Consider the following 576,716-nt stretch of genomic DNA (forward strand, 5'->3'; position numbering starts at 1 on the left):
GCTCTGCAAACCCATTAGTTAGACAGAGTCTGGCACTGGTGGGTGCCCAGGAAGCATCGCTGAGTGTATCAATGGACGCACACCACCTGCCTCCCATCCAAGTCAGTCCTTTCCGAGATGCATGGCTGGTGTGCATGGGGGTTTCTCACCCACTTGTGTTCATTAGGTCAGACGCCACTTTGTAGCTCAGAGCTTAGATAGTGGGGTTGAGGCCCAAGAAGTTCTTTAAAACCTGTGTTCTCACATGTAAACATTTTCAAGTTTGCAGCGAGGAGGGGAGGGGGAGGAGGAGGAGGAGGAGGAGAGCTCTCAGGTGTGTGATGGGAATCAGGATAGCCTCGGGCTGAGCGAGCACAGTGCAAGAGTGGCATCAACACCAGAAAACTTTAACAGTTTGGGGAAAGAAGGAATACTTCCAATTTTACAAGAAGACAAGACCATCATACCAACAATGAATGTGAGCACTATTACCAGAAAGCTGAGAAGTGTTAACCAGCCGTTGAGTTGCTGTGTGTTTGAAAATCTCAACCCACCACTTGAAACATTAGTGTTTTAATTATTAGCTGCTAACACCACATGCTCCGCTGTTCCTGGCCTGCCAGCCAAAAATGGGCTGTGCTCCATCTGCCCGCCTTCCCGCAGCAGCTGCCTCAGGCAGCCTGTGCGATAGGGACGCTGCTCTATACCTGGCCCCTTTAAAGGAAGAATCAATCATTCAGAAACAAATGGAAGATGACTTGAGATTTGAATGATAAGGGAGTTTATTTTCAGGCATGAGCAGTAGATATATTTTCCAGATAAGCACAGGCCAACCAGCAAGTCGCTTCCTCACCCACATCCGAGCCCCTGCTCCTTCCTGGGAGCCTCTGGTGCCCGAGGGACGGTGGCACAGGTGGCTGAGCTGAACCCCTCTGCTAAGTGACTCATTTGAGTCTCAGTAGAACCCCAAGCCCCAGGTCTGTAGTTAACATTTGGATTTGGTGTAGATTTAAATAGCGCTGCTGCTGGCTGCTTAATCTGCGATCAAAACCAGAAGAAAAGCGGGAGAAAGAAAAAAGCAAATGCAAGCTCTACCCCTGTGAGCCTGACCGGGGGACTAGCTCGACCCAGGGCAAGATTATGTCTTAACTAATCCTTATAGGAACCAGAACAGTTAAATCCCATCAGGAAATATTCGAGTCAATACAGGTAATTATTTTCTGCCTAATTAAAATGTCCCCGTCAATAGCATAACTTGAACTTGGGGAGGTTTAAAATGCAAATTTCAAAACCATTCCCTTTTGATCAAGAGTCTACAGACTAGAGCCTGGGGCCAAATCCAGCAGGCGGCCTGTTCCTGTAAATAATGTTTCATTGGAACGCAGCCCACCACCCATGCTTTAGAGTGGTCTGCCGTGGTTTTCACGTTGCAACAACAGAGTTGAGTAGTTGCGACAGAGACTATGGCTGCGAAGCCTAAAATATTTGCTCTCTGACTCTTACCAGGAAAAGTTTGCAATCCCTGCTCTTGATCCTGACACGTAAGCAGATCTCTACCCCTTGCAACGCAGGGAGGGCTGACTGAACTGCCTGTGCCTTTAGAGCACTGGCTCTCCCTGGCCTCACCTGCCCTGGAAAGCAGTTTTTAAAAACAGACAGTGGAATCCGAATTGCTGGGGGTAGATCCACAGCAATTGGTTAGTGCTCCAGGGCAGGGAACCAGGGTGGGGAACTGGGATACTCCAGGGGGAAAAAATAAAGAAAAGAAAAGGTGGCTGTTGGAGTTTCTCCATCTCTGCTGCCCTGGCACTTGGCCCCTTGCCCTGCACACCAGAGCCCCCCGAGCTATGGCAGCCTCCGCAGGCTGAGTGGCTGTACCTCTCACAGGGACAGATGGTGGGCCTCTGGCTGTCCACCCTCTCTGCACATTGGAATCACTGGGGAGTTAAAGAAAAAACCCAAGGTCCTCTTCCTCCTTCTCCCTCTCCATTTAGGCCTAAAGCCATTAGGTGACCAGTGTAGTGGGGGTGAGGGTGGAGGTGGAGGGGCTCTGGTATGGGTATGGGTGGGGGAATATATATATATATATATATTCCTTAGCTTTGCCCACTGTGAAGGCCTGAGAGCAGTGACACCCTAGTAGTAATGAGCATACTTATCACTCAGATCTTGGCTTTTAAATACCATTTTCCACAAGAGGAACCTATATTCTTTAGAGAAATGGCTGCTTCCAGGACAGGATGGGAATGTACAAGATGAGCCTCAACTGCTTTGTTGCAAAAGAATGATGGGGACGTGTCAAAAGGATGCAGACGCCAGCTTGCGTCGGCTCCCCTGGCCAAATCAGGGACAATTTGCGCATCAAAATTGATAAGGATAGTAAAGGGATGTAACACATTGAACATAATAGGAAACCACACGTTTATATTGATAAATTTTCAAATGAATAAATAGAAAGTTTAATGAGGAACGGGAACTTTACATAGTTTCAAAGCACCTACCTACAAAACGCTTTTTTATTACAAAAGCAGGGAAAATGGGGACTGGACTGTGGAGAAGCCTGGCACGCACACACCCCTTTCATCAAAGTGGACATCCTCAAAGCCGGACAAAGCAAAATCACCTGACGGGATGCAATGAGAAGACTGCATTGCTTCTGTGATATCCCTGCCGAAGGCACATGACCTTGATTTAGTCATGAACATACAGCAGACAACTGCAAATTGAGAGCTATTCCATAAAATATGTGTCAAGGTCAGGAAAGTCAAGGAAAGTTGAGGATTGCTGTAAACTGAAGGAGACCATTGACAACTAGATCCAGCACTTGGTCCTGACCTGGATCCTTTGCTGTGATGGGCATTGTCAGCAATGAGTGAATCTCGCATCGGGTCTGCCCGTTGGATGGTGGCAATGTACAATGTAAACTGCCCCTGCAACGTGCATTCACATCACCCAGGGATCTTCTGAAGATGCAGATTCTGATGCAGTGGGTCTGGGTGGGGCCTGAGATGCTGCCTGTCTAACCTGTTCCCGGGTGAGGCCCATGCTGCCAACCAGGGGACCACACTTGAAGTCGCCAGGACCTGGGGGACCTCTAGTGAACACTGTTTGCCTCCTAAACCCACCCCATCACCTCTTTTGGTTCCAGACTCTGGTTTTCCTTTGGGGACAATCTCCTCGCTGCTCTCCGTGCTCCTGTTTTGGGTCAAATGGTCCTCAATGCTCAGACATGAAGCATGTGACCTGGGCCTGCACCATCCCATACCCTGGCCACCGTGAGAGCTTCAAGGCTGGTCCTGAGACCCAGCCAGGGCCAGTGAGACGCAGCTGTAAGAGACCTGGCTGAGCTGGCACAGCCTCTATAAAACTCTTCACCTTCTGGAACCTTCCTGGGATTCCAAGCCTTACGGTGGCTCAGGCCTTGCCGTCTGCCTTCTAACTTCTGAAGATTTAAAAGGCCTTTTTGACCCCATGAGATTCCACCACATAGTAGCTGTGTGACCTTGCTCAGCATACAAACTTGTCTGTGCCTCAGTTTCCTCATCTTTGGGATAATGTCCACCCCACCGCAAAGGTTGTTGTGAGTGTTTTGTACGGTGCCTGGCTCAGAGTAGATGCTCAACAAATGTTTTAATTATTCAGTTTGGCTTTTGGGGCACATCACCCCACACAGAGAAGAGGGATGCAATTCGCTGGTAGCTTTTAGGTCACTGTCTGTCTTGACAGAGGCCAAACAGAGTCCGGGGGTTCTGGAAGAGGAGGCCAAATATCCCACTGGCTATTACGTTCTTGCTTCCTCTGGGCCATACCCGTTCTTGCCTAGTTTGGAAGCAGCCGGAGTGCCCATCAGTAGACGAGTGGATAAAAAAGCTGTGGTACATTTACACAATGGAATACTACTGGGCCGTAAAAAAAAAAAAAAAGGAAATCTTACCTTTTGCAACAGCATGGATGGACCTGGAAAGTATTATGCTAGATGAAATAAGCCAGGCAGAGAAAGACAAATACCATATGATTTCACTCATATGTGAATCTAATGAACAATTAACCTAACAAACCAAAGAGAAACAGACTCACAGATACAGAGAACAGACGGACGGCTGTCAGAGGGGTGGGGGGCTGGGGGGCTGGGTGAAAAAAGTGAAGAGACTAAGAAAACACAAACCACACCTCACAGGCACAGACAACAGTATGGTCATTATCAGAGGGAAAGGGGTGGTGGTAGGGGAAGTGAAGGAGGGGAGAAAGGCGGATAAATGATGATGGAAGGAGAATTGACTTGGGGTAGAGAACACACAATTTAAAACAATCTTGCATGGCCTAGTGACTCGATTGCTACCTATTTGTTCCCATCCTGTATTGAGTTGCCTATATAAATACATATCAAAAGGAAATAAATGAGCAACATTGTAGGTGCCTCAAGTATGGTTTTCATGCTCCCAGTAATCTTAGGCTCTGGCCAGTGATTAGAAATCCCTTTCGACTGTCTTTATTCTGCTGCCATCCAGTGGCCAGCTTGTGCCACTGCAGCACCGTGGCCGATGTCGCTGAGCAGCTGTGCTCACTGTCCTCCTTGTACCCGCAGGGGCTCTTGGGCGGAAGGGAGTGCAGTGGAAAGGTCTGCTGAGTCCCTCACCAGCGGGCAGGCGTCGGGCGTGAATCACCAGTCTTGACTTGATTTCTGTTTGATGAACTTCAAGGACACATAGTACAGGGCCACGAAGCCAGCACTGATGCCGATGAGGATGAAGTAGACGGCGTACAGCGGGTACGAGTTCAGGTGCATATTGCTGAGGATCTGGGGACACAGACGTCAGTGAGCTCATGGAGAAGGTGGCGAGACGGATGCCACGTGCCAGGCGTCCGAGCCCTCGGCTACTTACTTTGTCTCCTAGGATAGGGAAGGTGAGGTTGCCGACTACCAAGTGGTAAGTTTGCCCTTTAAAATGAATCTGCATCAGCCCTTCAAAACACCACCGGAGGAAGGACACGTTGGAGATCCAGGCGGGCACTGAGGACAGAGGGAGCCGCATTATTCACACCAGCGGACCCCCTGCTCCCTGCGAAGTGAGCCTGCAGAGAGGGCCCTGCTGGCCCTGCCCCTGGGCAAGCAAGTCCCCTGAAGGAGCAGGGAGGGGAGCGGACAAGAGGGTGAAAGGGCAGAGGGGCAGCTTGGGACAGGGGGTGGCGAGTGGCTGCAGGGTCAGGGCGTGTTGGTCCATAACAACTCCAGAGAGTAAGTTATTAGGTGCCCCTCCCAGCACGCGCTCAGCCTCCCTGAGCGGAGGGGCTGTAGAGACTCAGCAGACCCAGATGAAGATTTCCGAGTCTGTGTCCTGACCCTGTGGAGGTCTGAAGGTGAGGGGAGGAGGAGGAACGCTGCGCCCTGCCTGGGAGGGTCAGGAAAAGCCTGGCAGAAGGAGGAATCAGGAAGGTGGGGAGTGGTGTTCCCATGGAGAGGAGGCCTGGGGTGTGTGGTGTGGGGGCTTCAGAGAGCTGGGTGCAGGCAGCAGGGCGTGAGCAGCCTGCCCACCCCCCTGTGTTTGCCCTTAGAAAGCTCACTCTGCATGGGGAAGGCTGAGAGGGACGTGGAGGGACCAGGGTACAGAGACCAGGCTATGGCCTCGGCCCAAGATCGGATGATAAGACCAGGGCTAGGGGGTAAAGCGATGAAACATTTCAGAAAGATGGGGGAGGCAGAGTTGGCCTGGCTCGCTGTGATGTGGTGGGTGAGGGAGTCAGGGGTGACGTCCAGGTGTCAGGTGAGGGTCATTCCCTCGGCATGCAGGACAGCTGGCCCTCAATGGTGAGTTCGCACCTCCAGGCCAAAGCCGGCTGAAGGTGCAGAAGGCCTCCACCAGCTTGACCAGGTGAGGGGAGCAAGCCTCACCTGTCCACAGGTTGCTCAAGCTGATCATGAAGCCCCCGGTCAGGTAGAAGGAGTTGTAGAGAGCGTTGCCGAAGAAGGAGGACATGTGGAAGGTGGGGAGCAGGGCGGCGGCGCACAGGGCCATGAGCCTGCAGCAGAACACCACCAGCCACACCAGCAGGAAGTGCAGCAGGAAGGGCTCGGGGCTCGGGCGCAGGTTGGCCAGCCAGTAGGTGGGCATCCCATAGATGAGGATGTAGGCACAGTGCTCCGGGAGCTCCCCGAGGATCTGCAGAGAGCAGCCCTTGCCAGCTTGTGGAGCCAGCACCTTGTTCTGCCACTATTCTTTATAAACGGCCGGAGACAGCAACTCCCAGCGATGCCCACCGTCCCTCCCGTGATCAGGCTGCAGCAGGTGGGTGCGGGCGGGTGGGACCCTGGAGCGTGAGCTCACGGCTGGCTCCCCCTGCAAATGCCAGGTGCTCCCTCTGGGACAGGTCAGAGCAGTTTCCCCCAGGCAGGCGGTGGGTATCTGCTCCAATAAGACCTGGTTTCCTGTCCCCACCGCGCCTGCCCAGACCCAGGAGCTGTGTGACCTTGAGACAGACACACAACCTCCCTGAGCCTCCACTTCCTGGAAATGACAACGGTAGCACCTGCCGGACCTGCTCCAGGGGACACGGTGGGACTGGAGAGGTGAAGTAAGTTAGATGTTCCCACCTTTTCTTTTGTCGGTTTCTGCTGATCAGGAAAGTGTCATTCCTAAGGTCCACAGCCCTGGCCTTCTGGTAAGTGTTTACAAAACATCAAGTCTCCGAAACTCCCCTAGGGAATGTGGCGTCTACCACCCCTGGTTCAGCAAAATGCTTCTCGGTAACTTCTGTATAATGAGTGCAGCTTCCTCTGCACCCCCCACCCCCGGCATCCCCACCAATTCTGGGGCAGCAGTCACTCCCTCTCAGCCCTGAGCAGTCACCTTGGCAAAGAAATAGGGGCCGGCAGTGTACAGCCCGTCCTCCAGCTCGTAGTAAAGCATCGCCCTCTCCGAGTGACCTAGGGATGGGCAGCAAGGACAATGAAAACGGGAAATGAACGCCCAGTGTTCACAGTGCTCCTGTTCTGCAGTCTCTCTTCGTGCAATTAAAAATAGCTACAGTGACTAAATCAGCGGTTCTCAACCTGTGGGTCGCGACCCCTTTGGCGGTCGAACGGCCCTTTCACAGGGGTCGCCTAAGACCATCCTGCCATATCAGGTATTTACATGACGATTCATAACAGTAGCAACATGACAGTGATGAAGTAGCCACGAAAATAATGTTATGGTTGGGGTCACAACATGAGGACCTGTATTTAAAGGGCCAGAAGGTTGAGAGCCGCTGGACTAAACGGTGTGTGTGTTTGTGTGCTTTAAGGCAGAGTAAAACCATCCTGATTTGGAGGTTTGCAATTCTGGGACTTGTACACTGACTGCTGTCAAGTGTGAATCCTGCCAGGAGAGGAATGCCTGCGACGCCGTGGTAATTTGCTGGCATTTGCATATTAATATTAATGTGTGAACGGAGGAAACAACTATCATCTCTCATTTCACAATCATGGTGACTCTCCGTAGCCCTGTTTCCCCGGGAGCTCAGGGCAACACAGGTCGGCCTTGGACCAGTCCAGGGGGCTCCAGGTGTGGGTCGCGGGGAGCAGGGGGCACTCACATTTGGCAATGACATCCAGGACCACGTTGAAAGGGATGAGCGCTCCGATCATGAACAAGAGGGCCGCCGTGTCCGTGAAGGAGAGCTTGATGGTCCCGTGGCCGTAATAGAGGAATCCGATGACCAGGGACATCAGGCAGGCCTCCGCCCCGTGGATGAGGAGGGTGGGTAGGTCTCGGAAGTCGTTGGCAATCTGACGCCTTAAAAACAGCAAAAGAAAGAGGTGCCACCTGTCCTGTGACCTTGGCCTTGTCATTGGATCTCTGTCAGCCTTGTTGTTCTCATCTGTAAATTGGGGATCGCCATGACCCCTTCACAGAGTGGCTGTGAGTACCAAGTGATGGAAGATACTCAGTAAATGATCGTGTTGCTTTTATCATCGATCTATCTGGCTGGAGATTTTACTTAAAGAAGCCACCCCGAGGAAATAGCTGACCAGGCATGTAAAGGGGTGTGGACAAGGATGTTGGCTACCGTGACTTGTAATAGCAAAAGCCTAAAATAGTCTGACCATCCATACGGACTCTGAGGGTAACTGGATCGTGGCTGGATTGCAAGATCTGACCCAGGAGGGACAGAGGAACTATTCTAAGTAACCCTCCCTCCTCACCCCAAAAACACCCTAAAGTGATTACAGAACAAAGAACAACGTGCAGAGTAAAACCCCACTGATGTGTTTTAAAGGTTTATGCGCACGGGGACCCCTTAGCCTCACAGGTGTGGTTTCCTCCGAGGGTGGGTGACGGGGCACCTGCCCTTCCCCGGGAGGGTCTCCTGTGGGGTCTGAATTCTTCACCACGAGCCTGTGTGATTTCTGTGGTCGTCTGCCCAGTAAGGACAAGGGTTTTGTTTAAAGAACAAAAGCAGGAATGCTCCGCCTCACACGCCAGGGCTGGTGCTGGTCTCGGTGACGCCGCCTTTTTCCCAAAGATTTACCTCTTTACATTCACTTCGACTTCCAGTGGCTCCTTCAAATTCACTTTAGATAGGGCTTAACGGGATACAACAGACTCTCGCCGGGGTGGGGTGGGGTGGGGTGGGATGGCGGGTGTGTGTGTGTGTGTGTGTGAGAAACGGCAGACCATTACCGGATCAGCGTGGTAAACTGCTGCACGGGGCCGGGCAGCTGGGTGGGCGTCGAGAGGTGGTCGGGGTCACGTGGGAGGACCAGGCTGTCAAGACCGAGAGTGTGTCAGGGGGGCGTGGGGGCGGCCACCCCCCGGAGGGCTCTCCCCACTGAGCCACCCGGCCGCCTCACCTCTTGGAACCAGAGTCCCTGGCCTCCGCTCTCCACAGACAGTCGTCAAAGTCGCGCACTTTTTCCTGAAACAAGGCTGCAAGGGACCGGGCCTTCTCCCTGGTGGCCACTTCCCGCTCTCCGCTCTGCCTGTCTATGCTGGTCAGGTCCACTGGAAGCAGAACGTGTGGTCACGGGCGACCGGCCCTGCACTGCTCACAGGGAGGGTCAGCGCCAGCCCGGCCCACAGCGCCCGCCCCGGGGCCGTGTGCTCCGCGCTCTCAGGGAGTGGACAGGAAGCGATGGTCAGCGCAGAGAGGGACAGAGCCCCCCCAGGGCTGTCCCACCCTGCGGCCCGGCCACCTCTACAGAGAGCGCCTGCCTCCGGGGAGGGGACCACAGGGGGGTCCTGCGGGGGCTGAGCCCAGCCCCACACCCAGATTCCTGCCAGGACCTCTTCAGGCCAGAGAAGGAGGCTCTGCCCCTTCGGGTCCACAGGCCGTGGCACCGGGAAACCCTGGCTCCCCCCCCCCCCCCCCCCGTCCTCTCTTCCCCGTCCCCCCGCCACCCCCCCCCCCCCCCCGGGCCCCGGCTGTCCTGGCAGCTCAGGAGGAGGACGTAGCCTCCCAGGTGGGCTGGCCCAGCCAAGCAGTCTGGGCCCCTGAAGTTCTAGTTCTCACTGTGAGTTAGTGATTCGGCTCCTCACACAGCCTGCCCACAGGGGAGGGACGTTTGAGCTGGAGGTGCCGGGGCCCGTCAATGACCAGGAAAACTCTCCCTGCCCCCGGCTGGGGGAGCCAGCGTGACAAGCTGCAGAACCAGCTGTCCCCTCCCACCCCACGTGACCCTGTGAGGGCGCAGGGAGCCCAGACCACAGCCTCCTCTTACAGGCTGCTGCAATGCTAGGAGGGCACAGCTGGCTGGTCACACCAGGGCCTCCCTAGCCCAGCCCCCGCAGGCTCCCTCCATGCCTCCCTTGGCTGGGGTTACCCCTGAACCTCTCTGCCTCTTCCCTCCTCCATCCTCATGGCACCTCTCAGGGCAGGATCATGTCTAGGAGGGTCTTGTGAACTGTGACGTGTGCCCTCGGTGTGCAGGGCTGGAGCTCAGGACCCCAGGCTCTGGGCACCGCTAGGCTCTGCCCACACCCCCCAACACCCCGTGATGGTAAGGGTCTTATCGGCAAGAGCCTCCCCCCACCCCAAAAAAAGATGATAATAAAAAGTAAAGAAAAAGCAAGTTTTTTCAGGGCTGATATGGGTGTTTGACTTCTGGTAACCCCTCTCTGGGGTTACTGCAGTTCCTCCCGGTGGCAAGTTGGCAAGTGCCCTCTGCCCCCTTATCTGGGGACGGCTGGCCTGAGGATGACACACTGGCAGGAAGCCCGGCTGGCACCTGACCCAGGGAGGGAGGGGGTGACTTCTAGGCGAGTTCACACCGTGCGAGGGCACAGGGTGAGGGCTGGCGGGTGGAGAGAGTGCCCGTCCTCCTAGGGGAGGGCTGGAGTTGGACGCTGGGAGGAGGAGGATGGGCAACAGGGCCTGGCACACGGGCTGGGAATCCCAGTTCTGTGCCTTACAGCTGGGCCCTGTGTCTGCCCTCAAGGAGAGGCTCCCTGTCATCATGCTTATGGTAGGGTCCTTTCTACTCCAGGCCGTCCTGGGAGAAGGCTGGGCCCGCAGCCAGCTGTGGGGTGCACGTGGCCGCTGCTTCCCCAGCCCTGGCACCCGGGTGCGGCCTGCCCAGCAGCACCTTGTTCTCCCGCACTCAGGGCTGGGCACCTGCGAGGCAACTCTCCCCACACAAGTGAGGACAGTGTCCACATGTCCCCTGAGGGCCACAGGCTGAGGGCTTAGGACCCAAGCAGAAAGGCCTCTCCGGTGCTGGCAGAGCCATTTCACATCTAGAGATTCACTGGCCGAGACCACCAAAGGCCCCGAGCTGGCCTGCACCCCGGACCCTCCCCGCCCCCCCCTCCCCCTCATACACACCACCCAGCGCCTTCTGGCTCGCTGCCTCTGTGGGTGCAGCTTTAAGATTCCCTGGAGGCATCCCAATTTCAAATATCCTGTTTCTGTATAGAGCAGTGGTTCTCAACCTTCTGGCCCTTTAAACACAGTTCCTCATGTTGTGACCCAACCATAAAATTATTTTCGTTGCTACTTCATAACTGTAATGTTGCTACTGTTATGAATCGTAATGCAAATATCTGATATGCAGGATGGTCTTAGACGACCCCTGTGAAAGGGTCGTTCGACCGCCAAAGGGGTCGCGACCCACAGGTTGAGAACCTCTGGTATAGAGGCTGAATAAAGGCCATGATTCCAGACATTGATCCAAACTCTCTTGGATTCCACCTGCTCCAGCTTGGCACACGTCGAATTTTTAATCTTGCGTGTGCACAGGGGTGGCTAGGTCAGCAGCTGCCTTTTCCAGGCCTCGTTTCTAGCATTTGATGCTAGCGCCCACTCTGCCCACCCCCACCCTCGGCCCCGCCCCCTAATCTATCCACCAGGCTCGGGGGGGCCCTGTGTCCCAGGCCACGGCCTGGCTGGCTCACCGTAGAAGTCAGCGGGGTTGCTGTAGCGCGGACAGGGGTGGCCAATGGCGGTGAAGTACTGGACCATGTGCTGGGCCGCCCCCAGGTAGATGGTGATGCCCGACGCCATCAGGAGGACCAGGTCGAACAGCCGGAAGATGTCGGAGCGCGGCTGGTGCAGGGAGATGAGCACCAGCCTGTTGCCCTTGGCCAGCCGGGACAGGGTCTTCACCAGGTTGTGGGCCGTGAAGCTGTCGAGCCCCGAGGTGGGCTCATCCAGAATGAGGATTCCTGCCGGGGGAGAGAGGAGCCTGGTAAGCGGGCAGGAGCCTGTCTAGACCGGGCTAAGCCAGGTGGGCGACCCACCCCGCATGCCCGTCCGGCACCCACAGCCCTCACCTGGGTTCCACAGAAGCTGCACCCCGATGCTGACTCTCCGCCGCTCGCCCCCAGACACCCCCCGCACGTAGGTGTTCCCCACGCGCGTGTTGGCGCACTGCCGCAGCCGCAGCTCCGCGATCACGTCGTCCACCTGAGGACCAGAGGGCCCGGGCCTCGCTCAGGGCCAGACGTGTTTTGCTCCAAAGCAGCAAAACACCTGCGCGTCTGGATGGGTTTAAAGCCCCAGCCTTCGTTTCCCTGATACACTGTGTCCCCTGACTCTGCCCGTGTAGGATGTCCTGTGTTGGGAATGTGGCTGTGTCTTGGACACAAGGCAGTTGGACTCCCTGCCTACATGGAGGACCACAAAACAAACGCTCATCACACATTTTGGCACCTGCTGTGAAGGGAACCAACTGGGCTGAGCTGGCTTACAGAGGGCTATGGGGCTTTAAAGGATGGTGAAGGGCAGGGCTGAGCCTACGATGGATGGATGGATGGATGGATGGTGAGCTGGGTTGTTCAAACCACTGGTGGCTGGGTCCTGAGGCAGGGAGGGGGAGGATGTCATGATTTTTGGGGTCATGGGGTCAGTTACCCTTTTGTCACGCTGAGCCTGGGAGAAGGTTCTGGGCAGGCGCAGCTGGGCCACGAAAGCCAAGGTCTCGCGGACAGTCAGGTTGGGGAGCAGCTGGTCGTGCTGGCGCACATGGGCCACAGACTTTCTCACCAGCTGGGGCGTGCTGGGCTGCCCGTTGATCCAGATTTGACCTGACTTAATTTTGCCACCGTGGCCTCGCCCAGTGATCACGTCCAGCAAAGAGGCTCTCCCACAACCTGCAAAGCCAACAGAGACATCCCTGAGATCACAGAGTCTGCAGGGCCAGCCTGGACGCCACGGTGACCCTGGGCTGTCTGTCCTCACAGAAGGGACCGGTCCTAGGGAAGGGGCACCGCACGCAGCCCTGGATGGGGCAGCCCAGCACTGGAGTTCCAGGCCTTTGCCCACAGCCAACCTGAGCACGGTGGCGCGGGCACAGTGATGCTGGGGGCTGAAGCCAGGCCCACCAGCCGCTTTGGGCTGCCACAGGCCTGCCTGTGCCTGGAGTGTGTCCCCTCTCTCGGAAGCAGGGCTGACATTAACTGCACAGGGAAGCTGAACTATTTGGGGCTGGCAAATGTGCCAGTGGCATTTCACCATTCAACTCGTTTGGCTCAGAAGCTGGCTTTGTGGGAAGGACTAATTTGAAGAATGAATAGGGTGTCTTTTAAAAAATGTGAAAGTGAATCTATTTTCAGAAATCAGGGAGAAAAAATAGAAAAGCAATAAATGTGGGAATGATTTTAAAAATACAGCACAGTGTACATGTGTGTTCTGAGTTCCTCTCCACCTTTTACATGCTATTATTTTAAAAAGTTTTAATTGATTTTAGAGAGGGAGGAAGAGATAGATAGATAGATAGATCAATTTGTTGTTTCACTTATTTATGCATTCATTGATTCTTGTATGTGCCACAACCAGGGATCAAACCCACAACCTTGGGGTATTGGGATGATGCTCTAACCAACTGAGCTACCTGGCCAGGGCCTACATGCTCTTATTTTTATCAGTGATACTATTTACTCTCTCTAAACAACAACAACAACAACACAACAATGATCATTGCACACAAATGCATACCACCCACTTCTGAATGACGTAGAGATTGCTATCGTTTGGGGAAGTGTCACATTGCACCAGGATTCCGGATGCTCGATGAGACTCTTTCTTTGACGGCCATTTAAACCGTGAAAGAGAACTGGGCTCAGGATCTGAGAACACCTTTTGGGACAGAGCTGGAAAGAGCCTGTCCTCTTCCCCCAGGTGGGAGCCTGCCTACAAATCCCTTTTAGAGAGCAAATCTTCCAAGCTGTTTCCAAACAAGGAAGGTGCCAACACACATCAGGTAACGAGTCCTTGGCACAAGCCAAGCGCCTCCTGCAGGCAGCCCCGGGGCCTCTGTGCAAAAAAATAAAAATCGAGAAGCTTCCCCAGGGACCCTTCTGCACAGGGATCACAGGTTTTTGGGGTAGAAAGGGACCTGCATGCTGCCTCCTGGGTGCACCTCTTTCAAGGTCCCTGAGAACTGAGGAGGAGCCAAGTAGCCAGGAGAGAAATGAGAGAGGTGGGCTCTGGCATTGTGCCCTGCTCAGCCTCGGACATCGGCTCCAGGCTCTGGGAGCGCAGGGGACTTTGCCAACATTCGCCGGGACTGTGGGATTCCCAGTCAGGAGGGGAAAGGCCACGTTTCCCAAACAAGACTTGGTGAGCGTTAGGTCACCTCTGACCTAACACCTTGGGTGCTGGCGCCATTTTGGGGCTCAGCCCACCTGGGTTTCCAGATGACCTAATAAATTCATGACTCTTTACCCCTTTTGGCCTCATGCATTCCTCCTTTGGCAACCCCAACAGTGAGAGCAGTGGGTGCCTTTCCAGCATTTGGTACAACTGGGGAGACCCTCCTGAACCAGGAGCAAACACTTGCATTGGAGATCCTCATAAAAGGGATCTCCGAAGCAGTACATTCATTTATGGGAGAACACCTTTGGCACTGCTGATTCCATAGAAGACGCTAAAATGCCTGAGCTGTTTTATTTTTTAAATTATAACTAGAAACCGATGAACAAAATAGATCCAGACACATAGAAGCATGGAACAGACTGTGTAATCTCAGGGGGAGTGGGTAGGTGGGTGGGAAGAGATCAACCAAAGAACTTGTATGCATATATGCATAACCCATGGACACAGACAATAGTGTGGTGAAGGCCTGGGGTCGGGGGCAGGGACCCGCTAGAAGGAGTCAATGGGGGAAAAAGGGGACATATGTAATACTTTCAACAATAAAGATTGAAAAAAACTATAACCAGAATTATCTTGTCCGAGTGGAGTAAATGTCACAGGTGTTATTGGTAAACCTTTCTAAGAAATCATCTTAATAATTTCTGCCAAGTAAACCCGAAGCTAAACCCACTGAGCCTATGGTCAAAGGACCTAGAGGCTGCTCAGTGCAGCGTCTCCCAATGGGGGACGCTGACAGCTGCAGGGCTCTGTGCAGTGAGATGCCCTGGTAACAGCTCATGTGTCTCCTAGAGCAGTGGTTCTCAACCTTCCTAATGCCGCGACCCTTTAATACAGCTCCTCATGTTGTGGTGACCCCCAATTTCATTGTTACAAATTGGACATAATTAAAGCATAGTGATTCATCACAAAAACAATATGTAATTAGATATGTGTTTTCCGATGGTCTTAGGCGACCCCTGTGAAAGGGTTGTTTGACCCCCAAAGAGGTTGCGACCCACAGGTTGAGAACCGCTGTCCCAGATGATTAATTCTTGAAGAGAAAGCAGAGAAAACAAGAAAAGCCACCAGGAGTTAGAAACAAAAATAAAACTGGCCTATGAAGTATCTACTTTTTTTCTCGTTTAGGTCAGAATTGCAGGGACGGGGTCACAAGCAGCTAGGATATGACCTGTGGGAGTGTTCAGTGACAAAGTACATATACACACATTTGATCTTTGGCGAGACAATAAACAGAACTTCCCTATCTGAAGATTGTAAAAATTTGGAGCTGATGTTTAAAAAGTTGAGTAATCTGTCCTTCTGGTAATGATTAATGAAAGGAAATAAAGTGCTGTCTCTAACACGATGTAAGGGAGAAATTATTCTATCTGAGATTATAATCAGGAGACCAAAGTTCTAGGTCTGCATGAAATGTATGTCCTTGGAGTGTGTGTGTGTGCGCGCATGTGTGTGCGGGGGGTGGGGAAGGGGAAGACATCCTAGAAATATGGAGGGCTAGATAATTTGAAAACCCTCCTGTGAAGATGCTTCCAAACAGGTAAGGAGAAAGAACGGTAGGAGACAATGATGAAGTGGACTCTGGTCTCCGAGCCCCCTTCCACCCCGCCTTCTGCAATGCCAAGTCTGGCCTGTGGAAGTGACTGTTTGAGGCCCTGCAAGCATCTGGACCTGTGCAGATGGTTGAAGTTTGGGCCCAGAATTGGAGGGGCTGTGTCTACCTACTGTCTGACCGTAACCGGAATCTGATTGTTGGGGAGGAGTCCCCTGAAAAGAACATTCACTTCTGAAGCTGCCTGAGGGTCTTGGGGGGTTTTTGACTTGTCTCAATACAGGTGCTACGCTGCAGCTTCAAAAGGCTCCATCCTGATTCCACACCAAGGCTTCTCAGAAACTGCCTGAGAGCTGGGAATGGAGCAGCAGAGATTGGAACCCAGGTCTGTCGGCCCCAGAACCTGTGCTCTCACTCTGCTGCAGTGTCTACTCGTCAGTAAGGGTTCTGTGAGAAGCATGCATCAGTCCAAGGGACCATTCTGCATCCCACTACCTGCCCTTCGCGGTACCTGAGCTCCCTATGATGGCCAGCATCTGCCCACTCCTCACTTTGAAGCTCAGGTTCTGGATGCCCAGCTCACAAGAGTCCTTGTGAGAGGCCCACGGCATCTTAAACTGCGCCAGCTGCTCAAACCAGGGCACCTGGGAGGCCGCGTCCACCTGTAGGAGACATCAGAAGGTTCCTCAGAGAGCTGTTCGGCTCCCTGCAGGAGCCCTCCGCCTGCTGATACAACAGGCCCGTGGGCTCCCCACCGGGCTCTACCAGGCGACGGAGGCCGCGCCCACCATCCTGAGAACCTGGCGCTGCCATTTCCAAGTCTGAAGATAACACATGGGAAACGTGTGTAATAGCTGAACAGAAATAAAGACACCTGCAGTAAAACGATGCCTTCACTCAATAATAATAGGCATTTACCAAATGTTTACTCTGTGCAAGGCCTTGTATTAATCAATTTATTTTCATTATCTCATTCAATCTTCATTGCAAACCTATTACCTAGGTATGATTGGAATCCCTGTTCTAGTAAAGCACAGAGCTAGCAAGTGCAGCGCAGAGAGAGGTCGTGGCATGGCTCATGAGCTCGTCCCAACTCACCTCCACAGGAAGCCAGAATTGGGCCTCCATCCCCGGCCCCACCATATTCCAACGGGGCCACCTGGGGCCTGCCCCTGGGGAAGTGTGGAAAGGCACTTGCACTCTGAGGTTGTATGAGCTCCAGTGACAGTACATTTACAAAAAGATTCAAAAAGTGAAAAAATTCTACCTAAAGTCTGTAGTTTAGTGACTAGTCTCCTACACTGCAATACCTGCGTTCTGATAACGGTGCTGTGGCCTACGGGTAAGCAAGATGGTAACATCGGGGAAAGGGGGACGAAGGGTAATGGGAACTCTCCACTACTTTTGTAGCTTTTTCAAAAGTCTAAACTCGTTTCAAAATATACAGTTAACCAAGCGACTTAGAGACTTTTCTCCCCACAGGTTCACACAGGTCTCTGTTTGTGCCTGGAAACCCCCGTGCTGTTGAAGGGGCCTCCGTGGGGCTTGCACCCACCCCGCGGGGACGTACCACGGACCCTGCTCTGTCTTTGGGAGCAGCGGGCCCCCTGCCCTTCCACTTAGGCAGCGGTTCTCAACTTGTGTGGGTCGCGACCCTTCTTGGTGGTCGAACGACCCTTTCACAGGGGTCGCCTAAGACCATCCTGCATATCAGATATTTACATTACGATTCACAACAGTAGCAACATTACAGTGATGAAGTAGCAACGAAAATATTTTGTGGTTGGGTCACAACAGGAGGACCTATATTTAAAGGGCCAGAAGGTTGAGAACCCACTGCCCTGAGGGGACTGCGTCGGCCCTGTCTGCCCGCTCTTCCCGCCTTGTTCTCAGGTGGGCCCTCTACCTGGTAGCTGAGGGCGCCTGGACCTCCAAGGTGTTGGACGGGCCACTGTAGGTGAAGTACAGGCTGTTGTCACTCTCCGAGGAGAACAAGCTGTCCTGCAGGCCCTGCAGGGAGACATGACACGGTGGGGGCTCTTCCAGAAGCTGCCGAGGGCACAGGATAAGCTGAGGGGAGGCCCCGGCAGGCGAGAGCAGCAGACTAGTGTGGTTGAGATCCCGAATCGGCTCCAGAGCACCTCCACGGCAGGCTGGTGGGCCGTGAACCCAGGCGGCCCATGGTGGATGAGAACCGGTCCTCGGGACTGGAGGGAGCTCTGTGAGCCTCTGTGCCTCTGGGAAGACCTGAGCTGGGAACCGGCCTTTGACCTTGCTCTTCCCTGCGTCTGACTTGGTACCTCCTCGATGTCCAACAGGCTTTCCATATCAGCCTGTGAGAGGAAAAGCGCTAGTCAACCAGCCAACGCTCCACGTTTATGAAGACACCATCCTTAGGAGAGTTGCATCTTATTTTGATGAGGAGTTTTGCGCAACAAAGCTACTGAAGATGCTGATGGGAGATTTCAAAGGAAGTCCCTTTCTCTCCTTTTCCTCCTCTCCTCCTCCTCCTCCTCCTCCTCCTCCTCCTCCTCCTCCCCTCATCTTGTTGCTATTATTGTTGGAGTGGTGCTGTATTTGAACGTCCATCAAACAAATAGATGTTTTGTGGTATCAGCTGATACCTTTGAATGGTATTAACCATCTGCAGATCTGAATTCCTTCTATTTATCAATTCAATCATTTAATCATTGCAACCTAGAAAAAAAATCCCTGCCCAGGAAAAGTTCTGTTTTTTAATGCATTCAAGTTTCCTCCATTCTGCAGGCAGGGAGAAAGTATGAACTCGCTAACGAGTTCCTGTTGCCTCTAGTCTTCCCTCACAGGTGCCAGTCGCACGTGGGTGCGTTCCTCCAGCCAATCAATCAAGCATCCAACGAACACTTATTGGGAGCCCAGGTCACGTTTCAGGCACGGAGCTTGGGATGTGACCGTGGAAAAGGCAGTCCTTGGAAGCTTAGATTTTAGCGGGTGAGACAGGCGATTGGGATGGAGCAAGACAGGCAAGGCGTAGAGGCAGGCTGACCTCAAGCAGTCAGGCAGGGTGTACTTTTGCTGTGTATGCAAGGTGCTGCGTGGGAAAACAACACGACTATGGTTTCTGTGAAAATAACACCAGCCAGTCTTTGTGAAAGCCTCGCGGCGATGGTGGGGAGGCAGAGGTCCTTGGAAAGGACCTTCAGAGCAATGAGTGGAAGGAGATAAGAGGTGACAGCCAGCGGCAGGCCCCCTGCGAGTGGCCCAGAGATTTCTGGGAGAGTCTGGAACCAGCAGACCATCGCTACTTACCTGTTTAATGTTAGAACTACTACCATTAAGATCCTAAGTCAGTGATGGCGAACCTACGTACCTCTGACACACGAACTCATTTTTTTGGTTGATTTTTCTTTGTTAAATAGCATTAAATATATAAAAAATAAATATCAAAAATATAATTCTTTGTTTTACTATCAAATATCAAATATCAAAAAATTTCTGTATGTGACACAGCACCAGAGTTAAGTTAGGGTTTTTCAAAATGCTGACACGCCGAGCTCAAAAGGTTCGCCATCACTGTCCTAAGTTATACAGGAAAACGTGGGAAGACAAACAGTTCATTCGGCAGAAGCACTGTCTTTGGGGAACAGAACGGAGAGGGATATTTAAGGGAGGAGGGTAAAGGGGGTTCGGGGTCGGGCTCTTGGCGATTACACGAGGGTTCACTATTCTTTCAACTGAACTGTCTGAAGTATTTCAAAATGTGTTTTTAAATGGAGAGAGCTGGCCAGCGAGTAGAACTCCAGCTTTCTACTCCTACCTCGACCTCCAGCTGCTAATGCCTCTAAGACATGAGCCAGGGGTGGAGGTGGAGGAGGTGAGAGGGTCCGCACCCTCGGAGGCAGAGAAGTAAGTTCCTGAGAAGACCAAGAGCAGATCAGAAAGCTGCTGGGTTCCAGCCCAGCCCGGCCCTGACCCTCCCCTACCACCCCCACCACCAGCATCCGCAGCGTCTAGCTTTACCATTTAATTTTGTTACCTTACCAGAGAGTCTACAGGCTAATAAACATCCTGTTTGCTTGTTTTAAAACAGCAAATATCTGCAGGAAGGATAGTAGTCAATGAGTATAAGGCATGAGTTAGCTCAGAAATTGCTTCTGCGAACGAACATCTGGCCCTCCCCAGGTTAGATTTCCGGGGGAGGGGCTGCTGAGAAAGGAAAGTCGGACAGTTTGGAACAGGGGTGGGCAAACTTTTTGACTCGAGGGCCACAATGGGTTCTTAAACTGGACCGGAGGGCCGGAACAAAAGCATGGATGGCGTGTTTGTGTGAACTAATATAAATTCAAAGTAAACATCATTACATAAAAGGGTACGGTCTTTTTTTTTTTTAGTTTTATTCATTTCAAACGGGCCGGATCCAGCCTGCGGGCCGTAGCTTGCCCACGGCTGGTTTGGAATCTGGAGGCGATCTCAAGCCGGGGGGGGGGGGGGGGGTGTCCATTTTCCAGTTAGGCAGGTGCTCTGAGGAGGTGAGGGCGTTGGGGCTCAGAGGAAAGAGCACCCCCTGCGCCCTGGACCGGGTGGGGCAGCCCAGACCCCAACCACCCTCAGGGGACTGTGCCTTCGGGAGCAGCACAGGCAGCTCGACTTTCCCAAGAAGAGCATCTGTGGCCTCTGTTCCATGTGAAATATTTCCCTGGGCTCCCAGGAAGGATGTGTGAGACTCTTCCTGAGGTTTTGACAAACCCGCTGTATTTTTCAAATACTTAAATATCTATTCGGCTGACATCTTAATCAGTACGACTGTCAGAACATCACTGGAATTTCTGACAGGTGACACCCAAAAAAGCAAAGGCAGGTTTATTTGTAGGTAACCAGCTCGGCTCCTGCTGGGCTACACTGTAATTTCTCCTTCTATTAACTTCTGATCAAACTCCTCAGCCGGAGCATAGAGAGGAAGGGGACTGGGGAGCACAGAGCACGGGGTCCTCATTCTGAGATGAGGAGCCCGTGCCCTGGACAAGCAGTGACGTGCTGAGGACACACACAGGCTTTGCTCTCGGCGGAGGGGACCAGCCGGGCCCTTTTCTAAAATGCCCCGCTCGGGTCTCACACAGCTCTGCCCTGAAGCCTGGGCCCCTCTCTTCCTCCTCTGGTCAGGATCCCGCCCATGGACTGAGGTGTCTGTGGCTAAGGACACTGGCCACCCCACGTACCAGAATCTCAAAATTCCCCTGAGCAAATGACCGCAAGTGCACTCTCAGGGCCTGGGTGGACCTTGCCCAGGCCCCTCCTCCTGACGGACAGTACTGCCCAACTGGGCACCCCAGGCCACGGCGGCATCTGTCTGTGGAGAGTGTTTCTGGAATGTGGGTGGGCAGGGTGGGTGTGTGAGGTCACGTGTGGAGCTGGGGGTGGGCAGAGGAGGGAGACAGGCTGTGGTTTGGGCTGGAAGCTGGTTTCCCTGGGACAGCACATTCTAGTTGTCCCTCCAAGAAGTCCTAGAATTTTTATTTTATTTTTAATTTATTGGTTTTTAAAGAGAGAGAGAGAGGAAGGGAGAGAGAAAGAGGTAAGGGAGGAGAGGGAGGAAGGGAGGGAGGGAGAGAGAGAGAGAGAGAGAGAGAGAGAGAGAGAGATGTGGTGCTCCATTTATTGATGCATTCATTGGTTGATTCTTGTATGTGCCTTGACTGGGATCGAGCCAGAAACCTTGGCTCATCAGGATGATGCTCCAACCAAATGAGCTACCTGGCCAGGACTGACGTCCTAGAAGTTTTAAATTTACACCTGGCATTCCAGGTTGTGGGGAAGGTACATGAAGGTAAGAGGATAGACACTATTTTTATTTAATAATTTTTAGCTTAACTTTAAAATATCTAGACATATGATATGTAGCCCTCATCTTCTGGTTCTCTTGGCACCTCGAGTAACGGGATTGGAGGAAAGAGAATGGGCACCACGGACTCCTGCCTGCATTCCTGGAGGTCGGCTTCCTAAGCCATGGTGGCTGCACTGTCAGACCCTCTAGGACAGTGGTTCTCAACCTTCTGGCCCTTTAAATACAGGTCCTCATGTTGTGACCCAACCATAAAATTATTTTCGTTGCTACTTCATAACTGTAATGTTGCTACTGTTATGAATCGTGATGTAAATATCTGATATGCAGGATGGTCTTAGGTGACCCCTGTGAAAGGGTCGTTCGACCGCCAAAGGGGTCGCGACCCACAGGTTGAGAACCGCTGCTCTAGGAGAAAGCCACCGCGGAGTTTACATCCTGGTCAGGCTGTGAGCATAGCAGTCACGGCTCCTGGGAGTCATTTCCTGCTGGGCTCGGCCCGTGGGCATTCCCAGAGCAGAGCTGGTCATCTGCTGTGGCAGGGAGCTCACCAGGAATGGTGGGTCCCTTGGGCCTGGCTCAAGTCAGCAACTCAAGGCCAGCCAGGTGGCTGTGGCCTTCCCCATGGTGTGTGGCATCCTGGGTGACTCTTGTCTCTCTCTCTCTCTCTCTCTCTCTCTCTCTCTCTCTCTCTCTCTCTCTCTCTTCCCAGAGCAGGCAGACACAGGAAGGTAGGGTGGGGTGAGGCAAGGGTGGAGGGCAAGGATTGGTATCCTTTCAACCTTCCCATTTAGCCTCCAGCTTCAGATCCTGCCCACACCCCAATTTCAGTCAAAGGCTGTTTCTCCAGTGAGCATTTCTTTTTCAAAAAAATATATTTTATTGATTTTTGACAGAGAGGAAGGGAGAAGGATAGAGAGTTAGAAACATTGATGAGAGAGAAACATCGATCAGCTGCCTCCTGCACACTCCCCACTGGGGAGGTGCCCGCAACCAAGGTACATGCCCTTGACTGGAATCGAACCTGGGACCCTTGAGTCCGCAGGCCGACGCTCTATCCACTGAGCCAAACCGGTTAGGGCCAGTGAGCATTTCTTATGTGGAATGAGGGCAGAAACCTTGGACCCCAGCCTCTGGGCCCCTAGCTGTCGCCTGTCCCTTCCAGCTCTCTCTGGGATCGCACAACTGCCTGCTTTAGCCACATTTTGAGCATAAACCCGATGTTCCCACAGACGTCCCCTGCCATCCGGTCTCATGGGTTTACTGCTGCTGAGATTCTGAGCTCGACTCCCAGGAAATGGAGTCCAGCTGCCTCGGTCTCATTCTACTTGTGGACAGAAGGTTCCCGAGGGAGGAAAATAAGGCCCCATCCCCCCCCCCCCCCCCCCCCGCAGGATGGAGGTGACGCCCCATCACTCACCAAGGCATCCTGGGAAGCAGCCCTGGTCTGCAGCCCTCTGTCATCCGGGGCCATCTGAGCCATGGGGCCCGGCAGCGTCGGCGTCCCTTGCCGCGATTGCTTTGGCCCTTAGCTGCCACCTGCCAGCGCCAGTGTTTCTCTCTGTCCCGGAGCTGAGCAACCTCTGGCCCTCGCTTGATGAACCACTGTCAGTCTCCCAGCATTCCTCTCTGGCCAACCTTCCCACACACACAGCATGTGTGCTCTGCCCACTGCCAAGATAACACACGACTCTGGCTAAAGGTACATCAGATAATGCCATCTGTGGCCAAGCCCCTTCCCGCCGCGGGGCAGGCCCAGCGAGGGACTCCGGGGCCAGGTGAGGAGCCGGCCGGCCGTCAGCTGCTGGCTCCTCCACCCAGGCCACTCCGGGAGGTCAGGCACCAGAAAGCCCTCCTGTCTGTGCTGCCTGTTGACCATGAGTGACCTCCCATCCTTGACCCCCGTGGGGTCCTCAGGACTCCAGCTAAGCAAAGGCCCCCGGGGCTCCTCGGAGGAGGTTCCTGGAGCTGCATCAGAGCCTCGGCACAGCCTGGGCGTCTTCCATGCCTCCTACAGCGTCAGGTAAGCGGGCGACGGCCTACTCACCCCTCTGCTGGCTTCTCACTAATGGGGGGCATGTTTGGAGGCTTTGGCTCCCTCTTCAGTGGATCAAGGTGGAGAGAAGGGAGGGAAGGGCTGCCAGTGAAAAAGGAGGAACAAGGGTGCACGGCCCCTCCTCCTGCCACAGAGGACCTGGCAGCTACGCTGAACAAGGCAGCTGTGCCCTGCCTCGTGCCCCTGTGCCCCTTGCCCCTTCTCCTGGGCCCCCCTTGTGTACGATCTGTTTGATGTGGATGGAGAGGGCTTGGGGCTTGGGGTGCTTGCAACAGGAGGTGCAATGAAGACTGGTGAGAAAATGCAGGGTCAACGGAAGGGATAAGCAGCGTCCTGCTTGCCACCTCCCAGCCGGCCAGAGAGCTGGAGCGCGGAGCAGCGGCCGGCAGGTGCTTTCCAGAGGTGACCCTCCGCCGCTACTCGCCAGGGTCCGCAGAGGAGGACACTGAGGCTGAAGCAGGCTTAGCGACGTGTCCAGACATAACTGGCATCAGTGCTGGGGGACAAAGTGTGGTCCCTTCTAAGACCCCACTCTGCTTTTCCCTCGTGGGATTTCCTTTAAAGCTACCGCGTCGGGCCCTGGTGGGACATCGCATCTCGTCGGCAGCGGTGGAACAGGCAGATCCTCAAAGATGTCTCCTTGTACGTGGAGAGCGGGCAGATCATGTGCATCTTGGGGAGCTCAGGTAAGCTCCAAACTCTCGCTGAGGATTCAGAAAAGGCTGCATGGCTTGACTTGAACCCCACAATGAGGAAACAGGTTTAAGTTGTAGCAGCGTTCCTAATAAGTTTGATATTGGAATGAAATCTAATGACATGTCTGACTGTGAATGCAAGCAACCTGGTACTAATGTGAGATATTTAGAAAGATCCTTGAAAAAGTCCTGCCTAACATGTAGGTTAATTCATATTTCTTTTTTTAAAAAAATTTTTTTTAAAATATATTTTTATTGATTTTAGAGAGGAAGAGAGAGAGATAGAGAGATAGAAACATCAATGATGAGAGAGAATCACTGATCAGCTGCCTCCTGCACGCCCCTACTGGGGATCGAGCCCACAACCCAGGCATGTGCCCCCTTGGCCTGAATCGAACCCGGGACCTTTTAGTCCCCAGGCCGACGCTCTATCCACTGAGCCAAACCAGCCAGGGCCATATTTCTTTTTTTTTTTTTAATGTATTTTTATTGATCTCAGAGAGGAAGGTAGAGGGAGAGAGAGATAGAAACATCAATGATGAGAGAGAATTATTGATCGGCTGCCTCCTGCATGACCCCCTACCCCCACCCCCTGGGGATTGAGCCTGCAACCTGGGCATATGCCCTGACCGTGAATCGAACCATGGCCTCCTGGTTCATAGGTTGATGCTCAACCACTGAGCCACACTAGCTGTGCTAAATTTTCTTTTAATAATTATAACATACTTCTTTAAAAAGAACAAAAGCTGTTGTTTCTATAATAACTTGTCACTTGTTGCCTTCCTTATGTAGGATAAAAACGGGCGGCATGTAGCACACAGCCAGGAATTGAACCCACCTTCTCAGAGGGGGGTCCCACAGGCCAATATTATGCTTCATGCACATCTCAGCAGGACATGGGTGGGGTTCTGGGTCTGGGGCTCATGGGCTGGTTTCTGATGATCCCTAATCGTGGTTCTACGACAGTGTCCATCTTTTTATGCTGAACATGGATTCACAGTAGATGCGAATTCCACAGGAGTGGGAGGTTTCTCCCTCTCTTCCTGCTCTATCTTCAACAACTAGAACAGGGCTGGGCACATAATAAGTGCTTCAATATTTGTTGAATCAATAAATAAGCAAATGAATCAATGTTATGCATTACTTTTAGTGTTTCATAAAATGACATTATTTCATTGGTGTTTTATCTAAAGCAGCATTATTTATCAAATCTTTATTAGTGAGGCACAAGATGGCTTAGGTGTTCAAAGTCTCACTAAAGAATGGTCAAGTACAAGTTTGCCTAGGGCAGTGGTCGGCAGACTGCGGCTCACCAGCCACATGCGGCTCTTTGGCCCCTTGAGTGTGGCCACGAAGTTTCAATCACACTGTATGTGCACGCCCGCACCTGGTATTTTGTGGAAGAACCACACTCAAGGGGCCACAGTTTGCCGACCACTGGCCTAGGGTCACCCAACACTACAGGGAAAGGTAACTGTATTTCACTCATTATTTGCTATCGATTAGGACGTAGATTCTGTGCTACATGTTCCCTTGCAGCAGACTAGTTACAAACGATTTCTGTCCTTTTAGACAAGATAACCCCAAAGGTCATGGTTTTATTGCCCTGTATGGCATTAACCTTTTTTGGTTTCTTTTTCCCTTTTTTATTATAATAAAATACACATAATGGAAAATTTCACACCTTAATCATTTTAAGTGCACAGTTCAGTGGGATCAAATATCTAGGGTGTCCCCCAAAAATGTATACACACACTTTGAATAACTATAAAGGCAGAGTTTATTAAAATATACTCAGTTTTGAAAATTGAGCTATCGGCTGTTACAGTGTGTTTACATTTTTGGGGACATCCTGTGTTCACAGTATTGTGCAACATCCGGGAAAAAGCGCTCTGTGTTTGGCACAAGGAAGTCGCCTTGATGACCGACTGTAGGGAGGCCAGTTTTGATGCAGTGATGGGACTGGCATCCCGGCTCCTGGATACTCAGAGCTTCTGTCAGAACTGAGATTGGAGCCCAGAACTGTAAGGCCAGGGAGGCTTCCAGCTAGAGATCCACATACAAGGTCCCATAAGGTGACTGGGGCATTTCAGGGCACATCTTGAATGACAGCCCTATTAAGTCACCTTTGTTTCTTTGCAATCACTCTCCTCTCTCCCCACATTGACGTCTACCCAAACAGGTTGGGGCTAATTCTGAGCTTGGTCAGTCCTGGGGTAGAAAAGAGGATGACTCTATGGGAGTGTGGCTTTTTTTTTTTTTTAAATATATTTTACTGATTTTTTACAGAGAGAAAGGGAGAGGGATAGAGAGTTAGAAACATCGATCAGCTGCCTCCTACACACCTCCTACTGGAGATGTGCCCGCAACCCAGGTACATGCCCTTGACCGGAATCGAACCTGGGACCCTTCAGTCCGCAGGCCGACGCTCTATCCACTGAGACAAACCGGCCAGGGCGGGAGTGTGGCTTCTTTATCTTCGTATCCCCCCAAAGCATCAAGCAGTTTCCTTACAAATATTTGAACAAAAGATCTTCTCTTTAGGGTTGCACAAGCCATCCCATCCAGGCAGCTTGTCCACTCCAGCTCTCCAGCGGGAAGTTCTGAGCAACAGGCTGCTGGGTTAGGCCCAAGGCTGTTTACACCCCGCTGAGGCCAACGTGGTTTCACGGGGGGACTCGCTAAACTAGTGCTTTTCCAACGCTAATATGCCTGGGATTTACCCCGGGAGCTTGTTAAAAAGCAGCATCAGATTCAGCGGCTGTGGGCGGGGCCTGAGAGTCTGCCCGGCTATCAGGCGCTCAGGCGATGCTGATGTTGCTGGTCCCCAGGTCGCACTTGATGAGCGGGGTTCCAGGCAGTGTCCCCTACTTTTAGGAACCACCTGACGATCCCGGGGGGGGGGGGGCACAAAAAGAAATTCAGATGTCTTAGGACCAAATGTTTCCAAAAATCCCGGTTTTCCTTTTATTTTGAACATATATTGTCCTTTTCAGTGGGAACCGGCTTTAAAAGCAGATAAACAGGCGAAGACCAGGATGAGGGGAATGCCTGTGCCTCCTGTCACTCAGGCGACAAGCAGGAAAGGCTCATTGGTGTCGCCAGAGTTTGCCTTAGGAGGCTCGCCCCCCAGGCTCTCGGAAGCTCCTGGGTGCCCGCGGCGGGGCTTCCTCCAGGGCCTTAGGAGGCTCACCCCCAGGCTCTCGGAAGCTCCTGGATGCCCGGGGCGGGACCTCCTCCCGAGCCTTCTCTGCTCGCCCCCAGGCTCCGGGAAAACCACGCTGCTGGACGCCGTGTCCGGGAGGCTGCGGCGCCAGGGGACCTTGCTCGGGGAGGTGTGCGTGAACGGCCAGGCGCTGCGCAGGGACCAGTTCCAGGACTGCTTCTCCTACGTCCTGCAGGTGGGCGCGCCCCCGCCCGCCCGCCCGGCCCGGGCAACGACGGGGTCTGGGGCCACACTGATGCCTCCTCTCCCGCAGAGCGACACTCTGCTGAGCAGCCTCACGGTGCGCGAGACGCTGGGCTACACGGCGCTGCTGGCCATCCGCGGGGCCTCCCGGGCCTTCATCCAGAAGAAGGTGGGTGCCGCCTGTCCGCCTGCCCAGCAGTCGGGGCTTGGGCAGGGCTTCCCAGGCCCCCCAGCAGGGGCACCCAGGGGCTCACCCCCACTGGCTTGGCACCCATGCTTCCCTTCATTCCCCCCTCTTCCCTCTCCACAGCCTTTTTGAGTCTAGACCTGCACTGCCCAGTGTGGCAGCCACTGGTCTCATGTGGCTTTGTGCACTTGAAATGGGACTGGTCCTAATTGAGGTGTGGGGTGATGTGGCGAGCCCTCACGGCCATGGCATACTCAGCCCCACATTGGGCACCTTATGTGCCAGCACAGCCAAGGGTGAACCTGGGAGGGGGCAGTTAAGGATTTAGAAAAGACAGACAAGAGAATAAAAGCTGGGTCTAGGTGGGACTCTGTCCTCTCTGATGGAGAGCTAGCGACAGCACCACGGACTACAAGCCGTGTCTTTATTTTATAGCCAGATTCCACGAGGCAAAGTAAGGGCGTGGTCAAGATGTTTACAACATTCTGTGGGTTTTGATCCTACTCAACTACATGCACCTGAACTCTATCAAGCCCACATCACTCAGGCACGTGGGGCCACGTGTTCGGACCATAGGTTCAAGCTTACAACTACAGCTGTTGGCTATAATTGTGCTGGGAGGGCTGTGCCCTCCAAGCTGGGACTTGCACGTGGCCATGAGAGGACTGTGCCCTCTCATTAGTCCGAGGCTTGAACCTGTCCGAACACTGTAGCCGCTCTCCACAGGGTGTGTGCGCCATACACACTGAATTTTAAAAAGTCTGAAAAAACAGAACATGCTGGTTTATTTATGCATGTTTAACCTCCCTCTACTGCTTTGTATCTGTTTAGATTGTTCCTTCTTTTAGTCAAAGCTCCATCTACGCTGTTGATCCCACCCCTGTGTCCTCTGGAACACTGTTCTATAACTCACCCCCTTTTACTCCAATCTAGTTTGTTTGGTTATTATTATTTTTTTTAATGCGGTGCTCTCTTTTTTCATTAGAGGTGCATGGGAACAAAGCTCACTACCATATAAATCACTGTTCTCAGTTCATTCTTTCTGCTTTGCCCAGTGCCGCTACAGGGAGGGGGGCTTGGTAAGGGGAGAGCCAGAGCTGGAGATCTTTGGAGGGTCTGTGGAGAGGGGCTACGCTCAGGGAGAAAGGAGAGGGAGGAAAAAACAACCACCTTGTGATTGGAGAGTCAGTAAGGAATCTTTTTAGTTGTGGGGAGCTGAGAATGCGGAGTAAGGAGAGGTTTCGGGGAGCTGCAGGGTATAAGATAAGTAGACTGAGGAGAACTGGGGGAGAAGACATGTTAAGAAGTGTGGCTGTGGGTTATAAGCTGAGTCCCTTTTTAAGTCCTTACAGAGATTCAAGGAAAGATTGGCATTACTTTTAATGACTTTCGATAGCTGGATTATAGTTCTTTGGTGCAAAACCACGCTGAGATTGGACCACAGGGGACCACAGGTCTTATTTGGGTTACATAAGGGAAATCAGGTTTATTTCAGACCAAATGGGATTTTAAAAACCTAATAGAGTTTCGAAAACCAAACATTAAAAGAACAAGCTGTGCTGTGACTGTGCCTTTGGGGGACTTTTCTGTGTGGGTTGGACTGCCTGCAGCGTCCGAAAGCAGGCGTCCAGGGACATCTCCACCGTTTCCTGGGGAATTTCTCCGGAGCAAAGGGAAGCCGTTGTTGTTGCTCTAAAGACTTTTTTAAAGACAAGTCATCTTGTTTATTTTAATCAGCCGCATGTATTATGTTGTGATTAGAACCAAGTTGGATTTTACTGTGATGGGCGTGCTGCCCGCCCCTCCCCTCCCCCGCTCCCCCCGTGGTGAGTCTGAAAGTGGCCGGAGCACTCAGGGAAGCGTGTGGCCTCTCCTGCGCCACCCTCTGGCTGAGAGTGGGAACAGCCGCCCCGCAGTGACCAGCCTTCCTGGGCTCTGTCTCCCACAGGTGGAGGCCGTCATGGCCGAGCTGAGTCTGAGCCACGTGGCCGACCAACTGATCGGCAACTACAACTTCGGGGGAATCTCCACAGGCGAGCGGCGGCGGGTCTCCATCGCAGCCCAGCTCCTCCAGGATCCCAGTAAGTGGGACCCCAACTGCCATGAGCTGCTCCCGGGTGTCTTCCACGTCAGGCCCTTTCTTCATATGAGGCCCTTTCTCCACAGTCTCCATTTGCAAAGGGGTTTGCACAGGTTTTTCAAACCAAAGACCCAGTTTTCTCGAAAGTCCTATGTAGTTCCTGATACTCTTTCCTCATCCAAGTACCAAACAGCTCTTGGACTCAGAAGCACTCATTTGTGTTTTGATGTTCAGTTAGGGTAGTGGTTCTCAACCTTCTGGCCCTTTAAATACAGTTCCTCATGTTGTGATCCAACCATAAAATTATTTTTGTTGCTACTTCATAACTGTAATGTTGCTACTGTTATGAATCGTAATGTAAATATCTGATATGCAGGATGGTCTTAGGCGACCCCTGTGAAAGGGTCGTTCGACCGCCAAAGGGGTCGCGACCCACAGGTTGAGAACCCCTGAGTTAGGGGGTCCTGCCCTGTGCACCCGCACTTCCTCCAGGAGCAGTACCACTGTGTCTGCTGTATAAGCCAGTAGCTTTGGTGTGACTGGAAGTATTTATGAAATGGCAGGAATTAAAGCAGGATGTGGAGGGATACACTTAAAAGTGATTGTGTTGGGGGAAGGGCTATCAAGATGGGTAGCTTGTCACCTGGCCCCCCTGCCTGGTTTGGTCACTTTCCCCATCACCTGGGGAGACTGCGCCTCTACAGAAACCTGGAAGAGGACACAGTGCCTCTGGATACTTTTTCTCACTGGGGGAGACCACGACTGCTTGCCCTCCCGATGGTGCCAGGTCACTGAAGGCAAAAAAGAGAGATGCTCTTAAGAGCCCTTGCCATTTTTGGGGTAGAAATAAATGACAGTTAAATCCTCTAAAAAAAGCCAGACGCGCCCTAGCCGGTTTGGCTCAATGGATAGAGCGTCTGCCTGCGGACTGAGGAGTCCCGGGTTCAATTCCGGTCAAGGGCATGTGCCTCGGTTGCAGGCTCCTCCCGGGCAGGAGGCAACCAATCGATGTGTTTCTCTCACATCGACGTTTCTCTCTGTCTTTCCCTCTCTCTTCCACTCTCCCTAAAAATCAATGGAAAAATATCCTTGGGTAAGGATTAACAAACAAACAAAAAAAGCCAAACACCCACTTTGAACCTGGTTTTATGGGTTTGAGGTTTATTTGCAGTGCAAAGACCTTATTAGTGTTGAAAAGTGCTAGTCATGAAATGCGGTTATGTTTTTAAGCAGCCTTTTAAAACCACATGGTGCCAGGCTGCCAGCCCTGTCCTCTCAGGGTCCCCCGGATGGGGCCCAATGGTCCATAGAACCATGTGCGAGTGAGGCTTGGTCTGGCTGCTGCCCTGAGGATTACGCCTGAAGTGTGCTCGGGAGCTGGGAGTTAGGGCCTCCTCGGCCGGGTCCTTTCTCCCGGGCTCGGGCTGAAAGGCAGCTTGCATGCAGGTGCTTCTCACCGTGCACTGATCGGATGGGGTGAAACAGCTGGAACGGTTCAAAACGCTGAGTGACTCTGACGTCTGCCCCTTCTTTGCCGGCAGCCATCATGCTGTTTGATGAGCCGACGACAGGCCTGGACTGCATGACTGCAAACCAGATCGTCGTCCTCCTCGCAGAGCTGGCCCGCAGGAACCGCATTGTGATCCTCACCATCCACCAGCCCCGCTCCGAGCTCTTCCAGGTGAGGGGGCACGTCTCTTGTTCCTGCTCAACTCGTCCAAGGTGGTGCATGTGTGTGTTGTGCTGAGGAGCACGGGGTAGAGGTTAGTTAGTACTCGCCAACCAGAGCAGCTGGAGCCAGTAGCTCCTGATACGGAAGGGCAAAGGAGGGAAGCTCACTTCCTTCAGCACCTGCTCATTTAATCCACACAACTGTCCCGTGAGGTGCATGTCAGTCTTTCCACCTTACAGAGAAGAGTGAGACTTAGAAATGATACAACATTGAGCCACGGTCACACAGTTAGTAAGAAACTGGAAGTCCAGTTGTTTGTTTTTCCCACTAAATCACAGTTTTTTTCCAAAAATTTCAATTTATCCTCCAAGGATCCTTTTAGGGATCCATTATTTGCCTTTTATAGATGAGGATCTAAAATTTAAAAAAAATATTTTGTCCAAGGTCAGTCACTCACTCAGTCGCTCCACTGAGACTCAAACCCAAGCCCATTGATCAGGTCCAGACGTGATGCTGGGCACAGGCTGGATGCTCAGCGGCACCCAGGCCCAAAAGAACAGGGGTTGCATTTTGGGTGTCTCCCTGGGATGCAGTAAGAATACTGACGCGTGGCTGAGGTCATCGAAGGACGGACTGCTTGCAGCTTTTCTCATCAGGGTGTGCTGACTTGATTACACACTAATACGGTCTGTTGTCCAATCAGCTCTTTGACAGAATCGCCATTCTGAGCTTCGGAGAGCTGGTTTTCTGCGGGACGCCGGTGGAAATGCTTGAGTTCTTCAGTGGCTGTGGCTACCCTTGTCCCGAACATTCAAACCCTTTTGATTTCTATAGTAAGTTTTTCAATCACAGTCCCCACCATGAGAAACAACTTTATCATCTCAGATTTCTGCCTGGATGACACCAGCACTGCTGGATTTTATTTTTGCATTTGTTTTGGTGTTTTTAATCCTCAAGAAATTAATTTGGCTGGGTCAGTGAACTTGCCATAACCTATCAGAATGAAATGGGGGAATCTCTTTTAAATTGGGGCATGCCTTCTTGGTCAGAGAAAAATGAGCTGAGCTTCTGAATTCTCCCATACAGTCCCCCTGGGGTCCTTATGGCCCTGGTGGTAGTTTTAACACATTCTGATTTTAAAGGTGGGCATTAACAACAGGTGTTATTCTGGCGGGATGAAGTATTACAGCTAGTACTCAGTGGTCGGCAAACTCATTAGTCAACAGAGCCAAATATTAACAGTACAATGACTGAAATTTCTTTTGAGAGCAAAATTTTTAAACTTAAACTATATAGGTAGGTACATTGTTATGAACTTAATTAGGGTACTCCTAAGGCTTAGGAAGAGCCACACTCAAGGGGTCAAAGAGCCGCATGTGGCTCATGAGCCGTGGTTTGCCGACCACGGTCCTAGACCAATGATGAAACCTAGATTATTAGCCATTGTGTATATATGTGCATTTAAAAACACATGGGTTATTTCTTTTGGGAAAATATTTTAGTGGATCTGACATCAGTGGATACCCAAAGCAAAGAACGGGAAATGGAAACCTACAAGAGAGTCCAATCGATTGGATCTGCCTTCAGAGAATCAGCAATTTATCACAAAACCTTGGAGAATATCGAAAGAACAAAACACCTGAGAACATTACCAATGGTTCCTTTCAAAACCAGAGACTCCCCTGGAACTCTTTCTAAACTGTGTGTTCTTTTGAGGTAAGAGACTCACCCCGTATTAGATGCTTCTATCCACCAACAAAAGAACAGGAATTAAAACGGGGTTGTCTTTCAGGAGAGTGACGAGAAACTTAATGAGAAATAAGCTGGCAGTGGTTATGCGTCTGGTTCAGAATCTGATCATGGGTTTGTTCGTCATTTTCTTCCTTGTACGGGTCCAGAACGATGTGCTCAAAGGTGCTTTCCAGGACCGCGTGGGTCTCCTGTACCAGTTTGTGGGTGCCATGCCATACACAGGCATGCTCAACGCAGTGACTCTGTGTAAGTGCCATGCCCAGGAGCTGTGCCCTGGAGCTAGGGGAGGGGGGGGGGCTCCTCTCTCCCTGAATATCTCCCATCTCCTGCTGTCACTTTGCAAGACTCCACCATTATCAGGATATTTCTCTGGGGAAATACCAGATTCTCTCTCTGGGGAAAAGCAACTACTGAGGTACTCACCCTTAGTGTATTCAACCGAGTGCATGTCTGAGGGTCCCTGAGGATCCAGGGAAACATAAAGTAGGAGGTACTGATGGGGAAGGTTTGGAAAGGTTATCCCTGGTGTCCTATCTTGGCCATTAGGATGTGCAGTCCAGGGGGCCCAGGTACCTGGCCAACTTTGTGCTGTTACCTTCTTCTTTAGGACCTAATTTTCAAAGTCTGTGGGAATTCGGAAGCAATACCTAGTTGCTTGATGCTCTGTGCCAAGGTCCTGCACAAACAGAGGACAAAGTGGCTCACATCACTCATTTGTGCCCCTTTTGCAATCGTGTTCTTGAATTGGTTGACACCCCTTCCCCCACATTAAGGAGAAGGAAATAAATTATGACAAATTTGCAACCGCACTGTAATTCAGATAGAGTGTAGATTTCTAGGGTGGAGTTAATCATAACTCCCTGGATGGCAGCTCCCCTCTTTCGCTGACTTGAGAGCCCAGCTGGTCCTCACTGTCCAGCTCCAGCAGACCTCAAGTGCAGCTTGGGCTAGCCCGCCCTCCCTCAGCTGTGTGGTGACCGACTGTTCTGCAACCTGCCTTCCGTGCCCAGTTCCTGTGCTGCGAGCGGTCAGTGATCAGGAGAGCCAGGACGGCCTGTACCAGAAGTGGCAGATGCTGCTGGCCTATGTGCTGCACGTCCTCCCCTTCAGCGTCATTGCCACTGTGATCTTCAGCAGTGTGAGCTACTGGTAAGGGGTGTGCGCTGACCTCCTGTGGGCCCAGCCAGCCAGTGGGATCTGGAGAAGGGGAGCTCCAGGGTAGAGAACCCTGAGTTTCTCTGTACTTTCCCATCGGCACTGCTGTTTAGTAGGAATATTAACGTGCTTGATGACCGCTGGAGTCCCAGATCCCACTGCAGCAAGTGTGGACTATACAGTGTAAAACCTTCCCGAAATCTGTAAATTGCCATATACCACAACACAACTGGCCCTAAAGTGTTTCAAATAATGGGGTATGGACATAAGCAAATCTTCAAATAAGTTTAATTCATGAAAGTTTAAGATTAGTTTTACAAGGAAGTTCAACCTCGAGACCAGTTCTATTGCTCGCTATGACGTGCGCTGACTACCAGGGGCAGCACGGAATGAAGGAAGGCCCTGGCTGGCGGCTGGCAGCCAGGAAAGGGAGGCCCTAGCAGGCAGCCGGAAGGCCCTGATTGGCCCTGATTGCCAGCCAGGCCTACCCGTGTATGAATTTCATGCACCAGGCCTCTAGTATAATAATAATAATAATAATAATAATAATAGCAGCTAACATATTGAGCACTTGCTTTATGACAGGCACCGAGAGCTTTAAATATATTATTTCATGTAATCCTTGCAACCATTCTATAAAGGTGATATAATTATCCTTGTTTGTAAGCAAGGAAACTGAGGCACAGTGGCCTTCCCCATCTCACTTCCATCATCCCAAGTTAATTACAGATGAGACCAAGAGTCTACTTGGTTGGGTGGGGAGAGGGGCTCTTGGAGGTTTTATGGAGGAGAATTTGAGAGACAGCAGGATTTCAACAGATGGAATCAGGAACAAGGGCCTAACGGGAAGGAGTAGCCGGGGCGTAGGTTCAGAAGCAAAAACACAGAAGAAATTTCAGTTGCACTGTGGGGAATGAAGGGTTGGGAGAAGTCTTGGAAAATCTGACTGCTGGCCTTACAGCCCAGTAGGGGAGGTGCTGAATGCCAGGCTAAGGGGCTGCAGTGGATTTGATAATGGACGTGGGAGAGGTTGGGTGAGCCCTAGCATTAGGGTAGTAGGCTAGCTTGGGTAGGAGGGGTGCTAGCAAGGCAGAACGTGGTTATTTGTGGAGAAGCAGGAGAGTCCAGTACCCCTACTCATTGTAGTTGGCTGTGACTCTTCCTCTGAGAGCTGAAGGACCCGTGAAAGGGAAGAGGCTCGCATTGAGCTGGACCAACAGAGACAACTGGCGATAATAAATGGTCTCAAATGTTTGCTCTGTTCCCAAAAGGCCTTTCAAAGGGGAGTTTGATTTGTCCTGCAAACTCTTCTCTCCACTAACCACCACGAACTCGTTCATAGAAGGCAAGCATGGTATTTTTCTTAAATGATAACCCTTGGAGAGAAACTAAAGACCTTGTATGTTTTTAGGACTCTGGGCTTGTACCCCGAGGTTGCCAGATTTGGATATTTCTCTGCTGCTCTCCTGGCCCCCCACTTAATTGGGGAATTTCTAACTCTTGTGCTACTTGGAATGGTCCAAAACCCAAATGTGGTCAACAGTATAGTGGCTCTGCTCTGCATTGCTGGGGTGCTGGTGGGATCCGGACTCGTAAGGTAAGCTACCACAAGTCAAAAGAATTAGATTGTATGACTTGTTAATGATCACCTGATAGTGATTATTATTAAGAAATTCCAGAGAAGAGCTATGTGACACTAGTTAAAGATATCACCTTATAGACTGGGGTATGTATAGTGCTTGCTAACCATTATTGCGTAGACTTTAAACTGTTCAGTATTTGTTCAATAAGATGTCTTCACACAGAGAATCAGGAACTGACAATTTAGGCCCATTATCAATATGATTCACATGTAATAAGCTCTTATAACAGGAAGAAAAACCCACAGCCTATATGTTACAAACGAAATAGCACACATTTAGTTCATTTCTGCTTCTGTATTGGTGAGTCTCTATTCCAGTTCTCAGCCCTCACTTTCTTTTAGGAAGTAAGAAGAGGCAGGTAAGAAAAGAGCCTATGGGATCACAGACTGCAAGAAAGCATCAGAACTAGGACACACAACAAAAGTTAACAGTAATTAGCTCTGGGTGACATATTTTTATTTCTTTCCTATATTTTGTGAATTTTCCATACCAGACAGGCATCATTTTATAACCAAGAAAAAAATAAATATAAATAAAAAAAGAAAGAAAAGTAGCATACACAATATAAATGAAATATTTTTATATTAAAAAGATATAAATAGAATAATATAAAAATAGTCTAAATAAAAAATAAATACATGCAAAAGTAGCAGGAATAATGGAAAAGCTTAGAAGGTTAAAAATGATCCCAGGCAAGTGACATGAGTGGATCTAGTAAGTAAATACGGGTCTCTGAGGAAATATGAAGACGCTGCTTTTTGACTTAAAAAGCAAATAAACAGAAAAGCTGCATTGTTTTTGTATGTTTAATTATTTAACTCCCAGAGCAATCCACGTTCAGGGAGAAAACTAACCTCAGACCTCGCTCAGCTCCTTGCACGTCTGAGGCTCGCTGCGAGCGGGCTGGCCCTGCAGTCAGACTCCCTCCACCACTTCGCTGCCAGTGGCCACGGGCAAGTCCTTTGCTCATTTATAAAGTGGATCATGAGAAGCAAATGACAATCAGTATGAAAACACTCCATAAACGGCAGTGAGTTGTACAAAGGTGAGGTATTATAAAGCGAAATGAGCTGGGGATTGACCAGTCACGGAGGTTTTTTTGAATAACAATGCTGTTGCCTTGTATTTGTCTATGGTGCTTAGGTTGATCCCTAGCATCTATGAAAAATGCACAAATCCAGTCACCCCAAGGGCACAGAATCACGCCAGCAAAGTATAGACCCAACCTTGGACAGCATCTCCTGTTCCATATTTCCGTCATTACGGTTCCAATCAATCTGGCAGTATTTCACGTATTTGGTTTGTAGGAAAAGGGAATTAATTGTTCTCAAAAGAGAGGCAGTGGCCAACATTAACAAATGCTCTTAGGTTCTTGGCAAAATCTCAGCATCCCAACACTTCACCTGGGTCCCACTCCCATCTTGAAATTCTCTCTGCTCTTGAAAACCACATCAACCTCCTAGTCCTTCTGTTTATATTTTTCCCTCAAGCCATCATCTTTCCTGGCTGAGTGCCTGCAACATTTGAGCTTTTGGCTGCCTTCTCCTTTAAACACAATTGGAAATACCTTCACTGTTGTTCTCGCTTACAAAATCATGCAAGTTCTCAGGGGCGGGGCATGCACACCATACCGAAATATTGTAAGGAAAATAGTAAAAGTCACCTAAAGTATCACAATCCAGAGTTAATTTTTGTTGTGCATCTTGCTAGACATTTATGTAATTTTTAATAAAAATGAGATCATACATACTATTGTGAAGGGATAAAGTATGCATGCTTTTTCCCCATTTAACAATATAATGTGGACAGTGCCGTATCAATAAATTTAGATCTGTGGTTCCTCTCTCTTGAAAGTACTCCAGAGCTTCTATGCCAGCCTGGTTCTCTTCCTATGCCCTTCACTATCCCATTGGTCTCCTTTGCCACCTACAGGAAGCCTGCCCATCATTCCCTTGCCGAGATGAGCTCTCCCTTTGTTTTCTCTGAGACTCGTGGTGCAGTCTTCTTTTAATAGATTGTCAACCCTTGAGGGCAGCATCTGTGTCTTATTCACCATCATAGTTCTCCTCAGTGAGCAGCCCAGTTAGGTTTGCAAAATATATTTGACTTCTGTGAACAAATGGATGACTGCTCTCCTTGCTTGCTTGCTCTCTCCATCTTTTCACCTTATATGGTCGCTTAGTTCTTCACACACGAGCACCCTCAAGTATGTTTAACCACAGAAACTCTCCTCTAATGTGATACGCATTAGGTGTACTTTTCCTTTTATATTTGTATCAGTGGTGCTGATATAAACACCAAAAATATTAAACACGAATCCATCATCAGGGGGTTGATTGTTAAATGAAGGTTTCTACTATAATCAACCACCAAGCTGTGATTGACAGGTTAGAATGCTACGCCTACTGAGTCGGAAGGCTGTCTGAGACATGTGTTTGGTTGAAACACAGCAGGTTAGGAAAGGGCATGATTCCTTTTATGTAAAGAGTTTGATTCCATTTATGTAAAATCTTATAAATGCACATACACACGTCACATGTATCACCAAAATGTGAACAGTAGTTATTTCTGGGCAGTGGTATTTTTTTATACTTCTCAGTATTGTCTGCCATTTTTATAGTAAGCATCATTTTTATAATGAGAGATGAAAAACTGTATTTGTGTTGGCAAACATAAAATAAGGGTTGCCTGTCTTTCATTTGGTCAGACTATTCCCAGAGCCTACTGAATTTCATCTCTCTTTTTTCTTAAGGAACATAGAAGAAATGCCCATTCCTTTTAAAATCTTCACTTATTTTACATTCCAAAAATACTGCTCTGAGATTCTTGTAGTCAATGAATTCTATGGACGGAATTTCACTTGTGGTAAGTATTTTATTTTGGAATATTATTTGTACATGTCACTCTGAGGAAGCAATTTCTGGAGGGAAATGCACTTTTAAAATAAAAGATATGTTTTGTAATAATAGACTTAAAACTTTGTTTTGAAATAAAAGCTTGGTAACATTTTCTTTGGTTTTTAAAAAGAAATAAGCAGTGGTCAAGTTAGACACCTGTCAAAGGTCAATAGTTTAAGCTTGGGTAACTCAGTTGGTTAGAGCATTGTCCCGATAAACCAAGGTTTTGGGTTTGATCCTTGGTCAGGGGACACATAAGAATCAACCAAAGAATGAATGAATAAGTTCAACAAATTGATGTTCTCTCTCTCTCTCTCTCTCTCTCTCTCTCTCTCTCTCTCTCTCTCTCTCTCTCTCTCTCTCTCTCTCTCTCTGATAGATAGATAGATAATGACAGACCTGATGCACCGAAGTAAACTCTAGCATATTCTGATGGAATCAGTTTCTACGAGCTGGTTGAAGCTGGGTGCAGTGGCTTCTTATTCCCCAAATGTCCATAGTATAGAGCCGAGTAAAGCCATTTTTGGCAAAAGGCCGTCCCCCACCCCATGAGAGGGCAGTGGGAGCCTAACAAGGTCCGCCTGGCCATTGGAAATCCAGGCCATTCTCTGAAGGCAACTAAAGAACAGGGCAGAATGTAATAGTTGTTTTAAATATCTTTAGGTGATAACAGCAGTAATCTTTGGATATTCAGTGCTAAGTGATCTTAAGTGATCATGATTTTTACCAGTGCTATGGGAATGAATATATACCCCAAATGGAAACAAATCAATTTCCAACTTCAAATGGAGCCAGGGCCCAGAACACTCATTATTGCTTCATCTAATAATGATTCCAGGGCTGTGTCAAATGTCTGTGTCTCTCATGAAGAAGGGTACTTAGCAGGGTGCTAAGCACTTAGTGGGCATTTGGTAAATCCTTGCTTACGAAATTACTTTTTTTAAAAAGAAAATATTTCTTTATTGATTTCAGGGAGGAAGGGAGAAGGATAGATAGAAACATCACTGATGAGAGAGAATCATTGATTGGCTGCCTCCTGCACACCCCCTACTGGGGACTGAGCCTGCAACCCAGGCATGTGCCCTTGGCCGGAATCGAACCTGGGACCCTTCAGTACACAGGCTGATGCTCTATCCACTAAGCCAAGCCGGCTAGGGCACAAAATTACTTCTTAATCACCAAGTATTTACCAAATGCCCATATCTCACAATGTTGATCTTTTCCCTGGCAGGCAGCTCAAATGGTTCTGTGACAGCTAATCCAATGTGTGCCTTCAATCAAGGACTCCAATTCATTGAGAGAATCAGCCCGGGTGCAACATCCCGATTCACAGCAGACTTCCTGATCCTGTATGCGTTTATCCCAGCTCTTGTCCTCCTGGGAACAGTTGTGTTTAAAGTGCGGGATCATCTCATTAGCAGATAGTAAAGCACATTGCTGTGAGAATGGAACTGAAGCTCCTAGAGGTGCCTGGCTGCGTTGAATGTCTGAAGTAAGAATGCCTCCTGTTTCTGTCTTGACAGTACACCTGAAGTCTTTTAAACCATTAAGACTCCTTTTGTGCCCTTGGATCCATGAGGCCTTGAATGCTATTCCAAGTTGTAGGGACATGTGGTATTTAGAAATTGTGACTAAGCCAGTCCAAAATGTAGATAATAATACTTCATAAAGTTATGGAGACTGTACTATTTGTTTTCTTTGCTTTAGAGAGAAAAATAGGTCGGTTAAAAAATTATGCTTACGTTCGCTAAAGGATTCAATAAAAAGAATCCTGAATAGTTAGCAGAAAAGGGAGTGGTTAAAGCAAAGCGTCATGAAGAATTGGGTAAGAATGCTTTCATTGTTATTTAAAAACTCACAGTTATGTGCACATGTCCACGTGAGGGTTCTGAGTTACCTGATGACATCAAGAGGATGGTGGACAGATGCTGGATGATGAAGACCACTGGTCCAGAGTACTCAGTGATTTTATGGAGGGTTACAATAAAAAACTGCAGGAATGGCTGAACTGAGAACACAGCACATCAGGCACACCTCTTGTAATGTTTTTAAAGATTAGCTGGCTATTTTTCACTTCCACTTAGTTTACTTATAAAATTAAAAGTAAATATTATTAGATAAAGTGTTTGCACTGAGAAATGACATCTTTAAGGTTGGGGAGCAGCTATTATTGAAAGTCCATGTAGACAAAATGCTCAACGGACACAACATTTACACTCAGAAGAATAAGGTTACACACTGGGAGTTCATGTTCTTGAACTGTAAAGAGAAAGAATGCTGATGAATACAAACACCTATATTATATATTTTTAGGGATCGAATGTTGTACATAGATTGTATATAAATGGTATATACGAAATGACTATCTTTCTGATTGATCTTCAAGAAATTCATGTATAAGTCTGAAATAAGACTGTCTCAATGTTACCATGGTAACTCTGAGTGAGAATATCTTAGCACAAGAACTTGTTCAGTTACTATGACCCAACTTGTAAAGAATGATAAATTATAGCATTTGAAATGTCTCACATTATAGTAGGAAAGATCATTTCATTAAGGAAACCACAGTAAAATTCTATTTCTTAGAACAGTATTTAAAGATCTGGAGACATTGGTGAATTACCAGAATCGTACTGTCAATTTTTATAAAAGGTCTCTGACACTGATGATTATGGTGTAATAGTTACATAATGCCTCACAGATTATATATGTCACATCAATTATAGACAATTCTGCAGATGATAATCTATTAAAGTAGTTCAAAGAGAGTTCCACAGGAACCTCTTTAGAAATCACTGATTTCAACTTACTAAAGATATGGGTGCACAATGTAAGTGGAAACATTTTCTATTCATATGCAGATGAATTTCATTCTAGCTCAGAAACACTTGGAAAAGTGACAGAACACGTGACTTCAAGCTATTAAATGTTAGGGATACCATCTCTGAGAAACACAGTGACTTTCACAATGTGACAGTTTGTGTCTTAAGTCAAAAATGGACATGATGTGTAAGGAAATCAAATTATATAATAAAAATTCCTATTACTATTGTGGAATGAGCTGTTTCTTCTCACCAAGTCAGTGGTGTTTCTGAGAGCATCACGTTCACTGTTAATTTAAAGGGAGTCCTTTCTCCACAGCACCCAGGCCCAGCGCCTGTCAGCTCCTTCAGCTGAGGTTCCTTGGAGCCATGCTGCAAACCCTGCTCCCCACAGTGCTGGAGCCTCGGGTACTGCAGCTAGTTTAGGACACCTTATTTCACGACAGTAATCAGGCAGCTTGCTGTGCACTCAGATGCCACTCCTCAGCCTTGGTGTTCTTGTGGTTAGTAGGGGTGCTTATTTGAAGCTGGGTGCGTGGCATGGTAGGGTCAACATATTTTACAGTGGAAATGGAAGAACACAGAGTAAAAGAACTTTCCTGATTGGTAACAGCAACTATACTTACTCTAAATTGAACGTGGGTAGCAGGTACGTGAACCTATAAGATTGAGGCTTCTTACAAGCTATCCTACCTTGGAAATAATCTTGGTTATTACCAAGTGATCAAGTTTTGGTCTGTTTATTGACAACATCTCCTTAAAACTGCCTGTTCTTCAAAAAGTTACACTTAACGTATGTCAGAATCACTGGAGGTGCTGATTAGAAACGCAGTTTCCTGAGCCCCATTCCAGACTCACTGACTCTGTATTTCTGGTGTGGGGGCTCAGGAATGTGCATTTTAAATAAGTACTATGGGTGCTTTTTGTGCCTCACCATTAGAGTAACATTAGATGCTTGTGAAAGTGAACCCAATTCCCGTTTCCTACCAGCCACAGCTGAGAACTCCTTAGAGAAGGAATGTGTCTAATATGAGCACTTAACCTTATTCATAACTGTTACTACATGCTCTTGCTTTCACATTCCTGAAAACACATAAGCACAAACTTACCAATGCTGAACCAAGGATATATTTACTTAACCATGGTAGAGGTAGGTAATAGAAGATTCTTTTTATTTAAAAAAATACTATACATAGTTATACAATTTTTTCCCCTTTTCAAAGATAAATATCCTGGGGTGGCACTAATACAAGAAATGCACTTTTCCTTTAGCAAATTATACATCTTAACTTCCTTTTTAAAAAAATTGTTTGAAGTATTACATGTCTTTCTTCATTTATTACACAACAGCTAGTTTATTAATGAGCTATTATTAATATTACTAAAGACCCAGTGCACAAATTCATGCATGGGTAGGGTCCTTTAGCCTGGTCAGCAATCAGGTGATCGGGACCATCTCACCCAGTCCCGATCAGGGCCAATGGGAGCTGGCTGGCCAGGGAGGGACCACAGGAGGGATCCAGGGTGTGTCTGGCTCTCTTGCCCAGTCACCATCGGCCGGACCCTAGTAACAAGCTAACCTACCGGTTGGAGCATCTGCCCTCTGGTGGTCAATGTGCTTCATAGCAACTGGTCAAGCAGTCGACCAATCAGTTGGACACTTAGTATATTCTACTCTTATTATATAGGATTTATTAACACAAGAATGAATTCATTAATGAGCTAATATCAATAAAATAATCTTACTTGTACCAGTATTTGGGAAATAAATACACTGTAGCTGAGTTAGGTTCAAGAATCCAGCTCAATTTGTTTCCAAGACTTGGAAGAACTTTTTTTGTACTGTTCCAGTTCCTAAAACAAAAATATACATTATAGTACTTTAACAATCAACTTTAACAATTAAAGTAGGCATCTTAAAACTCCTTTAGCAGTTTTTGATATAACAATGTATCCTTTACAGCTTTATCATTCTCAAAATTCCTTGGCAATTATTTTGTAAATGATTATACTTAGTATTTATTTACTAGAATGTAGCCTTTGGAGTTTCTGGGTAGCATAAGCAGCACTTAGAGATGAATTTAATAAAGTTTCAGACAAAATTATATTCTATATAGTATATAAGTTCATTCAATTAATAAAGTATTTGTCATATATTAAGTATTGAAAAGTGACCTTATTTTTAATTGTTCGCTATTCAACTCTTGTTAAAACCTGCTTGAAGTTAGCTAAGTATCAATATTTAAAATGTATAGATCTTTTATGCCGTAACCGGTTTGGCTCAGTGGATGGAGCATCGGCCTGCGGACTGAGAGGTCCCAGGTTCGATTCCGGTCAAGGGCATGTACCTTGGTTGCGGGCACATCTCCAGTGGGGAGTGTGCAGGAGGCAGCTGATCAATGTTTCTCTCTCATCGATGTTTCTAACTATCTCTCTCCCTTCCTCTCTGTAAAAAATCAATAAAATATATTTAAAAAAAAAATAAGATCTTTTAACCCATAATTCTGCCTTAAGAAATTTATCCTATAGGATAGTATAGAAGAGCACAAGGATATAAGCAGAAATATATTCACTGCACTGTGTATATTGACACACAATTGGAAACAGATTAGCGGAAACCTTGGGAGCAGCGGTCGCCAACCGGTGGTCCACAGACCACTGGTGGTCCCATGAGGTCCAAAAGGTTGTTGACCGCTGGTTAAGATGATCTCCCAGTAAAGACTGATTAAACACACCAGCACTCACTCACACGTGGCTTTACGGCCAGCCAGCAAAAAGGACGGCAGTCACATGTGAAAACAGCAAGTAGATGGAGAGAGAGCAGAACACTTCCATTTTCCATTACATATACTTGTATATCTTTGGATTTTTTTCATAATGAGTATATGTTACTCTTTTTAAAATTGCATTTTTCAATTATAGTTTACATTCAATATTATTTTGTTTTTGTTTCAGGTGTACAGTGTAGTGGTTATATAATCATATCCTATATTAAGTGATTCCCCCAATGTTTCCAGTACCCACCTGGCACTATACATAGTCATTACAATACTAGAGGCCTGGAGCATGATTCATGCACCAGTGGGGTCCCTGGGCCTAGCCTGCAGGATCAGGCCAAAACCGGCTCTCTGACATCCCCCGAGGGGTCCCAGATTACGAGAGGGCATAGGCCAGGCCAAGGGACACCACTGGTGCACGATCAAGGCCAGGGAGGGACGCAGGAGGTTGGCCAACTGGGGAGGGACCGTGGGAGGGCTCCAGGGTGTGCCGGGCCTGCCTCACTCAGTCCCCATCGGCTGGACCCCAGCAGTAAGCTAATCTACCAGTCGAAGCGTCTGCCCCCTGGTGGTCAGTGCTTGTCAGAGTAAGTGGTTGAGTGGCCTTAGCATATCATTAGCATATTATGCTTTGATTGGTTGAATGGATGACCAGATGACCAGACACTTAGCATATTAGGTTTTTATTATATAAGATTATTGACTAAATTCCATTTGCTGTACTTTACAACTTGAGACTATTTTGTAACTATTACAATTCACAAAATAAGGATAAATTTAGTGAGAGTGGAAATCCTGAGTCAGACCATCAACATGCAAAAGGGACCATCTCCAGGAATGCCTTCTCCTAGCCTCTTGCCTGTTGCTCAATGTCTAACTGTACAGAGTAAAATATTATTTCAGATAAGCAAAAAGTGGTTACCCTGCAAGATAAGGCAATCACTGCCCTCTGACTAACATAATTAAAGTTCATAGTTGCTATAAATGGAAAAATCCTATTCTCATTTTCAGAAAAATTGCAGACTGCCTCATTCATAGCTATAGTCTAAGTCATTAAAATTTAAACGTTCCAAGTTTCAAAACTGTATAAGACTTTGGAAGAAGTTTTATACTAATAACTCCAAAGAAGTCTTTACAGCATGCTTTATTTTTTCTAATGAAGTTAATTCAGTTCACCAGTTATCTACCACTTATGGTTTCAAAGATTGTTAACTCATAAAATAAGCCACAACAATTACTGGGCATCGCTTTGGGATTCTTTGCTAGTAGTATGTCCCTTCTGCAGTCAGCAAACTTGGAAGAATGGGCTGGTCATACAGCCCATGCCAGAGGGAGGATAAAGAATAACTAACTAGTATGACACAGAACTCACCATGTCCACTGGGCCCTTCAGTACTGCTATCATGTGAACTCAAAATAATGTGATAATAGTTTAAAGGAATAGCCGAATAAGAGGGTTTTCTTTGCACTGCAATTCTTTTTAAAAAATATTTTAAAATTGATTTTTAGAGAGGAAGGGAGAAAGAAAGAGAGAAACATTGATTTGAGAGAGAAACGTCCCGCAAGCCCCTCACTGGTTATCAAAGGTACAAACAAGGCATGTGCCCTGACTGGGAATGGAACCAGCACCCTTTTGGTGCACAGGACCATGTCCAACCAACCAAGCTACACCAGCCAGGGCTAGTCCCTGCTTCCAAAAATCAACTTGCTTATAATCAGTAGGCCTATATTTTAAACACACACACCTACACTGATACATGTTTAGGGAGAATACAGAATTTAGTGAGGTAGCAGTGTGGTACAAGAGTTGAGTGAAGACTGACATAGGTATTGTAGGACTGCTTTCCAGTTCCACTAAAAATTCTTATGGTTTTAGGTCAGTTAGAGAAGATGGATTTGACTGTGAAAACTCATGATACTCGGAAATACCCTAGCCCTTTAACAATACTTATGTATATAAATGTAATAAAAGGTCATTATGCACTATAAACAAATACTCTTATCAACAATGGCAGTTAGTCATTGACTTCTAGGTAAATATTAATTCAGGGATGACTTCCAACTAATCTCTATAGCCAAGATATACACATAATAGGAGTTACTCAAGGTCATTTTACTTTTCTTACAACATGCCCCTCACTTTTTGAAATTGAGGTATAATTGACATACAACATTATATACATTTTAGGTGTACAACATAATGATTCAATATTTGTATATATTGTGAGGTGATCACCATTATAAGTCAACATTTGTCAACAAATAGTTATAGAATTTTTTTCTTGTGATGAGAACTTTTAAGCTCAACTCTCTTAGCAACTTTCCAATATGCAACACAATATTATTAACTATACTCGCAAGCTGTATGTTGCCATGATTTATTTTATAACTGGAAGTTTGTACTTTTTTACTCTCTTCACTCCTTTGGTCTATCACCTACCCCTCCTCTGGCAACCACCAGTCTGTTCTCTGTTATCTACAAGCTTGGTTTTTTGTTGCTGTTGCTTAGATTCCATATATAAGTCAGATCATATGGTAGTTGTCTTTCTCTGTCTGACATATACCCTCAAGATACATCCATGTTGTCATAAATGGCAATATTTCCTTCTTTTTTATGGCTGAGTAATATTCGTGTGTGTGTGTGTGTGTGTGTGTGTGTGTGTGTGTGTGTGTGTGTGTCTTTATCCATTCATTTGTCAATGAATACTTAAGTTGTTTCCATGTCTTGGTTATTGTACAGTGCTGCAGTGAACATGGGGGTACATATATCTTTTTGAATTAGTGTCACAATGTCAAGGAGCTTACTGTCTATGTTGTTTCTAGGAGTTTTATAGTTCCAGGTCTTATAGTCAAGGCTTTAGTCTATTTTAAGTTGACTTTTCTGTATGGTCTAAGATAGTGATCCAGTTTCATTCCTTTGCATGTGGCTATCCAATTTTCCCAAGATTATTTATTGAAGAGATTATCTTTTCTCCCATTGTATATTCTTGGCTCCTCTGTCATAAATTAATTTACATATATGCATGGGTTTATTTGTTCCATCGATCTATGTGCCTGTCTTTATGTCAATACCATACTGTTTTCATTATTAAATCTTCCTAATATAGTTAAAATCAGGAAGCATGGTGATTCCAGCTGTGTTCTTTTTCAAGATTGCTTTAGCTATTCTGGATCTTTGTAGTTCCATATAAATTTTAGTACTGTTTGATCTATTTCTGTGAAATATCCATTGGAATTATGATAGGGATTGTAACATGCCTCTTACTTGCTACAGCTACACTCCCTCTAAATACTCAAGACATACTTTCAAAAGTCTTCTGGACTGTATCTAAGTCCAATGTATTGCTTAATGCTGAGAAGAATACTCAGTGGATGGTGTGTTCGGGTTATCCTTCAGACAATGCCTAAGTTACACAGCTCTACAAATCCCCCCCGAGAGGTTGTCAGGATATTCAATTTACAGTGTTTACTATACATAAGCTTACTTATTATACAAGGTCAGATTCCACACACTGTCTCATTTTATCAAACTAAACGGCGATCTGGGAAAATATAAGTATTGGGCCATGATAAATTTACCCAGTTTTGCATCCTCACATCAGATTTGTATATGATGAACAGTGCTATCTTGGCACATGTGGAATGCAGTCCCCACTTTGAACCACTTTCCTGAGAGATCCTGGATTTTGTCAGTTATGTTTGTGTGCTTTCAGATTAGGCAGTAGTTAATTATTCTGGTACAAGAAAGTATAGGTATGTCTGAATGTCCTAATAAAAAACAAGCTCTTTTAAATAATCTCACAAACAAAAGAATATTATAAAAGCATTTCCCAGCAGCAAAGTAAGAATCACTAGCCATCCTAAACTGAAAAATCCAAAAAGGATATGTAAACATGGTTATCTCTGGGTGGTAGAGTGATAGGTGCTTTTTAATTCCTTCTTGATTCATATCATACTTTTAACTTTTCTATAGCAAAGATGTACTATTACATAATTATAAAGTAAAAAAACCATTAAGTAAATTGAGAAAAATGTATAGAAGTCTACAGGTATTTTTGTGATAATTCAAAATGAAATAAATGTTTTGGGTAATACCTGATCCTTCTGAATTCTCATTTCATCAACTTCACTTTCAGCATACTGGGGGTCTTTTGCAGGGTCCTTGATATCTTTTAGTGTGTCGATACTCTGAAATTACAATACTTCAAATCATTTCATGCCCATAACCCCACACCATCTGACTCACAATCCATGTCCTTTCCTCAGCCAGCCATGTAGGCTATGATCTTTTATCATCACCACTGAGGGCCAAATTCCACCAAGTCCTTTTTCCTTCTTCTCCTTTCAGATGATTGTTTCTCCCTTGTCTAATAGCCAGAGAGCTGTTTCAAAGTGGAGCAAGAACTGTGTCATAACCCACCTTTTAACCCCACAGTGTCTCACATACAATGGATTTTAAGTGACTGTTTAATTTCTGAGCATGAGAGTTGAAAACAAAGTTGTCATAATAAACCCATTGGACATTTCCCAGTAACCACTGAATAGTGGTAAGAATTCCTGCTTTAAAAGAACCAGAAATAGGTACCTTTGGTGGAAAGAGCTTTTCATACACTTTTTTCCACAACTCCATTGGCGAACGGGCATGAAACTTCCCAATGTCATTATCAGGAACAGGAGGAGACCCTGAAATTGGAAGGTTTGCTCCAATGACTGCATTGATTAAAACATTCAAACTCTATCAGTAAAACTGATGACACTAAAAACAGTATAAATCTTAGATCATTCGTGTCCATCTTCCTATTACAGTCACAATTAAAATTTACCCCAACCCAGTGTAGCAAGCCAGGTTCCAGTTCTAGAAGAAGAGGAGACAATAATGAGTAAACTGTAATTCTCTTTCCCTACACTTCAATTGCTGCTCAGCAAAAATATAAGACTGATATTCTCACGTGCATGTGAATTTGCGAGAAAACAAATACTCATGTGTTGCTGGTTAGAGAGAAAATTGGAACAGCTGATTTGGAGGGTAATGTGGCGCTGCTAAATACCATTAAAGTACTAAAAAAGGTCATTCCCTATTAATAAGCAATTCTAGTTTTTGGTGTTTACCCTAAAACATCTGCATACATGTATTAAGGATTTCACACTACAGCATCATTCATATTAGTGAAAAACTGGCTACTACCAAAATGTCCAACCATAGAAGAAGCGTAAACTAAATTACTGTGTAATACGATCCAGCAGTCAAAATACCAAACAAATCTACATATAGCATAATATTGAAAAACCATTAAGGCATATTGAGTGAAAGAGACACATTTCAAAATGATATAGAATAATACCATTAAATTAAAACATATTTTTATACCACATACTCATATATAGAAAGTGGTCTGGAAAGATACAGACCAAACTTGATCCTTTTATGTTATATTTTAATGTTTTATAAGGAGAAGGCCTTTATGTATTGCTTGCATAATTTAATTTGGAAATTCAAAAAAATTTTGGGACACTTTTTCATACTTTTCAATCTATAATCTGAGATTTTTTCATTATGTTTCAGCATCTATGTTGTTCACTAAAATTGTAATCACACTCACCTCCTTCCCAACCTCTCTCCTCCTACCTCTTCATCCACAGTCTTGTCCCTAACCTCTGATATTAATCTTTCCTCCATTTGTAAAATTCTCTCATTCTAAAAATTTTATAAGAGTCGTAGTGTATGTAGCCTTTTCTGATTGTCTCTTATCATTCAGTATAACTCCATGGGGATACATCCAAATTCTGTGTATCAATAGTTTGTTCATTTTTATTGCTAAGTAGTATTCTACGGTATAAATGTACCACAGTTTGCTTATTCACTCACCTGTTGAATGACATCTAGGTAGCTTCTAGTTTTGGGCTATTACCAATAAAGCTGCTATGAACATTCTTGTACAGATTTTATGTGAATGCAAGTTTTCATTTCTCTAGGATAAATGCTTAGTAGTGCAATTTCTAGGTCATATGGTAGCTGCATGCTTAGTTTTATAAGAAGCTGTCAAACTGTTTTCAAGACTGGCTGTACCATTTTACATCACCACCAGCAATGTCTAAGTAATCCAGTTTCTAAACATCCTTGTCAGCATTTGGTGTTGTCACTATTTTTTATTTTAGCGATTCTGATAGTGTGAAGTGATATCTCACTGTGGTTTCAATTTGAATTTCCGTAGTAATTAATTATATTAAACTCTATTTGCCATTCATATATCCTCTTTAGTGAAATGTCTGCTCATGACTTTTACCTATCTTCTAATTAGATTGTTTGTTTTTACTGTTAAGTTCTTTATATATTCTAGATACTAGTCATTTGTTGGTATGTGGTTTGAAAATGTTTTCTCCCAGACTATAACATGCCTTTTCATTCTTTTGAAACGAGCAAAAGTTTTTAATTTTGATGAGGTCCAAGCTACATGATTTTTAAATTCAGTAGTTCTCAACCTTTTTCTGACTTCTACTTACTCACATGGGCAAAAGCTTCCCATCAGCATTATCTATCAGTACACAAAGTGATTTTTACTGTGACTGAAATTAACTTGAAACTAATGATAATTATAAAAATAAAAAAATCATTCTCTATAATCACTCATTAACCATCTCTATTCCTTTCAATGCAATTCAATCTATAATCTCATTACAAAGATATCTACATTTAAAGTCAAGTTAACTTTAGCTTGTAAGAGTAATGGAGAATAGGAAGTACTGCTCACTAGAGTTTAAAACCAAACTATGACAGTCCTAGAGTATAAAGAGCTGTTAGGCCCAAACATCTTTTATTATAAGAAGATAAGTAGCTTGACTTCATAGACTTGTAAAATTACTTTTGCTTCATGAGCCTAGGGCATCTATAAGTTTAGGAAACACATCCCAGTAGATGAGGCCAGCTATTTTCATAATGAAAAATTAAGGGATACTTAATTAATACTGTATTCCTTTTTATTTATTCTATCCCTTGAATCTCTAATTTTCACCATTGCCCATAATATATAGTTTTGAATTTCCTGACCACTCTATGTTCTTGTTTTTTCTAAATCCAAGGAGTTACAATTTAAAATCACCTAGAAATCAGTAAGGGAAAGGAAATAGATGCAAACTTTTTAGTGGAATAGAGATCAGAAGCCGGTCTCTCATGTGGCAACATCCCTTTCATCACAAATATGCCAATGTGATATACTGCAGTAATACTGTGTATACAACTAAATAATAAGAAATTACAGCAATGATAATGAAACCAGAAATGCTGGTACGTTGGAGATGAAGGGAACATAGAGTAGGATAAAATCAATAAGCAATTAAAAAAATGATTGAACAAATTTAATAAGTTCACCAACCTATATTACTTAAAGAATCCAATCCTGCTGTGATAAACAGTGGTTTATTCTGATCCACACATATTGATTTGCTACATGGATAAGAAGAAAAAAGAATCTAATTTAGTTTAGCAATCGAATATCCTACCACACTCTACTGTAAATACAAGAAACAAGTTTTATATCTAGCCACTGGTGAAAGCACTGCCCAAATGAGTGAGTGAATATTTGTGTAAGTGATTTAATGTAGAGCATTAATGAAGGTTTTACAGGAGAAAAAAAGTGACAGACACAAATTACCTTAAATCAAAACCAAGAAAAGTAGCATGGTTAAGAAAATTATGTACAAATATTGTTTATTTCATTTATAATCAATTCAGAAAGTGATAATAGAAGGAATGGCACTAAAATCAGAGAAAAGAAGCAAAAGAAATCAGAGAAGGAAGTATAATAATATTTTATTCTAGTGTCAAACTAAGTATTCTCTAACATTTTAATTGTGAATCTGAGAAATATTTAAAGAACAGAAGAAGCAAAAGATAATATAAAATTATCTTTCCAAGAACAGATATCTGGGGCACTTTCTGGGTCAAGAAACAAAAGACTGGTGAGAACAACAGTCAGATGAAACAATATTGGCCAAAAATAATAAAATAAAAAGATATAAAAAAACGTATTTTAACAGTACCTTTTGCCAATACCAAATGCTAACTGATTGATAACTCCACGTATTTTTAGTAATAGAGCTTCTGATTTACTTGTAAACTAAAAAAAAAAAAAAAATCAGGAGAATAAATTTTATACTCTGCGTTCAAATCACAGAAACAGGTAACATAAATATGGCTTTGAACAAGTACAGATTGCAGAGCGAATTGCTATTTATTTGCCCAACAAATACTTATGAATAGACAGAAAAAAAAACAAATAAAGAAAAAAAAAGAAATGTGGATAAATTCATTTTAATGACTCTTCAAACTTCATGAGTACATAATATTGAAAGAACTCGAGTTTATGCACTAAACATTTTAGCTACTCCCATGTATGGGTCATAGTTACTGCTAAAATGCAATCTGGGTGGTTAAAAAACAGGAGGTATACATCCCAAATAACATTTCCGTCTAAGGACATATTACTGCTTTCAAAGTAGTTAACAAGGGAGCTACAGACCAGTCTAATAATACTGATACTCACTAAAACGATTTTTTAACTTCTCTTTTGACTTGTCTTTGGAGGTTGCAAAATAAGCAACTGAATATTCTCAGTGGTGGTATGGTAACTAGGGTGACATAACCAGAACATTTTAGAGATTGGAAGTGAGTGGGTAGTATTAATAATTAAGCTGAGATATCAGGTAAAAACCAAGACATATGGTTACCCTACAAATCTTTGAGTCTAAATTTGATTTTTTAAAATACCAAAAGTCACTAAGCCAAAATCATAATGACTAAGATGTATGAAAGTGGGAAAAATAACCTTGAACCAATGTGTTCTTTTTTAAAAAATGCTGTTTGTTGCAGAGGTTAAAAAAATGAACTTGGGAGTCCTGCTGGGTGGGTTTATATCTCAGGGAAATCATTGACTAGATGTATGATCTTGGACAAGTCATTTAATCTCACTTAAGCCTCAGTCTCCTCTATGGTAAAATGGATGAAAACAGTACCTTCTTCATAGGGTTGGGGGGAAAAGAGGGAATAATGTGAAATGCTTAGCACAGGGCCTGAAACAAAGTATTGCTCAAGAAATATTGGTTATTATAAATATCATCATCATTATCTATTTGATGTCCTTCAATGCAATAAAATATTAAAGCATTTTTATTTTAAAAGATACTTCCTACCCCTATCCCCCATTTGTATGATCTCTTTTTTCTTCTTAATCAATGCGCTCAGAGGGACCTGGAGACAACATGGTCTAGCCCTTTTCTTTTAAGAGAATATAGATTTTAATTCTTAAGGGAAACGAACGAACGAACGAATGAATGAATGAATAAATAAATAAATAAATAAATTGTCTCTTTAAGATTGGGGTTTATAGATATAAGCAATTCAGATCTTTTGCACCAAAGAAATGTCAGGCCATCTAGAAGTATGTTCTATGGCTCCATTATAAAATGAACGTTTTGGGGCAATGGGAAAGGAAAGGAGGGGATGATGTGCATTAGTAAAAGCATTAGTCTTCATGACTGTGCATGAAGTTGCTAACCTTTCCAAATTTGGTACTGTCCATTCAAGCCCAAAGGATAGAAAATGTACGAACCATTAATGATGCTCCATAATAATGTGCAACAAATCGAAGTGTCTTGCATATTACCTTTCTCTTCTCAGAGTCAAAATCCTAAAGAAATATGTTATTAAAATGAAAAATGAGCTGAGAGAACGAGAAATGTCTGCAGCATGAAGATATAAGTTATTCAATGCAGATATAGAGTATTTCTTAGTTGTTTGTTTATTTTTTGAACACACCCTCAGGAGTAGGATTCCATTACCTTGGTATTTGTTTCTATAGAGAGCAGAACAATAGCTGCAGCCTTCTAGAGCTACAGCTGTCAGATCTTCCCTTGTTTAAACACTTAGCTCAACAGAATTCAGAAATCAGCACACATTTCATAGTGTGGAATACCCTAAGGATTCTCTGACAAGCAAAGATAAGAAGAAACCAATTTTCTACTTTCTTCAATTTAAAAGTAGGAAAGTAAGTCCTATCCCTTGGTGACTAGGTTCAAGATTCAGTTTCTAAATCTTTTACCTTATCCCCATTCCACTGTATTTGTTGTTCTTTACCTATTTTTGCTTTCCCAACGATATCCTCTTTTCTAAAATCTTTAAGATGTGTGACTCCTTGACCTCTCCCTCTGAGAGATACTTTCATGTTTCATTATTACTTTTTTTTAGAAAATGTTTTTTAATATTTTATCACAGAATCCTATTTTTTTCCAATATCACAGTGCTACAAATGAAGTTGATCCTGGTGCTTATCAAAATATACAAGACAATCGATGTTTTATATAAAACCACTTTATATGTTAACTTGTTCCCAACCTCCCACACTTTTTTTTTCTTTTTTGGCCTGATTAAAAAAACCTGTTACAAATATTTATAATATCTTCTATTAGATGAACATTCTTATAAAATGAAAAAGGGAATCTTATGAACAGACCACACAAATCATTATTACTTTGGTTCCTCTCCCATAAAGCATAGACATACATGTATGTATAACAAACTCAACTAGAAGTGGAAGAGCTTACCTGAAAAATATCATATTTACTTCCAATTATGACCAGAGGTATTGGAAATGGGTCAATTAATTCACGATCCTGTTAGCAAACATATTTCATTGATTTACTATAATTACTATTGTATATTCAGCAATTTCTATTTACTTCCAAAAAGATACCATTTTCAGTCTCTTCATAGATGTTGACCATGCTTGCTTGACATTTAAGGTTGTTCCAATAATTAACCTTCACTTAATAAACTGTATTTCTCAAGTATAAACTATAAAGAGCAATTCCCTAAATTACTAAAAGATTTATTCTTTTTGTGTGTTCTGCCCCTTTATTTTCTTATGTAACATGTCATCTTCCTTTTCGTTTCTTACTGTTTTGTGTTAACTGTTTGTTGCAGTAGCATTTATACTGCATACATGGGAACCATAAGCTATCAGTTTTGTTGGATATTACCTATGTAAAACACATTCATGAAAACTCTGGGCAATGTAAAATCCTGCTTTTAGCTTTGTAGAAGATGAAATTCATGACTGTATTTAAAGAACTTGTGTTGTCACCATTGCAACTTTATAATGTAATTACTTGTCAGATGATAAATGTACTGACTCTGTGACACTGAAGGAATGTAAAATATAGAGCGATAGTGAAGGCTCTTTAAACTCTAACCCTTGCTCAAATTTGTAGCTTCCCTTAGTTTCTTGTCAGGTGATATTTGTACAGTTTGGTTTTTAATCTTCATTTTATAAAATCAATATCAAATTACTACTTAAAACTATTTCTTTAGATTGGTGTAATATCCCATAACAGTCACAGAAGATGTCTAAGAAGACATAAAAAATCTTTTTCCTTGATATGTTCTTACTGAGGTTTTATAAAATTGCTATAATTTTCCAGTGAGCAGGTTCATCTATATCAAATGAATCTTAAGTCATGCATAAAAACTAAAGAAGCTGTTGTGATGTTCTCTGTAACTGTGTATGGGCTAAGGTTCCAAGAATAACCCCAGCTGCAACTCACTGGATGGTCCTTCTGCATGTTACTCCGTATCTTCTGTCTCATTTCAGAAGCTGCTGTAGAATCTGTCTTTCCCAGTTTCATTATCACTTTATCTACATGGCTTTTTGTGGCTTGCAACAGATTTTCCATGGTGGGCCAAAGGTCATTAGGCTTTGAAAGATCCAAAACAAGAACAATAGAAAATGTCCTAAAGAAATAAAAAAATATTTTTAAAAAGACTCAAAATAATTACCACTGTGAAACCCTACTATACTGAAAGTTATTATCTAAGAATAAGATAGATTAGGAAAGAAAAACACATAGCAATTTTCTAAGACAAAAAATAAACAAACCCCACAATAAAACAGCACCAAAGTTATAGCCTTACTTATTTGAGTGCTTTTTTTAGTGATATGTAAGTGTTATAACCATTAGTGGCACTGGAATTTTTGTTTGAACTAATACTAATTTGGTTCAAATAATTTGCAAGTAATTGGGTCCAACAATGCATGTTTAGATCCAATTTTACTATGTGTTCCAACGAAGGGAAACTAAAATAATAACAACAGCAGCACAACAGGTAAAGGAGAAGAAAACAGGTTTACTGGTGGACCTTGTTTTAAGCAAAAGAGAAATGAATTGTTCAATTTTTTCGAAGATTAAAATTTGTGTTTCCAATGCATTGGAAATACTTGTGTTACTTTTATCTTCATAGCAAATGAGAGCTAAAAATGTTAAAACAAAGTAAAAACAGCCCAACCTCTTAAAACAGAGAATCAGGCCACAGAAGATGCTCTATTACAATTTATCTAAAGTCTGTGGAAACGTTCAATGCATCTGTAATTATTTTATGAACAGTCACTTTAAAGACAAACAATTCTAATAGCAGTTGGAAATATTATTTTCTCCAGTTTCTGGGCTGTGTCCAACAAAAGGAAATTATGTGTCAAATTAATTCCAGTCACAAAATACTCTGAGATTTGCAAGTACATGAGGAGTGAAATGTTTTCCATGAATTCTTTAACGACTCAGCAACCTACTTTGGAGCCAGGCCTTATGGCTCCCCTTCTCTGTGTTCATAACCTTGACCCCTCCTCGCTCTTAAAGCAGGCCCAGCTGCTGTGGGGTTCCAGGGAAAGGAAGAGCAAGAACTCACAAGGCCGGGTATTCAAGAAGCTGTGGAAAGATTTGGCTTCCTACAGAAATCAGATTTTCCAAAAGCCCAGTGGGCCCAAACCCTGTTAGGCCTAGAAATGGCAAGTGAGGTAACGTAACAAGGTAACCGACAGTCAGGGTCAGAACTGGAGCCCCGTGAGAGCCCAACTCCCTTCAGCCTCGGGCCACACTACTGGCCACTCAGGTTCCTTTGGCTCCTCCCACCCTCACCCGCTCTTCTCCACTACAGTACCCTGCATAGCTACCCTAATCCCAGGCAGCTTCATTTTCTCTGTTAAAGGAGGACAAACGGAAAACTAGGTAGCAGTAAAATTCCATGCTCCTGAAGAGTAATGCCACTGGGAAAGGGTGGTTATAAGTGAGAAAGCAAAATCTAACTGTGCATATAAAACATCTAAAATCTGTACAAATTATATTTACAAACACTAGAAACACTGAAAGAAATACCTTGACATGTTAACAGTGATTATTCTTTTATGTGATTATGGGTGCTCCTTCTTTGTACCTTTCAGTATTTTTCCCCGTTTTCTATATGAGCATACACTAAAATTATATATTTTTAAAAGCAAAAAAAAATCACTGGACAAATAAAGCCCACATTACCTAGAATAAGCTATGGAAAAACAATTGTCCTGTTAATAAGAAATAATTCTGTACCCTAACTATGTTAGTGGCTGACATAGAATAAATATCAGGTCCTTTGTATTTGGTCCATGTATCAAGAAACCATTTGTGTTAAACCTTGACAAAAGTAAGATATTTCAAAGTTTTTGTTTTCCTTGGCTAAGATGGTTCCCATGAACATTGTGAGAAATGTCACAATTTTCCACATCTGATTTGGCCAATATGTGGGAGGCACTGTCAGGAAAACCAAAGAATTTGAGGTTTTCCCCAAAGTTCTATTTCTTTAAGATTGCAAGTAGAGAGACATTCTCCCTCCTCTAACTCATCGTTTTCCCTTTGCCGAAGCATCAACAGTATTAATTCGCATTAAACTCAAAGGCAGATGTAATATCCAGCCAAAGGAAAAAACTCAGGGCGGAGCTAGCTCACACTTGGATGCGTACTGGAAAGAATTAAGCTTTTCACATTCATTTCTGCAAAGTGAATTCATTGCCCAACTATTATTTGACATATTTTTGTTTGCAGGCTTGCAAAACATGTTACTAGGTGGAATGCCAGCTCTCTCATTTCAGCAAAGGCCAGAGCCTTAGTTCTTTTTAACTCTCTTTGAAGCATTACAATTTAAGCCAGCCGTGGGCAAACTACGGCCGCGGGCCCTAAAAAAAAAAAAGACCATACCCTTTTATGTAATGATGTTTCCTTTGAATTTATATTAGTTCACACAAACACTCCATCCATGCTTTTGTTCCGGCCCTCCGGTCCAGTTTAAGAACCCATTGTGGCCCTCGAGTCAAAAAGTTTGCCCACCCCTGGTTTAAGCACATAGAAAGGAAGTGAGCATAAGCCTTCAGCAACATAAAACTGTCCCCCAAAATTCTGATTCACAAAAGCCTACTCATTCCCATGGACACAACTGACTGGGTGCTTACTAACTACTGTTCCTGGAGCTGGCTCACTTACCTTAAGGCGTCACTTGTGATTGGTATGCTGATTAAGTCCAATAAAGAGGTTCCTCCACCTAGTTCCCAAAAGTGAGCAATATCTTTTGGCTGAAAAAAAACCAGGTGTTTTTTCTTCAAAGTAATTTTTTTGAATTTGAAATACTTATATTTCATTAGTACCAGTCAGTAATAATTATGGATACAAAATACTATAGTCCTCCATCAACCTTTTCTTGGCAGTTAAAACATTTCTCTTTCTCTATCCCATCCCTCAAAATGCATCAAAACATCTACTCCAAAGAATAAAGATGAAGCATTAAGAACATATATGTATACATAAATGCCCTAATTCTAATAATTCTTTAATAGAAGACATAAACAGTGCCCTAATTCTGTAAATAGCACATGTAGCAGACACTTGCTCAAAAGTGATATAAAAATAAGTAGTTGAAAACGTTTGGTATTATCTTTTTGAAAACAGTTATGATTCTAGATAGAAATAAAATCGCTGAATAAGAAAACGTCCTGATTTAGGGATGGAGAGGCTCACAAAATCAATTAGACATACAGGTAGGGCATGGGAAAATGGGACAGACAGATGGCAGTCCCTGATACAGACCAGGGTTACCTGAGCAAGGATCTGTGCCTGATGCCCCTGGGGAATCTGACAGGCAGGCTCTCACTGGCAATAAACAACTGCTTCCCTGTTTATAGGACTCTTCAATATGAGGGGATGAAAGGGCGAGGCAGCTCAGAATCAAGACCATGACAAGCTCCCTAGACGGCTAGCCAATGACATCTCCGCTTCCGCCCTGACGCGGAGTCGCCATCAGGACACCACACTGTGAGGAGCTGACAAAGGGCTTCCATGTAGAACTCTCAGGGAACATTACATTCAGAAAGACATGAATCTTCTAGAATGAATATGGACAAGCTCAACTTGACAGCACAAAGTTTAGAGGAAAAAAATAGGTGAAAAAAGCATCACATGAGCTTTTAATGTATCTACTAGCCATGAACTTGGAAGAGACAGATGGTCATTAAAGCAAGTTTTAGATGAATATATGTATTTGACAAATCACCATCTCATAATCACTAAGGTTGTTTTTGCTGTTGATATCTGGATTATTAATGCCTGTGGGGGAAGTAATTTTGTCATTGGGGAATGTCAATTGATTTACAGTTTGATGAAAGGATGTTTTTAGAGCTCTCCTCAAAAGTTAAGATTATGAAAGTTGTCTCAGAGTTTCCATTTCTAAGTTTATCACTCATGTCAAAGTTCATGTGAGTAACAAAAATAAAGTTCTCCTGTATCTCAATATCTTGTTTTTTCTTTTCTTTTTAATTTCACAGTTTTAATAACCAACTCTCATTGCTGAATTCAGGAAGAAGCATCAGGCAGTTTTAACTCTTTACACACTGTCTAATCATCAGAATTTGGACTAAGTCAATCTATAAAAATTTGCCTGTGCTACAGAAGTGGGACCATCTATTCTAGATTGTTCTTCCATACAGCTAACTTTATTTAAGAAATGGCCTCTTTTCATGTGAGGACTCCAAAAGAGAATTCGATTTAGGCTTTTTTAAAAAAACCTCCTCACAAATGCTGTAAATTCCCCCTCCACACTGAATAATTTCTAACTTTCCTTTGAAGAGACATTAAAACAAGTGAAAATAGGATTTTAAACAATTAGGGCCTGCAGTCTAAAATAGTTTTACCAACTTCAGGGTATATTTTCTAATAATTTGCTTTTTGAGCAGTATATTTTCATAAATATTCCACAGGTCAAACATATTTTTAGAAGACTTTTTGGGGAGACACAGAAGGTAACTCACATATTCTCATTTGAAAGAAGAAAAAGTCACATTAATACAATTAATAAATTATGCCCCCAAACCATACAATAAAGTTACAAAGGAACCTTATAATAGCATTTGAAGACATAACAAATGAGAAGGCCAAAATATTTTCAGTTTGGGTTAGCTTCATATCTGCTGAGTTGCATTTGAAGTTTAAAAGTACATGGCCATGAAGTGTACTGCCTGATATATTTACTGATTGTAGATAAGATGGAAAATGTAAAACAAAGTCAGCATCATTACTTCTCCATCTGTGGGCATAGCAATATCACTTAAAAAGACACTCACTGTGTTATGCCCTTTAGCTTTTCTTCCATATGTATATTCCAAGGCTAAGGTTGGTTTTGGTGGCTCATCCCTGTACAATAAAGACAGACAGTATTACCATTATTTTCTTATGCTATCATCTTACCTGATAAATTTTTGCTTCCTCTTAAAACTTTAATCTACTAGTGGAGAAGTTACCTTGTATAATAGCATTGAGGTAAAAATGATTTTAAAATTATATAAAAAATCAATAAGCCCTCAAAACACCATCCTGATGGATTTTAGTGGCAGCTGCAGAGGTGAGTACCAGTGCCTGCGTGACCTGGTAGCCCAGCAGAGAGGCAGTGGGGATGGCAGTGCTGATGGCTGTTAGGGCACAGGCTCACCGCATCCAGGCCAGGTGGAAAGCACTGACATCAGGGTCATGCTCAGCCTTGCTATGGGGAGCGGGGAACCTAATGACCATCAATTTAATGAAGACATCAGTGGAGACTTAAATACAGTTCTCTACCTTAAATCACAGCTCAAATGCGGGCATCATTTATCTACTGAGAGCTACCAACAAATGACATTAGTGACTCCTAAACATCGACAAATGATTTGAAAAATATTAAAATCATCTTATAAATTATTTACACTACAGCTTACATTGCTTGGTAAGCAGTTTTATGGTTTATTTATTTATTTGTTTGTTTTACTCTAGTAGCAAGACATAACATAAGTTGATAATCTTAACCATTTTTAAGTGCACAGTTCAGTAATGTTAAGTATATTCACATTGTTATGCAAGCACACTTCTGAACTTTTTCATCTTACAAAAGTGAAACTTCAAACTCATTAACAATTCCCAATTTTCTCCTCCCTCCAGCCTCTGGTAAGCTTCTTTGTTTCTATAAACGACTAGATACCTCATATAAGTGGAATCATACAGTATTTTTTTGTGTGACCAGCATATTTCATTCAGCATATGTCTTCAAGGTTCATCCATGTTGTAGGACTTCGTTCCTTTTTAATGCTGAGTACTATTAGTATTTAACTTTTAAATTTGGAGGATAAAAATAATTTTTAATTTGTGATTTATATATGTATGCTTATTGAATATTTTGTATATCACTCCTGTACTTTTTTCATTTATATGTATGGAATATTTGGTTCTATTTCCTGTAAGATAAGAATTTCCTTTATGAAACAAAACGCTGCTTTTAAGACAAAATTTTAAAACTCTGATATTTAACCTACAATTTGAAGAACTGTTCTTTTTCTAAGTAGACTATCAAGGAACCCAAATTCGTAATTTTCAGTTCAATTTAGATGTTGTCCTAAGCTGATGTTGTGCTGGATGACGTATCTGTAATGAGAAACACACCTGCCCTGAAAAGAGCCATGGCTCCTGGGGATGGAAGGATGGAGCAGGTATCACTGTGGATGGTTCTTCTAAGAAACAATTCTGCTGACGAGGAATTACACAAAGCCAACATTCTATTATTTGTATCACTTAATAATATTTTGCAAATGAATGTTTCTTTAATGTGACCTTAAGACCAGATTCCATCTCTCTTGCTGTTTTTGGAGAAGTTATAAGAAAGGCATTGAAATAAAGGGAACAGATAAATATCCCCCAAATTGGTTGGAGGTGTTCCTTATCAACTTCCCACAATATCTAGCCATTACAATCCTAAATCTTAATCTGATGCCAGTATAGGTTAAAAAAGTACAGAAAACAAATGGTAAAATGTACAGTTTGAGGACCAACATTCTGCTTCAAAATTGTATCAATGAGTAATTTAAAGATTATGACTAACATTCAAATAATCATGGACTAGCTAGAATAAAAACAATTAAAATATCACAGTAGTATAGCCAAAAAGAAAGTAAGTGTAGGCTGTGTAGTCATGTTAATTTCTCCATGAATAGGGAAGTCCAATATTAATGCTGTATAATTTTTTTAGTTACTGTTGGTTTTATTTTTTAAAGAAGATCTTAAAGACCATACTAAGGGTTCACTAAGAATTATTCTGTTTGTACATCAAAATTGTTCTCCTTCCATATGTCTTTTAGTATCTAACTTGCCTTATGCAAGCAAAAAATGTAGTCTAAACGTTAACATAACACTTACCTGTCAAGAGATCTTAGAATAATAGTAGTCTTGCCCTAGAAATTTAAAAAAGCAATACTGTGTTAATGTCATCCATATGTAAAATTTTACTATTGTTCATAGTTGTGGCCCAAAATAGCTTTTTAATTACTTGAATGATAAATTACCTGGAAACTAGAAACTTTCAGAATTGTTCCCAAGTTTGATAAGTGGAAAACGTTAACTGTCAACTTTCCATCACAGTGTAGTAACTACACTGCTATTATTATAATTATAAAGCCCCTTGGATGACAAATACTAGCAAATCATACCTCACTTTAGTGGTCAACTTGTCAGCTGCCTTAAATTTCTTTTACTCATCAATGCTAATTACTGGTTAAGCTGATGATTAGTGTCTTCTAAAATGTTTGAATTCTAATTGTTGAAGTGGAAATAAAGAAAAAAGATAACATACAAATAAAGTACATGTTGCAAATATGTTCAAAGTAAGCAATCCAGATACACGGTTAGAGTATTTTTTGTTTTATTTCTAAAGGATTTCTATTTTTTTAGGACCACATACATAAATTATTTTAATATAATTAAAAATACTAACAGACTGTAAAAAAGGGCCCAATCTAATAAAGTTAAGGACAAAACCAATAGCATAAATGAAAGACTTACAGATCTCAAACTCAACCTTAGTGAATAGGGTTGAGTGATTACTAAATTTTTTTCTTTATTTTTTTCCATCACCATTTAAATTTTTTTATACAATAAAACCAAAGCTCAGCATCTGGAAAAAGAGAAGCTTGCAGACCTGCCCTTGTCTATTTTAATGAAACAAACATCAAAATTTCTGTTCCACCCTGAGAATTACACATTAGAATAATTCTAGTTAAGATTTACTGAGATCGTGACAGAGAATCCATGACTGACATAGAGTCCATGACACAAAAGACACGGCTGAAAGAAATGAAGATAAAGCTGAAACAGATACTTGGGGAGACAGGATAGTTGCCATTAACTATTTGATGAGCCATTTTATAATATTTGAAAATTTAGCAAATAGAAAAGGAATTCGATTTATTCCCATAGTTTTCTGGGTCAGAATTAGGACCAAGGGTGGAAGTTACAAACGGAAGTTTTCTAATAACTAGGAGTTAACAAAACCCGAAACAGGCTACAGTTTTGGAAGAGAACGCCCCCACTGCTGGAGATGTTCAAACTCTAAAACCACTGTTTGCAATAGCCCTTAACCTTTTCGGGAGGTGCTAGAATGCTGGGATATTCTAATTTCCCAGAAAAATGCACAGATGCACAATCACACAATTTTGCATACATTTCTAGGGAATTCACTGATCCCAAGAAGTATCTCTACAGTCCCCAGGGTTAAGAATCCCTATTGTAGAAAACTAGAATATCTCCAAGTTTCCTTCAACTTCTGTGACCCCAGTAAGTGAAGGTTAACCATATCATACTTATATGGTTCATGTTTATATTATCTATATGCTTATGTCCGTTGTACAAGTGGTCATCAGGTTAGCATTTATGGTGCCTTTGTGCAAATTGGGAAGAGATGGCTCCTCTGGGCAGTCTAATTAGAAACAAGTGCCCCTTCCTCCAAGCTGCTGTGGCCCACATCAGGGACACCAACGACAAGTGTTCAGGCCAGATGTGAGTACCCACTCACCCATAAGCAGGACACCCTCAGATGAGGCATAACCAGCTCCAACGTAACCAGCAGGCAGAGACTCATTAGATGGCTCAAGAGTTGAAGTATCCACATTTTTATCAATGTATTAATACAAATTTTACCGCTAGTTGTTAAATCATCACAATACTTGGAAAAAATTAGGAAAAATTACCCCATTTTTACTGCCAATGAAGAAAACGGATTTTTCTCCAATTTCAGCTCCATCACCTTCACTTCCGTTACTTTCCCGTTTTCCCACTTCAGCTTTTGCAATTTCCCAGAGCGTTTCACTAAATGAGAGGCAGGAAAACAAGATTCAGAGGAACAAGAAGGATCCTTTCCATTATTTAGTTCAAGCTCAGAGCACTTTTATTTCAGTCAAATTTATAAAACGAATCAACATTATTTCCTGGAGGACAATAAACTGGTAAAACTGCTGACTGAGGATTAGTCATTTTCTTTGTACTGGTTCATCAGAGAAAGCTGACCATGATACGCAGAGCCTTTCGCACCAGACTTTGAGGGTTTCTAATTCTGGGGCTCCCAGGTGAGGCTGAAAGCTGTATGTGTGAGCTTCTCAGGCACATACGAATATCCAACTTTGGGAAAGATATAACTTGAAAAACAGCATCTGGGCAAATGCGGGAAGGTGTAAAACCAGTGTACCAAATGATCTCTGCTCCCTCAACTATTCCTATTTTTAAAATTATATTTTTAACTCAGGATTCCCTTATTTTTTTAAAAAAATATATTTTACTGATTTTTTTTTTTTTTTTTTTTTACAGAGAGGAAGGGAGAGGGAGAGTTAGAAACATCGATAAGAGAGAAACATCGATCAGCTGCCTCCCGCATGCCCCTTACTGGGGACCGAGCCCACAACCCAGGCATGTGCCCTTGGCCGGAATCGAATCTGGGACCCTTCAGTCCGCAGGCCGATGCTCTATCCACTGAGCCAAACCGGCCAGGGCAGGATTCCCTTATGTCTAATACAGAAAATATAAAGAAAAAAATCACCCAAAATCACATTTTGAAAATCATTTTCATTCATATCTCTACACACACATATAATTTTACACAAATACGATTACATCATTTTTTAAATTAAAGCTTAACGTGAAAAATGGAGTATTGAACTAAAAAGAATGAGCGAGATCTGATGTGTTGTACGCCTGAATCTGCTACTTTCTACATATGCCAACTTGGGCAAATTAGCCAACTTCTCTGGATCCTTCATTCCTTTATTAGTTCAGCAAATATTTATTGGGCACCTAATACTTGCAGGTTTCTGTGCCTGTCCCCTGTTTCTTCATCTCTAAAATGCTAATAAAAAAGCATACCAACCTTATAAGATTGTCATGATTGATTATTAAAATGTATCATTTAGTTTAGGGCTTGGCCGACATATAATTATTAAGAGCTTATAATAATTGCTATTCAAAAAAAAAATGTTATTCAAGAACCAAGGATGAAGGAAGGAGCTAAAGCAGGTGTCCCTAAATGTTTGCACTAAAATTCACATTCATTCCACAGGTGAGCCCCCTGGAACTCAGTCCAGGCCTGTCTGCTCTTTACTTACATGCCATTCTCTCAAAAGTGTGATTATCTGCTTTCCAACTTCCCAACGAGAGGAGAGAAGGAGGCGCTGCCACCAGTCTTGCCGCTGGTGGAAAGCTATAACTATAGCCAGAACTTTAAAACCGTAACCCATGGTACGGTTACTGGGAAACTGACATTTCTCACACAAGATTCATAGCCTCCTCAGAGATCACACTGTCAACCCACAAGGTGAGAACCCCATTCACGCTGCTGTGTGATGGACTCCACGTCTCCTCCACGTCCTTACACATTGTTCAGAGAAGGTTTAGGGGTGGCCTTGGGAACAGGGACTTAAAACTGGCACCACAGAACTGAAGAGCTGCAATGTACTTGACAGGTCATCCCTATCCCCGCCGCTCCCTCCCCTCGCTTTTAAACACGATCCTACACTTAGTGCTGCCGCAGGTCCTACCCCCCCCCCCCCCCCCCGGGCCCCCGTTTACTGTTGTTGTGAACCCCTGCACCAGGAGGGGGTCCCGAAGGAAGTGGCTTTGTGAACCCCTGCTCCTAGGCATTCCATTCCCTGGCCTGCAAGAAACTTTTATTGAGTAAGTGCGTGGTTGGAGTTGAATGTTTCCAAATCTCTTCCTTTCTACCCGGGGAACTTTCGGCAGAATCCACACGCGCAAGGGCAGTTCCCACGGGTCTCTGACCACCCAGGCACGGGTTGCAAGCAGGACAGACCTACAATTTTCTCCCACTATCGGATCCCGCGTGGGCTCCCCTCCCAAAATACACCCCCAGCGGCCTCTCCCTCCCCACCCCTTCCACGCTAGGGTGGGAAAGAGGGGAGCGTAAGCCTGGCGCGAGCAGGGATGCGGGGATACCTGGGCATAGTGGCTCTGCAGGCCCGGGGTCCCAGCTCCGTGTCGGGCCCAGCTTAGAAATTAGACCGCAAACTCCGAGGTGGGCCCGGGCAAGCAGGCTCTTCGGTTGCCATGGGAGCGACGTCACAGGCTGGGTAGCGTGCAGAAGAAGGGCTTTATGGGAAATGTAGTTCTTAGTGTTCTTTTCAAGTCTCAAGCTCAGCCGCATCTCCCAGAATTTGCAAGAACGAAGTGACACGCGGTAACAAACTTTTTGATCTAAAAGTTCTCGGCTGCAAGTGTTCTTTCATTTAAAAAATTCTATTGAGTACCGAATATATGACAGGATTCTCTATTCTTCTCTTCTCTTCTCTTCTCTTCTCTTCTCTTCTCTTCTCTTCTCTTCTCTTCTCTTCTCTTCTCTTCTCTCTCTTTCTCCAGGTAGTTTTCTCTTGCCAATAGCAGTAATTTGGGAATGGAGAGTGAAGCAATCTCCCGAGCTATTTTCTAGTGATTTACTAGCGGCAAAGAATATTATGATTTTTGTATTTCCTGCTTATTTAGTTGTTTCCGGTTCTATGCAACAGCACATTATTTATTAACAGGTTAATAACGTCAATGCATCTCCACAATATTTCACTTACTTTACCTCCAAATCAATAATAAATATTGCTTTAGTACTGTATGCAAAACTGTGTGCTACACAGAGTAAGAAATGAAGCGATGAGTAAGATAAGATCCTTACCCTTGAGAAAGATATACAATAGTAATTAAATAACCCAAAGGAAGCCAGTGATATAAACTATTGCAGAGGTCCCTCAAATTACATAAGAATAAGTGACTATGCCCATTGCTGTTGGAACATTCATGGCAGTGGCAGTAGTTGATCTATCTTGAATGCTGAGTAGACCCAGGCTTTCCAGCTCAAGATGTCCTGGATATTTGAAGGAGATACTCTCCCTGCGCCCTTCTGCCACTGGCTTGGTTTCTATGGTGTAATGTTCAGGAACATGGACCTTAAAGTGAGATAGACCTGGGTATAAATCCTGATTCAGCCACACTGTGAACATTTGTGTCTTGTTTTGGAGTTATTTGCTAATAGATACTGCCTTTGTAAGAGTTTTAGTTTCTTGCCTATTACTGGACCCCAAAATACTTCAAACATACAATGAAGATTTTTGGATTGCTGTTGATTATAAATATGCCTTCAGAATCATTGTGACTGTTCAACTTAGGTAATACTATAATGCGAAGCAAGTGTTTATCTCATCTCCTCACCCCAGTCTCTGCCCAGGCCCATACAACTCTTCACTGTAGGAATGACCTTCTCACTTTCCCACTTAAATGCCCAAGAAAAGCCCGAGGTTTGGTCCCACTGAAATATGGAGGAATCTCACTTTACCCTAAATATCCATGTGTGGACTTTACATTAATTTGGAGTTTAAAATTACTCACACACCAATAAAACCCCTTTCTTCTTTTAGGGAAAAGAGAATAGGGGAGAAACGTGAGAGGAGATACAATTTCTACATGAGCCATGTGGCAGAGAAACTCCTCCTCCGTTATCCTGTTCCCCATTCCCCCCATTTCAGTGCCTACAATCCTGAAGCCTTGGCTCCACAGACATCAGCCCAGAGACTGCACTGAGGGAGTCCGAATTCCCTGGCAGCTCCGGGGCAGGTGCACGGGTGAAATGTGTTCTTGGCATCCCAGGAACACGGAAAGACTTTTTCTGGAGAAATAGGGTTATCCATGGTGGTTAGTGCTTCAGGATTATACTTCCGTAAAATTATGGGTTAAATGTGTTGTTCCAGGAACCTGACCACCTTTTTTTTCTATTAAAAAAAAAACTCCAACCAACCAACTCATATACACAATTTTAGAACAAAGATTCTATAAGTTGTGACTAACTTTTCTTGTAAATGGAGAGTTAAATTCATTTCCAAGCTCTGGCAGTATTTGACTTTAAGGACACACACACACAAAACATAGAACCATTCAAAATAAATTTTTAGGAAACAGTCCATTCAACTCATCTATATGGAATAAGCTCCCTTAAGGGGTTAATATGAAATCATGGGAGAAGCCCATGATTTCTACATATTGTATATGTGTCAGTATGCATACACATGTATTAAAATTATAACTTGCCCAAACAGCTTCCTTTTGTATGGAAAAAACAAAGCAACACTGAAGACAAAGCATGAATATAAGAGAAAGCGGTAATAACTACCATTTTCACTATGAGTACACCTCAGTTTTGACAATGAAAACGTTAGCTACTTCTTTAAGATTATTCAAAATATAATGCTCAAAATGGGTTTTGTAAGTCATTTATTATGATTGAAAGGTAAGAAAATGATAGGAGACACATATTACAATTAAACATGTAACATTATTCTCTTGTAGCCAATCATAACAACATAGTTTTAATTTTTTAAATGTCTATATAAGTAATTTTCCAGAAAATGAAATTTTCACATCATCAGTTACAGAAAATTGACTTCTTTCCATCAAAATATTTTATCTCTGCTCTATCAAAAATTAATACTGAGTCTAGGGTACTAAGGTGTAAGCTAAGCCTTCACAACTTGTTTAAATTAGAAGATTTAGGGTTGCTTACCAAATGGTGAACTAACTATTGCCTGGGAATTAAGTTCTCACACATATTTAACAGCTCTGCCAAGTCTCTGGCTCACCAACTAATGATTTTTTAAATGGTTTTCTGGGAACTTAAAAACTCTATTGCATCCCAGCCAAAAAACCTCCTGAGAGTCATCTCAAACTAGTAACCAGTTTATTTTCAAAAACGAATTTGCTTACACAATAAGTGGTTGTGGCTCAAAAGATTTTGGGAAAATAGTAACTGGAAATCTCTTTCTATGGTTTGTTGTTGCTGTTCTTGTTTTATCATTACCAAAAAAGCAACATCTTACTTAAGCAGCACATTTCATGGCTGTCCTTTCTAGGGATGCTCGTATGGGATGGAACATTTGTAAAAGGCTTAGTGTGAGAACAGTACACTGCCATAGGGAGCAAAGAAGAAAACATGAAGGCTCTGCCAACAAATGAATTCAAGCAGCTAACATTTTTTTTTCTTCAAATTGGTTAAAAAAAGTACCATACACAAAGTGATAAATATGTCCAAAAAATAAATACAAATATTCTACACATAAATAAAATTAAGTATACTAACTACCATCGCAATTAAACATCTTATAATTTTCATGTCTTATCACAGTTTCATATTTACCAAGAATACTAATTACTATGTCCTGACACATACTACAATGTCACTGACCATTTATGTAGCCTAGTAAAAGAATATATTTCTAGGCTCTTTCAACTAAAATTTCACCTCCTTTGACAGAAATATTACTTTCTCTTCTTATAAATATACTAGAGGCCCAGTGCACGAAATTCATGCACGGGTAGGGTCCCTAAACCTGGCCAGCGATCAGGGCTGATCTGTGGGGCAACCAGCAGGGTGATTGGGGGCCCCTGCTGGCACCCGCCTTGACTGGCCTGGGGCCTGCGGGCTAGGGGCAGCTCCTGCGTTGAGCGTCTGCCCCCTCGTGGTCAGTGCACATAATAGTGACCGGTCATTCCACCGGTTGTTCCACTGTTTGATTTGCATATTAGACTTTTATTATATAGGATTTTTTGGGAATTTATTTTCAAACTACCATGAAAAAGGACTACATGTGGCAAAAATTTAAGAACTGTCTTTGTTTTCAACGATACTATTATTTAACAAACCAAGGTCAAGATGGCCCAGCATCAAATGCAATGAAATGTGGGCTATATTCCAGTAAACGCAGGCTCTGTTGACAACCAAGGAATGTCAGGAATCACTGTCTCGTTTTAAATTTTACATTCTAGTGATCTGAAAGCTGACGGTGTATGCTTCCTAATATTACATAGGAAGTTCTGGTTACCTAACTCCTGTTTTCTCACACAATGATTCATCAGGCCAGAAGATTTACTGAACTTGCTCTAAAAATTTATACATAAACACCATCCTGCAGCTGTTTCTTACACTGTGCACACCACTTCTTTCCAAACACATTAATTAAAATACATTTAATTACAGTACTTAGCTTTTTGGCAGTATTTCCAAATATTCAACTTGTTTGCCAAATGAGAGTTTGGAATCTCCTTTCTAAAGATTGCCAGAATGTTTTTTAAAAGAAGAAGAAGAAAAAATTAAAAAAAACACACCCATATTACATGATGTGTCTGATAGCAAGGGAGAAGGGAGACAGAAAAAAATTACAAATTCTAACCCATTTAATCCAGGAGAATATCAGTATGTGTGCAAATTTTGTGTGTTATGTGTTATTAGTATTCATTTGAATATTTATAAATAAAATAAAACAAATAACCTTCATTATTTTTAAAATCTGGAATACGAGTATGTGGGTGCCATGTTGCCAGGATGTAAATAAACTTATTTGGAGCAGATGCAGCCACTGCTTAGAGGACAGGGAGTGATGTTCAGGCCCCCCACACTTTCAGAGTAAAGTGGGGCCTTTGGTTGGTCTGCTGCTTGAGAGCAGGGGCTGGCTTCCCATCGTCCTGGCGTGGGGTCCCTGGTTCCGGGCTGAGAGCAGCGCTGGAGCAGAGAGGTGGTGAAACGCAGCCTTTTGCTGATGGAAGTTGTTTATGTAACTGGCGATCAAAAGCGTGATTTCAAGAATCTAAAATAAGAAAAATAGAATTGTTATGCCCCTGAGAAGTTCTCATTACTTCCAAAAGGAAGTGTTAGCTACGGGTAGTCTCTATTTGCAAGTGCCAAGGCTACTAGCATTCCTTTCTATGCAGATCAAACAATGAGTCATTTACATGTTAGCATGCACGTTTATTTACTGCATTTAGTTAGTGACATTAGTTTGCTAAAAATAGTAAAGAAAAGTATGTTTTAATCATAAAATCTCAATCTTCCCACTAATGGGTCGGTAAAGTGAATTACGCCAAGTAAATACGATAATGCATATAAAGTTCCTCACAACAACTTACACCAAGGCCACTTATGTTGAACCTTCTGTATAGCAAGCATTGGGCTAAATACAATTCCTTCATTTAATTCTTAAGTAAACAAACAAACAAAAGGTAGCATCATACCATTTAATTTTTAGATGAAGAAACCAAGGCTTTAAAAAGTAGAGGTAAGCCAGAATTTGGAGCTAGGGTGTTTGACTATAAGTGAAGTCTGTTTTCTCCTCTGGAACTTAGTCTTTGCACAATGAATGTTTTAGTGTGAAAGAACACTAGCATAAAGAGTTGGTTCAAAGAATTCTACTCACCTTGGGTTTTGCCATGGCAAAAAGTAATTTCTCTGTTGGTTTGTCCTTTGAATGCGTATTGCTAATGACCATCATAAAGTCATCTTGATATCCTCCAAATGTCAGTAGACTCTTGTACACATAGCTGACTATTAACCTCTTCAAAGAGAAGTAAGTATGTTATACACTCTTTATTTTCAAAGACAGATGAGAAGTGATTAATAGCATATCCCCATTAAATGCTGATATTAATTAATTATGACATAATACAAACATTTTTCCTAAAGTCAAATTTACTGTGATCCAAAATAGATAGTAGTATACTAATTTTATTTATCATTTACCTTTATAATTAAAATACATTTTGATTTTGAAACAAATAACTCACTTTAGGAAAATGAGAAAAATACAAGAAGAAAATAAAAAGCGTCTACCTTCCAGCATTCAGTGGAAAGCCACTGTTAATATTTTTGTATATGTCCTTTAATATTTTTGTATATGTCTACATATGTACGTTAGGTTTAACCATATGAAACTGATACTTTTTAGGGGAAAACATGTCAAATATTGGCAAATCCATATGGTTTATACTGATTTGCATACTTTGATTTACACAGACAAAAATAGTATCATGCACACTGATGCTTTTTAAATTTAACTACATATTGTGAAAATCTTTCCATGACAACAAATGTACTTATATAACGTCTTTACCATTTCTTATTTAACTAAACTCCTATTACAGAACATTTAAATCATTTTTGTCACTAACTTAAGCAACACTCCAATGCATATTTTTCAACATATTTTGTAATACACATATGTAATTATTCCTTTGGTTACAAACATCAACAGCTGGAATTGCTATCTCAAGAAAATAAGGACAATATTTAGAATATTTCCAAACTCCTCCAGAAAGGTTATACCCATTTATGTACCCAGCACAAAACACTAAATATCATTTTTTGAATCTCTGCCAACCTCTGACTGGTGAAAAGTAGAATCTCACTGTTTTAAACTGAATTTATTTGATTACTAGTGAGGTTAACATTTTAAAATACATGTACTGAACATTTGTATTTCTTCTGTAAATTGCCTTGGACCATTTGTCTATAGGTGTGTTGATCACTTCCTTATTGTTTTTTAAAATGTGTTTTTATTGATTTCAGAGAGAGTAAGGGAGACAGAGATAGAAACATCAATGATGAGAGAGAACCATTGATTGGCTGCCTCCTGTACTGGGGATCAAGCCCGAAATCCAGGCATGTACCCTGACCAGGAATTGAACCAGTGATCTCCTGGCTCATGGGTCGACACTTGACCACTGAGCCACACTGGCTGGGCCATTTCCTTATTGTTTTATTAAGACATCCATGTTTATAAAGGATACCAACCCTTTATCACATATGCAGCACATATTTTTCCTAATGTGTTGCTTAAACAATTTAAAAAATATTATTCAAAGATGTGCAGCCTAAAAGGAAAGGAATTTGCACATCTAATGGTTAGTTTGCAAGAACGAGCAGACCATTCCAGCACTGACTGGCTCAAGGCTCAGCCCACACATGTCCACTTCCTGGCTGTTTACCCACCTCCCAGGATCTAGGGAACTGGTTTTCTTAGCTAAGATAACTCAATCATGGTGTACAATGTTTTGTTGACTTTAAATCCGATTTTAGAATCTATCTTCAAGTTATCCATTCAAGAACTAAAAGGCATTCAAAAGCACAAACTCCTTCCAAAACATTTTTTAAAGCAATTATAAGGAGAAACAGTTACTATAACACTTAAAAATAGTTGGATTTCCAAAAAATTCTCAGTGATCACTGACTATCCACAGTTGGAGAGCCCATGATACCTACCAGGTAAAATGTAGCAATTCCTGCCTGCCAGCTTAAAAAAAAAACCACAACATTTTTACTATGTAATATGAATCATATGAAGTAAATAAATGACACATAGACAGCATATCTGACTTTATATTTAATCACAGATAAAGGTCTAAGATACTCTCTAGGTACAAGTAAACTGATAAGTGAGATGACAGGAAATTACAGAAATCCTCACAGAAGCCTTAGGGAAACTGAACTTAAGTTTCTATTTTAATGTTATTTGTTATTTTTTCATTTTACACAGGAAGCAATCTTCTTAACATTATAAATGGTCATTTTAAAAATACAACCATGATTACAATTCGGTCATGGTGTCTTGATATTTTTCTCATACACAGTACAGGCATACCTTTGGTTTATTGCGCTTCACAGATTTTTATTCAAATTGAAGGTAAGACCCTGCACCAGCATAAGATTATTACTCACTAAAGGCGTTGGGGATGGTTAGCATTTTTTAGCAATAAAGTATTTTTTTAAATTAAGGTATGTACATTGCTTTTTTTTTTTAGACGTAATGCTATTGCACATTTAGTAGACTACAGTATAGTGTAAACGTAAATTTTACATATACTAGGAAACCAAAACATCTGTGTGACTTGCTTTATTGTGATATTTGCTTCACTGTGGTGGTCTGGAACCAAACTGCATCTCTCTGAGCTATGCCCGTATAGAAGCTGTCTAGTCTTGTTTTAGAAGATTAAACTGTAATCATAGTTGTATATTTATAAAATGACTATTCCTTATATACTATTAGGAAGAAAATCAGACTAAGATATCATTACCTTCTGCTTACAGTACACTGAACAATAGACTCAGTGCAAAACGTCAGGATTTAACCTTACCATGGAGCTGTATTCTAAGATGCTTAAACCATCCTCATGTATAGCCAGCCACAGGAAAGTATTTCCAAGAGATGATGGAGTTATGGGCTATGAAGAAGTGAAAATACACTTTGTAATAAATGCTAAGCAAATTTACAGAAACATTTTTCAGCTAAAGATAATGCAACATTTAAAACAACAACTATTAAAAATCTCTCTTGGGGAGGAGGCAGTGTGGCATAATGGAAAGAGCAGTGAATCTGATATTAGGAAACCTGGGTTTGGGATCCAAAATGCCCATTGATTAATGTGTGTATTGGGATGAGCTACGTGATCTACCCCGTGGCAGGGTCAGTCCCTCCATCCTCAGTGTTCCTGCCGCGCTCTGCTCATGTCACTCTTGGCCATATTCACCAGCCAGTACTTGTTCCCAGGCCCATTGCAACACTGGATTGTGAGTTCCTGGAAGTTTGAGTACAACCCATCTGAAACCATGAGCTTATGTATCCCCTAGAGAGCCTAGCTCGGTGTTTGACAAACAGAATTCATAAAATATGAAAGAAATGAGCAAATGAGCGAGAGACTAGGTGAGTGGCTGCATGAATGAAGAGAAGAAAACAAAGTTCAGCTGCTGTCTTCAGTCTAATGCTGAGCCTAATGAGTGTAAGAAATGACTTAAGGGAGGCGGGGAGTGGAGCAGAGCGAAAAGATGGAGAAGCTGATGGCTCTCCTGCCTTCTACTTATTGTTTAAACTGTTGGAAATTTCCTTATTTTCTTTTTAAATACCGAACCTATAAACCTGGGAATACTGTTACCACTGTTTTATTTACTGAACTGAATTATCCTTCATCTTCCTTACTTTTGCAAGGAACAACTTGGCACCAAAGAATGGCCACTTCCTGGCTACTGTCAAATAAATTCGCACACAATCAGCAGCACTGTGTCCCCGGAGGGCCATCCATCTGGTTGATAGTCGCTGGCAAAGCTGCCTAAAAAAAAAAAAAGAGAGAAAAGAACAAAAAAACGAAAGCAAAATATAAAGTGGATCGTCCTCCTAAGAGAAGGCTCTTCTTAAGCCAGGCCTAGGCAGAACTGGGGTACCTAGACCCAACCTATGCGAAACTGTTATTTGGTGACTCATGTAACCACAGTCTACCCCTTGACCTTTTTGTAGTATTCCTTTCACCAAATCCTTAGTATTAGTGCTCTCAGCATGACCTAGGTTTCCTGTTTCTCACCCACTTCAGGTACACTTAAAAAATCTGATGAATGCCCAGCCAGCGTGGTTGAGAGCTGACCTATGAACCAGGAGGCAGTGGCTCGATTCCCAGTCAGGGCACATGCCCGAGTTGCGGGCTCCATCTCCAGTGTGGGGCTTGCAGAAGGCAGCCAATCAATGATTCTCTCTCATCATTGATGTTTCTATCTCTCTCTCCCTCTCCCTTCCTCTCTGAAATAAAAAAATATATTTTTTAAAATATCTTGATTAGCTAATATAAAATCTCAGTATAAATTCTTTTAACAGGTAATTTCTCATGGGAATAACTTTCATTTTTAAAGAAAAATACAAGTTGTTGAGACCAAAGAATAAGTCCCTAGCAGTGGAACTTTAGGTACTGCCACCCTTGGCTTGTAGAAATGCTGGATGCAGGGAAAACCTCTTTTAAACCCCTTCTTCTACACAGAGAAAAGACTCACCTCAAATGTCCCTATTTTGGAAAAACTCATTGTGAACTAGATTTCCTCTATTTTTAAATCTAAAGCTTTTCTTTACATGCTCTCAAAAATCAAAACAAGTTAGCTGAGTTTAATTTAAAGCTTTATATTAAAAAATCTTGTGTAAGATGATAGTTTATTTTTATTCCAATTTGTTCATAATAAAATACCCTAAGAGATAAAAAAAAAAACAACAACCAACTTTTGGTAATCACTTCATCAAATTAAACATATTATTGACCAATTTTTTTATTTCCTAAATCTAAAAAGTTTTTAGGCATATAAATAAAAAGATGTATAATTTCTTGGGATTCACCACTATTAAAAAGCCTTGAAAAAAAAGGTCATATACAATTTTTTTTCATCTTTAAAATATCACCAAAAAACAAGTGTGGCTCTGCCTTTAAGAGTTACAAGAGGTTCCTTACCTTACCTGCTCTTCAGAGGAGTCATCTCTATACCTTTTAGGGTAAAATTTCTCTATGACTTGTTTTAGAGTTTGGTTTGCTTTGCACTGATTAGTAACATGGCCTGCTGGGGTTGAAAAAGGTCTTTCAAAATCTCCAATCTCCACCTATTTGGAAATCCAAAAAAAGAGAAAACAAAGGATAAGAGTTTAAAAAAAAAGAAAATCAGTTTTATTCTTTCTAAGTATTCTTTATAATATATAATTACATATCCTATCTAATAATAGACAAGCATGGTAATTGACCATACCTTCGCTATGCCTCCCATTGGCTAATCAGCGTGATATGCAAATTAGTCACCCACAAAGATGACGGTTAATTTGCATACTGCAGGCAGGGCGGGATAGCGCAGTCGCCAGAGCGAGAGCTGCCAACCAGGACTCGTGTGCAACCCCAGAAGCCGCCTGCCTGCCGCCCGTCGGGCCACAGGCCGGCCCTAGAAGCCCCAGAAGCTGCCCAGAAGCCGGTGATTGGGGGGAAGATGGGGGTCCCCTGCCCAGGCCTGACGCCTCTGCCAGAGGCGTCAGGCATGGGCAAAGGGCCGATCTGGTGATCAGAGGGTGATGGAGGTCCACGCCTCTGGCTGAGGTGTCAGGCCTGGGTGGGGGGCGGAGCCGGCAATCGGAGGGGTCTGAGGGTCCCCTGCCCAGGCCTGATGCCTGGGCCAGAGGCATTAGGCCTGGGTGGGGGGGTGGAGCCGGTGATCGGGGGGAGATGGGGGTCGCCTGCCCAGGCCTGACGCCTCGGCCAGAGGTGTCAGGCCTGGGCCGGGGGGGCCAAGCCCACGATTGGTGTGAACTACAGTGGAAACACCTTTTCTGACCGCTCATTGGCTAAGCTCCCTGTATGCCACTGGTAATATTCTTAGTAACTTGGGTAATAAGAATCCAAAAAGGTGATCTAGGGTTTTTCACCACACTCCTGGCGAAAAAAAACAAAGGTCTGCTGCTGGAGGGCTAAGAAATGTCATATCCTGCCCTAGCTGGTTTGGCTCAGTGGATAATGCCTTGGCCTGCCGATGGCAGGGTCTGGGTTCAATTCTCCTCCCTGGCCGGGGCCCAGGTCAAGGCTCATGCAGGAGGCAACCAATCAAAGTGTTCCTCTCACTTTGATGTTTCTCTCTGTCTTTCCCTTTCTCTTCCATATTCTCTAAAAATCAATGGAAACATATCCTCAGGTGAGGATAAAAAAAATAATAAAGAAATTATTATTATATGAAAGACACATCTTGAAAAAATTCCTAAAGAAAGTTGTCATTTTTTTCATGGTGAAGGGACTGGAGTCTGTGTTGATGAAAAAACCTTGCTGGCTGCGGTGACTGGCAGTGGCTGCAGCAGCGGGGTGATGGGGCTGGTTCCTTCCCCTGATCAGCCCGGTCACCTCCCACCAAGGGAGGCCAGACTGCGGCTTAGGCCTGCTCCCCAAGGGGAGCTGGGACCAGGCCTGAGCCGTCACTAGGACATCCCCTGAGGGCTCCCAGTATGTGAGAGGGGGCAGGCTGGGCTGAGGGACACCCCCCCCCGTGCACGAATTTCATGCACTGGGCCCCTAGTAATTATATAATAACATATAATTACACATAATATATAAATCTACTTGTCATGATTGTGTGATTATGGAATTCATAATCATATGTATGTATTATTATTAAAATCTAAATTCCATTTGATTGTAAATTTAAAAAAAAATCTATAACTTAAACTTTTCAGTTCTATATCTACATTAACCACGCTAGGTTAATATCACCCTCTAATAGTATTTGCTAAAGGCCACATCACTCCGCTATTGCCTATTATAGCACAGGAAAAATTTTCATTTTTAGGTACCATTTTAATTGATAATAATAGAAGTTAAAAATGAAAGTCAAAAAAATCATAAAGCTAAGGGAAATCTCAAAAAAGTATTACGAACTTTTTAAAGATTTTTACTGAACATAATGGGAGCAAGGACTATATTCTCATTCCTTCCTTCCTAGATTTCCTCCATACATGTTACTATATTCATCCCCTCATTTTATTATTCTAGTATTCCTGGGAATAGAGCCCCTTTCTCCCCGAATGAAAGACTTTTTAATCTTTATCTACACAGATGCCATAGCTTGCCCACCGATCCAACTACCAACTACCTCTCCAACCACTCACCTACCCATTCATTCACCCAAACCTAAACCATGTCAGGGGCTGTGCTAAGTGATGTGAGAGAGAAAAAGGTCGGGCCTAGGTTTTATCTTCATAGAGTTAACTGTTTAGTAGGGAGACTGAAGTATTAACAAATACTTGGGATAAACTGAGTCAAATGCCTAGTATATGGTACCAAAGGAGGGCTCAAGGAGCGAATTGGGTGGGGATATTCAGGTGAAGAACATTCACATAAAATCTGTAACACTCCCCAACAAGCAGATGGAGGGCTCCAACAAGACTGGGATGGCCTTGCAGAAAGTCTCAGGTCTCCATTTCCAAAAGGTCCTTGGCCTCCAGGTCAGCTGTTAGTACAACCCGGCCTCTGAGATACTGACCCCTTTGGCTTCCCTTATTTAGCTCTTACTCTGACCAGTTACTGTCTAAATTCCTCAGTTGAGCTTCATCCTTACAGTCTATTCTTATAACTGTCTAGGTCCTAGACCCAGTCTCTTATTTGTTGGTTCCTTAGCTTGACTCTGCTGTTCAGCTGTCATCCCTCTCTCCTGTCTGGCCAGGCATCCTTCCTAATTTCCTCACACCAGTACATGGTTTCCTCACAGCAAGCTTTAGTTGTCCCCACCTGTCCCCAGGTAGTACTCAGCTCAGCTACCTGTGCAACCCGAGACCAGGATTTAACCCCCAAAGATGCAGCAGTTGGACAAACAGTAGTTATAAAAATGGTAGGTTGTTCTAGGAAACTTTGCCTTTTAGGGAACCCTATGGCAGTATCTCCAAGCTTAGTGTCTCCCCGCTCTGAGGCTGGTGTACTGTGTGGCACAGAATGAGCACAATAATGTGTAGAGAATAACTGACAATTCAATCGTGCCCACTATGCACCCATCAACACCAGGCCTTACCAGATACTACATACAACAATTAACGCTCGGCCCCCGGGTTTCCTAATAAAGACAGAGAATATCAGCAAGGCTGATTCCTATAGATGAGAGGGATGTCAGCATGGCGTCCTTAGCCCCGCAGCTGTACACTCACCAAACTCCTGCATTAACTGCAAAGCCTTGTGGTTTACTTTAAGATAATTAAGCAACTAGGTTCCCTTTATGGAATACTGTCTCATTGCACATCACTGCAATTGTCAGCAATTTGGAGCCAAACTGTAATTAAAATGCCTGTAATTTTTAAGGTGTTAATCACAGCAAAATGAATTTAAAGAATTCCTAAAGGTACACTGTTTTACTACATTTAAGTCAGTGCTGAAATTAGTGTTCTATCTTTACGAAATGTTACTCTGTATTCCCCGGAAGTTACCTGAGCTAACAGAGCTGCCATTTCCAATGCCAGGTCCTTGTTCAGAGGGAAAAGTCCGTTTATTATTTGGTCGTTTGTCTGATACATTAATAGCAACTTCTCTCTATCAGTCTCTCCACGAGTTTGCATGGAGAAATACAGTCTGTAAAAGGAAAAAAAAAGAGGGAAATTTTTTTTTTAAATTTTTAATTAAATTTATTGGGGTTACGTTACTTAATAGAATTATATAGCCTTAAAAAGAGGGAAATTTTTCATTAAGGAGGTTGTTCTAACGTAGTTCTCTACGTGATGTAAGCTTAGATCATTACTATCTGTTAATGGCTTCTGTTTCTGTTCTTTACAACACTTGCAGCAAACTGAGGGAAAACTGCTCTGAGGTGGAGGTTGAGGGACACTTTTATGTTATTTTACGCTATTTTCTACGCCCCGAAATACCAAATCCTGAAGTGTTACTGAGGAAGGAAATAAGACACTGAGTGAAATTAAATATGCCCTTTCTTTCGGGGAATGAAATGAACCCTTCATCCATGGGCTGTATAAACCCAATTTTCAAAACATTCGTGATATTTCCTAAGTACCTTGGACACACCAGGGAATAGGAAATGCAGGCTACAATACAAAAACAACATCAAATTGGCGGGCCGGTGGGGTAGCAGTTTACTCTGGAGAATCTAAAAGATAATATTTGTACATTTACATGTTTTGGCTTTTTCCCCTGTTTTTGGCCACATTCTCATAAGCAGTTTTAGGAGCTCAACAATAGGTTACATGTTATTAACAGCTGTTGAAATACAAGATGGCTTTTGTCTGCCTAGCTCTTCGTCAATTCAGTGACCCTCTTTCTTTATCACTATGCTATTCCCTTATCTGTGAGACTTCTGGGGCTCTGGCTTCAGGCTGCCAGTCAGGCATGGGGTGCAGTAAAGGTGGCAGTGGAGTGGGCAAGCAGCATCTTGCATACTTTAAGATTGCCATGACAACACAGTGGCAGGAAGAGAGATTTAGATCCAGCATTTGTTAGGTGTGTGCCCATTGGCTCTCACTGAATTTTCAGCCTTTTTCTCCCTATACACTTGAGGGAGAGGCCACACTGCCGTCAAGCACACTATCTCTCGAAATAATTATATCAAATAGCAGGGACTGAGAGGGCGGCAGGTCAGAATCGCAGAGGAAGCATGGGTGGCGGGTACTTTGAAAAGCCCTCCTTCCCCATGATTCTGAAAATTCTTTCCACCCATCCCAGCGTAAGAATCACTGTCCTGGGCAGTCATTCAGAGCGGTTTTTTGAACACATAAATCCTAAGCCCTATGTTAATTTGTAACTGCATGATGAAAAATTGTTAACTGGCAGAAGAGTATGCCTGAGTAATAGAAATAGATTCTAAATTCAAAATGATGTTAGCAAAGTGATATAAAACAGAGAATAAAGTTGGGGGGGGGGAGCTCTCCCTCTTTGGCATGCAAAGATTTTTGTACATAGCTTATTGTCTCCACTAGAGTTAAAAGGTACGTCTTATTCATCACTGTAATCTACCAGCGTTTAGCTAAGTGTTGCCACTGGAACGTTCTTAATAAGAGTATGAATTGGTATAGCAGCGAGGAGGGGAAAAAAGAACCAAATGTACAAATGGCTATAGGCAAGAAGGGCTAGCATGTATTTTCAATCATTTCTGGCATGTAGATGACATAGAACCTGGGAAGGGAAGATAACACACCATAAGCAAAAAAGGGGAAAACAATCCCAGACATGTAGAAATACAACATGTAGGACTCATAGGCTCAAACTCCTGATGAAACAGTTTGTGCTCCAACAATTATATAGCAATTTGGAAAGAATATGGAGAGATACTAAAGAGTCACAAAAATGATCAAGCCAGAAACTCAAATCCACGGATCTTGAATGGGAAAGGTGCCGGGAGAATGTGCTCTGAGTCTCTCCCAAGATGACCAGGTGCCCAGTCCCGAAGGCCTGGAGCAGAGAGAGTGGGCCTCTGTCCCAGCAGGCAGGGTGCAGACGAGCTAGCAGGGGGATCTCCAATGTCCTCCTCCTCCTCACTGGACACCCAGGAAGCTGAATACTGTGGGATGGAGATCACATCACTGCGTGGTCCAGGACCACTAGCCCTGTGTACCCGGCTCCAAGTTCAGCAGAGCTCTCAGCCCAACCGGCTCCTCATTTCATGCCTCAGAGCATTTATTTCCTACTGCCTTTTTTCTCATCATCACCTTGTAAACCTACTGCGGGCCTGCCTTCACTCTCTGCCTCCCTCCCCCGCTCCATCCACCGCAGTCTGCTGATAACACTCTACCGAAACTGCAGCTGATCGTGACCCCCTTCCCTGTCTCCTTCCTGCCTCGATGGCCACCACGCAAGTCCCTGCTTGGAAGGCAGCACTCTGAAGCCTTCCTCTAGTTCCCACCACAGCTTTTACATGTGTGTATCTATTCAAGGTAAGAGCAGATCTGGATGGGGCATCAACTGTGTGGCCACCCTGATCCAAGAGCTTTATCCTTGCTGACATTCAGTCCTTGAGACAACCTTAGAGGAGGTCCTGTTTTCATCTCCATTTCACATAGAGGGTATCTGAGGCACAGAGATGGTAAGTGACTGTCTCAAAGCCACACATGGAGCGGGGGAACCAGGATTCTAACCCAGGCAGTGTCTCTCCGGAGACCATGTTCACAACTCTGCCACACTGTTCCTGTTACAGCATGAATCACATGGCTAAGCTTTCGTGTGTGTCTCTCCCTACAAACTGCAGGGGAGGGAAATTCTATGCACCAGACGCCGAACAGATGTTTACCGCAGGAATGGGTAAATGAATGGGAGTGGGAGTTACTAAATATGGGAATCATTTGTGGAAAAAGCCTGAAAGAATCCCCTTTTTTGTAGCCTTGGGCAAATGACTTCACTCTCTGGAGCTTCAGTTTCCTGACCTGTAAGATGGAGATGATAATAAAACCTACTTTGTGGGGGTGCTGTTAGGATTATATGAGATGACACATAAAAAGAGCTCAGCACAGGGCCTAGTGTGTGGTAAATGCTCAAACAATGTTGGTTATTATTATTATTAGCATTCTTCCCTAGAGGTATTTAGAATGACAAGAGTCTCTTCATGCTGGAATTTTTGTGGTGTTATCATAGCTAGAAAAAATGGGCTAAATTAGATGACCTGTCAAGATGCTTCTTGGCTTAAGACCCAATGGCTGTAGGGCCTCTGAGAATCAGCTAACGGTGGCAGAGATGGGAATGCCAGGCTGTACTCCGGAAAATACTAAGGACAAAGGACGACCGAAAATGATCTTTGATTTCAAAGAGTGGTAAGGAGGAGCTGTCCTTAGGGAGGACCCTTGCCAGTTTCCTTTGGCTAAAAACATGCCTTGACCTTACAATGTCAAGTACACAATGAGGAACAAATTAAATAAGCAGGCTAAATATGAATAGAATTCAAACATTAGTTTACAAATGGTCATCTCTGAGAACAAGCTTAAAACCTATTAATTCCATCTTTAACCTCTGAAACAAAACAATTAAAAGTCCATAACTCACATTCGTAAATATAAATGAAAACTCCATGATAAGGAGCTGGTATCTTAGTTTTCATTGCAGGGCTCCTCATCCGTGGCTGCATGACAGGCCACAGTGGCTCCCCTCCTGACTGTGCCCCTGGAAATCAGGGCTCATTGTCTAAGCTATTTCTACATGCATGCAAAGCAAGACCATATTTTAAAACAGTACTTTCTCAGAGCTGTGGCTATCCAGCCATTTCAGACTTCTGTTAAAAATTAAACTTTTGGTTGAGTTGCTTTTATTCTGATGTCAAAGCTACTGTCATGAGGTTCCTTTCTTTCTTTCTTTCTTTCTTTCTTTCTTTCTTTCTTTCTTTCTTTCTTTCTTTCTTTCTTTCTTTCTTTCAGGCAATCTTTATTACGTGTTACTCTCTTTGTCCTTTCTAGTGGTATTTACTAGACTTGGGGCATTATTCTTGTCTGTGATTTCCAGAACACCTTTCTCCATTTCAACCAAATTTAATTTTGGTCCCAACGGTAGCCATCATAGGCAGAATTGGCATGTATTTAATAAACACTCATAAAGTATGCATTATTAGAAATAGTCTTAGGCATGAAAGTAATGCCATTTAGTGCCGACAAAACCAAAGGAGAATTCTGGAACCTCTTCTACATAAAGAATCACAGCAGGGCAGGTCGAGGGGCTCACTCTCTGCTACTAGGTAAGATCCAGAGGCAGGGGCAGCGAGGAGGGCCTGTGCCTCAGTGCTCCTCAAAACCCAACCTGCACAAGAATCACCTGCAGAACTGTGGAAACACGGGCTCCCGGGTCTTACTCCAGAGACTCTGACTCCTTAAGGCTGAGGTGCGGCTTAATCATTTGTGTTTCCAATGTGCTCTGCGATGCTGGAGCCGCAGGGCCAGGGCCCACACAATGGGAATCACTGCTCCAGCCATCACAGAACTAGAACAGCCACCTGGGAGCTCCCGGTCTTCTAGCCTGCTGCTCTCCCAGTCACCCAAGGGCCACAGCTAAAGGCTGTCACCAGTGGAAACAGGCTCCTCCAGGAGTAGAGCCCATTAATTTCCATTATCTAAGTAATCTTGTTTATCTCCAGAAAAGCACGAGTTTTAAACCTTAGACACCAAAGCTTAACAGTCAGATCTGTGTCCTCAGACCTCTTGCTCATGAGCCCCTGAATAGAGAAGCTCCAATGGCTCACAACCACCGTTATCCAGGTCAAAGGAGCCTGTTCACACGGTGTGTGGCCTTTAGTGTTGACCGTATAAGCGGAGTTCAAAATATGAAGGCACCACATTTATTTAACTGTTCCTTTCACAGCCCTCCTTCCCTCCCCTCCCCCCACACACTAATTTTTGACTATTCTAAAAAATATGGCAAAGAAGCTACTTGGGAATACTGGAATACTCGTGCCCACTTATGTGGGTATTTCTGTGGGAGGGTTATTAGAAAAAGAAATCCTGACTGGATCAAAGGCTAGTACATTATTTATATTATACTAGAGGCCCAGTGCACGGATTTGTGCATCGGTGGGGTACCTCGGCCTGGCCTGCGCCTCTCGCAATCCAGGACCCCTCGGGGGATGTCGGACTGCTGCTTTCAGCCCGATCCTCGAAGGGTCTCTAGTATGCTTATAAGATCTTTGGTTAATCTCTTGCAGCCCTCCCCCCTTTCTCCTCCCCTCTAAAATTCATCAGTCTGTTCCATGTTTCCTTGCCTGTGTGTTAAGCATCTGCCCCCTGGTGGTCAGTGCATGTCATAGCTACCGAACAGTCGAAGAGTGACTTAGGCTTTTATAAACATAGATTAGTGCCTTCACTTCTTACATTCCAAAGGTAGGCCTCTGAAAGAAGTCAATCCTACACCAATAATTCCACCAGGTTCGTAGTCTGATATTTCAGATTCCTTTTTTTTGGTATAGTTAATGTGACCTGATCAGTGTACACTGCTTATTAAGTACCACTTTTTGCTGATATATGGAAGAAAAGAAGATGTTTTAAAAAAAAGAGAAAGAGAGAAAACCTGGTTTCTGACCATACGCCAAAGCATATTAAAATCGTATCTGTTGAGAAGGTATATGCTCTAACCCCACTGGCTTTTTAACTATTTCTGAAACCCTGAGACACCTTCCTCTGTAGGCTTTTGAACATTCTTCTCTACCTGTTTTAACGCTCCCAGCCTCTTCGGACTTTGACATAAGCATCATTTTCTCAAAGCCTCCCGATGTCTCCAGTGTATGTCAGGCTTCTAGTTACGCTCTCTCACAGAACCACATTCTTCTCTTTCAAGGAACTTACTGTGTAATTATATGTTCATTAGAGTTATTGTATGATTAACAACTGCCTTCCTCACTAGCCTGTGAATTCCAAAAGTTCAGGTACTTTTGTGTCTGGTCTCATTATTTTATCTGGAGCATCTAGCTAAGTGCCTGGCTTGTAGCTGAAACTCAATTAATACAGAGAGAGAGAGAGAGAATATGAAAGCATTAGAATGAATGAATATGAATATATCACTTTTAAAGGCTTGGGTAACTTAAATATTTCTTCTTACTACAAATCTGTAGTATTTAGTCTTTATGGAAAATATAATAATAGTGTCAAAGAAAAATTTGAAAGTGAAAAATTCACCCTATGCTAAGACAGCAGCTATTTTTTTCCTGTAGATTTCTTCTAATCTTTGTCCAAATGCATATTTTTATAAAGTATAATTATTCGTGATGTTAAAGGACAAAAATTAGAAATAAAATTTTATGCGACAGTTTCTTCCTGTGGTAGAGTTGTCATTTATAGAACAAATATTCAGATAAATGTAACTTTTCAGGCTCTTCAGTGGGAAGTTAACTTGTAGGTGCATGATGTGAAGATGTGTATACTCCTACTTGGGCATCTGGCGATGGTATTACACACCTGTTTTTATAAGTTAGACGAACAGTTCTCGTACCTTCCCATTTCCCAGGCTGCTGTTCTTTGGAAGCCTGTTCCCACTTAGAAATAATGTCACAAATCTAGAAGAAAAGTGAAAAATGGAGATTTATCATACTTTTCGGATTGGCACATCTTGAAGCCACGCATGTCTGTACGCTGAAAAAAAAAAAAAAAAACCTCCAAGGAATGTGATAAAACCAAAGCTTTTTTGTTCCAAGCTTATGTGCAGCTCTTGAGTTTAGGATTTAATTATAAATCGCTCTTTGGTCCACATCCTTTTGGACACACATTAACTTTGGACTGTGGCAATGCATTTTTCACTCAAAAAAGAATCTTAATGAAGGACTGCATGAGATTGGAAACAAGAGGATTCCAGAAATATTTTCTTGACTTAGTCACTGAAGAAGCAACTTTTCTACCTTCTGAGTTTATAAAGATTGGAATACATGAAGTCATACCAAAGAAATCTGGAATACAATCTTAACATTCTTTGATTGGGAAAGCACAAAAATTCTTCAGGAACCAAATAAATGTTTGTTTATTTAACTGACCATTTACAGAAATATAAATAAAAGTTTTCAAAAAGATGTGGTAAGCAGTTATTCAACAAAGCCCCTGATATTTACTTAGCTCAAGTCAGCCAAGAATACTAGCTTGCTTCTTGACTAATTTATTTATTTATTTTTAAAATATATTTTATTGATTTTTTACAGAGAGGAAGGGAGAGGGATAGAGAGTTAGAAACATCGATGAGAAAGGAACATCGATCAGCTGCCTCCTGCACACTCCCCACTGGGGATGTGTCTGCAACCAAGGCACATGCCCTTGACCGGAATCGAACCCAGGACCCTTGAGTCCACAGGCCTATGCTCTATCCACTGCGCCAAACTGGTTAGGGCTTGACTAATTTATTAACATAGTGTTCTAGGAATGACTGTCTCAAAATTTATATTTGGATTTATTGAACTGAACAGGATATAGTTGGGGCTTAGGAGAAATAAGACATTCATTCATCTAGAGTTCTCAATATGCAGTAGGAATATAGGGAAAGGGATGAAGGGGAAAGTGTATCTATTAACCAACATGCCTACTGGACTAAATATAAACAGTAACAGTATTCTGTAGAACCTTATAGAGCCCCGACAAGCTGTTTTGCAAGTGGAACAGGCTTTGTGAGTTACTGATGTTGCATACACTCTAAACTTGTGAGCTATTATTTATAAATCTAGTTCTTCTCCTACTCTGCCCCAATTCTGTCATCTCCAAATCCCAGAAAACTTTTCCCAACAGCAATCAAAGACCATATAAAGTAAGGAAAAGGTCCAGACCCAGCTCTAGCTGTTTGATTTGGGGACAATCATTTCCCCCTCTGGGACTCAGTTTCCTCATTTGCCAATTTTTGTTTCTCTCAAGTTCCTTCCGGTTCTGTAATTCTGTATTTCTAATTGTTGCCATAACTAGAAACTTTATTAAAGTTATTTTACTAAGACCCAGAAAAGACTGTTTAAAAGTCTTCTAATTCTGTCTTTGCCCATGATTTTCCTTAAATCTGGAATCCCTTCTTTATTCCCACAGGTCCATTTCCTACCCCTCCTTCAAAGCCCAGTTCAGATCTTCCCTCATTTCCAATGCTGAGCTTAACCTCTCCGCTTAGTGGAATGCTCACAGCACTCTTAAAACACTGATCACTCCGACTCCAAAGTTAGTGTATAAGACTGCTCTTCTCTAAGCAAATTGTAAGTGTGCTGTGGGCAGGGACTATTTCTAGTCCTTCTTTGTATTCCCACAGGATCCAGTCCAGCTCCTGGGACACAATAAATATTGCTGAGTAGATGAATAAAATGGAAAGCCATTTGATTAGAGTTTCCACACTTTCACCCATATTACCCTAATACGTAGGGTACTATTACTATTATTAATCCTTTCCCTCTATTTAACGTGTGTGTGTGTGTGTGTGTGTGTGTGTGTGCAGATTGCATATTAAGAATTCTACGGCTTCAACAAAAGTCCCGCAAATTTGTTTTATTGTGAAGATTAGATTGCTTAAATATTTTTGAAAACTCCTGAATTAAACTTGTTGCAAATAGCAAATAATAGCTTCTTTGTCATGCTGGGTGTGCCTCCTTAAAGGGACTTGGTTTTACCTTGATGTTTCCTTGAAGACAATGCTCTAAATCCCTGCCAGAAGGATCATCGGTGAACAAGGCAAATCCAGACTGGGCTGGCTTCCTCATTCCCGTATCCTGGTTCAAAGTGTTCAGAAATTCTTCCACTGTGGTGGATGCATCAAATCCAACGACCTAAACAGAAATAACAAAGTCGTTCTCCGAATGAAAAAGTATGTACATTTCAAACTTAGATTTCAGGGGGGAAACAGGACATACTTGATGCATGATTAATGGTGGCATGTATATATATATCTGGGTTCTTTAACTCCCCCTCCCCCCAAAGCACCACTGGAGAAATTAATGCTGTCCTAGTCATTAGATTGCTGTAAGAATTCAGAAATCTTGGCTTCAGCCAACTGAATTAAAAAAAGAGGCAGATCATTTGACAGCTGTAAACATTTTGCAGTGATATTAGGCCTACCCATTAAAAGCAAACCAAGAAAGACAGTGCACTATGTAATCTACAAGCAAATGAAAAAAATAAACAAGAAATGTACTTAAAACAAATGAGCTTTTATGCATTTAATGTTTGTTTCTTTAATATGCAGCTAAGTATCTGAATCCTGTGATAAAAGGCGTATGGCTGCAAAGACTAATTGCTAGCTTTGGAACATGTTTGCTTCACTTAATAAGCGAACATCCAGATCTGAGAGTTGGGAGGGCCCACATAAGCTTTCCCAGATAATTCCTGAGATTTGGAGACTTTTGCAGTGGTTCTCGACCCTCCTAATGCCGCGACCCTTTAATACAGTTCCTCATGTTGTGGTGACCCCCAACCATAAAATTATGTTCGTTGCTACTTCATAACTGTAATTCTGCTACTGTTATGAAGCGTAATGTAAATATCGGATATGCAGGATGTATTTTCAAGGGTCGCGACCCACAGGTTGAGAATCGCTGCTTTAAAGCAACTGAGCTTGTACAAACCCAATGTTAGTAATTATTTCCTCACCTAGCAGGCACACTGGTGACCTCAACCAAAGTAGTTTTGTTTTTTTCGTGTGAATCCTTTTTATTTAGCAAAGCTGTTTAAAAATGCAGCGGTTCTGATAGAAGATCTAATTTATTTGCGAGTTTATCACTGACAGCTGCTGACAAAGGTAGGTGTACAGTCTCATTTCTCTGTTGCCCAGAGGTCACACACAGGACTTCAGGCTCAGCATGTTTTCTTCGGGGTAGAAATTCTAACTCACCTGATAGATGCCATTCATGAAGTGCACAGGGATGCTGAAGGGCAAAGAGTGATGATAAGGATTTCGAAGAAGGGTCGAAAGGATTTCCATTCTCGAGGGTCTGGCTTCCCGATCTCCATTTTGTTGTGTTCTTTCTACACATCGCTGGCAATAAATGGCATATTTTCCAAATTCTGTCCTATAGCACAAAACTTAAGATAAAGCCTAAGAATAAATTTAATTAAGAGAACCTAATAGCTATGAAGTCATTAAGAAAGCTTTCCTTGGTGTATACTGTTACAATGTATTATGCTAATGTTGACAGTAATGTTTCTTTTAGCAAGATATTATTAAGCCTCTGTAACTTTTCCCATTCTTTGGGCGATCTGTCACTGATCGCAACTCAAGTCACACAATCTCGATTACAGAGTCCCCAAAACGTATTATGAACTGGAGAATATTTTTCTGCTGCTTCCAAGTTGTTTTTTTGTCTCATTGTGCTTGTTTATTTGTTTATCTGAGTTTCAGGGCTTATTTAAGCAACCTGGCATCAACTTCTTTTTCTTTTTTTTAAAATATATTTTTATTGATTTTTCACAGAGAGGAAGGGAGTGAGATAGAGAGTTAGAAACATCGATGAGAGAGAAACATCGATCAGCTGCCTCCTGCACATCTCCTACTGGGGATGTGCCTGCAACCCTGGTACATGCCCTTGACCGGAATCGAACCTGGGACCTTTCAGTCCACAGGCCGACGCTCTATCCACTGAGCAAAACCGGTTTCGGCGACATCAACTTCTTGGACAAAATGATCCTGATAACCCTTGGCTGGCTGCCTTGGGTCCCAAAGTAAAAAGCCATTGTGACAGTTGGATTGTAAATGTCTTTTTTCCAGGAAATAAAAATTCCGAAGTAATTCAAATACACACAGGGAAAACCATCAGGGGCATTTTCCACATAAAACAATTCAATGTGGAGAAAAACAGTAATAGGGAAAACTAAGGAAGCAAAGTAGTTGCTGTTATAACGATAACAAATGCTAAGTCATTTATCCTTGAAATACACATGGACTTATCACTTAAAAATAGTCTTTATCAGTTTCAAGCGCTCACTGCAATCTTCCATGAGAGATTTAACACAGTAAAGGAAATATTTCTCAAGCTCCACGTAAATGGTGACCAAAGGTTCTCTGTACCAACATTGTTTCACACATTCTCTACCTGGCAGGTACTAAGTACTTAGGATTTGTTGTAGACTTTCAGAGGCCACATAAACGGTTCAGCTGGCTAGTTTTCTGCGCACCTGGAATCTGCACTCCTCTTAAGGTGGAGCCTGAGAAGCCACAGGAAAGGATGATGGGGAAGGAAGAGCCCAACACAGAGCGCCAAGAGCTGCCAGGCCTGGCAAAGAGAAACAGCGTTAGGTTAGACGCCGCGCGGCAGTCAGAGATCCAAGTCAGAACCAGTGTGACGGACAGAGGTTGATAGTCTTTCTTCCTTTTTCTTTTTTTGGGTTTTCAAGGTTTTATTTAGTTTAGTAGTTTGTAGCCTTTCTTGACCCCAAATGTGTTTGCTTCTTCCACATACAGATTATCTTCTCAGAGCAATTATAATCCATAAAAACATTGAAAAGGCCACATTGGGTCAGATCCATAATCCAGTTATGTATATAGTTGTCTACAACTGAGATACTAAAAGACATGTGGATATATAATACTCCTTTTGACATCAAAGATTAGGAACATTGCTCCTTTTTGGTTCATTTATGTATTTACTCATTAATGGAAATAGAAGCAATGGCTTTGAGAAAGGACAGATTGAAAAATAGTAAAAAATCATATACCCCAAAACAAAACCAAAATACCCATACATACTTACACATATACATACATACATAAGGGACAAATATAGAAATAACAGAGATTAGGTAATATGGATTATATGTGACTTTTCCTTTTCCTTTGCTCTGTTCGGTATTATTTTATTTTTTTCCATTAAGCAAGTATAGCTTCAATACTTTTTAAACTGTTATATTAAAAAGGAGGAGGAGACCTGTGCACAATTCACTGGACTTGTACACAAGAATTAGGTTCAAAGACGTATACTGCACAGGTATTTATTATAAGAAAAAGAATTGGAAAAAACTACATGGATAGTAATGATATTAATGCAATCATTAATGTTTTGAAGAATGTTGCAGAATATAGGGGGAAAATGATTATGTTCTATAGTTTTAAAAAATTAGTATGCACACTGTAACCCTAGTAACGTGAAAAATGTGAAAGCATATAAACACATACACATACATTTCTACAGAAACATGTAAATAAACTGAAAGGATATACATCAAAACATGAATAGCTATTTTCCCTTTTCACACTTTTTATATTTTCCAATGTCTACACTGAATATGCATCATTCTTACAATCAAGACAGCAACCTCATTTTAAATTGCGTGTATGTGTATCACTATATACCTGCAATGGTCCTGGTTGGCTCTGTGGCTGTCTCCGTCTTGTCTGTTTAATGAGCTGACAGCAAATTTCATTCTGTAGCTCAGGATGTGTCAGGCAGACCTGCAAAGCACTCTGGGCTAGCGATACGTGGTAATCAATTGCAGGGGAGTCAACTGCGGCATTGATAAAAAGCTGGCAGGTCTGGATTAAGAAAAAGGTACAGTCAAGGTGAGGAATGATTCAATATTCTGCGTGAATTATGTTGATTCTCTTCTTAACAATGGTTTTTTCCCCAAATGGATGGAAAAGATATATTATGGTAACACTAATCAAAAGCAATCCAGAGTGGCTACATTAATAGCCGACAAAGTATATTTCAGAGCCAGGAATTTTGCCAGAGATAAAGAGGGTCTCTTTATAATAATAAAGGAGCCAGTTCATCTAGAAGACATAACAATTTTAAATGATTATGTGCTTAATAAAATATATGAAGCAAAAACTGACAGGACTGTAAGGAGAAATAGACAAATGCACAATTATAGTTGGAGATTCCAAATACTCCTCTCTCAATAATTGAGAAAACAAGCAGATGGAAAATCAGTAAGGATTTAGAAAACTTGAACAATACTATCAACCAACTTGACTTAATTGACACTTAACAGAACACTCCATCTAAGAGCAGAATATGCATTCATTTTAAGGGTATACAGAACATCAATCATCTCCTGTCCCCTATAAGCTTCCTAAGGACAGAAACTGTGCCTTATTTACCTTTTTTATTCTCTACACAGCATAGAGTGACAAAGCAAAGGTTTAATTAATGAATGGATTTAAAATCTGATTAAATAAACATAGTATCTATTAAGAAACATTAAAATGTTCATAAACACCAATGGATGGTTTTAATATTGTGTCATTATACCGTAGGTAGTCATTATCTCTTCTAAGAACAGCTATGATCAAATAAATTTAGCCTCTAACCTAAAGCATTGCTGCCAAAGAACTTCATCATAAAATGATCAATGAAAAAAGATTTCCACCATTAACTTTTATCATGTTAAGAAAGTATCACTATTCTATGAACGTTAAACTTGTCAAATGCGTTTTTAGCATTTATAGAGATGATTGTCTACTTAATAATAAATAATATTAGTAGACATCTAATATATAGACATCCTTGATTTCCTGTAACAAATCTCTTTTAGTAATGATAGAGTATTCTTGTAATATGATGCTGGATTCTGTTTATTGATATTTTACTAGTTTTTGCACAAAATGCTCTGTTTTGTACAATTGTTTCTGGGGTTTGGTTCCAAGTAATACTTCACAAAGAGAATCTGGTGATATGACCACTGAGAACTGCTTCAAATATTCCAATGTTGGGAAGCAGTGGGGATGGGGAGGCTAAAACAAAACTGGCCATGTGTTGGGTCTATGGAGCTGCGTGATGAGTACCTTGGGCCTCATATTTTCTCTAGTCATATGTTTGAAATTTTCCAAAATAAAGAGTAAAAAAAAAACACACACACCAGAATTTGGGAAATTTCCTTCTTTTTCTATGAACTGAAATTACCTACACTTTAAAAGTCTGGTAAATTTTCCTGTTTAAATTTTCATTCTCATGTGGATTTAGTTTTGGCCATTTATATTTTATTATAAAGTCGATCACTTCATTCAGATTTTCAAATATATTTGTGCAGAGTCTTTCTTGTTTTCAGTAGTTGTGTATTCTATGGGTGGGTTTTTAACAATGTTCCATTATGGTAATATTAAAACATAAACAAAAGTAGAGAGAATAGTATAATTATTACTCATGCATTCATCACCAAGCAACAACAATTATTAGCATTTTGCTAAACTTGTTTCATTCAACCTCCACTCTACTTTTTTTTCTGGAGTATATTTATTTTTATATAAATATTTATATATTTATTGGTAAGTATTTTTTTTTACCAATAAATACTTCAGTATGGATGTACAATTGATAAATTTTCCCCCATAACCACCATGTTATATCATACCCCCCCAAACTAACAATAATTCTTTGATATTATCTAATAAGCAGATGACTTTATTGAGATGGGAGGAATGTAGGCAAGAAGAAGCCAAAAGAAACACAAAAACTGAGACTCTAAGAGACTAAGGGAGAATGAAGTACCAACCTCCTAGTGTAGAGTTGAGATCTGAATCCATAGAAGTTATACTATATTTGGAAACTGGAGGAATGAAGGAGAAAATAGATAAATAATGTCTGCTGGGGAAAGAGGTTTGAGGTGTTCATGACCGATGCCATCTAATTTTCTTAATAAATAGAAGGTAAGTTTGTTGTGAGGAACATTAATTATTGATGGGGAAGTCTGAGGGCGAATGTGACCAAAGACAAGCAGAAGGAGAGATAGTTGGTCGTGAGGAATGAATACCCCAGGTTTATATTGGCTCCAGTCCACTGGGGTGTTTAATGTTCTCTAGCAGTGCACATGTGATTAACATGGCAGCAGACAAGAAAGCAGCACTGATGTAGGTTGGGGTTTAGCTGGAAAGTTCATGGAATTATGGGTCCCTAGGAACTATGAGTATTAATGAAAGTAATCTAGGCTGGAATAAGCAGGAAGAACAGCCAAGAGGAAGTTATCATGCTCTCTCTTGATCTCCAAGAAAATAAATGGCTCCAAACAAAGGTCTTAGTGAGGAATGAAAAATGGAAGAGTAAGAAGATAAGAGCGCTCACAGGCTAAGAGAATATGGTTAAAGAAAGAGATGTTAGAATTTAAACTTTTAGAGGTGGTGTACTTCCACGGAACGGAGAGGTCAGGGTGTGGGCATGGAGAACGGGAAGGTGAAATAGGCTAGAGGTGGAGCTTACTGGCATGAAGAAGGTCAGGAATCTTAGAGCATTGCATTGGTGCATCAAGTAATAATGAGGTCATTCAGCATAATGGCAAGATCCGAGGCAGAAAGAGCATGAGTTGGGAGCCAAAATCCTTAATGAAATTTGAAAAGTTAGCAGAAGCTGATTAATGACAGAGATGGGATAAGAGTGATATAGTTGAATGACAAGTTTCAAGTGCTCAGGGGTTTCTAATAGAAGCTGAATGATAAGAATTTGAGAGTAGCACTGGAGAAGACGGGTGCTGACCCTCTCCCAACACCGGTTAGGTGTGATGTGAGAAATCCCTCCACGTGAGAGGCGAACGGGAAATGATTCTTCTGATATTACGTGTTTCACATTGTCCAAACCACACACAGTTTATTTCAATAAATCCCAGATTTAAATTCACCTCATTTTATTTCAGTAGACTTTCTTAGTAACAATAACCACATTTTGAATTTTCTTGGGAAAAGTGAAACTTTATATGCCTAAATTGTTTATTTTTTCAAATTAAAATGTTAATGACATATAACGCCATATAAATTTTTACCTTAAATAATTTAATAGCCTCTGTTTGTAGAGCTTCAGAAGGCAGTGTTGTCAGAGGGGAAACAATTCCTTCCTTGCTGTGACACAAAGTAGGATGTCTCCATATCTGAGAGGCTAAATGCAGGGTAAAATACAATTAGAAAACAGAAAGAATCACTTATTTTGGCCTCCCATTTATTAGCCCTTTATAGAAATTAGCTAACTTGGCCTGGCTCACAACTTTAAGTCATAAAGGTCATGAAAAATGCTTTGGCAACATTATTTCATTTCATTTTCCTGGCCATTGGGGATTCTCATGTCTCTGTTTTGGAGAAATTAAATCTAGAAGACTTTGGTCTTAATATTCTTGGCTGAAACAAGTCTACCAGGGCACTATGATGTTGCTCAGATGTGCTAAAGATTGGGGACCCAGGTGGGGAGATGATTATACATGAGAAGGAGCTGCAGAAAGATCTCGAAAGGAGAAACCAAGTAGGAGGAGATAGAATGATAAAGAAGAACTTGAAGTCATTCTTAACATCAACATTTATTAAATTCCTATGCTGGGTACTCAAAATAAAATGTGATCTCTGCCATTAAGTAAAGCATAACACAGAGTCTAGGCTCTCAATGGGGAAACCTGAGCCATAAAAAATAATTTCAGTGCAAAGGAACAAATGCTATGAAGTAGTTAAAAGGCAAAGTGCACTGGAACGTAATTTTAACACTTATTAAGAACCTTTTATGAGCCAGATGCTGAGCTGGAGTGGGCTGGCGGGGGGAGCTTCTGAGGTAGGCAGGATTTTATCAGGTTGGTGAGGAATGTGAGGAAGGGGGGCATTTCAGGCAGAGGGGTATTGTCAGCAAAGGCAGAGGTGTCAAAGGACATGGAATTTGGGGGAATGATGGTGTCCCTGGAGTCTAGGAACCACAGTGAGAATCCTGGCGCATGACAAGCAAAGCCGGTGAAATGGTGGGTAGCTTTCAGGGAAAGGAATTTACAAAGTAAAACTCCATTCGGCTAAGGGGATTTGGGTGCATTTCATAAACCAGAGAGCCTTATACGTTATGAACTCACAAGGTTCCCCTTCAATATTTAGCAATTTACAAACGAGTTGTTCAAATTCAGATCCAACATTTACAGTGTTACTTCCAGCTGCAACAGTCAGGTGATAAAGCCAAGTGTCCTAAAAAACAGAACGTATTAATTAGAAATGTTAACCAGTATATAACTTTTGGTGATTTAAGGAAAAAAACCCAACTTGCATAAACAATGGAAAACTTCACTAAAAAAACAAAACCTCTTTAATTTTAAAATAATAATTAAAAGCAAGCCATGTATTCAAACAGTTCTGAAGTAGGCTCACTTGAATTGTGCTCATAGTACTTTTCCCACTGTTCTATAGATGTTGCTTAGAAAAACATGATAAAATTAAAGTAATATAATGTTAAGAGACTAGAATAAATACAACCAGCTAATATTCCTTTAAGAAATACAATAAATTCTACCACATTTAAAAATCTGACTCCCAATGCACACAAATAACACATACAAAATACTTAGGAAATCCAGAAAATTTAAAAAAGAAAATAATACCGAGAACAAACTTACCTCAATACAGTAAGGGCCATATAAGAAGAGCCCACAGGTAATATCATACTCAATGGTGAAAAACTGGAAAGCTTTTTCTCTAAGATCTGGAACAAGGCAAAGATGCCTGTTCTTGCCACTTCTGTTCCAATTTTATGTAGTCAAATCTATCACCCATTTCTACTGTGTTTCTTACATTGCCTTTTTTTTCTTTTTTAGAAGGTACTTTCTATTCCAAGATCAGATAAAGGCTCTTTTAAAAACTTGTTTCATTTAACTCTTTAAATTCATCTGGAAATTATTTTGCTATATGTGTGAGATGACAAACTAAACTAATGTTTTCCTACATAGCCAATTTCCTCAATATATAATGAACACAAAACATTATATATTGAATAATCCATTACTTCCCATTAATTGTGATGCCTCTTTTATTTTTTATTATATTAACTTTTATATTTTCATATGTGACTACATATATAATAATAGTTGACTTTCAATTTTATCTAAACCAAAATTTTGTTGGAAATGGGTCAAAATTATAAGGTTGGAGGCCTTAAGATTCACGCCCCAGAAAATCCAGTCTGAGACATTCACATTTTGAACATAATTTTCCTTTATCCTACACCTGCACTAATTTCAACTGGAGAGCACGTTTATCAATACGATTGAAAAATGACACATTTAAACGAGGCTTGTTTCCAGGGATGTAAAGAATCTCTGTAAATAGAGCTGAAAGTCTTTAGCAACGTTTTCTTCCTTGTTTCCATGAAAATGACTTGAAAAAATCATTAGCAGCAGTTAATAACATTAATCTACATCATTCTAAATCAACCATTAAGTCCTTACGTACCTTTTCATGCTTGGACCCAATCAGGAGGTAAGTGGGACCTTGGTCTTTGGGGTGGATCACGATGGTGTAATGTGTGGATAACAGACTTCGCCCACTGGCTTCATAATCTTCATCTGAATCACAGGATCTGTCAACCTCTTCAACTTTAGCCTCCCAGAGTTTGATCTGACCTAAAGGCAACTAAAGTAAATATTAGTAATTGTGAGGAAGGCACTTTCTAAATCTTTTCCTAGTAAAATTTTTCATATTCCTTTTACATTCTTACCTTTATAAGGCATACATTTTCTTAAATGAATGCCTAAAGGCAATTGGATTATCCGTAGTTATGAAAGTAGTAGCCACCACCAAAATACCCAATTGCAATATGAAAGAACAATTTGAATACTAGGCATTTACCTTTTGTGGAAAAAGCAAGAAGCTATTTTACTTAGTCAAGCAATTATGTAACTCAGTCAAAACATTCACTTGACTCCCCCCCCCCCCCCCCCGCCCAAATTGATTCGATTAAGATACTGGATCAAAAGGACAAGAGTGGACATAGTCTTAATAGAAAAAGTAACACAATTAGGTAGCTGGTACAAAGAAGTGTGATTAAAATTTTAAACTGCAATAAAATGAGTAGTGTTCTGAGAGGTTAGTTACTAGTATTAGCAGACATAATATAATACAAAACAATGCTATGATTTCTTAATTTAAGGGTAAGAAAGCTTCTTAAAACTGATGCATATTACATTTTACCTACTCTTTTGTTGACAAAAACAACTATATCTGTTGTGTTGAATATCCAGCATATTTGTTCTAAAACTTTTGCTTTAATTAAGTACATTTATTCCAGGGAAATACAGTCTGCTTCTGATTTGCAGCTTCTAAAATGTCTGCTCAGGTTTGCAACTGCAATCTGAAAATATTCATTCTGACTCCCAGAAGAACATTTACCATCGTACATGTTCATGCTCAGCCCGGGCTCAGTGCTCGGACCCTTTTCCATCCACATTCACATGGGTGATCTCATCCACGCTCATGGCTTTAGTACCAGCATATATTAGCTACCCCTGCATTTATAACGCCAGACTCGCTAGTTGTACTTAGACGTCTAAGAGTATCTCAAACTTAATTTGGTAAGTCCCCTCCCACAACCTGCCCTGGGCAGTGTCCCCCATCTCAGTTGTTGGTAACTTCATCTTTCCAGCTGCTTACACCAAAAACCTTGGCATCGTTCCTGACTCTATTTCTTTCTCTTCTATCCCATACCTTTTCAGTGAACAACTCTAGTCAGCAAGCTTTTCAGAATATATTCGGAATCTGGTCACTTCTCACACCTCCACTGCCACCAGTTAACCACAGTCATCCTTCACCTGGATTACTGTAATAGCCCCCTAACTAGTCTCCTCCTCATTCCCTCAGACAGCTACCAGAGTGCTCCGTTAGTCATAAGTTAGATCATGTCAATGTTCTGATCAAAAAACTCCAATGGCCTCTCATCTTACTTGGAGTAAAAGCCAAAGTCCTTACTATGAAAGGCCCCCTGGGATTTGATCCCTGTGACGTCTCAGATCTCAACTCCTACTAATCATTTCAGAGCAAGGAAGGGAGAGAGACAGAAACATCAATGATGATGTCATACCTGGAATACACAGAGTGGCTTCTATTTTCTTGACTTAAAATTTAGTTGGGATTATACTGAATTTATAATTTTGTATTGTGCTTATTCATGGAGCATTTCCTACTTTACTTCAGAAGTATCATGTTTAATGGCTGCACTGTATTAATTCCCATCTATGAGCAACACTGGAAATAATGGCATGCATTTTAAACGCAGTTACTCTGAACGGAGAGTGCAATCTGTGCAAATGGAACAGAGAAAAACCAACTGACCCATGTGGTCACTGGACCAAGAAGTTCAGTCTCATTAACGCAGTAATTGGTCACAAGCCGCTGTTCTGTGCCACTGGCATCTTTATTTTATGTGAGCATTCTTGGCCCATGTTGGTTCAGTTTTTATAGCTTCAGTAACCCAGAGGTGACATGGAGTAGATATCCTATATTTTTACTCAGAAAGTGAATATAACTCAGGTTCTTTTTGGAAGAAGATTAGTTAAAAATGAATAAACAGGACATAAATAGGTAGATGGATGGGTAGGTAAATGGTATGGAGGGATTCGAGGGCCTGGGACAGGGCTGGATTCTTTTTCCTCCCTGCTCTTCTTCCCTAGTTTGTTGTTCCCTTCACTCAATCTTATTTAGTCTGTCATACCTCGACAGTACAAGAAATCGATGTTTTGGAGTGAGGTAGAGAAAGGCTTTTCTCTTCTAAGAAAAAGATGCATTAATTAGAAGTTGCAAAAACGTTTAGTTAAGAATCAAGACCCTTGTAGGTATATAATTACCTCAATAATAAATTTTATGCAAAATTTCAACCTTATCAAAAAAGTCTAAACTTTTAGCCAGCGACCAAAGAGTAATAGAAAAAACTCAAGACATAACAAACAGAACATTCCTCTAATTAGCATATCAAAAATACATACATACCTTATCTTCTTGACTGCGAAAATAATATAACGTTTTTCCTACTAGTGTACACCAGACTCTCTTGGAGTAGCCATGCTTCACCTGAAATTATATTCCAGCGAATTATGAATGTAGCCAGCTCAGGACTCTAACAGCTTAAAGGAAAGTATTGCATACATACTCTATTTGAAGCTGTATAGGTATCCAGTTTGCTTAAAGTGTAAGTGATATTCCAACTAGACTGTCAAATGCGGTTTAAAATGCACCTGTAGAGGCGTGACATGTTTTGCTTTGGTGCTCATCATTCAACACTTAACAAATGTTTACTATATGTCAAGTACTCTGCCTGGGATTGAGGATTCAAAGATGGATAAAACAAGATGCTGGTTTCAAAAGTACGTATATTTCATTGTTTTCATATTTCATAGAGGTCCAGTAACCCCATAGCTCTCTAGGTTCACACCCTAGGTTAGAAATGTGTCTGAGACTGAGTCAGTGAGGACAGAGGTCATGGGGAAGGGTAGGAGGTGAGGGTAGGGCATGGGTATATTTTTTTGCAGGACCTTTGCAATGACATATATTTAAATGGACTGTTCTGATAGTAACTCATTGGGAAGGATATAAATTATTGACACAATAGATTTTTACAGTAGGCAAGTCACTACAGTGAAAAGGCCTGAATTTTGAGGTCAGATAGACCAAGGCTTAAAGTCCAGTTCTACCGCATGCCAGATGGTGTCCTCAGGCGACTGACTCTTGGCTTCTGTGGGTAACATGGGATTACTGGACACCTCATTGGGCCGTTGCGATGACCAGAGGAGAAAATGTCAACAAAGCAGAATAGTAGTTACTCAATAAATGCTTCTTTCCTCCCTATGCATAAGAAGTAAAACACATGTTTCATTTAAACCCACAAGCAGCCAGCCTCTGGGCTTTCAAAGTGACGGTTTAAGCAAACAACTCCGCCATCTCACAGTTTGAAGGATTTAAAATGCTGCTTGAGGAAAAACAAAAAGAATGTTTTATTTGGCAAGACATGTTTCAGTTTAATTAAATTTAGAAACATATATTTGCAGACAAATATCCTGGAAGTTTTAAATGGTTTGTGTTATGCAGGGTTTTTTTTTTCTTCTTCTTCTTTTAAACAAACTCCAAAAAAAAAAAGAGAGAGAGAGAGAGAGAGAGAGACTCATCATAACTGGAGTATAATGCATCAGGCTGCAGAGAGTATCCTTTTGAAATGATATACCTTTAAAACAGAACAATGGGTACTATTGAAGAACTACAACTTAATGAAGGCTTTTGCCAATTCACTGTAAAAGCTCTGTTTAAAGCCATAGTCTATCTTTATATGTAGATCGAATAATATTAGTTTACCTTAAAACTCTGACTTACTCTGAAAAACCCATAAACCAAATTACACTAGGAGAATCCTCATGAAAATGGAAAGGCAATCTCAAAACTCAGGGCTTTGGGGAAATGAAATAATTGAAAGAATCATTTTTCAGTGCACCTTGCATCCATAACAAAGATACTTCCTAGCAGTTCTGCTTGAAACTTTGAAAGCAAACAGTGAATCCTATCCCCGTGAGCCTTTGTCACCACACACATAAGCTCCCCTGGTCTTCTCTCTTCTCCTGTATTCTCATACCTGTAGCCTTGTCCACTACAAATCCTGACACCAGCCTTGCTGACTTCAGTATCTAGGTGAAGCTCTTGTGATAGTGAGAGTGGTGTAAGGAGAGAGGGGAGTGGAGGGAGGTGGCACATATAAACAGTTTATATGTGCCAGTCACTGTTCTAAAGAACGTTACCTGCTTAAATAACTCATTTAATCCTTCTTCCAAAACCCTGTGAGGTTGGCACTATTATCCCCACTTTATAAATGAGGATGCTAAGGCAGAGAGCCCTGTACGTAATTTATTCACGGCCACACTGTGGCAAGTGTCAGAGCCAGGATTTATGCCCATATTTTTGCCTTAGCCTCTGCTACACCGCCTCTCTATACCTTAACCCTCAGTTCCTTGCTCTCTTCATCTTCTATCCCTCCATTTTCACCATCCATCCCCTCAGCCACACCTAGTGCACTCTACCCTCTGATCTCAACCTCCCTCCGCCTCCCTCTCTCCTTACTCACACCACTCCAATTCTTTGACTTCATTCAAAACCGAGCCCCCATTTTAGTCCAGTTTACCAGTCCCCCCTGCTTCCTTCTCACCAACCTTGGATCCTGTGTTTGATCATAAAATAGCTCCTGCACCAAGACCTGGGATTACATTGTATTCCTATGGCTCTGACAAATCCACCCAACAAAATTTTTCTCCATTTGCTTTTTTAAAAATATATTTTTTATTGATTTCAGAGAGGGAGAGAGAGAGATAGAAACATCAATGATGAGAGAGAATCATTGATGGCTGCCTTCTACACACCCCACACTGGGGATCCAGCCCACAACCCAGGCATGTGCCCTGAATGGGAATCGAACCATTACCTCCTGGTTCATAGGTTGACGCTCAACCATTGAGCCATGCTGGCTGGGCTATTTTTTTTAAAAAAATAAATGAATTATTATGTAAAAAAAATTCATCCTAAGCAGTAAAAGAAAAGTTGCAGGAGTAGAATATCCAGAATCAAATAGTCAAGCTCTTAATATCTACCTACATATTTCTGTACTTAATAGCAATGTGACAACTTGGAAAAACCTGTTCCCCTCTAAGGTACTCAAAGCTGCTCCACAGCATCTCAGACTGTAGCCTGAATGTGAGCTCAGAACAAGTCACTAAGAATAGCTGAGGGATGGTTTTCTGTTACAAGGCTCTGAGGGTGAAAATATGGGGGTGGACAAGGATTCATAACTAAGTAGGAAGAAAACCTACTTAGCATCCTGTCTATGAACCATAATGGTTTGGTCATCAGCTAATCACATCACCTTTTACTTATTTAAAATGCAATTGTGAAATGGGAAGCAGAGAACAGGAGAAATGTAATATGAGCAAAAATTAATCAACCATGTTGATAAATTAATAAGCCATGCTGATTAAAACAGACAAACAAACAAACAAAAAACACAAACTAATTTTGGGGTAAGTAACAAATCCTTGGCCATGGAATCATATTAAACTCTAAGGGCTTGCTATACATGGTCCTTGATAAAGGAGGACATCCAGCCATTATGAATTAAAATAAGAATGTGATTTAAAGTAGCACTGTGTTCACTGGAAGATATACACTGAGCGGCCAGATCATTATGACCACCCCATCAGTACTTCATCGACACTTCCAAAAATACTGAATATTGAAAACTTCCTAAGCAAATACTCTCAAGGTTTTATTATTATTATCTGCATAACTAATTCACTTCATTGTACTGATGGGGTGGTCATAATAATCTGGCCACTCAGTGTATATTTTCACAGTACCAGAGAATTTTCTAACCCATCAGTATCTGAAAAAGCATTTTTATGGTAATGTAATATTTGAAAACAAAACACACAGGTCATTCATTTCTTGGTTGAATGTATTGATTTTTTTCTGTTACTTTTGGAACAGCTGGTCAGTCTTTGCAAATATTACTGAATAACACCCACCTACATTCCCATACTAATATTAAGTACAGATTACATAGTGGCATAGCTCATCACAACATCTAAAGTTTTCACCTCTTACATAAACAAAGCACATGGATAATGAACGGTTGTAGAGATTATTTTTGGTATAATATTTTATGTGTAAAAATTTTATTATATTTCTCTAAAAGGGATAGTAAATATCTGTCAAAACCAATTGAAATTTTAAAAATTAAATAATATTTTAGCATAAATCAATACTGACTCATTAAAAAGTTAGAAAACAGAACTAAGTAAAAATAAAATAAAATCACGTATTCAATATACATTGGTACACTTCCCACGCAGCATTGGTGGTAAGCACAGCTGCCTTCTTTTCTATGAATATGTTTAACAAAAGTTGTGCTTTAAAGCATTATACACATTCTGAGTGAATATAATTCTGCACTCTACTTGTTTTATCACCCAACACATCATATTTCCGTAACATTAAGTATTCTTAACAATTAAAATGACTACAGAGTAAAGCATTATCTGATTAAATACATATTTATTTAAGCTACCCCCTACTCTGCATCTATGTTGATCCCAAGTTTTCTTTAATATAAACTATGCCATGCAAGTAATCTTTCTGGGGTAATGGAAATGTTCTATCTATAGCTTGATAGAGTGACAGTAAACATCTGTCAAAACTCATCAAACTCTGCCCTAACTGGTTTGGCTCAGTGGATAGAGCATCGGCCTGCAGACTGAAGGGTCCCAGGTTCGATTCCAGTCAACAGCATGTACCTTGGTTGCGGGCACATCCCCAGTGGGGAGTGTGCAGGAGGCAGGTGAATCGATGTTTCTCTCTAATTGATGTTTCTAACTCTCTATCCCTCTCCCTTCCTCTCTCTAAAAAAATCAATAAAATATATTAAAAAACAAACAAAAAAAACCTCATCAAACTCTACTCTTAAGTACTGCATTGCAGTATATGCTAATTATATCTCTTCCTTTTTAATAGAGAACATCTATCTGTGATGAACATCCTTATACTTAAATCTTTTACAAATCAAGACCATTTCCTGAGCATAAATTACTTAGACTGAGATTACTGAATCAAAGCGTATGTATGTATGTTTTTAAAATATTTAATATTCTTTCATTCATTTGTTCTTTCAAAAATATTTACTGAATGAACAGTTTGGCCAAGACATTGCCAAATTGCCTCCTAGAGTAATTCTCTCACTAGCAGATTTCTCAATTTGTGTCAATACTGCATTTCATGATGTTAAAAATGTCCCCCTTTGACCAGATTTTTAAAAATATCTATGATTTCAAGTTGTGCTTTTTAAAGAACGTTATTAGCGAGAGTAAAATGCCTTTCCACATGCTTATGGAGCACGTGTATTCCATCTGACCCCTCCCAGCTCTGCTTCTCTCCCTTCGTGTCCTTTGCTCCTTCCCCCCTTGGTACCCTTTACTGACTGATTGGAAAAAGCTTGTTTTTCAGCCATTTCAAATACCTTTTCAAAAATTCTGCCTAGAGAATTTTCGAGAGTAAGAACATTTAGATTTTTATGTATAGTAGTCAAGTTTGTCATTTTTCCTCTTTATGGTTTTGTCTTTGGCATTCTATTTAAAATACCCTTCCCCACCCCAAGATAACATAAATATTCAATGTATTTTCTCTGACACCCACTATTCCCGATCAGTGGGACCCTGCCAGGCACACAGAGGCCTCCTACCTTCGTGAGCAGGCCCTTCACCGTTGGTTTGCCCTCAGGCTGCAGGGAAAGCGGGTTGGCAGCTTGTACTCGAAGAACATTCTGTAACACCTTAATCCATTCCTCCAATATATTGGGAGAATCTGCAGTCAGATAGTATGTGTGCTTTTCAGTGGTCAACTGGAATGGGATGAGAAAGAGACAGGAAAGGGAACCCTGAAGATTTAGGCTTATTTGCATTTCCTTGTCCATTCTTTAAACATTGCTACTTAACATGGAAACAAACATGCTAAACCTTGAATCCTAGGTGGGAAATAAATGACTCCATAAGTAATTCAGCATATTTTAACCACTCTGTGAGAATTACAGTGATTAACATTCCGTTGAATTTTTTTTTCCAACTGAAGTTTACTTTAAATTTTTCATAGTATTAAAATTTTAGGTCATGATTTATCTTGTTGACTCAATACATTTTCCTTTAAATGTGCTATAGGCTCCTGGTTGTTGAATTGAGGAGAATGACTGGAGACTGTACTAAAATAACACATTTTTAACCAAGCCAGGAGTTGTTATAGAAATGAAAAAATTCGCCCTAGGGGTTTGGCTCAGTGGATAGAGTGTCGGCCTGTGGACTGAAGGGTCCTGGGTTCAATTCTGATCGAGGGCACATGCCTGGGTTGCAGGCTCGATCCCCAGTCGGGGGCGTGCAGGAGGCAGCCGATCAATGATTCTCTCATCACTGATGTTTCTCTCTCTCTCTCTCCCTCTCCCTTTCACTCTGAAATCATTCAATCAATTATAAATACAATAAAATCTTGCATATAAGTTCTCGGAACTGACATGTGATCAGACATTATGAACTTGCAATTTTTCAGACTCAAGTTAACCAAACGCCAAATTTTCCAGATATTTAGGAAGCTTACAAACGTCCTTTATCTGCATGCGCCGAGACAAAGCTTCCATGATTCTCCCTTCTACATTTTGGGACAGTTCTCAGGTATTATCCACTGGAAACACTGATAATGTAACTTTCTAATAAATGTTGAAGTCTACCCTCTCGAGGAGCAAGATAATAATGATTACTAAAGGCATTTCAAAGTGTCTGAATTTAAATCACATATACCAAACTATCTCAACAGCCTACGTCTTAAATGTCACAGGTTTCTGTCAAGACTGGCCTATTTGTGAGTGAAATGGTCAGTGGCTCCGCTATGGTGTGACTTAGTGGGAACTAATACAGCCCCACTGCTCACCAATATCCTTCCCATTTAGGCGTCAACAGCATCTGAAGTTCACAGAACTGTCACTTTCTGGTTCTGTATTTAAATACAAACACTCCTGAATTTAATATATATTAAACTACTAACATCTTCATTTATCCGATAACCCTCCCCTAAAATAGCTAGACAGTTTGAGAGCTGAGAATAGCTGGGAGACTAAGTATAGGGAAAGAACAGTATAAGCGATAAAGGGTAAATGAAGTAGTGGAGAGTTACTCAACACAAACTTAGCTTATATTATGGTTTCATAAATTTTGAGTCATCAAACTGAACCCAAAGTAAATTTTTAGAAAATAGTGAATATCCAATCTCCTCTTTATTAGTTTGAATAATTGAGAATTGAGTTTTGCATGATACAAAAACATAGTTTTTTAAAAAGTACCTGGACTGTTTGTTTGTGGTCTCCTCTTAAAATACTGCAGGATGCACTAAGTTCAATATGGCCGTGGGGTTTTCTAATTACATCACTCTGTATGAAAGGAAGAAAACCAAAAGCAAAGTGATTACCTGTAGTAGCAATAATAAGAAATGCTTTAATTAATAACATCACGGAAGAAAATCAATCAGGAGTTTGAATTCTAGTTTGAGGAATTCAGTTCCAAATAGCAAGCACTGCTCAGCTGGTTGGGCATTGACCTATGAACCAGGAGGTCGAGGTTTGATTCCTGGTCAGGGCACATGCCAGGTTGAGGGATCGACCCATAGGAGAGAGCGTGTAGGAAGCAGCCGATCAGTGATTCTCTCTCGTCATTGATCTTACGGTCTCTACCTCTCCCTTTCTCTCTGAAACCAAACAGCAAGCGCTTTGCACTCACCGGAGATTTGTAGTAAAGTAATTCACCACCTTTCAGAACAAACCATCTCCGCTTCCAAGTCTTGACTTTACCGCTCATTTTTAACAAATAGCCAGATTTTTCCAGTGGCTCCTAATTAAAAAGAGATTTTAAAAAGTATTTCAGTTTCCGTTGGAAGCTCCAACTAACAGATTTATTAATTTAAAAAAAAACGAACAAAACCCGATGCAGTGCTTACGTTTTTCCCGTTATCACTGGAGGACGAGCACGTTTTAGGGAGCTTCTGCTCCGGCTGCGAGCACTCGGTGTCTGTGGAGTAAGCATCTGGGGGGATAGCATAGTCGCTCTCAGAAGCCACGGAAGACAGAGACACACCTAGGTGAGTAAAGGAACAAGTCAAAGTCAATATTTAATCACTGGGTGGTCCCAATGCTGGCTGCGAGTTCTCTGAAGGACACAGCTACTCCTAAATCATAAGCCTGCCTACGCTAGAATCAGTCTCATGCCTTTGGCCGTGAAGAACTTTTAAAGCAGAAAACGGACCTAAAGGGTAAGGAGTAACATGCAAGTCTTTAAGGAAGTCAAAGGAACGTTCATATTTAAAATGATTACAAGCAAAGCTGTTTTTGCATATATAAAATATATACATTCGTCTACAAATGTATCTTTTAGTAAGGATTAAAATATGTGCACTTGCATTTTTATACATAGGCAAACAAATATTTAATCCTTTTTCCCCCAAATATTTAATCTTAATTAAGATTTGCACAATCACATTTACTTTTTGTAATCACCTTTAAAGTAATTCACATTTACAAACACCCCACAATTTCAGAATTTTTTTGTATTAAGTCCAATACTACTAGTTTATAGATTTTAAAAATATTTTAAAAAGAGAAGCAGTATGATTTAAAGACATAAACAGACTATTTCATTTGCCAGTGGCTACAAGAGAAAATTCAGGGAACATTTTCACAATAACTCACTTGGCTTTTTAGAAAAAGACTTGCAAATTGCAAGTTATATTTGGAGGGTCATTACAATGGAGATTTTGAATATATTAAATAAAATCAAGGACTTAGGTCATTATTCATTACACTTGTATAGCCAATTTTAAAAATATTTATTAACATTTAAGGGACCTTAGAACAATGTCACTATATCATTATTATTTATGTGACTAAGACAAGTAACAGTTGTGATAACAGTAATGTCTTTTTTCTTTTAATGGAAGGCCAGACATTTAGATCTATAAAGGACCTAAAAGATCATCTTAGCTAATCCCCTCATTATCTAAGGAGACTAAAGGATTTGTCCAAAGTCAAATAACTAGGCATGGGCACTGCTGGAGAACAAAGCTCAGGCTCCCAGATCCAGGGCCAGTATGTTAGGCACCATCCTAGGTGCTAGCGATAGAACAGACAACAAAATAGAACCTTTCCTGCCCTCGTGGAACATAGATTCTAGTTGGAGGGAGACAGATAAAAAGTAGGCACTAAGTCCCATGGAAAAACAATATGTAGGGCAGACTAAGGGAATTTTTAAGAGTCCAGCAGTTGGAGAAGGCAAAGGAGTACATCTGAATGGTGTGGTCAGCGCAGATCTCTGAGAGGGCAGTGTCTGCACAGGCACCAAAGGAGGCGCGGGAGTCAGCCATATAGACACCTGGGTGAAGAATACCAAGCAGAGGAAGCAACCAGTGCAAAGGTCCTGAAATAAAAGCGGGCCTGGAATGTTCCAGGAACAGCAGTGTGGCCAGAGCTGAGCGAAGGAAGAGAAAAAAGGAGATGAGGAAGGACATAAAAGACACCTTATAGCCATTATGAGTCCTTGTAGTATTTTGAGTAAAAAAGTGTGATGTAACCTGAATCTAGCTGGGGGGTAGGGGGTGGGGTAGAGAGTCAAGGTATGAGCAAAGAGACCAGTGGAAGCCCAAAATACTAAACCTATGAAAACTCACAACTCCAGTTGAAAATGAGGGGTTTGGGAATACCTAGGGGTTTCCATGGAACACAGTTTGAAAACCAACAAACATATCATGGTGACTTGAAGGTTTTCGTAAATATAGACACCATTTTGTGTGATGAAATCTCTCTGTAACTTCTTCCTAAGCCAAAAATTTCTTCCAAATCCACTAAAAATCACAAATGTATCTAAAGTAAATTTTTTATTGTTTTCCATCTTACTACCAGATTAATCACCAGATTTTTAGATGTATTCGTTGCCATTTAGCAGTGTAACAAATTGAACTGAAGTAAATCTATCCCATAAATTATCCAAATAAATTATTCCCATAAAAAAAGTGTTTTCTCTTTTACATGAAAGAAAAGGTTAAACAAAAAAGTCTATGTGGCCTGTCTGGAAACACGAAGAGGATCGCAAATGTAAGTGTCTTAGTCCCAGGCTAATTCTCTCATCACCGTGGTTTAAAGTAAGTGCTCTGACTTTTTAAAAAATCCTATTACAGAGATAAAAGTCCCATTTAGCATTCTGAATGGTTTGGAGTTGCCTTGTATGCCCGAGCCTTTCGCTCACCTCGCTTCATGGCTCTGGGGCTGCCTGGCCCACTCCGGCTGCGCGTGTCGGACTCTGACGTCCGGGAGCTGCATCTGGAACTCTCTTCCTCCTCTGATCCAGAGGACTCGTCCAGGAACGGGCTGCTGCTTATCTGGGTCGCCTTCTACAGAAAAGCAGACCACCTCGATGTGCTCATCTCTACAGTCACCTCTCTCTTTAGATATAGAATGTTTTACCAGAAGCAGCCATGGAATAAACATTTTTAAAGGAATGAAAGAATATGTTTTGCTATTATCAAAGTCATGTTGTTAAGTCCCAAATTCTAATTAGCAAGGCATTTTGGCAATTTATAAAAGATTCCTGAAAACATAAGGCCATGAGTACCTGTTGATACTTATTTTAATAAGGTTCTTCAAGCAAGGGAGGAGAGCCCTGGCAGTGATACAAAGATCTTTCTAAATTAGTTTTCATTGCAGTTAGTAACATACTTCCTTTAAACAATTAAGTAAACCGTGGAGGGGGTGGAGTATCACATGGGACATAACAAAATTGGATTCAGACTCTAATACTGATAAGAAGAAATATCTTCTCCAGATCTTTCATTTCTTATCTTTATATGCTATATTAAGTGAATTTCTAAAACTCCCCATAAAGGGAGAATTTGTTAGAAACTGACAAGAATGAAATATGGAGCTTGAATAAACAGTCTTCTTGATCCATCATGAAGAGATCCACATGTTTAACAGTAACAATAATGAGTTACCCCCTTCAATGTTGTATACACTGGAGTTGTCATATTCTTGTATATCAGAGATGTATAAAGTCCTGATGTGGTATAGGAAAGCATTGCAACAGAATCTGAAACAGAAAACAAAATTATTTTTTAAAAAACAACACAAAAACTTCTAACCAGCATTTAGGTCTATTTCTCACGAATGTGAATTAACAAAATTTCCAATTAAAAGAGGAATTGAATCAACACACATGATTACTGGTTATATAGTCTACTTTAAGAATTATGGCATTTGCAGGTTTAATTGCACACTCTATTACATGGTTCATTATTTCCTCATGTGTACTGGTTCCCCAACTAGACTGTAAGCTCTCTGAGAGCAAGGATCATGGCTTTTATTTCAATGGCATCTCCATGCAGCTCAGTCTGGGCAGAAATAAGTACAAACACCTGCTGACTGGTTCAGTGAGCAGTAGCCTATGAAGATATTCTCTGATTATCACTGACATGGTGTTAAAACATGATCATTCTTAGGCCTTTATCAGGTGAACCTCATGTTGAAAGGTTAGAATACAATCTCCTAAATGGTAAGAACATGAGATAGTTGGAAAGAAACAGAATATCAGTGGTTATCTCTGAGACATGAATTAGTGGTAGGATAGGTAGAAGGAACCACAGGAAAATTTCTTTTTTTTCTTTTTTCAGACAGTTCTTTGTGATTTTATTTTATTTTATTATAATTGGCATGTGTTGCCTTTATAATACATTTTTGATGAAAGAAAGAGACAGGGAGGGAGGGAGAGGTGGAGGGAGGGAGGAAGGAAGGGAAAGAGGAAGGAAGGAAAAGAGAGAAATGTGTTTTAAACTCTGGAAAAAGAGAACATAGAGACCAGTATGTTTCCTTTAAACAGCTGAAACTCCACGGTTTCTTTGCTAAAGCCTTTTCTAGGTAAAAACATAATGAGGTACTCTCTACATGAGAATGAAATGTTCATGTGCCCCTATACTGAATTTTAAAATATAAATTAGCAATCCTAGAAATCATTTTCTGAAAGGTTAAATAACTATTATTCTATTATTTAGACATTTAGGAATTTCTTGGCTAATGAAACAGCAATACAAAATCACTTATTTTTATATTTTTATTTTTTAACATTTTTTATTGTAGTAAAAAAAGTATAACATAAAATTTACCATTTTAACCATTTTTAAGTGTATAGTTCAGTTAATGTTAAGTATATTAACATTGTTGTGAATCTGATCTTGATAACATTTTATCTTAGAAAACTGAAATTCTATACCCATTAAACAACTATTCTCCCTTTCCTTCCCCCAAGGCCCAATAACCAGTATTCTACTTTCTGTTTCTATGAATCTGACGACTTTAGATACCTCATATAAGTGGAATCATACAGTATTTGTCTTTTTGTGACTGCTTATTTCACTTAGCGTAATGTCCTCAAGGTTCATCCATGTGGTAGCATGCAAAATCACTTACTTTTATTAACATTCTCCATATTGAAGGCCTCAGACATTCGAATGCCTGATTTGGCCACAGCATAAATTCTGCTTTCCTAATGTAAAAGAGAAATTTAAACTGAATATTTAAAGCAAAGAAATGATTACTTTCAATACACATGTTTTTCATTTAATATTCATTAGAGTACAGCATTATTATAAAACTGTCACCATGGCCAACTAAAATATGCCACTGTGAATAGCGCTGCAGAGGTTTTTTTTCCATCCATTAATAATTCCATTATTTATCTTTGTTCCCAAACTTTTGCTTGGTATTTTAAATTCTTTTGGAGATAGGAAAAAAAAGTAATAGAAAGCTTACTCACAATCCATCACTGACTATACATGAGCACTACCTCTAATAGCCTACCATTCTAGAATATGGTTAAAGAAAAAAAAGGGAAAACCTTGAATAGTTGTAACCTGAAGCCAGAATCCATTCATAATCATTGACTACACATAAGTATTGCCTTTAATATTCTACCATTTTCGAACATGGTTGAAGAAAAAAGAAAAAACTTGAAATCAGAAATCACAGATAGGGTAGCATCAAGTGTTATTACCTTCATATTTCAATGAAGTAGAAGAAACACCTGAGGTCAAACAGTAAATTTGAGAACTGCAATGGAATGTATAATATCTTGTTCCAGAAGTAGGTTATTTTGCTTTCTCTTTTTCATTTCAGAGATAGCTCTGAAATGGGTACTAAAAAGGTTATTAACCCTGCCCCTATGAGAAAAGGGACTCTAACCTGGATACAGGTGTCTAGACCACAGTACAGCAGGCACCTAAGGCAGTCCTGTTGAGGACTGTGCTAGCCAGGGGCCTGTGAGGTCACGGGCATGAGAATCTCTAACTGTCTGAGACACTTTGGATTGAAGAGTGGCTGACTGAATGACTCAGATGCAGTTTCTTTGAGAGTGTGATTGTGGGCAGAGTTGGCAGAACAGAGACATACTGGTATATAAAAACTAGAGGCCTGGTGCATGAATTCAGGCACTGGTGGGGTCTGGCCAGCCCACCCTGAATGGGGCAATCAGGCTGAGTGGACAGGCGGGAGGGGCCGCAGGAGGTTGGTGGGCTGGCCTGTCCCTTGGTCAAGCTTCCGGTGGAACTCCTAGTTGAGGGGACAATTTGCATATTAGCCTTTTAGTACATAGGATAAGACAGTAAACAGGAGATGTGAGGCAGTGAGAAGTCAGGGGAGAGTGAAGAAGAGTAGTTAGTAGTGGTGAGAAAAGCAGACTCATTGTAGACAGGAAAGAACAAGTGAGCCACTGGACCTGGAGCAATGATGTCACCGGTTTCTAAGTGGTTGACTATCAGAGGTGCTGTTCAATCATCACATGTTGTCCCCCTAGAGCAGTGATGGCAAACCTTTTGAGCTCGGCGTGCCAGCATTTTGAAAAACCCTAACTTAACTCTGGCGCCGTGTCACATACAGAAATTTTTTGATATTTGCAACCATAGTAAAACAAATACTTATACTTTTGATATTTACTTTAGATATTTAAATGCCATTTAACAAAGAAAAATCAACCAAAAAAAATGAGTTCGCGTGTCACCTCTGACACACGTGTCATAGGTTCGCCATCACTGCCCTAGAGTGACTACTGAATTTTAAATGACAGTCAAGTTCAATAAGGATGGGCTATGTCTTAAACTCTTAATAAAATAAACTCTGATAAATTGAGGTAATTAGAATACATCTCTTTTTTGTGACACCTGAAAATACCAATAGACAAAAATAAAATCTCAAACTTGGCCAGTCTGCTAAAGGGTTTGTGAAAAACAATAGTACTTTTTCAGGATTGAATAGTTTCAGCAGCCAAGGAAAAGCAAGAAAGGGAAAAAAAAAAGAAGTAAAATGGTTTGCCAACTAAAACAAACTTGAAAGCCTAACCTAAATCTCTGGAAATCTCAACATAATAAGAAAAGCACGCTGCCTAAAGGATAACATATTTGGAATTCCAGAGATTCACATGCCAATAACATCCCCTTTCTTTTTTTGCTGTCCAGAATTTAGTAATAAACTGCAGATAGTTTCATATGGACAATGAAAGGTTCTTCTGAAAGTAAATAAGAGCATCTACAGCTCAAGGTCTGAATTTATACTAGGAAACACGGTCACCTTAATTTGCTAAAAACGGCATTTCTCACTAAATAAAAAAAGTAATAACAGAACATGACTCCAAAAACCCAAAATTCCTGCAACCCAGGTGTTTCTCTTGAGGACACAGGTTAAATGATGTCAAAATGGGAAGGAAAACTTAAATCTACAGAACAGATCATTTCACCTTGTTTCAAATACAGGAAGAATTTTTAAATTGATGGATGAATTGATAGGTGAATTATTATATTAATTGTCAGTGTTTCAATGGAAGAATTTCCATCTATTCTGGATATTTAGGAAGATGCTTTTGGTTAAAGGAATGGATTTGTAAGTTCATAAAGAGTAAAATTAAATTTCTCTTAAGGCCAATCAATGAAATAATTAACTTCAAAAACTGATGACCAGTAAGAGTGAAGCGTCCTGGTTGAGAATTCACCCACAAGGATTAACACAGTTAAAGAGGAACCTTTCTTCTCCACCCCAGATGTTTTCTTACATGTGGAGGGGGCTCCAGTAATTCAACACTCCTGATCTCTTCCCAACTATTCACTCTCCCCTCCCCGAGGAGAAGGAGTGGCTTAATGAGATCGGTAAGCTTAGAAGGAGAAACTGGACATGCAGAGTCCAGCACCTTCCTCTCTCCTTTCTCTCCAGAACAACCATTTGTTCATGCTCTGGGCTTTAAGTTTCCGAGGGCAGGGCCTCACTGGCCGCAGCCTATGGGGGTCCAGCACCAGCTGGTGAATCAATCAGCTAGCTCCAAGGTCCAGTATGAGAAAGCTCCTCTGCCCACCAATTCTCTAAAATCAGTTTAATCAGTAATAAAGGTAATATTTTGCTCTCCCATCTGTCTTATCCTTGTCTTGCTTCTTTATTTTAATATATTTTATTGATTTTTTTTTACAGAGTGAAAGGGAGAAGGATAGAGAGAAACATCGATCAGCTGCCTCCTGCACACCCCCTACTGGGGATGTGCCCGCAACCAAGGTACATGCCCTTGACCGGAATAGAACCTGGGACCCTTCAGTCTGCAGGCCGACACTCTATTCACTGAGCCAAACCGGTCAGGGCTCCTTGTCTTTCTTCTCATTGATCCAGAGCTCAGTGAGAAAGAGAAGGGGAAATTCTGTTCTGAAAACAGGGAATGATCAGATCAAAGGTGGATTTGAAAAGAAAGAGGAAAAGAAGTCAAACCTGAAAACGAGTGTTAAGGAAAAACACACACACACACAGTGTGCATGTGCTGCACACAACAACACAATTTACCCAGGAGGGAAAACGGTGCAGGGGAGGAGTCGGAGGTTTGCTGCACGCCGCCTTCTTTGCTGAGTCACAGCTTTCCTGGTCATCTGAACACGGCGATTCCAGGGAGTCATAGGAGAACAATCCGTCGTCACAACTGGTGTCCATATTCTCCAAAACTTCTGTACTGTCGCCATCCACCAGATCCAGATCTGTTTCCTGGGGTCTCAGTGGCCGGATCATGCTTATGGCATTTCTGTTTGTACCAAACATCCTATCGGAACTTAACTGCGGCTGGCTTAGATGCCTTTTGGCCAGTGCTACACTTATACTGAAAACATTAGGAATCCTTAACTTGGGGGGTGGCAGGTTGGATGAAGGCACTAACTGGGTTCCTTTTCCAGGAAGTAGGTTAGGATGCTTTGGAGTCAAAGCTGGGGTCAAAATCGGGCTTGGGGTGTTGGCCTCACTCGATGACGATGAATAATCCAGCCTCTGAGACTGAAATTTTTTATTCAGTTCATCTGAGGAACTATCGTGCTCCTTTTTACTTGACTCAGGATTTCCCTTTCCAAGAAGACTATTCTGAGCTTTCCACTGTGCTTCCTGCTGCCAAGAATACAGCTTCTTGTGCTCTGGTCTCTTTATGCCGAAAGTCTCTTCTTCAAATATAGAACTGCTGTCATCGGACGCTGTCAGATACGGTTCACTGCCCATCCTGCTGCACCGGACCCCTTCCTCTGACGTGTGGCTGGACAGGGTGGACGTGTACCTGGACTTGGATCTTCCTTTGCTCCCGTCTTCCTCATCAGAACTCCAGTCACTCCCGGGAGCCCCAGAATTCTGGGAGATGCCGCCCTCTGTAGCGAGACTTGTTCTTGATTTCCGATTCTGCTCTGAGCCACAAGGGGTTTGACGCAAAGTTCTCTGACCTCGGCTGTTTTCTTGAATGTGGTTATCGACAGACTTTTCTGTAATTTCCATTTCTAGAAAAGCATATATCATATTTACATGTTTGCCTTTAATAATATAATCTTTCTGTGCGTTTAGCTTTCTGTAACTACACTGTCAAAACTGGAGTTTTCATAAGAATAAAGTTAATTTACATTATTTATTTTTTTTAGTTGTATGACTTTTTTAAACCCAAGTTTGGAAACAATAAGCTTTATATAAAACATGGAGCCCTGACACTTCAATAGCATAGTATCAAAATGAAACTGCTTTTATAAGCAAACATACTGGGAGGAAAACTGACAATAGTCTAAGGAGAGATAATCAAAGAAGCAAAACATGAAATAGGGCAACACTACCTATCAAAGAAAGCAGCCACTAAAATATGAACACTCTTAAATTGATTTTAGAAGCAAAGAGAATGACAACCCTCTTACATTTCTATTTCAAAATCATCACATGTAAATTTAAATATAATATAGTTTAAATAACAAACTTGGTTTCCAAACTTCAATACATGAAATATGCAAAACCATGAAGAAAACATAAACAGAGAAGGGTTTTCCTCCCTCTTGTTCTGGTTTAATCGTAACTTCAAAATGTGTTTTTATAATAAGAATTACACTCGTCTACAATGTCTTTAGATATGGCTTATTTTGTTTATAACATAATTAACAGAATAAACCACTGGCTTCAGAAACAGCGAACTAAAATTTTAGATCAAAGAGTACAAAATAAACTTTGAAACAGAAACATAGGTATGGCCTTTATAACTAAGGAAATAGAGGCTGAACAAATAAACTGCAATTTGGTATCAGGCACTTTGTTAAAACTGCAAATGAACGAAAGTTTCAATACAGGCAGCCTTCTCAACAAACAACAACAAAAATGCAAGTAAAGGCATAAAAGTGAGTAGCAAAGGAGCCTTCTAGCTGAAAAAACATTAGGCAGTTTTCAGAATTTCACAATCAAGCCTAGACTTTTAGGGCTATAATTTTTCTCCTTTGGGGGAAGCAAAGTGGGAACTGAAAATAGAGAAGATGCAAATTCAAGTCTCCCTGAAATACCTGGGGAAAGTCATCCTGGGTGGCAGAGCCAGCAGCTGCACCACAAAGCAAAATTTAGAGGGGCTTTAAGACTAAAAGAGGAATATAAATCTGCACAGAGGTTAGGGTTTCAACATCCAGGCAAATATTTTCCTCGTTGAAGCAATAAAGGGAAAATCAAAGCAGTTACAAAAATTGTCCCCTGGAGCTCTTTCTCTTCAGAAATTTGCAATGTCATATTTAATATTAGGTAATTTTTAAATATTTAAAATAAATAATGAACAGAAAGTTCATAGTACTCATCTGAAACTCTAAGCTGAAACAAGTACCATGTAGGTGCAACTGTGAACCTTTTTAAATTTTTTTTTTTTATTAATTTCAGAGAGAGGAAAAGAGGGGGAGAGAGAGAGAGAAACATCAATGATTAGAGAGAATCACTGATGGGCTGCCTCCTGCATGCCCCACACTGAGATAGAGCCCACAATCTGGGCATGTGCCCTCACCAGGAATCGAACTGTGACCTCCAAGTCCAGGGGTCCTCAAACTACAGCCCGCGGGCCACATGCAAATACAAATATTGTATTTGTTCCCGTTTTGTTTTTTTACTTCAAAATAAGATATGTGCAGTGTGCATAGGAATTTGTTCATAAGGTCGATGCTCTACCACTGAGCTACACCAGCCAGGCTATAAACCTTTTTGTAATTTTAAATATCACTGCTTCCTACTGCAGGAAGAAGTACCAAGAGGGGAAAATCAGTTTCTCCTCTACCTCACTGACAAAGACTCTCAAAAAAAAATAAAAATACATAGTTAGATACACAAAGTTAAATGCTGAATATCTCTTTAAAAGTATTCTCATAAGACATGAACCTGTCAAGAAAAAAAAATAAGAAAATTAGGATGAATCATTCAGATACATTTTGTGTATTTACCCTTCTGAGTGATGGAAAAATTAAAAAAGGAAATTTAAGCTATATAAGGATTTTTCCCTTTTAAAAAATGTCAAAGCAAACTCCGCTAGTTCATAAATACCTTCTACGTCTTTTCCTTCAGTGAACTCGGGTTCTTTAGATGGTGTCTTGCTCATTTCCTCCGATTTTACTACTTGAGGAGGACTCCTCGCTCGGGACGAAAAGCACCCGAAGGTCAAACTGCTTAGGCGCTGGCCTTCCGAAAGCTTTGGCGTGGAAACACTGGATGACTTCCTCCCTTGCGCTTCTGCAAGATCATTCATCAAAATCAAGACCTGAATTTTTCACAACAGCTTGATACACACAGAACCAAAGCACATAAAAACGTGGACAAATCACTCCTTCTGACCGAATAAAAGCCTGAAAATCCTAAAGGTCGTCTTTTTTCTTTTATTATTCGATTTATTTAAACTGAAAAAAGTTTTCACCCATTTCTCCCACCACCCATCCATCGCTTCTGGCAACCACCAATCTGTTCTCTGTGTCAATGAGCTTGGTTTTCCCATTTTATTTATTTATTTTTAGATTCCACATATAAAAGATCATAAGGTATTTGTCTTTTTCCGACTTATTTAACTTAGCATAAGGCCCTCGAGGTTCATCCTGTTGTTACAAATGCCGAGATTTCATTCTTTTTATGGCTGAGTAATATTCCACATATATATCTTGGCTTCTTTATCCATTCACCCATCAATAGACACTTAGATTGTTTCCATATCTTGGCTATTGTAAATAATGCTGCAATGAACATGGGGTGCACATATCTTTTTGAATTAGTTTTTTCATTTTCCTCGGATAAATGCCCAGAAGTAGAATTGCTGAATCATATATGGTAGTTCTATTTTAATTTTTTAAAATCTCCATACTCCTTTCCATGGTAGCTAAACCAATTTACATTACCACTAACAGTGTACAAGGGTTCTCTTTTGTCCACATCCTTGCTAACATCTAGTTACTTCTTGTCTTTTTGATAATAGTCATTCTGACAGGTACGAGGTGATATCTCATTGTCGTTTTGCATTTCTCTGATGATTAGTGATGAGGCCTGGTTGCCAAATGATTAGAGCAGCGGTTCTCAACCTGTGGGTCGCGACCCCTTTGGGGGTCGAACGACCCTTTCACAGGGGTCGCCTAAGACCATCCGAAAACACATACATAATTACATATTGTTTTTGTGATTAATCACTATGCTTTAATTATGTTCAATTTGTAACAATGAAAATACATCCAGCATATCAGATATTTACATTACAAATCATAACAGTAGCAAAATCACAGTTATGAAGTAGCAACGAAAATAATTTTATGGTTGGGGGTCACCACAACATGAGGAACTGTATTAAAGGGTCATGGCATTAGGAAGGTTGAGAACCACTGGAGTAGAGGGTTGGAAATTTCAGCCTCACTCTTCATCCTCTATATCCCTGACCTCAGGGAAAGGGAGAAAGGCTGACAGTTGAATTAATCACCATTGATTTTTAGAGAAAGTGGAAGGGAGGAAGGGAGGGGAACATCCACGTGAGAGAGACACATCAATTGGTTGCCTCCCGCACAGCAACCCAGGTACATGCCCTTGACCAGGAATCGAACCCAAGATCCTTCAATGCACAAGCTGGTGCTCTAACTACTGAGAAAGACAAGCCAGAGCGACTACATTTTTTAAAGCAAACATATCTGCAAATAAATGTTGAAATTAGTATTATCTCCTTTGTGTTATTTGCTACTGTCTACCTATGCTTTCTAATATGGACATGTGGTTATTTAAATATAAATCAATTCAAATTAAATAAAATGTAAAATTCAGTTCCTTAGTTGTGCCAGTCATATTTCAAGTGCTCAATAGTAAAATTCTATATATTAGTAACCAAATAAAACCAACGGAGCTATTTTAGTCAAAGTACTCATACCTTGTAGTTTTGCCTGTATTGTTCTTATCTCTTCGGTTTGGTTTTGGTTGATCAAACGAAGATTCTGATTCTCCAATTCCAGCTAAAAGGACATATGGTATTCTTTTAAATAGGAATAACATTTCTAAAATATACTAGTAAATTATAATATGTAGAAAATGTTAATACCTAACTACACATAAGCAAAATAAAAAAGATTTATCAGCATAAGTTATCAACTTATATAATTATGGCTTAAATATTAATTTTTCTAAAACTAAGAGTTTTAAGTGTTTTCACCCCCATGACTTTTCGCTGTAAAATTATTTTAAACCAAATTATTTTGGCATTTAATCTGCCATATAAACTAAATAATGTGTACTTCTCAGATACTGAACACAATTTTATGAAATACACATGTTCTATAATTTTTTAAAATTAACGAATTAGAGTTAAAAATCAACTAATTAGAATGAGGCTACTTATACTGATTACCATGAACCTATCAATATTTTTCATTTTAGAAATATATTGAACATTAAAATAAAAGCTACTTATCTAACGTTTACCAAAAGACAGCAGCCAAGCCAACTTTTCAGAATTTTGTTTCACTTAGACTGATCATATATTCTGATAACTTATCTATTTAAAATAAGTAAAAGGTACAGAAAAGGCAAAATATAACAGTAAGTACCTCATTTAACTTAAGTGTTACCCATTCTTTGATCTTAGCTGCTTTCTCTTCTATAATTTTAGCTTCTTGTATCCTTATTTGTTTCTGAAAAAACATTGTTTGTTTAGTTCAAATATAAGCTCACAGGTCTAAAAATGTCATATCATGCATAGAAAAAGGCAAATCCACTGAAAACCTATTTCCAAGTTAATACCTTTACCTTCAAATTACCAAATAGAGTAAAACTTCTTCAAAATAGACTCGCCCAGGCCGAAAACCGACTTCTGCGCATGGGCCACGAAGTTTCAATCGTACTGTACGTGCGCGCCCACACATGGTATTTTGTGGAAGAGCCACACTCAAGGGGCCAAGGAGCCGCATGTGGCTCGCGAGCCGTGGTTTGCCGACCACTGGTCTAGGGTTTATAACAATGCGGGGGGCGGGGGGGGGGGGGGCGGGTCAACCAGGTTGGGAAGAGAGTCAGAATCTCCTCTGGGGCATGGCTTTGTTTCCCCGTCAAACACGACTAGTTTTTAAAGATCCAGAAAAGAAAATGAAGATCAAAAAGCGCTAGCTCACATTTACCAACTGAAAATTGAGTTTGGTCACAAAACTCCTGAGAATGTGGCTACTGTATAAATTACAGTTGGTGGGGACAGGGGTGGTGAAGGCTGGAAACCACTGACCCAATAAAACACCAATCCCCACAGAAATGAAAAAAAAAAGCTGAAATTAAACAATTTAACATGTTTAACAATTTCATAGTGGTCATATTGAAATGACGCTAAATCATCCTAATGCAATTTTTTTTTGCTAATAAACTTTTAAAATGAACTAATTACAATACTTGATCTCAATAAAGTAGTTTATAAGCAGTGTGCACATTTCTAAGCAGACAGATTAGCCACAAACATATATTTAAATATAACGAGCCATCAACATTCCCAACACCCTAAACATTCTGAAACAAAGATTTACTTGAAACATTTTACAGACAGAAATGCCTGCTGATAACCAAGTGTTTTTAACTTAAACATTACACTCACACTTTTATAGTTAGGAGCATTGTCACATACAAATAGTGTCTCAGAATTACCTCAGACTAAAGGTGAGTGCCACTTACTTTCACCTCTCACCAATAAATGTGATGTAATTCTATGGGCTGACCAAATGAGTAAGATTTCTGACCAAAATTTAGAAGTTTAAGTTCTGTCTCTTTCATCTTTGTGATTATGCATAAATGAATGCATATATTGAGAACTGTTTAAATGATCGAATTCTTCCTAACCTGCTCTTCAAGTTGCAGTTCCAAGTTTTGTATGATATCATCTTTTTCCTGTATCAGGGTCTCCAGATCTTGACACTTTTTATATAACCTTGTCTCTGATTCACTGGTTTGAATATTAGCTGCTTTTAATTTCTCTTCCATAACTTGTACCTAAGTTCAGAAGGTAAATAATAAAATTAGGCATGGACTTAATTTATCATAGTATTAAATTTAGAATTTTACTTTAACATTAAATAGGTTCCTAAAAGTTATCATCATAAAAGGAAAATACTGCACAGCACATTTCAATATATATAACAATTATCAAGTCTGAAGACTACTTTGCCAAGTGGTGTTAACTCTGAGGTACAAAACGGTACATTAGAGATTTGCAGATTATTGCTATCATATAATCTACATGTTTAACAGAACAATAATAATATGCAAAGCATTTCATAAGAGTACAGAATCAGGAAGTTTCCAGCCCTAACGTTTTCATATTTTAAACAAAGTAGGAGTATAAAGAAAAGAAGGTGAGTGGTGACATAAAGACTCTAATTGGATGGCCTAGCACAGTGATCGGCAAACCGCGGCTCGCGAGCCACATGCGGCTCTTTGGCCCCTTGAGTGTGGCTCTTCCACAAAATACCACGTGCCGGCGCACACGTACAGTGCGACTGAAACTTCGTGGCCCATGCGCAGAAGTCGGTTTTTGGCCTGGGCGAGTCTATTTTGAGAAAGGTATGTTGAGATTGTTTGGACATATAGAGAGGATGAACGAAAGGAGATAGACGAAACAAGTATACAAAACGAGTGTGGATGGGAGAGTTGGAAGGGGTCGACCTCAGCGAACGTACCTCAATCAGATTGAGGACGTTTTTAGCAAAGGCCAGCTTAGGCGTACCCTAATTAAGTTAATAACAATGTACCTACCTATATAGTTTAAGTTTAAAAAATGTGGCTCTCAAAAGAAATTTCAATCGTTGTACTGTTGATATTTGGCTCTGTTGACTAATGAGTTTGCCGACCACTGGCCTAGCATAATAACACATTTTGAGGGAAAAATTAAACTTAGATGAAAACACACACACACACACACACATATAATGGAAAGTAAAAGGAAATCAAAAGAACCTTAAGCTCCACTGACGGAATCATAAAAAATATTTTAAAAATAAGAGTGTCAAGATATAGGTAGGAGAGTATGCCAAGTGAGGTTTATTGATTCACTAATTTAACAAATATTCAGTGAATACCTGTCACTGCCAGGCCTGTTTTAGGTCCTGGGAAGACATCAGTGAATAAAATGGACCTAAAGTCTTCGCTTGAATTGAAATTAAATTCTACTGGGTAAGAGAGATCACAAGTATAATAAAGGTATAAAAATTATACAGTATGTTACACAAGATGATAAGGGTAACGGGAAAAAAAGAACAAGATAAAAGAGTGTCTGGGGGTATCGTGGTGCCTCAAGTTTAATATCTAAAATACATTGGCTCTGCTTGGATCTTTTGGAAAACACATTTGAGCATATGAAATCTTAGAAGGGATGTGTGAGTGTTAATGATAGTAAGAAAGAAAATGAAGTGCTGGGCAATTTCTACGACAGTAAGACTTTTAGTTTGTATCCTCCAAATAAGTCAGAATGTAATTTTAGCAATGTTTCATATTATAGGGGCAAGGAAGAGAAATATGCAAAAGCATTTGAGGAATTAAAGATTATAGTTAGGATGAAAAACCTTAAGCTATTAAAAACACCTCTGAAAAACCACACAGTCCTTACTTAATATTTAAAATTACTTAACATCTAGAAGGATGATGTTAAGGTTAGTTTTGGTTTTTAAACCACGAATACAAGATTTCATCTGTGGGTTCAGCGTATAAACGTAAATTCAACTCCAATGCCAAAAGTGTCCTATTTAAATACCACCCACATGGCTGGAAACTATGAAAATAAAAGTAGATATTTTAAAAGATAAAAATGTATTTCACTATCTAAGAGACAATTTTAAGTTATCTTAAGGTTTAGATTTTTTTTTAAACATAATATCGCAGGCTTTCTGCAGAAACTGCAGACCAATAGTCAAGGACACAGGTCTACAGGAGAGATGCTGTTGTGAAAAACAGCTGGAGCAGGACCGTGAGTATCTAGGGTGGATCTGAAGATGGTACAGCCAGTTCTGCACAGGACATCCTGTAGCTGCGGAAGCAGAGAGAGAAAAGCAGAGTCCAAGTCCAAAATGCTATTTCTGTTCCAGGGATCCAGTAACAGATGATAAACCTAAAGGGGAGCAGAACAGATCTGCCCCAAATATGCCTCGTTGGCATACTGATTATTTGAATTAAAGTTACTTGAGAAACAGCCAGTACAAGAAGGATACTCTGACCCTCTTTGGTCCCCCCAAAGCAGGAAACAAATCTTTCATGTGAAAGATACCCTGCCTGTATCAGGAGGGCAGAAGGCATTCTTACCACCGGAATAAGAAATTTAGGGCCGAGAAAACGATATAAACAAGTCTTGTTACTTCGTCACCAATTTAGTGAAGCGCAACCCCCTTTTTCTTGTCAATTTTTCACAAATTGATTGTTCTCCCGTCTAAAAGGTATGAAAGCTGCCTGCTTTGTTCACTTCTATGAGCCTCATGTCTTTATGGGGCTTCCATACATAAATAATTAAATTTGGGGGTTTTATCCTGTAAATCTGTCTTACGCCAGTTTATTAGATCAGCCAAAGGGCCTAGAAGGAAATAAATTTTCCACGCCTATAAAGCTAAAGAAAACCAAAAATAACTGAGTAAGAATAGAAATAAACATTACCAGGCCTACACCTACAGTCTCTTTTTATTAAGTCAGAGCAAGCCACCCTACAGACCTTGGGCTGCCACATAAAACGGCCCTGTTATTGCCTAGGAAAACTCTGGTTTGGGAGTACGCATCTCCCTTGAAAAACACGTTCAGTTTGAAAGGCGTTCTCGTTTTATGAATGAATGCCACAGTCAGAGCTCCTTGGCTGCATCTTTGGCACGTGCAACTTTGTAAATTGATCAGTACTTTTAGACAAACAACTTTCCGAGACAAGGAAAATATTGGCAAAAATGGCAAAGTCTCCTAGGAGAGCGATCACAGAGTAGTGCGAGGCAACCCACTTGCTAAGTGGTCCTGTTAAGACCGAGTTCCACAGAATTCAGCAGTCGTCCTTGATAATGAATGAATAAGAGTTCTACAGAAAAGGCTTATAGAAAAACCAAGCCGCTTTCAAAATATCTTACCACAAGTCCACAGAAAATAGCCCGGTTCTTTTTTGATTCATTTAATCTGGACCATATAAAAATTTTAACTACTCAGAGATTGGCCAATAACAAACATACATGAATTCAAACTGGTTGTTAAAGAAACGCTTGCAAGGCCCTGAAGATCAGGATGACTGAGTAGTAATCATTTAATAGGAACCAAAAAGGATTTGGATACTAAGAACCAACTTTACAGAAAAGCAGATTAGCCCACATGTTAGAATGGTCATGGGGAACTTTAAATCCAGCTCCTACCAATCACAAACAAAGGCAAGTGATTGAACTCAGGACACAAGGAAAACACAGACTTCTCCAGGGGAAATTATTTACCCCTCTTTGGTTAGCATAAAACCGTGTAGTACCTTTGAGTACACGGTTAATCAGGTACTTGGGAAATGAATCCTGTGGATCATTATATCCAAATGTGCTACTTCTTGTTCTGTCTCATAGAATACTCATAAACAGTAGTGGGTTGACCTGCACACACTGCTTTCAAAAGTTGTGACAATGCCAAAACCGGTTTGGCTCAATGGATAGAGCGTCGGCCTGCGGACTGAAAGGTCCCAGGTTCGATTCCGGTCAAGGGCATGTACCTGGGTTGCGGGCACATCCCCAGTAGGAGATGTGCAGGAGGCGGCTGATCGATGTTTCTCTCTCATCGGTGTTTCTAGCTCTCTATCTCTCTCCCTTCCTCTCTGTAAAAAATCAATAAAATATATATATTAAAAAAAAAATTCTTTAAAAAAAAAAAAAAAAGTTGTGACAATAAAAATGTACTACAGCATTAAGTATAAAGATGGCCAATATGCCTCTGGGGAAATATGTGGATTTTTTTTCTAAAGCCCACGTATTTAATGGTTTTGCAGGTGATGCCTTTCATGAATAAACAAGAAGAAAAATGGTGAAAGCTAAAAAGTATCCTGTTGAGCTGGTTTCAGCTGACTACTGCTTTTAGTGGTGAAACATTCCTTTTTGGTTAATAAAGTACAGTTTAAGTCTTAGGATATGGCTCAATGACAAAGGACAAGCTGAATTTAAGCAACATAAACAATAGATAGGCCACAGTCCCATGGAAACTGTTAAAGATAGCAAAGAATTCAGTTGTCCTAACTTAATAATATTTACTTAAACTTGTGAAGGCCAAAGCAAGGTGCTATAATCAGTGCATGAGAATTCATCTGCTCTATTTATATTTCCTGTTAACTTTTAGATTCATTATGAAGTATTTAAGGAAAAATTCCATTGTAAGCATAAAAAATAGGTACTGAATAAATGTAAAGTGTTTGTCACAAAAAGAAATATATACAGATTTTGCTAAATTCTATAGAAACTGGGAGATTTTCAAATCTTAGTCCTTTTTTAGAGGTGGGAACTGATTTAAGGCAGTAGGTCTAAAATAACCAACTATCATGTTTTATTGCTTAAAAATGTAGCACAAAGAATTAAGTAACTTTACACCTGGTATCCTCAAAGGACAACGTCAAATAAGAAGTTCTTTCTAGCCCTGACCAGTTTTGCTCAGTGGCTAGAGCATTGGCCTGTGGACTGAAGAGTCCCAGGTTCGATTCCGGTTAGGGGCACGTACCTTGGTTGCGGGCACATCCCCAGTAGCGGGTGTGCAGGAGGCGGCTGATCGATGTTTCTCTCTCATCGATGTTTCTAACTCTCTATCCCTCTCCCTTCCTCTCTGTAAAAAAATCAATCAAATATATTTTAGAAAAAAGTTCTTCCTGTTAACTCATCAAATCAGTAGATGAGCCTAATGGCTATAAACTGCCATGGTTTTCTTCCCTTGAATTGGGGATGGGGTTTCTTTATTTCTACTAAGACCCAGTGAATCAAAGAAAAAAAAAAACACCTTGAAAATTACACATAAAATGTACTTAGTTTAGTTTAATTTTCAGAGCTAAATAAATGTGCCATATATGTAATGTAAGTATTTCAACTTAAGAAAGGGCAAACAAAGCCATCCTCAATTTCTTTCTTTCTTTTTCCCTATAGTATGAGCAGTTAAAGAGGAGAAAGAAAGGGTAGAGAGACATATAGAGACAGACAGGGGCATTAGAGGTAAAGAGAGATGTCATCAGGAAAGGCCAAAATCAGAAAGAAGATAAGGAGGTAGACAGGAAAGCCAGAGAGGCAGACAAAATGTGTGCTGCAAGGTGTGGGGCTAAACAGGGACATACATATAGGACCCACCACAGAAAAGAAACAAAACACTTGGTGTAGAATGACGGGGTGTCATAAAAATAAGAGTCTTTCATAGACTATAAGTAACCTTTAACAATCTTATTGTTAATTATTGGCTTTTTAGCCAATACTTAGATTGAAGTGGAGATATTACTATCAGCTAAAGAATATAAGCCCTGGCTGGTGGGGCTCAGTAGGTTGGAGCATTGTCCCTTACACCTCAAGGTTGCGGGTTCAATCCCTGGTTGGGGTGCGTGCAAGAGACAACAGAACAATGTTTCTCTCTCACATTGATGTTTCTCTCCCTCCCTCTTTCTAAAATCAATAATAATAATAATAATAATAATAATAATAATAAATAATAAATATAAAAACCAAGCACAGCAAAGATCCTTACCATTAGTACTAGTACTTCTACCAATACCTAAAGTTGAGGTTTTAGAGAATTATTGGTAATTTTTTAACGTGATGATGGCACTGTAGTTAAGATTTTTAAGTCTTCATTTTAGATTAATTGCTGAAATACTCATGGGTCAAATAAGATGTCTGGGATTTGTTTCAAAATAACCTGGTGTGGGGGTGAGGAGGGAAAAGTGGATGGAATTATAGAGTAACCATGAGTTAATTAACTGCTGAAGCTGGTATTGGGTGTTCATTACCTATACTCTTGTAGGGGTTGACATTTGGCATAATAAAGTTTAAAAAATTTCTTTTCAAGAATAATTAATTTAAGAAAACTAAGGATTAGGTTAGTTTGGGTTTCCTTGGAAACTTGTCAGGCCACTAAAACAATCCGCTGTATGAAATTAAATCTTTTAGGTGAAAACATAATTTGATAATGCTATTATCAAATTGAAGGACAGAAACATGATAAATTTAGAGCAAGAATAAGAAATTTAATATAAACTTCTTGGAGAAATAAGAATTTTGAAATTCTTGACTTGACTGAATCTGATAGACATCTTTTCATAAAATGTGATGTTATGGATTAAGGTTATTAGACAAACTTTAAAGTTGGTGGCCTTATCCAAACCACTCATTTTGCTGTTGGCAAGACCCAGAAAGGGTTAAGTGACTTATCAAGCATTTGACTTGTTTCCCCAAACCTATTAACACATTAAGTGTAAAATTTTGTATATAGTTTTCCTAATATAACTCTAAGCATTGTTCTATATTAGTAGTATATATTCTTTGTAATATTATTATTTTTAAAGTTTTTAAAAAAACATGTTTTTATTTATTTCAGAGAGAGGAAGGGAGAGGGGGAGGGAGAGAGATAGAAACATCAATGATGAGAGAGAATCACTGATCAGCTGCCTCCTGCACACCCCTTACTAGGGATCGAGTCCAAAACCCAGGCATGTGCCCTGACTGGGAATCGAACCTCAATCTCTTGGTTCCTAGGTCAACACTCAACCACTGTGCAACACCGGCCAAGCTATTATATTATTTTTAATTGTTGTGTAATGCTTCATGGAGTGGATATAGTTCACTCCTTTATTCTTCTATGACATGGCATTCATATTATTTCCAACTCTTTATTACTATAAATAAAGCTGCTATATTATTTACATACAAAACTTCATTTTGATTAGGATTACCATAAAACATATTTGATTTTCTCAAAAGTAAGATGAAACTTCCTAACAGAAGTATATTTATCCTTTTGAAAATCAATTAAGTGGCAAAATAAAGCTAGGTTCTCCATTTCTCTATGGATCCAGCTCATGAACAGTCAAAACGACAGTATGTAGAGGAGGGCAGAAGACTAGTTTGAGGACTGTTTTGGACAAAACAATGTTGATATTAGTAGAGGCAGGAAAAGGCATTTTTAACTAAAATTATACCCTACCTGTTGGAAAGCTTTTTCTGCTTGACGTTCAGCATCAATAACTTGTCTCTCAAGCTGTTGCATCTGTAAAGCGAGAAAAATAGAAAAAATAGAAAAGATCATATTTCCCTTTTGAAAGGCACTTAGAAATCTCACAATGTCATCAACTTTTTAAGAAATATTTAAAGTAGTTCAATGGATATGAATGACATACAATTTACCACATTAAAGGCTCTTTCAGTGCACATTTAAAAACAGATCAAATAAAATGCCAAAGGTTTGATACTTTTAATACAATGTAATATTTAACACATGAGTATACATCAATAGAATTTTCTCCACTGGACTGTAAATTAAAAATTATTTGTCAACACATAATAAAAACAATGAATTAACTTTAAGAGAATGGTAAAACCTCAAATGTCAGTCTTGATGTGTTGATCAGAAAGTCACAATGATATCAGAAAGTGGTGTATTCTCATAAGCTGTATTTCCTCTCTCTTTCTTGGAGAATCTAAAAATGACCACGACTGGGCTGTACTGAAAGATACTTAGGTCCACACTGGAACAAAGCAGAGCCCAACAGTCCTAAAAGTGATTAGTTTGTTTAACATTTTAACAATGACGTGGATACAGATGAGGAAAACTTACAACTATGTCTTTGAGAAGTATGGCAACAACTACAACTGGTTCTTCCTTGCACAACCCACTACACTTGCTGCCATTGAAAATCTAAAGTAGCTTCTGTTTCCTAGGGATGCATCCCTACCCTCCTATCTGGGCCACACGACAACATCTGGCGACTTTAAACACATGACTATGGAAGGAGGAATTGTCTTAAGTACAGAACCTATGAAAAGACTTAGCCTTCTAAAAAGTGTGCAGAGCTAAGTGATTTGGAAGTGATCTGAAGACACGCAGCTGGCAATCTGCCTGAAATATGCAGGAGTTCTTGCAGAAATGCAGGGAAAGAGATAGAACCAAGAGAAGCTCAATTTGGAATCTGAGATTCTAACAGGATTCTACACTGAATAGGAAATAAGCTAAGCAGTTTCTCCCCAGATTTTGAGTGTATTTATTTAGTTACATAACAATGGTTAAGGCAGGAATAATGAATACCACATAATAAAAATTCAATAGATGTAATACAAACTTTGATAAAAGAAAAATCACTACATTTTCACAATCTATAGTATAGATCATCAATGCTGACTGTGTCACATTACATAAATGTAAGTACACATGTAAGTATCTCCAATAAAGTTTAGGACACTTTAAAATCAGTTTATAGAAAAAAAGTACGAAAGGCAATACGTTAATTTTGAGTGACTGTTTTCATAATCATTCAAGCTGGAAAGTAACTTTGCAAAACACTTAATAAAGCAATACAGAAAATATTCATGTAAGTTTTTACTTTCACGATGTAAGCTATGATGTAAAGCTTAGGCTAATTCCATAACCAATCCACACTAAGTCACTAAAAGAAACTTGAATGATCTGCTGCCCATATCAGGCATTGGACAAAAATAAGTATTTTATGAACAGGCCACTTAATACGATAACAAAACCTTCTGTTTCGATTACTACAGAAGTGCTCTCTGTAGCCAGAGTGGACACAGCAGCAAATGGCAGGAGGAAATCTGCCACTGATCTTAGATCATAACACCACTGTGGTTAATGCTTAGTGTCTCAAGTATTGTAGACTGGCTACTTTAGACGGAATACTTTAGGACCTTTATACTTACTGCTGTAGACAGCAATCCCCCAAGTAGCTTTCTTCCTGACTGTTCCCCCCTTGGAACCCATAAAAGACTCTATCACCATTTTGTTATAATAAATAATATCTTCAGTCAGTAGCCCAAAATGATATAAATTAGCCTGCAAAGTCTTATTGTTAGTATACGTATAATTTCTGTTAGGCACTGTGAAATATTAGGTGAGGCAACAGAGACACTGAGATGTGGAATTTAAATAGGGTAATCATGGTCATATGAAAAGCAAACATTGTGCTGTCCATGGACTCCTCATTCCCATGAGAGAATTCTAAACCACCTCTGGGGAATCATAGTCACAGAAGGAAGGTCAAGTGGCCAGAAACCAGACAGTAATGCTGTATCAGCCAAAGGCAGCATTAGGTGATTTGGGCCACGCTGATACCTAAAGGAAAAATTCTCCCAATCTAACCCATAGGAAATAACATTCACTTCAACTTAAAATGAAACCTTCCTTCTTCCCTCCCTGACTCAGAAAACGAGTAATACTGTAAAGTAGGAAAACTACTTAAATCTCAGCTTCCCTGAAGAGTTTATATTTGGCATACTAGAGATATTTCCAACACCATTCCTTAAATTCCTTTAAAGACCTCTCCCACTTACAGCAGTATTTGCCCAAGACTTCAATAAGGCCTTTTTCTTCATAAACTTCAATATTCTAAGTTACTTAGAAATTATGATAAAAAAAATACAAAATAACTCATTTTAAGAAAAATCCCCTGTATTCTCCTACTCCATCTCCAAAAAAACCACATAAGGTATACATAACTAAAAATTCACCTTTCATTATAAAAAAAACACTCTGAGATCATCTCACACGTCTTTCCTAAAAAATTCAGAAAGATGTCTCCTATTAATTGGTAATTACATTTGTTGAAATCATCTCCTTGCACACTTAGCCAGTGTATTCATTTAGAAAGATACAGGAAAACAATAATGAGTTACTTCTATGTGCCAGGGACTCTATTTATAAACTGCATCACAAGAAAAGTGTGAAAGATCTAAGATTTACTGCCAGCTCTTGAATGACTAGCTGTGTGATATTGGGCATACTATTCAAATACTCTCAGTCTTAATGTTAACTTATTTAGGCTGGGAATCACAATAATTTCCTCATCAGGTTACTTAGGGGTTTAAATTAGCTAATGGTTGTACTAATTGCTTAGGACCTATAGCTAGCACTTACTGTTAGCTGCCATAGCCTGTGCCAATAAAACAAAACCAAGAATCAAAAACTACTGCAGAAAAGAAAAGTTGGCTAGAATTCCTGGCAAAGAGCTAAAGAATCAAATTAGTATTCTCTCAAGAATCCTCAGCCTTGGGCCAGCATCCATTTGGGGGGAAGGTGTGGAGAACTAGCAGGAAAAAGCTATGGAGCAGACTGGTCCTAACATAAAACCAATGGTTGTGAATGGGACCAGACTGGCCTCTGGAATGCAGTATTTGACTCAAGTTGGCATGCAGAAGCAATGCAATAGGGTTCGCTTTGAAAAAGTATGTACTGTTATGTAAATCATTATTACTACACACACACACACATCGTAACACACAGATACCGGCCCCAAGCGGAGATGGGTTTATATGCTGCATGGCTGAAAAGAAGACTGAATAGGTGAGTGGGTATGTCAGAGGAAGCAAGGAATGTGGTAATAAAACTAGATGGGAGAGGCCAGATAGGGTGATGGCTAAGCATTCAGGTTCTAAAAGCAGAATGCCAAGTTTCAAATCTTGGCTTCATCACTTACTTCTTGGCACAAACACAGGCAAGCTAAATAACTGCTATGCGCCTAAGTTTCCCCCTATGCAAAATATGGGTAATTCAGTACCTAACTCATAGGTTGTTGTTGTAATAATTAAAAAGTTAATTTACATAAAGCACTTAGAAGACTGTCTGGCACATCAGTTTCCTAATCTGTAAAATGGGAACAATAAAATTTATTACTTCACAGGTTGTTAAGCACATAAAAAAATCAACAAATACTTGGTATTTTTATTAAAACATGGGTGAGTACCAAAACTAATTTTTAATCCAGAGAAAAATATTGCATAATGGAATATAACAGAAAATATTGTGAAAAACGCTATTTCCATTTTGGTGTTGAATCTACTTACTGGGAAACCATGAGTAACTTGGCAAACTTATCCACTTTCCACTGTATAAGACACAACTGAGTAATTCCATCTCTTAGATCTGGCAAAGGATTTAAGTCACAGATACAAAAGACAAAAAAGAGGGGAGGGGGAGGAGGAAGAAAAACCCACAACTAAAATAGCAATTTGAAAATAATATTACTCTCAAAATTCATCCACTGACAAAGAAAAAAGAAAGTCTAGTAACATAAATTAATAATCAAAAGCTATTTACAATTTTACTTGTAGAGAAAACAACACTAACGTTTTAAAAAATGGGCACTAAAAAAATTTTGTTACAAGCCTTCTAAAAAACCAGAACAAATGTTGCCATCAAATTCAGAATTTAAAGGTCAACTAATTGGAAACCAAATAAGCATAACTTCTATTTAGTCCATAGAGAACCAAGAAAATTTTGAGGAGTCAAGAGTGTGCTAACTGCTGAGAGACTAAGGCAACACCTGGGAAGTTATCCATGAGGTTTAGCAACACGTATATAATTTATAATTTTGACAAAAGTCATTGTATGAGGTGATTAGAATTGTGAAAAATACCAGATAAATCACAGTACAACCTAAGAAATGATTTTTATAGAGAGAGGAGCAAAAGACAAAAGCATGTGTCACTAACTTTGAGTTAGGATAAGCTCCCCCAACTTGGAGATATTCAACTGGTATTTTCTTCAAGTTACAACTTTGATTATAATAGAGATAAGTGAAGCAAATTGATATTGGGTACTAACGGCATAACTTTAATCTTTGGACCTAAAAGATGTTAAAGCACAAAAATTTAAGATGATATTAAACTGAATGATGTTTTTCTGGGTTTTAGTGATATGTAGTTATATCATTAGAATACTTCTTTGCTAAGAGATTCTTAGCTAGCAGTGAAAGAAAGATTTAAGATGATCATTTTTGGACATCTGATACCTGTACCAGCCCTCCATCCAAAAGGATTAGGCAGACTGCCGTTGAAGAAGCCACCTGTAAATTACTCTGATCAGTTATGAATGACCATTAATATCATTTATCCATTCACCCAGACAGCATTGTCCAACAGAAATACTAGTACATAATGTGAGTCACATGTATAATTTTAAATTTTCTAGTAAAATTAAAAAAGTAAAAAGAAACAAGTAAAATTAATTTTAACATTTTTTATTTAACCCAATATCCAAAAATTATCATTTCAACATGCAATCAATATAAAAATTATTGCAAGAGAATGTAAAATATTTTACATTCTTTTTCTCATACTAAATCTTTGAAATCTGGTGTGTGTTTTACATTTGCAACACATTTCAATTTTACCTCGCTGTATTTCAAATGCTCAGCAGCCACCTGTGGCTAGTGGCTGCCATATTGGACAGTGCAGCTCTAGAATCCAAGTTCCCTGGAAATAGAAGCACGGCTTCTCTTGTTCACAATTGTAACTGCAGCATTAAGAACAGTGTCTGTCACAGAGTCAGCCCTCAATGAGTATTTTTGAATGAATGAATGCACAAATGAATGAATTTATCTATTCATTTTATACACATATATGCCCCCCAACTTCTTGTGACATAAATAAAATTTTAATTACATGATTAGAATTATTAAGAAAAGCATATAATTATCTTAAATACCAGCTGAGATGAGAGTTTAGTGGTACATAGTCAATATAAGTACTGTATATTTTCAAATACAGTATAAACACATTTTACTATCAATTGAGAACGTTCTTCTATAATCACTTTAAACATAACTTTCCTAAATATTTAAGTAGATCAAAATGCTGTCACACTTCTCTAATAAAATCAAATAAATTATAGCTTTTCTCTCTGGAGTAAATGCACTCTACATTCATCAAATACACACAATGCTTACATATTCCATTGCATAGTATTTGCAATGAAATGTCTTTGTCTTAATTTACTCTAAGACTGGCAAAATACTAGACCAAATATAGCTTCAAAGCCCTGACAGAAAGTTAAATTATAGTCGTTTTGTGTCGTGTTTATCCCCAAAAGTACTGAGATTATTTAACAGAAATGAAATAGGCCCTACATCGCTGCTGTTTAATAACACAGGTTAAGGAGAAAAGCTTACCTTCTCTGCTAGGAGCTCTCTTATCTTGCTTGCTTGAACTCTAAATTTCATGAGTTGGGACTCCAGAGCTACACATCGCTCTTTCCAATCTACTGGTCCTTCTGTCTCGGAAAGCTCTGCCATATTTATTCTATAAAAGAAAACATTCAAATGGCATAATACCAATGAGCATTCAGGGTAATTCATTAAATCCTCTGATGTACACATTCTAATAACCATCTAATCATATCCAGATACAAGTTTCAAATTCTAAGATAAACTCCAGAACTGGTGATAGCACATGGAAAGGACTTAGTTGGATACGGTATGCCAGGGTTGGAGGTCTAACTGTATTAATTAAATTTTCTATGTAACCTAATCTTTCTCTGTCTCAGTTTACCCAATCTAGAAAAAGGGGGACATGATAGTAAAAACTCATTCTTTTTCATGGGTATGTTATGAGGGACAAATTAAATAGTGCAGTTTTTAACAGCTCTTTGGACAGTAAAATAGCACCACAAACATAGAGTACTATTATTATTTTAGCTCTGCTCAACAGATAAGATTTTTAAAATCTATCAGCTCATAATTTTATCACACTCTTAAATTTACAGAATTATTACAGTTTTATTCTATTGGTAGCATGACAGAATTACCTAAAGAAACTTTATACCAGTGCTACAACTAAGGCTTGGATTTACTAGTATATTATAATTATTATCACCACCCTAAATTTGTCCAAGTCCAGGTTGTTTTTCAAGCCAAAAATGCTTTGGCATATTTAACTGGGCAAAGTATTATAACCCTGGACAAGTTTGCATAATTTTTATTTGGTACAAGAGGAGAAAACATATAAATGTAAAATTTAGAATCACCTACATTAAGCAAATAAATCTGGAACCAGTTTCTTATTAACTTTCCTTTTGGAGGACAAAGGTTTTGAAATTCTAAAGAGCAAAAAATAGTACTTGATTTTGAAAGCCTGATTGTTTCTGGCTCCGGGATTCATGAAAGTAATCTGAAATGTTTGTTAATGTTTTATCAGGTCATTTAATAAATAGCCTGGTAATAATATATTTCTGAATTGGTCTTGCTATAAACGGACAAAATTTGCATTAGAAGTGAATCTCCTGAAGAAACCAAACCTGTCATTTAATATATGTGACAGCAAAACTCTCAGAACCCAAGGGTAGAACTGCAGTTGAAGGTGTACTTATTCTGCGCTTTTGTTTTACAAAAATATGTCTCCCTCACATATTAACCAAATTTTCCCCAATATTTAGTGTAATATAACCCCTAACTTATACCAGTTTTCAAACCCACAAAAGGTTATTTTCCTAGCATAACTATTGTTTTATGCTTGCTCTGGCCAGGTGGCTCAGTTGGTTTATACAAAAGGTTGCGGGTTTGATTCCTGGTCAGGGCACATACCTAGGTAGCAGGTTTGATCCCCAGTTGTGGGGAGGCGGGCGTATAGGAAGCAACTGATGGATGTTTTTCTCTCTCCCTCTCTCTCTCTCTCTCTCTCTCTTCCTCCCTCCCTTCCTCTCTCTAAAATCAATAAAAATTGTCCTCGAGTGAAAATGAAAAAATATTTATATTGTTTTATGCTTAAATCAGTTTTCACATTAATACTTATATCACTCAATAATTTACAAATAAATATAAGCAAAGTTGTCCTACAGAAGTTACAACTTTATTAAGGGCACCACAACCATGGAAACAATTCTCTTTTCATTTCTTTTGTTTTTATAGAAGCATCACCCCATTGTTTTCTGAGTTTTTTCCCTAAAGATATTAGCCTAGTTAATGACCTTTTTCATTACCCACGTTAAATTTACTATCAATAATGTAGGAGTAAATAATGCAGTTTATCAATCACAGACTTTTTCTCAATTCTACTGCTACTTCATTTTTCTCTTCATTAGCTTTAGAGTGGACAAGGAAATAAAATGTGGATGAAATATCCTATATAATAAAAGGGTAATATGCAAATTGACCCTAACAGCAGAACAACTGGGAATGACTGGTCACTCTGACACACAATGATCACCAGGGAGCAGAGGCTCAATGCAGGAGCTGCCCCCTAGTGGTCAGTGCGCTCCCACAGGGGGAGCTCTGCTCAGCCACAAGCCAGGCTGACGTCTGCCAGCACAGAGGTAGTGGCAGGAGCCTCTCCCGCCTCCTCAGCAGTGCTAAGGATGTCTGACTGCAGCTTAGGCCTGCTCCCTGCTGGAAAGTGGACATCCCCCTAGGGCTGCCGGGCTGCCAGAGGGATGTCTGACTGCCAGCTTAGGACCGATCCCCTGAGGGGTCCCAGACTGCGAGAGGGCACAGGCCGGGCTGAGGGACCCCCTCGAGTGCATAAATTTTTGTGCACTGGGCTTCTAGTTAAAAATAAAAAGCAGTCCTGGAAAGACATCTTTAAGTCTTGAGCCATTCATATCATTGCACAAAAATGTAGGGACACTATTCTAAAACAAGAAGAAGAGTGTATTTCATGTTAACCTCTGCTCTACATTTAAAATAACTTGTTTATGTTTTACTGTAAAATTATTATAGTTAAAAAGTAACATATGTTTAACAAATGAAAATAAGTCAATATAATGCACCATATGAATAGAATAAAAGACAAAGAACACATAATCATTTCGATAGATTCAGAAAAACATTCAACAAAATCCAACACCTTTTCATGATAAAAACATCAACAGCCCAGTCAGTGTGGCTTAGTGATTGAGTGTTGACCCATGAACTAGTAGGTCACCGTTTGATTCCTGGTCAGGGCACATGCCCGGGTTGCAGGCTTGATCCCCAGTAGGGGGCATATAGGAGACAGCCAATATCGATGATTCTCTCATCATTGATGTTTCTCTCTCTCTCCTTCTCCTGTCCTTTCTCTGAAATCAATTAAAAACATATTTTTTAAAAGTCAACAAACTAGGCCCTATCCGGCTTGGCTCAGTGGATAAAACGTTAGCCTATGGACTGAAGGGTCCCAGGTTCGATTCCGGCCAGGGGCACATGCCTGGGTTGTGAGCTTGGTCCCCAGTGGGGGGGATGTGCAGGAGGCAACCGATCAATGATCCCCTCTCATCATTGATGTTTCTATCTCTCCTTCTCCCTTCTCCTCTGAAATCAATAAAGAAATATATATTTTTTGTAAATTTTTTTAAATGTCAACAAACTAGTAATAGAAAGGAACTTCCCCAACCTGATAAAGCCCACAGCTAACATCATACTTAACAGTAAATGACTGATCCACCTAAGATTAGAAATAAGACAAGGATGTCCACTCTCACCTCTTGTAGACAGCATTGTACTGAAGGTTCTAGCCAGGGCAAGAAAATGAAACAGAAAGCATCCAGACTGGAAAGGAAGAACTAGACTACCTCTATTTTCAGATGTCATGATCTTGTACATAGAAAATTCCAAGGAACCCACCAAAAAAAACTACTAGAACTATTTGAGTTCAGTAAAGTTTCAGGTACCAGATCAATATACAAAAATCAACTTCTTTTCTATACACTATCCAGGAAAAATCCAAACATGAAATCAAGAATATATTCCATTTACAACAGCATCACAAATAATTAAATACTTGAGTAAATTTAACATTAGAAGTGCAACAATTGTACTGGGAAAAGTGCCAAACATCACTGAAAGAAATTTAAAAAGACCTAAATAAGTGAAAGACAGCCCATATTCATAGATTGGAAGACTTAATATTGTGAAGATGGCAACACTTGCCATTGGATATACACATTCAATGCAATCCCTGTCAAAATTCCAGAAACTGACAAGCTGATCCTAAAATTCATATGGAAATTCAGGGGACCCAGAATAGCCAAAACAATGTTGAAAAGCTGTCGGACTCACATGATCCAATTTCAAAAATTACCATAAAGCTACAGTAATGAAGACTATGTGGTATTGGCATAAAGACAGACATGTAGATCAATGGAATAAAATCAAGAGTACAGAAATAAAACCTCACATTTACATTCAATTGAGTTTTGACAAAGGTGCCGAGACCATCCAATGGGAAAAGAGTAGTCTTTTTAAAAAATGGTGCTAGAGGAAGGTTGAGGATTAGGTGGAAAAGGTAAAGAGATTGAGAAGTACAGATTGGTAGTGACAATAGTCATGGAGATGTAAAGTACAGCATAGGAAACATTGTGCCCAGTGAGTACTGGAAATATCGAGAACACTTTGTAAGGTATATAATTGTTTAGCCACTATGCTGTACACCTGAAACTAATATAGAAAAATATTGAATTTAAACTGTAATGAAAAAATAAATTTAAAAAAATGGTACTAGACAACTGAATATCCACATGCAAAAGAAAAATTTGGACCCTCACACACACTTTATATCATATACACAATTTAACTTAAAATGGATCAAAGACCTAAATATAAGAGCCTAAGTTCTAAACTCTAAGAAGAAAACACAGGCATAAGTCTTTGTGATTCTGGATAGACAACAGTTTCTTAGATATGATGTGTAAAGCATAAGTAATTAAAGAAAAATAGATAAGTTGGACTTAATAAAAATTTTAAACTTTTGTGCTTCAAGGGACACCATCAAGAAAGTGAAAGATAACCCACAGAATCAGAAGAAATATTTGCAAATCATACATCTGATCGGGACTTGTATTCAGAATAGATAAAGGACTCTGACAATTTAACAAAAACAACTAAAAAGTAGGCAAAGAATATATTATATATAGATATTTCTCTAAAGTATATATACAAATGGCCAATAAGCACTTGAAAAGATGCTTAACATCATTAGCTATAAGGGAAAATGCAAATCAAAATCACAATGACATACCAAAATATACCAACAGGATGACTATAATAAAAAAAGACATGTAATAACAGTGTTGATGAGGATGTAGAGAAAGCAGAACTCTCATACATTGCTGCTGGGGGTGTAAAAATGGCATAGCTGTTTTGGAAAATAGTTGTAACGGTTCTTCAAAATTTTTAACATAAAATTACCATTTGACACAGAAACTCCAATACTAAGTATATACCCAAGATAACTGAATACATAAATCCACACCAAAATTTGTACACAAATGTTCATAGCACCATTATTCAAAGGGCCAAGAAGTGGAAACAAGCTAATGTCCATAATCAGATGAATGGATATTATTCAACTACAAAAAAAGGAATAAAGTATTAATGCATGCTACAATGGATGAACCTTGAAAACATTGCCCTAAGTTCCAAGTGTAAGAAGCCAGACACAAAAGGCCACATATTGTGATTCCATTTACATAAAATAGGTAAATCGAAGGAGACAGAAAGTTGGTTGGCGGTTGCCAAGGGCTGTGAAGAAAAGGCAATAGTGATCCATTTGCAGTTTCTTTTTGGAGTGATGAAAACACTCAGAATTAGCCCAGCCAGCATGGCTCAGTGGTTGAGCATCAACCTATGAAGGAGGTCACAGTTCAATTCCGGGTCAGGGCACATGCCTGGGTTTCGGCCCCATCCCCAGTAGGGGACATGCAGGAGGCATTGATGTTTCTATCTCTCTCTCCCTCTCCTTTCCTCTCTGAAATCAATAAAAAAGGGAAAGAAAATACTCTAGAATTTGAAGTGCTGATGGTTGCACAGCCTTGTGAATTTACTAAAAACCACTGAACTGTATACTTTAAAAGGGTAAATTGAATGGTTTGTGAATTATACCTCAATTTTAAAAAGAGCATATACTGTATTTACAAATGAGTAAAAAGTAACAGTTTAAGTGGATATATATTAGGTCAACATTTACACACTCAATGAACCATTGTTTGCAGTTATCCCTGTCAAGAATTTCACCATTAGCTCAAGTAATTTAGAGGTCATTCTTAACCTCAAATATGACAAGAATCAGACATATATCTTTCGAAGAGTACTTTGCTATGAAAATGACGCCATATATAAATGCTACGTTAAACATGCCTATTCATATCTTCGGTTATGCTAATGGCCTATTTTACAATGAAGTAGCAAAACCTTAACATAGTGTTGGCATTGAACGTCTGCATTCCCTATTAATAAGATCATATTTAAAAAAAATTTTTTTCAAAACTAGATTGGTTGGCTAATAGTCTGCCCTGAGGTCTAGACACCTGATGTCTTCATTTCATTCTGTAATTTCAGTTAGTCTGAAGAAACTGCCGTGTGAATGCATCATTTTGAGCAAAGACTCTAATTTTGAACCGTGTCCGACATCCTTTTCCATTACCTCTGATTTTATAGAACCAATTGTATAGCTTTGGGAGCCGTACCCACTTGCTAAATAAAAGTCATCACTACAGCGGACAGGAAAATGCCTTGGCTTTCCAAACGCCCCCGGTGACTTCTGGAAATATTTACAGACACAAAATTAACTGTTGACAATTGCAGAGCGAAAGCTCTTTTCTTTGAATCTTTGACTTCCTGTTTCTCTTCCAAATCCCAAAAGGGAAAGAAAAAGAAAAGAACCAATTCATCTACGTAGGCTGACCCCGATGAAGCTCAGGGTGGCCGCTGGTACTCTTTAATTCTCTCCTCTTAGGGCACAGCTTAACTTGGCCAGGTAACTGTGTATTTTTATTTTGTTTTTTCTAAAGCAGAAAAGATGTCTTTCTTGACCACACTGAGGCATGCCTTGTTTAAGGAGCCTCCGGACCAGCACCCAGCCCCACTTGGGCAAAACCTGTGATCCAGACCAGCCGGGCTCCTCGCCCCACAGCTCCTGGGGGGACACACACCGCTGTGCGGTCCAGCCGTGCGACGGGCATTTGCACAAAGAAAGCAGTGACCTGCAGGTAGCACCGCCCTGGGACTTGCACAGCGTAATAAAAGATTTAACTTTTCCTTCCACGGCGTTTCGCACATCGCAGTTCCAATGTTCCGTCTTTTCTTTAAAGTGGTTTGAGGACTTCGGGGCCAGCGCAGTTGCGTGGTAGGGCACCCCAGGGCACGCGGATATCCCGGCAACCCCAGGTGTAGAGAACAGTTCTTTAGTTCAGAGAAGTTTCGTCCCGGCGGTCCCGGTGGGGCTCCCCACCAGCGGAGGCCGAGCCGCAGCATCCCTAACTGCGTGGGCCCCTGGGCCGGGGACGCGGGGCTCCCGGGCGCGTCCCCCTGATCGCCGGCTCCACGCCACCAACCCGGGCCCCACTTTGGCAAACAAAATGTCACGGGAGACCGGGGGGCTAGGAGCCACCGCCCCCAGATGAGACTCCAGTCTTGGGGGGCAGCGAGGGGGAGGACGTACGGAGGGGGAAGCGGGAGGCGCGGGGGCGAGTCTTGCGCCAGCCGGTCCCAGCCCCCGGGTGCCCGCCCGCCGCCCCCATCCTCCGGCCGGCGAGCCCCCCGGGAACGCGCGCTCTACAGGGGGCGGGGATCCCCGCGCATCCGAAGCACTGAGGTCGCCTCTTGGCCCCCCGCCCGTCCCATCAGCCTACCTCGGTTACGGGTCCCCAGTGGCCGCGCCCGAGGTCCCAGCCGCGCCCGGTGCGGGGCTCCAGGGGCTCTCCACCGGGGCCGCCGCACGCCGAGCCCAGAGCGGGCGGGGGCGGGGCACGCCTCCTGCCCGGACTGGCGGCCGGAGTAGCCCATCGGAGGTCCCAGCCGATCGCCCGACGTCACCTGGAGGTGTGGCTATGCCTTGGACTCCTCCCGGCGCCAGGAGCGGGAGGCAGTTTTGTCCTGGAGTGTGTGCCCCTAGCCTTCGCCACACCTGGAGCTCAGACCCTGTGGGGACCGTCACCTCCTTTCTTTTCCTTCTGCCTCGACCCCGCGCCCACCTGTGTGATCTCCCAGCCTGACGTCTCTCTTCTTGGCCCTCCATCCTTCACCCTTCTGCCAGGTTAAGCGTCCTGAAGTTTTGAAGTACCCCCTGCCAAAGACCCTCATTGCCTTCCTTTTGCTTAAATCATCAAAAACAAGATTCCCTGGTTTCGTATTGGAGGCCTCCCTCCTACCTTTTCAGCTTTATTTCTCACAGCTGCTCTTCACCCAGCTAAGCTGTTGCGTACCTCCCCACCCCCAGAGAAGCCCTTTTGGAACGTTTACTAGGTGTACCGTTAATAATGTGGATTTGTGGCAATAGCTGGAGTTACACACATGTTGATATATATGCAATTTGATATGTATGCTATTTTGTTGTATTGACAATAAGCTTCAAAACTTCATATGTCAAATTTTCTGAAGGTATTAACATCATAGATATTTTTACACTTAAAAATGTCGAATTCTGTGCCAAATATAAGAGCATTTGTGGGAACTTTTAATTCATTACTTTACTTTGAAGAAAAGTGCTGCTGAAAGTTATCGTATACTTCGGGAAGCTTATGGTGAACATGCTCCATCTCAAGATGCTTGTGAACGCTGGTTTAAACGCTTTAAAAGTGATGATTTCGATGTGAAAGACAAAGAACGTCCAGGTCAACCAAAAAAGTTTGAAGACCAACAATTACAAGCATTATTGGATGAAGATGCGTGTCAAACTCAAAAATAACTTGGAGAAAGATTAAACGTTGCTCAGCAATTTCCGATCCTTTACAAGCAATGGGAAAGTTTTTATAGGAAGGAAAATGGGTGCCACATCAACTGAACGAAAGACAAATGGAAAACGGAAAAGTCATCAGTAAAATGTTGCTTCAACGGCACGAAAGAAAGTCTTTTTTGCATCGAATTGTGACTGGCGATGAAAAGTGGATTTATTTTGAGAATCCCAAACGCACAAAATCATGGCTTGATCCAGGTCAACCATCAACATCGACTGCAAGGCCAAATCGCTTGGTGGGATCAGGAAGGTGTGGTATTATGAGCTTCTAAAACCAGATGAAACCGTTGATCGTAAAACCACCAGAATGGGCCAGAAGACAACGGCAAAGTAATTTTGCTTCCTGATGACACACCATCACACACTTCAAAACCAGTTAAAGACACGTTAAAAGATCTTGCCTGGGAAATATTAACCCATCCGCTGCATTCACCAGACCTTGCTCCTTCAGATTACGTTCGGATCGATGGAACATGCACTTTCTGAGCAGCACTTCAAAACATATAAAGAAGTGGAAAATTGGGTCTCTGAATGGTCTGCCTCAAAAGTAGAAAAGTTCTATTGGGATGGTATCCACAAATTACCTGAAATATGGGGGAAATGTGTAGTTAGCGATGGACATTACTTTGAATAAAGCACTTTTGATGTGTCTCTTGAAATTATCGTGTTTTCTTTGATTACGAAATCTGCTTTTTTAACTGGTAAAGGGTCAATTCTCATTTTTTTAAAATATATTTTATTGATTTTTTACAGAGAGGAAGGGAGAGAGATAGAGAGTTAGAAACATCGATCAGCTGCCTCCTGCACATCTCCAAGTGGGGATATGCCCGCAACCCAGGTACATGCCGTTGACCGGAATCGAACCTGGGACCTTTCAGTCCGCAGGCCAACGCTCTATCCACTGAGCCAAACCGGTTTCGGCTCAATTCTCATTTTTAACCGGTATCCATATTGTTAACTGGTACACCTAGTATCTACTATTGCCTATGTTCACCTTGAGAAGTTCTAACTATCCTCTTCTAAGACACAGGTCAAATCATCTTCTCCATGCAGCCATGCTTCTCACCCCCACCTCTTCTCTTGTTTCTGCTCCCTGAGCACTTAGGTTTTTACTCCTCCTGGCACTTAGCTCATTCTGCCTGTTGTAGTGCCTTTTATTGCTCCATTAGACCTTTGAAATTTATTTTCTTCCTTTTGGATCTTTCTCAGCAGCCAGCACAGAGAATTATACAAGTAGATGAGTGATAATTTAAGTCTAATTAGATTTTACTTCCCATAATGGGATCTGGAGAGGCCAATCTGGGGGCGGAAGGGAGGAAGGGAAGGAGGGGAGAAGGGAAGAGAGAGAGAGAGAGAGAGAGAGAGAGAGAGAGAGAGAGAGAGAGAGAGAGAAGAGGGAGAGAGGAAGGGAGGGGGGAAGAGAAAGAGAGAGAAGAGAGGGAGAGAGGAAGGGAGCGGGGAGAGAGAGAGAGAGAGAGAGAGAGAGAGAGAGGAGAGGGAGAGAGGAAGGGAGGGAGGGAGGGAGAATTCTGACTGTTATGGGTAATCCTTCCCCAGGTTCATAAAACTAGGTCAAATTGCTCTCTTTGGTTCACAGTTGGCCAATAGAGGGTGTCAGAGGCTTTTCCCACTACAATCTTTTTTTTTTTTTTTTTTTTTTTTTCCTAAAGCTCATTTCACCTTATATAGAAAAAGCACGAAAGAGATAAAAGATTTACAAAGTTCCTTGCAGGGAAGGCAATAAGTAAATATGACTAAAAGGCCAGTAAGCGAGTATCAGGCTTCCATATTTCTTCCAGATGAGCACTAATTTTGGACTGGATCCCAGACTGCCCCCACACATCAAATTCCTTTTGCCTTCTGTGGGAGCTGATGATGCATATCATATGAAAAATTGTCTCCAAACAGCTTTGGCAAATAAGCAGGCTGGACGGGGCTTATTTTACAGAGCACACAGGAGTTAAATAAACACAGTTTAAGTAACTTGCATCATTTAACACAGCAAGTTAGTAGAGCCCAAAGAACTAAGAGCAGGAGAAAGAGAGAATGCCAAAATAGAATCACTTCCGCTGGTGAGTCAGAATACTAAATAGACAAGAGAGCTGAGTGAGGAAAGTCACTCATGAAAAGAAGCTTTCTAAACTCTGCTACCACCCATGCAAGGCTCAGCCAACGTTTACTTACTGTCACCTTTTTCTAGAAAAACATGACAAATTGAATTTGTTTGGCTGTGAAGAATACAGTGTAGCAGCATCCTGTTTCTGGCTGTGCTAAGAAAAATATATGGTGCAAGGGACTATTATTTAGCAATAAAAAGAAATGAAGTGCTGATAAATGCTATAACACGGATAAACCTTGAAAATATTATGCTAAATGAAAGAAGCCAGTCATAAAGGATCACATTTTGTCTGATTCCACTTACATGAGATGTCCAGTACAGCAAATTTATAGAGACAGAAAGTAGATTAGTGGTGATGAGGGGCTGGGAAGGATAGGAGTGATGGCTAACGGAGAGGAGTTTCTTTGGGGGACACAAAAACATTCTAAAACTTGTGTTGATGATTACATAATCCTGCCAGTATACCAGAGGCTACGGACAGGCACAGTTTAGATGAGTGATTTGTATGTTATATGAAACATCTCAATACAGGTGTTCTGAAAAACGAAAACTACATGTTGAATTTTATGTTTTCTATATTAAGTAGCAGCAGTTGGAAAATATCTCTGACCAGCCCTCATGGATGTTAATGGCATTATGCACCTTTGTTTTATAGCATTTACCTCAGCTGTAATATTATACTTATTTCTGGTTATTTGGTTGCCTGTCTTCTCCCCCCACCCCCCAACCCCCGCCACACACACTGGACTGTAATGAGAGTAGAAACTGTCTGGTTTTCCTTTTTACTATATATCCAGCATATATGGCGCAATGCCTGGCATGTAGTAGGTACACAATAAATAGTTGTTAAATGAATGAATGAAGGTGGCAAGGGAGATATAATTTATTAAGTACACATAATATTCCAGGCATTGTACTAGGTTCTGAGGGATACAAAATGAGCAATGCCAGACATGGTTTCTGTCTTCACGGAACTGTGGTCTAGGGGGAAATATGCATGTTCATTAATGTCCACACAAATCAATGCAGGGATGGGCAAAAGTAGGTTTGAATTCAACCACCTCAGGAGGCAGTGGGGCTAATCCAAGCAGTCACTGAATTCAGGTTTGTGTATTGATTTTCAAAGACGACAAGAATGTGTAAACAATGAAGGCTGGCACATCGAGCGCTTACGAGATTGCACCTAAGTGTGCTGTGTCTTTCCTTTGATAAAGCTATTGTAATAATCGTAACCTGTGTGTCTTTTTCCATATGAACTGTAAACCGACCGTGCCCACCCCTGAATATAATTACAAATTGCATTAGATGTTTCGAAGGAAGAGCACAAGTTGCTCTACAACCGAATAATAAAGGGATTTGGCCCAGTCCTAGGAGACAGGACGGCCTTTGAGAAAAAAGTTGAGCTGAGGTGTGAAGGAAGTAGCCAGGCAAAGCAAAGGGATCATGGGAAGAGTATCCCAGACTGTGGGAACAAAAGCTACCAGCCCCTGCAGTGAGGAGAAGCCTGAGACATCGGAGGGGCTGAATGCCAGTGAGGCAGGGACACAAGGGGCAGGAGAAGAGCAGAGCAGGAGGTGGCTGCAGAAGAAAGGGGTAGATCGTCTGGGACCTTAAAGAGCAGGGCTTCTGAAACCTCAGTGGGGATCTTGTTAAAATGCAGATTCAGACTCAATAGGCTTGAGATGCGGACCAAGATGCTGGATTTCTAACAAGTGTCCGGAGTACACTGTGCGTAGCAAGGCTGTGACGACATTATTCCAAGAGCACTGGAAATCCACTGAAGTGTTTTAAATAGTGACAAGGTCAGATGTGGCAGGCGGGCAGAGAATGCATTAGAAAAGAGCAAGAATGGATTCAGTGTGAGCAGTTGGTGAGGGATTTGTCTTCCTGGTGAGAAATGGTGGGTGCTGGGGACTGGTGGTGATGAACAGAAGCAATGGGTGGCCAGAGCTGTGCTTAAGGAAGCTCTATCTAGCATGGTGGAGAGAGTGGCTAGGAGAGGGAAGAGCAGTTTGGAGGCTCAGGAAATAACCAATGAAGATCTGAACTATGATGCTCATAATGAAAATGAAATGGAAATCATGGTGGGAATTAAGAGACTCTGGGTGGAATAGATACATATAGTAAACAACCGGTGGCACTTGCAATGCATTGGGCACTGTTCTGAATGCTTTATCATATACTAGAGGCCCAGTGTACAAATTCAGCCTGGCCTGCAGGATCGGGCCAAAACCAGTTCTCTGACATCCCCAGAGGGGTCCTGGATTGTGAGAGGGCGCAGGCCAGGTCAAGGGACCCCACTGGTGCACAATCGGGGCTAGGGAGGTATGTGGGAGGTTGGCCAGCGGGGGAGGGACTGTGGGAGGGCTCCAGAGCGTGTCTGGCCCATCTCACTCAGCCCTGGCTGGACCCCAGCAGCAAGCTAACCTAGTGGTCGAAGTGCCTGCCCCCTGGTGGTCAGTGCATGTCATAGTGAGCAGTTGAGCATCCTTAGCATATCATTAGCATATTATGCTTTGATTGGTTGAACGGCCGACTGGTTGACCGGACACTTAGCATATTAGGCTTTTATTATATAGGATAATCTCATAACAACTCTGTGATATAGGTGCAATTATTATTCCTATCTGACATATGGGGCAACTGAGGCACATAGAGGTTAAATAGCTGTCCCAAGGTTACATGGACATTAAATAGTAGAACTGGGCATTCTGGCTTCACAGCAATCTCTATGCTGTAGCTCCACTTCTTTCAAGAAATCACATAAATCTACAAGGTCTAACAACTAATTGGAAGGGGAAAACATAAGGGCCTGGGAGGCCTGGAGAGTACTATGTGAAATACGCCAGTCAGAGAAAGACAAGTGTAACATGATCTCACTCATATGTGGAATCTAATGAACAAAACAAACTAATGAACGGAGTGGATCCAGAGACATGGAAGCATGGAACAGACTGAGGAATCCTGAGGAAAAACGTAACCAGTTTTGTACTGTTCGTTGGCAAAATTATTTTGAGTTGTTTGTCTACAAGAAGAGAACTATAGGGAGATAATTTGTTCTTCCCTCTCCTTGCAGAGGGAACATAAATAGCTTTATATAAAAATAATTTCATATTTGCAGGGAGAAGAGGTCTAATAAGTTCATCTTTGAGCAATGCTCCAGGGCTAAAGAGTTCCAAAGTCTCCATAGACCAGTTTGAAAAGTTTGAATGAGCTTTTCCTTCTTGTACAAATCTTATACAAATCTTATAAGGACGTCTCTCTCAATCTTGTCATTGTTCACTGAGAACTGCTCTGTTTAATTTCATCCACACCAAATAGGAGTTTCTGTTCAGGTCTGCATTAGGGATGACTGGGCTTTAGTCAAGCTCTGGAGACAAAGTTAACCAAGCACCGTTCTCATAGACCACTGAGTTCTCCAAGGTTTTCTCAATATAAAACCACACCTCTTCCAGGCTACCTGTACACTTGCTTTTCTGACTGACACAATTTTCACCAGGACCATTGGGAAAGTATTGGCTACTTTGGGGAAATTTTGACATGAACAAGGTTGTTCATTCAAGAAGTGCCTCAGATTAAAAAGAAGAAGAAAACTTTTTAAGGTGATTGCCTTGTTTGCCAAAAAGAAAGAAAATTTTGTTTATCCTAAGAAACAACCCCTCCTTGGTTTTTGTACTTTGGGGATTACTGAAATCTTGATGCTTTAATTGATGGCTTGATAAACTTGTCAAGGATTCAAGTTATGTCAAAACTAACTGCTTGCCACTCTCCTTTGGGTGTATATACGTAAAGTGTACTTTTCTATATTTATATTTTTCCCCACTCCTTGATGAGAGAACACAATTAACTTTTTACAAAAAACAATTTCATATTTGTCTGAAGCTGGCTTCCTCACACTTTTGCTCTTTCTTGTCCTTCTCTTGGAAAACTTTAAAGGTTAATTAATTTTAAAGAGGCATTCAGTTGTTATATGCTCACTCTAGGAATATAGTCCAGATAAGCAATCAAAGAAAGAAAAGAGTTATTACTCTGTATTTCTTCTTGTTGACACTAAAAAGTATATTTATATAATGGCCTGCATAAAAGCTAGCAGATAAGAAGAAAAGGCTTTAGTTTTAAGATAAAAGAAGTTTTGTCATGATTTAGTCTTAAAAATTTAGTGTCTACACTCAGGGGGAAGACTCAGTGAGCACCAAAGCCCCATCGAAGCAAGTCTAGCCCCAGAGGGGTGTCTCCAGCACAGAAGTTCTCCCACTGCAGACACAGCTGATTCTCACAGCCAATTGACGGGGAGGTCAATTCCTCACAGTGATAACTACAACAATCAAGGCTTAATTACCACAAGACTGTGCACAAAGCCCACAAGGGGGTGCACCAAGAGTGTCTACCTCAGGTAATTGGGACACTTAGCACAGAAAGGCACTCTATCGACACAACGAAGCATAAAAAATGCCGAGACAAAGAAACAGGACACAAACGACAGAATTGGAGGAAAGCAAACTGCTGGATATAGAGTTCAAAACCACACTTTTAAGGTCTTTAAAGAACTGTCTAGAAGCCGCCGATAAATTTAATAAGGCCCTCGAAAAGATTGGTGAGATCGCCGATAAATGTAGTGAGATCTTCAAGAAGACTGGTGAGAGCGCCGATAAATGTAGTGAGATCTTGAGGAAGACTGGTGAAACCCTTGATGTTGTGATAAAGAACCAACTAGAAATTAAGCATACACTGACTGAAATAAAGAATATTATAAAGACTCCCAACAGCAGACCAGAGGATCACAAGAATCAAGTCAAAGATTTGAAATACGAAGAAGCAAAAAACACCCAACCGGAAAAGCAAAACGAAAAAAGAATCCAAAAATATGAAGATAGTGTAAGGAGCCTCTGGGACAACTTCAAGTGTACCAACATCAGAATTATAGGGGTGCCAGAAGATGAGAGACACCAAGATATTGAAAACCTATTTGAAGAAATAATGACAGAAAACTTCCCCTACCTGCTGAAAGAAATAGACTTACAAGTCCAGGAAGCGCAGAGAACCCTAAACAAAAGGAATCCAAAGAGGACCACACCAAGACACATCATAATTAAAATGCCAAGAGCAAAAGACAAAGAGAGAATCTTAAAAGCAGCAAGAGAAAGAAAATCAGTTACCTACAAGGGAGTACCCATACAACTGTCAGCTGATTTCTCAACAGAAACTTTGCAGGCCAGAAGGAGGTGGCAAGAAATATTCAAAGTGATGAATACCAAGAACCTACAACCAAGACTACTTTATCCAGCAAAGCTATCATTCAGAAGTGAAGGCCAGATAAAGAGCTTCACAGATAAGAAAAAGCTAAAGGAGTTCATCACCACCAAACCAGTATTATATGAAATTCTGAAAGGTATCCTTTAAGAAGAGGAAGAAGAAGAAAAAGGTAAAGATACAAATTATGAACAACAAATACACATCTATCAACAAGTGAATCTAAAAATCAAGTGAATCAATAATCTGATCAACAGTATGAACTGGTGATTGTAATAGAATCAGGGACATAGAAAGGGAATGGACTGACTATTCTTGGGGGCGGGGGGGAAAGGGGTGTGGGGGTGAGGGAAGAGATTGGACAAAAATCGTGCACCTATGGATGAGGACAGTGGGTGGGGAGTGAGGACAGAGGGTGGGGTGGGAACTGGGTGGAGGGGAGTTATGGTGGGAAAAAAGAGTAACTAATGTAATAATCTGAACAATAAAGATTTAATTAAAAAAAAATTTAGTGTCTATATATATAAAAAACCAAGTGACCGGAATGGTGAAACAACCGGAAGGACCGGTCACTATGAGGCTCACTGCGGCGGCCAACTGGCCCAATGGGGGCCCCCGATCGGCCACCTCCACTCTTATCGAGGGCAGAGCCAACTGGCCAACCACTCTCAGCCCCTCCCCACCTGCCGGCCTGGTCCCGAAAGGCCCCATCGGAACTGGCTGGCCAGACCCCACCCGTACACGAATTCGTTCACTGGGCCTCTAGTACAGTGATCGGCAAACCGCGGCTCGCGAGCCACTTGCAGCTCTTTGGCCCCTTGAGTGTGGCTCTTCCACAAAATACCACATGCGGGCGCGCACATACAGTGTGATTAAAACTTCGTGGCCCATGCGCAGAAGTCGGTTTTCGGAAAGGAGATAGACTAAACAAGTATACAAGACGAGTGTGGATGGGAGAGTTGGAAGGGATCAACCTCAGGAAATGTACCTCAATCAGATTGAGGATGTTTTTAGCAAAGGCCAGCTTAGGAGTACCCTAATTAAGTTAATAACAATGTACCTACCTATTTAGTTTAAGTTTAAAAAATGTGGCTCTCAAAAGAAATTTCAATCGTTGTACTGTTGATATTTGGCTCTGTTGACTAATGAGTTTGCCAACCACTGCTCTAGTACCATATAAAAATAATGTCAACAGAATAGTTAGGCTTGTTCAAGACCAGAGTTAAATTTCTTTTGATTCAAACTTCTTACATTTCCTACATTGGCTTTAGGGATTAAATAAATTACCATTGTTTTCATAACTTGCTTTAAGTAAAAAATTATATGTATTAAGTTGTATTCAATTAAATGGGATGATAATGAATGTCTTTTCAAAGGGTTTAATTTTATGCATTTCTGACAATGCTACAAATCACAAGAATTTGACATGTCAACTAAATTATAGTAATTTCCAGATCTTTAACTTTAAAAGTTTAGACAAATGATTAAATTAATTAATAAATAATCTTTGGGTACATAGACAGTTCCTAAAAAAAGAAACAAATACAAAACCTGGTCACTAAACATAATTTTAAGTTGCACTTTTTTGCTTAAATGGATAATAGATGAACAAAACATGCAAATACATTGAATGATATTACACACACACATGTACACACACACACACATACACACAGGTTAGTTAATTGTTTTTGCTTCCTCAAATTTGTTAAAATTGTATGAAATAAGTGCTGAAGGAGAAAATATAGGTGAACAGATTTTGTTGTTTTTTTTTTAATATATTTTATTGATTTTTTACAGAGAGGAAGGGAGAGAGATAGACAGTCAGAAACATCGATGGGAGAGAAACATCGACCAGCTGCCTCCTGCACATCTCCCACTGGGGATGTGCCCTCAACCCAGGTACATGCCCTTGACCGGAATCGAACCCGGGACCCCTCAGTCCGCAGGCCGACGCTCTATCCACTGAGCCAAACCGGTCTCGGCAGATTTTGTTTTTTAATTCTCTAGTTCTCTTTTGTGTCTGAAGAAAAGAAAAGTTGGTTACTTTGGTTAAATATGGCAATTAATATACTGTTTCATTACACTAGATACAATAATACTTTAAAAATACAATGGTAATCACACACACAATGGTAACACATACAATTTTCTGGTGTTTATTAAGAAAGTTGTAGTTTAGTCAATGGTAAATGTATTATAATCAGTGGTTTCCTCCCTTGTAGCCCTTAGCAATGTTTTTCTTCAATACTACATGGAATTCTTAGAGAACAGAAACTCTCTCGAACACTTTGAATCCTTCAGCACTAGGAACTCAAGGGCCTGGCATAGAGTAAGCACTCGCTAATTATTTGTTGAATGAACAAGTGAATGATTAGTTCTGCATCTAAATGTAATTTCCCAATTCTATTACCTGGAGAAGACAAGACTGGAAAATCTCCTAATTCTTCTACATCAAGGAAAGAATAACTGCAGAGTAAAAATTATTATAGCCCTGGGCGGGTAGCTCAGTTGGTTAGAGTGTCGTCCTGATACACCAAGATTTTGGGTTTAGTTCCCAATTAGGGCACATACAGAATTAACCAATGAATGCATGAATGGGTGGAGGAGCATGCCATCTCTCTCTCTCTCTCTCTCTCTCTCTCTCTCTCTCTCTCTCTCTCTCAAATCAATAAATAAAAATTAAGAAAATAAAAATTATTATTAATATAGATATGTAGGTATATCTATTTTACCCATCCATCCATTCATCCATCCATCCATTCTTCTACCCATCTACCTGTATTTTAGCTCCTAATTGATTAGTAAAAGAAGTGAAGAACCACAAATGTGTCTCATTTCATAAACTTAATATTTGTCACCAATTTTTTTTCTTTGAAAGCAGAAACTGAGATGGGGCTTGACATGCATGATATTTATTAGGGGCCAACTTCCTGTTTGAAGGGTAGGATGTACGTTGGAGAGAGAACTGTGATATTGGCCCCCCAAAGCCTCAGGAAATGCCATGGGAAGTCCCTACCAAGAATGCCATCAGTTTATCAATAAATGGATGGAAGGGTGTGGCTTGGGCATGGCAACATGTTGGGGAAACCCTGGCGGGAGTAACAGCTGGAAGCTGTCGGCTCACTGACTTCTAAGCAGCCTGGGCAGCAAGTCTTTCCTTGAAGTAGGACTTCTGTATTTACCAACATCTTATTTCACAAATGTACAGTCATAATTTTAAATGAGATAGATTACATTCAAATCTCCCTAACAAGAATATGTATATTTTAAAAGGTGTGGAAAACATCAAAGATGTATGATGGAAACCAGTATCTTGGAAACTTACTACAAATACATTTTCTTCTCAGAGACATTGAAGTTTGAATCATTGCCATGAGGCTTCCTTTCTTTAAATTTAATGGGTAACACTTTTAGGCCAGAATTTTGATTTACTTTGTCCTAAAAGATATCCAACATTTCCATGGCAGATTGCAGCTCATGTGCTCCTTTGAGGGGTTGCGAATTTCATCTTTTCCATGACATCAGAAGCCAACTATCCAAAAAAAAAAAAAAATAACTTAAGCAGATTCATATGGTGGCTCTGCACTTTGAAGTTTAGTACTATTCTTTTCTGTTATAAAATGACTAGAGGCCCGATGCACGAAATTCGTGCAAGGGGCTCGCCCCTCACAGCCCCAGCTTCATCTGGAAGGACGTCCGGAAAGTTGTTCGGCTGTTCAGTCTAATTATCATATCAGCTCTTTATTATATAGGCTTCTTCAAACCTATTTTAAAGCAATGAAGCCAACTGCTTTATTAAAATATTTCTAGTATAATAGATATTAGTGAAGAATTTTAACATTATAAAAATTATCTTTTAGTGGAAAAACACTCCTGAATTTAAGAAGTTTTCTCTTGTACTCTTTTTCTATCTGTGTCATTCCAGATCATTCTATTCTGTTGCTTTTTCTTTCTGACTGCATTTCTTACTATTTCTAACTAATGCTTCACATTTTTCTTTTCTAGCTTTTGCTTTCTTAGCTTACATAAATATTGTATCAATAAGATCTAGAGGCTACCAATAACACAGTAAGGGTTGATTCTGCAAAAAAAAAAAAAAAAAAAAAAAAAGCATTAGATTCTTATAAACAATTAAAACTATCAGCCAGACCCTCAAACCTCAAGACTCTGAAGACTCAGCTGTGCACCAGCATCCCTAGCTGTCATTTGAGGTTGTATTCTTTTTCTCAGGTCAGTTTATTAGATGCTGTTGGAGCACTTGTTTGCCACAGACTGTGACAGGGACTAGAGGAATTAAGATAACCCTAGCCCTCCAGGATCCTGCTATCTGATGAGGGAGACATTCACAAAACAGATCATTTCAATACAAAGTTAAATGCTAACAGAGAGGTATACTCAATGTGCAATGGGAGCTCAAAGTAAAGTCACTTAGCTCAATCTAGGTGATTAAAAAAGGTATCTAAAGACGATGACAGCAGATTTGTGTTAAAGGATGTTTAAGAGTCACCCAGTCTCTTATTACAAGCCCTCCAAGTGATTGTGATACGGGCCAAAGTTTGGGAACCACTGCTCTACATCAGCAGGGAACATTTGACAAAGCCTGGAGTGGGGTGCAGATTGGGGAGGAACTCATCTTGGGTGCAAAACTTAAGAGGGTGCTAAAATCCTCAGTAATCAAGATAAACAGTGTTTAATGAAAGATTTTAAAAAATCAAAGTTAATGCTAAAAATCCACAATGTTGTTTGTTTGAAGAATCTGTTATTGTGCGATGGGAACAGTTGTTTCCAATCAGCTTAAGGTTCCCAGGACCTACAAAGCTGTCCCATTTCCTATCACGCAGATCGGGTAATGCGGGGTTCAGGGGCTAGCTTCACGGGTGTGAGACCCATGCAGTTAAACACGGTCCCCACTCCAAAGGACACCATGCTTAGAAAGGCCCCATACCTAATTTAATGCCCTCCTGTCACTGTCTTGAAATTCTTCATTAATTTTTGAAGAAGGAGACCTGCATTTTCATTTTGTACTGGGCCCTGCAAAGTTTCTCTGGAATGGCTTATGGGTGTCTTTCTTTTTCTCCTTCAAATTTTACATCAGCATGGAGTGAAGTCAGTCTTTTTGTTGTTGTTGTAGAACTTCCATTAACTTTTACACTTGGTTCAAAACATGGGAGGACATTTTGATACGTGTATATAGGGCACACATTTCTCTTCTGCCTCAGGTCCCAATAAGGCTCAACACAGTACTGTTCCGGAGACATTTATGATCGTCACGACTAAGGAGTGCTACTGACATCTAGTGGATGGTGACCAGGATGCTACTAAACATCCTACAAGGCACAGGACAGCATCTACAACAAGGAATTAATTATCTACCAGGCCCAAAATGTCAGGATTGCTGAGGGCAAGAAACTCTGCTCTACAGGGACAGGTCGGGAGGTTGGTAACAGTGTCTTGAAATGGGGGTAGTGACAGCAAATAGGGAGCTATCTTGAACTTGATGATTAGTTAGAGGGAAAGACTCTCAGAGTTTTGCTTGCTCAGGTCACCAATTGGGATAGAGAATCCAGAAGGAAACTCTCGTTAGGTAGAAGCAAGGCAAGAAGAGGTTAAGAGTTGGAAGAAGGACATCCAAATGGAGACGTCCGTTTGAAGGCCAGCGTCTCAAGCTGTGAAGAGATGTTAGAACCGTCAACAGGCACTTCCATGACGGTCCTCTGCCCCACCCAAACCTCTAGCACAATTCCATCTCTCCTGCCTCAGAATGGACACCGCAGGTAAGCCAGGGGGCAAGGAAGGCAATTTTGGGCTTTTTAACTCCTACATGATTTTTCTGAAATTTTTGGTAGAGAAAGTTTTGTGCATTTCAAATATGTAAGCCCTAAAACAGGGGTCCTCAAACTTTTTAAACAGGGGGCCAGTTGGAGGGCCGGACTATAGTTTAAAAAAAAAACTATGAACAAATTCCTATGCACACTGCACATATCTTATTTTGAAGTGAAAAAACAAAACGGGAACAAATACAATATTTGTATTTGCATGTGGCCCGCGGGCCGTAGTTTGAGGACCCCTGCCCTAGAGGCTCAAGGTATAGAGTTCATTGTCATAGGTAACAGGCTGGGGTGACAGGCAAATCCAAGTACTTTTCTCTGAGATTGAAATAAAGATTCTACAGGTGGAGAAAGAGGAGAGACAAGCAAATGTGCAGGAGGGAATGGCTGGGACCCTGGGATCGGACTGTGGGCACCAAATGGACAGGAGCAGAATCAGCATCAAGACCACCCTGCACCGCCTAACCAAGCGCCAAGGAGCTGCTCTTCGTGATTGCACCAACATGCTATGTCCGGGGAAAACAACCAAAGACCAGCACGCCCCTGCCTATAGACCACCCTCCATCCCAATCCATCCCAATAGCTGAGAACACGTGTAGGTCCTAGGATAGAGGGAAAGCCCCGTCGCCTGTTCTTGGGAGAGCTGAAGGGATCCACAGTCCCTCACAGATGAACGCCGGGTGATCGCCCACTGCTTTGGTTACATTTCACAGGCAGGTTTCTCCAGAACTGTTGCTGGATGGCTTTTTTCCTTCTTCAGAGAGCGAGCTCACTTTTCACCCCAGCTATTTTCAGCCTTCTTAATTGCCATCAATAAAAGGCTTGGATTTTTCTTTGTTGTTTAAGCTTATGGAATGTACTTTCTAGCTAAAATTTTCTGTTTCCTGGTTTTTGAAACATTCGTTGGTTTGTCGATTCTTTAACTCTGCACCTCTGGGTAACGTTGAAGACAGAGATGTTGTTTTGTTCAACATCGTATCCTTAGACTGTGGCACAGGGCCCAGAACATAGCAGGGGTCTGTAATGGATGCTGTGATGTGTTGCCCGGACCCACACCCCCCCTCCCCACTTTAGGACCAAGGCACTATTCCCCCAGATGCTGTTCGTGTCAGCTGTTACAGCTCACTGCCTGATCCAATAACTAGTTGATGCAGGACAGAGGTTCTGTCCCTTGCCAAGTCAACCCCAGAGCTCCTAGTAGGATTGGCTAAAGCTTCTGTGGCAAATTCATCCCAGCTCTATCCTTTCTGACCAGTCGTCTCCCTCAATCCCTTACAAGGGTTGCTCTCAAGAGTGCTCTCCAGTAGCCCTCCCTCATGCAAATCTCTGCCTAGAATCTGCTTCCTGGGGAACCAATTTAAGACAATGTTTAATAAATATTTGTTGAATAAATGGATGAAGGGACTCTTCCATTGTAAACTATGAGGTTCCTCATCCTGAGCAGAAATAACTGTGAAAAACCTCTGACCTTTATTTGTATATTTAACATTTTATTTTGTCATCTCAGGCCCTAAAAGTCAGAGCCTCATATTCAAATCATTCACCCTACTTATAAGATGGCAGTATCAGTACCCAGTTGTTTTAGTTATATTGTCACTTGACCACCAGATGGCAGGGGTGACACTTGGAAAATCTGACCTTAGGCCACCTACTTCAGAATTCAACATTAAACCCATTTAGTACCATTAATTCCTAAACTCTTTGTAATTATGGCATCATTTCATTTTGTAGGCAAGTGTCACCACATGCTTGCCCTCATTTGCATATAAAAAGAGGAGTTTGGAATATAATGGAAAGAGCCCCGGACTGAGCATCAGAACCACTGCACGCTGGCCATTTGTCCCATTCGACTATGTTTCATCAACAAAATGAGACTCCCAGTCCTATATGCTCCACAGGTCTGTTGAGAGGAGGGACCACATGTGGTTGTTCCCAAGTCCAGGCCAGCTCTGGGTGTGGGGTAGGGATGGAGTCCTGTAGGGACTTTGCCTAAGGGACTAGTGTGAATGATTGCCTCTAAGGAGAACGTTCTGATACATATGCACTCCAGTCTAAGGCCCTCTGAAGTTTATTCCTTCTCCTGGACCAGCACAAAGTTTTCCTGCATGTTGGGGTGCAGACAGTACAGCTTATTTCTTCCAAGAATCCTCAACTCCTGACCTTCTTGTTTATCTGTGCTGAGAGCAGGAATAAGTAGCTGAGTTTGGACGAATTTTTCACGCTGCTGTGGGATGGTCACGTCACTGCTGGAATTCGCCCATTCTCACACCACTGTCCAAAGTAGAAAGAGGACCAAGAAAGTCTGGTCCAGGCTTATAAGCACCTGGGCTAGGGTAGCGGGGGGCCATAGCTGTCAGCTGGCCCGATCCACCAGAACCACGTGTGACTGAAAGGCTGTGATAAAAAAATGTGTATGTGTCGAGGATATGCAGACAGATTGCTACTCAGGTGCTGGAGAAATACAGCTGCAGCCCAACTAGTGAAGGAGTCTGACCTCACCAGGCACTGTATCGAGGGGAGGAACTTCGGTGATCATGTGACACACAAAACCTACCACTGCCTCCACTTTTACTTCGGCCAAGTGGCCATTCTTCTTCTGTTCAAATCTGGTTAAAAGTGTGGACTGTGCCAGGCACCTAGTGATCCAACCCCAAACAAGGACTACAGTCTAAATTCCAAATTGCCCCCTTGTATTTGGGCCTGTCTGGCCCAAATGAAAAGGTACACCTCATATTAAATTTGGACTTTTTCTCTTCATCTTCCCTTGTCTGGATCAATAGTGTGATTAATCTGTCATTTATTTGGAGTACGTTATTTTTTTTAATTGGTTTATTAAAAGATATTATTTTGTATGCTTATTTGGCTTGTGAAATTATTAAAATTCCCACAGTGAACCTGTACCAAATAATTTGCTTACAAAGACAGTACCAGTTTCTGGAGCATAATTTTGCTGACTCTCCCAAAACAAAACAAAATAGTTGTATATATGCAAATATTTATGTGTACTTGGTTCAAGGTATAATGTATTTATTTTTTTCTTTTAAATATATTTTTATTTATTTCAGAGAGGAAGGGAGAGGGGGAGAGGAACTGAAACATCAATGATGAGAGAGAATCATTGATTGGCTGCCTCCTACATGCCCCCTACTAGGGACTGAGCCCATAACCCAGGCATGTGCCTGACCGGTAATCTAACCTTGACCTCCTGGTTCATAGGATCAATTTATTTCTTACTATCTGTCCTGGTAAAAAAATATTATAAAAACAATGCGGTAGAGAAAGTTCTGCACACATTCATCAACAATCCAAATCTCCAAAGGAGAGGAATGGAAAGATGAATGTGGTATATTAAGCAACGGAATACTAGATAACAGCAAATGAAAGAAACACAGAGACTTGCTTTTATGTGGATGAATGCCAAAAGCAATTCTGAAGGAAGTCAAGTCCCAGAGAAAACGATTCCATGGAAAAAGCTCAAAATCAAATAAAATAAGGTTTTCTATAGTGATACAAATGTGGCAAATCTACAAAGAAAAACAAGCGAAGGTGAAATAAAATTCAGAAAAGTAATAATAAAAACTTAAGATCACCAATGTGACTAAAGGTTTGGGGAACTGTAATGTTTCTCAGTTGTTTTGCAAATTAATTGCATTTGAACAAAGCATCAGCGTCTATGCCAGATCTTTCCCCCATCCCAGCTCTTAGGGTGGTGCTCGGCACCTAATTTTTGTATTTATTTTTAAAGGTCCGTGTAAACTATGCATTCTAAATAGTGGGTAACTTTCAAGGCTAGCGTCTGGCAACGCTCCCACAATAGCACTTATCTATTTGCTGAATGAATCGTTGGCGTACGTTAGCTCATTCAATATTTCTCATTTTCGTCAAAATTCAAGATTCCTATTGTGGCTGCAGTTCAAAGCCCGCCCCACCCCCTACCCACTCTTGCAGGCTTTTACATGGCTAGGCTCCTTGTTCCCGAGTGGCGGAGGCAGTTTTCTCCTCCTCTCTGCGCTGAACAAGCCGAGTGGGACAAGGTCGACTGTCTGCGTTAAGGAAAAGGTGTTTCCCACCATTGGGATGTGGGGCGGACCACAGTCTAAGCTGCCCTCCGGGGACTGAGGTGGGCAGATTCCAACCTGCCAGGCTAGTCCCAGCGCCGGAGGGCAGCTACCGCGCACTCCTCAAAGTCAGAGTCTAACCAAATCCCCACTCTGACTTCCGCTCCCCGGTGACATCACGACCTTTCCGGACTCCTGATTGGAGGGTTCCATGAGCGCAATTCTCGCGATGACTCCTCCGACAGGTCCTCCTGTTTCCCTCCCGTCGCCGCGACCCGGTAGTCGACCGACCACGTTGAGAGCCGCCGAGACACCGTAGAACTGTACGAGCTTCCGGGATTCACCTCGGCGGCGGCGACTCTTCTCTGACGCCCACGGGCACGAGGTTTGGATCTCAGGCGTCCTGTCTGCCAGGCCCGCGGTGGCGCGTGACTCTCCATCGCTGGGTTAGGGGCCACCAGGTGACTGACACCAAGTCCCGTTGTTTAGCATCGCGAGATACAGTGTCGGGGAAACTGATTGCTGGTCGCTTAGGTTTCCTGGGAGACAGCATTTTAACCAATACTTCCCCCCCCCCCCCCGTCATTCCACGGACTCCACACGGTTGGAAAATTGCCCAGAGAATGTTTGTGGGAGTCAGCCAGGAAGATGTAGGGTTGAAAGGGAAGCTGCCGCGGGAACCCAGGAGGAGTTTGATTGCTGAGCATCTTCTGGCCACTTAAGCAGTGCCTTTCGGTGGGCGTGGGGTTTCCCTACCCGGGAGGCCGCGTTCATCGGGACAAACGTGTAGGCGCCCATTGAGCACGCATAAGCTCGGCGCTTTTTTTCTGTATAGTCTCGACGTTCCCAAGATCAAATCCTGCTGCAAAACTTGCTCCCCATTTACCAGAGAATAGCCTCCCCAGTTATCTGTCTCTGTCCCTTCTAAACTTTGATCAATGATCTCCATTTTTATTACTCTTTTATGTTAAGTGGCTTTTCACATGCCATTGCTATATTGAGATCTTCTTTTGCAAATGGACCATAGTTAATTAGTGTCAAGACTAGCTTGTCACTTATATATAGAATATACTTTCGATACTAGGTAGTCCACCTTTCTGCCGTTAAAAGCGTGCATCACTTCTAGAACATCTCTGGTAAATGTTTGTTAATTAACTCACATGTTTTTACCTAATATTTATCAAGCACCCTAATATGCACCAGGTTCTGTTTTAGGAATTGAGAATTAAAACAGTGGACAAACCAGATAAAAGTTGCTGCTTTCATGGAGTTGACGACTAGGGAAGCACAGACAATATACAAATAAACCAGTCAGTGTAATTTCAGGCAGTAGTAAATGCTATGAAGAAAAAGTAATGGAAATTGTGTGTGAGTAGGAATGGTGGCATTTTACTTATTCTTAAACACTTTTTAAAAATTAATTTCTAGAGAGAGAGAGGGAGGGAGAGAGACACATTAATTTGTTGTTCCACTTATGTATGCATTCATTGGTTGCCTCTTGTATGTGCCCTGACAAGAGATCGAACCCACAACCTTGGAGTATCGGACAATGTTCTAAACAACTGAGCTACCCAACCAGGGCTAGGAATGGTGGCATTTTAGATAGAATGGTCACAGAAGAGTTCTCTTGGGAGGGGTTATTCTAGAAGAGACCTGAAGGAGTAGCCTTGCAAGGATCTGGTGGAATGAGCATTAACAGGCAACGGTATCAGGACATGCAAAGGCCTGTAGGTAGGAATAAGAGCAGCGGGAAGAGCTGAGCCCCTGAGATGGTGAAGAGAAGATTAACTTGAAGTGTAGGGAAAGTCAGGACCAGATATTTAGGTCCTTGAAGGCCAAAGTTTCAAGCTTGGATTTTATTCTACGTGTTAATTGGCAGCCTTTGGAAAGATGCAGAGAGTAATTAGATTTGATTCAAGTTTTTAAAAAAGATTGCTTGGATGACTGTGAAGAGAATGGAATTTTCAGAAGCCAGGGTAGAAGTGAGGAGACCAGTTAGGAGGCTATAACAGGAGTCCAAAAGAAAAGGGATATTCCCAATGTTGGGAATTCTTTGTTTACAAGGCAGCCCATTCTATACTTGGAACATGGAGGTCTTCCTCTAAATTGAGCTGAAATTTGCCTCCCTGAAGCTTGTCCTTTTTCTAATCTGTAACAAAAGACTTCTACACCCCTTTTCTCCTAACCAGTCCACCCGCCATTTAAGACACTTGTCCTGTCCTCTTTTCTCCAGACCACCTTTGATTAACTAAGCTCTTCTCCGAAGGCGGTGCTTTCTAGGCCCTTCAGAAGCCTGGCTGGTCTTTGGAAGCTCCATTATTCATTATGGATCTTTTTTTTTTAAAAAATATATTTCATTGATTTTTTACAGAGAGGAAGGGAGAGGGATAGTTAGAAACATCGACGAGAGAGAAACATGGATCAGCTGCCTCCTGCACACCCCCCACTGGGGATGTGCCCGCAACCAAGGTACATGCCCTTGACCGGAATCGAACCTGGGACCTTTCAGTCCGCAGGCCGACGCCCCATCCACCGAGCCAAACCGGCCAGGGCCATTATGGATCTTTAAGATGTGGCCACCATCACTGCACCTAATGCTCTACATGTCACCTGACTTGTGGGATGACCAAAGGATCATGCACTCCCTTAATCCACCTGACTTCTAACATGCTTTTTAGCAGTCATATTGTGCTGTTGGTTCACAATGAGCTGTTTCAAACAACATATCGAACTGTTTCAAATCACATTTCACCTCCTCCTGCACCCTCATTCTGCATTTCTATATTATGTTTTTCTAATCTGAATGCAGCATTTTACATTTATTTCTAGTTCATCTTGGTAAATTTATTCTAATTCATTGGGCTGTTTTTTAATCCTGATCCCATCATCCAACATGTCCTCCCAGCATTGTATCTTTTATAAATTAACATTACATTCTTTTACAAATTCACTATGTTATGTTCTCTAATGTCTGCATCATATAGATTGCTAAAAATGTTAACTGCACCAAGAAAAGAGCCCTGGGTAGCATTTCCCTAGTGACTTCTCTCCAGATGGCATGGTATGATTAGTGTGTATTTTTCAAGTACATTTGTTCAGTACATGATGAACCCAAGTAACTAAAATAAACTCTGTTTGTTAACTAAAAGCAAACTCACAAGGACAGTATGCGCATTTTTTTTTTATTAAATACTTTGCACAAATCAGGATATAGTATATTATGATATCTCCTGATCTGTCAGTCTAAGACGTTACTGGGGTTAGTTAGATAGACTTTATTTTTGGAAAACCATGCTGGTTTCTTTTGTTATTATTAAAGTGAAGGCTTGCTGTATTTTAAAATACAAAGACTGGCTTATATTAGGTAAAATTAACTATAGACAATAATAAACTCTTCTTGAGCTTAAAGTTTTTCTTTTTCAAAGCAGAAATCCTTAGACCAGTGGTTCTCAACCTATAGCAACTTTGCTCCCCAGGGAATCATGAGGCAATAACTGGAGGTATTTTTTGGTTGTCACAACTTGGTGTGAGGGAGATGCTACTAACATCTACTCGGTACAGGCCAGGGATGTGTTAATCATCCTACAGTGCACAGGACAACAACTCCACAGCAAAAAGTTATCTGACCTAACATGTTCATAGTGCTAAGGTTCAGGAACTGCATTAGGACAACATCTTAAACTCTTCTTTCGTGCAGTGGCTGCTTTCTTTTAAAATGGTGGTAAAGAAGAGGAAAGAAATACAAGTTACTGCATTGACCATTTGTCATCAGGACCTTGAAACTTTGAGAAGTAAGTGATTTCTGACTATTTCTTTTCTAGGTTGCAAATAGAGTATTTTATGTCTGGGACTTCATATCACCTAATGTGCACACTTGCTATTTTTTTTTCCATGTTCTTTTTTTTAAAATATATTTTTTATTGATTTTTTACAGAGAGGAAGGGAGAGAGATAGAGAGTTAGAAACATCGATGAGAGAGAAACATCGATTAGCTGCCTCTTGCACATCTCCTACTGGGGATGTGCCCGCAACCCAGGTACATGCCCTTGACCGGAATCGAACCTGGGACCCCTCAGTCCGCAGGCCGATGCTCTATCCACTGAGCCAAACCGGTTTCGGCTTCCATGTTCTTTATATTCAGTTTTGGATGTAAAATGGTTTTCTTAAAATACTGTTTCAGGCTAAGTTCTGCCTGGTGTTTTGGGTTTATAAATACTTAAATTTTATAGAATGCGTAACAAAGGCAAACTCATATCCATATACTGTTAAATCACTGAAGAAATTTTTGTGTGTATGTTATATAGCTTTGGCTGATGTGGAAAGAGAAAATCTGGCTTCTTTGCTGTTACATTGTGTACAACTCACTGATGGAGTGTCACAAATTCGTTATGTTAAACAGGTAAGGCCAAATTGATATTCATGGATATATCTTGAAGATTACCATGCTGTTATGGACTTTTAAATTTAATTGATAAGTTTTGAGTCCTGATTATTTAATATTAATATAGCATTAAAGAAAAGGTTTTTCTTTCTGTTTATTGTATGTATTTTTATTCAAAGTAGCAACAGAAGCCATATTCAGGCTTCTGTCACCATTGGAGCTGTAAGTAGATAGGATAATGTGATAACTATACATAACTTTTGTGGCGATAAATTTTTAAAAAATGATTTCTGTTAATCAGAATCTTCAAAATTTGTTTAGCAGGCACATTAAAAAGTTAATTTAAAATGTAAAGACTGTCCTTACTAGTATTTCAATATTAGGATTTATCATTTGAACTTGCATAATATTTTTTTGGAAAGCAATTAAATGCATTATTGGTTTTCAGTTGTGCTACAGAATTCCTGTACCTTAAGCCATTGACAGGTCTGTAATTCTCAATGGAGGTGGGTCTGGAGGGTAAAGTGGGAGTTGGGGGGCATGTTAATAAAGTTAATAAATACTGAAATAGGTGTTTAAATCAGTATCCTTAACAATGCGGAGTAGAAAATATTTCACATGATAATTGAGAATTAAAAGAGTAGTTGAATCCATGTTACTTTGTTATGCTTGATATTTTAAAAAATTACTATGACTTTGAATTTTTGGATTATAGATTGTGCCTTTACTGGAGAAGGCAGATAAAAACGGCATGTGTGATCCCACTATTAGAAGTTGCCTGGATATTTTAGCAGGCATTTATCTTTCTTTGAGTCTAAAGAATCCCTTGAAGAAAGTCTTGGCAAGGTAAGGAGAAAAGGAAAGGAATTGGGCCATATAAACGTTCAATTTGATAAAAAATAACCAATATTAAAAATTCTTTCCCTGGTTTGGTTTTAGACTTGGTACTGTTTGTTTATACACCAAAACCACACTTTTATTTACTATAGTTTGATAATGTAGTTTATATGTTAGAGTAAGTCATCTCCTAGAGCAAGCATGTCAAACTTGCGGCCCGCGGGCTGCATGCCTCGTTTATTTGGCCTGTGTTAGCCTTTGAGTTTGACATGCTTGCTTTAGCAGCGGTTCTCAACCTATGGGTCGCGACCCCTTTGGCGGTCGAACGACCCTTTCACAGGGGTCGCCTAAGATCATCCTGCATATCAGATGTTTACATTACGATTCATAATAGTAGCAACATTACAGTTATGAAGTAGCAACGAAAATAATTTTATGGTTGGGTCACAACATGAGGAACTGTATTTAAAGGGCCAGAAGGTTGAGAACCACTGCTCTAGTGGCTCTTCTTTTTCAGAATATTTCCATTTTTTATTTTTTTTCTTCTAGAAAAACTTCAGGACGGTTTAGCCAAATTTTAAAAAAATGCGTACTGGTTTTGATTTAGATTAATTGATGTAAAATTTAATTTAATTTATTCATTCAGTAAATTTTTACTGATCACCTACTATGTGTCAAAGTATTCTTCTAGGCTTTGGGGATATAGTGAATAAGTCTAGAATGAAGGTTACATTCTAAGAGGAATAGAAAATACACAAAATAAAGAAGCAAAATATATAGAATTAGGTGGTATGAGTGCTGTAGAGAAAAATAAAGCAGAGAAGAGGGAAAGGGAGACCCAAGGATGGGATGAGGGTTAGAGTTAAAACAGTGGTCACTTTAGATATCTTTGCTCAGTTATTGATAGGGTGATATTTGAAATTGACCCAAAACAGATGAGGGAATGATTATTGGTTATATTTGAAGGAAACTGTTCCAGGTGGAGGAAGTAGCAAGAGCAAAGGCTTTGGCATGTTGTTGGAACAAAGGAAGACCATGTAGCTAGAGATAGTGAACAAGGATCAAGATGAGAAGTAACGGTGGGACCAGATCGACAGTGTCTTACAAGTCATTGTAAGCACTTTGTTTATTACTTTGGGTGGGACATTATTGGATGATTTCAGGTAGAGGAATAATATGATGTTTTGGTAATAGCACTCTGGTTACTCTGTTGAGGATACTCTAAGTTATTTTCTGGCAGTATTGTGAAGGTCTGGTTCAATAATTCCTTCATGTGTAATGATTCCTCTCCTTCTTCACATATCCTTATACTACTGAGCTGTCACGATTTTCAATATTTGCTTCTTTTTCTAGCTCACTAAATTGCCTGCCTGAATTTTTTCTTACTGAGGCCATACAAAGTTTTACTTCTCGTCTTCAGGAAGAATTGAATACTACTGATCTATACTCCTATAGGAAAGTAATTGACAATATATCTTCCTGTATGGAGAACTTTAAGTTGGGTAAGCCAGCTCTTTTCTAGTAATTTTCCTGGTTAACACCGGTCACTACATCATTGTTTTTAAGTGATGTTAATTTTGGTGCTGAAACTTCTTACCGGTGTTAAATTTTCTCTCTCACAGGTATAACAAGCATTAATAATCTTCTTGAAAATGGTAAGTCCTATTATTTTATTTTATTCTGAGAGGTGACTGCTTGTATGAGTCATTTTGGAACAGGTTCTTATAAGTTTCTTGGCAGTAGATAGAGTACTGCAGATAACTAAGGTATATCATGTTCCTTTTAAATTTCTACTTCTATACTATGATATCATTTTAGGTAACAGTGATTTAAAATATTTTCTTGTTCTGAAGTTAAAGTTCAAAGTTTTTAAATTCTGTTTTATCAGTATATTCTTTTCCTTTCAGTGCTTCATTTTCTACAGAAGAGTTTAATTGAAATCACAGAAGAAAATAGGCAAGTGTTACATGTCTGCATGCTTGTGCATACTTGCAGTTGTACATTGTCTTTGTACAAAGGAAAATTTTTAAAAGTTCTATAATGTGCTCCTTTCTATCCCTCTCCATAAATGTTAGACCAGATTATTTAAATTTATTTTTTAGAGGTTTGACATTTAATTTTTAAAAATATAAGTTACTATGAGACTAAATGAGAAAGGGAAGAATTTATTTATTTATTTATTTATTTATTTATTTATTTATTTATTTATTTTGTTGTTGATCCTCGTCTGAGGGTATTTTTTCCATTGATTTTCAGGGAGAATGGAAGGGAGGAAGAGAGAGAGAGAAACATCAGTGTGAGAGAGACACATTGATTGGTTGCTTCCCACACTGGTCCCAATCAGGGCTGGGGATAGAACCTGCAACCCAGCTACGTGCTTTTGACAGGGAATTGAACATGCGACCGTTTGGTCTATAGGCCGATGCTCTAACCACTGAGAAAAACCAGCCAGAGCAGAAAGGGAAGAACTCTTTCCTCTACCTGAAAGTTTCTTTTTCATAGCATCCTGTTCTTAGTTTGTGGATGAAATACTCTCTGTAATCTTTCTGAAGATATTAATGATATTAATATCAGCTTTTTAAAGTATTTTATCTTTACATAGCTTCTGTTTCTTCCAAGTTGCTTTTTTTCTGTTTGCTGTTTTGGTCGCTATATTTATTGCTAGAAGCTTTCCTCAGAAGTCCGGTGATCCTAGGCTGAGCACTCATGTTTAAGAATGGGGCACTGAGAGTTGATTTGAATTTCTGTGCACATGGGTGTGGTTGATTACAGGTTTTATTGTGGGTTAACCAGTTGGGCTCTTTCTTTGGGGAACCCCTAATGTCAGTCTTTTTGCATGGGTAGTAGACTAACCATGGAAGAATCTTCAAAACCATTGGCTTAATATTCTGATTATTGGGTCTGAACGCTGAAGTCCTGGCATTTGGCATTTATTTTGCATATATTTACCTAATTTCTGTTTGTAATATGGTATTGCTACTTTTTCTGTGTGTGCTGTCTTCCTGTCCAGACACTTGATGTTTTACAGTCCCTAGAGGTAGACCAGTTGTTTGCTGGCTTGGAGGTATGATCCAGTGTTTTTATTTTATTTCACCAAACTTGTCAGTCTTCCTGCTTTCAGCCCTACATTTACCTCCACATCAAGAAGTACCTGGTGCCCACAATTCCTTAGGCTTTTGGGCCTGCAAATTGGGTAGCTTCTGGATTTGTTCTCTGGCTTAGTAGTCACTTTTCTTGATTTTGCTAAGTTAGCTATGACTTATCCATCTGCTTTGTAGCTTTTACAATTGTATTATTGTCTCATTGTCTATTTGTTGTTCTTGTGTATTTATGTCTCTTTATGTTTCAAATACCTTGGGTGTTGGTTCAGGGCGGTTCTGGGGAGAGTAGGAGTAATATCTGTGGGCTGTCCTTAACCCAAGGTCTCCTTTTGCCTTACAAAGAAGGAGCTCCTTCTCTGTCACCTTTTAGGCTCTTCTTTCTCAGTTTCTCTCTTAAACGTGGGTTCTGTCCTTTTAATTCTCCTTTTTAGGCTATTTAATATCATCCACTTCTTTGATAATCAGCCATTATCTCTGTACTTATGATTTCCAGATTTATCATTCCAACTTAGCTCTCTTCCCTGAGCATTAGATTTATATAGTCAGTTATGTATCTTAACTTGAATATTTTCCATGTGTCTCAAGTTCAATGTGTCCAAAAGAGAATTCACAGTCTTTTTATCCCTTCCCATAACCTATAGTAGCCTGTATTCATTCTACTTTCTGTCTGTTTGAATTTGCATGTTCTAGACACCCCAATAAATGGAATACAATATTTGTCTTCTTGTGTCTGGCTTATTTCAATTATATTTTAAAGGTTAGTCTATGTTATAACATGTATTACAATTTCATTCCTTTTTTTGGCTGAATAATCCTCCTATCTAATAAAAGAGAAAAATGGTAATTGGCGTACGACGATACCCTTTTCATTGGCTAATCAGGGCTATATGCAAATTAACTGCCAACTATGATTGGCAGTTAACTGCCAACAAGATGGTGGTTAATTTGCATATGTAGGCACAATGCAGGGAGGCGAAAGGGAAAGCAGGAAGAAGCCCCCTGCCACTGACAGTGATCAGAAACCCAGGGGGGAGCTAAGAGCTGGGGGGCAGGGCAAAGGCGGCCCTGGGGCCGCCTTTGCCCTGCCCCTCAGCCATGATCGGAGAATCAGGCGCCTTTGCCGCCCTGGCCAGTGATAGCAGGAAGTAGGGGTGGAGCCAGCGATGGGAGCTGGGCACGGTCGAAGCTGGCAGTCCCGGGAGCTAGGGGTTCCTTGCCTGGGCCTAAAGCGAAGCCCACGATCGCGGGGCCGCTGCAGCTGCGGGTCACTGCTGCCCGGGCCGGACGCCTAGGCCAGAGGCGTTAGGCCTGGGAAGGGGCGGAGCCTGCAACCGCAGGGAGCTGGGGGTCCCCTGCCCAGGCCTGACACCTCTGCCGGAGGCCTCAGGCCTGGTCAAGGGGCCGATCCGGTGATTGGTGATCGGAGGGTGATGAGGGTCAACTCCTCTGGCCAAGGCGTCAGGCCTGGGTGGGGGGGCGGAGCCGGGGATTGGGGGGATATGATGGTCCCCTTGCCCAGGCCTGAAGCCTGGGTTAGAGGCGTCAGGCTTGGGCGGGGGGTGGAGCAAGTGATCAGAGGGAGATGGGGGTCCCCTGCCCAGGCCTGATTCCTGGGCCAGAGGCCTCAGGCCTGGGCGGGGCCAGAGCCAGTGATCGGGGGGGAGATGGGGGTCCCCTGTCCAAGCCTGACACCTCTGGTGGAGGCGTCAGGCCTGGGCAAGGGGCCGATCAGGTGAACAGAGGGTGATGGGGGTCTATGCCTCTGGCGGAGGCGTCAGGCCTGGGCAAGGGGCCGATCCTGCGATTGGAGGGTGATGGGGGTCAACGCCTGAGGGCTCCCAGTATGTGAGAGGGGGCAGGCTGGGCTGAGGGACACTCCCCTCCCCACACACACCCAGTGCACGAATTTCGTGCACCGGGCCCCTAGTATTCATATATACATATACTAGTATATATCACAGTTTTGTTTATCCGTTTATCTGTTGATGGACATTTGGGTTATTTCTATCTTTTGGCTAATGTGAATACCGCTGTTATAAACATTGGTAGACCAGGGTCTGCCTGAATCCCTATTTTCAGTTGTTTTGGTCATATACCCAGGAGTAGAATGCTGGGTGATATGGTAATTCTATATTTAACTTTTTGAGAAACCCCCAACTGTTTTCCCTGACTTCTGTTTTCATATTATCACTCTGTGTTCTGCTCTGTTGAGAATTGGCTTAGAGGAGCAAAGATAGAAGCTGGGAGACCAATTAGGAGGCTATTGCAGTAACCCAAGGGAGAGATGAGAATGGCTAGGCTAGGAGTAGCAGTGGAGGTGGTCTGATTCTGGGCATATTTTGAAGGAAGGTAGAGCCAACAGGGTGGAATGAAGAGAGAAGTCAAGGATGATTACAAAGTTTTTGTAGTTTAGAGATCCCAGCAGGTGGAACAGGCTTGGAGTTAAAGATAGGTTCATGCAGTTTGAGGTGTCCGTTAGACATCCACATGAAGATAGTGAGTAGGAAGCTTCAGATACAAGTCTGGAATTATAAGGAGAGGTCTGGGCTGGAGATAACAATTTGGGAATTGACAGCATATAGATTATAATCTAAAGCTAATGAATTAGCTAGATGAGATCAGCATCAGGGGAATGAATTAGATGGACAAAAAAGAGGACTAGGGCCTGAGTCATGGAGAGCTCTAACAGAAAGAGGTCATGGAGAACAGCATGAACTAGCCAAGGTGTCTAAGAAGTGATGGTGAAGCAGGAGAAAGTCAGGTTAAGAAAGTGTATCAAGGCTGAGGCAGTGTTGACGTTTATAATTTGTTGTTCATTTTTAATTTGTTATTCTTACACTAAAAAAGAGAAGTGAGGCTAGTCATTGGCTGGAAAGAGGCAAATGTTGCAGCAAGTTAAGAGTGTTGAAAATTTTCAATAAATGTCTACATAATTGGAATGTACATGAGACTAGAAGAGAAAAGCATAAATGTCTGCTATAATCTAAAATGGAATTTGGCCCTTTGATTGAGGAATGTGCTATTTTGAAGAGTGATAGAAATGGTGACATTTTTATTTGACTTTTCTTTTGTAATGATGTCTTTTCTTCATTGTAGAAAATTTGCTGGAAATCATATTGTTCAAACGCAGTTGATGAATGACTTATTGGTAGGCATTAGAGTTTCAGTAATGTTAGTACAGAAAGTTCAAGGCCTCCAGAGAATTAATTCAAACGTTTCCAGTTCTCCCACATGGCAGAGTATGTGTGAACTGCTGAGTATTTTTACCAAGTTTTTAAATGATGGTAAGTGTAAAAAACTGATGATTGTAATTGTCACTCAATTTTTGCTAATAATGGTATGAAATATATGATACTTAACAGAGATGTAGAACTTCTCCTTCCTCAGCCCCTCAAAGTGGGGAAAGGCCTGGGATTACAAGGTTTTAATGCTTTTTCTTTCAAATGTGCCAATCAGCAAGGGATAAGGTTGAAGGATTTTTCTAAGTGTGTGCATGTATTGTATATAAAGAAGAAAACCTAACATTCTTAGTGTTGAAAGGCTACAGTCTTTAAGCAGCAAAAGAAAATTCTGGAGAAGAAATTTGCAAATTTGGAAGGAAGGTATGGAGAAATTGGTGTAATCCACACATTTCTACTTAGCAGCAGGTATTATCTCAGCTAGTGACAGTAGTCATTGTGAGGCTGGTCATTATGCCTCTTTAAACTCATATGTTGCTTCTGTTCATGTGAACTGTACCACTGGGGAATCAAATAGTGAGAAGACATGTCTTCTTTTTTTAAAAAAATATATTTTATTGATTTTTCACAGAGAGGAAGGGAGAGAGATAGAAAGTTAGAAACATCGATGAGAGAGAAACATCGATCAGCTGCCTCCTGCACATCTCCCACTGGGGATGTGCCCGCAACCCAGGTACATGCCCTTGACCGGAATCGAACCTGGGACCTTTCAGTCCGCAGGCCGACGCTCTATCCACTGAGCCAAACTGGTTTCGGCGACATGTCTTCTTATTAGAGTATTTCAACTAATAAATTAAATGACAGAGTTAGACTATCACCAGACACAATGTGCCCCTTAGAGTCTTGCTTTTACCACCAAAGGGATTGGACTTGAGACTGGCCCTGCTTCTAGGTCACCTGCCAATTTTCAGGAATTACAGAGGAACATGTTGAACTTCACCAGGAGTAAACAAATGCAATATTCAGATTGTGTGAAACTCAACAGGTCTGGAGGCCAGAGTTCTTCAGAGAAATTGTAACAAAAAGAAAGGGGTGGAGAGGGCACATGTTGATTGAAAGACACTTAGACACATATCAAAGTTTTGAAGATTGGACAAGACTAAATTATAGTGTTTAGAGCTGCATGTTAGAGTAATAAAACTTTTTAAAAACTAAAGACATCATTATTATGAAAGGATATAGAAGGAAAGTTATTCTTATTAAGACATAATTCACAGGCATCTTTCCTGAGGATAGTTGCTTTTAAAAGAGAAATTTGTTAAACCTGAAAAAAATGACTACGTGGTGAAATGCAGAGAAGACATGATTTTAATATCAGGCAGCCTCTTTTCTGAAAAGTTGATGGCATCTAATCAATGCTATTTTCCCAAGGGTTATAAAGCTTCCTGTATCAGTAAAGTGTTTAGCTATAAGCAGAAAACTGAACTTCAGGGACTTAAGCATATGTGCCTTCCCTCCTTCTAACATAACAAGAAGTTCAGGAGCAGGTGATCCAGAACTACTGTAGACAGTCTAGAACCCACACATTTCTGCTTTTTGGCTCATAAGCAGGTTGGCTTTCCCCCGCATGTTTGCTGCCTCGTGGTTGCCATATGGCTGCTGTAGCTCCAGACAGCATGTCTCTGTTTAAGTTAGGAAGGAGAGCCAGTTGCATCTTTACTTTTAATGAGGAAACGAAAAGTACCCAAGAGATTTGTGCTTACCTCCCATTGGCCTGAACCCTCATATGGCTACCTTTAATTGCAAGGAAGATTGAGGAAGCAATTATCTTGCCTTTGGCTGGGCACATGGATGCCTCAATCAAAGTCATAGTTCTGTTAACATGGATAAAGGACATAATGGATAATTAGTAGGCAACTTATAGTGGATATTTATAATCTTTCAACAGGTTAAATAATTCACCATATTATTTCGCATACTTTCTGACAAACCAGAGGCTAATAGAAAACAAAATGAAGGTAGCAAGTCAAGATTGTCTGGGTGCATGCTAATGATAGCAAAGTTTGTAATTAGCACTGATGCAGGCTCTTTATACAAGCCCTGAAATCACTATGAAAAAGTAATGTAATGGGGCTTGGGATGCAGAAGCATTGGTGGATGGGAGGGGACAGGCGATGTTGCTGCTAGATGTGTTGGGAGACTGTAGATGGAGAGGAAGAAAGATTGGATGTTAGAGGGGAGAGGAAGGAATCACATTTATTGAGTATTTATATGTTGAGCATAAAGCCTTATGTTCATTATTCATTTAAATATTATAACAACTGTGTCAGATAGGAGTTATATTTTCCCATTTTACAGAAGAGAAAGCAGAGTCCCTGGGAGCTGAGTTGTAAGGCCTATTCACCTACAAAGTAGTCAAGCTGGAAATTGCACCCAGGACTCTTACTCTGCAGCATCTGCTCTTTCTACTGTACCAAATATCCATCATTATTTAATACATGCTATTTACTTTTTTGCCAAATAGATGACCTCTTGCAGACAATTCACAGTACATCTGGATTAGCTGTTATTCTTTTTATTAAGGCTATGTTTCATCCACCTGAAAAGATTCCTGATTTGGTGAGTGGATCTCCTTTTTAGAATTGAATTTTATTGATCGTTTGACGCATGTTTAAAAAATATTTTTAAAGAAATGAATTCAAATTTTTTTTGCACAATCTTTCTGATGACCTTTTTCTCATATATAAGAGGTAGTTGCAAAAATTCAGATAAAGCAGAAATAACACAACAGTTACCTATAAATCCATCTCACAAAGATAATCACTATCAACATTTTTATATGTATCCTAGTTTTTTTCTAGAGCTGGTTGTTAAGTTCTCTCAGCATTATAAAATATTTAGAGATTAATGTACACATATACAGTAATAAGTTTTTTTTATAAGTATGAATTTTTATTAAGAATAACCCAAATATTGTATTTTAGACAGGAAGCATGCTAGAATCAGTTGTTCAGTGAAATTGATCATATGGAGAGTATAATTTGATAATTTGTGCCACAATCCTTATATTTACTACTTGCAGTTTTTTTCTTTATTGTCTAGAAACTTATTTTAGCTCTTTGCCTGACTTTATGCAAAATAGATGTGTGCCATGCTCTGAGATCACACAGTAATTATTGGATAAAATTAAAAATTTTCTTTCTAAATCACCTCTTTTTTTTTAAAAATATATTTTATTGATTTTTTACAGAGAGGAAGGGAGAGAGATAGAAACATCGATCAGCTGCCTCCTGCACATCTCCCACTGGGGATGTGCCCTCAACCCAGGTACATGCCCTTGACCGGGATCGAACCCGGGACCCGAGTCCGCAGGCTGACGCTCTATCCACTGAGCCAAACCGGTTTCGGCTCTAAATCACCTCTTAAAAGCATTAGTTAAGCTCATCCACTTACAGGTGGCGATGTGTTCTACCAGTATATTCAAACCAGCAAAACTGTTCATGCACTTAGATTTTGTTTTCTATTGTTATAATAATCGTAACACTTACGGCTTTTTCACCATTAGGTTCATTTCTTAGGATGTTTAGGGGGAAAGAGAATTTTGGATTTCTATTTTGAAATATCTCTGAAAAGTTTTAGAGGCTTTACATGTATTAGCTCTGTTATATTTTTCAGATTAGTAGTTTGCTTCTCTGTTCTGTGGACTGCACGAGCGCCCCGGAGTGGTTTGTGCACTCCTGCAGGAGCCTGTGTGGTGCTGATGTCTCCGAGTCAGCTCTCCTGTTCCTGTGTCAGGGGACACTCACCATGTTGGACTGGCAGAATGGGAGGATGGGCCCAAGTGGGGAGGCCCTGCTCCTGGATACTGTGCATGTTCTGTTCACCTTGAGTTCACAGTGAGTTTTGATGCTGCTGTCTCATATTTTACTTTGCTTGTCAGACGTTTGAAAGATGGCAACTGAGCCAGCATACTTAGTATAATTCAATGAAAAGTGGTTGGCATAATCCTAAATCAAAAGGGAATGAAGTGGGTGTGAAAGTAGAACAAGAAAAAATGGATGATGGGAGGAGGTTTCTATATGTATAGTGCATTATAGTTTATAAACAACTTTATCATAGGTAATTCAGTGTGATCTTTACATGTCTGATAGCTAGGCTAGGAAACCTCATTTCTTGAATGGGTAAAGCGAATGCTTTAGAAAAGTAAATGCTTTAGGCTAAAAGCATGTTTCCAAGAAGCACCTGAGCCAGAACTGTTCCCCTGTCTTTTGACTTGTTTATATTATATTTTATTCTTTTTTTTAAATGTTTTTCAGGCCATAATGCCTGAAAGTGTTCATGTGCTTCACATGTCAAACCATAGATACAGCTTGATAATAATGAATATGTAGATAAAGGGAGAAAACTACAATGTTCTAAAATAAACTACATGTTTTTCAGTTTACTTGTATTTTTAAATTGTACATATTTTTAAATTTTGTGCATATTTTAAACTTTATTCTTCATTTTGTAACAGATTAATTGAGATATAATTTGTAGGGTTTGTGTAGAGTTTTCTTGTATATTCACAAGATGGTGCAACTATCACTATAATCAACTTTAGAATATTTTCAGAAACCCCATTTCAATTAACTTTTAACCCTAGCTCCTCACTATGTTTTAAAATACCTGTGAAACAATCATCACAATCAAAAGAATTAACATTTATATCACCCCCTAAAAGTTTCCTTGTATCTTTTTTTTTTTTAGATTATATTTTACAAAATGAATAGATTTAGATACAAATTTGAGGTCTTTTTTGGCCTTGTTTATAATTATTGTTGTAAATTTAATGATTGAATTTTCTGATCATTCTTTGTATTTTATATCTTTAAAGTTTAAATGATTATAACATGAAATTTCTTTTACTGGTCACTTTATAATAATACAGCTCATTTTTCTTTAGGATCAAGGAATCAACTCTAGAAATGTTTCTGTCTAGAATTTTGGCATCTTGGACTAACTCCGCCATACATGTTCTTGAATCAAGCTCCCCCAGCCTAAAGGACAGTCTGAATGGGAATGCAAGCATAGCTAGAAGACTTTTGGAATATGTCTATACCCACTGGGAACACCCATTGGATGCTTTGAGACACCAAACCAAAATCATATTCAGAAACATTCTCCAAATGCACCAGCTCACTGTTGCAGAGTCAAAGCTAGAAAAATCAGATTTGGCTGCTGATCCTTTCATTTTTGAACTGACCCAGAGTCTCCTGCGATTGGAATGGCATATTAAAGGGAAGTACATATGCCTTGGTTGTTTAGTAGATTGCATAGGAACTGAACATATTTTGGCATTAGCTAAAACTATTCCATCGCAAATCTTAGAGGTGATGGGAGACCAGTCATTGGTACCTTATGCAAGTGACCTCTTAGAAGCCATGTTTAAAAATCATAAGAGTCATTTGAAATCTCAGGCTGTCGACAGTACTTGGATTGATCAGTGGCATGAGACTTGGGTTTCTCCTCTCCTTCACATACTGTGTGAAGGAAATCTGGATCAAAAATCTTATGTGATTGATTATTACTTGCCAAAATTATTGAATTGCAACCCTGAAAGCTTAAGCTACATGGTAAAGATTCTTCAGACTTCTGCTGATGCTAAAACTGGTAAGAAAATGCATTTTTGTTTTAGTAATTTCTAATTAGGATTCTTAAATGTAGTTACCCAGGCAGATGTTGACTATATTCAAATTTAAATAGTAAAGAAGGATATTAACAGTAAGGATTTCAGATTGAAACCAAATGTTACTACACATAGCTGAATAGGGTTTTTTGATTGAAGCCATTTCTACAGGCTAAGGATAGATTTCAGTTATGATTATGAGGTTTATTTTATTATAGTAGTCCCTCCTTATCTGCAGGGGATACATTTAAAGACCCTCAGTGGATGCCTGAAGCTATGGATAGTACCGAAACCCATGTATACTATGTTTTTCCCTATGCATGTACTTATGATAAAGTTTACTTTATAAATTAGACAGTTTCATGGAGTCATTTTTACTATAAATCTTAGCAACCTCAGCATACGATTTTTTCCCCCTTATTAAGTCAAGAACTTTTATTTTTTTCACTTAAAGAAAGCACTTTATGACTTTTCTTTGGCATGCCCGAATTGTCAGCATCACTATTCTTTGCTTCAGGACCATTATTAGTTAAATAAAGGTTACTTATTTTACACAAGCACTGTGATATAGCAACAGTCCCAACTGAATTGGCCACTAAGTGACTAACGGGCAGATACGGTATACAGTGTGGATACACTGGGCAAAGGGAAGAGTCACGGCCTGGGCTGAACAGAGCGGGACTGTGCTATATTTCATCACCTACTCAGAACGGTGTGCAATTCAAAACTTGTGACTTGTTTATTTCTGGAAATTTTTATTTAATGTTTTTGGATCATGGTTGACCGTAGGTAACTGAAACTGTAGAAAGTGAAACTGTGGATAAGGGGGGACTACTGTACTAGGTTTTTAAAATTCTTTTGTCAAGTTCTTATTTTTTATTTGGTTGACAGAATGGAATAAAAGTTTGTGTGTTTTATATAAACATTGAAGTGATAAAAACATAATTGAAAACTGTTTTGGCAAGGTTAAACAGGTAAAATGGCTGTGGCAAGTTTTTGCCTGTGGGAAAAAGACAAAACATTGAGAGGCGTCACCTCAGGAAACAGCCGTCTGTAATAATTTAGAATGGGGTAAGCATCCCATGGAAACTCTGTAACTGAAGGAGTCACTGCATTATAGCACAATTCAGTAATTAATGCCTAAAATTATGATCCTGACTCATTATGCAAATCTTAATATTATTCTGTTTAGCGAAGCAGGAATATGGCACCCTACATCACATTTTAAGAATATTTGCAACTAAGCTAATTAAAAACTTTCAATACTTAAAAGAGTAACTATGAGATAGTTGAAGAGTCTGATTCCTATACATAAAAATAAGTCATTGTTTTAATTTTTAATAATTTTTCTTGCCTTATTGAGAAGCCATCTGAAGTCCAGAATGAATATGTTCTGAAGTAAGGTAGGATTGACTTTTAGCTCAAGGTCTCCTGTGGGCCAGAGCTCCCTGTCCACTTAGTAATGGCTGATGTCCTCGTCTCTGGAAGCATCATGTTCTTTGTGATCCTCCTTTTAGCCTCTTTATTAGAGGGGGAATCAGTAACTCCAAAATATGCAGAGAGGTTCAGTGTTTATCTTTAGAGAAATAAAACACAGAAATGTTTCTCCTGTTTTTGGTTGGAAGTCATTCAGTTATTTTTACTGTTTTAAATATTTCTCCACCTGATTTTTTTTCCTGATTCACTTCCTGATTTGTTTTCTAACTGTCAAGGTAAAAGTAAAAATATTAGCCAGAAATTACGATTTTTTCAAGTTAACAATAAGGGGGATTTTGTTATTTGAAATTGACACAAGAACTATTAAATCTTTTAAGTAATGATTATTTTATAATAGGAACTTTAACTCATGCTAGATTGAGTTTAAATATGATTTTTGAAATATGTTAGTTATAAATATGAAAATTGTGGTAGTATTTACATAGCACAGTACTGGTCTTTGTTACTGCTTTTGAAACAAGAGCTATCTTTTCCATCTTTAGGGTCATATAATAGTAGAGGGGCTCTGGGAGCTTTGATGGCATGTCTGCGAACAGCTAGAGCTCATGGACATCTTCAGTCTGCAACGGATGCCTGGAGGAGTCTTGTGTCCAGTGCAAAAATAAAGCAGGGCTTAATTCATCAGCACTGCCAAGTAAGTAAACAGAATAACTAGCAATTCACTCATATAGTAGATCCCTGTTTTTTTTTTTTTTGGTTTTTTTTCCTGGTTTTTTATTCATTTGTCAACCCAATACAGAGTCCCCTAAGTTATGCCTATCACTGCTTTAAGGGGTTCATAGGATGATGAATGGAGAATGAAAAGTGAAGACCTTGTACTCAGGCTTCTTGGCATTTAGTTGAAGGAATAAGAAAACCTGCATAAAACAATTAGAGACTCTTAGAAAAAAATACAGATACAAGAGTGCCTTTATGGGTAAGGACTTGGGAAACTCAGGAGAAGAGACTGATCAGAGCAGTGGTGGCTCATTAGGAAAGTGATGAATTTGATTAGAAGAGGAAGCATTGGAGCAGCCCACAGATTGACAACCAAGGACAGGAGGATGATTAAGGAAATTGTTTGGCAGGAGTGAAATGTTTTTTCCATTTTATGGAAGCCTCCACTCCTAGGCTGAAGGCTTCAGTTTTCATTCAGTTGGTAACTAGGAGCCAGAGCCTTCAGCAAGGAAGTGAAATTAATGCCAACAAAGATGAGTTTGCAAAATGGGAGTTAGGTGTACATGACTAATCTGAGAGTCGGGGATGGGTCCTGGGGTAAAGTTGTCACTGAGGAAATAGAATAAAAAGAATGAAATTTAACATTACTGTGGCATAAGAATCTTTCAGGTTGTTTAATAAATATCCAATCTACACATTTGATAAAAAAATTTCATAGGCAATAACCACAGGATCTTCGGGATTAGGAAACCTTTCTGGAGTACATATGGGTAAACTGAGGTTTACTGTTTTTTGTTTTTTTTCCTTTGGTAGCCTATGTAAAAAATTAAACGTGTCAAGTGGTTTAGGCTTCACTTATTTCATTGAAAAATTAACATGTTATTGCTTGATGTATTTTAGGTACGGATAGATACACTAGGCTTGCTTTGCGAAAGTAATCGAAGCACCGAAATTGTTTCCATAGAAGAAATGCAGTGGATTCAATTCTTTATCACATACAATCTTAACAGTCAGTCTCCAGGAGTGCGGCAACAGATTTGTTCTCTTCTTAAAAAGGTAGAATTTCTCATCAGAAATGATTTTGCTCTGGAAATCATTTCTCAAAAGAGTCCAGATTTTGGGAAAGTGTGAGAATAATGGTGATGGGCTTATAGCACCACATCTCTTCATGACCCTTCCATAGAACAGTTTACATTTGGGATTAAAGTCCAGAGTGAAAAGTCCTTTCATTTTGGTGTAATAAGTCAAACTGGAGCTCTTATTTTGAAAGGCAAAAAGAAATCTAGTGATGAGTTTTTAGGGTATAAGTTATTTGAAGAAATCTTTTAAAGCACCTCATGAAACGGTCATTATTGAATAATTCAGCTTGAATTAATCATGTGATACTTTATGGGGTAAAGAATTGGTAGAATATAGAAGTGAATATATCGTCTTTAGGTTCTTGCTGACCTAAAGGAAATAGAACTGTGTTTTAAAGACTTGTATTCTGATTTGCAGTGTAATGTTGTGTTTTGTTTTAACAGTGTAAATGCTAATTTTCTGTCAAAAAGAGACACTGTGTAAATATTAAGAGTTTATAAACCAGTACCTTCCTTGCCTGAAGTTTTAGTTTAAAGAATTTAGGAAGTTTTTCCTTTGCCATTTAAAGTTAACATGTGGCTTATTTTTCTCAAAAGTTGTTTTGTAGGATACAGGAAAGTTCTCAGGTGCTTTATAAACTGGAGCAAAATAAATCCAAACATGAACCAGAGAATGAGTTAATCAAACAGCACCCTTCTATTTCTTTACATCAGTATAAGGTAGGTGATATATTTCTAGACACATGGATTCTTAAGAAACCCAGAACGATGATGAATATGCATTAAAGGGAAATAAGTGGAAGTCTCTTGGTAAGTAGTATTTATGTGCTTTTTTATTCAAGCCGGGTTTTACATATTCCTACTGGTGCTTTCGTAGTTCTCTTCAGGTCACCTGAATTGTGGAACCAGTGCTGGGCTTCAGGTCTGTTAGGAAGCAACATCAATGAGTTAGCCTCAATCATTTACAGCTTGTGTGGGCCAGATGGATTTAATTCTGTAACAGAAAGGTAACCGCTGGCCCTGAACTACTCCACTCCTCCCCAGGGCAGAAGACTGCTGAGTCTGGGCCTCCTCCCTTTATACTAACATGACTTTCGGTGGCTTGGTGTTAGCGACTCCTGGCTCATGGTCCAGCTATGGAGGTTTTGTCTGTCCCATTTTGGAGTGAGCTTTGAAGAGTAAGATTGACTTTTAGGATACGGTGTTAGTGGGTTGGATGGAACCCCAGGTACAGCAGCCCCAGTCTGGGCCAGGGCTCAGCTCGACAACCTTTAATTTCTGTCCATCAGAACAGAATGAACTTTCTACCACTGATTGCTTACTCCAAATCTAGCCTCTTAGAAGTAGATTCTTATTGTTTTCTAAGACCCATATAGAAGACAGAGTTCATCTATTTCATTTACAGAAACAGTAAATTGATACATTGGAGCTATAGCATAGTGAGTACCTACTTTAAACGTTATGGATGGGCCTTAGTTTTCAATTTTGTGTTAAAAGGTACAAAATAATCTGAGGAAGAATATTCCTATACAAAGGCTGAAATCAGTTTCATCTTTGTAAAATTCCAACAATGACGATTGGAAAAGCACATAGGTTTAGTCCTAATTCTGCCATCAACTAGTTGGTTTACTTGGAGTCTATTCAACTGTAAGTGGGATTAGTAACCACTGTGAAAGGTTTGTTTTGATGACTAAATGAGAAAGCTCTTTGTGAACTCTAAGTCACTCTAAAAAGCCTTGCTGGCAGTCATTAAAAGTGATCAGAGTATGTAATGAGCACTTGCTGTGTGTGTGTGTGTAAGAGTTATTTTTTAGCCTTTCTGAGATAACTGCTAGATGATCTAAGATAACACATTTCTTTAGCTTCTTTTTTTTTTAATTAAATCTTTACTGTTCAGATTATTACAGTTGTTCCTCTTCCCCACCCCCCCCCCACCCCCATAGCTCCCCTCCACCCAGTTCCCACCCCACCCTCTACCCTTACCCCCAGCACTGTCCTCATCCATAGGTGTACGATTTTTGTCCAGTCTCTTCCCGCACCCCCCACACTCCTTTCCCCCCAAGAATTGTCAGTCCACTCCCTTTCTATGCCCCTGATTCTATTATATTCACAGTTTATTCTGTTCATCAGATTTTTTATTCACTTGATTTTTAGATTCACTTGTTGATAGATGTGTATTTGTTATTCATAATTTGTATCTTTACCTTTTTCTTCTTCTTCCTCTTCTTAAAGGATACCTTTCAGCATTTCATATAATACTGGTTTGGTGGTAATGAACTCCTTTAGCTTTTTCTTATCTGCGAAGCTCTTTTTCTGACCTTCAATTCTGAATGATAGCTTTGTTGGGTAAAGTAATCTTGGTTGTAGGTTCTTGGTATTCATCACTTTGAATATTTCTTGCCACTCCCTTCTGGCCTGCATAGTTTCTGTTGAGAAATCAGCTGACAGTCGTATGGGTACTCCCTTGTAGGTAACTGATTTTCTTTCTCTTGCTGCTTTTAAGATTCTCTCTTTGTCTTTTGCTCTTGGCATTTTAATTATGATGTGTCTTGGTGTGTTCCTCTTTGGATTCCTTTTGTTTGGGGTTCTCTGCGCTTCCTGGACTTGTAAGTCTATTTCTTTCACCAGGTAGGGGAAGTTTTCTGTCATTGTTTTTTCAAATAGGTTTTCAATATCTTGCTCTCTCTCTTCTTCTGGCACCCCCATAATTCTGATGTTGGTACGCTTGAAGTTGTCCCAGAGGCTCCTTACACTATCTTCATATTTTTGGATTCTTTTTTCGTTTTGCTTTTCCGGTTGGGTGTTTTTTGCTTCTTCGTATTTCAAATCGTTGATTTGATTCTTGTGATCCTCTAGTCTGCTGTTGGATCTCTGTATATTATTCTTTATTTCAGTCAGTGTATGCTTAATTTCTAGTTGGTCCTTTTTCATATCCTCAAGGGTCTCACTAAATTTGTCGGCGGTTTCTAGAAAATTCTTGAAAAACCTTATAACCGTGGTTTTGAACTCTATATCCAGTAGTTTACTTTCCTCCATTTCTCTCATTTGTGACCTGTTTCTTTTTCACCGCATTTTGGCTGCTTCCCTGTGTTGATAGAGTGGCTTTCTGTGCTAGGTGTCCTATAGGGCCCAGTGGCTCAGCCTCCCCAATTACTTGAGGTGGACACTCTTGGTGCACCCCTTTGTGGGCTTTGTGCACAGTCTTGTAGTTAAGCCTTGATTGTTGTAGGTATCACTGGGAGGAATTGACCTCCAGGCCAATTGGCAGTGAGACTCAGCTGTGTCTACAGTGGGGGAACTTCTGTGCTGGAGACATTCTTCTGGGGCAAGACTTGCTTCAGTGGGGCTTTGGTGCTCACTGAGTCTGCCCCCTGAGTGTGTCCCTTATGGATTTGAGGAGTTGTAATCTTGATGGTCCCACTATGACCACTGGTTACACTGGTTCTTGGCTCTCTAAGGAGGTGCTAATTTAGCCTCTGCCTGAGGCTACCCAGCAGGAGCTATGGAGAGATCTGCAGATTCCTCTTCTTTGTTTGGGGTTTGGAGGTGCCCAGATGTGGCCCAGCTGTGAAGCAATGCAATCTGCTGTGGGGCCTTGGGCCTTCTTTTGGATGTTCTGGGTCTCTCTGACCTAGCTGCAGTTTGTTAGGTAATTTTAGATTGTAAAGGGCCAGGCCATTTATATGCAAAAGCCTCTGCACACAGCTTGGGTGGGGCGGGGTCTCAGGGAATCAACAGGGGAGCAAACAACTATGGTGGATCCTTAGTTCTACCCTAAGAGGCCCCGGGTCTCAGGGTCCTGGTAATTGCCGCAAGCACCTCTGAAAGAAAGCCGCCCTCAAGTTCCGCCCGATGCCAGACAATCCAGTTTCTCCTCGTATGAGTCTGGGTCCCCAGAGACTTGCCCAGAACTGGAGTTCAGAACAGTCAGGAGCTTGTGTCTCCCTCCCGATTGAAAAAGACAACCGAGTCCTCAGTCACCAGTCCTTTCCATGTGCGCCTCCGTACCTCTGCACTTTACTTCTGCACCTCCTCTGAGTCTCAGTGTGCTTTTCTCTTTCCTTCTAGTTGTAGAATTTCCACTCAGCCAGCCTTCCTGTGGTTCTGGATGATGGCCGTTTTGTCTTTTAGTTGTATTTTTGAAGTGGTTGTGCGAGGCAGCAATTTCAGGTGTTTACCTATGCCGCCATCTTGGTTTCCTCCTTTAGCTTCTTTTTGAAAAGGTAAAATGACATTTGTCTAAATTAGGTATTTAGAAACACAAGACCTATTTTATGGATTGACATTCTGATTTTTCATGTATGTACTTTTTTTTAGTTTTTGCTTATGGACATATATTTTTTAAATACTAGTCTTTAGATAGAGTATTAATCAGCTATTCATTTATAATTAAAACTAGTTTAACTAGGATATTTTTAATAACTACCCCATTCCTTTGAAACTAATAAACTCTTACTTAGGGCCTGTAAGGGCCTAGAGGGTAAGTCCCCAGAGTTGTATATCCTTGACCAAAGAAATGAATTCTGGGATCCTGTCTAGAGTCATTTGAGAGTAAAGCTGCTTATATCTATCTGTTCAGTTACAAATATATGTTGTCAGGGCATAGTATACTAGATGCTTCAGAACCACAGCTTTTCCTTATAATTTCTCTTGATCTTACACAGAAAAAAATATCATTTTAATTAGAGGGAGAAGATTTTATCTTGGATAAAGTATTTCCCACTTTGCTTTTTGTTTGAAAATTGCATTTTACTAAAAGTTTTTATTTTTTATCTTTGTATAAACAGAATGGTAGAGCAGGAGTCTAAAAAAAAGGACAGACAGAAGACAACAGAATAGTTGGATTTTTAAATGAATTATGTCATTATAACTAAATTTATCAAGTATTACATTTATCAAATTTTTCAGGTAACATGTATTGGATATTTCTTTGGTCATTTTAAAACTTAAAATGTATACATACTTTTGATGCCTGAATGCATCACTAAAAATGTGTGGTTATTTCCTTGTGTGGAACATCGGATTTGTACTTGTTGGCTCTACAAAGATGGAGTTCATTACAGTCATGATATAGCTCATGGTTAAGGGTGTCAATCAGCAGTGTTAAGGGAAGTGAATAACTAGTATTGTTTCTAAAAATATTTTTTCCTTAATTAAAAGAAAAAAACCCCATTCTTAAATGTGGAACTTTGGTGATAACCTGTTGTGAGTTAACTCAATTATACTTACTGTAATTTATTTTTAGAATTTCATGTCATCCATTTGCAACAGTCTTTTTGAAGCATTGTTTCCTGGCTCTTCCTACCCAACTAGATTTTCAGCTTTAACCATTTTAGGCTCAATAGCTGAAGTTTTTCCTGTCCCAGAAGGTAAGTTTTCAATAATGTTTGGGGAAGTATTTATTTTTTCTTGCAAAACACATTTTTTTCAACATTTTGTTTTGCTTGAAGCTTGAGTTTTGTTGCCTTTTAAGGCTCTTAGGAGAGGTTTTAGTCTCACTATATAATTCTTCTGTGGACATAATTAAATTTGTCAATAAAGACACATGAGGGAAACTGTAGTTATTATTTGCCAAATCAAAACTACAGTTTTCATGGACTATGCTTATTTTGTTCTCATTGTGCTCCAACTTATATGTTGGTGTTCTAATCTAGTGCCCAATCTGTTCTTTAAGTTAAAAAAAAATTTCTCTTATGTATTACAGTGAGTCTTTGTGGTTAAAATGTGGTTTCCCTGTACATGCTCTGTTCAGTAAGTCTCATTCTGGTTTCAGAAAGACTATAGGATGATATCATTTCCAGGCATCCTGTTTTAATGATGCCCTTTGTTTCTCCTGCGGGATACTCAGCTGAACATTGAATCTCGTTTGTGCTCAGTCCTTCTTAATTGTGGTCAAACAGAAAAATATCCTGCTCTGCTTCTTCTTGGAAAGCAATGGCCGGAGGATCAGAGAACTTTATAATATCGTTGGATTTATTTATTTATTTTTTTAGTTTAAATATTTAGGCAAAGTATACTTTTTTTTAGCTGGGAGCAGAGTTATTTGATATTAATACAGGCTTGCTTCATTTGAAGAAAACCATTTTTCCCCCCAAATTTTTATTTGAAAAAAATTCAAGCCAAACAGCAAAGGTTCAAGAACAGTTCAATGTACAACTGTGTACCCTCTACCTAGATTTATCACTTGTTTATATGATGCCATCCTATATAATAAAAGCCTAATATGCTAAGTGTCCGGTCGTCCAGTTGGCTGTTCAGCCAATCAAAGTGTAATATGCTAATGATATGCTAAGGCCGCTCAACTGCTTGCTATGACGTGCACTGACCACCAGGGGGCAGACAGTCGACTGGCTGACCAGTCACTATGACGTGCACTGACCAGCAGGGGGCAGATGCTCAATGCAGATACTCCAAAGAGTAGGTTAGCTTGCTGGTGTCCGGCCGATCGGGACTGAGCAAGATGGGCCAAACACACCCTGGACCCCTCCTGTGGTCCCTCCCTGGCTGGCCAACCTCCCATGTCCCTCCCCGGCCCTATCGTGCACTGGTGGGGTCCCTCGGCCTGGCCTGCGCCCTCTTGCAATCTGGGACCTCTCAGGGGATGTTGGAGAGCCGGTTTCAGCCCAGTTGGTTGCTATGACATGCACTGACCACCAGGGGGCAGATGCTCAATGCAGGAGCTGCCCCTTGGTGGTCAGTGCGCTCCCACAAGGGGAGTGCTGCTCAGTCAGAAGCTGGGCTCATGGCTGGCAAGCGCAGCAGCAGTGGCAGAGACAGGGAGTGGGCCTAAGTCATCAGTCGGATATCCCCTGAGGGCTCCGGGACTGTGAGAGGGCACAGGCCGGCTGTGGGGACCCCCCCCCCCCACTCCAGTGCATGAATTTCGTGCACTGGGCCTCTAGTTAATATATAAATGGGTTCTTGGAAACTGCAGCTTTAAGTGAAACAATGTGTAACGAAACCAATTTTACCACAGGCTAATTGATATAAACAAGAGTTAAGTTTCTATAGCGTACTTTTGGCCACAAAAACATCACCAAACTTCTAAAAAAAAGACCTGAAACACTTCTAATATTGAGCATTGAAATAAATGTGAGATTACATGTACATTTAAGAAAGACTAATAAAAACAAGTAAGATAATTCTTTTCTAACCCATTTATTCCAGTCAGGGTCTCAGGTGGCCTGAGCCCACCCTGGCAGCTCAGGGCACAAGGGACAGGATGCCTTTCCATTGCAGGGCACACTCACACACATACACACCGACACTTACTCAGACTGGGACAATTTAGACACAGCTGTTACCGAACATGCACATTTTTGGGATGTGGGAGGAAACTGGGCTGCCCATAGGAAACTCATACAGACATGGGGACAACTTGCAGATTTCACACAGAAAGTGGCCTTTGCAGGAATTAAATCCACCCCATGTCAATGTTATTAAGAAAGGATGTTGAACAAAATGACATTATTCACGAATTTGCCATATTTGCTTTATCTATCTCTCATTAATTTTCTAACTATAACACAACGATCAAATTTTGGAAATTTAATGTCGATATAATGCTGTTATCTAATATACAACCTATATTAAAAATTTGCCAGTTGTCCCATTAAGTGGCCTTTTTTAGAAAAAAATTTTTTTACCTGTAATCCAGAAACTAGTTCAAGATCATACATTGCATTTCGTTGTTATTATCTCTTTTAGCCTCCTTTAATCTGGAAAGTGTCTTATTTCGTGACATTAACATTTTGGAGGAATGTGTCTCAGTCTTCTTGTTTCCTCATGATTTCACTCAGGTTTTGCATTTTTGGTATGAATATCTCATAGGTGATGTGATGTTTTTCTCAGGGCATCATAGCAGGAGGTACATAATGTTGGCTTGTTTATGATGGTAAATTTGATCACCTGAGGAGAGTAGGTGTGGGAAGCCGAAAAATGACCTCCAAAAGGTATCCACATCAAATCCTAGAACCCATGAATGTGAGCCTTACTTGGAAAAAGATTCTTTGCAGAAGTGATTAAGTTAAGGATCTTAAAATGAGATAACCGTGGATTATCTGGATGGGCCTAAATGCCATCACAAGTGTTATAAGAGAGAGGTAAAGGGAGATATGACACATAGAGAGGAGTCAGTGTGACAGTAGAGACTGGAGAGCTATGGCTACAAGCCATGGAATCCTGGCAGCCACCAGCAGCTGAAAGAGTCAGGCACCATTCTCCCTTTGAGCCTCCACAGTGAGCATGGCCCTAACAACACCTGGATTTTGTACTTCTAGCTTCCAGGACTGTGAGAGAATAGATTTCTATGGTTTTAAGCCACCAAGTTTGTGGTAATTTGTTACAACAGCCTCAGAAAATGTTAATAGAGGCATCCATCAGTAAAGAAAATTTCAATGGTACTACAACTGAACTTAGGAAATGAAGTTTTGCTACAAGTGATTGCTTATCCAGTTAACAAAAAGTTTTCTGTATAGTTGCACCTAGGTGTAGGGGAAGTAACACTGGGCTGAATTATGCTGGTAATTTTTCAGTTGAGAGAGTAGTTTAACATATGTAAATGTACTTTAAAAATGAAAAACCTGAGTCATATTCCTAATGAATGAGTCACATATAATTGGGCAGTGACTGACATCACAGTATTTCTGTTTATTAAACAACGTGGGGATAATGCAGTGGTGCAAGCCACACTATATCCATTAACTTTAAAGGAGGCTACAAAGGTATGACCATGAAATACTGGATGGGAAATGTAAATTTATTTTTCATCTTTATCACAATAACTTTAATGTGGGTTTCTGTATTATTTTATAGAAGGTCTGTGATTTGGGATTAGTCAAATGGTTTCTTCTTTTCCTCAAATATATCCTAGTTCAAGAAGAATAAGCACATGCATCTTTCTTACTCAGAATAAAATATCACAGTATTTATGGTGAAAAACTTGATTCCTCAATTAGATTAAAGGTGTTAGTTCAGTAAATATTTATTTAGTTATTATATGTCATGCAGCTGTGGATACCCAGTGTACGAAACAAAGTGCTTCCCATTTTTGAGCTTAGATTTTTGTGAAGGGAGTCAGACCCTGCCGAATAATAGGTATGATTTTAGATGGGGATAAGTACTATGAAAAAATATTTCAGGAAGAGAAGGGGAGGGAGATATGGATTGCCTGGGAGGATGGGCAGTGCTAGCCGTTTCATACAGAGAAAGCTTCACATTTGACTAGAGCCCTTAAAACAACCAGTGGGTAAAGAAGAACTCACAAGGGAATTAGAAAATACTTTGAGAGGAATAAAAACAAAAGCACAACATACAAAAACGTATGGGATGAAGCTAAAGCAGAGGTCATAGATTTATAGCTGTACATGCCTACATTTAAAAAGAAAATAATCGCAAATCAGTAAGCTATACCTCAAGGAATTAAAAAAGAAGAGCAAACCTTACTGGAAGCTAGCAGAAGGAAGGAAATAATAAAGATTAGAATGGAGATAAATGAAATGGAGTATAGAAAAACAGTACAGAGACTTAACGAAACCAAAAGTTGGGGTTGTTGGTTTTTTTTAAAGATCACCAAAATTGACCAAGTTTTGACTATACTAGGGAAAAAAAGAAAGAAGGCGTAAATAACTAAAATCAGAAATGAAAGTAAGGATGTTTCCACTGACCTTACAGAAATAAAAAGGACTATAAGATAGTGCCGAGCCAGCTCAGCCAAGGGTTCACAAGACTGAGGGGGGCTGGAAGGGTGGTGGGGGAGGGTCACGGCGAAGGATGAAGAAAAGCCTGACAAAGAGAATAAACTGGGTCTAGGTCAGGGGTGGGCAACCCCTGGCACGCGTGCCAAACATGGCAAGCCAGTAACTTTTGCTGGCACGCGAAACCCTCTCTTATAATCTTCCATTTACAATTTTTTTCTTAATATTGACTTTTTTATTTTTCAGATAAATTCACTGTAGGTGCATCTTAGATAAATAAATAATTTTACATAACAAGTTATCTTAAAGACCATAGACATGGATTGACGAGAAAGGGGAAGAGCAATTTCTGTGCCTTTGCCTTAACTCTCCCTGCCTTCCTAGATCTGACCAGCGTTTTGGTTTCATCCACATACGCTTGTGAATCTTTGTTCTCAGTGATGAATTTTGTTAAGTCTTGTAATAGATCTTATCTGGGTAGCTAATGGGCTGTGGGAAGTGCAGCAAGTGCTACTCAAACAAGTGAAACTCACAAGAACATTGTAACTATGGTGACCACTACCTTGTTTACCTCTGACTATAAAATAAAGGCTCAGCTTGCTGTCTGGATCTCTCTCTGTGGCCTCAGCCAGGCACAGGATCCACCTAGACCAGGGGTGGACAACCTTTTTGTGAGTGCGTACCAAAACCAGCAAAATCTCTGACTCAAAATTCTTCTGCGTGCCAGCCCTAATTTTTTGAGAACATGTTACGCCTACTTGATATCTCTTAAGGTGTACATATGTGAAGAACCTTGAAGAAATAATAAAATTCATTTGAGCGACAAAAACAGTATATGATGAAAAATACATTTATTTTTTAATGTATACATGTACACTGATAGTCCGACAGAAAACTTTATGATTCCATTTGATATTACCAGTGGGACTTTTGCTGCTGCATCACTGATGACAGAGATTTTACATCAGGTTTATATTTCGTGACCTTCAGAGATATGCACGAGCTACTACTTTCATCCGTCAGGCTACTCCTATTACGAGACTTAACAAAATTCATCACTGAGAACAAAGATTCACAAGTGTATGTGAATGAAACCAAAACGCTGGTCAGATCTAGGAAGGCAGGGAGAGTTAAGGCAGAGGCATAGAAATTGCTCTTCCCCTCTCTCGTCAATCCATGTCTATGGTCTTTAAGATAACTTGTTATGTAAAATTATTTATTTATCTTAAGATGCACCTACAGTGAATTTATCTGAAAAATAAAAAAGTCGATATTAAGAAAAAAACTATAAATGGAAGATTATAAGAGAGGGTTTTGTGTGCCAGCAAAAGTTACTGGCTTGCTATGTTTGGCATGCGTGCCAGGGGTTGCCACCCCTGACCTAGGGAGTGTCATAAAGTCAAGCCTAATTATGCTAAGAGGGCTGTGCCCTCTAAGCTGGGACTTGTTTGTGGCTCTGCCAACAGATCAGTCTAAGGCTTAACCCTATAGCCGCGCCCTACATAAGACAATGCTATGAATAATTGTATTTCCAATAAATTAAATAACCTAGACGAAATAGACATATTCTTAGAAACATAAGATTATTGACTCAAGAAAAAAAATAGAAAAGTTGAGCAGACCCATATCAAGTAAAGAGATAGAGTAATGCAAAGCCTCTCAGCAAAGCCTAGCAGTGGCTTCACTGGTGAATTCTATGGAACATTTAAAGAAGGCCTAACACCAGTCCTCAAATGCTTCCAAAAAAATGGAGAGGAGTGAACCTCTGCTAACAGCAGTTCTCAACCTGTGGGTCGCGACCCCTTTGGGGGTCGAACGACCCTTTCACAGGGGTCGCCTAAGACCATCCGAAAACACATACATAATTACATATTGTTTTTGTGATTAATCACTATGCTTTAATTATGTTCAATTTGTAACAATGAAAATACATCCTGCATATCATATTTACATTATGATTCATAACAGTAGCAAAATTACAGTTATGAAGTAGCAACGAAAATAATTTTATGGTTGGGGGTCACCACAACATGAGGAACTGTATTAAAGGGTCACGGCATTAGGAAGGTTGAGAACCACTGTGCTAACTGATTCTCTGAGGCTAGCATCACCCTGAGACCAAAGCCAGACAGAGTCCACAAGAAAACTGTGGGCCAGTCTCCTTTATGAATATTGATGCAAAAATTCTTGTCAAAGTACTAGCAAACCAAGTCTAACAGTGTTTTAAAAGTGTTATATACCTTGACTAAGTAACTGGAATTTAATCCCAGGAATGTCAGGGTGGTTCAACATAAAAAAAATAGTCAGTGTAGTATACCACATTAGAACAAAGGGAAAACACACACACATGATAATCTCAATTCATGTAGAAAAACTACTGACAAAATTCAACACCCTTTTATGATAAACACCCAGCAAACTGGGACTAGAAGGGAACTTCCTGGGTATGATAAAGAACATTCATGAAAAACTCACAGCCAACACCATATCATACTCAATGATAAAGGCAAAGCCTTTCTCCTATGATCAGGCACTAGACACAGATGCTCACTTTCACCACTGCCATTCCCCATTGTAGTGAAAGTTATAGCCAGAACAATCAGGCAAGAGAAAGGGAAAGAGGTATCTGAATTTGAATAGAAGAAGCAAATTTGAACAGAGGTGTGAATGAAGTGACAAAAACTTCACTTTCTTGCTCTGGTTGTTTTACAGGGTTATACTAACTTGTGACTTAAGATTAAATTAAAAGCAGTTATATTGAACAACATTCCTCAAGTTAAGTAAGCATAGGAATGTTTTCAATTATTAGCAGGGGCTGATTTGTTAAATGCTGTTAAATATGCCTCACATTCTGCTCTGAAACCCATTATTTGCCATAGTTGTTCCGTCTTGATCTTAGAGTTAAATGAATTCGGTGACTGCCATCATTCTTTTGTGATAGTTTTCCTTTTCGTTTCTTGGTTGGCCAACATTAGTCTTTTTTTGGGAAGAGTTGGGAAAACATAGTTCTTATATTTTTGCACATTGAAAAATATTTATATTGCTGTTATACTTGATACTGGAATAGGATTTTGATACACGGGTTTCACGGGTTTTTGTCACGCCTTCTTTCCCTGAGGATTTTGTAAGCATTGCTTCACTGTCTTCTAGCACTACCTGTTGCTCTGGTGAAGAGTGCAGCTAGACTAACTTTTTCCATTTTGTGGCTGAATTTAGCTTTTCTTTGCCTGAATGGCCAAAGGATTTCTTCTTTATCTTTGATGCCCAGTAATTCTATTAGGCTGTGTCATGTTGATTATTCAGTGTCAGTTCAACCAAGACATGGTAGGACTTTGGCTCCTAGGTTAAGAAGTTTTATGATGATTTTTAAAAAAGATGTAATTCTTAATTTATTGGTTTTTATTCAAGAAATAACTTAGTTGTCTGTTATATAATATGTAACCTTTTGAAAGAGAATTTTTTAAACAAATTAAAAAATTTTACTTCCTATTGGAAAACGTAATACTTATTATTTTAGCATTTTATGAAATAAGTTAATGGAAAAATTATTCTTTTATGCTATTATGGGTTAAGTATGAAGTGTGAATTTTTGTATGAATTTTCTATAAATTTGTCCAAATGATTTGAAAATGTTGATTTCCTTTTCTTTTTATTGACTTTTAAATGTTTGTTTCTTTGTTTATTTATTTATTTATTTATTTTTTTAGGTCAAGTCCAAACAGTGTATCAGCTGAGTCATGATATTGATGTTGGTCGTTTCCAAACACTAATGGAATGTTTTACCAGCACTTTTGAAACAGTGAAACTCTTAGCATTTGATCTTCTGATGAAGTTACCAAAAACATTTATACAATTTCAGGTATTTAGACTTTTCCTATGTAGATGTGTATGCATGAAAACTTTCTGTTTAAAGCAAGCATGTCAAACTCGCAACCAGTGGGTTTAAATGAGGCATGTGGCCTGTTAGCTGCGAGTTTGACATGCTTGGTTTAAAGCAACAGTTAAAACAGTGGATTGTCCAGGCTCTTTGCATCTGCCTTCTTATATCTTCTGGCTGTTTCAGTTATCATTAATACATCTACCCTTATGGGGTGATGGATGAGGTAGGGATCGGTGGTGGGGGAGGAGGAAGTATTGTCAAAGAAAACAAAGTCCAAATCAGTGAGCATTGTTTTTTTGTTTTGATAAAAAAGGAGGTGTAGGAGGCAGTAGGTTTTATTGTTCACGAGATTATTGGTAGATTTCAGTCAACTGTGGTCTCTCCAGTTTCCTTGGACATGTTAATATTTGATCAAAACACAGCACTTACAGTAACTGGAGTAAAAATTTCTGAGATAATCTCCCTGCTTAGTAGACTGGGAAGCTGAGTGTTAAGTGAGGCAGAAAACATGTTTCTGGTCTTCCAACAAGCAATAACTGAACTGAGACTGAAACCCAGAGTACTTGAGGTTAACAACCAGTTCTCCCCCGGGAGGTCGACTCCATCCCCAGCCCCCACTCTCTTCCTGACACTTTGCATTTCCCACCTTGGGGTGGAAACCAAAGATAGGCTTGGAAATGAGGGCACAGCATAGAGATGGGTCTGTAGGGGCTCCCTAGCTCAGGGTTCTGCTTTGCCCTTTAGGCTTATTCTGGGGCTGTGAGCTCACCAGCAGCTGTGGGGTCACTGGCTTTAGAGCTTTGTTATGGCTTTCTGTTAGAGCTGTATAAAGGCCAAGGGCACCTGCAGGGGCTGCAGCTGGAGCCTAGGGGTCCAGCTATTAGGCTATGTTTGGGCATGGCAGCTTGTAGATGCAGTGGATTCTGTAGGAGCACATGTCACAAGGTGTCTGTCCCATGGCTTCTAGATGGCATCGCAAGATCTCAGAGTATCTTTTCTAACTTGAATCCATGTTGGAGTTGCTCTCCAGTGTTCACCTATCCCTGTGGTCTTTCAGGTGTTCTGGTGAGTAGAAGCTTCTTTGGTGCTTCAGCTTCTAACTTTTGTACCATACGGAGTTCTTAAAGAAGATACTTTCTCACATTCCACTTTCTTTCTCCTCTCCCACACTCCCCTCTTCCTTGATCCTTATTTTTCTTTGATTGCACTAGACTTGTAATACACATTTATGCTCATATTTATAAAACTACTAGAGGCCCGGAGCACAGATTCGTGCACCGGTAGGACCCCTTGGCCTGGCTTGCGGGATCAGGCTGAAACTGGTTCTTTGACATCCCCCAAGGGGTCCTGGATTGCGGCACAGAGAGGGCACAGGCCAGGCCTGGGGGACCCCACCAGTGCACCATTGGGGCTGGGAGGGAATGAGGGAAGGCTCCAGGGCATGTCTGCCTGTCTCACCCAGTCCCAATCAGCTGGACCCCAGCAGTAATCTAACCTACCGGTCAGAGTGTCTGCCCCCTGGTGGTCACTGTGCATCATAGCGACTAGTTGAATGAAAGGTCAGACAATTAGTGTATTAGGCTTTTATTATATAGGACTAGAGGCCCGGTGCACAAAAATTTGTGCACTCGGGGGAAGGGGGGTCCCTCAGCCCGGCCTGTGCCCTCTCCCAGTCTGGGACCCCTCAGGAGATAACGACCTGCTGGCTTAGGCCTTCTCCCGGGTGGCAGAGGGCAGGCCCAATCCCTAGGTGCAGCCCCTGGTCGGGCTCAGAGCAGGGTCGATTGGGGAGTTGGGGCGCTGCCCCATCATGCACAGAGCAGGGAGATTGGGAGGTTGCGATGCCACCCTCAGTCACGCTCAGGGTAGGGCCAATTGGGGGGTTGGGGCACCGTCCCCTGTCACACTCAAGGCAGGGTCGATGGGGAGGTTGCGGCGCCATCCCCTGTCATGCACAGAGCAGGGCCAATCGGGTTTGGGGCACTGCCCCCTGTCACTCACAGAGCAGGGCCCATCAGGGGGATTGGGGCTCTGTACCCTGTCACGCATAGAGCAGGGCCAATCAGGGGGTTGGGGCGCTGCCCCCTGTCACGCACAGAGTAGGGGCGATAGGGGAGTTGGGGCACCGCCCCCTGTCACACACAGAGCAGGGCCCATCAGGGGGTTGGGGCACCGCCCTCTATCACCCACAGAGTAGGGCCGATCAGGGGGTTGGGGCGCCGCCACTCTCACACTCAGGGCAGGGCCGATGGGGAGGTTATGGCTCTACCCCATCACACACAGAGCAGGGCCCGTGGGGGAGGGGGGTTGGGGAGCTCCCCCCTATCAGGCACAGAGCAGGGCTGCTCAGGGGGTTGGGGCGCCTTCCCCTGTCACGAACAGAGCAGGATGGATAGGGAGGTTGTGGCCCCGCCCCCTGTCACACACACAGCCACAGGGCGATCAGGGGGTTTGGGCGCTGCCCCCTGTCACGCTGATCCCGGTGCCGGGAGGCATATTACCCTTTTACTATATAGGGTAGAGGCCTGGTGCATGGGTGGGGCTGGCTGGTTTTCCCTGAAGGGTGTCCTGGATAGGGTGGGGGTCCCCACTGGGGTGCCTGGCCAGCCTGGGTGAGGGGATGATGGCTGTTTGCAGCTGGTCACACACCCTTCAGGGTGGGGGTCCCTACTGGGGTGCCTGGCCAGTCTGGGTGAGGAGCTGAGGCTGTTTTCAGGCTGGGGGTGACTGAACTCCCAAACGCTCCTTTTTTCCTTTTTTTATTTTTTTTATTCTGGGCCAGCTTTAGCTTGAGGCTTGGCTCCAGCTCTTAGGCCGCCTCCACTCCTGAAAGTAGGTTTCTGGCCTTTGCTTACAATGTTGCGAATCTGCTGGCTGAAGTCCCGCAGTATCTGTTACAGTGTTTGAAACTGCCAGCTCAGAGGCCTGCAGCCGCAGGTGGGGAACATTGGAGTCCTCTGTCACTGAAGCAAGCAAGCCTCATGTTAGTTTCAAGCTGCCTGGCTGCCGGCCGCCATCTTGGCTGACAGTTAATTTGCATATCTCGCTGATTAGCCAATGAAAAGGGTAGTGGCAGTATGCCAATTACCATGTTTCTCTTTTATTAGTGTAGATACCTCATTCCTGGCAAATATTTTGAGAGTATCTGGAGTGGGGAAGGTACATTACTGCATTTATGAAAGACTTGGTCCTTACATGAATTCTGAAGGGTCCTTAGGGGACCTCTGTATCTCTAATTTGATAAATGTGTGCTTGGTCTTTAGATACTACTGCAGAATTCAGAAAACTGAGTAGCACATGCGCTTGCTGTAGGATTTGGGTAGTTCTAATATCTGGTCTGGCTTGCATATTGGTAAAGTGATCTTAGGAATAGATAGTCAAGATATTAAATATTAATTACATATTTCCAAAGTCTTTTTTGGATATGCTTAATATTAATATAATTAATTTTTAATATAGTTAACTTTAAAACATTTTTGAATGCTAATCTAAGCTCTCTAAGGACTTTTATCTATATATGTATATATATATATGTGTGTGTGTGTGTGTGTGTACAGATACATACATATATAGTAGAACTACATATCCAAGGTCTTCCTTCATATCATATTTTGATTGACCTCAGATGGTAGAACAAAGATATTTTATATTCCAAAGGCTATCAAAGGCTATATATTGTGTTCTTACTAATTGGTTAGTTAAGGAATTCAGAGACTTACTGTCAGTTATAAAAAATGGCTTATATGCTTAATTGGTCCTTTCAAAAAGTGGCTTTTGGCCACTATCTTTCAGTTTTTTAGGTCATAAAAAATTAAACGTATCAAAAGGCAAAGAATTAAAATAGAAATAAACTGATATTTGAATTAGTACATTTGACATAATTAATTATGAGTGTACATATAATGAAATTAAAAATTAAGTTTATGATGATTGTTTTCCTATATTAGATAGTTATGGAATAATCCTAATCAAATCAATATTATGATCAGTGAAACCCTGAGTTCCAGCATGGTGAACATGTACCATGTTCAAACCTGGAGTTGGGACTAGGACCACATTTCCTGTCCTCAGCCCACTGCCTTTCCATGCTTTGTTTTGTCTTTTTTAGGATGAGCTACGTGAGTGGATTTGTATATGAGATATAGGTGTGGGAGATCTGATGCAGAATTTCGGAGGCTTGTCTGATTATTTTCCATGCATATACATGGATCAATGCCAGGAACAGGCTGTTGGCTTTGTATTTTTGTATGGATTTGTGTTTTCCTCCTTCGAACTAGCTCTATGAGAAGGGGGAAGGAAGAAGGTTGGGTATGCTGCCCAGGTAAAACACACCTGGATGCAAAAGAACTCTGCTCCATCTAGAAATAACGGAAATGATCTAGCTGTGGTCATAGCAGAATTGTATAGGAAAACATAAACTTTTGCTAAGAAAGAGGTACTTTTTGAAAAAAAGCTGTATCACTGTTGAATTTCTCAACTGATACTATTTTCGAGACCCTGATTACTAGAAGTAATTAATAATAATCATTAATCACTGTGATAAAAACTCTAACCTATATTTAGGGAGAAAGGGAATTGATGTTCTTATTGAGTTATGTGGCAGGCCCTGTTTTTAAATATGTATTATTCCTTCAAATTAAAGAAATGTTTTAGTGACAGTTACTGAGTCTGTGCTTTATTCTAGGATTCAGAGAAACTGCAAGACTTATTCCAGGCAGCACTGGCTCTCAGCACCAGCACCAAACCATATGACTGTGTAACGGCTTCCTACCTGCTGAATTTCTTAATCTGTCAGAATGCCCTGCCGTCATCTCTGTCGGCCTACGTAAAAGCTCAGCAGGCTGCATGTGGAAATGGAGATAAGTCTGCTGCTGTGGTAGAAAGGAACACATTGATGGGTTTGTATTGAGTAAATGACCTTTTGCTCTTATTTATCAAAACCAGTATCTTACTCGTTCACTACTCATTTGGTTAGAATATTTAATGGTTAAACATTTCTTTGTGGTTTATTTTATTTAAGAGTTTACCAGCATAGTAGTTTACTAGCATATAAAAATACCACAAGTTTCTTCTATGCATAGTTTACTTAGCTCTAACATTTGTTTTTAAACAGATGTTCGTGTTAAATAAGTAAATATACAAATATATATTAGTAAAGCTATTATGAAACTCTCTACTAAAAATGTACTTTTTTTTTTTTCCTGCAGAAATTTTACCATGGCTATATCCAGATCATCTTTGTTATTTCTCTATAGAACAGAGAGTTCCTTTGCTCTCAGGGTTTATGTTTTAACTGCCTGTCTTGCACTTTCTTTTATTCTTTCCATATAGCTAGTTCTAAAATCCAGGGCCTGAGTTGGTTTAGATATAGTGCTTTTCAACAAATATTTGTTTGGGATTTATGTACTTAATTTTAGGCTAATAAGTCTTCATTTTGGAATTATACTAGAAATAAGGACAGATAGGAATATTTTTTAAAGAGAGGTCAGATAGTTGAAAATTATTTTCTCCGACATTTTTAACCTTTATGAAATATTTTAAATATTCCAAGAATATTTAAATATATATAGGATTTAAATAGTAAGAATTTAAAAATTTAACAAGTTTTTTCCCTAGCTATGTGATAACACCCAGCTTAAATACACCAGCAGCCACACACCTTTGAAGGCTCTCCTTTATCCTAGTTCTCTCTCCTCACCATATAATTACTGTTCTGTTTTATATTAATCTGTCATCTGGTCTTTACCAAGGTTTTACCACCTGTGTATATATCATTAAACAATATATTATTTACTTTTACATGACTTTGAATTTTATATAAGTACTACTACATATTATATACGTTTACTAAAGTTTATTAATTTATTCTCTTGTTGATGGACTTCTCTTTTCTAAATAAATAATGCCAATGTGAACATTCTGAATAGGCAAAAAAAGACAAATATGAAAAATAAGCACATGAAAAAATGTTCAACATCATTAGCCATTAGCAAATCAAAATCACCGTGAGGAAGCACTTCACACCCCATAGGATGACTGTAGTAAAATATTAGATAGTATCAAGTGTTGATGAGGATGTGGAGAAAGTGGATCCGTCATAACTGCTCCTGGGAATGTAACATGGTGCAGCCACTTTGGAAAACAGTCTGTAGGTTCTTCAAAAGATTAAATACAGAGTTACCATACGACTCCACAGTTCCAGTTTTTGGCATTGTCTTAGCTTGTTATAGCTGAGGCTGCTATAACAAGCTACATAGACTGTATGCCTTAAACAACAGACATTTATTTTTCCCCAGTTCTGGAGGCTGGGAATTTCAAGATTAAGGTGCTGGCAGCTTCCATTCCTGGTGGGGACCTTCTTCATGGCTTGCAGACAGGAGCCTTCTTGCTTTGTGCCCACACGGAGGGGAGAGAGTAGGTTTTCTTCCTCTTCTTGATACTGATCCTATCAGGGAGGGCCCTACCCTCATCACCTCATCGAAATCTAATTACTTCCTAAAGGCCCACCTCCAAACATCACCACATTGGGGGTTAGGGCTTCCACATGAATTTTTTTGGTGGGGGGGATATGAACATTCAGTTTATAATGGATGCATACTTAAGAGAAATGAAAGCATGTCCAGACAAAAACTCATACACACAATGTTTCTAAGAAAGAATGAAATCTTGATACATGCTACAACATGGATGAACTTTGAAAACATTATGCTAAGTGAAAGAAGTCACATATTGTATGATTCCATTTATATAATATGTCCAGAATAGGCAAATCTATAGAGACAGAAAATAGATCCTTGGTTGCCTAGGGCTGGGGAAGATGAGAGGTATAGGGAGGGGAGTGACTGGTAAGGGTGAAGGGTTTTTGATGGGGACGGATGAAAATGTTACAAAATTGATTGTGGTGATGGTTTTTCATATCTGTGAATATACTAAAAAAACACTGATTTGTGCACTTTAAATGTATATATGATATGTGATTTTATCGCAATAAAGCTATTATTGAAAAAAAATCTGCTGTTCAAACAGCACATGGCACCTGGGCGGGCCTAGGGTCTAATACCCCAGGTAGAGGATTCTAGGAGGAATGATTCAGAGTGAATGCTGTAAATAGATTCCGGAAATCAGGGAAAGACACTCAGTTCTACCTTAATTTGAAATGGATAACAGGGTGGCTACCCTGAAAGATCTTTTTTTAAAATTCAAAACCTCTCGTATAAAGATCAGTTGAGTTGGGTGTTTTCATGGGAACTGTTTTGCTATTCACAAATTTATGAGTCTTCTTAAATTTGCATTACTTTGTGTGTTTTTTTGTTTGTTTGATTTTTCTAGTTATCAAGTGCTTGTTGGAAAATCTTGAAGAAGAAGTATCTCAGGCTGAAAATTCGTTGCTTCAGGCAGCAGCTTCATTTCCAATGTATGGGCGAGTTCACTGTATAACAAGGGCTTTCCAGAAGTTACCTCTAAAGTAAGTGTATCCACAGTTCTCTCCTAAACACTCATTTCTGGGCTTCAAACTCTTATTGGAATATGTCCTGGGAAAGGAATGTATGGGCCTTACAGATAATTAAAAATGTACATATATATACACACATTTTAATTTCTTTTTTGTTTCTTAATTTTTATTTTTTTAAGTGTATTTTTATTGATTTCATAGAGGAAGGGAGAGGGAGAGAGAGATAGAAACATCAATGATAAGAGAGAATCATTGATCGGCTGCCCCCAGCACACCCCTTCCTGGGGATCAAGCCCGAAACCCCGGCACATGCCCTTGACTGGAATTGAACCTGGGGCCCTTCACTCCGCAGGCCGATGCTCTATCCACTGAGCCAAACCAGCTAGGGCCACATTTTTATTTCTTAAATATTTCATAGAATGCACAATTTTGAAACGCAAATTCTTTCAACTCCTTTTATCTATTAATTTCTACTTATAGAATCTGATTTTTTCTTTAGTATAAATTTCCCTAACGCCCTTGTTGCAGCAGCCTGCAGTTGGTGAGTGAATGGAGACTTGTGGTGCAGCAGCTCCTTCTGATGTCCTACAGGCTTTCTGCTGTGGTGGCTCCCGTCATTCAGAGCTCATCCCCAGAAGGCCTCATCCCAATGGACACTGATTCAGGTCAGCAAACAAAGAAAGCTCAAATTCATGTATTTTTCTTTTCTTTTAAATTCTTTTCCTAATCATTTATTTGGAGAGTTGTACATGGCAAATAAGGGAGAAAAAGTATTATTATTAGTGATATTTCTGCCTTTTTACTAATATTTTTAAGTGTTATAAAATAACCTAAATAAATAAATAACAACCAGGTGATAAGGCGCTTCCTCCCCTGTGGTAAATTGGGTTTTCTATTATTGTCATTTCAGAACACAACCTACTAGGTAATTGCTGGGACTGGGAGCACGGGCAGTATAAATTAGAGAGGGGGCAATAGATGGGGTTCAATCAGAGAAGGCAACTTTTTAGGAATCTGAAATGGGCAAAGACCATTTAATTAAAAAAAAAAAAAGATCCTCAAAATGCCCCCAATTGATATCCTGAACTTCCATCTGTCTTTTCCCTCCCAACCCCTGTGTCTTTGCAAATGGCAAGTTAGGTGCCTAGGGCTGCTTGACATCTTATGCGTTTATATTTAGCCTGTCTCTACATTCTTTCAGTGTTCCCTTAAATATCTTTCAAATCTCTTTTCTTTTTATCTGCATCTTCTTACATTACTCCAGGCTTTTATCTTCTTTTGTTTGTACTAGGGGCCTCTGAACTGGTTTCCCCACTTCTACTCTTATCTCCTTCTTGCGACACCAAAAGTAATCTTTTCTAATCATATAATTCATCATGTCACACATAACCTTTACTTGACCCTTGTGCCCTGCCCCACCCTAGCCCTCTTATTTAAAATACTTTAGTGATCTAAGACCAGGTCATGTAATAATTTGGCTCCTAAAACTTTGCCAGCCTTGTCTCTTCCCACTCTCTACTTCCCATAGAGTGCTTCTTCATGGAGTTGTTACAGTTTAACAGGGATCTTGTCTGTTTTTCCCCCTTGTGTTTAGCATAGTGCCTAGTAGAAATAGATACACAATAAATATTTGTTACAATGAATAAATCAATGAATTAATAATTCCTCAAAGAATGGGCACTAAACTTAGTACCTGGGATGCCCTAGGTTATCCTATATAATAAAAGGCTAATATGCAAATAAACTGAATGGCGGAATGACCGGTTGCTATGATTCATACTGACCACCAGGGGGCAGATGCTCAATGCAGGAGCTACCCCCTGGTGGTCAGTGCGCTTCCACAGGGGGAGCGCCACTCAGCCAGAAGCCGGACTCGTGGCTGGTGAGCACAGTGGTGGTGGTAGGAGCCTCTCCTGCTTCTACAGCAGCACTAAGGATGTCTGACGGCCAGGTTAGGCCTGCTCCCCATGGGTTCCTGGGGGCTCCCAGACTTCGAGAGGGCACAGGCTGTGCTGAGGGACCTCCCTCCCCCCCGCCAGAGTACATGAATTTCATGCACCAGGCCTTTAGTATATAATAATATTCCTGTACTACAACGGGTCAGAAGGGATTGGCTCTTAACACCTAGAAAATAATGAAGTAAATTTACATTTGGTCTCTTAAAATATTAAGTTTAAATGCATTTTAGAGTACAACTGTGAGCCTTGTATTAAAAACACAGTGAATGTATCATAAACACACCACAGCATACAAGGTAATACCTTGGACTGATACTTTAACCTGGATGTGTATGTTTGCATAGAAAATGTTAGATTTTGTTCTTTACTAAAAATGAGTTGGAAAATTGGTGATGGTTCATGACACTAAGACATAGTTTGTTTATTTATTTTAGCTGGTAGTCTAAATACAAAAATTTGATGCCTTAGCTTTCCTACTTAGTACATAGGAATAAAGAACACCCCATTTAATAACTAATATTTGAATCAGGGAAGTACCAGTATAGTGAGGGGTAAAAGTAAGTTTACAGTAGTTTTTATGGAAAATAATAAAAGGATAACTAATAATACAAGAATAAACTCTGTTTCATGTACCCACAAGTTAAACCTACTTTTGCCCCACCCTGTACAGTAGGTCCTCGGGTTATGTCGGAGATCCGTTACTATGGCGTGACATAACTCGATTTTTGCCCTTAGTCAGAACCCACCTACATAAGCACTTACGTCACTCACATGGAGCACATACACAGCAGTAATGAAGTGAAACAGGAAAAAAATATTAAAGATAACAATTCCTGACCGTTACTTGTGGTAAATAAATAATAAATACATAAAGCACATATGTACATACGTCGAAATGACGGAACTTTTTTTTATATATAAATAAATGGAGATGACGAAGTAACCACAAAACGACGTACGTTGAGTCCGACATAACCTGAGGACTGTCTGTATATTTTGGATGAGAAATCTTGAATATCTGTCACCTATTGTAGGTAGAGCCTGGAATGTTTGCTAAAATTATAGTTATTAACATTTACAAATATCTGTTGATCTCAAAAACTTGTCTGTGGTACACTGATTTTTTCTTAATTTTGACTGTTTTTTTTCCTCTGGTTTTCTCCACTCTCCTCCTTCCATCCCTCCCCCACACACGTTTGCCATGCATTCTGAATTCCTTGAAATGAGTCTCCCCAGAAAGCCAATAAAATTGAATAGCAGAGTTCTTAAAATTTTACTCTGATAATCCCTCTTTTTTCTTAGTCTTTTCATGGTTTCTTTTGGTCCAGTGTTACTTTTTCATGGCTGTCAAAATTTGTTTGTTTTTGGCAAAATCTCACAGAAACCACAAGAAAACCTAAGATGTTGGTTGAATCATCATGATAGCAGTTTGGGTCTTCGTATTTCCCATAATACCTAAAATATAAGTATATATAATAGGTATACAGTAAATACCTGTTCTTTGATTTGCTCTTTGATTTCAGATGATTACCTGTTATTTTTTAAAACCCTGACCTGGCTAACTCTTTATTACCTAGTCATCAGTTCATTCCTTCAGCTCATGTTACTGAACCTCTGCCATGAGCTAATTTCTGTTCCAGGCACTGGCCACTCAGCAGTGAACAAAGTTTTGCATTCATGGAGTTTACATTTCCTGATCCCGTGAGTGCTTGGGGAATAAAAATGAAGTTTAATATAATACTAGGACTGTAAATCATACTTAGGAAGCAGTATTTTACATAATGCATTTAAAGTCAAATCTGAAATCTTTATGATGTTCCTGGGCTATAAAGATTGTTTTTGTTGGTGGTGGGATTTCTTTATGTCTTTTAAACTTCCTACTTTTAAACTTTGATAACTTGTGTTGTAGATAGGGAAAACAGCCTCTTAAGAATAAAATGTGAACATTGATTGCTGTACTATAATGTCATTGCATCTATTTGTTTTTATAGTTTTCTCTTCTCTCCCTCCACTTTAGGATATGCACTGTCACTTTTCATTTCCCTCAAATGTCTCTCTTTCTAAACCTGTGCTCCTCTTGAAATTTACTGCTTTTAATATCAAGAGTTCCTGCTATGCCCTAGCCCAGTGATGGCGAACCTTTTGAGCTCGGCGTGTCAGCATTTTGAAAAACCCTAACTTAACTCTGGTGCCGTGTCACATATAGAAATTTTTTGATATTTGCAACCATAGTAAAACAAAGATTTATATTTTTGATATTTATTTTATATATTTAAATGCCATTTTTAACAAAGAAAAATCAACCAAAAAAAAAATGAGTTCGTGTGTCACCTCTGACACGCATGTCATAGGTTCGCCATCACTGCCCTAGCCAGTTTTTCTTAGTGGTTAGAGCATCCACCCTCAAACTGAAAGGTCAAGAGTTCGATTCAGGTACCTCGGTTCCAGACTCGATTCCTGGCCCATTCCTAGCGCATGCGGAGGCAATCAGTCCATATGTCTCTCTCACATCGATGTTTTTCTCTTTGTGTGTCTCTCCCTTTCTCTTCTACTCTTTCTAAAAATCAATGGAAAAATATCCTCAGGTGAGGATTAAAAAAATATGCTTACCTTTTTACAATGTAATTTCTCTTCTAGAAATATTTTCTAGTCAGAAATAAATAAAACGTTACAAAGTTATCTATTACAATATATTTGCAAAGGCAAAATTTTGTCTAAGTAATGATTAAAGAACAAATAAATGTAATGCAGGCAAAAAAAAGAATAAAATCTATAAAAGTTTATTGCTTTTCTTTCACATGATTGAGCACCATATTGAGATTCTTAGACAATACTAAGAAAAGCGATGTGAATGGAATGGCAGCCTTTGTCCTATGGACAGTTTCTGTTGTGTGTTTTTGTTTTGTGTGTATGTGTGCACTTTCTCAACCTATTTACTATATTTGCCATATTTTAAAAGTACACTGAGGCCCGGCCAGTGTGGTTCAGTGGTTGAGCCTTGACCTATGAACCAGGAGGTCATGGTTCGATCCTTGGTCAGAGCACATACTCTGGTTGTGGGCTCAATCCCCAGTAGAGGGTGTGCAGGAGGCAGCCAATTGATGATTCTCTCTCATCGTTGTTGCCTCTATTTCTCACCCTCTCCCTTCCTCTTTCTGAAATCAATAAAAAACCCCAACATATTAAAAGTACACTTGGTGTCATTGAGACCTTATATAAATAAATTTCACATAATCCATCCTGTGAGTCCCTTCAAATAGAGCTCATTATCAAGTATTTAAAATTACAATATTTTTTAGGGCAAATACTTCCAAGGAAAATCAGCATGTGGTGTTGAACTGGGGTTTTATGTACTGTCATCTCTCTCCCTCAGAGTCAGCAAGCCGCTTACAGATGATTCTGAATGAGATTCAGCCACGAGATACTAATGATTATTTCAATCAAGCCAAAATATTGAAAGAACATGATAGCTTTGATTTGGAGGACTTGAATGCCAATGTACCAAATATTGATACTTCTGCAGAAATCAAAGGTAGCTTATATAAAATCAGTATTGTAATCAGTGTTTAAGTTTCAAAGAAAAAAACGTACAAAATTCTCTTTTTATATAGTAAATCAGACTGCAAATATGTACAGAGCATTTTAGAAAATGAAGTCTTTTTTTTTTTAGCTTACAAATGATTTATTTGGGGAATGAGTTTATAAAACTTTTACCAGAAAACGGTGTGCCTTAGAGCAGTATATAAGTTGCTACAACAGAGCGCCTTTGAGGCTAAAACCTGTCCTGACAGCCAGGTGATGTAAGAGCAGGGAAGCACTGGGAATTTGGGTTTGGGCAGCAATCGGCTTCTTCCACTATGGTTTCTTGTCTGTTGTGAGTCCTTATAGTCAAGCAGCCTTTTAAAGGAAACAAACCTTATTATTCAATGAAATGTGAGCTGCTCTGTTGTACCAAGCTTCCAGAATTATAGTTCTTACTGCTTATTTCCTCATAAGTTGTTATTTTATAATTTTCTATAGTGCTACAAAAAATCAGAAGCAATATCATCTTAGCGATTTATTACACATTTCTGCATTCTCCACTAGATGGGGCTATTGTCTTATAAAAATTTCTGTATTTTTTCTTCATTACACAAAATAACATAAATATTGGCTTATTATATTAATTTCAAACAATACAGAGGTAAATATGATTTAAAAACAAATTAAAGTCCTCCTTCATCCCTAATCCCACTTCTTCCCTTTGAGTACATATCCTTTTAGACATGTTCTATGTATTTATGTATGTGTACATTTATCTTCTTAGTTTAGTGGGCTTTTAAAAACACAAATGGGATAACATTGTAAATATTGTTTGTTTATTTACCTTTTAAATTTAATAATTTGTCTTTGACTTTTTTTAATGTGAGTACTAAAATATTTCTAAAACTAGGAAAAGAGAGCAAGGATAATTATAGCTTATTTGCCATGGAATTTAAATATATTTTGAAAGTGAATTTGTATTTTCCTTCAATTTAAATGGCCCTATCCCACTCTTTTACTGATATAACAGCCACCCTCACCAAAATAAGTAATGAACTATAATTGTTATAGTCATATTTTATAGATGACTGAGTGACAGAACTTACTTCATGAATTTCCAAGGTTATACTTAAGTTTTGAAACAATATTGTATTGTATTTTTTAATTTATTTTGAAAATGGCATATTAAAAAAATACGTAACACAATCCCTACTCATAGGACATGCTCAACAAATGTTAGTTATTTTCTCCTGAGTAAATATAATTTATGACAAATTGGTTTGTTTAAGCAGATTATTCTTGGGGAATTATGAATAAGTTTGTTCTAAGAAACCTGGATATGAGCAATCAAGTGTTGCAATAGATTTTTTTTTTTTAGGTAAAGAAGAAAAAACATGTGATGTAACTGCTCAGATGGTGCTGGTATGCTGTTGGAGAAGTATGAAGGAAGTTGCTTTACTTCTAGGCACACTGTGCCAGCTTCTACCCATGCAATCCGTGCCAGAATCTTCTGATGGATTACTGACGGTGGAGCAGGTGGGGTAGATGTTTATTTCACCTGGTATAATTTCTGGTCAAAGCACAGATCACAAATTTTTATTTATAACTCAACTTAAAAAAAGGAATTATGACTATTTCTTGAATAAAGTCATACAGATATCAACTGACGAAAGTTTGTGGTAGTTTAAGAATTAGACCTTGTGATACATTTCAAAACTATGTAATTTTTACAAACATTTTTATTTTTCTAAGTTCTATAAATAACTATAGATTTTACCTCACTTTTAGCTTCAATATTATCATTTTAATTTTAATTAACACATAAAAATTTAAATGAAATTATTTAGTAAAACTCTACAAACCTCTTAAATTTTGCAAAGGAAAAATAGCAATACATTGGTTGATTATGGATTTCTTGTCTCCCACTCCATTGATAATACGTTTGTAGTCACTTGGGCTTGTTGGCTGACTTTTATTTTAAGACCACAAAGTTAGTTCACCATCTGGGACTGTTCAAATGACTTGAGTGCAGTGTTTACAAGAAATTAGCTTACCATAGCATTTCATTTGGAAATATTTTAGATTTATTAGATTTCTGATTTTTAATTGATTCCCTCTTCCTCTCCATGTGGTTTTAACAAATCCGTTTCCCACCATTTTCTAGCAAAGATATGCAACATGTACTTTCATTTTTAACCTTTTTCAAATAAAGATAATTTTTCCCTTAGGGTGTTACAACATTTGAGAACAAAACAAACATTGTACTATGCTAATGCTGATTATTTCTATAATAACCATTTGACTAGTTCCGTGGAAATACTGCTAATATTTTTATTCTCACACTCTCTTAGGCTCATGTGCTCGCATCTGGTTAGCGGCTGGGCTTGTGATGATGTTGCAAGGCCCTGAGATGGAGAATGGCAGAGGAAGCAGTACACTGCCAGCATCATTATGTTCCTTATTCTCTTCCAAGTCAAATAGGTGTTAGTGTCTTAGAGTACTTGCAGTCATTGCTGGTGATTGGCTATAGTGCCAATGCCAACGTATTTGCCGAGGAATCCAGCTATGATTAATGATTACCTCACTGATGGTCACCATCTCACTAAACAGTAAACATATGCTAGAGTCTCAACTTTTCAAGGACAAGTTAAAACATCTAGTATTTTGGGTTTGTTGGATAGTGTTTATAAAAAAACAACAACAAGGGAAACATATTTTGCTTTTACTGTAACTGAGAAAGACCTGAAAGCTTCCTTTGAAAATTATTTTGCCTTGCCATCTTTTGTGTACCACCCAAATCTTATGAATTTAATTTACGTGGGATAACCATGTTAATATTGGGGGTTAATATACAATAAAAGAGATGTGTGTAGAAGAACAGCAGCAACAATAACAAAGAGGCTCTTACGAACCAAAGAACTCTTCTAATGACTGTTTTCTTGAAAAAAAAATTGCATCCTGTTTTTCGGTAAAATATTAGTTTCTAGTCTAATGAGGTTTAGTCATTTTCCTATGTCGCTGTTTATGTGGTGACCTCACTTATATAGGTTTGAGAAGAATTAACAACTGGATGAATGATCAAGAATGTCCCCGATAGCACTATTCTGGCATTGAAACCCTGCCTTCTTGGAAAACTTTATTCTTGGTCATGCTGACTTGAAAGAAATGCCTCAGTGTAGGAGCATATTTAGTCAATGAAAACCCGAAGTCTTCAAAAAATTAGTTTTATTCATATTACTGAAGGAGTCTCACTTTTAAACATAAAATTTGTTCTATGAAATTTCTTTAAATTAAAAATACTCCCATGTACTTAAAATGCTTACGAATTTAAAAATATAAATGACTGAGAAGAATGTAATTTACATTGGAGCAGCTGGGCCATGCCTAAGGTCCACCTTCCTTCAAGGGCATAGTTGCCCTGGCAACACTAGATCTTCTGTGCACCTAGTGCCAAAACTAAGAATTTAAAAGTCAATACCGTAGCTGAGGGTGACCAGAACAGACACGCAGAGCAGAGGCAGTGAAGTGGCTTGTAGGCAGAATGCTACCCTTTGTGGGGGAGAATGTAGAATTTGGATTTCTTATTCCCGAGACCACTAATAACTGTGATCTGCTTTTCTCTCAGTGGATGAAGGAGGCAGTTCCCTACATCCTAAAATACCGATGTTCACCCTTATGCTTCTCTACTCTCTACTCACCCTTCACTCTTGAAAAACTAGGGTAATTCTGTGGTAATTTGATGCCTTGAATGTAGGATTTCCTTTATAGCACTGTTCCTTTATGGCCATCTTTATGGCCCTTTGTTAGAGGGGGGACCACTTAAATACCACGTGTGTGTGTGTGTGTGTGTGTGTGGTTTATGATAGGCCAGCAGGTAGTGAGATTACAATGTGGAGATTTTTGTTGCCATCCAAGAACTGGAGCTCATTTATAATTCTGAATATTCAGTGCTATGTTCACAAACTATTAGAGCTGGAAGGGTCACAGAGATGATATTATCCAGCTCCCTTGTACAAGGGGAAACTGAAGCCCTTGGATGCTACCTGGTTTGCCTAAGATCACAAAGCTGGTTTGTGGCAGCTCTGGGACAGGAACCCAATTCTTCTCCTTTCCAGCCTGTGTTCTGACACGGCACAGTGCTGCTTTTGTTCTGACCTGCTCATTTAATTTTTCTTTAGATTTAATTTTCCCATTTCCCATACCCAACCAAATTTTTGCAAGCAACAGGATAGTAAGGCAGCTTGCTACTGAACTTTTTAGCAAATGATTCATTTGCCTAAGTCACTTGGGAAGCAGTGTGTCCTCTGCAGCTTCACCAAGAGGAAAATGTGCTCATTCAGAGGCAGTCTGACTTCCCTCCTGAGAGGTAATCACATAATGAAAGGTTCTTTCATAATGTCCCTGTACAAGAGGCAGAGATAAAACCAGCTTTGAGGGATGTAAGCTGAGACCCTTCAAGAGCGAGCACTACGCGCAACCTTATCTCGCAGCTTCCTGACTGTGTGTCTAGGTTTCAAGCTGGATGTTTTGCTGATGGGGAGTTTTTGCTTGATACGTTTTGTTGGTCCTCTTTCCAGGGGATATCAGATACCCAGTTCCTACTAATTTTTTTTTAAACAACTTCCTCTATCTAGAGTATCGATTCATATATATTTCCCCTAATATTCCTAAAAAGAAGCTTTTGGATAGATTTCTCTGGCTGCTTTCCCCTTGGTAGTAATGATTACCACAGAAATCACATAAATAGAAATAATGATCAACTATTAGAAATTAGGTCTTTTTTAAACCCCTATTTTAGATTCTGTTGTAATTTTCATGATGTACATGGCTAAGTGGGTTTATGCATTCCCTCAGGTCTTTTGTTACTGTTTTAGGTTTTCTGTAGTGGACCTCAAAATGGGAAATGTTTATTAGCATTCATAAGCCTTAAGAAATTGCCTTTTGTATTTTCTTTGCGCAGGTTTTTTTTTTTTTTTTTTTTTAAAGGAATTGTGAAAAAGTATCCCTTCAATTGTACTGAATGCAGGTTCACATTTTTAAGCTGTGAAATGAAGTTATGCACAGCATTTAGTCACCTCTTTATTGACTGTCTTACTACAAGGGTACTGTGGGAACATAAAGAAATGTAACATGTGGTTCTCTGACCTCAGGAGCTTAGAAATATAATAGGGGATTGAAGAAAGTCAGCCTAAAGGACGATTGTTAAAATGGCACATAGTTAAGAATTTGCTATAAATCAAAGAACAAACATTCTAGTAAGATGTTTTAATAACAGAAAACTATTATCTGTGTTGTTATTATGTAAGATAACAATGTTTAGGCATTGAAGAAATCCCAAATATTAGTAAGAAATCACTATAGTAGAAAAATGTACCATTTAAGACATTAATTATCTTACTATAGTGTAAACTTTTATAAACTGTAATGTGGAATTAGAAACTCCTAGTGATATTTCTAAGGTTATAAGAATTGACTGTGACTCAATGTCAGACTTTATTTATTTATTTATTTATTTATTTATTTTTTATTAATCCTCACTTGAGGATATTTTTCCATTGATTTTTAGAGAAAGTGGAAGAGAGAGGAAAGCAAAGTGATTGGTTGCTTCCTGCACTCGCCCCAACTAGGGCCTGGGTCGGGGGTGGGGGGAACCTGCGACTGAGGTACATGCCCTTGACCGTAATCAAACCCGGCACCTTTCAGTCCGCAGGCTGATGCTCTATCCACTACTCCAAAACAGCTAGGGCTTAAAGTCAGACTTTAAATTAAGGTTTAGAATTAAGCATTACACTTTGATGATACAAAACAAAAACAAAAATGGTCATTTATTGTTTGCTATTCTGTGCCAGGTCCTTTGCTAAGTGTTATATGTATAATCTTCTTTTTCTCTCAGAATAATCCTGTGAAGTAGGTTCTAGTGTTATCCCTGTTTCACAGACCAGGGAACTGTTACTTAATTTGTTGCCTTAGTAAGGAGGCCAAGTAGGGACCCTGAACTCAGCCCTTTTGGCTTCAGAGTCTTGAGTCTTAAGCACTGTACAGTGTTTTCGTAAAATGTTCCACATGTGTTTAAATCCTCTTGGGTTTATCTAATTTATAATGAGTGGAATTAGCCTTGATCTTCTGTATTTCTCTCTACTGGCATATGTAAATGACAAATAAAAAATATATTTACATTTGTCCTTTGTGGGTTTTATGTCTAGATGAGCAGTTAGTTCCCCTAAGTAGACCGCTGGTGAATTGTAGATGCCTAGAATCGTGACATGCAGCAGTACTTCCCTGTGGAATTTCACACCCTGTAAATCCATAAAGCATATTAACATGCCTGGAGAAGTAGGCTTTATGAAAAGTTAGAAAGCAGGAGCTGCTAAACTTAAAAAGACAATGACTAGAACTTAATTTTAAGACTAGAAAGCAGGGCCTTTTTTTTGTATTTTTACCTTAATTCCCTTTCAAAAATCTTGAGAGCTATGTTATTTATTAAAATATTTTGTGTAGACATCATCTACGTTAAAAGAAAGCTTTTTTTGAATTGTAAGTAAGACCTTAGTGGCATCTAATAGAAAGTTTTCAGAAGATTTTTTTCATTTTTAAAATTAAATATTCTGTTTCTTGTTCTGACTGTTGTCATTAATTTTTAAGTCATTTGCACCAGCTGTGTTCCCTGTAGTCTCATTATCCAGTGGAAGGGTGTGGAAGAACAGCATGGCCAGCTGTTCTTAGGCCACACTGCCTTCTGCACTTTGTAATGGGGAGCATCCTTACCTTTCACTGTTTTATGGCATAAAACTTCGAGGCCATTCAGCCAGGTTTGCTAACCCTGTCATATTATTCTGTATTCAGTCATGTGAAAAGACCCAGTCAAGTGTCTGGCTGGGAGCAGGTACTTAGTAAGTGTTTATTCATTCAGTCTAGCCACCCAGCTTCTTTCCATGTTAGTTATCCTCTTCCTTTGTGGTCCACTCAAGTATGTCCTATTTGATGTCCGGATATGAAGCTTCTTCTAATAATCTATTCCAGGTCAGAAGGATCTTTCATTTCTAATGACATGGAATGAAATGAGCTTCTAGGGGACACCCCCAGCATATTGGTTTCCTCTGAACTGAAGCACTGTGAGGACAGACATCTTGGTTTGTTCTGCCCTATCTCCCCTTGCAGTAATCTGCTAAGCATTTGGCAGGGTGCTGAAGTTTTATTTAAAATCTGGATTTTCTGAAGCCAGTACCCACCAAATGTTAATAAAAATACAGCCAACCCAACCAGTTTAACAGTTAACTTGGTACAAAACCTCATCAACAACTAATTGTTCGTCATGTCTTCTTTAAAATAAATGGTCGTAATTGTTATTTGTCTAACCTTGCATGCAGAAGGGCAACATATAGGAAAGCTGTGGGTAGCCTTTCGGAAAATTCCATGGTCCTGACTCAAAGTTAATGCCTGTCAATTTTCAGTCCTTTGCACTAAATCTTGCCATTCACATTTGTGTGTCTCTAAAAGGTATTTATTGGAAGTTGTTTAATGGGTTGGAGTTTCATTTTGGGATGATGAAAATGTTCTGTAGATGGATGGTGGTGATGATTGCACAACAATGTGAATATACTGAATGCCACTGAACTGAATCCTTAAAGATGGTTAAAATGGTAAATTTCATTATGTGTATTCTAACCACAGTAGGTGTGTGAGGATTGTCACCTTGTGTGATTGGCTGTTGGTGTTGAGTAATATGTGCTAACAAAGAACACTGTGAGATTTGTGAGGCTGGCATAGGGAGGCAGTTCTAATATAGCATTCCAAGATTGCCAACTCTGGAGCCAGACTGCCGAGGTTTATATACTGGATCTACACTTCCAGGCTGTGTGACCTTGAATAAGTTACTCAGCCTTTCTGGGCCTCATTTTCTCCATTGTAAAATAGAGGTAATAGTGCTTACTTCATGGATTATTATGAAGATTAAATGATACAAAAATGCTTAAAATACTACCTGTCACACAGTAGAGTTATCTAGCTCTAAGTTCTAAATGATATTACATAAAACTGTAAATGTAAGCATAAACTGAACATTTATTTCTTTTTAAATTTTGTTTAAAAGGTAAAAGAAATAGGAGAGCACTTTAAACAACACCTTTTACAGTCCAGGCACAGAGGAGCATTTGAATTGGCTTACACGGGCTTTGTGAAACTCACTGAAATACTAAACAGGTAACGCAAACCAATCCTTTTGTGTACATTTTAAAAAGACTAGATATCCCAACCATGTGCTTGAAGTAGCATGTAGTTGTGGCTTTTGATGTTTAAACTCTTGGAAGAAATTGTTTTCTTAGGTTTCATTGTATGGTTTACTGCAGACGATTTAGTGAAATGTTCACACTGGGTTTTCTCATTGAAAAGTGATTTGAAGCAAATTCAAAGATTTTGCTAAATATAGCTTTGAAGTTACCATTTCTTTTCTTTAAATGAAATGACTGTTTTGTCTGTCTGAAAACTGCTTGGTATGTGGAATAAAATAAGCCCTCCAGGTCTTTGGATTTTTGTGTATTACAGACAGAAAGGATTTTATGGGTGTTTGTTTTTTGGTAGTTTTATCTTATAGGAAAATTTTAAAAGAACAGTAATAGACCAAAAAGTATAAAAGATTTTTCCCTCTTACTTGGAATAATATTTAGGTAGATTTCATATCTTTAGTCAATTTTTTAAATTATTATATTTTTTTACATTGTAGGTGCTGATAATTTCATTCATTCATATACTAGATTTCCTCCAAATAGCGTCTGAGGAAACCTTAAGTTAATTACTTAATGACTAAGTGTTCATGCAAGTGTTCTCTAAATAAGAGGTAGTATTTTCCAGGAAAACATTTCCATTGCCTGGAAACGTTTTGAAATGAAGAAGAGTTCTGCCAGCCTTGTACCCTCAGCAAACATTTTATTTTGGGCTGTTAGATTATCCTTGAATATTTTTGGCACATTTTTTTTTCACACTCCTGGTAAAAACATTTATAAAACATTTTGGCAGTTATGGGCTGCACAGAATATCTTTAAATGATATGCTAAAATATGTTCCCGACTTTAAACTACTGATCTTGAAAATATTTTATTACCTTTTCAACTTATTCTTTCCACTGTAGACATGACTTAGGAATATTTTTTTTTTCTCACAACACAACATACTTTCCTCTCTTAAAGTCAATTAATAAGTATATATTGAACACTAGTTGTATGCCTAGTACTGTGCATGGTTTCGAGGATATAATACTTCTTTGTAAGACAAGGTTCCTTTTCTCAAAGAGCTTATGGTTTAATTTGTGAAACAAGCAGGATGAAATTCAAAATACTTAACAAATAGTATTTTTTGGGCACTGACTGCTCAGAACAGACATTGGTATAAGCATCCAACATCGCTGTATGTACGGGTGTGTGTTAGCTGAATACCAACCTCGAAAGTGAGACCAAGATAAACAATCTAATATAATTATCAATCCTGGTGTGAAATTTACAAATTCTGTAGGAATATCAGAGAGAGAAAGTAACGGGGATAGGCTGCTAGGGCTTAATGGAAGAGGTGGGATTTGTGCTAATGGATGAGTAAGGATTAAGTAGATAGGAGGAGAAAGGAAGAAACTTTGTGGGCAAATGTTCAGAAGCTACAATCAGCATGGCATATTGTTAGGTGAATAAATAAGCCAATCTTATTTAATGGTGATGGTGGTGGAGTTTACTAGGCAATATCGTACATCTGGATATATTGAAGCCAAATTATGGATATCTAGAAAGTAGGTGTGCTATAATAGGGATGGAGAGAGATATTGAGTATTTTTAAATCTGAAACAGATAATAGAAGGGATGCATTGTAGAATAGAGAAATAGCAGTAATGTATGACACAAGCTCTTAGTTGTGTTTATATTCATTCCATTTATTGGCAATGAAATTGTATGAAAGCTTCATCTCTATAGTAAAGAGAAGAGTATTTGCTCTATTAACATATCTCTCTGACATTTTTTTTTTATCCTTACCCGAGGATATTTGTTTCATTGATTTCTAGAGAGTGGAAGGGAAGGAGTAGAGAGAGATGTAAGGGAGGAAGGAGGGGGAGACATAAGGGGGGGAGAGAGAGCGAAAGAGAGAAATACCTACGTGAGAGACACACATTGATTGGTTGCCTCTTGCGCACACCCCTACAGGGGCTGGGGAACCTGCAACCATATGTGCCCTTGAACCCATTACCCTTCAGTCTTCAGCCGATGCTCTAACCACTGAGAAAATCAGCCAGGGCTCTCTAACTTTCGTTGTATCGATCAAATAAAATAGATATTTATGAAGATCCTTTTGCATTGTAAAATGGTTGTAGTGTTCCTGTGTAAAGTAGTTTTTTGTTGGAAGTCTTAAGTTATATGGATTGTAATGATAGATTGTAGTGAGGAGAACCTGGAATCAGTTGAAACAATCTAGCTTTGAGCTGATGAGAGCTCCTCTGTGATGGTGGCTCTGGCAGTGGAGGTAAAGAAGTGGCATCTCAGTTAACCTTCAGCCCCATACAGTCATAGCTCTCCATATGATACTGACTGCTTAGAAGGAGAGCTGTGGACATTGGTTTATATTTCATGATGATTTGATATGTCAGGAATTAAGGAGTTTCAACTGGGTGATTCTTCTCAGGGTATTTACCGAGTTCAGTTGATGGCATTCAATTGGCAAATGAGCTGATCAGGAGCATCCAAGACAGCTTTATTCACATTTCTGGCCATAGCATCCAACATTGCCATATGTGCGGGTGTGTGTTAGCTGAATACCAACCTGGAAGGTGAGATCAGCACATTTAAACAAGATAAGAAGATTGGTGGGTTAGAAAATTGGGCCTAGTTGAGACTAAATGTGGCTTCTCAGCATGGCAGTCTTAGGGTAGTTGAAATTCTCATAGGGCAGCTTATACCCCCCCCCCCCCCCCCCCCGAGAGAGTATGCCAAGAGAATCAGACAGAAGTTGCATGGTCTATTCTGACCTAGCCTCAGAAGTCTGACAGCATTGCTTCAGTCACATTCTTTTGGTAATAAGTGAGTTTTAAGTTCAGTCCAAATTCAAGGGGAGAGGAATTAGACTCCACCATTTGATGGTGAAATGGCAAGATCATACTGTAGAAATGCACGTGGGGTTAGAGATAGTGTAGTGGCCATCTTTGTAAATGCAGACTGCTACTTGAACCACTGAACGTGAGTGATGGAGTTTCCCAGGCAGTCCACACTTGTTCCTGTACTTTAATTCTTGGTGACCAGAAAGGTGGATTTGATATTAACAAAGGTAAGGAAACTGAAAAAGAATTAGTTTAATAAAAATGAATAAATTTGTATGTGTTGAGTATGAGATTATAATGGCTTATGCTTGTGGAAATATTTGTCAGAACTTGGAGATAGGGAATTTGGTTATGTAACAGAAACAGAGATGTAGATTTAGGAATTGTCACCATAAACATCATAGTTAATAGGGAGAGTGTATAAGGAAAGGAATAGAGGACCAAGGACAGAGACTTTTGGGCAAGTATACTTTTTGGTTGAATGGTACAGGTGAAGGCATTCCAAATATGGAATGGGGAGACTAGGCAAGGCCCAGGGCCTGGTATCTCAGCCATTCCTCATGGTTGTCAATACTGGATTTTAACCAACTGTTGTGAGTTCTCAACTGTTGCTTCCAAACCAAGTGGCTCTTGATCCCTCTGGAGGCAGTTCAGGTCTGCTGAACAGAATGTTTTGCAGAGAACATCTTTACAGTATGTGTGGCTTCCTTTTGTTTGGTTATTATTTTTTAAAGGAAATGTGTTTCTTTTGGATCCTTTGAAAGCTTTTTATAAGCTCTTAAGAAAAAGTTATTTAGGCATACAACATTTAAAACATTTGCAACATTTATTGCAAATCCACTGAGATGGAGGCCAACTGCTGGTCACCTCTTGAAATCCAGCTGTGTTAAGGAAGGAAGCACTTAAAGAGATTAATGGATAAATAACTGAAGAGTTAAACATGAGCCACATTGTTTGAATTGGTTTTAATTGGATTATTCAAAAAGTCATCAAATGTAAACTGACTTTACTACTAAACAATCTGTTAAACAGTTCACTATTGAACTAATTAACTATTCACTATTAAATAATCATCTACAAATAAGTAGGAATGGGAAGCACTTCTTTTTTCTGGAAATTTTTTTGAAAGCAGTACTTGCACACACACACACACACACTATATATATATATATATATATATATATATATATATATATATATATACATTTAATTTTCTAGAATCTGATTTTCTTATATGGTGCTTTCTCTTTAGCATTTGGTAAAATATTCATATTCTCTTTTAAAAAACATAATTACCAGCCTAAACATTTGATTGGAGTGGTTAAATGCATTAAAGTCATAACTCTAAAATCAAATTTCTGACAAAATTCATACTTGCTTGTTTATTCTCTCTGTGACCTTAGTATTTTAAGTTGTTTTTTTTTTAATGAAAACGAACAGAATCCTAAACTGGGGTGGTAAGCTGGGGAATCTAGTGTTCATTTGTCTAACCATATATTAAAAGCTTAATTTTAAGGGGACTAAATTACTGACTGCAAGTCTAAATCTAATAGGGAGGTTTGTGAATACGTGATATTGTCGTACTCTTCATATATATGAGTTGCTCTACTAATTGAAATGTAGTTTAACCTACAAATATTTACTGCACTAATTACAATCATTTTCACATTATTGGCTTGAAAAAATGAACTGCTGACATTTAGCGGTTTTTGTCATAAAAATGCTAGTGCTGACTCATGGTTGTCAACCATTATGGTGGACAGTGGTAATTTAAATATGTGTTGAAACTTTCCTCAGTTAATTATAGCTACTACAATTCAAATAAATCCAACAGAAAACATCTGACAAACAATTGAAATGTAATAACGAAAAAAATTTCGTTATTGGAGAATGAAAGACCAAGTCTCTAAAGGTTATGCAATTGAGTAAGAAATAAATGGAGAATTTAATGTATAAGATTTGGGGAAAAAGTCATTCAACTCTAAATGAAAGAATATACCATCTTGTCTAAGCCTTTATTCTTCTCATCTCCTTTGGCAAATGTGTTTAAATAAGACACTTTTTATTCCTGAATGTCCTATGAATTTTGTTGTAGTATTAATTAAATAAAGAATAACTAAATGATGAGTCACTCTGAGAAGCTATATTAATTCTTTAGATAGAGAGAAAATTCTTTAAATTTTTCCCTTCTATAGTGGATGAAGAGGATTAGGAGAAAACTGGAATGTCTTAATATTTAAATTCTAAATCTTTGTGTTTTTGGTTTGTGACTCCTGAATTTGTGTTTTTAAGCCCACTCCATAATTGAGTGAGATATTGCCTTCTTTCTGGAACTTTAAATACTCATTTTTAAAGTTCTCATAGTAATACTAAGTCATTTAGACACAATTAAAAAGGAATCTTATTTTTAATAAGTGACCTCTATCTCAGCTTTGTTAGTAAAGCCCCAGAATTTTTAATATTAATTTTTTTCTACTTGATCTCAAGGCATGGTTATATTAAATATTAAGAGAATCAATAATCTGGTACATTCTTCTAACCACTTTTAAAAAATATATACATATTTTTAATTGATTTCAGAGAGGAAGGGAGAGGGAGAGAGAGGTAGAAATATCAATGATGAGAGAGAATCATTGATTGGCTGCCGACTGCATGCCCCTTTCTGTGGATCGAGCCCGCAACCCGGGCATGTGCCCTGACTGGGAATTGAACTGTGACCTCCTGGTTCATAGATGGATACTCAACCACTGAACCACACTGGCATGGCCTAACCACCTCTTTTAATCTACCATATTTTGCTCTTCCTTCCATGGCCTGGTGATTGGTAATTCCATTTAGATTTGGTCATCGTTATTGCCTGTGCCTGTAGCCAAGGCTCCAAAATACCCCCCTGATGTTTTAGCCTGTAGTAAACCTCAACAGTACCCGATATGAGGGAGGTAAAGATGGCTTTTGTTGATATGTAACTTTCTCATTGGATCTCATTTGGGCAAATCATTTTCCAGGTGTAGAATTTCTCCATGCTTCAGGGTTCTCTTTAAAATGTGTGTGCACAGGCACACAACTTTCCTGCACATCTGTCACTGTTTATTTTAAGTGAAATAATAAACTTGGGCTTTTAAATAATAAACATAATACTTGACTAAAGAATGAATGGAGTAGAGAATTGAGCTTATGAAATAATTGGAGATTGGAAAAATCTCTAAGGAAAAATAATATACCCAACAAGTTTTAGGAAATGGAGGTAACATTTCTCAATTACCAATAGTAATATAACTAATCAGAACTCAACAAAAAGTAGCTCTGTGTTACCATACTTAGGTGAATGGATGAAGCCATTCGAAAACCACTTTGTAGTCAGGGAACCTGATTTATTGGCACAAAATAGTCTAATGACCAATTAGTTGGGTATACAGAATATGTAATTTGATTTTGGTCTGTGGTTTTATGCTTATCTTAAGAATACTTATCCACTATGAGTGAGATAGCTTTGTGGATAGAAATCGGACTAATCTGCTTATGGAACAATAATTTGCTCTAGTGATCTGCTCAAGACAGTACAAAGGCCTAAATCCCAGCCTGGCCTGGCCTGTTCATTCCTGTTGCTTTTAGTAACTCAGGTCATAGCACTTAGCAAAGAGGGGAAAAAAACCCTCAACAAAACCCTCTGCCTGTTTTCTATCAGCACCCCTGCCCCCCTGTTATTTTAAATTTCTACTTAAAAAAAAAAGTAAGTTTATTTTTTAAAAATTTATCTTTATTGTTTAAAGTATTCCAGATGTCCCCTTTGCTGTTCCTCCCGCGCCACATTGATTCCCTCCACCTCGAACCCGCCCCTCCCAGACCTTCAGCACACTATTGCCTGTGTCCATGGGCTATGCATATATGCAAATAAGTTTTTGTCTGTGATGAACAAGAAAACCAGAGTGGTCTGATTCCTCCCACCCCCACTCTTAGCCACATCTCCCTTGGAGTATAGAGAAAAGAATATTGAGATATAAATTAGACCTGAGTTCCATCTACCAACTCTTTTGACGCTAGGAGAGCCGTTTATCCCCTCTGGCCTGCTGTATCCTCTGATAAAGTAAAGGGTTCAGCTTTCCAAGTCTACTTTCAGCTTAGCCTTCTGCTCATTCATTATACAATGCTGCTTTCTAGTTTTTGGGGTTTTTTTTGATTTGGGGAGTCTGGGGATTTTGGGTATGAAAGATTGAGGGAAGTTGGATACATTTTTTAGTAAACTTCCCTTAGAACTGGTAAACTAATCTCTTAGGAGTATTTTGTGGATTAATAACATTTAGTGAGAGTTGTTTATGAAGAACCTTGAATTCCTTGTAAGAAAGTTACAGTTTTTATGATGTACTCAGAGACTGAAGACACTGCATATTTTGTATTAATTTGACATGGGAGTGAAATAAAACAAAGGAGCCTTCAGACAAAGAGGATGTCTGCTCTTTCAGTGGAGAGGCACTCACAAAAGCAAGGTTGGAATTCCCCACGGCTGTGCTTGGTGACTGCATAGAGTTGGCACAAAGAACCAAGTCTTGCCTTACTCAGTAACCTTTCCCTTTTCCTTGCCGACACCTGGATTGTTTGATCAGGAACCAAAACCAACAACTAGAGTTTTTTGCATTGTTCTGGAGAAAGTTGTCTGCTTTCATATTTACCTCTGAATTCCTTCATTATCATAAACACCAGCAACTCTGGAGTTTTGAAATCACTTCTGTATAAAGTAAGTTTTCCTTGCTGGGGTGTAAACAGAACTTCATTGACTAGTCACAACTCTAGGTTAGGCGATTGTGTTTTTATAGGCACAGTGAGTTTACCATTGCGAAGCCTTCAAGTTCTAGCCTTCCTTTTTTACACTTGGTTTTGCAATCGCCCTAACTGAAGGCACAGAGAATGCACAGCAGTTGGCACCAACACTAGCTGTTAATAACTCAACAAAATATTTCTCCAACTTCTATTGTGTGCCAGAGGCAGTGTTAGAAGCACCCTGTTTGGCCACTGAGAGAATGATATGGTAGGTGAGAGTTGCTGTGACCCTCGAGACAATTTCTAAGGTCTTTAACTCTAGACCTAAGAGAATCATATGAAGGAAGACCTGAACAAGGGCTAAGGCTTGTGTGGGGTCATGATGAGGTGTTTTGGGGACATTCTCATGAAGAGCTTTGGGTACTTATAGAATTTAGTGTCATTGCTTTCTCTGTTTGTTATAGTAACCCAGGTAATAATATCTCATTGAATTTCAAAGCATTTTAATAATAGTTTTTATTTTCATTATTAGGCACTGAGAAATCAAGTGATTTGTCTGCAGTCACATAACATGTTTTTCAGTGTCCTCTATTTTCATCCATATGAAGGAATAAAAATCTTACATCTATGTTTGTATATCAGACCAATACTATTCCCCCTTGATTGCGTGTGTATCATTTACTTTGATATGTGATATGCGGTGTTTTAGGACTCTAAATGTGTTATTCTGAATAACCAGGCTGAGAATTTATTATTTTATAAAGTACTAGAGGCCCGGAGCACAAAAATTTGTGCACTCGGAGGGGAGAGGGGGGTCCCTCAGCCCGGCCTGTGCCCTCTCGCAGTCTGGGACCCCTCGGGAGATAATGACCTGCTGGCTTAGGCCTGCTCCCGGGTGGCAGAGGGCAGGCCCAATCCCTAGGTGCAGCCCCTGGTCGGGCTCAGAGCAGGGCCGATTGGGGAGTTGGGGCGCCGCCCCCTGTCATGCACAGAGCAGGGCGGATCGGGAGGTTGCGATGCCACCCTCAGTCACGCTCAGGGTAGGGCCGATTGGGGGGTTGGGGCACCATCCCTGTCATACTCAAGGCAGGGCCAATAAGGGGGTTGGGGCACTGCCCCCTGTCACTCACAGAGCAGGGCCCATCAGGGGGGTTAGGGCTCCATACCCTGTCACGCACAGAGCAGGGTCGATCAGGGGGTTGGGGTGCCACACCCTGTCACACTCAGGGGAGGGCCGATGGGGAGGTTATGGCTCTACCCCGTCACACACAGAGCAGGGCCCGTGGGGGGCGGTTGGGGTGCCGCCCTCTATCACCCACAGAGCAGGGCCGATCAGGGGGTTGGGGCGCCACCACTCTCACACTCAGGGCAGGGCCGATGGGGAGGTTATGGCTCTACCCCATCACACACAGAGCAGGGCCCGTGGGGGGGGGGGGGGGCGGGTTGGGGCACCGCACCCTGTCACACACAGAGCCGCAGGGCGATCGGGGGTTGGGGAGCTCCCCCCTCTCAGGCACAGAGCAGGGCTGATCAGGGGGTTGGGGTGCCTTCCCCTGTCATGAACAGAGCAGGGCGGATAGGGAGGTTGTGGCCCCGCCCCCTGTCACACACAGAGCCGCAGGGCGATCAGGGGGTTTGGGCGCTGCCCCCTGTCACGCTGATCCCGGTGCTGGGAGGCCTCGCAGCTCTGCTGATCCCAGTGCTGGGAGGCATATTACCCTTTTACTCTATAGGATAGAGGCCTGGTGCATGGGTGGGGGCCGGCTGGTTTGCCCTGAAGGGTGTCCTGGATCAGGGTGGGGGTCCCGCTTGGGTGCCTGGCCAGCCTGGGTGAGGGTCTGATGGCTGTTTGCATCTGGTCGCACCCCCTTCAGGGTGGGAGTTCCCCCTGGGGTGCCTGGCCAGTCTGGGTGAGGGGCTGAGGGCTGTTTTTAGGCTGGCGGGTGACTGAAGCTCCCAACCGCTCCTTTTTTTCTTTTTTCTTTTTATTCTGGGCCAGCTTTATCTCTGAGGCTTGGCTCCAGCTCTGAGGACTTGGCTGCTGAAAGCAGGTATCTGGTTTGTTTGGGTTCTATAATCGAAACACTGTTTCAACTCCAGCTCTGAGATCCCAGCTGGCTGAAAGCAGGTTTCTGCAGTTTATTTAGATTCTATATTTGTAACAATGTTTCAAACTGCAAGCTCAGAGGCCGGCAAGGCAGGCGGGGAACGTTGGCTTCCTCCGTCACTGAGGCAAGCAAACCTCATGTTCACTTCAAGCTGCCTGGCTGCTGGCCGCCATCTTGGCTGGCAGTTAATTTGCATATCACCCTAATTAGCCAATGGGAAGGGTAGCGGAGGTACGGCTAATTACCATGTTTCTCTTTTATTAGATAGGATTGTTTATAGCTGTGTTCGTTCAAATAGAGATAGTGATGACTGATGATCCTCAGCTTGAGTAAACACATCATTTACTTTATGTCAAGACTAGAGGCGTGGTGCACGAATTCATGCCCAGGTGGGGTCCAGCTGGCCCACTCTGATCAGGGTTGATTGGTGCTGGTCCGCTGGGAGGATGGCACACGGAGGTTTGCTGCCAGTCCCGCCCCCAATCGGGCCGGTTGGCTGGCTGCAGTGCATGTCGTAGTGACTAGTCATTCTGGTTGTTCCATTTGTTCAGTCGCTTGGCTCTTATATATATATATAGATTTGGGACATATTCTGGTTTTGTCCCAAAACAAACTCTCTCTCTCTCTTGCATTATTTATAACTATTTTAATGATTAACAAGTGAAAAATAAGGCAGGAGAAATAAGGGACCTTGGTAAGGTAAAAGTTTATCAACAATCAATCAATAGTTAAAAAGCTTTGTTTTTATTATTGATATTTATTTTTCTTGACCAAATAACTTATTTATTTGAATGAATTTTCATTTGGAGTTGCTCTTAAACCTGATAAAATGAAGGTCTGTTTATGGGAAAGGGAAAAGATTCTCTTTCTTCTTGTGCTTGCTAAAAGCCTTTAGTGATAACAGCTTGGTAAATTAATTATTATTTAGGAAATGAAGGTATTGATAGATTGAATTTATATATAACTAGTTTCCTGGCAATTGAGTCTCGGTGATTTTTGTGGGAATTTTGCTTCATATTTTGGCTTTAAATGTACTTCATGTTTAATATATATTAGTTGCTTTTTGTTTGCAGGTGAAATAATTTCTGTAGGCCAGTGGTGAGTCATTTAGTTAATGTAAGAAAAACAGTTTATTAACAGTAAGTAAGGTCTCCAGTTGCCTAAGGGAGTTGGAGTACCTCCAAAATGAACGAGACACAGTTCATCTCATTCAGTTACAAGTAGGTTATCTGCTGCATGGATTTTCTTTAGGATATCTGAATTCTTCAGCTAGCTTTCCATCCAGATCACCCAGTTTATATAAAATCTACTTTAATACCCATCCTGATGGTAGATATTCAGGGATTGAAATCAAACTGAAATGTAACCTAAACATGATTAGGAAAGTGTTTTCTTTCTTAAAAACACAATATTCTAGTAATACATTCAAAAGCCAAAAAAACATGCTTTCTGGATTATGTATAATTTGAGATTTTTTTTAGACTGCTCCCTTCCTAAAGCAGAGTATAGTGCCAAGCAACTCCTAGGTACCTAATAGAGCTGATTTTCTAAATGAATGGGTTAAATCTACTGACGGAAATCATGGAAAGTTGATAGTATTTGTATCATGAACCAGATTAAGCCTGATGTGTGACTGAGCATCTAGGCCAGGCACCTTGGAATAATGCCTTTTTATGAGGCAAGGACTTTGGTGTCCATCTACATTTTAATTCTCCCTCTGCCACTTATTAGCTATATAACCTTGGGCAAATTATCTAATTCTCTCTCTCCCTCTCTGTTTCCGTCCCTCCCTTTCTCTCTCCCTCCACCTCCCACTTTTTAAACTGGATTTTAAAAAGCAGTAGGAAAGATTTGAACATATTCATAAGTATAGTGAACACTTTAATCAACAGTTGTCTATCTGGAGAAAGCATTCTAGGCAGAGTGAAAGTCAGGTGCAAAAGTTGAGAGGCATGGACTGAGGCTATTTAAGGAACAGCAAGTAAACTATTTGTGACGGGGGTAGAGTAAGAAAGGGAAAGAGTTGTAGAAGGTAAGACAAGAAAGCCAATGAGGACTAGAGAGTATAAGACATAGTAAGGACTTTGGCTTTCATCTGAGTAAAATGGGGAGCCATTGGGTTTGTGAACAGAGGAGTGTCATGACCTGGCCTTTTAAAAGGATTATTTTGACTTCTGTGTTGAGAATAGTAAAAGCAGAAAGACCAGTTAGGAGGTTACAATATTATTGTAATTCTAGAAAGAGATAGTGATGGCTCGGAGATTGGTGGTGATAGTAAAAAATGATCTAAATCTGGATATAATTTGAAGATATAACAGGATATGTTGACAGATTCGGTATTTGAGAGAAAGTGGGACTCCAACATTTTTTGCCTAAGGTGTATTATTCATAGATTAGGATGGAGAAGACTGTGGGTAGAATAGATTTTGGAGAAAGATGAGTTTAGTTTGGGGCATGTTAAATTTGAGATGGCTGGTAGACACCACATTGAGATTGCTTTGGGTTTACTTAATTTTCCTAAAGTATGTCCTTTAGAATTTCTTTTCATGTTGGTCTCTGGGAGGCAGACTTACACACACATACATACACACACATATATATTTTGTGTTTTTGTTTTTCTGTGTACTATTTTGGGTGCATTTTCCAGGAAACTATCTTTTAAGTTATTCTCTAGAATTCATTTTATCTGTTATTTTTTTTTGATTAATTAAATCTTTATTGTTCAGATTATTACATTTGTTCCTCTTTTTACCCCCCATAGCTCGCCTCCACCCAGTTCCCACCCCACCCTCCTCCCTCACTCCCCACCCACTGTCCTCATCCATAGGTGCATGATTTTTGTCCAGTCTCTTCCCGCATCTCCCTCACTCCTTTCCCCCTCAAGAATAGTCAGTCCACTCCCTTTCTATGCCCCTGATTCTATTATAATCACCAGTTCATTCTGTTCATCAGATTATTCACTTGATTTTCAGATTCACTTGTTGATAGATGTGTATTTGTTGTTCATAATTTGTATGAACAAATTACCTTTACCTTTTTCTTCTTCTTCCTCTTCTTAAAGGATACCTTTCAGCATTTCATATAATACTGGTTTGGTGATGATGAACTCCTTTAGCTTTTTCTTATTTGTGAAGTTCTTTATCTGACCTTCAATTCTGAATGATAGCTTTGCTGGATAAAGTAATCTTGGTTGTAGATTCTTGGCATTCATCACTTTGAATATTTCTTGCCACTCCCTTCTGGCCTGCAAAGTTTCTGTTGAGAAATCAGCTGACAGTCGTATGGGTATTCCCTTGTAGGTAACTGACTGTCTTTCTCTTGCTGCTTTTAAGGTTCTCTCTTTGTCTTTTGCTCTTGGCATTTTAATTATGATGTGTCTTGGTGTGGTCCTCTTTGGATTCCTTTTGTTTGGGGTTCTCTGCGCTTCCTGGACTTGTAAGTCTATTTCTTTCACCAGGTAGGGGAAGTTTTCTGTCATTATTTCTCCAAATAGGTTTTCAATATCTTGCCCTCTCTCTTCTTCTGGCACCCCTATAATTCTGATGTTGGTACGCTTGAAGCTGTCCCAGAGGCTCCTTACACTATCTTCGTATTTTTGGATTCTTTTTTCATTTTGCTTTTCCGGTTCGGTGTTTTTTGCTTCTTCGTATTTCAAATCGTTGACTTGATTCTTGCGATATTCTAGTCTGCTGATGGGAGTCTGTATAATATTCTTTATTTCAGTCAGTGTATGCTTAATTTCTAGTTGGTCCTTTATCACAACCTCGAGGGTCTCATTAGATTTCTTGTAGGTCTCATTAAGTTTATCGGCAGTTTCTAGAAAATTCTTGAAAAACCTTAAAAGTTTGGTTTTGAACTCTATATCCAGTAGTTTGCTTCCCTCCATTTCTGTCATTTGTGTCCTTTTTCTTTGTCTACGCATTTTTTATGCTTCCCTGTGTTGATAAAGTGGTTTCCTGTGCTAAGTGTCCTCTAGGGCCCAGTGGTTCAGACTCCCCAATTACCTGAGGAGGACACTTTTGGTGCACCCCCTTGTGGTCTTTGTGCACAGTCTTGTTGTAGTTAAGCCTTGATTGTTGTAGGTATCACTGGGAGGAATTGACCTCCAGGCCAATTGGCTGTGAGAATCAGCTGTGTCTGCAGTGGGAGAACTTCTGTGTTGGAGACACCCCTCCGGGGCAAGACTTGCTTTAGTGGGGCTTTGGTGCTCACTGAGTCTGCCCCCTGAGTGTGTCCTTTATGGTTCCATGGAGCTGCAAACTGGATGGTCCCACTCTGACCTCTGGGTACACCAGCTCCTGGATCTCTAGGGACGTGCTAATCTAGCCTCTGCCTTAGGCTATCCAGCTAAAGCCTTTCTGTAGGGCTTGGGCGGGGCGGGTCCCACGGGATCAACAGGGCAGGGCTAGCAGTTATGGCTGCTCTCAGAGGCCCCACTTCTCAGTGTCCCGGCAATTGCTGTAAGCCCCTCCGAGAGAAAGCTGCCCTCGAGTTCTGACCGATGCCAGACAGTCCCGCTTCTCCTGTATGAGCCTGGGTCCCCAGAGACTCGCCCGGAACTGGAGCGCAGAGCCTGAGACTCCTTCCTGATTGAAAACGACAACCGCGCCTTCAGCCGCCAGCCCGCTCCGCGTGCGCCTCTGTACCTTAGTATTTTACTTCCGCACTGCGCCTCCTCTGAGTCTCGGTATGCTTTTCTCTTTCCTTCTAGTTGTAGAATTTCCACTCAGTCAGCCTTCCTGTGGTTCTGGATGATGGCCGTTCCGTCTTTTAGTTGTATTTTTGAAGTGGTTGTGCGAGGCAGCAATTTCAGGTGTTTACCTATGCTGCCATCTTGGTTTCTCCTCATCTGTTATTTTTTTGAAAGTACATTTTCATTTCCAATATTTCCAGAATCTTTATTTTCATATGGGCTTGTTCTTCAGTACTGTGTGTTTTGGATAATTTTTTGCTCTTTTAAAATAGAAGTTATCCCTTCATTTATTTATTGAATATTCTAAAGTTATTTTAAGGAATAGCTGTTGTTGGGCTAGATAGAAAATATCTCTTATCTTATATGTGGCCTGGGAGAGATGCAGAACTAGGAATCAAGGGAATCATAGAAATAAAATCCAACATGGAGTCCAAATTGGAAACCAGTCAACTGAGGTATTCTGTAGAAAAGCTGATATGATCCAGGGGAATTACAAAGCAGAACAAGAAGGTCTGGACTGGATGGTAGAAGTTGGTGCCTTGAGCATTTCCCAGAGTTCCTGAGGTTCCTGGATCCTTGGCAGTTGGCAGAGAGGGCTCTGTGGAGGGCACTTTGCCAGCCTTGACCTTGGTGAACATTCTTCTGGCATTTGTTTTTAAATTCCCCAATTTAACAAGGAGCATTAAGTCTTGGTATGCAACACTCAAGGGAATGAATAGGGCTGGTCAACTGTTTATAGTTACAATAACCCAGAATCCAAATTAGGGAATTTCCTCTATGCCTTTACATAAAGTATTTCCTCAGTCATCTCATCTCCTACTTCCTTAACCCCACATATGTGGACCTTCTACCATTCTGCCTACACATCCTTCAAAGTCCAGCACAAATTCCGCCCATTCAGTGGCACTCTACTGACCCCTTGTACACCTTGTGCCTAGTAGTTGCTCTAAGTATATTGAAGCTTCAAGAAAGGAAAGGTCCTTGTGAAATGCAATATTTGGAAATAAGTGTGGAGACTATAAGCAAATGCTGAGTTGGAAATACGGAGGGGGAGTGGAGATGGGGACCAGTAAAGTGAACAACTTTACTAGAACAAAAGATCTGTGTAGAAATTTGGAAAAACTTCTTTTAAAAAAAATATATTTTATTGATTTTTTTACAGAGAGGAAGGGTGTGAGATAGAGAGTTAGAAACATCGATGAGAGAGAAACATCGATCAGCTGCCTCCTGCACATCTCCCACTGGGGATGTGCCCACAGCCAAGGTACATGCCCTTGACCGGAATCGAACCTGGGACCCTTCAGTCCGCAGGCCGACGCTCTATCCACTGAGCCGAACTGGTTTTGGCATGGAAAAACTTTTAAGGTTAGATTCAACTAGAAGGGTGTGGGCCAGGTCATAGGCAACCTTTCAAGCTGGAAGATTTGATCAAGATGGAACATGAGTTAGATTAAGATTTGTTAACAGTCAAGAGCCATTGTAAGTTCAGGGAAGGAAGGATGTTTCATGGTGAGATGGCTTACTCTGATCCCAGACCTGACTTCTCCGATTGGTTGGTTTTGGTAGAACCTCTATATGCCAGATCTGTGACAGTGTTGGGGAGTATGACTGAACTAGTATTTGTTGTACTGGTATTTTAGTGCAATTGATAAGAAAATAGGAAAATATCCCCATCTCCTGCTTTTCCCCCTTACATGGTGAATTTCTCCTACAGGATACTTGACCCTAGACTGCAGCATTATCTATAAGCCAGTCTTACATTGCTAGTGGTCCTGTGGTGGGGAAGAAAATGCAAGTATATGAAATCCACCTTTACTCTTAGATCAAGTAGTTTTCACTTACTTTACCTCTGTGTCTCCAACTTTTTTTGTGTGAATGGGTAGATCACAAAAAGATGAGTTTTGCTTTAATTCTCTTTTTTCTTTTTCTTTTTCCTGCTCAGCCATTGTGGAGTAAATTAACCCTAATATACTTAAAATGTACTTTAAATGTATTTTCTTTGAATATGTGTAATCTGTATAACTATAGAACATAAATTACCATCAAGTATACAGTTATGTTCTCTTTGTGGATACCGGAGTTTTGCAGTACTATAGAACATGTGTGAGGGCTTGATTAACCATTTTTAGGACATTTTGAGTGTTGGTATAAGCCTCAGTAGGAAAGCTTATTTTGCAGATAAGACACATGCTTTATATGCTTTTTAAGAATAGAATCTTCAATAGCTTCAAATCCTAAAACCCATAATAAACAGAAAAGTAGAAAGTGAGACATTTTTTAGTTTTTCTCCCTCCAAATGTAAGGATATGTATTCTTTTCTAACAGTGATAATATGTATTAACTAGAGGCCTGGCACACGAAATCATGCACAGGTATGGTCCCTAGGCCTAGCCTGTGATCAGGGCCATCTTCCCCAGCTGCCAGCAGCCAGCAGCCAGCCCCGCCCCCCACTGCCACCCACCCCGGTTCCCCATTTGCCATCCAGTGATGGGAGCCTTACGGCTGGGGGAGGGACTGAGAGGTTGGCCGTTCCCACCCGCTTGCCGGCCCCAACCCCGCCGCCAGTTGCCCTCTGTGTGTGGGGTGACCGGTGGGGCAGGAGCCTTGGCCTGGCACCGCCTGCATTTCCCCGCCCCACCCCCACCCCGGGCCCCCCGTTCGCCATCGGTGATTGGAGCCTGCCAGCTGGGGAAAGTGACCAAGAGGTGGTCAGTGTACCTCATAGTGACTGGTCAAGTGGTAGTTCTGGTCGTTCTGCCTTTGTGGTTGCTGGGCTTTTATTATATAGGATAGTTTGTACTGCTAACTTTTGGTACCTGATAATTCCAAATGTTCACTTGAATTATGCCGTTTAGATGCCCTAATGTGAGTCTGCAAAAGCTACCAGAACAGTGGTTACGGAATGTTTTAGAGGAAATTAAATGCAGTGATCCTTCATCTAAACTCTGTGCTACAAGGCGCAGTGCTGGAATTCCTTTCTACATACAGGTATGTATCTGCAGGACCATAACTGTTTGTTTATTTGTCTTTTGATAATAGCATATTCTGACCCGCTTGAGGGAGTATTGCATAAGAGACATTTCTGTCTTTTCAGTACTATAGCATTTGTAGCTTTGTTTTAATGTGGGGACAGTATGTTCCTGGACAGATCTGTTCTTGGAAAAAACCCTTGAAGAGGTCAGCCTTGAAATGAACAGAGGGTGGTATAGATTTCTGCCTGTTCATTAAGTAGACTGACATCACTGTGGCACATTCATTGCTCACTTCCAGGAAGTACACGTTACCTTTTTTTGAATTATATAAACATAGTCTTTCTCTCATTTCAAGACCCTTAAAACTCTAAGGCAACCAGTTTCTTTTAAACCCTTTCATAAAATGTCCATGTATAAAATAATCTTAATAGTCACTAACATTTATAAGTAATTTTTTCGCACATATTATCTCATTTAATCCTTCCTTAAGCCCTACGGAATAGGTCCTGTTATTGTCTATGTATTATAGATGAAGAAACTGGAGCTTATAAAAGTTAAGTGACTTGCCAAAGACCACAGAGGTAGGAGCAGAACTAAGACGTAAGCCCAGGCAGTCTGACTCCTGAACCCCTCTTCATATGAGAATGCGTGTTTGTGCTTTCTTTTTAACACAAATGAAAGCATATATACATGGTTTTGCCCCTTACTTTTTTCACTTAATATTATACCTTAAAGATTGCTCCATTACAGCTTATCCAGGTATTGCTATTGGAAATGAAAATACTTTATTTCCATAATGCTGAAATTAAGAGACTACCACCTTCATGATCCAAAGAATAAAAACCAAAGTCTTCATAGTACTAAATCAGGAGAAATTGAGTAGCTTGAAACTTTTTATTCTTGGGAGCCATAGCTACATACCTATGAAATACGGCTGTTACTTGAAGCCCTCCACAACCACTAACCTATTTTCTATCTCTGTATATTTGCCTATTCTGGACATTTCATATAAATGGAACCGTATAATGTGATCTTTTGTATCTGCTTTAACTTAGCATAATGTTTTCAAGGTTCATCCATGTTCTAGCATGTATCAGTACTTCATTCCTTTTTATTGTCTCAGCTGATTTGATATCCTATTTTTATGTTTATTGACCATTGGCAAAATGTTAACACAAAATAAATAAGCATCTCTTGAAAATTCAAATATAGGTCCCCTTTCAAGTTTATAGTATTTTCTTTTGTCCTGTGGCATTCTCATGCTTACAATTTGATAGTCCTCCAGATAGACTCTTGTGTGAAGAATTTAATAACTGATCAATCTCCAGGGCATTCCCAAGTTCTTAAAATAAATTTAATCTTGAGGTTTGGGTTGTGTTTTTTCCATGTGTTTTCATTTATTTCAGAGAGAGAAAGGGAGAGGAAGATAGAAACATCAGTGAGGAGAGAGAATCATTGATTGGCTGCCTCCTACATGCCCCCTACTGGGGATTAAGCCCGCAAAGCTGTCGTGTGCCCTCCCTGGGAATCGAACCATGACCTCCTGGTGCATCGATCAATGCTCTACCACTGAGCCATACCAGCCAGGCTTTTTGTTTTAAAAGGAGTATTTTCTTGTGGGGGAAATTTGTTACTAAAACTGACTTGCTTATTTTATCTGAGACCTGCCACGTAATTATGGTCCTAAAAGGGTTGTCAACAAGAGCCATTCTCAACCTCTTAGAATTATATAATTAACAAGCAAACTACAAGTGACCTTAGAGATCCCATGATATCACCTTTACCCAATTTACAGTTGGAGAATCTGGGAGATAGATTAAATTACTTGCTCAAGGCCACATGGCTTAATGAATATGCTTGATGTCACATGTTTTTATAGGGGGGATTTTGCATTTTGGGATTGATTCTGGGAAGTAGCAAAATAAGAGTCTTGTTAATTTTTGCCTAATTTTTCCATAGGCACTGTTGGCATCTGAACCTAAGAAAGGCAAAATGGATTTGTTGAAAACAACAATGAAAGAGTTAATCTCTTTGGCTGGGCCTACTGATGACTCACAGAGTACAGTTCCCCAGGTAATAATAGAAGTACACAAACCCTGCTGGGAAGGCAGTGGTTTTAAATCTTTGCTGTACTTAAAAAGAAAAAAAACTCTCCACTAAAGATATAGAACTCTTGAAGATAGAACAGACATTTGAACCTTATTTTGATTTGCTTGTTTGTTTTGTTTCATTTTGGTTTTTCTGTCCACAAAGTAAATTATTGTTTTAATTGATATATATTGACCAAAATGAACTACTTTTAAACTCTTGTGAAAACATCCAACTTGGATATTTTGTGATACTATTTCATCTCAAAATTTAATAATGAATGTGCTTTTACTTTAAAATTTTACGTTGCTTGATCTACATTTTGTAGCTGAGTTGGATCTTTCCCTAAAATGTAGTGTCTGACTTTTGGTATATTCGGATTTTAATTTTAGCTAATATTTAGTCTCTTTATTCATGTTAAAGGTGGGTCAAGTATGTGTGTGTGTGTGAGTGTATGAAGTTGGGTTAAGTACTCCTCACAGCTCCACTCCACACCACTCCACTCTACCCCATTCCACCAGGGTAAAGGCCAGCCAGATACTTCTTTTCTAGGCTTTCTCAGTAAATGCTTCATTGTAGGACATTCCTACTCAGTGTGGAAGGTTTATGTTACGTCAGGGAGTAGACTGAAAGTTGAAAATGTACAATAAGTACATATGGTTTCATTAATCACCTTTCAGGAATGATAATTTTAAGATATTTTCCAATAAAATGTGAAAAATATAACTGCTTTAATTGTCCTAGACTATCACTTATGAAAACATCTAACAATAATGGAGTTTTTCCACCCCTTTACTTTTATCCTTTATGAGTCTTTTGTTCTGAGGTGGTTCATGTTCTCTTATCCATTCAGCTACCCTATGTCTTTTTATTAGAGCAGTGATGGCGAACCTATGACACGTGTGTCAGAGGTGACACGCAAACTCATTTTTTTGGTTGATTTTTCTTTGTTAAATGGCATTTAAATATATAAAATAAATATCAAAAATATAAATCTTTGTTTTACTATGGTTGCAAATATCAAAAAATTCCTATATGTGACACGGCACCAGCTAAGTTAGGGTTTTTCAAAATGCTGACATGCTGAGCTCAAAAGGTTCTCCATCACTGGATTAGAGCATTTAATCCATTTACATTTAAGGTTATTGATAGGTCCTTATTTATTGCCATTTTATTTTTTAAAATATATTTATTTTTATTGATTTCAGGGAGAGAGAGATAGAGACATCAATGATGAGAGAGAATAATCGATCAGTTGCCCCCCCTCCCTCCTAGGGATTGAACCTGCAACCCAGGCATGTGCCCTGAGACATCAATGATGAGAGAGAATAATCGATCAGTTGCCCCCCCTCCCTCCTAGGGATTGAACCTGCAACCCAGGCATGTGCCCTGAGACATCAATGATGAGAGAGAATAATCGATCAGTTGCCCCCCTCCCTCCTAGGGATTGAACCTGCAACCCAGGCATGTGCCCTGACCAAGAATCAAATCATGACCTCCTGGTTCATAGGTGAACATTCGACCACTGAGCCATACCAGGCAGGCCATTTTTATTCTTTATGCCTGTGTTTCTCTCTCTATTTCTTATTATTACAGCAGTCCCTTTAACATTTCTTGCAATGCTGGTTTGGTAGTAATAAACTCTTTTAGCCTTTTATTGTCTGGGAAACCCTTATTTCATCATCTATTTTGAATGATAGCCTTGCTGGATAGAGTAGTGTGGTTTCAGATCCTTGCTTTTCATTACCTTGAATACTTCATGCCATCCCCTTCTGGCCTGTAGAGTTTCTGCTGAGAAATCAGCTGACAGCTTTGTGGGAGCTCCTTTGTAGCTAACAAATTGCTTTCTCTTGCTGCCTTTAAGATTCTCTTTGTCTATAATTTTTGTCATTTTAATTATGATGTGTCTGGGTGTGAGCCTTTTTGGGTTCTTTTGGCTTGGGACTCTCTGTGCTTCCTGAACTTGGGTGACTTTTTCCTCCACCAGGTTAGGGAAGTTTTCTGCCATTTTTTCTTCAAACAGGTTCTCTATCCCTTGCTCACTTTCTTCCCCTTCGGGCACTCCTATGATGCAAATATTGTGTTTCATGTTGGCCCACAGCTCCCTTAAATTGTCCTTCTGGGTTTTTTTGTGTTTTTTTTTTATTATTATTGCTTAAAGTATTACAAAGGGTATTACATATGTGTCCTTTTTTCCCCCCTGCCTTTGACCCTCTTGTTTTTTTTTTATTTGTTTTTCTTTTTGGTTCTCTGATTGAGTGATTTTTTTCTACCCTGTCTTAATTTGATCTGATCCTTGGCTTCCTCTAATATGCTGTTTATTCCTTCCGGTTTTATTTTGTTGTTTTTGTTAATTCTCAACTGAGGATATTTTTCCTTATTCTTCTGAGAGGAAGGAAGGGAGACACACAGAGAGAAACATTGATGTGAGAGAGACACATCGATTAGTTGCCTCCCATATGCACCCTTACCTGGGGTTGGGGATTGAGCCTGCAACTGAGGTATGTGCCCTTGACCGGAATTGAACCTGGGACCCTTGTGTCCATAGGCTGACACTATCCATTGAGCCAAACCAGCCAGGGTCCAGTGTATTTTTGTTTTTGTTGTTAATTTTCATCTGAGGATATTTTTTCCATTGATCTTTAGAGAGAGTGGAAGGGATGGAGAGACAGAGAGAGAAAGAGAGAGAGAGAAATATCAACATGTGATGTTAGAGAGACACATAGACCCACTGCCTCCTACATACATTCTGACCAGGACTGGGAATGGAACCTGCAGGGCCCTTGACCAGGAATAGAACCTGAGACCCTTTGGTGTGCGGGCCAATGCTCTAACCATTTAGCAGCACTGGCCAGGGCCAGTATATTCTTTTTTCTGCTATGTTATTTTTCATTCTAAGTGGTTGTTTTTCATAGTTTTCTATATCTTTTTTCATGCTGATGAGCATCCTTATCATAGTACTCTGAACTCTATATCAGATAAATTGCTTATTTCCATTTTATTTAGCTCTTCTGGAGAATTCTCTTGTTCTTGCATTTGCAGCTTGTTTCTTTATCTTGTCTGCCTGTTTTGGGTTTGTTTCTATGTATTAGGGAGATCTGCTATGACTCCCAGTCTTAGGGTGGCATTATATAGTACATGATACTTAGCATATTCATGTTCAGTTTTTTTTAATACAAGCATTATTAATTTTTTTAAGTACCACTTAATGTGCATCCCATGTGTTGATATGTATCACTGTCATTTATTGCCCAGTTCTAAGTATTAAAAATTTTTTCTTTGACCAGTGTTTTAAAATGTCAGTTTTAAAAGTATTTTAAGAAAATAAATTTGCAACTTTATTCTGCTGTGATCAGAGCATAATCTATAAGATATTAATTATTTGGTATTTGTTGAGATTGTATTTGTGGTGAAGTTTGAGGTAATTTTAAAAAATGAATGTTTCATGAAAGAGTGCGTTGTTTTTGTTAGGTGTAGGATTCTACATGTCTGTTGGATCAAGCTTTTTTTATTACATTGTTCAAATTTACTAACATTGAAAAAGTTGATTTATCAATTATTAGGTATGTTTTATTAAAACCTGCTATTTCATTAGTGGATTGTTTCTTAAATTTCATAATTTTGTTTTGTTTTGAAGCTATGCTATTAGGCATGTACACACTTTTAAAGCTGATAGCTCCATTGATGTTTCTTTCTTTTCAGATCTAACCTATTGAGCTTAAGAATTACTCAAAGTCTGTATATATTTTTGGGGGGACACCCTGTATTTAGAATTACCACAGTCTTTAACCCACAACTAATTTTGAACTTATTAATTCTAGGTTCATGCTTTAAATATTCTTAGAGCCTTGTTCAGAGATACACGTCTGGGAGAAAATATTATTCCTTATGTTGCTGATGGAGCTAAGGCTGCAATTCTGGGCTTTACATCACCAGTCTGGGCAGTAAGTGCTTTTGCCATTTATTTTCACTGACTTAATTATACTCTGAGTAGGTTTTAATAAACTAACCATTCAGTGAATGATAAAAATATGTACTACACTTTATCAAAGAGTTTCTTCAAAGGATAAACCCTTGGATTGGGCTACATTTTCATTCTTGGTATTTTATTATTGCATTCTAGTCCTTTGTTGGCTTATTAGCCATAATTTTGCTTTCTTATTTTAGTGATTGCTTTAAGGTTTATATCTTTAACATCACAGTCTACCCTCAAGTGATATTATACCACTTTGCTTAAAGTGTAAGAACCCAGCACACATACTTTCATGTTTCTCCTCTCAGTCTTTGTGATGTTATAAATTTTGCCTTTATGCATATTGCAAACCCATGCTATATTGTTATCATTTTTGCTTAAACTATCAACTATCCCTTTTTAAAAAATATACCATTTCAACCATTTTTAAGTATGCAGTTCAGGGACATGAACTACATACACCAGGTTGTGCAGTCATCACCATTGTCCATTTTGAGGACTTTTTCATCATCCCAAACCAAAGCTCAATAACCATTAAATAGTAACTCCCCTTCCCTCCCTTCCCCTAGCACCTGTTAACCTGTGCTCTACTTTCTGTCTCTATGAATTTGCCTATTCTAAGTACCTTTTATAAATGGAATTATACAATATTTGTCTTTTTGTATTTGGATTATTTCATTTAGCATAGTGTTTTAAGGTTAAGCCATGTGTAACATGTAGCATAATTTCATTCCTTTTAAAGGCTGAATAATATTCCATTGTATGTATATATGACATTTTGTTATTCATTTATTTGTTGGTAGGCATTTAGGTTGTTTCTTTTTGGCTTTTGTGAATAATGCTTCAGTGAACGTTGGTGTATAAATATCTGTTGGAGTCCCCACTTTCAGTTTTTGTGTGTAAATCATATGGTAATTTTATGTTTAACTTTTTAAGGAATGTTTAACTATATTGCATAGTGGCAGCACCATTTTTCTACTCCCATCAGCAATACACAGAAGTTTCATTTTCTTTAGATTCTCGCCAACACTTATTATTTTCTGGTGTTTTAAATTTTTTTTTAATTTTTATTAAATAACAGTCATTCTAATGGGTGTGAAGTGGAAGCTCATTTTGGTTTTGATTTCCATTTCCCTGATGATTAGTGATGTTGAGCTAGAAGCAAAGTGGCTCTTAGTATCTTAATGTCTTTCTTTTGGATGCTGTGGGTTCTGGGTATCAGTGTATTGAGTGATTGCTATAAATAAACTCCATCAAAAGGTGAAAAACAAACACAACATGAAAATGGGTGAGGTTAAATATTGAGTCACTTTTTTTTTGCACTCCGGAAACTTTTTGATTCAGAACTCTAAAGATAGTGGACAATGGCCAGTATAGTTGTTGGATTTAAGGAAGTAACCTTTTACATGTTTTTTTTCATGATTCTTGGGAAAAACATCATGATTTTATTATCCTGTATCATTATGCCTTCTAAAACAAAGGAGACAAATCTATCACTTGTAAGTGTTTGACATCTGGCTTTAAAATAAGACTGGCAAGGGGAGAGGAGAAAAAAAACAAACTAGACCTTAATACATTACCTGAGGAACGAAGAATTTTCTAGGAAGGCAAGCTTTCCAATTAGCTACACAAACATTTCATAACTTTATGATATGCCTCTCATTGAGAGTCAGTGTACTGCAGTGTAGGCAAAGGCACAGATGCCCAGTGTAAAGTGGGATCCTCAAGGTTGCCACCTCTTGCCTGGAAAATTGTGCATCTTCCTGTAATAAGCCGTCTGAATTCTGTCTAGCAGCATTGCCTAACTACGCTGGAGGACACCGTGTTTACCTTATGCATTTACAGGAAGTGAAGCAATACCTCTGTGCTGTCAGTTGAATCACAGAGGTAGGAATGTGGCTTTACCATCGGGAACAATAGAGATCATAAAACTGATTACCAGAAATATCAGTATTGTTTATTTCAAGCCATTAGTTCAAAGTGAACAAAGAAATGTTCTCTGTGAAAGGTTTTTCAGAGTGAAACCTGGTGACTTTTCCCACTTTTTAGCAAAACTCAAAGTATCAGATTGTTTCATTTATTTAAGAAGTCTTTTTTGAGACCTTTTAAAAAGTAACACATGTGCACTACAGAAATTTTGAAAATAAAGGAATGCATAAAAAAAGTACAAGTCACCTTTTAACTATCACACAGATGTAATCATTAGCATTCTGATGCATTTTCTTCCTCTTTTTCTATGTGTGTAGTATTCACATGTGTGTAGTATTCATATGCACATATGTATACATGAAAAACTGCATAAATATATGTAAATGCTTATTTATAGTTTTATTTGGGGGGAAATCTTTTTAACACTGGTTATAAAGGAATCTTCTTGTTTCAATTCAGTTTGTTTGCTTTACTAGAGAAAATAACTATAATGATCCATATATTTATTTAATATATCTAATATATCTATTTAATATATTGATTGTTATGTTTTCTTCCTTATGAAAACATAAGATACACCAAAACTGTAAATCAACATAATGAATGTGACGAAGTCTTCATTTTACAAAGCAGTTTATCACAGCATTCTCTGTTGAAGTCATTCAAAGGGTAATTTTCTTTTCTGAATGTGAAATATAGTTTGATTTACAGAAATCTTATTTGTACACATTTTCTGAGGAATATATCTTATCCAGTGACTACACCTGTACTCATGACAATTATTTTTTTCTGATAAGTTAAAGAGGAAAAAGCACAAGTAAAATGAACTTACTTTTAGTTTTATAGTATAGGAACATTTTCCAGGAAGAATTCATAATTTGTTTTTACAGATTCCTCAGTCTTTTGTATTGAGAACATACAAATTTCTTGGTCTTTACCACCTATTAGGCATTTTTAAAATACAGAGGAAATGTATTGTTGTAAACATATCAGCATTAAGCACACCTAGGTGTTGCTGATGATATATTAAGCATTAGAAAAAGAGGGATAAATAAGACATAATCATTATAATGGCTGTCTTATTGGGTATTTTCCATGTGTGCCTGGCATCATTTACATTGATTATCCCACTTAATGCTCAGAACAGCCCTGTGAGGTAGATTGTATTATTTTAATTCCCATTTTACAGATAAGGAAAACAAGGCTCAGAGGTGAAATAACTTTGTCAAAGGGCACACAACTATTATCCTTCGGACTCTAGAACCTGTGCTGTTATACGGGAAACTTTTGGGTGGTATAGGAATACAGAGAAGGTGCATCTTACCTACCTTATAGGGTTTTGGTCCCTTAGAGAGCTGGGGATATAGCCTAGGTGTTAAGGTTTTATTGAATGGTACAAACCCAAAGCAGCAAGAATGAAGGAAAAAGGGAAGCGAGGCAAGGAAAGAGGAAAGACATTACCAAGCAGGCCTGAACCTTGCAGGAAGACTGAGCTGATTGTATAGTCATGTGATATATCTTCTAGCCAGGCCATGTGAAACTTACCACCTCTTGGAACAGTCTCAGCTCCTGTCTCTTATTGGTCAAAGTTCACCCCTTGGGGCATTAACCCAACTTGGGCAGGTGTTAGCACAACCCTTGGTCAGCTGCTAGAGAAGCCAGATCCCATTCCCTCTGATGTAGCATCTCATCCGTGTCTGGACATGATTGACTGAGCCACGGCCTGTGTGGGTGTCGTTGGGACAGACCTGGAGTTGGGTACTGTGGCTCCCACATTGTTGGAAAACTCTGCACATTGTAGGGGAGTAATAGATCTGACTGATGTGCTTAAAAGTAGAGACTCAATTATAAGGTGGTAAAAGGGAAGAGGAAGAACAATCAGGAAGCTATCGTAATAGTTCTGCCAAGAGGTGATGGTGGCTCAGAATAAGGAAATATTAGTAAAGATGGTGACAACCGATAATCTCTTATATATTTTAGAGATGAAGCTAGTTTAGTTAAAAATTTAGGTAACAGAAAGTAACTTATCGGTGCACATATATGGAAACAGATTTTTCTGGGCAGTGTTTGGAAACAGGCATTACTGGGCATTCCCTTTTTTGTGTTCAGTGACTGTCGAACACTGAAGCTCTTCTCCCTGTATCCTCATTGCAGGGCAGGTAACGCCTCCTTCCAGCTTGCCCAGCATTCCACTGAGTAGCCACCTCAGGGTCCTTCTAAGACTCACATTGGGTTTTTATTTCTATCTGGTGTATCTTTCATTTGCTTCCCTCAGGCCAGTTCTGCTTCACATTTTGCAGTGGGTTTCAGAGGAAAAAGAGCCTTTCAGACCTTCCCGGTAGCCCTGCCACATGTCCTCTGTGCTCTATTGGCACCAGCGTCTCCAGGACCTGTGGTAGTTGTGAAGTTGCCACAAGGATGCCAGGCTGAGGGCTGTGTGGCGCTGAAACCCAGGTATACTCTACCTTTTAGGCTACATGCCTTGGCATGAAGCTTGATTAACTCACAGGAAGAGAACTTCTTTCCTAATTCACGCATAGTTGGTGTATGGGCTTGTGAAAGTGTAATATGTATAAATGACCATATCACATAGTGATTGCACACCGAAGGCTGATCCATGTTAATATTATTAAATGACGTTATGTGACTCGTGCTTCCAGCCTAATGAGGAGGTGCCCATTCACTTTGTAACACAGTCTCTAGGCACTCCTGTTTTCACACTCCTGCATTTGGCAGCCTTCGCCAGAAAGTTTGGTTTGGGGCAAGATGGAGTTTGTGATTCCTCAGAGGAGACGGGGTCCTAGGTGACCAATTCATCTTAAACCTATGATTCTTTAGAAACTAAATCAGTAGACTAGGTAAGAGATAATCAAGACCTCAGTTAGGCGATGTTTGATAGAGTTAACAGGACAGATTGGTTTGTTGTTTGGGGATATTAGGCAGGACACATAGTAGGGACTTCATTAATGTTTGTTGACTATTGAATGGATACTGGGGTCCAACCCCAGCAGGTCCAGGGGTCCGCAAAGGTGTGGACGGAGTCGGCGAAGAAGGAATGACACGGAGACAACGTTCAGTTGATCAGCAGCCTAGCCAGGATCTCTAGCCAGGATCTCCAGCCAAGTTCTGGTCTGGATCTCCAGCCAGGTTCTGTGTCCATGTTCTCTTGCTAGGTTCTCCAGCCAGGTTCCCCAGCCAGGTTTGGTCACCAGATTCTGTAGCCAGGTTCTTCAGCCAGGTTCTGGCTAGGTTCTCCAACCAAGTTCTGTAGCCAGGTCCTGTCCAGGATCTTTTGCCATGTTCTCTCCAGCGAAGTTCTTCTGTCTCTAGGTTCTGTCTAGGTTCTGTGTTAGGTTCTGTGTCTAGGTTCTGTCTTCTAAGTTCTGTCTTGTTACATCTGTATTTATACCAGTTGATTCCAATCCTATCAATCTCTATTCCAAAGGTTAGGGCATTTCTTATCTCCATTCCAGGGAGTAAAGATTATGTAGCTTAAGCATGATTGTTCGTAGTTAAAGTGATTAATTACCCGCCTGGCACTTAGTTAAGGGGTTTTATTCCCTCCCTAACTTCAGGGGAAAATCCCTACCTGGGGAAACAACCTTTCTCAGAGAGGTGACCTTGGTTAAAACACATAGTGCCAAGAAGGTGAGCAAACATATTAAGAACAGTATGCCATATATGCCAGGTCCCATGAAACAGCAAGGATGGACCGGCTCCTGGCAAATGGACACAGTGAATTCATTCAGTTTTAGGGTTTCATTGTAATTTTGGTATGAATTGTGCCAATGTATATGTAGTCCACTTCTAGAGTTACCAGGCATGAATTGAATCACTCTTGAACTTCTAGAGGAGAGGTTGCATACTGGTGGCTGATTGGTCAAATCTAGTCTGCAACTGTGTTTTATTTGGCTTCCATGATGGTTTTCCCCCCTTTAATTTGTTGCCAACATTTCAAAATAGTGAGATTTCACATAAAAATTGGGGTTTCTGGCTTCTCTTGAAAAAGGAAAAAATCTGGCAACACTGGGCTTACATGGCATCAACTCAGTTGAAGCTGAATAGTGACTTCATCAGACCAAGTCCTCTGCTGCTCCTCATAGCACTTGAGTTTATGACCCTGACTGCGGGGGGTTTTATAATCTATTTTCTAAATCTTACATTGTTACTTTTCATTACCTTTCTTATGTTGCTCTTGAAACGTGCCATATGGTTGAGACATCTATCTTACTGGAATATAAGTTCTGTGTTGACAGTAAGTTTATGTCTTCTAACTTTGAATATTCTCTGTGGTGCTGGTATATACACACGGTAGCAAAGTTACTACATATTTGTACATCTCTACTCTGATTTGGCAAGGTAATTGAAGAAGCCCAATCATTCAAAATATTTTTATAATATAGCAGAGCATTTTGATACATTGGTTTGGAAATAGATAATGCTCTATTATCATTTTGAAGAAATTCATATTTATTAATGATAGTTCTTTTCTCCTTATTTTTTTTAACTAGTTGTCTCAGATAATTTTATAGTTAAAATGACTATTAGGTTACTGGCATTGTGGCATTAGTAAACAAAATTTTGGATGTTAAATATTACCTTGGCCATATTAGTAATGTGGATTCTTCTTTTTTTTCTTTTTATTGCTTGAAGTATTACAAAGGGTATTACATATATCTCCTTTTCTTTCTTTCTTTCTTTCTTTTTTTTTTTTAAATACGGAATGCTTCACGAATTTGTGTGTCATCCTTGCACAGGGGCCATGCTAACCTTCTCTGTATTATTACAATTTTAGTATATGTGTTGCCTAAGTAAGCACTAATGTGGATTCTTTTAGTTAGACCTTATAAATATTCTCTCATGGTAAAGGATTACAGAAAGGATATGGAAAATTAATTGTTTCTTTAAAGAAGTGTTATGTGGTGTTACAAATACAAATAAATAATGAAAACAATTGGTAGTAATATAAGTATCAGAAAGAGCTATGTGTGTGCAAGTAGTTGGATTATAGAGTTCAGTTTAAGATGAAGTCATTGAGCCATTTACTGTAAAGTTATTTTAAATTATCTTATTTTTATGAACATAAACCATATTTTCTTTAGCCCTGCACTAGGCAATTGAGTAATGATTTTGAATGTCTAGTTTGAACATTGAAAGTGTTGGTTTCCTGCCATGAATCTTTCTTAACCCTTATTGTGTATTTCTTTTTACTTTAGGTGAGAAATTCATCCACACTTCTCTTCAGTACCTTGATCACAAGAATATTTGGAGTTAAAAGAGGAAAGGATGAACTTTTCAAAAAAAATACGTAAGTTCTGTCTAATGCTAAGTTTACTTTTAAAAACTATTTCCAGGCTAAAAGTAATTTTCAGAATTTTGCTTACTTTTATAGAATCATCTGGAGCATAAAACTATGAAAATACTATAGAAAATTAACCTACACTGCCAATTTCTAAGGTCTTGGGGAAAAATACCTGCTTTTTAATAAGTAGATTTTTTAAAGCAATGAAAATATAGCAAGGCAGCAGGGACTGAAATGTAGAACTTTTCTCAGTGCAACAGCTAGTTTTTTATTTTATTTCTTTGCATCTTCAGCTATTCCTGAAATGTCCTAAATTGCTTTTTCTTGATGTGTCATTGAATACTAGCTTGTGCAATATCTTTCTTTTATAGCTGGAACTTTAAATGTTTATGATACAGTCATCAGTAACATGTCCCAGATTAACTTTGCATTAAACTCTGTAACCAAGAGGAGCAGTTACAGATGTTGGCTACACAGAATAAACAATGCTTTTCACCTTTAGGACTTTCATGTTATCTTAATCCTCTAAGATGTTTTTTTTCTCAAGGTTTTTAACGTTTGGAAGGAAATCTACTGAAACACTTTGATAAGGGTAATTTTTAGATATGGTGCACAAGTTCTGTTTGTTGGTTTTTAAAGAGGAGAAGCTTTGGGTAGTTAGTTGTTTCTTTAGCATTTAGGTTAGTGGTAGTCTAGTGGCTTGCAGTTGTTAACACTAGATGTCGCTGCCGCTGCATATTTACTTTCTTCATTTAGGATCCAATTTGGTCCAGTGTTCTTTCTCTTGATCTAGAAATAAATCAGGCCCTATTTTTCTTCTACCTAAAGATGTTGATTATCACACTTTTAACTTAGGGTTTAAGCTTTTGTTTATTAAAACATATTTTCTTGTGATGGAACTAAGTCTTAGGAATTAGAACATATCATGAAATAATTTTATGATGTACTATTGGTAATTCTATTGAAACCTACTGTTAGTTTTTTTAAAAATAATTTATTGATCTTTTTTATTTATTTATTTTTTATTACTTAAAGTATTACAAAGGGTATTACATATGTGTCTTTTTTATTTTCCCCCACCCTTGAATTTTGTTGATTTTTTTATAGGGAGGAAGGGAGAGGGAAAGAGAGTTAGAAACATTGATGAGAGAGAAGCATTGACCAGCTGCCTCCTACACACCCCCTACTGGGGATGTGCCTGCAACCAAGGTACATGCCCTTGACTGGAATCGAACCTGGGACCCCTCAGTCCCCAGGCCGACGCTCTATCCAGTGAGCCAAACCAGCTAGGGCCCTACTGTTAGTTTTGAATTGTTATTTAAATTATTACTTATCACCCTATAAAATTCACTAAATATTTAAAAGGAAGGCAACTGGCTATAAGTATGAATCCCCTGAGTATATTCAGCAAATTCCAGAGATATTTTTTAGCCAAGTTGTATTTTTAAAATAATGATAACATTATTTTTTAAAAGGATGATTATAATTTTTACTATTTAGCTGGTTCCTAGAGAAATTCTTCCTGTCAGTAGTTTGAAATCACTAATATTTGTTTCTCTTTACTTAGCTTTGTTTATTTTGTTAATCTACAAAATTCCAAAACGTTTAAAACAATTTGGTCATATTATAAGGCCATGATAGTAGTATAAATAAAATATGATCTGAGATTATTAAACAAGTGACATTAATGTTTAAAAGAACTTGAAAATGAGAAAATTCTTTTCCCCCTTTTATGATGTGAGTGATTCTTGGTTGTGTAAATAAATTTGAGTCTGTACAAAAGAAAATGATCACGTTCATTTCATTTCAGTTGTATCTGAAGAGTGTTGGAAGAATAGAGCAGTGAAACCACTTTGTTTTGATCTTTTTGCCCAAGGCATGCTGATGGGAACCTCTATTATAAATTCATTACTCTTAACTAGGAAAGGTTACAAAATAGATAACTTTCCTAGAAAGAGGGAAATGGAATATTCATATAAAGTGAAATGGAATTAAGAAGTTAATTTTTTAAATATAATGAACATTTTTGGTAAGAGCCTAATTTAGTTCAACAAACTAACGATTGCTATACACTATTATGTATGCAAGGATTCTGTTCTGTTTAACCCTTAAAGAATATGTTTTTGGCAGCACCTGCTAGATTTGCTCTGCAAAACCTTTAGTGTCTTAAATTTGCTATTATTTGTAATGGTTCTTCTTGTTTTAGTTTGTTTAATTATGTCACTTTTTGTTGAAGTGTTTATATGCCTGTTCCCTACCGTATTAACTCCCTGAGGGGCAGAACCTTTTCCATCTTTTGTGTGTATGTATAATGGGCACTTTAAGAATGCTAGTAATAATAATGTCCTGTTGGTTGGTTACTCAACCATCGAATGACTAACTCGGCTGATGAGACCTCACAGGCAGTTAAGTCTACTTTCACAACCACAGATTGCTCTGTACACAGTCTTGCAAATGTGTGCTGTTGTCCAGCAGGGGACTGGACATAAAAAGAACATCTGCCTTTCCTATCTAGTGAAAAAAAAATCTCTAGGAGTAAACACACTTGGTTTCTAGGCATTTTGCTGCCACTGGAGATGACCTTAATAGACTCCCTTATCCACTTTGGACTTCAGTTTCTCCATCTATATAACCCAGGTAATAAGATCTGTGCTCTGTACTCATAGGGCTGTGATGAGAATAAAATAAATTATTAACAGTTCATTTTCTCTTAAAATATTGGAAGCCCTATGCAACTAGAGATATAATTTGCTTTCCCCCCCTCTATTACCACTTCTGTTATTGCACTCATTTCATTGTCTTGCAGTTACACAGCTTTCTGAGGACAAGGTCCGGATCTTATCCACTTCTGTATATCGGTGCCTAGGGTATTGTCTGGCAAATAATAGGCATACAGGAATACCTGCTTAATAAGTAAATCTCATTACTAGAGAAGAGATAAGAATTCTTGATTTTATTCCTGCCTTTTTTGCCATGTAGCCATGATAATCAGTGAAGATAAGTTAGTTAACAACCTCTCTGGGCCTTGATTTTTTTCCTCTAAGAGATTTGGACTATCCTGGATGGTTCTTATTTCTGTAAAACACTCAGTTAAGGCTTTATGTAATTGTTACTAGACTTGCTAGTTTGGTAAACTGCTGCTTTCCCAGTGCCTAGAACAGTAGCTGCCTTGTTGTAGGGACAAGAAGTTCCCTTTTCCTATATAAAGAAAGGAGCAGGGATTCTGCGTCCCTATCTTTAAGTATGCTGAGTGCACACAGAATGACTGAACTCTAGAGCGCATTGGTCTTGTTCTACATGTGTGCTTTGGATTATGAAGAATGAGAAAACCTACATTGCACAGGTTTGTTTTAAATGATGTTATTACATTTTAATTTTCTAAAGCTCCGTTCCTTTCTCTTTATTATCACCTAACTGACTTGGCCTGAACAATTAATAAAGATGATGTAGAATTGAACTTGCACAGCTCTGTGATCTGGGAGTGTGCTGGGCTTTCCCCAGTAGCCTCCATCTGTGGTGAGTGGGCTCACCTTAATAGATCCTCATTCCTTACAGGGCAGGAGCTACCCGTAAGCCAATGTGATCTTTAATTCCAATTCCAGGTCTTCCCTTTTGTCCCTTGTGTATTTACCTTCAACCATTATAGTCCTAGGTTAATGACAAATATCAATATGTAGCAATCGGAAGGCTTTATTTTAGACTTTGCCAAAGCTTCATACAGGAGCTCAGTGCGCAGTGTTCTATAGCTTTTGCCTTCTCTCTTCATTTTAAATCAGCCCGTCAGCCAATATGAATTTGTAAGCATGTGTTGTGAATTCATTATTGGCACGATAAAGGAGTACATGAGAAATATAAAACTTGCTCAAGGAGCTTACATTTCAGCCAGGGAAACAAAAATTGTTACTTAAAAAAAGGTACAAATAGAAGACAACATATAATAGCTGTACAATGTGCTGTGAGTAATGGATATATTATAAATTCATTAACAGGAATGATGAGGGAGCACTGGGAGGAAATAATGTTCTTATAATATTTGGAATGAGAAGATTTGGGGGTACATGGAAACATGTAGGTTAAAAAAGAGGAACAAAAGCATAATAATTTTCTGTATTGTTAAGTACAATGTCTTTTATCTTGCTAGAGAGAGCTTATATTCAAATAGGTATAGGTATGGAAGGTATAGGTATCTAATCTAGTTCAACTTCTGTTTTGTTGTTGTTTTTGATCTTCACCTGAGGGCATGTTTCTTGATTTTAGAGAGAGGAAGGGAGATAGAAACATCAATGTGAGAGAGAAACATCTATTGGTTGTCTCCCATAAGTACCCTGACTGGGGATCGAACCTATAACCTTTTGGTGTACGGGACAACGACGATCCAACCAACTGAGCCACCCAGCCAGGACTAGTCCAACCCTTGTTTATAGACAGATTTTGAAGCAATATCCAGACAGACTGGCTTCTCTTCTGTTCTTCATGTTTTCTAGGAAGAGAGAGATTCCACAGATTTTTGTGGTTACCCACTCCATTGTTTAGGGAAGAATTGGTTTCTCAAAACTAAAATAGAGAGCTATAGGGCAATTGGGTTTCTATATTTTAGAGAATGTAATTATTAGAGTTCAGAGTAGTTTTTTTGCTTTGAACTACATAGTAGTTTGTAGCAAGTGCCTATTTGGCCAAACTGAAAATCAAGAATTTTCTTTGAGTGTGGCCAGGATAATCTTAACATCCTCAGACCTAAAGGATTCTCATTTTTTCCATTTAACAAGCATTAATTAAGTTTTTACTCTGGGCCAAGCCCTTTGCTGTGCACTGGGATCCAAAGATGAATCAGACATGCTCTCAGCCCTAGGGAAACGGACGGTCTGATGAAGAATATGGCAGTTATCTGCTGTGTTGGAGCTCTGTTCCACTTATACAGAAGAAAGGGAGAAATTGTGAAGGGGGTAGCATATCCTTAGTGCCTCTTTGTGTGCTTGGCACATGCCAGACCCGTTATAGGTGTCCCTCATCACAGCCCTGTGGAGTGGAGAGTCGTCCTCATTTTACAGAGGTAAACTCAGATTTGAGATTGAGTTATTTGCCGAGGTCACACAGCCAGAAAGTGGCAGAGCTAGAACATAAATCCAGTTCCATCTGCAGAGCACCTGCGATTTGCACACAGCACTCACAGCCCCTCCTGAGCAGTGAGTCACCTTTTTAGAGTCTGGCTTTAGATTTTTATATTGTCCAACTCTGTGGGAAATGAGCCACTTCACCTAAAGTTTCACTGTGGATGAAAAATTTCCCATCTCCCACATGGCAGGTTGATTTTAGGAGGAAGGGGACCAATGGCTAAGTTTGTTTTGAAGTGACTTGAACACCCTTTCTGTGGATGGTGTGTTTTGTCCTAAGAATGTTCTCTTCCTCCATGAGGTTCTTTGTCTGAGGAGCAAAGAAAATATGTGGGAAGATCAGGTCACCAGGTTTCTAATGCCATACTAGAAAGCCAGGAAGGTAGAAATCTTAGTTTTTTTGCTTGGCATGTAAGGGATGAATTAAATTACTCCAATAGGATATGGGTGGAGGGGATATCAGTATGGCCAGTAAGACATTGACCTCTGTAAAATTCTTGTAGTTGATGGTAGTTTGGTGCTATGGGGAGAGGATTTTAGGAGTTTTGTGATAGTCCTTGTCAATGGTATAGTGTTTTCTAGGGTTAACCTAATGTTTTTCCAAGTCTTTGCTTATATTTTTCATTCATATCTTTAATAAAAATGATAATTGTGATTACTAGTTTTATGTTTGAGAGAATCTAAGAAGCCATCTAGTCCCATTCTCATTTTGCAGATGTGAAAATTGAGGTGCAGAAACATTGAGTGATTGTTTGAAGTCACATAGTTTGTGCTGGAAATAAATTTAATTAATGGTTCCTTTAGCTTACAGCAAGCTCAGTTAGCACATTTTTTTAATTAGCTGATTATTTATAAATGCAGTTTCTATTAGCAACAATACTAGTTTGGATTTGAATAATTTGAAATTAAGTTAAGAGCCCCAGTGTTTTGTATGATCTGGAGGTGTCATTCAATCATTTCCCGTAGTTGTTGATAGAACCTTCAATCTGGTTCTTTAGGCAGAGTAGATAATTGAGAATTTTTAGAGACTAAGAAGTAAAGTATAAGTCTTGTGTAACCCTTGTTAAGAGGTTCAATATATGAGTTAAGTCTATGCTGACACTTTGGCCTATTGGAGAGTTTCATATTTCAAGTTCATTCTTAGTTTCATGGATTGCAGGTAGGAAAACCACAAATAAAAATTTTAACCAAAAAGAATCTCTTAAAAAAAATATGTTCATGAACTTGAAGTGGGAATTAGTCATTGTGTCCTTAAATATTGACTCTAGCATGAACCAAGTATTCTTTGTTTCTAAGTACTGCTTCAGGCCATTGCCTTCTTTAATAACTAAGGCATTGTTGCTTTGGTTTGAGCATGTTCTATGGAATTTTGGCAGTGCACGTATCCTCTTTCTGCATCTTAGTAAAAGCATGAGTAAATATTTTTTCTCAGCTTTGGTATTTTTGTAGCTTACATTTTATATGAACCAGACTAATATAATGTAATACTAGGATTACATAATTTAAGACGTCAGGATTGCTTCACGGACTATGAGATAGTCTTCATTTATCAGGGGGTTTACAAGCTGTATTTGTTGCTCATTCAATACCTGTAGAGAAATACCACAGAGCTACTTTCCAAATGAGAAAATGAAGTCAAAGAGATTAAATCCAGTCAATGAAACAGTTTCTTTAGAACTTGGATAGTATTTCTTCTTTATTCAGAACTTGGTTCTTATAACTATTGATTTTAGTAATGTATAGCTTAGAAATTACAGAAATTTCCAATATTGTTACACACCAAACTTTTTTAAAAAAAATGTATTTTTTTGATTTCAGAGAGGAAGGGAGAGGGAGAGAGAGATAGAAGCATCAATGATGAGAGAGTATCATTGATTGGCTGCCTCCTGCATGCACCCCTAGTGGGGATTGAACCCACAACCCGAGCATGTGCCCTTGACCAGAATCGAACCTGGGACCTTCCAGTCTGCAGTCCAATGCTCTCTATCCACTGACCCAAACCAGCCAGGGCCAAACTTTTTTTTATAAAATATAATCAATAAGATTTTTCATCAAATACTTATGTACCTTGGCACTCTAATATGTACAAAAGTAGTTATGACATGGTCTTGGATTTGAAAGAGTTTATCACTTATTGAGAGATAAGACCAACATGTGAACCAGTTTAAGAAAACATGAGTATCAAACTCTCTAGTACTGTTTGGGAATATGGGGTCAGAGGAGGATGTGGTCAGGTTCTATGCAGAATCAGGGCTTAGTCTGGACTTGAAAGGACGGGCAGGATTTGGATAGGTAGAGAGTAGGGTGTTGCATATGAGATTATATAGCATGAACACAGATACAGAGATTGGAACACACATTTTATATGTCCGAGAAAGTCAGAAGATAAACTAGACTAGACAGAGAGGACATTGTGAAAACATTAATTCATTCATGTTCTTCCTAGGACAAGGATTCATTGACTACCTACTCTATGTAAGCGCTGAAATAGGTTCTGAGGCTATATCAGACATACCAAGGAGGCTAGTTTGGAGTTTACATTACATTAGGAATAGATTAGAAGTTTTTGTATTGGAGTATTCCATGATAAAAGCATTGTTTTAGGAATCTTATGAGAAATGATTGTATTCTGTGGCCCTGGCTGGTGAGATTGGAGGATGTGATGCAAGACCCTGGAAGAGACTTACTTGTGAATAACTTGTACTCTATAGATTGTTATAGCTTGGATCCAGGTTGGTGCAATTATTTCAGCATTTATTTATTTTTGTTAACTTCTAAATTGATTAGTGGCTATATTAAAGGGGAAAATGACTTATGTTTTAAGGATTATTAGTTTTCTCAATATTAAAAGATATTTACTGAAAAATAGACTCGAGTAAATTTCAGAAATATTGGATTAAAAATTATGACAACTTCTGAAAACATTTAATATGCTACATAGTGTATTTTGTGACTCTTTAAGAGTATGACAAATGCTCAATATCATGCGGTATTTCCCCAAATTACTTGATCATGGAAAATTTTCTTAAAGAACATCTATTACCATCTTTTGTTCCATCAGATGCAGCTTGGGGGGTACTGATTAAGGCATGTGAGAGGCATGTTTCCAATCCTTAGGAGCAGCACCATCTGTGAGAAGGGAAAATATTCATTTCAGATATATATTGGCAGCAACAGAAAGGCCTAGTTCTACTTGAAGTTAAATAGACTATAAATTATCCTAAGTTGTCAGAGAAAAATTTATAGGGGAATTGATTCATAGTAAGTTGATGACATCATCAAAGACCATCCTCGCACGTGCGCGCGCACACACACACACACACACACACACATATCTGGTAGGTAGTCAATAAATCTGAATCAATGAAAATTTTATTTTAGGTTTTAGGATATTTAAAGTGCCTCTTTAGGAGAATGCACTTTATATTCTACATTTGACTCTCCTACCATTTTGTTAACAGGGGTTGTGGAACTTTTCTTCTGCCAAGGGCCACTTGGATGTTTGTAGCATCATTCACGGGCCATACAAAATATTCAACTTACTAGTAAAAATTAGCCTGTTATACTTGGTCAAACATTTAGTTAACTCACCCATAATGCCTTGGCATGGCCAGACAAAATTGTTTTGCCAGCCTTATATGGCCTGCAGGCTGGGCATTCCCCACCCCTGTGTTAGAAGAAGATAATGTTCTCATTCCCAAAGCCTTGATTATTGATATGGGGGAAATAGGGCCTACAACATTGTTGATGAACTGATCACTAAGGTCAGCACCAAACCCATTAGACTAGGATGTGTGTGTGTGTGTGTGTGTTTTGGGAGGGCAGATAGGAAGAGGGCAATGGAATGGTAACCAGCTTTGAAATATAGGTAAGGCTTTAAGATCCACTAGTATGGCTGAGTTCTGCACCTTTGAACTGTATATAAGAGTTGTTAGTGACTTAAGCAGCATTCTTTATTGTCTCTCATCTCCCAAATAAGGGCTCCATTTGTTAGTATTTAAACAGAGGCTTGAGCCCTAGCTGGTTTGGCTCAGTGCAGTGGTTCTCAACCTTCTGGCCCTCTAAATACAGTTCTTCATGTTGTGACCCAACCATAAAATTATTTTTGTTGCTACTTTAAAAGTGTAATGTTGCTACTGTTGTGAATCGTAATGTAAATATCTGATATGCAGGATGGTCTTAGGCGACCCCTGTGAAAGGGTCGTTCGACCACCAAAGGGGTCACGACCCACAGGTTGAGAACCGCTGGAGAGTGTTGGCCTGCAGATTCAAGGGTCCCAGGTTCTATTCCGGTCAAGGGCACATGCCTGGGTTGCAGGCTCAATCCCCAGTGGGGGGCATGCAGGAGGCAGCTAGTCAATGAGTCTCATCATTGATGTTTCTCTCTCTCTCTCCCTCTTCCTTCTTCTATGTAATCAATTAAAAATATATTTAAAAAATAATAAAAATAAACAGAGGCTTGAAATAATTCAGACTTGTAGTAGTTAGGATACTTTTGGCTACAGAAGTAACAGAAGACCCAAATCAAATTTTAAACAATAAGGAAAAGTAATTATTTTACATATAACCAACAAGTTTTATGGGGAATTGATTCATATTAAGTTGATGACATTATAAAAAAAACAAGTTCTTTTCATTTTTCTACTTTCCCTCCTTGATTTGGTGGCATTAGCCCCAAGCAAGCTTTCCTCATGGTTACAAAATGGCTGCAGTTCTAGCCATCACATCTAGATGCAACAGAGTCAAAGCATAATTTCCAGTGGCCTTATGCATCTCTATTTCTTTTTAAGAGTAATAACACCACCTCCTGTATATGTTTCCATGCTTTTAACTCCACACCCTACTTTCCTTCACATCTTTTTGGCTAGAGTGAACCCCTTAGCATGCCTCAGCTTATCCCTGATGAGGGAAATGGATCTACCAAGTTCTGAATGAAGAAGAAATACTATCTTGGACTAATCAGGATTCTCCATTTGGTCTGGGGTTGGTGCTCCCCCTCCCTGAAGCATAATCACAGAGGGGTGAATACCCAACTAAAGTCAAATACTGTTAAAGGGAAGGATGAGATGGGAGAATGAATTTGTAATAGGCAACTAATCATGTCTGCGGCTATATTTTCCTAGGCTATTTCAAGAACTTTGAAAATGTTTTTATTAAGAATAATGGCTTAAAAGGAAGATAAGTAATATATGTAGTATTTTAACCTAATAGGAAAGTATTTTTTCCTTTTTTATTAAATTTCTTCATGTAATTTTTAAAAAGATATGAAGACATACAAGTATCTGGATATTTGGTTTGTATAATTCATTCCTATATGCAAGTTTGCATTGTAAAAATTGTATTCAGTAACAAAGTATATGTCTTCAAACGGGGGGCAAGGGGTAGAGCATTAAAATAGGGATTGTGAATAAGATATAATCAATTTCTAAGAAACTGCTACTATGCAATATGAAATGTCTCCGTTTCATAGCTAATCTCTGGCAAGCTAACAAAATGTTCACATAGTTTTTTATTATAAACTCTGATTCACACACAAATTATAACATTGATTTTTGTTATTGTAAGTCCAAATGGTTTGAAGTCAAATGACCTTTCTAAATTTAGTGGAATTGGCACTTAATTATTTTGATTTATGAAACAAAAATCTCTATTCCATTTAAATTGAGCATTGTATTTTGATGTGACTTTTTGGCCTCTGTACTCAAGTTAATCTTTTTTTTTCTCTGTCAAGTTTCTCTCTCTTTTTTTTTCTCCTCCAAACTGTTACTGTTCTGTTCTGTACAGACTGCCTCTATAGTAGAACATAGGGCTGTCTGGGTCAGGGCAAACCCGCTGGTCTGGACAGAAGATGTGGTCAGACTAGCTATGTATGACAAGGATCAGTAAGTCTGATCCAGCTGCTGAAATCTTTGAGGTCTAGAATTTTCTGCTCTATAAGCATATTCTACAGCCATCTATTGCTCTTAGCACATCTTTATCATTCTTGCATTTGTCTCTGTGATCACTCAATTTATGAACAACTGATTTAGATACATATAAATGGTCAATTATGTACTTCCTCTCGTAATTCACTTGATCCCTTCCAATCAATACCCTCATGCCACTGGTTCCATTTTCAATAAGCGGTGGCCTTGTTTAGGTGATCCAACATCTTTTTCCCTTCATCATTCATTCGACAAATAACACTTACTTGATTTGAGGTTCAGAGCTCTGAGGGGGAGTAAAAACATTTGTAAAATGTGATCTAAATATTTGAAAAACAGTCAAGTTAAGACTTGAACTCAACTATAATGCAAGGTGGGCCAATCGGGCCGGGCCAGCTGGGGGAAGAGGCCACGGGCAGTTGGCTGGCCAGCCCCGCCCCCTGGTAAAACTTCCGGTCGAGGGGACAATTTGCATATTAGCCTTTTATTATATACTAGAGGCCTGGTGCACGAAATTCGTGCACTGGAGGGGGAATTCCCTCAGCCCAGCCTGCACCCTCTCCAATCTGGGACCCCTTGGGGTCCCACAGGGATTGGGCCTAAACCGGCAGTCGGACATCCCTCTCACAATCCGGGCCTGCTGGCTCCCAACCGCTTGCCTGCCTGCCTTCCTGATTGCCCCTAACCACTTCTGCCTGCCAGTCTGATCACCCCCTAACTACTCCCCTGCCAGCCTGATTGACGCCTAACTGCCCTGCCCTGCCGGCCCGGTTGCCCCCAAGTGCCCTCCCCTGCCGGCCCAGTCGCCCTCAACTGCCCTCCCATACAGGCCTGGCCCCCCCCCCAACTGCCCTCACCTGCCGGCCCGGTCACCCCCAACTGCCCTCCCCTGCTGTCCTGGTCCCCCCAACTGCCCTTCCCTGCCAGCCCAGTCACCCCCAACCACCCTCCCCTGCCAGCCTGGTTGCCCCTAACTGCGCTCCCCTGTAGGCCTGGTCCCCCCCAATTGCCCTCTCCTGCTGGCCATCTTGTGGCTGTGGGCACCGCCATTTTTGAGGGCGTGGCAGTCAATTAGCATATTCCCTCCTTATTGGCTGCAGGCGCCGCCATCTTTGAGGGCAGGGCAGTCAATTAGCATATTCCCTTTTTATTGGCTGTGGGAGCCATCATCTTTGTGATGGTGTGAGGGTCAATTAGCATATTCCCTCTTTATTAGATAGGATAAGATTAGCCAACTTTTTCTGAAGCTTCAACATTTTAAGGAAATAAAAGAGAATTTTTCTTTCAATGATGTTCTCTTGTTTTGGTTAATTACTAATCTATACTAATAGAAGGGAAATATGCTAATTAGACCGGGTCAACCGGCCATCTTCTGGATGTCCGACTTCCTTCCGAACAAAGCCATGGTGGTGGGAGCCAAGGCAGAGGCAGTTAGGGGTGAGATCAGGCTGGCAGGGGGTTAGGGGCGATCAGGCCAGCAGGGGAGGGCAGTTGGGGGCGAGATCAGGTCAGCAGGGGAGGGCAGTTGGGGGCGAGATCAGGCTGGCAGGGGAGGGCAGTTGAAGGTGAACTGGCCTGCAGGGGAGGGCAATTGGGAGCAACCAGGCCTGCAGGGGAGGGCAGCTGGGGAGAGATCAGGCCGGCAGGGTCGGGCAGTTGGAGGGCAGGCAGGCAGGTGAGTGGTTAGGAGCCAGTGGTCCTGGATTGCGAGAGGGATCCCAGATTGGAGAGGATGCAGGCTAGGCTGAGGGACATCCCCCTCTCCCCCGCATGAATTTTGTGCACCGGGCCTCTAGTATTGCAATAGCATACGTTTCAGTTTTTTATCATCATAAATGTATAATGTGTCATTGGGGAAGTAAATAGGTAACTGTGGGCTACATGTAGACCCACCATTTATAATATTTATGTCTTTGGAAAAATGTATGTCAATTGCCATGTGATCATGAATAAATTGTGGCCTTTCCACAGATGGACACAGCAATCTGAAATACTTGCTTTTCTTTATCCTTCCTGTTTTCAGCTCTGCCTTCAAAACTGTGCTGCTATGCACTGCCAAACTGGTTGGCTAACTCATGAGAATTGAATTCCATGGGATTCATGGTATTTTCTGTGGAGTTTTCTTTCTCTAGAAATCTCTTCCTGCCTCTGCCACCCACCATTAAATTGAAATTTAATGATTCTTCAAGGTTTTGTATGTAATCTCATCCTAGCATTTTCAAATAACATTCCTTATAAAGGACCTATCATAGTTTACTTAGTAATTCTCTTACTAGTAAATATTTAGTTTTTCTCCTAGATTTTTAAAAATTATTAATAATGATATGGTGAGTAACTTTATTTGCAAAGTATTTTAATATGCAGGGTTATTGCTTGAAGATAGATTTTCCTACATGTAACTTATTTAACAGGGTATAACTAGTCTTCAGATTCTATTTATACACTAGGCCTGCACAGGAGGGGTCTGGCCAGCCCACCCTGATGGGGGCTGATCAGGCTGGGCTGGCAGGGGGGAGGGGACGTGGGAGAGTGGTAGGGGGGGGATAATCGGGGCCCTGATTGGGCTGGTTGGCCGCCGCAGTGTGTGTCATAGTGACTGGTTGCTCTGGTCATTCTGGTTGCTTGGCTTTTATATATATAGTTTGTCAGATTTTTTGATGAATTGATCATCTTGAAAAAGTCTTCCTATGTAACTTTCCTGCTCAGGAATTTTCAATAGCTCTCTATTGCTTATGGTCTAAAGTCTTATACCCCTTTAATTGGCCTTTTCCTTTTTTGTTAAACCATTTTTTTGTTTGTTTTAACCAACTGTCTACCATTGAGTATTTACATTTCATCTATTGTTTCCACATTATAAAAAGGGGCATAGAGAATATCCTTATGTATTTTAGCTTTGCCCATGTTTTTTGGATTATTTCTTTGGGATAATTATCCGCAATGAAAATACTGGTTTGAAGAATATAAGCAATCCACGAAACTGATAGCCATAGCCATACTTCTCTTTAATAAGAAGATATCAATTTACAAATTTACCAGCATGTATAATCATCCTATTAATAGGTGTTATTATTTTTTAATGTAAGTTTAAGAGAATGTGAGGAGGAACATTGCCATGTTGTTTCAATTTATATTGCTTTTATTACTCGTGAGGTTGAACATTTGCCCACATTATTTGTTGGTTAATTGTATTTTCTTCAGGTTAGCTTTCAAGGCCCTATATAATTTGGACCCACTCTTTTCAACCTTACCTTCTATTATTCAAACCCACAAATATTTATTAAACTTCTACCAACTACCAACAAATACATATACACTAATCAAGCTAATTTCCCTACTGTTCTTTTGAATATGTTAGGAGTTTTCTTTGTGTTGCTTTTGTTCATGCCTTTTCTGCTCCTGAAATGCTTGTCCCTTCTCTTCTACTTACAGCGTGTTGATTTGTCCAATTTTTTGAGTCCAGCTTGAATCTTTTCTCTTCTAGGAAGTCTTCCTGAGCTGTCTGTGCTCCTTGAGAGCAGGGACTCTGATGCCCCATTTTTACCCCTGTGCCTTGTAAATGTTGTGCCTTACATGGGAAGGGAAGAAACAATATGTTGATGTTGCTAAGAAAATATATGTTCCGTTTAGCAAATCTAGATTTTATTTCTGGCTCTGACTTTGGGCAAGTTTATTTAGTCCCTTGAGCCTCAGTTTTTTTTCTCTCCCAGCATCATCATAAATTAGGGATAGGCTCTGCCTCCAGAGTTGTGAGGAGTAAATGTGATAATGCTTATAAAGGGCCTGCTGCAGTGAAACTTGGTATATAGGAAGCTTTCCTTTAGTGAAAATTGTATTTAAATTAATTGAACGGATAAACTGGTCCTCCAGCACTCATTGTTGTCCCCTTCCTTAGGACTTTTCCTGTGGTACCCCAGATGATGTGGACTATCTCATTCTGTGTTGGTATTGCTTCTTCTGAATTAGTTATGTAAACTCAAATGAATTCCAAGTTCTTAAGGGGAGGATTGTGTTTTAAGTTTGTATCATGGCCTAAAGAAAGCACTGGTAAATACTGATTGGTAATTATAGTTGAGTAGTAGTGAAAATGAGGGCAAAGCAAAGATGAGAACCTCATTTTTCAATTTTCACTGAAATCGTTACTGGATTTTACTCGGAGAAATTACCTTATCCTAGGGCCTTTATTAAATGTTTAGTTTTGATGCTTGTTCAGCCAAATGGAGTTAGTTATTCAGGAGAAAATGGTAAAAATATCCAAATAACCCCACCAGATTTTACTTTTCCATATAGTGTTTCAAAGTGTTGTATTCATTAGTATTTGTGAGAAACCTTTGGTTAATACCACAAGAAGTCATAAACTAAACCAGATTTCCCCCTTTTTAATGTTCACATGATTTGGATTAACAACAGTGTTACTCCCTAATTTACACCTGGGATTTCCAAACTGTCTCAAAAAGCTGAAACAGTGATTCATATTTAGTCACCATGTGACTGCGTTGTTTTCATTTATTGAAATTATAAACAACAAAAAATATTCTGGATAAAGATCTCCATGTATTTTAACTAGTGACAGATGCTATGATCAGAATTTCTACTTAAGTCAGGCATTTTTGACGTACACCTCAAGCCTGGCAATTAAGCTTTATGCCTTTCCAAGCATAACAGTTAACCCATAAACCAAAATATCAGCCTGGTCTGGCTTAGCTCAGCGGTCTTTTGATTTCTTCCAGTCTGTTTGATGTGGAGGCTTACTGAGATTTATCTACTGAGCTGTTCATAGTTTGTGGGGCTGAGAGCACTGGCTGTATTATATAAGATTCCATTAGTGACAGGAGAGTGTAGATAGTCTCTACCGTACAGATAAGTTAGTCACTTTTTTAAAATTAATACTCAATGGTTTTTCTTATTTTCTAGTTTATAGTGTGAGCCCTAAAGCAGGTGGAGTTTAACTGGTTCAATTCAGTAGAAAGTTTTTTAACTTTCAGTAGAAATCTCTATGTAGAGTTGAAAATTTTCCAATTATTTGGACCAGTTTATCCACAAAGGAAATAAAACTGGAGATATAGAGTAATTGATTAAAAATATTTGCTATGTAGGGAGTCAGACATCCCATTATACTGGTATTGTTTATGATAATAGTAGCATCAGTATACCCAACTTTATAATATAAAAACTGCAAAGGATCTTCATATGCTTACCTCTTGTAATCCTGGGTGGAATGTGCATAAGATAAGTATTATTGCCCTCATTCTAAATAACACACTTGGAATTTAGATTGTTAGTTTGCTACATGTCTTATATCTAATATGAAACAGAGCTGGTGTTCAAATTCAGATATGACTCTTAATCCAGTTATTTTCCCATTATACTAAAGCTTTTTGTTCTGAATTATGCAGTAGTTCTAAAAGTTCTGCCAGCTAGATTTCAGTCACATCCACTTTCCTAAGTAGAGCAAAATTACTCATGTTTATTCTGTTGGAGATAAGAAAATAAGACCATATTGGAAGAATAATGTCACATTCATTCTTTCTGCCTCAGTTGCCTCATATTATATGGGGAAGATACTACCATTTACCTGATAAGGCTTGGGAGTAGATTAATGAGTTAATACATGCAAGAAGATTAGAAGAGTGTTTGGCACAGAGTAAAAATCTGTACATTTAGCTATTATTATCATTCATTTACTCAGCAGTGTGGTAAACCCACTGCTATGAGCCAGATAATGCGCTGGGAATTGGGAGATAAATAAGTCTAAGCCTTTGCTTTCATGGGGCCCACAATCAAGTGGTGTAGACATTCTGCAAATGACACAGCATTCGTATTGAGTATTCTGGATGGAGGCATACAAGGGGCGATCTGGAAGCCTGGAGTAGGGATGAGAATCTACTGTCAGAGGAGACTTCCTATAAGAGTCTGGGCCTGAACATGAAGGATGAGTACAGGTTAGCCAAGTGCAGAAAAACAGTAGGGGAAGAGGGAGCCAGGAGGACACATGATGGTGGTGAAGGATTGGTGTGAACATGTTTCTTCAATCTAGGATGTCTTGAAGATTTAATATACTGATATGTTCTGTGACTCTCCAGTGGTTACTCATTTAAAATATTGAATCATGAAGGCCTTTTTTATGGTGTATGTTTCAAAGAATTATGTTTTAAAGAGCACACTTGGGGAAACTGGATGGACTGGGTGGGAGAAGGGAGTTCAGGTTAGAAATGGGGTGGGCAAGTAGGATAGAGGGGGTTATTAATTAGAGGTATTAAGACAATAGGTGTGCTCGGCCAGTGTTGCTCAGTGATTGGGTGAAGATTTAGGAGGAGAAAGAGATTGGGGAGGGATTCCAAGTTCAGTTTTGTGCTTGTGTTTCGAGATGCCTGAAGGACATCCAATGGACCATACCATCAAGCAGTTCAGTATACTGGGTCTGGAGCATAGGAGTGAGTTCTGGGCTGGATGAAGGAGTCATCTGGGTATAGGTGATATTTTATGCCAGGAGAGTGAATGGGATAACATAGAATGGCGAAGATAGACTCCGGAGGGCATCACTGTTTAAATGACACATGGAGGAAGAGATTGAATATGTCAATAATCTGATAATTCTTTTGAGACATGCTTGTCTGTTCCCTGGTGCTCCCTTTTCAAGATCCATGAGTAATTTGTTTTGTTTTTTTGGAAAGTACCTGACTCCACCCATGCAGGAAATCTACTTTGTGGGTTATTCCTTCTCCCAAGAATCTGGGTAGTTGTAGAAAGAGGTGCTTCACCCACACCCTAAGCTCTCTGAGGAGAGAGCTGTGTGATATCCTGCCCAACCCTCTGAACTCAGTAGGGGAAGGTGGAGCCATCTTGCATTGTTAAGTTTTTGAGTGTTAGGTCCTTAAATGTAACTGGAGAAATAATGAAAGAGAAGTATTCCACTGGATTAAACAAGTTCAATGGATTTTAATTTTCCTGATAAACTATTATTAAGAAATTGTTTTGGAGATTTACTCTCTGAGTAGGATTAGCTAACCTACATTTTTCATTTGGATAAGTAGTTCCTTAATTAGAAACCAAGATTTAGGGAATAGTTTCCCATTGCTTTATATAGTGTAGAGAAGGTATGTGAAACTGCCAAATGAAGGTTTTCCTCATGATAGTGAGAAGCAGGGAAAACGAGGAAATTATAATATGTTTAGGGAAAGGATTCTGTTCATTCGGTGTGCCTGCTTTTATCTTCAGTTCTGGAAGTCTTTGCTGGCAGGGTTGATTTTTTTTTTTTCCCCTTCCCTATTCTTGTCGTGCCAAAAGTTGCATATTTCTGGCAAAATGTTCATTACTGGCTTGGGGTGCATAAGAAATACTTTGCCAGAGAATTAAGCAAGCAGAAGTCTGTCAAAACAAATATTCTAGTTTGAAAATATCGTCCTGCGGGGGAGGGGTGGATGTAGAGGAGGCCAGGCATGTTCTAAGGCTGAGTATTTATTTCATGAGAATTCGGTGTTCTTGAAAGACTGTTGCTTGTAGGAATGCTGGAGGAGGCAGGAGTGTGGTACATTAAATGTGCTGATGAGTAGGATGAATTTTCTGGGGATTTTTGGTTTGCTCCTGTGTTTGGTATTCAGCTCATATGATAATAGTCTTTGCTGAGAGTGAAACATTTTGATTAACAAATAACCTTTTTAATTTAATTTAAGAGGCATTTAACAAAACTTATGTTTATAGGGAAAAACTCTGAGGCCTCAGGGTATTAAATATGTATAAACAAATATGCACATAGACATATGGTCGACTTCATAAGCATTTATTTGGCTGGGAAATGCCAACTTTATATAATTTCAGTCTTAAAAGTATTGGCTGATTGATTCAAAAAAGCAAAAAAGTATTTTTCATCCTACCTTTTTTTTTTTTTCATCCTACCTTTTCTTTCTACTTCTCTGTTACTTCTTAAAAAAATATTTTAAAAAAATAAGATTCTAGATTGGCTAAATGCAATATTTTTATATTTCTTTGCCATAAAGTTGCTGAAAGCTACTATTATAGAAGTTGCTCTTCAAGTTAGAGAAACATAGGCTGACACTTTTGTATTTTCCACTGGGATGGTGGTGAGTGCTACCTAACCATGTTAAGCCTCAAGGATGAAACCATTGCATACAAAAGCGAATTTTGAGGATTTTCTGACCATAAATCTGCATGCAACTGATTTATTTTTTGATACAATTTAAAAAATAAAATATACTTCATTGTAAATTGAAGTAAATGATCATACATAATAGAATGTATTACTAGTGAAGAAAAGCCCTCAAAATAATATTAATAAATGCAGGCCAGTTTATTCTTATCTCCTTTTGGCAAATTTTAAACTTGCTACCATAAGCAATTCAAGGAACACATGCCTTCTTCCAGAGCAGTGGACAGGAACCTTAATGTTCTTGGATTCTCCAATTTGATAATACTTAGTTACATTAATGTAATTTTTTAAAACTTTAGTAATTCAAAAGAATAAAAATTTTTTGAGGGGTTGAAAAGATCATGGTACACCATTGGAATTTGCCTTTAGTAAGTGTAACATTTGTTTTCTAAAGAATTATAACAACATACTTAAATTCCAGAACAGTAAGCAAAATAGCTTAAGTTCACTGACTTGAAAAAACATTCTTTTATACTGCATGGTTCTAAAATAAATACTTAAAAGAAACAGAGAGCAAGCCATTCTATCTTGGATTTCATTTTCCTTCAGATAGAACAGCTAGAACAAACATTCTTGCTAGTTAACATTGCCTGTGTTTTTATGAAGTTAATAACTGACCTGTCAATCACGCCCTATATAAATACGGTAGTTGAATGCTTTCTGCTTTAGAAGCACTTTTATTTACAAGAGCTGCCAGCCAAGATTTCCAAAGGACTCCATGGGCTGTTTGCTTTGATCTGTTTTGAGGGCTGGTCTCTTTATACCTGTTGGTTTGCTATTTATGATACCTTTGTGTAATCAGGTATGGGGAGAGCAGATGTGCAGAATAAACACGTCTTAAGGAAACTAAGGCTCAGGAGAAATGTAATTATGCACCAACAGCATTAAAAAGAGAGAGAGAATATTTTCTTAAATGAACTTAGTTGCTGTTATGACAAGAGAACAGATGTTGTGGTATTCACCCCAGAGAAGGAAAAGATTCTCTCTTAAATCTCAGTTTATAATGAATGGAGGTGGTGTAGGTATCTCCACCCTTCAAACTGTTGCTATCCTTTAACTTTGTAAATTGCTGAGACATTGCAGTTCTTCTCAGTTGACTTCTACCTTTGACCTTTTTTCCTTTGCTCCTTCCCTAGGAAATGTTTACCACATGTCTCTGTCCAAATAATCATTGTGTGCATTTTGAACTGGAAATGCCTTTTCATGTCTAAGGCAGGTTTTTGTGGTTGTGTGTTTTAGGATTTTGATTTGGGTTTTCTCCCCAGAACTGAAGAGAACAGAAAGCTAAATTTCTTTTTGTTTCCCCCGCAATGCCCAACATAGAACCTCTAATAGTAAAAGGGCTCAGTGAATGGAAAATGGCAGAAATTAAGAAGCCAAAGTCCTTTGGTTTTGTTTCCAAAATAATCTATTGAGTTTAGTTTTTTTCATCTTTCAATTAACTCACTTCTACTTTACTGTGAAATTAAAAATCTTCCCCTACTTTTTTTTTTTTAAACTACAAATTTTACCATCACTTATAATGCTTTTGGAGAGGATTTAGAGATTTTCAGACACTTGGAGTTGTTCCCCCTACTAGTTGGGGAAATTCTCTTTATACTTTTCATATTGATTTTAGGGACATTTCCTGGTCAGCAACTTTCCTTTCTGTGACACTGACATGAGTCTTCTATTTTCTGTTGAAGGGTGCCTGAATATGTCCTAAGGTTTAGAAAGCACGTCTTTTATTAACCAAAGTTTTCTCCTTGCTTTGTTGTTACTCAGAAAACTTTCAAAATCCAATGTCTTTAGCTGGTATTATTGCTATTTATTTGGTTCCTTGTTTATAGTTTATAAATGCTCACATCTCTATAATAAAGGTATAAAATGCAGCCCCAAAGACCTTTGGTTCAGCAGTCTTCCCCAGATAATTGCTTGCCAGAGTAAAATCATTTGATGAACTTGAAGGTAGATTAAAGCCTGGCTTTATGCTCAGTGTTCCCTCTACACAGCTTTTGGGGGTCGAAGGTGGTGAAGCTCTGGGATGGCTTGGAGCCAGTGCAAGCAAGTGCATTCACGTTGCCTTTGTTGAGGCAGAAGCCTCTAAAAACTATGAAACTGCCAAAATTACACTTGTGTATCTTGAGGCTTTTGCTTGTAGAGCCTCTGTTGGAAGTTGAGTGGTACAAGGCAGCCTCATTCTGGCCAAAGAAGCAAGTGAGAGTAAACTCGGGTCAGTCATGCCCCCCACATCAGGGAAGAAACTGCTTCTCCAAGTAATGTGCTCAGAGACAAGCTTGAGAGGAAAGTCCATGATACTACTCAGCTGGCCAATCAGCAGAGAGAAAGTCCCCTCCAGTGTTTTTTATTTTACATTTGCCCAAGGCTGAAACCTATAATTAAATTTTCTGAACAAAGCCCCCTATTAACACACACCATCCATATTGATGACTAACAGCTCTTCTTTCCTGGCACATAAGGAAATCTGTAATGCTTAAAGCAAAATAAAGACCCTAGTCAGGTTGGGGGAGGTGTAGTTAGGGCTGGGTTTGCCTTTCAAAAGTCATTTTTCAGGGCTGCTTAGAGCGAACCTTTCATGGTTGCTGCATTTCCTCAGGTCTATGTGATTTACTGAATGATATAAAACTTAGCCACAGTGATATGACTTTATTTAAATATCTATGAAAATATGCTGTTTCTTAAACTTTTTGGAACATTGTTTAATTCTTTTTAATTCTTTAGTGTGGGCAGGAGGATAGACTTATGTGAAAATGTTTAGGATAGATCCAAATACAGTTCATCATGTTACTTGTTTGCCAAAATTTCAGGTGGCTTTCCAGTACTTGAGAAATAAGTTTTAAATTCATTAGCTTACCTATTAGCTAGCCTTCCACAGTCCAGCCTCCTGTATACTAGAGGAGCTTTTTCCTCCGCCTTCATTGTCCCAGCAGGCCTTACCTATCCATGCCGCGGTGCTCATTCCCCTTCTCCTCCACACACATTCTTCCCCTTCCTTCACTCCTGGGAAAGGTTCCTGGCTGTTCTTCAAGGCCAGGCTTCCCCTAGACTAGTTCAGGACCTCTCTTTCCTCTGCTTTTCCAGATCTTCCAGCCTCCTGGGTGCCTCACCTCTTGTGAAACTGGCCTTCGCTGAGCATCCCTTTGTAGGCTCTCCCCTCTGCTTTAGTCTCTGGAGCAAGGTTATACCACTTCTATTGCTCTTACCATGCCAATACTTCAATCATAGTTGGTTTTCAGTTTTTGTTTTCCCATTAATATCTGTCTTGTTTTTTTTAATACATTTTATTGATTTTTTACCAAGAGGAAGGGAGAGGGATAGAGAGTTAGAAACATCGATGAGAGAGAAACATCTGTCAGCTGCTTCCTGCACACCCCCTACTGGGGATGTGCCCGCAACCAAAGTACATGTCCTTGACCGGAATCGAACCCGGGACCCTTCAGTCCACAGGCCAACACTCTATCCACTGAGCCAAACCGGTTAGGGCTGTCTTGTTTTTTTAAACTTAATGTTAAGTTCCTTGAGGCTTAGAATTATATCTTATGTGCTCTAGTGTCCTCCAGAGCACTGAGCATAATGCTCAATACATGTTTGTCCGTTGGTACAAGTCTCAAGCCAAAGGCTTGATATATTTGCAGTATATAAAGGCAGCAAGCTATTTTCAGAACCACTGGGTACCTTTGTACCAGGTTTAATTTTTGGCTCATCAGCTTGGTAGTGGAGATTTTAGGCTCAGTTCTGTCCAGAAAAATCTATTTTTCAAATCTTTTCATGAATAGAATGGTGTTACAGTCACACCCTGGAGCAGTTTCGCCTGGGTACTGCCAACTCTTTCTTATGCTGACTAGCTGACCCACACTGAGTGTGCCTCAGATCTCATTTCAGCTTTCTGGGTTACTTTTATTTTTAATTAAAAGAAAGCTTATTTCTAAGACCGTCCTTGAACCATAGGCAAGTGAATATTAATTAAATGTTTATTTTCTTGACTTGAATTCACTTCAGGTGATAACTCAGGTAGGATTATGACTTGCCAGTGATCTGACAAGTTCCTTATTCAGGGTAGTTATTGACTTTGCAGTATTAACCTTTTAGATGTAGCATGAAGCTAGTGTCTTGGTGTCTGAGCCTTATAAGGGACTGGCTTTCTTTTACTTTTGTGTTTTGAGTTTGAGGAAGATACATACTATGCCAAGTTGGGACTTTCGAGACTTCAGTGCTTAACTCATTTGATCTGAAAATTACTGGTAAAATTACTACTTCTGCCAAGTATAAAACCAAGTCTTAGAGTAGTGAATGCCCTGGTATGACTGACACAGCATGTTTTTTAAGGCTTCTGAAAACGTTGGCCAGACTCTCAGAAGAGAGTTTAACAAGCCAGTATGAACCCATGCACACTGAAGTCAATCCTTCACATTTGTATAGCGCTTTTTGATGCTCCTGTATTTATTCATTCAACAAATATTTTTTAGCACCAGCTAGGAGCCAGGCATTTCACTAGGTTCAGTGGATACAAAGATAAGCAATCACCAGATATTTAACTTCTCTGTCATTTTGAATTTTAATTTCTAGCACATTTCTTCTTACCCTTGGGGTGTGGGGTCTTTGTCTCATTCACTGCAGAATCTCCAGCACCTAGAACAGTGCCTGACACATAACAGAAGCCTAGTAAATATTTATCAACATGAATGAAGTTCTACAATGAGGGAAGCAAGAGTTGCTGTAAGAGCACATAGGGGATGCATGTGACCTGGACAAGGGGGAATCAAGGAAGACACCCCAGAGCAAGAAAGACAAGGAGTGAACAGGAGAGGCAATGTTTACCTGGGAAATAAGATGGTGATTGCTCCTGTGCACAAGTGTGGGGGTGAAAGTGAGCCATCAGAAAACATGATGCTGTGCAGAGTGCAAGAGAGGGGTGGCATGAGATGAGGTGGGTGCAAGGAATGCATTTTTAAGCACAGGTATAATAGGGTTAGATTTTAGTTTGATCATTTTGACTACTGTGTAGAGAACACACTGTAGCTGGATTGGAAATAAATGCTGAAGACTGGGAGCTCAGTTTATAGGAATAGTTTTGTTTGCTAGGATAATGTAGACTAGCGGTACCCAGACTTTTGGATTTCATAAACCAGCAAAAAATTTTTTTTTTAATTTTGAGGATCAACATAATAGAATTGCTAACCTTTTCATTTTGTTAAGTAAGGACATTAAAAAACATACCCTGTCAGAATTATTTCATAATATAAAGGACCGTTCAACATTCATACCCACAATACCACACACACAGGAGAATCTCTAATAAATTTTAGGTATTTAAATGGAATACATTTAGCTTTATCTAAAATTTACTACATTGCCCTGGTTTTTCTAATTTTCTTCATGAATGGCTGGGCACCTGTGTGGTCTGGTATTGTAAACCAGTGATCTAGCCTAGGAAAAACATGATGGTGATCTGAATTAGAATAGTGATAATGGAGACTGAGTGATGTGAACAGAATTGAGAGATGGGAGGTGGAACCAGCAGAACGTGGTGGTTTCAAAGTGCTTTCCAATCTCTTATCTCACTTAATCTTAATGGTCACCATGTGAGGTCGTTACGTTAGGTATAATTGTCCCTATTTAATAGATGAGGAAACTGAGACTCAGGTGACTTCCATAAGTCACATTTCTGATGAATAACAGAATTGAAACCACCATTGAAGTGGTGTGGGACTCTAGGTATGTGGCTCCCCTTCCCAACCCCTTTTTGGTTTTGCTCCAATTTCAGGGAAGAAAGGAAAGAAATCATGGGCTCCATGTGAGTCATGTCTTTTAGGGCAAAACACATGATATATCCGTTCTTAGATAAAACAGTATTTTAGTGATGACTCTTTGATTCATCCTTGTTTTGCAACATCATCCATTACCAATCTATGAACTTGAGTAACCCCATTTAAATTAGGCCAGAGGAGCTATGAGGCTTCTCTGGCTGTATTTTCGTTTTTATCCTGTGTTACTCTTTGTCCTTACTATAAATAAACTTGGCTACCCTATTTATGAGTTTTGTGGAGCATGTGGGAAGTGAGGCCTTGTGTGTATGTAAGGATATTTATCTTCTGCCACCTGGTTTGTTTTTATTTTTCCTTTTCTTCCTTAGTGTACATGCAGATTTGGTGCTATATAAGTTCTAAAAAAGGGTGGAGTAGAGTATATGATGGACTGTGCTTTGTTGAAGGGCAGGAAAGGAAGTGGAAGTGAATAAAAACACCAACATTGGACTTAAAGGAGGAAAAAAAAAATGAAGCAATAACAATTTAAATTGGGCAAAAGGAAAAAATGTATTAGAAAAAACTTGTGGGCAGTTCCCTGTAAATGGCTTTATAAACAACATTTTTGGTGTGTAGTCATAAAATCCTCTGACCTATGAAACACCAATTTAATGGAATTAATTAAAAATAAGATGGAATGCCAAAATTTACATATGAAAACTATCAGGGACTGTTTCTTTAATTTGCTGTTTTTATTTAGTCTTTACATCAATCATTTTTGTAGGTTCCCTGTTTTCTGGAAAATTTGGAGAATTTTTAGAAAACTATTAGAGTGACTTTAAACTTTTTCCATACAGACTCAATTGCTAGCCAGTCAATTGTAATCACAAATAATTATGAAAAATATGGCTTTCTTTTCCAAGGAAATTTGTGTGTAGGTTCAGTTATGATGTACTGGCATGGGCACATAAAAAACAAATACTGTTTTCTTATCATGTGTGAGTGGAAAAGTGTGAGAACAGCATTATATACCATCATTTGTATCATTTCACACATATCCTGTGTATGAGTGTGTGTGTGTGTGTGTGTTTAGACCAGCGGTTCTCAACCTGTGGGTCGCGACCCCTTTGGCGGTCGAACGACCCTTTCACAGGGGTCACCTAAGACCATCCTGCATATCAGATATTTACATTACGATTCATAACAGTAGTAAAATTAGTTATGAAGTAGCCACAAAAATAATTTTATGGTTGGGGTCACAACATGGGGAACTGTATTTAAAGGGCCAGAAGGTTGAGAACCACTGGTTTAGACACTTTAACCATATTTTTTCTACCAATATGAATCCATCCATCCCATTTTATAGCTTTCTTCTTGGCCTTTGGCTCCTATAGATACATAACTAAGTGTATGATTACTGCAAAGTATAGGTGTTAACATATTCATGATACTTGGCAAAAAATTTTTTTGTCAGACCCAAATTTTATCATGTTTTCAGTGCTTACACTTCATGTATTTTTAAAAGCTATTGATTTAGTAGGAGTGAAAGCGACTTATGTTCTCTGGTACTCTTGGATCTTAGAACTCAGAGTATGTTGACCTTTATGGTAATTTATCCTAATCTCCCCTCTGTTCCTTTTATCTTCTCTTTAAAGTGGGGAGGGGACAAAGAGGGCTAGGTAAAAGGAGCCAAGGCCAAAGAACAATGTGTGTAATTTGTTGAGAAGGTACAGTGTTAGATTTTTCCAGGTATTATCTCATTTCTCACAGTAGCTCCTCAAGGTAGGCACTACTACTCCCATTTTATAGAAAACAAAATGGAAAGGTACACAGCAAGATTGAACGATGCACCCAAGGTTACACTGCCAATAGGTAGAGCTCCTCTGGTCTGACCAATTCCAAACCTTTGTGTCTCGCTACATTATATTTTCTCATTCTCATTCCACCACAGAATAAATTATCTATGGTTTTAAATTTGACTCTATGATGTAGTAGCAGCTTTTTCTAAAATAAAATGCTGTCCATACTATTAAAAAAATATTTTACCATTGGAAATAGGCTTAATGTAGTCCAATAAATAATATTTGAACTGCCTTAATATGTCTAAACTAATAGCATTATTTTGCTTTAAACGTAATTATATAATTAAGGCAGCATTTGTCTTAATATTTGTGAATTTTGTACGTTTTAAAGACTTGACTTGGAGGTATTTATATACTTCAGATATTTACTGGGAAGTATCTTTGCAAGGTTAGGTAAAACATTTTACCAGACTCCCAGTTTCAATGAGTCTCTGTTCAGAAAGGTTAAATAGCTCTGTAGAGTAGTCTTTGGCATCCAAGCAGCTCCTCTGCTCAAATATGGTGAACATAATTGACAGTCTTAGTAATAAGGTCACAAAGTCAAAAAGAGTTACCACAGTGTGGGCAAGATTTTGACCATTCAGAACAGTATGTGAAAGTTGGTTAGCTGGAAGGATTTCCTGCCTTCTTAATAACTATTGTGTCTCCATTGCTTTGGAGTCATAACCAAATTGGAGGAAGGGGGAAATCCTTTAAGTAGAACATTTTGTGCTTAGAGTTGGTGTTCTTTAGCTTTACATGATGGAAAGCTTCGGTGAATGAGTATAAACTAGAACCGATCCTTTGATAAAATGCCTTTCTGCTATATTGCTTATTCACGGTGGTCTTCATTTGTGCCTTCTTCTTGTTGGCCTCTTTTCTAACCCTCGTTTGACACATTACAGAGCTTCATGTTTTTCTTATATATTTTTTTTTTTGCATTGGAGTGTGTAATTGTTTGTTTGTATGATAGGAAGAAAAGTATTGCAGTCATTCTAAGAAATGGCTACTGCCTAAAATTTAAAATCAGTGTTAGAAGAGGAATAGAGAGTTAAATAGGGACCAGAAGAAAACAAAAGTAAATTAACATTCTTCAGAGAAATGAGATTAAATTGATGAAATAAAATCAGGATGGTATTTTTAAAAGAGTAATCAGGGAATAAGTAAAAGCTCTAGGAAATTGAAAATATGATAACCCAATGACCATTTCAATACATAGGCTGGGAGACAGAGTAAAAGAACTCTTTCAGAGGTAAAACTAAAGAAAGATGGAACATGGGAGAGAAAAAAAAGGAAATTAGAAGATTATTTCAGGCAGTCCAACACCTAATTTATAGGAGTTCAGAAAGGAAAGCAGAGAAAAGTTAGGGTAGAAAATTGTCAAAGAAATAGCACAGGACAATTTCTTAGAACTAGAAGGATACAAGTTTCAGTACAACAAATAAGAAATTGTCCATACCAAGACACATTCATTAAATTTCGAAAATTTTGTGGCGAGAAAAAAAGTTCCCAAACAGAGAATTAAGGATCAACATGGCAGCAGAGTTAGATGATAGAAGTTAACAGAGCATTTGCTTCAAAATTCTAATGGAATGTGATTTTCTTCCTATTAGTCTTTAGTTAGCTAGACTTTATCACATGTGGAGATAAAATAATAAAAATGTACTTTTATTCAAAGATATTTTTAAAAATTAAGTACCAGTGACACTGGATTTTTCTCTTTCTACTTTCAAAACATAAATGAGTGAAGCTCCTAAATATTTTTTTTAAAGCAGGTGGCTGAAGAACATTTATTTTATTTAGCACACCTAGGTTTGTCACTCCTTCAGAACAACTGTATAGATTATATGTGTAAGTTTAACTTTTTTATGTATATAGAAAAGCTCTAGAATGGAGCAAGGTAAATTTTCTTTTACTACTTATTTGTATTACCTGATTTTTAAAAATGAACATATATTAATTGTAATTAATAGAATACTAGAGGCCTGGTGCACGAATTCGTGCACGGGTGGGGTCCAGCTGGCCTGACCAATGGGGGCCATCGGGTGGGTCACCCAGGGCAAGAGGCTGCAGATGGTTTCCCGGCTGGCCCTGCCCCAGATCCGGGTCTGGGGCGGGGCTCGCCAGGGTGAGGCACTACAGGCGGTTTGCTGGCCGGCCTCTCCCCTGATTGGGGTGGGTGGGTCCACTTGGGGGCAGGGCCGGCCAGGGCAAGGAACCATGGGTATTCTGGTCGTTCTGCTGTTTGGTCAATTTGCATATTACCCTTTTATTATATAGGATAACTAAAAAGAGGGGACGAATAGAGGCATGATTTATTCCTTTATTTAGTTTTTAAAATGTAGGAAGTGCATGCTGTCTGTCTCCTCTACTAGATGTTCAGGAGATACAGTTGAGGTGGCAAACACAGCCTCAGCCTTGGAAGGATTTGGGCCTGGCTGTTGGGGAAAACACACATGGAAGGGAATGGCTCCCAGCCAGGTTGAAAACCTGCCTCTGTGTGATCTCAGTGTACAGGCTGCTCCCAGGGCCAAGCAGATGGCTTTCCAGGGTCTGCAAAGAGGTGGCAGCCTACTGACTTCAGAGCACTTTAAGAAATCGGCATTCGTGAGAGCACCAAACACGGGACCCTGATCTTGGAATGTCTAATTTAATAAATTTCACTTGCATTGCTACAGAAACCAACATGCTTCCTGCTGCCAGCCCCAGGAGCCAGAGGTTAGGGTTTTTAATAATAATAACAATAATGAGTTACACTTATTCCAGATTAGTTCTCTGGCTCCCCAAAAAACCAATATCTAAGATGTCCAAAATGTTCCTTTCACAACTCTGCCAAACGCTGGCTTTTCCTCTCCGTGTGGAGATACAGCCAATCTGTTGAAAATTATCCTTTTTTTTTTTTTTGAGTACTTCCAGGCAGTTGTTCATAGAGAAGACTAAATTCTTCAGTCTGAGATGAACATCCACTAAATGGACTCTTTTCCATACTTCAGCAGCAGCAACAGCAGCAGTAGATCACACTTTGTGTTATGAGTCTTATTTCATTTTTTCCAGCTGTGAATTTGGGAAATTGGGCACCGGATATCACATCATACCAGTTATGGACAACAGTGTGTGTTAATTGGGAGTGTATTTGCGTGGTGACTGTTATTTGTTATTTGTTTTTGTTTTTCATGTAAATAAGTCTTAGCCTGAGTTTTCACAAACTTACAAAAAACATGGGTTCACTGGGGAAAAGGAAGCATTGAGTCTGAATAAGAACAAGTACACACACTGTCCTTTACTAATTTGATTTGCATGGGAGTTAGTTTTTGTTTTTGTTTTCAGGGGAAAGAGTGGGGATGGTTAGGAGTTTTGTACTGTGTTAGTAAGATTCTCTTCATTTGAATATAGGAGAAACTTGATACTTATTAGGCCAAATGGAGTATATGTGGTCCAGTGATATCCAGAAATACTTTTTAAGAGCAGATGGATAGATTTTTAAAGATTAGTTTAGCTGGTAGTTTGCCTGCTCATGTACTCCCTTTAAGGTTAGTGGGTGGGCCTGGCTCAATATGTGGAAGTAGAATTAGGTTGGAACTTTAATCTGATTTGACTAGGATCCCTATCTGACCCCAGCATGAGCTTCTTTGAAAACTGGCCGGCCTGGACCACTGTGTCTTCTGCTTGTCAAGTGGCTGCCTAGAATAGGGATGGTTAGATTACCTGTATATTAGAAACCCTGAAAACTCTAGTGGCAGTTCTCAACCTGTGGGTCGCGACCATCGGAAAACACATATAGCATATCAGATATTTACATTACGATTCATAACAGTAGCAAAATTACAGTTATGAAGTAGCAATGAAAATAATTTTATGGTTGGGGGTCACCACAACATGAGGAACTGTATTAAAGGGTCGTGGCATTAGGAAGGTTGAGAACCACTGTTCTACTGGCTAGATAGGGAAACATGAGAGTTGGATTCTAGCCCTATACTTTCCCCAACCAGTATTTTGATCTTGGGAGATTCACTTAATTCCTTTGAGTACCAGTTTCATCATCTGTAAAATTAAGTGATTACTAGACCTTTTCTAAGAGTCCTTCTAGTTCTAATACGTTCATTTAAGTCTGGGACTGTGTTGGCACCTTCCCCTTGTTTAATGATGTGAATTGGCAAATTAATATTAGCGTAATGGAAATGTCTGTAAGGTTTAGAGTAGGATCTTGACAGAATTCATTGAACAAAAGTGTTACAGAGATAGAAATCAAAAGCTTATTTTGAAATATTGGACCTTGTGCTAAATTAGTAATGTTAATGAGTAAAAGAGTAGTTTTTACGTGATTTCTAGCATCTTGGATGAGGCAGATTCAGTACTATTTGAGCTGTTTGGATGTTTAATGCATGTGCTTGACTAGGGTTTTAATGGTTATATGATTTTCTTTAGAATTATCAAATAAGAGTTTCTTAATCCTGTACATATCTTTAGAGTCAGGCTGATGGGGATAGGACCCCTGTGGCTAAAAGGAAGATGGCCCATCCTTAATTAAGGTGGGAGACTTGTAGAGGGAGTTCTAAGAAAACAGTAAGAAGGTGACAGATATTTTCTGAGTATCTTCATGTGCTAGTACCATTCAAGGTGTTGGGGTTAGATCAGGAACAAGCAAGTTTTTATTCTCAAGGAACTAACTTCCTAGTAAGAGGACACAGACTTGAAACATGTTTTAATAAAGCAACAGTAACTATTAATGTTATGAAAAAGATAAAATCACCATTGTAGAGACTAGTGGGCAGTGATGGATGGCATGTGCTGGTTAACTAGAGAGATAAAAAGATGGGAATAATAAGAAGTAAGGAGGTGTTGCCTCTGGAGCTCATAGATGTCAGGGCTAAGGATGAGAGGGAGGCCAAACTGATGACACTTACCTCAACCCTGTTTCAACCAGAACAGTACTGGTTTTATTTTGTTTTTATATTTTAAATATTGAGATTATATTGGTGGGGGTGCTTTAAAAGTTTGGAAACCAACTGAATTGGAATAAACCAGTTATGTTCATTCTTGCCCCCTACAGTCTTAACTCTTGAATGTTTTCACAGTTGTGATAGGCAAAATAATGTTCCCCCAAAGACATCAGGTCCAAATCCCTGGAAGGAAAGGGGGGGGGGGGACGGGGTCTTTGTGGATATGATTACATTAAGGATTTTATGATGGAGTGCTTATCTTGATTTATTTGGTTGGGTTCTAATGCATCGATAAGAATGGAATAGCGGGAGATTTGAGAGACAGAAGAGGAGAAAGCAGTGTGACCACCGGTAGAGATTGGAGTACACAGCTACGAGCCAAAGAATGCCAGCAGCCACCAGAAGCTAGAATAGGTGAGGGTCTAAAATTTTCCTAAGAGCTTCTGGAGGTACCCTGCTGACACTTTGATTTTAGACCATTGATACTTATTTCAGCTTTCTGGTCCCCAGAACTGGGAGAGAATAAATATAGTAGTTAAACTGTGTGTTCCTGCTATCAGTATCCCTTTTAGTTAGTATTATCTTTTCCATATAGTCTAATGCTAACTCAGTGCCTTGAATATTCTGTTTCAGTTAACTATTACTGCATAACAAATACCCCAAAATTTAGTGGCTTAAAATAATAACAATTTCGTATTTCTCACAATTCTGTGGATTGGCTGGGTTCAGCTGGGTGGTTCTTCACCATATGGTATCATCTGTGGTCATGCACGTCACTACATTTATTTATCAGAGACCTCAGCGGGGGTTGGAATGACCAAGATGGTCTCACACTCACGTCCAGATCATCTACTGGGGGCATAACTAACTGGGGTCTTTCTCTAGCAGAGTAGTCACATCTTCAAGACAGTGAACACAGAGGCTGCCATTTCTCTTGAAGCTTAAGGCACAGCATCACGTCTGTGGGCTTTTGTTGATTAAAGAAGTCACAAAGCTAGATCAGAGTGAAAGGGGGAGGAAGTAGAGCCTACCTCTTGAAGGAAGGGAGGCATGTACACTGGGGGAGGGCAGTGGGAATTGTGGCCGTCTTTGGAAACATTCTACCACAAACTGCTTAGAAAATGATTATTGATTAACTATTGGAGGTAGACTGATTCTGATATTTTATAGATGATGGAATTTTCTAAGAAGAAAAAATTCTGGTGTAAAAATATCCATATAAACTGCCTGAATGGGACCTTGCACACATGAGGAATTCAAGAGATACGTGTTTACTGACCAACTGGCTGTGTGATGAGTGGAAATGTATTTCCAGGCCCACCCTGGGTCCGTGGTTTCACACGTGGGATGGCAGTGCACTTCCAGAACTAAGACCTTTCACCTTCTCTGGGTATAGTATAGTGATGGCTAGTTTTGTTTTTTGTTTTTATTTGAAGGGAGGGATTAGAAAAGCATTCAACAGATCAGGAATTTCATGGCTACCTACAGAGGATAAGAAGGGAAATGAGACTGCACGAGACCTGGTCAGAGTCATGCACTCAGAGCAGAGGCCCTGAAGAAGATGCCTTTACTAGTACTTTAACTTCCTACAGGGTTTGCCTGAAATTTAATTACAGGACTTCCTGGTGGAATGATTACAATGATTACAGGTGCTTGTTGAGTGTGAGATTCTGACTCTGGGACCACTGACATCTATTTTGTCCAATCACTTTCTCTTTTATAACTTCTACTACTCTAGGGAGAAATGCTGGTGTCAGAGATGGGGGAGAGGATTCTAGAACAGAGTCAGAGATGGGTCTCCCGGTAGAATTCCAAAACCGGATTTCTTTGTTATTAGTTGTTTCTAGTTTATTAATGCATTTGATCACCCTTTGAAGTGTGTGTGTGTGTGTGTGTGTGTGTGTGTGTGTGTGTACTGTTTTTCTTAAGATGAAGCTTGCTGTTTTTATCAGTAATCACTGTGGCAAGGAGATATAGGCCCTTAGCTGATTTCTCTCTGGGTGGTTTTATAAGCCACAATCTGGGGAGTAACTAGGTTTTCATACTTTATTGGGTTCCCATTTGAAATACAATCTGAAAACCTCCAGGCTTTTGTCTTCAGCATTTGTTTTCATCTAATGACCAGATTTATGGTGTTTGCTCCATGGCCTGTGAATAAATCCTATTTAAAAAACACACACAAAAAAACCAGGCACAAGCTATGCAGCTCCTCACTGTCTACTCTGTAGCTCCTTACTCCTGCCTGTTTGTGCTTGCCTTTGCTAGCTTTCTCTTTTTATACCTTTGTGCATTATTCTGTTGATCCCCATTCCTGAGATGATTGAGAATGATAGGGAATGTGTATGCAGGAAATGGGGCTAGAGATACCTTATTTTTATTTTTAACATATTTCACCAAATGCTTCTTCTCATTGCATGATAGTTTTCATCCGGATGCTTTTGTTAATCTCAGAAACATGTGCTTCTGGCATTTCAACCTTTTATATGTGGCAGATCTTAGGACAGGGTCTCTAAGAGAATTAGAAGCTTGATTCAAGTGAAGGTTTTTCTATGCTAATTTAGATTCAAATGTGTTAGGTGGCAGGCTGGATTCAAAGACTACCAAAATGGTGAAAGCTCTAGAACTAGACTCTTGGCATTGCCAAGGTTAGACATGAAGTGTGCAGACAAAGGTAGGCTCTGGTTGTGGCTGGAGTCGGGACTGCCGTCCACACATGGCTTAGCCAAGATGGAGATGAGTCGTTCTGGGTTAGTGCCCAGGCGTATAATCAGCCATAGGAGAAGCACAGAGTGTGTCACACTGGCTACGTTAAAATGGGTTCAGATTGATATGGAATAGTATTCTTGATATATTGCTAAGTGTAAAAAACAAATTATAGAATAATGTATAACGGGGAGAAAAGTATAGATGGACAGACATCAACAGACGGGCAGCTCTTTTGGGGTGGTCAGTTTGTGGTGATTTTTAGATTTTTTTCCTTGCAATGTTCTTATCAAAATTTTCCTCAACAAATAAGTAGTGCTAATTAAAAAAAAAACACCAACTTTTAAAATAAAACAAAATGGTGCCAAGCAGGCATTTTCATTCATTCAGGAAACCTCTGTGGCCTGCCTACTTTGTTCTCTGCCCTGTCTGGGCTCGGGGGGTGCCCATCACTGAGCACACCAGGCAGAAGAGTGCTTTGGTGGAGCCCACGGCCACTCTGTGCTGCTGGTACCTTATTCTTGATGCTAGAAAAGTAGATTTTTTTTCAAGGAGCTCCTGTTTCCTCAAGGGCCTCTCATCAATTGTATAATCTTACCTGATGGGTCAGGGACTAACTCAGCTTTTGTCTAGCCTGACAGTCCCAAGTTAAAGCTGCTTTGTTCTCACCCTCTATCCTGGCTTGTTTGTTTCCACCTATGTCTGTCTGTCTTATCCCATTCACAATTTTTGGTGGTCTCCTTTTGTCTTCCTAGGAGCTTGAACTTACAAGAGGTTCAGTTTTTCCTTTTGGCTATCACTTCTCTTGTTTTCATAAAGTTGCTGGGCCAGTTTTTAGCCTCATAGATAAACAGGTTTGAAATGGCTGTCACTGGAGAATTTACCCCCAGGACTTGCTTTATCTGTGCAGGTAGCATATCAGCCTATTTGCTTATTTGGGTGAGCTAGAATTGAGATAAGCTTTATGTTTGTGTTTAAAAAATTTTCAAGTCCTGGCAGGATATTGAATTTATTAAGTCAAATGTGATTCTGAATGTCCTCAGATATAGCTAAGGAGGCACTTTAAGAAATTATGAATTTGTCACCATTTTAAGTCATAATTCCTTTTCTCCTTGACTATGTCAAGGACTCTGTCCTTTTGTTTTATTTTATTCACTATTTATTAGGTACCAGCTGTGAACTGAGCATCATACTTAGCACCTGAGATAATGTGGAAAAATAAGATAGATATAGTCTCTGCCCATGCAGGATGTATAATCTGGTGGGAGAAATAAGAAATTAAATGAGGAATTCCATGTATGACATGCATCAAGTGCTATGATGGGGTGATCATAGGTTATAGTGTAAGACCAGTGGCAGGCACGCAACCCATATTTGGGACATTAGGAAAGTATCCCTGAGGAAATTATCCAAAGCCCAAAATTGAAGAATTATTTGGAGTTAGTCTGGGATAATAAACGGAAGAAGCTTTTCCTAGCAGAAAGTACAAAGAGCATTTGCCAAGATCTGGGGACTGGAAAAGTATTGAATATTGATAGAATTCCACCCCCCGAATTTACCAGTATATGTCTAGGACTGGACAAGTGAGTCAAATTAAGCAGAACTTCGTAAATCAGTTTAGGCTTTATTCAAAAAGCAGTAGGGAGCCATTAATCTCATAATATCACATGATTAGATTTGTATTTCAGAAAAAGAATTTTTGTCACAATAGAAAGTTAGAGGAGGCAAGATGTGAACAAAGAGATCAGGTGAGAAGCTGACACAGTGTCTAGGCAAGAGATAATAGCAGTTAGACTTGGGGTGGCATCAGTGGGGAACGAGAGACATGGAGTAAATAGATACTCCAGAGGTAGAAACAGCAAGAGTGGTCTGTTGACTATATACCTGGGGAGTTTCAGGCTTGGAAAATTGGGTGGGTACCAATCATTAAAAGAAGAAAAAAGGCATAAGGCATAGTTTTGAGGTTAACTATATTAGATGCCGCCCCCCCCCCCCCCCCCGGCTAATATTATTTACCAATATTTACCAGAGAAGAAAATTTTTTTTACCAGTCAGTGGACATTTACATAGTATTGTGCTGTGTATCAGGAGAGATGTAAGGAAGTATAGCTATGGTCCATTACCTATAGATATTTATGCTCTAGTTGAGGTTAACAGGTACACGTTTAGTGAATGTCCATTGGATCACTATGTTTCTACTCCCTAGTCTAGTCTGTCTGCTCTTGTCACATCTCTTTTCTGTTCAGAACTTTCAATGCCTGTAAGACACAGATAAATCTGCTTAGTCTGGCATTCAAATTTCTAAAAAATTATATGCCATCCTACCTGTTCTACTCTTGTTATGAAGTCCTCTTTTTATCCAGCCAGTTTATCTACCCACTTGTTCCTATACCTGCCCACTCCCTCTATGCTGTCTTCTCCTTTTTAATCTACTCTTACCAATTTTTCCAGACTCATCTTGGTTTCCATGTTTCCCACAGAACTTTCCCTAATCTCTTCAGCCCCAAGTGATCTTTTCCAACTCTGTACTTTTATTATAAGCACTAGAGGCCCTGTGCATGAATTTGTGCATGGGTGGGGTCTGGCCAGCAGGCCCTGATCGGGGTGGGGTAGGGGCCTCCCGATGGCCAGGCTGCCGGGGAGAGGGGCCATGGGTGGTTGGCTGGCCGGTCTGTCCCCTGGTCAAACTCCTGGTTGAAATCCCAGTCGAACTCCCAGTTGAGGGGAAAATTTGCATATTAGCCTCTTATTATCTGATTATTCATTTGACCCTTACACTGGTTTGCCTTACATTATTGGTTATATTGAACTAGAGGCCTAGTGCACGAATTCGTGCACCAGTGGGGTCCCTCAGTCTGGCCTGCAGGATTGGGCTGAAACCAGCTCTCTGACATCCTGTGAGGGGTCCCGGATTGTGAGAGGGCGCAGGCCAAGCTGAGGGACCCCACTGGTGCATGATTGGGACTGGGGAGGGACATGGGAGGTTGGCCAGCCGGGAGGGACTACGGGAGGGCTCCAGGGCGTGTCTGGCCCATCTCGCTCAGTCCCAATAGGCTGGATTCCAGCAGCAAGCTAACCTACTGGTTGGAGTGTCTGCCCCCTAGTGGTCAGTGCACATCATACCTAGTGGTTGAGTGGCCTTAGCATATCATTAGCATATTATGTTTTGATTGGTTGAATGGCCAAGTGGTCGACTGGATACTTAGCATATTAGGCTTTATTATATAGGGTGTATATGCCTTGTCTTCCTAACTAGATTTTAAGCTCTAAGAGCAGTGACTATGTCATATTGTTACTATCTCCCATAGGACCTAGCACAGTACCCAACATGAAGTATGTAGGTACTTTTTAAATATATTTGCTACTTTCTTGAGAGAAATATGCTTACACTACAGTTTTTATTAAGTAGCAAGTGAGAGGTAAAACTTCACATGTCCCAGGATTCAGAGGATGGAGATTCAAATATGGACTAAAATGATTTCATGACCTTGGCCTTTTAAGATTATAGACCTATAAGGGTAGCCCCAAACCTATGAACTGCCTCCAGATAGAGAGACTACTGAAGTAATTTTTCACTCAGTTTAACTATAAAATGTAGACATAATATATTAGCAGTCTAAGATCTGGATTTAAGGTGCTGTAGAACTTTGGTGTAGTTGAGAATCAGGTATGAGTGAAGTTTGAGTTCCGTTTAGATAATTCTGACATCCTCCTATAGGCTTTGCCTCTTGAGACTGTTTCATAATACACAAGAATTGTTAATATTGCATATCCCTAAGAGCTGAAGCAGAAATTGAGTCAACATTTTCTTAACAGTATTGTGGAGCTAAGAATGCTAGACTAGAAAGGCACCTCCTATGTGTTCAGTGTACCTGAATAAGGTCAGATTCTCCTTAGAAAATATTTTTGGTTTTACTTAAACCCTGACAATGCACATTGAGTATTTCATGGTCCTCCCGCATTAAGTATGGACAAAATAACTTGAACAAAATGTTTTTAAAAGATGTAGTCAAAACCAATCAAGCTACTAAGTACAAAACAATTAGTTAAAATGTTCAGCCCTGGCCGGTGACTCAGTTGTTTGAGTATCGTCCCATGCACCTACTAGTTGATGCTTTTTGGGTTTTGTTCAATAAATTCTATTCTCTATTGTCTTTTAAGGAATTTAGAAATTTTAATTTTTACTTCTAAGTCTTGAATTCACTAGAATTTAATTTTGTATATTGTTGCAGGTTGGGATCCAATTTTAATTTTGTGTGGCTAATTAGTTATAGCATGTATGGTTTTCATAGTTCTAGCATCTGTATGCCAGGTCTTTCATAAATCAATTTTCATATATGTGTGTATGTAGGTGTGTTGCTATGATCTCTATTTTATTTCATTGGCCTATTTGTCACCACGGTGTTCTAATTACTACTAAAGTTCTATTCTAGCTACTTGATTGTATGAGACCTGCAACTTTGTTGTTCTTTAAGGTTATCTTTGCCACTCTTGCTTGGCCCTTTGTGCATCTTTATATATTTTAGAATCTGGTTTCACACACACACACACAGACACACACACACTATTACAATTTTTATTGGAATTGCATTGAATTTGGGGAGAAATTCAACTTTATAATATAATCTCTCCTACTTAAGACTGATGTCTTTTTTTATGGCATCTCTCTATTAAAAATATGATACACTAATGTAGAAAAAAAGAACCTTGAACTATACCTCACACCATATTTAAATGGATTATAGACCTCAACATAAAGCTATTAAACTTGTATATGAAAACAATATCTTTGTGATATTCAGAAGGCAAAGATTTCTTTGGCTATGGAAAGCATGAATCATAAAATAAATAAATTGATCCAATTTGGACTTCATTAATATTTTAAAACTTCTGTTCATCAGAATATATTAAGGAAATAAATTGGCAAACCACAGACTAGGGAAAAGTCCATGCAATGCATAAATAGCAAAGAAACAAGCAATGTAATTTAAAAGTGGGCAGAAATCTTGAATAGGTACTTCACAAAAGGCAATACCAATGACCAAAGCACATGAAATATGTTTAACATCATTAATCATCAAAGAAATGCAAATCAAAATCACAGAGCGTTACCACTCCATATCCACTAGGATGGCTAAAATGGAAAAAAGAAAGACAGTAGCAAATGTTAGAAAAATACGCAGAGACACTAAAACTCTTTTTGTTGTTGTCAGTTTCCTAAAATATTAAACAGACTGCAGTTTTATTCTCAGGTGTTCATCTAAGAAAAATGAAAATATATGTCCACAAAAACACCTATAGAGGAAAGTTCATAGCAGCTTTATTCATAATAGTCAGGAAGTGGAAACAATCCATGTCTGTCAGGAGGATAGGTAAACAAATTTGTATATTCATATAATGTAATACTACTCAGCAAACACAGAATCAGACTATTAGTACATCGAATAACATGGATGAATCTCATAAACTTTATGTCGAGTGAAAAAAGCCAGACACAAAAAGTTATGTAATGTATTATTACATTTATATGAAATTCTAGAATAGGCAAAACCAAATTATGATGATAGAAATCAAATCATGATTGCTTTGAGGATTGGGAGTTGACTGGGAAGGGGCACAAGGGAACTTTCTGAGATGATAGAAATTTTCTGAGTGTTCATAGAGGTCTGAATGACATGAGTGTATGCATTTGTGAAAACGGATTGAATGGTATACTTAAGATTTGAACATTTCACTATGTGTAACATACACTGCAATTTTAAAAAAATACGATGTTTTGTGTCTCCATTAGTAGGAGCATACATCTAGAGTTGATAAGAGGGGGCAAGTTAGGGAATATTTATACCACCCCTTCAGAGTAGTTTTTTAATAGTTATGGAGATGGCGTATTTAGCTAAATGCTGTATTTAGTTTGAGCTATTTTCAGGATCTTGTCAGAATTTAAGAGTAGTGTTACTAAAGATGAAAAAGGTAGTCCTCACAGGTGTTTGCAGGGATTGGACCCTCAGAACTTCACACACCAAGTTCATACTTATGATAACCATACTCCAGACAAGGGGTCTCAGCTGGAGACTTTTCCCCCTCAAGGTGCATCTGGCAATGGCCAGAGACATTTTCTACTATCTTTGCTGGGAGACAGTGTTATTACTATTGGCATCTAAGGGATAGATGTTTTGAAGGCTGCTCAACATTCTGCAGTGCCTAGGACAGCCCCCTACAACAAAGAATTATCTGGTCATTGAGAAACCTTGTTCTAGACCTTCCCTTTATTAGTGAAACTGAATCAATCCCAGTCAACCAGGTGTTGACTGCATTCATAACCCAAATTAATTGTTGGAAACTTGGAATTTTTACAAATGATGTGCTTATCCCTGACAGAATTTAATATCAAATATTTGTAAATATACATAATCTTAAATTTTGAGGTCAATTTCCACATATTAAGAGCACTTCCCAAATCAAAGTTAAATGTATTGTTTCTACTGATTATTAGATTCTTCATATGTAGGTTTTGTTTTTAACATTATTTCATTAAATATCTAAGGACAGAATGTGATTACCAGAGGGAAGGAGGTTGGGGTAAGTACAGGAGGGTAAGGGGGAATAAATGGCGACAAAAGGAGATTAGACTATGGGTGGTGCACCTACAATACAATATAGAGATGATGCATTACAGACTTGCATACTTGAAAACTATTTAATTAATCAATGTAACCCCAATAAATTCAATAAAAATATATTAAAAATAAGTGAATATCTAAATAAATAATCTTAATTAACTCTCTTTAAAAAAATAAAGAGGCTTTATTATTAAATTAGAGGAAATAATGATAGTAATTCCTCTCTTTTTCTCTCCCCATAGAATGACAGGGAGTGAATTTTTTTCTCGTTTCCCGGAACTCTACCCTTTTCTTCTCAAGCAGTTAGAAGCTGTATCCAATACTGTGGACAGGTAAGGCAAGAATAGGGTGGGGCGAAGTAAAATCAAGATGTGAATAAAGGGAGATTTTTCCCTCCAGGCAACAGTTTTCAATCAACTTCTTCCTTGTAACTTAGATGGATTTTTAAAAAGTGCTCCTTTATTACATCACTAGAGGCCCAGTGCACGAATTCGTGAACTGGTGGGGTCTGGCCGGCTCACCCCGATGGGAGCCTATCAGGCCCAGCCAGCAGGGGGGAGGGGCTGCAAGAGGTTAGCCAGCCGGCCCTGCCCCCAATCGGGATGTGGGTCCCGATTGGGGCCCAGATAAGACCAGTTGGCTGCTGCAGTGCGTGTCATAGCCACTGGTCATTCCAGTTCCACCATTCCGATCGCTGGGCTTTTATATATATATAGATGTTGCCTGAGTCTCTTTGGTAGATTTATACATGAAAAGTTGTATAAAATGCCATTTTGATACTATAGTTTTAAAATCCTGTTTCCAGTGTTATAAAGGAACTAGCTTCCTAGAAGCACATGGTGATTTCTTCTGTTAAGAACCATTTTCTTCCTAAATTACTTAAAAATGTGTGTGTCTACATATTGAGTTTACTTTAATGCACACCTGTCTTTTTTTTATTGCTGGCCTGTTATGGCTGATATTGTGAAACTCCAGCAGTTAGCGGACTAACCTGGTCACCTATGATTAGAAATGGTTCTGGTGTACCTGAACAAAGATGGCCAGTGACCCTGGAAACACAAAGCCATAAAGAACGTTTCCAGGCTAATCAAGGCAGATGGAGAAGTTCACCATTGTCCTTCCAATCACATTCTGTAGCTGATGGTGGAATTTTTAGTATGGGCATCTTTTTCATTCTTCTAGCACTTGTTATGAATTTGTACTAGTTGTCTGTAATGGGAAAATAAAATAACATCAATGAATTTTACTTCTGTTTATGATACATTTCCTCATTAGTAACTTGTGCAGACGGGCTTTTCTGGCCCTAGTAAGTGACTGTTCATGTTTTCTTAAGTACATTTGGATGTTGAAAATTTCACATTTCATTCTCTGGAACAGGTACCTACCTGTCCTGTATGAACAGGTTGAATAAAAACAGCAGACTTGAATTATTAAATAATTAGTTTTGAGAAGAGAATCGGGTGCAAAAGCCCAATCCATGGCTTTGGCACTTCTTCCTCATTTACACATTAGGAATAGATTATATGAATGGGGGGGAGGGGGGAGGATGGAAAAAGGAAAACTATCCCTTAATCATAGAGAGTCTCACTTTATATACATAATTATTTAATGAGAAAAATAGTTGAAGATAGTGCCTCTTAAATTTTAAATCTTTTATGTGCAATGATTTTTTTCAGTGACATAGGAGAACTAAACCGTCAGCCCAGCATGTTTCTCTTACTGTTGGTGTTGGGGCGACTCTACCCTTCCCCGATGGACGGCACCTGTTCTGCACTCAGCATGGCACCTTTTATCCCCTTCATTATGAGGTAGTGGATGCTTTGTGGAAACAATGGGGGTGGCCGTAGGGGCTTAATGGGGGCGTTTTATCTTGTTCTTATTTCAGAAATTACAGATTTTTTTTAACTTGGAGGGGGGGCGTCTAGTGAAGGAAGAGAACAGGGAGTATTGCCATTGCCCCCATCTGGTCTCTAGTATTTCAGAGGACAGTGCTTATATTGTGGGTGTGGGAGCTTATATCTACTGTTTAAATAATGTCTCCTTGGAGTCCACCTGCCAGTGGGTGTGTGGTGTTGATAGGAGGTGGCCCCCTTTTGAAAAGCATAGCCTGGCTGCTGCATTATTTCTGTGTTGAGTCTGGCCAACATGGGGCAGGCTTGGTCCTGGCATATGTCCCCTCTCCAGGGCTTCAAGAGGACCTCTGGCTCTTCACTATGGAGCAGTTTCCTAGTGGGTGCAAGGAGGAGCATCTAGATGGCAATGTCGTGTAACATGAGTTTACTATGCACTCGTCCTTTCTTTCAAGCTTGGAGTATCTGAGAAAGAGCCATGCATACAGATTGTGCATGGAGTCACAAGATAGCAGGCTTTTCTGCTTCTAGAGCCTGTTGCCACTTCCTCTGTTACATTTTTTGAGTCATCTGCCAACTTTTTCATTTTGGATCAACAGCCTCAGTAACTAGGCCTCTAAAAAGTATTGAGATTTTCTTATTAAATATTTCAGAACCTGTCATAATAGTTAGCTTATTCCTCTATACTTATCTCTTGACAAAACATCACCTTCACTTATTTAAGTTATTTTCCAAAAACTGAAATGGTCTTAGAGCAGAAGGATAAAATATACCAAACTCACGGGAGTGTTTTTGTTATTATGTGGTGTCCTGCGTTCCACTTCCTGGTTTCACAGAGCTGACTGATGCAATTTAATGTGAGAAACCATTAAACACTAGATTCTGACATGTGGTTGCTATCGCCATTTGTTTTCGCCAAGCCCTGGCACTGGTTGTGTTATCTGTGATCACAGAGATGACTCACTCAGATTGGGTTTTGTTTCCTGAGACACAAAGTTACTACCTCCCTATCCAGCATTTGGTGATTCATTTTAGGAATTTGAGTCATAATTTTACTTTCAGGAGCATTTAAAACTTGTACTTTCACATGTAACTGGAAAGAACTGAAAAGTGTTTCAGAAAGTTGATGGGAGGGAAAAGGCACATGCACAGAGAGGCACAGTGTAGGCTTTAGAACTTTGTCATCCTGTGTTGAGAACATTCGGTTTGTAGAACCTTCTTACTAATCAATCCGTTATGTGTTGCATCCTAGAAACCAGAAATTACTATGTTGAAGGTATCCTTCCTAACTGTTATTTGTTCATTTATAATATAGTCAGAAGGCTTATATTACTAATTATGTTCCAGGCACTTACTACATATAACAAGGATTGAATTAATATAGATTTAAATATTAACTGAAATCCAGTGTACTTAATATATTGTTTTTTAAACTCAAAAGGCACAAAGTAAGGAGCATACCATCATCCCATCCTTCCAGTGAGAAGGTCTGGGTTGCTAGTTGCTTTCTACCTGAAAAGGATTCATAGCACCACCACTAGCACAAGTCACCACAATTAATTCCTTAGAGTGTCAGGAGGTTCTGGTTTATTGAATGTTCATGTGTATTATAGAATAGTGTTTCTCAAACTTATAGATATATAAATATATGACTTGGGAATCTGGCTCAGTAGAATTGGGGTGGGATCTGAGAGTCTGTCTTTCAAACAAACTTCCAGGGAATGCTGATGCTTCTGGTCTGTAGATCACACTTTGAGCAGTAAGATTAAATCTGGAATATTAAACCTAAATATTATCAGAACCACCTCCCCCCAACACATACACATAAAGATGATTTTAATAAACTAGATCAACATTTTGTTTCCAAAACTAGACATTTTGCTTACAGTGATTCTGAAAGAGGTGTTATCACCCCCGTTTTCCTGGTGAGGAAACTGAGGTTCACAAAGGGAGTCAGTTAGAGAGCTGGAATATGGACCCAAGAGTGCAGGACTTATCAAGAATGTTGGTGTACCCTTTCTACTACACCAAAATAACCAGTTCCCTTTTGTGTAGCCCAGAGCTTTAGCTACTCTGAGTAGGCTCATTGCTTGGAGCAATGAAGGAGCCTATATCCAGAGTTAGTAGATCTGAGTACAGGCTGTTCTCAGGATGTAGAAGTCATGTCCCCACCAGCAGTGGGGTCTGCTCCTTACTTTGCTTTTTCAGTAGTGAGGGTGGCTTGATTGGATGCCACCATTCTCTCAGGCTCACATCTGTGGATGCCTGGGGCAATGAGGTTGGTCTGTGGCCAGGTACGGAGGAAGGCTGGCTTTTCTTTTTTGACCATCTTCTGTGGTTCAGTGGAAATATCCTAAACTTAGTTAGAAAACCCAGTTTCAGGTTTCATCAACTTACTGCAGAGACAACCCTGTGCTCCCCTAAAATGTTCACAGTCACACTGGAGCTATAAACTATAAACAGACTTTTTTCTGGAATAGTGAACTTGGTAAAACTGTATACATTTGATTTAAATTGCTTTTGAAAAAAATTATTCATGAAGAAAGAGAAAAATTGACCATAAAACGTCATTTTAGGCGTTTTCTGTGGGTCTAGTCATGGTAAAGATTGGGCTGCTTTCACTTGGTATAATCGCTGAAAAGATGGATGGATGCACAAGCGGATGGGCAGTGTTTTATTTTTGTGGCGTTGTTGATGTTAATTTATGTACTTGGAAGAGCTATAATCAGGCTTTTGGATACTCTGAGTTTAGCTAAAGAAATTTTTCAGATGGTGGGAGTAGCACAAAGGTTGCTATGCTAAAGTGAATTGCATAATGAGAAGATTAAAGGCCCCAACGACAGCTTTTTATTTCCTTTTGATTTATGTCTACTTACTTGCCATTTCCTTCCTCTCTAATAATATTTGTAAGTATTATTAGTATTTTTATTCCTTAGCCCACATTTGTTAGCGTAAACTTAAATCTCTGTTGATTTTCTTTGTTGACTTAAAACTTACAAGTTTCTGATTTGGGTTTTCCAAAGTTATGCATGTGTGCAGTTATGATTGTTGCATCATCTTGGAACAGAAATGATCATGCTAGTCCTAGTGTTTTGTTTGTAAGTTTTTGTTTTCGATCCGGTATACTTTATGTCCCTGATGTTATGCTGGATCCAGAAACACAGCCCTTTACCATGAACATGATGCCTTTTTTTTTTTTTTTTTTTTTGGTTTCCAGAGTCTGGCTTTATTTTGCAGTACAGAAATCATTTGGAGCCATTTTGAGGCAGACATCATTGAAGGAGAGGCTCTGTCAAATCAATACTGCATTGCAGCTTGGTCCGTTGAAAAGGCCACACCTGGGATATGATAGAAGCTTCTACATTTTACCTGCTTTATGATAGTTTTCTGTCACCTTTGCTCTCATCAATTAGATTAAAACACACACAGGTATCCCCCAAAATGACTCGAAGTCTGGAGTTCAGAATTTTAAGCCCACATAAACCAAACCTGTGGTGAGGCTACATAGACACTATCATAATACTTGACAGGACCAAAACAATTTGCGTGCCATCTGTCCTTAATATTAAGGAGATTTGAAATCAAATATTCCATAATTTGAACATGATGCCTTTAATTTAAGCAGTTCACCCTTCAGTTCAAATACCACAAAGCTACACATGCTTTAAAAGGGACCCCGAGCTCCCTGAGTACAGCTCACCAGTGCCCACTTGTTTGGGGCTTTTAGAGACCAAAATATCACTGGACATACTATGAGTTCCCTTTCACAATCAAGTTTCAATTTTAATTGAAGAGCTATAGGAAACCAAATATTCTCAAACCTAAGTAACAGCATGAGGTCCTGAACAGAGCCAAGGGCCCTGAACTCAAGTTCTGACCAAACTCTGCTACTTACATACTTGGACAAGGCTGCTTACCTCCCTAGACCAGTGGTATCTGTTTGTAAGGGTATCAACTGAGACAGAAATTCTCAGCATCAGATTAATATCTGTGGGATAAATCAGTCCCCCAACTGCCTTTTATTCACTTTTGGGGTGCTTTTAAAAGGATCTCCCCCCGCCATGCCCCCCCTTTTTTGTTGCTTATTTCCATTGCAAAATTGCTTCAGAATGTTTTTCACCAAATCATTTTAGTCATTGTTTACATTAAATAAATTTTCAGTGAAATCTTCTTTTCTTTTCTCTAAAAAATATTGAAGTACAAGTGATAATACAGTCTCAGTTACATCCTTAGGGACCTAGATAGTAGAATTTTTTAGTTGAGATTGAAAAATCTAGTTAACAATTTTTAGAAATTGGAAAATATGCGTTTTATATCTTTTTAAACTATTTTGTGATTATACCAGTCTTAAAAAGGGGTTAGGTCAGCCGTGGGCAAACTACGGCCTGTGGGCCGGATCTGTTTGAAATGAATAAAACTAAAAAAAAAAGACCGTACCCTTTTATGTAATGATGTTTACTTTGACTTTATATTAGTTCACACAAACACTCCATCCATGCTTTTGTTCCGGCCCTCCGGTCCAGTTTAAGAACCCATTGTGGCCCTCGAGTCAAAAAGTTTGCCCACCCCTGGGTTAGGTACAAAAACTAAGAGTAATTAGGCCTTTTAAGCCTTTGCTATTGGGAAATAACATTGACTCTCGTTTTGTTTTCCTTGAAAGTTACATAATTCAAGGATTATCACTTTACTCATTACCCAGGTTATGAAGTTGAAAGAACTTGTTTTCCACAGTGTAGAGTTGGGGTTTTTGGAGTAGACAGTAATTGGCTTCTACCTTCATTTGTGATTGTAATACTGGGAGCTCTCCTTCAAGGCTGTATCTTTCTATTGACTATATCTTCCCAGAATCCTTGTAGATAAAGAGAAGACAGGCATTACTTTAGAGAGAGAGAAATGTGGAGACACTGCTGGGAAGGAAGACATGCCCTTCGTTCTCTGCACCTCAGCTCTAATCATCTCTCCCTCTGAATGGCTGTAGCATTTGTTACATAAACCTCTTATCTTGCTATTCATCATTATTGCATCATACTGTAATTTATATGCGCAATGATTATTCTCTCCAAATAAGTCTTAATCTCTTTCCACGCAGAAGCAGCTATGGGTTTTTTGGTTTGTTTTGGTTTTTGGTGCCTTTCTCTGCCTAGCCCGGGTTTCAGAATGAAACATTGTGAATTGATATAGCATGTGTCTTAGCAGGACTGTGTATCTTCAAAATACTTCAGGGACTCTAGTCCTACAATATTGGAGCCACATTTCATATCCCACTGGTTATGTTATATAGAAAGGGTTTTGTGTTGGCTAAGTTTTGTGTTTTACCTGGCCTTTGAGGAGTCTTATGTTGCAATATGATTGCTGACATTTACTTTTATTTTGACTTCACCTCTCTGACCCTCTGTTTCCTTTTCTATCAAATTAAGGCATTAGATATTATGTAGGTCCTTTCTGGCCTCATGAGCCTCTGACCTGGCCTTCCTGGACTGAGCTCCTCTCTCCTGCCTGCTGTCTAGTGAACTGCTCTGGAGGCCCACCTCGTAGCTTCCCTGCTACAGGCTTTAGAACCAATGGAGAGGAGTCTGGATTGATTAAAAAAAAAAAAGAAGAAGAAGAAGAAGGAGGGAGGTGCCATTTTTCTGTTGAAAGTCATAGAATTATAAACAAGCCAAAACATGTGGGGAAAAGACTCCCAGGTTGATGCAGCATGAATAGGGGCTGTCAATCTGCGTAATGGGGTAATCCTGCTTGCAAAATAGCAGATAAAAGCTCCTTGGTTTGCTTGTTAAGAAAATTTCTAGAGAAAGGAAGGGGTTGGCATATAATGGTGATTGAAAGAGGGCAAACTCTAAACTCCTGCTTTGGCTTGTCTCTGCCATTCAACTGAGAGGAAGGCCCTGAAGGCAGGTATAAGTGAGGTGATAGAGAAAGAGCAGTGTCTCCTATGCATGAAGGCAAATCCTGGCACCCAGATAACTTACAGCCTCCATGCAAGTGAGTGTAGAACAATGCCAGTCATTTGAGGGAAATGTGGGCTGGGTGGGAATGTTAGGAGCTTACAGAATGGTTTTCAAAAGAGAAAGGAAAAGGCATATTTTATCAGTGACCAAACAACAGTTCATATTAACTGTTTTAGACTGGATTGTTCAATGAATTACTTGTGAGTGCTTCAAACTTTGTTTTGCTGTGAGCTAGTAAGAATCCCCTAAGAATAAGTCATGCCTGAGTCATCTCATTGTTTTAATGGCATTACTAATCTGATAGATGAAGACAATGCCGTTTTATTCAACATTTAAATTACTTACTTAAATGAAGACAGACTAGATGGCATGTTTATCAGGTTTGTGTATAACATAAATATAGTAGTAGGTCATGGAGTAAAAATTCAAAATAGCCTTTAAGCATGCGAGTGACAAACACAAATTTAGGCTAGTAGCCATTATCGCTGTGTGGCTGGGGAGGATGAAATTGAGGAAGCATATACTAGGAGCTTCAGTTCTATTTGTGATGTGCTCTTAAGCTGGGTTCTGGGCAAATGGTTGATTGTCATATTCTCCATACTCTTTTATTTGATATGTCTCATATAGTTCATAATTAAAAAATAAGATTTGAAATAGTCTTGGAAGACGAGATCGATAGAGACTATCAAGATAACATTTAACAGAGATCTGCAAACAGCCTCATATTCTGATTTTTTAAAGAAAAAGAAAAATTGTGTGCATACAGACTGGGGCTGGCTAGCTGCAAAGCAGTTTTTATTTTAAAAATCTTGGGGAATGGGATTTTCTGGTGAGCCCTAAGGAAGCACTGTGACACAGTTGCTGCTTCCAGATAGTGAAGGGTTTAGTCCCTCTCCACTCTGCTGGTCAGAGTAAACCCATATCATTTTGCTTATTATGTTCTGCTCTGGGCTTCCCATGTTAGGAGGGTCACTGATAAATTAGTATTTATACAGAGGAGGTGACCAAGATGAGGAGGAAGCTAAACATCTGGATATAGTTAGGCTGGAAAAAACTTCGAGGCAACATGGTAATGGTCTGTACATACTTGAGAGGCTGCCATTTGGCAGAAGGCAAGTAATTTCTGTCTTGTGCTCCCAATGGGAAAGTATGAGATAGATTTCAGATTTCAATATAAAGAAGTTGGTGAAAGTTAACATTCTCCATCAGAATAAAAAGATTTCCATAATACTGCCAGGCATTGAAAGTATTCAAGGAAAACTGATCACATGTTGGGCAATGCATCTGAGGTTGAGCTAGATGGCCATCAAGGCATCTTTTTTGAAATGCCTTATTTCAGAGCAGCTGAACAACTGCTGGATTCTAAATGTGCAGTGAATGAAATGGTGAACTTTTCTCTAAGCCTGCAACACGCATTTGTACATTGTTATGGGTTCCTCCATCTCCCAGAGAAAAGAAGTTGGGGTGCCATTCTTAGGATGTCCCACAAGGTCACAATGGTCTGTCTGGTCCTACATGGTGCCCTTCTGCAGTTAATCCACTTAAATCTAGCTCCTAAGTAACTTCTATAACTTGGTTCTGGATTGTTCTGAAAACATCTTTTTTCCTTTTGGCCTATGGGATGTTATGTCTGAAAAGCATTCCTTATTAACTTAATTATCTTTTTTGATTGTTGTTGCTATATTTTTCTCCATTCCAGATGTTGGCTTAAGCCACATTTGTTTTCTGACAAGTACAAGGAACATCTGAGTCTTTGAGAAAAGTCAGAGATGCTTGTCTGAAAGTGATTAAATTAGGTAACTCTTTGTTGTCTGAACTTCCAGAAGAATCTTCCTGAACAGAAATGTCTAGAGAGAGAGTACAGGAGTCCTTAAGCCTAGCTATTACAAGTAGGAACAGCTGGGAATAGGGCTTTGCTGGTGCTATTAATGTAGAACTTCCTCCGCCTAGTCAGCCTAGGAACTCCGCCCTTCCGGTGGTGCTAAATTCCATGAGCCTTAGGGAATGGGATTAAAGGTTAGGCCTTCTTATACCATCCTGAAAGAAGGGACCTGCCATTCCATCAATGGTTGTGGAAACCCTGACCTTTTATTATACCAGTGGACTCCGATACCAGGTCAAGGCGCAGATGATTAGTTCTGCCCATAGGGTTTTTTAGCTGCTAAATTCCCCTCTTTGCCTACAAGCCAAACCTGTGCCCACTCCCTGCATTCATACTGCATTCATACACATATGTAAATGACCCTAGTCTTTACTTTGCTTGGGGCTATTTGTTGTATTATAGAGACATTTTGAAATAAAGCAATGAAACTCGGGTGGTAGAACGAACTGTAGGCCTTATATTAGAGAGGACCTAAACGCAGAGATTGGAAGGTTGTTTCCTAATGTTGGTGAAATCTTAGTTTGGGCAGCCACCTACTTGGTCTCCTTTTTACTGTGGCCCTGCCTAGCTCGCACTTCATCTGGAGGACTGTGCTCATGGCCCTCTGAATTTCCAAATTCCATCCGAGATAGCTGAGGTGCATCCTGTGGAATGAAATCATATTTTCTGTACTGAATGGCTTTTCTTTGCAAAGAGTTCTGGCATAAAAAGATACTTTATCATCTGTCACTAATTTTTATCTCTCAGTACCTAAAGAGGGCCTGACTGATTTCATCTGTGGTATCAGGTCTCTTTAAGACCATTTTCTAAATACGTTTTAGTAAAAGGAATAAGGAGTTCACCTCCTATGGAATGCATTGACAAAGCAAGCTAGAAAAATAAAACTTGTAAGGACCAGCTTTTCTTCAGTGTTATCTGTTACTTCAATAGGCCAGTTCAGGTCATGTTAGAACAAGTGATTTGATCTGCAAACAGCCTTCATTCTTAGCTGAAATTTCTGACAATGATGATAATCCATGTCCTATTGATGCCATTTACTCTAAAGCTTAGAATCCAGTCAGTTAATAGATTAACCAAGTAATTGTAAAACATCCACTGTATACCTATTTAGTGTTTGGTCTTGGGTAAGATGCAAAGTGAAGAAAAAAGGTTTTTATCCTTGAAGAAGTTACTGATTAGTGAGATAAAACTCATGCTTGTGAACCTGACATACTGTATATTAACCACGTAATTGTGTGACAGATACACCAAGGAACAAGGGCTTATAGACAAGGAGAAGAGCTCCAGGGGCTGGAGAAGTTCAGGAGGACTTCACAAGTGGCAAGGCGGGAAAAGAATATGGGCATTCGTCTGCATCCGGAGGACATTAAGAAATCCCCCATGTTAGCTGCTCATGTGAGAGGAGAGAAAAGCCATGCTGTCCACTCCGTAGACAGTGGGATCTCACAAGGGGGAGATTGGAAGCCAGTTTTATAATTCGTAACTTGGAGGTCATCATAAAGAGCTTTGCTTCCACTTGAATCAAGAGTGACCCAGGAAATTAACAAAATAAATGGGTTAGTGCTTAGCAGGAGAAGCCAAATATTTTCCCTAAGGAAGTTTTGTTTCCTTAGTCTTTGTTATTTTCTCAAACATTGTAGCTGAATAATGCTGAATTAAAGGATTTGACAATACCAAGTCCCAAATACCAGCTAACATGCAGTCATCTCATCTTACCTAGTAGGGAATATTTTAAGATCAAAAATGTACTTTTTTTTCCTCTTTAGGTAGAAAATATCAGTTAGGCAATAGAATAAGAAGGTGAAGGTGAATTATTATAAGTTTAAAATGAGGACAAGGAAAAATAATGACAGCATGTTTTTATAGGGGCAGAAATAGAATATTGGGGACCAGCTACTTGTAAGAAATGTTAATCATACTCTGTTAACTGCGATTGTTCTGTTCTAATTAAAGATGGCACATTCTAACCTGGCTGGGAGTTGCATGTGGGACCTGGGAGCTCACCTGGAAACGTGGCCCATCCTCCCCAATCAGGAGCTGCCTATTAACAACTTTGTTGCAGAAACCAGAACTGCTAGCCCTTTGAAGACCCCCAACCTTTGCATACCCACAGGCCTTTGCAAGTCTGCAGCCTGCATTACCTGGAAACTGCCCATTTGGCATACCCTTTTGCCCACTCTCCATCTGATCTTTGTCCTTCTACCCAATATAAGCAGCTGGCTTATGGTGGGGGGCAGAACATATTTTTGTGGATGACCTGCTGCTCTCCCATACTGCCAGCAGTATTGGAATAAACACTCATAATCCCACCCTGTCTCTGCTTAATTGGCTCAAGTAGTGGCAGGTAGCACGGACCCATTGATTGTCTGGTTACATTTTGGTTATCTTTCACTGACTGGCACAGTTTTTTTCCCCTCCCTCTTCTCTGGGCCTTGACTCTTACCATTCTATTTATAATCTTCTAGTTCAAACAAGTTTCTTTAGTCATATCAACTGCACAAGATACATTCACCCTTTTACTTTTCCCTTTGTATCTTATTTTTCTTACTCACCTTAACATTGAGACTCTTGACTGCTCATCTTGCCTCCCCTCCAAACCAATTACACATATTTTCTTCTTCATCATTTATTCTCATCTTTCACTTTATTTTGTGAAGTGCTCTTCATCACTAGTTCTTCTATCCATTAAATATATTTGTTGAGGGCCTACAAATACGCAAATATATTGTGTCACTGCCCAAACCCAAAGCCCCTACTTTCATCACCTTATTTACAAGAGAAAATATAGGCCATTAGGCATGGACTCTCTCCATGACATCTACTCTACCTACCACCCTAGTTCTCTCCTTTGTTTTTAGCCAGACTCTTGGAAAAGGTATTCTATGGTATAGTCTCCATTTTCTCCCCTCTTATTTGTTCATCAAACCACTACATCCTGGATGCTGCTTCTACCACTTCACTGAAGCTGCACTTACAAAGATGAAATAGGAGTGATCCCCTAGTGACAAAAGCCATCAAATGCTTTTTAACCCTTGTCTTTTTAGATCTGTTTCTGGAATTTGACACTGTTGTACACTACTTCTTTATGACACCCTCCTCTGTGGCCTTCTTTGGCCACTGTGTCGTTCTCCTCTTGGCAGGGCCTCTTCCTCCTGTTGTCTTCCAAATGTTGGTGCACCTCTTTGTTTTGCCCCACAGTCTCTCTTTTTCACTTTGCATGCACTTTCCAGAGTTGCTACTCACATACACTAGTGAGTCAGTTCTTGAACTAGAACTTGTACAGAATCATTCAACTTCCTATAATTAGACAAATCTCTTAAAATTGATTTTTAAGAGAGAGAGAGAGAGAGAGAGAAACAGTGATTTATTGATCCACTCATTTATGTGTTCATTGGTTGCTTCTTCTATGTGCCCTGACCAGAGATCAAACCCTCAACCTTGGTATATTGGGACAATGCTTCAACTGAGCTACCTGGCCAGGGCCTTAGACAATTCCTTCTACATGTCCCACAGATACCTAAAAGCCAGCAATTTCAAAATAAGCCCCCAGGTAATTCCTCTGCACACTGAGATTTGAGCAGCCATCTCTTAGGGCAGTGGTTCTCAACTTTCTTAATGCCGCAACTCTTTAATACAGTTCCTCATATTGTGGTGACCCCCAACCATAAAATTATTTTTGTTGCTACTTCATAACTGTAATTTTGCTACTGTTATGAATCATAATGTAAATATCTGATATGCAGGATGTATTTTCATTGTTATAAATTGAACATAATTAAAGCATAGTGATTAATCACAAAAACAATATGTAATTATATATGTGTTTTCCGATGGTCTTAGGCGACCCCTGTGAAAGGGTCGTTCGACCCCCAAAGGGGTTGCGACCCACAGGTTGAGAACCGCTGTCTTAGGGCCAAGCACCTGTCTAACATCACATTCTACCTAGCCAACTGTAGTCAGAGGATTTCTTGAAAGGAAACATGTTAGAATCAGGACTTAGGGTATCACATAGGACCATCCCCCACTTTTCCCCGATACCATTCATGTGTACCCAAAAACAAAGGTTTAAAAAACCATTGACTTTTGGTTTAAAAGGCCAATAAGTTTGAAATTATTTGCTTTTTTCTTATATTGATTATCATCACTTTGAGGTAGCAAGTGGCAAGTACCTTTCGTTGGAGATGGACAAGCCAAGGCCCTGAAAGATAAGCATAATATTTCCCCAGTCAAAAAGTAATTCATTAAGGAGTCAGGTATTGATTCATTTATTCATCTACTCAACAGAGATTTACTGCAAACACTGATTATGTGTCAGGCATCATAGGAACACAGTGGAGAATCAGATAAGATTTTTGGCATAATGAGGGATCCTTTGTGCTATACTGCTTCTTGGTCCCTATCTTTTGCTCTAACTTGTTTTTCATCTAGTTAGCGATAAATGATAATACTTAGCAAATATTTACTATGGGCTGGACACTATTTTAGGACTTAATACATACTAATTTATTTAAGTATCATGACAACACTGTAATGTTGTTATTCCCATTCTACAGAGAGGGCAAGTTAGGGCCTTAGGAAGTTTAGAAATGTGCCTTAGGTCATACCACTAGTAAGTGCTAAGGTGGGTTCACACCTGGTAGTCCAGAACCCAGGCTCTGGCCACTCCCTTAGCTATGCTAATGCTTAACACTACAGGAGGCCCTTCTAAGGCATCTGTTTGCTATAGCAGTGGAATAGGACTTGCTGGTTCTGAACATGCCAAAATTAACCTGCAGTTTTAAATAACAAACATTTGGTCTTACTTTGCTGTCTTGAGCTATCTCCCCCACTGTCCCCCTTGGGCATTGCTTTGGCAGTGGTCTCACTTTACAATCTGAAATTAGTAGAAAAGGAAGAAAAACTTGCATTTGAGCCCAAATGGTTGTGACAGGTTGCTAAATAAAACTGGCTCAACTGAAATTCTGAGATTCTTGAGAAATACTGAGAATTTCTTACAAAAGAAATTTTCTTTATAATAGGAAATCACTGGTCATTGCACAGTTGTTTTAGCAAAAAGAAAATATGTCAAGGTTAACCACAGAATCTTTTTTTAAAATATATTTTTTATTGATTTCAGAGAGGAAGGGAGAGGGAGAGACAGATAGAAGCACCAATGATGAAAGAGAATCATTATTGACTGCTTTCTGCACACCCCCGACTGGGGATTGAGCCCACAACCCGGGCATATGCCCTGACTGGAATCAAACTGTGACGTTCTGGTTCATAGGTCAATCCTCAACCACTGAGCCATGCTGGCCAGGCAAGAAGCACAGAATCTTTATGAGATTATTTGTGGTCTATTTATGCATAATTTAAAAACTATTAGATAATATGCTTTCCATCTGTCTTTACCATCTGAATTTTCCACTGTTGAAATTTCACATAATTTTGAAAATCTTCAGAATTGTTGAAAGAAAAAAGAAAAATAACAAACATTTATATAAGAATTAGAAGCTTACAAAGTACTTTCTTTACAAAGTACTTTCACACACAGCTTACTTGAGCATCCTTTTTACTCTGAGAAAGAAAGCAGAATCACAACAATATAAATACATGTTGAAATTTTTAAAAATTGTCTTATATGGAAACTCTAAACTTATTCGGGAAAAAAAGGCAAGTCTGAGTCAGTGAAGTGTTCAAATTACTGAATGTTATGAAATAAACGTTTCATTACTCCAATTTGTGTATAGTAACTTTAGGGAACTGCTCTAATGGGTGGATAACAATAGCATCTGGTTAACATACTAGTTGATAGTTCATATCACAAGGCCTCTGAGGTGGGTTGAAAACCCCTTTGTTTCTCAGTTTTATATTTTTCACTAGAGGCCCAGTGCACCAATTCATGCATGGGTTGAGTCCCTCTGGGTGGCCTGCAGGGATTGGGCCAAACCCCGCAGTCCAACGCCGCATGCAGCTCCTATCTGCCACTCCTGCTCATCCCGGCCCCACTGTGCCTGCCGCAGGCTCGCGCCCAATCAGTCCCAATCGGGAGAGGCTCGTGCTGCTGCAGTAGCACTTGCCAACCATGAGCCCTGCGTTTGGCGCCCTCCCAAGGGGAGTGGCCTGCGGGATCAGGCTGAATCTGGCTCTCCAACATCCCCCGAGGGGTACCGTTTTGCAAGAGGGCACAGGCCAGGCTGAGGGACCCCACCGGTGCATGATTGGGCCGGGGAGGGACCGTTGGAGGGTTCCAGGGTGTGTCAAGACCATCTTGTTTAGTCCTGATCAGCCAGACCCCAGCAGCAAGCTAACCTACTGGTTGGAGCATCTGCCTCCCTGGTGGTCAGTGCATGTCATAGCAACTGGTCGACCAGTCGACTGTCTGCCCTCTGGTGGTCAGTGCACATCATAGCGACTGGTCAACCAGTTGACTGCCTGTCCCCGGTGGTCAGTGCATATCATAGTGAGCAGTTGAGCAGCCTTAGCATAGCATTAGCATATTACGCTTTGATTGGTTGTTCTGCCATTCGGCCTATTTGCATATTGCCCTTTTATTATATAGAGTGGGCACAGTCCCACCTCCCTCCTTCACTCACTGAAAGTTGCTAGGCAAAACCTGCTGGGTGGAAGGAACCCTGACATGAGATGTGCCCCAGGAAGAATTCCTGCTCTGGGATATTCATGTCCTCATGTTCCCAAGAGATGGCCACATTTCTCCTAACTTTAAATAAAAACTCTCCGCCCCAAAGGTTAGCACAGCCTTGGTCTGAATATTCACAAAATCAAAATTAGACAGGTCCACGTGAATGAGATTTTTTTGTTTGGTCTCTATAACGTCCAGAGATTAACAAAATGTGTATTTGTACAAAGGGTGCTACTGTGTAAACAAGCCTGCTCCTTTTTGATTATTACATTTATACAGAAAAAAGGCCATCTGTTTTGGTAGAAACTGGAAATATATCTAGGTCGCCAAGGAAAAGCTGAATTGTTACTGAAGGATGTGTCACACAGACAAGAAAATAATTTACAAAGCAGTGGGTAGAAAATATTTTCAAACGCTAAACCAAGTAAGTTCCTTAAGCCGCCCTTTTGGGTAATGGGTGAGTAGTGTTGGTTTGTTTTTTGCTTGACTGTTTATTCATTTTTCTTTTCCAGAAGAATCTTTTTTTTTTCTTGTAAAGCCAGAGTTTAAGGCTCAGCTTCTTTTCAGCTTGGCTAGAATGAAAAGTAAAACTTATTTAATACTAATTATAACCTGCATAAGTCTAGTGAACAGAAACTTAAGAAATGTAATTCTTGTTTTCTAGCTGAGCTTCAGTGCCGTATAATTAATATAATTCAATCACTTCTTACCCATTTTTTTTCCGGCATGATTTAAGACATCAGAATTTAATTCACAGCCAGAATGAGAACCGGACTTAGGGAAAACTTGAAAAGACTAGCGAGGGATTTGCATTCTGCTGCATGGTTGAACACGTTCCTAAAGTAGCAGCTTTAGAATGCTGATAGAATTCCCCCATTGAAAGCTGGCCAGCAGAGGGGCTTCCTAGCGCATCCCCCCTCCCCCCCCCTCACTTGTCTGCACCACTGTAAACTGTCATGAGGGCCCTCCATATGAAACTAGGAGGCTCCACAGGATTGCTGTACAGCCTTCCAGGAGGACACTAGTATTACCTGGCAATCTGTACTCCAGATTATAAGCCTCAGGCTGTGGGTTTTGGAATTGGCCAGTTACTCTGGCTCAACCTTGGATAAATATTCCTGGGTTCTCAGTAGGGTGGAGAACTCAAAGCCCTGTTTTTCCTGAGTCCTTCCATAACCAATTCTTGACATGTTGTTACGAGGTCTGAGTGGAGTGGCCGTGTTTGAAGGGGGAATAGGGAATGCTTTCTACTACTAATTGTTATGCACTCCCACAGCAGTCTCTTTTTCCCTTGGGAAGGAAGCCTTCCAGAGGGCCAGATTCTGCCCCACTGCAGCCATTCACCTGGGATAGTTGGAAGCTATATGTAATGATTTGAGAGGTTTTAAACAGTGCCCCCCACCCACCCCGTTTTCTCAGATGCTGCCTCTTTTTTGAGCTGAACCCTGAAGTTTCATGAGTCTACTTTATTCTTTAAGTTATATGGTTTTGACTCCTAAAATGGGAATTCCACTGTGAGGTATATCATTCTAAGTTATTGTTACTAATTTATACCACTGTATGAATTAGTTTAGGTTTCATTGGTGTTGACAGAAGGAAATGGAAGACACTGGTTGGGTAAGAGATGGGATAAGGCTAGGGCTTGGGGAGAGGGTGCAGAACTTAGAACAAAGGCAGAAAGCAAGCCCAGCCGGTATGGCTCAGTGGTTGAGCAGCGACCTATGAACCAAGAACTCACAGTTTGATTCCCAGTCAGGGCACACGCCTGGTTTGCGGCTCGATCCCCAGTTGGGGACATACAGAAGGCAGCCGATCAATGATTCTCTCTCATCATTGATGTTTCTCTCTCTTTCTTCCTCTCTGAGATCAATAAAACTTTATATATTTTTTTAAAAGGCAGAAAGCAAGTTGCCACTGTCACATGTATGGCCTGGGTGAGGGACTACAGTGGCTTTGTCCCTACCAGAACTTGCTCTCAGGCTTTCAGTGAGAGCGGCCATCTTAGTTTTCATTGCCTTCTCCTCTGGTAGGCAAAGACTTGGAGGTCTTTATTTACAGCTTTAACGCTTTCTTGCTTCTTCTAGGTGTTTCCTTTCCAAGATGAAAGTTTGTGCTGTTCTCTCCCAGAATAGGTCCAGCAGCAGAACATAGTGAATCCTTCCAGATAAAAGACCCTCCTGATAAAATGCCAGATTGTTATCAGAGAAGCAAGTGAGCAGAGGCCAGTCCCTGCCATTAATTACCTAGTTACAGCTTTGTTTAGATCCTGTTAATTTGAGGGTGTGTTTTCCTTGGACAGCTTTTTGTCTGTGTTCTGAACTACAGCCTGATGTTTGTAAAAATCCCAAAGGGCAAGGAATAGTAGGCTCCTTATTTTCTGAAAGGTTTAATGGCAAGGAAGAGAGTATCAGCATTTCTGTCTTCCATCTGGGAGGAAATGGACAAATGCTTGTTGAGGGTGGTTCATTCTTCACTTCAAAGTATGCAAACTCTAGTGTGTTGAATGAACCCTGACTTTGTATACTTAGCCAAAAGATTACCTAGAAATAGAATGACATTGATCTCTGTGAAGCCATGAGTATCAACCAGTGAATAACTGGGTATCTAAAGCCTGAGGCCAGAGTCCAAAATGCTTTAAAACTGCTTGGTAAATGTACTTAACGGCACTGAACTGTGCACTTAAGAATGTGTAAGTTATGTTATGCATATTTTACCATGAAGTAAAATAAATAAATAAATAAATACATACATACATACATACCTGCTTCTTGGCAGTTCCAGTACTTTAGTCACAGCTAGGAACACTGAAGGAGTGGGCTCTGTGGTCTGCTTTATTTTGAAGGAGGTTGCTATTGCACATAAGGCATTATGTACCCTTTTAAGAATGTGTTACTGGGAGCACAGAGAACCTTAATTAATGCAAGATGAAGAGACAGTTTTGCTGCCATCATATGGGCACATTGGAAAGTTGGGATCAGAAAAGAGACCTGTCTTGAAAAGGATTGATTCTAAACAACTATAAGCACTTTTCCATGAATGTTAACAAAAGAGAACGGGAATAGGGTCTCACGGTGACTGGAATAGTAGCTCTATTATTCCTCTGATTTTCAAATAGTGGCATTGAAACCCTCCATGACTAGAAGCAGCGTTAAGTAAATTACCCTAATCTTGGGTATCTGGCGGCTATTAAGTGTCCAAGCACAACTTGCTTTACCAAATTAAACTCGACTCTGACCTTCTGTTTTCCTGTTAGCTTCTGTCCTCCACCCAATCCACTTTGGCTGTAAAACTCTTGACCAGTGACTCCACTAGCTCTTTCAGCTTCTCTGCTGGAGGGTTAGGTAGCGGGGAGCCTTTTTGAGGACTAGACCATTGCACTTTTTTCGCTAAGCCAAGAAACTTCTCAAACCCTGTGAACATGTTACCTTGTGACATACCTGCAATATGAATTTTAGGATAGAAAAAAGAAAGTGTGAAACTAGCCTTATCCCAAGTAAGGAAACTTTTTTTCTTGTTGACCGTGAAAGCTCTGAACTTAGAACTCTGACTGAGGGATGCATCTTTTCCCCTTAAGACTGTGCACCTCTGTGGTACTTATTCCTACCATCAATTGAAGGCAGTTGATGGTAATTCACCATGGTTTTAGCAATACCTTTCTCATATTTAAATTTAGTATTTTCCTTTAAAAAGGCAAGAAAATATAGGAACTTAGGAAGAGCTAAGGTAAATCCTATCTAATAAATAGTAATATGCAAATTGACCATCACTCCAACACACAAGATGGCTGCCCCCATGTGGTCAAAGATGGCTGGCAGGGGAGGGCAGTTGGGGGCAACCAGGCTTGCAGGGGAGGGCAGTTGGGGATGATCAGGCTGGCAAGGGAGGGCAGTTAGGAGTGACAGGCCGGCAGGGGAGGGCAGTTAGGAGCAATTGGGCTGGCAAGGAAGCAGTTAGGCATCAATCAGGCTGGCAGGGGAGTGGTTAGGGGCAATCAGGCAGGCAGGCAGGCAGGCGAGTGGTTGGGAGCCAGCAGTCCTGGATTGTGAGAGGGATGTCCGACTGCCCAGTGGGATCAGGCTTAAATGGGCAGTTGGACATTCCCCAAGGGGTCCCAGATTGGAGAGGGTGCAGGCTGGGCTGAGGGACACCCCCCGCCCCCACCCTGCATGAATTTCATGCACCGGGCCTCTAGTTTAAAATAAAAAAAGCTCACTTTGAGTGAAACCAGTAAAAACAAGCCCTAACCTCATAGGTAAGAAAAATTGGATTTTTTTTCTAAAAATGTATGCTTGTAGGAAATAAAGATTTTTGCCAGAAATAGCATAGCTAAAGCAGTCTGGTGTGAAAGGTGTGTCTTTAAAATCTCAACTTTGAAAAATAAGGTTTCTTTGCTTTCTTCTTGACTAATGGTTTTGTCAGAATAATCATTTGAATAAAAAATGAAATGCTTTGAAGTATATGGGGGAGTAGAGAACTTTTCTGTGCCTTGTACAAACTGGTGATACTGAATGATGCCAAATTCTACCAATTTACCCAGGATCCAAACACTAGCAAATGTAGCCAAAGCCATAGAACTCTACTGATAAAATCGTGAAAGTGAGGTTGAAGGGTTATGTCCTTGGCATGGTTGAAGAATGACATACAATTTTCACTGGCCTTTTTTAAAAATTGATGGGCAAGGAGGGAAGCTAGAGAGTAAGATGATATTGAATCGAAGCTAAATTTATTAATTGAATTCAAATGAAAATAATGAATGTAACTTAATGATTTTATTTTTTTGTATACATGTGTATACCTTCTGTGAAGTTTCTCTTTAGTGCTACTTAGGCTTAAAATATAGTATAAAATATCTCTTGCCACTAAAAGTAGCAGGGGAATCAGCAGTGATTTTCTCCTAGTAAATGTTACATGGACATGTTGGAGGATGTGACCAGAATTTTTTATTGACATGTTCCCTGTCTTAAAATACAGTTATCATGAAATTAATCTATTAAGCCTTAGTCACAATCCAGGTAATGTGATTCTTCTTATAATCAGTAACCTAATTAAATGCTGGAGGGCTTCAGCCATATAGTAATGTACCTTGTTTCTGAACAAAGATAGCACCACCACTGAAATTGTATACTTGTAACATTATTATATTTTTAATTAGTCATAGGGTATATGTGTGTGGTGATCAGTTTGTTTCATCTTCAAACTTTGCACAGCAGTCTCCATTGTGCATTTATTTTGACGTATTAAATAATAGTAAACCAACTTGGTTTCTATTTTTTCAGAATTCAGTATGATTCAAACTGGGATGAGTTGAAAATTACTTTTTCACTGTGGAATAAGCCAGTTATCAAAATAAGCAAAAATAAAAGATAGTGCAAAGCAGGTTTAATCTGCTAAAGATGAAGGAAATAATCTATAAATACTCAAATGGAAAATCCTACTGCTAAATTCAGATGAGTTTACTGAAGCTGGCCCAACAAATTCACCATTGCTTGGTCAAATGTTTTGAGTTGTCAAGTGTACATAAGAGTAATAAAATTGAATTCCTTTTAATATGTTGCTGTTGTTCAATCTTATGAATTTCTTTTAATACATGTTATTGTTGTTCAAAATGTCTTATAGTTGGGGCACACTGGTTTTCGTAACTAGCACAGACATTAGAGTCAGATAGACCTGACTTTGAATCCCAGCTTGTCCATTCACTCCCTTTGTGAGCTTGGCCACATCACTTAATGTCTCTGAGCCTGTCATAGAAGAACATGTGGAGGAGGCTGGGTGAAGGTGAGCAACAGGGGAGGAGGGGAATAGGGACGTCGGTAATCGTGTCAACAATATTAAAAAAACAAAAGAACATGTGGAAAACTTGGACATTGTCCTGAAAAAGGGGGCGGGGTTAAAACATTCTTACATGATTAATTGTTACAACTTAAATATTTATTAATTTGGTTTTTTTAAGAAAGCACAATGAAAAGTTAATTCTGGTCATAAAAGTTCAAAGGAAATAGCTAGGCTTGTTTAATCTGAGGAAGAGAAGACTTAGGATGTTTTGGAGATGCGCTGGAGGCTAAGAAGGGAAAACAAGGCAAGATGTACAACTTAATAACTTTGTAATGTGTGTAAGAGATTATTCTTAAAAATATTAGTATTGAAGTATAGTTGATATAAAATCAACTGCACATGTTTAGAGTGTACAATTTGATAAGTTTATATACCCATAAAACCATCACCACTGTCAAGATAGTGAACATATTATAATCCATCACTCAAAAAAGTTTCCTTGAGCCCCTCTGTCATCCCCACTCCCAACACCAGGCAATGGCTGTTCTCCATCCTGTCACTATAGGTTAATTTGTATTTTCTAGAATTCATATACTATAATTGGCCCTAGAACAATGCAGGGGTCAGGGGCAATGCATATAACTTTTGATTACCCAAAAACTTAAGTACAGTCCCTTAGTAGCCCATGGGGGATTGGTTCTAGGAGCCCCTCAGATACCAAAATTTGAGGACGCTCAAGTCCCTTACATTAAAACTAGAGGCCTGGTGCATGAAATTCGTAGATGGGCGGGGGGAGGGGGGGTTACCCCTCAGCACGGCCTGCATCCTCTTGCAATCCGGGACCCTTCAGGTAGGGTCCCTAGGCCTGGGTGGTGATCAGGGCCTATCGGGGCTTTCCTTCCCCTGGCTGCCGGCAGCTGGCCCTGTCCCTGCCGCTGCCACTGCTTGCCATCTGTGTGGCGCTGCCCCCACCCCCACCCCCACCCCCCTGCCACCGGTTGCCTCCCTCTGCGGGCGACAGGCATGGGGTGCGATCGCTTGGCTGGCCTGGGCCTCCCTCTGTGGGGAGATCGCTGGCTGGCCCCGCACACCCACCACAGCTTCACTGGCTGGTGGCCTGGGCATCCCTCTTTGGTGTGATCAATTCTGTGATTGATCGCCCAGCAGAGGGAAGCCCCGCCCAGCAGAGGGAAGCCCCGCCCACCAGCTGGGGCTCCGTGATCAATTGCTGTGCCGAGGGTGGGCTGGGATTCCCTCTTTGGGGAGATTGTGGAGCGCTCCCTCCCATCCCCCCCAATTGATTGCCCCGCCGTCTGGTGGCCTGGGCCTTCCTCTACGGGCTGAATGTGGGGCGATGGTGGGGCCCCCGACCAATCGCATCACACCTACCTTGGCTGGCCTGGCGCTAGTGCATGTCATAGTGTGGTCGTCTGGAAGATCATCCGGACGGTCGTTCTGCTGTTCATTTGTCTGGTCGATTTGCATATTACGCTTTTATTATTATAGATGGCATAGAGCAATGCATAAAGTTGGCCTTCTATGTCTATGGATTCCTATCCACAGATCAAAAACTGTAATTTTGAATCAAAAATACTGTTTTCAATCTGTGGTTAGTTGGATCTGTGGATGTGACGCCTAGGAGGGCTGATTGTATATTTATTGAAAAAAATTCGCATGTTAGTGGATCCATGCAGTTCCAACCTCTGTTGTTTAAGGATCAACTACAAATGGAACATTATATTATGCATTCTATTTTTCCTGGCTTTTTTCACTCAGCATAATCATTTTGAGATTCATTCATGTTATTACTGTATCAATAGTTTGTTCATTTCTACTGCCCAATAGTATTCCATTGTGCAGATGTACCACAATTAATTTATGTATTCATCTTTTGAGGGATATTTGCACTGTGTCTAGTTTTGACTATTACAAATAAAGGTGCTAGAAATATTCATGTACAGGTCTTTGTCTGCACATATGTTTTTATATCTCTAGGGCAGTGGTTCTCAACCTGTGGGTCACGAGCCCTTTGGGGGTCGAACGACCCTTTCACAGGGGTTGCCTAAAACCATCGGAAAACACATATATAATTACATATTGTTTTTGTGATTAATCACTATGCTTTAATTATGTTCAATTTGTAACAATGAAATTGGGGGTCACCACAACATGAGGAACTGTATTAAAGGGTAGCGGCATTAGGAAGGTTGAGAACCACTGCTCTAGGGTGAACACATATGAGTGGAATGAATGGGTTATATGGAAAGTGTACATTTAACTTTTCAAGAAACTACCAAATTATTTTCCAAAGTGACTGTATCATCTGTATTCCCACCAGCAGAGGATGAAAATATGCCAGCCAATACTTGGTATGCTCAGTCTTTTTAATTTTAGTCTTTCTAGTGAGTATGTAGTGGTAACTCGTTGTGGCTTCAATTTGAACTTCTCTATGGACTAAGGATGTTGAGTATCTTTACATGTGTTTAGTATTTGCCATTCATATATCTTTTTTGTGTTAAGTGTTGGTTCAAAGTTTGACCCAGTTTTTTTATTGGGTTGTTTTCATATCATTTGGAACATATTCTGGACACAAGTCAAAGGTTATTGTTTTAGACATAGTCATTTATTTCCCTGGCATGTAGAAAAACAAATTTAAGTTGCAGCAAGAGAGAGTATAATTATACTTAAGGAAGTACTTTTTGACTGTAACACTAATGTGGGCATTGGGCAACCAAAGGAAGATATAAAACTTTTCCTGAAGGTATTTAAAAATAGGGCTGGCAGTGGTCTGTTTGGATGCCATAGGCATGCTGATGTACAACTCAATTTACCTAATTGCAGTCTTAATTTGAGAAAAGAATCTTCCCTGTGGCGGATCTATTGCTAACATCTCAATATTCATTGCTCTTTTGTGCTATTTTTTCAGGTCAAAAAAAGCACAATTTCTTGGAATTTTCCAAAATTTTCCATGTACTTTGTTTCTGATTTTAGCTTGAAGTGTTGCTATGAAACCTAAGGAGGGTGACTCCGGGGCATTAATTAGCTTTAGCAAAAACGAATTGCAATCTCTGGAAAGTAATCAAATTAAAAGAAATGCTCAAATTTCTCTCATCCTGCAGTGGCACAAATCATCGCTTTAGCTGATAATATTGGGAGGATTCATTTACTCTCTTTAGAGGCAAAATAATTAACTAGATTCTTGAGAAGAGGTTCTACATGATTAAAGGCATTGGGGTTGTGTTAGCCCACAGAAGGGAAGCGTGAGGGGTGACTCAATGACAGGACTCCAGTATAGTTAATGAAGGGTTTTCCGTGTGTAGAAAACACTGGTCATTTGTTCTCCAACTTTAGAGAGGCTTAACCTAGAGAAAATTGGCTTCAACCATAGAAAAATTGAGTGTGGTTAGCGTTAGACATAAAACTTTTATTATTGGCATCAATGTTATGAGATTAAGCGATGGAACAAGTCAAGAAAGGTCATAAAGATATTTTAAGATAAAAGAGATAGCTGTCTTCCTAGAATGTTTAAATGTCCATTGAATTATAGGATTTTGTTATTGAAGGGGACCTTAGAGATCACTATTCCAATCGTCTTTTACAGATGAGGCTATGAAAGGACATTATGTAATTTGCCTGTGGCCGCATTGCTAGATGCTAATATTTTGGTTTGAGGATGTTTTAAAAGTAGCCTCGCTTAAGACACACCAAAGGGACCATGTAAGAGTTTCTGCTTCAGATTCACTCCTTCAAAATAGTCATCTAAAGGTGATGATTATGTATATTATTTTTTCCTAAGCCCGTAAAGAGCCTGCCAATGTATGGATAGACAGAATCCTACATATGTTTGCATACTTATTTTAAAGGGCTTATTTGAGTACTAGAAATGAGGTAAAATAGTTGAAAGCACCTAGGACATTGCCTGACATGTAGCAGACACTCCGAAAATGTTCTTACCTGCAATCCCTTTTTCCTTCTTTGGGTTTTAACATGGGTATTGGAATCTTTTAGAAATGTAGCATATTGTTGTCAAAGGGAAGTTCATAAAATTGTTCACATTTGAAAGTGTTTACTTTAAAATTATCATCAGTGTATGTTGAGCACTCACTCGACTCACAGGCTGGTTAGTTTTTACAAGATTTTCATGTCTTTTCAGAAATCGTCACCTGTAAAGTCAAGTTCTGTCGGTCTAAGAAAGGCTTACTCAACATCTGATGATTTGTTCGGCCAGTCTGGGCTAGATTTAGAGTGCCTTGACTACCAGAATGAGAAATTTGTATTTAATGTGGCAATAGAGAGCTATCATACGTTCTGGAACATTTGGAGGCTAAAAATAAACAAACAAAAAATTTTAAAAATGGAACCAAAAAAACCACACATTTCTTTCTAAACCTTCCCTCTAAAAAGAAGAGGGTAAACTCTCTCTATACCTTTGTGTAGTTTCTTAAATTGACCACCCAGCCTGTGTTTGTGAACTGAAAACCGCTCACTGTAAATCTGGAGCCACATGCTCTGCAGGTCAGTGGGGTGAATTTCAACTGAGAATGAAATCACTTCGAGAACTTTGCCTTTGAGACATCACCACAAGGAGATCCAGCACATTCAGGACTGTTTTCTTTTCTGTAAGGAAGGACATGCTGAGGCCAGGTATTACATTCAACCCCTCTAAAGCATCAGCCACTGCCTGAATGTGTTCATCTCTTAGTGTTTTGTGGAGCCAAAGCAGAAACAATGTGAGGGCTTTGCTGTTGAGAAGAATGTGCAGCCCTTTCACTCAGTCTGCACAAGCTGCAGCCTTCGCTCCCGCCCTGCCCTCAGCTTGTCTCAGCCCCAGAGCCCTGCGGGCAGACCCAGAATGCTTTCCCAGTGGCCCTGGGGGAGACCAATCAACCAGTATGCGGCTTGTTGATCCAGGGGCAGAGAGAAAACCCACAGATGGACAGGGAGGGAAACTCATGCCAAAATTTCAAACTAAACCTAGTGGTTATTTTCATCGCTGAGGAAGTTTTATACCGTTTATGCTAGATATTTGTATCCTTGCACTTTATAATACTCTATTCTATTTGGGATAAAGACTGAAAGTAATAATTTCCTTTTAACCTCTAGGGGTTCCAAAGTCCTCATAGTTATGATGCTATAAAGCAGTGGTTCTCAACCTTCTGGCCCTTTAAATACAGTTCCTCATGTTGTGATCCAACCATAAAATTATTTTTGTTGCTACTTCATAACTGTAATGTTGGTACTGTAATGAATCGTAATGTAAATATCTGATATGCAGGATGGTCTTAGGCGACCCCTGTGAAAGAGTCATTCGACTGGCAAAGGGGTCGCGACCCACAGGTTGAGAACCGCTGCTATAAAGCCTTCTTCATGGTTTTCTGAGTCGGGAAAGAATCATTGTTAAGGTATACCATATTTCAGTGCTCTAGAGGGGAAGACAACATTCTTTCCAGCTGTCTAGACTATTAGGTTGGAATCTGAAAAATTTAGTTTCAAATTGTATTTGTTGTTGTATAAGCAAAATATAATAAAAGAATGAAATGCAATTTCATATGAAATATATCTTTCATATTTCATTTCTGTATTTTGATAGCAAGTACTAGTAACCAGGGTTAGCATCTAGAAATCATGCATCCTTTCATTTATTTGACATGTTTGTAATTCTAAGTAATTAAAGAGCATTATTCAAAGGTCTTTTAAAATACATATATTTATTTATTTCAGAGAGGAAGGGAGAGCGAGAGAGATAGAAAAGTCAATGATGAGAGAGAATCATTGATCGGCTGCCTCCTGCACGCCCCCCACTAGGGATCGAACCCACAACCCGGGCATGTGCCCTTGACCGGAATCAAACCTGGGACCGTTCAGTCCACAGGCTGACGATCTATCCACTGAGCCAACCAGCAAGGGCAATTCAAAGACCTTTTTAAAGTAAGTTCTGTCCTGAATACTTTCCCCTGTCACTGTTGGAAAATTCCCTTGCTTTTTTTTCGTAACACTAAAAGAAATGGTATGAATGCAAGTGGCCATTGCACCCATGACCCCATGTCCTTGCCATATACGTGGCCAAGTGCTGTGTGCAGGTCTTACAGGGACAAGTGGAGGGATGTCAAAGTGATGGAGGCTGATTCCCAGCTCTTGGCAGCTGACGTTTTCACCACTTTGGGACGAACAGCCTGTGGCTAGTCAGTCTGGATGGAGCCTTGGTGACTTGGAGGCATCTTCTATGGATTAGACTCTGGTTGGACTGTCTCAGGTGGTTCCACACTGCAGTTTTCAGATGTTCTCTTGTGGCTTATTATTGTTGGCTTTTCATCATAAAAATATTTTGTAAAAAGATTTTAACGTGTTGCTTGGAGTTGAATTGCAAAGAGCAGTTACTGCTTTGAGCTGCCCAGTACATAGACATTTAAACTAAACATTCTACTTGCCGATCCATATATATTTTTTTTGTCCATGAAAGCTGGAAATATGCAGTTTTTAGCTTAGCCACTGTCGACTGCTCTTATTTCCCCCTCACTACCCAAACCAAGGGTTTTAAAAAATCAGACTTCAAAAGTCCTGAACCTATTACCCTTCCAAGGAATATATTTGAATAAAGAAATCCATGAGCTATGCAGAGAGCAAGATTACAGTAAATGCAACTTTTAAGTGTTAGTGGTTTGAGTTGCAGGAAAAGGAACACGTAGTTCAGGTGGTGGTAGGTCCACTGATGAACTGAAAATTGGTATAGGAAGGACAAGTAGAGAATCTGGCAACTTTGACGGGCACTGAGCTCACCTGAGAATGTGGAAGATGGACTTCAGGAATGCCACATTTGTAACAAAAACATATTTAATCGTCTCAGGACACACTGAAATGTCTGCTTTTTCAAATTCACTAGTACAAACTTATTTTTTTTAGTGGTTTCTCTCTTTGATGCATGCACACATACCCACACATACATATGTTTCCTGAAGGCAAGATTTGAAACTAGGAACAACATACAGTGAAAAGAAAAAAGAAATCTTTGGTGAAACAACATTAGAATTGGCAGAAAATAGGATGTGAGCCCTGGACCTGAAGAATAAAGGCAGAGGGTCTCACACTCAATTGGCCCCAGAGAAACTCAATCTTCTTTCTCTCCTTTCCAGCTCTGTTGGTGGGGAGGGGAAGAGTAGGCTTTGGTGAGTTCCTGAAGCCTGTTGGTACATCAAGGCTCTGTGTCCTCGGCCAGTTATTGAGATAGCGAACACTAGAGAGTTTATACATGTTGTTAAAGCTTTAAGTTTAAGTTATTCCACCTACCAGATTCAATAATAGCTGTGATGTATTGGTCACTAACTCATAGGTGTTATGTTTTATATGTGTTATCTCTTCTAAGCATCATAACAGCCCTATGAGATCACTACTCTTACCCATTTTATAGAAGATTAAAAACTTGGGAGTTTCACTGACCTGTCCAAGGTCAGACGCTAGTAAGTGACAGGACTTGGATGTAAAGTGAGGTCTGCAGAATTCCAGAACATGTGCTCCTGTCCTATGTGCTATATTACTCAGAAGTATATAGACCCTGTTTCTGCTCTCAAGATTTGATTGAGCCAGCATGATGCCTGAAGGGTACTGTGGGGAAGGCAAATGAGACGTGTTCCCTGCTCTGACAGATCTAAATATGCAGTCGCAGGGACAGGGATGGGAAAGAAAGTGATTGATTCTCACCAGAGGGGGTGCAGTAAGATTTTCCCAAAGAAGTGATACCTGAGCAGAGTTCAAAGGATGAAGAGGAGTTCCAAAATGTACAAGGGTGAAAGGACATTCATTCCAGCGAGAGCGAACTACAATGTGCACGGCACTAAGGATGAAATAATAGAGTGACATAACATATATAGAAAGATTTTTTATCTTAATAGCATAATCTGAGGCCCAGCCACTCCTGCTAACACAGCCTTCAGAGATACCCTGCAAGGTAAAGTTGTTTCAACTTTTAAGATTGTCCTTCCCCATGAGCAGACAGGCTTGCTATGTGAGAAGCAGACCGTAATGGCAGGGCGTTCGTGAGTAAATTCAGTCAGGGGCTTGAGTGTAGGTCAGACAGCTTCTTCCAATTCAGGCCAGCTCCCAAGATGCTAACCCCTTGGTCACGTAGGGGCATCTAGAGAACGCAGATGATCATTTTCATTAGCAGCCGAAGTTGGAGGCTTCTGTTTTGTGGGAGGTACAGCTTGACCTCTGCAAAGTGAGGATCAGGACTGGAACTGGGTCTGGGAATGTAGAGGAAGTGGGGGAACATGGCTTATGTCAGTGAGGGAGGGTGGAGAGAGTTATTGGCCGGATCCTGAAACCATTCTGAGACTTTTCTGAAGACAGTCACTCGGGGGTGACTTACTCAAGGCCCCCAGCTCTTACAGAGTCCACCCATTTCAAAAATACCTCCCCACATTGCTTAGAAGTGATCCCTCAGCCATCCTGCCTTGTTATGAGGATTAAATGATGTATTACATGCAAAGCTTTTAATACTAAGTCTGGCCCCTGTTGGTGCTCAGTAAATATTGTTTATTATCAGCACCATCTTATTGTTCTGTTTCACAATCTACCAATAAGAGATGGGTTCATTCCAGAAGTCGTTCACACCTCAGGGTGATTAGGTTGAACAGGTTACTCAGGAAACAGTTTGTTTTTCTAAGGCTCTGAGGATTTTGAGGCAACTGCATTATGAATTCTTAGACTGAACTTTGCAGGTCGACAGACTCTAATTAGAAAGCAGGACCTGCCACTTGCTAGTTTTATGTTGGGAACCTCACTTCCCTCATCTTAAAATACGATGATGATAATGACCTTGTAGTGAAGATTTAGCAAAGTGAAATAGTCTAAAGTAGGTAAGCAGTCCTGGCACACACTTAGTAAGCCTCGCTTCCCTTCCTTCTGACTAAATGCACTGAGGAGTAGTTTGGGTTCATGTAGAAAAAGGCACAGGCCTGGGAAGAACACCCCATTCTCACCAAACCCAAGTATTCTTTCTGCCTTACCCCACTTAGTCACAGCTGCACCGGGGTCTCCCAGCCCGCCCACCCTCCTCTCTTGGTCCCTCAGTTCTTCTACAGCTCCTGTGTTTACTTCGCATGGCCCTGCACAGCACTGGCTGATCGGCTGCATCGTCTCCCCTACCTGTAGGTTCCCTGCGGCTGGGCAGCGATTTCTCTCTCTGAATCTCTTGTGTTTAACCCAGTGCATGTTGTGCTGGGCCCTCAGTAGATGTCTCCATGCCCAACCTACAGGTATGGGTGAGCAGAGCCAAGTGTTGGGGATGTCTGCCCACTTACTTGTGAAACCTTTCAGGAAAACTGGAACAGATTCTCAGGGCAAATATAAGAGGGAAATACCTAGAAAAAAACCTTTAGCCATCACTCTGTGAAACTGAACGGAGCGGGGAGATGATTTCAGAAGAGTGGTCTTTCCCTGCTTAGAATACTACATTCTAAACTCTTGGGGATCTTCAGGTTCCTGAAGTCCAAAGGTGCCCCTCGGATCCTATGGAGGACCTGGTTTTCAGGCCTAGGGCACAGCCAGAGCTACTGAGGAAAATGTTTTCAAACAATAGTAAAAGCAGAAAGGGCCTTCAAGATTCCAAGTCCACTTTCTTTATTTTTTTAAAATATATTTTTATTGATTTCAGAGAGGAAGGGAGAGGGGAGAGAGCGATAGATACATCAATAATGAGAGAGAATAATTGATCAGCTGCCTCCTGCATGCCCCACACTAGGGATTGAGCCCGCAACCCGGGCATGTGCCCTGACCGGGATTCAAACCGTGACCTCCAGGTTCATAGGTCGGTGCTCAACAACTGAGCCATGCCTGCCAGGCATTTTTTTCTTTATTTTCCAGAAGAAATTGAGAATGGGAGAAATAGAGGCTCTTCCACTTCTTTTCAGAAGGGCTTGAGATTCCTCCTCCTCACTTTCATTGGAGAAAAAAACAAAAAACTTCCTTGCCTTTGAGTCATGAATTTGCTGTCTACTTAGACCCATCAGGATGTTCACTTCATCAGGTATACAAATGTCTATTCACTATGTTGTCTATCTGAAACTAATATACTATTGTATGTTAACTGTAATTGACTAATAATTTTTTTTGAAACGGTGCGGCATTCACACCACAGTCTCAGTTCTCCTGTTGGGGCCACTTTCGAGGCCTGCAGTTTCTGGCTCTGCTGATCCTGTACTGGACAGAGGCACAGCACACTACAAAAACTTGCTATTTCCAAAACACCTTTCTTCTTGGGATGTTCTCATAGTGATCACATCTGAGCACTGGTTACAGATTATTGCCACCGCTCTCAGCTCATCTGAGACCCAGAGAAATTGCTATAACTTGTCCGAGTCACAAAACTCGGTGCTCACAGCAGGCTCAATCCATTTTAGCTCTCATTTTCTGTCCTTGGAGCCTCTGGCTTCTATGTTCTTGAAGAGCATCTCTGCCTGGTTTTGGCACATTTCCTGAATCAAACTGGAAGACTCTGCCCAGGAGAAAAATAGAGTTTAGCTTCAGATATATTTCACTTGGGTTAAAAAGACAGTGTTTATCCCCTCACACTCTGGACCACATATATCTGGAGAAACGCTAAATCCCGTCAGACCCCTCTCCCTGCTTCTAATAGCTGACAAAACAGTAACCTGGAAATGGTTTTTTTGCCGTGTGTGTGTGTGTGTGTGTGTGTGTGTGTTATGATCTACCCTTCCATTTAAACAATTTGCAATAGAGAGGAGTTTGAAGTTAGGTTTAATCATTGCTTTATAATGGATGTTACTTAATTAAATACTACTTTTAAAATAGGCTTCTTCTCTTTTTCTGTAATTGCATTACTTTTTTGTGGGGAGGTTTTGTTTTGCTCTTTAACCTGATTGTGTGCATTTGGAAAGTACCCTAGTACAGGGTATCCGAAAGCAGAAAATGTTGGCTCTTTTCCCACTTTCCATTCTTTCTTCTGTATGGTTGCCAGATTCCTTTGGGAAATCATCATTTGTAAAAGGTCAGGAGTAAAAGGAGGGGCATTCTTTAGTGTACAGTTACTACTAATTAGAAACTAAACATCTGTAACCATGTCAGAGTTATTTGTATTTAAAAAGAAACATTTATACACAAGAGTCCTTTTGGTAACATAAAACACACTATAGCGCAAAATGTGTGTATTGGAGGAGTGGGGGGACGGGCAGAAGAGAAAGCTTAGGACAAATGACTGTGCTGAGTGAGGTCATTTGCTGATTAAATCTCAAAGCATTTTCAGAGTATTCTCTTTTCTCTGTCAAATGAAGTTTTCTTACTCACCCTCCTAGCCTCCCTTGGGCCAAAGCAAACATTTTACTGCATTTGCCAATTACAGATTAAACATTTAATCATTTTAGGGTTGGCAGAGCCTAGTCAAGACCATTGGGAAATCTCTAGCTACCTACTGTAACCTTAGCCTTCACTGTCTTCCCGTAATATGATGTAAGGGGAGCTCTTCCACCTGAAAGTGTGGGCTGATTGACCTATCTCACGGACCTACACTTTTAGTGGGGAGAGGTGGCAGTGTTTTGACTTATCTGACATCTCTTTCTCTCCTTTCCCTACCTCCTCCTCCTACCTTACTTCCCATAATGAAATTCTGCTTAGATCAGTCGTTTTAAATAGAAATTGTAACTGTACTTTTATTGTCTTATTGAGATAAATGTCGGTGATAGGTGTTAGAAGCATTTTAGTCATAGGCCTTTGTTCCTCTACATGCTAAGACTAAACGGCCACCTGGGCCTAACGGCTCTGATTTTACCAGGAATTCCTTCTTGGAATACAGATCAACTTTGAGAAAAACAAAAACAAACAAACCAAACAAGAGCCCATCACTTTGTCCTGCTCTCCTCTGCCATCCTTGTCTTGGTATTTGAGACATTTCTTGATTCTAAGTTGAGTTATTTTTTTAATTGGATGAATGATCATGAAGTCTTGAGCATTCTAGTCAAGAACTTCTCTAGGCTAGGACTTATATTGGGCTTTCCTCTCAAATAATATTGTGTCTGGGAGGCTCTCGAGTGCATAGTTTCAGCAAAATGGTTGTGGACTCTCAGGTTCTGAGTGTTTACAAAGTCAAGAGGCCCTTAGATGATGGCCTGCCTTTCCAATGACTTTTGTAGACTCTCAAAATACCACTTGTCCATGACTTTTACTTATTTAGGAGCTGGTGGTTTCTATTCAAGCTCTTTGGGGTGTGAGTTAGCCCAGAGGCAAGGATTTGGTGACTTGAGGATCCACTTTTGTTCTCCTGGCAAGTTCAGATCATATAGTCTGCCATTTGGCACTCCCTAGTCGGAGGTGACCCACTTCTCCTTTAAGAGTCTCTGCTTAAATCAGACACATCTACCTATACTTTGAGCATCTACCCTTGCTTTCCACTGTACCTGGTGGAACAATTGCCTGGCTTCTTTTAGTGTGTGGGTTTTATGCTGGGTTTTCTAAGTTACATTTTCCTCAGAACCACAACCCACAATTTTATCCTCTTGTAGCCATAATGTCAAGATTACTTGCTTATCATTTTTCCAGTACTGTCTTGTGCTTTTGATTGTCTTTTCAAATGTACTTCTTATCTTGCCAACCAGAGTATAGGCTCCTCAAAGACAACAGTGTCATTTTCATGGCACTTATCATGGTGCTTTTGTTTGCTTGCTGAGGAGTAAGCCATTTTTGCCTATTGTCTTATTCCCAAAACCTATCTGCATTTATCCCTGTGATAGAATCATAGATGTTAATGATATTTATAAGAAAAGCAAAGTTGCCTATAGAACTAACACACACACACACACACACACACACACACACACACACACACAATCATTTGGAATAACAGAAATATAAAAAACCCCCACCGTCTTTTGGAATAAAGAGCAATTCCATTGTCCCCTCACCTTCACTATCCCAGCCAGAGCTAGATAGGTCAGCACATACAAAGGCATGGATGTGAAAGTGAGTATTGAATGGTCTTGTGTTTTTATTTCTTTCCAGATGCGGTAACTCACCTGTCTACCGCTCTCGTGAAATGGCAGCTCGTGCCTTGGTTCCATTTGTTATGAGAGACGAAATCCCCGCTACCGTCCGAACTCTGTTGGCCAAACTCCCCAATTGCACTGACCAGTGTTTCCGGCAAAACCATATTCATGGGACGCTTCTCCAGGTAAGTAAAGTTGCTTTGTGTGACTTCTGTCAAACACCGCAGGATGAACTTTGGTTTCTCATATAGTGTTAGCAGGTGAAGATTTATTGCACAAACTTTTAACTTTATCCATAGAATTTTTTCTATTGCTGAAAGAACAAGGATTTCCTAGGTGTATTTTTTTTTATTATTATTACAATCATGAATACAGTGTCACACTGTAATTCTGCCAGGTCATCTCTTGCATTAAATCCTGTTTTCTATAGTATGCTTTCCCATTTGCACTTACCTCTCTGAACCAGATAAAATTGTGTCTTTTCCACAAGTATGCCTGCGGAACATTCTAAGCTGCTCCTTGTTCAGGGTGAAATTGTGAGCATTCTTTGAAAGAGAGATTAACCCAAGAAGTGCAAGGAGAGTTGTACATGGAAATATTAGACCCTGTTTTCCTATGTTCTCCATGCTACAAAGAAGACTTCTATTTTTAATTAATAGACTTCTTAAACCCTAACTATAAACTTGGGGACAGGTGGTATTGGTGAGGAGATCTGATGTTCACGTGTCTGCTGTGGTCACTCACCATTGCTGGAAGTGGGATTTAAATATTAGGTCATGTTTCTGATTTGTGAGCAGAGTTGAGAGATGGCCTTGAGATTCCAGTGTATCTTATAAGCCAGAGGTCTACACTGCTGACATGTGAGGTCAATGGCATGGGATTCTGGAGCCAGGCTGTCTGGGTATAAATCTCAAATCTAGTGCACTATCCGCACATCTGTGTCTTTGTTTTTGAGATGAGGATAATAGTAGTTTATACCTCATAGGGATTTGGTGAAGACTAAATGAATTAATATATATAAAGTGATTAGAACTCTTAGCATAGTACCTGGTACATAATAAGAAATAGAGGTATAGATAGTTATTATTGTTATTATCATAGTTTTAATGAGCCTGTACTATAATGAAAACTAATATTTTTAGTAACTGATTCTCTCTAGGTGAGAATGCAAGAAAAAACTATCTTCTTGCCTTCCTTCCTTAGTTGTTTGATATATTTCAACAGTATTCACTGAATGCCTCTTATAGACTACTATGTCACAGTCAAAACAGTTCCTGCATTAAAGGAGTCAAGGCCAAGAGAAGACCAAGAAATGGGCAACCATAATGTCCTGTGCTAAATACGAGGGGAGCACATAGCCGGGCCACTTGACTGGTCTTGGGGAAGTCAGGGAAGGCTTCCCCGAGAAAGTGGCATCTACTAGTAAGCACAGAACAGAAGTTAGTCAAGTGAAGGGGGGGAAAAGAGTCTCCCATGCAGACAGAACAACTTGTAGAAAGGCTCAGGGTGGGTGAGAAGTCAGCCCATCTGAGAACTGCAAGTTTGGGTGAGACTAAAGTTCTAGGTTGGCAGATCTCAAACTGCTCTCAGGACTTCTTTAACCTCTTAAAAGTTACTGAGGCTACCAAAGAGCTTTTGTCTATCAATATTTAATTAGAAACTAAAACAGAAAATCTTAAAACACAAGATCTTACAAGTACACATTTCCATTAGTCATTAGAGTGATGTCATCGTCACATACCTGTCGCCTCTGGCAAACTCCACTATACACTTGTGAAAGAATGAGAATAAAAGAGGAAAGCAATGTCTTAGTATCAATTTGGAAAATGATCAATCTTGCAGACCTCCTGAAAAGAATGTATGACCCCCGAGGCTCCCAGATCAGATTCTCTGGTCTATGTTACGTACATTGTGGACTTTGGTGCTTTCTTCAGTATAAACTCCTACGCACTCATCTTTCTTGGTTTTCACTATATCCTTGTGAGGAAGAGAGGAGCGGAAGTTATTACCTTGGCTTTAAAGATGGGACTCTGAGGCCCATACAAGTTAGATCTCTTGATGCTATCAGATTGCTGCTTCTTTGAAGGGAAGGGGCTGGCAATAATGAGTAATGCAGAACAGGCTTCTCAGAGATCCCGCGATTGTGCAGCTGAGTTACAAGGAATGCTCAGATTGTTAAGGAGAATTATCCATCAGATTTTCTTTATTGAAGATCCACTCTTGGCTGAACTTTGTCAGAAGAGGTGGGGTTGGAATTGCTTCTTTGGCTCTTTCACCGGTTACTCAAATGGGCCTCCCGGCCGAGTTTCCCACACACACCACCAGTCTGCCCAGCACCAATACATGGTTTTTTTCTCTGTCTCTGGGCTGCATTTGACATCCTCAAATTTACTTTTTCTGCCACATAAAATATGTAACAGTTTGGGAAGGTAAAAGCCCTCTGATTCTGGGTGGTTGTGGCTCTTGCTCTTGTTCCTGAGCGCTAGAGACATGCAGGGCTTGTTGGAAAAAAACAACAGTATGGGTGTTGGGTGTTGGGTATTGTGCTCATGTTTGTCAAACAGATTCCTGTCTTTACCAAGATTGGTTTATACTCTGGTTGAAGAAAGGAAGTCAAAAGCATGTGAAATCTTTTTGTCATGTCCATTCGGGTGTCTCATCTGTGTTATAATAGTTCTGTTTCACCCTGTTGTTCTTTATGGGGAAAGATTATGGGGTTAAGATGTGGGGGGGTCTCTTTTCCTCTTTCCTTTCTACAGCTTATGGATTCCTTCTCCACATAAAGCCACCTTTGGAATCAGTAAAAGGCCTGCACCTGGAAAAGTGATGTTAGGGATTGAAAGGAATGATAATCTCCATGGGACTTTCAGAGCCAGCTAAGTAAATATAAAATTGTTGTTTTTGCAAAAGCAGGAAATCATTTAGTAATCAGAAAACAAATTCTTTTACAGAACATTTTCTTGAATTATACATTTTTACTTCTTTGATAAATGTTTACATAAATATATCAAACCTCAGAAGTATTTTTATAGTATACCTTAAAAACGAGAAATATGCCGATCTCTGAATGTTCTGGGGGCTATGGAAGAAAGATTCAAATGATAGGACATGCAAAAAAAATAAAAACACATGAGATTCATTTCTTAATCATTTTAAAAACCAGAGGTTCCTAATTGCAAGGTTGAAATGTACTGGAAGTAACGCACATCAGAGAAGGTGAGATTATGCAGCAGGTTCACAAGAGCCAGTGGTAAATGACATTAAAGCTCAATAAAGGCTAGATAAGAGCCATGGACATTACCTCATTTGGGAACAACACTGGCAGGGCCACCCTGTCTTTTAAATAGAATTAACTGTCTGTTTTTGTTGCCAAAATTCTGCATGTTGGGGCCTTAAGATTATTACTAGGTGACTTATCAGTCCCGAGAAATCACACTGGAGTCCAAAAACGTTCTTTTATGTTGAGGAAGAGTTTGGCCAGCAACCACAAGGAAAGATTCATTCTGATTCTTGGGTGCTTAACTTGCCTTTTGGTGTTTCATAAGGAAATCTATGCCATTTGAAGTAAAAGTTTGAATTTTGAGGGGTTTTTTCATTTCCTGTCTATTTTGGTTCTTTTTCTAATGGTATAAACACAAAACGGTGGTCCCTGCTCTTTCTCTAAGTTCTTGTATATGGGTTAGGTACAGTGGGCAGTTGAGGCTATTTAGCTACTGAAAAGCAGAAAAGCCACTTTTGCATTTTATCTGAACATTCTAGGCAAAGGTATTCTTTTTTTCTTTAGTTAATGCAACTAATCACCACAGTTCTTCACATCCCTTTGCTGGTATTAAGCGTTCTCATTTTCTACCAGCAGAATCTGTTGAACACTTTTCTAAAATTCTTTTATTCTCCCCAAATTTGGAGCCTGATTTCTGCACTTTTAGAATTCTGAGTGGAAAAGGTCCCACTTTCCTGGCTGTGGAGCTGAGCAGCAGAGCTGCATACTTGGGTTGACATGAAATATTAGCCAGGGATGCACTTCAGACAGCCCAGGCCCACGCATTTGGAAAGTTTGCCATAAGAGAAGTAAAAGGAACCTTTTGAGCACCTCCTGCGTTCCACGTGCATTGCATATGTGATTTCGTAAAAGCTCTCAGCAACCAGCAAGGTAGGTGCTATTCCTGCCAGACACACACACACACACACCTCCCCCAGTCCCCCAGCCTGGGCTCTGACGAGAAAACTGCGATCAGCCTGAGAGACTGACTTGTGTCGAGTCGCAGAAGTAGACCAGGGAAGAGATAACATGTTAGACTCTGGAGCTCATTTTCTCTTTAAAACATGCAGCCTCTCTGATAGTCCATGTGAATCCAACTTTTGATGCTTAGGGAAACCAAACCAAGAATCCGTCTTCACTCTGTTGTCAATTCCTTGTCACTCCATTCGTCTCCTTAAATCTAATTTGATATGATGCTACAACATTGGAAACAAAGTCCATTGGTATTATATGGAGGGACAGAGGAAGTCAGTGAAACCCCCAGCAGCTACAACTGGTAAAAGGCTTTTAAAAGCACTTATTGTGCTCTAGCTGGGTAGCTCAGTTGTTTAGAGCATTGTCCTGACACCCTAAGGTTTTGGGTTTGATCCCCAGTCAGAGCACATACAAGAAGCAACCAATGAATGCATAAATAAGTGGAACAACAAATCAGTGTTTTTTGCCTGGCTGGTGTGGCTCAGTAGTTGAGCATAGACCTATGAACCAGGAGGTCACATTTGATTCCTGGTCAGGGCACAAGCCCGGTTTGCCAGCTCCATCCCCAGTTGGGGCATGCAGGAGACAAATTATCAATGATTTTTCTCTGATCATTGATGTTTCTATCTCTCTCCTTCTCCCGTCCTCTCGGAAATCAATAAAAATATATTTTAAATCAATGTTTCTCTTTCTCCCTTCTTCTCTCTAAAAAATCAATAAATTTTTTAAATTTATTAAAAAGCACTTACTGCACCTTCCCTCCCTCTGCTCTTCTCTTTCTCATCACTTCTCTTAAGTCTCCCATTTAATACTCCTAACTTAGAAATATGGAATCCTGCCTTGGGAGCTAGGTTATAGCCAAGTTCACAGTTGCTATACCTTCTGTCATCTTTAAGGGTTATGACAAAACCTCTGAAACATGGGCACCTGCAGGAATTGTAGATTCTAGGTCTGGGAGCTGATGTAACCATGAAAAAGTAGTCAAGATTGAATTCAATTCAGTAGACACTATAATATGTTTGCCCTGTTCTAACCATGGCTCTCACCTGCCAGTGTGGGGAGTTGTGGGTTAGAAACCAAATGAGCCAACTAAACCTTCAGGGACCAGGGAGCATATGAGTAACAGAAATGAAGATGAGACAAAATCTAAAGCCACCACACAGGACATCAGGCATAAAAGAACATCAGACTGAAACGAACGTGATTTCTGCATTAGTCTGTAACACCAGTTATACTCTGTAGTAGGGCTAGAGTTAGGGTCTCTGTGGGGGTGGGAGCAGGAGTAATGGGCTGGGAGGGACAGCATTGAGGACACAAACAGAGGCAGATGTTGGCATTGCCATTGTGGAAAAGAAAGGAGAAAGCCAGGAAAGGAAGGTAGGCCGATTCGGCCAGCTAGTCATCTAAGGAGTCACTGGTCAGGAAACAAGGGATAAGACCAGCCATCTTTCACTCTCTGCTATGGAGAGAAGCAGCAGCGAAAGCAAATAGTGCTAGAGGCAGCCTTAAGTAGGAATTCTATTGCAGTTTTTTAAATAAGGAAAGGAATGTTTTTAGGAAAAAAAATTTTTTAACCAATATTGTTGCAACAGAACTTATGATTATAAGTATAATTTAAAAGAATAATCAATTCCATCTTTTAAAAATATGACCATTTAAGAGAGCACCTTGTGCTTAAAGATTTTTAATATCGTTTTCATATTTCTTAAAAGTACCAAATTGTGAAACATAAAGTAGAATATTCAAGCTGTCTAGATGTGGAACATAACTTGACAGATCCCATTTGGTGACTTAGGTTGGCCTATCTCCCTTGTTGTTTCTTTTATACACAGAAAATATAATTTCAGAATGGAAAATAAAAAACAAAAGCCTGGAATTATGCTGATGCTGGAAGTTATAAATAGTCAGTGTGCTCTTTCTCTGAGGTGAGTCATAAAGAAAATGCTGGCTCTTGTGACTAGTGGCTGTACTCACTCTTTAATTCTGAGGACTTGTGTTCGTGTGAAAGAGGAAAAATCCGATTGCTAGGAAGACCCCAGCCCAAAAAGGGCCAAAGCAGGGCTTCTTCAATGCTGCGGCTGTGAATGCACCAAGTATTTGTTGATTCCTTCGGCTCCCAGGGCTCAGGGGGCTGGGGACTTCAGGCAGTTACCTGCAGCTGGGAGTAGCAGCATCTGTGTACCCCAGAGTGCCAAAGAAAGATTATTTTATACGTGTGCTTTGACATGAAAAGAATTGGGAAGCACTGGGCTTTTAAAAAGAACAGAAAGAAAGACTAAACCCTGTTAAACCTTACTTTTTGGCAATTTCTTTTTTTTCTGGATATAAGCCTAGAAAAGTCATTTTTAATTAAAAAGCTACATTTGAAGATGAATTAATCCTTTCCTTATAAATATCGAAAGGCTTTTATTGGTTTGTGTTTCTTAGGGAGCACTTGCCGGGTCTGGAGGATAGCTCTTAGCTGCCAGGGCCAGAGCATGGCGGCAGTGCGCCATCGCTGTCACTGGCCAGGGTCCTCCTGCTGTGGTGTGATTCTCCAAACTCACAGCATCAGTCAGGGTACGTGGGATTTAGAGATTTATCCGTTCATATGTCCCCAGGTTTTTGTATTCAGAGTTAAAGTAGAGGAAGTAATGGTGAAAAAAATATATGTATATACACACACATACACACATACATACATATTTACATACACCAGTTATTGAATGTGTGTGTGTGTGTGTGTGTGTGTATTAAGTGCCAATGGAGACTCTTCTGGGATTATTCCCATTATACTGATGAGAAAACTGAGAATGAGAAAAGTAGAGATTTGACTAACGTTATGCAAAGAAAAATGGTAAAAAGTGGAGCTGGGATTCAAAGCTTTCAAGTTTGTGCAGTCATCCACTATACTATACTATTTCTGGGGGTGAGGGAAAGAAAATTTTTAGGCGAGAATGACTCTCTGGGGCCTTCGAAATGTGGGGTGAAATGAAAGTTGACATGGTCTGTTTATTTGTTCATTTGACAGATGTTGATTGAGCACCAACATGCCAGGTACTGCTTAGGTGCTTGGAATACATCAGAGAACAAGAAGGCAGGCCCTGGCTCTCATCCCTGCTGTCACAGAGCTTACATTCTGGAGGCAGGCAGACAGGCCATAGTAAATGATATTATAGTAAAATTTATGCTACTTTATTACAATAAGCATAATAAATAAGTAAATTACATTTATTATAAGGTAATAATTGCTGTGGGCAAAGAGAACAAGTAGAGTAGGATAAGGGGAATCAAATTTCATAAGAGAAGGGGGCAGGTGGTGGTATTAAATAAGGTGTCAGAATAGTAATTGTTGAAAAAGTAACATTTGAGCAAATCCCACCAAAAGACAAAGGAAAACTTTTTTTTAAATAAAGAGTAAACATCTTTTCTCCTGAAATTGAGTTGGTTACACGGCTGTATATTTGATACTGCATTTATCCAGGGAGAAGTGCCAACAGAGTCAGCAATAGTGGATAAACAAGGCCAGGAAGGATGTCACTGCTTGGGAAACTTGTGTGCTCAGTATTGTCCCCATGCTAGACGTGGAGGTTACTAGGGACTGTGTGAAGTTCTTTCCCTACAAAAGCGTAGTGAGTCAGTCAGTGGTTCCCGTGAGCTCAGGAAAGTATTCATCACATGCCGGGAGCCGGTCCCTGCTTGCTGTTTCAAGGGACCTGGCATATATGGCATACTGTTCTTAATATGTTTGCTCACCTTCTTGGCACTATGTGTTTTAACCAAGGTCTCTGAGAAAGGTTGTTTCCCCAGGTAGGGATTTTCCCCTGAAGTTAGGGAGGGAATAAAACCTCTTAACTAAGTGCCAGGCGGGTAATTAATCACTAACTACGAACAATCATGCTTAAGCTACATAATCTTTACTCCCTGGAATGGAGATAAGAAACGCCCTAACCTTTGTAATAGAGATTGATAGGATTGAATCAACTGGTATAAATACAGATGTAACTAGACAGCAAGACACAGAACTTGGGAGACAGAACTTAGAAGGCAGAACCAAGAGAGATAGAACCTAGGCACAGAACCTACACAGAACATTCTCTAGAGACAGAAGAACTTCGCTGGAGAGAACATGGCAAAAGATCCTGGACTGAACCTGACTACAGAAATTGGCAAGAGAACCTGACTAGAACCTGGTGACTGAACCTGGCTGGAGAACCTGGACAGAACCTGGCTGAAGAACCTAGTGAGGGAACATGGCTACAGAACCTCACTGGAGGTCCGAAGCAGAACCTCTCTGGAGATCCAGACCAGAACTTGGCTGGAGATCCTGGCTAGAGATCCTGGCTAGGCTGCTGATCAACTGAACGCTGTCTCCGTGTCATTCCTTCTTCGCCGACTCCGTCCACACCTTTGGGGACCCCTGGACCTGCTGGGGTTGGACCCCGGCAATCACATCACCTCCTCTCCTTTTACCTTAACTGTCTGTACCTGTATATTCTTTTCCTTAGTAGATAGTTACTGAGTGATTAGTAGTGCATAATACTAGGCAGGTACCATGGAGAATACCGAGAAAAGTTAATATGTAACTATCTCTGCCCTCAAGAGATCTGTGAGCTGCAGTGAAAAACAACCTCACCACATTATAAACAAGTACACAGAAATACCTGGCTGTGCTGTGTGCCAGGCAAGTGGCTGAGAACGCACATCTGAGGGGAGAGCGAGAGGCGGCTTCGGGGGACATTGAGTCTTGGGATAAACCTTTTAGCTAGTGTTCTGCTGTTGAGACAAAGGACTTGGTGTGAACCGAGGCAGGGAGCGGGGCACGCAGAAGGGTTTGCAGTGGACAATGAGTACGCCAGTCTATTGGTTCCAGGAGTGTGTCAGGAGCAGATGGGATATGTGATTGGTAAAGTGGGCAAGGGTCAACATGTGAGACCACAAATGCCAGGCCAAGACATTTGGACTCTGCCGGCCTGTGGCCTTCAAATGCGGAGAGCAAGACAGTAATGCACAGGGCGGAAAATGTTGGCATGTTATTTCTTTCCTTTCATCCTCTTAACTATTATTTTCTATCTGTTGTATAATGTGCATAGCATATTAATAGAATAGTATATAATTTCTTAAGTAAGTATGTAAAAGCTGGGAGCATGTGCTCAAAGAGGCCATTCTATGTAGTGAGTAAGAGCTAAGGTTGTTTCCTTCTAGATCCTAATTCTGCTATTTGCTAGCTATGGTATTTTGGCCCAGTTGATTTCTGTGCCTCCACTTCTTCCTCTGTAAATGGGAAGGTAAAACTACCTGATAGCTTGGTTGTGAGGATGAAATGAATTAATACACGGGTAGTGCTCAGCAAGGTCTCCGCATATAGTAAGTGTTCAGTGAGTGTTAGTTGCTATTGTTACTACTTGGTGCTGCAGCTACCAATGCCATTACCACCTCCCCTGACTCTGGTTTGTGATCCAAAATGCGAAGTCCAGTGATACAGGTGGTGAATGAAAGACTTTGAGCTAAAGGAGGCTGTGTCTTCAAAAAATTAATGAACATTGAAATGATACTGTAAAAATTGTGAGGATTCCTATTGATGTGTGAGTGTGTGCATAAAAGAGAAATAAGTCAATTTTCAGCAATTTTAACTTTGTATGTGAACATGCTCCACAAAAGATCCTATGCCCAGTGTTCTCTACCTTCCTGTAGATTATATGAAAGATCATAAGAGCTGAGATTAGTTCTGATTTTTAAGGGTTGAGTTCCTGCCTATTGGATTGTTATTCCTTGCACCTGTTTTGTTTTGAATTACATTCCCTCCCTCAGACCCCATCAGAAACCTGATGAATCAAGAAGGGAACACTGTCACACTGTCCCAGACAAAGGAGTCTTTTAGCATTCAAAGGGGGGATCTGAAGTTCATAAACTGAAAGGGAGATATAGGATCCTCCTAAATAGATTAATCTAGCACTTTTCCAAGTTCATTTTTCATCTTGGAAGACCTGCTTTCCACCCTCTCCTAGCCTAATTGTTTGATACTTTTTATGACTGAAGATAATTCTGAGTGTACTTTCAAAACACAGCAGAACAAAACATCACGCTGTGGACACACTAGCGGGCTCCTGTTGTTTCCCAGAATTCTTATAAAATATCTGATGGTATGTGGTCCTGTTACGTGATGCACTTTGTTTGGTGGGTCTCCAGCGCATGCAAACAGCACTATTTGTTGTGTGTTTTTGGACATGCCAAACTAACAGGAAAAGAGCAATACTTCCTTGTTTTTATTTGTTTTATTGAGGAAGCATTTTTGAGGTTCCATAGCATGTGTATGTGTTGCATAGCCCTTGGATTTATTTAGAGCACCCCACATATTTCAGTGACCGAGGTCTCGTTGGCTGTTTAAAAGCACTGTGGTTGAGTATAGCCAGATAATTTGGCAGCCACCCAGAGGCCTGAAGGAAAATCAGCCCGTGGGCCTAAAGTAAAGTTTAAATAAGTAATAAAACTTTCTATTTTAAACCTTATTATTGTTTGTGACATTCGTATATTTCTCTGTACTGTACATCTCTAGCCCCTCCACTCTGTCCTCCCATGGCAGTGGTCTATTCTTTGTTATGGGGACTGTATTGTGCATTGTAATATGTTTGGTAGCAGCTCTCCAACAGATGCTAGTACCCACTCTCAGCTGTGACATCAAAAATGTTTCCAGATATTTCCTCATATCCCCTGGGAGGCCGAATCACCCCAGGTTGAGAACCTTTGTTCCGGGGTGTCTATGGATTTTCTCCATAATCCTGTGTAGACAAGATGTGATGCAGCTCTTTTAAATACCAGTGGCCATGAAAGAAACCATTCCTGACCCATGAACAAATTCTACAGACTGCAGTGAGCTATGCATAGGAATAAGGAAATAGGAGGGGAATACATCATTCAGGCTGGGAATCTCAAAAGAATCATTCTCCTCCTCTTGTTCCTCCTCTTTCTCCTCCGCCTCTTCCTCCTTTCTCTCCTCCCCCTTCCCCTTCTTTTTCTTTGTTCTCCTCCTCCACCCCTTTTTTCCCTCTCCTCTCCCCCTTACTCATCTGTTGAGATGATCATATGATTTTTATCTTCCATTTTATTAATGTAATATATTACATTTATTAATTTACATTTGCTAACCCATTCTTGCATCCCAGGTGTAAATTCCACTTGATCATCGTATATGGTCTTTTTAATGTTCTGTTCAATTTGCTTTCCTAGTATTTTGTTGAATATTTTTACATCTATACTCATCAGGGATATCAGCCTGTAGTTTTCTTTCCTTGTAGGGTCCTTATCTGGCTTTGGATAATACTGGCCTCATAAAATGAGTTGGAGAGTGTTCCCTGCTCTTCAGTTCTTTTTGGGAAAGTTTGAGAAGGATTGACAGTAATTCTCCCTTAAATGTTTGATAGAATTTACCAGTGAATTCAACTGCCCTGGGCTTTTCTTTTGGGGAGGTCTTTGATTACTTACTCAGCCTTCTTACTCATTATTGGTCTGTTTGGTTTTTCTATTTCTTCCTGAATCAGTCTTGATCGGTGTCTAGACATGTTTCCAGGAATGTATCCATTCCTTCTAGGTTGTCCAATTTGTTGGCATACAGTCACTCATATAAATGCCTTTCTTATTCTTCTTTTCCTTGTTTATTTCTGTGCTCCAATGGACATTCAGATAATAATGCATTTATTCAACAAAATTACGTATGTGTCCAGCTCCTAGAGTAGTGCTGACTCCCTGGGCCCCCTCCACCCACCCATCGTCTCATAGCCTATCCTCTGCTTTTAGATGATTAGATTTCATCTTTGTTCTCGAGTGTCATCTGTGTTGCTTTTCCCAATTAGTAGTTCTGTTGTAATATAATAGTGTTTGAGAAGAAAGGCTCTAGAGTAAGACTATGTGGGCTCGATTGCCCGCTCCACTGCCTGCTGAGATCTCTTCACCTTCATTCCCTCTGTAAAATGGAGACGCAGATAGTGTTCTGGGATAGTTGTGAGCAATAAATGAGATAAAACCGAGTGACTCTAATGGCCAGATCTTCTGTCTTCAGAAGAGGTGGGGGAGGGGGGGCGGACTGTTATTTAGGGCAGGAAGGGGGTCTTTTGAAGTTGTTCTAAAGCCTCGTTGGTTGTGACCTTCTCTATGTGCTGGTGAGTTCCATGATCACTCTTGAGTGCAGCATGCTATTGGGGATTCCTCACTAGTCTAAATCTCCATATGTTCATTCACTTCTTTTGCCAAATCAAGTCAGACTCTTGCCTTCCTGCTTCACCCTCCACTTACTTTTCTTGTTATGAAGGGATATGTGATCTGTACTTGAAAGGATGGCACTCTGGAGAGTGGTATGCACAGGTGTCAGATGCTGTAATATTGGACCCATGTTTATATTGAAGAGGTGATCCTCTACTTCCACAAGGATCTTGGCCATCCCCCTATTCGAAGGCCTTTTTAATCTTGGTGAAGTACAATTGCTAGTGAGGGGGACATTTTTCATTAAGTTCCTCAGAATCATATTTCCCAAAAGGGGACTAAAGATGTTCAGAGTTATTTTTATATCAAATGGATTTAACGTTCTCTTTTTTTAAATTGTGACTCTGAAGAGTTTACAAATGCCAGAAAAATCCATCACCTTTGTTAATCTTCAAAGAGAGCAATATAATTAACATTTTAAATGTTCTGTTTGACATTTTTTCCATTTTTCACTACTTAAGCCTTTTAAAAAGATTTTTTTCCATGTAAATGGTAAGACAGGTTTTACTTGTAAGTTTAAGTCAGTTTATAGCAAATAGACTTTATGCCTTTCCTTTCTTCTTGGATTACAGGGTATATAGTGATTTTTATATCTAACATGTTTCTAAAGTACAGTTGCAGTTTCCTGTTTTATAATTGATTTTTTTCAAGCATGTGAAACATTTACTAGTCCAATTAACAATCTGTTCTTTTTATACTGAAAAGCAGTACTCATTGATCAGTCTACTTGAGAGAAAATTTAATTAACAGGTTATATTTTTCAGATGTTTTTTTAGAGAACAGAAATACAGGGCAGTAATTTATGATTGAACATACACTCATTGTGTGAGTGTGTGTGCATTCAGAATTAAGGTGCTAGAAATTTGACTGCATGTTCTTCAAAGGAAGCCCTGATAGTGAATTAGAGATGCACTATAAACCATGCCTCCCCAGGTAAAATGTATGAGGTGGTGGATTTCTGAAGAACATGAATACCGTACCCTTCAGGCTGCAATCTCTACGCAGTGGTGAGACTCGCACTCCACGCCTCCCTAAGACCTCCTCGGCCTCATGAAGGGAGGAAGATCATATTGTTTTAAAAAAATGAGTCTTTATGATGATCACTGCCTCTATTCTGGACAAATGTGTGATTTCCTTTGTTAACCTTCCTTTGTCCTGGCTTTCCCTTCCTGGTTGTTGCTCTAGTTTTTACCCTTTCTCCCTCCTGAAAAAGAGCACAGAATGAGTAGAGAGACACACAATTCCCAGCTGTCTATGCATTTCAGCTCTATCTTAGATACTCTTGCATTCATCACAATGAGTTTAGCTATTTTTTAATTCATTGAGGGAAGGTAAAGGTGTCTGTGTATGTGTTAGAGGTTGGGCTGGGAGTGGAAGCCTAAAACATCGATAATTTAGTTTAAAACAAATAAAAAACAAAAATAACACCAAGAAGTCTGCTTCAGAGTTTGTATTTGAGTGACTATTTTTCAGTATTTGGTATAGATTTGAGGGTTGAAAACTTTTTTTTCCTACTCTCCTGACTGGCCCTTCCGAGGTGGAATGGGTTGCTGTGGAATGGAGTGAGTGCTCATTCCCTGAGGAGGTCAGGCACAGTCTAGAGCAGGGGTCCTCAAACTTTTTAAACAGGGGGCCAGTTCACTGTCCCTCAGACCGTTGGAGGGCCGGACTATAGTTTAAAAAAAAACTATGAACAAATTCCTATGCACACTGCACATATCTTATTTTGAAGTAAAAAAAAAAAACGGGAACAAATACAATATTTGTATTTGCATGTGGCCCATGGGGCGTAGTTTGAGGACCCCTGGTCTAGAGAGCCCGGTTGCTCAGTGTAATGCCAGACCAGCATCAGCTTGGCCTGGAGCTGGTTAGAAATGCAGAAACCTGGGCCACCAGACCTGCTGACTCAGAATCTGCATTTTCACAAGATCCCCAGTTCAACTCATATGCTCATTAAAGTTTAAGCAGTGCTAGTCCAGCCTTAGCGGCTTTGACTCAGTGGTTAGAGTGTCAGTCCTCAGACTGAAGGGTCACAGGCTCGATTCTGGTCAAGGACACGTACCTCATTTGCAGGCCCAATCCCCGGGACTGGTCAGGGTGCGTGCAGGAGGCAACAAACGGGTGTGTCTCTTTCACATTGATGTTTCTCTCTCTCTCTCTCTGTCTCTGTCTCTCCCCCTCCCTTCCACTGTCTCTAAAAATCAAGGGGAAAAATACCCTCCATGAGGATTAGCAAAGGGGAAAAAAATGAATAGCCCAAATGAGCCTTTCCCAGGATGTTGTAGTGAGCCTATAACTCAAAGTATAAAATAAACTAGAGGCCCGGTGCACGAAAATTTGTGCACTCGGGGGGGGGGGGGAGGGTCCCTCAGCCCGGCCTGTGCCCTCTCGCAGTCTGGGACCCCTCGGGAGATTACGACCTGCTGGCTTAGGCCTGCTCCCGGGTGGCAGAGGGCAGGCCCAGTCCCTAGGTGCAGCCCCTGGTTGGGCTCAGAGCAGGGCCGATTGGGGAGTTGGGGCGCCGCCCCCTGTCATACACAGAGCAGGGCGATCGGGAGGTTGCGATGCCACCCTCAGTCATGCTCAGGGTAGGGCCGATTGGGGGGTTGGGGCACCATCCCCTGTCACACTCAAGGCAGGGTCGATGGGGAGGTTGCGGCGCCACCCCCTGTCATGCACAGAGCAGGGCCAATCAGGGGGGTTGGGGCTCTGTACCCTGTCACGCACAGAGCAGGGCCAATCAGGGGGGTTGGGGCTCTGTACCCTGTCACGCACAGAGCAGGGCCAATCAGGGGGTTGGGGCGCTGCCCTCTATCACCCATAGAGCAGGGCCAATCAGGGGGTTGGGGCGCCGCCACTCTCACACTCAGGGCAGGGCCGATGGGGAGGTTATGGCTCTACCCCGTCACACACAGAGCAGGGCCCGTGGGGGGGTTGGGGCGCTGCACCCTGTCACACACAGAGCCGCAGGGCGATCAGGGGGTTTGGGCGCTGCCCCCTGTCACGCTGATCCCGGTGCTGGGAGGCATATTACCCTTTTACTATATAGAATAGAGGCCTGGTGCACGGGTGGGTGCTGGCTGGTTTGCCCTGAAGGGTGTCCTGGATCAGGGTGGGGGTCCCCACTGGGGTGCCTGGCCAGCCTGGGTGAGGGGCTGAGGGCTGTTTGCAGCTGGTCACACACCCTTCAGGGTGGGGGTCCCCACTGGGGTGCCTGGCCAGTCTGGGTGAGGGGCTGAGGGCTGTTTTCAGGCTGGCGGGTGACGGAAGCTCCCAACCGCTCCTTTTTTTCTTTTTTTTTCTTTTTTAATTCTGGGCCAGCTTTAGCTCTGAGGCTCCAGCTCTTAGGCCTGCTGAAAGTAGGTAATTGAAACAATGTATAACTCCAGCTCTGAGATCCCAGCTCGCTGAAAGCATCTATATTCGTTACAATGTTTCTTAAACTGCAGGCTCAGAGGCCTGCAAGGCAGGCGGGGAACGTTGGTTTCCTCCGTCACTGAAGCAAGCAAGCCTCATGTTAGTTTCAAGCTGCCTGGCTGCCGGCCGCCATCTTGGCTGACAGTTAATTTGCATATCTCCCTGATTAGCCAATGGGAAGGGTAGCGGTCGTACGCCAATTACCATGTTTCTTTTTTATTAGATTAGATATCCATAATGATATAAATAAATAAATAGATAAACAAATCAGTGGGGGAGAAGAGAAAAATCTCCCAGGCAGAAGGATTCCAAATAATTTATGTAGATACTCCCTCCCTCCTCCAGAAAGTGACGCTTAACCTCCTTTCCCTCATCTCTGGAGAGTGGGCTACTCACAGTGACTTGCTTCCTGAGCGTGTGGAAAGAGGGAGGATGGAGACTAACTTCAGTGAAGAAATCTGGCAAATACTACCTCTAAGCTATGTGCTCAAGACTAGCAGCAACAGAGATAAGTCATGGTGATAGCATGCACCCTTGTTATGATATGAAAATGGTATGTCACCTCTGTGGTCTTCCTTCCAATGACTCATAATCCTAGTCTAATTAAAAAAAAATCAGACAAACTCAGATTTCTTACAAAATTTCTGACCAGAACTCCTCAAAACTGTTAAGGTCATCAAAAGCAAGAAAAAAGTCTGAGAAACTCTCAGACCAGAAGAGCCTAAGGGGACATGAGAACTAAATGTAACATGCTAACATGGATGGGATCTTGGAACAGAAAAAGGACATTAGATGAAAACTAGTGGGATCTGAATAAAGTGTATGCAGTTTAACAAACAGTAATGTACCAGTTACTTCCTCAGTATGACAGATGTACCATCCTATATAATAAAAACCTAGGTGGCGTCACGCCCTCGCGTGATGTCATCACAAGATGGCCACCCTCACGTCATCACAAGATGGCCGGCAGGGGAGGGCAGTTTTGGGCGATCAGGCCAGCAAGGGAGGGCAGTTGGTGGTGATCGGTCCAGCAGGGGAGGGCAGTTGGGGGAGATCAGGCTGGCAGGGGAGCAATTAGGTGTCAATCAGGCTGGCAAGGGAACAGTTAGATCAGGCTGGCAGGCAGAAGTGGTTAGGGGCAATCAGTCTGGCAGGCAGGTGAGCGGTTAGGAACCAGTAGTCCCAGATAGTGAGAGGGATGTCCGACTGCCGGTTTAGGGATTGGGCCTAAACCGGCAGTCGGACATCCCCCCACTCCATGCACGAATTTCGTGCACCGGGTCTCTAGTCTATATATATATATAAAAGCCCAGTGACCAGAATGGCAGAATGACCAGAACAACCGGTGGCTATGACATGCACTGTGGCAGCCAACCAGCCTGATCCAGGCCCCAATCGGCCCCAACACCCTGATCAGGGGCGGGACTGGCCAGCCAACCACCCGTGGCCCCTACTCCCTGCTGGCCCGGCCCACTGGGCCCCCATTGGGGTGGGCTAGCCGGACCCCACCTGTGCACGAATTTGTGCATGGGACCTCTAGTAGTAACATAAGATGGTAGCAGTGAGGAAAATGAGTGAGAGATAGATGTACAGAAACTTTTTGTACCCTCTGAGCAACTTTCTGGTATAACTAACGCATACTCTAGAGAAGTGGTCGCCATTCAGTGGTCCACTGGTGGTCCATGAGGTCCAAAAGCCTGGTAACCGCTGCTCTAGAGCACCCTACTTTCCAGTCCTCTCGCTTAGAAGAACAGATTTTCTTCCTCATAGAGTAGTGATGGGTAGGGTAAGCATGCTGTGCGTATCTAGATTGCCAGGGCCTCTGAAAGGGTCCTTCTGAATGTCAGTAATTACATCTGGCTCCATCTGAGTGTGGCATTTGGGCCTCTGTCTGGAAAGTAGCAGCAGAGTCCTCACTGTTGACCCCGAGTAGGTATTGGTTGTTTTGTTTCCAAATGGGATAGACTTAGGCATCACTAATTTAACACATGGCCCTCAGTACCGAGACTGGATGTTTAGAATGTGGATATTTATCATTATCTGGGGCACCCTGTAAATCCCTAACACCGCATTCATTTGGGGCAGGGACATTAGTTCTGTGTGTTTTCAGCTTTAGAATGAAAGAGGACTTTGAAAATGCATTGAGCAAAATGGAGATCATTTTTGAAGAGGAGGTAATTTTTATTTTAACAAATTGTAATAACTGTGTATGGTACTAGATGAGTACTAGATTTATCAGGGTGATCGCTTAGTAAGCTATATAAATGTCTAATCATTTTGTTGTATATCTGAAACTAATATTGTATGTCAACTGTAATTGAAAAAATTAAAAAAAAATTTTAATTGTTTCAGTTATCTCAGCTGCTTATAGAAAACAAATCATCATCAGAAGGATCTTTACAAAAAAAGGGAGGTCGTCTTCCAGAGTGTATGCAGTAGGGTCTTTGTACCTGACCGTCTCAACAGAGGAAGTTCTGCACTCTGTGCATTGTCTTTTATTCACACCAAATAGTAGAAGAGAGTATTGCTGACTATGTATAGAGGATAGACAGAGAAGGGCTGTGCTGTGTTCTGCAAGTACGACTTCATCCATGCTGTGAATATTGGCTCTGGGAGTTTACAACATTGATCCAGCTTCAGGGGCCCCTTTTAATCTGAAACAGCTTGCAGTTGGGTGGCGTTTCTTGTGTTGGGCTGTGAACACTGACACCAGTTTCACAAAATTTCCTGCAAAATGCTTTTCCTTCATGTGCTTTGCTTTATTCCTGTTCTTGGAGACTTAACTGGTACAGGCCCTGTGCCGACTTTCCTTTGCTGTCTCACCACCATCAGCAGTTCTGTAATGGGATTAAAGGGATACCTCAATTTCCAAAAATAGACACAAGTTCAAGAGGTTTACTGCCCAGCAGAGGGAAGTCAAAATAACCAGCGTTGTATTTTTTTGGCATACAGATTTTCAGTTTCCCACATTGGGACCTTATACATAGAAAATAAAGTTACAAAATTTTCCTTAGTATAAAATTATGTTCTAGCTCACTGTCACTTCACTTTAACTCTCTTCTTTATTGGGAAGAATTTGATATAAGGTAGATTCACCTTGGATATCATCCATTGACTGACAGGCCAGGCTACCATGATAGAGTATAAATAAGACACAGACCCCAGAGTATTTACCATTTGGAAACTAAAAATCGTTGAGAAGATGGCTGTGTTTCATTATAGTTACCTCATTTCTACTTGGTATGCACAATTTGTAATCTAGAACTGTTTTTATTGCTCCATTCTTAGAGTTTCATTGACAAACCAGATTATTTTTGGATAGCGGTTTTAGATCTTAGGCAGACCTGGGATCAACATACTCCTTTCCCACTTTCTAGATGTTTGGCCAGGGCAAATCACTTAAATTCAAAATTGAAGCTTAACCATCTAGAAAATAATGATAATATGTAATTTGCAAGGTTGATAGAAGGAATAGAGATGTTATATGTACAGATTTCCAGTATAGTGGCTGTCATGGTATAGTTTCTTAATAAATGGGAACTATCTTTTATAATTGTTAACATAAATTTTAAAATACTATTAGGAAAATTACTTAACATTATCAAGCAGAATAAAAAATAAATTAATGAAGAGTTGTTGTGTTGTGGGGTTTTTTGGTTTTTTTTTGTCCCAAATTTATTTATTGAAAAATACATCCTATTTCTTCTGGCAGAAAGGCTCTCTTTGTCATACACTAAATTCCAACTGCAGTTGCTTTGATTTTCTGTGTTTTTAGTCTGTTTCGTTGAACAGTTTATCTATTTACACACCAGCTGCTTGTAGTAACTTTATAATGTTTTATAATTTGGTGGAGACTAACTCCCCTTCATTACTTTTCTTTTTCAGTGCCCTAAGAACTTTGAATCAACTTGCCTACTTCCCCCATCCTTCATTCTATCAATATATAAGTATTTTTAATTGGGATCACATTAAATTTATACATTAAATTATCTACTGTTCATATCATTTATTATGCTATTGACCGATTCAAGAACTCGGTATGCTTTTCCATTCATTTGTCTTTTATGGTCCTCAGTAGCCTATTTTAAAGCTTTTTCATGTAGATTATATATTTCTCTTTTGTACTTCTTGTTACTGTTATCATAAGGACTTTTCTTATCTTTTGTCTTCTGACTTGTGCTCTTTTACTTTTGAAAGTGGTTGATTTCTATATACTAGTATTCACTTTGTAATAATACTGTTAGTCCTCACTTACATTATACTTACTCTGTTTTATACTCTTACATATATTTATTCACTAAATCCTCATAACAATCCAAGAAAGTAAGTACTGTTTTACAGTGAGGAAACAAACTCAGAGATTAAGTAACTTGCCCAAGGTCACACTGCTGAAAGTGACTGATCCAGGCTTTCAGAGCTTATACTCCTCAGTTCTATACTGTGCTGTACTCAATCACCTAATTCTCATTTCTAATAAAGATCCTTTGTAATATGACTTCTGTTGGTTATCCTGGTTTTACCTGAGGATGCTGCATGTTTTTTATAGGACTGAATATTATACAGAAATCAGTTTTCTCCACATTTAAACATGGGTTTGATGCATTTCAAATAAAAATCTTGATGGTTTTTTAAAATTAGAATTGCATTGACTCTTTAGAGCAATAGGGGAGAATTGACATTGTTAAAGTATAATTTTCATAAAGGTAAAATCATCACTTTCAGGCAAATATAAAATGAACATGTGTAAAACATATTTAACCCACTAATTAATAAGGGAATCAGTAAGATGTTATGATAGGTTCAAAGAGTATCTGAAAAACTATGGCATTTATAGGCAATTTAACAGAAGGTAAGAATAAGATTGCTGAATTATATAAGACAGTCTAATGTCCAACAGATTATAAATCTTTGGGGTTATCTGTTCCGCTGGACAGAAATTTTTTGTGTGTCTACCCCACAAAAGCCTACAAGTTCTTAAGGAACTTCTCTAAGTCTGGGACCTTAATCAGTAGTAAATAAGGAGATACACTAAGTTTAATCTCTAGATCAGGGGTTGGCAAACTGATTTACAAACTAAATCTATCTGCTTCCTATTTTTATAAATAAAGTTTTATTGGAACACATGCAGCCCATTTTCTATGGCTGATTTTACAATATAATGCCAGAATTAAATAGTTACAACAGAGACCATATGACCCAGAAAACCTACTATATTTATTCTCTGGTCCTTTACAGAAAAAGTTTGCTGAATACAGGCCTATACAATTCTTGGATGATGAATCTTAAACATTTTTTTTATACTTATACTATCAGATACCATTTGATACTATTAGAAGTGACCTTTTTTTTTTTTTAGATTTCAGATTCCAAGTGTTTATTGCTAGTCTTTAGAGAATATAGTTAATTTTTAAATATTGATCTCATATTCTGAGACCTTGCTAACCTTGTTAGTTATTGTGTCTTTTTAAAATGGATTCTGTAGGATTTTATTGCAAAGATAGATAATCATGTCATCTATGAATAAGACAGTTTAATTTTTTTCTTCCCAACTGGTTTGCTTTTTTATTTCCTTGTCTTGTCTTATTGCACTGGCTAGGGTCTCCAGTATCCTCCTATATAATAAAAGGGTAATATGCAAATAGACCGAATGGCAGAATAACCGAACAACCAATCAAAGTGTAATATGCTAATATGCTAAGGCTGCTCAACCACTCACTATGATGTGCACTGACCACCAGGGGGCAGACAGTCAACTGGTCGACCAGTCGCAATGGCGTGCACTGACTACCAGGGGACAGACAGTTGACTGGTCAACCAGTCACTATGACATGCACTGACCACCAGGGAGCAGATGCTCCAACCAGTAGGTTAGCTTGCTGCTGGGGTCTGGCTGATGTGGACTGAGCGAGATGAGCCGGACACACCCTGGAGCCCTCCTGTAGTCCCTCCCTGGCCTGATCGTGCACCGGTGGGGTCCCTCAACCTGGCCTGTGCCCTCTTGCAATCTGGGACCCCTTGGGGGATGTCAGAGAACTGGTTTCAGCCCGATCCCGCAGGCCACTCCCCTTGGGAGGGCGCCAAATGCAGGGCTCCTGGCTGGTGAGTGCTCTTGCAGCAGCATGAGCCTCTCCCCATCAGGACTGATTGGGCGCAAGCCCGTGGCAGGCACAGTGGAGCCGGGATGAGCAGGAGCGGCAGGTGCCATTGGACTGCAGGTTTCGGCCCCATCCCTGCAGGCCACCCAGAGGGACCCCACCCATGCACGAATTCGTGCACCAGTACTCTAGTAATACTGAATAAGAGTAGTGAGAATGGACATAATTATTTTGTACACCCACCATAGCATTTGACCTTGAGCCCTCAATAAAGCTTTGTTGGGTGAATGAACTAGCATAATGCTATTTTTTAATAATCTGAAGGGTGTGATAGTGTTTTCTTCTTTTTCTCTGTTTTCCTATTGATAGGATTAGAAATAACTGTGTCTGTGATAATCTCATGGAAATTTTAAATACTTATTGGACCAATGCTCTACTTTTGTCACAATGGAAGTTGAACTTGCTGCCACTTTGATAGGGACTAGACGGCCCATTTCCTTTTGGTGACATGAAATATAGGAATGCTGCACAGCAGAACAAGAAAACTTGTGTTGTAGAAAACTCCCCTCTATCAGCTGTCTTGATTTCATGAAGATTTGAGTACCTTCACACCCTATAATACAAAGTTCTCAGAGTGGTTAGAAACTCCTGACTTTAGGACTCCAGGTTTAATGGCCATGCCAACTCTCACTTTGTTCATTAAAAAGAGTGATATTTTTCTAGATTAAAGAGAAAATTGCATTAATTTGAATTTTATTATTTTAGAGTTTTGTTTTTTATACTTCTGGCATTAAAACTGTACACAAATTCACCTTCCTTCATGAATGTTCATTACAAATGAATCTTCTGAATTTATTTAGGTTTAGTTTAACAGAAATACTACTTGATAGTCATTTGTTTTAGTGTAGTTCATGATATTTAAATAATGGATCAGCAGCTCTTTAAAAGTTATTTTTGTTTAAAAAGACTGCTTATGAACTCAAATTGGTCTTTTTACAATTATTCTGTATCCAGAAAGTGTTGATGTTTCTTAGATATTTGCCCCTGATATGTACACATTTGTTTAGCTGAGCACATCATCATTGTAGCCTACTAAGAAAGAAATATATATTATGGAGGAGGTGACAACAGGCAGTTAAAAGATCAGAGAATGTGTTTGGATGAATGTGACAAAAACCCAACACCTAGGATGGTTAGTTATCTCAACCATCAGAAATCTGGGATGAGTTGTATATCCTGGGCCTGGGTTTTATAATCCATCACCAGCTTGTGGAGTTGATATTTAGCAATGGGGAAATTTAGCATATATGTATGTATGTATGTATGTGTATATGTGTGTGTGTGTGTATATATATATATATATTTGCTAAAATGACAGGTGATTTCTCAGTGTACCAGAAAAGGGAAATGATACTGGACTTTCTTAGCAATTAAGTGACCAAATTGTATGTGGAGGTTTGGAAAACAGACCAAAATGATTTGATCTACAGACTGTAAACTGTAAAACCGTTTTAGTTGGAAAAACTATGAAAGTTTAACCCATTTTGTTTACTGAGGAGTTGAGTTCAGGGATGAGTTTACAAAAAAATCAGAGTTTGAAAATCAGAGTTAATGATCTTTCCCTTTGTAGTAAAAAGCGTACATTTTGGCTTTTCTTCTTTTGTCTTCATTTTTTTTATAAGAGCATTTTCTTATTTTATATTTTGAAGGTTCATCCCTCCCCCAACAAAAAAAAAAATGAGTGCTTCTAATTCTTATATTATGATTACTCAATATCTGTTAACATGTAAGTCAGTGTGGAAGAAGAGAATGAATGCTTCCTTTTAACCACAATGCAAAAGAATGCTATAATGTACTTTTTAGGACAAACATGATAATAATCTTATGTAATGGAAGCATTTGTTGAGTTACATTATTACAAGTAAAAACTATATAATTAGGCATGTATAAAAATTCATCAATCTTTACACTTCAGTTGGGGTATGTTAAGTGATATTTCCATTTTTTTAAAAAAACTTTAAGAATGGTGGCCAGGGTTTAAAAATTGTGTTTGACAATTTGGGGACTTATATACTCTCTATAATACTACAAAGAGGAGGTTCTTGATAAAAAAAAAAAAAATCTCCAAGGATTGAAGTTTGTGGTTAATTAAAAACAAGAATATTTTTAAACTTTACCTTCAAATCACTCTATAAACTATTTGGCACAATTAAAGCTCATGCCTGATAAAGGGTATGTTATGGTCATGATTTTCAGCATTCACTTCAAAGCAGAAATGTAAATTAATTAATCTCATTCTTTTATTGTGATGTTAGCTCTTTTGTTACTGCTGAGTTTACCTTGGCCTGAGAGCTGGCAATTAAATGGCACAGTGGAGATTACTGGAAAACATTAACTTGTTATTGTTAGTTGACATAGTGCTGAGGTTGATGGGAAGTAGAGTTTATAAATAGCCTGGTCTATGCATTGATTTAGAAATCTGCTCAGTTTCAGGGATGAATTTCATCAGACAGGCCATTCATTGTTTACATTTGAAGCTTTTTATTTAATGGAGAATGGGTTCATCCTATTGAAAAATGGAATGCTGAACACAGCTGTAGTACACGCTCCCAATGAAACTTGTTTTCAGTGGTAACTTCTTGAATAAATTGGCTTTCTGTTGTTTGCTCAACTTTATTCTTCTGAACATTACATAATTGATAATATTGCACTTTTGTCCTACATTTCTTTCTATTGACATTTATATTTTAAACTAGAATGGTCTTCATGTTTTAAATAAGTATGTTTTAAAATAAGCATACTTGAACTTCTTCCTTGTGTGTCTGTGCCTAAAAGCAGGCTTGCTACTTGAATTTTTATAAGCTATCAGATGCAAATCATTAACTGAGATCTCCCCAGCATGATGGTGGCAAGAACCCAAAGCAGTACTCCTTGAGAGATGAAAGGAAGTTGACTCTATTATGAGAAATCTAGGCAGTCAGACAAAGCATAACAATCATTTCTAGAAATCTGGCCAAATCACTGAATAATTGCCTTGCTCTTTCAGGCCAAGAGACAAACCTAAATTTGCATTCTCATTCTCATTGACCTGATGGTGAGGGAAGGAGGCTGTGCTACTCAGATAGGTTTCAGGCCATGAAGTTTTCAGGCTTTTTTTTTTTTAAGTTGGGTGGTGCCTGTATTGATCAATCAGTAATGTTTTAATTGAGTTTCAATTAAATGCTCAATATTGTGCTAATTAACCATTGGGTGGATATAAAGCAGTATAAATTCATCACCAGAATCTTGTATGACATGGGAAAAATAAGCAACATATCTAAAACAGAAAAATTACAATATAAATTCACATAGTATTAATTTTAAGTCACATTATCAGCATGGCTGGAATAGGTAGAAGCTTCATGACTAAATCCTGACTAATTCAGGTCATCTGGCTATATATACCTTCAGACCTCTGGTTGTTAAGACACTGACAAAAACAGGATGATTTAATAGGCTGTCAAATGTTTCCAAACTTACCTGATACAAGAGTTATCTGGCCTGCTGTTTAAAATACAGATTTCCAAGCTCTTACCCTAAAGATTTTGATTGTGTGTATCTGAGGTAGGACCCCAGAATCTGCCTTTTTAATGAGCAAATAGGTGATTCTGATGGTGAGGCAAGTGTGGAAAACATTGGTTACGAGTGGAAGAGAGGAAGGATTCAATGTATAAAAATGAGTCACTGTAAGATACATGTGATCCTTTCGTCAGGTCCAGGAGATAACAGAGATTTACCACCACCACCCCCAGTGAGGAATATTATACATTTCTAGGTAATTTGCCTTCGAAGTTAAAAGACAATGGAGGGCAATAAGAAAATATAGACATTTCTAAGCTCAAATTTTTAATGGGCAAAAAGTGTTCTAGGTTTCATTTCATCACTTACTTTCTTCTGCTCTAGGAAGGGTGCTCCTGGCCATTCATGTAGAGAGCAGGCAGGCAGACATGAATAAGAAGGAAGCATTTGAAATAGCAAATTGGCAGATGTGAGGGGAGACTCTTCCAAGTTTAAAGGGCAGCTGGCAAGACTGACCCAAGGCAGGAATGGAGGAAGCAGGAGGCTGAGTGAGCTGTTTAGTAACACAGTGTTTTGTGGTCAGGATCAAGGGGCATGAAGTAAGAGTCGTGGGAAACCGGGACAGAGATAACAATAATAACTGTGCACAACACATTTTATAAGGAGCAGGGAGGTCAGCAGTCCTTATGACACCCTCATCCAGAGCAATGGAGGGAAAGTTGGTTATATTATTTCAGTTTTACAGCTGGATGCCTAGAGATATTGGGGAAGGTGTCCTTGCTATAGTGAAGTAGAAAAGGAAGTAAGTGAATTAGAGCCCATAGATATCCTGACCTATGTTATTAGGTTGGATAAGTATTGGGAGGATGGAGAAGGACAGAAAAGGACTGTCTTGATGGAATTTAAGTTGGTGAGTTGGTGAAATTTTGAACGGATTTCAGCATAGCTAAATGAAAGATACAGTTATCAACAGGTTTAAAAAGGTGGTGTGGAGTGGGGATAATGAAAGGGGCTAAAATGTTGAGCAGGTTTTTGGTGTGAGCAGAGAAGGATATTGCATGGGAGGTAGAGTTTAAGGTTCAGCACAGTGTATATTATAAAACAAACTTTTGTATCTCCTTCTGATGACGTATAGAGACATACTGATCATAAAAATACGCTCAACTACATCTTCTCTGGTAAGCATAATACTTTTTAAAATACTCTGCAATGGAGAAAATTTTTAAAAATTAAACTTTGTCTGAGAGTTTAGTCTATGGTGGTGTGTCCCCCTCCCCGCCATGGTGTAGAGAGACTGGAAAAGCAGTGGACACTAGAAAAGCAATAAAACAGGTTATTACAATCTGCTCAGACATTCCAGTATCTCAGTGTACATGAAAAGTCTTCCTTCCTCTACAATTAGTACAACCGATAGCTTGCCTCTAATGATAGACTTTGCTATTTTTAATTAGCACCTGATGCTAATTTTTTAAGAATTAAAAGAAGTCAAATGGGATTCTAAGGGCATCTAATTACTGCAGTCTCACAATAAGTTGGTACTCTAAAGTAAATGTGTAGTTCACTCACAAGGCTATTTAAAAAAAATTTTTTAAATTATAGTTGACATACATTATTATATTAGTTTCAAGTGTACCACCTCATGATTAGACATTTATATCACAAAGCTTTTTTAATAGATGGAGGACCTCTGTAATTGGAGGATGTAAAATATGTCCCAGAAATGATACTGAATACGTTACAATATTGAATATTGGTGACTTGAATGTAGGACATCTTTTAAAAACTTTAAAAATTTTAATTGTGATAAAATGCACATAAAGTTTACCATTTTAACCATTTTTTAAATGTTCAGTAAGTAGCATTAAGTACAGGGGAGGGCAAAAGGAGGTTTATGGTTGTAATACAAATAAATAATGTAATAATAAATAATACAAGTATAAACTCTGTACTCATAACTGTGAACCTTCTTTTGCCTGCCCCTGTATATTCACATCGTTGTGCAACCAATCTTCAAAGGTTTTTCATCTCGCAAAATTGAAACTTACTAGTATATACCCATTAAACAGTAACTCCCTATTTCTTCTTTTCCCCAACTCCTGGCAACAACCATTTCTGTTTCTGTGGGTTGGAGTGTCCTTGACCTCACTCATATAAGTGAAATTATACAATATTTGTTTTTTGTTAACTGGCTTATTTCTCTTTCCATCATGTCCTTAAGGGTCATCCACGTTGTAGCCTGTATCAAAACATCCTTTGTATAGCTGAGTAATATTCCGTTGTGTGTAATATGCCACATTTGTGTACTCGTTTATCTGTCAGTGGACACTTGGGTTGCTTCCATCTTTTGGCTATTGTGAAGAATGTTGCATGAAATAGATGTACACATGTCTTTTTGAGGCCCGCCTTTCAAAAGTGGAATTGTGGGATCACACAGTAATATTATTTTTTATATTTTGAGAAACTACGATATTTTTTCCATAGAAATATAGAGAATCCTAATTTCTTGTTTTAGTTAGTAACTTCATTGGGGATCTTAATGGTTTGTGTCTTGGCCTCATTTTCCTCCAATATTAAGAGGTAGTATGTATAAAGTTAATACTTTCTTGTTGCATTCTGCTACTATGTTATGGATACCTCCCCTCTTCACCCACCTTCATACTCTAATCCTATTGAAACTATTGAATATCTTTTATTTTTCACTGAAATTGTTTGGAGGTGTGAGAAATAAGAAGACCCAGGTGGTTATAGAGGGTTAACTACCAATTGTATGTATGCAACTTCAAATTCACCCTGGTCTCTTTATTTGTGACTTTTTCCCAAGTAAAACTCCACTTTCTTCAGAAAGTGAGCCACTTCAAAGGTTTCTGAGTAAATTCTATTTTCTTGATAGCTAAGATTCTACCTGTTATGGAGACATGATCCATTCTACTAAGAGTTCACCACTAATTTCAAGAAGATTGGGACTAACTACTATATTGTGTGTGTTTTTTAAACCAAGAACCTATGGAATTTTAAATACATTTATATACCTTTCAGGGAAGACTACAATGTAAGTCCATAGCCTTTGCTATATGAAATATCCAAATATCCGTTTTATGAGACTAATATACACAGGAAGGATGCTTTGCTTCCTTTGACTAAAATGCATGCCAACTGGCCAGATTAACCCAACACATGCCATGGTGGAAGCTAAAGTACTTGTTAAAGTGTTACCTGATTTGGGCCATTCAGGAAATTTTAGGAAAATAAGAATGCACTTACTTAGGTTATTTTGACGTGGTTGCCTCTCTGAGGCAGAAAACAGAGCTGGAAATCCTACCTCTGGATTTGTGAATTTATGGAGTATGCTCTGTAGGAAAGAGTATCAAGGATAAACCTCTTGAGGTCATAGCTGACAGCTGATATCTTTAAGGGTTACCAGATTGTTTTTCTGAGACACTGAACGGCACAACTTACTCTTCTATGTAAATCACACGTGCAGAAAATGTAGCTTATGTCAGAAAGGGCAAACTTGATAAAGAGGACTGTACTTACACTTCTCAAAGCACCTGAGGGACAATCATTAATTTATCCTTGCCATACCCTTGGTCATTGTTATGAACTCTAGTAAGATGATTAGTCAGAAAGTACAGTTTCTGGGAAAAATCATCAGAGACCACTAAAAAAAGTATTGCTAAAGAACATTACTGCAACAGGCAGAAGTCCAGTGGCCAAGCAAAAACAAGTGCCAAAGAAAGGACATAATAAGCAGGTACCACTGAGGAGTAAGAAAGCTACCAAATAACTGAGAACTAAATAAACATAGATAGGAAAGCATAGATACCCCAGATGAATGGAGGCAGTGAGGTGAGTCTCCTTTTTACACCAACACGAGAGATGCCTGAAGTGCACTGAAAAATTAAAATCACACATGAGGCATCCATTAATAAGGATGACCAATCTTTAGAGAGTAATTACAAGGTACTTTCACATCAGTTACCTTTTAGACTTAACAATAATCTCATGAGATGAATTATATTGTTAGCTTCATTTTATAGGTGAGGAAATTAAAATAATTTTCCCAAGGTCACCAGCTAGGTCTTGACTACAAAGCCTGGCCTCTTACAGTAAGCCAGGGTTTCTGCACCTAGGCACTATTGACATTTGGGGCTGGATAATTCTTTGTTGAGAGGGGTTGCCCTGGGCATTGTAGGATGCTTAACAGCATCTCTGCCCTCTACTCACTAGATGCCAGTAGCACCCCCTTTCAGTTGAGACAACCAAAAATGTTTCTAGACAATGCCAAATGTCTCTTGGGGGTAAAATCACCCCAATTTTTAGAACCACTGGTCTAAAGACTAATGTTTCTCAGTATGAGTCAAGTGGGTGTAGCCTGTTGTCCCATTGTCATCAGTCCCAATATTGGGCTGGGAGAGCTTGTTCTCTTAGAACTTTCCTAAAATGGATCCTCATTGCCTTCCAGCAATATGGTGAAAGGGGACAGGCCAAAATGGATTTGGGATGGTTACTTGGAGTCATTGTTTCATTCAGCCATTTATTCAGCAAATAAGCTTAACAGTTCCTGGAGTTTGGTAGAGGCGCCAGTCTTTGAACTGAAGTAGGTTTAGAGGGAAGACTATGAGTTTTCTCAAGATGAGCTTGGAGGAGGATGAACCCATGTAGATAACATGACATGTTAGTAGGCTAGGAAAAGCAGGCTGATTGCCCACACCACAAACATATTCCAATCTCAAGGACTTATATTCATTGGTCATCTTTGTAAGCCAACCCATTTGCAAGCAGTCTTGGTGTTTACTTTCACTATATTGAGTTAACTATTGCCTTGAAAGTACTGTTTATCTCAGCCCACATGGTAATTGACTTAAATTTAAAATCAAGTCAACAAACGTTTGCATTCCTGTAAGGCTCTGTAGGAGATAAAACAACATGGTTTACATAAAAAGATAAATAGCAATCAAGGCAACATATCTTAGGTGCCAAATGAGTGGTTCAGATAATAAATACTATGCAATGAGAGGATGGAGAGATTTCCACAACCTAGAATTGTCAAGGAGAACTTCACAGAGGGAGCTAATGAACTGGGCCTTACCCGATAAGTAGAAATAATATGCAATCTTTATAACAGACTGGGAAGCACATGATTAATGAACACAGCATCCCATGTAAAAAGTACCTTTTAGATTTTTGTTGTGTTAATCTTCACTTGAGGATATTTTTCCATTGATTTTTAGAGAGAGAGGAAGTAGGGGAATAGACACACAGAGAGAGACATTTATTTGTTGCCTCCTGCACGCATCCCAACCAGCTGGGGATTGAGCCTGCAACCGAGATACAGTGCCCTTGACCAGAATCAAACCTGAGACCCTTCAGTCTGAGGGCTGATGCTCTAGCCACTGAGCCAAACTGGCTAGGGCTTGATTATTATTTTGATGCCATCTAGTTTCATTATTTTGAAATATATCCGATAACAGATATGAAATCCAGTTAGAAGTTTACCCATGATGATTGTCCAGAGTTTGTCAGCTCAACCAAGAAAATTCCTAAGTGAAAAAGGTGTTTTGATCACTCCCAGGGATCAGAGGAAACTTCCTAATGGTTGGTTTCATGACCTTTTATTTCAGTCAGACCTCACGAAATCACCCTTCTCCAAACAAAGTTGCCCTAGTAGGAAACTGGTCTCCAGATTTAGAGAGACCTTACTGTGTGCAGCCTGCCTGCATGACTTTGGGCATCCCCCATCCTCAGCAACACTTCGGAAGGCAGTTACCAATAAGGGCTGTAGAGGCTTTTGCTTCTTAAGACATGGTTTATTCCACAAATGCCAGCCATCCAGTAGACTTCTATAATTCCACATAAAATGGATGCAGCAGATGTTCCTGGACCTCACTGCTGGAGGTGTTGAATGGCAAATGAACAAACAAACGGGGGGACGGGGGAGGGGGAAGGGGGACCCACCCAAATCTCCTTCCTGGAGCTTAGAGGAATCATTCTTTTTCCTTCCTCCATGAGAAAATATAAACTGTTGCTTTATAAACAGTTGTCACTTTTTGACTTATAAAGATTCACAGTCTTTTCCTTTTGTTTACTTTGATGACCTTTGAAATAAGCTGCAACCCAGAGTCAAAAAAAATTTCCATGTTCATTTTTCAGAAAGAGGACTCTGTTGCCACAATGTGCTGTCAGCCTCTGACTCCGAGGCTGGCTGCAGCCCAGGCCCAGGTTTGCAGGCCCTTTTCCCCAAACCCCTCACTGGGCAGCTCCAAGTAATGTGGGTTACTGGCCTGAAGGCCAAACAGTTTTCTGTCGGTCAGACTCTTCTATAAAGCAGATTTTATGGCAACTCTAAAATCCGGAAAACACAAATTAATATATTAACTTTGCATTTCCTTTGGCTTTGCTTGCTGAAGAGGCAACACTAATGATTTTCCTGCAGCTCTCCAAAATGCTGCTACCTGCTTCCCCTGTGGCCAGCCTTCTCTACTCTCAGTGGGCCTCTCCTCTGACATGCTCTCCAAACCTCATTGGGTACCAGCCTGAAAAGTCAAAGGAAGAGGCCAGCAGAAGCCTTGGAAGGCCTAACTTCCTCTTGGGGGCGTTGAAAAGTTCCTTTTCTTTGATTTTATCTCTTAGTGAAAAATACCACATAGTCACCTGTCCCAATAATTTGTATGTGAATTTTAATACTGAGTATGGAGTTAGGGAATACATGATAAAAAGAACATTACTTAGCTTCTATTGTTTCTGATTCCCAAAATAATGCATTCTTCCTTTGTGGTGATAAGGCAGTCTGTATGCTCGATTGTCGTGGTGGTTGCACAAATCCATGCATGGGATAAAATTGTGCGCGCGCACACACACTCACACACACATGTGAATACATGTAAAAAATGGCAAAAATGAATAGGGTAGGTAGCCTAGTTAATAGTAATATGCCTATGTCAATTTTCTGATTTTGATATAGTACTGCAATTACTACATAAGAAGCCACAATTGGGAAAAGATGATTGAAAAGTACAATGCTACTAGTTTTGCAACTTGTTATGAGATTATAATTATTTCTTTACAAAAGTTCTAAAAAAAGTAATGCATTTTTACTGTAAAACTTTCTAAATTATAGAAAAGTTCAACAAACTTTCACCCCTAAACATTAATTGAATTTTAATATTAGTTAATCAAAAATAAATATAAATTAAAAATAATAAAATTATTTCAAACTTGACCAATGGGAGCCCATTCCAAAAAAAAAAAAAAATCACCAAGTAAAAAAATCCCACCCTCACTGTTAATAATTTGGTACCAATAAAAATGGGATCGTTGCCCTAACTGGTTTGGCTCAGTGGATAGAGCGTCAGCCTGCGGACTCAAGGGTCCCAGGTTCGATTCTGGTCAAGGGCATGTACCTTGGTTGCAGGCACATCCCCAGTAGGGAGTGTGCAAGAGGCAGCTGATCGATGTTTCTCTCAGATTGATGTTTCCAACTCTCTATCCCTCTCCCTTCCTCTCTGTAAAAAATCAATAAAATATATATATATAAAAAAATGGAATCGTACTATTTTTGCAGCTTGCTTTTTTTTACTTACCAGTGTAGAGATATTTCCATGTTAGTCTATATAAACCTACAACATTCTTGTTAATAGCTATACAGATTGGCTTTCTGTGATGGGATACTTGTAGAAATATCCCATAATTTTTTTCTATTGGTCCTGTATTGGTTGTTTCTGAATTTTCCTGTTAGAGTCAGTGCTACTGAAGATCATCCTTGGGCATCTATTATCTTTGCCCATACTACTTTCTGTGAGATGCCTAGAAGTGGGTATTGCACTGAAGAAAGTGCATGACTTCCAAGTTGCTACTTTGTCTAGCTCCGAGGGAGACCACTGTACAGGAAAAAAAAAATGTACACATTTATGTGTAACAAGATGGCCTTGCTGGTTATCCCCCCACCCCCCAAAAAAGGTGACAATTTATGTTCCCACCAATGATGAATGAGAGTATTGTTTTCTTACCTAGTTATTAGATGGGGGTCCTACCTACTAATTTTTAAGAAAAATTCTGTACAAATTAATGTTGTTGTTTTTAAATTATTGTTTTAATTGCCCTTCCTTAAACATGAATGAAGTTAAACATGTCTTCATATGTTTATTGGCTATATTTGTATTTCATCTGTGAATTGCTTGTTTATATTCTTTGCTAAATATTTGCAGTTCCCAAAGTGTGTGCCAAAGCTCTGTGGGATATTTTAAATTTGGGAGAGAAACACAATGATGTTTACCATCTGTGAAATATTATGAGATCTACTAGCTCGAAGCTATTTACACTTATCAACATTAGCTTGCACTGCATTCCTTTAGAAGATGCTATATATCTTTGCAAAGTTGAGTATTTGATAGTTGCTGCTATAAAAAGCAAGTACCATGAGAAAATCAATATGGAACAGGAATGAGGGTGGAGTCCAACAATCCCGAGGCTTGGGAAGTTATGAGTAGCCAACAGGCACACATATCCCATTAGTACGTATTTGTGGTTATTAAGGAATGAAATCAAAATATTTTTTCTTTCAACTTATGTGTATTATTTTTTCAAACAGTTCCTAAGTTGTTAGGGTATAAATACTTATTAGGTTGTTTGGACCTAACTACTTAATAAATGGAACTATTAGGTATTTCTTTTGGCCTAGAGGTACCATGAAAAGATTATTGAGGTGCTAAGGGTGCTATGAATGGTGAAAGTTTGTAACTCCCTGCCTTATTTTATTCAATTACTTTCATTTTTGTTATTAATTTGCAAGAGTTTTGTTCCTTAGGGGGATTAGCAAATATTTTACCCCCTTTTCCCTTTACTTTTGAATATTCCTTGTAGTTTTTACTTTTTCAGTTTTTGTGTTGACAGACTTATAGAAAGCCCATTTTTACCTGAAGATTATAAAACATTTTCCTGTTTTCTTCTAGTATTTTTATAATGGGCTTTTTTTTTTTTTTACATTTGATTATTTTCTCCATCTGGAATTTATTTCAATGCAAGACTTTGGGTAGGGATCTAACCATATTATTTCCCAAAGAACTAGTTGGTTTTTTAATACCCTTTATTGAATAAATCAATCTTTTCACTACTGTTTAAATATCACTTTTATCACCTACTGTATTTCTAGCACATTTATTTCTGGCCCCTCTATTCTTTCTCTCTCTTTATAGTACTTACTGTTTTCTACCTTGAATTTTAGTTATGTACATATCTTATACCCTGCACTAGATCATAAACCTTTTAATATTGACTTCATCTCTATGTCCTATAGCTGCATGCTTTCCTCTTTCCCTTCTTATCTTCTTCTCTAAATCTTTCTTAAAAGTTTTATATAGAAAAATTTAAATATACACAAATGTAGATAGAATAATGTAATGAGTCCCATTTATCTTAACTATCACTCAGCTGCAATAATTGTTGATTCTTAACTAATTTTGTTTCATTCGTACTACAGTCAGCTTTTTTCTTTCTATATTGCTTTAAAGCTAACTATCTTGATTGAACAAATTATCTATTATTTTTCATTAATAAGTTATGCTACATTAAAGAATTTCTTATTGATCTAAATATTAACTTTAAGGAAATTCAATAGGTAAAGCTCCAGATATGTAGAAAAGATGAATTATCATATATAAGAGAGCTTCCCCTAAAGAACTTAAACAGATTTATTCTATAAATAAATAGTTTGTAATTTAAAAATTTTTATACGTAGCTTTTCAGAAATGTATCTGTGTTCTAAAGCAGTGGTCGCCAACCTTTTGGACCTCACGGACCACTGTTCTAAAGTTAGGAACTCTTTATTTAGAACAGGTATTAAATCATTGTTTTGTAAATTATTAATTCTTTAAATACACGTCTTTGTTTGTATGTTGGGTTAAGATTGACTACTTTTGACATCACTTTCTAAACCCAACATGTTACTCAGGGCCCTTGATGCCTCTTCTGGGTGCCAGACTCCTAATTGAATTGTAAAATTTGGAGTACCAGGCCAGATATGACTCAGGCGAAACATATACTCACTCTCTTTTTAATGCTATGTATTTTCTCCAACCCTTTTGTGTGGAGAGAGTTTAGAGAGATTTAGTACCACAGCTGCTGGTGTGAATATAGGTTCTGCTTCTACCACCGCTGGCAAGGTGGCATGGTAGAATTAGAAGTAAATAAATGCTCTCTTTATTGAGCCCGTCTGTCTGACAGACAAAGCTACTTATCCTTGGGGTCCCGGGGCTATGAAAACTGGGACACAGTCCCTTCCTTCAAAGAGCTATACAGGGAAATTGTAGATTGATAGCCATGATGACAGGATTATATATATATATACACACACACACACACACACACACACACACACTGGTATATGTAAATGAAGCTGAATAGGAAAAAAAGTTATTCTTAGGGTGGGGTTGGGGGCAACTGAAGAAAGCTGAGGAAGGCTTTATGGTGGGCCTTACAGCGGAAATGAAATATCAGTAGGCAGAGCTGGAGAGGATAGGGGAGAAATGGAAGGGACATCCTGCATAGAAAAGCGTTTGTAAGTTGTCCAGAATGGGAAGTTGTCTGCCTCAGTGGCCACAGAATAGATACATGAAGAGGAGAAATTAAGGAGTAAAACAACTAGTAGAAAGGTGAGTTGAGCCTTTAATGCCCAGCAAATTCTATAGGAGGTTGGAAATTATTGAAGGATTTTGAATTTGGGAGTAATATGAATGGGGCTTGGTTTTAAGATTTATCTGCAGCCATGTGTAAAATAAGTTTTAGAGGCAAAGACCAGTCAGTTAACTTGTTTCCATCAGAGAGGTGTAAGGCCTTTGGTTTCCTGAACTAGAACTGTGGGAGTGTTAATAGAAAGGAGGGAACGGATTTGAGACAACAAAGTCAATTTCCAGGCCCCTAGAGACTTTGTGTTTTTGTAGATGTTAGTCCTTAAAGATATTCGTGGCCTATTTCCTGTGCTTCTTTTCCCCAAACCAGAGTCAGCTAGGAAGTAATTACACTTTGTAGTTGGTGACCTTTTTCCCAGCACAGCAAAGTGTCACCTTTTGGGAACTTACCCAGACCTTTCTAAGGATGTGTTCTCATCTGATGAACAGGTTGAGGTTTGGGGAGTAACCACTTGAAATGCTTCCTGGCCTGCCCTCCAGCATGGGATCAGATTGGTGGGTACCTGTGGGTGGCACAGGCTCACTGAGCCCTTTCTCATAGGGATGACCAAGGTGAGCAACTTAAGTGTCCCAGGGTCATGCCCCCAGTCCACACTGACCCTCCAAGGCTGGGAGCAGTGGGGCTGTTAATAAAAAAGGTTATGTTGAGCTTTCTGCACAGATGACCTAGGCAGGTACGTACACCCAGCCAGCACCATGCCCTGCACTGTGGAAGTAAGAGAAAAGAGGGGTGCTTCTGAGAAGCCTGTGGTCCTGTTGGAGATAAGATTGATATGCCTGAAGCAGAGAACAATTAAATACTAACCCACGTTTTAATAATTAGAAATGACAAATAAGTTAGAAAACTTCTCTCTCTTGCTTTCCCATCTAAACACACACACACACACACACACACACACAGAGTCTGCCTTTTAAATGATTTTTGCTGTATCCATTTCCATTTCCCGACAGTTATATGATTAGGCATGTTTCTGTGAATTAGAAAGTTTAGGTTCCTCCCTCGGCCATCCCCCTACTCACACCACTGCCCCCCTTCAGTCTGACTTAAAGCCATAAAATACTTCTGCCTGCCTGCGTTTAGTTCTGTTTGTATGAATTAAGTCGACAGGATAAATATTCACATTCCCAGCGACAGGCTGAAACAATGTTTGCCTGTTCTGCCCAGTGAGTCGAGAAAAAAAGGGGGCCTGACATCACCCTATACTGTACATTCCCGGCATAGATCATTTATTTAAGTCCCTGAAAAAATACAGATGTTTTACCAGCCGAAATAAAATCCTGTGTAAACACTGAGCTCGGAAAAATGTGGCTCTGACTTAGCTGTGGGGGTTGGAGCTAGGCAAAATGGCAGATGCAGAAATTTTATACTTGGCTGAATGTGATAGGGACAAAAGTGTTCGTCCCCAGTCTGCATGCTGCAAAAGAAGAATAGAATTTGTTTTTAAGAAAATACAGTTGCAAACGTGGATAGGTCTGTTGCTCTTCAGTGTTTGGGATTGTTAATGATTATGATGCATTCACCCACTTGTATCTGACCTCTGAAATGAGTGTCTTTTTTTCTATTGGAGTTGTCCTTTTTCATGACCTGCCTACCCTGGTCCTGTTATTGCTGGAGCCTGCTGGTTCCTGGCGCTCAGGTGCTGTTGATTTTATAAGGGGGAAAACTGCCTGGAAGCCATGCTTGGTGAAGAGGAAAACCCATCTCAGCGTCACATTCCCAAACAGCCATCTATCATCTTGATCTTGTCTAACAGTCACTATTTTAGTCCAGCAGCACAAACCAGACATATTTTACTGGTGCAGTGCAAGTTTTTTCAGGATCTGCCTCATGACTCTTCTCAGACCTGTGGTATTTATTCAAAGAGCATTACATTTGCTCTGTGGAGTCACTTTTAAGATTCAAAGCTGCCAGAATGGACCCCATGCTTTACACAGATGGTTGGAAACTCCCCCGAGTCTCCCTGTGTTTAGAGTGGGGATGGGGGTGGGCAGAGAGTAACTGCTTCCAGGTTCTCCAGACTTTCCTTAGATCCACAGTTTCATTTAGACACGCATCTCAGGGGCCAGAAATCTAGCCCCCTCCTTGTCAGGGCCTGGACGATCATCTCGTTTCTCAGCAGTCCCAGCCTGTGGTGGTCCCGGCCTGTGATAGTCCCAGCTGATAGTCCGGAGCGTATGGTAGTCCTGGTGATGCTGCTTGGTCTGCACTCAGTTGTTTGCTGTGTGCTTTTGGTCTCTTTCTGACTGAATCACAACTGTCTTAAGTCAACACCACTTTCTCCTGTTTCTTTTGCCGAAGACACCTCCAAATCCACTCCAAGCTTTTCTAAAGGGCCTCCCATAGCTAGAGGTAAATAGCTGCCCTGCTTGTCCCAGTGTGATTGTTAATAGAGCTCCTCTCCACTTTCAGAAGACTTCCTGGTCTTCTGCCCTCCCTAGAGCAGTTATCACTGGACATTCCCAACCAAACTCATTAAATCCCCTCCCTCATTCCCAAAAAGGCTACATGTGCTCTTGTGATCCCTGCTGGGGTGGGCCTCCAGCACCAGCTGCCTGAGTTCAGAGTCTCTTTCCTCACCCTCAACTCCACGTCTAGAGCAGTTGCCAAGCCCTGCCTCTTCAGCCTCCAAAGTCTCTCAAATGTATCCTTTCCTCTTAGTTCCACTGCTGCTCTTGTTTAGATTGGGGTGAGGTTGGGATGTCACAAGTTCAGTCCTATCTGTTTCAGACAAATAAGTGAATGAAGGGGCGTGGATAGAAACATGCAGCTCTCTTGATGCATCCTTTGTCTTCAAACTTTTGATGGAGATTTGGGTTCAGTAAATGTTTCATTTCCTCTCGATTCTACATAAGTTGAAGGGGGTGGGGAGGAGAGCATGAGATAAGTGATAAACCTAGACACTCCATCCGAGCGACCATGCATACTGGTCAGTAGGGGGACAGTGGGCACCCTGAGCATGCATTGCTTGTCAAAGGGGGCAGCTGCTGCTCCTCAGCCCAGGCCCAATGGCTCTGTGGGAGTGTGGCCCCAAGATGGCAGATGTTTTGATTTTTCAAAAGAAATTGGAAATCAGGATGAGTTTGAAGTGAAATCTCCCAATTCATAAAGGAAAGTTTAAAAATACCGTGCAGATCAAATAAAACATCTGCAGCCATTTTTTTTTTTTGTCCAAAGGCTCTTGGTTTTCAGCCTCTGGTTTCACCCCTCACCACCTTCTGACTGGACTATTGCAGTAGTGTTGGTCATGTTGCCCGTTAATCCAGCCTCTACACCACCCTGGCCTTTTGCCCGCCAAGTTACAGATCTGATCACTTAAAAGCTATGAAGAACAGAACACACATTCTTGATGTTGCATTTAAGATCTGTCTCCAGCTCTGTCTCCTCCCACCTTCCACACACACCCTGGCTGTGCTTTCGTCACACACAACTACTTGCTGTCCCCTGAGCAGTTCCAGGATTTTTAATTAATAGCTCTTTTTAGAACAATTTTAGGTTTACAGAAAAACTGAGCAGGTCCTCCCAGTCCCCTCTCCCCAGTTTTCTCCTGCTATTAATATTTTGCATTAGAGGGTACGTTTGTTACAACTAATACACTGAGATCAACACATTATTATCATTAACTAAAGTCCATAGTTTATAGTAAGGCTTACTCTTTTTGTTGGGAATACCAATATTTTAAGACCCTTAAAATTTTTTTTTTATAATTCCCGTTCCTCTGTTTGTATATTGTTCTCCCAATTCTGGCAAGATTTTTTTCAAGGCCAAATATGAATGTCCCTTTCTACAAAGCCTTCTCTGACTGTTTATTTCAGGAATGGGGGCTGGAAAGGAGGGAGCAGACAGAAAAAGGAAGAGAAGTAACTTTTTTTTCAAGGTGCCTAGTGTGTGCCAAGTACTATATATTCTTTTAAATCCCTCTATAATCCTATAATATCGTTGTTATTATGGATGTTAACCTGTTTCCGTGAGTTGCCCAAAGCCCCACTAATAGTAACTAGGTTGACGCCCATGTCCACCTGGCTCCAAAGTGTGTGTTGCGCCCATTCCTTTCCCCTAGGGCTGCATTCTTACCACTAATCTAGCCTCCTGCCTTCCCCACTAGATCAGAAATCCACTGGAGTGCGAGGTACTCAGCTCAGTGTCTCCATTCCCACGAAGCAGGGAGGGGTCGGGGGACATACAGCACTCCCCCAAACCCAGGGGCTTGTGACCTAAAGGCAGAGTTAGTATAGGAAGAGGCAACAGATCCTGAGATCAGTTCAGCGAATGGTTGTTGAACTCCTGCTGTGCCTGGACTTAGTGCAAGGTGAGGTGGGGAAGCGGAGGAAGTGGTGGCGGTGCGGCCGCGTGGCTGTGTCTCCCTGCCAGGCAGAGTCAGGAAGCTATTGATTCTCCGTGTATCCGGGACTAGAATGTGAGCTGCAGGGGAGCAGGGACTCTGTTCTCTGCTGTGACTCCCAGGACAGTCCCTAGTGGTGATAGCTCTTTAATAAATATCTGTGGCTGGAATGTTTGAATCCCATTGCAAATTGGGGTCACGGAAAGTGACTACTCAACTGCTTGCAGCTCTCATTGTGCGTTCAGTTGGTCATCAGCCTCAGTTCCGGCAGCTTGGGGTTCTCCACGTTTGGTGCAGGGCAGCTCTGTATTATAAGCAGTTTCCAAATTATGCCAGGCCTGGGCTCGACCACACTCCGAGTTCTCCGTTCCCAGTGAATGACCAGGATCACAATTGTTGTGTGGTGTGTACCCAAGGTGACAGAATTGATGGACCTGTTAGGCTGATTTTCATAAACCAGAGCTACCAAGCGTTTCAAAAACAGCCTTGTTTTTGCCAAGTAAGGTGAGCAAATATAGGACTAAGTTTAAACATCCATCAGGAGTTATTTTTGAAGCGATTGCTTCTAAATGAGAGGCATTTGAAAATCTCACAGCTTTCTTTACAAGTAAGTTCCACAGTCATGTATTTTGCTGGTGTCTGCTGATTAATTACGATCCTGTGACACCATGAAAAGCCCTGGTGGTTGGGTCTGTGCAGCTGCGGAGAAAAGTAAAGCGAGGCCCGGTGACACTGCCAAGTCTTTCAGGCTGGTGGGATTCAGGCAGAGGAAGGTATTTTTTTCACTCTGGCAGTCACCACAGAAGAACAGAAGCCCCAGCCAGACCCATTTCTCCAGACTTCAGGACGGTGGTTTGGGTCCCTGTGGGGGTGTGGTGAAGTAGTGATATTCGATCTGTTGCCTCTGAAATAACAGGTCCATTATTAGAGAAAGTGTTTTCAGTTTCCATTAGGACATGTGTGCATTCTCCTGTCCAGTTACTTCTGTACTTCTGTTTAGAAAAAAAATAGTGGTTACATAAATTTTTAAAAAGATTTTTTATTGATTTTTAGAGAGAGAGGAAAGGAGAAGGAGAGAGAGAAACATTGATGTGAGAGGGGACATCAATTGGCTGCCTCCTGCATGCTCCCTACCGGGAATTGAACCAGCAACCTCCTGGTGCATAGAATGACACCCAACCAACCGAGTCACACGGGCCAGGGCACATACAGTAAATTCATCACCATTTATTTTTTTCTTTAAACGAACGGTGGTCAGTATATATTTGTTGTTGGTAATTACAGATGTCTGACCCCAGAAAACGTGCCAACTCCGACTTGTGTAGGGTCCAATGACTCTAGGTCTCTTTTATCTTGGCCCCTTGCTCTTCTCTACTCCATTCCATATGTAACTCTCAATTATGCCCCTCACTGACATGAGAGAAAAAGAAAAACTTGAATCTTATTGCTGAGAAAGAATCATCTGCAGCTCTGGTGAAGGATACAGTAGGGAAAAAACAAACTGAGTTTTAAAATAGCCTTTCAAAGTTCTTCATGTGCTTATCTGCACTTGCTTTGCTCACCCACCTCCTCCTTGATTAAGATAAGGGCGACTGAAGGATTTCTCTGACATGCGTCTTTCTCCTTGGCACTGGGTAAGGTCAGAGGATCTCATCTATGCCCTTGTCCGCTTTCTTTCTCTTCTGAAGGTTTGTACTCCTCACAAAGGCCTCGTTGATGTCATATCGGAGTGTGAATCCATGACACATGTAGGTGGGCATGCACACTTGCACGTGCCCTGGGTCATGTGTCTGCTGGAACTGTGGCCTTTGTCCTAAATATAGACATCCAGAGATAGAACAGGATATGTCCTTCTCTGCTTAATTCTAATATATAATGTCATGTAAGAGTGAGAAAGTGGGGTGTGTCTGCCTTGCTGCCTCCACTCCTGACATCTCAGCAAAGACCTGCTAAAAAATCTGAATAGTTTACAGACGTCGCTGTGGAGTGTTTGCAAAGGCAAGCGTCCTTGTGGCCTGTTTCTTTAGCCAAGCCTGTTCTGATAAACCCAGACATGTAAACCAGTTAGATTCTCAGACTTAGGCTTTAAGAGGTACATTTTTTGTGAGTGACTGCTAACATAGAGAAAGATGTTTGCATTTCTTTGCTAAAACCAACTTACAGGTTGTTTGTAACTAGTAAGCTCTCGTATCAAATGATTGCCTGCTCACCTTTCTTTGGAATCATGTATGGAACCCAAAGCACAGGTACGTGGGTTACTTGCCACTTGCTACATCCTCCAAAACCAACAAGCCTTTTGCAAAGAGACCAGAGCCACATTCTGCAGGTGTCTGTTTTCTTTGAGGGGAATATTTAGAGGAAACCTAAAAGGGAGGAACTTGCATTTAGAAAAAAATATATTTTCACAGCAGATATTGCTTTTTCTCTCCTTTGGTTTAGGTTTTTCATTTGTTACAAGCCTTCTCGGACTCCAAACACAGAATGAATGCGCACTTTCAGCAGGAGCTGGCTGATGTTGCTGTTTGTACCACAGCCAAACTCTGGCTGGCCAGGAGGTATGTTACAGCCCCTCATGAGCAAGGAGTTATCAGGGGTTAGGAATACATTGGAGAATTGCTGTTTCTAGTTGTGGGAGTTTTAAACGTCATTGGCATGAGTTTTCTAAACTTATTAGAGTATTTATCTTTTTAGAACTTTGGGTTGTGGTGAAGAAAGAAAAATATTTTCTTGACAATTTTTCTAAAGCTGCTGTGTGGCTGGGGGGCATGTAATATGGCTTTTTATCTCTCCACCAATTAGCTTATTTTTATTAATACCTTCTATGTGCCCAACCCTGTGTTAGATACATTTTGTTCTTCCTCCTGGCCATTGTTAGTTTATTCTAGAAAGTTCACACTTTTCTGTGTGAAAAACGGAGTGAAAGAATACAGTGGGACCTTGACTTAGGAGTTTAATTCCTTCTGAGACCGAGCTCGTTAACTCAAATTACTCTGTCAACTCAATGCAAAAAATCGGCCAAGAGACAGCTGGTATCTCAAAAAACTCGTTAGCCGGGACACTCATAAGTCAAGACCCCACTGTATCTCATTTACTTAATAGGAAATCCTCTCTGTAACACTGTGTTCAAATCACTGTCGGACAGTGATGTTGCAAGGACCCCGGTGTGTCCTCTGTAAGTTCCAGCAGAGGCAGCCTAGTAGAGGACCACAAGCTACCACATCCCATGCTGCGTATGTTGTGTTTGATTAAGAGTCAATATGTTGGTTGCCTAAAATAGCAACCTCTTTTTAAATTTTTTAAAAAATATGCTTTTGTTCACTTTTCTTGGGCTTCCCGCCTTATATGGCAAAGCAAGTGATGGGTAGTATGAGGCCTGCAATTCAGTGTAATTCAACAAAGTACTGTTGAGCACAGACTACACACTAACCTTTGTGTTAGGAGAGGTAGGGATGCAGATATAGAAGAACTAGTCCTGGCTTTAAGGAGCTCACATCCACGAGATGAAAAAGATGTGTAAATAATTTCCATCCCATATGGTAAGTATGATAACAAATGTATGTAGTAGGTACAGAAATAGCCCAGAGGAGGGGCAGGGGAGATCCAGCATTGCACCCTTCAAGAGATGAGAGGAATTTTGCTAAGTGGCCAGGGCAGGGAGGGGCATTCTAGGCTCAGGTAACGTCTTAGGCAAAGACAAGGCAGTATAAAGTGGCATGGTGAGTGTGGAGAACTCTTCTGGTTTAAGTATAAGGTACATGTGGCAGAAAAGGAAGCTGACGAGCCCTGGCCAGAGTGACTCAGTGGGTTGAAGTGTTGTCTCATACACCAAAAGGTTGTGGGTTCAAGTCCCAAGTCGAGGCACATACCCAGGTTGTAGGTGTAATTCCTAGTTGGGGTAACCAGTCGATGTTTCTCTGTCACATCGATGTTTCTCCCCCTCTCCCTTTCTCTCTCTCTAAAATCAATAAAAACATATCCTTAAAAAACAAACAAGAAAGGAAAGGTAGCTGAAGAAATACTTGAACCACACATTAAAAAATTCTAAAGGAAACGTTTAGTGAAAGGGAGCCAGTGAAGAATTTCTCCATGTGTGGATGTGAGTCTCCATGTTTTCCTAAGCACCTGTAGCTTTGGACAGGGATATTAATGGGAAAATTTTTTAGTGTCTGAAATGCCAATAAAGTGATGGTTAATCTCTCATTTTTGGCCCAATTTCTCTCTCTCTCTCTTTTATTTAAAGAGTAGGAGTTAATGGCCCTAGCTGGTTTGGCTCAGTGGATAGAGCATTGGCCTGCTGACTCCATTCCGGTCAAAGGGACACGCCCAGGTTGCGGGCTTAATCCCCAGTAGGGGGCGTGCAGGAGGCAGCCAATCAATGATTCTCTCTCTCCCTCTTCCTTCCTCTCTCTGAAATCAATAAAAGCATATTTTAAAAAAGAGTAGGAGTTGATGTACCATAAACCACTTCCATGAGCCTAGTATCATTTCACTTCTGTGTGGCTTCTAGACAACTTCCCCCCAGGTGCTTTTTTCAGAACAAGGAACTGTTGATTACATTTGTGCTCTTCTATGTTTACCAATTCATAGGCCAAACCCTCTCGCTATTATTTCTAGGTTATCAGGAAGTCAGGGCTCTCCAGAAACCATGCAATTGAAACCCCTGCTTCCAGCCTGACTGGCCCAAGACAATACTGACTCTCCTGTTTGCTGAGGAAGGAGTTTCTGCCCCCTTAGCTTGCTATCCTTTCATGGGTTTCATAGAAGTTCTTCATTCACTGGCTTGATGGGCCAGTTCCTTCTGTTTGGATAGGAAGGAGGAGATAGAGTAGGAGGCCAGCCATCTGAATGGACCTTCGTGTTGTGCATTGCCTGAAGATGGATGACAAAACTGGAGAAGTCCTTCTGGCCTCCTTTAACCTTCCCTGTGCTTCCAATCCAGTTTTCTAATCAAGCTTTTCATCATCGTCACCCCCACCCATCTTCTCTGATTTTTCTCCATGATTTTCCAGGCCTAGAAAACAAAGGCATGAATCACTGCAATTCACTGGGTTTCCACCTTCCTTGCTGAGAGTCCAGGAAAGCCACTTACTATGTTTCCAGTACAGTCAACACTTTATTATCCAAGTGTGAACTTTACACTTTGTGGGTGGTCTGTAGATGGTTCCTAACACCAGGCTTCCTCTTACTACCCAACACTTTTACCATATTAATCAGCATGTGTTCAGGGCCTAAAATAACGTTTGGGAGGAAAACACATTGCCAGAACACAATGCATTCCAAAGCCATGGATCAGTTTTTCTGTATTATTCACACCATTGTCACAGTAACCTTGAGGTTCCTGCATAAGAAAGTATAGAATAGGATATAAGTGACGGAGCCTCAGTCTGTCACACACCTGCCCTGTCCTTGAGGTCCTCTTGAGAGTGTTGCTACAGGAGGTGTTTGTCTGCGCTCACAGCTCCTTGCTCACATGAGCTCTGGGTCCTAGTGGGCCCTTCTCAAAGTCAACCCTGTCTTCACATTCTCACCTGCCTTTCCCGGGGAAGACGTTACAGGGCACAGTATTCCAGATTCCTCTGCTGAAGAGGCTCCTTTGTGTCCCTCACAATTTACACATGAAAGAGGAATCAATGTTCCTTTGTGCCTCCTAAGGACTTCCTGTATCTTTTGATATAAGTTATGAAACATTAATGTTAGTGAAAAAAAAAAGTGGGTTTAAGTTTTTTTCCCCTCTATTTGATCATTAGCCTGAGTTCATTCAGTCCAATAAGAAAAAAAACATTAGCAAGGATGTCATTTATTTGTCCTTTTATGCTGAAAGAAGGGTGTGTGTTTTTAAGTTCATTGGAGCCATTGGATAACCAATTCAGTTTTTAAAATTTTGACCTTGAAATTGGGGCACATAAAATAAAGACTTTTGTCATATATTTCTGTTTTGACTTTGCAAGATTAATAGGGATTTATATGAGGTGATTAAGCAATAGCCATGGAGTTGTTGGGGAATTTTGGGTGATGAATGGCCAGCTGGCAACATGGCCTGAGCGGAGGACTGGGCTTCTGCTCTTACAGGCCGCTTTTCATTCCAAGATGTCAAAGCCTTTATAGAAATCAGCTCATTAATCCTGCAAGTCCCTTCCTTTCCCTTTTTCCTCCATTCCTCCCTCCTCAATCTAGTTTACTGTCTCTCTCATGGTGCGAAAGCAGTTTACCATCTATTGGAGGAAAACTAAGCTGATCCAGGTCAGAACCAGTGAGAATAGGGGCCAGCCACCATCCCAGAGAGGCTGACTGTGAGTGTCCCAGAAGAGGAGTCAGCACAGTCCCGGATCACGGCCCGTCTGCCACCCTGGCTGTTCGCAGGCTCCAGCTCCACTGTCCCAGCTGGATCATAGGCTCTGCCTGAATAGGAAGGACTTTTTTAAAGTCTTGTCAAGCCCTGGCTGGTGTGCTCAGTGGTTAGGCATCAACCCGGCCACCAAAGTGCACATACTTGGGTTGCAGGATGCATACAGGAGGCAACCAATCAATGTGTCTCACATCTCTCTCTCTCTCTCTCTCTTTCTCCCTCTCTCTTCCCTTCTTCCCTCCCTCCCTTCCACTCTAAAAAAAGCAATGGAAAAAATATCCCAGGTGAGGATTAACAACAATAATAATAATAAAAGCCCTGACAAGCAGGACTAAGAGGAGAAAAGATTTATTTACTTTGAGAAAATTACTATTACATAGGACTATTACAATTTTTGCTAAAATGTAAAATTACTATTACATTTTTTAGATGTCAATTCGGTTATCTAGTGTTTCCTTCGGTTATAAAAAGAAAAAAAATAAGTGTGGATGTGCTTTATTTTAATAAATGTGGTGAACTAAATGGTCTACCAGACTATACAATGGATGATGGAAGTGATGAACAGGAAGAAAGACATGTCCTACTAAATTTTTTTCATTTTTTTCTTGATTGTCAGTGTTGTATATGCTTATCATAGAAAATTGGTCAAGTATAAAATTTGGAAGAGAAGTGAATATAAGTCTAATCTTACCGACATGCAGAGGTTTTTAAACCTACTGATGCCAGGTCTGACCTCTGATTGTTTTGGTTTAGGGTGTTGCCCAATCGCCAAGAGATTCTAAAATGCAGTCAGATTGAGAACTGCTGATGTTTTCTTGTGCATTCTTGTGTCTCTCATCGTCCTGAGGGAGGGGGTCAAGGGATGAGTATTGGGTAAAATAGCAGTCATGCTAGAGGGCACTTGTATTTTTCTTCTAAGACCAGTGATTCATTGGAGAAAGATGGATTGACAGTTTCTCTAGCCTGCTACCCAGGACATGTAGCCGTTAAAACGTTAGTTCCACAGATGTGCCAGTGTGAGGGCCGTACCATTGTTTCATATATGGGTGAATTTCTGAGGTTGGTTACCTAAGTTATGTCAATTGATCTTAAAAATACCATTTAAACCTGATACTCTGTTGTGGTTGATTGTCCTGGAAATTCATGGCCCATTTTAATTTCTTGAGGTGTTGCTTAAATAGAATAGATGATTCTTATATCACTTCATTCAACAAATACTGATTGAGCATATTAAATACAACAAGTATTTATTTAACCCACTACTTCATTATAGCAAGGGCAACAAAACAGAGTCTTGTCAAATAGAATGATAGACCTAGAACTTTAGTACTGAAAGAATCTTGAAGGTTATTGTAGTCTACTCCCATCCCCATGCATATGGGAAAGGGCAGCCCAGAGAGGTCAGGGAACTGCCCATCTCACACAGTTACCTGACAACAAGCATTTGTTGAGGACTTGGCTCCTTGCTTCTTGTTGGGCTCTTTGTATCGGGCCACATTTCCTCCATCTGTCCAGACAGTGTTTTTATGTCAAGGCTTTGAATGGTGGTAACCTAAGCATTCTTTAGAGCAATGCTTCTCAGACCGTGGTATGCACATGAATCACCTGGGGATCTCCTAAAATGAAGACTTGCATTCAGTCGATCTAGGATGGGGCCTGAGACCCTGCATTTCTGACAAGCTCCAGGCGATTCCAGTGCTGCTGGTTTGGGGACACAGTATGTATTTTGAGGGCCAAGGGTCAGAGTAGCAGGCACTGTGATCATTCAGCCCCCTCTTTGAAGTACTCCCTCTCTTTATACCCTCATTCTCAAGGGCCTGTGACTGGAGCTTGGAGCCACAGGATAGGACTGAGGCTACTGAAGGGGTCATCCCAGAATTGTTTCCCATCCACCTGGGATGACCTGCACTGAGGGACCGCATGACCCCAGCGCTCTCCTAGGGAGTCCACACTCCTTTGTCTGGGCAGCCATCCCAATGGCCTCAGTGCCTGGGTAGAGCCAGTGCTTTGTTGGCATGCAGTAAGTATTTATCATTTGAAAAATAACAGTCTGGTATTCTGGTGAGAAAAACAGGCTCTCAGGACTATAAGAACAGGTCCGAAGGTTACAAGGAAATAAATTTTTGGGAAATAAATTTTTGAGTAAAACAGTGCTGATGCGGGGGAAGAGATGGTGGAGGGAGCTATACCTAATGACTTGTTACCCCAAGTTCTTATTTGCAAGAATTCTTAACTATATGATCCATCCCCTTTCCTGTACAGCTTCCCCCTCAGTGTTCCTGATACTCCCTCCACGAGCTCCTCATTGCCCCAGTACATAGACTTCCCGTCACTTCTGCGTGTCCTTCCCTGGCCGTCCTCTCACCCATGCTCTCATCTGTTCTCCCCATTTTCCCTCTTACTTACTGATCCCCACTAAGCTGAGGGTCCGCCCCTTGAGGCCTGTGGATTTAAATGTGTGCGGGAAAATGCTCATAGAGACAAAGCCAGGGCTTGCTTTTGTGTGGCAATCCCAGTGCTTCCCCAGGGGGTCTGTGGCCAGCTGCAGAAGTTCTGGTTTGGGATTCTGTTTTGCTTTACAGCTGAAGACAGCATTTATTTTCTAACCACCAGATTTATTCACACAAGAGACTGCACTTCCCAGGCAGAAATACTGGGGTTTAGGTCTGATTCCACTGTCCCTTAGCCCTTCCCAAATCCCCCATGTCTCTTGGCCTGGTCCCCTCCCAAAGGAAAAGTCCCTCTATCGTCACTCCTCCACTCAAAATAGAGTCCTCTGTTCTTTGCCACAGCTGCAGGTTGCTGTTACTCCCATGCCATTGAAATGAATCCAGTCAAGAAGCATTGTTAAAATATTCAGATGATCATGTGGCATTTTAAGGCTATCATTTGTGGTCCCTGCCAATACTTTAAGGGAAGCAAGTCTGAACAGGGGTGGTTAGTTACATAGCAAGTTTCCAGGCATTGCTGGGGGTTGGGTTTTGCTTTTGGTTTGTTTCTTCTTTACTCTTTCTTTTTCTTTTTTATCAAAATAAAAGTTTTCCCAGTATTCCCCTCCACTCCCTTTTTAAAAGTGCTTTTCTTTCAACCCCTCCAGATTTTATTGGAGAGGGAGATTCTCATTAGGACCCCTCTTTAATCCTCCAACTCAGCCCATTCAAAGTCTCCTTGGGCCTCATGCATATTTGAATGATGAGAGAAATGAAGTTGGTGTATTTTAGACCTCAGCTTGTTGACATTTGTTTGCTTCCCTTTCAGACTTCTCAGGAATGTTTAAGGTCATGATATCTTGGAATGAGATCCTGTTTGTATTTTTTAAAAACAGAGAGAAACATTAAGTTAGCATATTTTAACCCAAACCAATGGACAAGGCGAAAAACATTTTCATTACATAGTCCTTTAAAAATATGTCAAGTCTCGCCCTGGCCCGTGAGGCTCAATTGGTTGAAGCATCATCCCATGCACCAAGAGGTGGCAGCTTCGATTCCTGGTCAGTCGATTCCCTGTCAGGGCACATATCCAGGTTGTAGGTCTGATCTCTGATGGGGCACAGGCAGAATAATATCTCTCTCTCTCTCTCTCTCTCTCTCTCTCTCTCTCTCTCCCTCCCTCCCTCCCTCCCTCCCTCCCTCTCTCTCTCAAAAAATAGAAAATATGTCAAGTCTTGAAAGAATAAGCTGTTAGAGAAGAAGTGAAGCTTGAGGATATATGAGGTATTTCTTGTTGACAGGCTGAGCTTATGGAAACTAGTTGGTTAAGAGCAGTCAGAAGTGGTCAATATATTAAACTGAGCTTTTGAGCAAGTTGCCCAAGATCAAATTTTCTTCACATTGCAATAAGACATAAAAATAACCCTTTAATGCATTGTACATCAAATATTCAATCCCCAAATGCTGATGCTTTCTACTTTTGAATATAGAAATCTGCAAACCTAATCTGGAGATGATAATTAGTTCAGAAATTATCTGTTTTGCTCCACTTGTAGCTCTTGGCTTATTGGGGTATTGCTGTTGGAAGATATGTGCAATGTTGTCATTGCCCAGCTTTTAAGGGAGTACAGGCTTACAGTGTCTTCAACACATTTTCATAATATTATGTAAAACTCTAATACAGTGGAGGTTTTTTCTTTAGCATGTAACATGTTCCATCTTTATTGATAAATCAATAGCTTGGTTCCCTTTACTGAGCCATTCCCAATTAATTCAAGGCAATTCATATTCACAAACAGTACAAAGCAAAACACAGTGGGGAATATAGAGATGAATATTGTCCCTACTTCAAAAACCGAGTACGTAAGACAGGTATGGGTTTAATTACTGTAAATAAGTAAGAATTTGTTAAATGCTGGCATGAGGCCAGAGTATGTTATGGGAGCCAGCTTGTGGGGGGTGGAATATCAAGGAAGTCTTCTAGGAGGAGGAAGGAGTCTTTCAAGGCTTGGTGAGATTCAACTGTTAGATAAGATTACTTTTCTTAGATTGGGGAATGAGTGAGGTTATACTGGTCTAGAACCTGTGTTGCTAAGTAAATTATGCTGGTCTCATTGCCCAAGTACACAGGAAGGAATCATAGTACAGTGCCCAGCTTGTGGGAACCACTTTAGACATATATAATGGAATCGCTATTACCAGAGTTTAGTTATGTTCCAAACTAGTTGAAAAGAAAGCTTATCCATATGAAACAACCAACATTTACGTCCTCGTAGAAGTTCTAATTCTATAGTACATAATAAGCATAAGAATTCAGACAAGAATGTGGACTTGGATAGTCGGGGAAGGCGTGTTAAGGTAGGTAGTATTTGAGGTGGTTCTTAGAGCATGGGTGTGATTTGTAAAAACCAAAAGTGGTGGGAAAGAGCATTTCAAGATGGTGGACAACACGTGTGATGTCATACTGCAGAGAATGCATGTGCTATATTGTGGGCCAGTGAGGAGACAGAGTTGAAGGAGACATGCATGGTGTGTTTTGGCAAGCAGTACAAGATCTGATAAGAGACCGGTTGTGGCAGGCCTTAAATGTCAGCCAGAGGAATTTGGACTTGATCCAAGACTTAAAAGGAAGTCAATAAACTCAGGCTAGCACTGGCAAATAGGCTGCTATCTCCATACACATAAGATACCCTGAGGAGTATATTAAAATTTCCCAGCCTCTCCCATGACCAACAAAATTTTTAGCCCTTCCTAGTGGTCAACAGAAGTCCCTGGAAACCCCTGTTGCCTACCTGGACAGTAGGAAATGGGAAGAGAGATGCTGCTTGATACATCTTCTCAAAATTGCTAAGAGGACCCTAGAACCACAGAATTTATAGCAGGAAAGGGAATGCAGAGGTCATCTAATCCAGTGGAATCCTTTCTTCAAACAGAAGCTTAAGAGGAAGTTCAAGATATTGAAGATAGAAGAGATGGGAAATGTGCAGGCTGGGAGGGGGGCCATTGGTAGCCCCAAAAGAGACTGACTCCCTATTTCAAAACAAGGGTCTAATCCAAACCAGTATTTGTAGATGAGGAAATAAACACACGGGGCAGGTGATTTCTTCCTACTTGTCAGATGTGGCTGGCCCTGGAGATGGCCCAAGTTAGGGATGTAAATAGCACATTTACTTTTTGCCTCTTGATCCACTTTCTTCCTCCATGCAGGTTGATCATCACATAGAAAATTCTGCAACCCATGCCTTGGGCTGCCCAAGGCCCTCTCCCTAGAGCTGCCCTCTCTGGGCAGCTACCCATGCTCTAGACCAGCGGTCGCCAACCTTTCGGACCTCGCGGACCACCAATGGTCTGCGGACCACCGGTTTGCAACCACTGCTCTAGACCTTGCCACTCTCAGCTGGCTGGCTGCTGCTTGATCTGACCAACAAATCATGCTAACATGTTACTAAGTCCTAATATGTAAATAAATTCAGTCTCCTGGATCATACACTTGTTTTTTCAGCAGTGGTCTTTTGGAGACCGTACCTTTAACTGAAGTCAGTAACTCTGAGTGCAGGTTTCCGGTAACACCCAGACATGGCCGGAGGGCTTCTGTAGGCCTCACTTGGCCTCCTGCTTCCCCGCCCTCTTATGAGCTGACTCAGCCTTGGCACATTTGCTCTGCATGGCCAGGCTTCAGGCTGCCTCCAGGAGGCTTGTCGGGCATGTGGGCTGGTGTTATGTGAATGGGCTTGGCAGTGGCTTTGAGAGAGACCCTCCAGAGCCTGCTGTTCTCCTGCCAGTAAGGCCCAGACTTCCTTGGCCAAAGGACTGGCCCACGCAACTTCAGGAGCTTCTCCCGGGTCTCCATCCCTGAACCAGAAGGGACCTCATCAGCCCAAGGTCCTCTGCTCCTGGGCGACTACAGGGAGGGTCACTTGGAGAGGCACTCAGTGGGTGGGAAAGCCTCTAGCCTGTGAGCGCACCTTCTGAATTTGAGGAGAGGCAGAGTACACTCAAGGTTAGCAGGTCTGGGTTCTGGTCCCGGCTCAGCTACTTAACCAGTGATGTGTGGCCTGTAATTTGGGGTCGGGGCGGGGGGCTCAGTGTTTATCTGTCAAGTGAGATGCTCTAAAATGACAGTGTGAAATAGATGAGGGCAGAGAGGGACATAGTGAGTAATGGGTAGGAAAGTATAAAAGAGCTAGACATGGAAATATCTATTGTCAAATAATTAAATCTTTATCAATATAATCAGCCATGTTGAAAATAGGCCTTTGTGTTGATCTCACAGAAGCAGCTGTGCTCGGAGCCTTGCCCTTCACCAGCCTGGCTACCAGGACATAACACTGGAGCATTAGGCCGCAAACCAAAATACACTTGTTTGGCACAGCGTCTCACTTTTCATCTGATTGTGTTTGGGACACACAGATACAATTTGTCTGGAAAGCCTTGATGCTATTCTTGGTTGTTGCCCTGATTTTGGGTAGGTCACTTGAGCTGTATGAGCTACTTTGTGGATTTGTAAAAATAGGAATAATAATGCCCTTTAATAATATTTTTCTTCTTACAAAGATAAAACAGGAATCTTTTTTGAAGATATAACTTTTAATAAAAGTGAGGTTGATGTTATTTTATCATTATTACTCTTATGGCCAGGGATAATGTCCAAGCGTATACTTTGCCGGGTTCACATTAGCACAGTTCTGTTGACTATGCTGTTTGAACTTCTCACCTTCTGTCCTAGCTGGGTGGCTCAGTTGGTTGAAGCATCATTCCATACACCAAAAGGTTGCGGGTTCAATTCCTGGTCAGGGCACATACCTAGATTGCAGGCTTGATCCCCAGTTGGGGTGTGTACCAGAGGCAACTGATCGATGTTTCTCTTTCACATGATGTTTCTCTCTGCCTCCCCTCCCCAATTCGTCTCTCTCTACAAAGCGATGGAAACATATCCTTGGGTGAGGATTAAAAATAAAATTCTCACCTTCTCATGCAGGTTCTAGAAGTTTTCATTAACCTCACTTATTTATCTTTTTTATAATCCTGGGGAGAAAGTAAGGTTTGAAAAGAAAGGGGACTTCTGTTAGCATTTTATATAATAACTGAAGCTATATATCCTCCAAGCCCCAAACTGTACAATAAAAGTTCTCTTGGATACTACTTTTCTCCCATAATTCCTAGCACATAGCTTATTAAGTTATTAACCAGCAATTTCTCTGGCAGCATATTAAACTTAACTTTTAAACAAGTCACAGAGGGGGGGAAACATGCATCTCTCATAAAAGGAATAAAAAACATACACCCTCTAAAAAGGTTTCCCCAGGCTTTGAACAAATCCCAAGTCCCACACAAGGTCTCTTTTTCCTCATTCTCTGCACATACTTGAGTGTTAGTACATTAATGAGAAAAAGATGCCCCATAGAATGATGGAAAAATATGAGGCCTCTAGGGTGTGGGAGGCTCCCTGGGGGCCCTCAGAAAAAGCAGGTGACCCCAACTGGAGGGAAAGGCAAAGCCTGGGCATTGAGGTTGTGGGCTCCTCATAGGCAGTGGCATTCCCAGGGAAACAGTGGCTGTGACTTCAACCCAGAGCCAAGCAGTACCTCCTGCAGGCTGCCTGGGCCAGGCTGAGGGGCACCCGGGACACTGGTAACGTGGTTCAGGCCCTCTGTTTCCAGACTCCATCCCCCAGGAATAAACGCTGCTTTTCCCGGGGAAGCCACTGGTGCTCCCTAGTGCATGACTGGGACATTAGGTTCCTTCCTGGACAGACTCACAGCTCATGTTTCTTGCTTTGTGCATGGCAGCTCAGTAAGAATTCCCTGTAAGTTGGTCAACCACCAGAGCAGGGCACGAACATGGCTTCACTTTTAAAGGAAAATCCAAGTAGGAGGGCTCCGGGGCAGCTTATACGTGTGTGTTATGAGTATATAAACACTTGAAAAGCTTCAGACCAAGAAAGGCTGGGTGGAAGTTGGAGCATAACCTACAAATGCAGCTTTGCCATCCCCCCGCCCCAGGGAGGGCGAGGTAAACGAGCAGACCCGGGTAACCAGCCAGGCCCGGCATGCCACTGCCAGCTGGCCCCGTGTGCAGATCTAAATTCTGGATGTCACAGTGGGGGAAAATAACTTGTTTAAAAATATATATTCTGCAATTCATGACCATTTGGCATCTCGGTTTAAACAAATCCCCTATTGTTTCTCTAAGAATGCCATATGATTGTTACTTGGCTGGGGGCTGTGGTAAAAATGGAAATCAGAAGGGAGAGAGGGGTTCTCTTTGTGTAGTTTACACTTCCACATTTATATGACTGAATGTGGCCTGCATCAGAGACGTACCTCCTGGCTCCTAACCGCAGCAGCTCTTCCTTTTATAACCAGATGGAAGGAGAGGCAGCGTCTGGCTTGTGGACAGCTACCACTGCAGAGACCTGAGCTGCCTACACTACAGAGATGGCAGCGGGATCTTGGGAGACCGGAGGAAGTAGTGAGTGGTCAGCACAACGTCCTCGGTCAAGTCAGCCATTCAGAGTGCCCTCGGAGGCTGTTTCCTAGAGGACAGGCATGACTGAGTTTTGGGGGGGGTGTGTGTGTGTGTATTTTTTTAAATTGATTTCGGAGAGGGAGAGAGAGAGAGAAACATCAGTGATAAGAGAGAATCATTGATTGGCTGCCTCCCGCACACCACATACTGGTGTTCAAACCCACAACCCAGGCATGTGCCCAGACCGGGAATTGAACCATGACCTCCCGGCTCAGAAGTCAATGCTCAACCACTGAGCCATGCCAACAGGGCTTGACTGAGCTTTTAATAAAGGAAATGGTGGCTGGACATTGTCAAGTTCATGGGAGCCTGTGTAGACTGTCTTTCCCTCTTCCTCTACTACCACTTTCCCTTGATCATTCTTTTTCTCTTTCCCTCCCCCCACTTCTCATCTGCCTTCTCTCTCCTATTGCTCACCCACTTTCCCTCTCTTCTTCTGGTTCTCTTCTTGCCAGCCTGTTTCAGGCCAGGGTTGGTCCCCAGAACATAGCTTCAGTAACTCCACTGCTGGCTCTGTGTTGAGAAGCTGCCCGTGCTTTTTGCCCATTTTAGTTGAGAACAGAGGAGATGTGAGTAGGAGGGGGCCTGTGTAGAGCTGAGACTAGAGCAGGGGTGGGCAAACTTTTTGACTCGAGGGCCACAATGGGTTCTTAAACTGGACCGGAGGGCCGGAACAAAAGCATGGATGGAGTGTTTGTGTGAACTAATATAAAGTCAAAGTAAACATCATTACATAAAAGGGTACGGTCTTTTTTTTTTTTTTTTTTAGTTTTATTCATTTCAAACGGGCCGGATCCGGCCCGCAGGCCGTAGTTTGCCCATGGCTGGACTAGAGGATGAGCCTGCGATGGGCTGTGATGAGCCCCTGCTAGGACTCGAGACCCAGGGTCATTCTAAGCCATCAGTCTTGGCAGCTGCACCTGTTTGATTTTCTGGTCATCATTCTTCCCTGCATGTGGCACACCCCCACCTGTGAAACTTGGCTCTTGATAACTCTCCTGCTGGAATCCCTTCTTTCCTTTCACTGGCCACATCCTCTCCTGTCTCTAAACCCCTCCCTAATGACATTCCCTCTGGTAGTTTTTGTGTATTTTGTTTTTCTCCACATACACCCTAAACACACACAAACACACACACACACACACACACACACACACACACACACACACACACGAGAGACCATACGCTTTGTAAAGCCAGAACTTTGTCCGCTCCCTTCTTTTCTGTTCCAAGTAGGATATCCCTCATGGTGCTCAGTCAGTGTTTCTAGGTTAATAAAGTTAAGCCATGAGTCTAATCAGGATTCTAGGGGACTAGTTCCCTGGGGACTGGAATGACCTCAGACCCTGCCTCTGTGGAAGTCCAGGTGTGGTCACTTGGTTTAGTGACCTTAACAGACACGAGCATCCGGACGGGGGCAGTGCATTCTTCTAGAAGAGTTTAGTCTGTCCCTTCCAGGGACCCCATCAAGCTTCACAGCAGTGAGTGGGGATCCCAGCTCTCCAATGTGAATTGGGCTGAGGGGGTCCCACTGGGGACTTCACCCCCTTGGAGTTTTTGGAGCTCTTAAAGGTCACTCCTAAGCTCTCCTGTTTGGGGCATTTTACTCATCCTCTATCATTTTCTGCTGTCCTTCCCCTTTGCACTTCTTGTTATTCTCCAAATATGCCATGTGCCCAAGTCTTTGGACACATGTGCTTCCTCTGCTGTGGTCACTCTGCAGATACTCCCTCCTTCTCCAGCTCTCTGCCAAGTCACTTCCTGACTCACCCAGGTACACCAAACAGTTCCTCTTCCACCATCTTTAATTTCACTCTGTCGACCCTCCTTTGGGGCACCCATCACACTCTAGTATGATGGGTTGGTTGTATATTCCTCCCACCAAACTAGTGGCTTTCAAGTTTTTCTGATGGTCATTCACAACAAAAAAAATACATCTTACATTGTGACCTAATGTGTATCTATGTGATGTGTGGATATATGAATATGTATATACACACATGAAATTTTGCAGTTTGAAATTTTAATGTTTATGTAAGTCTAAATACAGCCTAAAAATGCAAGAAAAAGGGAATTTACTCAAGATTTAGCATATTTAATTTCAGGAATGTTCTCTTTCAACACATCCATCATCATTTTGGATACCAAGCATAACCCTATAGGTACCATTCAGTATAGTGCTGAGTGGCTTATTACCTGGAAAAGAAAAATAAAGGAGTTAGAACAAATCAGTCAGTATTTTTACTTAAAATTAATTGCTTTTCATAAATTATTTATATCTTACATGTAAATTTATTAAAAATTTACTCTGGTTAAGGACTTTACAAGTGAAGGAAATAATTCCTTTATTAGTTTGATGCACTCTGGTTATATTTTTTCCTTCCTACCTTCCCTGGTTTGCTCTTTCCTTCCTCTTTCTTCCTCCCTCCCTTTCCCTCCTTTCCTTTCTCCCTCTTATGCTGGTCACTACCCACTAGTTGATTTCATAATCAGAAAAATGGACCATAACCTACAGTTTGAAAAACACTATTCAGGACTCTAAGTTCCTTGAGGGCAGTGACTGTGTCACTGATTCATTTCATCTTCATGTTTCCAAACACTGGCACTATTCCTGGCTCTTAGTCTCCTCTTAGTAAATGTTTTCTGAATGAATGGTCCTCAGTTAGAAAGCTCTGCAGGCACTGGGATTCCGGAAGGGACAGGAGAAGTGAATAATTTATCACAGACTTCCCAAGAGCTCCTGCTGTCCCCCAGACACTAGGACCATTGTGGACGTGTCTGGGAAGCCCTGCTCTCTGCCCTGCCTTCTGCCTCCCCCCAACGCCCAGGAGAGAGGGCAGGAGGTTTAATGAAGTTCAGAGATTTCCCAAGGCAGAAACATATTAATCAGGTTCTTGGGCAGAATTTTGTCAGGAGACAAATGATAAAAAAAAAAAAAAAAAAAAAAGTGGAAGAAAGCAAGTTTCTTAACAGGCCCTTTGTTTCATTTTAGATATCTAAACTCAGTCCTCATAGTACCTGATCCCTGCTGCTCCTTCTAAAGCCACTGTTATGCTATTTTTCAGCCCATCTGTTAGACCCAGACCACTTCAGCTTTTTTAAAAACACTAAATCTTCACTATACCATGCCCCATGCCAGGGTTTTTCCATTTGGGGGTAGAAAAAAGCCCCAAGCCCACCAAAACCCTGTGGCTTGGTTTCCTGTCCAGCTGGCTTGCTCTTCCCAGGATTTTATTCCCATCATCAAAGTGGCTTGACAGACCGAGAACAAACCTCTGGCTCACCCTGAACTCACAGTGTACCATTTCCAAGTCAGAACAAACACCAAGGAAGAGTGAGAAAAAGAGGGAGAAAAAAATTATTTTCCTGACTTAGAAGCCAGTTCAGAGTGAAGCCCAACACTGACTCCAGACGGGGATGTTATGTGGCTGTGGTTGTGACCGTGGCGGGGCTCCAGGGTGGAGCCATGCGTGGTGGCTGCGCGCCAGGATTTCTTTCTGAGTCAGTCTCGGAGGAGAAGCCATGGATGGGCTCCTATGTGGCCCAGATCCTCTCTGTTCCCTGGAATCGAAAGCAGCAGCATTAGAGGGAGCCTCCCAGGATCTCGTTGACTACCTCAGATGGCCAGAGCTTCACAGCTATGGGAGCGGTCAGAACTGTCCCTGAAGAGTCCCAAGGTCGCCAGCCTGTGCCAGGTCCAGAGCAGATGCAGAACACTTTAGCCTGGCAGTGGGCTTTAAAGATTACCAAACCTTCCTCTACTCGTTTAGAAAATTTAAAAATATATATATAAACTTCACTAAAAATCTCCTGGAAGCTAAGCTCCTCATCAGACTTGAAAGTCAAACCGGTTCCCCCAGCACTTCCCTTCGTGGTTCCACAGACAGAAGAACATCCAGGTGCAAAGCTTTGCCTGTGAGGCCACATGGGAGCAGAAAGTATGTTTTTCCATGAGAAGCATCCAGCCAACACAAAGTATCCCACCTTCTGAAAGCCTGGCTTGCCTTGCTCTTATTCCCTCCTTCTCAACACATCCTCTCATTTGCCACTCTGGTCTCCCAGGTCCCGAGCCAAGCCAGACTAATGCCTTCCCACATCTATTGCCCCCTCTCAACATAACCTTCCTTGTCAACTTTGTCTAAATTCTCCCCATCTTTCAGGGCCCAGCTGGAGTTACATCTTCATAAACCCTTTTCGTTTCTCCAGTCCACCCTGATTTGTTCTTGCTCTTAACTCCTTATGTCCTCTCCCAAAGTTTGACTTTATAGTTGTCTCCATATAACTAGACAACAGTCTCTGAGGTCAGAAATTATCTCACGTGCATCTCCCCCAGCACCTCGCTTAAAGCTGGAGGCTCAGGAGGCCTTTCATTTGCTCTCTGCAGGCCATCTCCTCGCCCTGTGCTAGACATCTGATGACTTACTAACCCCTGCAGGGGTTTTCTGCCTTTCTTTCTGAGTAGCCCTTTCTTTGGCAGGGATAGTCCTACCTATTAAACAGTTAAAATGCTAGAATTGCAAATGATATAATTAAAGAAGTTTTCATAGACTGTGGGCTTTTCATGGTGGAAGAATAAGGATAGGAAGTCATGATTGAGAGACCTGGGGGAAACTAGGTAGAGATAAAAAGTAGGAGAAGGATTAGGGGTAAAAAATTCAAATAGATAAAATGTATTAAAGAATAACAAAATGGAACTGCAAGGTACTAGAAGAAAATATGGGGGGAAATTTATATAAAATTTTGGAGAAGGGTTAGACTTTGTAAGCTTGACATAAAACTCAGGAGACATAAATTTAAAAATTAATGTATTTGCATAAAACTAAATATTCTTGAATTGTAAAATAAAATTATAAGTAAAGTTAAAAGACAAGTCATAAACTGCAAAAACATATTTGTAACATGTGACAAAGATTTTCTTAATATACAAAGAGTTCCTACAAATCAATAAGGAAAAGACCAACAATATAATATACATGGAATTTGAATACAGTTCACAGAAAAAAAACTTCAAGTATCTTTTTTGAAAAGCATGTAAAGTGACATTCAGCCTCACTTACCAATATAATAAAAGGCTGATATGCAAATTGTCTCCTCGGGAGTTCGACTGCTCACTATGACATGTGCTGACCACCAGGAGCCGGTGCGGAACATGGTGGGCGACCAGCGGTGGTGGGGGGGCGCTGAGGGAGCAAGGGAAAGAGGAAGCAGGGAGGCCAGGAGGAGGGGAACCTGATCGTCCCTGATTGCCAGTTAGGCCTAGAGACTCTACCTGTGCATGAATTTCGTGCACTAGGCCTCTAATAATAAAATAATTGCAATTTAAAACAATGTGATATTATTTTTCTCTTATCATCTTGGCAAAAGTCAGAGTTTAATAATGCACCATGTTGGCAGGTTGTGGGGAAACTAGAATTCTTACACACTGTTGGTGAAAGTGTAAATTGGTACAGTCTCTTTGGAGAGCACCTTGTCAAAATCAATAAAAAATTTTTAAATGTGGCCGAAACCGGTTTGGCTCAGTGGATAGAGCGTCGGCCTGCGGACTGAAAGGTCCCAGGTTCGATTCCGGTCAAGGGCATGTACCTGGGTTGCGGGCACATCCCCAGGAGGAGATGTGCAGGAGGCAGCTGATCGATGTTTCTCTCTCATCGATGTTTCTAACTCTCTATCTCTCTCCCTTCCTCTCTGTAAAAAATCAATAAAATATATTTAAAAAAAATTTTTTTAATCTGAAAATATTTTGATCCCGCAATTCAGCCTCTAGGAGTTTCTCCTCTTATACGCACAAAACATGTACATTTATTGCAGCATTGTTTTCAGCACAGTATCTTATACAGTCTGAATTGTTTCAATGGGGGATTGGCACATCCATGAAATGGAGCTGTTTACAGCCATTTTTTTTAAATGAGGCAGATCTCTATGTTTTTAATAGAATGTTATCCAAAATATATTAGTGAAAGAAAGTAAGCTCAGAAGTTAGTACAGCAGGTCCTCAAATACCATCATTTCCTTCAATGTCATCATGTTATAACATTGACGAGATGTTCTAGGAACTAAACTCTTGTTTATATCAATTAGGCTGTGGTCAGATTGGTTTTGTTAAACGTCCTTTCACTTGAAGTCACAGAACCTATTGACAGTGTTAAGTTAGGGCTTACTATACATAGTAAACCACTATTTATGTAAAAATAAACAAGTGGGTAGCTCTAGATAGATGCTTGTAAATGAACAGAATGTTCCTGGAAGGATATACTAAGTAGTAATAATGGGTGCCTTAGGGAACAGATTATGGGTAGAGGGTGGGGGCATGGAAAGGAACTTAATTTTCACACTGCGTCCTTTTGTACTGTTTGAATTATTTTTATACCATGCGCATGTGGTGTTACCTATTTTTTAAAACTAATTTTTAAAAAATAACGAGATGCAGGTATGAAATTAGGCCAAACATGAAGAATACATATAAACTAGGAGTGATGGCAGGGTAGGAGCCAGGGAGCGAGCAGATAATGTTGGTGAAGCAAGTCAGTGAGACAGAAATGAGGAAGGTCAGCAACAGAGAAACTGAAAAAAGACCGTTTTGTTTTAAATCAAAAGTATCTGATTGCTTTTCATGCTAGAACATATGGCAGCCCTAGGATATGGGCAGTTGAGGTCAGAGTGGGAATAAACTTCGGGGAAATGGTAAACTTACAGGAAATGAGAAGAAAGGTTTAGGGATCCGTAAATGGAAATCCACTAGGCAGAACACTTGTGCCACTCCCCAGTCTCATGTTAGAAGCAGAGAAGGGCAGGGAATGAACACTTAGGGGGCATCTGCCATGGGTACCAAGGTGGGCATTCCAGTTTGCTCTGCCACACCAAATACAGTAACTCACAGAGGTGACTAGGTTTCCCATTGTACAGGTCAGGAGTCTGATTCAGGTCACAGAGATAAATGGCAAAGCCAGGACTCAAACCCAGATCTGTCCCTACTGATTTTAATACTTGTGCCGAATTATTAGTACACTGAGGAGGTTTGGGCCCTTTTCCTGGTCAGGATGAACTGAGGCTCAGAGCCAGGGACCTTCAATGCCGATCTTTTTTTTTTTTTTTAATTGGTTGATTATTTTTACAGAGAAACATTGATTTGTTGTTCCATTTATTTATGCATTCATTGATTGATTCTTGTATGTGCCCTGACCAGGGATCGAACGCACAACCGGGACAATGCTCTAACCAACTGAGCTACCTGGCCAGGGCAGTGTCATTCTCAAAAGAAAGACTCCATTCTTCCTTTTGTATCTAGATCCCTACATCCGAGTCCACTCACTTGTTCCAGCCTGTGGGTCATATTGTACAATGAACTGCTCCATTTATTGAGAGAAGAAAATATTCCATGTATTAGGAATGTCTGCTCCAGTGTTTGTTAATGCTTTCATCTGTTTGTTTTTCAGCTGGTTACTTTAAGTCCGTAGATATGGTTTGTCATATGTGAGTGCAATTTTTCTTCTCCAAAATGCTACACCAGTGATCTTCGTAACCAATGGTTTTCCCCCTAGATTTGTTCATTAAGAAGAAAATAATAGAATATGGTCCTCCCCACCACCACATCTTGTTTTCACATAACTGAGAGACAGCATTGGTTTTTGTTTGTTTTCGGTTTATTTCACTTGTAGCCAGAGCGTAAAGTGTTACCTGTTTTATACACGCCTAGGCCCGACCTCCACCACCTGCTTTAGGATTTCCTTTTCCCACTTGACTTACGGATGTGTTCTCACCATTGGTGATGATCTGTTCTTTTCTAACATTTGCTGTAACTCCCTAAGCCTCATGACATGCCTGGTAGAAAAATACCATTTTTTCTCTTTTCTGTGACCTAGGCCTCAGGGAGAGAAAATATCAATTTATTTTCTATTCTTTACCTTTCTAGGCAAAATCCATGTTTGGTGACCAGAGCTGTGTATATTGATATCCTCTTCCTGTTGACTCGCTGCCTTGACAAACCCACAAAAGGCAACCAGCCAGGTATGATTCATAGTTATATCATATTTTGGAATGGTTACAGGTCTTTGAAATGTAGGTGGGGTTTTGAGTGACTCTTCCACACACTCCCCCACCTTCTACTTTTGTTAAGACTAAACCACACATCGAAATTAAACATAGTGTCATATGGTTCCCTCATAGAAGCTTCTCAAGGAAACGTGTCCTTGTTTAGTTGGAAGTTTGCTGTTTACTTTCTATTTGGTCTTTCAGGGAAGAGTGTGCAATCTACTCAGATACCCTCTGTGTTTCTAAGACCTTGGCTTTTTCTTATTTCATGCATTTCCTTTGAAAGGTCATCATTCTTTTTTTTTTTCTTTTCCCTTTTTAAACCTTTTATTTTAAAATAATTTAAGGCTCACAAATAAGTTGAAAAAATAGTGGAGAGTTCTCAGGTACTCTTCCCCCATGATGAAAGGTCATCATTTTCAATAAGAGTTCTTTCTGTTCCATTTGTGGAGATAACTGAGCTGGACTCATTTAATGTTGGAGCCTGGATATTTGAGACTGTCTCAAATCCACCCCTCGCTACCTCAAGCTCTGACTTTATACGTGTTCCTGGGTCATATATGTTGCCTGGTATGGGTCCCAGATCCACATACAATTGTTCTATTTTAATCATGATTCACAAAGTGGTTTTCTTAAAAGGGAGAAGGGCAACTCCAAATAAAATTTTTTTTGAAATGTTTATGTAAGAGGCCGCAGGAAGTGCTGTACATGAGTTCCAGGCCACAGACTGAAGCTGATTTTCGTCAACACAAACTGGAATGCAGGGTAATGAGCCTGCAACTGGTTAAAATCAGCCTCTTCTAATTGATTAGGCCTGTCTGAAGGAGGCTACAATTACAGAGTCAGACTCTGAGTACAAGCAGGCCAGGCCTTTCCTCTGTTAAATTTAGTCTGTCAATGATTTGTTGTCTTCAGTAAATATATTCAGGCTGTCAGAGTCCAGCTCTGTCCAGATGGAACCCTGCTCCCAAATTCAAACCAAGTAAAAATGCTTTGAGGGGGAGGTGCGAAACCGCCTCACCGGATCAATGCATATTAGCCCACAAAGCCCCCCTGGCCATGCAGAGGTAATAAGAACATGCCTGGACTTTCATCAGCTCCACATCCCTGCACAGGGGTAGCTGTTGTGTCTGTTTGGTAGAATAGGATCATATAGTTTTATGGCTGTAAAACAGTCCTCCTTTATGCCTCTCGTCCCAGCATAATTATTAATAGTGCCCCCTTTTACTCTTGAAAGTGTCCAGGTTTGCACAATAAATTATAGGTCACCCTAGCTATAAGACACCTCAGGGTTGTGTCCGCTTTATTTTACTCTTGAGCTAACTGGGGTCCAGAGATTATAAACCAGATGTTACCAGATGTAAGTTGTTTTGGGTTTCCAACATTTTTGTATTTCAATTCCAGATTCCATGTAGCTTTATAATACTTCTCTGCTTAGTGTGTAAAGGGCCTTGGCCATGAAAGAGTTGCTTATTATTCCTACGTCCAATCAGTGGGATCCTATCAGAGTTGTGTGGTTGACTGTAGTTATTAGTTTATTTGAACTAAGTTTTTCTTGACGTAGTACCATTATTTCTTGTCTAGAAGGATTAACCCTTGAATGTTGTAAATTACCCTCTCCTGTAAGTGCCTGTCCTTTAGCTCCTCCATAAAGATAACTTTGGCCATTTTGAATCTTCTTTTCCTCCAAACTCTTATCCTAGTATGACACCATAGCTCTAAATACTTTATCCTGCGCTGTCCAATATGGCAGACACTGGCCACATGTGGCTCCTGAGCATTTGGGATGTGGCTGATCCAAATTGAGATGTTCTATAAGAATAAAATTAAACACCAAATTTCAAAGACCTAGTATGAAAAAAAAGTGTTAAATTTCTCTGGTTTTTCACTGAGTATGAGTCAGAATGATATTTTTTTATATATTGGATTAAATCAAATGTATTATTAAAATTAATTTCACTTGTTTCTTTTTGCTTCTAAAAATGTGGCTACTAGAAAAATCAAAATTACATATATGCCTCATATTATATTCCTGTTGGACAAGTACTGCTTTTGTCTGGTCCTTTGGGAATTACCCTCATAAACCACAGGACGTATGTGTATGTATCTATGTCTATCTCTATGAATGCATGTATTCATATAATACATTCACAAAACAGTAGAACAAATTGTCCTCCTTTGAGGATGAATTAGATTTTTATAACTAACCAAATGTCAAATACAATGGTGATTAAGAGGGATAGCACAGTTTAGGTAAAAATAAACTTGTGAGCTTAAAATAATGAAAACTATTCTCGTGTGTTTCATAAATTGTTTTCAAAGGCCATTTGAACAATAGTTAAGTATATTACCAACCAAGGTGATCACTTACTTAGATGTGTAGATTTCAACATGATTTCAGAATAATGTCATAGCATTATAGTTTACCTTGTAAGCCAAAGAATGTGCTTTGCAGCCCTGGCTGGTGTTGCTCAGTGGTTAAAGCATTGGCCCACACATCAAAGTGTTACAGGCTTCATTCCTGGTCAAGGGCACATACCTGGATTGCAGGCTTGATACCGCTGGGGCGAGTGTGGGAGGCAACCAATTGATGTGTCTTTCTGACATCAATGTTCTCTTTCTCCCTCTCCCTCTCTTTCTCCCACACCCTCCATCCCTTCCACTCTCTCTAAAAATCAATGGAAAAGATATCCTTCAGTGAGGATTTTTGCAAAAATGAATGTGCTTTGCATCATCAGAATAAGTGCTCAGTTAATATTAGCTACCGTTACTATTATTTTCATCATTATCATGACCATGCATCTAATCTAATCCCCTGCAGCCTAGCAGAATTGTGCTCTACCCCTCACATTAACTGTTTTCCTCCTATTCTTTTTTTTTTAAAATACTTTTTTATTGATTTTTAGAGAGTGGAAGGGAGAGAGATAGAAAGATAGAAACATTGATGAGAGAGAACATCAATTGGCTGCCTCCTGCATGCGCCCTACTGCGAATGAGCCTGAAACCCAAGCATTTGTGCTGACCGGAATCGAACGGACGACCTCTAGGTTCATGGAACAATGCTCAACCACTGAGCTACATTGGCTGGGCTCTTCTCCTATTCTTAAACATTTTCAGGAAAGAGGAAATGCCTGCTTTCTCAGGAAGACACTGAGGCAGAGCATCCCCGGCAGAGAATATCAGGCATCCAGTTGATTCTGTCTGCTCCTGCCCCTTTGATCTAGAAAAGGATCATTTTTTGTTGTTGTTCATTTATTTTCTTTAAGACATGACAACTAGCATCAGACACGTTAAGAACCTACATCTGGAGATACACATGAATATGTCTTGGGCTTATAAGTAGTTGCAGTAAGGGATTACAGAAAGGAAATGTGTACCGAATACATTTGAGGCACTAAAGAATGAATGGTCATTTCTACTGGGGAGGACAGTAAGGGCTTCATAGAAGAGGTGACATTTCTCTCTATGCCTGCATCCTCATAGGATTCTTAGCAACCTTAGGAAGCTCAGTTCCTCTTGTCACTAAAGAATGTAACAGAAAATTCCTTCTCGGAATGTCAAAGAGATATGTGCAGGCATTATGGTCATCGGTATTGGGAGTTTGGGAGGTGGGGGGTGAGGAGGGGAGGACCAGACTAAAGTTAAAGGCAACATATTGCTAAAAGTAGTTGTTTTACAATGGTGTGTTTATAGGGAGGTTCATTCCTCTGATTTCTCATTGTACTAATTTTACGCAATATAAGTCTGTTCGTGTGTGTACATGTATTTCAACAATAAATGTATCTAAATATGAAGGAGATTAATTATTCCCAAAGAAATAAAGTAATAAAGAAATAAAGTAATAAAGTAATCAATAATAAAGTAGTATCAGGAAAACTTTTTTGGATGGAGGAAACACAGATCCTCTCAAATATTATTTTGTAAGTGACCTTGGAAGGCTATTCCTACCACTAACGGATCTTAGAACCACATTGAAGGGCCGGGGGCATAAACAATGAGAAAAACAGTGAAGGGTAAGGTAGAGAAGATGATTAGGAAAGCTTAAGATAATGATGTGTTTCGTGTAATTCAAACTTTTATCTTAGTACTTCCCAATCATTTGAGGTTTTCTCAGCCATTAACTAGGTTTTAAAAATTCCAAATCTGGGGGGTTTGTTTTGAGTTGTAAAGTGATTTAAACCCACGAGGACTCTCTGTCCCCTGTATTCTTTTTCCTCTTCTGAATCCAGCTGTCATCGTTAGAATATATCAGTTTCCTGCTGGAAAGAAAATTATAGTCTCTGGTTGGAGCTGGGGGGCTGAGGAAGAAAAGGCCTTGCTGCCACAGGCCTTGGAGGCTGTTGCAGGCCCGGGCAGGGACGTGGAATAGAGAGCTTTCATTCTCAGTTTAAACCCATCTCAAATTATTTGCTCTCGGGTTGGACATTTTCCAGTGAAATATCTGTTTACTGAAATTCTATCTGAGTCTTGACTAAATATTTATCCTCTTATTCTGAGAGATGGACTTTCTATTTCTCTTTTATGTCCACACCCCTTAAATTTGTGTTTTTCATATCAATTGAATTGAACATTTTCTTTTACCAAGTATTTAAACAAGCCTCTTACCTATTTGCACTTTCTAACTTTCAGTTGAAGTTCTCCTGGTGTGTTTGTGAGGGGTTTTGCTTTCCTAGTCTCTATTTTACTAATTTTATGCAACCTGGTTCTTTCCTTTATAACTATATATGCATCATGTATTGCAGTACAGATCTTGAAGAGGATTAGTTAGTCCCAAAGAGGTAAAGAATCAACATAATTTCATAGAAATGGTTTAGGTGGAGAAGGATTTGTCCATCCTGTTCCACATCATATAAGTTATCTCAAAAGGCTATTTCTCTGAAATGTCTATTGAATGCCCATCATATTCTCATTTTCAGGAAACATTTTCAATATCATCTTTCTCATAGTCCCTGGCTGGGTAGCTCAGTTGGTTAGAGTATTGTCCTGATACACCAAGGTTGTAGGGTTCATCCCTAGTCAGGGCACATACAAAAAGCAACCAATGAATGCATGAATAAGTGGAACAACAAATCGAAGTTTCTTTCTCTCCCTTCCTCTCTCTTTTTAAAGATCAATAAATTAAAAAAATTAAAAATATATGTCATCTTCTTGTAGAGATCATAATAATGCCAATATTTATTGAGCACTTAACTCTATGCCAAGCACTATGCAAGCATTTTACATGCATTCATGAAGGAGGTACTAGTGGTCTTTCATTTTATTTTATATTTTTTATTTTTTTAATCCTCACCCAAGGATATGTTTATTGACTTTAGAGCCAAACCAACTATCAATTGGTTGCCTCCTGTACTTCTCCCCATCAGGGATGGAACCTGCAACCTTTTGGTGTATTGGATGATGCTCTCACCAACTGAGCCACCCAGCCAGGCATGGTCCTGCATTTTAGACATGAGGAAACTGAGGCACAGAGAAAACTGCCTAATGTTACATGTGTGGTAAGATAACAGAGCTTGATCCCAGTCGGTGTGGCTCAGTGGTTGAGCATTGACCTATGAACTAGGAGGTCATGGTTGGATTCCCCGTCAGGGCACATGCCCCAGTTTCGGGTTTGATCCCCAGTAGGGGGTGTGCAGGAAGCAGCCGATCAGTGATTCTCTCTCATCATTGATGTTTCTCTCTCTCTACCCCCTTCCTCTCTGCAATCAATAAAAATAAAAACAAGTAACAAATTAAAAAAAGATAGCAGAGCCTGAGCTCTCCAGCCACCTACACTGTGGCCTCACAACCCCATCAGGGCCCAGAGTCAAAACCACTCACTATCTCAGGAGGGGTGCCCTAGAATCCTCTTTGTTGACATAACTTCTCAGGCTTCTGCCCCTCCTGCAGGACCCGCAGGCCTCAGAGAGGGATCCCTTTACAAGTGCTTCTAGAACAGCGGTCGCCAACCTTTTGGAACTCATGGACCACCAGTGGTCCGCAGACCACTGTTCTAGAACACATGCTTTTATGGTGACTTTTCTTGCCTGCGTTTCTCTCTCCCATCCTGAGGGTCTCTGGAGTAATGTGAGATATACCCAGGATTGGAGCAGTTACTAGAAAGAGAAAACTTGACCATTCCTGGGCAGGCACCTGCTCTGTTTCCTTTTGAAAGTGGACCTATAGCCACTGCACGAAACACTTCCCAACACCAGGCTGCTGGTGACTGCATTTTGTGGTTACTTTGTTAGTTGGGATTTATAGTTCAGATCTCATCATTTTGCCAAATGCAATAAACATTTTGTTTTAATTGGAATGTAACTTTTTATTGTTAATATTTTCCTTCTAACTGCCTTAAAAGTTACCATCTTGTGCGCGTGAAATCAGAATTCCTAAATAGTCTACATGCCTAGTCAGTGTGCTTTGTAGATCAGTGTAAGATTAGAAGACAGGCTCTCATTTATTACTGCTCGTATGTATACAAGGGAGGTTAGATCATGTAAGCCCTCCCAAAGGCCAGTGGAGATGTTGATGATGGTTAAGCGGTAAAACCTGTGAGAAGTATTCAGCAATGCCTTGTATTTGTACGGCCTAGAACATGAATAATACATGTGTGACATGAATAAATATAAGGTCAATGATTTTTATACATATTAACTTCCTTTACCTAAGTTCCTGGGAAACATAGCCGTTTAAACAATTACAGAGAATGAAAACATTGGCAACTTATGAACACCTGCTTTGATTATTTGGTCTAATTAGGTTAAATTTAACCAATCCCATCTGAACAAATTGAAAACAATTCGTATCTGTTCCCTCGGTCATGCACTTTTATCAGCGTTAGATGCAGATGTGTTTAATATGACACAGTTGGTGCTATTCTCTCAGCTCTGGGTGGGAGATAAAAGGGAATTGAGAACACATTTTTAGAGTCTTCTGGGGACTTTGTATTTCTGGGCCTGCAGCTATGAAATTTCAAGGAAAAAAAAACAGGCTTTGTTGTCAATAAATTAGTTTTTTTTCTCCAAAACACTGGGACTATCATCTGAGCTGTTGCTTTTGCCAAAAGTGTCTTTCCCAGGGACAGTGAGCTCCTAAAATAAGCGGATGGTTCCTAGCATGCCTCTCAGATGTCAGAATAATACAGGGTGTGTTAATAGACTGCTAGGTTCATGTGGTGTTTATCCCTCATTAATTCCAAGCCTGGTGCTGAGTACGTAGACCCACAAGCCTTAGAATTCTAAAGTTCAGAGACCACTTAATCAATAGGTAGAGTGGAAACTATAGCAATAAAGTGACTTGCCCAAGGTCACACAGCTGGTTAGTGAAATAAGCTTTTCTGGCTCCTGGTCTACTTCCCATTTCTATGACCAAAATTAAGGGCCTCACAATAGTGTGAGTTGGGCTGAGTGTCTGGAACTTAACAAAATGATGTCACAAAACCCCCTTACCCACATCTCCACCCCAGAGGTAAAATACTGTTCAGATGAGCAACTGGGGTCTCAGAACTGTAATTTCAGGTTTGCTGTATGTTCCTGTCTTGCCCCATTCCAGCCCCCCTCATCACAGATCATCTGAAACTAGTTGCCCGTGTCAATTAAATTAGTTAAGCAAGTTATTTTTGAAAGCTTATTCTAGACATTTCATATAAATGGAATCATACATCATGTGGTCTTTTGTGTCTGGATTCCTTCTCTTATCATAATGTTTTCAGGGTTCATCCATGTTGTAGAATGAATCAACAGTGTATTCTTTTTTATGGCCGAATAATATTCCATTATATAGATATCCCACATTTTGTTTATCCATTCATCAGTTCATAGACATTGGAGTTGTTTCCCCTTTTTGCTGTTATGAATAATGCTGCTATGAAGATTCATACTTAAGTTTTTTTAGGGGGGCATATATTTTCAATTCTCTTGTGTACTTACCTAGGAGTAGAATTGCTGGGCCATATTCCATCTCTAAGTTTAACTTTTTGAGGAGTTGCCAAACTGTTTCCAAACAGACTGCACCATTTTACATTCCCACCAGCAACATATGAGGTTTCCAAGTTTCTCCACATCATCAACATCACTTATTATTGTTCATCTTTTTTATTATAGTCATCCTAGTGGGTGTGAAGTGGTATTTCACTGTGCTTTTGATTTGCATTTCCCTAATGGCTAATAATGTTGAGTATTTTTTCTGTTGCTAATTGGCCATTTGTATGTCTTCTTTAGAGAAATGACTTGAGATCCTTTGCCCATTTTTAAATTGGGTTATTTGTCTTTTTATTCCTGAGTTGTAAGAGTTCCTTATATATTCTGGATATTAATACCTTATCAGATATACAATTTGCCAGTATTTTCTCCAATTCTTTAGGTTGTCTTTTTACTTTCTTGAAAATGTCCTTTGATGTAAAAAAGTTTTTAATTTGGATATAGTCTAGTTTATTTTTTCTGTTGTTGCTTGTGCTTTTGATATTATATCTAAGAAACCATTGCCTAATTCAAGGTCACAAAGACTTGTACCCATGTTTTCTTCCTAAGAGTTTTATAATTACATCTCTTAATATTTAGGGTTTGGTTCATTTTGAGTTAACTTTTGTATTGGTGTCAAGTACAGATCCTTTCTCATCCTTTTGCATGTGGCTGTCCATTTGTCCCAACACCATATTTGAAAAGACTTATCCTTTCCCAATTGAATTGGTTTGGCACCCTGCTCAAAAAAAACAGTTGACCATATAAATACATGGATTTAATTCTAAACTCTAAAATCTATTTCATTGATCTGTATATCTTTCCTTATGCCAGGACCACACTATCTTAATTATCATTGCTTTGTAGTAACTTTTAAAATCAGGATGTCTGAGTCCTACAATTTTGTTCTTCTTTTTCAAGATTGTTATGACTGGGTCCTTTACACTTTCAAACAGATCTTAGGGTCAGCTTGTCAATTTCTGCAAAAAAAGAAATACCAGTGCAGCCAGCGGGACTCAGTGGTTGAGTGTCAACCTATGAACCAGGAGTCCCGATCAGGAAACATGCCCAGGTTGCAGGCTCAATCCCCAATGTGGGGCGTGCAGGAGACAGCAGATCAGTGATTCTCTCTCATCATTGATGTTTCTATCTCTCCCTCTCCATTCCTCTCTGAAATCAATAAAAATACATATTAAAAAGAATCACCAACTAGGGTTTTGAGAGGTATTGTGTTAAACCTGTGACTTAATTTGAGGAGTATTATCATATAATATTATGTCTTCAGATATTCCGATCAGAAATCTTCTAAGACTTGCTTTTAAGCTTTGTTACGATGGATCCAATCTAAAAAGGAGCCTTTAGTTAGTGCAAATTTATCTCCATTAACAAAGCGATACTCTTTCAGGTCTCTCCCTGATGCCCCATAGATTATAAGGTTTCTCTACTGTGGGGAGTAGTCTGGGGCAATTGAAAGGCTTGCCTTGTTTGTTTCCTTCTGTCGGGGATCACTGTCTTGCACTGCCCATGTCTAATGTTTAAAAACAATTTTGTACATTTTGTCCAGTTTTCTAGTTGTTTATGGCAGAAGGGTAATTCCTAAAGGAATTAAACCCTCACAAGCTGAAGCAAAAATTACGTTCATCACTTTGTTTTGAAACCTCTTGGTTCCTCACTGTAAAAAGGAGATAATGCCGTCAGAGGATTGGGGTGAAGGTCACATGAAAAACATTATGAAAACTCCTTGAAAAGCCATTAAGAAAGGAAAAATCCAACATTGAAAAAACAAAAACAAAAAAAACAGCTAGTAGGAGGTAAAATTGATAGCAAGAGCAAGGAAATGAATATTCATCACATCCAGAGTCGGAGGCAGTGTTGCTGGTCCCGTGGTCAGGTGCACTTACTCTCAGGTTCACCGTCTTCCACTGCTCATCTGGCAGAATTGACTTAACTCTTGCCTCCATGTTGAGGCCAGACTTCACCTTAAATGGCATTCCCAGTGCAACCAGATTGTTGGATTTGCCAGTTATCAGCTGCACCTTGCAGCATCGTTCCTACAGGTGTTGGTCTGCAGTCCAGTGGTGTCAGTAACCTCTTCAGCCCTAGAGTCTGTTTCTCCCAGAACTGTAAACTGTAGCGCTGGCAAGGGACTGAGGTAGGTAGTCCTCGCCTCTCTCTTATTACGGTGAGATAACAGAGGTAAACCCCAGTTCTTTAAAGGAATCTTCCTAGCCATCTCCCTCCTCTCAAGTTGGTTTCAGACTGTATCTCATTGCCTGTGAGTGGAACAGAAGCCCCTGGTCCTTAGTGGGGAAAAAGGTAAACTAAACAGGAATGTCTAAGGTACGATAGGGAAATCTCTGATATCCGGATCTTGTCCTTAGGAGCAGTTCACTGACAAAGAACCAGAAGCTGTGTATGCTTAGAAGTAATTTTATGATCATGTCTTTTGGTTGTTGTGTGTTTATCTACAAGTATTTCCCGACTTCCTCCCTGCGCTGGGCAGAGGCAGGATGGGATGGTGGGTGGAAGCAAGAAGTAAAAGCTGTTGGAACCACACAGTGCCTGGTGAGCTCCCTGAAGGAACTGTGTTTTTATTTTATGGGTTGACAAGATAGTCTTCTTCCTTGCTCAGCAGCAGGTAAGGAATTTTGTGCTTAAAAATACATGCCTTTGAGAATATGCAGGGGGCAAGGAAAGAAGGGGATGTTTCCAGAGGGGTGTGTGTTTGGGTTCACACCTGTGTAAGCAGGGCATGAAGGGGTTCAGAGACCCAGAGACAAAAGTAGGCAAGAAATAAACAATCACTGCCAGTTCAGGGTGCTTCTCAAGACAGAGTTGGAATCCAGTTCCTTCCAGCAGGTCATTCTACATGTTTGTAACTGGAAGGGCCCCTGGGGTCAGGATTACAGTTTATTGGGAGGGGCAGAGGATTAAGTAGAAGAATGGAATTTCCCTTCGATAAGGAGAAGCCAAGATTTACTAAATCAGTTGTTTTTTGTTGTTGTTGTAGTTCCTATGGTTTCTTTTTCTCCCCAAATATAATTTTTTTTTTTTACTGAGAAATTGCATAACAGGCCATTAACATTCACAGTGTACAAATTATCATCTGTGATTATTTTTAGAACCAGTTTATCAACCGTTTCAGATAAGAACTTTTGTTGGATCTGATTACAGAACTCTCTGACCAGAGCTACAATTCTTTGAAATAGAGCAAGCTGGCATTAAAAAGTGAAATCTGCTTATTATTTTCTCACCCCCTACTTTTAAAAGAAGAGTAGAGATTCTGGGAGAGAGAGGCAGGGGGGATAAAAGAAACTTCAGAACAATTACAGCTGCGAAGTTTTCTTGGCCTAGTGGTACCAAAGAATTCAGAGCCTTTATAATATATGAAGGAGAAATCCATTCATTTATTCATTCATTCATTGAGTTGAGGCAAAGGGAACAGCATGTGCAACATCAGGCAGAATAAACACCCTTCTATACCTCAGTGGCCCGTGACCACCTCAGCGATGCAATCAATATTGCCGTTCACACAGTACCCCCAGTAAGTGACTTATTCCATAGCGGTAAACCATTTTTTCCAGTTTGGTTGGATGTTTCAGTCCTGATGGGGATCCTTCCTCCTTCATGGATACTGATTGCTGCTTATAAATAGAACAATTTCGTTGTGTTCACCCGGCTTTTGCTTCCCTCATAACCATCTCAGCTGGGGCCAAGACAGTGCTGTCACCTTGGGCCTGTACACTTATTCCCTCTTGCCCCTTTTATTTTGGCCAGTTCAGCACAAAAACAATCAGGCTCTCTTCATTGGTGACATAGCAGGGAAGGTCAGGGACCGTATAATGTTCAGGAGCTCTTTGGTCGAGCACTAGATGAAGGGTTGTCCTTGATTAGGGGCCATGGTCTACACAAACAGGTACCATTAAACACTAGAATTACACACGTTCAGCACGGCAAGATGTTTACACTGAGAAGCATGCTGATCTCAGATGCTCTGAGGTAATGGTTCTTAAAGTGTGGTCCCTTCATCAGCAACATCAGCATCACCTGGGATTTTGTTAGACCTGTGATTGTTTTGGGACCTGCTCCTGAATCAGGAAATCTGGAGGTGAGTGAGCACCCTACAGCTGAGAACCACTGGTCTCAGGTGACAGCACAAACATGCTTCGGGAATATGCTCAGTGATTAGAAGGCCAGGTGAAACTGCTTTCTCTCTTTTAATTGTTATTTTCCAATCTCTCTCTTTGCTGAGTACTTATGTAGAGTTAAATTAACCTAAATTAAATGCTCTTCGGGTGAAACTCAGCTGTATCCATAATTATGTGGTAATGATATCATCCACATTTTTTCCAGAATGCCCTTGTCAAAGCTGTTTAAATTAACATGTATTTTTTAAGATTATGATGATGTTTTGAAAAGAAATTCTAACAAACCTACATGAGTAATTTAGAAAATCAAAGATGAATGACCCTCAGGCCTGCCCCCTGGGGAGGAGTCAGACTTCCCTAAATAATACAGCAGGATTTGTGAAATAGGACACTGTCCCTGCTCAAGGCGTATGCAGCTTTGAAATCCCCTTTCAGCCAGGTTGATGTTAGCGCCCTATTCTGGTTGGTTAGGGTGTGGCGGTTTTGAAATCCAGTTCATTTAGCATCACAGTTCAGGTTATAGATGTAACACTGAAATCTGCAACTCACCAAAGAACCAAGAACTCAACGTCTCTGAGGTGACTAGAGGGAAGTGACTGGGCCACTGTGCTTCTTCACACAGACATTGTCCTGAGCCACTCGGCAAAGTCGGTTTCTTCCTAGGAGATCTCTGCTGTGGGTGGTCATGCTATGCAAACAGATCAGTCCCAGGAAGCTTTTCTCAGCTTCTCCAAAGCTGGTCCCTGGTGACGTTTTCTCAATAAAACTTTAACAAAATGACATGATAGCGAATTTTTCTTAAAGCCAAATTTCTTTAAAGAATTGTTCTTTATGATGACACTATGGATTATTATTTTTTGGTGTGAAGGATAGCCCTTCTTTCATGAAATGAATATAGATAGGTTTTTAACATCCCTACTTTACCAAATAAAAAGTTGGCAGCTTATTCCAATCTGCCACGTTATTTTGACATTTTATTGGTCCCTGAATTCCAAACTGGGGAATTACTTCTTCACTGAAATAACTAGGACATAGCAGAGCGGGAGGTAGTATCCTTCCAAGTGAATTCAGCCAATAAGCCAATCGTTTGAAGGCTAGAAATAGCTTTGCTCTAAAGAAGATGTTAACTTAAGAGATGAAATCAAATTGGATGTTCCGAATCAGTCACACATACTTGGGTGACGAAAATGATTGCACTGATAGGAAAATCTAAAGATTCTCCAAACAAGGAGGGCTGGGGAAAACTCCAATTAATAAGAATTTGCAAAAATCATCTAGTTTATGAAAAATAAGATGGCACCATCAAAGGAGGGGCTTGATTCTTTTATTGGAACACTTGGCCTCCCAAGAAAGATAGAAAGAACCCAAACCAATCAAAATTGAAATTGTAAGTAGAAAAATCCTCTTCTACAGGAGAAGGTTGCTAAACCTCAGACTGAGGAACCCCATCAAAGAGGTTTTTTTGTGCCCTGCAGACAACAGGCACTCATAAAAACAGAAATAAGTAGTTGGTCTAGACTTTGAAGCACTTGGTAGGGCAGGACACAAAACAGCACTTCTCCGGGTTGTGAAATCCTGGTGGTGAAACCCTTTGGTGAAACAGTGGCTATCAACCCCAGCTGCGCACCAGAATCACCTGGGTCACTTTAAAACCAGGCACACCCCAGAGATGTGGTCAAGTGTCCCCTGACATAAGTGTTTTTCTAAGCTTTCCAGATGAATTTAATGTACTTCCTGGGCTGAGACACCACTATGCTAGACAGGAAAGCAATATGTCCTTGTTAGTCACTGCAGCTGCTTAAGTTAAAGTATTGACTCCAACCTCCTGTTTCGCCTAGAGACCCCTCACTCTGGGCACTGAGGAGAGGGTGTTCTGTGGTCGCCACTTAAATGGGAACTTCCTGAGAACAGAGCCTGGTCTTTCTGATTCACTGCTAGAACCTGTGCATAGAGAGCCACGTTGAAGGCCTGCCTGCCAGGGGCACCTATTCATTCTTTTGAATTCTTGGTGACTTCCTCTCGTTTGGTGTTTTTATTTTATTTATTTTTAAATTGATTTTAGAGAGAGAGAGGAAAAGAGAGAGTAAGAGAGAGAGAAACATTGATTTGTTGTTCCACATATCATGCATATGTGCCCTGACCAGGGATCGAACCCACAATCTTGGCATATCGGGATGATGCTCTAACCAACTGAACTACCTGGTCAGGGGTTTAGTGTTTTTCTTGTAGGAGAAAATGGGGTGTGGTGAATTCTCCAGTTCTTCATTATGGTGAGGTACTAGGCTAGAATGAGCTATGCTCTGCTTGGAACTGCAGCCCTACCTACCCACACATAAACCCTACAAACCCTGGGAGAGTTGGATCTTGGGAGGGTGATTCTCAGCTGGGGTACATAGCAGAATTGCCTGTTGCTTCTTTTTTTTTTCTTTATCCTCACCCGAGGATATTTTCCCATTGATTTTGAGAGAGAGTGGGAGAGAGAGGGAAAGACAGAGAGAAAACATCGATGTGAGAGAAACACATCAACCCGTTGCGTCCTGCATGTGTCCTGACCAGGGCCCAGGCTGGGGAGGAGCCTGTAACCGAGGAACGTGCCCTTGATCGGAATCGAATCCAGGACCCTTTTGTCTGCAGGCCAACGCTCTATCCATTGAACCAAACCAGCCAGGGCACCTGTTGCTTCTTCAGACTACAAATGTCTGTGCCCTCCTGGAAACCAAGTGAATCAGAATCTGCCAGAGAGGGATCCAGACATGTGTGGTTTTAATAACATCTGGCTAAGAACCATCACCTGAGGATATTGGTTTTCAAACGTGGCTTGTGGCTCAGCAGCAGCAGCATCACCTGTGAGCTTGTTGGAAATGCAGATTCTCAGCCCCTGCCCCAGACCACCTAAATCAGAAACGTTGGGGGTGAGGTTCAGCAGCAGACTGGAATTTAACAAGCCCTCCCGGTGATTCAGATGCTTTTAAGAAACTCTGCTTTAGAACGCCTCTTTGGGTCTTGCCGCACAACAGAGAATATATTTTCTAAGCGGCATTTTGGAGAAAGTGCCTCAGTGAATGTCATTTGATAATTTCCTGGCTTATGGGTCATTTCCTGCTGCTCCTCTGTTGACACATTTAATCCAGAGAACCTATTAGCAGCTCCTTTTTTGTCTACCCCCCCCTTAACTCCCCCTAAACATTTGCCCTTTGCTCTCCCAGTCAGGCACCTCTGGGCAGCCTTCAGGGCCCTTCTTAAATTGTGTTCCCTCCTGAAAACCCTTTTTTAACTTCTTGAAATAGAAGATAAGTGCCCATTGCATTCATTTTTGTCATTATTTTGGGTTTTGTTTTTTATTGATTTTTTACAGAGAGGAAGGGAGAGGGATAGAGAGTGAGAAACATCGATGATGAGAGAGAGAGAAACATCAATCAGCTGCCTCCTGCACACCCCCCACTAGGAATGTGCCCACAACCAAGGTACATGCCCTTGACCAGAATCGAACCTGGGACCCTTCAGTCTGCAGGCCGACGCTCTATCCACTGAGCCAAACCGGTGAGGGCTCTTTTGAGTTTTTTAAACTACCATTTCTGTGTGACCTTGGGCAAGTAACTTATCTGTTTCCTAATCTGTAAAATGGGAATAATGATAGTGCCTACTTCATTACATGAGTTGATGCATGTTGAAGTACTTAGAATAGTATTCAATAAGCGTAATTGTTCATAGCATTGAATAATGAGAATATAATATTCTATAGTTCATGGTACATACTCAACACGTCAGCTTTTCTCACTAACAATTTTAAGTCACTAAGCGTTTTGCAATTTTTGTAGTTGTCTTTATCCCCCATTAGTTTTAAGCACTTTAATTGCAGGTAATTTTTATTTCTTAGCTCTGGATGTCTTTATCTCCTAAAGTACCTAATGTATGCACAATAAATGTTTACGGAACCATACTGAACTCCATGGGCAATATAGGCCAAAAAGTTCAAAGGAGCCCTTCCTGAGCATGTACCCCAGGCCCCCCTTTTTTGGGACAGTGCCGTTAGCCCCTGACTTCTTTATGATGTCATCCATCCTTCCTCAAAGTCCTAGAGGAAGGTAATGAGTTTGGGTGCCCAGCTCTTGAGTCCCACAGACTATTCACTCTGCCTACAATATCTCTCTTTCAGCTAACAGTTTCCTCTGAAAATTATTCTCAATGGCCTAGAGTCTAAATACCAGCTCTTCCACAAAATATTGACTTCTGCGCATATGCCACAAGGTTTCAATCGTACTGGACGTGCGCGCCCGCATGTGGTATTTTGTGGAAGAGTCACACTCAAGGGGCCAAAGAGCCGCATGTGGCTCTCGAGCCGCGGTTTGCCGAACACAGGCCTAGACCTTTCTTTCTGTTTTTAATTACGTTTTAAAGAGCAGATCTCGCAGCCATGATTTTAACTCCTTTCCAAACAAATGATATCCCTTTTTAATGTAGTCTTGTCCTCAGGCAGCAGTGAGTAAGAAGGATAGGGAATTGGTACCTGGAAACCAGACCATGGTAGTGTGGTCTTCTTGTTAGTAAATTGTAATGGGATATGGTTTTTAGGAATTGAAAGTAGAGATGAGGCCACAAAGGTTGAGGACCCCGACTCCCTGGGGTTTCCCTGCTGCTTTGTAAAGATGCCTGCCCTCCTTCTTGAACTTGGACTTCTGCAGAGTCTGAGTTAAGAGAAAAGGTGTGTCTGCAGCCATATATGGCGGATGGTGGTCTCCACGGGGCACAGTCATGCTGGAGCCTGAGCCCTCACTTTGCCTCTTGGGGCAAACTTCTTTTTGAAACAATTTGATGTGTAACATGAATATTTTGTGATTTTTCATTCCAGGATTATTGCAAGCCCATATGATTTTTTTAAAATTTCACCTTTTTTCCAACTGTTACTTTAATATTTTACATTTCTATTATGTTTATGAGTTTTCTAGAAGTCAGTAGTGTTCGCTGAGTTATGAGATAGCTGAATTTCAACAAGGCATTTAATGAAATCCTGATGTCCTTGTAGATAAAATTCTGTGGAAAGAATGGTAAAGTTAGGGGGATTTATAACTGGGGAATGACTAGACCCACAGAGAGGTGGTTAGTTAATTGAGAGCTTGGAGTGGGGTGGGGGACAGGGCCAGCTGGGAGCTGACTGGCCAGAACACTTGTGGAAGGTGTCTGTCCTCCCCGCTGGCCCAGTCCACATTCTTAATACTTATTTGACTGCAGGCATTTATGGCATGCTTGTCAATTTGAGGTTTGCCCTATGACTGTGTTGTCTGAAGAATCTTACGTGGTCCATTCTATTTCTTGCCTTTGAATCTGTGCTCTGTGTTTGGTGGTTCGAATCCATTCTTCCCCTTTAAGACTCAGATTATCATTTAAACCATTATATTGGAATTACCTGGTCAGTCATTTCTCTTTCTCACACCAGACTATAAACTCCTCAAGGATAGTATTCTAAGCATATAGTAGGCTCTAAGTGTTTTTTATCAGAACTGAGAATACAAAAAGATCTTGGCAATCTAAGAGATAGGCCATAAAACTTAACAGGCAGATAAAATTTATCAGGATATACTTGGGTTTAAAACAAAGAAAGAAGCCTAGGTCTAAGCTCTGAGTACAAGGTGGAAGAAAGATGACTCACATCATCGGTAGACCAAGCAAGAAAAGAAAGGCTGTAGTTCCAGTGGGCTTTCCGCTTCACATGAGTCAACAGTGTGATGCAACTCCCGTAGGCTAGTGTCAGAACAGGGAAAGTAATAGTCCAGCTGGCCAGGCCACACAAAGGGTCATGTTCCACTCTGGGGCCATTCCTTAAGAGGGGGTGAAGTATGTCCAAAGGAAGGAAGGCAGTTAGAATAGTGAGAGAAATTAAACCCCATCGTATGGTTAATAGTTGAAGGAAATAGGGGTGTTTTGTCTGGAGAAGACAGAAGGGACATAATAACTGTATTCAAATGCCTAAAGGGCTCATTGGGAACCTCAAAATGTAGAAATAGGCCAGTAGACCTACTAACAATAGAATAGTCTGTCATGTGAGCTCCATATCTGTAGGGTTTGACCAAGAGCCTCTGAGAAGAGGTGTTGTAGAGGGGATCTGAGCAGCTCAACTTTGAGGCTTGGTGATTTAAGAGGTTACTGAGTTCATATTAACTAAATGTTGGGGAGGGATGCAAGGAGCACATCTTCCTATAGGAATGCCTTTTGTCCCCCAGGGGGGAAATTATGAGTTACCTAAATAGAAATTGTTTCTGGACCAGAAGTCTGAACCTTAGTGGGCAAGTCACTTACTATATCATATGTGTGAAATATACTCAGAAAAGATATCTGATAGTCACACCTAGTGTATCCGGAGGCTTGTGTTTTCCCAAGTCCTTTTGTGGAACTTTGAATGAAGTGATTACTTTTGTTTTTTTGCTTTTTAGTTCTGGAGCATCTTGGCATATGGGAGGAAGTCAGAAATATCATCTCAAGATCAGAGCTAATAACAGGATTCCCCTATACCTTCACGGTGCCAGGCCTACCTCAGTACCTCCAGAGCCTCACCAAACTAGCCATCGCTGCCGTGTGGGCAGTGGCAGTCCAGGCTGGAGAACATACACGGGACGTTCCCATCTCCTTCTCTCAGCTGTTAGAGTCTTCTTTCCCTGACGTGCGCCTGCTGACACTGGAAGCCCTGTTGGAAAGGTTTTCAGCAGCAGCCTCTGGATTAGGAGAGAAGGAACTGCCACCCTTGTTGTGGAATATGGGAGGGACGTTCTTGATGTTGGCAATGAAGGAAAATCACCCAGAATGCTTCTGTAAGGTAAAGCCTCTGATGTGCTGACTGCCCCCTTCCATGCCCACACTCTTTGATGAACCCGCCGGAGTGATCAGATCGTGAGGGCAGGGTTGACTTTGGCTTCTCCAGGAGCAATCAGAAGGAGATTCAGCATCAGGAGGACAAAGACTCTCTTGTGTGGTGTTTGTCATGGTTCCATGCATAGATGGGCACTACGAAAAGTGTTTGATGATGATATTATTGATGACAGACCAACCAGAGGCAGATTGAGAGTAAGCCACTCAACGCTGTAGGGAACAGCATTGACAATTAGCTGCAGAACATGTCAGAGGGTCGTCTTTGCTGACGTGGCTATCTGGGGGCAGATAGCCACCTAGAAAGTATAATCAAAAGGAAGGGACACTGACTTAGGAATCTGGACATCTAGACTCTGATCACAGATCACTAGGGTGCCTCGGGTGTGTCTGTTCCACCCTGTCTTGGTCTCCCAAGGTATTAGGAGGGAAATAAATCAGGGGGAGCTTTCTGAAAGATAGGCCACCCCCCTTATTGTAACTGATTATCATTTAGATTCTGAAGACCTTTTCCTGAGGTTTTTGTTTTGTTTTTCATGGATCTGGCCCACACAGATACTGAAAATTCTCCATTGCATGGACCCCAGTGAATGGCTTCACCAGACGGAACACTGTATCCATCTAACCCCAAAGGAGTTCTTGAACTGGACCATGGATATTGCTTCCAATGAAAGGTTTGCCCCCAATGTTTGCTGTGCTACCTGGGTTCCTCGGTGACCCATCAGTCACTTATGTAAGAATTTGAATGTAGTCCTAACCTAGACTCAGGCCTTATATTTTTCAGTCTCAGCTTAGGAGCATGTTCTAAGCTTAAGCAATAGAAAGATGTCAGAGTATCATGTTAATAACCAAAAGGTAATTACTTCTGGGGGTGTTTGTATAGCCACGAGGTGATTTCCAGCCTTCACATCCACATAGATTACTGACTATCTGCAAAAACCATCTATATAATAAAAGGGAACATGCAAATTGACCCTAACAGCAGAACAACTAGGAATGACTGGTCACTATGACACACACTGACCACCAGAGGCCAGACGCTCAATGCAGGAGCTGCCCCCTGGTGGTCAGTGCGCTCCCACAGGGGGAGCTCTGCTCAGCTACAAGCCAGGCTGATGGCTGCCAGTACAGTGGTGGTGGTGGGAGCCTCTCCCGCCTCCTCAGCAGCGCTAAGGATGTCCAACTGCAGCTTAGATCTGCTCCCTGCTAGCAAGTGGACATCCCCTCAGGGCTCCCGGGCTGCCAGAGGGATGTCTGACTGCCAGCTTGGGCCTGATCCCCCAGGGAGCAGGCCTAAGCCAGCAGGTGGACATCCTCAGAGGGGTCCCAGACTGCAGGAGGGCATAGGCCGGGCTGAGGGACACCCCCCGCGAGTGCACAAATTTTTGTGCACAAGGCCTCTAGTCTCTATATAAAATATGCTTGATTTAATTTGGGGGGTGTTTTTGGCTTGCTTTTTCTAGGTCTGAAATTCAGAGTGCAGCTCTGAGGCTTGCCTCCAAAGTGATTGTCCACCATATGCGGACGAGTGAAGAGGTAAGGCCAACTCTGCCCCTGATCTCGGGTCTAGATTTTTGTGCTTTTTTACCTGGAAGGTGTCAGTAGGCAGAAGCTCTGCCGTGTTTGTGTGACCTCTACAAAAATATTGTTCATGTTGATTTTTCACTTTGGGTATAACTTGTAGAGGATTTTGAGCACCACCTTTGACATTTCTCTTATTCGGGGCACATTTGATTAGAGGCCATGAGAAAGCACAACCTCCTCCTCACCAATACACACACATACACATACACACCTAGACCCCTTTTTTCCTGATTTTTCTACCTAGACTAAGGAGGGACTGAATCCTATCTAATAAAAGAGAAAAATGGTAATTGGCGTACGATGATACCCTTTTCATTGGCTAATCAGGGCTATATGCAAATTAACTGCCAACTATGATTGGCAGTTAACTGCCAACTATGATTGGCAGTTAACTGCCAACTATGATTGGCAGTTAACTGCCAACTAAGATTGGCAGTTAACTGCCAACAAGATGGCGGTTAATTTGCATATGTAGGCACAATGCAGGGAGGCGAAAGGGAAAGCAGGAAGAAGCCCCCTGCCACTGACAGTGATCGGAAACCCAGGGGGGAGCTAAGAGCTGGGGGGCAGGGCAAAGGCGGCCCTGGGGCCGCCTTTGCCCTGCCCCCCAGCCATGATCGGAGAATCAGGTGCCTTTGCCACCCTGGCCAGTGATAGCAGGAAGTAGGGGTGGAGCCAGCGATGGGAGCTGGGCACGGTCGAAGCTGGCAGTCCCGGGAGCTAGGGGTCCCTTGCCTGGGCCTAAAGCGGAGCCCACAATTGCGGGGCCGCTGTAGCTGCGGGTCCCCGCTGCCCGGGCCAAACGCCTCAGCCAGAGGCGTTAGGCCTGGGCAGGGGCGGAGCCTGCAACCGCGGGGGCTGGGGGTCCCCTGCCCAGGCCTGACACCTCTGCCGGAGGCCTCAGGCCTGGTCAAGGGGCCGATCCGGTGATTGGTGATTGGAGGGTGATGAGGGTCAACTCCTCTGGCCGAGGCATCAGGCCTGGGTGGGGGGCGGAGCCGGGGATTGGGGGGATATGATGGTCCCCTTGCCCAGGCCTGAAGCCTGGGTCAGAGGCGTCAGGCTTGGGTGGGGGGTGGAGCAAGCGATCAGAGGGAGATGGGGGTCCCCTGCCCAGGCATGATTCCTGGGCCAGAGGCCTCAGGCCTGGGCGGGGGCCAGAGCCAGTGATCAGGGGAAGATGGGGGTCCCCTGTCCAAACCTGACACCTCTGGCGGAGGCGACAATCCTGGGCAAGGGGCCGATCAGGCGATCGGAGGGTTATGGGGGTCTATGCCTCTGGCCGAGGCATCAGGCCTGGGCAAGGGGCTGATCCTGCGATTGCAGGGTGATGGGGGTCAATGCCTGAGGGCTCCCAGTATGTGAGAGGGGGCAGGCTGGGCTGAGGGACACTCCCCTCCCCACACACACCCAGTGCACGAATTTCGTGCACCGGGCCCCTAGTATAATATAATCAAGGATTATAAGTCACTAGGATTAGATCATGGTCACTAAGTATGAAAATATATTGCTGTGGCTTGACTCTTCCCCCAGAACATGGCCCAGCTGGCTGCATGGAGGCCAGTGTGCCCCACCTGTTTCATATGTCCTATGAGGATAAGGTGGAACTACAGTAATCAAAAGACCTTCCTGGGAAGAAGCCTTAAGACAAATGCATGCACACTGAGGGGTAGATGAGAAAGATGCCACATCACAGAATTATTATATGTAGAAGGCAGTCAGTACCACCATGAAATTACCTGAGGATCTTGGTCACACATCACCACACTGTGCTAGTGTCAGCATGACATTGCGGATTCTGATGCCTTACAATAATGCAGTGCTGAGAGGGGTCCTGGAGACACAAAGATGAATAGAGACAGGAGGGACAGTCTAATGAGAGAAAGGAGTGTTCAATCATGACATCAAATGCTCTGGTTGGGAGGAGACTGTGGGAATACAGAGGAGGGAGGGAGTGTTTGGGGAGCTGAGAAAGACTTTACAGAGGAGATTGTTAAATTCGGGGAACCTGGGGCTGAGAGAGAAAACCAGAGGGTGAGAATTAAGTAGATAGTGGTTTCCTTTGGGCTGTTATTCCAAGGCAGGCCAGGGGTCCAAAGCCAGCGGCTCATACAAAAAGCAAAAAAAGTCAATTGTATGTGTTGTGGGTAGGGGGATGTTTGTAGGAAGGGAAATTTTGCTAAAAAAATGACAGCCCAGAGGGGAAAAAAACAAGTTCTAAGAAAGTGGTTATAGGGCAGCCAAAAGATATCACTGTCATCTAAAGCCCTTTGTAAGCATTTGTCACATGACTCTTAACGACACTGCTTGGTACTTGAATAAACTGATATTTTATGAAAATTGGGAGTTTTCCAGGGAGAGAAAAATTAACGGAACTGCAGAGAAATGCATAAGAAAAGTTCCTGGGGAAACCTGGGTTTCTTTGTGCCTTGGGAGTTAGAATCTTCCTTGAGGTCTAAGGTGCTCATCAGTTTAGTTCTATGATAGCCTGAAGAGCCAGTCATCTCATTTTGAAAATTTAAAGAAGTTTCATTGACGGGGGAAGTAAAGTACATTTGCAACATTAACCTCTTTTTAGAAAAAGTAAAAAAACAAGAATTTAAAATATAGAAACAAGCTGAATGTCCATCAACTGCTGAATGGGTAAATGAAATATGGTATGTCTATACAATGGAAATTATTCAGCCATAAAAATACATCCTATTGCATGGATGAACCTAAAAAAACACTAAAAAAAAACACAAAAAACATGTTAAGTGAAAAAAGCCAGTCACAAAAGAGCACATATTGTATGATTCAATTTATATGAAATGTCCAGAAATAGCAGATCCATAGAGACAGTTGATGACTTGCTTAGGGCTAGGGGAAGGAGCAGGTGACAGGATGGAGAATGATAAGTAAAGAATGTAAAGGTTTCTCTTTTTGGTGATGAAAATATTCTAAAATTGACTGTGATGATGGTTACACATATGTGTAAATATACTAAAAAACACTGAATTGCATAGTACTTTAAATGGGTAAATTATATCGCAAAACTGTTACTATTAAAAAATAGGGCTTTGTTTAAATAATAATGTTAGTTAGGATAACCGCTTTAAATGTAACGGAAACTCATAAATACAGTGGCTTAAGAAAGGTCAAAGCAGGTAGGGTGGCTTGATTGTGTTTGGATCCCCAGCTGTTAGCTTTGATGTTTGCTGCCCTCAGCATGGTCCCAGAGGGTTGCTCCAGCTCCCATCACCTTGTCCTTACTCAGCTAGCAGGAAGTAAAATGCAGGAAATGAAGGTCACTCCTATTTCCTAAGGTTTGACCTGAAAAGTGCACAGATACCACTTCCAATGACATCCCATTAGTCAGAACTTAATTACATGTTGCTCCCAAATTCAAGGAAGTCTGGGAAATGTGTCTTTAGCTGGGTCCCTATATACTCAGCCAAAATCTGAAGTTCTTTTATTAAAGATAGAAGCAGCTGGTTATTAGGGACAATAAATACTTTTGTTGCCACAGTCTTTCCCAAAAAAGTGTTGTCGTTACTGAAGCTGTCAAATACAACAGTTTTCTGATAACCTGATGTGCATCAGAAAAGACTCAAGGAACTTGCTTGCCAGTTACAGTGACTCTGTATTACTGAACAACAAGCCAGATGTTCTTCCCTGGGCTTGCTTATTTCTTCCTAGTTGAGATAGAAAAACAGCTGAAAAACCCTTCCTCCCACTGTGGCAAGAGCTAATTTGCAGATCCGGTTTGGTGTATATACCGCATCCCTCTTTTCATGACTGCATCCTCTGAACTGCTCTAAATGTTGTGCTTTCAGACCAGGGACTCTATGGCCCCCAAACTGAAGCAGTGGGTTCAGTTGGTCGTCTCATCTTGTGGAGATCATCTTCCTACGGAGTCCAGGCTGGCCGCCGCTGAAGTCCTCACCAGCACCACACCATTTTTCCTCACCAACCCCCATCCCGTGCTTGGTAAGTGTAGTGAACAGAGGGATATCCATTGCACTAAATGTGCTCAAAGTATAACTAGATACTCCAGGTTGAAAAAGAAGGGAAGATGAAAAATGACAGTGTACACTATACCTTTTTATCTTTCAAGTGTATTCCCATCCTCTTGGTTCCTACTCTAATCATTGATCACCAACAGCCTCTTAAGTGGCCTCTTTCCTTTTTCTTAATCCTTATCAGAGGATATGTTTTTGTTGATTTTGAGAGAGAGACAGAGAAACATCAATGTGAGAGAGAAACATTGATTTGTTGCTTCCTATACACGCCCAAGCGGGATCGAACCCGCAAATGAGGTACATGTGTGCTCTGACTAGGAATCAAACCCATAACCTTTGATGTATGGCTAATGCTCCAACCAGCTGAGCCACCCAACCAAGGCTGGCCTCTTTTCTTTCTGTCTTGACCCCCAAACTATTCTCTTTATGCTCCCAAAAGCTTTTGTGGTCTTTCTAAAGTACAGATCTGATCATTTCACTTCACGCTGAAAACCTTCGAGTGGGTTCCCATTGCCTTCAGGATAAAATCTAAATACCCTTTAACATGGATTATAATGCTCTTCCGGTTGTGTGCCCTGCCTCCCTCTCCCTTCTCATGGGCCAACGTGGGCCCTGTGAGTCATCAGGAGGGAACAGTTCTGCAAACAAAGTGCTGCTTGACTGACTTCTATTTGTCTTTCAAGACTAGGCCTAACCGTCACCTCTTCCTGGAAGCCTGTTGTAAGGATCTTGGTGAGAAATGAATGGGTCAGTGTGAAGCTGTGGCATTGAGGAAAAAGAAAGGACAGCTGTTGAATCAACATGACTTAGTATTGAGGTTCATGTAAAAGGAAGATTCGAGGATGACATCCAGGCTTCTGGCTTAAGTGACTGGAAAGATTGCTACCTTCCCTCCCTCTCACTCTCTCTAAAAATCAATGGAAAAAATATATTCGGATGAGGATTAACAAAAAACTTTTTTAAAAAGAATAAAGGAGAGAGTTGCTCTTTTAGATGGTAAGGTTCAGATTTGAAGTGTTGGAGTTCAGACCAATAAAGTCTCATGTCCCTGGAACTGGCTGGGAAACAAGTGTCCTTTTATTTTATTTATTTTTTAAGTATATTTTATTGTTTTTTACAGAGAGGGATAGAGAGTTAGAAACATCGATGAGAGAGAAACACCGATCAGCTGCCTCCTGCACACCCCCTACTGGGGATGTGCCCTCAAACCAAGGTACATGTCCTTGACTGGAATCGAACCTGGGACCCTTCAGTTCGCAGGCCAACGCTCTATCCACTGAGCCAAACCGGTTAGGGCACAAGTGTCCTTTTAATTCTTTCTTCTAAGTGACTTGCAGGCCTTCTTTTTATACCCAAACAGGGACTGAAAGGGGACCTTCTGTGATTGTGATTTAATCATTGGACTCAGAGGAATAAGAACCAAGGTTTATAAACTTTGGTGAAGTTTGTCCAGTGAGAGTAATATTTTGCAGCATGTTTTTGGGGTGACTTTGGCTACTCTAACCCTAGCTCCTATCAAGCAAAAAGTGTGTGGAATACCATGGTATTCCTGAGTGAAACTGAGTCTTGGGAAAAAGCCAATGATTCATAATTATGGAACTGGTTATATCATTATAGGCAATAAGGAAGGAGGTCAGTGGTGGCTGATGACCTACAAGAATATGAGAAATAGGTACCAAACTGGGAGACAAAGGACATAAAAGTGCATGGAGATAAGTCAAAGACAGAACAAAGTCATTTAAGGAAAAAGAAAAATTGAAATGGACTAGAGGGAAGGTTGAGGTTCTTGAAGGCATAAATGACCACGTTAAAGGGAAAATATTAAACCCTAGAGAACTTTAGAATGGGTAGATTCTGAAAGACTGAGTAATATTTAAAGCCATATTTATAACAGAAAAGAGAGACCGGAACCACAGAGGAAGCCATTGCTGTTCTTGGTCTTACTGAAGCGGCAGTGACTGATACCAGATTCTCTGTGGACAGATAGGGAGAGGATGGGCTAAGGAGAGCTCTTAGGACAGAGCTGGTTCTCCATTGAAGGCCTGGGATGTAGAGTGGTGGGCTTCCTGGGCCCTCCACCGTGATCCTCCACAAGCCTGGTCCACTCCATCTGCACATGTGCCCTTTCTGTGAGACCCTGCCCACCTCCCTCATGAAGTCTGCTTTGGTTATACCGGTCCACTGTGATCTCTCCCTGTGCTGAGTCCCAGCCACACATTTCCATCCCTGACTTCTCACTGCCCTGTGTTCTTGACTTGATGTTCTTTTCAGGTGCTCAGAGATAAACACTCTCTTTTCTGGTTCCATGGTCCACAGCAGCACCTAGCAAGGGACTAGACCAGTGGCTTAGACCAGTGGTCGGCAAACAGCGGCTCGCGAGCCACATGCGGCTCTTTGGCCCCTTGAGTATGGCTCTTCCACAAAATACCAACTTCTGCGCATGGGCCACGAAGTTTCAATCGCACTGTACGTGCGCACCTGCACGTGGTATTTTGTGGAAGAGCCACACTCAAGGGGCCAAAGAGCCGCATGTGGTTCGCGAGCCGCAGTTTGCCGACCACTGGGCTAGACAGAGTCCCTGCGGGGAGGTAATGGCGGTCAGGTAGTAGGACCCACAGAAACATGATATGGGAACCTATATCCTGGTTCCTGCCCTTTTTTCCATCCTTACCCCCAAAGCATAATCTTGATTGAAACTTGCTTTCAGAATATATAAGCTCAGTCACTCATATCAACACTGGGCTAGTTTCCCCAAAGCACCCTTGATGCATAATGTTTCATTCCTGATAATTGTGAGTCACTGTGGACTGCTTAGGCCCAGGGCCTTAGTCAGCCAGGCCGCACCTTCTGGGGGGCCTTGCCTGGGACTGGTTGCCGCCAGAAACCTTCATCCCTCAAAATAAAAAAAAAGAAGAAGGAAGAAAAGACACTTTAAAACCTTCCCCCTTAGGGCTCTCTCTCTCTCTCTCTCTCTCTCTCTCTCTCTCTCTCTCTCTCTCTCTCTCTCTCTCTCTCTCTCTCTGTGTGTTTCTGACTCTCAGATTGTCCTTTCTTGGAATACCCAAAACAGGAATGACAGTTGCTCATTAAATACTGTTCTCCACCATGCATTTGAAGTGGTATTTGTACCTGCTTGTAAATTGCATCCTAGTAACTGGATTCCTTTCTGTCACCTTAGGACTGCAGGATACACTTGCCCTTTGGAGGTGTGTCCTCACCCTCCTGCAGAGTGAGGAGCAAGCCGTCAGAGACGCCGCCACGGAAACAGTGACGACCGCCATGTCCCAAGGCAACACCTGCCGGTCAACAGGTACCTCCTTCTCTTCCACAGTGCCTACTGCTCTTAGACAGGGGTTGGCACTCTTTTTTGGTAAAGGGTGAGAGTGAATACATCAGGCTTTGTTGGCCATTCAGTCTCTGTCTGTCTCTGAAACTGCCAATTTAGTGGGAAAGCAGCCTTAAACAACAGGTGAACAAGTGGGCATGGCTGTTCCAATAAAACTTTATTTACAAAAACAGGTGGCTGCCGAGATTTGATCTGCTAGTCATAGCTTGCTGACTCCTGCTCTAGGATACCATAGAGAAAAATTATTTTCAAAGATAGAAATCTAATAAACAGTGCCTTTTGTCAGTTACACTGTCATCCTTTTTAATAAGGCCAAGTCTTGATTATCTGTGTGGTTACATAACCCAGACATCATAGATTCCTCATTGTGTTCCTCCGTGAGTTTTTAAACAGTACAGAAACAGACGCATGTAAGTCTAGAGTCTCCATTTTGTGCCTTGGCTTCTCTTTTTTAAAAATTTTTATTTATTTATACATTGATTTTAGAGAGAGAGGAAGTGGGGGAGGGGTGGAAGAGAGAAACATTGATTTGTTATTCCACCAATTCATGGATTCATTGGTTGATTCCTATATGTGCCCTGACTAGGGACTGAACCTGCAACTTTGGGGTATCAGGACGATGCTCTCACCAACGGAACTACCCAGCCAGGGCCCTTGGCTCCTCATTTGGTGGTGATATTAACCCAGGAAGTAGGAGAGGAGCAGCCTAGGTGAATAGCTCTGAGTTCATAGCCCTGGGGCCCTGGTTGTCTGTATGTGATAGCAAATGCTATGGAAACAAAAGGGAATTTTGGCTGTAGGTGGAAAATGGGCTTCTGGATGGAAGGGATAGGAGGCAAGGTCACACCTCTGGACAAATGACCATCCGAGAGGGTGACCTCTCTGGTGCATTTGGGACTGGATATCAGAAAAGATCTGAGTCAGCCGTCCCAAAGAGAAGCAAAAACATCATTTTGAGGCAAGGGCATCACAGCTGAGCGAAAAAATTTGCCTAGTGGGCAGCAGAATGGGAGTCGAAACAGCCAGACAGTGTTTGTAACCAGCTCAGGGCCCCTCATCCCCATGGTTAGGGCTGCAGCCCCTAGAAGCTTTCCTTGGAATGAGCGACTTTCCCAGCACCTCAGCCCACCGTTGTAGTGGTCTGGGTACTTTTCTCTGTACATGTGAGAGAAGCTAGTTTGTAAATAATCTCTCAGTGGTACTACTCTAGAGCAGGTATAGCCACAATCAGCTTGGCCTCTCCATGGGAAAACATTCAGATTTGTGCTGTATAAGTAGCCTTCTCCCACCCCCCACCCCACCCCTGATCCCAACCTGTCCAAGTTCCTCAATATTTAAAATTCTGCCATTATTGATTCTTTTTCAAGTTGTGGGTTTTCCTTAGAAGGACACCCAGGACACCCGGTGAGTCCTCAGCTAACATTTACTTAGTGGCATATAATACTAGATTTCTCTAGGACCCTCTCCACCAAAGCTGGAAAGAACATTTCATAGTGGAGTTCTAGGTGGACTTCTACCCTCCTAATCTTTATAGTGTTTGCCCTACTATTATTTATTTCAGAATTTTTCCAAATTTATTTATAGTAAAACTGTATTACCATCTTCTCCCTCCTTCTCTGAATTTTTTCTCAAGAAATAGAAACCAATAATTATTTATTAAGTTCCTTTGCATGTGAAACTCCGTATGTGAAAGCCTCTGAGGGAATACTAAATATAAAAGGCTACATCTATCTTTGCATTCCTTATCTTAGTCTATAAAAAGGGACTTATGGTGTGAAAAAACAAGAAATCTATAGCAACTGAATATAGTATCGTTTGTTACCCTGGAGCAGACCTGTACTGGAGGGGTGAAAGCCATATAGGAAATTATGAGAATAACTGACAACATCGAAATATTATCTAGAGATTAAAATCAGTGTTACATTTCCTGAATTCGATGGCTATGTGTGGTTTTGTAAGAGAACATTATTGTTCTTAGGAAATCCACCACTGAAATATTAAGTAGTAAAGAGGCATTAACACCTATAACTTACTCTCAAATGGCTCAAAAAAAATAAAACTATGTGTCCATATAAATAGTAAACACAGATATGGAATTTCTATAGCTGTATCTTTTCAGTATGCTTGAAATTATTACAAAATAAAATGTTTTTTTAGTCCAATTCCACAACTACAAAAGACCAACACGGTATAGAGACCATCTGACTGGTTTATCAGCAATTCACTCCCCATGTGACTCCTGTAATTTCTCCCTAAATTATATTTTTTAAAAAACCCTTTTTTGTTTAAACACATTTTGAGTGAATTTTTGCATCCAAAAAAATTAAACTCAAGCCATATTCTTCAGATTCAAAGGTCTCGGCAACATAAGGTCACTGTGTGGGGACACTGAGCAGTCCCCCCGGTGTGCCCTGTGCTGCCTGATCGCTCCCCTCAGCCAGAACCTCCTCAACACAGTTTGCTTTGCTTTTCTTTTTTTAAAATATATTTTTATTGATTTCAGAGGTGAAGGGAGAGGGAGAAAGAGATAGAAACATCAGTGTTGAGAGAGAATCACTGATTGGCTGCCTCCTGCCGCCTCCCACTGGAGATCGAGCCCACAACTCAGGCATGTGCCCTAATTGGGAATCGAACCATGACCTCCCAGTTAATAGGTCAATGCTCAACCACTGGTCCACACTGGCTGGGCTACACAGCTTGATTTTCTTAAGCGAAAAATATGCATCTGTTTGCTTTAGACTGAAAAGTAGCTGAGAACTGAGGATGACCCCGATTTTTCACTGTAGTCAGATGGTTAACCAGCTGATTTATCAGAACAGTATTGTCTTATTTTGTCATCTCTCAAGGATATCAAGCAGCCAGTGGCAACTTTCCACATTCCTTGCTGTTCCAAGTTAGTTATCACTATTAAATCTTGACTTCCTTGGAAATATATGTCATTAATTTTTGTCCCCAAATCAGTGGTTTAATAAACGTCACAGTGAAATAATATTATTAAACTCTGTTAATATTTAGATCTTTTTTGAGTGGTGATGGGGGTAGTAGACTCAACAGGATTTGGGGCTGGTCCTGTGGGGAGTGGAAGACAAGTGGAAGCGAAGATGACTTCAAGGTTGCAAACCTACCAAGCCGTGCCTCTGGCACTGATGTAACAGTTAGGCTGTGGCATTCCAGGAAGTCAATCTACTGGGAATCGGGAAAGGCACTCAGAGGCCACAAGTCACTGTGCTCTGGGACAGAGTATTCCGTGGGCTGTGAAGAGATGGGCAATGGAAATTGAGAGAGCAAAGAGGGACCTTTATCTGCCATAGGAACAGAATGAACTGTCCAGCTCTGCCCTGCCCTCCCCACAAACTGCACAGTGGGCCTGGGAGCCCAGCACTCCTTAATGGGCCCCATTATTGATCCCAGGAGGCACAGGCTAGAAACTGTCGAAGAAGAGGAGGCAAACATTAACCGTGGTTTATCACCCTAGCCTGTCGCCTTGAACACAGTTGGCCTCAAGTAGAGATTTGTGGAATGAATTGGTCAGTGACTCTGGAAGGCCAAGGGGAAGTAACTGTGTTTACATAGCTCTGTGAGGATGGATTTGTTACCCCTTTTGCCTCCTGATTTCTCCTGCTGTCCACGGGTCACCTGGAAGGTGAAGCGCACAGCCTATTAGCAACATTCTGAGCACCACCTGAGCTCCCTTCCCTTTGGAAGGAGGACTTCAGAAAGCCCCACAGTGGGACCTGGCCACTCCTTACCACCCACTCTCTGCCAGCCGCGTGACTCAGTGGTTGAGCATCGACCTATGAACAAGCAGGTCATGGTTCAATTCCCGGTCAGGGCACATGCCTGGGTTGTGGGCTCGATCCCCAGTGGAGGGTGTGCAGGAGGCAGCTGATCAATGATTCTCTCTCATCATTGATGTTTCTATATCTGTCTCTCTCCTCCCTTGCTCTCTGAAACCAATAAAAATATACAGTGGGGCCTTGACTTATGAGTGTCCCAACTAACGAGTTTTTCGAGATACGAGCCATCTCTCGGCCGCTTTTTTGCTTTGAGTTGCTAGCTAAAATTCGGGTTACGAGCCAGCTTCAGATACCCCATCGCTAGTTGGTGCAGCGAACGTCACAGTGAACGCCACAACATCAGCCCAGCATCACGTGTCTCACTCGTTCACTTTTTGATTTGACATACGAGTAATTTGAGTTACGAGCTCCGTCACGGAACGAATTAAACTCGTAAGTCAAGGCCCCACTGTAAATGTTTTTTAAAAAGTGGCCTTTCTAGGACTCAAGTGCAGGTGACTGAACTTTGCAGCCAGGGGAACAAGTGTTTGGGCAGGACTCCACGAGAGGCCCCAATTCCTCCTTTCCCTGCTCTGACTTGACTCCAAGCCTTGAAATGCTCTGGAAAGAGCTCTAGCTTCAAGAACAGGACACGCTCAAGGCTATGGACTCTGCGGTTCCCACTTCCCTGGGCTCCCCCACCTTCCACTCGAGCAGCTCCCTAGTGTCTGTTTTAGGCAATAAGTCACGTCAGGTTTCATTTGAACAAAGACAGCCATGTGAGGAAAACAACCTGGACAACATTTAAATCACTGAATTTGAGTGGTTCTCAAGTTCGGCAGACAGAGTTCTGGGGGGAGTAGCAGGCGAGGAACTCCTGAAGGGCCCAACTATAACAGGCTGCTTTTGGAGAAAGAGGGGATGAAAAAACACCTTTAAAAAAATCTCTAGAGAGCTAGAAAAACGGCCAGATCCAGCAATTGGGGGTTTATCCCGGGACCTTACCTCCCAGCAGGGTGTTTGGGCCTTTCATTTCAGTAGAGCCCTTTGACTCCAGTGCAGGTTTTTGGCAGCTTTAAGGTACTGTGCTTCAGTCAGACTTGAGGACTCCGGGTCAGAAGGACAGAAGGCACCGACCTGAGGTGTCCCGCAGGGGTGGCTAGATCTGGAGACCCGCAGGTGGAACCCTACATGCTTGCCCAGCAGTGGCATGGGGTTCTGTGAGCCAGAGGAGTGGGGGCAGGGCAGCAGGGTGTGGCTTTCTAAACCCCTCCCCGTGCTCCCTGCCTCCCAGCATGGGGTCTCCTTCCACCGGGGAGGCCTAATTCAGGAGGCCTCCTCCCTTTCCCCAGTTCCATTTGTGAGTTTCAGGGGGAAGTTTCTGATAACCAACAGTGGGCTTTAGCTGATGCAGGGTAAGAATGAGAAGCCAGTTAACAAGGAGGCCCCCAAAATCTCAAACCCATTGTCAGTTTAGGTTCCAGAAGGAGGACTTCTTGGTAGAAACTTTGTTTTAATTGAGATATAATTGACATATGAGATAGACACTTTCTTACAAAAAAAAAAAAAAAAAAGACTTAAGAGACAGAGATGGGAGGGAGAAGAAGAGAGGCAGGGGAAGCAAGGGCTCAGCCAAGCGCAAGGGGGGGAAGCGGGCGGCGGTTTTCCTCCTTGGAGTACTGTCTCCAAGTCCCTCTGATCCCTCCCTTCCAGCAGGCCCCTTACCCACAAAAGGGCCTGTAAAACCTGCTGATTCTGCCAAATATAAATGTTTCGTGGTAAAGTATTAAATCCCACCTTTTCTGCAACAGCCGGCCATCTAGCATCGCCTTCTCCTCTGCATCCCTGTGGCATTTGGTTATTGTACCACCCCAAATAGCCCTTGATTTTCTACTCTTTTATTATTTTCTCTTTCATGTGCTTGATTTTGTTTTATCTCCCCAACTTTCCCATGGGCTTAGAGACTGACTTCCATTAGGTACACAGTGGGTGGTCAGTTTGTGTCGATGGACTGACCTTTCACCAGAGCAGCCACCTAACCGGAATTGTTGTGGTCAGTCCCAAGTTCTCTAAGGAGCTTAGGGTGCCCTTGGAAACAAGAATGAGCTCGAAAACAGACACACTGACCCTCCCTGCTAGAACCAGCTCAAGGGGCAATGGTTTTCATTGCTTCCTGCGAACTGAGTGACTCAGTCTCTGGGTCTGAGTCTCAGGCTGCAGGGGCCCTGACCCCGGGTTTACTGGGAGACACCACAGTAGCCTCTGTGCTTGGTGTGGGGACCCATGGACTCCGAAATAATGACAGAGCTTAGCAGGGAGGTGGGAGGGTGGAAACAGGAGCAGCAGGTAGAAAAATTGAGACTCAGAGGTTAGAGAATGGGGCAGGAAGCAAGCGGCATTGTGGGGCTGAGCAGAAACAGTCACATGGGCCAGGTAAAGAAGAAAAGACCCAACTCCTGCTCAATTTCCCCCAAAATGTGCTCCTGCTGCACACCCCTCCCCCCTTGCACACACACACACGTGCACCGTCGTCACCCACACAGAGCTGAAGAGCCAGCAGGAGAGGACGTACACCTCTCACATGCTCCTATCCTTGAGCAAGCAGCCAGGGAGGCTGGGTCACGGTGACATTACACTGTGGCCCCACGGTGACCTCGTCAGCCAGCCCTGGACCTGTGGGACTTGGTGCTGAGTCACAGATGGTTCCACCCTGGAACCTCTGAAGCTGCCCACCCAGCCCCCTGCCCACCCAGCACCTGCCCCGTGGGAGGCCCTGTGCGTTTTCCAATTCCTGCAAGTTCAGGGGGTCGTGTCCTGGAAAAAAGGCTCTCTGAATGTGGCTCCCTCCTCCGTCTTCCTTTCACTAGGGTTTTTTCTAAGCCCCTCGGATACAAGTGTCTTTTCTCCTCTGCAATACCAGGGCCTGGCCCCAGCCTCCATTTTAGAGGGCCTGTAAGCTCAGTGATACACTCTTAGATGTGTGTGCCGAGTATGTTTTTCTGGAGAAGAGCAACCCAAGAAAGTTAAGAACCACTACACTAGAATGTACCCTCAAAGCTGTCCCCAAGCCTGACCTCACTTCTGAAACAGCTCATCTTACCTGCCCCTCTCATTTCTTTGTGCCTATTTTAAAATTCTAAGTTGTTTTCTCACTGCTCTTCTCACATCTCCCTAGATCAGGGGTGGGCAAACTTTTTGACTCGAGGGCCACAATGGGTTCTTAAACTGGACTGGAGGGCCGGAACAAAAGCATGGATGGAGAGTTTGTGTGAACTAATATAAATTCAAAGTAAACATCATTACATAAAAGGGTACGGTCTTTTTTTTTTTAGTTTTATTCATTTCAAATGGGCCCGCGGGCCGTAGTTTGCCCACGGCTGCCCTAGATGGTCCACAGCTTTTCCTCTTATTGTTTAAATATGAAGAAGCCCGCCAGCGTGGCTCAGGAGTTGAGTGTTGACCCAGGAACCAAGAGGTCACGGTTCGATTCCCAGTCAGGGCACATGCCTGGGTTGCGGGCTCAATCCCCCATAGGGGGCAAGCAGGAGGCAGCCAATGAATGATTCTCATCATTGATGTTCCTATCTCTCCCTCTCCCTTCCTCTCTGAGATCAATAAAAATATATTAAAATTAGTAAATAAATAAATATGAAGCAAAAGTGGTGACATCAAGTATATTCGTCCATTCATTCAAAAAATACTTACATATTGCCTGTCCACCAGGCTTGTTTCGTGTGCCACCACCATCTCTTACCTGGACTTCTGCAAAACCTCCAGCTGGTCTGCCTGCCTCTGCCCTTGTCTGCCTGCCACCCATTGTCCACGTGGCTCTGAAAGGGATCTTAGGGAGCAGGTCAGATGATGTTGCCTCCTGCTCAGAACTCGCCTTGGCTTCCCTTCTTAGGATAAAACACAACTCCTAAAGGAACATTCAAAGCCTACCCGACCTCTCCCTCAACCTCAGCTCCTGCGATGCCCTCTCCCTCTCTTTCTCTGCTCTAGCCACAACAGCCTTCTGTGGGGTTCTCCAGCTCACCAAGCTCATTCAAGTCTCAGGGCCTTTGCACCAGCTGCTCTGTCTACTTGGAATGGTCTTCCCTGGTCCATGCAGTTAACTCCCTGCATTTCAATCTCAGCCTCAGTGTCATCTCCACAGAGAGCTTGCCTTGACCACTCAGTTTACTGTACCTCTCACCCCCTATTTGCTGTTACTTCACCCCCTGGTTTAATTCTCTGCATAGTCCTTTTACTACCTTATATTTTTTATTGTTTATTTACCTTGTTGTTTGTCTCCCTCCATGAGCACAAAAGGATTTTTGTCTGTTTAGCTTGCTTCTGTATTCCTGAAACCTAGTATTTTTAGTAGATGCTCAAAAAAAAATCACCGTTAGATAACCAACTGAATGAAAGAATGGAGGAATGTATCAAGTTAGTTAAACACAATAAGGAGATTAGTGTTTTTAGAATCAAACTGAGCCTTGAGTTGGAACTGTTTGGATTCAATTGTGAAATTCCCCTGAGATGGTGGATCCTTGTTCTGGAGATTGAATCAGCTGCCCTTGGTCCCACCTCTTCCCAGAGACTTGTCTTCAACCAGGAGTGGATAAGCATCTAGTGAGGCTAGGCCACTGTGGCAGAGCCTGGGCCAGCTCCACCTTTCCCTCACCATTCCTCCCTGTCCCATGCTGGCTGGAATTTCTTAGGCAAGAGTTTCCTCCCCAGGGGCCCATGGCCTACGCGCCCAGCACGGGAAAGACCTTTGAGTGGATCATCAGGCGGAGTCAGGGGTCTGGGGCCAGTGCGAATGAATCCATCTGGGAGGCAAAGGCTGGTGGCTGCAGCTCGAGAATGTGCTCCTTCCTCCTGGGCCCCTGTCTGGCAGTCTTCCCGCTCTGTGAGGCCAGTGGTGGGGTGGGGAAGGAGAACGTTACCCTCGGATGCCCCTGCTTTGTTTTACCTCCGCATCCTCACAGCCACTCTATGAAATAGTTTACTGTTTTTTCCATTTTATTTATTTATTTTAATCCTCACTCAAGGATATTTTTCCCATTGATTTTTAGAGGAGTGGAAGGGAGAGGGAGAGATAGAGAAACACTGATATGAAAGACACACAGTGACTGGTTGCCTTCGCATGCCCCCAACCAGGGCCGGGAGCCTGCAGCTGAGGTATGTGCCGTTGATCAGAATCAAACCCGGGACCCTTCAGTCCGAAGGCCAGCGCTCTATCCACTGAGCCAAACCAGCCAGGGCTTTTTCTCCATTTTAAATGTGAAGAGCCTGGAATCCATAGTTGAAGTCATGGGTCCAAGGTCCTGTGAAGATTTGTGGAGCCAGAATTGGAGTCCAGGTGCCCATGTGACAAAGGCCTTTCCCCCTCAGCAGCCTCGAGGTGTAGGAGCTGGGAGTTCATGAGAAAGAGGATGTTGAAGGTCTTCTAAACTCACTGTTGTGTTTGAAAGGAAGACACCGGAATCATAACTGAGCAAATGGATTAGGAACCCAAGGGTTCAGACAGAGCTTGTCCTTGGGAAGGGAATAGAAGTTATGGTCGCCAGGGCGGGTGCAGCCAGGGGTGACAGAAGACCTACATCAAGGTGGTGGTGTCCCCGTTTTCCAGTCCCCTTCCTAGAGGAAGGCGCTCACACAACTCGAAGGCTTCAGGTGTGGAAACTGAAGGCCAGGAAAGGTAAATGATTCTCCCATGTCACTCACAGGTAGGAAATGAGGTCCAAGGCCCAGGCGCAGACACACAGAGCTGTGCTTCTCTCTACTGCTCCCAAGCCTTGGTCACAGAAAGGGGGTGACGGAAATGTAGGAGTGCCCACAGAACAACCCATATTCCTGGGTTGGAGCGCACCCACCAGGGGTGAGATGGGCGCTGTGGGGGAGGCAGAGGAAAGGAAGCCTGCCTAGAAGAGAGGGCTTGTCGGAAGCCCCACATCCCAGGGATGGGAGAACAGAGTGTTCTGTGAAAGCAGGCATCTCCCAGCAGTAAAACCACACCCTGCAGCCAGCCCTGGCCTCCTGGGCAGACCCCTCTCCCGGGGCTGACTGGGTGTTCACTGATATTGTCAGTAGGGTTCCAGGGGAGGAAACACAAGAAGTACAGCGCTAACTCCCAGGCCGACCTCCGGCATAGCCTAGACAGAGTGAGGAGAGAAGGCTGGTGAAGAAAGACACTACACCCGAACTAGTTCTCTCTTTTCTCATTTATTCCTTCAACATGAAGATGCTTGATCAAGGCAGGAGCCGGTGCCCCCCCAGTCTCAGTGGAGCATGTCACCATGGACCACATTGCCTTTCCTATCAGTGCTGACCAGGGAGCCTGGGCCCTTGACGTGCACCGGTGTCTCAGTGGGTGCGTCACTGGCAGCTGGCTCGCTGATGTGCAAAAACAGATGCAAACTAATGCTCCTGTCTTAAATCTGGGAGCAGGTTGCCACTGCCGCTGAGTACCTGGCTGGGCCTGGTTGCTAGGGTTATGGGATTGTTTCCATGGCCTCCCAGTGACTAAGCCCCAGAGAGACAACAACAGGCTCCTCTCAAGGAAATGAGGGTCATTTTTGTATCATTTTGCCTTCACTGTTGCTGTTCCTGAAAGCCAAGCTCCCGGGCCCAAGGTGACTGACCCCTGAGGGTGACGATAAGCCCACATTCTGGGGCTTAGGCCATCTGGCGCTCTGAATCAGGGCGGACCCAGTGCCCGGTGGTCCTCAGTCTCCTGCCCTCGGCCTCAGTTCCCCTCTCCTGCGCTTCCTTTCTGACCTCAGGGGCCTGCGCTTTCCTCAGGCAGGCCACAGCAGGGTGCGGGGTTCCTCTTTTCACTGTCACGGGCTGTCTTCCTTGTGGAGCCTAAGCCAGTTGCCAGAGTAGGGCCACCTCGCTGCCAGGATGCCCAGATGGGCCTGGGCCGGTTAGAATGACTAAGGAGTCCTGCTGGCCCTTCCTGCACACTCCCCCCCCTCCTCCCATCCCACCGACTTCTGCCCTTCCCCATCCAAGGCCATTCACTTCCAGACTTTCCAGGGGACTGATCCTCCTTCCTCTGGCCCCAACAGTCAAATAATTGTCAAGTCACTACATAGCTATTGCCCGAGAAAGTACTCTGGCCACCGTCTAGACCAGCGGTTCTCAACCTGTGGGTCGCGACCCCTTTGGGGGTCAAACGACCCTTTCACAGGGGTCGCCTAAGACCATCGGAAAACACATATATAATTACATGTTGTTTTTGTGATTAATCACTATGCTTTAATTATGTTCAATTTGTAACAGTGAAAATACATCCTGCATATCAGATATTTACATTACGATTCATAACAGTAGCAAAATTACAGTTATGAAGTAGCAACGAAAATAATTTTATGGTTGGGGGTCACCACAACATGAGGAACTGTATTAAAGGGTCGCGGCATTAGGAAGGTTGAGAACCACTGGTCTAGACCCTCGTTCTTCAGCATCCTGCTGTGACCCCAGGAGGTGTGAAGGCTGATGTCAGAGGCTTGTGAAGCCCTCATCCTGCCCACAAAACCCTCCAAGTGCTCGGTCTCTCACAGTGGTCACCTGGGCTTCCTTGTTCCTTCTGCTCTGTGTTTACTACAAGACTCCACCTTGCAGGAGCTCCTACAGGCAGAACAGATGGATGGTGGCGCTGGTGGGGTGTGTGTGTGTGTGTGTGTGTGTGTTTTAGATAAATGTGTAGGTTGGTGTATTACAAACGTGTATGCCTCTCAGGTGGCTTTTGTGAAGAGTACACAGGAGCAGTTTGGAGGTGATGTACATATGCACATGAGGAGGAGAGTGGGATTTTAGATCTGCTCTGGCCAGGTCACTGATGCATCATGATTAGCAAAAGAAAGAAATGTCCCTCCCCCATCTCAGTGAGCAGGAAGTCCTCACTGTAGTTCAGTAATTCAGCTTTTCAAACGTGATTTCTTGTGAGGTTGGTCCACAGGAAGATAGGCAGGCAGCACCAAGTGAGAATCAGAGACCAAGAAAGATTGGCCTTGACCGCAGTTTGTGTTAGTGTGTCTGTCTGTCTCTCCCTCTCTTCCTCTCTTCCTCTCTTCTCTCTTCTCTCTTCTCCCCCCCGCCCCCCCTCCTCTCCACTCCTCCGCCCCACCTCCAGCTGAAGTACTCAACTTACTGGAGTACAACCAAGGATCTTGGTTTGGGCATATCTTGAAATGGACTTTCGAAGTGTTTTCTTAGGGTCTCATGCATGAAAAAGCTGTTCAGTCAGAGCATAGATTTGGTGCCTGTAACAGAAAGGCCCAAGTTGAAAGTGGCTTAAAGAAGTAGCGGCTTATTTCTCCCCCCTCACGTAAAAGGCTCAGAGGCCTGCTGAAGGGTCTCACACGTTTCTTGGTGCTCCGCACTGGCCCTCTTACGATGCAAGGCGGCAGATCCAGCCCCCACGGCCACTCTCACAATCCAGTGAGCAGGAGGGAGGGAAGGGAAAGGCCCCTGGAAGTCACACACATCACTTCCAGTGGTGTCTTATCACTGGGACTCAGTCACCTGCCATGTGGCTCAGCAGAGGAGGCTCCAGTGCGCAGCTAAGAAGTCTGCTGTGTGTGGAGGGAAGCATGGATGTGGGGAGATAGGACCTTCATTTCCCACTGTCTCCCATCGTCTTGTTTTCACACAGGTGCTAAGGACTGCTTTGCCAGAAAGTTCTAGCTGCTTGCTGAGCACTGGGAACACAGAGATAAATAAGATAGAGCCTCTGGACTTAAACTTTTGCGAGTTGCCTTCTCAGATGTTATTCCAGCTCAGGTCAACAGGTTTCCCAAATTGTGTTGTTGTTGTTTTTAGCAACTCATCTATAATAATGAACGGGTAATATGCTAATTAGACCAGACGTCTTCCAGATGTCATTCCAGACGTCCTTCCTGACAAAGCCAGGGCCTGAGGAAAGCCAGCATGGGTCCTGGGTGCCTGTGGGTGGCCCAAGGGAAGCAGCTCAGGTCCTGGGTGCCTGCTGGTGGGCGGAGGAGGGAAGCCTGGGTCCCGGGTGCCAGAGGGAAGCCGGTGCCGGCAGCCAGGGGAAGGAAGGCCTACTCTTGCACGAATTTTCGTGTACCGGGCCTCTATATTTTATAAGAAAGGAGTAATAAGAAAGACCAGTTTCATAAGGAAAAATAATAATCAACAATAAGAATTTTTATCTAAATTTTTTCACTAACTTGTTAAGTTCAATTGCTTACCTACATTGCATTTCGTAGGACCACACACATCACCCAAAATGCAAAACAAACAAAAACAAACAAAAAAATCCTATCAGGAAATAAGAGTGCAAAGCTTGCAATTGCATTACCCGTTACTAGAAGTTACTAGAAAGATATCTCTTTAATGGGAAGGTGGGGGAGACCACCTTAAAAGAGACCCAAGAATAGGGACATGAGGAGAGAGTCCAGAGACCATCTCTCTGCACACACCTGCCCTGTCCTCCGCTACGCTGTTACCACATTGGCCTTCTGCCTGCCGTGTCCTCATCCGCCGATGTGCGTGGAGCTGGTACTACAGGCCCAGCCTAGACCCTTTCCCACACCACCTTCCAGGCCTTTGTATTCTCTTCTCTCCTGTAAGACTCTCTTTAGCTCTTGTAAGCACATTGTGTAGCTCTTACAGTGTTTCTTGGTTATGATCCCACCCACGCCATAAGCTTTCTAAGGGCGGGAGCCGCCATCGCATGGTAAATTCTTGAGTAGGTCATATTGAGTTGGCATGTTGCTCCTGAAGGACAGTGGCAATTTTTCGGGCGGTGAGTATGGACATGGGTTTGCGGTGGGCAGCTCCACTTGGGTCGGAGTCCCCTGCCCACCTCACAGCCAGCCCACGGGCCCCCAGGGAACCAGCGCCAAGCCTTCGGGGTCAGGTTGGATTGGGATGTGCCGGCAGGAGCTCCCGGCAGTCCAGTTCCATCCCACCCGAAAATGACATCCTCTTCCTCCCCTCAGCCAGTCCTAGAGCGTGGTGGTTCTGCCTCAGAGTTGCACATTAACTTTTTTCAAAAGGAAAAGGAAAAAAATCAGATCCTTGCCCGCTCCTCCTCCTTAATCTGTTCCAAATGAGAGCTGTGAGGGGGAAAACTCCCTGACCTCCTCTGTTAAGCAAATTGGTTTCTGCTGTGGAGTGGGGCTGGGGTGGGGACTGGAGTTAGGAAAATATATGGAGCCTGACATAAAGGATTCGGTTTGTGTTTGGAAAAGGATTCGGGTTGTTTGCAGGTTTTGAGTTACCGCGTGGGCGTGTTTGAAGAAGCAGAAGTGAACGGCACCTCGGCCCACAGCCTTGTGGGCTTTTCATTCAGCCTCCTGTCTGGGCTGGTCCCTGTTACAGATGCCTTGCTTGACAGGCTGACCGAGAAACCTTCCTTCATAAATAACACTCGGGCGCGGGGGGGTGGGGGGGACAGGAGTGATAACAGACATTTTAAGTGGGAGCCGAGCTGCCTTCGGCACTTAGGAAAGGCTGTGCGTAGGCCTGGCTCTGGAATGCGCCTCCCCACGGCTAGTGAGTGCTCTTCAAGTTCTCAGTTTGGTTACTCTCATTTTATTATTCCTCTGACCTCTCTAACCAGCAGGATGATTGAGGCTCTGATTGTGAGCGCTGTTTTTATTTTTCACATTCTATTTTTGTACTTGAGGCTGTGGTTATAAAATATACACTCAAAAATGTTGGCCCTGCACCCACGAGCCCCAGGAGGCTGCCCAGATGTACAGTGTCAGGGCTGCTCCCAGCTGTGCTCCTGGCCCCACCCCTGGCCTTTCCAGGAGGGACGGGAGGGACAGGGGAGACAGCAGTTGCTGTTAAGAGACTGGTCAAACCGTGAGCAGAATCTTGCCAAGTGTTTTCGATTGGACTCTGAGAAATTGGCAGGAATATTTTTCTGGTGATTTCCCAAGCACACAGCGAGGAGTCAGAACCCTTAGAAGCAGAATTCCCAGTTTCAGAGAAAAGGTTCATTCATCTCCATGTGTACAATCCTCCTGCCCTCCCCCCACCCCCCCATCCTCCCTCACCATCTAGCAGAAGGTGTGTGCAGCGTGGCATTTAGATAAAAACGAGTGTTTCTTTCATTCACCAGCATTTGCTAGACATGGTTGTCATGTTCATGTCACTGTAGAATCAGAAAGTGGGCATAAGATTTGATCTTCCTCTGTTTTCCAATCAGTTCCAACCCCTCCGTCCATCTGTCTCTTGCCTTCTCCTTCCTCCCAGACTCCTCCCTGCCCTTCTCTTCCTTCAGCCAGAATAGATCTAGGAATCTCCTGACGTTGTTTCCCCCTTGGTTACAAGCAGCGCTGGGTCTTTTGAACAGATTTGTCCATAAATCTTAGATTGTTTTTCATCTTTGAAAAAGCCGCTTCTATCAGCAAGTCATTATTCACATGGAAGGGGCAGGGAAAAGTTCACCGAATTTCAAACTTCAATTTCTTTTCACTCTATTTTACAACATCCACTCCCCAGAAACCACAGAAATTTTAAAAAATCAGTCCCAATAGACGAAGTGCCCTGTGACATAGCCTGCTAGAACCAGGGCCAGCCACCTGGGGCTGGGAGGCAGGAGAGGGGGAGGGTGTGTTTGTCTAGATTGGAGCTGGTTGGCTTGAATCCATGGGGGAAAAATAATTTCAGAGTCTCAGAGAACTAAACACCCACTGTTCTCATTTTAGAGTGGTGGATTTGGTGGGTGGGGAGATTTGGGGAGACGGATGATATTTATAATGAAAGGCTTAACTTAGCTGTTACTATAAATTAGAAATAAGGAATATAGTATAATACAGCTAATGGCTGGAGTACTTCAATTCCATGTTATACCAGCTAGAGGAAAGATGAAGGGAGAACGAATTTGGAGCAGATGGGAAAAGAAAGGAGGAAGGGGGTGGGGGTGGAGGGAAAAAACAGATTCCCAGTCGAGGACCTGCCTGGCTCTTTCTGTCTTTCTGCTTTGCTATCCTCAGCATTTTGGTTTTGACCTCCTCCTTAGTCTCATGGTTACAAGGTGGCTGGCCCTGGCCAGGTGACTCAGTTGGTGGGAACATTGTCCTGTACACCCAAAGGTTGTGGGTTCGATTCCCAGTCAGGGCACATGCCCAGGCTGTGGATTAGATTGTCGGCCCTGGTCCAGACATGTGCGGGAAACAACCAAGCAATGTTTCTCTCTCACATCAGTGTTTCTCTCTGTTTCTCTATCTCCCTTCCTTTCTTTCTAAAAATCAATGAAAATGTCCTCGGGTAAGGATTTAAAAAACAAAACAAAACAAGATGGCTTCAGATATCACCCCAATATTGTAGGTAAGAAGGAAAGAGCAAAAACATACAATTTTCTTATCACAAGATTATTTTTATCCAGGAAGAAAAAATGCCCCCCTAAGTCTCCAGCAGATATTTCTCTGTCTCTTTCTGGCCAAACCTGGGTACATGACCATTGTAGCTACAAAGGCAGGCTCAGGGAGGAAGAATCATGCAAAGATGAATGAGATGGACTAGACACATCACCTGCAGCTGGAAGCATGACCTCCCAGAACAAAATTGGACATCTGTCAGCAAGGAAGAAGGAGGGGAGCTATTGGGTGCACCACTAGCCAAGGACTTATGTGTACCCAGGGAGTGCCAGGTCACAGGTAGGAAACTGGAAGTCCACATGAGGAGTGGAGAATGTGAAGGGACAGGAAAGGACAAAAACTAGAGAGCTGAAGGCCAGTTCTTCAAAGGCCAAGAATGCCCTCCTCGTCACTTGGCTCTCTATGGGAACCTCTCCAGGTGCCAAGTAGAAAACTGAGGAGATCATAATAGTTTAAGGGAGGGGTCGCCAGTGCCCTCTAAAGCAGAGATTTTCACCCTTTGGAGTGTACACAGATCATCTGGGGCTCTTGAAAAGGAGTTTGTGACTCAGTAGGTCTAGGGAGGGCCTGAGAGTCCATGTTTCTTCCAAACTCCCAGGCTATGTCGATGCAGCTGGTCAAGAGACCAGATTCAGAGTCACAAGGCACTAAAGAATAGCTCTTGGGAAATAAATGTCCAAATGTGGTGTTTTAAGCATTTTAACATAACTACTCATATATCTGAAATAGGAATTAAGACAAATCATTAGCAGGGAAAAAGACAATAACTCCTTTTTATGGCGATCACTTTACAAGGTATGTAAATGTTGAATCACAGTGTTGTATACCTGAAACTAATATAATATTGTATGTCAACTATAATCTTTTAAAAAAATTTTAATTTAAGGAGAACCCTTAGATTGAGTCTCCCTCCCCCCAAAAAAGACCATCCATATCTGTTGTATCTTTTAGGAATCCTTATGTCTGCATATAACAGAAAAGCCAAACAGTGGTTTAAACACAGTGGAAGTTTCTCTCTTTCTCTCTCAAGTTAAAGCAATCCAAAAAGAGTTCAAGCTCATTGGCAGCTCTCAGTCATGAGGGACTCAAGCCCCAGGCTCCTTCTGCCTTTCTACTTCACTATCCTGACATGTGGCTTCCATCCTCAAGGTCACCTCTTGGCCCAGGTGATCGCTAAAAGCATTAGCCATCCCATCCTCATTGCAGATGAGAAGGGAGGGAGGGAGGGAGGGAGGGAGGGAGGAAAGGAAGGAAGGAAGGAAGGAAGGAAGGAAGGAAGGAAGGAAGGAAGGAAGGAAGGAAGGAGAGCAATAAAGAGCTCGAGTTCTCTCCCTTTTGGGGAACCCTCCCATACTTCAGTGTACCTCTCATTGGTTATCTATATATATAAAACCCTAATATGCAAATAGACTGAAAGGCAGAACAACCAAACAACCCAACAGCCGGTCGCTATGATGTGCACTAACCACCAGGGGGTGTGCGCAGAACATGACAGGCATCAGCCATGGCAGGATGGTGGAGCAGGTGAGCGGGGACGCCAGACCAAGGCAGGGCGCCGGTCACTGGCATCGGGGTGAGCCTCCAGTGGTTACTGAAAATTCTTTGCTCCCATGCACTGCGGTCCCACCCGGCGCTCACACCCACTGCCAGCGCTGGCCCTACTCACACCCCAATCACTTGGTGCCGTCAGTGGTTATGAGCAGCAGCTGCCAGCCCTGATCGCCCTGCACAGCTTCTCCACCTCCCCCTGCTCCTGAGGGACAATCGGGGCCAGCAGCCGCCTCTCCCACCCACTGCTGGCAACAACCCCACTCGCACCTGCTGCCAGCGCCGGCCCCACTTACACTCTGATCGCTTCGTGCTGGCCCCAATCACCCCTGAAGGCTTCTCCACCTCCCCCTACTCCTGAGGGGCGATCGGGGCAGCAACTGCCATTTGCACCCACTGAAGGCACTGGCCCCGCTCGCACCCACTGCTGGCGTCAGCCCCAATCGCTCTGCACTGTCAGTGGGTGTGAGTGGGGCCAGGGCCATCAGCATAGGGGAGCAGAGGCAGGAGCGGGGCTGCGGCGGGGCTACGGTGGGAGGAGCCAGGCAGGGGCATGGAGGATGGGCCGAGACCCGCCCCTGTACCCACCGCAGCCTCACGGCCCACAGTTCCTTTCAAGGTGCATGAATTTGTGCACTGGGCCCCTAGTAACTTAATAACATGGCCATATTCAGCCACAAGATGTGCAAAGGAATATGCTCTTTTGGCTTAGGCACAAGTTCTCTTACTAAGGAAGAGGGGAGCACAGCTAGCTATGTATCACTTTGATGCAAGAGCTATACCTAAAATGAGGTGGAATGGTTGGCAATAAAGGGTTTAACAATACTATTCCAGGCAAATGGCAACAAAAAGAAAACAGCAGTGGCAATCGTGATAATAATTAGGACAGCTTGCCCTAACAGGTTTGGCTCAGTGGATAGAGTGTCAGCCTGTGGACTCAAGGGTCTCAGGTTCGATTCGGGTCAAGGGTATGTACCTTGGTTGCGGGCACATCCCCAGTAGGGAGTGTGCAGGAGGCAGCTGATCAATGTTTCGCTCTCATCGATGTTTCTAACTCTCTCTATCCCTCTCCCTTCCTCTCTGTAAAAATATCAATAAAATATATTTTAAAAAAATAATTAGGCAAGCTAAAATTTCAAATTAAAAGTATGAAGATAAGAGGAAAGCATTGGATAATGATAAAAACATATCCACAAAGAAGATTAACAGTGTCAACCTTTAAACATCAGATAAAATGGCATCAAAATCGATCCCGCCTCCCAAAAAAAGAATGATGCCATATTAGAAGTTTATTAAAATTACAACCTCAGTAGGATACTTTAGCCTGCCTTTCTCAAACTTATAAGGTGAAGCAGACCAAACAATAAGACTAAAAAGGGTTTGAAATCCATATTCAATAGCTTGGATATGTATAAACCTTGTACTCTACAGACAGAAAATAAACTTCCATTTCAAATAACTACATTACATTTTCAAAACTTGATTTTTTTTGGGTCACCAAGAAGATTTCAATTCCATAAAGCAGGACCATTCTAGGCCACATTCTGACCAGATTGCATGCAAACTTGAAATTTAAAATAAAAATATAGCAACAAAATGTCACTTGGATATTTATATGCATCTTCTAAATAAGTTAGCCTATGACAAAACAAAAATTAAAGACTCTTTTGAGGCCCAAACAGGTGACAACACAATCAAGATTTAAGTTGATGAAACTCTCAGAGAAAATACTTGCAGAGTTATTAGACAATTAAATGCTAACTCATAATATGCAAAGACATCTTTAAAAGTCAACAAATGAAGATAATAGAACAAGAGGCAAAAGATAAAACCAAGCACTTTGTAGAAGAAGAAAAAAGCCATGGTCAGTACACGTATGAAAAGAATGCCAACTAGAACAACTGCTGTCATTTTCCCCATATCCTACTTGCAAAGATTAAAAGCATTGCTCATACCAGATTGCTAAGGCTTTGAAGGAACAGGCATGATCATAGCTGATAGGACTGTAAATTGGTGCATTTTTAGAGGAAGTTTAATGGTATCTATGGAAATTTTAAATACATATATACACCACTTGATCCAGTAATTCCACTTCTAGGAATTTATACTGTAGAAATATGTGCACATGTGTAAAGATATATGTACAAGGTTATTCCTTTCAACACTGTTTATAGCAGGAAAAGGAGCAACCTAAATGTCCATCAAAGGATTAGTTGAACTTTGATACATCCACGTGGCAGTTGAAAGTGATGGAATAAACCTATATGAACTGACATGCAAAGGTATCCGTGATGTATCCTTACCTGAAAAATGCAAGTAGTAGAACAGAATGTATGGAATGATCCCATTTTAAGCTATAATGATAGTAGTTATTATATAAAAGTGCATAATATTCTAAAGTCAAGAAGGCTATATATTATGAATTACAGCCTCCGGTGGGCACTGGGACCTGGCAAGGAGCACAAATGCCCGGACTGGCTGTGTGTGCAGAGTGCATAGCAGGGCGAAGGGGACAGAAGGGCACATGCTGTCTCCACGGTAGCCAGTTGTTGCCATGTGTCACTTTGCCATGTCCACCCCCACCCCAGTCCTGGCCCAGGACTCAGGAGCAGCAGCTCTTTCAATTTCAGCCCCAAGATGGCCTCTTGGCCCCTTGGCAAGGACAGTCGCAGTGGCCCCTGTTACCACCACTTTGTTATAGTGACTAAAACTGAGTTTAAGCTGTATTTTTTAGCATCCTATGATGTATGGACTGTGTTTTGTTTGGCTTTACTTGTTTCTTTGTGTTCTGCAAGTTCGCTCTCTACCTCAGAACCTCCAGTCTCTTGGGGAAGACCCACACGGGTCAGGTCACCCTCAGTCCCAACGTATAGAATTACTCTTTTTAGTCTTTTTAACCCTCGGCAGGGAGACGGGCCAAGCCCATCTCAGCTGTCCTGGAGGAAAACAGCAGGAAATGAACAGCGTAGGGAGGGGAAGACTTGAGAATTGATATCCCCCAATTGCTGATTTCCATCCTGTTTAGCAAAATCTCGGTGCTGCTTCACTCCTCATTTTCAAAGGTGACCTTCACCTTGATTTCCCTCACGACCCTTTGTGTCAATATTGGGCTGGTCATTGAGGCTCCAGTCCAAAGAATGGCTTAGCCTCTGGAGTAGGGTTGCCACATTTAGCAAATAAAAAATACAGGACACCCAGTTAAGTTTGAATTTGTAAACCACAAATAATTGCTTTTATAAGTATGCCCCATGCAAATTTGGAACATACTTATACTAAAAAGCTATTCATTGTTCATCTAAAATTCAAATTTAGTTTAGCGTCCTCTGTTTAATCCAACGATTCTTCTCCAGTGGGCTCATATGGCTCCCCCACTCCAAGAGTGGGGACATCTGACAGTTTAAGGGTAAGGATTAGTAAGAGTTGTAAGTAATAGTTGCCCACTAATAAGCCTTGCCCTTAGGGCACTACAAGTCACCTCCCCAGGATCTACTGAATGCCCCCCTTTTGGTACCTCCTCTCCCCTTTCACTTGTCTGAGCTTGGGCCTTGGTGCCTGCCTCTGGGCTTTCTCTCGTTTAGTCTGTGGCTTTCCCCGACACTCACCTCTCCTTCTTTTTCCTCATTTTGCTCTCACTGGTCCATAACATGTAATTAAAGTTTACATATTTGAGTGTTGGTTATAATTACTAAATAAGGTTTTGTGTTCCTTTCTGTAATTTAAATAGCAGGGAATTTAACTTTTTGTGTATGTTTCATTTTCCTTTCATTGATACTGGCCTTAAGTTCATTTTTAGCTATGTGAATCATCGACCTTCACCTTGAGCGAAAGAAAGGTCTCCCATTTCCGGAATGAGCTCATAGGCATCTTCCTAAGACAGATGCCAATGGGGAAGGTGGGAATGGAATAGATTGAGTCGGGGGACAATGGGAGGGTCCTACTAAGTTGACCCATTCAGGGGAGAAGAAGGCTGAGAAGCCTCCTGCACTGCCTTAAAGTCTAGCCTTTTGGAATTGGGCCCAGCTGCCCAGGGCAGGCACACCTCTCTCATCTTTGTGACTGACTGCCTAATACTTATCAGTGAGAAGCAGGAGGATACTATTCTGGCTCCCTCCCCAGAATAAGTGGGTTCTGGACAATTCTCTGAGCTCCCGCCGTGATAGAACCTCTGGTTTCTTATTGATGCCCTGAGGGACTCTGATTTCTGTCTACTCCTCCCTGCGTTTGTTTCTCCATCTCCACTCTCCACCCACCAACAAAGGGACCTCTACCCATAACCAAGGAGGTGCTTTTCCATCTTGGAACAGACCTCTGAAGGGTAGTGCCATGTTGGAGAGACTATAGTGATCTGGGAATCAGAGTCACCTCTATCTTGAACTAATTGGTTCTACTTTCTTGACCTCAGTTTCATCATCTGTAAAATGGGGGTGATCACATATTTCACAGAATAGCTATATTAAAATATGAATAAAAACAAGTGTCAAAAGTGAACAAGTTTCCATCCTCAATCCAAATGCTAAATTAATTTTTTTAATGCTAGAAAGCCAGAAATTTGCCATTTGTTATAGAATTGTTTTTATTTACCGAATAGAGAAACTTTATTTTGAAGGTTGTTATCTTTTTATTACTTCTATCATAGATTCATGAACACCTAGGTGTTCTTTACTGTCTCTTCTTTTCAAGCAGGGGAAAACTTAAGAGGCTGAGGGAACAGGTATGTCCCCCCTGACATTTTATCATTTTTCAGTAGAGGGAGTCTGGCTCTTTTCTTTTTTAAATCCTCACCTGAGGATATTTTTCCATTGATTTTTAGAGAGTGTGGAAGAGAGAGGGAAAGACAGAAAGAAATATTGATGTGAGATACATCAATTGATTGCCTCCTGCACGAGCCCTGACCAGGGCCCCAGGCCAGGGAGGAGCCTGCAACCGAGATACGTGCCCTTGACCAGAATCGAACTCAGGATCCTTCGGTCCACAGGCCAGCGCTCTATCCCCTGAGCCAAACTGGCTAGGGCTGGCTCTTTCAAAAGTTGGACCTAATGGTTTGTGACCAGGTTGAGGTATCTTCCTTACTCTGTAGAGGAGGCAGTGACGTGCGTTTGAGTTCAACACTTGCCAAATGACTGTAGCCACCCAGAGAATTTTAGATCAGATCTCTCAACTGTGATGGGAACAAAATAACAAAGCCTCACCCACCCTGAGTCTGTTGCCTTTTGCTGAGCAAAGTCATGTCAGCTTTGAGTACCGAGGCTTTACCCCAGCTGGAAACCCGATAATGAGTGCGGCTTAAGAATCTGAGCTTCCCAGAGTGTGTGGGGAACTGAATATTAGAGGCCACAGCATTCCGACTCGGATACTTGGACGGAGCTTGTGCATTCCCTTGGTTACCACCACTGGGGGCTCCGAAAGGCTCAGAGATTTCGCCAGAGCCTTGTCTCAGCAGTTGCTGAGGGGCCCAGGCCCCTGGTCACCTTGAAGTTCTGTTCAGTCCTCCCCTTCGAAGCAGCCCCACAGCAGTGAAAAACAATGAAAAGCAGCCACACCCAGGGAAATTTGTGTCAGGGAAAGAAGGCCACAGCAGGATCAAAGCCTCCGGTAACCCAAGAATTCCTCAGCAGCTGAGTCCCTTCATAATTATGGTTTGGAGATTTGCCAGAAAGCAAAACCACTTAGCATGCCATATTTAACAATGAACAGTTCTCTGTGTTCATAATCGTCACTGTGCAGAGCAAATAGGCACCTTGAACAAAGGGCAGGGGATTTATGTGTGTCTCTGAAACAGCCCGCACTGCCTTAACCTGAGGCATGTCTGCAGGGAGAATGTGGCACTGCCCTCTGCTCTGGTACCTATGAGCAAGTTGGAGAGGGGCTTCATGCCCGGCCCCCAGCCCCACCCCCTACAGTAAAAAAACAAATTCTTTAATCCAGAACTTTCCAAACTAGTTTAATAGCCAAATCTTTTTTCCTCCTTTGAGTGGTTTTGGAGTTTGGACTTTTTATGTTTTAAATATCCACTAACATTCTGCCCTGGCTGGTGTGCTTCTATTAGCTGGGCTTCGACCTGTGCACTGAAAAGTTCTATTCCTGGTCAGGGCACGTGCCCGGATTGCAGACTCGCTCCTCATGGGGGGGGTGTAGGAGGCAGTGGATTGATGTTGCACTCTCACCTCGATTTTATCTCTCTCTCTCTCTCCTTTCCTCTTTCTCTAAAATCAATAAACTAAGAAGTAAATATCTACTAACATTCTAAAAAGCCAGTGTCTCAAGGAAATAATGGCCAAGGAGGGTAGGAAGCAGGGATTTAGACCAGTGGGAAGGTAGAGAAAACAAGTCCCAAGCCCAAAACAAGACCATAATGAACATGAGTCCTGGAACAAGGTTTGTACATGAGTTTGGAAACCACCACCCTCCCCCCCCCCCACCCCCTCCTGTTTCTGTGTCATTGTTTACTTAGTCATTTATTCGACAAACATTTGTCAGTAGGGAAAATTGGAGAAGAATGGCTGCTAGGAGGAAAGTTCATCAGAACTGAACCTTAAAGAAGGGGTGTAATTTCAGTGAGGGAAGATGGGGAGCACTCCAGAAAGACAGGGGGCCAAGGGTGAGGCCTGTTCAGGAAAGGTGTGACTCAGTAAGGTACAAGCCTCAAGTGTCTGCGTAAGGTGGGTCGGGTGAAGCTGGGATGCAGGAGAGGACCTTGGGATCAAGCAGGACTCTGTCACATGCAAAAGATGGAAAGTCCAAGCCAAGCCACTTCAGCACAGAGGGGCATCTTGGGTCATATAAGTGAGAATCCTGGGGCGAGGGCTGGCTCCAGACGTGGCGTCATCAAGGGTTCAACAGTCCCCAGGTCCTAATTTCTTGTCCATTTTCCCCCTGGCTCTTCGGTTGGTCTGTTTTCAGATAGGCTCTCCTTTCTTTTGGAGTTGGAAGATGGCTATAGCGGTTCCAGCTATATCGGTGTTGCTACAATCTCATTGCTTTTCAATGGCTCTGGTTGGGTTCCAGGCCCATCCCAGAACTTATCTCTGAGGTGGGGGACTTGATGCCCTGATTGGCTTAGACCTGGGTCAGGTGTCCATGCCCAGAGTGGGGGGCAGGGTTAGGCCCACCTCAAACCACATGGACCAAAATATGTGGAGGGGCTGGCTCTCCAGGGTGAGATGGGGGGACTGCTATCCAAATAAGGTGAATGGAAGTTAGGCCACAAAAACAACAGATGTCACTAAAATCTGGAGTTCCGGGCCAAAGAATCTGGATACCATTTGCACCAGAGAAGCAGTAAAGCTTTTTGAACAAATAAGTAACGTGATCAGAGCTATGCATTAAGATTAATTCTGTCGCAGTTTAATAGCCGCCATATGCTTGGCACATGCCAGGGGCTCAATAAATATATATTGAATGAGAGAGATAAATGGATGGATTAGGAAAAGAATGAAATTAAAGGTAGAGAGCATTCTTAGGAGGCCATTGTGGTAGTTTGGGAGGGAAGCTAGTAAAGGCAGTAACAAAGACCCATCAAGAAAACCAAGAGGCTCCATTGTCATGAAACTCAAATAAGGAAAAACTATCAAGAGGACAGGGTTGGTCAACCATGCCAAACACTGTCAAAAGGTCAGGTCAAAGAGGATAAGGATTGAGAAAATGTCATAAGAGAGTTGAGAAAGGGTTGAGTAGTGGGAAGTGAGAAGCCAACTTCAAAGAGTTTAGAAGTAAGGAGGAGATAGGCAAATAAAGGGCCCGAGTGTAGAGATTACTCTGTAACCTCATCTGTCTTCTCATCACCCCCCTTCAAACTCAGCCAAAAAAAATGCTCCTTCACCTCCCCACATTCTTCAGGCAGTACCTTATGCCATTTCCATGAACTTTATCCCCCACGATGCCCTTTTCTCCCATGTGTCTTTAGCTCTCCTCCCTCTGCAGGGCTATCTCTCTTGTAAATATTGACTTTGCTCCTTTGTCCTAAAACCACATTTCCAAGACCCTGCTCTGCCTTCAAGCTAATGCTTTAAAAGAATCATTAGAGAAATTCTGAAGGTGGGGAGGACAGAAGATTGAGTTTATATTGAATGTCCCATGTAGAATGTCCCGACAAGATTATCTGTAAGAATGAGTGGTTAGGGAGTAGGATATATGGACAGGAAGAAAGCTGGAACAGTTTATATAGAGGTTCAGTTAGGTGTGACCAAAAAATGAATGGAAAAATTGCCAGGGGACAGTGAGAGGCCAGCTGAGATTAAATAGCATGAATTTATAGAGAGCCTAATCAGCATACTGCCTCTCTTCAACTAGAATCTGTAGCTGAAAGGGGAACAGCAGGTTTGGGGAGAGGTGGTTGTGGAATACTGCTGAGCCTGGTAGCAGGTCAAGTTGACCAAAGGGTTGGGGGGGTGGTGACTAGGAAGAGCATCACAGACCCAGGGATATGGAGAAAGAGAGAGGGAGAGAGGAAAGCAATGGCCGTGAGAAGGGTCAGGGTCAAGGATGTAGTCAGGATTAGAGTGACTCGATAGTTTCAGTGGAAGAAATAGGAAATTAAAAAGTTGTATTAGGGCCTAGGCCATGTGGTTCAGTCCCATGCACCAAGAAGTCACCAGTACGATTCCAGTTGTGGGGGCACCTATCCAGGTTATGGGCTTGATCCCTGAGGGGAGGGGAGGGGGGGAGAGATGTGTACATGTGTACAGGAGGTAGCTGATCGATGTTTCTATTTTTTTTCCATTCTAAAAATCAAAAAAAATTGCATTAAGGATATTAGAGGGGTCATATGGTATAAGAGCCATAGTGTATAGACTATGTGGTTTAAATCCCATATCCTAACCTGTGTCTCTGCTTATCTTGTTTATAACATGAGGTGCATAGAACCTTAAAATTTCATTCTAATAATGCATAAGTCATTAGTATATATTAAGAACTTATGATAGTGCTTGCACATAGTAAGTGCTCAATAAATGTTAGCAATGATGATGTTCATTTAAAAGTGATGGAAAAGCTTAGAATTTGAGATCTTGAAGTTGAAATCATTCTAAGTAATGACAGATTCTCAGCTGCCATCATGGTTATTGGGAGTAGAGTGAAATTGGAGATGGAGAGTATTGGAATTGCAGAGGTTGAAGAATGGTCAAGCCAAATACTGGAAGGGACATCTTCATGGATATTGAAGTCAGCTGTGGGATGACAGGAAGTCTGTGTCAATGAGAAAGGCCAAGTCTCTAGCCAAGGTTAAAAGGAACAGGAGGGTGGTTAGTATGGACTTCAAAAGAAGGGATATTATTGAGTGAAAAGGGGGAAAGGGTTGTCTAGAAATGGCAGGACACCCAAATCAGACTGAGGGAGAGAAAGAACAGCCTCTACTGGAAACTTAGGAGTATGGCAGCTTCTGCCAGGAGGAGGAAGAAACGGGGGGGGGGGGGGGGGGGGGGGATAAAAAATATGGGGAATTTGCTCACAATAGAACAGATGAACAGATTTCTATTGAAAAGAGCTGTTTTTCATAATAGCTTTTAAGAAAAACTATTCCCCAAAAAAAGAAAAGAAAGAAAAACCATTCCCCGAGCCTGGAGGCAAGTCTGAATAAGGCATGAGGGTGGAGGAGGAAGTGGAAAGGAGGTTTTGGAGTCGATTCCTGAGAAAGCCAATAGAAGGAGGCTCTGCTCCCTCACCTTGATTGTAGGTGTGCAGCATTAGACAAGCTGGCTCAGGACTGTGCGCTGGCGCTGGGCATGCCCTAGCTGGACACCACTCCCTGACAGCCCGCCCACATCTCCGCTCTGGAGTGGGGGGGGGGGGGGGGCAGGGGGAAGGTGCATGCATTTCCCAGATAGAGGGACCGGGAGAGCTGTGTTGGGGGCTTCTGCTTTTAGAAAGCTCTAAAGCGAATAGCTCTAAAGGGAAGGAAACAGGACACCAGCAAGCTTCGTGGCTGTGTTCTCTTCCAAAAGCGCTGCTCGTAATGTAATTGTATTCGGACATGCTTTTTGCATGACGTCAGGGAATAGCCTCCCTTAAAAGCTTTCATGAAAAAGCACAACTATAAAACAGACTCGGGCACTGAAATGGAAACCAGATGAGTGAGTCTGTGTAATTTGGGTAAAGAGATTTCTCCTTGCAGCGCTGTGATCTGATCTCCACTCTTTGCATAAAACTCTTCACGGGATCCACTTACATATGAGCCTTACCTTGCAGGTGCTTTTAGATGTAAAGTGTCTTGTTTTATTACTGAATGTGATGAGGTGCAGGAAAGCAAGGGCTCCCTCCCCAGTGGCTGTTCGGTCTGCCCTCCTAAAGCTTGTAAGCTTTTACTCCTCCAAGTCCTAAACTTCTTGTCCTTGTGTGAGCCCAGCCTCTTGTACACCTTCATCTCTTCACCCCTCACAGCCCTGCTCAAGCTTAGTGTTTGGAAGATGTGTCCTGGGGAACCATACTTAGTGAAGAGGCCCTTCCTACCCACCCCCCTTTCTTTAAAGCCTCAGGGACACAGAATTGAATTACCCATCAGCCTCTGTTCTTGGCACACTTTTTGACTCCACCCCAAAGAGGTCGTCCTTTCTTTTCTGTATTTTTATTTTTTATTGAGGTGGAAGTCACATAACATAAAACTAATCATTTTAAAGTATACAGTTCAGCCAGGCAGTGTGGCTCAGTGGTTGAGCATCCACCTATGAACCAGGAGGTCACAGTTTGATTCCCGGTCGGGGCACATGCCTAGGTTGGGGGCTGGATTCCCAGTTAGGGAGCATGCAGGAGGCAGCTGATCAATGATTCTCTCTCATCATTGGTGTTTCTCTCACTCTCCCTTCCTCTCTGAAATCAATAAAAATATATTTTAAAAAATAAAATATACAATTAGATAGCACTTAGTATATTCATAATATTATTCAACCATCACTAGTTTAAGAGCATTTTCACTATCCTTCCCCCCGCCCCCCACCCTCACCCCCTCGCACTCCCCAAGTCCATTAAGCAGTCACTCCCTGTCCTCCCACCCCTCCTAGCCCCGGGCAACCACCAGTCTGCTTTCTGTCTCCAAGAATTTTCCTGTTCTGGGTATTTCATGTAAGTGAATCATATAATATATGACTTGTTTTGCCTGGCTTCTACAAGGTATAAGGTTTATATGGTTCATCCATGTTGTAGCATGTATCAGTGCTTTGTTTCTCTTTATGCCTGAGTAATTCTATTCCTTGGATATGTCATATTTTGTTTATGTACTCACCCATGGATAGACATTTGAGTTGTTTCTACCTTTTGGGTATTGTGAATAGTGCTGCTATGAACATTCATGTACAAGCTATCATTTGTGTACCTGGTTTCATTTCTGAGTATATACCTAGGAGTGGGACTGCTGGTTATATGGTAATTCTCTGTTTAACTTTTTGAGGAACTAGAGCTGTGGTTCTCAACCTTCCTAATGCCGCGACCCTTTAATACAGTTCCTCATGTTGTGGTGACCCCCAACCATAAAATTATTTTCGTTGCTACTTCATAACTGTAATTTTGCTACTGTAAACAATATGTAATTATATATGTGTTTTCTGATGGTCTTAGGCGACCCTGTGAAAGGGTCGTTCGACCCCCAAAGGGGTTGCAACCCACAGGTTGAGAACCACTGAACTAGAGGTCTTTTCTTTTCTTTTTTTTTTAATATATTTTATTGATTTTTTACAGAGAGGAAGGGAGAGAGATAGAGAGCTAGAAACATCGATGAGAGAGAAACATCGATCAGCTTCCTCCTGCACATCTCCTACTGGGGATGTGCCCGCAACCCAGGTACATGCCCTTGACCGGAATCGAACCTGGGACCCTTCAGTCCGCAGGTCGACGCTCTATCCACTGAGCCAAACCGGTTTCGGCTAGAGGTCTTTTCTTGATGGAATTCTCCTAGGTCTGCTCTGGCAAAGAATAGTAGGCATATACCACCCTATCCCCACTCTCTACGACACTTTGACCTCATTCTACTCGATCTGGAAAGAAACCGAAGGAATAAAGTTGAGGAACCAGGAGTCTCTGTGGAAGTGAATAAGGCCACCAAAGAGATGCTGGTAATCAGAAGGAAGACAGTCTGGGTGGGGGTGGGGGAGGGGGTGGGGGGGTGGAGAAGAGGTGAGGTGCTGAGAGGATTTGGGGCCCCTAGAAAATATTGTTGTAAAGCAGGAGAAGAATTTAGTGAGAAAGAAACTCAATTGCCCAGAATGAAGGAAGGTATGAACCTGAAACATGTGGCTGGTATGGCCAGTGCTCTAGTGATGGAGAAATGATGCAAGAGAGTTGTGGTCTTACCTATTCCTGTAACAATGGCGTAGGGAGCCAGGCAGAAAGAGCCTTTCATGCTAAAGACTTAAAACATTCAGGCGTTGAGGAGCCACTGAAGGCTTTTCAGGAGGCGTTAGAAAGATCACCCTGACCACAGGGTAGAGAATGGCTTGGAGAGGATGACGAGACAGGAAGCAAGGAGGCTGGTTAGAAGGTTACCATTGTTCTTAAATGAAGACTGGGCAAACCTGGGAGTGAGTGGGGATGGAAAGGCAGAACAGCTAACTGTGGTACAGAGGTGAGGGCAAGGACAAACGCCACTGAGAAGAAAGGGCAGGAATAGCAGAGGAGAGCACTCCGGAGAGACCCAAGGAGCTCAGAGCAGTGCGCACATGACCAGAGTCAGATAAGAGGTGAGAGAGGCCTTGAGTTTAGGGACAGGAAGGTTGTGGGAGCAGGCCAAGCACTACTTGAGTGAGGACCAAATTCAGAAATGCTATGTAACTTTAAATATAAATTTTTAATCTGAATTATACCAACTTTGATTAATTTTCATCAAGAAACATTTCCCTGCCCTAGCCGGTTTGGCTCAGTGGATAGAGCATCAGCCTGAGGACTGAAGAGTCCCGGGTTCAGTTTTGGTCAAGAGCATTTACCTCAGTTGAGGGCTTGATCCCCAGCCCTGGTTGGGGCGTGTGCAGGAGGCAACCAATCGATGTCTCTCTCTCTCTGTCTCTCCACCTCGCTTACACTCTTTTAAAAATCAATGGAAAAATACTCTCGGGTGAAGATTAATAAAAAAAAACAAAAAACCAACAACAAAAAAACACCACACACAAAAAGAAACATTTTCCTGTGTAACTCCATCAAACCAATTTATTTCTTTTTTTAAAATAAATTTTATTGATTTTTTACAGAGAGGAATAGAGAGTTAGAAACATCGATGAGAGAGAAACACTGATCAGCTGCCTCCTGCACACCCCCCACTGGGGATGTGCCCGCAACCAAGGTACATGCCCTTGACCGGAATCGAACCCGGGACCCTTGAGTCCGCAGGCTGATGCTCTGTCCACTGAGCCAAACCGGTTAGGGCTCCATCAAGCCAATTTAATTCCTTAATCAATTTTCTATGTAGATCAATTAAACCATTTTGAATGTTCTCCCTTATTTTCTTTTAATAAGGATTTTTGCCTTTTTTTATTTCTTATGTTGTTTTTTTAAATTCTCACTTGAGGATATGTTTATTAAGTTTAGAGAGAGAGAAAGGGAAGAGGAGAGAGAGAGAGAGAGAGAGAGAGAGAGAGAGAGAGAGAGAGAGAATATGAATATCGCTCGGTTGCCTCCTACACATGCCCTGACCAGGAATCGAACCTGCAACCTAGGTATATACACTAATAGGAAATCGAACCCACAATCTTTTTGGTGTATGGGAGGATACTCCGACCAGCTAAGCCACCAGGCTGGGGCTCCCTTATTTTCTTAAGTAAATAGGTGTAAATTTAACAATGAAGAGTTGATTTTTGGTCAAAGATTTTAATCAATAAGAGTTTTACCATCCCCAGTTTTAGACAGTCAGTTTTAATGTGTGCACATCCCCCTGTGTTGCTGCTGTAATCATTATTTGCAGTTTTCAGTGTTACTAACAAATGATGACTTTGGTCAGTTACTGTGAATGTTATTGTGTGTTATTTAGCCGTTGTCAGCTTACTTTTATGTTGACTGTTTTTACCAGTAACATTCATGGCAAGATCAAAACATCCTCAAGGTCAAAAACAACCTGCTCCTTTTGAGTTCCTCTTCCTCCTAATCCCTCCTCCCACCCTCTGGTACAGGATCCTTAACCCCAAGATGCTCTTCCTACAGCTCCTTTACCAGGTAAATCCATCCTGCAGCAGGGCTCTTCTCTCCCTTCTAGTTGCCCAAGAACCCAGAGCCTCACTGCCCTGTTTTCTCTGAATTGTTCTCTCTTCCCTGGCCTGTTTTTGAAGAGAGGTTTTCTGTGGACTGTCCCGTCCCTCCCCTCACCCCAGGCTTCTCCAGCCTTAGCCACGCCTCTTCCATCAGCCCAGCCGGGGCAACAGGTGGTGTCTGATGCCTTCCGAAGGTGGACATGAGTTCCAGGGAGGCTGCTAGAGAATGCTGGTCACCGGGACAGATAGGAAAGGCCTGGAGAAACCTGGGAGTGAACTTTGTTTCAAGATATAAACTTCCCAGAAACTTTGAAATTACGGGCACTGAACATTTTGAGCACTGTTTTTTCTTTGTTTTGGTTTTTTTTGTGTTTTTTTTTTATTGATTTTTTTACGGAGAGGAAAGGAGAAGGATAGAGAGTCAGAAACATTGATGAGAGAGAAACATCAATCAGCTGCCTCCTGCACACTCCCTAATGGGTATGTGCCCGCAACCAAGGTACATGCCCTTGGCCAGAATCAAACCCAGGACCCTTGAGTCCGCAGGCCAATGCTCTATCCACTGAGCCAAACTGGCCACGGCTTGAGCACTGTTTATGCATCTTCAAATAACTTTGTGTGTTGAGGAGTCATTTAGACCTTGATTTGCTGGTTATATACCATGGACGGTTTTGTTCTGGTCGGAGCTGTAGGGGCTTGGGAGTGAGGAGGGGAGCTCTCTGGATTCTGGGTAAGGCTGGGGCATGGTAGTAGGGAAAGCCCTCAGGAGAGAAAAGTGATCTTCTTGGACTTGTATGATTTCAAATGTCTAGTGTTCAGTTACACTTCAGGACCATCTGCACCATGACCTTCTATAGCCCACCAGTGTGTTGGGGGAGCTGGGCAGCCCCCATTGAGGCTCTGTTCTGTGTCCTGCCCCTGGACTGGTCACATCCTCAGGGAGCTTAGCGTCTTGCGGCCATGACAGCTCTGCTGAAATGAATCAATCATTTGGTTTCTTCCTCTCTCCCACCCCAAGCCCTGAATAAGCTAAAAGGTGTGAGTTTGGGAGTGGGGGGCCAGGAGGAGTAAGGGCCCGAGAAGCTTCAGGAAGAACTCAAAAGGAGCTAGTCAGTCTTTAAGCTCAGGCTGAGAGTCCCCTGTAAAGAAAGAGAAAGAAGTTCCAGTAGTGAAATAAGCTAAAGAAAACTGGAGTGACTTCAAAGAAAGGGAAAGAGAAATTGCAGGATCCGAGCTCATGGCTGAGGAATGTGGAATGTGTCTGCAGACCCATTGAATAAACTCTGCCCAGGCAGGGGAGAGGAGGATGATGGAAAAGGGGTGTCACGTTGCCCAGGCGCCCCCACCACAGGATGTGCCCCGTGTGTAGGCATCCTCATTGTACCCCACCTCCGCCAAAGGCTCTTGCCTGCCTTCACAGCTCACTTGGCAGGGTCAGGGAGATGGGGAGCCCCTTCCAGGAGGAGTGTTTTGGGGTAAGTGACCCTGTAAAGAGGAAAGGAGCACAAGGCACTTACCTTACAGGAAGAGGTGCAGGTGATAAACACATGGAGGCCAGTGGAACCACCAAGGAGCAGGCAGAGTGCAGGGGAGGTGCTGGAAAGGGCAGGGCTCACTTGGAGGGAGGGGCTGACTGTGTACCTTGCACAGGAGAGGCCTAACACAGTTCAGGTCAAAGGAATCCCTGCTAAATAGAGGGAATGCCAAGTGTGGCCCAGACACTGTTGTTCAGAACATCTGTGCTCTGGACGCAGCTCGTTCCTCACCCTGTTGCCCCTTCACATGCCAGGGACCAGGGTGAAGCCCACGTGCACCTCACCCCGTCCCGCTAAGCGTGGGAGGGAGCCACAAGCTGCAGGACGGTGAGTTGCACACAAAACTGGTATCACTGCAGCACCCTGAAACTTTCAGCAGCTGGTGGTTGCCACTCTCCACCTCCCCAGGCCGAAAGCCCCTGGGAGAACCAGGTCTTTTTCACAGGCCTTGTTGCCTGAGGGTAATATTTGTTTGAATCCATTTCTTAATCTTTGGTGTGGTTGGAAGTGAACAAAATGCAAGTATTTGTATAAGCTTTGAGCTTTAATTTAACCAGCTAAATTTAATCTATCAACCCCTTTTTGGTGAAGTATGACCCTACTGAATAAGAAGTGCACACTTTGCCCTAGCTGGGTAGCTCAGTTGGTTAGAGCGTCGTCCCAATACACTAAGGTTGTGTGTTCGATCCCCAGTCAGGGCACATGCAAGAATCAACCAATCAATGAATATGTGGAACAACAAATTGATGTCTCTGTCTCTCTCTCTCTCTCTCTCAAATAGATTTTTAAAAACATGTCAGAGAATTGAAAAAGAAGAAAGCTACCCAATTCTTTTTTTAAAAAAGTGCATACTTTTTACTCTTATTAAGTTGTTTATTTGTTTTCATTCATGTTGTCTACATTCATTTTTCTAAATCAGTTAGGGAGAGAGAGAGAGAGAGAGAGAGAGAGAGAGTGTGTGTGTGTGTGTGTGTGTGTGTGTGTGTGTGTGTCTAGATTCAGGTAGACTGTAAGCTCTTTCAAGGCAAGCACTGTGGTCAGGCTTCCTCCCAGCAACTGGAAGGAACTTGGTCACAGAGTGGGGTTTTATTTTTATTTTATTACTAGAGGCCTGATGCACGAAATTCGTGCAAGGGGCTCGGACCCTACAGCGGCGGGCCACTGCCTCTGCCTTGGCCCCACAGCACCGTGGCTTAATCCGGAAGGTCGTCTGGAAGGTCGTCCAGTCTAATTAGCATATTATGCTTTTATTATTATAGATAACAGCTTTACTAAGATATACCATATACATACCATATAAGTCACCCATTTAAAGAGTACAATTCAATGGTTAGCATATTCAGAGAGTTATGCAAAAATCAACACAATCAATTTTAGGACATTCTCATCACTCTGAAAAGAAACAGCACACCCTTTAGTATTTACCCTTCATTCCCCCTGTATTAGTTTCCTGTGGCTGCTGTAACAAACTGCCACAAACTTGATGGTTTAAAATAACAGCAGTGTATTGTCTCACAGCTGGTGGGGGATGGGGGACAGAAGTCGGAAATTAAGGTGTCAGCAGGGCCACACTCCCTCTGGAGGCTCTGGGAACAATCCAGTCCCGCCTCTTCCAGCTCCTGGAGGCTGTCGGCATTTCTTTGCTTTTGTCACTCCAGCCTCTGTCCTTGTCTTCACATCGCCTTCTCTGCGCGTCTGGTGTCAAACCTCGCTCTGTCTCGGTCAATAGAACATTTGGGATGGCATTTAGGGTCCACCCAGATCACACAAGATCATCTCCTCATCTCACTGTCATCAACTTAATCACACCTGCAAAGACCTCTTTTCCAAGTAAGGTAATCTCGTAGGTCCCAGGGACCTGACATGGATATCTTTTAGGAGGCCATTTTTTCAGCTTTCCATACTCTCCATGCCCCCAGCCCAGATGTAATTCACATACCATAAAATATACCATATTCAAGTGTACATATGTACAAATTGTCATATATTCATAAGGTTGTGCAACCTTCACCACTATCTAATTCCAGGATATGTTCATTAATCCAAAATGAAACACTGTATCTATCAGTAGACAGTCCTCTTTTCCCCATTCTCCAACCCCTGGCAACCACTAACCTGTTTTTTTGTCTCTATGATTTGTCTGTTCTGGACATTTCATATAAGTGGAATTGTACAATATGTATTTGTTTGAATCTGACTTCTTTCACTTAGCATAATGTTTTCAAGACTCATCTGGTTGTAGCATTTACAAGTACTTCATTCCTTTATGGCTGAATAATATTCCATTGTATGGCTGTAACACATCTTATTTATCCATTCATTGGTTGGTGGATATTTTGGTCATTTCCAGTTAACAATGCTGCTCTGAACATTCATGTACAAGTTTTTCTTTGGACCATGTTTTTTATTTCTCTGAGTTGTATCCCTAAAAGTGGGAGAAACTTTGAGACTTTCCAAAATGGGTACACCATTTTACATTTCTACCAGCACTGCATGAGATTTCCAGTTTCTTCACATCTTCATCAAAACTTATTACCTGTCTTTTTTATTATAGTTATCCCAGTAGTTTTGATTTGCATTTTCCTGATGGTTAATGATGCTAAGCATCTTTTCATGTACTTATTGGTCATTTGTATATCTTCTCTGGAGAAACATCGATTAAGATCTCTTGCACATGTTTTAGTTGGGTTATTTTTCTTTTTATTATTGGGTTTTAAGAATTCTTTGTATAGTCTAGATCAGGGGTGAGCAAACTTTTTGACTCGAGGGCCACAATGGGTTCTTAAACTGGACCGGAGGGCCGGAACAAAAGCATGGATGGAGTGTTTGTGTGAACTAATATAAATTCAAAGTAAACATCGTTACATAAAAGGGTACGGTCTTTTTTTTTTTTTTTTTTTAGTTTTATTCATTTCAAACAGGCCGGATCCGGCCCGCCGGCCGTAGTTTGCCCACGGCTGGTCTAGATCCAAGACCCTTGTCACATAGAGGATTTGCAAATATTTTCTCCAAGTCTATGAGTTATCTTTTCACTTTCTTAATGATATTCATTGAAACACAAAAGTTTTCAGTTTTTATAAAGTCTAACTTTTCTTTTGTTGCTTGTACTTTTACTGTCATATTTAAGAAACCATTGCCTAATACAAGATCACAAAGTTTTACTCCTGTGTTTTCTTCTATGAGTTTAATAGTTTTCGCTCTTAAATCTCAATCTTTGATACAGTTTGAGTTAATTTTTTTGTATGTTGTGAGGTAGGGGTCCAATTTCATTCTTTTGCATGTGGATATCCAGTTGTCTCAGCTCACTGGTTGAAAGGACTATTCTTTCTCCCCAATTAATGGTTTTTGGGCACCCTTGTCAAAAATTGATTGACCATAAGTGTGAGGGTCTAATTCTAGGCACTCAGTTCTAATCCATTGATCTGTATGTCTATCCTTATGCCACTACCACACTGTCTTGATAATTGCAGCTTTGTAAGTTTTGAAATCTGGAATTGTGAATCTCCTAGTTTTGTTACATTTTTCTAAATTGTTTGGCTGTTCTGGACACACAACAGGTTCTTCAGACACACTTATTGCTTAGTCACTTGCTTTCTTATTTCCTTGATGGACCAGAGAGCCTATGAAAGCCCAGCTGGCCTTCATAGTTGGTTGAAAAATTTCTCTCCTTACTCTTCAACCTCCTTGTGAAGGGGATCTGGACTGTTCTGGCTGAGCTGTCTTAGTCCAGGACAAGGTAGTAAAAGAGGGAATGTGATGGGATGAATCTGGCCCCTTGAACACGAGACTTAAATCCAACTAATCATCTTCCCACCCCCTTCCCAGCTTTCCTTCCCCTTTCCTCCTCATCTTGCAGGGTTGGTGTTTGGCTGATTATAATTCCATCTGGATCCACTTTCAGCCAATGCACCAGTTCTCCTCTTGTACCTCTGTTAACTCCTATCACTCTCCTGCCACTGCCTAAGCATGATTCATGGCCAAATGGTGCAGGAGAGAGGATCTCTGTCCTGGCAGGTGTGCTGTCTGGCCTTCCCTGTGGCATCTCTGGTCAGCTGCACGTGTCCTTGATGGACCTAATAGCAGGGTTGCCTGAGCTGCAGGCACTGATTTTGCTGGTACGTGAAAGTGTTGTCTCCCCTCTGGGGCTTTCAGCCCTTGCCTTAAGGAGACAATAAGAAAGAAGGAGTCAGAGGGCAGATCTTCTAGAAAGCTTTCAAGATAAGCTGACCTGCTGCTGGTGCCACAATACCTAGGACTTATAACTTTTACCTTTCCCCCCCCTCAAAACATAGCCCTCAGCTGGGAGCTTTTTAAATGACTAAAAGTGATAAAACCAAGTCTGACTTCATCTCTATAGGGTGCAGGGAGTGTTTCTCCATTGCCTCCCTGCAGGTTAGGGGCAGCCTGTGCACCCAGGTCAACTTGACCCAGTGCCACCATTACTGACTGTGTGGACTGGACCTGTTTACCGAACCGTTATGTGCATAGCTTCCTCATTTGTTCACTAGGGAAACTTCCCTCATGGTGGTGGGAGCAATTAGGGTTCAATAGAAGAAAAGTGTTTGTTATCCTATCTAATAAAGAGGGAATATGCTAATTGACCCTCACACCGTCATAAAGATGGCAGCACCCACAGCCAGTAAGGGGAGAATATGCTCATTGACTGTCACACCCTCAAAGATGGCGGCGCCCACAGCCAATAAGGAGGGAATATGCAAATTGACTACCATGCCCTCAAAGATGGTGGTGCCCACAGCCAATATGGAGGGAATATGTGAATTGACTGCCATGCCCTCAAAGATGGCGGTGCCCACAGCCAATAAGGAGGGAATATGCAAATTGACTACCATGCCCTCAAAGATGGCGGTGCCCACAGCCACAGATGGCGGCTTCCAGTCCCCTCAACCCCACCAGGGCCCAGCCACTCTGTGCACCTGCCTCCATTGTACCCCAGTCCCCTCAGCACCCCAGCTGCCCAGGGCTGGCCTGAGGCGCAGGATCTCAGAGCCATAAACTGGAATGTTCTGAGCACCTGCTCTGTGTTTAATCTGGTACTGCTCTTCATGTGACTGTTTAATTCTGAGGTTTGAAAGATGCCAATTAATTCTACCTCCTCCCCAAACAGGTTCTAAACCAGGTGAGAACTACAGGTAAAGCTAAAAACAGGGATTGTATTATAGGTGAAGGCTGGGTCAACACCTGGCTCAGACTTACAGCCAGAATGCACCTTCATACACACTTCTATTTCTGTTTCCCAGTGTAACTCCTGATTCCGGGCTGCAGAGCCAGCTGTCTGGGGAGCAGGAGCACTAAGGGAAAGGTGTCCTGGGGGTTCAGTCGAGGCTCTGAAGGTGGTAGCATCAGTCCCTTGGCTGCTTCCTGAGTCAAAGTGCTGCTCCAAGTGCTCTAAGTAATCCTGGCCCTGCTTATCTCACCATAGAGACGGTGAGATCTCTGGAATGTTGTGCTAATCTCCAAATGCATGCTCTGCATACACCATGAAACTGGTCCATTTCATTTTTTTTTATAGCCACTTACTGGTAAAGCTCTGTAACTATACACAGTCACAGTTTATTAACCTGTCTGAACCCTGGATTCCTCACCTGTGAAGTATGGTCATACCCACCCCATAGGATGTTGAAGGACTGGAGAGACAGTACTTAGTCAGGACCCAGCACATGATAGGCTCTCATAATAGGTTTCAGGCTGGTCCCACACCATGGGGAACTCGGCCTTCCATTCCAGACGCTGAGCCAAATGAGCTGTGGGCTGGAATTGGAAATGTGAGGCCAAATGGTCTGTGAGCTGGAGCTGGAAATGTGGATTTGGGAAAGACAAGGTCTCAACAAAAGTGTGTTATTGAAAGACATGCACTGGTGCATGGATGGATCTACAGAGGTTCATTGGGTGGTGGGGTTCCAGTCCCATGTTTCAGACCTCCTCCAGGTTGGGGGTAGAAGGGGCGAGGTTGTTTGCGGAAGTGTTAACACCCTGAGCCTCCCTTCAAACCCATATTTAGGAATCTCAGGCAAGATGGTGAAGTAAGCAATGGTTTCCCCAAGGCACTCACTTCCTCTTTCAACAGCATTTACCCAGCCAGCAAGGAAGATGAGTGTCTGAAAGACGAAGTCACTGTGAGACCGGGCAGCAAAATCTGAGCTAATCCCAGCCCTCCACCTGCTGTTGTACAGCTTGTGAACTGTAACACAATAGTTTTTGCATTTTTAGATGGTTGGGGAAAATCAAAAGAAGAATATTTTGTGACATGAACATTACATGAAATTCAAATTTTATTGGGACATAAAGTTTTATTGGAACACAGCCACAACCATTTGTTTACATATTGTCTATGGCTACTTTCAGCAAAGTTGAGTAGCTGTGACAGTCTGAAATATTTACTGTCTGGCCCTAGCTGGTTTGGCTCAGTGGATGGAGCGACAGCCTAGGGACTGAAGGGTCCCTGGTTCGATTCTGGTCAAGGGCACATACCTTGGTTGCAGGCTCCTCCCCAGCCCGAGCCTGGTTGGGGCTCATGCAGGAAGCAACCAATCAATGAATTTCTCTCATATCGACATTTCTCTCTCTCTTTCACTCTCTCTCTAAAAAAAACAAAAAACAATTAGTTGGAAAAATATCCTTGGGTGAGATATTTTATACACATACACACACACACACACACACACACACACACACACTGGCCTTTTAAGAACAAGTTCTCTGATTCCCTGCTCTAAGATGTTAGAGGTTCTCTGTGTATGTACCCAGTGGGATTTGCTGCTGGAGAAAGGAGCAAACCAATGGAATTTGGGCATGTGGCAGGCCTACAGAGGGGACACTGGGTGGGAAGCTTTCCTGATAACCAGTTACACTAGGCAGGCTAAGGGGAGCTAAATGTCTAGTCCTACAGGTGTGCTTGCTCCTGTCCACACTGAGAGACTAGCTGTGTAGACAGCAGGACCCAGAAGTGGGTTGACAATCTTTAGTGAGCCTATCCCACCAGCCTCCCTGCCAGGCTGGTGGCATTGGTGTTGTTACCTGAGGCCCTTCATGTCCCCAGAATCCCACAGAGCCTCTCGGGGTTGGCCCTGAGCAGCACACTCATTTCTCACCTCTCTCGTTTCCACAGAATTTGCCTTCTGCCAGGTGGATGCCTCCATCGCACTGGATATGGCCCTGGTTGTGCTATGTGACCTGCTCCAGCAGTGGAACCAGCTAGCTCCTGCACTCCCAGTCCTGCTGGGATGGCTGTTGGGAGAGGGCGATGACCTCATGGTCTGTGTGGAGAGCGAGCATCAGGTAGTCCTGGGGTCTTGGGGAAGTGGAGGTGAGGTGGGAGTGTCCTAAACCCACAGGATACAGCACTTACAGGTTAACTCGGCCTAACATGACTGCTGAAACGTGCTTCTGAATGCTCAGAAACTTTCCAGATGACCATGGCAGCCTGCTGGGCACTGCTGGGGCAGCTCTCGTGCTGGCTTTTGGGGTTCGGGTCTATGGGGAGAGAGGACTTTTTTAAAAGAGGCTCCTTGGAAGTTGAGAGTTGAATTATGGAGAATTGTATTAGTCAACAATGGAGGAGCCAGAGGCTCCATGTGGTGAGGTCTGAAGGTGAAACATTTCCAGAGAATCAGGGTCCTTCCAGGGTATTTGCTAATTGAAGAAAACTATTAGCCCCTTCAGGTGGGGGACTAGTCAACATACAGGAAAACCAAGACTTGGCTTGTCTTAGCAGCAAAAGCGTCTTCACAACTTCATAGCCACAGTGTCTGACCCAGATGGCCTTCTTGGCATCACCAGCAGGCTGAGAGTTCAAAAGCAGCTTGTTGATGGGAAATTGAGAAACAAGATAAAGCGTCTGTGATAAAATGGCCTTGAAAATACCCAACATTATAAAAATTTAATTTCATACTCAGAGACTAGGTAGTGTCTCCTGTTTGGTAGTTTGCTCTTTGTTCTGCTGCCGAGAGTTCCCTTCCTCCCTCCTCTCTGGTTTCTAGATGCACCTTTATGTCTAGGGCCCACCCCCATATCCAGGTCCCTTTTTCAGCACCAGGCCCCCAAAATATCTTGGCTTGGAACCACAAACACATCTTTATCAAAGGTCATGTTAAGTCTGGAGGAAAAAATTCCTCTCCGGTAGAGAAGTACGACGAGTGAAAATAGAAGGTGACCTTCAAGGCTGCAAGTGGTGTGTGTAGCTGGTGTTGACAGGCCAGAGTGGGCCCTCTCGCCGGTGGGGGAGGGGACACGCCTCTTCTGCACCTGGTAGGACGCTGATCTGGACTGGGGTTTGCAAGCATCCCCTGTAAGGTTGACTTTTGGCTTTTCATTTGATTTAGGTGGAAGAAGACTACCTGTTTGAAAAAGCAGAAATCAACTTTTGGGCTGAGACCCTGATCTTTGTGAAATACCTCTACAAGAACCTCTACCATCTCCTCTCCAAGTCCAGCTGGCATCCCCTGAGCCCTGAGAGGCTCTGTCATCTTCAAAGGACAGCGTCAGAGCAGTGCCACCTCCTTTCCCAGCTCTTGAAAGAGCTGCCACCACCTGCTGCGTTCCTGAAGACAGTGGAGTTCACGAGACTACGCATTCAGGAGGAAAGGACCTTGGCTTGCCTGAGGCTGCTGTCCTTTTTGGAAGGAAAGGAAGGGGAAGACACCCTAGTTCCCAGTGCTGCCGACTCTCCAGCAGAAGCAAATCAGTTAACTCTTCCAGGAACAGAAATGGCTTGTTGAAGAAAGAGGACTTGCTGGAGGGTGAGGGGGGCGGGGTGGGATGAAGGTGGATTAGTCCCCACTAAACCTGCAGGAAATATGTTGAACATAAATTCACTTTTTTTTTTTTTTTTTTTTTTTTTGCCCTTCATACCTCCCCGACTTCTGTGAGTCCAGTCTTTCTACAGAGGAGTTTTTCATCAGTTCACTCATTCAAGGCAGCCTGGTTTATTGCAGCTACTGTAGGAAGTGAGGCTACCTCGTTGAATATTTGCTCTGTTCCCAGGTGCAGGCCACCTGTGGGCCTGAATTAGTCTTTTTCATTGCCCCCCCCCCCCCCCCCGCCCAGGACCTCTAATGTCCAGCCATAGCCAGCCTGCATTTTCTGTGAATTGACTGCTTAGAATTGGGTTTTGACACATGATTCTCACCCCACCCCACCCCCTTTTTTTTTGGCTGGATGTAGGAGCTGGATTCGTTGGCAAATGGCCCATTTGGTCAGAATTCTAAACTTTATTCCATTTTAGCTAAAGCAGAAATATGTTCCAAATGTTGGATGGATCCTGAGAGTATTAAGGATCAACTTCATACAAATAGGGGTTTTCTTTATTGCCTGCATGTGTGAGTCCTGAGTGACCTACACATGCCATTCTAATTATTAAAAGAGCCATTGAGAGCTCCTACCCCAGAAAAAGGTGTTTGTGCTAATGCTCGGATACCTGATTTAGCTGCCCAGTGAAAGCGTAGCCTCTTGGTTGTTAGAAGGAACCTGGGGAAAGGAGAGCCAGAATAAATGGTGTATTTGATGCCTACACTGTTTACTATCATTTTCTTAGTGACAATAACAAAGGGTTTCTTATTTAGGAGCCAGAAAATACATTGATCCATTTCAGTGATTGAATCTAGCAAGCCTAAGGGTTTTCTTCCTCAGACTCCCAGCAGGTGTCACTCTTGCATACATTTTGCTGCTGGTCCTGTTTTTCATTGACTTGCCATTTTTAATTTATCTCAGAGTAACTGTAACCCTCAGGCAGTTATCTTGAAATTCGTAGCTTGGATGGGTCATAGCCTCATCCACCTTCATTTTTCATCCTAGTTATCTGAAAAAGCCATTTCAGCAATCGTACATAAACCTGGCCCAGCTTTTAGGATCTGTAAATATTTTAAAATACTTTTCAGGTGAGCATTCTCTTAGAATTATATTATTGATGTTTGAGGGTCTGAAGAGGCAGTTTAGAGAAGAGAGAGTTTGATATGGTCATTTCCTACTGCAGAAAGGCTTTTATTTCAGGTATAATTTGTCTCTCTCTGAAAGAAAACCACCTAACACTAAAAATACAGCCACACTAGAAGTATAAAGAAATGGCTCTTTAGGGAGGGAGAAAAGTTGACTTAGTGTCCAAAGTTTTGTCTCAACGAGAATAGGAGATTCCTTTGCTGGTTTTGCACCATTCAGCTCAAAGTGTGGTGTGTGTTTTTTTGTGATCCTAAATTAATTTCCTGGTTAGGCATCTGTGTGACTCACGTACACTTGATGGGAGGTTGCCAACCTAATATTTCTTTTGTTCTGAGAAGGCCTGGCTGGTGAGAAGTCAGGGAATTGTTGGCATGATGTGCTGATAACCATGGTAGAATATTATGAAACTGACCCCAGCAAAGTCCAGCATTCCCTTTTTTTCTCCATTTAAAATGAAATACAAGCAGTTGCATAATAATAAAAATGTTTTACACCAGCAGGGACTCTGTACCAAAGCATGAACTATAGCATGTTTATATGTTATCTACAGAATTCTTCTACCAAGCCTGCAAAGTGGGTGTTTACATAGCTGTTGACTAGGCAGAATTACCCTAGGATTTGCTCTTGGCTGGTTGTGGACAGCCTGGAAGGACAGGAGGGACAGATGTGTCACTGGTTTTGTATCTGAAATCCTGTTGCTCACCTCCAATAGCAGTGGCTAGGGAAATGGCTATCCTACACTTTCCTGATTCCCAGGGAAACTGTAGAATACCCTACTGTCAGGGCCACCCTCAAATTGTTGTCTTTGGGATCATTTCAACAAAGAACAAAACAGAACAGCCAGGGTTCTAGGAGTGTCAGCAGCAGCACTGCTTTGTGATGTGATTAGCAAAGCCAGCGCTATCTAGCGGCCAGGGAAGGCTGGGTCAGTCATAAGAATGAAACAGTCACCCAAAGACAATAGTGTGGTAAGGCGGGGGGAGGGGGGTGCGGGGAGGTTAGAAGAGGTCAATGGGGAGAAAGGGGGACATATGTGATACTTTCAACAATAAAGATGATCTATATATATAAAATGCTAATATGCAGAGTCCCCTCGGGAGTTCAATTGCTCACTATGACGTGTGCTGACCACCAGGGGGCAGCATGGAATGAAGGAAGGCCCTGGCAGGCAGCTGGGGAAGGGAGACCCCAGTTGGCAGCTGGAAGGCCCAATCAGTCCTGATGGCCAGGCCTAGGGACCCTACCCATGCACAAATTTTGTGCACCGGGCCTCTATATGTAAAAAAGAAAGAAGCAGTCACCTGTTCTGAGGGCACTATCCTTGAGTCTAAAATTTGGTGCCCCTATTTCTGCATGCATGATTCTGCTGACCTCTAGCCGTCTGGCCATAGTCCAGGGTCCTGGCTTCCTCCGTTTTTATGCTGTGTAAATTTGCTTTTAATAATAGGATGGATTTTACTTAACTTTTAAACACCTTTAACAACTCATTTGCACCTTGACAAATGAGTAAATGAGAAATGAGTAAAGCAGGAATTCTTAGTTTCACCAGAAAACTTGAGTACCAAAGAGTCCTTGGTATACAAAAATCATGTGATTTGCCTAAAACCACATGGCTTGGAAGGGGCAGGGTCTGAACTTCAAGCCCTAAGTTTCTGATCCTAAAGTTTTTGCCCTACCCAGACTCTAGTTCCCTGGGTAGGTGCAGAGGAAGTGCAGCCCTGGGTACTGCATTCAAGCTGAACTCTAAGGAATCATTTCCCTTCCAGGTTAGCTGAGAGAGGAAATGAGCACCGAATGGAAATGAGGGCAGAAAACATGCGAAATAAGATCAATTCGGGAAGGGGTTGTGGGTCAGGGAGCTTTCTTCCTTGACTTCCACCTTAAGCCCAGTTGCAGCCTAGGCTGCCAGGTGTGCAAAATCATGGGCCCAGCTCCAGCTTTTTGGCAGCATAATTATAGGTAGGAAGTGGCAAGTGTCCTGCAACAGACTCTTACCTGCCCTAGTGGGACTGCCCGCGGCTTTAGCCTCACTGGGCGCTAGAGGGGGTGTCTGCCCCGTACCCGGAGGCAGAACATTTCCCCGGCACAGGCTTTAGGGGTGTGGGGCTGGCGAGAGGAAATGGGGACGAGTCCATCATCCGAGTCCTCGGTGCCCAGCCCTGCCTGGCCGAGGGAAGCTTTAGCCAGAGCCTGGGGCCCACGACGGGCTAAGGCGGGGCGCGGCTCCCCCAGTGGCCAGGGAGGGCTTGGAGGGTGCGCCAGGCCTAGGCTTCGGCGGGCGGGGAGCTTGGCTGGCAGCTACACCCCAACCCCCGGGAGGTCTGGGAAAGGCCGGACTGACCAGGAGACAAACAGGGTGGCGGGAAGTCGCCTCCATGCCTATGCGGCTCTGCCTGCCTTTCCTCCCGTCCTCACAGTAGACTCCCCCGCCCGGGACGCCCCGCGCCACTCCGCGACTTTGGCCCTGGCTCAAGGTCTTGTGATGTGATTAGCAAAGCCAGCGCCTTGTCCTCAGACACTCGGCCCTGCCCGGGCGTTCAGGCCCTGTTTACTGCAGCCTGGGCGGGGAGCGGGGCGGAGAAACCGGCCCAGGCTCCTCCCGGCGAGACTGCCGCGGCAGTCGCCCGCTGCCGCCCGCGTGGCTGCTCCCGCCCCCACCCCCACCCCCACCCCCACCCCCACCGGGTCTCCACGTGCAGTGGGAACGAAGCCTCCACCCACCAGACAGACTTAGGCCCTGAGCCCACACCCCAACGCGCCTCCCCCGGGCCACAGCACCCTTGGCAAACCAGCCGGGCCGCGCCGACGGTTGCAGTATTTTTGCATTTTGCAATTCCCGCGCCCAGTATTAAACCCTGGGTGGGAGATAAAAGCAACGCAATTTCGCCAGCAGGATCGGGCGGGGAAAGACCCGTCCAGGACTGCAAAGCCCCAGCCACGTTCAACGTGCTGGGGCTTTTGAACAGTGCAGCCCCAGGGGAGGAAAGCCGCATCTCCCCACCGCCCAGCAGCAGCACCCATCTAGGCCGAGCTCCCGAGCCACCCCGGGCGCCGCCGCCGCCTGCCCCGCCCCGAAGCCTCGCCCCTCCCGAGGAGGAAAAAAATTGGCGGCGGCCAATGGGAGGCCGGAAAGGCCTCTGACGTCTGCTGGCCGGCGGGCAGCCTGTTGCCTGGAGACCCCAGCGGGGTGAGCCTGTCCCCGCCCCGCCCGGGCCACGGCTTTATAGGGCGCGAGCTCGCCTGCCCCCGAGTTCCAGCAGTCCGCGAGCTGCCGTCGGCTCCGCGCGGGGGGGCGGGCTGGGCACCCCGGGGCGCGGAGAAGCGCTCTTTGCTTCTCTCCTTTTCCCCCACGCCGCACTCCCGGGCACCCTCAAACCAGTCCACGCTTCTTCCCTCTCCCTCCTTTCTCGCTCCCTGCCAACTTTTGGTCCCTCCCCCGCCCCTCTCCCGTTATTCGTCGTGGCTCCAGCCCGGCTGCGCCGCTCCGTAGGTTCCGCCGGACCTCCCAGCCTGCAACTCGGACCATTACAGGATCCAGAAACATGTCGACCACACTTCTGCCCGCCTTCTACGATATCGACTTCTTGTGCAAGGTACGCGGGGGAGCAAGGAGAGAAGAAGGCGGGCAAGCAGGAAGCCCTTCGAGTTTTCAGACTTTGCCTTCTGTCCTCGGCTTTTGGGGAGCCCCTCCCCACCTTGACTTTTTGGGGGTTGGGGGGAAAAAATCCCGAAGTTTGCAGTAGTCGTGCTGGTTGGTGCCTCATGGGTTGGGCAGGGAGAAGGAGCAGGGAGGGAGGAAGGGCAGGAGGGAGCGGCTGTAGCTGTTTAGTTTCTCCCCGGCCGACCGCGGCCACGCTACCCGGGGCTTCCCGGACTGAGTGTGCGCCGCCCAAGCCAGCGGCCCACGGGCTGAGGATCACATGTCGAAACCCAGCACGGCCTGAAGTGGGAGTCCGGCTCCTTCCAGCGCGAACTTTTTCGCGTGTATGGGTGGAGGGTGGGGGCCGAGTCGAAATCCGCGAAAAGAAAAAAGAACCAGAAGACCGGCAGTTACTCTGCAACTCGCCCCAACTCTTCCCTCCTTGACCCTTTTTGATCCCTTCCCCGCTCTCCTTTTGGCAGACGGAGAAATCCCTGGCCAACCTCAATCTGAACAACATGCTGGACAAGAAGGCGGTGGGAACGCCCGTGGCCGCCGCCCCCAGCTCGGGCTTTGCGCCGGGCTTCCTCCGACGGCACTCGGCCAGCAACCTGCACGCGCTCGCCCACCCCGCGCCTAACCCCGGCAGCTGCTCGCCCAAGTTCCCGGGCGCGCCTAACGGCAGCAGCTGCGGCGGGGTGGCGGGAAGCCCGGCCTCCTACGGCACCCTCAAGGAGCCGTCGGGGGGCGGCGGCACAGCCCTGCTCAACAAGGAGAACAAATTCCGGGACCGCTCGTTCAGCGAGAACGGCGAACGCAGCCAGCACCTTCTGCACCTGCAGCAGCAGCAGAAGGGGGGCGGCGGCTCCCAGATCAATTCTACTCGCTACAAAACTGAGCTGTGCCGGCCCTTCGAGGAGAGTGGCACGTGCAAGTACGGCGAGAAGTGCCAGTTCGCACACGGCTTCCACGAGCTGCGCAGCCTGACCCGCCACCCCAAGTACAAGACGGAGCTGTGCCGCACCTTCCACACCATTGGCTTCTGCCCCTATGGGCCGCGCTGCCATTTCATCCACAACGCGGATGAGCGGAGGCCCGCGCCGTCGGGGGGCACCTCTGGGGACTTGCGCACCTTCAGTGCGCGCGACGCACTGCACCTGGGCTTCCCTCGGGAGCCGAGGCCCAAGCTGCACCACAGCCTCAGCTTCTCGGGCTTCCCCTCGGGCCACCACCAGCCCCCCGGGGGCCTCGAGTCGCCGCTGCTGCTCGATAGCCCCACGTCCCGTACACCACCGCCACCCTCCTGCTCCTCGGCCTCCTCCTGCTCCTCGTCCTCTTCATCCTGCTCCTCCACCTCTGCGGCCTCCACGTCCTCGGGCGCCCCGACGTGTTGTTCCTCCGCGGCGGCAGCGGCGGCGGCGGCGGCCGCCCTCCTGTACGGTACGGGCGGCGCCGAAGACCTGCTGGCACCTGGCGCTCCATGCGCCGCTTGCTCGTCGGCCTCTTGCGCCAACAACGCCTTCACCTTCGGTCCCGAGCTGACCAGCCTCATCACGCCACTCGCCATCCAGACCCACAACTTCGCCGCCGTGGCCGCCGCCGCCTACTATCGCAGCCAGCAGCAGCAGCAGCAGCAGGGCCTGGTGCCCCCCGCGCAGCCCCCGGCGCCACCCAGCGCGCCCCTCCCCGCCAGCGCCGCCGCGCCGCCCTCGCCGCCCTTCAGCTACCAGCTGCCGCGCCGCCTGTCCGAGTCGCCCGTGTTCGACGCGCCCCCCAGCCCCCCTGACTCGCTGTCGGACCGCGACAGCTACTTGAGCGGCTCCCTGAGTTCCGGTAGCCTCAGCGGCTCCGAGTCCCCCAGCCTGGACCCCGGCCGCCGCCTGCCCATCTTCAGCCGCCTCTCCATCTCCGACGACTGAGGCAAGAGGGCGCCAGTGAGGAGGAAGGGATGGCCGGTTCTGGGGTTGTAGGAGGGTGCCCCCCTCCCCCGCCATCTCGCCTGAGCTAGAGGCAGGGGGTCACGAGAGTGGGGGGTGGCAAAGGCCACATGCAGACTGCAGGCCGGACCGAGCACTTGGACTCGAACTTGTGTGCCAGGAGGGGCCCCCACCCCTCCCCTTTCGGTTTCCTCTTTTGTTTTCTATCATTATTATTATTATTATTACCAAGTTTCATTCTTGTTGAGAAAAGAAAAAGTCAACGAACTTTTTGTATTGATGAACAAAATATTCACAACTTGGGCAGTTGTGATGCGAATTGAACAAAAAAACCAAACACTTAAACTTTTTTTTTTAGGTCTCAGAGGAGTTTGGGACTTTAGGGAAAGAAATCAAGCCAGCACCAGCAGCTACCAACCACCATTCCATATCCTCACTTGAAAAGCATTAGTTACAGTTACAGTCCAGATGTGGGAACTCTTGAAAGAAGTTCCTTATTGTGTTTGTCTCAGACCAGTGTAAACAAACCAGCCAAGCCACCACCTTGTTAAACCTGTAAGCTTTTAAAATTTAATATTTTTGCCAAGAACATGCCTTGATACAGTAGGTTTCATAGGTTCGTTTGTTTGTATTTTAACCAAGTGATGTGTGCCTGGAGAAAAGACCTTTGCATTCCAAAGTTTCATACTGGGTTACTGGTTACATTGCCACCACTTACTTAGTGGATGTTTAATTTAGAACCATTTTGTCTGCTCCCTCTGGAAGCCCTGGGCAGAGCTTAGTTTGTAGTTGTTGGGGAATAACTGCTGAATTTTTAGCTGTTTTGAGTTGATTCGCACCACTGCACCACAACTCAATATGAAAAAACTATTTAACTTATTTATTATCTTGTGAAAAGTATACATTGAAAATTTTGTTCATACTGTATTTATCAGGTATGATGGAAAGCAATAGATATATATTCTTTTATTATGTTAAATTATGATTGCCATTATTAATCGGCAAAATGTGGAGTGTATGTTCTTTTCACAGTAATATATGACTTTTGTAACTTCACATGGTTATTTTATTGTAAATGAGTAAAAAAATCTTAATTTAAGAGATTGTATGTAATATTTATTTCATTAATTTCTTTACTTGTTTACGTAAATTTTGAAAGATTGAATGATTTCCTTACAGAAATCTACATGCTGTGGAAGTAGTTTAAGAGTTTTCTTAGAATGTATAATGGTTGTAGCCCATCCAGCTATAAAGAAAAAGTGACCACATACTTTGCAGACAGGTTTAAATGTGGCATGCTTTTCTCATTCCATCTTTATAAACCAGTAAAAGATGTTTTTGTTTGCTTATTCCACCAGCTCTACTGTGACATATTCTGCGTATACAGACATGTAGCAATAATGGGGGGTAGTCTCACAGTGCCTTTGGAAGGGCCAGAACTAGCCTTAAATCTTCCTCAACCAAATAAGTATTTTGTCTATTAGTGCTTGAGAGAATTTGAATGTAGGATGGGTTCAACTGCACAAAAGGAAAAGATTTTTTTACCACTTTTTTTTTATATAGATAAAGTGAAGAGGCCACCTCTTAGTGCTAAAGTAATAGTGTGTTATTACATGAATATGCCTTGTTTGATTACAGAAAATTCCAAAACTTGTACTATTTTTCTTCCCCTGTAGAAAGGCAGGAATGCTTTCCTGACGGCAGGTGAATGAGCAGTAGCTTTAGTTTGTATGTACGTAGGTACAGTTGTGGGGCACTATGTGTGTGTGTACTCTGGACTACTTGGACAGAAGTAGGTATTTGAATGTAACAAGACAAGTCAACTTGAGTTGTAATATATTTTGGGGAATCAGTTCACTACAGATTGTGACTGTAAACATTGTACTGTAAATGTTTTGTAGTTTTCCCCCAATAAAATTTTTGGGAAAAAAAGGTATTCACGTGTAAGGTAGCTTTTTTTTTTTTTAAAATGGGAATATATCTAGCTTCCCATCATTTTGTCAGGCCTGGCCCAGGTCTCAGAGGGGTTGGGGGCTAGGATTTAGAGAGCTAGCAGAGTCTGCCCCTCCATGTTTTATATAGTACATTATTTAGCTGAAAAAAATAATTATTTGGACTGTTCCTCTTGGTAATAAGATGCATCCCAGTGTTGGCTGGTGGCAAGGCCAGGCTGGGAGGCCTGGAGGGGCGTGGCCTGCCCGTGAGTCATCAAGTGGGTCACGTGTCTGCAGTGGCAGCTGAAGATTTTTTTGCTGCTGGGACGCCCAGGGAACTAAACTGCTGGCGTGGGGAAAGGAGGGCAGTCTTGCCAGGCTGTGCTAAACTGGTGCTGTGGGGGGGTAGGTCGGGGATTTTCCTGGACTTTGGGAAGCCTGGTTGTGTCCTTCTCCAGAGAGGAGGGAAGATTAAAGGGGTTAAACTTATATCTGGGTAATGTTTGTTTATGCGGACAGCTTCCTCTGGGAGTGAGAGCACACGTGTTCCTTATGCAAATGGTTAGTGTCTGAGATGACCCAGTGGCCAGAAAGCAAATTCAACCCAGGTGTCTGGGAAAAGGAAGGAAAAAACCTACCAGTTTGCTGATTCTCAACATAGTTTAACAAAACCTTAGGTTTTTTGGGGGGTGTTCTTTTTTTCCTACAATCACTTTAAAAAATTTAAAAAACGGGTTCATAAATCATGTTTTTTCTTCCTCTTCCTCCACCCCCACACAGTTCAGACACTTTTTCCAAAGTAGGTAAGAGATTTAGCAAGTTGGTTTTCTTATCTACAACAGCTGGGCTCTATCAACCAATACTCTCTCCCTGCATAGCCAGCCGCATCCCCTCACTCCCTGCATAGCCAGCCGGATCTCCTGTCTCACAGCTGAGCCGGCTGCGGGGGTGGGGGGTGGGGGTGGGGGCAGGGGGAGGGCAGTAGGCCGGCCCCACCGGGCTTCAGGCAGCTGTTTCACGTTAACGATGATTGCGCTGGTGTTAGCTGGAGCGTTTTGGTGCTGGGCGCACGCTGCCAAAGGGGATGAGGAACAGTTTCAAAGTTCTCCCAGATGCCCGGCCCTTGGCTGAGGGCCTCAGCAGTGGGGGAGGGGAAACCCGAGGCCAAGGAGGGCTCTCCAGCAAGGACCCTGCAGGCTCGCTGGCCTCTTCGCCATAAAGAATGTGCAATGGGGAGGAAAAGTCTAAAATGTGGTGCTGTTTAGGCCAGGCTGCGTTTCCACTTCATTCCAAAACTTAACTTTCCTTAAACAAGCACTTTTGAGCAACTGGAATGTTCGACTTCTTTTGGGGGTAAGCCACATTTATTTTTCAAAATTGGTTTGTTTGCAAGCCCAACTGCTAAGATCTGATGTTTTGTATTTTAGACCCAGTGGAGTGTGGAAAGCTTTGGGGGGGAGGGGGGGATCATTCAGAAATTTCCTCTTGCCACAGATCAATGGAGGGTATGTAGGTCATTGTCTCTGCAGCGGCTGGAATTCACAGCAAACAAAACTCTCTACAATTGCTTGATCACCCTTAGGAAAGTTTTCGTGTAAACTAAAGGAACAAGAAATAACAAATTGCAAGTGAAGACAAGCCAGGATTTCTATCACTGGCTGGGGAGCGGAACTAAAACGGACCGGCTCAAAAACTGTGTTCACTCAAGATAAAATTCTTTTGTAGTTAATTGTGAAAATGAGCCCGTAATGTGTGTTTAGAATGCCCTGATAGGGTGGCATTTCCACCAGCTGTTTGAAAACGAAGGTGTTTTTTAAACAACCCAATTAGTGTGTACCACCTTCTAAATGATTTCAGAGAAGGGATGCATGCGTGGACATATTTCCTCCCACTCGCTCTGTCTGACTCTACTGCTGAGTGCATTAAGGGGGGTGGGGGGGAGACACACAAAATAACTGTTGAGAAGGCCAAAGCTCTGCACCCACCCATGGGGATAGATGGAGGATTATGAGCTCTGCAGCAGCACAGGAACCCGGGTGAAAGGGCCAGGCCTGGGAGGGCCCAAAGCGGTCAGGACTAACAGGCATAGCTCTTGGCTGCAAGTCTGGCCCTGCACTAGAATGCTCCGTCCTAAGATCCCCAGGCTGGGTGTGTGCAGGGAGGAAGCCCGCTAGAGTGCATTTGAACCTGGAAGGGAACTGTCCCCAGGCGCTCCCTCTTCAGTTTTGCTTGTGGTGACAAGAGTGGGGGCAGATGTGACTCTGCCTTGAAAGTGGAAGTTGGGTCCCTCTGCCTTCCTTGGCCTTGCGAGTTAGTGGGAGCTGACTCGGCGCCTAGAGGGTAAGCCCAGGCCAGGCTTGCCTTCCATCAGGGGCCTGTAGCCACTTTCCGTTGTTACTACCTTATTTAATTGGTTTGTTTTTTCTTGTTCGCACTCCAGGAGAAGTGCAGCCCTGTGGCCATCCAGGGCAGGTCCAGTTCCATGCTGCCGGCCAGGCCAGGGAGGGAGGGAGCACAGAGGGAGGGCCAGGGAGGAGCGAGGCCCGGCAGCTGGACAGGCCTGCCCAGGAGGAGCCCTGCGGGAAGGAGGCGGGTGGGGGTCTGGGCTGCTGGAAGCCACAGCACCTCCGGGTCCCACCCCTGGCCTGGGCGTGTTCTTCCAGCCTCTCCCGACAGATTGTGCTAGACCTGGAAAGCCTGTGTGTATGTGTATAAGGGTGTCTGCATGCATGGAGGGAGGCCTGTGGGGATGTGTCCACATGGAGGGCGACGTGTGTGTGTGTGTGTGTGTGTGTGTGTGTGTGTGTGTGTGTACGGGCCCCTGTCTGTCAAGGTGGGTGTGCACATGTTCGTAAGTATTACCCTGTGCAGGTGCTCAGGGGCCTGTGTGTGTGGTGTTTCCGTGGGGCTGTCTGTGGGTGTGTGGATCTGTGTGGAGTATGTATGTCTATAGGGTGTGTGAGTCTATGGGTGGGTGTGGAAATCTGTGTGTGTGAGTATGAGTGTGAGCTTGGGTGTGTCTGTTGCTCTGACTGTGTGTAGGTGTATGTGTGGATCTGTGTGTGGGTGTGGGTGTGGGTGTGGGTGTGCCTGAAGCTGTGGCTGTGTCTGTGTAGCTAATGCTGTGTGGGTAGGTGTGTGGGTCTGTGGGGTGTGAGGGAGAACCTGTCAGAGTTGCTGTATGTCCGGGTCTGGAGGTGTCTGTGTGTATGGGAGTGTGTCCATGTGGGGGTCAGGGTGTTCACACCTACAGAGGAAAAGCAACCCCTTTTCGCTGGCCTCTTTCAAGCTACAAACTGCTTTCAAAACCCGGAAATGATGGTCAGGCTGTCATCCGCTTCCTGCAGGGCGGTGGGCAGAACAGGGCTGATGGGAGGGTGGCAGACAGGCCTCCAGGCCTGCAGGGACCCCCTGACCCACCCTATTGCGGGGCACACCTGCCAGGGACAGGCCTCCTGGGCCTGACTAGAGGGACATATTTAGAAACAGTTCTCTGGTTGGAGGAGGAAGGAGCCCGATTATTTTCATCTGTGCAGAAATAGCTGTCAGATAGGCGTGCTGGTGCCCTGGGGTGAGAGCAGCTCTGAAATAGAAGGGAAGATATTCACTCAGGCAGACAAGAAAACTCCTAAACTCGCTGAAACCGGGTTTAAAATATTTCTCTAAAAATAAGCTTTGTTTTCCTTGTGGATTCCTCTGGCACTTGGGCCCTTGTGTCAGGGTGCTTAGCTGGCCTGGGAAGCCAGGCGGAATTTTTTAAAAAGCAAGTGTTTCCCAGCTGTGGCCTTGGAAAGTTCTCTGTTTTTCATTTATTAAACTCCTAGTTTCCGGCTAATTAAAATGATTTTCAAATAGAACTCCCTGGCCGAGCAATATTTGATGAAACACAGAATTCCCAGCGACCCCTCTGCAGGAGGCTGGGCTGGCTGTGACCCCCCCCCCACTGGGCGGGTGCTGGTTTTACTGGGAGGAGCGAAGCCTTTGAAATGCATGCCCAAGGCCTTGTCTTACCAAATCCCACCCCTCCTGTGGTGACGAGTGAGTGGCTGCTTGCAGGGCAGTCTCTGAGCCCTGCCCCACTTGCCAACCTGCTGTTTCTTTCCCTGCTCCCTGGCTATTGTTGAAGATTCAGGTCCAGTCGGGCCATTGTGCCAGGATTTTATTGAGCACCTACTGGATGCAACACGTTGTGAAGATGGAAATGCAGACAGGAGGCATGTATTGCTGAGGGCCAGAGGTGGTGTGATTCAGAGTTGCTGGCAGGTCCCCCTCACTGCCCTGGGATTCAGTCCACATATCACAGGGGTGAGATGGTGGGACTGCTGACCTGGCCTTTCATCCATCCCACAGGCAGTTCTTGATCACCTAGTGAAAGCCTGCACAGTGGTAACAGATGAGCTGGCCGACGTCATCCCTGCCTTCATGGAGTGTACATAATGTCTTCAAGCTTCATTCATGGTGTAGCTTGAATCAGCCTTCTTTCCTTCGTATGGCTGCATAATATTCCATTGTATGGATGTACCACTTTTGGTTTATAGACATTAAAGTTGTTTTCCTTTTGGCTGTTGTTGAATGATGCCGCTGTGAACGTCCATGTACAGTTTTTGTGTAAACATACGTTTTCAATTCTTTTGGTTATATACCTAGAAGTAGAATTGCCAGATCACATGGTGATGTTTAACTTTTTGAGGACTGCCGTACTATTTTCCAAAGTGATGCACTGATTTTTGTAACTATTTAGTGTCTGTTTTCCCTACTCAACCTGACACGTTTTATGATGTCCACTTAAAAAAACATAACACTTGTTCACAATAGCCAAAAAGTGGAAACTACCCAAATGTTCATCAACGGATGGATAAATAAACAAAATGTGGTATATCCATACAATAGAGTAGTATTTAGTCATAAAAAGGAATGAAGTACTGATTCACATTACAATAGGAATGAATCTTAAAAACATTATGTTGCATGAAAGAATCCAGACACAAAAGACTACATATTATGTGAGTCTACTTATATGAAATGTCCAGAATACACAAATCCATGGAGACAAAAAGTGGATTTGTGTTTGACAGGGGCGAGGGGATGAAGGGGAATGATGCTAATAGATTCAGTGCTGCTTTTGGGTTGATGAAAATATTCTGGGATTAGATAGTGGTGATGGTTGAACAACCTTGTGAATATAGTAAAATTTGTACACTTGTGTGCTTTAATCTGGTGAATTTTATTGTATGTGAATTGTATCTTAATTTTTTTTAAAGTACGCTCACGAATTGAAATCTGGGGTATGAAAGAGAAGGACAGCCCTAGCCACCTTGGCTCAGTGAATAGAGTGTCAGCCTGTGGGCTGAAGGGCCCTGGGTTCGATTCCAGTCAAGGGTACATGCCCAGGTTGCGGGCTCGCTCCCTAGTAGGGGGCCTGCAGGAGGCAGTTGATCAATGATTCTCTTTCATCATTGATGTTTCTATCTCTCTCTCCCTCTCCCTCCCTCTCTGAAATCAATAAAAATATTTTTTAAAAAGAAAGGAAAGAGGATGAGGGAGCCTCTGTCAGGAAAACCGACCTCGCTTAGGGCCTGGGAAGCTTCTAAAGAAGTAGGAAGGGCATAGGGCAAGTAACAGTAAGGCAAGGGCCGGCGAAGAGTTTTCCAAGTAAAAGGAGCAGCTAGGTACTTGCATCGGCAGCACATCCACTAAAATTGAGATGATGCAGATATTAGCATGGCCCCTGCACAAGGATGACATGCAAATTCACGAAGCGTTCCTTATTTTTAGAAGGTTACTAGAATTGGCTGTGGTGATCACTTTGTAAGGTATATAGATGTCAAACAATATTGTTTCTATGTTGTACACCTGAAACTAATATAATATTGTATGTCAACTATACTTTTTTTCGTTGTTAATCCTCACCTGAGGATATTTTTCCATTGATTTGTAGAGAGAGTGGAAGGGATGGGGAGAGACAGAGAGAGAAACATCAATGTGAGAGAGACTCATCAATTGGTTGCTTCCCACATGCACCCCAACCAGACCAGGGCCGGGGATCGCCTACAACTGAGGTACGTGCCCTTGACCGGAATTGAACCCAGGACCCTTCAGTCCATAGGCTGACACTCTATCTACTGAGCCAAACTGGTTAGGGTGTCAACTATACTTTTTTTTTTTTTTTTTTAGGAGCAGCTAGTGCAAAGGCCCTGTGGTTAGAGGGAGCATGGTTCCAGAGAGGAAAGGAAAGATGTCTACAGCACCTGGGGCTGGAGAACAGAGCAAAGTGGCACAGGATGGGGCTGGGGCAGTGGGCTCAACACTCAAGAGACCACTAGCCTGCCCTCTGCCCCCCACCAACTCCTGTATTAGACCATATTTTTGGTCTGATGATTTCTACAGTTTGCTTATATTATCCTTTGAAATTTGCTATATTTCAGTTAAACGTTTCCAATTAAATGTTTAAATGAAAAAAAATTGTCCTTAGAACACCCCCTAAAAATGTTAACACCCCTGAGAGGGGGACTCACTGGGACCTTTCATCTCAGAGCTCAGTAGGTTCCCCTCAGTGGGAAGACCTGGGGGCTCTGGAGTCAGAGGCGGGGAATGGGTCCTATTTGCTGCAATTACCCACTGGGTGACCTTTGAGCCTCAGTTTCTTCATTAGAAAAATAAAATGGGTTAATCTATTGTTGTCCTTGTTTTTGTTGTAAAGATTAAGTGAGATAATATTGGCCAAATGTTTTGCCCGAGTGCCTAGAGGTGGTAGGTATTCAACAAGAACTAGCTGGCTATTATTAGCATTATGTGTCATCATCTTTCTCTTCCTCTCTGCCCCCAGCTCATGCCCACAGGATTGGAATGCCTTGAAGATCCTCAAAATGACTCTTTATGGAGCCCCTATTATGCACTAAAGCTTTATGTATGTTAATAACAGCCTTTATATCTACTACACAAGACTGAGGGACTACTACTGCCCCTGTTTCAAAGATAAGGAAACCGAGCTCAGAGAAGTTCTATGCCCCAGGCCAAGCGGCTGGGGAAAGGCTGAAGTAGAATTCAAAGGAACCTGAGCTGTTGCTCCTTCAGATCGCCCCAGGCTGCCTCTCTGACTCCTCTCTCCCTGCCTCCCTCCCACACTGTCTGCAAACTCAGATTTCCACATCTGTGCTTTAAAAACACAATTACTTCAAGCCATTCTTTGCTCAAAATCCTCACTGAGAATAAAATCTAAAATCTTCGGAAGGCCAACCTATGAACCAGGAGGTCACGATTTGATTCCTGGTCAGGGCACATGCCCCGGTTGCGGGCTCGATCCTCAATGGGAGGCATGTAGGAGGCAGCTGATTAATAACTCTCATCATTGATGTTTCTCTCTCTCTCCCTTCCTCTCTGAAATCACAAAAAAATATTTTTAAAAATATATTTAAAATAAAATATATAAGAAAACATAATATATTTTTAAAAATAAAATCTTAGCAAGTCCTACATTATCTGTAGGACCCAGCAGACCCAGCCTTCCGGCCCCACAGCCCCTTTCCTTTCTGACCTGACTCCTCTTTCCCTCATCCTGCTCCAGCCATGCAGGCCTCTTTTCTGTCTCAGGGCCTTTGCACCTGCTGTTCCCGGTCATGCTCTTCTACATGGCCTGTTTCCAATTTTCTGTGAAGTGTCACCTTTTCCGGAGCCACCCAGACCACCCTCTCTAAAACAACAGCCCCATCTGGCATTTCTTCTCCCTCATCCTGCTTATTTTCCCGTCTTTACTGCCTCAGCAACCTGGACAGCAGGTGAGCAGGAGCCCCAGGCGCTCCTCCTCCCAGCTACCATTCCCCAGAGCCAGCGTCTAAAGCACTTCATGCCCCTCCTGCCCAAAGACCCTGAAGGGTTCCCTCACTCCTCCTTCAATTCCAAGCTTCCAAGCATGCTCTTTGAGGCTCTGCCTCCATGCTCCCCTGGTGTCCCTCTGCCTCCTCAGTCTCAGCTGAACCTCGACCTCACCTGTCCACCCACCCAGCCCCAGCCCCCCAGGGCCCTGTGCAGGCCAGGCCTTTGTAGCAGCACAGAACACATTCCCCTACACCCCTGTCTTCCTCCCTAGCCTGGAAGTTCCTTCAAAGTGAGAACCGTCATGTTCCTCTTTGCACACCCCAACCTGCTCCTGAAAGGGCCTCAGTAACTGCAAAAACACACACCAGTGAGAGCGGTGCTGCCCTCTCCCATCTGACAGGCGACGCTCAGAGAAACATAGACATCTGCCCAAGGTCTCCCAGCTCATGAATGGTGGGGCCACGATGCCACCCACGCCCGCACCCCATGCCAGGGCAGGGTGCCCCGGCCGGTCACCAGGGGAAAATGCACAGCTCTTAGTAGACCCGGCCTCTCGTTGAGTTTTTCCTTTTATTCCAAACTTAGGCAGGCTTTTTCTGCATATCCCGGCTGCAGACATTAAATTCCAATATGGACAAATGGGAAAGTCCCTCCCAACCTTCCTCAGCCCCACTCAGCAAAGCTGATCACTTGGTAACCGCGTTGTGTGAGGAGTTCCAGAAACTTGATGGCGCAGCTCCGTCTATAAATATTTACCCACACACATTCATTTATGGTTCGGCTCACTGAACGGGCGCTCTGTCCTCCTGCCCTCACTCGCCGTGGTATAGTTCCCATAGGTGAGGCCCAGTGACGGCTGGGAGCACTGCGTTACGCCACGGCTGTGCGCGTCCCTGTGCACAGACCCCGGGGGAGTGTTCCCACCAGGCGAATCCCTGAGGCAGCATTGCTGAGTGGTGGGGTGGCCCCCATGTTTCTGGAGATAATCTGTATTTAAAACCCCTGAAACTGCCCTAGCTGGTTTGGCTCAGTGGATAGAGCGTTGGCCCTCGGACTGAAGGGTCCCAAGTTCGATCCCAGTCAAGGGCACGTACCTCTGTTGCAGGCCCTCTGTTGCCTCGGAGACAACCAATCGATGTGTCTCTCTCATTGGTCTTTCTCTGGCTCTCTGTCTCTTCTCCTCCCTTCCACTCTCTCTAAAAATCAATGGGAAAATATCCTCAGGTGAGGATTAACAAAAAACAACAAAGAAAACCTTGAAGCCAGGCCAGTGGTTGAGCATTGACCTATGAACCAGGAGGTCAAGGTTTGATTCCCGGGTATGTGCTCAATCCCTGGTGGGGGTGTGCAGGAGGCAGCCGATCAATGATTCTCTCTCATCACTGATGTTTCTATCTCTCTCTCCCTCTCTGAAATCAATAAAAATATTTTAAAAATAAACTTTACAACCACAATAAATAATAAATAAATAAATAAATAAAACCTTGAAGCCTGCCATCGCAGTAACCCTCCAACAATGTAGCACTAAATGCCCACCCCCTCCAGCTCTCTCGGTGCCTCCGAGACCATTTCCGCCCCAGTTCACGCCCTGTGTGGCTGTTCTGAATTTCTGGAGTCCACGCACCAGGAGCTGCCCCTTGGGGTCTGGTCTTTCTGTCTCCTGTCCTGTTCTCCCGTCCTCCTCCGGTGGCTAAGCCCCATCTCCCCCACCTTGGGGCTGGTGCCAAAGGTGAGGCTGCCCCAGAGGGCACCTGAGGGCAAGGAAGTGGGAAGATTGTGCCACTAATTGTGACTGTTGGTGGGGCAGCAGAAATCCTCCCGAGACAATAGTGCTGCCAGTGGAGCGGGTGAGACTGTGTACCAGCAGGTGCGTCTCTGTGAGTGTGTGTGTGTGTATGTGCAGGAGCGTGAGTGAGCATGTGCCAGTGTATGTGGTGTGTGTGTGTGTTTGTGTGTGTCTTAGGGGCAGTTATGTCAGGCGTTATGTAATGGAGGCACTCCCTGGGGCCAGCAAACCGCAGTGGTGTAACCGCCAGCCGGCTCAGCCACCAGAAGGAAAGGAGGGAAAATGTAAACACGTTCTGGGCCTTTCCCTGGCCCACCACAAGCAGACCCTGGACAGGGCAGCTCTTCCGGTTCCCCATTCCCACCACCTTAAGCCCTGTGGGCCGGCCTGGGAGGAGTGATCATGGAGGCTGAGGAGGCAGGGGTCAAGGGACAGCACCAAGCGGGGAGCCAGCAAGGTCTCCCTGGGTTCTGGGTCCGCAGTGGGCTGTGCACCCCCCGCATGAGGCGTGCTGCCTTTCTCACCCAGAGCTGTCCTCTCTGAAGTGCCTTCGAGGGGCTCCCTTTGTCCCAGAGCCTCCGCCTGGCATAGGAGCCCTTCACCCTGCCGTGAACCTTGTGGCTGGCTGCTCACCTGCTCCCATCCTTGGGTGGCCTCAGGGTGCAAAGGTGCACCTCCGCCCTGCCCCCCACGCCTCATCTGCAGGCCAGCGCATGCCTTCCCAGCCAGCTCCCAGATGCTTAACGCCGCAGCACCTCTTCCAGGAAGCCTCCCCTGCCTGCTCCTTCTTTCTGCGCTGAGCTCCTAAGGCGCCTCTGGACATGCAGCCTGACATCTGGCCACGAACAATGGTCCCTTGTTCTCCAGTTGTTCACTTTAGTAATAATGGCCACAATCATGCAGTCCATTCTCTGCCAAACCCAGTCCCTTCAGGTGCCCTCATTATCACATGTCATCCTCCCGCCAACCCTAGAACAGTGGTTCTCGACCTTCTGGCCCTCTAAATACAGTTCCTCATGTTGTGACCCAACCATACAATTATTTTCGTTGCTACTTCATAACTGTAATGTTGCTACTGTTATGAATTGTAATGTAAATATCTGATATGCAGGATGGTCTTAGGCGACCCCTATGAAAGGGTCATTCGACCGCCAAAGGGGTCGCGACCCACAGGTTGAGAACCGCTGCCCTAGACGGTGGCATTCTTACCGCCATTACATAGCCGAGAACCCAAGCGGAGAGAGATTCAGTGAATTATCCAGCTACACCTGGGAGACTCTGATGGCAGAGCCTGTTTTCATAACCTCCCATAGCTAAGCTCCGTCTACCCACATCTCTAAGCTCTTGGAGGACAGGAGTCTCTTCCATGTCCCAGCTGGACTTCTACTAGATGCGCAAATAAAGGTTGTGGCTTCCCCAGTGGCTGGCATATAGCTGGTGCCCTTTCACTACAAGTTGCTGGAGAACTGGTTGGACAGAATGGAATGGAATCTTTTATTCAGAACAATAGAGTGATACGTTAAGAGCAGGGTTTTTGGAGTCACACAGCTGTATGATTGTAGGCAACCTGTGAAACCCTCTGAGCCTCAGTTTCCTCATCTGCAAAATAGGAATGGCCATGGTGTCTTCCTCACCAGGCTATTGAGAGGATTATATTCAACGCTGTGTGTGATAGGAACGACCCAGTGCCTGGCATGCATTGGGTGGTCAGTAAAAGGCTGCTGCTGCTGCCACCTTCCTCCCAGCCCTTCAGTGGTATTTCTGGACGAGCCTCTTTCCCTGTTTTGTAGGTGAGGAAGCTGAGGCCCAGAGAAACGTCTTTCCCGAGATCTTGCAGGGTCTGGATTGCAACTGCAAATGACTGATTCTTAACCCAGACTCTTCCTAAAACAGGCTAGTGTTTTCATCCAGGACACTGTGGGTAGAGGTGGGGGGATCAACTGAAGAAAGGTATCTTTCTAGACTTTTTTAAAGTTTCTGATCAGCTCGCGGGTAGTGTCTTCTAAGAAAGGGCACCCACATCTTCCCATCCCAGTGAGGGGAGGGGTTAATCAGGGAGGGCTTCCAGGAAGAGGCAGGTATCAGTGCAACTCTGACCCTTAAAGGAGGAGACACTGTGGCACAGGCTGCAATACTTGGGCCTCCATGTACCCCGTCTGTGCCGAGTTTCCCTCTGGCGGCAGAGACAGGGCACAGGCCTGGCTCTCACAAGGTGAGGGGCCAGTGGATGGTTCCTTCCTCCCATCCTCGTCCACTTGAGCTGAAGGCGATTTGAGTATGCTAACCCTACCACCTCAGGATGACCTTCCCACTACAATGTCAGTGCCAGGATTTTATTTTATTTTGTTGTTGGTCTCTTTTACTGTGTTCCCAGTGCTTAGAACAGAGCCTGGCATATAGTAGGTGCTTAACAAATGCTTGGAGGAATGATTGCATCATCTCTGCCCTCCTGCCAATTGCGCATTTGCACCGGGTGTCTTTACGCCCGCCCTGCATGTCCCTGCCCGCAGTGCCCTCCCAAGGCCTTCGTCTGGCTGTATCTTGCCACCTCTTGCAGAGAGGCTTCCAGAACGACATAGACCTGCGCACCCTCTCTGTCCTCAGCACAGCGCGGGTGGTGCACAACCAAGTTGCTCTCCCCTTCTCTTAGCTCAGGTTGGTTTCAGAGGAGGAAGGTGGGTGGGCAGGCCAGCTGCCTGGGGCTCCGTAGGGACCGTGTGGATAGTCCAAGGCTTGGGAGAAGGGGCCTCCTGATACCTGCTGCCCCGCCCAGGGGCAGAAGCAGCAGCAGGGCCTTTTGCACAAGTTTGACCGACCCAGGCCTGAGGCAGCGGAGCACATCCTGGCTTTCCCCAGGAAAGCCAGGGACCTGCAGCTAAGGCTTGCCTTGGGAGCTTCCTGGGAGCTGGGAGGTTCAGGGATCCCTTGACCTTGGGGTCCTTCCCTTAGAGCCCTTTGCAGAGGTTGTCACCAAGCAGCCTGTGTGCATGTGTCCTTATCAGTGTACAGAAGGGAGAGAGGGAACATTCTCTTCACAAGGTGGAAACCCAAACCAGGAGACAGGTGAGTAAGACCCAGAAAGCTAGAAAGCAAAGATGACTCAGGAGAAAGCTGTGGTCCTGGCTGAAGTCGAAGACGGGGCAGGGCAGCAGGAAGAAGGGGGAGCCCGGGGGAGGGGGAGAGGTGGCCTACAGCTGGCTCTGCTACCGTCCCCCGCCCCCAGGGGAAGCATCCTGCTGCTCACCCTGGCCTGTGAGGTCCCGTGGGCCCAGGATCCCACCCTTGTCTTCCCTCTGTCCCCTCGAAGCACTGGGCCCGTGCCATCACCCCTCCGCAGCGAGCGGTTGGTCCATGAACTAGAATGGCTGGCTTCCCTCAGCAGTAAAATTGTCTACTGTACAAGAATGAAGTGGCATAAAACCCACCACATCTGACACACAACGACACTACATAATGTCAGGGTCTCCCTCTGTCCCCCACTCTGGCAGCATCCCTGCACGCCTTCCTGGTGTCACCCCTCTGAGCCGGAGTCCCCAGGGGGCCTGCAGAGGAGGAGGGAGGGATGCAGAGGAGCCTGAGGCCTGCTCCGCTTGCCCTGCCCTGGGTGGGGCGGGGGTGAGCTCGCACCCCCTGTGCAGTCTGGAAGGTCCCTTTGCCTCCCTTGGCCCCTGTTCTCCTCCTGCTCCTTCTCCTCCCAGCTTCCTCCAGCCTGGACACCCCAGCACGGCCATGCCTTTCCATGGCAATCGCTGTCCTCCTGCTATTCCAGAACACAGATCCGGAACCAGCCGCACTGGGTCTGTCCCAGTTTTTCCACTTCCCAGCTGTGTGGCCTTGGGAAAGTTCCTCCATCTCTCTGTTACGTCCTGTTTCCTGGAGCTCCAAGTGGAAGCTTTGTTTCGTCAAATGGCCTCCCAGTTCCAGAGGCTGCAGGAAGCCCATTCATTCGCCCACACCACCGTTTTGAAATCTCTACTCCACCTTAAGAGAGGGTTACCCGTTACAGAGGCAGAAACTGAGAGTCAGAGAAACTGCATACCTTGCCCAGGGCCACCAGGCCCCCTGCCTTCAGGCCCTCACTGCCTGCATGGGGTTCATTGCAACTCTGATGTCTGGGCTTTGAGGCGGGCCAAGTGCTCTAATAACAGGGGGACCATGTAGAGGCCTGTTTGCAGGGGACCAGCCCCAGCACAGCACCTCTGTGAAATGGCCAATTCCACCTGGCCCGGGACTGGGCTGGGTCTGCCTGTGTTGATCAGAGGGCATGGAGGTTGTGAGGTCAAGTTGAAGGGCAAGGGAAGGTGTGTGTGTACAGCACACCCTCTCTTCTTGTGCGTACTCTTTAACAGATGCACATGCATAGATAGGAGCTAGTGTGGGCATGGCCTTTTTTCTGGCAGGCTACACAAGAGGCTGTTAACTGCTTACCTTCAGACAGCGGTTGCCAAAGGGCGAAGGGGAGTAGGGGAGGAGTTTTACTTTTATTATTTTTTTAATGGCAGCAGATGTTATCTGAGCACTTGAGATTATGAGCTATTTATTCTGCTCTTTCTGCAGCGTCAAAAAAAGAAGGATGCGATGACAGTTGGTGGGAGAGGGGGTAGGGGTTTCTGTTGGATCTTGCTGTTGAGGGCAGGGCCTGGCTGGGGGGAGAGGCTAAAGGGCCCATGGACACCACAGGGAATGGAGGTGGGGGCGGGGGGGGGACGACGCTTGACTTGCTGATCCTTCCCCCCAACCCCCAACTGGCTCAGGAGGCCTTGAGGGGCCCAGGCCAGCGCCCAAGTTTCGGAGCCCTGCCTCCCGTTTGAACTAAGCCTCCCAGGGCGCAGGCTCCTTCCCGACGGGGACAAGAAGCAGGACCTCAGAGTGTTTGCCGGCAGTTTGCATGTCCCGCTGCTGCCTGAGCCGCTTTCTGAGCCTCTGGCTCATCTTCCCAGGGAAGTTGGTGGGACATGCTCTGTAGCCAGGTCCTGCCCTCCTGTCCGTTCACCTCCTAGACCCCCGTGGCAGATGTGTGGACAGACATAACCCCTGCTGGCCAGCCCTGGAGGGCCTGGGGGTCTGCCGGGGTGCAGGGTCGGGGAGGTGATGCCCTGACTCTCCATTTCTGGCCTGTAGGGCTCCCTAGTCTGCAGCCACTACTGGCCCAGCACCAGGTGGGGCAGCCTGTGGTCCCTAGCTTCACTCACCATCAACCACCTTGCCAAGCCCTGACCGCATCCTAATGGACGGAGACCCCCCCCCCCCCAACACGCACACACACACACACACACTGCAGATGAGCACTATGAGATGAGTACTATGAGCTCCATTTCACAGGCTGAGAAACTGAGGTCCAGGTTGGTATGTGACTTGCCAAAGCCAATGGTGAGCCAGTGATAGAACAGACCCGAAGATTCAGGCATTTCTCTATCCTGGGTGCTCAGCTTTCAGGGTGGGCTGATAAGAAGTGAAGTGAGTATGATCTCAGAATTATTTAAAGAAAAACATGCCTTAAAAGTGACCCAGCTCAACCTCATATGTCATTATGGAATTGTGAATTAAAACAACAAGATACCACCCTGGCTGGTTTGGCTCAGTGGTTGGAGCATCAGCCCACAGATTGAAGGGTCGAGGGTTCAATTCCGGTCAAGGGCATGTGCCTCAATTACAGGCTCTATCTCTGGCCCTGGTCAGGGTATGTACAGGAGGCAACCAATCAATGTTCTCTCTTGCATCAATGTTTCTCTCTCTCTCTCTCTCTCTCTCTCTCTCTCTGCTTCTCTCCCTCCCACTCTCTCTAAAAAATCAGTGGAAAATATCCTCGAATAAAGATTAACAATAAACAACAACAAACAAACAAAAACAACAAGATACTAATGCATACCTTTTAGAATGGTGAAGATCCAAAATATGGACACCACCAAATGCTGGAGAGGATGTAGATAAACAGTTACAACCATTCATTCCTGGTGGGAACACAGAACGGTTAAGCCACTTTGGAAGGCAGTTTGATAGGTTTTTACAAAACTAAACATACTACGATCTAGCAGTCATACTCCTTGGAGTTTACCCAAATTATTTGAAAACTTATGTCCACATGAAAACCTGCATGCAGATATTTACAGCAGCTTTATTCAAAATTGCCACAACTTGGGAGCAACCCAAATGTCCTTTAGTAGATGAATGGATAAATAAACTGTGGTATAGCCAGACAATATTGAGCGCTAAAAGGAAATGGGTTATCAAGCTCACTCAAGACATGAAGCAAACGTAAATGCATAATGCTATGTGAAAGAAGCCAATCTGAAAAACCTACAGACTATATGATTCCAACTACATGACATTCTGCAAAACTATGGCAGCAGGAAAAAGATAGTGGGTGCCAGGGGTTAAGGAGAAGAGATGGCCCACCCAGCGTGGCTCAGTGGTTGAGCATCAACCTATGAACCAGAAGGTCACTGTTTAATTCAGGGTGGGCAAACTTTTTGACTCGAGGGCCACAATAGATTCTTAAACTGGACCGGAGGGCCGGAACAAAAGCATGGATGGAGTGTTTGTGTGAACTAATATAAATTCAAAGTAAACATCATTACATAAAAGGGTACGGCCTTTTTCTTTTTTAGTTTTATTCATTTCAAATGGGCCCGCGGGCCGTAGTTTGCCCACGGCTGGTTTAATTCCTGGTCAGGGCACATGCCCAAGTTGCAGGCTCGATTCCCAGTGTGGGGCCTGCAGGAGGCAGCCGGTTGATGATTCTCTCTCATCATCGATATTTCTATCTCTCTGTTTCTTCCTCTCTGAAATCAATAAAATTATCTTTTTTTAAAAATAAAAAAGGAGAGATGGATGAATACACAGAGCATAGATTTGGGGGGCTGTAAAATTACTCTGTATGACACTACCGTAGTAGATACATGTCATTATACATTTGTCCAAACCCACAGAGTGAACCCTAAGGTGAACTATGGATTCCGGGTGATAATGATATCAATATAGGTTCATCGGTTATAACAAATGTACCATTCTGGCGCTGGATGTTGGTAACCGGGGAGGCTGTGTGTGGTGGGCATCATGGGAAATATATGTACTTTCCGCTCAATTGTGCTGTGAACCTAAAACTGCTCAAAAACATAGTCTATGACAAGACAAAAGAAAGGACTCGGGCACAAGAGCTCAGAAGACCCAGTCTACAGTGTCTTCCCTAAAAGGACACTTTTCCCAGGGCCCTAGGGGTCCCCGCCAGCAGGGAGGTGGGGTGGGGATGCTCAGGGCCTGTGGTGGGCTCCCAGCCCCTCCCACCTCCCCACGCTTCCTGGAGGAGCCTCAGATCCCTGCCGACCGTTGGCCGCCCTCTCCCTGGCTTCCTGTTTGGGTTCCAGAGTCGTTTGGCCGTTTCTGCAGCTGAACTCCGAGCTGGCTGGGTTGGTGGAAGGGAGGACACTTGCCCTGCCAGGGGAGCTGTTTGCGGGGGGAGGGGAGGTTGGGGAAGGACTTCAAGTCATTGGAGCCTCAGCCTCTGGTCACCTGGATGCTCACATCCTGACCTGTAGGCCCTTGAGCGGTCAGTTAGCTCTGCCTGCTGCCTCCATGCTGGGCCAGGCCGCTGAGGTCTCGGACATCACTCAGGCCCCATATAGCCCATGCAGGCAGATCTCCTTCCTGGCCCGTGTGGCCTGAGCGGACCACTTCACCCAGGTGACCCCAGCCTCATCACTTGTGGGCAGGTGGGTTCACAAGGGCAGCGCTAATTCTCATGGCAGATGGGACACACACCTCACACATGCCGGAAGGGAAGAGGCCCCACCCTGTCCCCCTGCCACCTGCCCCAGCACAGCCTCCGCCCTCGGGCTTGACCCCGGCTGCAGACCTGCCAGGCGTCCTGGAGAGCAGAAACACAGCCCTGCCCTCAGCAAACCCCACGCTGAGCAGGCCGGGGGCTCACATGGGCAAGCACTTCCGGAGGGAACAGCCCTGAAGGCTTCCTGGGGAGAGAATCTCCTGTCCGGTGTTCAGGGATGGAAAAAGAGAAAGGTGTCCCATGGTCAGAGGCTCAGAGGCAGGCGGGTACCTGATGTGGGCAGGGCTGTGGGTAAAGAAGGTGCTGGAAGATGAAGCCACAGGTGATTGGGACTGTCTGGCCCACTCATCCTACCTCCCCTCCTCTCGTCCTGTGGGCCGGGAATTGGCCTAAACCCTCACTGCCCTGGGGTTTCAGCCAGATCACATTCCCGACAGGCCTGGCTCAGTCCCGCCTCCCCACACAAGACCATCAGGCTCTGCCAGGTGAGCCAGCCTCAGGCCACTGCCCCACCTGTGGCTCCAGGATGGGGGTGAGGCCTAACTCACTAGGCCAGCGGTTCTCAACCTGTGGGTCGCGACCCCTTTGGCGGTTGAACGACCCTTTCAAAGGGGTCGCCTAAGACCATCCTGCATATCAGATCTTTACATGACGATTCATAACAGTAGCAACATGACAGTGGTGAAGTAGCAACGAAAATAATTTTATGGTTGGGTCTCAACAGGAGGAACTGTATTTAAAGGGCCAGAAGGTTGAGAACCACTGCACTAGGCCTTGGGGAGGCCAGATCACATACCCCCGCAGGGCCAGGGGGAGGGGCGGCAGGAGGACGGGCCCCCCTGCAGGCCCTGCTGGGAAGGAGGCTACGGGGACTGCAGCTGCAAGGGAATGCCCAGCCCATTCAGTTCGGCTGTTTGCTGCCTCAGCCCCCTCCGTGGGTGGGAGCAGCTTCCCTTTGGGCTTGCACAGAGCTGCTGTTGGGGTGAGAGCTCTGCAGGGGGCGGGTGGGAGCACAGGGGTTCCCAGCTTCTACTTCTCCAGCTCCAGGAGCAGCCCACATGGCCTCTCTGTCCCCACCCACCCATTCAACCTTGTGTTCTGCCCCCTTTTGACTCCCTCGGGCACGTTGGGATCCTGAGACCCACCCCAAGCATTTGGAAACTTCACTGAGGCCTCAGTGCGCCCTGGGGCCTACCAGTCCGTTACTTCTCTGTATTCTTTGGGAAAACGAAGAGCTCCCAAAGCAGCCCATGCAAATATATGCAAAAGAGATGCAAATAAAAATTTGAGAGTCCTTCATTGAAAACCAGTCTGGGCATTGGATGCAGCTTCCCTTCTCCCTGCTCCACCGAATTCATCTAAATTTGTGAGTGACAGTGGCTGTGTGCATATGTGCAATGCAGAGCAGGAGGACAGGTTGGGGGCCCAGCTGGAGGCCATGGGAGGAGGTTTGGCCTCTGAGTCTGAGTGAGCTGCCGGATCTGGCTTCTCAAAGATGGAAACACTGTTTATGGTTAAGAAGTACTGTTTCCTGGGTTTCCACGTGTCCTCTGGGGAACCACTGTCAAGGAAGGGGGCAGGCCAGCTTTGGGGAGCAGTGGCTGAGGGAGGGGTGCTGTGCAGCGAGGAGCGGGATGAGGCTGTCAGGGTGAGCTGGGGTGAGGTGCTCTGAGTGACCAGGGCTGTGGCCCCCAGGGACACCTCCCAGGTGTTAGCCTGGGAACCCCCATTGGTGCCATTGCACTCAGTGCCACGCTGCCCTGAAACAGCCACCTGGGAGCCGTCCAGCCAGCCAGGCCCTTGACCCCCGGGAGCCTCGGTTTCCTCATCGGCAAACACGGGCGATGGTGTGAGGAAACCACTGTGCAATGCTGATTCTAGGCAGGCCGGTCCGGTCAGATGATTTACAACCTGCAGAAAGGAGGAAGGCAGTGGGCCCTTCTAGAAGTCTCTGTAAGAAGCTTAACCACCCGACTTCAAGCGATGAGCCCGGTTGTAGGAGGGACTTGGAAATCCCTGCGGGTCTCCATGTCACACGTCTCCGTGGCACTTAGCAAACAAGGAGCACCTTTGCTTGGGAGAGTCCCACGCAGGGTGCCCTACGGGGTGAAGAGTACAAGCATCCATCCAGGCAGGAGAGCCCTGGCCGGGTCCTCAGCTGATTATAGTCATCCCCATACACCAAGGGTGTGGGTTCAATCCCGGGTCAGGGCACATACAGGAAGCAGCCAATGAATGCATAAATAAGTGTAGCAAATCGATGTTTCTCTCTCTCCTACCCCCTTTCTCTCTCCCTCCCTCTCTCTCTCTCAAAAAAAGTAAAAATTAAAAAATTATATATGTAATTTGACATATATATATGACAGAAAGTTAAGGGGTAAAAAGGAAGCCAGTCAATGAGTAACTAGCTTGGAGAAGAGCTGAGTGGGGGGCTGAGACAGCTGTGGGAAGAACAGTCCTTGGTTCATTAACATTTTGTTGGCTTCAGGCCAGCCTCTGCCACTTTCTGGCTGTTTGAACCCAGCCAAGTCCTTCCAGCGAATAACCCATCTGTAAAATGGGGAGAGCAGTGCCTGTCACCAGGCTTGCGATTCGAATGCAGTTCCTCAGGAAGCGGAGGTAGGGAAGTCCAAGCTCAAGGGGGTGCTGGGCAGGCGAACCCGTGGCTTCTCCATGCGCAGAAACAGCTCATCAGCAAGGTGGTGTGTCTTTTTGTTAGTCCTCACCCGAGGAACTTTTTCCATTGATATTTCAGAGACACTGGGAGGAAGGGGCGGGGAGGGAGACATCGATGTGAGAGAGATACATCGATTGGTCGCCTCCCACACACACCCGGACGGGGGCCAGGGATTGAGCCTGCAACCGAGGTATGTGCCCTGAACCGGTCCGAGGGCTGGCGCTCTAACCGCTGAACCACACCGGCCGGGACGGTAGGGTTGTTTCTTGAATAAAGAATTCACTTTTTCTGGAGAAAGACTGTGCGAGCCCTGTGTCATACAGTCCGTGGTTCCTGCAGTGGGGAGGCTGACCATGGCTGGCTTGCTCCCTGGAGGGCAGGCCTGGGCTTGGGTGTGATCGAGCTGTCTCCACCCCCAGCCTTCGGAGGGCCACGTGGGCTGCACGGTTGAACTTCAAAGGACGGTTCCAACAGATGCAGCCAGTTTCCTGCAGCTGTGCAACAGCCCACGCCAGCCTGAATCACCCCGGGCAGGGGGAGCTGGGGGAGCAAGGCCCTGCAGTGCTTAGGGTCAGGCTAGTCAGAGAGGCTTCCTGGAGGTGACGCCCCCAGATCATCACTGCTGGAAGAAAGAAAGGAAAAGCCTGGCTGGGGAGGGTGCCGCTCCTTGTAACTCTGTGCTGTAGCCCATGGTGTTGGGGCCCGATATGTGTAGAGTCAGAGCTGTCTTTAGGTGGAGGAAGGAGTTGAGAGAGCCGATAAGAGCACTGATAAATTAGATCACACGTGGGACTGTAACCTACTGAACCAGGCTGCCCTCCAAGCCCTAGGAACACACAGCAGTTAGCTCCAGGCAAGTCCTCCTCCTCCAGAGAGCCCACCAAGACTGCTTCCAGCAGTGTGGCTTGTGGCTGCCAGGCTGGAGGAAGCTCTCTTGGGTCCCTGCTATGGTATGCAAAAGCATGATGGGGTGGGCATGGGGTAAGGGAAGGCCAGGGTGGGTGCACAGAGAGGTGGTGGCCAGAAGCACACACTTAGAGGCCCTGTGGGCTGGCCCTCCAAAGGTGGGAGGTATTTTTAGGAAGGCTCAGGTGCAGACAGACATTACACACGGTGGCCCGACAGGTGGTTAATATTTAAGTTCTTCCTTAATCATTAACTCCCTGGCTGGCTGAAGAGCAATGGAACTGTTGTCAAATCAGTAACCACAGACGGAGAACAATGTCCACAGATCTCATTGCCTCTCCTGTAGCTGGGAGTGTTGGCTGGGTGGAGCCAGCCCTGGCCTTGGGGGCCCTGGCTCGGCTCCTGGCTCCTTCCCGGGGACCTCGGGACATAGAGAGGGTATGAGGTCATGATCACCTCTGACCCTGGAGACACTTGCTGGTAGGGAGCGGTTCGGGGCTGGAGGTGGTGTCCATTCAGGCGAGGATTCCAGGCCCTGCTTTCAGGCCCTGACAGGCCATGTGACCTCGGGTGAGTCACGTAGCCTCTCTGAGCCTCAGTTTTCTCATCTGCACGAGGAGGATAAGTATTGCTATCTTGAAGGATTGCCGGGAGATTTGAATGAGATATGATGTACCAGGAAGTACTTTGTAAGCTGAAGACAGACAGGCAAACAAGTTAGAGAAAGTACAGATGGAAAGATACAGGGTGAAAGATTTCAAAGATGAGAGGGGAAAGCCAGTGTGCTCTGGCTTCTAGTCACTGAAACACAGCTCTGTTCAACGCAGTTGGTTTTGACTCAAGTCAGTGACTGGGTGTTGGCAAGGCTGCGTCCCCAGCTCTAAATGGGGGTTTGGGTAAATTGAAAAGGAGTCTGCCTTGCACTCAGGAAGCAAAGGTGCCCAAACTCCAGGCTTGAACCTCAGTAAGATGGGCAGTGCTTGTGATGTAGGTCAGCAGGTCAGGGACCAGGGTTAGCAGGGAAGAGGTGGGGAGGGCAGTGTGAGCTGGAGGGTCAGAGCGAACCTCAGGGGTGAGGCCCGCAGGGGAGCATCCTGAGGGATGAGTAGGAGTTGGGGGTGCAGCCAGAGGGAGGACTCCTGTGTGCATGTGGGCAGGTACCCAGGAATTCAAGCACATAGCAGATTATACAAGGGAGTACATGAATCACACCTACACACTCACAGCCACCCATGGGCACGTGGACACACACACACACACACACACACACACACACACACAGAGGCACCTCCTTGGGCATGGATGCACCTCCTCTCCCAGCCCAGCCCTGACACCCTCTGGGTAACTCAGTGTTTCTGAGCCTGGCGGGCACATCCATGAGAAGATTGAAGTCTCCAGGTGCCTCAGGAACCACGGGGTCTGCCCCAAAGCAGGGTTCCTTTTCCTCTGCCCCCTCCTTTAGCGGAGGTGCAGCCAGAGTTTGAGGGAGCAGCAGGCAGAGTTTAGAGTCAGCATGAGGATCCATCATACATTCTTCAGTTGGGACAGGAGATAGGCAGGAGGCGGTGGAGGGACCAGGCTGAGGCAGGCCTGGGGCAGCAGGCACATCTGCTTAGAGGAGGTAGGTGTGGAACTAGCCTGTAGGAGGGAGGGATTAGAGGAGCAGAGAGAGGCCCTGTGTCGGGGCTACAGGGCCCCCAGGAGCCAAGCTCCCAGCCTCTCTCTGGCCACCCCACCCACATCCAATGCTCAGGCTGGGACCAGGCCCCCAGAGCCAAAAAGAAGCCAGGCAGAGAGACTCCTCAGAAATTGGCCTGAGCAGTAATAGAAATAGAATTCTGTGCTTCCCTCAGGGGTTCTCAACCTGTGGGTCGCGACCCCTTTGGGGGAACGACCCTTTCACAGGGGTCGCCTAAGACCATCGGAAAACACACATATAATTACATATTGTTTTTGTGATTAATCACTATGCTTTCATTATGTTCAATTTGTAACAATGAAATTGGGGGCCACCACAACATGAGGAACTGTATTAAAGGGTCGCGGCATTAGGAAGGTTGAGAACCACTGTAGGGCCATAGAGGGGCCTGGGGTAAAGGTCCTCCTCTGAGCTCTCTAAACAAATACTAAGACTCGTGAGGAAGCCAGTCCTGATCCCTGGCCCTGCCCTAAGGAGATTCTAGACCAGTGGAGCCAGGATAGGGTATAAAAGGCTCACAGACCACCCAGCCTGTGAGGCGCCCTAGCAGATCAGGCTCTGGACCCAAACTGCCAGAGCCTAAATCCTGCCTCTGCCTGCTTGGATTATGTGACCTCAGGCCTGTTACTCACCTTCTCTGTGTATAACATGGAGATGATCCTGGTAAAGTACTTGCTGCCTCTTGTTGTTGTGTGTGTGTGTGTGTGTGGGGGGGTGCGGGGTTAAATAGACACAGGGCCCAGCATAGTGTCTGGCACATGGTAAGTGCTAAAACTGTTGGAAGAAGAACTTGCTTCCTGGAGGAGGAGGCCTGTGAACAGGCCCTTGAAGGGCCAGCAGGTTCTCCCTAGATCCAGGTGAGGGAAGGTGTCCCTTCCCTGTGGGGGGTCAGAGTGAGCAAGAAAGGACTTGGCGTGTTGGGGAGCATGGGGAATTCTGTGCGGCCACAGCTGCTGCCTGGAGGCCAGAGGGGGGTGGAGTTTGGGGTCTAGAGTGGTCAGGGAAGGTTAGGAATGCCCGGCTGTCCCTGAGCACTGGGAACCCAAGGGGACTTGTGAGTGGGACCCTGACCACATTAAGACAGAGCTTGCGCAGCAAAGAGCAGGCCTTAGCCGGGGGCGGGAGGTGGGGGGGGGGGGGGGACGTACGGAAGGCCTCAGAGGGACAGACAGGAGCCCTGATGACCAAGCCCGGGGGCTCTGGGCCGGGGTGGTAGGGTGGCCTGGGAGGCTGGCCTGTGACAAGCAGGGAGCTGGAGGTGCCGAATTGTTGCCTGTGAATCTTTGTCCCCCGCTGGACTCAATGCATAGCCTCACAGCAGCCTTGGGTGTGCTGAGGCCCCCTCCAGCCCCTGCACTCTATGGGTCTGTCTGAGTAACCGTGGGCAGGCCACTCATTTCTCCTGTCTCCATGTCATCACCTGTCAGTGACCATGGCAGCCTGTCCACCTGGGGTGTGTGAGCCCCAAGAGGAGGCCCTGCTGCTTTTCTGGCCAAGGGTCAGGCAGGAGGTTCAGGGCGGGGAAGGACCCGGGCCACAGCTTCACCTCTGTTTTCCTGGGGTGGCCCCTTGCTTATCTGAGTCAGGGCAAGGCTGGGGTGGGTGAGGAGGAGATACTCCGTCAACGGTCAGACAGTGCGAGGGATGATAAAGGGCCCAGGCCCAGACACTGGCTCAGAGAGGGTGGGACAAGCAAGGCTGTCACTTCCCTGACCCCTTGCCCCACCCCCTTGTACTCTCCAGGCCAGCTGGGTGCAGCCCCAGCCTTCCACCATGCCTGCCACCCAGGGGACAGGAGGAGGGAGAAGAGGGCACGGGGTCTGGTGTTTGAAGGTTGGTGGTGGCCTTTGTACACTGTCTCAGGGGACTGGTGGGGGCAGAGGCCAGGCTCCAGGGGAAAGGGAGGGTGACCACCTCGGCCCGGTGTTAACACGGAAAGCCTGTCCCAGGAAACCCCTTGGAGCAAATCAGGACAGTTTGCCTGGGAATGTGCAGGTGTTAAATCTAAAAGTCCCTCATCCTGGGCACCCTCTCAGTCCCAGGGAAACCTGGGCAGTTGGCCACCCTGAGAGCAAAGGAGTGAGTCTGGGGTGCAGGGGGGATAGGACAGGGGAGCAGACAGCTCCTTTCCAAGTGTGCATATCCCTGATTCTTAGCCATGTCCACTTGTCCTCAGCACACGCCCTGTGAGGGGCCCTCAGGTGCTATCTTGAGTGAAGGAACCTAGAAGTCTGCAGCCGCCTCACTCGAGGGTGGAGGCTGGCGAGTTTATGTGAAAATGATGTCTGCAGGCTGCTCTGCCCTCCAGGAGCCTTCAGGGGCTTGAGTGGGGGCTGTGCCTCTGGTTACTGAGCCCATACAACACCACTGATTTGGCCTGCAGCCAGATCTCTGGGATCAGAAATTGCTGAAAATCAAAGTCAGGGCACCTGCCTGGTTTTGGGGTGCAGCCAGAAGGCTCTGCTCAGACTCTCTGCCCCGTCCCCCCTCAGGGCCTCTGCTCAGAGGACCAGGTTCTGAGGACAGGACAGGAAAGCTGTCAGGTGGGCGGGGACAGTGAAGGACACCTCCCGAGAGAGGACTCAGAACAGGTCAGGGTGTCACATGGAGAATCTCTGCAGCCTGGCGTTCAGGCCTAAGCCTCCCTGCCTCCCCGCGTCAGGGCTCGGTTTTACCCCACACTCCCCCTGGGAAAAGGATGTGGAAATCCCAGAGGCCCTTGGCCCCAGCATTCCTGTCCTCAGAGCAGCACTGGCTCCTCAATGCGGGTCCAAAGCCTGATGGGGGAGGTGAGGGCAGGGCCTGGGGCGGGCAGAGGGCCTCTGTTGGAGGATGGGCCTAGAGGGATAGGGAGGAAAACAGCAACCCAAGCATCTCCTACGCCAGGTCCCAGAGATTGGCTCAGCCAGTGAAAGTATTTGAGAGTCTCCCCTGGGCTCTGGGGAAGCATCTGAACCAATGCCCCCCAGCAACTGTTGCTACCCCCCTTCCCCTCCCAAGGATCCCCCAGTTGATTGGGTCGGCAGAGTCTGTTAGTGAAGCCAGCTGTGGTCTTGCTATTAACGCCAGGGTTGTCAAATGGGCTCCTGTTGCTTCCAGAAATTCTTCCCTGCCCCTCTGCTCTCCTAGCCCCACCCAAGGTAGGTGTCTGCTTGTGGCTCACATCATTTTACCTTGGATCACGCCTTAATGCTTCCGCCTGCTCACGCCTCCCAATCGTGGTCCCTGTCTGGTCACTTTGAACCAGCAGGTAGTGTGCTCAGTAGATGTCTAGACAGTTATCGTGATAGGCCACCATGAACGTGTGAGAGGCCACAAGACCCCCAACAGTGACCGTGAAGTTCTGAACAGGACAGGGCCCTGGAGAGAGGGGCAGGTGAGGGGGCTCAAGGAGGGGCCCGGAGGCAGTCTAGGTGTCCTGGGGAAGAGACGGCAAGAGTGTTCCAGATGGGCTGATTCTGCTACCCTTTGTGTCTCTAACTCAGCCTTCTGCCCTCCCACCCCAGACTCAGCCACGAGACCAAACTGTGTGAACAAATGGTGCTGATGGATCAGGGGCCAGGACGGAATCCTCCCAGACAGAGACTGGCCAAAGGGTCCCATCGCCAACTTCCTCGGTCTGCAGGGAGCCGCAGGGAAGAGGGGAGGAAAAAGACTGGGGGCAGGACTGCCATGTGGGGCATGGCCCAAGAGAAAGGTGCTGAGGGCAGGGGAGCCAGGCCTGGTTGGCCTTTGAAGGGCTGGCCTTCCTGGGAAGGACACTTTAATCGCCCCCAATTAAACCATTGCCGGAAGCCTTTAACAGCCCCATACAGCCTTTCAAGGACCGCCCTTTTGTTAGGCAGCCAAGCTGTTATGCAAAAAGACCGCCAGCCGGACCTCTGACCGCTCACCCCAGGCCCCAAGGCCAGGCAGCCCCAAACTCCAGTCAGCTTCCAAAGAGGGTGCTTGTTTTCGAATCAAAGGCTGGGGACCCTGCTTTGATCTGGAGAAACCCACCCCTTCCCGTGTCCCCGGCTTCAGTGCCCCTGCTGAGGGTGTGGGCCTTTCATTGGCGTTCACTCCCACCGCGTCCAGATCGGGCGGTGCCACCAGGCTGATCCCTGGGGTCCTGGGAGCCTGCCCCTGCCCCTTACTTCTCGAGGCAAGACTGCAGGGACAGCAGCAGCTTTCTCTGCTCCCACTGCCCACTCGGGGCAAGGACCCCCTGGGCCCACCTCCTCAGGCCGTTCCGGGGTCTTCCAGGCCCTGTGACAGAGTGTGGTCCTTAGATGGGCATCCCTGGGACCCTGTTAGACGTGCAGGCTCTCGGACCCCACCCCAGACCTACTGGATCAGAATCTGCTTTTTAACAAACCCTGAAGTGAAGTCCTGGTGTCTCCCCTTACCCACACCCCCCCCAAAGCAAGATAAAGTCTAGGATGATATTAGCCACGGAAGATTATGTGTGATAGAGCCCTCTGCTTTCCAAACTTTCTACAACACGCAATGTCTAAAAAACGCCAACGACAACGCCCTTTCTGTAAAATAGCAGCGTCGGGCGGACCCCAAATGGCAGCTTCCATTTGGTCACTGGGTTAACATCAAAACCCTCCTCCCTGAATTCCCAGCTGCTCCCTCATTGCATCCTCAGAGCTGCCCCATTACACAGAAGCAGAAATGGGGGCCCAGGAGTGCCGGGAGCCGGTCCATGCTTGCTGTTTCAAGGGACCTGGCATATATGGCATACTTTTCTTAATATGTTTGCTCACCTTCTTGGCGCTGTGTTTTAACCAAGGTCACCTCTCCGAGAAAGGTTGAATCCCCAGGTAGGGATTTTCCCCTGAAGTTAGGGAGGGAATAAAACCCCTCAACTAAGTGCCAGGCGGGTAATTAATCACTTCAACTACGAACAATCATGCTTAAACTACATAATCTTTTCTCCCTGGAATGGAGATAAGAAACGCCCTAACCTTTGTAATAGAGATTGATAGGATTGAATCAACTGGTATAAATACAGTTGTAACAAGACAGAAAGACTCAGAACTTAGAACAGAATCAAGAAGACAGAACCTACACGGAGCCTAGAGAAAGAAGAACTTCGCTGGAGAGAGCATGCCGGAGGATCCTGGAGAGGGACTGGCCTCGGTGCCTAGAGACAGAGCCTAGCGGGAGAACATGGCAAGGGATCCTGGACTGAACCTGACTACAGAGATTGGCAGGAGAACCTGACTGGAACCTGGACACTGAACCTGACTGGAGAGCCTGGACAGAACCTGGCTGGAGAACCTAGCGAGGGAACATGGCTACAGAACCTCGCTGGAAATCCGAAGCAGAACCTCTCTGGAGATCCGGGCTAGAGATCCTGGCTAGGCTGCTGATCAACTGAACGCTGTCTCCGTGTCATTCCTTCCTTCTTCGCCAACTCCGTCCACACCTTTGGGGACCCCTGGACCTGCTGGGGTTGGACCCCGGCACAGGAGGGTTTGGGGACTGGCCGGAGTTAGGGGCCAAGTTGGGGGGGAAATTCAGGACACCCCATTCAGGGCCTCCATGCTCCCAGGCCCAGCACGGCTGCCACAGGTGCTGTGAAGTGCGCACACTGCACACAGGTGCCGGGTCTGAGGGTGGGCCCCGGGGGCTGAAGGACAACTCCCACCCCGCTCACCCAGGGTGTCCTGGTGAGGACAGCGCGGTCTATGCTGGAGGAAGAGGAGCCTTTTTTCCCCCTTAAACTATTAAAAATATTTTTTTATTGATTTCAGAGAGGAAGGGAGAGAGAGATAGAAACATCAATGATGAGAGAGAATCATTGATTGGCTGCCTCCTACACACCCCCTACTGGGGATCGAGCCTGCAACCTGGGCATGTGCCCTTGGCCAGAACCAAACCAGGGACCCTTCAGTCGCAGTCAGAGGCTCTATCCACTAAGACAAACCAGTTAGGGCAAGCCTGCAACCTTGATATGTGCCCCCATCAGGAATCGAACTGTGACCTCCCGGTTCATAGGTCAACATTCAACCACTGAGCCATGCCGGCTGGGCAAAGAGGAGACTTTTTCTAATTTACACAAAAGCCCCTTCCCAAACAAGCAAAAGCCGGGAGAGTCCGGAATTTCCCATTTCCCACGTTCTCCTTCTCACAAAAGCTGTCCGTCATCAAGCACCTGCTACATCAGCCTCCAGGCTGCTTCTTTCCTGATCCCACCTCGTCTCCAGGGACAGCTCGCAGACTCACGCTTCTGGACAAGGCCCATTCCTTCTGCTTCTTTCCTTGACGCTGGTTCCTGGGAAACCAAACAAGACCCACTCATTCCAGATGAGTCAGGTCCTGTTGGGACAAAGGTCTCCCAGGCTGACCTGACTCAGGACAGCCTGACTCAGCCAGGGGGACCCCAGCAGGGTTCGGTTTAGGAGCATTTTCTGGAAGTTCTCAGAAAGCTCTTGAACCGCCTGTCCCATCCAGGGGGTTAAAAAGGGGCTAAAACCCACCTTGCCTTCTCCGCAAGGTTCCCCAGCAGGGTCAGCACTCAGAGAAAGGCAGTGCCCCTAGAGCAGTGATGGCGAACCTATGACACGCTTGTCAGAGGTGACACGCGAACTTATTTTTTTTTTGGTTGATTTTTCTTTGTTAAATGGCATTTAAATATATAAAATAAATATCAAAAATATAAGTCTTTGTTTTACTATGGTTGCAAATATCAAAAAATTTCTATATGTGACATGGAACCAGAGTTAAGTTAGGGTTTTTCAAAATGCTGACACGCCGAGCTCAAAAGGTTCGCCATCACTGCCCTAGAGACAGGTGGAGCATTTAGACTCCCTGGGGCTGCTGGGCAGCAAAGGGGAGGGAGGCTGGTGGTCAGGCTTGGAGAGCTCAGGCTGGTCTCTGTCACAGCAACTCAGCTCTGCCATTGTCGTGGGAAACAGCCAGAGACAACATCTATTCTAAGTGAATGGGTGTGACTGTGTTCCAATTAAACTTTCTTTATGCACTCTGGGATTTTAAATTCATGTAACCCAAAATTTTATGTTTCTTTTGATTTCCCCACAACCATGTGAAAACCGGTTCTAGCCCTTGGGTTGCCTTACAGCAGACCGTGGGCAGAATTTGGCTCTCAGGGTCCTGGTGTGCTGGCCCTGGTTTAGAGCGAAGGTTTTGAGGGCAGTCATAAGTCTTGGATTCAAGTCCTGATGACTTTGCTAACTGGGGCTGTAATCAGGGAAAAGTTATTGAGCCTGTTTCTTCTCTGTCAAATGGTGGTGGCGGTGTGGGTCGCTCGGTGAGTGAGATGAAGAACCCCAAAGCACTTTTTAACTTGGTGAGTGGCATGCAGTAGATAGTCCCTAATGTGAGCAATGAACATTGCAGCAGGTCACTTGGAGGTCAGTGGGAGGGGTCATGAGGCTGGAGAGGTCAGGGGGTGTCCCTGGAGGAGGTATGGGGTCAGCTGGGCCTTGACTGATATGAGGTATGGTGATAGAAGAAGGGAAAAGTTTGAGAGGTCAGTCCAAGGAAACTGACCTCAATCCTAGGATGGCCATTGAAGGCTCTGAAAAAGGGGGGCCCAAAGGAGGCCCATGAAATAGATCAGATCTAGTTCATTCATCACTGGACCCTTCAAAGCGGGGCCAAAAGGAGGTCCATCTGCAAGGACTACCTGGAGGGAGGGGGCTGGGGAAACACCATGGGCCTAGGAGACTTGTGTTGAGGTTATTGGTGAGGCCAGGAGATCGGGAGCTGGGGGTGAGGGGATGGGGCAGGGGGTTATTAAAGGCGTGTCAGGCATCAATAAATGACAACATAACCAGATGTTGTGTTTTGATTTTAAGCAACTTGGTACTAAATTAGCCCTCTTTCTTGATTGCAAGCATATTTCCAGGTGAATGATTTGAGGGGCCGCCTTTTGCTGACCTAGCAGACCCCCCCACCCCTCGCCCCCACCCCCCGCAGGCATGGCAATGCCACGTTACTGTAGACACCGGCTCCTTGGCTCCCTGTACTGAGTTGTGGAGGGGTAGGTTCTGAACAAAGCTGACCCATTCAGAGTCCTTCCCTGAGATTTTTGTTAACTCGGTGTCAGAGAGAATATGAATATGAGAGAGGTCTGTTGGAAGGAACATCCAGATGTGAAATGCAAGCCTGGCAAGCAGCTGTGTTCCCTGTCACGTAGGGGAAGTCAGAGAATCAGCGAGAAAAAGACGTCAATCTCAACAGGAAGCAGAGATGAGAGGCTTAGTGAGAGCCTCCTGAAGGATGGAGTTCCTGCCCTTTGTGCTCCATTAGGTGATTCAGTTTTTCCTCTGATGGTAGGAGAGATCCCTAAGCCTTCAAATACACTCATTTTCTAAAAACGAGTTCTTATCACGTGCAAATGAAGAACATAGCAGACTAAATGAATCATCACAGCTTTCCTACCCATCATTCATTTGCAATTGTTGTGTGCTAGGCACTGGGCACATTCCTTACATCCATGACTTAATAGTATAATCTTCCCTTATGCTGTGAGCTGTGGGTACTCTCATTTCCATTTTACAGATGATAAAACTGAGGCTCCAATTTCACCTGACACTTAAATGGGGTGCTCTTCAGGTCTTGGTCCTGGTCCCCTTTGATTATTATTAATCACTTTCTCCCTGGCAATTTTGTCCATTCCCATGTTAATTCCATTTCTACAGTTTCCGATTTTCATTGTAAACCTCCCTTTTAAACGCCAGGCGGATGTATCCAGCTGCCTGCTTGATATACATATTCCGAACACACACATCTCTAAAACTAAACTCCTCCTCCCCCTCCTCCCAGAAAATCTGCCTTTCCCCTAGGGCTTCCTCTCTCAGTAACTGGCCCTACACTCCGCCCAGTTTCCACATCAGAAATCCAAGGGCTATATGTGATACCTTCTCCTTCACCTACATGACCACCCTCTCACCAATTCCGATTGTACCCACTCCCTAAGTGTGTCTTGGCTCTGCCCCCTTCTCTCCAGCTCCACTGTCTCTTCTCCCTTGAAAGGTAGCCTACTCCCTGGTCTCCGGGAATCCTTGCCAGGCCATTATCCACTCAGCTCTGGAGACATTTTTGAAAGCGCTCTCACCACATCCCCCCACTCCTTAAAGCTACTCAGTGGCCCAAAGTCTTCCCCAAGGTCTTTGTGGTCTCTCAGATCTTGCCATTTATTCTCTCCAACCTCATTTTGAGTCTCCCTTTTGTTCACGCTTTATGGACTCCTTTCAGTATGAGTTCCAAAGTCTTCTGACCTCAGGGCCTTTGCGCATGGTATTTCTGTTGTCTGTACAGAGTTCTCTCCCTGTGCTTATAATTCCTTCAGCTCTTATCATTCCTAGGTATCCTTCAGGTCCGGCATCAACCTCAGGATACCTTCTCTTGAGGCCTCCAGGGAATATTATTTTCCCACAGCACCCTTCACTCTGTAGCACTCAATAATTATGCGTTTGGATATGCATTTAATATTTGTCTCTCTTGCTAGACTATAACTCTCTGAAGGCAGGGAGCAGATCTAGTTCGTTCATTACTGTGCCTGCAGCACCCTGCAGTGTCAGGCACAGAGTGGGTGCTCAGCAATAGTTGCTGAGTGAATGAATGACCGAGTGACAGGGCTTGGAGAAGACCCAGGACTTGAGACCCAGGGTCACACTGCTGGTGGGGGAAGAGCCTGAGGGTCAACCCTAATCTCTTGGGTTCTGAAGGGCACTGTTAACTTCTGTGCAATATTGGAACTTTGAGGGGAACCAGGAGGGATGGGACTGAGACTGGTCTCAGGTCCTCAGACTCATCAGAAAGGATGCAGGAAGCCAGTGGGTAGGGATAGGGTGGGAACCAATACGCGGCCCAATGGAGTCAGGCTGGAGGTAAGGAGTCAGGCACCCAGGAACCGCTCTAAGAGCTTTGCCTGTGTTGGTTGCCTCACTTCATCCCCTGCCGGCCATGCAAGGCGGGCCGATTATCTCTTGTTACAGACAAAGAAAAGGAGCTGCAGAGAGAGAAAGCAACTTTCCCAGAGACTCACGGCTTTTAAGTGTCATAGCCAGGGCCAGAATCTGGGACTGGAGGCTAAGAAACCAGCAATCCGTGGGAAATCAGGCCAGAAAACATGGCAGGACAGGTCCCAGGCCCCAGGCCCCAGGTGGGCAAGCTTGCAGCACCGCCACTCTCCCTCCCCACATCACCCCTGCGGGCTGTCCAGGGCGATAGCTTTTTGAAATTCCAAAAGCTCTTGCAGCAACCGAAAGCCTCTCCATGCAATCCCTCAGGTGGCCAGATCCTCCCAGGTTGGCGCCTACCTCCCCGGAGGGTTTCCCCTGCACAACTTCCATTTGAAAAGGAGCTTGGGGCCTTGGTGGCCTGTCCTGCTGAGGCTCGTCAATGGCCTTAGCTCAGGGATGCAGAGTGAGAGAGCCCTGCCTGCGGGGGGTGGGGGTGGGGGGGAGGGGGAGGCGCTGGGGGGCTGGGAAATCCCCTGAGCCCGGCCGTGGCTGGTGGGTTTATTTTCTTTAACATTACTTATAGCCCCCCCCCCCTTTTAACACCATTTAGATAGAGCTCTTTAAAAAAAACAAACAAACATATATAACCCTTTGTGAACATGAACTCATCAATGCCCAGGACAACTGTATGAGGTAGGCACTACGACCCAGACATTTTGCAGATGAGGAGGTTGGAGCAGAAGGGTAGGGTCAGTGACTTGCCCAGAGTCACTGGCAGTAAGCGGCAAAGCTGGGATTTGAACCCAGGCACCAGTCCCTGGCTGCTGTGCTTTGAAATCCCTCCTCTCCACTGGCAGAGCCTCTTGGCGGAAGAGGGATCTCTGAACGTCCGGCCCTGTCCATCCACAGGGGGCCCCAGGCCTCTGTGGGCCTAGGGAGATAACAGAGAACGGGGTTCCTTCTTTTCTCACATGCTCAGAGTTTGTTTACCGGGTGAAGCAAGGGGCCGCCCCAACAAAGGGGATGCGGGCACGGATAACCCAATCTTTCTGGGCCGGGCTGGGCCGCTGCGAGGACCAGGATTGAACCCAGCCTGCTCCAAGGCTGGACTTGGAGAAGCTGCCTGGCCGCCTGCTGTTTGTTGCAAAACAATGAGTCAGCCTGGCGCAGAGGGGAGTGGGGGTGGAGAAGGATTAGAGGGGCCTCTCCCCCACCAGCCCTGCCTCCGGCCTTTCCCAGGGTGGGTTCTGCTCACCCCCGCCCGCCGGGCACTTAGAAAGCTCACCCATTTCCTTTTTTGTTGTTTGGCTGCGATAGGAAAAGTATTGAAAAATAGAAAGTGCCCTAGACAGGAAAACACTCTGAAAGCTGAAACCCGAAACCAGCCGGCCTTGGACCAACACCCCGGCGGGTGGGAGGGTGGGTCAGCCAGCCGGGACTCCATCCCTGGCAGCAGCCCAGGATGGCACCTGGAGCCCTGGTCAGTAGCGAGGAGAACTTAGAGGTCCAGAAATAAATGGTAACTGGTTCAAGGTCACTGGTGCTGATGGCCAGGAGGGTGGGGCAGGTCCTGTGGGAAGGTCGCCGGGACCAGGTTACTGGCCGCAAGAGCCTTGGAGACATACCCCTCCTTTTTAAAAACTGACCTTGCCCAGGGACCATGCCCTTCATCCCGTGTAGGACAGCTCCCCGCCAGGGGCACATCCGGGGATGAAGCAATTCTCTACCCTGGCGCTCCCTGGATGAGCCACTGTGGCTGCTCTGGATCCCATCTGGCCAACAGTGGGTATCACAAACCATTCCATTCCTTTCCTGTGTCTCTCCCCTCCACCTTCAGGACCCTTCCTTGCTTTATCGGAGAAATATAGTGCTTTCCCCCTAGTTAGAACCGGACAGAGGGAACTTGCTCAAGGTCACAGAGCAAATTCATTAATTCGTTCATCAAAGCCTCATTGGACTGCTGCTGAGCCAAACCCCACAGAGGAATGAGAAGGGGAGGGGGGCACCGGCTCCTCAAAGTCAGTTGCCTAAACGGAGAACTACTCTCTAATAGTGCATTATTCAAGACTTACCTGCCAGGAGTGCAGTGGGGACACCAAGGGGCCTGATCCAACCTGAGCATTAGGGCAGGCTTCCTGGAGGAGGCGGACAGAGCAGCCTCTTAAAGTCTGAGTAGGAGAGTGTGCAGGGCTGGGGAGTGGCAGGGGAGGGTGTTTTGGACTGGGGAGAAATCAAATCCACCACCTCTGGGCCCCCTTTCTGGGTTCTACCCTCTGGTCTACAGGCACTATTGAGCTCGTAACACCGTGGAAGAACCTATTTCCTCTGGTAACACTATCATGACACCACCGTGAGCTGTGACCTAAGAGAGAATGCAGGGCAACGTTCACATGGTGCTTGCCCTCAAGAAGCCTCCTGCGCCAGTGGGAAGACAAAACTATTACCCCGAGGAAAAGGATTGCCCCGAGAAAAGCCACTGTGTGTCCCTACGCCGGATGTACCTCGTTTCATCCCGGCCAGACTTCTGTGACCGAATACTCTTAGCACCCCTTCTTTACAGAGAGGAAACAGAGGCTTGGGAAAGATCAGTAACTTGTCCTGGTCGCCACCTGGTAAGGGGTAGATTCAGAATCGAAACCCAGGGGCCTGGCTGTAGAGCCTGAGCCCCCAACCACTGTTCTTACTTCAGTTGTGGGGAGGGAGGCAGCTGTCCTAGACTTTCTTTGGTGGGCAATAGGGTGTCAACAAAGGCTTCTGAGGGAGGGCAGTACACAATCTGATCTGTGTTTTGGCACAGTAACTCCTGAGGTCACTTGGAGAATGTATTAATGTTACCAGCAAGATGACGAGACCTCATTTCTTGTCTTTTTCTTTTTTTATTAATATGTTTTTATTGATTTTTAGGGAGACAGGAAGGGAGAGGTATAGAAAGACAGAAACATCATCGATCGGCTGCCTCCTGCATGCCCCATACTGGGGATCAAGTCCGCAACCCAGATATTTGCCCTGATCGGAATCGAACCAATGACCTCTTGGTCATGGGTTGCCACTCAACCACTGAGCCACACCGGCCTGGAAGTTCTTGCCTTCTTGAAGGAAAGATTTCAATCAAGAGACAAAGTGTAGTAAAGTAAGTAAGAATTTATTGGCCACATCATAAATATGTTTAGGACGGAGAAACAAGGAAGGGCACAGAAGAAGCAACAGGAGAGCCCAGGCTGGGCTGCTTTGGCTCACTGAGAAGTCAGAGAAAAGGGGGCCTTGAAGACAGGTTCAGGGGTGAGCCATGGATGAGCTGCCGCTGCCCATTGCTCCCCTGGTGGCAAGTCTCATAGGGCCCCTTAGAGGAAAGAAGGGGAACGGGAATGGCTCCCCTGGGGAAGAGCAGGCACCGGGTCCTTCATCCTGAGCGTATTTATCTCTCTTTCGGGTGTAAATCTTAGGGGAGGTCTCAGGAGAGGGTCTTAATAGAAGATTCCCCAGCTTTCCAGGTGTGCTCTTTCAGGATCATGACTGGTCCCTGTCGGGGCAGGGGGTCATTAGCCAGTGCAGCTGGTCCCGAGGCGGCCATGGCGCCGCTTGTCTGGTTTTGCTGCTTTTCTGGATCTGGAGCTGAAATACAACGGAGGCCTAGATGCTATCTTTTGGGAGGAAAAGGCCAGGGGCTCTGAGCCGAAGGAGCAGCGATATGAAAGCTCAGGGGTCCAAAACCACACGACAGGTTCTTGTTTTCCCAGTTTTGCCCCTTGCTAGGCAGCTGGGGCTTTCTGCCCTGGTGAGTTTATGTACCTGGCCCATCGTCCTTGCTCTGCTTGTGTCTGTCTAACTGCCTATAGCATTAAGGGCAGAAAGCAAAGGAAGATGAGTGCCTTAGTGATCAGATGAGAGAGGATAAAGTGGGGCATTGGGGGTGCTGAAGCAAAGGGATTGCTCAGAGAGGTAGCAGCCCTGGCCCTATTCTCAGAAGACTAGTCCTTGCTTGACCTCTGACCATCTACTGCTAAGGAAGCTCAAACAGTGGCCGTTTATTAGACAACAACTGAATACCTACTAAGTGCAGGACATGTCAGCCCTGGAACACAAGAAACAGACAGTCTCTGTCCTCAGAGCTCAGGTTCCTGTGGTGCAGTCATTCTTAAACAGTTAGCAATAGAACTCATGCACTTTCCCCCTCTAACCTCCCACAATTCTGAGAGAAGTTTAGATTATTCTCTAATTATTTAGGTGCAATCATCTCTCTGCCACCATCTCTCCCAGGTCCCTGGGAGACTTCTCTGTCATTTCCCACAGGACCAAGCACAGTTCTGAATACATAACTAACTACTCATTTAGTGTTTGCTGAGACTAATGAGTCTCAATGGGGAAAAACTATTTCCAGACTGACCTTGAATCCAGACCACAAATTCCTTAATCTATCCTGGCAGTTTTTAAGGGGTGCTGCTTGTCTTTCATTCTCTGTCAAAGAATGAAACTGACTGATGGGGCGGTTCTGTGAGGTCACATCCTGTTTCTGCAGGCGCAGTGAGGATGACACTGCTGAGCCTTTAAGGCCGCCAAGCTGTATGGGGGGAGGGGGGGGGAATTGGGGGAGTGGGCGCAGATCTCTGCAGCTGCCAGTCACCCCCAAAGAGCCAATCAGCACAAGAAATCTGGAACTACAAGCTGATCTCTGTGATAAATGGGAGGGCTGTGACCAGCATTGGGGTGGGTGTTTTGTATTACCACAAGCCCAAGGCTAGCCCAGACTTTGATTGTTGTGGTTAAGTACAGACAAGCCTTACGTTGGGAAGGAAGGGACCCCTCACAGCTCTTCCTGAGGGCTCTGGTGCCTGTGGCTCAAGAGTGAGAAATGGGACAGGACCTGGGAGCCTTGAGTAGGAACTGGCCATGGGAGGTCATGGTGTACATATTGCAGGGACTGGTGTGCATTTTGGGGCTGTTTTTATTTCTGGGACCTGCATGTTCCTATTTCCTCTTTGCCCTTCCTTAGGATTTACTACAGCCCTCTGGGAATTTGCAGCTGCATAAGGGTCTGGGATCTTGGGAGGGGAGGTGATGGACGAGCTAAGGACCACCAGGCCGAGCTCAGGACAGGACCAGGAGGTGGGGGATGCTGAAGCTTTGGGTTTTCATGAGGGGTTCTCTCTCTCCCTCTCCCAGACCCTGTCCCAGCAGCAGGGTGGCGCAGGGCATGACTGAAACTATTTCTTCCTTTTATTTCTGGCAAAGCTACAGGAGGGGAGTTCCCCTTCTCTGTTTGTTTTGATTCTGTTGTTTTCTTAAAGAGAGGAAGGAAAACCATCATCACTTTTTCGGTTTTATGAACAAAGGCAGGCAGAGAGGATGTTCGCTGGGGCTGGGGCTGGGGCTGGGGCTGGGGCTGGAGCTGTGGGGGCTGGGCCTCACCTCCGTCTCCCCCTCAGTCTTCTCTCCGGCAGGTTGGAGCCCCCAGAACACAGATCAGGCCCGGTGGTGTGGAGTCAATTTTAGGTGCTGGCTCTGCCTTTGAATAGCTTTGAACCTCTCTGAGGTGCATCTGTAAAAATGAGAGTTGTCAGATCTGCTTTATAGGATTGTTGAGACTAAAAACAAAAGGAAAACACTAACCTGTAAAACACAGTGTCAGGCATACAGTAAATGCTCCAGAAATGTCCTTCCTTTGCTTCCTTCCATTTGTGTGTGCATTTGTGTGTGTGTGCATTTGTGTGTGTGCGTGTGTGTGCGCGCGCATGTGCACATGCTATCCTTTGGCCCAGTTGCATGGAGTGGGGGAAACTTCTCTACTGGGCAGTGACAGGCCCAGATGCCAAAGCTCATCAGTGACTGACAAGAATGCAAATAGTGGAGTGGCTTTTGTTCAACATGTGGACTCGGCCTGGGTTTGAATCCTTGCTCTGCTACTAACCAGCTCTGTGACATGGGCACATGTGACTTAACCTCTCTGGGCCCCAGTTTTGTAATCTGTAAAATAGGGGGGATGGTAATGGGGAGTTTCTGTGAGAATTCAATGAGATAAGGAATTCATGGGACTTACTTAGCACAGGTCCCAGTTGGTGCTTAATAAATGCTCCATTTAAAAACAAAAAAAGAAAAACAAGCCCACAGGTTACTCTGCTTGTGTTCTTGGAGTTGTGGGCTGGTGTGACCCTCCCCCCGCCCCACCCCACACCCCCGCTTCTGGAATCGTCTCCGTGTCCTCCCCGGGACCCCTTCCTGGCTCCAGCAGCTGCCTGGACCTCCTTCAAGACAGAGCTCACCCTGCTGAGCACCCCCTCCTGAGTTTTTCCCTCCTGGGTCTTGTCTCCCCTCCTGTGGCTTGGCCGGGCCCAGCCCCCATGCCCAGCCCCAGCCTCCTCCACCCCCAGCCCAGCCTCTGCATAGGGGACCAGAGTGTTGGTTCCCAACCACATGAAGAAAGGCACACGGAAAAGCCATAAACCCAAAGGCTGAGAGGGATGTTTGTCAAAGCAGGACAGATCTGTGGCCAGGGACATGGAGGGAGTGTGCTGGGACTTGAGCGGAAGCGGGCATTACAGGGGAGAGGGGATGAGCACCGAGGAGCTGGCTGGGCAGGGCAGGAAGGAGGCCCATTAACACTTCTGCCCCGACTGCGCTTCCTCCGGCACCTCGGCCAGGGTGCACACAGGCGCGTTTGTCCAGCGTTCACTGTGGCACTGTGTTCAGCGTGGCCCCTGCCCCCAGCCCCAGGTGGGCGGTGTTGCCTGGGCACAAGTGTGCCCTTTATGAATGGGCAGTGCCGGAGGAAGGCAGCACCTCCTTGGACCGGGACCACCCCCCAGAATTCAGAGTTGAACCTGGAGCTTTGTCCCTCCTGGCCATGTAAGCACACAGGGAGCCTGGTCACATGGGGCGGAGGGGTGTGGCTTTGCCCCCAGGACACCCCCCTCCCGCACCGCCCCCCCCCCCCCGCCATCCCTACCCCTCCAATCTTCGGGCTACATCCCAGGAGAAGGCAGCCAGGTTAGGAAGAGTCCCTCAAGTGACCTCTCCAGGGCCCAGTCTGGGGGATGGTCCCCTCACCTTGTCTGCTGCCACCTCCTGGGGCTGAAGTAGGGGATTTTCAACTCCTTGAGGGGCTCTAAGGGGTGAGTGTTGCCTTGGTGAGGACTACAGAGGAGAGAGAAAGCAGGTCCCCCATCGCCCTTCCTCCTCCACTCCAGGAGGAGTGGGGCCTTCGTCAAGCGTCCAGGGGCAGCCTGACCACCCTCTCCGTGGGCCCAGTCCATGAGAGCCTGGGATTGAATTCTCACAGGGGCCCCTGGAGCTCTTCCTAGGGCCAGTGGGTGACAGAAGTCACACATCTCACAGACAAACCCTCCTGTTCAGGTCCCACTGCACTTCAGTTCCCCCCCATCACACAGATCCTTAAGTCCCACTTCCTCTCCCCAGGCCTGCCTTATCTATTGCACATTTAATCCGTTGACAGGTGCAGGCACGTGCTGGCTGCCTGTCAGCGCCCCCTAGAGAGGGCCCAAGGACCTGCATTCCATTCCCCTCCCTCAAGGAGGATCACACTAAAGGGTTTCTCACAGGGAGGAGAGGGGAGAAGGACAGGAGAACGGGCTCTGAGCTCCACTCCCTGTGGCCATGACTCCAGGCTCACCACGGGTGCAGGTAACCCCTTTCTGTAGGTATCATTGTCCTCCTTTTACACACAGGATACAGGGAGAAAGAGGCCTTGCCTTCTAGGGTTTGCAGGGAGGGCTCCTCAGTGAGGGACAGACCCACAGGCTGGGTGGAGGGGCATCCTCTGGGGTGACTGAGCTGAGTCCTGCCTGGTGGTACCCCGTGGGCCCTGTGCCCCTGGCGCCCCTTCTCTCTGCCGGGCTCTGTGTGGTGGGTGGACTGGGTTAGGGTGGGTGGGAGGAGGGAGGGAGCCAGGCCCTAACTTCACCCCTTTTCTAGGCCAGGTGCTCAGTCTGATGAGCTTCCCTACCCCCTGGAGAAACCCTGTGAGTGTGACACTGCTCTTGACCACAGCCACCAATGTTGTTTTAAAAAATCCTCACCTGAGGATTTTTTTTATTGATTTGAGAGAGAAAGAGGAAGGAAGTGTGTGTGTGGGGGGGGGCGGGGGAGAGAGGGAGAGAGAGAGAAACATTGATGTGAGAGAGAAGCATCGATCGGTTGCCTCCCATATGCACCCCGACCGGGGATCAAACTCAGCCTAGGTATGTGCCCTGACTGGGAACTGAACCTGTGACCCTTCGGCTCCAACCACTGAGCCACATGGGCCAGGGCCACAGCCACCCATGTTGACTTGGGTTCATCTCCCACCTGATGGCCAGGCTGAAGGAAATGTAACTGGAGGGCACGACACAGGCCTCAGTCACAAATCCAAGTCCTTCACAATCTGCAGAGTCAGAGGCAAAGCTGGCTGTCAGGCACGGACACCCCCAACGCCACACAAACACAGACAGAAGCGCTTCCTCCACGCCCAGCACTCCCCTCCTCCACAACGTGGACATCCATGCAGACACACCTCTGGCACAAACACACTCTCGCCACCCGCGCCCAGCCCTCTGCGGCATGGACGGACGGACAGTACAGACACCCCCAGCTGATGAACGCACAGCACCCCCCACCCCGTGGAAACTTTCCTCCAACCACAACCTCACAGACGCGTAGATGCCACAGCTCGCCTCACAGATACCCCCTCCTGACCTCAACCACACTGATGAGCTCAGAGATTCAAGACACCTGCATGTCAGAGAGCCTCCCACACCTGTGTGCGCATGCCCACAGACACACGCTCGGCCCAGAACCCTGAGCCAAGCCCCTCTCCTCCCAGGGTATGCTGCTAGACCACTTATTTAGGATTCATGGATTTTGAAAGGTGTGTGTGTGTGTGTGTGTGTGTGTGTGTGTAAGGCGGGGGGGGGGGGCGGGGGGGCAGTATGAGAATATGCAGACAAGCAAAGCGGAGAGGAAGAGAAGGAAGGAAAAGCTCGGTGACTCACTTCCAGTTTAACAATGCCACATCTCAGCTCCCCAGCCAGGGGGAAGGGCCCACTTGTCAACACAGCCGGGGCCTGACTGTGGGATGGTAAGTGAGGTCCTGTCCCCAGGCCTATCAGACCAGGAGGTGAGGACCCCCTCCAGAGACAGTTGCCCTTCCCTGTGTGCACCCCGCTCCCCACACCTGTGTCCGGACCTATCTCTAGGTGCTCTGGCTGCATTCCCCGTTCCTGACCAAACAAGCCCCAGGGCCCTTGTGGGTCCTCCCACAGTCCTGAGGCCAGGCGTGCCCCCAGTACTCACAGCCGGGCCTATGCTCCGGGTTCTAGGTCCCATATTTGCTACCCAACTGCTCACTGCTTGAGTGCCCTCCGGGCCCCCATCCTCCAGGCCAGGGGTGGGCAAACTTTTTGACTCGAGGGCCACAATGGGTTCTCAAACTGGACCGGAGGGCCGGAACAAAAGCATGGATGGAGTGTTTGTGTGAACTAATATAAATTCAAAGTAAACATCATTACATAAAAGGGTACCGTCTTTTTTTTTTTTTTTTAGTTTTATTCATTTCAAACGGGCCAGATCCAGCCCGCGGGCCGTAGTTTGCCCACGGCCGCTCCAGGCTCTGCTTCTTCCCTGACGTCGTCTCCTGGCCCTGAACTCTTCCAGCCCCAAACCATGGTTTCTATTCCTTACTAGGTGTACCTGTTAGTAATGCGGATTTTTTTCAATAGATGGAGTTACACATATGTTGATATATATATGCGATTTGATATGTATGCTATTTTGTTGCACTGACAAAAAGCTTCAAAACTTCATATGTCAAATTTTCTGAAGGTGTTAACATTGTAGATATAGTTACGCTTAAAAATGTTAAATTTCATGCCAAAAAAAAGAGCATTTGCAGGAAGTTGTTCTTTTTAAAGGCATACAACACTTTTTTAAAAAAACCTTTTTTTTATTTTAATATATTTTATTGGTTTTTTACAGAGAGGAAGGGAGAGGGATAGAGAGTTAGAAACATTGATGAGAGACAATGAGAGAGAGAAACATTGATCAGCTGCCTCCTGCACACCCCCTACTGGGGATGTGCCTGCAACCAAGGTACATGCCCTTGACCGGAATCAAACCTGGGACCCTTCAGTCCGCAGGCCAACACTCTATTCACTGAGCCAAACCAGTTAGGGCTTCGGGAAGTTTTAATTCATTACTTTATTTTCAAGAAAAGTGCTGCTGAAAGTTATCATATACTTCGGGAAGCTTATGGTGAATATGCTCTATCTCAAGATACTTGTGAACACTGGCTTAAACGTGTTAAAGTGATGATTTCGGTGTGAAAGACAAAGAACATCCAGGTCAACCAAAAAAGTTTGAAGACCAACCATTACAAGCATTATTGGATGAAGTTGCATGTCAAACTCTAAAACAACTTGCAGAAAGATTAAACATTGCTCAGCAAACAATTTCCGATCGTTTACAAGCAATGGGAAAGATTTTAAAGGAAGGAAAATGGGTGCTACCTCAACTGAACAAAAGACAAATGGAAAACCGAAAAGTCGTCAGTAAAATGTTGCTTCAATGGCACGAAAGAAAGTCTTTTTTGCATGGAATTGTGACTGGTGATGAAAAGTGGATTTATTTTGAGAATCCCAAACGCACAAAATCATGGGTTGATCTAGGTCAACCATTAACATCAACTGCAAGGCCAAATCACTTCAGAAAGAAGATAATGCTCTGAGTTTGGTGGGATCAGGAAGGTGTGGTACTACCAGCTTCTAAAACCAGGTGAGATCGTTAATACTGATCGCTACCAACAACAAATAATCAATGTGAACCACCATTTGATCGTAAAACCACCAGAATGGGCCAGAAGACACAGCAAAGTAATTTTACTTCATGATGACGCACCATCACACACTTCAAAACCAGTTAAAGACACGTTAAAAGATCTTGCCTGGGAAGTATTAACCCATCCGCTGCATTCACCAGACCTTGCGCCTTCAGATTACCGCCTGTTCCGATCGATAGCATATGCACTTTCTGAGCAGCACTTCAAAACGTATGAAGAAGTGGAAAATTGGGTCTCTGAATGGTCTGCCTCAAAACAAGAAAAGTTCTATTGGGACGGTATCCACAAATTACCTGAAAGATGGGGGAAATATGTAGCTAGCGATGGACATTACTTTGAATAAAGCACTTTTGATGTTTCTCTTGAAATTATTGTGTTTTCTTTGATTACAAAGCCGACATTATTAACCAGTAAATGGTCAATCCGCATTTTTTAACCAGTATCCGCATTTTTAACTGGTAAAGGGTAAATCCGCATTATTAACCGGTACCCCTAGTATTTTCTGGGTAGTGAGCCTCCCAGTTAGAGTATGAGCTCCTGAAAGGCAGGTTCTGAAATTTCTTCTTATGACTCCAGAACTCCAACTCCCCCTCTCCTACCTCTGCCAGCAGAGCCCTGGAAACTAGCAAGGTCTTGAGGGAAGGGCAATAAGGGAAGAGAAGGACCAAAAACAAGGGAGCTCTTCTTTGGTCTCTGCTCACTAGTAACTGGTTTCCCTCTGTACTTGAATGTCTGGGAGGCCCCTCCCCATCCTGCCGCTCCCACAGGCTGGGACAGCCAGGGAGGATTTCTCATTAGGTTTCCTCTTCCCTCTCCCCTATGAGGGCCCAGAGAACAGGGCAGGGCCGGGTCTACTGTACTCCTTCTTGGAGCCAGGCCTGTGCTGGCTTTTCTCATGAGCTCGCTTACCCCACCATAGCCCTATGTTATGGGGGCTCTCAGACTCAGTTTACAGTTGAGGAAACTCAGGCTTCCAGAGGCCGGGGAATTGCCCAGGTTACCCAGCTGGTAAGCAGCAGAGCCCCAGAGCCTGCACTCCCCACCTGGTACTGTCCTGTCCCCACCATCCCTGCCCCTCAGCAAGCCCTGCCTCTGTCCCCAGTTTGCCTCTGTATCCTGCTGGTCTCCCACCTTGCACGTTTGCTCTGCTTTGCCTGCCCGAAACTCTGTCTATTTTTGCCCCTCACCCCTTTGTCTGACTGCATGTCCTTTAACTTGCCCCTGGAGCAGAGTGAAATTTGCCTGGAGTTGAGGACATTTCTGATTCTCATAGGGAGCCAGGCTTAGCACACACTTTTGCATGTGGAATCCATCTTTTCTTAAATCTGGGATGAGAAGCTAGACAGGGACTTGTCCTTCCCTCTCCTCAACACCACCAGGGACTGTGCATATAAGAGATGTCCCTCTTTCTGACTCGCTGTCTCACACACTTACACAAATACACATACACATGCACACAGCAGACTTGCCTGCAGAGCCTACACAATCCCCGTTGCAAACGATGATGGAAAAAACAGGCAATGGGCTCTGAGAAATGCACGGGGCAGACGCTCCTTGTGGCACAAACTCAAGTGTGTGATCCCAGCCTGCAGATAGCTTGTAATTATTTGGTAATAAATCACATTCCAAACCCAAGCCAGCTGCCCCTGGCTTTTTCCCTCTCTCCTGTGCTCCTTGCCAGACCCACAATGTCTCGGCATTGGATGTGAAATATGGTTGTGATTTTCCTGCCTAACCAAAGTCAAGGCTGATTCCTCGATGAGTTCAGTTTTCCTGGAAGATAAAGACTGACCCAGATTCTTGTGTTTTGATGTTATGGAGGCATGGTTTCCAGGGAAGGGGGCAGATGGATAGTCTTTGGATACAGCGGTCTACTCTATGCCACAAGGGGGCTTTGGGTGACCCAGTGGGGAGTGGCTAGCACAGCTGGGGGTGGACCTGACCCACCTTGTGTGGTCTTCATGACACAGAGTTGGGAATAGGCCTGGTAGGATTGTACTTCGCTACCCCCTTGAAGTTAATGTGGTCTAGTGACTTGCTTTGGCCAATGTAATCTGAGTAAAACCGACACATGCCACTTCCAGGTAGCAACAACAAAAAAAGAGCTAATGTGTGAACTCCCACATCCCTTCTCGCTGCCATGGTGATGGTGAACAATGATGTTGATAGGACCATCCTTTAGCCTGGGTCCTGGAGTGAGGACAACGGAGCCCAGAACCCTCCAGGTGACCCGCACTGCTCATGTGGCATGAGAGGGAAGTAAGTATTGTTTTAAACCACTGACATGTTGGGATGTTTGTTACCACCACGGCATATCCTGCTTGGTGCGCGTACCTTATAAGGTAGATGAGAGGATTCATACAACAATGCATGTGAAGAGCTTAACACAGTGCCTCTGAATACGCCTCTTCCTCTTCCTCCTTCTCCCTCCTCTTTTCATGTTATTTCACTTTTTATGCAACTTTGAGCCGAGTCACAAACATTTACCCAGGTTCTCTAAGTGTCTGGTACAGGAGCACAGAAAGGGTCCGGGTGACAGACCTGCATGTCAGTCACTGTCACACGATGTGCTAAGCGCTACATGGTGGTGTGAGGCCAGAGCTAGCTCAGCCAGGGGAGCGAGAAGTAAGTCTATTGGGATTCTCTAAAGCAGCGGTTCTCAACCTGTGGGTCGCGACCCCTTTGGGGGTTGAAATGTCCTCAACTCCAGGTCGCCTAAGACCATCGGAAAACACATATATAATTACATATTGTTTTTGTGATTAATCACTGTGCTTTAATTATGTTCAATTTGTAACAATGAAAATACATCCTGCATATCAGATATTTACATTACGATTCATAACAGTAGCAAAATTACAGTTATGAAGTAGCAACGAAAATAATTTTATGGTTGGGGGTCACAACATGAGGAACTGTATTAAAGGGTCGCAGCATTAAGAAGGTTGAGAACCACTGCTCTAAAGCAAGCATGTCAAACTTAAAGACTAACATGGGCCAAATAAACGAGGCAGGTGGCCTGTGGGCCGCAAGTTTGACATGCTTGCTCTAGAGTGAGGTCTGAACTAGGTTACTGGGGTGTTGGTTTGATTTTTTCAAGCAGAGCAAAGAGAAGGTGTCCCCTCCTCCTCCTCCTCCTCCTCCTCCTCCTCCTCCTCCTCCTCCTCCTTCTTCTTCTTCTTCTTCTTCTTCTTCTTCTTCTTCTTCTTCTTCTTCTTCTTCTTCTTCTTCTTCTTCCTCCTCCTCCTCCTCCTCCTCCTCCTCCTCCTCCTCCTCTTCTCCTTCTTCTTCTTCTTCTTCTTCTTCTTCTTCTTCTTCTTCTTCTTCTTCTTCTTCTTCTTCTTCTTCTTCTTCTTCTTCTTCTTCTTCTTCTTCTTCTTCTTCTTCTGTATAAAGGGTGTTGTTGTTTTTTAAAAAATATATGTTTATTGATTTCAGAGAGGAAGGGAGAGGGAGAGAGAGATAGAAACATCACTGATGAGAGAGAATCATTGATTGGCTGCCTCCTGGACACCCCCTACTGGGGATCGAGCCTGCAACCCAGGCATATGCCCTTGACCGGAATCAAATCCGCGACCCTTCAATCTACAGGCTGACGCTCTATCCACTGAGCCAAGCCGGCTAGGGTGAGAAGATGTGTTCTAATAGTGAGAGCAGCAGCCATTTACAGGGCATCTACTCTGTGCCAGCCACTGAACCAGACATGCCAGCCAATTCTCCCTGCCAGAGCGACGATAGCCATGGTGTGAGTACTATTGTCAGCCCATTTTATAGATGAGAAAAACCAAGGCCAGGGAGGTTGCGGAACTCCCTCAAGGTTGGGCAGCTGGTAAATGGCAGAGTGTGTGTGAAGATACAGAAGTGAGGCAACTCCTAACTGGCCTCCAGACTAGCGCCTCCGGAAGGGCCGTATGACTCCAGGGACATCAGTCTAAGAATGTATTCCTGCTTCACAGTGTGGCCCGAGGGGAGCTTCCCAAACACAGCCCTGTTCATGAACCTGCCGCGGCTCCCCACGGCATTCTAGACAAGATCTGGCAGTCGGGCTGGCTACTCTGGGCCCCTCCCGGCCTTTCCAGCATTGTCTCTGGCTGCACTCATTCACATTCCCAGGGTTCTTGTCTGAGCCTGAACATTTCCTCCTATTTTCTGCCTCTTGGGTTTTGCTCAAGCATTTGTTTGGAATGCCCTTTCCCAATATACTCACCGTCCCTCCAGAGTTCAGCATTCCTACTTTCTCTCTCTGCCCCAGGTGTCCTTGCTGGAATCCAGTTTCGAGGAGATGCCTGTTGTGTTGATGTGCTCTGGTTTGAACGCTAGGATATGCAGGTATTTGCTAATATTCGGCATAGAGGTTTTCAGTCATACATACGTATGATTTATGGGTACATATAAATAGATCAAAGGTGTGTGCTAGGAGCTGTTTTTACTGATAGCAATACACAAGTCTGGGGACTGCTGCCATCTAGACGATGGGGAGTTAGTTGTTGAAGTTTGCCGTTTACTGGCTGTGTGACTTGGGCATGTTCCTCCACCTCTCTGAGACCACGTTTTCCTACGTGTAAATGGGAATAATATTCGTTCCTACTCCCTGGGGCTAGTGACAGCTCAATGCAATGAAACCTGTGAAGGAAAGAACATCGCCTCCATGTGTCCTGAGTCCCAGCCTGAGGAGGGGCCCTGCTGGGTTCGTCTGGGTGGCAGGCGAGGCTGAGACCATCCCAGTGGTGTTTGATAAAAGGCGGGGACTCTTCCCCGGCCAAGTAAATATTACTATAAGAAAAGACCGTCTCTAGGGAACGGCTCCCTCCCGCTCCCCCCTTGAGGGCCAAAGTCCCCAGGGGCCAGTCTGGAGGCTCCTTTTATGTGACTGTAAAATAATCCAGGGCCTGGCAGGGTCGAGCCTGGGCGGGCCCTGACGCGTAGGTCGGCATTGATGTGGTCAATGATTACCTTTTATGCCAGGCCATAAAGGCAACCGTCCAGCCCCCGGACAATGCCCCCTCCAGACAATGCCCTGGGAGGGTGGGTGGACACACACACACCTGCTGGGCAGGAACCTGTCCGCCCTTGAGGTCTCTGAGGACATCCTCACCAGGTGTCTCCCTCTCCCCCAGGAGTTTCCTGGATACTTGGCCCAGGAACTAAGGGGGTTTGGAGGACTGTAAGTAGAGCCCAATGAGGTGTGAGACACAAAGAGCTTCACCCCGGGCCCTGGATCCTATTCCAGGTGGGTCTATGCAGAAGGGGGAGTGGCAGTCACCCAGACTCAGGCACCAAGTCCCAGTGGACAGGTGATACAGTTGAAGTCTGGGTGGGAAGTGAACTGCCCAGGGTCCTGAGGAAGATAACAGTGGCCGGAGCTGGGAGTCGGACCCATCCTCTCCAACATCATTGGATCAGCAGGGTCCAGGTGGGAAGGTCAGGATCAGGAAGTTTAAGTCATTTCTCAGAGAGCCTATCTCCCCTGAGGCTCAGAGGGGATCAGGAAGGACCTGAGGGCCTAGTTGTGAGGCCAACGTTGCCAACAGACCGAGGATGACCTCAGGTGGCCATAGAGGCTGTCTGCTGGGCCCGTGCTCTGCTCCCACAGGCCCATTTCTCTGTCCTAATGGGGACGGGGAGGCCGGCTGAGAGGGGCAGGGCTGCGGCATAGACAGCCAGATTACCATTCCACCCTCTAGGTCAGTGATGGCGAACCTATGACACGCGTGTTAGAGGTGACACGCGAACTCATTTTTTTGGTTGATTTTTCTTTGTTAAATGGCATTTAAATATATAAAATAAACATCAAAAATATAAGTCTTTGTTTTACTATGGTTGCAAATATCAAAAAATTTCTATATGTGACACGGCACCAGAGTTAAGTTAAGGTTTTTCAAAATACTGGCACGCCGAGCTCAAAAGGTTCGCCATCACTGCTCTAGGTGGATAAGGCCCAGGAGCCTTTGTTCAGCTGGAGAAGCAGGGGCTGAGGCCCCTGGCAGTGGTCCTGGCAGGTTCAGGTACCTGGGGCATGGCTGTGGGGTGCCTGAGGCTGGAGGTCAGGAGGCCTGCGTCCAGGCCCGCCCTGCTCTGCCTGGGCGTCACTTTCCTCCTGAGGAGAGAGCTCTACGCTCTCTTCTTGGTGGGCAGGGTGGGGATTGAACCCAAGACTCCAGGGGGCAGCTCTCGGACAAGCCAGGCTCTATCTGGAGGAAAGAGGGCTGTGACTTGCAGTGGCCGTAAACATTCCATGGAATCCTAGTGGAGTTGCTCTGAGACGGCTGGAGTGGTCCAATCAACCTTTGGCTCTGATAAAGATAAGTGGACCCAAGGTGATAACACACAAACCAGAAACTGTCAACACCGGCTAATTAGGGTACTGGGTGCTGCACCACACCCGTTACGAACTGACATGGGGAGAAATCTCAGGTGAGGGAGCTGGGTTTGACCTGGGTGGGGGAGGGTCTGGGCTCACTGCCTGTACCTTCGCCTTATGGCCTTTTTGTCACCTTCTCCTTCCAATGACTTCCCCACCTCCACCCTCAGCCCATTCCTCTGCCTACATGACATTACATAACAGAATATGAAAGAACAAAATCTATCCAAACATTGTGCAATATGACATGATTAGCATGATGTAACACAGTGGAAAGAGTCCTGAGCTGGGTGCCAAGAGACCTGATTTTGCCTTGCTGGGCATGACCTTGAACCAGTCATTTCTTTGGGAACGTCAGTCCTCCGCTCTGCAAAATGGGGGGTGGAGATGGGGCAGTGATACAGTGACCCCCCGCTGGGATCCTGCTAGGTCTAACGTTCATGCTCTTTTGCTACAAAACCCTGCAATCTTCGAAGCAAACAAACCATGTTGCTGATGCCACCAGCAATGCTGGGGTGTGCGTGACACTTGACAGAACCACAAGTCTGTCTGCAGGAGCGGGAGCCCATGCGGAGGGCCCCAGGGCGTGGACAGTTCTCAGGGCCCCTGGAATTCCTCTCCCCGTCTGAGCCAGAAGTCAGTGCGCTTGCTGCTTGCTCTTGGGCACTCGGTCTATTTTTAACTCAGTGCCTCTTAAATAAATGTGGTATTGGCTCAATGGTCCATTTCCCTCCATCGTCTGCACCTCCACCCCTCCAAGTGTACACACACACTGAAGTGGCCACCCAGAGGTGACAGGGTGCTGTGCCCAGGCCAGTGTCCAGGCCCAGGCTGGGCTGCCTTCGAGCTGGTTCAGCCCCACACCTCTCCCAAGGTCAGCCCCCCACAGATTCTGCTTCCTGCAGTAACGCCCAACCTGAGAGCAGGCAGAAGCCCCCACTGTCCTGGGAACTGGTAGGAAAGGCGAGAATAGGGTTGTCCAGGGTGAACAGAGAGGAGGAGGGCTCTGATCATCCTCCTTGTGGCCACTTCTCCAGGCAGTGAAGAGTTGCCTGCATGGCTAACTTGCCAGGCTAGGTGCCGGGCAGCAAGGCAGGGTGGGGACTCAGGCCCAGGCCCCCCACCAGCTCTCACAGAGCTCAGGAAGGAAGAGGGCCAATGCCAACACCTGGGGACTGAAGTAACAGGCTCAGCAGAAGCCACTGCAAGGGGCAGAGGCTCTAGGTTGGGACAGTTGCTCCTGTGGGGGCAGTGGTCAGGGGTGCAGTGAAGAAGAGAAGGGAGGGTCCCGGGAAGGTGGGCAGAAATGTATCATTCCACAACCTCTCTCAGCTTCAGTTTCCTCATCTGAGCAATGGGTACAATTAATGGTACTTGATTCATAGGCTTCTGTGGGGATCAAATGAATGGAGACATGTAAAGCTCTCAGTACAGGGCTCCCTTGTTGACCTGTGGACTGCTGGCTTCTGGTCGGGAAGGCAAGGAGGGAGGGCATTTTGGGCTGAGCCATCAACAGCGTGTACATGGGGCAAAACAAACCAAACCAAACCAAAACAAAAAACAACAAAGAACAGAAAAGAAAATACTCTGACCCTAAGCCGTCTGCAGGTCCTGGGAAGTAGTACCGAGCCACCTGGCCAGGGACAGGTACAGGCACAGGGGAGGTGTTCGGTGGGCCACTCAGCAATCGCTAAGCCTAGCCCAGGAACAGTGGGGCCCAATCGGGCAGACCCTATTGGGAAAGTCCCCACAACTGGGCCACCAGGGCTGATCTCAGCTGCTAGGGGTTGTGTCAGGGCCCAGGGCTTTGTGGGGCTTTAATATTTTCTATGAGGCTAGAGTGGGGGTGGGGCGGAGACCTTGAGGGGTTGCCAACGATGAGGAGCCTAGAGGTGAGTACAGTGTGTGTGTGTGTGTGTGTGTGTGTGTGAGAGAGAGAGAGAGAGAGAGGCCAACGATGAGGAGTCTAGAGGTGAGTACAGTGTGTGTGTGTGTGTGTGTGTGTGTGTGTGTGTGTGTGTGTGAGAGAGAGAGAGAGAGAGAGAGAGAGAGAGAGAGAGAGAGAGAGGGAGGGAGAGAGAGAGAATTGTAAGTTGGGGTTATATGCCAAGGAGCAGGGATCCTAAATCGCCAGCATTTGTGATTGGTGCCCATTTTGAGGAGGGGCCGCTCCCCCAGCCTGGGCAGGCTCTGCTCGTGCTCCAGTACCAGGAGGTGCCAGGGCCTCCTTAAGGAGAGGCCAGGAGGCCCCTCCCTGCCCTGCCTCAGCCCCACACCTGCACTGTTTCATCGCTGGTCAGAGCGTGGCTGGGTGTGAATGGGAGTGTGTGTGTGTGTGTGTGTGTGTGTGTGTGTGTGTGTGTGTACATGTGGCAATTCTAGATCAAAGAATGCTCAGAAGGTCCTGCTGAAGGTCAGCGAGCAGCGAGGGCCTGGCCCGCCTCCTCAGCCCCTGGCACCCAGACAGCTCCTTCCTTCCTACCCAAACCCGCCAGGCCTCGAGGGCAGGGGGAGCTGACTGGCCCTCTGACTGGGGCTGGGCAGGAGGAGGGGCTGGAAGTGCCTGGGAGGAGCCCATTTAGTCGAATGCTAAGAGGCAGGCCCCACACTAGGTCCCGGGCAGGGGGCAGTGTTGCTGGGGCTTTGCTGCCAGTGCCCAGGTCCGAGTTGGGAGCTGGGGCCTGGGGTCAGCAGGTAGGACATGCTCTTGGGCCACCTCAGCAGCAGGTGGAGGTCCCCGAGGTGAATAGTCAGCAGATGGCTGCGCACAGGCCCGGAGGGTCTTGGGGGACTGGCTACACAGGGTGGTGGGCAGCTCCCGGGAAGGCTGCAGGGCTCGTCCAGCGTGGGGAACCATCAGGGGCAGGCCCCGTGGCACCCAGCCCAGGGCAGGACACACAGTGACACAAGCTCTGGTAATGGGATGGGACTGAGGAAAGCTGGTGTGGGGGGGGGATGCTGGACCCCGAGAGTCCAGAAAAAGCCCCCGGGGACACACTGCGTGGGGAGGGGCCCCCTGTGGGTCTCACGCCTGCCAAGGCCCAGTCACAGAGAGGAGGATCGGCCGTGTCAAGCTCTGTGGACCCAGATGCTGCATCTGTGGGGCTGTGGGTGGGCCCTTCTCGTTTATCCCAGTTCCAGCCGTAGCAGCCCTGTGGAAATGTCTCCCCTGAAAGAGGCCGCCTTTGAGCTTTCCAGGAATGCTGGCCTGGGCAGAGCCCGGGCGCGGGGAAGGGACGGGCATGAGGGGGGGGGGCATATTTCAGAGCTCAGTGTTCCCACGGGCCTGGTGCCTGGCCTGGGAAGAACCAGGAGGTCACAGGGATGTGCCTGGCAGCATGAGGATAAGGCAAGTGTGTGTGTAGGGAGGATAGGGGACAGACACACAGACATGGGGCTGGAAATGACCTGGAATGTCACAAGTCTGTGCTCCTAAAGCCAAAGGCAGCTTAGACCAAGTAACTCACCTTTTCTTGCTTAAAAATGTAAGTTTAAAGAGACAATAGTCTAGTATAGTGGTTTATAAAGGGGGCTCTGGTGGCACGCGGCCTGGGGTTGAATCCAGACTACGCTGCCCACTCTTAGCAGCTGTGACTTCAGGTAAATTGCTCCATCCATATCCCTGTCTCGGTTTCCACAACTGTGAAATGGGCATCAGAGTAGTACTGACCTCACAGGGTCACTGCCAGGATTAAGTGAAGTGCTTCAAAATGGGCCTGACACAGAGTGAACGCTACACAGGTGTGATTGGCCCCGAAGGAATAAATGCCATGCCAATCCCTCAATCAATGCCAGGCTCAGGCCCAGGCCAGTGCTGAGCCCACATGGGGTGTGGCATGGCTACCAGCGTCAGCACATCCAAAGTCCCTGGACCTGCTGAGTTGGCAGAGGGCCTGCCCTGGCACTCCCCAGCCCTGAAGAAAGCCCTAGAAAAGTGCTGGGGCTTTCCCAGGTGTCAGTGGGCGGAGGAAACAGGGGACTAGGAGACTGAATGTTCCTTCCATGGCCTGCTGACCTCCCTTGCCATCGCTGTGGGCTGGGCTGGGCTGACTAGTCGGTTGTGCATCTTTTCCATGGGAAGCTGAGGGTGAGAGAGGGTGCAGGACTCACTCCACGGCGGCTGTAGGGACGAGTGTGTGCTTGTGGAAGCTCACCATCCTTCTTCCATGGGCTGAGGCCTGCTCTGGCTGGAACCCCATAGCAGCTAGTCCACACTGGTCCATCTGGCACCAATTTTTAGCTGACTTACACTTCTAATGATTTCATCCAGCTATTCAGTTGGTTAAGTCTGCCAACAAACACATATTAGGCCTTACTGCAGTGGTTCTCAACCTTCCTAATGCCGCGACCCTTTAATACAGTTCCTCATGTTGTGGTGACCCCCAATTTCATTGTTACAAATTGAACATAATTAAAGCATAGTGATTAATCACAAAAACAATATGTAATTATATATGTGTTTTCTGATGGTCTTAGGCGACTCCTGTGAAAGGGTCATCCGACCCCTAAAGGGGTCACTACCCACAGGTTGAGAACCGCTGCCTTACTGTGTGTCACACTGTTAAACATTATGTATACAGAGGTCTCTGTCTTGAATGATGGGACCAGTACATGGGGTCCCGGACTGAGATGGGAAAGGGGTTCCTGGCGGTAGGAATAGTGTGGACCACGGTATATGGGGAGGGGATGCCTACCCAAGGCATGAACAGTGGCTGGAGGGAGGAGGGAACCTGTCTCAGGGCAGGAGACAGGGCTGGACGGTGACATCTGGAAGGTGACTCAGGCTAAGGTTTTCCTTGGAAGGAGCCATCGAAGGTGAGACTTCAAATATCCGGAGGGGGTGTGAGGGAGGGGTGTGTGTGTGTGTGTCTGCTATAACTTGGGCACTCCCCAGTTACTTTGGGAGGGCTATCTTTAGAAGTCTTAGCCCATAGATATGGCCCCTACCCGCACCCCATCCTATGAACACCTGCTCAAGTGAGAACACCTGGAGGTGATTCCACATCTGGGCTTGTACCTGGCTGGAAGGTGCAACTCTGGGCATCAGGCCAAGCAGGTGCTGGCCTCCCTGGGACTCTGGCCTGGGGAGGAGCTGGGGAGTGCGATGGGAAAGTGTCTGGGGTGGGAGTAGCTGGTCTTCAGGTGCTTGTGGGGCTTCAGAGAGTGACTGGGTGGAGCTGTTCAGTGGCCATCCACCCATTCCTGTCTATTTGCCCATCCATCCTCCTGTGCCTTTCAGTCCATCTGCCAGTCTGTCCATTTGCTCATCCATTTGCCACCTGTCTGTCCCTGCCCCCACCTCCATCAGGCTGCTCCCCTTGGGCACCTCATTCTTCAGTCCTGTGACTTGGGCTGTGATCACAGGCCTGGCCCTGGCCCTCAATAGCCCCTGGGTCACAGTACACCTTCCTCATTACTGGTGGTCAGGCCCCGCCGGCCTCCACTTCACCCCACGGGCGTCTTGAGGTCCTAGCACAGACTTGGTGCTCACTTACCAGTCCTAGTGCCAAAGATGCTCAGATGCCAGCCCTCTTCCTGGAAGGCCCTCCCTTCTCTCACTGCATAAGGCTCCTCTCCACCCGCCAAGGGCTGCAGACTACCCTGCCCTGCCCTGCCTTCTCAGGCTCGCTCTGTGCAGCTGCCTGCAGGCTGTGGGAGGCCCATCCCAGGCCCGTGGAAGCAGTGCCCAGTGCTCCTGGATGGGGAGGGGCTGCCTAAAACTCAGAGCAAACCAGGGGATTCCCCGGGACATGGCCCAGCCAGCCCTTGCCCGACTTGGAGCTCCAGCACAGTGCTGTGGCTCCCCAGGAAGGTTTTCCTATAGAAAACAGAGATTCCCCACTCCGTCCCAAATAGGGGCTTCACTCTACTGCTTCCCTGGGACTCCCCCCCCCCCCCCTGCCACTCAAGGCCTCTCCCTGGCCCGGACTCTGGGTGTGGGGATCAGCCAGGCCAGAGAAGGCCAGGCCTCCTAATTCTGCCCTCTCCAGGGCCTAATAGAACTTAACCCTGGTGTGGGGATGGGGGTAAGGATGTGTGTGTGTGTGTGGGGGGGGGGGGTAATTAAACACAGAATGTGTGTGTGTGTGCGCGTGCTCGTGCACAGGCGAGTGTATATGTACATTTATTTATAGAGCAAATATGAACACTAGCTATATGCCAGACACTTCTAAAGGCGTTGAAGGAACAACAAACTGGACAAAACCAGCAGGCACTGCCCTCAGGAGGCTGATGTTCTATGTGGGGAGACTCAGGAGCCACTGGGTGTGTGTTGGTGTGTATGGGGGAGTGTGAGTATGGTGAGAGGGTGTGATGTGGATCAGGGGCCTGGACCAGGGTTGAGCCTCAGCAAGGATGTGTGCATGTAAACTTACGTGTGTGTCTTTGTGGGTGTCCGTGGGCCCCCTGGGTCTGTGCTCGGCAGTTGGAGTGTGTCTGTGCAGGCCCAGAACTGGCCCGCGCATGCACTGCAGCCAGTTTGGGAGGCTGTGTGGCAGCCACACCTGGCTGACTCCCAGGCTGTAAGCCTCTATTTTTAGAAATGACAGCCTGTCGATCCCCCAACACACCTGTTCAGGTGGCCAGCCGCTGAGGAGGGCCCAGCTGGCCTGCCGGGGGAGGGAACCTGCCTCAGCCAGTGCCACCCGCTCTCTGCAGCGCAGGCCCACACAGAGCAGCCTCTGGCCTCCGGTTAAGCAGGATGGGCTGTCCCCGGGGCCCCCATGGTCCATCCACGTGGGACCCCCAGACCCCATATCTGCAGTCCTAACTCCTCTCCCCCGGGAACGCCCCTCCTCACCCCCCTTTGCAGGAGGCCTAGCTCTGGAACCCTCCAGGATGCTGCTGGCCCACCATGCCCGGCCCTGTCACCCTGAGAGGTGGGTCAGGTGGGGCTGGAGATGGGAGGAGAGATGGGTCAGAGGTGACCTCCTCTCTTACCAAGTGACTGGGCCCCTCCACCAACTCCTCCTTGCAAGGGGCTTCTTTCCTGGCTGCGGGTGGACTGCCCAGAGAGGCAGAAGCTGGGCTGCCTTTTGTGTCGCCCTCCCCTGCCTCTAACCCCCCTCATTTTCTCCCCTCTGTGTCCTGTCATTCTCATCTTCTCTCTCTCCCCCTTGGTCACCTTTCTAAAGAAAGCTAACAGCAATGTGCACCGAGCTTCAGCGATAACGCAGGCACCGTGCCACATGCTTTACATATATGATCTCCCTTAAACCTCCCAGCAACCTGTGAGGTCACAGAGAGAAAGCTGCTGCTCAGAGGGATCCAAGTCACTAAGTGAGGAGGGCGCAGAGTAAGGGTTCAAGTCCAGGCTCAGGCAAGTCCTTGCTTATACGTTGTCCTTGGCCTACTATCCTCCCAGACACGGTCTTGGTGGGAGCTGAGCTGTGGCCCAAGAGCCCCTCCTTGGGCTGTGGAAGGGTGTGCAGAAGGAGGCGGGAATGACAGACACATTGAAGATCCAGGGAATGGCCACGGAAGCTGTGCAGGGGGACCCCAGCTACCTCTCATGCTCTAGCCCCTCCCCTGCTACAGAACCTTCAATGGCTCCCTACTAGCATTGACCATGGTGAGCTCAAAGCCATCCCCAGCTGGCCTGCAGCCTTTCCTGTGCTACCACCACCTCTTCCTCCCCGACAGCACCTTCTCAACGGGCCGGTACTTGCTCCTGCTCTGCCGCGGCCTCCGTGCAGCGGCTCTCCTTCCAGGGCTGCTAGAAGGTGGGAATGAAAAAGGCCGTACCTGGAGCTAAGCACCCACGGACTTCATTTCATTTAATCTGCACAATGTCCCCACAAGCTAGGCTCTCGTGTACAATTTGTACCAACAAGGAAACTGTTCCGAGGAGGCAGCCAGTTGCCCACAGCTAGAAAGGGCACAAGCGCGATTCAACACTGTGCCGTCCAGTTCCATTGGGTTTAAGAGACAGCTCTTCACTGAACGGAGCAGCTCCAAGTCCTATGCCAGCAACCGGGGTAGAGAGAGTGTTAGGGGAGGAGGCTCGCGCACACACACAGACACAGACACACACACACACACTCACATGCGTGCACGCACACATGCTTGCCTGTTTGAACACACGCACTCAATAAGTGCACACACACACATGTCCATACTCCACACAGGGTCCTAATAGCACTTCCTGTAGGTTCCCTCTGCCCTTTCCCCTCTCAGTTTTAGGTGGGGAGGGAAGGCAGACAGGGAGGAGGGGAGGTGCAGAATTGCTCACCTCCCAGTCTTAAAACCTTCACACTTGTGACTCAGACCCCCAGATGGTCCCTTTCAAGGAATGATCTCTAGTTCCCTTTAAAAGAGGGATGAGTAGGAAAGAGAAAAACACATTTTGTTCTGATGTCTCACGATGTCATTTGGAGACAATTTGTCCCTTTTCCTCCCTATCTCTGCCCTCCCGCTCCCCACCCCAACGCCAGGCTGGTCCTTCCCAAAACCCCAGGGTCCAGCCCTGAGCCACTCGCTTGGGAGTGGGGTTGACCCACGAGAGGGTTTCTTCTCTGTGACTGCCAGGGGCTTGGGAGAGAAGCTGGGGGTCCTTGGCTAGCCCCAGGTTCAGATCCAATCTCTTTCACTGTCTCCCTCTTTTGCTGAGAGGGCCAGCTGGTTCTTGGACCAGAAGCCGAGAGTAGGACTGTGTCAGCCTGGGTCAGAGGTTTATAGACTTTTAAATAAAAACCACCATTGGCCCTGGACTCCCGCTTACTTTTGGAGGCCCCACCCAAACTACATGAGACACGTGAAAGCACACTCTGACCCCAAACCGAGTGTCATTTTATAGCAAACCATTAAAAGGGGTTTCAAATCATTATGAGTGTGCGATTATCCAATTACAGCTCATTCATTTAACTTAAAATTGACTCTAATTTCCTTAAAAGCATCATGCATATTTGGAAATTCTTCAAAATGAGCACATCTAAACCAACAAATTGCTTTCAAATGTAATGTTCATAAGTTCCAGGTTTTCCAGTTAATGAACTTGCCATAAGATGGTGCTTGATTAACATGAAGTTACATCGTTTTTGTTTCAATTTTCTAGTCTTTTAAAAATATTTTAAAGTCAATACTCCCCCCCCCCCCCCCAGGTCTCAAACTTTTGTTTTTGCAGAACCTCAAACATTTCATAGGTCCGAGATACTTTGCCTGTGTGACTGGAAGAATAAACAGCTGGGAGCATGTACTGTTGAAGAGAGAGAAATACAATAGGTTGCAAACGTGAAAAAGGTGCTAATATACCTCATAATAAAGACTACACATTAAAACGAGAGAACCCGTCATCTTTCAGATTGGCAAAGACAAGAAAGTGGCTTTGGTATAATTTGGTGCAGTATTTTGAGGGCCTATTGGATAATATCCATCAAAATGCAAGTGTACATTCCCTTTGCCCAGTGTGGTCACCCTTCAGGAATCTAGATTCCCAGAAATGCACAAAGGTGGGTGGCGAAAGATGTTCATGGCCATGGAAGACTAGAGGCGGATTTGATGTCGACCAATAGAGGAGCGACATAAAAATGGCGGACACCCCCACATTGGGATAGTATGTGTCTGTGGAAGAACGTGTACACGTGTGGATGTGGGAAAAACACCTGGATACTGTGTTAAGTGAAAAAAAAAATCCAGGTACAGAACAATGTGTACTGCGTGATTTCTTTTGAGAAAAAGGAAAATGATAGACATGGCATACACTAGAAAATGCCTGGAAACAATGGGCAGGAGACGTAGAAACTGGAAAGAATGGGATCTCTGAGAAAGAAACTGGGAAGATGGAGGCAGAATTACTTTTCACTTTTGCTATGCTTAATTTAAAAAAATGTATTTTTTATTGATTTCAGAGAGGAAGAGAGAGATAAAAACATCAATGATGAGAGAGAATCATTGATCAGCTGCCTCCTGCATACCCCACACTGGGGATCAAGCTCACAACCCCACCCAGGCATGTACCCTGACCAGGAATTGAACCGTGACTCCTGGTACTTAAGTCAACACTCAATCACTGAGCCACACCAGCTGGGCTGCTTAATTAAAAAAAAAATATATCACTTAACAGATGCCTGTGGAATAAAAGCAGTAAAACAAATGGATGAATGAATGAATTCTAGCTGCCACATGGAGGAAGGAATTGTCCTGTAGCCTGAAGTCTAGTGGCTCCCACCACCAATAGACTATTCGCCTGGGAGAGGAGGAGAGGGGAGGATCCTGAGGCTTCCTCCAGGAGGGCTGGAAGGATGGAGAAAGCTGGGCAGAGGGAAAAGAGAAGTAGGGGAAAGTTTGTGGGTTTGTGTCCTGGGAGGACTGCCTCTCCGCATCTACCGCTACGCCCCGTCCTTCCCTAGAGGGTACATCTATTTCAAGCCTGGAAAGTCCCAGCGCCTAGCACGATGCTGGCATAGAATTTGTGGCAATAAATAGTGGTTGACTGAATAGATGGAATCAGTCACTGGTTAGGCCAGGCCACATGTTGGTCACTCCTGTGCCTTCCCCAAACACCTCTTCCCTACCCAACAGCAGCAACAACAACAACAACAACAACGGCCTCAGGGCTGCCATGGACAGCTGTGCAGGCCGTGCACCGCCCAACCCAGGAGGTGCCATTTTCCTAGACTGCGTGTGGGTGATGCCTCCTGAAGTGTGGGACACGGCGCACCTGCAAAACCCCGTTCCTTCTTCTTTCAGGCTCAGGGGACCTGAAGCCACGTGAGAGTGAGCACGGTAAGGGAAGGGGATCTCCCAATCCGGACATTGCAGGCTGCCCCTCCTTTTCCCTCCAATTCCTAAGGCCCCTCCCTTTCTTTGTTCCTCTTTAACTTGGCCTGGAGGTGGCTTGGCCAAATCTGGCCAGTTATTCTGTCCCCGAGCTACAGAGTCTGGAACTTGCAGTATGATCTTGGCAAGACCCCAAACCTCTCTGGGCCTCAGTTTCTGGGTCTCGTTTTCTGCATCTAAGGAATAAGTACACGTGTAGGGAGCAGTTCATGTTGATTCTCTTTCACTGGAAGAGACATTATGGAGATAAAGGAGGAAGGAATGCACCCTGATAGGATGTGGCGTCCTCTGAGGGGACACATCCTCACACCCTGTCCTGTTCTGCCAGGCCCTCGATGCACTCAGGCCCCCAATTCAAATTAGGGGCAGCATCCCAGAAGGGAAGGAACGTGTGCGAGGAGCAGGAGCCCTTGTGGAGCCCTGACTCTGATGATATCCCCTGTGTGCTACTGAGCAAGCCACGGCCACGGCCTCAGTTCTCGCCTCTGCCGAGTGGGTGCTTAGGCCACACCAGCGAGTGTCAAATGCTGGGCTGAGTTTGAGGCGGCCTCTTCTTTTTCTCTTTAATTTCTATATTTTTTGTTTGATTCTTTCTTATTACAAACAGCACATATTTCCATGAAAACTCAAACAGTACCAAAGTAGGTAATGTACTAATTGAAACGCAGCTCTTACTGAGAATCACTGCTAACTCACTACTAATTTTTTTGTGTGTGACTTTAAATTCTGATATAATTTCAAATTTATTAAAAAGAAGAATACTACGAAGACTCTGATATAGATCTTACTCAGATTTATCAATTGTTTACATTTTGTCATTTTTTTACTTTATTTCTCTATCTCTATCATGTGTGTGTGTGTGTGTGTGTGTGTGTGTGTACAATTTATTCCCTAACTATTTGAGAGTAAGTGGCAGACATATGCCCTTTTACTTCCAAATGTTTCAGAGTTATTTTCTAAGAAAGAGGACATTCTCTTACAATGTAAGGCATACATAACCCCTGCAGTTAACAAAATCAGGAAACTTAGCGTTGATACAATACTATTAACTAGCCCACAGTCCATGTTCAAAGTTAGTTGTGTCATGAACCTTTTCATAAGTTTCCAGCAAAAGTAGAAAAATATGAGTGATGGAGAGTTATGTTTTTTAAATCCAACATGTATTTAGCTTTAAGGATTGTGCTTGATTCTAAATCATGCTCTCCCCTGTCCTTTTCTTCTTATTGGTGTTAAGATGTCCCTCCCCCCTTTTTAAAAAATATATTTTTATTGATTTCAGAGAGGAAGGGAGAGGGAGAGAGAGGGATAGAAACATCAACTATTAGAGAGAATCATTGATCAGCTGCCTCCTACACACTCCCCGCTGGGGATCAAGCCCGCAACCCGGGCATGTGCCCTTGGCTGGAATCAGACCTGGGATCCTTCAGTCCGCAGGTCGACGCTCTATCTATTGAGCCAAATCAGCTACAGCAAGATGTCCCCTTTTAAGTGAAACAATGGTGAGTGTAGAAAGTGGTTTATTTGTTATTGATATTTTATTACTTGGCAAAGTGAAATGTGGGAGATTCTTTGTTAGTCCTTAAACTTCTTTTGCAGGGGTTCCAGGGTGAGGCTCCCACAGCACCAGTGTTCTCTGAGTCCAGGTGAGCCTGGTCACCAGAGACTTTCAAGAAGCCAATTTGAGAGCACAACTGCTCCTGATGCTGGGGTTGGGAATGGGCCCTACCCCCCCAGGAGCCATGACCTCTCCCTCAGCAGAGTGCACCTTCATCCTTTTCCTAGCTCCCCAGCATCTGTTTGGAGCATCCCTTACCTTGTCAGTCTCTCGGGGAGGCAGAGCCCTCCTCCCACCCTAGAAGCCAGACCTTACTTTCCCAGCCTCCTTTGCAGCTGCAGTGCCGGCATGTGATCTGGCTCAGTCAATCAGACACTCACCCAGGAATTCTGAATCTTAAGCAGGTGACGCAAAGAAGCAGAGGTGGGATGTATCTGACAGAATTGCTGCTGGAGCAGCAGGAAGAGTTTTCAGGGCCAGTTGCACTGTTGCCCTCCCTGGTCTGGCCCTGAGGAATGATTTGGGCTGGGGTTCTGGCTGCCGTCCAGTCCTCCCTGGTTCCTGAGCTTGGCTTTCCAGCCAGCCCGAGGAGTCCGTGAGCTTTCTGTTGCTTGCAACCAAGAATCCGGCCACATAAATCCAGAGAAGCCAGCCTCATGGGAGTGGAGAGGAGCTGGGGCCTGGAGTGCACACATTGGGCCTTGGTGAGCAGTGATTCTGTGGGGTGGGCAGCCACAGGGGAACCTAATGTCCTGACCTGGAATGTGGATGGGACACCTGTCTAGGTGCTAGGCGGGGCAGCCCAGACAGGAAGTGCTGTGGGGGAGGGGTAGGAAGGGTATGAGAGGAGAGAGGCTGGAGCCCGAGCATGGGGATGGGAGGAGGGAGATGAGCCCAAGAAAGGACCGGGTGGGGTGGGGCTTTGTAGGAGGAGACAGCCAAGCAGGGTGGCACAGTTCCATCTGCCCCCAAATATTTTTTGCCCCTTTTCTATCTGCCAGACAGGGTATGGCTAATACAACAGTCTGGGTTGGGTACTGTTATCCTTGTTTTATGTGTAAAGGAAGGGTGATACAAAGATGAAATAACTTGGACAAGATCAGGAAAGCAGAAAGGGCCAGGGACAGGGTTTAAGCCTGGTTTTGACTCCAACATTGATGCTCAGAAACCCAAACGCATGCTTGGATGAGGGACCAACATCCCTGACTCAATGCCTGAGTTTTTATACCCTTCCTGTGAGCACTTTAAGTAAAATATACTTCCTGTAAGTACTTAGTGAGGCGATTTAGTCAAGTAATAGAACATGGGTATTATTGTGTGACAGGGTAATGCCTGGGTCCTGGCTCGCTTTGGAAATACCAAGCCTCCACTCCCCTTCCCCAACCTGTGAAGAAGCTGGGTCCAAACAGATGCGCAGCAGCACACACAGTTGGCTGCCTGCCCAGTGGCCTTGCTCCCTCCTGCGACCCGCCCCTCAGCACCCAGGTGTTTGTCCTTCTCCCTCTGGGCTCAGCCTTCATACTGTGGCAGTAATGGTGGCAGCATGACCCTGGCTCGGGATAGATTCGGGCATGAGCTGTGGCTCAGTTCTGGCCAGTGGACAGTAAGGGACAGTCCCATGGGGACTTCTGTAAAACATTCTCCTTGATCTTAAAATGAGACACGAGTCGGAGTTGTTTCCTGTTTTTTTTGTTTTGTTTTTCATTCTGCTGCTATGGATATTGTTGGGTGACAATGTAATGTCTGGGGTGACGGCAGCCGTGTTATGACCGTGGGGCAAGCTAGCCAAGGACTAGGCAATGCGGAGAAGGGCAGAGGGAAAGGAAAAGAAGTGACCTGGGTCCTTGATGATGAAGTTGAGTTGCAGGATTAACCTCTGCTGAAGCTACCCTTCCCCTGGACGGCTTATTCTGTGAGATAATACATTTTCCTTATTGTCTAAGCCAATGGTCGGCAAACTGCGGCTCGAGAGCCACATGTGGCTCTTTGGCCCCTTGAGTGTGGCTCTTCCACAAAATACCACGTGTGGGCGTGCATACAGTGCGATCGAAACTTCGTGGCCCATGTGCGGAAGTCGGTATTTTGTGGAAGAGCCACACTCGAGGGGCCAAAGAGCCGCATGTGGCTCGTGAGCCGCAGTTTGCCGACCACTGGTCTAAGCCAATGGAATAGAAATTCTGTTTCTGGCTGCTGCAAACTGATGTATGAACCGTGGCACCAAAAGAATAAACTCCCAACGTACTCGTTTGATATGCTAATAGCTGACAGCAGAGAAAACCGCCATTGAGGAAAACCTGACTCCTTGACCAAGGGAGGCCCTAAGAATTCCTTTCTCTGCCGGTTCAGAGGGGAGGGAGCGCAGCAGTGTGAGGCCCTGCACCCTGCATCTTGTCCGGGCCTGCGGGAGGGCTCCTATCAGAAGAGAGGTCCACTCCTGGTCAGCTGAATTTCTGACACTCATTTCCTGTAGGGTCAGCAGAGGAAAGCAGCTTTATTTACTGAATCAGGATGGAAAACAGATGTCTAAGCACCCCGCTGAGCCCAGCCTCACCCTGCACAGAGGCCGGGCTTGTTCTCGGCCCTGACCTGCTCACCAACCCCCTGTTCCTCACATCGAATCCAGATGTGGCTTCTTCCAAGCTCTAATAATAATTTTGATTTGTTGTGGTTAAGTAACCTTTGCCCCCCCCCCCCCCCCCCCCAGCTCAACTGTAAACTCACCAACGCTCCAGGGAGAAGAATAGGAGTTACACTATGAAACATTTGTCAGGAAGCCCAGAGAAGACTGGACCTGAGGAGCAGATCAAAGTGGGTTCAACCGCAGCCTGGTCGCTCTCAACCATTGTCTCAGTCAGCAGCTGCTGTGTGAGAAGCCACCACACAGCTCAGTGGCTTAAGACAACAGCCCTTTGTTTGCTAATGGCTCTAAAATTTGAGCAGGGCTTGGCGGGAACGCGCATTTGTTCTCCACGTGGTTTTTGTGTTTTGTTAGTCAAGTCCATGGGACGATGGAGCCTGTGCAGGAGCAGAGGGGATATGTGCAGTATGGGTGCCCACCGTGTTCCTTGCTGCCTGTCCCTAGACACATAGTTCTTTTTTCTTTCAGACCTTCCTTACCTGCCAGCGAGCCAGAGGTGGAGAGCGCTGGCAGAATGTGTGCCTGTCAAGAGAAGCTCTTCCCACGAGTGGCCTGAGGTGATTTTCTGAAAAGCCACCGAGTATCCGAAGGTCACCTTCCTGAAGCAATGTGTGCTGTTCCATCATGACAAGGTGGCGTAGGTAGGCGTGCCCAGCCTTGGGGAGTTGTGTCATGCACAACGTCCTACGGTTGCTAAAGGGTGTCCCTCATCGGGATGGAAGGCTGTGGGGTCTAGGAAGGGGCCCGTGTGTGGCCTGCATGTGGCTGTGTCTGTGATGGGTCTTTCTCTGGGTCTCCTTATTTGTCACCCCATCTCCTTCTGTCCCTCCCCCACCTCCCATCTGCTAATGCTGTGCAGGCACATCTCTATCTTCTCTCAGGCCCAGGGAACCAACCATGTCTATGAGAGCATGTGTGTGACGTGTGTGAATGTGTGTGTGTGCATGTGTGTGTGCAAATGTGAGTGAACAGAGGTGTCCCTCCACCCATTCAGATGTGCTCCCATCCTAAAAGGCCCCTGTTTGGTCAGCCTCTTCCCTTTCCTGACCATCTACAGCCAATCTGTCAGCCCACACACTGTGCTAGCCCCCACCCTTTGGTGGTGATCCGACTGGTTTATCGGGGGGTCTGTCTCCTAGGATGTCAGCCCCCACAAACTCTTGCCCACAGCAGTCTTCAGCCCCTGCCCTGTCTGCTCTGTGCTCCCGCGGCACCCCTCGCCCACTCACAAACTGCGGACTGAACTCATTCCGTCTGCTGCGTCTCCTCCCTGAGCACAGTGGCCGCACGAGGGCTGGGATCGGTGTGTCCCTGAGGCTGCCCGACTGCCTGGGACTGTGTGGGGCCATTTGGATGCTCCGCAGGCATGTGTTTTGGTTGTTGTTTGGACTGTGGCTGAGAAAAGAGGGAATGCGGGAGAAATGGCTGCTTCTCCAAGGGTGGGGGCAGTTGTGGGACCTCAGGGCCTGTGGTCAGAGGGGCTGGACTCTGTTCCAGCTGCCCTGGGGAAGGGAGTCCAGTTCCCTCCTATGCCGCAGGCCCTCCTCCCCTGGGGGTGGCCAGGGTGGGAACCACACCCCACGCTGGCCCTGCATGTGCATGTTGGCACACACCTGCACAGCCTGCCTCTGGGGCCCCCTCCCACCATGCCCTGTGCACACGCTGCTGACGTGGCTGTGGTTTCCAGGCCCCAAAGGTGCAGCTCAGAGTCAGGGCATCCTGTTCTCTGCGGCTACAGCAGCAGGACGGTGGGTGGGGGACAGCGTCCCCTGCAAACACGCACACGCAGAGGCCCCTTTCCATCGCCTTCTGGATGCTCACACGCATGAACTCAGGCAGGCGGGCACCAGGCTGGCTGCTCTGAGGCCTCAGGCACGAGAGCTGTGCACCCATCTGTACAGGCCCCGCTTCGGGCAGAGAGAAGGGGCAGAGGAAGTGGCTGTGGGCTCCCTTCCCCACACCTGAGCTCACACCTTCAGTGCTTCACCCCGGAGCATGGCTACCAGCCTCGTTTCCCTCCTTTGGGTGAAGCGTTGCCCTCTTTTGCCTTCTCTGTCAAAACCACATCCCCACGGGAGGGGCCGGCATTCAGCCCTTGGCAGGGCGGAGCTGCCTCTGCCTCTGACAGGTCCAGCCCAAACCCCGGCCCAGCGCCTTCCCTGCACCAGGAATCCCCTCTTTTAGGAGGAGGCGAGTGTGGCCCCTGGAACCAGGCCTCCTGGGTTGAATGCGGGCTCTGCGTGACCTTAGGCAAGTCACTTAACCATTCTGTGCCCCAGTTTAGTGCGGATTAAATGGGTTCATATATGCAAAGCGCTTAGTGCAGCACCTGCTGTGCAGGCAGGTTGTCAATGAACAGTAGCTGTACTCAATAATAAAAAACAGTCAATAAATGTCACCATTGTTTCCTGCCTCAGAGCCAGGGGAGGCCTGAGCCATGGTCTGTCAGGGCTTGCAGCCCAGCTCCAGCCTCTGGGACTGAGCCTGCTGCATTCAGATACCTGGGGGCTTATTGGAGAGTCAGTGCCAGGCCGCCCGGGGATTCTCATGCAGCAGGAAGGTGGCAGGAGGGGGGACTCACACCCTAGCCTGTGGCCCTCTGCAGCCAGGTCCCCCCTCCCAGCCTCAGTCTGGTCCCCTCACCTGCACCCTCCCACTTCCTCCATCCTCTCCAGGTCCCCTCCGTCCTGCAAGGCTCCTCTCAGGCCACTCATCGCCTGCAGGAGGAATGTCTGTCAACCCTGCTGCCTGAGCTCCTACTTCTTGGAGCCTCAGTTTCCTCAAGAACAAGAAGGGGATCAAAACTCCTACATCATGGGATTGGGGTCAAGTGAAGTCCTGCACCCCTGAGTGCATGGCCACGGCAGCCAGTCCAGGCTGACTGCTGCCCTTGTATGCAGCCCCGCCTGGCGGGCCCAGTGGGGCCTAGGAACCCAGACTCACACAGGCCCCGGGGAAGCCTTGCTGACCAGGGTGGGCTGGGATGAACATGGCACCTCCCTGTCTTGAGCTCCGAGTTGAGCAGGGAACACATACACTGGAGCTTGAGGGTGGATGGCACTCACCCCAAACGGCCTGAATGAAGGAGGAAGGAAGAGGAGAGGAGCTGAGCACAACTTGGGCCCCAGAGGAAGTTGAAAGCTGGGCCACAGTGGTGTGACAGTTCAAGGGCCTACAGGGCAGTCCCCACCCCACCCTCACCTGCTTACGTCAGCTGCAGAGTGCATGACCCTTGCACAATCCCCATCTCCCAGGCCCTGCATCTGTAGAGGCCTGGTCCCAGCCCGGGGGCTCCCCCAACCCCATATTCTCTGCACATCTGGGCAGCCAGCACAGCTTTGTGCCTTCAGGTTGGCATTGCTCTCCCCAGGCTCATTGTATGAAAGGGGGCCAGTTAATAGCAGCTCTTTACCCCACCCCCTTCTCCTCACCTCTCCCAGCTGGGGCCCTAGAAGATATCTATGAAGCGCCTACTATATACCTGGTGGTTTCATGTCCACAAGCTCATTTAATCCTTCACAAAACCCCGAGGTGTAGGCATTTCACAGATAAGGAAACCAGCTCAGAGAGGCTGAGGAACCTGCCTGACGTCGCACAGCATATAGGTGGCCGAGCTGGCCTTCCGACTCAGGTTCCTGTCAAGAAGTTCCTCAGGCCAGTGCCACTAGGCCTCTTGTTTGTCAAGGAGGAAGTGGATACCCAGAGCTGGGAAGCGAGTGCCTCAGGCCATGCCATGGGCTCCTGGCAGAGCGGGCAGGAATAGAGAGAGATCTTTCTCAGGGCACCGGGTGCCTGACAGGAAGGGCTCTGCTCGGAAGGCTCCTTTCTTTCCCGCTTCCAGGTCTCCACTCAGAGGCCACCTCCGCGGGAAGCCTTTCTGGGCCGTCCTAGCTGAAGGGCCTTATCACCCTTCACCTCCTGGCCTGGCTCTATTGTGCTTCATGACACTGTCGCTTGCACTTTTATGTGTCAATTGTGTATCACCCACTGGCCTGTGAGCTCCATGAACTCAGGGAGGGTCTGTCTTGTTCCCTGGCCTAGAATAGTAGCTGGCACAAACTTAACTATATTCATGTGAAATGAATGAATGAATGAATGAATGAATGAAGTCGGTAAATGAAGACACTTATGCGTATGAGGGAAAGTTTGGCGAGAAGATAAACTTACGAAGGGCAACCTAAATAGATCGCATGAGGTGGAGGTGGGGAGTGAGAAGGACCTTAGAATAGGGAAGGGGCAGGGCCAGATGCGCAGCCATGTGGTCTGACACACAGACTGTAAAGTGAACGGTGTTCCCTCCAGTTGTACAGTTTGGCCAAGAGCCCACGGCGCCCCTGGGGATGGGGAAGCACACAACGGTTTGGGGCCCGTAGGCAGGGCCGCCGAGGGAGCGAGGGAGTGGAGGCAGCTCTGTGGTGCCTGCAGCAGCAGGGACAGGCTGTACCCTCCCCGAGGACAGGCAGCTCTGCAGGTGCCTGCAGCAGCAGCAGCAGCAGAACAGGCTGTACCCTCCACGGGGGCTCCACGTGGTCGCGGTTAACAGCTCTCCACCCGCCATCCGGTGGCTGGTCTCCACAGACGGCCCTCCAACCAGGGGCAGCAACTGTGGTGCTGTTAGCAATCTAGTACCTGGACGCCCGGGGGGGGGGGGGGGGCGCGGGTGGGGAAATCACCCTGACACACCCCACAAACACGCATCAAACGCTGTAGATAAAGATAATCACAACAGTGGGAGGGAGGGCCGTTTCCTGAGCCACAGAGAGCTCTGAAGGCGGGGGACACTGTGTTCTGAGACCTCTCTGAGCGCAGGACTCCTGAGGAACCTGTCCCAGCCCCTCCTCCTCCCCAGTCCCACAGACTGGGCACAACAACCACCACCCTGTGGGGCTCGTCTTCGATGAGTCACCTTGCCCACAGCCAGCCTTGCTGGTTGATGTTATCAGTTCCTCTGCTTACTTAATTCCTTGGTTGACATCAGCACCGCCTCTGCCGTCTCCTCCTGCAGCCTGGCACAGGCTGGGAAAGCAGGCGGCTGAGGTCTCTTGCCAGAAGCTACCAGGGCAGGTCAATTGGGACCCCCAGTTACGTGGCCTTTAGCTTCAAGGAGCTTGGCCTAGTTTTTTGCTTTGCTGCCTGTGGCCCTCAGTGTACCTCCCAGGACGTGCAGCCTGGAGTCAGCCCCGAGAGCCTTCCCCCTGCTCCATCCTGTTCCCTTTCTGCTTGTTCAGATGTGGGTCCAGCTGGGTGATCTCCCGCCTGTGACCGTCTGGGCGTCCAGGTACTAGATTGCTAACAGCACCACAGTTGCAGCCCTGGCTGGAGGGATGTCTGTGGAGACCAGCCACCAGATGGTGAGCTGTTAACCACGACCACGTGGAGCCCTCGTGGACAGTTCAGCCTGTTCCTTGGGCTGCAGTCCCTAGTCTAGCCCTCTGATGGCTTCTGCTCCTAAGTTCTGTCTCATGCAGGCCTTGCTGCCTCCCTGCCTCTGTGATGGGCCTGTGGGTTCCCAGGCTCAGACTGTGCTGCCCTGCTGGCTCTCTGCCTGAGGTCTGGCCACCCAGCCCTGGGGCCCAGCTCCCTCAGAGGTCCCCCAACTCCCTCCTCTGCCCCCCGCCTCCCATCTCTTGGGGCAGCCTCCTGAAAGCCCAAACCAGTCCTTCTGGTTCATAGGCTAGCATTTCCTCGCTTCTCTCTTCACCTGGTCACCCTTCTCAGCGTGCTGTGGCACAGGGAAGATGCCATGGGTTGGTAGAATGGTGACAGAGACATGGTGGAGAAGGGAGGAATTCAGTGCTTTTCCCCATACTGTCCTGCTCTGCCTCCTTCCCACCACTTGAGAGGGACAGCAAAGGAGTAGAGGCCGCAGGGACAGGTTCAGCCCAGGCCTTGGAGGCTGGACCACGGGCCAGGATGGGAGGCTGCCCAAGCTTGGCATCCAAGGGAGACAGTGAGGGGAAGTGGGTGGGGCTGGGCAGGGAGGAGAGCCAACTCTTTGAACTACCCAAACAGCATCCTCTGTGGCCCCAGGAGACAGCTTCTCAAATGTCACTGCCCGGGGCCCAAGAAGGGGAAGGGGGAGGTTTCTCAACACCAGTCACTTTTACTCTAGTTATTTGACCAAAATGAATTGTTCTTAGAAGGAAAAAGAAAAAAAAGCAAAACAAAAAGCAAAACCCCCCTCTGAGGTCAATCCTATTTCCCCCGGCAGCTTGACAAGCAGATCCTGAGGGCAGATAGCACACCTGGGCCGGGCTACTTCTGCACCACTCGCCCCACCAGAAAGCCAGCAGACTTCTGCTCTCCCCTCTGCACCCGAATGCCGGCTGCCTGCCCCCTGGGCACCCGGGAACACCCTAAAATGCTGTCCCAAGTCAGGAGGGGTGGGCCCACCGAGAGGCCGAGGGGAGCAAGCCGGCTGGGTTCAGCTCCACACACACCCCCGTCTTGCTGAGCCTCTGTTTTACCACCTACCAAATGGGGAAAACCTTTAAACCTTTGAGGGACCAATGAGATAATGAGCGTGAAAGTGCTTGGCCGTGTTCACTGGCCAGCCAAGAGGCTGGGGTCCTGTAGAGGAGAGAAGGGGATGTTAGGGAAGGTTTCAGGGAAGAGGCCACATCTCAGTGATTTAAGAACAGATGCCAGTTGGCCACCTCTGCTCCTGCCTCTTTAGGTTCCCTTGAAGCCCTGAAATGAGTTCCTATTAATGCTCCTCGTGAAGGACACGCCTTGGGAATAATGGGCACCTTGCTGAACTCAGCTTGTGGCCTGCTGAGACCCTGGGGTCCTTTTTCAAGCGTGAGAACACAGGATGTCCTAGTTTAATCAGGGGGGTGTTCCCTCCTTGGATGCAGACGAAGCTCAAAGTCTAGTCAACCCAGACTGCTTTCTTCAGTGAGAGAGGATAGCCTGATTTGGGTTATATTTTGAGCCCTTATCTCCCTCCCTTTAACCCCGAGCCCGAAGCTCACCTCCACTCACATAGCCCACATATACCTCGAACTCATTTATCCCAGACTGAACTTAGTTTTCATCACTAGCCCCTTCCTCCACTTTGGAGCCAGACCTTAGTGCACGGTGAGACTCCCTGTCACCCAGGCCAGAGGCTGAGTCATCCTCGACCGCCGCCTCCTGACCACCACACCTGATTAGCCTTCTCATCTAGTGGATTCTTTTTTCTTTTTTTTTAATATATATATATTTATTGATTTTTTACAGAGAGGAAGGTAGAGGGATAGAGAGTTAGAAACATCGATGAGAGAGAAATATAGACCAGCTGCCTCCTGCATACCCCCTATAGTAGGGATGTGCCCACAACCAAGGTACATGCCCTTGACCGGAATCGAACCCGGGACCCCTCAGTCCGCAGGCCAACGCTCTATCCACTGAGCCAAACCGGTTTCAGCATCTAGTGGATTCTTACACTTTGATATCTTGAGGCTTCATCCCCTCTTCCCCATCTCCCCTACCACTGCCCCTCCCCAGTTTCTATAATAGTTTATTTTATTTTTAAATATATATTTTATTGATTTTTTGCAGAGAGGAAGGGAGAGGGATAGAGAGTTAGAAACATCGATGAGAGAGAAATATAGACCAGCTGCCTCCTACATACCCCCTATAGTAGGGATGTGCCCACAAACAAGGTACATGCCCTTGACCGGAATCCAACCTGGGACCCTTCGGTCCACAGGCCAACACTCTATCCACTGAGCTAAACCGGTGAGGACCTATAATAGTTTAGCTCCCCCTCTCTTTAATTAAGAACGACCTATGGAACTAATCAGACTTCCACACAGCTGCCAGAGGGCTCCCTGCTGATGCGATGGCACCCTCTGCCCCTGGTGGCTCCTGCCTGCTTCTCCAGCCTCACACCCAGCACTGTGGACACGGACAGACCACGTGCATGCTGGCAATGTTTGGGCCGGAACAGCTTCCTGCCGTTTGCTTAGGCTGTTCGGAATGCCCTTCCCCTCCTTGTCAGCCTGGACAGTATCGTCCTCCTCCTCCAGGAGGCCTCCCAGACTGGATGTACATGTGGGTTGCTCCTTCCTAGGTGCCTTGCGCTACTCTGTCCACTCTACCCTGAGGGTGCCTCCCCAGCGATGGACTCAGCACCGACCCAGCCACAGACAGGGCCTTCTTCCTCTCACCACCTGGACCCTAACCCCTCCAAGAGCTTGGTGGGTAAACACCAGTGGTATCCAGTTTTGCCCTGTTCCCACTGGGGAAATCAGACAAGTTACTTTCTCTCTCTGAGCTTTCCCTTCCTCATCTATCAAATGGGTTAATACCATCACCTGCTTCCCAGGGTGGGTAATTGAGCCAGTCAAGTGCTTGGCACAGAGCCTGGCTCACCATGAGAGTAAAGCAAGTGACACCCGTAGCTCCCACTGGTGTAAGCCATTACTAGGACCTGGGAGAAAGTGCAGGTGACGCAGGACGCTGAGACCTCAGCCCTCTGCTCCACTCCCCAGAGCTATCCAGCACAGCCCGCTGTCTCCTCTGCTCTTGTTTCGGAACCCCCTGTTGGTCCCCTTTCTGGCCGCCTGCTCTTTCCACCTAGACAAGGGCTTGGGCAAGGTTGCCTCGTTCCCTTTTGCCAGACTTTCTCCCAGGAGGCAGTGCTGACCACGCAGGGCTGCGATGATGCCCAGTCTCAGAATTGTTCTCAGCCTGAGGCGGTGCGGGCTTTAGCCACACTCCTCTCTCTTACCGCAAAGCAGTGGCTTGTTCAGCAAGACCCCAGAGTTTGCCCCCAACCACACAGGGAGTGACATGCTGAACTGGCGGACCAGGAAACCCGGGACACCTAGCTTCAAAGCCAAGCCTATCCATTCTATCTTGCTGTTTTCCCTTGGCCTTTTTCCCATGCATGTGACTCAGTTTCCTCATCTGCAAAATGGACATGATCATTCCTTCTCTTTCTTTCTCTTCCAGAGGAGGGAAGAAAAAGGGGTTTCGGCAGGGAAGCTGTGAGGAGGTGGAGACCCTGCTGTGCACAAGGCAGGCGAGCCTGGCGAGGGTAGGGGATGGAACAGGAGGTGAAGGAGGCCTCATGACCAGTTCAGTCTCCTCCCTTCCAGTAGCCTGTGCCTGAGTCCACAGCACCCCCTGCTGGCGAGTTCGCCCAGAAGCCTCCTGTGGGCAGCTCCAGCCCCACACTTTGCATTTCTCTACGCTGACCAATAGGAAAGTGTGGTCCCTGACCTCAGGGAGCCTAGTCTGAGGGTGGGCTGGCACCTGTGGCTCAGGAAGCCAAGATTGAGGATGGGGAGCCAGGGCTTTTGTCTGAGAAGAGAGCTTCCTAGGCCAAGGAGTTCACCACTCTTTTCCGCTGAACTTGCTGAAATCTTCAGGAGAAAAAGGTCTGCAGCCAGACAGGAAGCTGGGTGGTCAGCTCCCAGCACAGCAGCTACCCCTTGATTAGGGCGGCCTCCCACCCCCATCCCACATGGCCTGTGGCAGGAGCGGGTAGGGGTAGGTGGACCCTAAGAAGTAAAGGGAAGGGCCAGTAAGATCTCCCTCAACCGCACCCTCACCACTCAATGATGGTCCCCAGCCCTCCAGGCCCAGGCCTGCCTCCCTGCCTGTCAGCACTTCTCCCCGCACCACCAGCAGCTTCCTCATCTCAGCGTTTCCTTAGCCTCATTCTGTATTGGGGATCCAGGGAGAAGCAAGCCCCGCACTGGGCCCACAGGGGCTCAGATGATGCCACCGTCCCCTCACACCCCCTGTCCATTCATCCCCAACAGTTTCCCCGCTCTAGGCTCCAAGTCTGTTTTTGGGCCTCCCTGGGAAGTCCCCATCCTGGGCTCTGCTCCACTGTCCTTGAGACCTTTTCCTCAAACGGCATCCGCCCCAGACTGCCTCCATAAGGCCCAGATCACATTCCCCTCCTCAGGAAGCCAGCCTCGGCGGATCCCAGCCTCAATGGCTTTTCTCTGCGTCAGCCTTTTGCCGGATCTCCTGGCGCATACTGCTTTGTCCTGGGTACATTTGTTACCCCATCTGCCCCATAGAAGCCATGAGCCTCGGGAGGGAATGTCCACGGCACCTCCTTTTGTGCATCCCTGGCAAGAGGCGGGACAGTCCATACATGCTCCTTTAAGTCCACTTGCACACATCAGTGGTCCTCACTGGGCATCTGGTAATGTTGGAGGTTATTTTGGTTGTCACCACTGGGAGAGGGTGCTGCTGCCATCGACTCGGTAGCCTCCTGCCAACCATCCTACAATGCCCAGAACAGCTCCCACAATGAAGAAATAGCCAACCCCCAAAGCCAATCGTGTCGAGGTTAGGAAACTCTAATTTTAACAAATCTACAGATTGGGTCTTAAGACAGTGGCCAGGGAGGAGGCAATGGCGCGTGAAGGAGAAGGAGACAGAGCGGGCGTCTCCGTGGACACCAGCTTCCCTTCCATGTGGCCTTCACACTCTCCCTTGGGCTGGTTGTGTCTTGTGTGCGTGGAGGCTGGCATGACCCAGAGGAGGAGGAGGAGGAGGCAGGGGTGGTAGAATGGTTCCTCAGTCTAGAGAGTCTATGGGGAAGTTGGCTCTGTGTGGGGAACCCTTTGGGGGCAGGGGTGTTAGCCTCAGCTTAGTCATCTGTAAACTGGGGATGAGTGGCCCCTTTCAGTACTAACAGTCAAAGGTCCTAAACTGCGCCTCCCAGATGTGCACAGTCATTCCCTCCTTTGCAGGCACCCTCTGCAGGAGTCCTCCTGCGGGCCTGGGAGTGGAGTACCAGCCTCCAGCCCCTTACACAGATGGGGGGTCATCGTGGCTCCAATTGCCCTCCCAGGAAACAGCTGTAGGAGCAGGAATGCTTTGACAGGCTTCATCAAAGCTGCCTCATGTCCCCTGGGGTCTGCCTGGGTGGGGGACATAAAGAGCCTCCAGCTGGGAGCAGCTGTTAGCCAGGCCCCACTGCAGAGGCGGACACCGTGAGGGGCGTCCCCCACGGGCTGGGGTTAGGAATGTCCCGGAGGCTGGTCGCCCAGAGACAGCCTCTCTAGGGCACCGCAGGGTCCTTCTCTGCGTGCTCCCTGGGTGGGCTCGGTGGCCTCTCAGCAGCTGAGCAGGGGCCGCTCTGTCTCCGTGCAGAGCTCTGTCAACAAATCTACAGATTGTGGGGGGCCTGGCTCTCATTCCCTGGGCGGGGTCCACGAGGAGATCAGCCCCTTAACCTGTAGGGTCCTTGGGTCTCTCATTAGTGGAGGGGCCCTGAGCAGGCCTCCCCCCGGAGCTCACAGATCTGCTTCATAGGGGCCAGACCTCTCCGGGAAAGAGCTGGTCCTTGGGGAGAATTGGAGGGGGGCAGAACCAGCTTGAAACCTCTCTATGGGCAGCGCCCCTTCAGCGCTCTCCACAGTGGAAATGTTGCCCCACAGCTCCTTCTGCGGGGTGGGATGTGTGCGTGTGTGCAAGTGTGCGCATGTGTGTGCACGTGTGTGCGCGCACGCACATCTGTGGAGTCACACTGCACGGAGACTGAGCTGGAACATCTGAGGGTCTTGCACAGTGGCGTTGTAAGGGTATATTTTGGAGTAAAATAGCCCTGGAGCTAGGGGCTGAACTCTCTCCCAAAACATTCATTTAACTCCTCTGCACCTCCGTTTCCTCATCTGTTCAGGGGCATAATAACAGTTCCTCCCGGACAGTTGTTTCGAGGGTGGAATGAGATGATGCATGCAAAGCATCGACCATAGTTCCTGGGGTGTGGCCGGTGCTCAGGAAGTGCTGGCAGTTTGGGTTGTTGCTTTATCATCGTCATTCCCTTTGGGGTGAGCTCTTTCCAGAACCCAGATTTTAGGTCACCTATTGCTTTAGCCCACTGTGAAAAGCAGTGGTCTTTGGGAGCACTTTCAGGTGGTTGCTTTGTTTATTTATTTATTTATTTATTTAGCAGCTTGAGGAGGCACAGTGGGGAGAAGCTTTAGCCCCAGAACTGCCTTGGACCCTTGGGGTTCAGGATGACAGCCCAGATGTGGGATGGCTGGGGATGCAGCTGAAGTGGGCTGTGTCTCAGTGCCTTCAGTGAGTGCATATGACTTGTGCTCAGTCTGGGTGTGAGTGTGGCATGTGGTGTGCACTCTGGGTGGGGGCGGGGTGCAGGGTGTGTGCCAAGTGGAACTTTGCCCCATCCTGTGCATGTGAGGGTTTGCCTGTGTGTCTGCTCCCTCTGGGTGTATCTGCCTCCCTCTTTCTTAAGTGAATGCGGCCATGTGACTCTTCGTGCTTTTGCTGCTGTGTGTTTTTGTGGGACCTGGTCATTGGACCCTCTCACTGTGTCCTTGTGGGTTTGACTTGTGGGAGCTGCAGGCCAGGGAGGGGCTCCCGGGCTGAGGTGAATGGAATGGGCTGCTGCCCAAGGAGGGCTGGGTTTGGAGGCCACACTGGGTGTGGAAACATCAAGCAGAGGCTACAGTTTCCTTTTTCTTAAAGTAAATAGTCCTGATTGACGCTAACTCTCAAGGTAGGAATCTAGAGTTCTACCCTGGACCAGCTCTCTCAGTTACCAGTATAGTTGGGAGAGGGTGGTCTGAGACTAAGGCCGTGATGGGGAATGACTTCTCGGAAACAGGCTTCCAGAGGGGAGATTTTCCTGATAAATAAGAAATAAAAATGTAGCATTAGCATATCCCAAATGGTCCATGGGATAAAATAGAGGGTCCTTTCTTTTTCTTAACGTCACATTTAACTGGGCACCCTTATTTGTATTTGCTAGCCCTGGCAACTCCACTCCAGGGTCAATGGGCGGAGAGTGGGTGGAGAAGTTGGGAGGCTCCAGTCATGTTCCACTGAGGCCCAGCCAGCTCAGGCCAACCCAAGGCAGCTAGTGCCTGTGGGTGCCAGGCCCTGAGACTCCCACCCTCGCCTGGCAGATCCACATGCTCTGACTCAGTGTGGACTGGAGTGTGGGGTCAGGGGCACTGCACAGGGTCTGGGAACCAGGCTGGTCAGTGACAGCTCTCCTACAGATGTGGCCACTAATTTTCCGAAGTCCAAAGGTACTATCATGATCAATAAATGCACATTTGTTTAGAGGCAAGTGTTACATAATGGCTTTTGGCTATGAAAGCTTTTTCTCCATTAAAAGAATACCAAAGTGTAATTACTAGGGGAGAGGGACACTTTTGGGGTTTTCGTACTGAAAAAGTCTGAGGGCTACTAGGACTGAGGGCTCTAGGACTTGACCTTTCATGTACCATTGAACCCAATGAGCATCTGGTGAAGGCTATGGACTCCTTCTTGGAATAATGTTTTCAAATGTATAAAATTAAACCCACATGACTGCAAAAGAAACCAATGTGTAAGAATACATATTTCAAAACAGGGAAACAGCTTTATGATATAGTAATGTATGTTCTTCTTTTTTAAAATATGTATTTTTATTGATTTCAGAGAGGACAGGAGAGGGAGTGAGAGATAGAAACATCAATGATGAGAGAGAATCATTGATTGGCTGCTTCCTGCACGCCCCACACTGGGGATTGGGCCCACAACCTGGGCATGTGCCCTGACCGGGAATTGAACCCATGACCTCTTGGTTCATAGGTTGATGCTCAAACACTGAGCCACCCAGACTGGCTTATGTGTGCTTCTTTATTGACACTTTAGGGGTGATAGTTTTAAGGCAGTGATATGTATAAATGATATTTCAAAAGATTTGCAACAACTCTAATGTGATCTGAAAATGTCTGTGATTTCTATTGATAACAAAGTCACAGTTTCTGCAAATACTGCTGTAGATTGTTCCCTCCATTTAAAATGAAAGGAAATGCTACCTTTCAGTTAGGGGCTAGTGGAAACAAAGCTATATATTTTTTTCTATCTGAAATCATGGACCCCTGAATTCTACCCACAGACCTCTGGTGGGGGAGGTGTCTGTGGACTCCAGGTTGAGGGTACCTGGTCTAGAGGAAAATCCCACAAGAGGACTTAGAATGGAGTACATGCAACAGTCACCTGTACTTAGAAGTGGGGAGAAACCAGATGGAGACATTATGGGCAGCCTGGGAGTGTGGGTCATGGTGTAGGCACATGGTGTAGGACCCCTGGGAGACTCCAGATGGTTCCCACCTGCACTGTCTGAGCCCTTGGGTTAAGCATTGCCCTCTGACATCCTTCTCCACCTGTGTGGGGTGTGGTCAGACCCAGGGGCCCTGAGGCACCAGGGCCTGGGGCATTCTGGAGAGAAGGCTGGGAGCCTCAGGTAGAACTGGTACCTGATTCTTCCTTTTTGGAGGGGATAAACTCAGAAATGCAGATGTGAACGTACATAAGCATAAACATGAGAATATTGTCACAGGAGTCAGGACATTATAATGATAACCTTTTAGGCTTCATAAATAGTGCCCTCTGCAGTGGTTCTCAACCTTCTGGCCCTTTAAATACAGTTCCTCATGTTGTGACCCAACCATAAAATTATTTTCGTTGCTACTTCATAACTGTAATGTTGCTACTGTTATGAATCGTAATGTAAATATCTGATATGCAGGATGATCTTAGGCGACCCCTGTGAAAGGGTCGTTTGACCGCCAAAGGGGTCGCGACCCACAGGTTGAGAACCACTATCTTATAGGATGTCAATTCTAACCCCAGTCTGAGTGATTGTTAAAACATTAGGCTGAGCTAATCCCAAATATCTGCATTCCAAATACTTGACCCTGGAATTAATCTTTAACTCACTGTGGATCAATGCCTCTTCCCCCTCTGGGTTTATTAGGATATAACCGACATATGACATTGTGTGAGTTTCAGGCGTATATGAATGATTTGACATATGTATAGGTTTAGAAATGATCCCACAATAAATTTAGTTAACATGTATCACCTCACATAGTTACAGGTTTTTTTTCTTTTGATGAACTTTTGAGATGTACTCTCCTGACAGCTTTCAAATGTACAATACAGTATTCTTAACTACAGTCCCTATCACCGTGCATTACATTCCCACAATTTATCAATCTTCTGACTGGGAGTTTGCACCTGTGGACCAACTTCACTCACTCCCCTCCCCACCCTGCCTCTGGAAACCACCAATCTGCTCTCTGTTTCTGAGTTCAGTTTTCCTGGATTCCACATATAAGTGAGATCAGACAGTAACTGCCTTTCTCTGCTTGACTGATTTCACCAGGCCGCTGGTTCTGAGAGGAGCTGTGGGCCCCTTTGGAGCGAGGAGGGAGGTGGGGAAGGAGGCAGGGTGCAACCAAGCGAGAGCCAGGTGTTGTGTTGGTGGGTGGGAATGCACAGGGCAAACTACTAGGTGTTCAGGTTAATAATGCAGATTTTTTTCAATAGATAGAGTTACACACATGTTGATATATATGCGATTTGATATGTATGCTATTTCGTTGTATTGACAACAGCTTCAAAACTTCATATGTCAAATTTTCTGAAGGTGTTCACATCATAGATATTTTTACGCTTAAAAATGTCAAATTTCCTGCCATAAAAGAGCATTTGTGGGAAGTTTTCGTTCATTATTTTGAAGAAAAGTGCTACTGAAAGTTATCGTATGCTTCGGGAAGCTTATGGTGAACATGCTCCATCTCAAGATACTTGTGAACGCTGGTTCAAACGCTTTAAAAGTGATGATTTCCATGTGAAAGACAAAGAACGTCCAGGTCAACCGAAAAAGTTTTAAGTCCAACAGTTACAAGCATTATTGGATGAAGATGTGTGTCAAACTCAAAAACAACTTGCAGAAAGATGAAACGTTGCTCAGCAATTTCCGATCATTTACAAGCAATGGGAAAGATTTTAATGGAAGGAAAATGGGTGCCGCATCAACTGAACGAAAGACAAATGAAAAACGGAAAGGTCATCAGTAAAATGTTGCTTCAACAGCACGAAACAGTCTTTTTTGCATCGAATTGTGACTGGCGATGAAAAGTGGATTTATTTTGAGAACCCCAAACGCACAAAATCATGGGTTGATCCAGGTCAACCATCAACATCGACTGCAAAGCAAAATCGAGTCAGAAAGAAGACAATGCTCTTTGTTTGGTGGGATCAGGAAGGTGTGGTGTATTATGAGCTTCTAAAACCAGGTGAGACCGTTAATACTGATCGCTATTGACAACAAATAATCAATGTGAACCACGCTTTGATTGTAAAACCACCAGAATGGGCCAGAAGACACAGCAAAGTAATTTTACTTCATGATGACGCACCATCACACACTTCAAAACCAGTCAAAGAAAGGTTAAAAGATCTTGCCTGGGAAGTATTAACCCACCTACTGTATTCACCAGACCTTGCTCCTTCAGATTACGTCCGGATCGATGGCACATGTACTTTCTGAGCAGCACTTCAAAACGTACGAAGAAGTGGAAAATTGGGTCTCTGAATGGTCTGCCTCAAAACAAAAAAAGTTCTATTGGGATGGTATCCACAAATTACCTGAAAGATGGGGAAAATGGGTAGCTAGCGATGGACATTATTTTGAATAAAGCACTTTTGATGTTTCTCTTGAAATTATCGTGTTTTCTTTGATTACAAAATCCGCATTATTAACTGGCTAATGCTTAATCCACATTATTAACTGGTACACCTGGTGTTGTGTAGTCCAATATTCAAGACAGAAGCAGCCAGATACAAGGCTACAAGGGTAGATCAGGCCAGTTCTGGAGGGTCTTAGAAACCACACTTAGGAGAACGCTTACAGGCAAAGGAGGACTCCTGCCCCCTCACTTTCAGGATTCAGTACCTGCTCTGTGCTTGATCAGAAAATATCTAGGGACTTTCAGGGTTGATCTATCCAGTGGTTCTTAACCTTCCTAATGCCGCGACGCTTTAATACAGTTCCTCATGTTGTGGTGACCCCCAACCATAAAATTATTTTCGTTGCTACTTCATAACTGTAATTTTGCTACTGTTATGAATCGTAATGTAAATATCTGAGATGCAGGATGTATTTTCATTGTTCGCGACTCACAGGTTGAGAACCGCTGAATACCCTCAGAGTGAAAGTCACCAGCTCCCTACCCTTGTCCCTGTGTGCACATGTATCCACACCTACCTGGCCAAGCCCAGCCTCTCAACCCCAGAGAGACACAAATGCTGCTTGGGGGCAGGCAGGCAGGCAGGGACTCTTCAGAAGTGTCCTTCCAACTTCCAACTTCATTCTGAATGGTCCTGGGCAGAGCAAAACCCACTCTACACACACACACACACACACACACACACACACACACACACACACACACACTCAAAGGCCCAAACAGTGTAGGCTAAAGGGGCAGCATCATATCAAAGAGAGAGCACTTGTTGGGTAGTCAGGAGTCCTGTGTTCTCATCCTATCTCTGTCAAACCAGCTGAGGGCCACAGGAAGGGCATTTGCCCTGCTGGGTCTTGCAGGTAAATGCAAGGATTGGGTGAGATGGGAGTTTTCTCGAAGTGTATCCATTGGAGCTCTGCAATTACAGTCACCTAGCCTGAGAACTACAGTAAGCTACTACCTCCGACCCATTAGCATGGCTAAAATGAAAAAAGATGGACAATACCAAGTGCTGACAAGGATGTAAAGCAACTGGAACTCTCATACTTTGCTGGTGGAGATGCAAAATTGGATACCCACTTTTTATTTATTTATTTTTGTTAATCCTCACCTGAAGATATTTTTCCATTGATTTTTTTTTTAGAGACAGTGGAAGGGAGGGGGAGATACAGAGAGAGAAACATTAATGTCAGAGAGACACATTGATTGGTTGCCTCCTCCATGCTCCCTGACCAGGGCTAGGGAGCGAGCCTGCAACCAAGGTACGCGTCCTTGACCAGAATCTCACCCGAGACCCTTCAGCCCCAGGGCCATACTCTATCCACTGAGCCAAACAAGCTAGGGTGGATACCCATTTTAGAAAACAATTTGGCAGTATCCACTAAAGCTAAACACCTTCCCTATGACCCAGCAATTCCACTCCTAGATATTTACCCCAAACACATAAAAACATATGCCCCCCCCAACACACACAAAAATACTTGTACAAAATGATTATAGCAGCTTTATTTGTAACAGCCAAAATTTGGAAATAGTCCAGGTGTCCCTCAATAGGTGAACAGATAAACCATTTAATAAAAAGAAACAAACTACTGATACCCACAACATGGCTGGAGCTCAAACACTGCGCTGAATGAGAGAATTCAGAAACAAGAGAATATATACTGTATAACTCTACTTATCGTGAGGTCCAAAAACAGACAGGCTAAACTGAACAGATAGACGATAGAAGTCAGAACAGTGGCTGCCTTGGGGGTGGGGGCGGGGTGGTGGAGACCCACGGGGCTTTCTGGAGTGATAGAATCGTTCTCACTGATGGAATGTAGGTAACAGATACATACATTTGTCAAATACGTAGAACTGCACGCTTAAGATCTGTACATTTCACTGCTATATTTTAATTTTAAAAAAAATCATCTGGACTAACCTGTTAAAATGCAAATTCCCGGGCACCCTAGACCTACTGAGTCATGGAGCCTGCTGGAGCCAGGCCAGGGAGTCTGCATTCAGAACAGGCTCCGGCTTTGGCGAACGCGTTAGAATTGAGACCCACACCCCCAGGGGCTGTACCCACGCACTGCTCCCCAACCCCCTTGTCCCCGCAGCGCAGCATCCCACCCGGCACCGGGCGCCTCCCTCTCTCCCCAAGCCCCAGCCCTCTGCCCAGTCGCCCCTGGTAACCAAGAAAGGCCTTGAAAACCCTCCAAGTGCGGTCGCCTAGGGAGGGGCCGCGCACAGTGTCAGTGAGACAAGGGCCAATACAGAATGCGGGGTAATTGGCGGTTTTCTAATTCGCGGCCCTTTGTGCGGTGGCGCGGAGCCCGCGGCCGCGCTCCCAGCCCGGCCTTTCAGCCGCGGGGCCGGGCCGCCGCTCCCGCGCTCCGCAGCGCATAATTAATCGGGCTCACAGGGCCCCGGACAAAGGCGCCCATTCACCCCGCCGCTCCTCCCCCCGGGGATATTGTTATTCCTGAAAACTGCAGCCAGCTGGGCCGCCGGGAAGCGTCGGCTCTGTGGGAGCAGGAGGGCCGGCGAGGAGAGAGGCGGCTCTGTCTCTGCGCTCCCTCCGCGCGCCAGCGGCCGGGTGGGCAGGGGGCCCGGGGTCTTTTCTGAAGGCTGCCCCGGGCTCCTCAGAAAGCCTCGTGATTTCCATGGGGCCCTGGAGAAGAGCGCCATGGAAATGGTAATGGAGGGCATTGAGGCTGGTTCTTAGGGAAGGAGAAGGGGGTGCATTCAGGCCGGCCTGACCATGGCACTGCTCCCAGGTTGGGGGGGTGGGTGAGAGGGGGCGCCCAGGAGTGGCGGGTCGGGGGGCGGGGAAAATCAGGGTGTCCCCACCTGTACCAGGCCCTCCCGGACACCAGGAAAAATGCGTCAAGGAATAAAGGCCTGAATCTGGGCCCGTGGAACCTACAGTGAAGTCAGGGGCTGGCGTGGGAAGACCCCACCGCCACCTGGCTTCTGCTCCAAGGACCGCCTGGGGAGCTTGTGCATAACACCTCTACAGGCCTGGGCTCCACCCCCAGAGAACGCGGCTCCCCGAGTCTGGGCTACGGCCAGGGCATCTGTATTCCATGGGCGCTCCAAACACCGCTGAAGCCCACCCATGTTGGGTTACCTCTCAGCACCGCCCAGGGAGATGGCTCACAGGCCCAAGGAGGTAAACCCATCGCCCCAGGTGACAGCATAGACCCTGGGTGTGCAGGTGATTGTGCAAGAGAAGGGATGGGCTGCTGAAAAGGAAGTCTTCACCTCTTTCCCAGAACATTTCTTGACTGCTCAGGCCTGCTCTGAGCTCTCCCCTCCCTGGCCTCTTCCTGCAGGAGATTGATCTGCCTCGTTAAATGCCTCTAGCATGTTCTGTCTCCTGGGCTCACTGGGGTTTCTCCTCCCCGCTCCCTCGGAGTGCAGACCCAGTGACCACCCTGACTAGTGCCTGGGCCAGTGCTGGGAGAGCTTCAACACCTCATGAGTCTGGGGTTTAGTCTTCTAGGCTTTGCTCACCTTCAAGGCCAGTGTCCTCCCCAGGCCCAGCGGAGGGCGTGATCCCAGGTCAGCAGTACAGGGCTTCACCTTTGCCACTGAACCCAAGGAAACAGGCACCCGTTCATTCCTTCTCCCAAGCTGGGGGCAGTCATGAACAGCCAGCATGAATTTCCAAAACCTCAGCATCCTGAACACCTCCCAGAACAAGCAGGGGCCTTTCCAAAGCCCTGCCCATCCCAGCCCATCTCGCAGAGACATTCTGTCCCTCAGCTATACTCTGGAAAATGTTCCCTCAGCCCAAGCCTGCCAGTCCTGAGCAGGACCACAGCCTTGGCCGGAGACAGACAGCCCCATGGAGCCTCGCTCCACTGTGAGTCAGGAAAGGAAGCCTCCTGTATTTTCAGAGAAGCCCAGGCTCGCCTCCAAGGCCCAGAGAGGGTGCCCAACCACGCTCACTGCTTCCACCAGGCCATGCCGGACACTGGAAAGCCAGCGTCATGCACCATTCATATCTGTGGGTGGGAGAATGTGCAGAAAACTCAAGAACAAAGTGAAGGGAAAGAGCAGAGAGTTCAGCCAAGGCTTGGCCAGGCCTCTCTAAAGAGGCAGATCAGCGGTCCAGGAGCAAGCCTACTCAGACATAGCCGCTGAAGCCAGCGGTTCCCCAGGGGGACCCTGTGACCTAAACAGCCCCCAACAACCAGGCCAGCAGCATGGTGTCCAGCAGGAAAAAAGGCCAGCTGTCTCCCACTAAATAAACCTGAGTGATCCTACACTGTCTAAACATGAGAGGAAGAAGGCTCAGCTATAAGGAAACCGGGTGAAATGGAACCATGTCCTTGACACATAGACACTGAGGCATTTGGGGGTAAAGAAGTGAACTGCCTCTAACTTGTTCTCAAATGATTCCACAAAATGTAAATTACTGCCGAATCTTAGAAAAGGCCTTATAGAAATTACTTGTAATATTCTTATAATTTTTCTGAAGTATGAGAAAATACACACACAACAGTAGGAAGCACTTACACACAATACAGCTCTGATAGTCCAAATCCTATACCCAGGGATGGAACTCAACTCTCCTGCTGTCACCTCCTTTACACGTGCACACTCACAGCAGCTTTCACTTCCTCCTCCTCCTCCTCCTCCTTCTTCTTCTTCCTCCTCCTCCTCCTCCTCCTCCTCCTCTTCTTCTCCTTCTTCCTCCTCCTCCTCTTCTTCTCCTTCTCCCTCCTCCTCCTCCTCTTCCTCCTCCTCTTCCTCCTCCTCCTCCTCCTCCTTCTTCTTCTTCTTCTTCTCCTTCTTCTTCTCCTTCTTTAATGGGGAAAGTGTAATCAAAGGCAGTCTTGTTTATTTATTTATTTGTTAATCCTCACCCGAGGGTATTTTTCCATTGATTTTTTATTTATTTATTTATTTATTTATTTATTTATTTATTTATTTTTTTAGGAGAGTGGAAGAGTGAGGGAAAGACAGAGAGAAGCATCGATGTGAAAGAAACACATCGATTGGTTGCCTCCTGGAGGAGCCCTGGGCCAGGGAGGAGCCTGCAACCAAGGTACGTGCCCTCAACCGGAATCAAATCCAGGACCTTTTGGTCCATGATGCTCTATCCATTGAGCTAAACCGGCTAGGGCTCACTATCTTCTATTATAGCAATTTCTGAACCCAAGTTGCTTGGAAGTCCCTTAAGGGTAAGGCCAGTGTTGTTTATCTCTATAATCTTATCAAAGCTAGTGCTGTGCTTTGTAAGCAGCAGGCATTCAACCAAATCCGGCATCCAATCCTTCGCCATGGAAGGTTTCCAGCTCTGAGTGAAATGGAAGGAGGAAGAGAAGGGGAGTGGGAAGAAGGAACCAAGAAAGATGGCAGAGTCTATATAGATTTTCCAGTCCAGTTCACTCATGTCAGAACAGGTAATTATTTTCAAGGTTAGTAGCCGGGCCCTTCCATTAATCAGATCCTTCCATTCTTCCACAAAGCTTGGAAAGTAACCCATCCCCAGTAGGGCTGCCCAATAGTAGATCCAGAACACTGACAGACATACGCAGCCTGAACCTGATCACATTCACATCAACATGGTTGCCAGAGTCAATAATCTATTTATTTAAACATTGCCTGGTTCTCTTGAGTGTTTTATGTGTGTGAATCTTATCTCTCCAAAGAGACCACAGGGTTAAGGGCCTTGCCTTCTCCCACTCTCCCCCATGGCCATCCTCCTGGGATTAATAGAGACACAGACCCACGATGAGCTATGAAGAGCCTCCACCAGGACTATGCCTGATTCTCTCTCTTCTATATCTCCGGCACTTAAACACAGTGGTTGGCACATCGGTGCTCAGTAGACTCATTGAATAATAAGCAAGCGGGAATCTTGAGTTGAGTTGAGTTGCCTTCTCTGCCAGGGCACACTGAGCCCTGGTGAGGGCAGGACCTTCTGTAAGAGAGCTCTGGGTCAAAGTTATGGTCTCCTCCATCTCCACCCTTTCCTCCATTGACACATACACTGAAAGGACAAGGCTCAGCATGGGGGCCAACAGAGGGTAGCACCCTGCAGATGCCAGAGACCAAGGGACAGCAGTGGGCTTGATGGAGGCAGGGAGAGGGTGACCAGAATGGTCTTCAGCAGCTCCATGTTCTTCCCTGGCCCCTGCGGTTGGGGCACTTGTTATAGAGCAATGGGACTGCTCCTCCTAGTTGCTAGCAGGAATGAGAAACGGAGGCATGTAGATTTTCCATGAGGTCCTTGAAACCCCTTCCAGGCCTCCAACCTTCCTGCTGCTCCCATAGGGCCTGAACCCCAGGTCTGTGCAGGGAGGGGTTGGATGCATTTGTGGCCTTAGGAGAGGAACATTTTAAGATGCCCCGAGAAATCTATGCCCACATGGAGGGAGGGGGAATTTCCTCCTTTAACATCCCCTACCACGGGGCTGGGACATTTGGACAGAGCTTCTCCTTCCCTCTCAGCTCCTCTCGCCATCTCTCCACATCCCTATAGAGAACCACTCGCTGGGCCTTTGGGACAGGACTGCACATGCTCCCAGCACACTTCATGTTTGCTTCCAATTAAAAAAAAAAAAAAAAGAAGAAGAAGCCAGGCTTCCTGGCTGGGAACTCATTCTTCCTCCCCCTTCCCCCTTTCTTTTCTTTTTCCCTTCCCTTCACTTTCTCCCACCCTCACCCCCAACCCCAAGAGCTTCCAAAGTGACAACATGTGGGCCCAAATCAGACCCTTGTCCTTGGGCTCCTGCTGGCATCTTTCCCAGATCGCCCACCTTCCTCCTCCAGCTCCACAACCCAGCCACCCTCCTCACCCCCTCCCCCGCCATTCCTCTTCGTGGACAACTTTCTAAATGCAGCCAAACTTCCCCTTTTGGTCCACAGGCTCCGCAAAACAGCTGCGACAAGTCAGCGGCTCTGCAAAGGTCCCTCTTGCAGAGTCTGGCCGAGAGCAACACCCTCTGGCTCTAGCCATTGTTCCCCATCCCAGGCTAGAGGGCCAGTCTCCTCCAGTAAACAGTGGGGAGACCCCCAGAGACACAGTCTCCCCAACAATCCAATCTAGAGGGGGCCCATGAGTGTAGTCAGTGGGAGGAGTGGTTGATTTTTCCGGTCCCTTCCAAGTCTGAAATTCTATAAATTCGTGATTTCTCCTTAGGGGGCTTCTGCTCAGCGACTGGACAGAGAATGGACTTTCTCAGGACACGTGGCCAGGTTAGGGCTGTTTAGACCCAAATGCCGTCCTCGAAACTGCACCCCACGTTCCCTCTGTGACACTTGGCTCTGAGTAAAACAGTGGCTCTCGCTGCTGACTCCTGATCAGCAGCACCAGGGGAGATTTTACAACCCACCTACCCCAAGCCCCACCCCAGACCAACAAAATCAGAATCTCAGGCTGGGCCTGGTCATCATTCTGTTTGGAAGGTCACCCAGGTGAGGCTGACTGAGCAGCCTGGGTTTACAATCACGTGGGAAAGGCTTCTAGAACCCAAAGATGAAGCTCTAACTAAACGAGAGGAGCCTGCCTGCTCCCCGCCAAGCCCGAGCCTCCCCATGCACCTTCGAGGCAGATGGCCTGGGACTTGCGTCCAGGAACTGGAAGCCACCTCACAAGGGACAGGAGGCTGTGGGCATCCCCAGCCCTCTGAGGGCTTTGTGAGCACTGCGAAGAGGAAAATGGAGAAGGGAAACTGAAGCTGGGTGAATGCAGCGAAGGAGAAAAAGACAAGAGAAAGGGGAAGGACTCTGAGGTCAGAGAGTCATGTGAATGGCGTTTAGGGAACAAAGCCCCTTCCACTGTGCCCTGAACTCCGGGTTCATCAATCACCCCTGGGCCTGGTCCGCAGCACTTTTCCGCCAGGGCCCACGGCACAGAGAGTGTTAGTGCCCATAGCGGCCCAGGACACACAGCCCACGTCCAGACATTTGCCAATTCTGAGCCTGAGCCCTGTACCTCCTTTCCTAGACAGAGCTAGCAAAGAGCCCTCACAGCACGACACGCTGAGACCCCCCGCCTCCTCTGTTCACGAAAGCCAGAGTCTCCTACAGTCATTTCAGCAAAATCACTTGGCCATTCCTAGGCCACAGTGAAGGCTAAATCCACTTGGCATCACGTCAAGGTGATCGAGGTGACGCTGTATGACCTTGAGCAAGCCGCCTCCCTCCCCGCTCTGGGCTCAGCGCCTGAGCTTGAGTGCCTTCCGGCGAAGGCGTATGGAAGGAAGGGACGCCGCTGTAGCCCAGGGGTCAAGAGCTGGGCTCTGGGGACAGAGGCCTGGACGTAGGTCCTGGCTCTGCCACTTACTAGCTTTGTAAGCTCTGTGCCTCTGGGTCCTCAGCTGTAAGGTAAGAGTTCATGGATGGCAGAAAGGGGAAGACAACGCAAGTCCAGACCAGCGGGACTGATATCAGAATACACGAGGCCTGCCCTTTGTAAATCCAAAGAAGATGGTGACCCCAATCGAAAACTGAATGACGATGTGAGCAAACGATGGAGGGAGTTGTGAGAACACCCACAGAATGAATGCCCAGTTAATGCGTCAGGAGGTTTCTCTCAGGGAGGGAGATACAAGTGGGGCAAAGGGATGGTGGTCCCCAATCTGGGTGCAGTGGTGCCTCCCAGCCGCCACCACCAGGGGACATCTGGCAATGTCTGGAGCCACTTCTGGTTGGGGGAAGAAGGAGTACTTTCTGGCATTTAATAAGCAGAAGCCAGAAATGCTGCAAAACACCCTCTAATGCATAGGACAGGCCCCCACAGCAAAGACGTACCTGGCCCAAAATGTCAATAGTGCTGCCCAAGAAACCCTGGGCTAGACAGGTAGATGGCTGGACCTTGCTGGGACAATGACGAAAATGTGCCATGAGGTACTGAGGCATGGGCTTTATTACGATAAATAAGATGGTGGTAAGAATGGTTCCTAAACGGTTGGCACACAGTAGAGTGTTCAGTTCATGTTCGCTGCTCTACTGTTACTCTTTCTTTGAGGGGTCCGAACTCCTCGGCCTCCTCTGCTCCAGCAGCGAAGCTGTGGGCCTCAAGTCAGAGAGACTCCGTGTCTCCCAGAGGTGGGTGGGCAGACAGAGTGCACAGCCCTCACCTCTGACCCGGGCGGTGGGTTGGAGAGAAGCAGTAGCTGTAGAGGGGCAAAGAAGCGGGGAGGGGAGATGGGTGGGGAGCAAAGAGGAAGAGAAAGGAGACGCTGCAAGTTTCAGTGTTTCACAACATCACAAAAATACCCAGAGAGCTGATGGGGGGGATGGGCACAAGGAGAAGTTCAAATTGAGCAACGGCTGCAGTTCTCGTCTCAAATTCATGGAAAATTCTCTTTTCACCCCCTCTGGTTCAAATGAATCAGATCCTTCAGTACCTCCACAGTGGCCTGGACAGGACATGTCCCACAGCTTTTGATGCCTTCCACCATCTCCTCCCCTTCCAGTCCTCCTCATTCTTCTCCCACTCACTCTAGCCAAGAGGTCCTCTAGGAGTCTTAAAGCTGAGTCCCAGATTTCGCTCTGAGCTTCCTGGCAGCCTGAGCAAAATGAGAATTGGGGTCAGCTTCCTGGGTCACATTGCTTATGATCAGAAATCTCTGAGGATGCAGAGTTTTGCCAGGAGCTGGAGCATCACATCAAGGTGATCCAGGTAATGCTAGGTGACCTTGAGAAAGCCATCCCCCTCTGCTCTCTGGGCTCAGTGCCTGAGCTGGTCTGCCTTCCAGTGAAGGCATATGGAAGGGAGATGTCACTGTAGACCATGGAGCGAGAGCCTGCGCTCTGGGGACAGAGGTCGTAGGCTCAGAGGGGTTATAGAGTGCACTGGCTGAGTGAGGCAGAGAATCCTGGGACGGCAGGATCCCACAATAAATGCTACCGTCGGACTCCCCCGGCCATTTTCCATAAAGTCCCATCACAAGGGAGGGACAGAATAAGGATCTTGTGGTGGCTCAACAGTGTGGTCCAAGAACAACTCAGCTTCATGAGAGCCGACTCGGTTCAGGGATAAGTCTCATCTGGAAGAATGGCTGGAATGCATGGCCTTTAAATAACCCCATGAACTTTGTTTCTCTCAACTGAGCTTTTGATAAAACTTGGGCAGCGCGAGGCAGTTGGAAGTTGTAACCGCTGACAAGGGTCTGGCAGGCAGCACTCCGGTGCTGGGCGAGTGTGGGGCTGTGGGGCCCTGGCATCTGCAGAGACATCATTCATGGATTCAGCAATGCACAGCCCCCCCCCACCCCCACCCCAGGCCCGAGAACATGCAGGACTTTCTCAGTGTGCTCTGGCCTAAAGTGGAAGTAGGCAGAGAGGCTGGCGACATAGGAGCAGGGCTCAGAGCTGGTGGGGACCCTGGCCAGCCCTAAGGGTCCCACCCCACTTTGAGTTATTATTAAGGGTAATAATAGCTTTCAGTTATTGCAGGTCTACCCCACCTTTTCACGACCTCAGTTAATCCAACAAAAAAATCTTAGGTAGATACATTTCACAGATGAGTAAACTGAGGCTCAGAGGGCTGATGTAACACAGTAAGAGCAGAAGCGACGGAGCCTACGCCAATCTGTCTGATTCCCAAGTTCACACACTTTTAACTGCTACACCATGATAGCCAGCCACAAAGAAAGAGAGATAAAATCTGTGGGAAAAGTGAAAAGGCAGTTAATTTACAGCATGAGAGCACAGGAAACACATAACTCTCAGAACATGATGGGGAGAAAGCGGGAAGCCTGCAGCAACGTTTTGAATTTAAGACCCTGGGGCTTCTCAAAGCCTCCTCAAGCCCCCAGAGCCTTCTGGGTTGTAAACATCGATTGTACCCAAGTTTCTAGGAAAGCCAGGAGAGTTGCAGGAAAGGGCCCGGCTTACACAAAGGCCGCAGGGCAGTGGATAAAGGACACCCCACGACCAAGCTCAAGAGGCCTCCCAGGAGCTGTAGGAGATCCATCTGCATGTCAATGAACAAGCAATGCAGAGCCCCACACTCTGGACAGCTAGGCCAAGCTTGGGGCCAGCAATCCCTGCTGGGCCGGGCCATACACGCCCCCCCACTCTCCACCCCGCATGCCTGACTGGTGTGGCTCAGTGGTTGAGCGTCAACCTATGAACCAGGAGGTCATGGTTCAATTCCCTGTCAGGGCACATGCCCGGGTTTCAGGCTCGTTCCCCAGTGTGGGATGTGCAGGAGGCAGCTGTTCAGTGATTCTCTCTCATCATTGATGTTTCTATTTCTCTCTCCCTCTCCCTTCCTCTCTGAAATCAATAAAACAATATTCTTTTTTAAAAATCAACTTGGTGAGCACCCTACATTTTCCAAGTTAGTTACTGTATGAATTTGATGTTTAACTTCCTGCCCCTCTAAGGACTCTGGGCCTGCTCTCACTCCAATGCTCCTCTGTCCCCACCTCAATTGCATTTCCCACCTGAATTTTGTCTCCTCTGCCCCACCCCACATCAGGCCTCCAATGATGACGGGGCAGCTTATGAATGAATCCTTTCTGCTCCTGGGATGTCTGAGCTGACATTAAGGGCAAAGAGGAAAGGCTCTTCCCACTACCTCTCCATGAGCCTGGTTCCAACAGTGTGTGACTCTGGGCGAGACTCCAGCCTTACAGAGACTCATCTTTCTCATCCTAAAAAAGGGAACCAGAGGTCTGCCCCTGCCACCTCCCCGAGGAAAAGATGAGAGACTTGACATACAGGAACAGCTGGTCTGAGTTGGACCCTCGATGAACATCAACTCACTTATAGCACTTAAATAGGGCAACTGAGGCAAGCGGAGATTTAAAAGTACCTGCCACCTGGCCAGTGTGGCTCAGTAGTTGAGCATCGATCTATGAACCAGGAGGTCATGGTTCGATTCCCGATTGGGGCACATGCCCAGGTTGCTGGCTTAATCTCCACTGTGGGGCATGTAGAGGCAGCAGATCAATGATTCTTTCTCATCATTGATGTTTATATCTCCCTCTCCCTCTCCCTTCCTCTCTGAAACCAGTAGAAATGCATGAAAAGTACATGCCAAGTTCACCCAATTAGTAAGTAGCTGCCCCCCACCCCTGACTTGTCCCCCCATCTTCTTTCCTTTATCAAATGGCACTGCTACCCACCCAGGCGCTCAACTCAGAGACCTTATGTCACTCCTGAGTGGGCTTCACCCTCATCTTCCACATACAGTTCAGCACCAAAGCCCAGTTGTTTTACCTTATAAATAGCTGTCCAGTCTAGCCCTTCTCTCTAGCTCAGATGCCACCGTGGTGGTCTGAGTCCCTGCAGGTCTCTTCTGAACTCCTGCAGGAGCTTCCATACTGGTCCCCACACAGCTCTTCCTCCACTCAGCAGTCATGGGCATCTTCTGGAAAATCAAATCCAACCATGCCAACTCCCTGGTTAGGAGAGCTCAGTGGCTTCCCACTGCTCTTCTTACAAAGCCCTGCCATGGTCTGCCCAGCTTGTGAGATCAGCCTCGCCTTGAGCCCCACCCCCTGTCCCTCCTCTCTTCATTTCAATCAGGGTGGCTTTCTTCCAGTCCCCTGAACGCCCACCAGCTCCCCCCTTGATGGAAGCATCCTTTGCACATGCTGTTCCTTCTGCATGGACTATCCTTCCTTTGCCTCTTCACTGGTTTACTCCTAATCACCCTTCATATCTCGGGTCCTGCATCCCTACCCATGGATACCATGAAGATTGTATTCTCCAAAGATGGCTGCACCAAAATATGTATCCCACCACTGAGACATGAGGTCTATGTTACCTCTCATTGAACCTGGGCAGGGGCTTATGACTGCTCTGCCCAAAATATGATTTTGGGTGCTAAGTCATATAAAGAATATAACTTCCACCCGGCTCTCTCTTTTTTGGGGTACTCACCCACTGCCATGCAGTGAAGATGTCCAAACTAGCTTCTATGGAGAGACCAATGGAAAGACCTGTGTGGAGAGGAACTGAGGCCCCTAGCCTACAGCTAGCACCAACCACCAGATTTATGAGTGAATGATTCCAGAGTTTAGTCTTCAATGCTTCTGGTTGAGGACTCCAGACAACACAGAGCAGAGACAAGCCCTGATTGCTATGCCCTGTCCAGATTCCTGACCCAAAGAATCTGCAAACATAACAGTCATTTGATGCCAAAATTACAGCAATTTCTTACGCAGCCATAATAACTGAAATGCATACAATCCTAATAGTTCTTGCATCCTCTCGATCTTACTGCATAATTCCCTCATGTACTCCTAATTCTAAACTTAGCTCTTGTCCTGTCTGAGCACCTGGTCTGACTGGGTTCCCAGGTTCCCGTGGGAGCCCCCCCCTTGGCCTCCCTTTGTACTGAGCTGGAATTTCCTCCTCTGTACCCCAGGTATATGCTCAAGTCTTTGCCTTCTCTACATTGTCCTACAAATTCAGGTTTGGATGTGCTCATTCCCCCTAACAGGCCCCTCTGAGAACTGGAACAGTGCATGTGTCCTCTCTGGATTTCTAAGAACTGTTTACATAAGTGTTTGTTGAAAGATGGCCTGTCCATAAAACAGAGGGAGCAGAGCCGGAATGAAGCGAAATCACTATTCAACTTTCCACTCCCTGCCCTCATTTCCTCGGGCCAGGTCTTGAGCAAGAGAGACACAAAAGATAAGAGATTTCCTTTCCTTCGAGAGGATTTCAGTCTGATTAGGGAGCTAGTAACAGAAAGACTAGAATAGATTAGGATATAATTAAACGGGCGTCACAATCACCAGAATGGGGTAGTCAGGGCAGCTTCTTGAAGGAGGCAAGGACTTGGATTTAAAAGTACCAGAGCTCTAGGACAGTGTTCCTTTGATAGAACGCCTAGCCTGCTTCCCCCCACCGACACTTGCCAGGGTCCCAGCTGAAGGGGTGTGTGTGTGTGTGTGTGTATGTGTGTGTGTGCGCGCACACACACATACATGGTTGGGGTGTGGGCATTGGTACATCTCTTTCCTGGGATAGAGTCTAAAGGACAAGCCTATTCCTAACAATTTCCTCAGTTTGCCCTTTTCTCCTCCACCTGACTGTGGGATTGGGATAAGAATGAGGTAAGTCAAATGAGGTGGCTGTATAGCCAACTAGATGTACACGCAACAATATGTGTGGACCTTAAAAGCAGTGCTGACGGAAGAAGGCAAGAAACAACAAAACCTACCATCCAGTGTCACTTACATAAACTAACGTACATCTACAAAGAAAGGCAATGTATGTTTTATAGGGACACATACAAAGACGTGATGTCAACCATATTAATGTGGTTGCCTTTCTTTCTTGGTAAGGTGGGGGTGAGGGGGACTGGGGCAGTGAACAAGGATCAAAGGAATAAAGAAATAAAACAAGACAGGGCCTTTGTGTGGAATGAATAGTGCTGAGAGTGTGCCATGGAGAATGTTGGACTCAATTCTGCACCCGAGGTCCAAACCAAAAGAAAAGTCAAAACCCAAATCACTCTTGGAAATGATACTACCAACTGTAGGACAGCACTCATATCTGTGTGGGAGGAATATGGGACAGGGACTTAGCTACAGCTTTAATATTTTGTCTTTTAAAAAGATAAGGAAATCCGAAGCAAAATGGCAAATTGTTAACATCTGTTGTATCTGGGGAGCTGGCTATGTGGGTTTCTGTTAGATTGTTTTTAAATGTATTATAATTTAAAAAAATATTTTAAAAGTTTGCCAATCAAGACACTGCAAAATAACTTTGTGAATTTACCAGAATTAATTTTTTTCTTTATTTTTAACAAAATATTTTTATTGACTTTAGAGAGGGAGAGAGAGGGAGAGAGGGAGGGGGGGGAGAGAGAGAGAGAGAGAGAGAGAGAGAGAAATATCAATGATGAGAGAGACTCATTGATCAGTTGCCTCCTGCACACCCCACACTGGGGATCAAGCCTACAACCCGGGCATGTGCCCTGACCAGGAATGGAACTGTGACCTCCTGGTTCATAGGTTGACGCTCAACCTCTGAGTAACGCCAGCCCGGCCAGAATTAATTTCTGATCATAGGTTGGCCTCTGAATCGCTCTACAGAGATGCATGGCTGCTCTAGGCTGTCAGAAACACAAGTCCCAAAAAGGAGAACATGAATAATTGACTTTCTATTGGTGGTAAAGAGTTCATAAATAAGACCTTGGTGAAAGTGCCATTGCCTGCTGCATATAGAGTGAAACTAAGTGGATGAATAGTTATAGGAATCTTTTTCCTGACTGGTTGGATCAGATAGCCTCTCAGGACTTTGTGGGAAGGTCATTGAATATATTGGCCTTCCTGGGGATGACAAATCCTTGATAATTGTATGGAACTTCTTTTTAAAAAAAATATATTTTAATTGATTTCAGAGAGGAAGGGAGAGGGAGAGAGAGTTAGAAACATCAATGATGAGAGAGAATCATTGATTGGCTGCCTCCCACATGCCCCCTACCGGGGATCAAGCTTGCAATCCTGTCATATGCCCTTGACCGGAATCAAACCCTGGACCCTTCAGTCCACAGGCCAATGCTCTATCCACTGAGTCAAACTGGCTAGGGCTATATGGAACTTCTGTAGGCAACTCTTGGAGGGCTGCACAGCTCACAATTAGGGGGTCTGGATTCTGAGAACCCATGCTCTGGAAGCACTCTTCTCTCCCCCTCCCCACTTCCATCATAGCTGGTGAGTATGGAGGGAATAGCTGAACCAAGCCGGGCCAATCAGATTCTTTCTTCTAAGAGTCTGGAATTCGGAACTGCAAGGCAGAGATTGGGAGCTGTTGGGATGGGGCTGCTTTAATGGAAGTGTTCTAAGGGGCAGGTTCATTGACTGCAGGTGCTTAGGTCCTTGGAGCTGCCTGGGCACTTTGCATGAGCTGACTGGCACTGCTAGACGTGGCCTGGGGCTGATTCCGGGATGGGGACTGCGCTGCAGGATGTGCTAACCTGCCTCTCAGAGGGCGGAGTGTCGGGGCTGTGGGGTCTTAGATGCCTTAGGGGACTGGTGAGTGGGGAGGGAGTCTTACCACTGTCCACAGAGAGCACGGGACTTTTGGGGGCTGCAGGGTATTTGGAATAAGTGAGCAACAGGCGCACGATGTCCTTGGCACGACAGGACAGGCCTGGTTCCTGGAAGGAGAGCAGGGAGGGGTGGGCACGAAGGGCGTCGGGGCTGGGCTGCAATAATGAGCTTGCTCTGCTCACAACCCTGCTATTTGGGGACCTGGAGCCATGACGTCCCTGAGTTTCCATTCTGTGCGCTGCAGCTGCTGGTTAGTGTTTCATTCAGAACGCTTTGCAGGAGAAGCAGGCTCCGCATTCCGGGGGTTTTAGTCATCTTTTTCTCTCAGAGCGTTGGAGCTGGGATTAGAACGTTCTTCAAACCACACTGTCCTCGGCTGGACTCCCAAGAGGAAGTGGGTGGGTCCCTGGGGATGAGAACACAGGCCCAAATTCAGGAACGAAATGAAAAGAGATTAAGGCCGGCACACACGAACTCCTAGAGAGATCACTGAGCCGAGGCCCAGGCTTGGAGAGGGGTGGAAGCCTGTGTGTGGTGACTCTTGCCTCCCCAGCCATGGTCCAGAGGGGACACCGGGTCTTTCTCTCTCTCCCTCCCCCCGCCCCTGCATCCTGAGGGGCCCACACACTCAGCTCCTTGCTTGGGTCACTGCCCTCTGGCTGAGGGAGGGTGTGACATGGGGCTTTCCTTGCTACAGGGTGGGTGGTGACATATGTTTGGTTTGGGACAGGGGGAGAAGCACTTTAGTAAATGGACCCCACAGATACTCGAACCCAGAAAAGCCACATAAATGTCTGCTGAGTGTCCACTATGCTCCTGGCAATGGGCCAGGTGTTGGGAATATAACAGGGTACGTGCCAGGCCCCATCGCTGCTCTCCCCGTAAGGCCTGGGAAATATGGCCTAGAAGGCGTCCACTGGGATAAGGGGGAGAGAGCAGAGTAAGGGAGTGGGGAGCAGTAGAGACCAGATTTTGGTGGGCAGAGGGCAGGCCAGTATAGATGGCCACCATGGGCCATGTGGGTGGTGCAGTGCTGAGAGAGTGTGAAGGGGAGGGTGGGGCCCGGCAGAGGCTTGGGTGTCGTGAGGTGGCTGAAGCTCTGGGAGGAAGAAGGTAATGGACAGCAGCAAAGTCCCAGAGGTCCTGACGCAGGACTCCCCCCTCAGGTCTTGAAAAGCCCAGAAGCTGGCCCAGGAGGAGGAGGGAACCCCCAAGGGCGGGGGGGTTCCCAAGCAGCCACCGAGCACATGCCACCCTTTCCTCTGAGCACCTGGGCAGAGGGAAGGAAACCCCATGGTAAGAGTTGAGTCCAGCACTTAGACAAGTAGGCAGGATTCTAGAGATGGCCCCCAAGTTTTCCCACCCTGGCCCCTGAATATGATATCAAGTTTCGTGACGCCCATTATATGGCAAAGGGATTTAAGAACCTGACTAAGATTATGCGTCAGTTGGTTTTGAGTTAATCAAAAGGAAGACTACCTTATAGTTCTTCCATCTTTTGCCAATATTGATCTAGCTATTGACTTTCAGGACTTTATAACTTAAATTGCTTGGGCTTGTTTCAAGGTTATTTCAGATGTCTGTTGTGGGGAACTGAAGTGGAATTTGTGATATGATACATAGAACAATTTATTTGCTTTGGCTTCAAGAAACAGAAAATTGAACTAAAATTGTCGTAAACAAATATATTGATTCACTTCAATAAAAATTTCAGCTGTAGATTGACTGCGGCCATAGCAAAAAAAAAAAAAAAAAAAAATGTAGGGGCATGGGGAGATTTCCTTGTAGGTGTGCCTCATGTGATCACATAAGTCCTTAAACAGCTGAGTTTTCTCTGGCTCGTGGCAGGAGAGGAAACCATCGATTTGATGCACGGGATGGGCCTTTGATGACTCGAAGATGGAGAGGACCCGAGAGAGAACAACTTCCAGGAACGGAGACAACCAGCAGGGAAACAGCACCTCAGTCCCACAACCACAGGGGCACAGTTCTGCGGCAGCCCACATGAACTTGGGAGCACTTTCCTTCCCAGAGCTTCTAGAGCAGTGGTTCTCAACCTTCTGGCCATTTAAATACAGTTCCTCCTGTTGTGACCCAACCATAAAATTATTTTCGTTGCTACTTCACAACTGTCATGTTGCTACTGTTCTGAATCGTCATGTAAATATCTGATATGCAGGATGGTCTTCGGCGGCCCCTGTGAAAGGGTCGTTTGCCCGCCAAAGGGGTCGCGACCCACAGGTTGAGAACCGCTGTCCTAGAGCGAAGCCCAGGCAGCTGGCTCACACCTTGATGTTGGCCTTACAAGACAGAGTCTGGCTGCACCCACCTGGACTTGTGACTACAAGACTGCCAGACCATAAAACGCGTGTTTTAGGCTAACTGTGTGGTAATCTGTTAGGCAGCGACAGGGAATGAATACACTCCCACTCTCTCTCCCACTTTCTCATTTCATCTCCGAGATCTGTGATGGCTCCCGCTTTGCGAATGGGACAGGGTAAGTGCAGTGCCCAGTCTGCACGAGGCCCCAGCTGAGCAGTCACAAATGAACCCAGGGCACTTGGCCCTCAGCCTAGGGTGTCTTGTCTTCCACTCGGGGGAGGGCAGTGGGCTGCATCCTACTCTCCCCGTGGTAAGAGCCCCCAGCAGCTCCTTGCACGCTGCAGCCTGCAGGCTGGGAAGCTGCCCCAGCCCTGCATTCCCCGCAGGGGAGCAGATCTCTGGGCGGAAACAAGAGGGCAGTGACCTCGTCCTCCCCGTCTCCTCAGATGACAAGTCTGGACTCTGTCAAGGCAAGAGGCAGGAGCTGGGAGGCAAGGAGCAATCAAGTTCGGCGGCACCCAGTGGAAAGCACTCTCTGGCGGGCTGGGATGGGGATTGGAGAACTTCATACTTGCTTCCTTAATAATTTGTTGGACACATAGCCAGGTATCCCGGGGGTCCAGGAATGTTGGCAAAGAGGAAGGTATGTTTCTGTTTTATTGGTTAAAAAGCTCTAATAAAAGTTTCTTCAGATAGACAGTTTCTGAGATGCGCCAGCCACAAATACACAAGTACCTGCTGGGCAGGAAGGAAGAAATAAATATGGCCTTCCTTAGCACCACGCAACGGCCACCTCGGAAATACGTTTCGAACAAGCAGCAATAATTTTTACTCTGATGACAGGCGGGCCTGGTCCGTCAGCAGCAAAAGTCTTCAGTCAGCAAAGTTTGCCTTTGTGCTCCACCTTCTACAAGCCACTTCCTCTATCTGTATCCTGTTTCCCTCTCGGCCCTGCTTGGCCCGATCCCAGGGTGGATACACTGGGGAGCCTCTGAAAGACTCTCCCAGTTCAATATCTGTGAGGGAGGGCAGACCCTCACCCTGGGGACGGAGTGGTGGAACCCCAGGCGCAGACAGGCAGGCTGGGGGAGACTTAGGGGCAGGACAGAGTATTGGGGCTGTCATGTGTTTGAGGGTTGAGCGGCCAGAGGAGCTTCAGCTCCAGGTCCTGGGACAGTCGGCCCCACAGCAAGGAGGAAGATGAAGGGATGGAGGAGGCCTTGGGGTTGGGAGCAAATCTGACTCCTTGCAGGGCTGCCTTTTGGGGCAGAAGCTAAAGGAAGTGCCAGGCGGGCATTGATGTGTGGGGCCCACTGCCCAGGCTGGGACATCGAAGCTGGGGCCAGGCACTGCCCTCAGCTGCCTCCACCCTCCTCCCTCGGGCTGTGGGCTCAAAGCTGAGCCAAGCCTAAAACAGACAGCCTCTCTGTGCCTCTCTCTGTTCCCACCTTCATCCTGACAGAGTCTGGTTTTCATCACCCATTAATCATCGAAGCTTCCCACAGCCTGTGTCTGTCTGTCTGCACTCACCAGTCTCCCCCTTCCTGGGCCCTGGGGAGATGGATAGACAGACAGATCGGCAGATGGTCTCTGACTTAGGGAAAGTTAGGGTCACATTGGGAGCCGCTTCCTGAGCTTGCTAGGGCACCCCCACCCCCAGCCCTGACTGAAGCTGCCAGCCCGGCCATTAGCTGTCTTGTTCACCAGGAAGGAAATGGGTTGGAGGGCTGAGGAATTCTAATTAAGCTTCCCCAGCTGGCAGGCTGGCTGGTGGCTGAGAGCTGGCACCTCCAGCCCCCTGAGAGTTGGTACCAGCCCTGTTTGGCCTGGCCTGCTGGATGCCCACCTGCTGCTGTGGGAGCCCCGGCTTCGGGCTGCCTTGCAAAGCCCCCTGAAGATTACCAGGCTCTGGGGCTCTCAGCAACTGCTGGCCCAGCCTGTCTCTCGTCACACCACCTCTCTGGCCCTGTCCTCACTCCCTCCACACCGTGACTTACCCGAAGGAGAGGAACCTTTGGGGTTGAATTGCCATGTGGGATTCTACCCATTCAGACTGCCATGATATCCCTGTCCTCAACTCTGGAGACCTGGTTACTGATCTGGTCTACCCTGACCCACTGGGTAGCTTGGGGCCACTCACAGTCTTTCTGAGCCTCAGTGTCCTTGACTGTGACAGTCACAGTCACAGTGCCTGGTCAGATAGGGTGCCCATCAGTGTGGGGAAGCCCCAGTTACCATGGCGTGCCCACCCACTTGGGGTATGGGCTGAGGGTAGGTGGACAGCACAGCGTAGGGTTGGGTGTGGTAGTGGCGAGTGGCAGGCAGCCAGAGGTTCCCCAATTGTGATCACAGCAGAGATCTGGGATAGAGTGTGAAAACCCGGAAATGACACCAGGTGTGGTCTTTCCTTCCTGGTCCAGCGCTCTGTGCTCCCCCATAGGTGTCCCCAGGGGTTCCCGGCTCTGGCTACACCCGAAGCCCTTCCCCAGAGCAGGCCTCTGTCTTTCCTCACTTCCCATCTGCCAGGCTGCCCTGGTGGGTGGGAGCAGATCCCCAGATGGCTTCCTCCAGTCCTACAGGGCCTGCTCCCAGCACTGAGGCAAAACCATCTCCAACAGACATGGAGCCACTCTGAGCCTGCCAGCACCAGGATTCTGAAGCCCTGGGACTCCTTCCCACAAATCCTGGATGCACATCTGCATATCATTGCACAGTGATTTGCATTTATTTGCATTCAAGTCCACATCCACCCACCCCAGACTGTTCCTTTTCCCATCTCTAGTTAGGCTCGGTATTTAACCAGCAACTCTAAGCTCCCAACCCATTTCCATCCATTTCAAGTGTGTATTGAGGACCTGGTGTCTGCACTGGCCTGTATCTGAGCCATCGGGAAGATGGGGAAAACACAGCCTTGCTCCTGGGGTGTTCAGAGCCTAGCTGGGGAAACAAAACCCAGGAAAAAGTCTTACACAGAGTTCATTCCAGGGTGCAGGAGATGCAGATGGTGGGGTGCTGGGGTGATGGGTAGGAGCTCAGAGTGGGCTGGAGGAGCATGGGCAGTGAGCTCCAAAGTCCCTGGCACAGAGCTTCATATGTGCTGGCCATTGTGTTGGGGAGGTCTGTGGCATCAGAGGGCTGGGTTTTCTTACCCAGTCCCGGGTCTCATGGCCCTTTGGAGCAAGCCCTAGAAATGGTTGCCTTGCACTGTACCAGTGACCTGCTCTCAGCCTGGGCAGATTGGAACAAGTGTGGGGCCAGAGCCAAAGTCAGCCTTCAGACAGGTGGCTGGATACAAGAACTCTGAGTGGTCCCAATTTGATCCCCATTCAGATGATAGGGATGAGGGGAATGAGCAACAGAGGGGTCAAGTGACCTGCTCCAGAGTCCACCCAGAAAGAGAAGGACCTGGGACATGAACCAGGCAACCTGGGTTCTAGGCCCGTGACCTTGACCACCACCCTCTATAGTGTCTTGTGAAGTGACGAGCTGGACTGGGCTCCGAGTCAGGGGTTAGTAAGGCTGGGCTCTAGAATCTGGTGACCTGGGTTCAAATCCTGACTCCACCAATTACCAGCTGCCTGACTTCAGGGAAATCACTCAATTGCTCAACTGAGGTTTCCTCACCTTTCGAGTAACACCTACCTGGTAGGTACCTGACTCACTTTGCCCAGTGCCCGCCAGGCTCTGTAGTAAATGTGCACACATGTCAGCCATTGGGTGGGGATGGAGGGAAGAGGGATGAGAACATCGCTGTGGGCTATGTGAGGAAATCAGCTTGACAGTAGCAGGAGCTGCCCAGGGAAGGAAAAGGGGACAAGGCCGGGCCTGGGGGAACGGAGCCCCATGCCTGGGCCATTGGCCCCTGATGACCTCCATTATTCTAGAGAGGCAGATGTGTCCAGAGCTGCCCAAGGCTTGGCAGCCTCTCTTCACTGAACTCACCTGGTCACTCATGTAGATGCTGGGGCTCTAAGGATAGGGGTGTGCCATGCCCTTCAACTCCTAAGTCCTCAAAGTGCCACCAGCTACCGATGATCAGCTTTTCAGGCCCATAGTGTGAAGTGATTTTGAGTTTCATGGTCCTTGAAAACAATACTTGAGATTAAGTTTTGCCTTCTCTGGGTTCCTTAAAAATAAAGTCCAAGAGGGATGAAGACTTAGTCTCTCTGCATCATTATGACAAGATAATCAGACCCCATTGTCAGGGCAGGAAGACCGGGTTCCCATGTCTGGGAGGGATAAGGGCTGCTGAAAAGGGCAAGAGAGTATAATGAGGAGGGACTGGAGTGTGTGAAGATAAAATCAGAGTACCCCATTATAAGGAAACACAATACGCAGAGGCAGACACACCCCTAGACATACATTCCTGCCCACCCACAGGCCCACACCACCATCAAGAGGCCCAGAGGGTTGGTGGGCCAGTGCACAGGTGTCTAGAATGCCCTTTCTTATGAGAGATTCTGTTCAAGACTTTAAGATAAAGTAAGGCAGAATGAATTAGCTCGCTCTTTTCCACCTTTTATTTAAGCACTTTTGGGCAGATTGAGTTTGTCTATTAAATGGGGCTAAAAGAGAGACTTGGGGGCTCAGTCCCTTCTTTGCTTCAAAGCTATGGACAGGAAAAAAAAAGAGAGGGGCGGGGGAGACAGATGGACTGAGATCAGCCTCCACCATAGGTCCCAACCCCAATGCACCAGCCTGTGCAGGAGACCCACTGAAAGGTACCTGGCCTGGCTGGCACATGCAGGGCCAGCCAGAGGAACAGGTCCCTACCCACTTCTTTATGGCAGTCCCTTCTTTGTCAAGTCTCTCGGGGCCTCCTCTTTTCCGCTAGTGTAATGGCTTCCTTCTTTTCCTGCCCCCTGGCCTTCCGCTCCAGAAACATGTGAGTCCCCTTCGGAACTCCTCCTTTCTGCATGGGTTAGACCCCTGAGACTTGGATTGCTCCCCTAGTATAACCTACATACAATCGAGTTGACAAAAGCTTAAGGGTGCAGCTGGTTGGATTACCACACATGTCCACAAACCACCAGATCAACATATGGAACATTTCAGCCCCACAGAAAGCCTCCATGTCCCTCTCTAGTAAATTTCACCATAGATACATTCCCCCCATTCTTGACCTTTCCTACACATGGTATCACATGTTATCTTTGTGTCTGGCTTATTTTACTCAGCGTCATGCCTGGGAGAGTCATCCATGCTGTTGTGTGTAGCTGAAGCTTGTTGTTGTGTTTTGTCGCTGTGTCTGTTACAATGATTACATCCCGGTTGGTGTAACCATTCTCCTGTTTATGGAAATTTGGGGTGTCCCAGTTGGAGGTACTATGAATAAAGCATTCGTATATAATGGGAAGTAGAATTGCTGGGTGACTTAGAGTTTAAGAGGTCACAGTCCTTTCTTCTCATTGGCTAGGCCTTGGGACACAGAAATGTTAGGAAAGCAAGTTGTCCCCTCTCCCAGTGCCCTCTTATCTCCTGCATGCAGAGTCTGGGAAGGCCAGGCAGCTCTAACACACTGCGAGGTGTGAGGAACTGGACGACCCACCCTGAAGGGCTCTGCACCTTTAAATAGTCATTTGAAGAGACCTGAAAAGCTAGGGGAAGATGTGGGCTCTTCTTTGGGAGCTGGAAGTGAGGTCAGGAGAGGGTGGGACCTAGGGCATTGAGGCAGGAAAAATCTGATTGTCCAAGATGCTGGCTGAAAATTAAGCACCAGGGTTAATTGAGCTGATCAGAGTCAAATGGTTAGTATGTGGCCAGCAAGGATGTCAACTCAGGTGAGCCTCACTCTAGTCCAGAGCTCTTTCGACCATAGAAGACTTCCCTCTCTCTATGGGGGAGTCATTTAGGGACAGGTAGGGGTCAGGGTCAGGGTCCTGCCAAGTGCTCCACCCTGATATCAGACTCTAGACCACCTTTCTGGGGCTCTCCACCTCTGCCTGCCCACCAGCCCTGCCTCTGGGTCAGTCACAGGCCTTGGACAGCCTGAGTCATGGTCATGATTGCCGGAGAGAGAGCGACAGAGCCTGGGGGCTGGCATTGCCCAAGACACTATGCTGGGACCTGCTGCTGAGCCAGCCAGGGGTGGGTGGGGGCAGCTCCCAGAGAACATTCCTGGAAGACAGTTTGCCCTGCATAATCAGCTCAGGCTTTCTTGGCCAGACTCAGATTAGGTCTCAGGTTGCCAGGGCTGGTTGGCAAGGATGGCTTTGAGCATTTGGTGAGGCCTTAGCAGGTCAGGGGAAGTGCTGCCTTGGTCTCCTGGAACTGGTGAGAACATCTCCAGTGGAAGGTTCTAGAACAGGGGTGGGCAAACTTTTTGACTCGAGGGCCACAATGGGTTCTTAAACTGGACCGGAGGGCCGGAACAAAAGCATGGATGGAGTGTTTGTGTGAACTAATATAAATTCAAAGTAAACATCATTACATAAAAGGGTACGGTCTTATTTTTTTTTGTTTGTTTTATTCATTTCAAACGGGCCGGATCCGGCCCGCGGGCTGTAGTTTGCCCACGGCTGTTCTAGAAAGTGCATTCTCAACTAATACTAGGTGTGGTTCATGGTATGAAGATTTCAGACTATGGAATTAGGGATTCTCTGACTTTGTAGTTCTCCAAGGAGGGAGAGTGGCTTGGTGTGGTTGCATACGTGTGTGTGTGTCTCTGAGTAGTGTGTGTGTGCATCTACTTAGCTATTCATTCTGCAAATATTTACTGAGTGCCTCTTATGTGCCACTAGGGATTCTGCTGTGAGTAAAAGAGATAAGGTCTCCACCCTCAAAAGAGCATTTTAGACCCAGAACATGTGTCTCCATGTGATTGTGTGGGTACCTGAAGGAATGTCTCTGCGGAACATGTGGCTGTGCCTGTGTGTGTGTGTGTGTGTGTGTGTGTGTGTGTGTGAGAGAGAGAGAGAGAGAGAGAGAGAGAGAGAGAGAGAGAGTGAGAGAGAGAGAATTAGAGGCAGAAAATGAAGGGGAGAGAATTACTCATCCCCGAGAAGACTCTTCAAGAAAGACCTCTCCCAGAGCAGTTACATGTTCATAAATAAAAATAATCAGATAATGAGTTCATTTCCGATCTCAAGTTTGATGCCAACATTCCAGTGAAACAAGACCCGCTGGCGGGCTGGTTGCTCTCTGTGTGGCTTGGATTAGCTGGGGAAAGCGCAGGGGCAAGTCCCACCCTTTGCAGGCTGCAGGGGGTGGGAGGAGTGGGGGTGACCTACCACCAAAGAAGAGCTGCATGTGCTTGGGGCCGAGAAGCCCCTCACCCTTACATGGGCCCCAGCAGACCACCCACCCCCCTAAGAGTCGGCACAAGGCCCGAATTTCCTCCATTCGTTCCTTTTTGTAAAGGTAGATGGCACCGGAAGGGTGGCCTACCAGGCCAGAGTCCACAAATGCTTGCTGGGAGAACACATAGCAGGGTGCAGAGAGAGGCTGGGGTTGGGGTCTGGGGAGAGAGGGAGAGGGACCACACCCAGATCACAGCTGCTGTTTCTGGCCGATTCATTTGAGGGGAGTCAAGTATACATCTCAGCTTGGCATTACACTGGCACCAACCTTTTCCAAACCAATCTTATAGCCTCAGTTCTCCTAATCCACCTCCCTCTCACCCACGCTCCTGTGAGACAGAACCATCCCCTACTCTGCCCTCTCTAGCTTCTGTGTAGATTGTTCCCACTTCTTAGAATGCTTTTCCCTGAAATCTGCATATCCAAGTTTATCCATCCTTTAGGATCCAAATGTCACCCCCTTCCTGAAGTCCTCCCTAATTCTGCTGGCTGGGAGCTCTTTCTTATACTCAGCACTTACCACCTGCTAACTGTCTCTTATTTTCCTCCTCAAGTCCAAGTTCTAGAACGGCAGGATTGTGCCTCAGGGGTGGGTTATTCCCAGAGATTGGCCAGAAAGGTGAACTGAGCTGGATTCAGTAGCATGCTGCAGGCCTATACCGGGGAACCTGAGAAAGGTTGTGCCCTGAGATTTGCCCCTGCATGGAATTTGAGACGCAATGCCAGACAGGAATACCTTGGCGATTGGACAGGGGCTGGGATCAGGGGGAAGAGGGATGGGAAAGTGAGAGGGACTTTTCCTAGGAGGCACAACTTGGACCCCAAATCAAGACATCTGTGAGATGTCAGAGAATCACACTGGGTGGGAAAACTATACATAATTCAGAAGCAGAGGCTGATTGTAAGAAAGAAAGAATTCACAGAGGCCATCTGTCTACTGTCTGTCCATCCATCCACCCATCCATCCATCCACTTATCCACCTATCCTCCCATACACCCACCCATCCATTCATTATTTACCCATTCATGCATTCTACAAGCAATGAATTGTGCACCTACTGTGTGCAAAAGCATCAGGGACCTTTATGTACATACAATAACACCCATTGTTGATCTACTCCTCAGAACAGCTGGGTTAGGAATGTGTCATCATCTCAGAGAGGGAATCTGAGCCTCAGAGAAGTCGAAGTCAATATTTGGGGTCACACAGCTGCGAAGGGCCTGAGCGGGATTTACACTCAGGTCAGGCTGCTTCTCCAAAGCCTGAGTGCTTCCCACGCCTGTGAAGAACAAATGGTTTATTTCTTAGTCTGTCCACGGCTTCAGGCTGAGCTGGATGGTGGCCCTGAGGCAGTATGATTAAGCCTTGTTCTTTGTCTGGGAAGTTCAGCCTGTGTCTCCGCCCCTTGCCCCCACCACAATTTTGCTCGAAGCCAGCTGTCTTTTAAAATCTTCACTGATGAGGCCATTAGGGGCAGGGTCCTAACCCAAAGGAGCAAAGTCCCACCAGGGGGATTTCTAGTGGAGAGGAAAGTTTTGCTGGGCAGGGAGTCAGTCCTCTTACTTTGCTAAGAGAAGAACAGTCCTGGCAAGAAGGCCCAGCATGGGCTGACGAGGGAGGTAGAACTGAAAATATTCTCAAAAACCACCTGGGCGGTAGTAGGAAATGCATATTTCGGGGTCCATCCCTATGGCATCTGGTTGAACAATCTGGGGCAGGCCCAGAAATTTGCATTTTTAACAAGCCCCACAGGTTTTTGCTGCAAGTTGTCACTGGATCCACAGGAAAGCCCTCAATGAAATTAACGGAGCACAGAAATCCCATAAAACAGACTTTCCTTAATGCCCCTGAAGATCCCACACAGCTGCTTGGCACTAAGCTGACCACCCCAAACCCTTCAGGTTTTTACATGTGCTGAGGCAGTTGATTTCTTGGACCCCATAAGCAGAATCTGACATTGAACTAACTCTCTTCAGACTCATCTCTTAAACGTGGCCTGTCCACCCTGAATGACCAAACCTTTTGGATTTTATTATTCAGCGTAATTCCTACTCTGCTCAGCTTTGATGGGTTGCAAATTTGAGAATTCTACTCCCCACATCTTCATCCAAAGGGGCCAGGCCCCAGCTGTATAGGAAAGCTCTCCCCATGTAGCCGTGGGCCTCAAGGCCCGTCCCCTGAGGACTCACAAGTCCTGGACATGGACCGCTGCCTCCTCCAAGTCTCTATGATGAAGGATGCTATGAATCCAGCCAAGGAGGCTGTGTATTCTTGTGTCCTCCCTCATCCCAGCAGAGCACACGAAGGCTGCGGGGTCAGGCCCTGAGCCCACTGCTTACTGCATGTTGGAGGCACAAAGCCATCTTCCCGTGGTGCGTGTCCAGACTGTGATGTTAAGTTCACTGACGAATAGAGCAGGATTCTCTCTGTGCCCCCTCCTGAAACTCACCCTGCGTTGGCTCCACCTGCAGTCAGCAACCTCGGGTGCTCTAGGCTGGGAGGACTCTATGTGACCCAGAATATGAGCTGGGATGGGGTGGAAAGCTGGGGGAGGGAGGAACGGTGGGAATTGGGTTTTCCTCAGGGTGGAGGCTTGAATAAGTGCTCAATGTAATTA

General features: G+C 43.5%; 6 protein-coding genes, 1 long non-coding RNA gene and 2 other non-coding genes across 18 annotated transcripts; 4 read left to right on the forward strand and 5 right to left on the reverse strand.

Annotated features, from left to right (window-relative positions):
* Positions 1-2,489: 2,489 nt before the first annotated feature.
* On the reverse strand, positions 2,490-23,088 carry ABCG8 (ATP binding cassette subfamily G member 8). Its single transcript, XM_059659968.1, is given in 14 exon segments — positions 2,490-4,777; positions 4,863-4,990; positions 5,870-6,137; positions 6,825-6,901; positions 7,552-7,751; positions 8,640-8,723; positions 8,810-8,960; positions 11,349-11,618; positions 11,727-11,859; positions 12,307-12,545; positions 16,110-16,260; positions 17,505-17,519; positions 17,522-17,608; positions 22,837-23,088. Coding segments are annotated over 14 exon segments (2,004 nt in total). The 5' UTR covers positions 22,900-23,088; the 3' UTR covers positions 2,490-4,639.
* Positions 23,089-23,104: 16 nt separating this feature from the next.
* ABCG5 (ATP binding cassette subfamily G member 5) lies at positions 23,105-42,018 on the forward strand. Its single transcript, XM_059659969.1, has 13 exons — positions 23,105-23,439; positions 24,037-24,158; positions 27,432-27,568; positions 27,647-27,745; positions 29,712-29,844; positions 31,385-31,524; positions 32,219-32,348; positions 33,018-33,231; positions 33,308-33,513; positions 34,278-34,416; positions 35,834-36,019; positions 38,818-38,930; positions 40,194-42,018. Exons 1-13 carry the CDS (start codon positions 23,294-23,296, stop codon positions 40,385-40,387), a joined length of 1,959 nt encoding a protein of 652 aa, XP_059515952.1. The 5' UTR covers positions 23,105-23,293; the 3' UTR covers positions 40,388-42,018.
* Positions 42,019-43,453: 1,435 nt separating this feature from the next.
* On the reverse strand, positions 43,454-67,355 carry DYNC2LI1 (dynein cytoplasmic 2 light intermediate chain 1). The gene is made up of 13 exons (XM_059659970.1): positions 67,197-67,355; positions 64,946-65,063; positions 63,120-63,154; positions 61,025-61,094; positions 58,896-58,984; positions 56,157-56,343; positions 55,158-55,226; positions 54,167-54,244; positions 52,599-52,675; positions 51,932-52,002; positions 49,147-49,244; positions 48,657-48,749; positions 43,454-43,638 (listed from the first exon to the last, which is right to left on the reverse strand). Exons 1-13 carry the CDS (start codon positions 67,202-67,204, stop codon positions 43,576-43,578), a joined length of 1,056 nt encoding a protein of 351 aa, XP_059515953.1. The 5' UTR covers positions 67,205-67,355; the 3' UTR covers positions 43,454-43,575.
* Positions 67,356-69,492: 2,137 nt separating this feature from the next.
* Positions 69,493-144,548, reverse strand: PLEKHH2 (pleckstrin homology, MyTH4 and FERM domain containing H2). Of its 3 annotated transcripts, XM_059659971.1 has the most exons (30): positions 144,397-144,548; positions 136,970-137,099; positions 131,002-131,064; positions 123,691-123,840; positions 122,424-122,507; positions 121,751-121,832; positions 119,905-120,090; positions 116,899-117,860; positions 113,500-113,575; positions 112,032-112,126; positions 111,287-111,431; positions 108,990-109,126; positions 108,773-108,883; positions 108,340-108,426; positions 106,699-106,857; positions 101,424-101,504; positions 98,895-99,074; positions 97,529-97,637; positions 96,473-96,585; positions 93,075-93,254; positions 91,901-91,998; positions 90,621-90,798; positions 89,404-89,559; positions 87,242-87,339; positions 80,804-80,945; positions 77,319-77,464; positions 76,034-76,163; positions 75,195-75,281; positions 72,482-72,619; positions 69,493-71,875 (listed from the first exon to the last, which is right to left on the reverse strand). In XM_059659971.1, the coding sequence occupies exons 2-30, from the start codon at positions 137,090-137,092 to the stop codon at positions 71,690-71,692; spliced, it is 4,482 nt and encodes a 1,493-aa protein (XP_059515954.1). In that variant the 5' UTR covers positions 137,093-137,099; positions 144,397-144,548; the 3' UTR covers positions 69,493-71,689. The 3 variants fall into 3 exon arrangements, 2 of the variants coding, with proteins under 2 accessions (XP_059515954.1, XP_059515955.1); XM_059659972.1 differs by lacking the exon at positions 122,424-122,507; XR_009447989.1 differs by lacking the exons at positions 69,493-71,875; positions 72,482-72,619; positions 75,195-75,281; positions 76,034-76,163 and having other exon boundaries at positions 77,326-77,464; positions 87,276-87,339.
* Positions 144,549-163,006: 18,458 nt separating this feature from the next.
* THADA (THADA armadillo repeat containing) lies at positions 163,007-460,265 on the forward strand. Of its 4 annotated transcripts, none has more exons than XM_059659977.1 (38): positions 163,007-163,218; positions 166,455-166,548; positions 167,062-167,156; positions 167,854-167,984; positions 169,329-169,477; positions 169,598-169,630; positions 169,883-169,931; positions 174,173-174,360; positions 176,780-176,874; positions 177,931-178,151; positions 179,201-179,907; positions 181,903-182,054; positions 182,978-183,133; positions 183,754-183,876; positions 188,402-188,525; positions 196,559-196,710; positions 201,416-201,629; positions 204,061-204,196; positions 204,713-204,849; positions 209,516-209,674; positions 211,043-211,200; positions 217,754-217,863; positions 235,141-235,273; positions 237,217-237,330; positions 241,167-241,289; positions 248,464-248,555; positions 289,839-289,928; positions 291,273-291,404; positions 324,679-324,847; positions 367,663-367,778; positions 388,436-388,530; positions 407,068-407,447; positions 408,053-408,171; positions 408,961-409,033; positions 412,897-413,050; positions 416,261-416,392; positions 456,923-457,092; positions 458,136-460,265. In XM_059659977.1, the coding sequence occupies exons 2-38, from the start codon at positions 166,473-166,475 to the stop codon at positions 458,529-458,531; spliced, it is 5,853 nt and encodes a 1,950-aa protein (XP_059515960.1). In that variant the 5' UTR covers positions 163,007-163,218; positions 166,455-166,472; the 3' UTR covers positions 458,532-460,265. The 4 variants fall into 4 exon arrangements, with proteins under 4 accessions (XP_059515960.1, XP_059515962.1, XP_059515963.1 ...); XM_059659979.1 differs by having other exon boundaries at positions 204,716-204,849; XM_059659978.1 differs by having other exon boundaries at positions 163,008-163,142.
* Positions 247,960-248,066, reverse strand: LOC132213971 (U6 spliceosomal RNA). The gene has a single exon (XR_009448085.1). It is a non-coding gene; the product is annotated as a U6 spliceosomal RNA (small nuclear RNA).
* A 2,715-nt stretch (positions 460,266-462,980) lies between the features above and the next one.
* ZFP36L2 (ZFP36 ring finger protein like 2) lies at positions 462,981-475,431 on the forward strand. 5 transcript variants are annotated; one of them, XM_059659976.1, is made up of 3 exons: positions 462,981-463,340; positions 463,870-465,307; positions 474,085-475,431. In XM_059659976.1, exons 1-2 carry the CDS (start codon positions 463,290-463,292, stop codon positions 465,304-465,306), a joined length of 1,488 nt encoding a protein of 495 aa, XP_059515959.1. In that variant the 5' UTR covers positions 462,981-463,289; the 3' UTR covers position 465,307; positions 474,085-475,431. The 5 variants fall into 5 exon arrangements, 4 of the variants coding, with proteins under 4 accessions (XP_059515959.1, XP_059515957.1, XP_059515958.1 ...); XM_059659974.1 differs by lacking the exon at positions 474,085-475,431 and adding an exon at positions 465,683-467,260; XM_059659975.1 differs by lacking the exon at positions 474,085-475,431 and adding an exon at positions 467,001-467,260.
* Positions 472,928-473,031, forward strand: LOC132213986 (U6 spliceosomal RNA). Its single transcript, XR_009448098.1, has one exon. It is a non-coding gene; the product is annotated as a U6 spliceosomal RNA (small nuclear RNA).
* Positions 475,432-502,968: 27,537 nt separating the features above from the next.
* On the reverse strand, positions 502,969-515,025 carry LOC132213421 (uncharacterized). The gene is made up of 3 exons (XR_009447993.1): positions 514,877-515,025; positions 505,254-505,383; positions 502,969-503,459 (listed from the first exon to the last, which is right to left on the reverse strand). It is a non-coding gene; the product is annotated as an uncharacterized LOC132213421 (long non-coding RNA).
* Positions 515,026-576,716: the final 61,691 nt, after the last annotated feature.

This window comes from Myotis daubentonii, chromosome 12 (genome assembly GCF_963259705.1).
Source record: "Myotis daubentonii chromosome 12, mMyoDau2.1, whole genome shotgun sequence".
Taxonomy (NCBI): Eukaryota; Metazoa; Chordata; class Mammalia; order Chiroptera; family Vespertilionidae; genus Myotis; species Myotis daubentonii.

Bases quoted from the DNA above. Each gene is read 5' to 3' on its own strand.
- ABCG5 (XM_059659969.1), top strand. From the start codon at position 23,294: ATGAGTGACCTCCCATCCTTGACCCCCGTGGGGTCCTCAGGACTCCAG. The intron at 23,440-24,036 runs GTAAGCGGGCGA...TTTCCTTTAAAG, and splicing joins CATGCCTCCTACAGCGTCAG to CTACCGCGTCGGGCCCTGGT. The intron at 24,159-27,431 runs GTAAGCTCCAAA...GCTCGCCCCCAG, and splicing joins GTGCATCTTGGGGAGCTCAG to GCTCCGGGAAAACCACGCTG.
- THADA (XM_059659977.1), top strand. From the start codon at position 166,473: ATGGTGGTAAAGAAGAGGAAAGAAATACAAGTTACTGCATTGACCATT. The intron at 196,711-201,415 runs GTATTTAGACTT...GCTTTATTCTAG, and splicing joins AAACATTTATACAATTTCAG to GATTCAGAGAAACTGCAAGA. The intron at 407,448-408,052 runs GTAAAGCCTCTG...TGGCCCACACAG, and splicing joins ACCCAGAATGCTTCTGTAAG to ATACTGAAAATTCTCCATTG.
- DYNC2LI1 (XM_059659970.1), bottom strand. The intron at 52,676-54,166 runs GTTCGTACATTT...TTTTTTTTTTAG, and splicing joins ATTATGGAGCATCATTAATG to TTTACAAGTAAATCAGAAGC. The intron at 43,639-48,656 runs GTATTACCCAAA...TTTTTGTTTTAG, and splicing joins TGAGAATTCAGAAGGATCAG to GAACTGGAACAGTACAAAAA.
- ZFP36L2 (XM_059659976.1), top strand. From the start codon at position 463,290: ATGTCGACCACACTTCTGCCCGCCTTCTACGATATCGACTTCTTGTGC. The intron at 463,341-463,869 runs GTACGCGGGGGA...TCCTTTTGGCAG, and splicing joins ATATCGACTTCTTGTGCAAG to ACGGAGAAATCCCTGGCCAA.
- PLEKHH2 (XM_059659971.1), bottom strand. From the start codon at position 137,092: ATGGCAGAGCTTTCCGAGACAGAAGGACCAGTAGATTGGAAAGAGCGA. The intron at 108,884-108,989 runs GTAAGCACTGCA...CTTTTTAATTAG, and splicing joins CCAGTGATAACGGGAAAAAC to GAGCCACTGGAAAAATCTGG. The intron at 77,465-80,803 runs GTAACTTCCGGG...ATTTCCAAATAG, and splicing joins TGGCAGCTCTGTTAGCTCAG to GTGGAGATTGGAGATTTTGA.